This window comes from Lissotriton vulgaris, chromosome 3_2 (assembly GCF_964263255.1).
Source record: "Lissotriton vulgaris chromosome 3_2, aLisVul1.2, whole genome shotgun sequence".
Lineage (NCBI taxonomy): Eukaryota > Metazoa > Chordata > Amphibia > Caudata > Salamandridae > Lissotriton > Lissotriton vulgaris.
Genome location: NC_141690.1, coordinates 151,164,850 through 151,652,436, shown reverse-complemented (window position 1 = coordinate 151,652,436; position 487,587 = coordinate 151,164,850). Strand labels below are relative to the sequence as shown.

Here is a 487,587-nt window from a genome sequence, read left to right as displayed (position 1 = left end):
AATCCAGACGGCTAATAACCATGGCTTGTGTCAGGGTTCTCCGATGTTCTGATGGAATAAAAGGGAGGATCTTCCTAAGCAATCTTAACCTGAAATAATTCATGCATATACAGGGCTTGAAAATATAACCATTCAAGCTGTCAAGGACCACAAAAGACACGCACGTGGGATTGCCTGGAGTGATACTATTTTCAAAAAAATGCGCAGGCTGTAAAATGCAAATAGAATTCTTTTAGAATCTTTTTTTACATGTCTCTTCTGAAATAAAATACATGACCAGTTGTTAAAACATATTTATTAAACATAATTTTAAGAGTTCACGTGTCCTACTACTTCTACCAAACAGTCTTACACATTGTAAATGTAAAATTCCAACAAATAATAAATATAACAACATAAGTTCAATTGCATAAAGAGTTTTTAATCTTTCACAACAGATGAAATGGAAGCCTTGAACATTGTCACTGGAGAGTTAAATGTCTGTACAGGATGCTAATGACTTAACTAACTCGTAGGCCTTTAGATAGAACGTACAGCGCCTATGTGCTTACGTATTACTACGGTGCTTCAAACATGCAAATCAGAGTACTCTCAGTAGAAACGTAAAATATTTGGGCATTAAAAAAGGCCACAAAGCGAAAACAAAATGTCAGGAAAAAAAAGCTTGGTAGCATCTTAAATTAGCTAAAAGCGCAATTGTTATAACTGCTTCAAAATATCCAAGTTAAAGTTTCACATTTCATAAATGATAACCTAATACTGTATTTAAGAACGTTTAAGGTACTTAAACATTACTCTGCATATGACAAGTATAAAAAAACTTGCATTGTATTTAAATTATTGTTTAAGACAGCAGTCAAAACATGTTTGACAGTTTCGTAACCAGCGAACTAAAAGTGCATTGGTGTACTTTAACAACACTATGAACTATACACATTGCTCATCCACGCCAAAAATGCCTATTTCATCTCTTTTATTGGCACAGTGTATCCTAGAATGTTTACCGTCTCTCTCATAAATTTATCACATTTACAGAAGGCACAGAAGATGCTGTAATGTTTGCAGTAAATTTAGCTGATTGGAGGAATGGACTTCTCCATTTGAACACTGGGACCCTAGTCAGGAAAAGGGCCCTAGTGGGCATCAAGGAGGAGCTTGTGGCCCACACGTCAGGCATTGTTTGCCACCTTTTGAAATCAAAGGTGGTCCACCAAGGAAAAAGTCACCATTTTAGAAGAATGAGACGGCAAGGAATTTCCTAGAAGGTCTGAATGATAGTCATGTCGTCATACTGTTTGCATAAATCTGATGCCCTGAGAAAGTGCATACTTTATCTTTAAAGCAGTTTTAGATTTGATGTAACGTAATAAACCGTTTTTTGCCTGTGTGGGTTAAAGTGGATCTCTATTACCAAACCATGGTCCAATGTTCAACACTTTCTTCCTGTTTATTACATATAATAAACAGAGTTAGCCCAGTTGAGACAAACTTTAGTAATCACATTGGCTGAAATAAGATTCACATATATATTTTAGCCACAAGGCCCAATAAGCCATTGTAAACAAGATCCAATATGCTGATATAAACAGGAATCAGCACTTTGCATTGTGACATAAATGAGAGAGTGGGATCCAGTAGCACATTTTCCAAGAGGAATGCAGGATGCAGATCATGAACAGTTGCAAGGGAAGAGCTGTGGGAAAATAACCATGTCCTCTGCCTGCTCAGCATGTGAGTGAGGCTTTGTGGGAGTAAACATGGTTGCTGTTTTTCATGATAGGAGAAGATGAGAAAGCCAAGCACCTGACATCAGCTCTGGCCATTGCAGTACAAAGGACAAATAGTAAGTAACCAGAATTGGAGCATTTGTTGTCAGCATCATGGACCATGAGAAAATAAAGTGGACTGAACAGGTTGTGTCAGGACAGTCTTCAAAATATTTTCTATTAAGATTATTGTGCTATTTGAAACTGTGATCTCACCATTAAGATACTCTATGGTATAGATATTTATGTTGCACAGTCCATTGATGCGGGTACAGTGATTGTCAACATTTATTGATTTTACAAGCACATTTTCATCTTGGATCAACATATAAAGCAAGAGATTATTGGCAATTACTTAGAAGACTGATACACTTTTTAGTTGCAAAACATGTACAGTAATTGAAAAACGCATTTTAATACATAAGTGAGGAACATAACAATTTCCTGCATTTTAAAGTAATACACATCTTGTGAGACAGATTATTTCGCTGTAGCTTCAAAATAAATCTCCATTTGTTAAAAATAATACTACTAATGTGTAATGCAGTGGCAGCAGCAGCAAATGTGAGGGTCTTAAAGGCATTTTGGAAATGTTTGATTATTTCATGGTCTATGCATGATTTTTTTTACCTGCTTCGAACTTAGGCCCCCATTAGGATGGCGGGCGGACTTTGCCCGCCTGCCATCCTCGTGCAAAACGGGACTGCCCGCGATCTCAGCGGCGGTCCCGCCATGGCCATTATGATGCGCCCGCCACACTGGCGGGCGCATCATGGATTCATAACATTGCGGCGGGCGGTGTTCACACCCGCACCAGCCGCAATGTTATGAATGCATGGTATGCATTTGCATACACAATGTCTCAGGCACAGCGCGGTGCCTGCCGCATTGTGTATGCAAATGCAGGGGGGTACCACAGGTACCCCCCATGTGCACCCCCCACCTAGCCTTCACCATGGGGGCCCGCAGGGGTCCCCCAAAGTAAAGACCGCCTGCCTTTCCGTGGCGGCATTGCTGCCACGGAAAGGCATCTCCCAAAGCCCATCCTAATATGGCTGGCGGTGTCTGATAGACAAAGCCACCATATAAACCCTTTTCCGTCCCGGCCGCAGGGCGGCCGGGGCGAAAAGCGGCGGACGGTGTTTCCATCTGCCGCGGTCCCACCCGCCATAGTAATATGGCGGGGGGAAATGGGTGGCTGGCGGACAAGGATGTCGGGCGGATCGCCACCGCCCGCATACCGGTGGCGATCCGCCCGACATCCTAATGGGCCCCCTGGTGAGGGCACGATGGACAATGTACTGTAGCGGACTATGATAGCAGCTGGATAGAAAGGAGGTAGTGATGGCTTAAACTGAAGCTGAGCAAAAATAAATCTTCTATATCCAAGTGGAACTAGATGTGCTGAAACCACATTTCCTATAATAACTGTCAGGCAATGCACGGACCGTCATAATGAGATCTGACTAATAGACACTTTCATTTTTGGTTTACAATTTACCATCATTAAATCGTACCTGAGAAGTTCAATAAGCATTCTTAAAACCATGACCAAGGAATTGTGATTTAGTACTGGTGCACAGCAAACCTGAGGGATTAGGGTGCTTTTTTTAATGAGAACATATAGAAAGCTTTAAGTATGGCATTGTCAATTTGACATATTCTAAATGTAAACATTTACAAACTAGCATGAATACGTAAAATGTGTTAAAGTTTTCATCAGAAGGCAAATATTTTGAAGTATGAGCTCAAATGTACACTAAATAAAATACAGAATTTACACCGCAATGTCACAATTAGTGCATAGGTTCTAACACAAACAGAGGTAATGAGAGTAAAGATACATTAACCACAATGCTAGTGCAACCCTGAGACGGAATAATATGCAATATTTATAAAGGTTTTATTTATCACTGTATATATTCCATTGAAATTTACCATGTATTTCCTCCACAGTGTCACGGTTATTTCAAGAAGGAACTACAGCACAAGGTAAACAGTCTCTCAACATGCAACTATCATACATAAAATGAACACACAAGCCACATCTCCTTTTCAAACTAGGGTTAATGGCTAGTGGCAGGATATTTGGAACCATAACGACTCTGTACAGCAAAAGTGCATCTAGAGATAAAGTGGTGAGCAGATAATATAATTTTACGTGCAGAACATTAGCAGGCACTTGTAGAACACCCAACGTTAAATTTGAAGCGGAAAGGCAAACACAGTAAGGTTTTGCATTATTTTGGTGGCATCATAAAAATCCAGTGCATTAATAGCGTCCCTAAGGTCATAACCAACACAACAGGCATTACAGTCTAGAGACCCTCTATTAGGAAAACTCTGAAACCGTATCAAGTGTATTTGATTTGGAAACGTTTCATACAGCAGCCAGGAATGGTGAGAAGAAAAAATCAAACACAAATTTGATAGCTTTCCGAACGGTGAGTCTCCAATCGTGCTCTATTTTCACATGCCTTGAAGCAGGCGTCAGCTTAGCCATGCAATTTAGACAACTGATGGCTTTTAGTTCAAACACAGGCCATTTGCTACCTAGTCGACCCTCCAGAATTGTACTAAACTCTATGATACTCTTCTGCCTCAAATTTAGCAAAACCTTTTTAAATTCATTACTAGCTCGAAGCACAATATCTTTTGTTATATCATCTTCTTCAATAGTATGATTTCCATTAGCACCATTTAAGGGCATTCCTACGGATATTTCAAATTTATAGCGATCAAATTTTTTTATATGGCAGTTGTGCTTCGTAAGAAACTTAAGGCGACAAAGTTCATCCTCTTGCAAAGTAATATTCTGTGGATCGCAGGCGGGATATGCTTCCCCATATACACATCTTAACCAGTCTCCTATAACATATGGAAGTATATTTATTGCTGACTCTGCACTGTTCTCAATTTCTGTTACACGGACATACTTGAACCTGCCAGTCCATGTCACTCTGTGTCCTTCCAAATGGCTACATAAAATCTGAGTGCGGGCCATGTTTGTTTCTTTCCATGCGCGAGGTCCACATAGAAACCCATACTGCTGCCATGTTAAGGTGGAGTTGTAGACTTTTATTCCTTCTGATCGATACACATACATCCAACAAAACGCCACTATTGCTGTAATCCACACCAGAATGAGCTTCACTATAGAGCTCCTACTTACAGACTTCATTATTTCCATGGTGGAAAAGTTTGCCTTTGTCCACCATCGAATAAGCAGTGGAACACAGCATAAAACAAGTGTTACCACTATTTTTGTAAAGTCCAACGCAATAAACCATTTTATGAACTGGACAAGACACATTACAACAACGCCTACTGAAAGAATTGGCAGTGCAAAGAGAAAAAGGAAGTATCCAACTGACGCCCGAATTAAACCAATAATGGAGGATTTAAGCAGTATAACAACAGACAATTCACACCACATAAAACACACCAGATATGGAACCAAATAACAATAAACACCTTTAAAGTTTCTCAATTGCGCCATTCTAAAGAACATATAGTAAAGATAGACAAACAACAGACACTGGATGCTTACATTCAGCACAAATAAATTGCCAATAGGAATGGTGAAATAGGTTCTACCAAGGAATCGAAGATAAAACCAGCTTTCGGGGAGTGCTTCGAATAAACAAAGGATGCCAGCAGCTACCTCTGTAAAAATAGCTCTTCGTGTGTAGGGTTCAGCACTAGTACTTAAACTCATGTAGCTTGTTACTGTAAAGAAAATAGAGATTGTAGCCAACTCTGAACAAGGTATATACTCTTTGCTCGAAATGGGAAAAGAAAAAATTACAAAGAACACTGATATTAGAAAATAAAGGTATGGCTCCAAGTGATTCCAGCCAAAGTTTACTTCGGCCTGCTCCACGTCCAGGTTTGGCTCAAAACGAAGTAGCAAGTCTGTTAGGGTACGGAAGTTTTCCCATGCCTTACTGTCTTGAAAAACCTTAAGCGTACAAATAACCATTGAAATAAAGGATAGATAGAAAATGACAAGAGGGATAAAGAAAGCAAAGAAATTGATAGTCAAATTACTAATAATGAAGAAAAAAATTAGAGCATTGATGTGATGAGTTGGCATAATAGTTGATAGCCAGTGCATTCCAGCCTTAGAGGCAAATTCTATAAGATACTCCTTTATTTCGATAATAGCATGAAGTGGATATCGGACAATCTGAAAGAGAAACACACATTATTTAATACAACAATGATTTTCTTGTTGGAAACAGGTAACAACAATTCTCAAATTGTGCTTACTTTTATTCTATTGTATTTTTAAAACCTAAATACTAAACAAATGACAAACTGGAAGCTGAAAAATTGTTGCGCCAAACCTGATCTTTGAAAACAATTTAAAGTGTTGATATATCCAACAGAATACCTAAACGGAGATATATTTGAAAGCTACGGTTAGGGAAAAACAGAAGTAGCAATCATGCACTTCAAATGTAGTTTCTTCCCCAAAAAGTATCTAAAGGGCAGCAGTCACATTCCATTTCATTATGATATAATACTAAAATTAGAATGCAATCAAAATTGTTACTTTACCTACTACTAGCAGCTACTAGCAGCTCCCTTGAATATTTAAATCATATGCAATGGATTGATAAAACATATGGATGCCTCACTATAATGCGTTTTTTTTGTTTTTAACTGGTCTCTGAAACAGTACCCCAGACACCTCAGGACACAAATCCACATTAATTTCTAACAAGTTATATCACAGACTTTCATGATTCCCAATACACATTTCATAGTCACATGGCACAGAATTATGCTGATATCAAGTCCCCCAAGTACACTGTAGTACATATATGTGAGCCATCATTCGACACTCCCATCAACCATAATTCTGTTGAAAAAGCCTCCTTCCTGGTTCTTGAAGTACAATAAAGGTAATGAAGCAGATACTATGAAGAGATGTTTATTTCACATCTGTTACAAGTCAGGTACAAAGAAAGAATAATAGTAACCGCAACATCCATGCCTATATCTCCAGTTAACCGCTCAAACATACACAACTCACGCGGCCATCAAACATACACAACTCGCGCGTCAACCATTCAAATAAAATCATACCACAAGAATATTATTTGAAGTTGACACGCGCGCGTGTGGGCTTGTGTCAACTTTAAATATCAACACACCTCCCTCCTTTTATATATATATATTTTTTAAGTAAGCATAAAATCTTTAAGTTTGATAGGTAACTTGCGAATTCTTGAGCTTCTTGTTGAGCATGTGGACGCAGAAACACATGGTTCACTAGGATGTTTCAGAATTTGAAGTGTTCAAGGCTTCATTATTGACATCCAAAAATACATTTAAAGAATTGTCATCACAGAATTCTTTCTAGCCTTTAAACTTAGAAACTCTGTTGAAATTCCAAACACTCCCATTTTCCATTCATACTGCATGTTTAAATACTTCAACTACCTCAAAGGAATCAGACCAATTTGATGATCCTTTACGTACAAAACAACCTTTCTTCAACCGTACTAAATCTCCAACCTGAATAAAAACATTCTTCACAGTCTTATTTTTTAACAAATCATTCTTCATTTTTGTTTTATAAGCATCTACTTTCCTACAAATTTCTTTGAAATCAATCTCAGCAAACTCAGCTCGTGTTTTATCCTTGTTCATTAACCACCATGGTACTACTTTTGTACTAGGTTTACGTCCTCTCAATAATTCAAAGGGAGTCAATAGAGTAACTGCATTAGGAGCTGTTCTATAAGAAAGTAACATTGATTGTAGTGCTTTGTTCCAACACACTCCACCACAGCTAGCTGAATTGCCTCTTTAACAACCCTATTGAATCTCTCAATGTGACCATTGGCTTCTGGATGAAACACTGCAATCTTTTTGTGAATTATACCACATCTTGTTAGATAATCATCCATGTGTTTGCTATTAAATTGCAGCCAATTGTCTGTAACAATCTCCTGAGGAATGCCTTCTTTACAAAAGATTTCATCCAAGAACTGTATGATTGTGTCCGAGGTAACCTCTCTAGCCATCTTAATCTCTGGCCATTTAGAAAAATAATCCATAAGCACTATACCAAATGAATATTGATGCGGTATTATACTAAATGGGCCAATAATGTCAATACCTAGTTTACTCCATGGTGCAGAAGGTAAATCCACCGGTTGCAGAGAAGTAGTTAAAGCCTTAGCTGATTTGTCACTGTTAGAACACAATTTACAGAGTCGCACTTGGTGCTTAACATATGAGTCTTTTAAACGTCTCCTAGTAATTGAAATACCAAAATGCCCTTCTTGAGCAAAATCAACAAACATTTTCCTGAGACCAAAAGGCGGAATAAATGTATCTGCCCTTAAGATAATTCCATTCTCTATGGCCAATTCATCTTTAATCTTGTAACAACTAGCTACACTTCCTATGAGTTCCTTTTCTTCCGGCTAATCCTTTAATATAAACCTCTTTGAGTTCCTGATCTTTTTCCATTTCTCCATTCAACATTTGCTCATTCACTACGGAATTCTCACCAAACACCAACTTCACATCACAAACAACATGTGCTACTTCACACTCATCAGTGTCAACACTGTCCGAATCTTTACACTGAAGAGGAAGCCTTGATATACAATCAGCATGAACATTAGATTTCCCAGGAACATACTCTAATGAATATTGGAAATTTTATAACCTTGATGACAGTTTAGCCAATCTTGATGATAGTGTACATCCACCACCAGGTGATAAGATGAGCACTAACGGTTTGTGGTCAGACATAATAGTGAATTTTGTACCCCATAAGAATGGTCTGAAATGCTCAGCACCCCATACACAAGCTAATAGCTCTCTTTCTATTACAGAATAATGACGCTCAGATTCTCTCAATGTTCTTGAAGCATATGCTACAATCCAATCTTTACCCCATTCTTCTTGGATCAGTACTGCACCTAAGCTACAATTGCTCGCATCCACTATTACAATACAGTGTTTCCAATTACAAAAGGTTTAAGCTTTTGTAATTGTCTCCTTAACAGAGGAAAAAGTTGCTGTCATAGTATCAGTCCAAATATACTTGGCATTCTTCTTTAGAAGATTTCTAAATGGTTCAATCACAGTTGCATAATTAGGAATGAATTTAGCATAACATCCTACTAAGCCTATAAAAGCTACTAATTGTTCTTTGTTCTCAGGGATAGGAGCTTTACTAATATTCTCTAAATGTGATGCTTTAGGCTTAATTCCATTTTCACTGATGCAGTGACCCAGGTATTCAACTTCTTTTTTTTTTAATTTGCATTTGTCTGCGTGGAGTGTTAGACCTTTGTTTGATAAAGCATTCAGCACCTTCGTTAAATTGTGGTCATGTTCTTCATCATCCTTTCCAAAGACTAAGATATCATCTTGGAAAGCTTTTGCTCCAGTGAGACCATTTAAAGTTTCCTTCATCAACCTTTGAAAAACGGCTGTAGCGCTACCTAGGCCAAAAGGCATCCTGCAAAATCTATACAATCCCTCTGGTGTTATAAATGCAGTCAAGTCTCTTGATTTCTCATGGAGAAGGACTTGGTGGTATGCACTTGCAAGATCTAAGCATGAAAATACCTGGGCATCAGCCAATGTAGAAACCATCTCATGTAAATTGGGAAGAGGATGAGAATCCACGCAAATAGCATTATTTAAACTGTGCAAGTCTATGCATAAACGAAGATCTCGCGCAGATTTAATAGAAATAACAACTGGTGAAACCCAAGGAGATGACTCTATAGGATCAATTATTTTTTGCTACACATATCATTAAGCATATCTTTTAGCTTATTCCTGTAAGATAAGGGAACATTTCTGACCTTATGACGTACCGGTAAGGCATTGGCATGTACTTTTATGTGATGTTTAAAACCTTTGTACTCACCCAGTTTATCACTGAATAATGCACTGAATAATGCAGGATACTCTTTTTTTGATCTTAGAGACCAAAGAGGAATCATTACCCTTAAGTGAAATAGGAGCCTTGGGAACTGTATCAATAGAATATACAGGAGGGTCAGCATTAGGATCTAGTTTAATACCTAGTTTCTCCTGATGTGGCCAACCTAATAGCGATTCTCCTACTTTTGTAACATACATTATTCCCCGTGTGGTGCGTTCATGAAAAGTCAAGTCTGCTATGAAATACCCACTAAGTTGTAGTTTATGACCAGTGTAACAACTTGGTGATATGTCTGGTTGTATAAGTTCAATGTCCTTTCAACACAAGTTTTTTCAGAGGATTACTGTGCTGCTATGTATGGCTCTCATACAGAGTCTCTATCATTTGTTTCAGTTTCTGAATCTCATAGCCCATTGCTATGACATAGCAACAGGTGATAAAAAAAACTGGTTACCCACTGTTGTGATGTCATAAAGGCACTGCAGGCCAGACTACCAGGCCTACCTGAGAGCCTGTCAGCACAGCGCTGCTTGTCTCCTTTGACTAAAAGCAGAAAGTACAGCTGCAGGAGGGTAAAGTCGGTAGGGAAGGTGGTGAGAGTTGGTCAAGGATGGCAGGTAAGTTATTTTTTTGCCTTTGGGAGAGGGATGCATAACAGAGGCCATGTTTGCATAGCTCCACCATTTCTCCTCTATCGAGCGAAGGAGGCAGTGTCTGATTATGTGAAGATCTACCATATTGAACCTGTACCTTTGCATCTAGGACTGTACCAGGGCACCAGAGGGTATAACCAGGTATGTGGGACGATAGCTGTGCATCTAACATTTATGACTTGCCTCTCCCTTTTCCATTGTTTGCTTATTTCTGTTCAGCATCATCTCAATTGCTAACATTTCACCAGCTCTAGCAAATAACACACAAAATGTGATGGGAGGATGCTTGAAATAAGTCTAGCCACTGCCAATCGCTTGAGGTAGCTGTTAGAAATAGAGGTCTCGTGTTGGCAGATGTATGCACCCTGTCCCAGTAGGGAACCGCACTCTAGTCAGGGTAAGTGTAGCACACAAAGTTTACCTGTGCTCACACTCTGGGACATTGGCACAGAACAGTCAGGCTAAACTATAGAGCCAATGTGTAAAGTACACAAGTCATGTTATGAAGTTTTAAAGATTAACCCCTTCCGTGCGGCCGCGATTTTCCCCGTGTGCGGCCGCCGGCAGAACACGGGCGGGCCATGACGAACCCCAGCCGTCATCAGCACACGAGCACCCTAGTGCATGACGGCTGGGGTTCGTCACCAGCATGGAAGGGGTTAAATCAAAATGCAGTGCTTAAAGGTTAATAGTTCCAACTGGGGATATCTGGTCATGCTTGACTGAAAAATCCAAATGTTCAGTCTAACAGAGAAGGAGCACGGGCTGGATACAGGGAATCAAGCAGACACCCCCCTAACAGTATAATGGATGTGTTGGAATTCAAAGATGATATGTCACACAGAGGAAGTGAGGCATCGAAGATGAAGGTGATGCTGCTCCAGGACGATGTGTGGTGCAGAGGAGATGATGAGTTGGTTCTTGGTACGAGGCCTCGGTTTCTGAAGGTGACGAACGTTGATGATGCATCGATGTCAGGAGCGCGGTGCGTTCATTCTGTGGCGAAGTAAAAAATCTGGGCAGAGGCGATGAGTCGGTTGAAAGCCACGCAGGGAATCAAAGTGGTGTGTCACAGATTTCTGTGAGGTGGTGTGCAAGACTCATGCAGCAGCGGTTCTTCGGAGGCACTGCATCTGTAAAGTCGGGCTGTGTTGAAAGTCAAGGTCGTTGCCTCACGCACTCGGCGAGAAGTGTCTGCACCTTTAGAGAAGGCAGCGGCGATGTGCCGGTTTCGCAGGGATGCACCAGTTTCAAACTGACGCTTTGGAGTCAATACACTGATTTCTTGGTTGGAGCACCAACTTCACCTCCAATGGCCCAGGACTGCATTTGGCACCCCATGGAAAGGCAGGACTCACAGCGGAGGAGTCAGGTGTGGACAGCAAGATGCAGGTGAAGTCTTTTATGTCCAGAGACTTCAGCAACAGAAGGCAAGCTCAGTCACGCCTTGGAGAACCTTAGAAAGCAGCACGCAGAGAGTAAAGTCTAGTACTCTCACTCCCAGACAAGAAGCAGCAGACAATAGCTCAACACAGCAAAGCAAGCAGCAAAGTGGAAGTCCCTTCTGGAAGCACAACAGCTCTTCTTCCTGGCAGAATGTCCTCAGACCAGAAGTTTTCTGAGTATATGGAGTCAGATGTCCAGTACTTGTTTCCATTTTAGCCTTTGAAGTAGGGCGACTTCAAAGAAAGGTTGCTTTAGTGAACATAAAACCACCCTTCCTGGCCCTGGCTCCAGACACTATAGGGGGGTAAGCAGCTCGTTGTGTGGGTAAAGGCACAACCCTATTCAGGTGCAAGTGTCAGCTCCTCCCACCAATCTAGCTGAGGAAGTCTCATCAGCCTGTTGATGGGCCATCAGGATATGCAAGGCACACCTCAGCTCTCTTTGTGTGTGAATGTCCAGAGTGAATTCACAAAGCCCAATTGTCATCCAACCCAGATGTGTATTCTAGGGACAGCCAAAGGCACAGAGTGGTTAAAGCAAGAAAATGACAACTTTCTAAAAGTGGCGTTTTCAGACCGGCAATTTAAAAACTAACCTCACTAAAAGATGTGTTTTTAAATTGTGAGTCCAGAGACACCAAACTCCAATTTTCTATCTGCTCCCAATTAGAAGTTGCACTTGTAAAGTGTTACAAGGCACCTCCAATGCTAACCTATAGGAGAGATAGGCTTTGCTGTAGTGAAAAACGAATGTAGCAGTTTTTCACAACCAGGGTATGTAAAACTTTAAACCACATGTCCTACCTTTCAAATACACTGCACCATGCCAATGAGGCTACCTTAAGCCTACCGTAGAGGTGGCTTAAATGTAATAAAATGGTTTGGGTCTGGCAAATAGGTGAACTTGCCAGGTTGACATGGTAATTTAAAACTGCACCCATAGGCTTTGCAGTGGCAGGCCTGAGACACGTTTGAAGTGCTACTCATGTGGGTGGCACAATCAGGGCTGCAGGCCCACTAGTAGCATTTGATTTACAAGTGTAGTTTACTGTACAAGGGACTTATTAGTAAATCAAATATGCCAATCATGGAGAAACAAAATGCCACTACATTTTAGACAAAGCACATGCACTTTACCACTGGGCAGCAGTAGTAAAGTGCCTCAGAGTCCTAAAACCAGCAAAAACTATGTTCAGCACACAGTGAAAAACAGATTAGAAGCAAAAAGACATGTGAAACCATACCAAAAGATGCAAGGTTTAACAGTAGCATTCCAACCCATCACTCTTTTGCCCACCATGCCACCTCAGATTAGATCCAGCCATAAGCAAATCAGTCTTGACCTTGCTCCAGTCCAGAGCAGAGTGCCAAGCCGGGGACTTTCTAAACCGGGGATAAAAGCAACAGGAACAATGGGTTGGAGTGCTACCCTGAGTGATTGCCAGAGGTTAGACTTACTGGAAGTATCATCTCTTCACCTATTTGGTGCTTGACGGCTCCAGTAAAGATCACCCAAGTTGCATGTACTATTCAACACCAACTGAAGCCTGTGCAAAAGATAATCAGTACCAAAGGTCTCCTCTCAGTAACCCCTACACTGAAAAGACTAACTTCAAACTATGTGCTAGCAACAAGCATATACAATACCAATTTCCCCTCCAATTTATTTAGTAAAGATAGCTCAAAATACCATTGACTCACGTTATGACCAGGTCAAAGCACTGCTCCTTTTTCTGACAAAATATCCAATTCCCAGCTCAAGGTGGTCTACAATTCAGCTTTCAGACCGGCACTGAGAAACAAACTAAGGCACGTCATAATAATAGTCCCTATAAACATGTTCAAGACCCTGCCTTATGCACAAATACTTCCAATGAAAGGCAGACAAATATAATAGAAGAAAAGAAAACCCCACTCTGCAGGACAGTCACTTCACTCATTCAACTTACATCTGCTCTGGAACCTCAGATTACCCTTCAGTTTATAAAAAACACTTTTAGAGTTCAAAGGCCTTAGCTCTTTTTCTTTTTTTTTTAAATGAACAAGTTGCTTCTCACCAGTAATGCCTTATCTGGTAGAGACTCTATCTAGCTGCAGATTCCTTACCTTAGAATATTCTCCAGACGTCAGACTGTATTCTAAAACATTAGATAAGCAGTAGCCCTGTGCACAAGTAGGTGGCGTCATTCAGCTCCTCGTGGCATCATCCGCACCATAATTGACATGCGCGCTGCCTCTGGCATCCCCCCAACATGCGGACGTCAGTTTCTTTTTGCGACTATCCATGCCAGAAACGCGGACCCACGAGGAACACTGCCTATTGTTGTGTGAAAATAGTGCCCTTAGAATGGGTGAACCCTTGACCCTATAATCCGTTACCAGAGCAGGGGAGGGTCAGTTAAGGAATCTGCGGTTAGACAGAGTCTCTACCAGATAAAGAGTTACCGAAGGAAAGTAACATTCATCTGATAGAGACTTCTAGCTGCAGATTCCTTACCTTAGAATGGATACCTAAGCAATACCTCCCTGTAAGTGGGGCTGCAATGCAGGGTAGACTAAATGTCCTGCTGGACATAACAGGCAAAGTGACTGTCACGCTAGACCTGACAGTCCAGACAGTAGTGCTTCGTAAACATCGGCAATGCAGCCCACATTTCTGCATGACAGATATCCAGGAAATGAACTCCACAAACTAATGCAGTGGTCACAGCTTTGACCCTGACAGAGTTAGCTCGCAAGTCCTCAGGAGGTTACTTTTTGGCCAATGTGTAGCAGATTTTGATGCAGAGCACTATTCATTGTGAGATGGTTTGTTTCTGCACCGCCTTCCCTTTCTTTGCTCTGACGTACTCCACGAGGAGATGATCGTCCACCCAGAAATCTTTTGTGGTCAAGGAAGAACGCCAATACTCTTTCTGGGATCAGTTGGTGGATCCTCTCCTCTTCTTTAGAGGCGTGTGGTGGAGCATAGAAGGTAGACAGAGTGATAGACTGGCCTACGTGAAAAGGAGTTACCACCTTTGGTAGAAAGGATGCTCACTTTAGAAGGGTCAGGTTTTCTGGGTAGATGGTAAGGTATGGAGAGTGTGCAAAAAGTGTCTGTAACTCACTGACCTTCTGTGCAGATGTTATCAACTCCAGAAATGGTGGCGTGAGGTTTAGGAGTCTGAGTGAGCAGTTGTGAAGTAGCTCAAAGTGAATATCAGGAACATAAGAACTAAATTCAACTCCTACTGGGGTCAATAAAAGGTGCTGGTGGAAACACGTTGGAGACCTTTCAAGAACCTATGTACAAGAGGGGATTTAAAGAGGGATGGCTGGTCTGCCAACTGCAAAAATGCAGAGAAATCAAAAAATATACCCAGGGAAGATCTCTGCTAGGCCAATGAAAGAATAAATAGTATAACTTGGGAAAGGGATGGAGACAGAAGGTCAACACGTTAGTCTGTACACTATATCACAAACTTGCTCCAATAGCAGGCGTATACCATCTTGGTAGAGGGATGCCCAGCTACCAAGATAACATTGCAGACTTTCATCAAAAAACCAAATGTCGTCAGGTGCAGTACCCTGCCTTGTTGCTGTGACTGAAGATCCTCCCAAAGAGGCAGCCTGATTGGAGCACCAATGTTCGTGCTCAACAGCTCAGGATACCAGACTCTTCATGCCTAATACGGAGCCAAAAGAATGACTTGGGACCGGTCATTCTGATCTTCTTGAGAACTCTGGAAAAAAGCGGAATTGGTGAAAAGGTGTACATGAGGTCATAGCTCCACTCTTGATGATAGGCATCTCAGAGTGAGAGCTGCCTTGGAAACTCGAGCACGCTGAACTGGGGCACTGTGAGTTCTCTGCAGAGGCGAACACATCTCACCAGGGTTCTTCCCACTTTTGAAAGAGACATTCTGTCACCACTGGATGGGGATGCTATTCGTGTTCAGCTAGGTATAGACTGCTACGTTTGTCTGCTTTACCACTGCAGATCTTTCGTAGCTCCGTTCGAGATCTGGAGTAAGTTGGAGAGATTCCCATGGTGCTGTGCCCACTGGAACTCCAGTTCCCACTATAGAGCGGGCGTGTCACAAACAGGATGCAGGAGGCCATGAGACCCTGCAGCCTTAGAGTCATTCTCACCAAAATTCAGGATAGAGGCTGAAATATCGGCATCCTAACCTGAATATCCAGGACACACCACTCAGGAGCATTGTCCTGAAACTGCACCGTGCCCAGAATGGCTTTGATGAAGTGCAGCATCTGAGAGGGAGTCAGCTCTGACTTGGGCACATTGATAATGAACCCAGCGAATGAAAAGGTCAAAATAGTATGGAGGTGGAAGACAACTGTCTGCAGTGAGCCAGTCTTCAACAGCTAAAAGTCAAGGTAGGAAAAGACTGCAACCTCTAACCTCCGCAGAAGAGCTGCGACCACCACAATCACTTTCGTGAGCACTTGAAGAGCACTGGTAAAGCTGAAGAAGAGCAGAGCAAAATGAAAGTACTCTTGGCCCACTGAGAACCGCAGATAACGCCTGTGGGCAGGCACAACAGGGATGTGGAAATATGTGTCCAGCAAATCCAACACTCCCAGGATTGCAAGATAATTGCATTAGCATAAGCTGAAGCCAATTTTGGTGGTGGCACCCATTTTGTTAGCCATGTGATTCTGCCGTCTTCACTGTTACCTGCCTTTCTATTCTGCTTGAGTCATCAATTGTAGTTAACTCCTTCAGTATTGAGCCGGAGCACTGTGTAAGCTCAGAAAAGCATGTAGCTGCTAGAAGGCACCTGTCATAGAATGTAACTGTCAGGCTGTTCCAACTATTGTAAGCAGTTCTGTCTCCGCTAACACTCTGCTGACAAAGTGGTTTCTATCTGTCCATGTTAGTCGATAGCTATTCCTGTGTATGCCTGTACCTTCTATTTGGGTCTCCGTTCTTACTGTGCAACAAATTGGGTATATAAGACCCTTGGTTTCTGTATTCCACGTACTCCCTCATACAGTGCCCGAGGGTGTTGTATTGATGTAGTCCCACTCATGAGTGATTAATAAACTTGTTATTTGATTTTTCAGCTTCCTTGCCAATCTCTATATTGTTGGTTCAAGGACCAGTGGACAGATAAGGGTAAACCCTATGCACCGGTGGGCTCCTAAAAAGGCTCATTTCCACACTTTTTCAAGAAGAGATTGAGAATGTGCAGGTCTAGAATAGGATATAGGACTCCATCTTTCTAGGGCACCAGAAAGTAGCAGGAATAGCAACCATGACCTACTGCTGATGCCAGCCCTCCCTCTATGGCTTTATTCGTCAAGAGAGCCATAACTTCCTGATAGAGCAAGGAGGGGAGATCCTCTGTCAGCATGTCGGAAGTGGGCAGCTTGGGTGGAAGGCTGGTCACAAAGAGTAAAGAGTAGTCCCTTTGAAAAAACTGGAAAACCAAACGATCAGATGCTATTGATCCCCAGTGGTGCAGGGATGGTGTACTCTGTCCCTCACTGGATGGCCATTATAGTTAGAGGGCAAACTAAAGGGGTTTGGAGGCTGCAGCTACCGGGGGAGTGGTGGGCTGTCCTGACTTTGAGCTACCCGTCCCACTTGGTCTATGGCCATTGCGTCCTTGGCCACAAAATGATTGGAAAACTTGCTGGCTCTGGTGCTGGGAGGGCAGAGATACAGTTGAAAGCCCCTTTACGAGCCACGAAAGGGGTAGAAGACAGGCTGTGGTTGGCAAAGGGCTTTAGAAAGGCGTTGGCCCTAGCCCTACTGTTCTTAAAGCGCTCCAGAGCTGACTTTGTCTTCTCTCCAACCAAACTGGACCCATCAAAAGGCAAGTCCATGAGTGAGGCCTGGACATCCACTGAAAAGCCAGGGGTTCTCAACCAGGCATGGTGCTAAAAGCCCCTTAAGATGAAATTGCTCTGCCCAGCGTGTCTCATGTCCATCCCACATCTTATGGCATACTTGGCTGCATCTCTCCCATTAGCAACTGCTTGAGAGAGTGTGGCTCGGACCTCCTCTGACCATGGGCAGGACTTATGCAATCAAGTGTATCGGGCCAAGACACAGTTCACAGTGCCAGGCTAGTAGAAGAGAACATAAGCTTCCGAAGGTATCCAGCCTTTTGGATTCCCTATCCTGTGGGGTGATAGGGAATGCGCTAAGGTGGATTTTGGAGGTGCGGGCTCACTGCAGTGGAATGCTGGGTGAGGAAACTGGAGGGCCTTGGAGCGGGGCTATAGTGGTGTTGCGTGTTTATCTAGGGTCCTGATCGATACTGTGACCTTATGCCCCTATTCGGCTATAAATCCATTTTATTCCCTATATTGGCATAACCGTTCAAGTGCGATATTCAAAAAGTCATCTCTGACCTCACACGAACAGAGCCACGTTCAAGGATATCTCTCTCTGCCACTTCCTTTGCGACCAATTAGTGCAATGACAGAGCAGAAGTCACTATCTGATATTCCTAGATTAACACTCCGAGTTCTTCAACAAGATAAAAACTCAGCAAACTGGGAAATCCCCCTTGCTATGTTTTGATTAGTAATAGAACTCTAATGAGCAACTGATAGCTATCACTTCCTAGTGATATCTTTAATTGACGTCTTATGTCCAGCAAACTTGCGTCAAACCCGGCACCTGTCAGGTATAAATACTACCAACGTTGCCTTAAGCAATTGTGGTCGAGAGCTGTTGTGCACCCTGTTGTGCATGCCGTTGCCGAGCACTGTAGCACTCTGTCGCTGCAGCCTGCTGTCCCTGTGGTGGTGAAGCTACTGATACCATTATCACTGCTAAAGCGCGAACGATGGTGCAGTACGCTTAGGAGCCGAACAGACGTCCCTCTGCGAAGAGCCCAGCAGATCCAGCTGCCCGCGGACGCTGTCCCCGCCTCCTCCTCTCGACGCGCTGAAGAAGAGCCGCTGCCTTTCTCGTGCAGAGAAATCCAGCTCCGGCGCTTCCGGTTTACCCTCGCGGGTGACAGGGATATCGAGCTTCCCCTGAAGGAGATACCAATCCTCCATCATTCTATTCAGAGGTATGGTGCTGACTAAACCCTTAAACGAGAATTCTTGAAACAAACCTTGGCAAAACCAACTTAACTTAAAGCTACTTACTTACTCCCCTTCCACGTTTTAGGCTTAGGTCAGGCACACTTAGGCTTAGTTAGAAGCACCAGTTGAGTATTTTAGCCTATTGTATATATGACTGTATATATGTTTTATTACTTTTAACCATTGTATGGCTAAGAAACCATACCAATGATTTTACAGTATTATTTCGCAATACTTATCTCACTGTACGTACTTTTTATCATAACAAGCTTTGCAATTGTGGTAATACATTTCTCTTGTACGAGAAGAAAGACTATGCAATAAATGTTAACCCTTTATTGACAAACGCCCGTCTCTCTATTCTCTACATCTCGTGAAACTAAACTGCACTAGACTGACTGAGTGAAATACATGTCTATTGTTTCACACGACCCTAGAGATTGACTCTTGATCTGAGGAGCAAAGTTGTCATGTTGCACAGTTGTTGGAAAACTGAATCCCTTCTTGTCTGTGCCAGGGAACTGATCACTTCCTATACAGAGAAGAAAGTTTCCAGTGACCTCTGAGCTAGTTGGTAACACAACCCAATTAAGTTTAGCATAGTCAGTGGAGGCCTGGAATATAAGCAGTTCCACGTCGATACTACTGTTTATGTTATTCCAATGCGCAGGGCCTAGTGGGAAACTAGGAACTACACTACATGGCGCCCAACGTTTGGTAAGGCGATAAACTAACGCAAGACAGTAGAGTAACTCAGTCGTGCATATTTCACACAGACCCCTTTCTCCCGTAAATACTCCATTAGACGTCTGGAGTGGGTGAAAGGTTAAAATCCGCCCGACCTTAGTAGGAAGAGATTCCTATGTAAAGCTCTGGTTTATTCAACGTTGAAGGATACAGTGTTCCAAAATATTGTGCACCTAATCTTTGTCTCCTTGGAGACCTACTCTGCAAACCTTGCATTTTAACAAATGTCGGTAGAAAACAACGGAACCTCTGGGGCCGCAGTAGATGCGACTCAGCAAGGTCCCGAACAAGCAGACCCGGATGCTATAATCATCCCGGTCAACTTAAGAAGATCTATAACTTTAAAACTTATAGAAAACGGACTGACACCTCAAGGTGGTACAGTAATTTTCGTGATAGAGGCTCACGAGTATCGGCAGACAGAGGTATTCTATTCATGGATAAACTTTCCAGCGGCAAACGCTACAACACAAGAGTTTCACTATTACAAAATAGAGAAACCTCCGGAAGAGTACGCTCCTTTCGAGGAGATTGAAATTCCACTTAAATTTCAAGAGCACCTGCTCTGGTTTAATGGCGCCCTAAAACACAATGATCACATAACTAGGCTCGGTCCTCTAGGTAGACCAGGAGCAACGTGGCCGGTTCTAGCCAGCTACACACCACATCCTGACATTGCAAGAATGTCTAAGGAAGAGCTGTTAGCACAGCTCAAAACACTAATAAAAATACATAGGGAATTAGTCCAATATGTAATGCGGACTGCAACAGTCCAGCCAGCTGTTAATTCACACCAGCTGACCCCTCACCAGGGGAACACAAATAAAATAACACCACAGAACATACAGTCATGTCTTGGTAAAACACCCGTAAAACGGGAACAAATACCTTTCTGGTTAGCACAGAAAATCACTCAAATAGAGGCAGTATTTCCTGATACTACCCCTATTGAGAAACACAGAATCTTGACCAGCTGCCTTCCTATGGGAATCGCACCACACGTGGAGGACTGTGACACTTGGGGTACAGTCTTTGCTTCCATTTACACAAAAACACACGGTGTTCCGTCTATGGCAGTTATACCAGAAGTGCTAAAACATATTCAAAATGAATTCGGTCCAGAGCCCGCTTTAAATCTAGGTATGAAATTACTGAAAGACTTCAAGCAGGTCTCGGCTATATTATTAGCCAACATAAAAGGAGAAGCGGCATCTGTGGCGATTCGCCAGAAGGTGAGGGAAACAGATATAAAAGATCCTGTTGAGCTTGCAAAAATCATAGAAAAATGCTATGAAGAATTAGGTAGAGACAGCTTGAGTGGGAAACCGGTAAAGCCCCAACTGCTCGAAAGTCCTGAAAAATTATTTATTAGAAATAATTCAAACACTCCTAAAAAGAGCTGGGATGGAAATAAACAATCCACTCCCAAGGAAAAAGTTTTCCAGTCCAGAGGAAGGTCTCCTCGACGGAGGGAAAGAACTCCGACTCGAGAACGCCAGTCTCCCCAGAGGGAGCCCTCTGAGAAAAGATATAACCTTAGAAATAGGTATAATCTGAAAAAACCTGATAGATATCAAAGTATTGATACACGTCCCTCTCGATCTTCTCCACAGAATTCGGAAAGAAGAGGACGGTCAGACCCAGGAGAGCACACCAAGTCCAAAGACAAGGAACCTGCTCAAAATAAGAAATCTCAATTTCAGAATCAGAAGGTAGCCAGTATTAGAGTAATCAACCATGCCGAGAATACTGAGGACACAGTTGAAAAACGGGGAGTGGGCATTGACAATGTTGGACAGTGCAGCAGAAATCAGTATAGCGCGCAAGATCTTTATTATTATTATTATTATTATTATTGGGACATTTGTTGAGCGCTGCGATTACGCACACCGGCGTGTCCACGCGCTGAAAGTGGGAGTAGGCATATGACAGGGAACACAAAACTACGTGGTCCATTATTTACTGTAAAGATAAGTTTTTAGTTTTGCACGGAATCTAGCCTCATCTGGTTCCAAACGCAGGTCCGTTGGCAGTTTGTTCCAGTTGGTTGCCGCCAAGTATCTGAAAGACCTGCCTCCCATGCGGGCTTTCTTAATTCTTGGAGTCCTCAGTAGGCCACCCCCTGTTGATCTGAGCGCGCGTGTTGGTATGTACGCTTTGATCAAATTCGTCAGAGGGGCGGGTGCCCTGCCATTCAAAATGCGATGACAGGTGCAGAGGGCTTTATACTCCACTCTTCTCCTCACCGGGAGCCAGTGTAGCTGCTGGAGGGCCGCCTTAGAAGGCGCCCTTTTAGGCAGTCTGAGAATCAGACGCGCTGCCGCATTCTGCAGCACTTGCAGCCGGGCCATGCTTTTTTCTGGAGCCCCCAGGTACAGCAGGTTCCCATAGTCCGCCCTAGCTGTCACCAGGGCATGAACCAGGGTTTGACGTGCTTCAAGCGGGAGTAAGTCCAGGACCTTTCTCAGCTTCTTCAGAATCCCGAAACAGACTCCCACCACCCGATTAATCTGGGGGCCAAATGTGAGCCCAACGTCAAACCACACCCCCAAGTTGCGCGCCTCTAGGCACGGGGTTGGGGTAGGTCCAAGGCAGGAGGGCCACCATGCCGGCGACCAGGCAGACTGGGCTCTCCCTACCACCAGCACCTCTGTCTTGCTGCCGTTCAGCTTCAAACAATTGTTGGCCATCCATTCGGCTAGATCTTTCATGCACGAACGGAAGCCATCGGCAGCAAGACAGGGCGCCTGCGACAGGGAGATCACCAGCTGCGTGTCGTCGGCGTAGGAGACCAGTTGGAGGCCATGGCTCTCCACGGTCGATGCAACAGGCGCGACATACATATTAAAGAGGGTTGGGCTCAATGACGAGCCCTGCGGCACGCCTTGGCCCAGAGGCACCCCCCTTGAGTAGCAGTCTCCCTGCTTGACTTGAAAACTTCTCTCATTGAGGAAGTCTTGGATCCATCTCAGCGCGGTGCCAGAGATGCCACCTCTGTTCAGACACTGTAGCAAGATGTTATGTGCTACAGTGTCGAACGCCGCGCTGAGGTCCAACAAGATCAAAGCCATAGTTTGGCCTGCATCCACGCCCTCTCTCAGATGTTCCGTCGCCATGAGGAGGGCGGACTCGGTGGAATGTCGTGGCCTGAAGCCAAACTGCGTCGCATGGAGCAGTCCCCTTTCCTCCACGTGCTTCATAATTTGGGTATTAACCACCTTTTCCGCCACTTTTGACAGAAAAGGCAGGAGGGAGATGGGCCTCAGATTTTCTAATACCTCGAAGCCTAAGTGGGGTTTCTTCCGGAGCGGGAGCACCACCGCCTGTTTCCATCCGTCCGGCAGCTTCCCTGATCCGAAAGATACGTCTTGATGAGTCATCTGGAGACAGTGGACACGAATGAATACATTCAGGTTGAAACTGCCGACACCAGACTTAGCGAGCCCCATAAAATATACTAAATAACATTGCGTATGGAGGGTGATAAGACTAGGAAAATTAAGGGTCTATTTTGGGATAAGCTCTCAAAAGGCTATGATATTCTGTTAGCTAAAAAAGATTGGCCCCCGGAGTTTGTCAGGGAGTGCCCTCGTGGCGAAGAAGTGATTATGCCTGCCTTCTCGAATCACATTCCGATTCACAAAAAATATACATATGCAAGGAAATGGGCAGTAGCCCAGGCTCCGGCTTTGTATAAAAATCATGTAGGATGGGATGAGGATTCTCCTCCTCACAAAATCCAATTAAAAAGTGAACCGACTGCCCAACGGCAGTATCCCATAAAGCAAGAAGCTAAAAAACAGGTCAGGGAGATCTTAGATCAACTTGAGTACCAGGGGGTGATTGAAACATGCACCTCTCAAATGAACAATCCTTTGTTTCCTGTCTCCAAGCCAGACAATTCATATCGTCTAGTTTTGGACTACAGACATCTTAATACATGTTGTAAAACTTTTGCAGTACAAAACTCGCATAGTGCAGCCCTAATGAATAATATAGTTAGGAAAAAATATAAAACGACATTAGACATATCTAATGGTTTCTTTTGTCAAAACATTGCACCAGAAAGCAGATATTTGACCGCTTTCTCCGCATTTGGGTCGCAGAAAAAATTCTGTCGACTCCCACAGGGGTTCAAGAACAGCCCAGGACTATTCTCAGCTAGGGTAACAGAGTTACTACAAATCTATGATGATGAAGCATTATCTTACGTAGATGATATTTATCTCACAGACGACGACTTGGATACTCACTTGAAAAGAGTGAACACCATCATACTTGGGTTCGCAGCAGAGGGTTACAAATTCAACTTTAAAAAGTCTCGAATTGCCCATCTGACAGTACTGTTGTTAGGGTACGAATTATCAAGTGAAGGGAAAAGCCTAGCGGACAACTTCTTAGAGAAGTGCGCTGTACTCCAGGCTCCAAAAACGCTGAAGAATTTACAATCCATTCTAGGTTTTCTGAATTTCGGAAGAACTTACATTCTAAATTACGCAGAGAGGGTTAAACCTCTCTACGAACTAATTAAACCTGATTTTAAACAAATCAATTGGACTCAAAAACACACAGAAATTTTGAGATCACTGCAAACAGACATGTTAGCAAAAACAAAATTAGATACACGTGACAACACACGTGATCTTGTAATCCGAGTCATCCCAGGAAGATGCGGATTCACGTACCTAACCTCTAATGAGGGAGAAAAGGTACCAATAGCTTACAAATCACATTTGTACACAAAGGCTGAAATAAAATTCAGTTCAACGGAGAAAATTCTAACTGCGGTTCAGACTGCTGTAGCGAAAGAAAGGCCCCTAGCACAAGGTAAACGAATAATAATCGTAACTCCTATACCGGCTTTAGAAGCGGTGACTAAAGCAAGCATTCCTAATGCTAAAGCTTTGCAACCGAGATGGATTCAGTGGGTTAATTCTCTTGCTGCAACAGACGTAGTTTACGAATTTGATCCTAACTTAAAAACACAGGAATTTTTACAATATGAATATGAATGTCCTCTGCCAATTGAAATCCTGCCTCTCGAAGAATACGGAAGTATTATATATACTGACGGATCAGCACAACCCGCAGTTGGGGGTAAGCAAGCTTACAGTGCTGCGTGCGCGATTGTAAAAGGTCGCTGGCACAAAGGAAAATTTAGACCACTGGTCACCAAAACACAATCTCTAGGAGATTGCTCGGCTCAACGAGCTGAATTAGTAGCATTTAAGATGGCGCTAGAAAATACCGATCGTGAATTCCCCACACTAATAGTGTGCGATTCTTTTTATTGCGTACAATCTTATAATGAATACTTGCAGAATTGGGTGGAAAATGGTTTCAAAGATGCAAAAGGTGGCACAATAAAGCATAAAATGCTTTGGGAACAGGTAGTTCTTTTACAAAAAGAACTACAAAAGACTCACGTGATACATACACTGAGTCATCAACGTGATGGCGTTCACGTTGCAGGGAATTCATTGGCTGATGAAGCCGCGAAGGCAGCTGTGCAAACGGCTTCCGTAGCTGCGATAACTCGGTCACAAACAAAAATAGACAGCGATATTCTACAAGCTGTCAGTGCGTCAGTAAAAAATGATAAGAAAACACTCCCAAAAGGTTTTCCAGAAAAGTACTTATACTTGACGGATACGAATAATGTTCCTTTTGCTCGAATCCCAGGAGTGGGGGATAGAGTAATTCCAAACAGGGAACACAGATTAGGACTAATCAAAGCGGCACACGAAGGGCTTGCATCTGCACACGCTGGCGTTTCCGCAACAATATCACTATTAAAACAGAGATATTGGTGGCCTCGCTTGGGAATACAAACTAAAACGTATGTATTAGAATGCGACATATGCCAAAGGATAAAAGTTTCAACAGTGAAACGACCAGCGCAGACACCCCTTCTCATCTCGGATAAACCATTTGCATGCGTTTACCTGGACCACTGTGGTCCCCTACAAAGGGACGGCAACTATAGATATATCATGGTAGCAGTGGATTCCTGTACGAGGTTCATATGGATGTGGCCCCAGCGCTCGGCTGACGCTAGAACGGTTATAAAAGATTTGCGAGTCTTTATCGGCACATACGCAATTACCACGTTCCATTCTGACCAGGGTCCTGCTTTCAGCTCTCGAGCTTATAAGGAGGCCATGGCTAGCATGGGAATTGGGTTGCGGTATTCTTGTCCGTCGCACCCCGAAGGGAACAGTGTGGTAGAAAGAAAAAACCGGGACATAAAGCAATCTATAACAGCGAAGGTATTAGGTTCAGGCGCTGGGTGGGTCAAACATTTAATAAGTGTCCAGACTAGTCTTAACAACATGCCAAGAAATTCTCTAAAAGGTTTCAGGCCATACGAACTATTGTTCGGAATTAGAATGCGAGTTCAGGACCTCGATAGTCAGATGTCAGTGGTACAAGAAGAAACAACGCACTTTGATGTAAAGGATCGTTTGGCTGTTTTACAGGAACTGAACGAAACAAGAAAATCCTTAAGCAACACAAAGTTAAAGCAATAGCCACCTACCACTGACGAGGCACCACCAGCAACAGCCCCAGCAAGGCCTGTCTGGATTCCAAAGATTGGGGATCTAGTCAGAGAAAAGATCGCGGTTAAGAAGGAATTTGGGCCTTCTTACAGAAGGCTGTCTTAGCAGTCACCGGAACAAGATCAGTTGTGCTACCGCCCCTTGCTGGTAAAAAGGAGAACAGAGTTGTGTCTATCGATCTGGTAAAACCACAAGCATGTGGCCTATAATCAACAGTAGGCCCAGTGGACTCCCAAGAAATAACAGAATACCCAAACTTGCAACAATCCAAGAGGTTCAAACTGAAAGACTAATCACATTCGATCAGCCTGCAGTGCACAATGAAGGACTATGCAATAATGCCATGGAACTCGTGCCTCTTGAAACACAGATTGAAACAGTTCGTCAAGAAACAACACCAGTCTACAATGATGTGGCATCAGAAAGTGCTACCGAGAGACAGATTGAAAGAACAATCCCATCAATTGACAGAACTGCCTCTGGTTATTTCATCAACTTCGACAACTTCTCTGAAGATTTAAACGACCCCGAAGTGATGCCAGAAACAAAAAAGACTTTTAAAGAAAAAGCAACGGAACTCTTTCATCAACTAAAAGAAATCTACCTTGTTTCCCCTTGGCTAGAGTTCTGGTTCGGTCTAGGTGTATTTTTCCTCCTGCTTTGGCTCATCATGGTACTGTGTTTGGGAAAATTCATTGAGGGAAAATATATTACAATGGACACAGCAAGTCAGAACATCAACCTAGTCCTGAAACCACACAGATCATCCCACGTGAAGAAAAGAGAACTGTCAACAGTAAATGTCACAGCAATTCCAATACCTGGTGGGGTAGTATGGGAGAAAACAGACTATGAAATCTATGGTCCGGTCGAAATCCTGAAGTATCCTCATCAACTAAAGGTTTCCTTAAGTGACTTTGTGACACCTAGTACATTCTCTGATGATTGGGACTTTAACAGTATTAATGACATGATGTCTGATTTAGTAATGTCAGCTAGATTCACAGATCATGATTATTTACAAGGTTCATCTAGTTATGAGCAGTTATTCTGTTACACCCACTATGGGGATCATTACTTGCATAAATCTGCACAGCCTAGAAATGTTTTTATGTATAATCAATGGGAACATTGTGCAACACCACCTAAAAGCAGTTCTAAAGCATTTTTTGAGAAATTCAAATACTTCTCAGGGTTTAACACCAGTGATGCAGAAATGTTTTATTATAAACTGTTAGAGAAAACAGGAATGAAAACAATGCTGACAAATTCTAAATTGATATATTCAGAAGCATTTTATGACAAAATGATGACATTTGGTTTTGATTATTGGAAAAATAATATTGAAACGAAAACAATCTGGGGTACAAAAGATTGGCAGGTGCAAGGCATTGAAGCACTATTTAGAACCTGCATGATACCAGAACAAATGTTATTTTTAAATGACACAATACACCAAACATCTTGTCTTGGCCTAGCTAAGATCAAAGACCTTAAAACGCCGTCTATACCAAAGCCAATACCTGAAAATGCAACTGCAGATATTGAGTTAGACGTAACACAAATTTTAAATTTGAACAGAACACATCCTGATTGGAAAAAGTGGTTAATCTGGCCTACTGACACAAACAGCTGTCAAGATAGATTCCTGAATAAAACACAGGGGTTAAAAATGACCAGATTAGACTCAAGATATTCCCAGAGACAACATCCAGGGATTATAACAACATACAGTGTAGGGAAACTCTGCCTCGAATGGCTAACTTCGTCCACACTGGCTGAAATTAAGCAACACTTATCTTTACTAAAAGATGGTGCTGATTTGCGCGATTTCATTCTTGGACCACGCAAACAGCGTCAAAAGCGTTTCATAGCGACCAGTATCTATGCTGCTTACAACGAGGCTTGGAAAGTCAAACAAATTGAAACTGCTGAAAAAATACGAGAAATTGATCGTATTAATTTGGAGAAATCACTTTCTGTAGTAGACAATGGGTTAATGACTCTGTCTTCCAGAATATATTCGTTGGACAATATTGTATCCTCTGCCTTTGATGTGATAGACAGAGATTTGCTTATGTTACAACATGGCCAGTCTCAATTACGCTCTATTATAGAATTAGGCTGGACGCTGCAAAATCTTCGTTCAGGCTATGTGCCTTGGCATTTAATCAACACAACGTCATTATTTTCCAGTTTTAACCTTACTGATAAACAGATCAGTTTGGCACAGAAAGGAGCAGACTATACAATCCTGAGCATCGAAAAACTCGAGAGATTACCATTGACAATGTCAGAGAGTCCTGTCATTGAATGGGTAATACACGGAATTATCAAAATTCCGATAACAACTTTCCGATTTAAAAAGTGCCTTGAGTACATACCTGCTGGCCAGTATGATCAATTGGGTAAAGGATATGTAAAATCTGAATGGAAATTACCATACACTCATTCTTGCTATAGTGACAGCGACAAAAATGTATTTCTTAGTGGTAATAACTGTAAACATTCACTAAGCGGTATACTTTTGTGTCAAGGTATTAATTTACATGGAGCATGTGATGGAAATTCTAACAACCTTTCATGCCACCAGCTAGTCACACCTGCAACTCAGATAGAGCCCTTCTTTATGCAACTCGCAAACGGGAGTTACATTCTTAGAACGGATCACAGATGTTGTGGCCTCGTGCCAGGGAAAGTTATCTAGTAGAAGTAACATCCATGGTCAAATGCTGTATGCAAGCATTGTTTCCGAGTGGGGCTGCAGACTCAGTGACTCCCATCTGGCCTCGTCTGAATCACTATTCTATACGAATTGATACTTTAAGCAAAGTTAAATCTGTACTTTTACAGACAACAGTGCCTATAACGTCATCAAAAGAGACGTATGATCTTCTAGTTGCAAGGACAGCAACTGAAGTTCATGACCTTTTATCAACAAATTGCCCCGTGCATTTCGTACAAATGCTAAGCCAACTCCTTAACATGTCTAGTGCCACAAGCGTCCCAGGCATATTCAAGACAGTCTTTACGGGACTGCTAACGCCTTTTCAAGCAATTTTGGGAATCGTTCCTAATTTTGTGCACTCTGTTTTTGGCGGCATACCATTATTTTTGGGACTTGTAGCAGGGATTTTATTTTTGACCCTCCTACTTCGTTATGGCAAGCCTCAGCTCAGACATAGCTCCCATGGGAATGGAAGAGACAATCCTAGCAATGCGCTACCGGGACAGGATAACTAACGTCCTCGGATTGGCCAGGCTGAGAGATCTAAACATGACCTGGTTCCTTTCATTCAGACCTGTATGGCAAAATTGCATTTTACCTGTGCTACGATGTATGCTTTGCGGCGATGAATGCGTGTTGGACATCTGTCTTTCACTTCCATCAGCAGTACCAATGGACGTCGATACTTTGCTCAGTCCAATAACGGCTCACGCATTGTGTTGTCCCCAGCGGCTACCAATCCTGATGACGGCATTTGTGGAGACTCCTGTGCTACAACCAGTTGGTAACAGTGGAGCGCGTGACAAAAGCAACATCACCCAGGTACGGCCCTCTCTGAGCATTGCTGCTCCTGACTACGATGACAGCAATCATTCTCACACCTGCCAAGTTACAGCACTATCAAATTTGGTTGAACTGTCACCTGAATTTGTAGACCAATTCTTTGCGAGCCTGTCTGATATGATGTTCCCACCTATACAGAAACAATAACTTTGAGAAGCTTTCCGACACACAGCGTTCCCATGAAACTCTGAATTCGGCCTTCACTTCTAGTCAACAAAGACTGCTAGCAGCGTTGGAACTCTGTTTCAGCGTTCAAGCATTAATTCTCTTTGGATTGGATATTTTTCAAATATTGACCTTTTTTTTGGCACGAACAAATCTTTGCTTGAGGTAAAATCTATTCTTAAAGAGCAGAAGTTCATACTTCTATTTTTTACACACACCTAGAGACATAACAACTTACATTAGCCTCTAGCACACATTTTGCAAATGCATTTATATGTGATGATTTATCTCGCCCTTCTTCTGTCAGAGATACTTCATGTGTAATTTTTATGCATAATCGTTCATAATCGTTCATTGATTTCACATGCCATAATTTTTGAATCATTGATTTCACATGCCATAATTTTTGAATGATTTCTATGCTTTAAATAACGTACAGCACCTAAAATTCATGTATTATGTATTTTGGGGTGGGCAATGTACATACATCTAATTACTTTAGTTTTAGTAATTTTGATGGACATTAACCCGTGGAGTGGGTGTTGCGTGTTTATCTAGGGTCCTGATCGATACTGTGACCTTATGCCCCAATTCGGCTATAAATCCATTTTATTCCCTATATTGGCATAACCGTTCAAGTGCGATATTCAAAAAGTCATCTCTGACCTCACACGAACAGAGCCACGTTCAAGGATATCTCTCTCTGCCACTTCCTTTGCGACCAATTAGTGCAATGACAGAGCAGAAGTCACTATCTGATATTCCTAGATTAACACTCCGAGTTCTTCAACAAGATAAAAACTCAGCAAACTGGGAAATCACCCTTGCTATGTTTTGATTAGTAATAGAACTCTAATGAGCAACTGATCGCTATCACTTCCTAGTGATATCTTTAATTGACGTCTTATGTCCAGCAAACTTGCGTCAAACCCGGCACCTGTCAGGTATAAATACTACCAACGTTGCCTTAAGCAATTGTGGTCGAGAGCTGTTGTGCACCCTGTTGTGCATGCCGTTGCTGTTGCCGAGCACTGTAGCACTCTGTCGCTGCAGCCTGCTGTCCCTGTGGTGGTGAAGCTACTGATACCATTATCACTGCTAAAGCGCGAACGATGGTGCAGTACGCTTAGGAGCCGAACAGACGTCCCTCTGCGAAGAGCCCAGCAGATCCAGCTGCCCGCGGACGCTGTCCCCCGCCTCCTCCTCTCGACGCGCTGAAGAAGAGCTGCTGCCTTTCTCGTGCAGAGAAATCCAGCTCCGGCGCTTCCGGTTTACCCTCGCGGGTGACAGGGATATCGAGCTTCCCCTGAAGGAGATACCAATCCCCCATCATTCTATTCAGAGGTATGGTGCTGACTAAACCCTTAAACGAGAATTCTTGAAACAAACCTTGGCAAAACCAACTTAACTTAAAGCTACTTACTTACTCCCCTTCCACGTGTTAGGCTTAGGTCAGGCACACTGGGGTAGGCTTAGTTAGAAGCACCAGTTGAGTATTTTAGCCTATTGTATATATGACTGTATATATGTTTTATTACTTTTAACCATTGTATGGCTAAGAAACCATATCAATGATTTTACAGTATTATTTCGCAATACTTATCTCACTGTACGTACTTTTTATCATAACAAGCTTTGCAATTGTGGTAATACATTTCTCTTGTACGAGAAGAAAGACTATGCAATAAATGGTAACCCTTTATTGACAAACGCCCGTCTCTCTATTCTCTACATCTCGTGAAAGTAAACTGCACTAGACTGACTGAGTGAAATACATGTCTATTGTTTCACACGACCCTAGAGATTGACTCTTGATCTGAGGAGCAAAGTTGTCATGTTGCACGGTTGTTGGAAAACTGAATCCCTTCTTGTCTGTGCCAGGGAAGCTGATCACTTCCTATACAGAGAAGAAGGTTTCCAGTGACCTCTGAGCTAGTTGGTAACACAACCCAATTAAGTTTAGCATAGTCAGTGGAGGCCTGGAATATAAGCAGTTCCACGTCAATACTACTGTTTATGTTATTCCAATGCGCAGGGCTTAGTGGGAAACTAGGAACTACACTACAGTGGAGGGCTATTGCCCTTGGCACATGAGATCTAGTAAGGGCTTAATTATTAAATGGGTGCAATGGTTCAGTTGGGCAACTCCTGGCAGAAGCACCTCCATCAAAGTTTTTGTCTTGACTGCTGACTGCCACTGAGGGTAGTGCAAGGTCCAGGTCCCCAGCCTCCGTCCACACCACCATTGAAAATGTGGCACTCTACTACACAGCCACGGGAGGTGGAGAGACCAAGCCACGTATCTGAGGAGGTGTCTAGTGAACTGGCATCCACCAATTCCTCATACCAGGTGTCCTCAGGATCTTCTAATGGCTGGTATCTATTAGGTTCCACAGACCCTACCCAATCCCGGCCTGTCACAGGAATAAAGCAGAGGCTCCGACATGGGGAGTCTCCTCCCAGAAGCAGCAATGGACGATGCCTGTCCGCCTGTGAGTCAGAGTCAGGAATTACTATGGGGACGGCACCACCCCGGGGCATCGGCACTAGACTAGTGCCACTCCGGATTTGTCACTGGATCTTTGGGGTCCGACTGGTGCCAGTGGTGGAAAACTAGTAGGGGCTCCTTCCGGACCTGTGGGACCAGAGTGTGCTCCAGAGGGTTGGGGCCATCCAAAAATGAGGTGCATGGCCGCATAAAATTCTTTTAGTTGGGCAGGGGTCGCTGTGGTTCCTGGAAACTCAGGGAGGCACAGAGAAAGCCCAGGTGCAGGCTCCACCACAAAGCTATGCTTCGAGTGTCGACGGCCCCGCAACTCATCTTAAGACTTGAACAGTAAAGTCAAAGACCTCTTTGATGTCTTCTTTTTTTTGTGGGACTTTCCAGACTTCCCCAATGACTGGCAGTGGGACGACGATCGCCGGGTAAGACTCCGCGAATACTGTTGAGACCTTTCTCGTGACCAAGATCTGGAGTGTCGCAGGAGTTGGTCAGCGCCTTGCGGTGAGGAACTTCAAGGACTGCTTTCTCGTGTTTTAGGATGCATGGTGCGGCAATCCTTGCGCGTCTTGACATCGTGATAGCGCTCTAGACCCCAAAGGCAAACCAAATGTGGGTCTGTCACCAACATCTGACAGTGACTGGCACCAAATGGCTTAAATGTGTCGAAATGTGTCAGTCAAAAATGGACTGTGGGTAGCTGACTGGGGCAGAAAGAAAATAGCTGATGTCAGTGCGCTGAGGTCCGCTGAAGTGGAATCTCTATAGGCACTGCGCACACCATTCCTAGCATGGATGATGCCGACAATGCCATGCGGAGCCATAGGACGCTAGCTACCGGCACATGCTGCTCATCAAAAGTTTCCAGAATCAGTGGGATGCCTGGGAATATTCATAAGTAAGGAGTCTGTGGTAATAAGCTTTATATTTTGCAAATAAAAGATCCCAAGAAGGGATGACCAAACACTTTAGACGGACGATATGGAGTCAGATGTAATATAAAGCAAACAAATTACAGCTCAAGAGCCGAAAGGATAATTTTTAGGCATCATAGCAACAGCGTTTCTATATGGAAATTATATTCTCATACAATTGTGAGGAATGAACAAAACCACGGTGGACATGCTGTTCAATAGGGTGCAGAAGGGGTTTGGTTCTTGAGACCCAGTTACCCCCAGAAAATGTATGTTTTTGTGCTTTGTATGTCAGGGTCTTTCCTACAAGTACTCCATACTTCAAGCAGAAGCCAAGTAAGGGCAGTCAGTACTGGGCTGATCTGGTCAAAGCTTTTGGTAATAGAGAGTAACAGATTACAGAAATATGATCCAGCTCTGAAAGAAGCAACACATGGTGTAGGCTGTCCAGTCAAAAGGGCACTATCATTAAGTTTGCATGATGACTAAGACATGTAGTATAAGTTTTAGGTCAGCAAGGACGAAGACAGCAATGGCAGGTGGAGACCCAGAATTCATCAAGTTACGTTTTAGGGAAGGGGGACGGTAGATTTTGTCGATCATGCAAAGAATCAAACTAAGTATTACACATACTACACAACTCATACAATGCAGTGTTGCTTGAAGGCTTGCAGTTAGACAATGGAAATTATACTAAAGTTACATTATCTAATGATGTGAGCTAATAGTCGAATGTAGGTCTTTAAAAGAATAGACGATAGTGAGTAACACCACATGAAGATGTAATAGCTGTAAATCGAAAAAAAATAATATAAGAAAGAACTTTGTTATGTAGAACGGATCAATACCAGTTTAATTATATTCCAGAAAACCCCACCTCCTCCGGAAGCCTGATCAGCGTAAATTGATCAACTGTATTGTATGAGGCTGACTGGTCAAGAAAAATTAAGACAAGTTGGGCTGCTGCGATCTCAATCCGTTTTAGATTATTTACTGCCGACACTAGGGTGGCTTCTGCTCCTAATCCTGCTCTATATTCCATATGAATCTCATGCTGCAGCTTATTGTCTTCTAGGTGTCCCATGTCATGCTGCAGCTTATTGTCTTCTAGGTGTCCCATGTCATGCTGCAGCTTTTTGTCTTCTAGGTGTCCAGCCATTCAATAATTATATAATTAGCCTCATCTGAAGGGTTATGATTAGCTTTTTTGAAGATCTGCTTCAACATCAATTATTTTCATCCCTGTGGAAACAAATCACAGGTGAATTTAGTGTTAAGAATTAGGGGCGATTGCTGGAATAACAGCAGAGGCACTAACTTTGAAAATTCTCATGGAAAAGGTGCTATAAAGGAATCCATATTTTTGTGTAAATATTCTCTACATATCTGGTTCAGATACAGCAAGTCTCTAATATATGACCAGCAATAATATAATGTGAACCAGAAAACAGAGTTTCCCAATTGCAATCCAAATCTAATAATTTTTTTAAGTTAACATGGATATCCCTTATTTTATTTAGTCAAATGTGATGCCAACGTATTATACAATGATTGTGTTGGGAAAAGAGGGGTCATACATTCAGGTTTTGTGAGTGTAGAAACCCCTTGTAGAAACATTTTCGAGCAATAAGCTCCCAACAGTGCTCTCTATATGCCCAATATGCTTCAGCAAACGATCCACGCCATGTTCTTTAATTACTTTCAATCTTTCATCTTTCTTCCCTTAATTCAACAGAGAACCATGCACTACCCTTATCTGGACAAATAACTTTTATTAATAAATTGAGGTTTTTAGACAAGCGAATGTGACAGACAAATTTCGGTAAAAATGTCATGTATAGAGTATCTGGATTCTGAGATAGATTTGCTGCAGCCCATTGTTTAAATAGGTCACAGGCCTTCGTGGTGTCTAATGTATCCCACATACTAATAGGTTTTATAATTTTCTAATAATACAAAGAAGTATGCCCTGTTTGCCCCAGAACAAAAATAAATGAATAGAATAGTTATTAAGCACTGGTTAGCCAGATAAGGTAAAAGGATTTCTTCACTGTACCTAGTCCCAATGGGGGAAACATAAGAGCCACTGTGTAACCTCCAGTGTGTTGTATCGATTACTGTTTGAAAATACCCCACATTTAACTTTACTTCCAACAAATACTAATACAAATAGTAGTTTATTGCGAAGAACCTAGACAAGAATATTTAAATCATCTAGGACAATCACTTCTTCTCCTTTCACAGCTAGAGAACCCCTATATCTTTGATGCACAGGCTTATTTTGTTAATTTTGTAGGTCAGATCAAAGGTATAACAGACTACACTCAAAGCAGAATTCCTATTTGAGCTTACATGGCAATAGGAGCCTTGAACAAAATTAGTATACCACATGTGTAAATAAAAGCAGGATAAGTGCAGAGACTGTGTTTTGTGAAAGCGGGACCACAAACCTTTTACTGAATGAGCAAAATATTTAGGCAAAGAAGAGCATTTTGAAATCTTGGACAATGTTTGCCTTCAGAGTAGCTGTTCATTACTCATCCAGTAAACGTTTTTTTCAGGCAGGAAAATGACAGCCAAATTGTGTTGTACTGCTCTGCAAGCAAACCTTTAGATTATCTTTATACATTAATCCTTGCTTCACATCATAACAAAGAGGGCTCACTATTTAACAATATTGGCTGTAGTACAGTCTTTTTGCATTGTTGTCATTTGTTCAATGCACTTTGTTGAAAATGTAGACATTCCTATACTTAAACTAATGCTGGGTTGCAAGTGACCTTAATTCACCTCTTTAAAAGGAGACCTACATAACTGAAAACACTTTTGATTAAGCATGAAGATTACAACTATGCATGGTATTTTTAACCATAATTCTCACCTTTAGCTGAAGTGGTAGTTCATCAGGAGCTTTTCCAGCCATCTCATCATCATCTTCCTCACTCAGAAACAAATTGCTTGGAATAATTCCCTTGGCGTACTTCTTGGTTATTTCAACAAAGTCATCTAAAGCAATGAAGCTTTTAGCTAAAAATCACAAAAAAATATTTTAAGTTTCAACATACCAATATATTTTTGTAAAGCAATGTGTTACTTACTGGGACAAACTAGGTAGAATAATTAATCAGTTAATTTCTAACCGTACCATGGAAACCTCAATTGAAGGAGGTTATTACTGCATAGAACCTCACTTTTTACTTCAAATAGTGATTAACACCATTATCATCTCTACCTTAGAAAGGTTGAGAATGATGACACAAAGTTCTAAGAGATAATAGGTGCAAAATATTAATGCTTATTAGATCAATGTTAGCACTTTTTTTCTCGGTATAGGAATGTAACATTTCAGAGGTTCCACTACATCTTGGTTTAAACACCTTGAAAAAACGTTTTTAATAGGGAAGAAAACACGCACACACACACACAAACACACACATATCTTCTACACAACAAAGAAAAGCCTGCACTCGAACCCTTGGGCAATTACCATTTTATTAGCAGACAGCACTTGCAAACAGGAACGTGTTTCAGGGGTTCTCACAGCCTTTGTCAACCTCAAAGTACGCCATTTTTAATTCGTATTTAAACACTTACAACAGGTGATACAACTTATGTGAACATAGACTACTTACTTTCACTTAGCATTTCCTTTGATTTAAACAAAAACAATAGGTTTCTTACAATCACGTAGCGAAGAAATAATTAAAATAAAATGCCTGCAATACACAGTTCTTGCTGTATAAATATCCACAATAAAAATATCATCTGTAGTTTATTCGTTATGTCGGCGCTGCACAATTCATTGTTTGAATGGCTCTTATAATAACTTTGTACATGTAGCCTTTCTCACAGTATATAACATGGTTACATTCAAGAGCTGGCAGCTCCTCATATTGTCTTTGATGTTCCACAAGTCACGAAGGCAATTACCAACTCTGCGTCTTTTAAAGCAACCAGAATAATAAATCGCAAAGCAAAAGCAGAGACGTTCAACGACCAATAAGAAGTAGCTGCCAGCTACTTCTTATAGTCCTAAAGGGGTATTATAAAATGCCTCACAGCGCCATGAACACTTCTAACTATATCAAAAGCCACCATAGAAAAACATTATCTGCAAATTGTTTCCTAAAATGGGCACTGTAAATTTCATTATTTAAATTATTCATACGATGACACTGGACATTCATTCATTTCTCATGTAGCTGCATCCAAGTGCTGACAGTCTGTTGTAATGTCTTTTAAATTTACAAACCATCAGGATAGTTGCCAATTTTGTTATATTTTAACCCAGATTAAAATATACAAATACAAAGTGATGTCATTGACCATGTCATGAGTGATGAAATATGTGAGATCATAAGCAGTGCTTTGTGAGGGCGCAAGTTATAGTTAGCTCAGCTAACTATAACTGCTGAATATCTCTTGTTTTGTATGAGTGAAACTTGAGCCTAATTATAATGTACCTGTAACATTTCTTTTTTTTTCCAGTAAAATTCAATGGTTTTTTAAATGCTAATTTCTAACTATAACATCCCTGTTACCTTTGGTTCTTACAGTGAATTTATATGTTTTTTAAATTCTATTTCCTAACTATAATGTCCATTTAACTTTTATTTTTTTCAGTGAATTTCTAAGGTTTTTCAAATTTGTTTTCCCAACTATAAGGTCAATGCAACCTCTGACTTTTTAATTACATTTTTAAGGTTTTTAAATTGCAATTTCTATCTAAAATGGCTCAATAAGGTTTATTTTTATAAGCTTGTATTTTCTTCGGTGGGTTAAGCATAGTTTTTTAAAATCTATTTGCGATGACATCGCGATGATCGCGATCATGTAGTGAAATCGCAAAGCAAAAGCAGAGACGTTCAACGACCAACACCACATTCCAAAATTTTAACTTCAAAAATTAATTCCAACTATTACAATACACACATTACTAACTTAAAGAACATGTTTGTACACACATTTTTGTAGTAACTTTTTAAAAACTGTACCCTACTTCCTGTTTTGGCGATTACAGAGACAGTTGCGAGGACTCCAGTAATCACGACGATTGTGCGTTCTTTAAGGGGTGCAAAACACAAATGTAGGCATTTTACAGTATTTTAGACACAAGAGGTTTATTACTGCACTGTTTAAAGTCATTTTTGTAGGGAGTTTGTGTAAAAACAACAAATTAAACCTATTTTCCATTTTCGCGGTGACTTTTAGCGTTGCGATCATATCGGTAGCTGCGATCGCAGCAAATACATTTTTGTGATTGGCCTGAGCGCTGAAATTCGGAGCTCAGACAGATTCTGGAGGCCTAGGCATGTTCTCCACCCAGGCTGTAATGCAGCCTAGGTGGAGAACATGGTAAGTGCGTATGGCTGTTTGGCCGGCCCGAGACGGCCGGCCAAAGCACCATGCACACTTCAGTGTGCCACCACTTTTCCCCTGCCCTGATAGCAGAGCAGGTGAGTGGGTTTATGAGTGTCTGAGTGACTCTGTGAGTAGGTGTTCCAGTGTCTCAATGGGTCTGTGAGTGAGAGAATAAGTCTCTGAGCGGGTAAGTGAATGGGTACATGCCTGAGACTGGGAGGGTGAGTGTCTGGGTGGGTCTGTGAGTGGATGCATGTGCCTTGATTGGGTGAGTGAGCGGGTGCATGCATATCTGAGAGAGTTTGTGAGTGGGTATGTGACTGAGTGTATCAGCAAGTGATTGAGTACATAAGTCTCGGAGAGAGCCTTTGAATGAGTGTGAGAGTTAATGTATGGGTGTGTTAGTGGGTGTATGAGTGTCTCAGTGGGTCTGTGAGTACATAAATGAGTGGTCTGTAAGTGGGTGCATGAGTCTCTGAGTGGGTCTATAAATGGGTGCATGACTCTACAAGTGAGTCTGTAAGTGGGTGCATAACTACCTGAATGGGTATGTGAGTGAGTGCATAAGTATCTGTGGGTATGTAAACAGGTGTATCAGTGTCTGAGTGAGTTTATGAGTGCATACAAGAGTGTGTGACAGTGACCAGCGAGTGTGTGTATACATATCTATATTTATTTGAATTTTTGTAATGTTTTCACCAATATTCACATGTTCCCGCAATGGTACACAGTGGGCTCTGCTGGGGGTCGCGGAATCGTCATGAATATCAAGCACAACGAAAAAAATCAATGTTGCGCGCATTACATGTGTCACTAACACACCCATTTCTCAAACATGGGGTCAGGGTATCTCAACCCTGACCCCTTATTTAGGCTTTCATGCAAATTTTCAGCCTCTGGAAAATTTTCTGGACAAAAAAATGATGGCCACAACTTCTTCCTGTTCAGGTTGCATCCAGCCAGTCAGAGCATTCCTGTTGGCGCATGCATTCGTGATTGTGAAACCATTGCGAAATATACGCAGCCAGAGATATATCTATAATTTTCACCTTAAATTTACTCAGAATTGCACCACATAACAAAAAGCACAATCTGCATAACAACATCTACCTTTCTTCCAAATTTGGTGTAATTCTTACCAGCGGTTTGGGTTGTAGATTGGACAATACGTTCCTATGGGAATAAAAGTTACAAATGCACTCTCTTTTCGAGCTCCTATTTCTCAGTCCACACTGCATTGATCTGCCCAAACTTTCCATGGCAGCCAGAACCTACTTTGACACATTTTTGGGAAACTTTCAAAAAGATTGGTCAAACACCATCAAAGTTATAGGCAAGTCCAAAAAATCATCCACATAATGATGGGACCTGTCTGTTCCCAACCTTCAGGACATCTTTACAATGTTCCCCTAAAACTGCTCCGACAGGTTACTGTAAAGAATGGTGGGTGACTAATGGGCCCCAAAGATCAACACATGCTTTATAAAGATCCCCAGGTACTCCATCCGGACCAGGGGCTTTAAAGATGAAAGGGCAACGATTGCTTCTATCACTTCAACTCACATCAAACTGAAATGTTGTCCCTCTAACAAAAGATGTAATAGAAGGGCAATAACTATTCCATTCCTGAGCTGGAATAGATAGGGCCAAATCTGGAACAGCTACCTCAGTAAAGAGGAGCTGGTTCAATACTTTCCTAAATTCTGAGCCATCTCGACATAAAAGCAGCTGTTAACTGTTCCCAAGATTCCCTTTTAAGGACACTCTTCAGATTCAGGTAGGCCATATGATACTGCCTTCCAGCCTCCTTGGGTCTTGGTTGCAGGTGAAGGGCCCTCACCACTTCTTTATGGACTTCAGTACAACTATCAAACCACTTTGGGCAGGTTCAAGGTGCCTTTTGCTTATTTGGGGTAAATCTGTGTAAATCCGTTCAGGCGTTTTTGAGAAATGCAAGTTTAAAATGACAGTGATATCTCTGGACGCGGCTATTTCATGAAGCTTTTGCAAAATATGTTGCACTCATTCGTTGAGTCAGGCAGTATGCATGCACATATCCAGTCACCCAGGTACTACCCTTCCACTCATCCATTCACTCTGGCTCTATCCATGCGTTCATCCATTCACTCAGGCACTAGCCAAACACTCGTCTAATGACCCTGGCACTACACTTGCACTCATAGATTCACTCATGCACTCAAGCCTTCACCCTGGCACTGACCATGCACATATCGAATCACTCAGCCAGTACCCATGCACTAACCTATTCACTCAGGTACTACCCAGACTGTGAGAGCCTCGCTTTCTCGCTGGAGTTCTCCCCTAACCATTGCTTTTCAGGCACATTGATATACCGCCCACCTGGTCCCCCTAAACAATTTCACAATCTTTTATCAGTAATTATGGCACCACACGTTAGCACTTCTGCCAACTATACCGTGTTAGGTGACCTCAATTTTCATTTTGACTCACCGCTGGATTCTCTGGCTATCACGTTAGCCGATGACCTGGCTGCGTTGCAACTTAGCCAACGAGTAAAAGCATCGACCCATGAGAAGGGTCACCTGTTAGACCCAGTGTTCAGTAACTGCGAGGACCTTGTGGTTGGGTTTCCGCTCCCCCTCCCGTGGACTGACCACTTTTTGGTGCCCGTTACTTGGTCTACTCAGAAATCCGGGCCGGTAAAACCATCGATAAGACTCGCCAGATCCTGGGCACGGATACCTATAGAGGAATGGAAAAACCTACTTATGAAAGAACTTCCCCCTAACAACGAGGATCCATGTTTGGCTAACCAGGCCTATGAAAACTGGATCCTGCACTCTCTCGAATCCATCCTCCCCCTCAAGAAATCAACGGTAAAACGCCTTCATAAAACAGCACCGTGGTTTTCAGAGGCACTTAGGAACAAAAAGCGCCAATGCCGGCAAATCGAAAGAAAATGGCGCCTAGACTACTCCATGGAGGAAAAGACTCGATATCGAGAGGAGATAAAAGCATATAAAAGGGAACTAAAAGCCGCCCAAGCAGTGTACTTCTCTGACAAGATCTTAGCTGCAAAATCCAAACCTAGAGAAATTTTTCAAACCCTGCAAAAACTCACAAAACTCCCGTCCCCAATTGCTTTGAAGGAAAAGTCTGTTTCCCAGTGCAATGACTTGGCTGAATTTTTTTCAGCAAAAGTAAATAAAATATATGCCTCCTTTCCCTGCACTCTTACTCCCACCCCTCCGCTAATTCAGGATAAAATCAAGACCTTAGACTCCGCTCCAGCCCCTCCACCTCTGCTCAGTCACTTTCCTTGGATGGATCTCGAAGTATTGGAGTCCATGGCTCGGAAAGTAAAATCCGGATCTCCATCTGATCCGGCACCTCCTGAGGCCATGATGTTGGTCTTTCAGACTGTCCTACCGATCATTAGGAACCTGCTAAATGCCTCCATTGCCTCGGGCATTGTCCCTTCTGCTTGAAAACGGGCGATGGTCCGAGCGCTGATAAAAAAGCCCAATCTGGAACCATCGGATTTTGGGAACTATCGTCCGATTTCCCTGCTTCCCTGGGTGAGTAAGATCGTGGAGAGGTATGTCAATCTCCAGCTGGTCAGCTTCCTTGAGGATAACCAGCTGCTAGACACCACCCAGACAGGGTTCAGGCCTAAGCACAGAACAGAATCCGCCCTCCTAATGGTCATCGAGGAGTCCAGGAAAATCCTTGATCAGGGAGGATCAGTGGCAGTGGTCCTCCTTGATCTCAGTGCGGCATTCGACACGGTCAGTCATGCCACCTTACTGAACCGTCTTTCGAATGTCGGCATTGTGGACAAGGCGTGGCTCTGGTTAAAATCTTTTTTGAGCGACAGGTCATTCCAAGTGTTTGATGGACAGACAGTGTCTTCTAGCATTCCCCTGAAGTGCGGAGTCCCACAGGGCTCCTCATTAAGCCCCGCGCTTTTCAACATCTATATGAGGCCACTGGCTGAGGTAGTTCGTCCGTATGGAGTTAAGATCATATCCTATGCGGACGATACCCAGCTGGTGGTCTCATTAGCGCAGGAGGCTCTTCAACCACGATCATGGGGACTTACCAAAAGTCTGGAGGAGGTGAAGACCTGGATGACTCAGTCATCAATAAAACTTAATGGTGACAAAACGGAGCTCATGCTCCTGGGCCCTGCCGACCCCACATTTTTCAACTCATTGTGGCCCCCCTGTCTAGGTCCCCCCCCCAGCCCCGAAGGATAACATCAAAAGCCTAGGGGTATGGCTGGACAGGAGTCTCTCACTCAACACCCAGGCCACAAAGCTTTCAGCCACCTGCTTTGGAATACTCAGGACACTGAAGAAAGTTCTTCCTTTGCTCCCAATGGAGGCAAAGCAGATAGCCATACAGGGCCTGATACAATCACGGCTGGACTCCAACAACGTCCTATATCTGGGTGCACCAGAGTACACCTTAAAGAGACTACAGCTGGTACAAAACTGTGCCGCGCGTACGCTGCTGCAGATTCCTTGCAGATTGTCAGTAAAGGCGGCTCTGACCAATCTTCACTGGCTCCCAGTGCGTAAGAGAGTCTTTTTTAAAGCAATGTGTATTGCCCATCAAGCTTTCTGGGATTCGGGTCCTCCAATCACCCGTGACCTAGTAAGCCAGTATCACCCAGGTAGAAATTTGCGCTCTAGTCAGGCCTTCATGGCAGCAGTCCCCAGAGTCAAAAGGTCTAGAACTGGCGGAAGGACGTACGCCTTCAACGCCGCCAAGATCTGGAACTCCCTCCCGTTTCACCTGAGATCCAATCCTGATCTCGTTTCCTTCCGTAAACAATTAAAAACACACCTATTCAATTCTGTTTAACTTAACTCAGTTCTTTTCCCTCTTCTTCTGGTTCTCAACCTCTTTATCCTTCACTGGTTCCTTTTTTAGCGCTTGGACGCCTCAGGGCAGCAATCGCGCTGTTTATAAATTCACTTTCATGCACTCATCCATTCCCTCAGGCACTACGGTTCCACTCTTCCATTCACTCAGGCACTACATATGCACTCATCCATTCAGCCAAACACTACCCATGCACACATGCAATCACCCAATCACTGCGCTTGCACTCATCCAACCACTCAGGTACTATGTATGCACTCATAGATTTACTCCGGCACCATTGCTGCACTCATTGTAACACCATGCACCAGTTGGGTACTCATTCAATTATCCATACACCAGTCATACACTCATTCAAACATATATTACATGCTTTATGTTTTTTAACTGTAAAAGGCGGTTCCAACCGGAACCTTTTAAAAAAAATGTTTTTAAAGCATTTGTAAAGTTTTACATTTTTGTTTTGTTTTTTATAATAACAAAAATGGCAACTGAGACCACAGGAATTGAAGAAACATGCACTGAAAAATGTGCAAAACACATAAAAGAGGAAAACAATTAGCATGTATGCTGTTTTGCAGCATTGCGAATAGCTGTAAGAGACTGCTCACCAGCACTTATGACAACATTACAGTCCATGCATTCTTGAGATCTCTGGAGCCATATATGTTGCAGTACTCTGCACCTCAGAAGGGAGTTTTTTACCAGGAATTGTTGCTACTGCCATTGAAGTAGATGGTTCGCCAGCTTCCATCTGCTGGATCGCCCATTGGAGACATTTTTTTATGATAGGTTTTTAGATGATATAACATGGATGTTGTCCCACAGGAATTTTTTTTGGGGTACTCCAAGAGAGGGTCTTGTCGCAAATTGTGCATTGCACAAGTTTGCCAATTGTTTTTGATTCACTTGGTGGGACTGTAAAAAAATTGCAAGTCACACTGACTCTCTTTTGTGGAGGTTCCTGCTCTTCCACATCTCCACTGCCCACCTCCTCCCCATCCTGGGCCAGCTGTTGTTCTTGCTGACCTCGTCTCCTTGCTGTGTTGCCATTTCTGAAAAAAGTTTTCACTGCCAAATGAATCCATCTGCTCAGAATGAAGTTCTATGAAAGAAGATTCAAGGAGGAGGAGTGGGTCTGTAATTCCTATTGATTTTGCTGAAAAGTATCTAATCTAATCATATTCTTTGCTTTCCCGGTCATGTGACATTCGCAGTGACCGAAATAGTAGCGGGAATGCAAAATATAAGTTTAACGTAATTTTTTTAAAGATGGAAAGAAAAGCAGAACTGGCAATATTATAATAGTGAACAGATATGCTAAACTGGTTCACAGTACCTCTACATATAAGTTTCAGAGTTGTTCAAAAACACACGCTATCTGCGACTACTGACGTCATTGTGACTTCCACTGTCTTCGCGGAAACGGGGAAAAGTTTTGGACACTTTGTATAAAGAACGTGCTCTTCACGACTACTGACGTCATTGCGATGACTTCGGTAGTCGCAAATACATTTTTGGGTGAGAAGGTGGCTGTCTTCTACATTGATCATAGAAAGAAAAGTAAAAGGAATATCTACTACATATTTGGAGTTAAACTTTATTTAAAAATGTCTTTAAGTTAATTTTTCAGTAGTTCATATAGGTTTACAGATGAAAGAATCTCCAGTGTAAATGCAACAATGTTGTGCCAACTTACAAAATTGTTAAGAATAAAACCAGTTATTAATCTATTTTCTGATAAAGACATATGAAATAAAACAAATCAGTGGTGTATTATATAAATAGAATACACAATATCCAATTATGAAAAGAAAGTACCAAAATCTTACAGGTTCACTTAAAAAAAAATTGGACATTACAATTAAGAAAAAGAATTTTAAAAACGCATAGAAATTGAAAAAACAGAATACAAGAACATTATAGTTACAAATTAGCATTTAAAAACCTTAGAAATTCACTGAAAATAATCAGAGGTTACAGGGACGTTATAGTTAGGAAATAGAATTTAAAAAAAACCTTAGAAATTCACTGAAAAAAACATAGGTTACAAGGAAGTTATCGTTAGGCTGACAATACACTCGTACAAAACCAGAGAAATTCAGCAGTTATAGTTCGCTGAGCTGAGCTAACTATAACACGTGCCCCCGCAATGCACTGCTTACGACCACACATATTACATCACTCTTGGCATGGTCAGTGACATCACTGATGACATCACCTTCAGAATCCTTGAAGCAGCCACTCACATCCTTTGTAACCATTCATAGTCCCACCCCAATTTTCGCACTACCATTCTCGAAACCACAGACACACCCATACCAGTACTTGCATACCCACTCACTCATACATTGGGTCTACACACACATCTACTCACTCACCCATACAGCCACTTATACACCCACTCATTAATACAGCCACTGATATATCCACTCATACACCCATACAGCCACTGATACAGTCACTCATAGAGCTACTTACACACCTACTCATTCACTCATAGAGTCAATCACACTGCCACTTACTCACAATACAGTTATACACACACCAACTCACTTATTCATACAGATACTAATACATACTCACTCACCTATATAGTCACTAAAACACGCAGACACTCACTGATACAGCCACTCTCACAATCACTCACTCACACAGTCACTTATATACTCCAACACTCACCTATACTGGCTTTCACATATGCAGTTACTCACCCATATACCACCAAGACATCCATTCACACACCTACACAGCCATACACACACTCACTCACCAACCCAGCCCCACTCATGAACACATACGCCACTAATTCATCCACTCACTCATCCCATGCAGGGAGTCACAAACCCCCTCACCCACCCCCACATTCATACCCCCATGCAGGTAACCAGGCAACCAATCAATAACCCTTACAGCCACTCCTGTACCTACTCACCAACCCAAGCAGCAACTTACACACCAAATGACAAACTGATACAGCAATTTACACAAATTAATCACTCACTCATACATTCACTGAGGCATGTACAATCACTCACTTATACAGTCAGTAACGCACACACTAAATCATCCATAAAGGCACTCATACACCCACTGATTCATTAATACACCTTGGTGTGCCGGGGTGGGGAATTTAATAAAATATCTACTTGTCCGTGAGGCAGGTTGCTTCATAAATACTTGTCCAGTAACAAAATCCACTTGTCTCTTTTAGGCCATGTATTACAGCAACAAAATATGGCGGCAATCTCATTATATAAGACCTCTGAAATAGCCTCTCTGATAATGCCAGGGCCCCTTCCATAGTAGGGTTTGAATACTAGCAATTCTTTTAATATGTCACGTTTCAGCAGATCTACATACTGGGGCTGAAGGTTGAGGAAATATAAATTTTTGGTCAAGTTATGTTCCCTATCGTGTACCCCACCGTCTCCATGTACGAGTTAAAGTGCATGTAACTTCCCTCCTGTGCCAGCTATGAAGACGCAAATACATTTGCGTCCAATGTTAACATGTCCTCTTTCAGACCCACCCTGAATGGGTTGAATAGTCCGTTCCTAAGTATGCCATGCCAACGTCTTTTTGTAGTATACTTTACATGTTTTTCAGCTCTGGCAAAGTAGGCCCTGAATTTCTGCCATCGAGCCTTTTTCTGCCGTCTGACTCTGAAAGCCTCAGCCCAGGCTGCCCAGGCTGCCCCCGTACCTGTGAACTCTGCCTTACTTCCAGCGCGGCCCACCGCGTTCAGCTCAGCCTGCTGCCTGCCAAGACTGACTACAACCTTCGAGTTATCTGTTCCGCTCCTCGAAAATACATTCCTGCCTACTAGTTTCAGTAAACATTCCCCAGCTGCAGAGCCGAAGGGCCGGCCTGTCTCCGTGCAAGTAATTCATAGCCTCTGTTACCATGCTCCCATGGAAGGCCCATGCCCCCACGCTTCTCATGCAGACACTCAGGCGCTTATACACGCACTCACAGTCAGTATAGGATAGCTTCTGCCCCAGAGACCTTTCCGCCCAGATAGCTCAGTTCCTAAACATCAGATATCAGATATGATAGAAGCACAAGTTGATCTGACATGCCAGACTTCTGTCTCTTTCCGTCAGTGTAAATGTCAAGCCCCTGCACCCTCCAGTTTCACGCCAATCACACGTCATGCAGCTGCGCGCGCATCCAAGCCTCCGATTTCTGCTGACATTGCAACATTTCTGTTTAGTGCCACCCACATGTGACACCTACCTGTGACGTTTCTAGAGCACACCTCCAGTTTACGCCTAGTCCACGCCTTCTGATTACGTACTAGTAACACGTGGATGCTGTTATCTTGTCTTCTCTCAGCTGTTACGCCTACTATATTGCTTTCTATGATGTAAATTAAGTATATAAGCTATGTACTGTCAATAAAATATGGCTCTATCCCTTCCTGAACCCTGTGTGGTTGCAGGAACCCGATACCCAGTTCCGGAACGATTCCTTTTTAAGGAATAAAACCCCTAAGAACTCTAACACCAAGGACTCTGTTTTCTTTCTTTCCGATTGAGTTATTATTGATTAAGTACTTACCTGCATAGAAATTAAGATGGTAAATTAAATATTTACGACATTTTGGCGCCCGAATAGGGACCCCTCCCCCACCTCACGCGCCGGTTGGTGCGTTGCAAGCTCTGTCCCCTGCCATCAGTTAGAAGGAAACTACGCGTACCGGCAGGATTTCCTGTATCTCCCTCTGGCCCACGGAGGTGACTAAGATTGCGATCAGTACCCAGACGAGGCGGTGAGGAGTGCGGAGGATCCCGACCAGAGCCTAGCCGAAAGAAGCAAGGTCCGAGGTGCCAAGAGGCCCACCAGTTTTCAGAAGTATCCACGTGTCGAGTCGAGCCGAGTCCGGTCCAGTCCAGTCGAGTTTTCCGAGGCCTTCTGTTTTCCGTGCTTCCCGGTGAGTACCATTGCTGGGACGTATCTAGACGGGTTTGGGTACACAAGTCCGGTCTGCACTGTTTTAGACAGTGTATCTGTACTGTTTAGCAGTATATCCGATGATTCAAGTTCTTGCACTGTTCTCAGCAGTGTATCTGTGCTGTTTAGCAGTACATCCGATATAGGGGGTAGTCATATATGTCGCAAATGTCTTTTTATGTGATTAATGTCGTGGTATGAGTGTGACTGTTTTTAATGTGCATTAGTGTGTTCTTGTATAACTAGCTGTATTCAGTATTAAGTAGCAAGGATTGAGCGTTCAGTACTAAGTAAACAAGATGCCGTTTTTCAACAAGTTAAAGCAGATAGGAACTAGGAAAGGGATACTAGAGGAAGAAATTCCTATCCCCCCTAGGGACACTCCTGGAAATTTTATGTATCATAAGCATGGCATAGATGCCATAGTGTATCTAGATTTATGGGCCGATTATACTAAGCATCTAGACGAGAGACACAGATGGCCAGTTACTGGAACATGGGATGCCGAGTGCATCATGAAGGTAGAAGAAGCATTATGGAAAAAGAAAGCCAGACAATCTCAGAAAGACGCCATAGAGTTTTGGCGTAAGGAATCACATAAGCGTGCTGAAAAAGAACTACGTAGAGAGGACAGACTTAAAGAATCAGATAAAGCCCAAGAAAACGAATTAATTACTGAAGGGATCCGAGTAAAATCAGAGCAAGTAGACCGTGCACGAAATAACCTCGTAAACGGTATGTATCTCGCGGCCGAGGGTTCGCCTGAGGCCATTTCAGAAATACCGAAAAATCTGCCGTCACCATTGGTTCCAACTAAAGTAACTCACAGGACCACTAAAGACATATTCCTGAATTCCTATCTAGAGGATGTAGCACCCGCTTACACCAATCTGCCTGCCCGCGCCCTGCCTAACGACAGGGACGGGGGTGGTAACCCGCCCCAAGATCATATTCCGCCAGTACCACAACAGATTCCCCCTGTTCCACCCCCTCCACCACTTCCCACACCTAAAGTTAATGTACTGAAGCCACGTCTACCTGACCCTACTAAAAGACAAATTCAAGTACAGATACAGACTCCACAGAGAGATAATGTCCAAGCTTCCGCCTCAGGAGGTGCGACCGGGGGTCTCCAGACCCCGCCATTAACGCGCAGGTTACAGCTCGGGGACTTGCAGAGTCCTTTCACGTTCAAATCACCCCGTCTCGACATACTCAAAGGACAACTTACAGTTTGCAGATATGATCCAGTACCCGGCAAAGACGATAGAATGATGATGGCATCACTACGGTTATGATCTGCTACTGATTTCCTGCTGATGTTTTCAGGAATGAAAGAGTACCTAGATAGAATATATCAGTTTGTACAAACTGGGAAAGACCCTGACAGTATTAAGGATGCCATGGAGCATCAGAAAGTTGACGTTCAAGGACAGATACTACGTTTTTTCATAAATTGCCTAATAAGAGAACGAGACAGGCCCGAGACAGACCAGGGTGAATTAGATGCACTCAGCAGGTGGGGTCAAAATATATCTGAAGGAAAACACGACAAGGGGACTTGCATAGCCAGTATGTACAGGAAAATAAGAAAAGCAGTGATAGACTTACACAAAGAAGAGAAAGAGAAGGCTTCCTCCGAGGGGGAAGAAGAACCTGAAGAACCAGAAAAGACTACAGACACTATAGCGTATGTAGGTAAGGGAACTTACCTTAGGAAAGGCATCCGTCCAGAAAGCAAGAGAGTTTTTCTCTCTGCCTTAACAAACCCGAATTCTGCTGAACATCAGTTCCAGGAGACTGATAAAAGGCTTCGAGACCGAATGGGGTACCATGTACTCAATTCTATGGATGAACAAGAACTAGCCCGGTCAGCCATATTATGGACTGACAATCCGGATATATACAATGATGACACCGTAGCACAGACATTCCTGAACCTTTCCCCAGACGAGCAGAAATTAGCAGGTGTATACATGATTCAGCACCTCCTCACGAAATACAGAAATCAACATTCTGATCCAGGTCCCTTACACGATACATTAGAAGAACTACTCATGGATAGATGGAGAGGTTTAAGCACCAAATTAATTCAAATAATTCTAGAACAACGCCACAGATATAACACTTTCATAAGCTCCGAATATGTTCCCGCCCCGCCCCCGGAAAGAAAAATGTATCATATAGAACGTCTGCATGGCATTGAAAGTCAGAACCCCTTACGAGAAGTGCATCCAGTTATGGGTGACGATCATAACTTGAAACGTGTGTATGTACACACGCCTCTGACTAAGTTAGAACTGTTAGAAATGAAGAAACTAGTCCCGTGCCATGATAAAGACCCTGCAGGTTTTCATAGAGAGCTTAAAGACATGTTACTGATGGGGGATTATACGTACGAAGATATCACGAAAATGTTAAAGGTACTGCTGCCCACGGGCATCTACGAGAAACTAAAGGAAAAGGAATGGGAGGTGGGAGAGAAAAAGATTGTATGGGCAGAGATAGAAGACGAAGAGAACAAACGTGTCCCAGGGGTAGGCCTTGGGGAGAAAACTAAAGCATTACCAGGTTTGATAGTACAGGTTCTGCCAAGATTATTGACAACTAGAAAGGAAGACTGGGATGCAATCTCAGCATGTAAACAGAAACCCGACGAAGATACTAGTGACTTCTATTCAAGATTCGAGAAATGTTTCATTATTAATAGTGGCCTTAAACCAAGTAGCGAGTCGTACCCGCATCTTTTTGTATCAAAGTTAGTCGAGAATTCCCTGTTAGCAGTTAAAAACCGTGTATACAAGGTCGAGAGTACATGGCAAGCCAATACGCCATCACAGATGTTACAAATGTTACAATACCATCAGAACAGAATTAGAGAAGAGCAGGATCAGGAACAGAAACGTATGAAAGACACGAAAATGAAAATGCTAGTAGCCCAGTCGGTCCCAACCGACGGCCACAGAAAGGGTACGACCCAGACAGGTCACGCCGCAGCTCCCGTTAAAGGGACATGCAATTATTGCAAGCAGCCAGGTCACTACGTACACGAATGCCCAGTTCTGAAACATAACATAGCGACAGGTAAAACTAAAGAAAGACCGCATCCGCCTAGACAAGACCATAACCAGCATCAGTCTTCACAGAATATACAGCCCATGCAGAATACACAGCCTACGCATGCTTCATCACATACAGCACAGACAGTAGCGGTACCACAGCCGCAGCCCATTGCCGCAACGCAGCAAGTTTCACAACAGATGTACCAGTATGCCCAGTCCGCTTACCCCGATTATCCACGATATACATGAAACAGCCTAGAGAGGGAGGGTGGCTTGCCTCTTATTGAGATTCCTGTAGATCAAGAGGGTCCTTATGTACATAGTCAAGTATTGGGAAAAGACAGAAAGTTTTTAATTGACACAGGGGCAAGTCGCACCACAATCAGTCATGATGAAGTTCCAGGGGCACCCCTCTCAGGCTCACAGAATGTTTCCCTTGGTTTTTCAGGACAGCCCATTGTAAATGAGGTATCAGAACCAGTTCCCCTGGCTGTGGGTCCATTATCACGTGTTACAGACTTGTTACTTACGAAATCATGTCCAGAAAATCTGTTAGGAATAAAGACATTGAAGGCTCTAGGAGCCGTGATCTGCTGTTCCCCGGAGGGAGTCAGACTCTTTCTGCGGGATTTCAAGGGTCATTATATGTTACGTGAGTTTGATGTCAGATTGAAAAATGTACCAGATCACTTGTGGGCAAAAGGCCCAACTGATGTAGGTTGTATGCACATTACACCATACCGTGTTACACTCAAACCAGGTGTAGTTTTACCCAGAATCAGACAATACAAGTTACCACCCGATGCTGTAGTGGCTTTACTAGAAATCATTGAAGAGCTCATTGCCCAAGGAGTGGTTGTAGAGACCGACTCCAATATCTGTAATTCACCCATCATTCCAATTCTTAAACGTACTGACCCCAATGCACCGCCAGTATATCGGCTGGTGATTGACTTAAGAGAACTGAATAAATGCATTATTCCACAGTACCCTGTGGTTCCCGACATCTCATCCTTATTGACTGCTATTGATTCAGAAGCAGCGTTCTTTACTGTAATTGACCTCAAGAACGCCTTCTTCAGTGTACCTATTCATCCAGAGAGCCAATATCTCTTCGGATTCAGTTTAAATGGACGAAGTTTCAAATTTTCGCGCGCACCTCAAGGATTTACAGAAAGCCCCAGCATCTATAGCCAAGCACTGAAAAGACAACTTGATTGTATCACAATGCCAGTTAACACCGCTTTACTGCAATACGTCGATGATCTGCTGATCACCGCACGAAGTGAGCCCGAATGTGAACAAGCATCACTGACAGTTTTACATTTTCTGGCCGACAAGGGACACAAGGTGTCTCCTTCGAAGCTACAATTCTGTGTTCAGCAAGTTGTGTACTTGGGTCACTTGCTGTCCAAAGTGGGGAGACAGCTCACTCCCGATCGCATTCAGTTAATTGTAAATATGCCACAACCCCAGACACAAAAGGAAGTGCGGGCCTTCATAGGCCTCACCTCGTACTGCAGACAATGGATTCCCCAGTATGCATTTCTAGCCAAACCACTCATTCAGTTAACAACACAGGAGGCAGCGACTTCGACTGTCCTCCCTTGGACTCAGGAACATACACAGGCTTTTGAAGAATTAAAGAAAGCTTTATGCCAAGCACCAGTTCTAGCGACACCATGTTACAGCAAACCTTTTACACTTTTTGTTACAGAACGTGAGGGCACAGCATTGTCTGTCCTCACTCAAGACCAAGCAGGTTCATATAAGCCTTGCGCTTATTTTTCAAGTACATTGGATTCAGTAGCCCAGGCACTCCCTGCGTGCTTAAAGTCAGTAGCAGCAACAGCACTAGCAATCAGACAGAGCGACTCAATTGTTTTAGGACATCCATTAACAGTTCAAGTTCCGCATGCTGTAGAGGTTCTTTTAAACAGAACCCAGACTCAACACTTGACTATAGCACGACTGACAGGTTATGAATTGACACTATTCCAGCCACACATAGAAATCAGACGCTGTAGCATTCTGAACCCCGCAACACTGTTACCTACAATTATGACAGATCCAACACTGCATGATTGCATAGAGATCATTAATACAGTAACAAAACCTCGACGAGACCTAACAGATGTTCCACTGACAAATCCAGACCTGACACTTTATGTGGACGGTTCATGCATGAGAACAAACACAGGAGAATTAGTGGCCGCGTATGCAGTGACCACTGAAACTGAAGTTAAAGAAACACACCGTATTGACACACTGTCTGCTCAAGCGGCGGAGCTCATCGCTCTGACCCGAGCTTGTATTCTAGCCAAGAACAGAAATGTTAACATATACACTGATTCCCGCTATGCGTTCGGAGTCGTACACGACTTCGGCATGTTATGGCAAGAAAGAGGTTTCTTGACCTCTCATGGTGCCAAGATCCAACACGGTCCCCTCATTCAAGCACTATTAGAAGCAATACATTTGCCCTCGGGCATATCAGTCATGAAGTGTAAAGCACATACTAAGGTTACAGATTCTGTTTCCCAGGGTAAAGACCTGGCAGACCAGACAGCAAAACATACAGCATTGACACACACCCAGACTACTGATGTGACAAAGACAATAGTACCAACTCAGTGTATGTCAGTCAGGGATCCCACCCTAGACGTAATCGATATTCAGACACATGCCACTCCAGATGAAATAAAGAAATGGACTGAACTAGGAGGGATCCAGACAGATCAAGGATGGGTCACAAAGGGAAAAACTACATGGTTCCTCCCCGACTCAATGGTCCAAATCATGATAAATACAGCACATAGTCCTGCACATCTAGGAGAGAAAGCTATGTTAGACAGTTTACAGAATCTCTGGTACAACAAACACTTACGAGCAGCAGCAAAACAGAAAGTGCGTACTTGCATGATCTGTTGTCAGTTCAATCCAGGTAAAAGTGTTCCTGTAGAGCAAGGTAGATTTCATCCTCCCGATCACCCTTTTGAAGTCCTCCAGATGGATTATATCCAGATGGACCGTTGTCGAGGATTCAAATATGTCCTCGTAGTTGTTTGTGCACTTTCTCGTTGGACCGAAGCATACCCAGTCTCAGATTACACTGCCCCGACCACTGCCAAGCAGCTGGTTCGAGAATTCTTCCCACGATACGGCCTGCCTCGTGTCGTGTACTCAGATAACGGACAACCGTTCTCATCCGAACTCATGAAGCATGTCTCCCTTTTGCTAGGATATCAGTGGAGATTCCATTGTGTCCGTCATCCTGAAGCCGCAGGCCTTGTAGAGAGGCATAACCAGACACTTAAGATCCGCCTTGCCAAAATATGCCAGGAGAAAGGGGTCGACTGGATAGTCGCCCTGCCAGTTGCACTGTTCTATATGAGAATGGTTGCACATTCGAGATCAGGACTATCCCCGTACGAAGTGGTCTTTGGCAGACCACCGAATATGTGGGGGACGCCCATTCCTAAGAAAATTACCGATGTTGATTGTAACATGTTGACAGATTACCTTGCCTCCTTGATGTCTGCACTCCAATCATGTCGTTCACAGGTTGCCGCCGCCTTTCCTGACAACACTGATGTAAAGCCGCACGATGTCCGCCCTGGCGATCTGGTCCTAGTTAGGAACTTCGACAGGAAAAGCCCGCTGGAGCCCCGCTGGAAAGACCGTCCTTCTTACTACGAGGACCGCAGTGAAGTTGGAGGGCAGAAAGGGATGGGTCCATACGAGTCATATTAAACTATGCAACGAACTGAAACCAGACCCTGACTCGTCCACCCCCACCAAAGACTGTATTAAACCTAGTGACTTTAAAATACCCGAACGAGAGAAAACTCCCCAAGAGGAGTATCGATTGAAGCTTCGATCTAGCAAGTCAGACAGTTTAATTGTTTAAGTCCTCCCCTAGGTGAATCGGTTAAATAGTTTCTGACATGTACCCCCTAGATCGAGATAGAGAGAGAGACAATTCAAGAAACGTACATACTGCAAAGCACTGCGTAGTCACTGTATAGTGACATTATTAATTATGTTTTTTCTAAGTTTTCTGATTATTGTTGCAAGTATACTTCTTCCTATCTATTGCCCTATTTTCAAGCGCGAACAATCTGCTTACAATGTTTCTGCTGAACATTCTTTTAGTGAGTTACCTCCACATGAACTCTCTTACAGACTTGCGCTGCGCAACAACACATTCATTAGTATGCTACATCACTCCCATCAGACTAATAACGCTACAAACTGCTGGATATGTGGCCGACTCCCTCCCTACCAGAATTACAAGGGAGCTCTGCCCCTCTTTCCGTACCCGTTCACTCACAACGGCTCCTGTGGTGCATGGTTTAAAATAATTAATTCCTTAGATCCTGATATTGCTGTTTTCGACGGGAGCTGGGTTTGGGGAAACCTGAACTTAGTCCTGCTCGACGTCTGTTACCCTGATAAGGAGGGACTCCCCATTAGAATAGGAACTGATCTAGAAAATGAAGTATATGGATTAAGTAATTACACAATTAACCTTATGATTCTTACTGTTGAATCCGAAGCTGCACCAGTTCTGCCCGCTATGTCAGTATTACCAGTCACTGGTGAATTATGTGTCAAGAAGAAAGGTTCAGTACACTTAGGTCATAGTAAATGTACTACTGTGGTCGAATTCAGTGATCATGGTAAATCGTCCTTTAAAGCTACCCGTCATTCTTATTTTGTTTGTGGTCATACCGCATACATACGTTTACCTCCAGATTGGGATGGTACCTGTTATATTGCATTCCTTCTGCCACCTGTTTTTCTGGCCCCTCCTGATTATCACAGAAACACAAATCTAGTAAAGAATAGACTCCGAAGAGATCTCCCGCTTGTCGACTATACAGAAACGGCATGGGAACAATACACCGATTTTAATAAAGGATTCTTTTTCTTTTTAGGCCCCGTCCAAAACAGTAAATTAATACGTAGATTAACTAGAACACTTGAAGCAGTAGTACATGAAACTGCCTCCGCCCTAGGTAACTTAACCGAGGAGCAGTCCGCCATGCGGGTTGTTGTCCTTCAGAATCGTCTTGTTATTGACGTCATCTTGGCAGATAGAGGTGGAGCCTGTAAGGTCATCGGGTCAAGTTGCTGTGTTTTCATCCCAGAAAACGCGCCATCTGTATACAAAGCTATTACACGTCTTCACAAAATTGCAAGTTTAATACATCAGAATCCAGGCACCTGGACTTGGTCCGGTTGGTTCTGGACAACGTTGTCCGCTTGGGGATGGAAGATCCTATCCTTCCTAGGCATTGGCCTTGTCATAGTATTCAGTTGCTGCCTGTGCCTACAGTGTGGGCCGGCGATATGTGGACTGTGCGCCACATCGTGCATTGAACATTCCAGTTTTCTCTCAAACAGACAACGGAAGAGAGACGAGCAAATTATGCTACAAGAACAGACTGATAAATTCATGATGATCGAGATATCATGAAGGGTCCGTAGGGAACAAGGAGGGAATGAGGAAATATAAATTTTTGGTCAAGTTATGTTCCCTATCGTGTACCCCACCGTCTCCATGTACGAGTTAAAGTGCATGTAACTTCCCTCCTGTGCCAGCTATGAAGACGCAAATACATTTGCGTCCAATGTTAACATGTCCTCTTTCAGACCCACCCTGAATGGGTTGAATAGTCCGTTCCTAAGTATGCCATGCCAACGTCTTTTTGTAGTATACTTTACATGTTTTTCAGCTCTGGCAAAGTAGGCCCTGAATTTCTGCCATCGAGCCTTTTTCTGCCGTCTGACTCTGAAAGCCTCAGCCCAGGCTGCCCAGGCTGCCCCCGTACCTGTGAACTCTGCCTTACTTCCAGCGCGGCCCACCGCGTTCAGCTCAGCCTGCTGCCTGCCAAGACTGACTACAACCTTCGAGTTATCTGTTTCGCTCCTCGAAAATACATTCCTGCCTACTAGTTTCAGTAAACATTCCCCAGCTGCAGAGCCGAAGGGCCGGCCTGTCTCCGTGCAAGTAATTCATAGCCTCTGTTACCATGCTCCCATGGAAGGCCCATGCCCCCACGCTTCTCATGCAGACACTCAGGCGCTTATACACGCACTCACAGTCAGTATAGGATAGCTTCTGCCCCAGAGACCTTTCCGCCCAGATAGCTCAGTTCCTAAACATCAGATATCAGATATGATAGAAGCACAAGTTGATCTGACATGCCAGACTTCTGTCTCTTTCCGTCAGTGTAAATGTCAAGCCCCTGCACCCTCCAGTTTCACGCCAATCACACGTCATGCAGCTGCGCGCGCATCCAAGCCTCCGATTTCTGCTGACATTGCAACATTTCTGTTTAGTGCCACCCACATGTGACACCTACCTGTGACGTTTCTAGAGCACACCTCCAGTTTACGCCTAGTCCACGCCTTCTGATTACGTACTAGTAACACGTGGATGCTGTTATCTTGTCTTCTCTCAGCTGTTACGCCTACTATATTGCTTTCTATGATGTAAATTAAGTATATAAGCTATGTACTGTCAATAAAATATGGCTCTATCCCTTCCTGAACCCTGTGTGGTTGCAGGAACCCGATACCCAGTTCCGGAACGATTCCTTTTTAAGGAATAAAACCCCTAGGAACTCTAACACCACGGACTCTGTTTTCTTTCTTTCCGATTGAGTTATTATTGATTAAGTACTTACCTGCATAGAAATTAAGATGGTAAATTAAATATTTACGACAAGGTAATGGCACACAACAGTTCCAGGGAGAAAATTACAAAAAACAATTTGATGGACAGAATGTAGATCAATGTCTTACATTCAACCCAGTACAATGATCTGGCCTAAATCCATCGTTTTTTGCACTCCACACCACCCTGGGTCAGATAATGGCTTTATGCAAATCAGCTCTGACCCTGTGCCCCATGGGAACAGTCCAGTCCGAACTACACAGCCATATCTTTCCCAGACCGGAATCAAGCATCCGAGGACCAGACCGGTTTCGAGGTAACACCTCTCATCAGCCCGGCTAGCTTGACTCCAGTGGTGTGGAGGCTCTGGGACCCACGTCTGAGCTACCCCAGTACACTCAGGGAGAAAATTACAAAAAACAATTTGATGGACAGAATGTAGATCAATGTCTTACATTCACCCCAGTACAATGATCTGGGCCTAAATCCATCGTTTTTTGCACTCCACACCACCCTGGGTCAGATAATGGCTTTATGCAAATCAGCTCTGACCCTGTGCCCCATGGGAACAGTCCAGTCCGAACTACACAGCCATATCTTTCCCAGACCGGAATCAAGCATCCGAGGACCGGACCGGTTTCGAGGTAACACCTCTCATCAGCCCGGCTAGCTTGACTCCTGTGGTGTGGAGGCTCTGGGACCCACGTCTGAGCTACCCCAGTACACTCAGGGAGAAAATTACAAAAAACAATTTGATGGACAGAATGTAGATCAATGTCTTACATTCACCCCAGTACAATGATCTGGGCCTAAATCCATCGTTTTTTGCACTCCACACCACCCTGGGTCAGATAATGGCTTTATGCAAATCAGCTCTGACCCTGTGCCCCATGGGAACAGTCCAGTCCGAACTACACAGCCATATCTTTCCCAGACCGGAATCAAGCATCCGAGGACCGGACCGGTTTCGAGGTAACACCTCTCATCAGCCCAGCTAGCTTGACTCCAGTGGTGTGGAGGCTCTGGGACCCACGTCTGAGCTACCCCAGTACACTCAGGGAGAAAATTACAAAAAACAATTTGATGGACAGAATGTAGATCAATGTCTTACATTCACCCCAGTACAATGATCTGGGCCTAAATCCATCGTTTTTTGCACTCCACACCACCCTGGGTCAGATAATGGCTTTATGCAAATCAGCTCTGACCCTGTGCCCCATGGGAACAGTCCAGTCCGAACTACACAGCCATATCTTTCCCAGACCGGAATCAAGCATCCGAGGACCGGACCGGTTTCGAGGTAACACCTCTCATCAGCCCGGCTAGCTTGACTCCAGTGGTGTGGAGGCTCTGGGACCCACGTCTGAGCTACCCCAGTACACTCAGGGAGAAAATTACAAAAAACAATTTGATGGACAGAATGTAGATCAATGTCTTACATTCACCCCAGTACAATGATCTGGGCCTAAATCCATCGTTTTTTGCACTCCACACCACCCTGGGTCAGATAATGGCTTTATGCAAATCAGCTCTGACCCTGTGCCCCATGGGAACAGTCCAGTCCGAACTACACAGCCATATCTTTCCCAGACCGGAATCAAGCATCCGAGGACCGGACCGGTTTCGAGGTAACACCTCTCATCAGCCCGGCTAGCTTGACTCCAGTGGTGTGGAGGCTCTGGGACCCACGTCTGAGCTACCCCAGTACACTCAGGGAGAAAATTACAAAAAACAATTTGATGGACAGAATGTAGATCAATGTCTTACATTCACCCCAGTACAATGATCTGGGCCTAAATCCATCGTTTTTTGCACTCCACACCACCCTGGGTCAGATAATGGCTTTATGCAAATCAGCTCTGACCCTGTGCCCCATGGGAACAGTCCAGTCCGAACTACACAGCCATATCTTTCCCAGACCGGAATCAAGCATCCGAGGACCGGACCGGTTTCGATGTAACACCTCTCATCAGCCCGGCTAGCTTGACTCCAGTGGTGTGGAGGCTCTGGGACCCACGTCTGAGCTACCCCAGTACACTCAGGGAGAAAATTACAAAAAACAATTTGATGGACAGAATGTAGATCAATGTCTTACATTCACCCCAGTACAATGATCTGGGCCTAAATCCATCGTTTTTTGCACTCCACACCACCCTGGGTCAGATAATGGCTTTATGCAAATCAGCTCTGACCCTGTGCCCCATGGGAACAGTCCAGTCCGAACTACACAGCCATATCTTTCCCAGACCGGAATCAAGCATCCGAGGACCGGACCGGTTTCGAGGTAACACCTCTCATCAGCCCGGCTAGCTTGACTCCAGTGGTGTGGAGGCTCTGGGACCCACGTCTGAGCTACCCCAGTACACTCAGGGAGAAAATTACAAAAAACAATTTGATGGACAGAATGTAGATCAATGTCTTACATTCACCCCAGTACAATGATCTGGGCCTAAGTCCATCGTTTTTTGCACTCCACACCACCCTGGGTAGATAATGGCTTTATGCAAATCAGCTCTGACCCTGTGCCCCATGGGAAACAACAGTTCCAGGGTTGGAATGCCCTTTTTGGTGTTGTGCACACCTACTTACTTGCATGTTTTAATGGATTTAACCAACTCTTGTATAATATTTCTTTATCTCTCTCTCCCCCCCCCTGCCCCCTTCCTTCCTCCCCCACCCTGAACCATAAATACAACTTTGAACAGCATTAATACAGGGTCGCAAATATTACCTTAACTACAGGCAATGCCTTACCCTGATCTATAATGTGGTACTGTAAACTAGCATCCAAAGGGTTTGTGCTTTAGGGGGAGGTGCCTTCTTGTCCAAAGGACAAAATACACATGAAAATGTGTAGTCCTTCACCCCAAACAATATTAACCTTTTCAGAAACACTCACAGTCACTAGATGATGTCACCAGTGATGTCATTTGAGATGTCATCAGTGATGCCATAACTATAACATCCCTGTAACCTTTGTTTTTCCAGTGAATATATATATATATATATATATATATATATATATATATATATATATATATATATATATATATATATATATATATATATATATATATATATATATATATATATATATATATATATATATATATATATATATATATATATATATATATATATATATATAGATTTGTAATGCTGGAAACTGAATTCAATCTATTAATTGTTTTTTATATATATGCTATTTGGGTATTAGTATTAATTTTGGCCTATTTGAATTAATGTTTTGCACAAAAAAGTATATAGGAACTTTATAGGAAATGGTCGATGTATGAAACATGGACATTGCTGCTATTTTTACATGCATTTAAGCTGGTATTTATAATTCATATTTATTTAAATTTGAGATGTTACCATTGTTGAAAATACCTTGGTTAATTTCACGCATTTATGCCTGAATCGCTGGTGAATGAGATGTAACTTTTCCATGTCTATGAGATGACCATATGCACTTGCACTTTATAAGGCGGTGAAAAAGCCAGAGAGTTGTCATGTGATCAAGGGTGGGATCGCGCGAAACGCGTCTTGGCAGAGCTGGCTATGTAGAAATAAAAAAATATGCAAATACTTGGGTCTACGCTCGTCTTTTCTGTGGAATACAGACGCTGTGTTCGAGTTGGAACAATATCTATACTACTATTATAAAGAGAGAACACACACCTTTGAGCCAGGTAAACTCGGGAACCACAGCGCCAATCAAAACACCCAATACATCATAGGAAACGTCAGGCTAAGCAGATGGACATAGGCGATATACCATAAAAAAATATACCTTAGAAGGGAAAAGTACGTTCTTTCAGAAAGTAGTCCCTTGGAAGTAGCGCCATGTCTGAGGTGGGCGTGTGCGTTTAATGCGTGCTGACATCACAATCACAATCACAGGTCCCACTCTGCCTATTGCCCTGTAAACAAGAGTGCGGCGCCAGCGCAGCGCGGCTCATCATGAATCACAAACGGCAGTGGGGCCGGGCTGCCCTCACTCCGATAGTACTGCAATTGTGTCAATCACCGACCGTGTCACCAGGGGGCCGGGATTAAATCCGGATGTGTGGCGGTAGAGTGCCGTCATGTCCGGAGGAAAAGAAAGTAATTTAGCAGTCCGGAGGAACAGAAAGTAATTTAGCAGAAGCGGCGGGGAATTTGAGAGAGAGCAGGCTGGTCACTAGACAGCCTCTCTCATCAGCCAGTGATTATTACAATGGATCTGACTGCGGCCGCGCTGACAGGTGTGTGCATTTATTGAATGTTTCTTTGGAGTCAGCCTGATTTTGTAACTTTCAGCTGGTGCCCGTTAATGTTGGTTAAATGACTGCAGCTGAGCTGATGTCCGCACTGGCGCCGCACTCTTCTCAGCCTTCTCAGTCATTCCCACGTGGGCATAGGCCTGGCCGCCTGGTTAGACTCAGTCATGCGTAGGTGGAATGATTGGATTCCTGCAAGGCTCCTCACACCAAGGAGCTGGGCATTTGAGTACGCAGTGTGCGCCCTCCATCGCTGTTATGTCAAATAGGCGGCAACAACAATAACATTGTTTTCATTTTGTGCCTGTGCCTGGCGGTTCAGCCGAGCCCTGCCTCGGTTTGCTCTAACCTCCACTGGCTGTAACACTTAGTTTCGCAGCCGGCGCGTGGTAAATATAACGAATACAGGACCTGGCAGTGCCTGTTATATATTTAATTTAGAGCGTCACTCAATGCAGCCTGACTGAGACCCTGTTACAGCTCCACTCTCCCAGGCTGCACTGAGCAGCGCGGCTTAGTTCGGAGCATGAGCCAGATCTCATTGATCATTACATGTTATTTACTATGCCTCATGTAAATTGAACTATACGTAAGAGTCAGTCCCATCCGGTTTTTCGTTAATTGTGGTCAGGTGACGTCGAACTTTCGAGTCAACAGTAAGTTATATTTTATTACAGCGTTCCTGCTCTGCCAGAGCCTGTAGCTCACTGCTCTCAGGACGCTGCCCCAGACCTCTACACAGTTGACACAATGAGTGCAGCCAATACATTCTTATTATTTATAAGCATTAAAGGACTGAAATATTATTACAGCCTGACTAACCCTATAGCACACTGACTGAATACATTCATTATAATTAGCACAAGACATCCTTACTGGGGCCTCTCAGCCTGCTTGGTAATGTCTTACATGTGACAGACCTGGACAAACTATTTGCCAATCGTTAGTGCCTTTTCATTTTTGGTGATTTACAGCATTTTCAAGATCTTCTGAGAGTTTTTCGTTACTCAAATGGGTGTAATTTCAGATATTGATATGTTTACCTGGTATCCATTGCTTCATTTTGCTCATGAGACAGTGTCACTCATATTCGTTGAAATGTCACTCATAATTACACAGAAATTATAAAGTGTCACACATAGCAATCTGAAACCTTGGCAGCTATGCGCCATGTTAGTAAAGTAGTAAAGTGCTCGGAGAGCGGACAGGAGCGTGGCCAGAAGCGGGCAGGACAGGAGCGCTGAACCGACAGATTACGGAGTTCTACATGCCAAAAGCGGACAGGAGCGTGGGCAGAAACGGGTAGGAGCGCCAAACCAACAGCCTCCGGAGTCAGGACAGGAGCGTGGGCAGAAGCGGCCAGGAGCAACGAAACGAACATGGGCAGAAGCGGCCAGGAGCAAGGAAACGGGGGCAAGGAAACACCCTGCGCACGTGATGCTGGTGAGTACGCTCTGCTGCTCCCGCTGCTGGCCGCTCTGCTGCGTGTCTCCTGCAGCGGAGCTGCCCCCAGCACCCTTCTGCCCCGGACAACGTCGGGGCGGGCTGCTAGTATGTACATATGTGTATATATATATATATATGTATACATATATATATATATATATATATATATATATATATATATATATATATATATATATATATATACACATATATATATATATATATATACACATATATATATATATATACACACACACACACACACATACATATATATATATATACACACACACAGACACATATTCCCACACCTATATATATATATTTATATATGAATACATACACACACAGACATATATATATATATATATACACACACAGACACATATAGATATATAAACACACTAATATACACACACACACATTATATACCAACACACACATATGTATTATATACACACACACATATATATTATATACAAACACCCATTTTATATCCAGACATACATATCTATCGTTCCAGCTTGTGTTATGATGTTTATCTCCTTAAGATTAGACCTTATGTTCCCTTAACAGTATGGTCTCCTACAAATGGGAATTTTGTATTTCACAACAGACTCATTATATCCCTGGCTTTAAGAAGCAAAATCATTGACAAAGTTCTGTCCTTACAGTAGTATGTCATCCCTTTACGGATAGGAGTAAATTAATCAATTTGGTGTTTTCCATATTATTTTGGAATGGATCAGCTATAGAATTTCTGATCTTTTTCCACAATTACACAATTTAAGAATGTAAGTAAAGAGCCTGAAATCTATTTCAAATCAACTCTCCATTGGATGAAACAGATATAGTTGATTAAATGTATCCATTAGTTTTGGTAATATGCCAAAATGTACTGCTTTTCACATTTTTCTATCGTTTAGTCTATTGCCTTTTTGGCCCAAGATCTGCTCCTAATTCCTCCTGTGGGTGCAGGGAAGTAGCAATGTATCCAATGAAGGAATGACAGACACAGACAGACACAGCCAGACAGCCAGACAGACAGACAGACAGACACAGACAGACACAGACAGACACAGACAGACACACACACACACACACACACACCCCACCCCCTTCAGTAGAGTAAAGGTCTCTCACCTCCCTGGCGATTGTAGAATATTTTGACAGACTACTTTACATCTCAAAACCACAATGATTCATCACAACATCTGTCACATTCGAACCTCGAAACAGATATAGTTGATTAAATGTATCCATTAGTTTTGGTAATATGCCAAAATGTACTGCTTTTCACATTTCTCTATCGTTTAGTCTATTGCCTTTTTGGCCCAAGATCTGCTCCTAATTCCTCCTGTGGGTGCAGGGAAGTAGCAATGTATCCAATGAAGGAATGACAGACACAGACAGACACAGACAGACACAGACAGACAGACAGACAGACAGACAGACAGACACACACACACACACACACACCCCACCCCCTTCAGTAGAGTAAAGGTCTCTCACCTCCCTGGCGATTGTAGAATATTTTGACAGACTACTTTACATCTCAAAACCACAATGATTCATCACAACATCTGTCACATTCGAACCTCCAAACCTCAATGGTTCATCACAACTTCTGTCACATTCAATCCTCTATGGCACACATAGGTACAACCCAATGCCACCACACTGCTACCTCATACTACCACTACCAGCCCGATCATCACAATATTACCACCTCAACACTCCTATTCCCATGCCTCCAAAATACCACACAACCACCTGACTGCTGTACTAGCATCTTCCATCACTACAAAAGCACACCCCAGCAGCACGGTAATGCATAAACCACTCTTGTATTATACTCTGCATGCTTTAATACCATCTAAAGGAACTGGCTACCGCACACTGCCATCATACAACCACACCCTAGAAATGCTCTACATATCCAGCACCATTTTACATTCAGAACGCTTCACTACCACTTTTGTATTACTGGACTACCTTCACACACAAACACACTGACAAACACAAGATGTATGTACACCTCCACTAATTTACAAGATCCTAACTAAATCACACTTCCAAGAGCCACTCTATCAATCCAATAATAATGTAGAACTACCCGAAACACAGAACTAACATCCCTCCATAAAACCACCTCACAGCACTATGAGCTGATCCATAACCACATGTAAGCACTGTACTGTGACCTACACCATTGTACTACCACCTTACCAAACCACAGAACCATTCGTCATCACCACTGTCAACATTTGACACTATGCTACTGCTTCCCACCATGACGCTACAAATTTCAACAAAGCACAATCAACTAATTGCACCACATTATCAGCTCCTTCCAAGGACACACACTACCAATGCACTACTGTTCCTAATCACTGAAGTCTTATCAACACATTATCCCTACCACTGCTTTACCTCCTCTTAACCACATTATAAACCAGAACAACAATGGAGCAACACACAACACTGCATCCCGCCTTCACTCAACATAATAACAGACAACACAATAATAGCATTCAAGGCAACAACAGAACAAAGGCTAAACTAAACTGCAACTACAAAGGCTACACCAACACAACTAAGTAATATACAACAATGCACAAGCAGCACACAACAACTACAGCACAATACAACAAATATAACAAACACCACCACAAAACAATAACTACAAAAGATGATATCACAGTAGCAACACAACAACACAAAACCACATGAATGGAAAAATACAACCCAATAAACATAACCACAACAGCAACACAACATACAAACAAAATTTATTGGAAGAGGAAGAAATTACCTTCCTCCGATCAGAGACCAAGCATTTTTTGGAGATAAATTTAGGTTCAGCCGATATTTCGACTGTGTGGGATGCTTTAAAAGCTGTTTGGAGGGGCTGTATTACGAGCTGAGCCTCCTATAGAAGGAAAAAGTACAAAGAAAGTATTGAGAATCTGGAGGCAGAAATGAAACACATTGAGGACAACTCAGGTGCCCATATTAGTCAGGGGAGGAGCAAAACAGATTAACCACACTAAAATTTGAATTGGATAGCCTTTTACGGGCTAGGGTCGCTAGAAGGTGGGTAGCGAGCAAAAACTGTCAATATGAGTTTGGGGAGGGAGCTGGAAAGATTCTTGCCTGGAAAAATAAAGCCGACAAAGCACGTAACTATATTAGGGAGATCAGGGTAGAAGGGGAATCAGCCCCCAGTTTTTCAAAGTTGGACATAGGTTGCGCCTTTCAGGACTTTTTTCAGGCCATCTACAAAGAGGACATCTGTGATGATCAGGCGGTGACAGATGCCTGGCTCGATAATATTTCTATGCCAAGGCTTTCCTCTGAACAAAGTATGGTTCTGGTGACAGAGATTACTGCAGAGGAAATCAAGAAGGCAATGGGTCAAGTGAAGCGTGGGAAAGCGACTGCCCCCGATGGTTTACCGGGGGAATTATATCGGGAACTCAGTGAGGAGATTACCTCAGTTTTAGCTACTCTCTTTAATAGTATTCTCTTGGAAGGAGTGCCCCCCCCAAAGTCTTGGAATGATGCCACTGTAGTCTTAAAACCAAAGCCAGGAAAAGATCTAAAGGAATGTGGCTCGTATCGCCCAATATCGCTTCTTAATAGCGATTACAAAATCTTCGCTGGCATTATGGCTAGTAGGTTTGGGGGGGTTAACTCGATAATCCATGAGGACCAAAGAGGTTTCATTAAAGGCAGAAATTTAGCAGACCTCACACATGACCTAGTCGGGGCTATCGATATCGCCTCCACTTTTTCTCTCCCGTTGGCCGTTTTTACCCTGGACGCAACCAAGACCTTTGATAGGGTGAATTGGGCCTATCTGGCCGCGGTCTTGAAAAAATGTAATCTACCTGATAGTTTCTGTCGCATGATAGCTCTTTTATATAAAGCTGCAACTGCTAGGCTATCTGTTAACAACTCTTTGACAGAGCCTTTGTATCACAAGGGGAACGAGGCAGTGCTGCCCGCTCTCCCCTCTTCTCTTTAACCTTTACATTGAGCCGTTTGCTCAGACTCTTAGAGAGGAGGTTGATATTTTACCTTTTAGTTTTGGAGGATGGGAAAAGCGGGTAGCATTATATGCCGACGACATTCTTATAATGACATCAAACTTGGATTACTGCTTTTCCAAAGGTAATTAAGCGGGCAGTGGAGTTTGGCAAGTTTTCCGGTTACGAAATAAATGCAAACAAAACAGAAATCATGGCTTGGAATATCAATAATACTCATCTTGACGTTGTTTCTTCCATGCGATATCTGGGAATTAGAATTAGCCAAGACGTCAGCAATATTGCCGCCCAAAACTTAGAACGAGTACATAAGGAATGCCAAAAAAAACTAAAGGCATGGGCTCACCTCCCCCTCTCCATTTTGGGGAGGACAAATTTAATTAAGATGTCTATCCTGCCAAAATACACTTTTCTGTTTAATTCCATCCCCCTGGCTTTTGATACTTTTCAAATAGATAACTGTCAACGTGAGCTAAATTCCTTTGTTTAGAAATATGGGGCTACAAGTCTGGCCTGGAAGAAGCTGAGGAGAAGGAGGGAAAAAGGGGGTTTAACACTACCAGACCTGCAGTACTACGCATGGGTGTTCCAGCTATCTTTTTCTAGAATGCTCTTAAAAACACCTTCAGTCTCTTCTAGGGGTGAGATGTTTCGAGTCATGTTAGAGGGAGCCGATCTTCCACCGGACGGCTTCCTCTTTAAGTTTGGAGATCAGAAATTTTAAAAAAAAGTAAAATTAAAAATTTTCCAATCATTGGCCAGAAGCTGGGCTAAGTTAAGAAAGCGCATAGGGCTTAGCTACTTTTCTAATCTAGCACTTATGTGGGGCTCACCAGGCACTCCACCGTGCCTTAAAGACAGACTGGCTAGTCCGATAAAGGAGGCTAAAATGTTGCATTGGGGAGATTTGCTGGCAAGTGGCTCAATGCTATCATGGGAGGATTTGCGATAGAAAGTAGGGCCAAATCTCTCGAGATTCAAACATATACAGCTGACTAGCTGGGCTCAGGCGCTGAGTAGGAAGGGGGTCCCTTTGGGCATCTCTAGCAATTTGGAAAATCAATTAATAAAAAGATCAAGGGGTGGAAAGGAGGTCTCCTGTTGGTACTGGGCAATCCTGGAAGAGATCTAGCCGAGGAGCTATGGGGAGGAGAGGTGGGTGCCAACTGTGAACAGATGTGGCTGGATTCTTTTAGCTTACTGTATAAGACTGTCAAGCCAGCATGGATGAGGCAAAACCACCTTTTCACGTTCATCGTGCATACTTTTCACCCCAAAAGCTGGCAAAGTTTTGTCCCGGGAAAAAATGCAATAAATGTGACTTATTAGAGGCATCAGATGTGCACATGTTTAAGGATTGTCCTGCTATCAGCCAGTTCTGGGAGGAAGTGAAGGATGCCCTGAACTCTATACTTAACACCACACTGAGTATTACTCTCCCTTTAATCATCTTTGGGATTGATGAAAAAATTTCCGGGCAGGCCATATCTTTCCTCTTTTTTGCAATCCTTTTGGCAAGGAGACAGATTTGCAGGTTTTGGGTGGATACTAAACCCCCTACATACTCGGGATGGTTGACGTCCCTTTATGAAGTCTCAAAGATCGACCTGACTAGATCTGGGAGCAGGAAAAAGCTTGCATTTTGGGACCTCCTGGTACAATGGAGCTCGGATTTCCGTTTTTTTTTTCTTCCCCGGGTCCTATGATTACGCCTGTTCTCTGCTCCAAAGACCTCAATGCAGTGGCTCTCCTCGGTGAAATTGAGGCCCAACGGGTCGTTATATACCCTGTTGGATAGCAGGTCGCCCGCTCTGTGCTGGTTTCCCTCCTCTGCTAGAAAGTTATCTGTGTCTCGGTCTGGTTGCCAATCTTTCAATCTTCGGCCATGGACAAATAGACACATAGCGGTGGTCGGTGGTTTCTTGCACGGGGGCAATGGCAAATGAGGACAAAAAAACCATACAAACAAAATACACTGACACAAGAAAAAACCCACAAGTGCAGCACAACACCATTATAACATGAACAGTACATAACATAAGATATCAACAAGACAAGACAACATTGAAATAATGTTGTGTTTCTCTGTGTATGGTTGTTTTGTGTTTTTATAGTGTGCTGTGACTGTTGGGTTGTTGTAATGCGTTAATAGTAATATGCGGTTTTGTTGCTGTTGTTGTATTGTAGTGTTGTAGAGTAACAATCAGGGAGAAGATACGCACAACCTGGAGGAACTGTATCTGTGTTTGACAATTGGCGTGCTCCTAGGGTATCACTCACCAGTCCAAAAGAGTGTAAGAATGAAATCCAAATGAAAAGCAGACCCTGCTTAGGGTCTGTCCACTAGGGCACAGCGGTAAACGCTAGTGACTGCTTGTAAAGCTGTACGAAGTTAAAACATATAGTACACCATCTTTCAGAAGTTTATTTTGATAAAGTCTGTGGATTCCAAATCATCCAATCAATCTTGAAATGATAAATCAATATTGTTCAATAGTAGGCAAACAACAAATGTCCATCCCGATGCATTTCGGGCAGCTCAGTGCCCTTCTTCAGGGGATAATCTATGGTAGAAGCCAAAAAGAAAAATGCGCTGTATCCATCATATAGTATTATACAACCACATGTCATAATATAATGCTATGAGTGCCGAAGTGCTAATGGCGGCATGGTGAATAAAAGATGCAAAGGTGAGGTTTAATTGTGGGATAAGGAGTGCTGAGAATAGTGAGAAAAAAAAAATGTGCAGTCGACCGGGGAAAAAAAACATGCGAGGTGTAAAAGAGGTGTATTCAGTTGTGGTAATGCGTGTGAGTCAATCCAAACCAAAAGAGGAAACCACACGAATCCAACCACGAGGACAACGTGAAAAATTTACAGAAACCAGAGATGTGAAAACAAAACGTTCTTACTACCAGTGTTAACAAGGTGCCCGACTCTCTGTACACAGGCGTTGCCGGAAGGATCTCGACAAGCACAAGGCTGCAACACGAAGAATTAATCATTATGAAAGGTGAACGGATAATAGTGCAGTGGCGGTCGAAAACGTTACGAGTACATTGTACTTACGCAAAGACGCTGGTAAAGTGCAAAGAGGTGAAATATACGGGTCCACGAACAAGCGTTCCATGCTGGAGCCGAGTGTAACGATGCGCTGTGGCAGCCACGTTAATGGACGTGAGTTAGTTAGTTAGTAATAAACATAAACGAGGGTCACAGGTGAATCACGTGAACGCAACTAAAGTGGCGGACATCTTAGAGAAGGTAAAAGAGACGAAATGCTAATAGAAACTGATATATGTGAGTAACCAGTACGGTACAAAGATCAAAGGGAATATAAAGAAGATGGAAAAGAAAAGGTGAAGAATAAAAAAGTGTGTAAAACTCAAAAAGATGCTCAGAATAGGGGTATAAGAAAAACATGAAATAATAACAAACAAAAGATACTAAGGGATGTCAAACTGGGTAAAACAGCTTTGGGGAATAGATGAAAGCGTAGAAGGTGCAATGAAAAGATAACATATAATAAAGAGAAACGGTGAAAAAGATATCCAAAGTATGACAACTGATAGTACCTAGAAAAAAACAGTATGGCATACTAAATAGAGAAAAACAGTATGACATAATAAAAAAGTGGATATGAATGGTGACAACAGTAAATAACAGATAACAAAGAAATTCCATTCTGTCATTGAGGCCATTAGGCTGCATAGTGTTCAAATAACGGATGCAAAGGTTCTCTCTTTGTAGTAAACGGTTATTCAAATCAGTTCCTTCCTTATTTTCCACATTTTCCAGGATTAAAAATTTTAGTAGAGAAATGTTATGTTTCAAGTTGGTGAAATGGGCAGATAAAGCAGATTTGGTATTTTTCAAACAAATGTTGCTATTATGTTCCAAAATCCCTGTTTGAATTTTACGAGAGGTTTTCCCTACATAGTATAAGCCACAGGGAGCCACAGGGACATTTAATCAAGTAAATCACTTTAGTTGAATTACAAGTAGCATTGACCCTAAGTTTTATCGGTGTGCCTTTAATGGGACGGTTCAAAATCGCTCCATGTATAACATTGTTGCAGTTGCTGCAATTCAAACAAGGTTGAAGGCCTTAGTAATTTATGTTCTCGGATGCTTGGTCCGATTTGGTTAACATGTCTTTGAGGTTGGGACCTCTGTGGTATATGCGAACTTAGGTGGTTGAGAAAAAATTTTATGAAAATCCGGTTCGGCTGTAAGTATAGGCCAATGTTTGATGATAATTTTCTTGTACTGAAAACTCATTGTGGAATACTTTGAGGTGATAACCATCCTGTTTTGTGGGGTCTTTGTCTTTGGTGTTAGCAAATCGTCACGTTTGTGTTGGTTGCATCTTTCCTTGGCTTTTTGAAGTACTTCTGGCGGATAACCTCTTTGGTCAAATCTTATCCTCATGTCTTCCGTTTGATTGTCGTATTCAGTGGGATCAGAAACTATTCTCTTGACTCTAAGGAATTGTGAGTAAGGAAGGTTGCATTTAAGGTTAGATCTATGGAAACTCCGGAAATGTAAGGTGCTGTTCCTGTCCGTTTCTTTACGGAAAACTGTAGTTTGAAGGTGATCATCCTGTCGTATAATCCGTACAACTAAGAATTAAATGCTGTTTTGATGTATCACGTGGGTAAATTGTATATGGTCATCAATGGTGTTTAATTGTGTAAGAGAGCTTATTAAGTCATTTTTATTACCTGACCATACGATGAACAGGTCATCAATGTATCGTAAGAACATTTTAGTCTGTGTCTTCCAAGGTGCATTATGTATGATGTGACTCTCCTCAAAACGATGCATGAAAAAGTTAGCATATGTGGGCGCCGCACAATTTCCCATGGATGTCCCGGAGAGTTGTAAAAACCAGTCGTTATTCCAAGTGAAGTAACTTTGGTACAGGGTAAAGTTTAAGAGTTCCATCTGAAAGGTTTGTAGATCCAGATCAATGTTTGATATTAACAACACATGTTCTACAGCTTCAATGCCCAAATCATGGGGTATTGGTGTATATAAAGATCTAACATCCGCTGAGCATAGCCAAATTTCTTCCTGAGGCTGGAACTTCAATTGATTGATTTTTTTAATGAAATCTGCGGTGTCACGTACATAGGTATTCATATTCCTGACAAACTGTTGTGGATGTCTGTCCAAAAATTTGCCGATAGGTTCATGGATACTTCCGCGAGTGGATACTATCGTTCTGAAAGGAGGGTGTTCCAAATCTTCATGTACCTTGGGTAATATATAAATGATGGGTGACTTGGGATTGAGTTGAATCAGTCATTTTTCTACTTTTTTGGTGATGGTTCATTTGATGACCGCTTTAGAGACAATTTTCTTGAGTTCCTCTTCAAATTGACTAGTGGGATTAAATCCCAATGGCATGTAAATGTTGGTGTCATATACATGTAAATTGACTTGTTCCAACTAGAATTGGTTGTCCATAATAACAAGAGCTCCTCCTTTATCCGCATTCCGGCAGATGATATTTGAGTTCTGTGCCAATTTGCGAATGACAGCTTTTTCTTTGGTTGTCATGTTCGAGTGTTTAGAAGTGTGTCGAAAAGGCAGTTTTAGAAGGTCTTTTTTCACAAGATTTTCAAAAAGATCCAGACCTTTATGACTTGGTGGTAAAAAAATGCTCCTAGGTCTCAATCCTTTTAGGAGAGTATCTTCAGATGAATCAGTGATTGTAACAATATTTTCAAAATAATTTCTTAAACGCAGATTCCTCATACATTTAAAGAAACTGATTTCTAGTTCCAAACTGTTAGGAGTCGTGGGTACAAAAGACTGACCTTTTTGTAAAGTACGTATCTCAAAGTGTGTTAATTGTTGAGATGAGATGTTGATAACTAGATTGCCTTGATCCATTATTTTTTGCGTCCCTTCTTTATGGAGGGTGGTTGGGTTTTCTCCGCTGTTGGTTCTTTTTCGAGGTTTTTTGCTCCTCCGGGGTCGTTGGGATCTTCTGTTACTTCATCTGAAAAATCAACCACAATAGTAGAGGTTGTTTGAGAATCTTCACCTGTGCTTGTTTGTATGTTTGGAGGCAAGGTAGGGCGAAGACCAGTGTCTCCTGACGAAGAAGTATCAGTTTCTGAATTAGGGTTATAAGATGTATTTTGGCGTCTACGTGCGTATACTTCCGCCCATGAATAGACTTCCCCTAACTTATAGTCTATTGTATCCCTTTTATATATCCATATAAAAGGGATAGAATAGACTATATCCATCTATTCCCCAAAGCTGTTTTACCCAGTTTGACATCCCTTAGTATCTTTTGTTTGTCATTATTTCATGTTTTTTCTTATACCCCTATTCTGAGCATCTTTTTGAGTTTTACACACTTTTTAACTCTTCACCTTTTCTTTTCCATCTTCTTTATATTCCCTTTGATCTGTGTACCATACTGGTTACTCACATATATCAGTTTCTATTAGCATTTCGTCTCTTTTACCTTCTCTAAGATGTCCGCCACTTTAGTTGCGTTCACGTGATTCACCTGTGATCCTTGTTTATGTTTATTACTAACTAACTCACGTCCAATAACATGGCTGCCACAGCCCATCGTTACACTCGGCTCCAGCATGGAACGCTTGTTCGTGGACCCGTAGATTTCACCTCTTTGCACTTTACCAGCTTCTTCGCGTAAGTACAATGTACTCGTAATGTTTTCGACCGCCACTGCACTATTATCCGTTCACCTTTCATAATGATTAATTCTTCGTGTTGCAGCCTTGTGCTTGTTGAGATCCTCCGGCAACGCCTGTGTACAGAGAGTCGGGCACCTTGTTAATACTGGTAGTAAGAACGTTTCGTTTTCACATCTCTGGTTTCTGTAAATTGTTCACGTTGTCCTCGTGGTTGGATTCGTGTGGTTTCCTCTTTTGGTTTGGATTGACTCACACGCATTACCACAACTGAATACACCTCTTTTACACCTCGCATGTTTTTAACCCCGGTCGACTGCACATTTTTTTTCCCACTATTCTCAGCACTCCTTATCCCACGGTTAAACCTCACCTTTGCATCTTTTATTCACCACGTCGTCATTAGCACTTCAGCACTCATAGCATTATATTATGACATGTGGTTGTATAATACTATATGATGGATACAGCGCATTTTTCTTTTTGGTTTCTACCATAGATTATCCACTGAAGAAGGGCTTTGAGCTGCCCGACATGCATCGGGATGGACATTTGTTGTTTGCCTACTATTGAACAATATTGATTTATCATTTCAAGATTGATTGAAGGATTTGGAATCCACAGACTTTATCAAAATAAACTTCTGAAAGATTGTGTACTATATGTTTTAACTTCGTACAGCTTTACAAGCCGTCACTGGCGTTTCCCGCTGTGCCCTAGGGGACAGACCCTAAGCAGGGTCTGATTTTCATTTGTATTGTAGTGTTGACCAAGTTACTTACTTTCTGCAACACTTTACCTGCCCACATATTCCTTACTTTAGAATATCTCCGGGTGTCAGACTGGATCTGAAAGATTTCGGAGCAGTACTTCTACGCGCCGGCAGATGTCATCAGTCAGCTCCGCATCGGGATCAGTGCTGGAAGTGATGTACACTGTACCCATATAGGCGCCACCCTGACGTCAGTTACTTCGTAACTTTCCACACCAATAGCACAGAGTCACAATGAGAACAGGTGTGGACAAACTAATGTCCTGAGAAGGGTGTCCCTTTTACTACAATTGGCTCAAAGAGCGGGAGGATTGGTAAGGAATCTGTGGCTATATAAAGTGACTACCAGATAAGGAGTTACCTAATGTAAGCAACTTGCTCATCTGCCGGAGACTTCTAACCACAGATTCCTTACCTTAGAATAGATATCCAAGCAATGCCTTCCCCAGAGGTGGTTATGTGAAGCCAATTAAAAAGTCCTGTAGGACCGAATGGGCAAAATGTCCATTACGACGGACCGGACTGTCCAGGTAGTAGTGTTTGATAAACACGTGCAAGGATGCCCATGCTGCTGCCTGACAGATATCCAGGTCAGGAACTCTGTGGGCTACACAGTAGTCGCAGCCCTAGCTCTGGTGGAATGGGCAAGCAAACTCTCAAAGTGCTGCTTCTTGGCCAATGCTCAGCAGATTTTGATGCAGAGCACTATCCATTATGACAGCCTTCAACACAGCCTTCCCCTTTTTAGCTCCAACATGCCCCACGAAGAGTTTACCGTCCGCCTGGAAGTCTTTTGTACAGTGTAGGTAAAACGACAATGCTCTTTTTAGATCCAGATGGTGAAGTTTCTCCTCTTCTTCAGCGGGATGAGGAGGAGCAAGGTGATGATTTGTGCTACATGGAACAGAGTCACAACCTTCAGAAGGAAGGATGCTGCGTGTCCGGAAAACAAACTTGTCGAGGTAGAAGTAGTGTATGGAGGGTGTGCGAGAGCACCTGTAATTCGCTGATCTTCCTAGTCAATGTTATGGCCATTATAAATAAAGTTTTAATGGTCAAGAGCCTAAGAGGGCAAATGTGCACACATCAAGAAAGTAAGAACTAGGTTCAGATCCAACTGAGACATGATGAATGGCCTAGGTGGAAGCATGTGCTGCAAGCCTTTAAGACACCTAGCCACAACAGGTGACATAAAAAATGAAGGTTGGTCGGAGACCCGCAAAAAAGCTGAAATGGCTTAAAGAGGCCCTTTAACTGTGCCCAGAGCAGATCCCTGCAAGGCTAAAGATAAGAGCAAATAAAAGAATCTGAGACAGAGATGCAGATGGGGGGGGGGGGGGGGGGGGGGGGGGGTTGATGTTGTGGGAATCACACCATGTCACAAACGTATCCCAACAGAAGGTGTATACCAACTTGGTCAAGATATGCCTTGCTGCCAGAATAACACCACAGACTTCGGGTGGAAGGTCGAAAGCTGTCAACTGCCGCTACTGAGTCTGGGTCGCAGGTTTAGGTGCAGAACCCTCCCCTGCTGCTGCAACAGAAGATCCTCTCAAAGGCACAGCCTGATCGGAGGACAGATGGTCATGCTCAACAGCTCAGTATACTAGACTCTCCGTGCCTAACCTGGAGCCACCAGAATAACTTGGGCCCAGTGGTTCGTGTATTCTTGAAAACTCTAGGCAGAGCGGTACTGGCGGAGAGGTGTATAGGAGGTCTGAGCTCCATTCGAGCCAAAAAGCATCTCTAAGTGAGAGTCACCATGAAAACTACAGCGTGCAAAACTGCTGACATCGCGCATTCTAAGCGATATTGATCGGATCTTACCAAGGCTCTCCCCATTGCTGAAGGAGTCCTTGGACCACCTCCAACTTAAGACGCTATTCGTGATCCTATGCAAAAACATTTTGCTCACCATGCCTCTCCAGTTTGAATCCAGCCATATGCAAATCAGTCTTGACCCTGTGCCCCATGGGAACAGTCCAGCCCGAACTGCCAAGCCAGGTCCTCCCTGGACTGGCAACAAGCATCCTAGGATCGGTTTCGGGCTATCAGCCCTCATCAGCCAGGGTAGCTTGATTCCAGTGGCATGGAGAGCACGGGACTCACATCTGAGCATAACCGTCCCACTCAGGGTGACAAATGCAAAAACAACAGTTGATGGACAGAATGTAGAACAATGTCATACATTCACCCCTGTACAGAGATCAGGGCCTAAATCCATCGTTTTTTTGCTCACCATGCTTCTCCGGTTTGAACCCAGCCTTATGCAAATCAGTCTTGATCCTGTGCCCCATGGGGTCACATGACAGCTGATTAGCCAGAACTGGTCCCAGGATGCTTGTTTCTGGTCCAGGGAAGACATGGCTTGGCAGTTCGGGCTGGACAGTTCCCATGAGGCACAGGGTCAGACTGATTTGCATATGGCCATGTCTGAACTGCGGTGGCGGAGTGAGCTAAAGAATGATGATGGATTAAACCCAGATCAGTTGACTAGGGGTGAGTGCTTACAATGTTCAAAACTCTGTCCATCATCCCCTTTGGTTTTGTTTTGTTCGCCCTAAGTTGGCAGGGTATGCCCAGATGTGGGTCTCTTGCTCACTTTGCCTCTGGATTCAGGATAGCCCGGCTGATGACAGCTGATTAGCCAGAAACCGGTCTCAGGATGCATTTTTCCGGTCCTGGGAAGACGTAGCTTGGCAGTTCGGGCCGGACTGTTCCCATGAGGCACAGGGTCAGACTGATTTGCATATGGCCATGTCTGAACTGGGGTGGCGGAGATCAGTTGACTGGGGCTGAGTGCTTGCAATGTTCAACACTCCGTCCATCATCCCCTTTGGTTTTGCTTTATTCGTGATCATAGGCATCTTCGGCGGAGTTCCTCTGCCCTGGCATTCAGAGAGCCTGCCTGGTGTTGAATCACCAAGGAAATGCCCGGGCGTGCTAGCCATGTCCAGGGATGCAAAGCTTCATGACAAAGCGTCCACAACGTCATCTGCCCTGTTTGTTGCAGTACCACATTGCGGTGGTGTTGTCCGGGAATACCTGCATCAGCCTTTCCTTGTTCAAAAGAAGAAAGACTTTCAATGCCAAGAAAATAAACCGAAGAGCCAACTGGTTGATGTGGAACCTGGTTTCTGCTGGAGACCAGAGTCCTGTGATCTCCGCCTCCCCCAGATAGCCACTCCATCCCAGAAGTAACATCTGTCACCACAGTCCACTCCAGTTGGGAAGGAAGATGGGTCTGCCACTGACACAATTGCTGTTTGTCAGCCAGCACAACAGAGCAGTTGCAGTTCCATCCAAAATCTAGGGCATGTTGGAGATATTCTCCTGATGCTGCACCCACTGGGACTTCAGGTCCACTGCAGAGCCTTTGTTATGCCAACGGGCATAAGTCACAAGGAGGATTCAGTAGGCCACGAGGCCCAACAACCTCAGAGTGTTTCTCACTGACATTTAAGCCAGAGGCTGAAATATTGTCTCATTGCCTGAATATTCTGGACTCGCTGCTCAGGAAGATAAGCTCAGAACAGTTCCAATGAAAGGGAGCGTCTGAGGGAGAGTATGTGTGACTTCGGCACGTTGATAATGAAGCCTACTGTCAGGTGCGGGTAAGTATGACGACAAAGTCTGAAAGTTGAATTGAGGTGTTTCTTTATTATCACACACACTAATTGTCTGTCCACTTTCCTAATGACTAACTCTTTGCTTCTTTTCAAGTTTGATCCTGGTGAAATCGTCAAGTCAGTTTCAGGACGTCCTTGAGAAAAGAATTAAATACCAGGGTAAGTCACTTCACTTTACCCTATTGGTTAAGCGATAGACTAATCACCGAAAGAATAGACACCTGTGGTCCTATCACAAAAAGAAATAAGAATTTGTTTACGTCGCGAGAGAAGACAGAAATAAGGATTCCTTCCTTAATATAACTGAAGTTGACAACCTCCTTTACATACCTTGGGAAGCCGCTAATTCAGTGTGAAAAGAAAGAAAAATATCATAGAAGATTCAGAGATATTAAACCCTCCTACCCTCTTCCTCTGTCCAGAGCTGGCCCTGTACCTGGCTAAGCCAAGTTTCTCCCAAAACATGGTGGGGCGGTGCTTCAGGCTGTGGGCTCGAGTAGTCTTCCTGTCCAACTGGAATCAGGAGACGCCGGTTCAGAGAAATCCCTGGTGGTGCCTCTGTAGCTATTGTCGGAAAGGGTGTTTGGATTTTGACCTCCTGCAGTTACGGGATTGGGATCACTTAAGCCTCTGGTCCTTCCTTTCTGCCAACACCGGGAGAAGAACCAGATCGGTCGCGAGGTTCCAAGGTTCTTCAAAGTTCTCTGTTGTAGTACCTCCTTCAAGGCTTGTGACTTCTTTTTTCTTGCTTTCTGAGGCCAGTCCTTAAGTGTGGTTCACTGATTTGCTCCCTGTGTGTCCAATGATCTAGAGTCATCCGGTTCAATGGTTGATTTCATTTCTGGTTCAGGTAAAGTCGCTGACCGAGCGCTGGGCTGTGCGGGGGAAGAGAAGAGGGTGCAAGTGAGTCAGTTGCACATAAAACCGCCCAGGGGATATTATCCTCCACTTCATATTCCTGTTCCAGCAAATGCAGAAGGTTCACCATGGTATGGATGTGGAAGACTACTGCATGGGGAGAGTCCGCCTTCAACAGTCAATTGTCGAGGTAGGGAATGAATAGAATCCCCAACCTCCACGGATGAGCTGCAACCAGTTATATCACTTTCATGAACACACCAGTATGCTAGTATGGCTGAAGCAGAGCAGGGCAATCTGAAAGTACTCTTGGCCAACTGTGAACCGCAGGCAACATCTGTGGGCTTGCAGGATGGGAACGTGGAAATATGTATGTCCTGCAAATCGAATGCTACCATCCAATCTCCTCGGACCAGGGCAGACAGAACGTGCGCAAGTTTGAGCATCTTGAATTTCTCCTTTTTCAGGAAGCAATTGAGAGGGGGCAGGTCAAGGATACATCTGAGGCCTTTGTCCTTCTTGGGCACTAGAAAGTAGCGGAAATAGCAACCATGACCTACTTCTGATGCCGGCACCCTCTCGATGACTCCTTTGGCCAATAGAGCCAGATTCTGACAGAGCAAGGAGAGGTGGTCCTCTGTCAGCCGGTCGTAAGTGGGTGGCATGGGTGGAGGAGTAGTCACAAACGGGAGGGAGTAGCCCCTTTGGAATATTGACAAAATAGTCCGATCTTACTTAACACCAGTGGTGCAAGTGATGGCGGTAGTATACTGCCTCCCACTGGATGCCTATGATAGTCAGAGGGCACACTAAAGGGGTTTAGAGTCCACTGCTGCCACAAGGGTAGTGGATTGACCCGACCTCTGGCTGCCTGTCCCACATAGTTTATGAGACTACTCGTCACAAAAAGACTGGGAAGCATGTTGGTCGTGGTAGCTGGGAAGGTATGGACACCGTTGGAGACTCCTTCCTTGGCCAGGAAAGTGGCGGAAGGCTTACAGGGGTTGACAGGGGGCCATAGACAAGCCCAAGGACCTGGCCCTAGCTCTGCTCTTCTTAAAGTGCTCCAGTGCCGAGTCCATAATCTCTACAAAAAGGCGAGAGTCATCAAAGGCTTGGACATCCCCTGAAAAAAAAAACAGTAGTTCTCAGCCAGGTGATGTGCCGCAAGAACACAGACAATGAAATCACTCTACACACCAAGTTGGTAGTTTTAAATTTCCTCTGCGGTGCAGTTGTAGGGAAAGCACAAGGGTTGATCCTAGAAGTGGAGGCTTGAGCCACCAAGCTCCTTTAGAGGGGTGCTGGGTTAGGAAACTGGGGTCTGCAGGAGCGTAACAATGGCGGCTGGCAATTGTACTATGCACAGGAGCCCGTGTGCAGGTTCTGGACCAGGCCTCAAGTAGGAAGCCAATAAGGGTTTCATTGAATGGGAGAAAAAGTTCGGAGGCGTCTAAAGCACCTCTGTCAAGATGTTTGTCTTGACTGCCACGTAGGACAGGTTAAGTTCCAAGACCTCAGCCACCCTACGCACAATGGAAGCAGGAGAGACCGGACCAGTGTCAGGCAAAGTGTCTAGCCCACCGACCTCTGCCAGTTTTACTCCTCCTCCAAGGGATACAGGTGACCATAAGTGTCTTCTCATTCCTCTCCTGTGCTATGCCTATCAATAGTAAAAGGCCCTGACTCCGCCCAGGAATATGGTCCAGGCCAGCGACAAAATGGACGATAGGCGACGCCCATCCGGCTCCATGTAATGAGGATGGGGATTGCGCCGCTAGGAGCGTTGGTGATGCCGGGGGCATTGGCACTGGAGCGGGCATCGAAGAAGGTCTCAGTCTCAACAATGGCTCCACTCTGGAACCAGCAAGGGATCCATGGGGCCTGACTGGCACCAAGGGCAAACCCACCGGTAGTGATCCAATAGGGCCTCCCTAAACCCATGTGGCACAAATGCCCTCCTGAGGGGAGGGTCGCCCAAATAGGAGGTGCATGGTCTCATAAAATTCTTTGACCTGGGTAGGGGACACTTCGGCTGCCAGAAAATCAGGGAAGTGTGGATCAGACAGTGACTCAGGCCCCGCCAAACCACAAGGTCTGAGTATTGATGCTCCAGAGCCTTGTTGAATAACTTTGAACTGTGCAGTAAATTCGAACACCTCTTCAACTTGGATTTTTTGAGCTTGTGGGATTTCCCCAAAGACTTCAAGTGTGAACACAATCACCACATGTGCCTCTGCGAACTGTACTGGAACCTTATGCTCAACCAAGATCTTGAGAGTCGCAGAGTTGGCAGATGGCGGGGCATAGCAGCCCTCACAGGTCTTGAAGTCGTGGTCACACTCCCAGCACAACAAACAAACCAAGTGACGGTCTGTCAAAGACATCTGTCTGTGACAGGCTCCGCATGATTTGAAACCAGCCAGTTTCTAGGGTGACATTCCTCAAACCTGGAGAAAAAAACTCTCAAAAAGAGTTGACAAAAAGTCGCAAAAAGGCAGTAAAGAAATTACTGAGGGCAGCTAAGACCAATCAGCGCTATCTGGCGCAGAATGGAAAGAACTGACATCAACGCTCTGGGGTATCGCCTATATAGGTATAACGCACGTCACTTCTGGTGCGGACGACACCAAGACCTATTACGCCACCTACCAACGCACAGGGCTACTGCTCAAAAATCATTCAGATACAGTGACACCTGGAAATATTCTAAGGTAAGGAATGTATGGGTAGAAGTCTCTATCAGATCTACTATTGCACTGTGCTGATGTTTCAGCAGTGCTCTCTTGGGTATTTGTAAGGGGATTAATAAATCAATGCCTCTGTGTTGGTAATCAGTGCCACCAGTTTGTAACCTTTTTTTGGGTAAATAGGAAAGAGAGGTATTGTGCATGCATGCCTTTGCTATAGAAGGGTAACATTAGAGTAGTGTGCCCTCAGTCTATGTGTTGATGGGCTGTGTATCAATGTTAGAATGCATGTGTGAATGAATGTGACCACTAAGAAGAATCTCAGCTATCCCTTAGAGCCATAATGTAGGCACACATTGCATGATGGTCATCTCACATAGTGTGATACAGGTCTTAGCATAATGGCAGAAGTTCTTTGAGTGTATACTGTGAACACCCATAACACAACAATATCTTGCATTGTGGTGGCAAATACTGGGATAATGGTGGGAACATTTGAGACAATATGACAGTTTCACTATGAAAAACATACACAAAGCAAACCAAGTCAAAATGGTGGCAATTTTACACATACCGTTAACAGCCATGGCATGGTGGTGTCGTCCGGCATAATACAAACATCTTTATATATTGTGGCCATTCTTGGCACATTTATGCTCAGCCCTTGTGCATGGCTTGAACTGGCTTAATAGTGGTAATTCATATATTTCACATGTTGCTCCAAGTACAAGTGTATTCCCAACTGCTTTTTAAGGCCTTGATGTTTATTTATGTCCAGCTCTTACATCAAGGAAAAACACATATTTTTCTTTGCAAATGGATATATCTGTGTAGCTGGTTCCTCTAGACCATGCAGTAATTCACCAGTCTGGGGCATACTATGGATATTTTTCAACTGTGTGGTTCCTCTATCGAACAGGTTTCTTTATAGTACTCAGCACTAAAATGTGATGTTAGATTTTTTTTAGAGGCTCAGATATCTAAACTTGCAATGTCGACTTTCGATACAGGTTCATCTGACAAAGCTACAAGCCAGGCAGAAGAAATACCTTTGATGCTATTGTGAGAATATTGTACCATCACAGCCCTCAGGTTTAGGATAGTATTTGTTAGACCTGTCATCCTTAGGGTGGTCTTTCCCAAACAGTTTGCCTGCTTACCTCCTCTTTTTTCTACATCTTCATGATGGCTTTAGGACTCCGAGCACTTTACCACTACTGACCAGTGCTAAAGTGCATGTGCCTCTCCCCTAAACATGGTGACATCGGTGTATACCCAATTGGCATATTTAGTTCACTTATAACTCCCTTGTAAAGTGGTATACTATACACCCAGGGCCTGTCATCTAAATGCTACTAGTGTGTCTGCAGCACTAGTTGTGTCACCCACACAAGTAGTTTGTCAAAGCGGTCTCAGGCCTGCCACTGCAAGGTCTGTGTGCGCAGTTTACTGCCACTTTGGCTTGGCATTTAAAACCACTTGCCCAACCTTAAACTTTTAAACCCTTTTATTACACATAAGTCACCCTTAAGGTAGGCCCTTGGCAGCCTTAAGGGCAGGGTGCTGGGTAAATAAAAGGTGGGACACGTACTTTTAAGTTTTACATATCCTGGTAGTGACAAACAGCTAAATTAGTTTTTCCCAACTGTGAGGCTAACATTGGGAATTCCTTAAAACACATTTAAGCTGTAATTACTAATCGGAAAGTAGTAGTTGTACCATGTATTACATCTTTGCAATGGTAATGACAAATTCTCTTCATTAATAAAGTTAGATTTCACGTTACTATTTTAGAAATGCCACTTTAAGAAAGTGATTGTATACAAAAGAATCCCCTTAAGGAAGATTTTTAAAAAAGGCAGTAAAATAAATATGTGCTTAACTCATTACATACACACCATCAAACACATATAAGGCGTACTTTCATATACATTTCAATTATTCCATAGAATTTATAATATCAAAAGTATCAGGCAAATTATATCCAAACCATGGATGTATATAACAGGGTCAGAATAACTAAAATTAAATGACACTTTTCTTTGGTATTCCTTGAATATTTACAATTCATACAACAATGATATCTAAGTGACCACTCAACTAAGATAATCTCTTTTGAAAATCAAATTCTAAAGAGGAAATATATATATATATATCCCCAGTCAAATACTGAATGTCCAAAATTAGTCAACTGAGTCAGAAGAATCAAACCACAGATCTCAATGGTTGTTATGCATCTAAAACAAGCAGCAGTCGAATAAAATATGCCACAGTCGATCCATTGTGAATTGCACAGCGTGTTGTTACCCTGAGTGTTCCTTTATGAATGACTTGCATGTTTAATGAGGATGGCATATTTCAGAAAACACTGCCTTCAAACTGATACAAAGTATGCACAAACTCTAGACTGCAAGTTTTCTACTCCCCATGCACTCGTAGCATACTACATAGAAGTAGGTATTAGGGTGTTAGGTTTTAGATGACATTTTAATGTTAGAAATGTTAATTTGATTCTCATTATTCCCAACATGCTTTCTTGCTGTTTTTAAGATATCCTGTGTAGTTATTTTAGATGTGCTGAGAAACCGGTTCACCCAGTTGTAAGAAATGCTTTTAGTTAAAAGTGTATATTCTTCTTAGTACAATGTGTGTATGATATTGTGAATAACAAAATAGGTTTGTTTCTGTTACCATGGTGCACCTTGATCCCATTACATGGATTGAAAGTAACTCAAAAGCAATAACTCTACTTCAACTATGTACTGGGTAGGGTTCTAAGGAGCTGCAATAACCTGTCTTTTACATTCAGCGCTAGTGCATTGAACTGAGTTCACCTGTGGGTAGAACTAAGCCAAAGTTATAGTTTAAGCAACAGTAAAATGACACCCAACATTTACACCGCTTACGAAAATGTCTACTTACATTCACTGCTAACTAATCGTTCCAGCATCCTCCTCTGCTTCTGTACGGTCTTTGGAACAGGCCCTGGTAGTTTTTCACCTTCTGTATTATAAATAAAAAAGTAGTCATTTTGTTAGTAGGATACTTTTATTGCTCAACTTCTCAAGAATCATGCTGAACATATTTGCCAGATGGTGCTAAAAAGATATTACAAATAAATCTGCCAGATCTGAAGTGAGAAACTACTGGGGCTCCTTTCCAGAACAAGCACTGGCAATGCCGAAAGGTTTCACCAATGCGAGGTCTATTGGCTATGTCTATTTTTTTTTAAAGACATGTTGCACAGCAGCGCAGGGTGCTATGTAACATGGCTAATTGTACAGAAAAAAAAGCTATTACTCGGTCAGTGTTGACGCGTCATAGCCCTTTTCTTCTTCAAACCATGCTGCACAGCAGCTGGTGGTGTTGTGCAATGTGTCTAAAACCATGTGAGGTAAGCAACACGAGGGAGGTGCGGGGAGGAGAGAGGAAGCAGCAACACAGAGAGTGGAAGGAGGGTAGGGGAAGCAAACTGAGGGAGGTGAGGGCAAGGAGCAAGAGGGTAGCAACACAATGGAGAGGAGGAGGAGGGTGAGGGGGGGAAGCAACACAAAGGGGGTACTGGAGGAGAATGAGCAGCAACATAGCAGACAGGTTTGACCAAGAGCTCAGACAGTGGGAGGATGGAGACAGGAGGGAGGGGGGAGGGGGGAAGGAGTGCAGAACTCTGATAGATTCATGTAAAAAAAGAACCTGCATGAGGATGTAACGAGTGGAAGAACATTGCTCGAAAAAAGGGAACTGTACTTGGTCCATACTCCAAAGCAGTGAAACACTAGAAGCACCTAGGGGAAGAGCGAGCAGGAGGCACTAACCAACAAGAAGGAAGGAAACAATTGTAACGTGGAAGCCAACCAATAGTAAGTAATGGGGGGGGTTTCAAATCCGTTTTGAGCTTTTAGTTTTTACAAATGATTTCAATAACATCGTATTTGTTGTTTTCGGTGAAAACAAAAAAAAATTGATGCTCTGGAAATTCGGACTCGTCATGAATATTGGGTGATTCGCAGGACCACAAGACCGCCACAGAGCTGGCTATAAGAGGTGGCTCATATGGAATCGCCAGGTACTATCTAAATCATGTGGTGCACAAAAACGTAATCTGATACACTGTTATGACAGGAACTCATCTGTGACTGCTTATTGAATTAATGTTGTTTTAAACTCAATAAAGAAATAAAAAATGAAATAAGGGCTACAATGTCTTGTACATATATTTTTTCAACCTAAACTTCATGATTTATAGGTAATATTAACAAGACTGGGCTTTTATTTTGTCTGATAAAAGAACTAAATCTGAAAACTGAAGTGTCTAAGTAGTTTTGGAAAGCTATTTGACACTGTTCCTCGAAATACTTAAAGTAAATGAGACAGCACAAGGATAGCTATCAGTGTACAAGAAGGATGGATTTAAGAATATTTATTTTCTATTATTCCAGGAGCAAATCTGCAGATGAGCTATAAAGAACTTTGTGACGCAGTCAACACTAAAACCTACTAGTGTTCACAATGGATGAACAGCAGCAATAAGGTTGAGTAACAAAGCTTTAAACATGCTCAATCGTAAATCAGAAATATATTGCATTTGAAGCACAGAAATAGAGAAAAGCAACATCTAAAAGAAAATGAAAATCTTATTAAAACTCTGGTGACAAATCTCAAGGTAAAATAGCTAAACAATACTAATATGCAGGATAAACCGCCAGCCAGACTCTTGAGATTAATGGACAAGCTACTTACCTTCGTTAATACCTTATCTGGTAGAGACAGAATCTAGAGGCAGATTGCTTACCTTTGAATTTTCCAGGCGTCAGCGCTCTGGTAGGTGGCATCGGTTGGCTCCGCGTGATGTCATTGGCGTCGTCCGCACCAGAAGTGACGTCCACGTCACCTATATAGGCGCCACCTCGACACACTAATGTTAGTTACTTTCCACACCAGAAACGTGGAGCCATGAAGAGTACTGACATTGGTGTGTTTGAAAACTAGGGCACTGAAAGGGAACAACCTTGAATCTAGAAACTTGTCTGCAGTGCAAGGAGGATGGGTGGGTCGCTACCGAAGATAAGTAACTTTTCCATCTGATAGACACATCTATCATGAAAATTTCCTACCTTTGAATAGATATCCAGGCAGTACCATTCCTGGAGGAGGGGCTGCGGACATGTTTCAGACTAGAAAGTCCTGCAGGACAAAATGGGCAAAATTACCTTCTATACAGACCTGACTGTCCAGATAGTAATGCTTGGTAAACATATGTAGGGATGCCGATGTTGCTGCCAGACCAATTTCCATGACTGGGGACCAGCTTTTGCTCTGGTGGAACGAGCTCTAAAGTCTTTAAGAGACTACTTCTTTGCCAAAGTGTAGCAGATCTTGATGCAGAAAATGACCCATCGAGAGATGGTCCTTTTCTGCACTGCCCAACCTTTCTTTGCAACAACATACTCCACGAAGAGTTGGTCGCCCACTCAGAACTCTTCTGTCCGGCCAAGGTAGAATGACAATGCTCTTTATGGATCCAGAGGGTGGAGTCGCTCCTCTTTCTTCAAGGGGTGCGGAGGAGCAAAGTAAGTGGGCAAGGTGACAGATTGTGAGACATGGAAAGGTGTTACCACTTTTGGAAGGAGAGAGACTAGGGCGAAGCGCCAACTTGTCAGAGAATATCGTCAAGAAAGGAGGCTTGGACGATAGAGCCTGCACCTCGCTCACTCTCCTGGCATATGTGATAGTCACTAAAAAGGCTGGTTTTATTGTGAGCAGCTGGAGGGGGCAATTGTGTAGGGACTCGAAAGGAGCACTCAAGAGGAAAATGAGAACTAAATTGAGGTCCCACTGAGGCATAAGAAAGGGGGGAGGTGGAAACGTGTCCCGGCATTTTAAGAATCTATATACAATGGGTGACTTAAATAAAGAGAGTTGGTCTGGCCGCCTCAGGAAAGCAGACAAAGCAAACAATTACCCTTTCAGGGTGCCCAGAGCAGATCCCTGCTGGGCAAGGGTCAAAATAAAAAGTAAAACATCAGTAAGGGAAGCAGAAAGAGAGTCGAAAGACTTCTCTGTACAATGTATTACAAATTTCTTCCACCGGCAGGTGTAAACCGTCTTAATAGAGGAACGCCTGGCTGCCAGAATAACATTACGAGAGGAAGGTTGAAAGCTAGCAACTGCTGCTACTCAATTCCACGCAGGAAGGCATAGAGTGGACTGGTTTGGATGGAGAACCTTCCCCTGCTCCTGCGACAGAAGGTTCTCCTGAAGGGGCAGCCTGATAGGAGGACTGATGCTCATTTGTAGAAGCTCGGGACACCAGATTCTCTGTGCCCAGTCCGGAGACAAAGGGATGACTGGGGGCTGTGGTTCCCGAGAACTCTGGGCAGGAGTGGTATGGGCGAAAAGTTGTACCGAAGGCCTCAGCTTCACTCAAGAATTAAAGCGTTTGCGAGCGAGAGCCACCGTGGAAACTCCAGCGTGCAAAACTGCTGACAATGTGCATTCTCTGCAGAGGCAAACAGATCTAACCAAGGCTCTCTCCATTTGGCATTGAAGGCTGAGTTTGTCTTCCCTGGAGCTCAGAGAACCTGCCAGGTGTTGAACCACCAGGGACATGCCCTGCTTTCCAGTTATGTCCAGAGATGCAGGGCCTCTTGACAAAGAGTCCACGACCTTACTCTGCCCTATTTGTTGCAGTACCACAAAGCGGTGGTGCTGTCTGTGAAAACTTGAACTAGCCTTCCTTTAATATAGGGTAGAAAGGCTATCAATGCCAATTGGATCACTCGAAGCACCAACATGGCGATGTGGGGTCTGGATTCCACTGGAGACCAGAGTCCTCTGATCTCCACCTCTCCTAGATTGTAGCCTCATGCCAGAAGTGACACATCTGTCTGTACTGTGAGATCTGCTTGGGGAAGGGAGTGGGGTCTACCTATGACCCAATCGCGGTTCGTCAGCCACCACTGCAGGTCTCATGCAGTTCCCTCGGACATCTAGACTATGGCTTGGCAGTTCGGGCTGGACTGTTCCCATGAGGCACATGGTCAGACTGATTTGCATATGGCCATGTCTGAACTGGGGTGGCAGAGTGGGCTAAAGCTCGTGATGGATTAAACCCAGATCTGTTGACTGGGTGTGAGTGTTTGATTGGTTCAGATGCTTCGTCCATCACCACCCCCTTTTGTACCGCTTTGTTCGCCATAAGTTGGCAGGGTATGCTCAGACGTGAGTCCCTTGCTCACTTTGCCGCTGGATTCAAGCAAGCCGGGCTGAAGATGGCTGAAATGCCAGAAACCGGTCCTCGGAAGCTTGTTTCCGGTCTAAGGAAGGCATGGCTTGGCAGTTCGGGCTGGACTGTTCCCATGAGGCAGAGGGTCAGGCTGATTTGCATATGGCCATGTCTGAACTGGGGTGGCAGAGTGGCCTAAAGAACGGTGATGGATTAAACCCAGATCTCTTGACTAGGTGTGAGTGTTTGATTGGTTCAGATGCTCCGTCCATCACCACCCCCTTTTGTACCGGGTTGAAGGATGAAGGCATGGAGGGAGGGATGGTGTCAAAAGTGAGGGAGTAGCCCCTCTGGATAGTCTGGAGAACCCATTCTCTGAAGTAATGTGTGCCAGTGGTGGATGTGGTGGCGGATCCTGTCAGCAATTGGGCGCAGGAGAGACTAGGAGGTTTTGGTGGTTGAAGCTGCCAGGGGGGGGGAGGGGAGGAGCCTGGCTTGACCAGACCTCTGGCTACCTGACCCACAGGGTAGCAAAGAACTGTGCCCTCGTCAGCGCAGGGGTTGTGAAACTTGCGTGGCTGGGGTAGGGCTGGTGCAGTTGAAAGCCCCTTCCATAGCCACGGGAGGCAGTGGGGGGGGGGCAAGGACTTGGCTGTAACCCATAAGTCCTTAAAGCGCTCCAGCGCCGTGTTTGTCTTGTCTCCAAAGAGACAGGTGCCATCAAAGGGCATGTCCATGAGCCTGAACATCCCCTGAAAAGCCAGATGTTCTCAGCCAGGATTTGGCATCTAATTGCCACCGTTGTAGAAATCGCTCTGCCCAGCAAGTTGGTCATGTGTGACCCACATCAAATGGCGTTCTTTGCTGCATCTCTCTGGTCTGTTAGGGCTTGGGAGAGGATGACCCTGGCCTCCTCCGGGATCTGTGTCAGCACTTGTGCAGCAGTTTCCCACAGAGAATAGGAACAATGGTCCAATAAGCAAGCAGTGTTTACCAACCACAATGCAAGGCTTGCCCCAACTGTCCACATTCTTGAATTCCATGTCTCGGGGAGCGGCAGAGAATGCGGCATGGGAGGTAAAGGATTGGACTACCGGGCTCTCTGGGGTGGGGTGGATAGTGAGGAAATTTGGCCCACCAAGGGCTGGGAGGTGGCGGCGGGCGTTCGTCCTGTTCACAGAGCCTCTATGCTGAGTTTAGACCATGCTCCCAGAAACACATCAGTGAAAAGGGAACAAGGGTTCCGAAGAAGAAGCTCCCGGCTGTAGCACCTCTGTCAAGATATTAGTTTTGACTGCCACTGAGGGTAGCTGGAGGTCAAGGACTCGGCTGCCCTACGCACTACCATTGCTTAAGATGCTCCCTCCTCCAATATCTGGACAGGTATCCAGTCGGCTGAATTCACCCAATTTCTCATACCAGTCTATCTTCTGTTCGTAAGGCTGGTCTTAAGGGGTTCAGTGACCCCTTTTGTTCTTCTCCCAAAAGTAGCCCTCCAGAATAAAGTTCATGAAACGCCCTATAACCTGTTGGTCCTGTCGGCGCGGGTAAGACTTTGTCGTCAGATAAGAGTATATTTTTCGGTAGGTATGAACCCCTTTGAAAGTATCAAACTATGTTCTTGAGCTCATGTAATGATGGATCTAGAAAGAGCAGGGGGATCCAAAGAAGAAGTGAAAAATGTTCCAGCCTCTGTCTAATAATCTAAAAAAAAAACTACAAATGTATCCTTGTGAAGCTACATTAAAGCAAGAGGTACGGCGACATTTTACAAGACCCTCAACACAGAAAATGCAAAATACCTGTGATGATTTTGATAGCAAAAGGGCTTCTTTTATACAGCTTAACGTAACAGTAGGGGGTACATGTGACCGAAGCACAAGGGCACCTACTCATAGAAAAGGCAGTAGGTACATTTGATAACAAATTATGGCATACCATATGCAATGAAAAGAGATCCTCAGTGGAGTATAAATGAAGATAGTAAGGTACATCAGAGACAGTCTTGCTCTTTACAGCAAACAGGCAACCTCTCAAGATCTGATGGACATAGTGGTTAGTCCCTACCTACAAAATATTACATTCCGGACATGTGCCATAAAACACCAATTTTCAGAACTCTTTCAGGGGTCACAGGGCAAGCAGGGCTTATAGGGCACCAACTATGGAGGTTGGGCCTTTTTTCCTGTTCATCCAGGAGCCTGACCTATTAAGTTCCTGCAAACTGAAAACCAAATACACCCCTCCAGCACTTTACCCTTTAATAGTGATGTCCAAGGCTTTTCAGTGAGGCAGTGTGGGTGTAGAGACTAAAAAGACTTTGCTTCTTTTTGTAAGAAAGAGAAGTACTTTAATACACTCCAAAATGCAATATTACACACAGAAATAATTAAGACATAAGTTCCTACACATGCATTATGGGGATTTCTACACAGAAACTAATCAAGTTTAATGTAAGCCAAGGTGCTGGTTCACTAACAAATACACAAACATATGATAGTGAACCTGCCATCTGTTGGATATGTTTATGCTGTAAAGCGCTCTGATACCCCCTGGGTCGTGCCAGCGCTTTATAAAACGCCTAAATAAAATAAATAAATAAATAAAGTAAGTAAGTAGGCAAGTAGCTTCTCTGGTTTTGTGACCTGCAGGTCAGTCCTTACAAATGTACTATAATAATAATAATAATAAGCATTTATTAAGCGCCTGGCTGCACAAAACTGTGTGTCCCCGCGCTGACTGCAAATGCAACCCATCAAGAAAGACCATGAGTCGGGCGAACGGAGTTAATTTTTAGGAAATAGATGAGTTTTAAGTCTGGCTCTGAACCTTGTTAACACCAAATATTTAAAGTTGAAGCGTTGTCCCAATTAGCTTAAGTTGGATGAGAGTGGCCCTCATAGGATTACAAGTTACCAGCTTGGGTACTGAAGCTCAGATGCAATGAGTGTGTGTCCGGAGTACTTGTGTTAAAATGTTGTGACTGCCACAACGTTTCTGGATTCTCCCAGTGAATGAGCATGCTCGTGAGTAGCTCATGAGGTGGACTTCAATTTGCCCAGGGACAATGGTAGTATATGGGCATGTTAATTGAGAACTGTGCCAGTTGGCAGTCAGCACCTGTAACTTTGCCGCATGACATTGAGGTTCTTAACGGGATCGGAACAGTCACTCGCATCTGATGTATTTTCAGGTTACAGTTGCTCATAAAAGTGTATACCTCAAATCACATCGGTTCACATCTGCGGGTATTTCAGGTAATGGTCGCCGAAAGCTGCAGAACACAAGGATCAGATCATCCCAGCAGCATCCACATCTCTCGCAAGATGAACAAGTGACTTCAGGTTAGGTCAGGGAAACCCACTACAAACTCTGGTGGTACGGGTTAAAATTCCCAATGGCAGTCTAAAATGTCTGATGCTGCCCTTGGGTGGAGAAGCTGAGAGTCTCTTTCTTGGCAGCTGTATCCCTGTGGGGCAGGCACTCTTTCCCATCCATTTCAAGCCAGCAACTTCAAAGTGATCTGCAGATCGTGGTGTAAACCAGAAGATGGCCCGCCCTGTAATTGCGATCATTTTTCGCAACAAGACACTATGCATTTCACTATGTTTTGCGGGCACTATGCGGGGATAAGGGAAAAATATCTGCTACAATTCTGAAAGAGGCTGGTTTTATCCAAGTCAGACCTGCTCTCATCCATCTTCAGATGCTGGGTAGCACCCGCATTACTTTCCATGTCGCTAGTTTTCTAGTGGCGGCAATTAGAATTATAACGAAGAATACACCATTGAATGTATTATTCTGATTGTTTTTATTATCTATTTTTAATTCATTTGGTAGAGTATATGTTTCATAAAAGCTTTTTGCACTGAGTTTGTAAATACATAAAGTGTTTTATTTTTATGAATGTATGCAAATGTTTATGCCTTTTATGATTTTAACAAATCGAATAAAGTGTATTTGACTGACTGACTGACTGACTTGCAGACCCATAGCTCCTTGCAGCAATTTTGCCGGCTTCAGGTGATGTCCTTTCACTTCAGGGAGACTGGCTGTAGAAGACACCAGCCCAGAGTCTTAAGATTTCGTGAAGCACTCTATTAAGTAATCCCTTCCTTGGCCAATGAAGAGACTGGAACAGGGCGGGAAAGCTTGGGTTTCACTTTTATAGTCATGTTCCAGGCAGGTTACGTGGATCTCACGGTCAGAGAATTAGAAATGGCTCAGAGAGCTTCATCTTCTTTGTGTATTCCTACTCAGTGGAGCAGACATAGGCTTTGGCTCTTGAAAGACTCTTATCAACAGGTAGTGACTAGAGGTGTTTACATCTGAAGCACCTACAAGATCGGCACAATCAAATGTGAAGCTCTGCACCTGGCTTTCAGTAGCCTTTTTGGGAGCAGCACTTGGAAGACAATAGCGTAGGCCCTACATGAAAGATTTCCTTTAACTTGAAAAAATCTGCTGACATGTCTCAGAAAACAGGTAGGAAGCCTTCTGTCATCTCGAGGGCAAGCATTGTGAGCTCCTCCAGACCATAGAGCCAGGCTCTGGCTCTCATAACTTATTAGATTGCCTAGGCCAAAGGAAAAATGTCAGTATAACTGATATAATAAGGCTGTGTTACTCACAGGAAGGGTTACATGACTGTATTACCGAGCTGAGGACATTCCTGTACCAACACAGATTCAGCAATCCTGTTCTGCACTGGAGTTTTAAGTTCTGCACTGATTTTGATCAGAAAAATGGCTAAAAAGAGAACAGCACATGTGCCATAAGCTGTGTCGCAAGTAATTAACAGCAGAGTTGCATGAAAAAAAGAAGTTCTTGTCAATAACTGTATAAATAGGTTCCCCAATACTCTTTATAATTGTTCCAAATGCCTTTGGACCTACCCTGACGTACGAGTTACTTACCTTCAGTAACGATGTATCTGGTAGAGATGTTGTCTAGCCGCAGATTACGTAATTTAGAATTATCCCCAGGAATCAGACTGGGCCCGGAAACATTTTGCAGCAGCACCTCTGCGCGCCGGGGGACAGCGCCACACGACCCTCGCCCTGACGTCGATCATGGACGTGACGTCAGCGAGGTCATATAAGCTGCGTCAGTTTTCTTTGGAAAAACATTTCCACTGCACAACGCGGAGCCATCAACAAAACTGTGAAAGTATGGGAACAGTGTACGAAGGAGGAGAACAATCTGTAAAATAAAGAAGTCGGATGGTGCAAAACATCATCATAAAAGACAGTATCAGACACTGTCTACATACAAACCAAGAAGTAACGGCAGAGCATAGCTCTGAGAAACAACCCTGCAAAGCGAAACGTGAACCCTCCTCAGAGGTTGAGTAACAAGGGAAGAAAATCTCGACAGACAAAAGGCAGACTGTTATTTCAACGTAGACCTTTGCTGGTCAACAAGGGCGAAGCACAGGAAGAACAACAATCTACAGCAAGAAGGCATGAAAAGAATGGCACTTCCCCTCTAGTAATGGAAGGATGAAGCGCAGCCCAGCAGATCCCCAAAGAAAACGACCGTGGAGGAGACAAGAGCCCTGAGTCGATGGAGAAGGCGAGAGGGAGGGAAGGCAACAGGAGAAGAAGAATCTCCTGGTGAAGGTGAATCAAAAAGCACAGCTCTACAGGAAACGAAGCCACCTGGAGGGAGGCAGCTGCATATGGAACTTCTTAAAAGGGTCGCAACCAATGTGAGCACCCTGGATAAAAACCAATGCCAATTGAAAGGAGGAAAAGTGGAGGAGCCCAGCTGGCAAGGTCCTCGCAGAACGGGGAGGATGGGTGGGTGTTAATGAGCTATATGTTCAAAATCAGAGCGGGAAAGGCACCCCTCGTACCTACAGACCTTGGTCCATTCCTACGTACCTTCACGTCCCCTCCGCTCGTCCACCCAGGAGAAATTCTCTGTTCCCAGAATCAGATTGTCGCGGATGGGCAGTAGATAGTTTGCTTGCTTGGGACCTTCACTGTGGAAGTCTCTCCCCATATCGCTCCGTAGTGAAACCGATTACGTAAAATTCCGTAAATCCTTAAAAACCTGTTTTTTTACCCAATAACTTTCCCTTGTCTGGCTCTTTTCTTTGGCTCCTTTTGACTCTTTTTGGCTGGCCCCGGGACTACCTTCGGGGTAGCTGTTGCGCCCTACAAATTAAAATCAAAATTGACATAAAGGAATCTTGGCTAGACAGCTTCTCTACCAGATACACCGTTACCGAAGGTAAGTAACTCGTACATCTGATAGAGACATCTAGCCACAGATTCCTTAACTTAGAATAGATACCACAGCCATACCCCAAGGGGGAGGTGGGTCTGCGAAAGAACAACAGAAAGTGTCTGAAGCACTGAGTGACGGACTGTGGTGAAAGCTGTGGCGGTGCAGCCAGTCAGCAGACCAAGCAGCTCGGAAGAGCAAAAGACAACCAGAGACAAGGTATCACAAGACTGCCAGAATGGAGCAACACAATACCCATGTGAGTATGAGATGTAGAAACAGCAGTAGCCATATCCAGAAGAGAGAGTTGAAAACGAAGGGAGGAAGACGGACTACTCCCAGAGCTCAATGGTGCACTAAGTTGACCCCAAAGAAAGCTAGAGGACAACGTGTAGAGACGTAACCAGAGTCTACAGAGTCTACCAGGCTAGCCTACGAAAGGGAGGTCGGAGAGGCAGCATCCAGGAAGCGGAGGGTCAGAGGCAGGAACTGAGCAATGTCTCAGAAGTACAGGCGGGAACAAAACACACGCCAATTGCACACCTAAGTCACAAAAAGGCGACAGGGGAAGGCAGATAGTACCAGGCTGAAGCACGCTGAGGCGGACCACAACGAGAACATGCACAGAGCAGACAGCCACAGTGGCGTAACTAAGATGAGTAAGGGACTGCCCAACAAGGCAGTTTGAAGGTTAAGTGGAGAACTTACCCACGAGAGACAGAGACGCAGAGCGCAGCACCTGGGATGACCTGCATCAGAGGAGATGTCCCGCAGGCACAGCAGAATTAGATTAGGTTGCCATCCAAAGGAAAAAGACACATCGGAAGGGAGTGGCACCAGAGGCACCGAAGGTGTCAATAGGAACTGTGAAGAAGAACACGCATAGCTGTTGAGAAGAACCTCAGATCTCCAGACCACCACCTCTGATCCGGAGGAGTAATGTGCCCCCACAGAAGAGAGGGAATGTTTAGTAGAGGAACTCCAAAAAAAGAGCATCCAGAAGCAGAGGTCCACCCCAGGGAGCGGAACGCTAGGAACCCTCATTGCCAAAGATGCAGGAAAAGGCACTGAAGTGCACTATAAACGTGCTAAGAAAAAACACTGCCGTGCAGAACGAGGGCAAGCTTGAGTACAAGGCACTCAACTGCTCCCTGAAAAACAGAGATATAGGACCAGACCTCGCAGAAGCGAAGAGAGGTGGAGGTGTGTAAAAAGGGACACCCAAAGGGCAATCTGTGGATATATATATATATATACATATATATATCTCAAGAGGGGGCGAGCCACGACCACACAGCTGCGGGCACTGTAGGAGGAACCCGCCTAGTGCACACGTGGCAGGAGGTAGCCGCATTTTGAAGCGTGTTGAAATACACTGAAAACCTTTAGAAGAGGAGAATGAGGCACACATGCAAGGCTCAAGCAAGGTGAGACCCATGGCGTATAGGAGACAGCGCCAAAAGGCACAACACTGAACACCGTACAACGATAAGATAATGGCGTCAGTAGACGTAGGGAGCCCAAAGGGATCTCCACGCCTGCCTGGCGCATAGCGGAGCCACACAATAGCATACAGGTACCTCACTTGGAGTATATCACACCCCCAAGAAAAACAGGGGAACATCTCTTAGGTTAAAACACAGTCAGAGGACAGAACACAAACAACCTGCGGAACACCGTCACAGTAGGCTTACTGCCAGCTCAAAAACGCATAGTGCAACTGGTGGGCGCTAAAAGAAAGGGTAACCACCCCAGAACATGACAATTTGAGACCTGCAAAGTACAGACATATGGGGGGAGGGCGAAAGCTCGCAAGGAGGCGCTGAACAGCCGAATGGCCGTGGGTATCAAACAAAAGGACCCCATCAAAGGGTAGGTCAACAAGGAGTTCCGGGATATTCTCCGGAAAGACGCCATCCCGCAACCAAGCATGGCTTAGTGGTGCAACCGTACCAGTCATAGCTCAACCAAAAGAATCTGCGGTATACAGGGCTGAGCGGATAGCAAATTACCCCAGATCATGACAGTCACAGATAAGATGGAGGAGGTCAACACGAGCGCCCTCAGAGGTGAAAGATAAAAGAGACTCGGCAGAGTCCCAAAGGGCAGAAGTAGCGCAAGCCAAGACACACACTTCATTGAGTGAGTGAAGAGCTGCACTAGTGGAGGCGAAAATATTACGACCCCACGACTCCAGCCATCTGGACTCCCGAAGCAGCAGCTGAGGCAAGGAAGGGAAAGCAGCTTGCAGAACAAACCCCTGAACATCTGGGTGAACAAATAAGCAAACTCGATCGTTTGGAGCAGGGCGGTGGCGGTGCATGATAGAATGAGCCACCGGATCACCCAACACCAGCCGAGTCCAGGTGCCCAAAAGGGCATCATAAAGAGAGGCTTCGAAATGCAGAAGCGGCACTACATTCCTCGAACCGTGGTGGAGGACATCCAACAGAGGGTCAACAAGCAGGGGGACAGAAGGGAGCAGTATACTCAGAATGCGGAAACTCTTAACGCCGCACCAGCCTCGGTAGCCCTCAGAGGTGGGGACAGTAACTCATCCGTTGGTGAGGGCTCTAAAAATTGAGCCTCGGTTGTCCAATGAACGGAGGATGAGACCAATGTCCAAATGAAGAAAGACCCATTGACGAATGAGGGTGCTGATGGGGCTCCTGGGAAGGCGGGGAATCCGCCGGGGCCACAAATTCCAAAGGTGAAAGAGGCAAGGACGGATCTGGCGTCGCCAGACGTTGAGGTGATGCCGAACTCCCCCCTCCCTCCCCAGGAGTCAATATCCTGCCATCGAGGTGGCGCCAGGGCAACCTCGGTTAGCGCCGACCCTGCCTCGTTCGGCGCCGACTCAGCCTCAACCACAACAGGCTCCGAGTACGAAGTAAGGAATGGAGCCTATGCCGGGGAGGCAAGCCTATGGCACCGAACCAGCGCCGGCTCGACCTCCAAAAAGGCAGCCGCCTGTCTGGAAGGGCCAGGTAGGTCCGGAGCCAAGCTGCGAGCACCAGCAACCACCTGCGATGCCACAGGGAGCCCCACAGGACTATGCGGCATGGTAGGGGTGCTATGGGTTGAAGAGGGGGACACAGCCAGGCTGCGCCCTGCCAACGCCATATCTCCATCATTCCTAGAGGCAAGGGGCTCAGTTGGCACTGGGGGCAAACTCACTGGCGAGTCCACCGAAGACCCTGCATGTAGCGGAGGGTCCGAGGATGCCCAAGGGAGAGGAGGTGGCCCAAGGGACGCCTGCAGGGCCACAGCATTAGCCGCCATCTGGGTCTGAGTCGCACGTCCGGAGAAATCCGGAAACTAGTGCCCCCGACAGAAGAAAGGGAGGTCAAGGACCTCGGCGACATGCACAGTGACTAACCAGGAAGGGGCGAGCGACGCACACGGGAACCAGACGGCGACCGTCACTGCAAATGGAACCAACTGTCACCGGGACCTGCCACCGAAGAGGAGGCCGGGGGCCCTGACGACTCCGACCGGGACAGGCGAGCCGAAAGTAGCTTCATCCTGCGCTCCCGCCAGGACTTTGGCTTGAGGTGTTGGCTGGCGTCGCAATCCATCAAGTCATGGTGTTCGCCCAGACACCACATGCAGATAAGGTGTGGGTCCGTCGCGGACATTTGCCGCGAACAGGAGGCACACGTTTTAAAGTCCGAAGGCATTGCACACGGTTCCAGATGCAAATCGTCAAAGGGGGGCCTGAAACAGGCCAGAGGAACCGCTTACTCTGGATCCGCGTTGCATGCAGAAAAGGAAACGGACCTCAGAGCGCCGGGAGGGACTTATATGATCTCACTGATGTCATGTCCGTGGGCGACGTCAGGGTGGGATCGTGAGGTGCCGACCCCTGGCGCGTAGAGGAGATGCTGCAAAAAAAATTCTGATCCAGTCTGATGCCTGGGGATAATTCTAAGTTAAGGAATCTGCGGCTAGATGTCTCTATCAGATATGTAGTAGGGTCATATGTTGACTGTCCTTTTTCACAGAAAATACTACCAACTGACAAGATCCATGGAAGACTTGAGGATATATCAGCAGCACAGGATTCCAAATGTGGAAAGACTATTTATGTAACCATGGTTTCAGATACTGTTGAGCTTTATGATGATTTAAATGAACTCTCCAAGGAGTCTTTAAAAGAAACAGCAATAATGTGGGAAGCTATTAGACTTAGCTGGCAAAAGATATTCTTATTCTACACAAACTTCAACAATAATACATACATAATAGGAAGTTAGAATTGTTTTTAAAGTAATGAATCGGTTATCTAAAACGTAACAAAGTCCAGTGTATTCCATAGAAATGTAACTCAATAGGCAACAGACACTTGTGTGGAGGGTCATTGTTGCTTTAGAAGGGTTGGTGCAAAAGGTACGTTTCCCCTTTCCAACTACTTACATAGTATATCAGTGTTTACAATTTATTGAAGTTGGGTAAGCTCCTTGGGAGGTGCAAAATTGATCACATAACATGTTACAGAAATCTAATTTTAAAGATGACCTTGAAGTTCAATTAATATACAGGAAACAGAACTGTGAAGTGAAGCAAGCTGTGTGTGAGCTCAGTCACATTCCTGACACCTAGTAGGTACTGCAAGAAATACATGACTTACCCGTGGTAGTTTATATCAACAGAAAATGTTTCCTCTGAGAAATGGATGTGGCACATACACAACACCTAAACAATAACAGTCACTGTAATAGAACAGGAGTAACCACAAAAACAGAAACAGCTCCACTAAAATATATGATACATCAGGACCCAGGGACTCTTCAAAGCCAATCCCAAATGGAGCTTAGTGTGGAGACAGTTGGCAATGCATCTAGGACAATAAAGTTACATTCAGACTCTGAAAACGTTAGGATGTGCAAAATCTTCATCACAGCAGGGCTGGAAGATGTAGATAATGAGGGTTCAACTAGCCCCGACACATCAGCTGGGTGTCCTACCGTAGACTTTACCTTTACAGTAAAAACCTCAGAGCAGGTAGAAATGTTAAGTAGAAGCCGCTGAGGTTATGTTTTTTTCAAGTAAGCTTGGAACTAAGTCTAAATACTTGAGAGATGAACTGTGCCCAAGTGCAAATGTTTCTGAAAATGATCAGAAACTTTGCTTCTGGATGTTCCACAACTTTGAGATTCCATGAACTTTTCCTCAAACCCAAGGCTGGAATTAAAGTTGCAGGAGGGCGCACTAACTTTTTCGGATGACTATAGTTTTTTTCTGTTTCGAGGGCCTAATACCCTGCGCAGGCACAGGAGAAATGTACTAGTGGAGGTCAGCAGGCTTCAGTCATTGAAGGATAGAAATAAACCCAGCTCCATTAGTTGTCAAAGAAACCTGGACGTCCCAAAACCAACAATCCAAGACAGCCAGTGGAGACAAAGGAACGGAATCACAAAACAAAAATCAGCTTCCAGATTTAAAATCTCTAAAATTACAATTCACCAGGATATATCAGCGCACAGGCCAGGAAACCGGAGTTAGTCATATGTTTTAAAGTGAAACCCCGGCCATATCTGCCTACTCGCAACCTCAAGTCCAAAGGGCAACTCTTGCGATGCCCAGGTCTCAAATGCATGGCTTAATATGGTGGACATTCCCCACTACTGGAACAGACTGCCTTTTCACATTCAGTCCTGCCCTGACTTCTCCTGCTTCAAAAAGCTGCTCAAGACCAGGCTCTTTTATTTCCGTCTTACTAATCATGCGTTTTAACTGCAGAGAGACCAGATTTGTTTGCACTCTACAAGTCTCACTCACATAACGTAACGTTAATAGTTACCTGCGGTCAGAGAGATTTTATTCCTAGCAATTTTCGGTTGGTAACACATCCTCTTCCCTAGGTTTCTGCCGCATGGAGTCAAGGATGCTGACCCACTAAATTAGCTCTTTGGTAGTGTGTACTTGTCGGAAGCTGGCTCTGTATATACAATACCAAAGTAAGGTATAGTGTGCACAGAGTCCAGGGAGCCCCCAGAGGTATAGCCGAGACTAAATTAGCTAGACTGAATCCAGACCAATTACGTAAGTATAAAAAAGGTGTTTTATTTTTAGAACCAAGCAGGACTTGCCAAAGGTAAGTAAAATATACTCTCAAATGCAAGACTTCACAAAGTAATGCATGTGTGGATAATTTTGCAATAGTTACACGTTGATATAGGTTCAAAAAGCAGTTTACATTTCACAATATTTACTTTTAGAATACTTTTAGACTACTTTGACTACTGGGAATGGTATTCCTAGACATCACACTGGGGGACCTCACAATATAAGGAAAGCAAGACTTTTCTTGGTCCGAGTTATAACGACTTTTTCCTCCATAAAAAACAACAGTTCAACACTTAGAACATTTTAGGCCCAAAACTCATAACATGGGTTCCTAAGGGAGAAAAATGGTTATGGGTTTCACAGGTAAGTAAACTTCTCACGAGTGGGAGCTTTGGGAGTAAGGACCAAGGTTTCCCAAGATCTAGGTAGGCACTCAATTTGCCCCACCAGCTGCACTGGGGAAGCCAGGTGCAGGGACCCCATGTTAGCCAAAGGGGCCTTCGGTTAGGGACTGCTTACGAGCAGGCCACTCGGGTGTGGGAGAAAAGCTCCTGGGGTTAAGGTCAATCCCGCAGGGGCCAACAAGCATCACAGAAGCTGCACCACCAGCGGCACTGGGGCGGCCGGGTGCAGAATGCCAAGAAGGCGTTGGGCACCCTGAAATTCTCAATGGAGACCTTCGGTTCAGCAAAATTGCAGCAGGCTCGGACAGGAAAACTTCTTGGAGGAGGCCACTGGTTGGAGAGGTAAGTTAGGTTCTTGGGGGATACATGGACACCGTCGGTTGGACCACCTAAGGGAATGGGGCGTCGGGTGCAGGGGTGTCTTTTGGCATCGGGTTTCTTTACCTGCTCCAGTCGTAGTCGGAGGACCTTTTGGGATGAGGCTGCAGGTGTCGTTTGAAGCTTGAGGAAGGTCCGGGATCACCAGATCCCAGGTCAGGATCGCTGGGGAGACGTCCTCGTGGTGTTGGGCCACTCAAACTCGGGCTCTGGGCATCAGGTGTAGAGTGGTGCAGAATTGCAGAGTCTTCGGAATCCGGATTATGGTCTAGGAATCTTTGTTGAGCAAATCCAGTGCTCAAGGGTAACAGTCTGTAAGGTGAGTGAGGGACAGGTCCTCTGGGCGGCTGCTGGACACACCAGTTTCTTTGCTGTAGGCAGGGTTCGGGACAGGCTGGTAGTGTTGGGGCCAAAGCTGTAGGTGTCCTGTTCTTCCTGGGTCAGCATGGATCTTTGATCATTCTTCTTTCTCCGCGAATCTGAGGAGGTAAGGTTCAGGGTCGTCCCTAAATACTTAATTTAGGGGAGGTCCCTTCCTTGGGGTGAGTACACCCCCTTTGATGCCTTCCTCCAGTGGGAGGGGGCATAAGGCTCTCCCTAATTAGCTGAGTCCCCTCATCTCCAAGATGGAGGGCACTAAGATGTTTGTTTCACCTCGCCTCTCCCACCTGAGGGATGGGGTTGGCAAAGGTGGGCACACCTTTCTTCCTAGCTGGGTTTTCCTGCTGATTCTCCCTTCCAAAGTGGGGGGGCAGAACCGGTGGGAGCCGAGTTGCTGGGGGCAGCCAAAGGGAGCAGGTTTTTGAAGCTTCCCCTTCGTGTACTCAGCCCATCCTGGGGGAGGAGGTATGACACCTATGCCAAGGATGGGCTTTGTTTCTGGACCGAGAGAGCAGAGGCTCTCTACCCAGGGGTCCAGAAACCGGTCTGGTTGTGGGAAATGGCGGGCAGCCATTCAGGAATCACACTAGGGCTGGTCGTTTTTCAGGGGCATCTCTAAGATGCCCTTTGAGTGCATTTTACATTAAACCCCACGCTGGCATCAATGCTGGGACGTTTGCTACCAAAGGTCCCCGTTTTTAGTAAAGCCATTATGGAGCTGTGGAGTTTATAATGACCATATACTCCTAATGGCTTTACTACACTTACAATGTCTAATAATGGACTTAGAGGCTGTAGGTATATGTCTCATGCCACTCTACCGTCACTTCAGGGCTAGGGCACCCTGCTAGAGGGGTGGCTTACATAGGGTCCAGGCCGTGGGTTGCAGGCATGGTACACAGGGATATGTGCCATGTCGACTCTTCGCATTTCTCTGCACCAAAACACGCATTCTGAAATGGCAGGGTGTTAAGGTACAGGGCCTCTAAGGGTGCCACAATAGGTGCTGCAGCCCTTGTAGGCCTTCCCTGGTCACAGTGCCCTTGGTACCCAGAGATGTGCCGAATGTGGGTATAAAGGTATAGTCTTGGGAAATAACACAGGCCCTGGGAACTTGATTGGAGGGAACTTCAAGTCAGGTTGCATCAGATGTCAGGCAAAACATGGGGGGTAACCATGCACAAAGGGTCACATTCCTACAGTACTGTACTGGTATTACTACTACTGTTGGGGAATACTGCAAGCATGTCTGATGGCCTAAAGAGCCTATCATTCACTGCTGACTAGGCATCTATTAAGACCGGTCTCAATTGTTATTTGGCACCGTAGATTCTGATTTGTCAAAGCGCATGCTGAACAGATGTAAATTGACCTCCAGATAAAATTCTGAGCTATACAGCCAGGGCTGATGGTATAACAAGCGTTCAATGCCTTTCTGATGCAAGTGTTTTAGATAGTTTCCCCCTCTAGGGCTATTTCCTCTGACATTTTATGGTAACTCATTTTTCACACTGGAAGAATTGTACCTACTGAGAAAAATGTGTGCGTTGGTTAACTCTGTAGCTGCAATCCCTCCTCTTGTTTCTTGACCTGGACTGACCACCAGCGGCCTGTGGACTCAGTAACCATTTGTTTGGTGTGATAATGCCAAGTACTTTGCTTTTATGTGCTTGGGAATCTTGCAAAGCCACTTTGTACCTACAGTCTATGCAAAGTGTAAGTGACTGAGTCTTCACTTGTTTTTTTAAATTCTTTTAGCTTGGCTTTAAGACAATCTGCAATATTGGATAGGGCTGGTTGGCTCTCTGCCCTAGTAAGCATCTAATTTAGGAAATCATTATTCTTCATATTAACTCAAGTCTCACATCAGACATAAAGTAGAAACCAATGTGCAATTCGTGCCCCAAAAAGTGATCACCAAGAGCAGCCATTTTAGGTGTCAGGTTCAACTGCCATTTGGTGAAAAGTCTTCCTGCCCCGATTGTAAAATTGAATTTCATAACGCAAACGGTAGAACAATAATATTCTCTCTTACTACTATGCCATCTTTGACTTCTAACTTGTGTTACAACTTGTGAAAATCGCTCTTGCCCACTCAACTCCTGTTACTCTGGCTATTCCGTCTGAAGATAACCTTCAACCTTCAATTTTCCTAAGCAACAAATTCTCCTTCATTTCTGAATCACACTCTTCTTCTTCAACAATGGAGTCATCCATTTCCCGTAAACCTACACCTCTAAAACTAAATGACCGTTACAATTCATTTTCTTCAGCACATTTAAAAAGTGTACCATTCAAAGCCAATGTTGACTTGAAATCCGCTTGTAAATTATTTCTCCCAGAAATATGCTCAATAACATATCTGACACATTTAAATGCTAGTCTTGCTAAACTTGCAGTAAGAATGTTAACTCCACATGGTACCATAGCATTGAAAATTAGGCTTTTAGTCTGTGCCCACAAAAACATTCTAAACTGTTTCAAAGTCCATGTGCAGGACAACAGCTCTTGTTCAATACCTAAGTAATGGTGTTACACTTCTATGAGCATCCTAGAACCAGCGGCGTGAACTCACTCAATAGCACTCTACTTTTGCAACGATCTGGCACCCAACTCATAGTTACTAGCATCAGCCATCACAACCTATTTTAACAAGCATTTACAATGCAATATGTCTCGCATTATTTAAGTTTGAGATATTGGCATTGCTAAATATTGCAACACCAATTTCAACTAAAGTCTATAAATTGTAGGCCAAAAAATGTTTCATTTATTTTTGTAGCAATTGTGGCATGCCTAGCTTTAGATGAATATGTTTAAAAGTAAAGGGCGTCATACTGCGATTGCTACAATAGTTAATTGTGGATGCGTTAACAATTGATGTGTGCACTGATGGCTGTTGGTGTATGTGCCTGTAGAAATTTTGTACTGATGGCTGGTGGTGTGTGTGCTTGGTGAAGTGTGCACTGCTGGCTGGTGGTGTGTGTGCCTGGTGGAAGCGTCCACTGACGGCTGGTGGTGTGTGTGCCTAGTGAAAGTGTGCACAGACGGCTGGTGGTATGTGCCTGGTGAAAGTGTGCACTGACGGCTGGTGGTGTGTGTGTGCCTGGTGAAAGCATGCACTGACGGCTGGTGGTTTGTGTGTGCCTGGTGAAAACGTGCACTGACCGCTGGTGGTGTGTGTGTGCCTGGTGAAAGCGTGCACTGACGTCTGGTTGTGTATGCCTGATGGAAGAGTGCACTGACGGCTGGTGGTGTTTGTGCCCGGTGAAAGCATGCACTGACGGCTGGTGGTGTTTGTGCCCGGTGAAAGCGTGCACTGAGGACTGATGGTGTCTGTGCCTAGTGAAAGTGTGCACTGTGTGTGTGGTTGTGTGTGTGGTTGTGTGTGTGTGGTTGTATGTGTGTGGTTGTGTGTGTGTGGTGGTGTGTATGGTTGTGGTTATGTGTGTGTGTGTGTGTGGTTGTGTGTGTGTGTGTGTGTGGTTGTGTGTGTGTGTGGTTGGGTGTTGGGTGTGGTTGTTTGTATGGGTGGTTGTGTGTGTGGTGGTGTGTGTGTGTGGTGGTGTGTGTGTGGTTGTGGGTGTGTGTGGTTGAGTGTGCTTGTATGTGTTGTGTATGTGGTTGTGTGTGTGGTTGGATGTGAATCATGGGCAGTGTCCAGCTAAGCTCAGCATACATATTAAACACTTCTATTAACAGGCTGCACGCAAAGACAACAAGAGTTTGAGCTATTGGCATTGTAAATGGCAATGCGTTTCATTTAAGTGTTCTTTTTAAAACAGATAAATAAAAGGCACTGTAATTTATATTGCAAATAGCTTCAAATCTTGCCAATGCAAGACCTATTGCATTGCAAATGTGTGCTATACATTTTTTTAAATCCTTAGGAAAGAGTGTGTCCAACAAAGCTATGAGCGAAAATAGTGCACGCAGGTTGTAATTAAGACCTACTGAGCAACAACACACGTACAAAGGAGTGTCGCCGCAAGAGGTTCCAAAATGATACACATCTGTGCGAATATGCTGCGCACGCAGAAGCGAACATTAAGTCTTAGAGATGTATAGCACACATTCACTTAGTCAATCACAAAGACACAATGTGCACGAGGATCTAGGCATTGAACCACAGAGACACACTGTACAAGCAGACTAACTGTATTCCTAGAGGCATGCACTCGTTGAATCTCATAGGTAAAACCAGAGTACCACACCCATACACTGTGTACATGGGTACAGATTCACAGATGCACTGTGCACGGAGCTAAGCTCTGAGACGTATTCTGCACACACACAAACAATGTATACAATAAACGTACTGTACACATAGATGCATGCATTCACCCACACTTGGTACCCAGGTATGTCCTGAACCTCATAGATACAGTGTTCATTCAGACAGTAGGCACACAAACACAAGGATTCAAGCACACATATTCAATGCAATCCTATAGACTCACTGTGCATGTGATACATAATACGTAGAGGCAAACTCAATTCAAGAGATTAAAGACAAGTAATGCACAGACATACTCTGTACACAGGGACACTCCCCACACAGATACTAACATTGTTTAGCACAGGTGCACTGTGCGAAGATACCATCTTTGAACAAAGAGATGACCAATGAATACGGATATTTGTAGATGTGGAAGTGAACATTCAAAGTATGCGACCTACAAATCTACAGAACAGACAGAAATACAAATTCAGATTCACAGATGCACTCTGTAAACACAGACTCCTTAACCTGTATGGATATTCTGCACACACTTAACCTTTGGGTGCTGGGATGGTGACTTCCTGAGTGGAGCTGCAGCCAGTGAACCAGTCGCAACCTATGACTAGAGTGATACACAACTTATATTAAATACTTGAACCTATGGATGAGTAGTGGCACCTGGATGAATGCACAGGGTGCCCACTGTGCGCCATTTGATGTCAGTCATGAATAGGAACACATAGCAGCAGGTAGCAGAAAAAGTGAGGAAGGAGAATGCAAGATCCCTGATTCTCTTGATGCGCCCCAAAGATCAGGAACTCCCTACCCAGGAATGCACCACGACTCTTACTCATGCTCATGCTCACTACGGCTAAACTGAAATCTTCCACTTCAAGCAACATCTCTATCATGTGTTCCGCTCCAGAGGATGCTCCTCAGCCAGTTATGCATCTTGTCCTGCCTGCAACTCTCTCTGATCCCCTTATGCATCCTACCTTCTACTCTGACCTCCGTGTAGTGCTCTGTTGCTTTGCAGCTATGTCTGTGCTATGTTATTCTGTGTGTGTGTACGCATATGTCTACACATACATATGTCTCTCTCTATCCCTTTCTATGCCTACCTTCAGGAGCCGTGTGGATCTGACTGAGTTTTTAAGAGCGCATGGCTCAATGCTACAGAACTCTCTCTTGGCTAAGAGGCAACAAGACATTGGCTGCTTTTGCAAAACATTAAACCTGACTATTCATAGAAAGTGCCCCTTGGCTCTCCTTGTAGGGCACTTCGCTAAGTGTCTGGCATTTTTTTCACACCAGAAAAGCTCGTTCTGATGAGGACAGGGATTCGTTCTTTGACCTTTATGGTGCATACGGCGAGGTGTATACAAACCAAAAATAACCTGGCATAACATATGGATAATCTCTTGTGAGATTTGTTACAAAAGAAATGGCTTCCAGAAAAAATAATGTTTTAGGTATCTACAAAGACCCACATATGGGTAAACTAGAAGCCCAGACATCCTCTTTGTCACAGAGACGTGGCTACAGGAATAGCCTCGATAGCTGCAAACCTTGCACTCAGCTCTGCCAACTTCACAATCCTGGGTGACCTTAACATCCATTTGGATGACTCTAACGACTCCATCGCTAAAGAACTATCCTCCAGCCTAAATGCCCTCGATTTACACCAACATGTCCGTGGGCCCACCCACTTAAAAGGACATCTCTTAGACCCCATCTTCAGCAACTGTCAAAACCTTCACGTTGGAGACCCTTCCCCCCTTCCCTGGTCCGATCACTTTCTCATTCCGTTCACCTGGACCCTGCCCCACCACCTCCCTCCTAAACCCCCGATTATTCAACAGTCACACAACTGGTCAAAAATCCCTATACCTGACCTCACTCACATAACGTAACGTTACTAGTTACCTGCGGTCAGAGAGATTTTATTCTGGTCAAAAATCCCTATACCTGAGGGGCAGGATCTCCTACAACGCACCAAACCCACTAATTCATTCAATCCCATCCAAGGCAACGAGAATTACAACAAATTGATCACCAGCTCCTTAGATCTAGTACTCCCACTAAAAAGTACCCATCCTAAATGGGGCAATCCGACAGCCCCATGGTACACGACTGATATACGAGAGGCCAAACGTGCCTGTAAACGAATCGAGAGGAAATGGCGCCTCGATTACCTCCCTGCAGACAAAGCGAGCTATAGAACAGCTATTAAAAACTACAAAGCAGACATTCAACCAGCGCAGGCCAAATATTACGAACAAAAGATCGAGAAGGCAGCATCCAGACCGAAGGAGATCTACCAGATAGTTAAATCCCTCCTGCAACTTCCCGAGACCACAACAACACTCAGACCCATTATGAGGATATAGCGGAGTTCTTTCACCATAAAATAGAAGTCATCAACTCCTCTTTTCCCCACTCCGCTACCTCGCCCACAGACTCTGCCAACATAGACCCCACAACTATCCCTCCGAATGTTCTTAATAGCCTCCCCCCACTAGACCTAACCAGCCTAGAAAAATTCATGGGACAGGTCAAATCTGGATCACCCATCGATCCAGCTCCCCCCAGGGTTCTCACCCAGATAACCCGTCAGATCTCACCTACCATCTTAGACCTGCTCAACTCCTCCATCCAAACTGGTATCGTCCCGCCCCTATGGAAAAGAGCAATGATCAAAGCTTTGTTAAAAAAAACCAGCCTCGATCATTCCAACCCTTCTAACTATCGACCCATCTACCTCCTACCATGGCTCAGCAAACTCCTTGAGAAGCATGTTAACTCTGTTCTCACCGACTTCCTGGAGGCCAACAACATACTGGACCCCTCTCAGACGGGCTTTAGGCCCAGTCATGGAACAGAGACTGCACTGATTGCAGTGACGGAGGAGGCAAGAAGGATCCTGGACGGTGGCGGGTCCACGGCCATCGTCCTACTCGACCTAAGTGCCGCCTTCGACACTGTCAATCATAACACCCTACTCCAACGCCTTGATAACATAGGAGTGTCAGGAACAGCACTCACTTGGATGAGGTCCTTTCTCACGGATAGATCCTTCCAAGTATTTGAGAGGGATTTTACTTCCTCCAGTAAACCTCTCAATTGCGGAGTGCCTCAGGGCTCCTCCTTGAGCCCTACCCTTTTTAATATTTACCTCAGTCCTCTAGCTGATGTTGTCCGCCCCTTCGGTGTGAAAATTGTCACCTATGCGGACGACACACAGCTAGTGGTAGCACTGGACCCCCCCCCCCTCAACTCCCACCATAGCTTACACAAATGCTTGGAAGCTGTCGCGGCCTGGATGTCAGGCTCCTGTTTAAAACTTAACGGGGACAAAACAGAGGTAATGCTCCTTGGATATAACATCATGAAATCCATTGACTCCATCTGGCCGCTCTGTTTAGGAAGCCCCCCGCAACCCAAGGAGCAAATCAAGAGTCTTGGCATATGGCTTGACCAAATTCTCACCTTCAACCACCAAGCAACCAAACTTGCCGCCACCTGCTTCGGGTTGATGAGACTACTTCGTAAGATTCTCCCTCTCCTCCCGTTTTACTCAAGACGGATCATGGTCTAAGGACTCATTCTTTCCCGTCTCGACTGCGGCAACGCCCTATATCTTGGGGCCCCACAGTCGACACTTAAACTCCAAATCATTCAAAATTGCGCGGCAAGAATTTTTCTGGACATCCCCCGTCGAACCTCAGTCAAAGCCAGATTGAGGGACCTCCACTGGCTCCCGGTGAGAGCCAGAATCGAATTCAAGAGCATGTGCATTGCACATCGCTCTTATTGGGGAACAGGCCCCCCCATCAACCGCCCCCTGGTTAAAGCCTATCATCCTTCTCGCCCCCTCAGATCTGGCGACCTCCCACCTCACCTCAGTACCACGCATCAGAAGAGCTAGATGCGGAGGTCGCTCGCTCTCTTATAATCTAGCCAAGATTTGGAATTCTCTCCCCCTCCCAATCAGATCAGAATCCAACCTATCCACCTTCCGAAAATGTCTTAAAACCTGGCTCTTCAGCAAAACTCCGGTCTAAATCTTCCCTCAGCTCCACTTAATCCAGCCCCTCCTGCTCAACCCAATCTTTTGCAGCGCTGGGACGCCTCTGGGTAGCCATCGCGCTATATAAATCCTCCTTCCATTCCATTCCATTTCATTCCAACTATTGTGAGCTCCTATCAAAACAAGTAAATGTTATGGAATGTTCCGCGTTCTATAAAAAAGGCTGTGTGATGGGATGATGTCTAGGCGGTTCAGTATACAAGTTGTCGAATGTTGCACTGGCGATAGACATGGGTGTGGGCTGGATGATGCAAAGGAAGTGCTATATCGAGACTGTAGAATGTTCTAGTTTCTATAGACCTGGCCACATGTTTGGGTGATGCCAAGGAGGTTCTATATAGAGTCTGAGGAATGTTTCAACGGATTTCTGTGCTGGTTTATATGTGGTGCTAAGTGAAGAGCTAGCCGAGTACACACCTTTCCGAGGTGTGAGCATAAACTGAAAATTTCACACGTTTCTGCAGTAATCCTCTTTCGCGAGAGGGTGTTGGCGGCCAGAGATGCCGACTCGGCTTGGCAAATCACTTAATCTCTCAGTTGCCAATGGACAGCGCCTGGATACCCTACCGACTGATAAACCGCACTATATACATTTATAATTAAAACATTATATATATTATATTCATTATAATAATTAATAAATCAAACGTTGGGTGAGGGTGTGATGCCTCCGCACAGGAGGAGTGTGGCAGCCATGTGTAGCCTTAGTTTTTTCTAGACGATTTGGTAATTTCTGACCCGCTTTGTGCGAATAGCAAGCCATGGAGGAAGCAGGGAAACAAGAGCGCACACGTTTTCAGAGAAAAAATCACATTTCCTGCCGCGCTGTTAGTCATGTTGGTGCTCAGCAGCTGCGAACCACCCCATTGCTAACCCCAAAAACCGCAGTGCCAGGGTGTGCCAAACTCCCTGCCGCCTTCAAACACATACCCGATAAGGACCGTGGGCACACACACACCAGCAAAGACCCTCTGCTTCTGAAGAGGAGGGCCTCAAAGCTGCTCCGAATCATGCCAACCACGAGGTCCCACGGCATGATAGGTGTATAACACTTCAGGTCGGCTCACATCACTGATAATGCAGTTAAACAAGAAGGTGCTAAAATCCAGTCGAGGAAACATGTCTAACATCGTACACATAGTGTTTCCTGTGGTGTTTGTGATGAATAGGCAGCAGGTCGTAGGTTGTTGAGCACACGCCGTGTTTCTTAAGTCTCACGGGCTGCGAGCCACGGGTAAACATAAGGCGTACCCGGCGTGCCCGCTGGTATCATAAACAAGGCTATATGAGACCATGGTGGGCAGGGAGGGGCCAGAGAACAATAGGAGAGTGTGGTGGGCGGAGAATTGAGTGGGCACAGCAGAACGTGGGAGTCACAAGAGAGAACAGAGGCTAGACTCGTGCACACATGGTGTGCATCTGGTGACGTGTACTGTGGCTGCACGCGCAGCGCTACAAGCAGCTGGGACTCTTCCAGCCCGCTGAAGGCGAGCGACAGTGTTCTACGCTTTCTCAGCTCAACAAGTGGCGCACACGTCACGCCTGTGTGGGCACAATCATAGCTCCTCCCACAGCGCTTGGTGCACGTAATAGACACCAATAGGCCATGGGAGGAGCCAAGCGCGCGCTCCGGGCCAATTGCGTGCAGTCTTTAACAATAAGACGCACGCAAAGGCCAATGGAGGAGCTGAAAAGGAAACGCACATGCATGAGCGTGTGCGATTCCTAGGTGACTGCTGAAACCCCTTTTTCGATTACTAAATGCTTCGTGCTGCAGGAAGCACTTCTGCGCAGTGCAACGCTAGGCGCGAGACCTAAAAATCTTTAAACAAGGCACATTTATGATTTAACCCTTTAATAGTTTAAAAGCTTTAGACTGCTCAAATCAACACTGAAGCTTGGCATTTTTCTTCAATAATTTCTTGAAACATTTAGTATTATCAGCATTGTTTTTCACAAACTTTACATAATATTAGGTGAACCCTGGGAATAAGAACAACTGTGCCTCGTTGGAGGATTCAGAGGCCTGAATAAAGGTCTTAGCATGGTGTTTCCCAAAAACAAGAATATATTCTGGAAATGCTAATGTTCCTAAAGCTCCTCTAATATCTATTTTATGTGTGTCAGGAACCTCAACATGGTATGCATCACTAGTAGTCAGAATAGCTGAGGATTCATCACAGGGGCCAATCAAGGTAGATGGATATAGACAGCAGATATACTTTTATTTTCTCCCATTTTCATTATTATATATAATATATTATATATAATATATCGAATTAATATGAAATGCTGGTCTAAGTAAAGTTCTATACTTTAAGACTGAAGTCGAAATGGTGCGTGTTCGACATATCTTTCCCAAGCTAAGATGGGGCTCATGTAATAAAGATCTCATGTCAAATGAGAATAAATGTGAGCCACAGTGCAGTGGCCATCTTGGAACTCTAGTATATCAGGGAGCTTATTTGGAAGAAGTTTGCTTCCTATTGGCCACATTGCTGTCTGCTTTTGCAGTTGGAAGACTGATGATTCATGCTTTGACTATCTAGTGGAATCTTCTTGTTGGAGTATAGCAAACAGCTTGCATATAAACCGGTCCTCGGAAGCTTGTTTCCGGTCCAGGGAAGACATGGCTTGGCAGTTCGGGCTGGACTGTTCCCATGAGGCACAGGGTCAGACTGATTTGCATATAGCCATGCCCGAACTGGGGTGGCAGAGTGGGCTAAAGAACGGTGATGGATTAAACCCAGATCTTTTGACTGGGTGTGAGTGTTTGATTGATTCAGATGCTCCGTCCATCACCACCCCCTTTTGTACCGCTTTTGGCTGCCATAAGTGTGGCCGGGTATGCTCAGACGTGAGTCCCTTGCTCACTTTGCCACTGGATTCAAGCAAGCCGGGCTGAAGACGGCTGGAATGCCAGTAACCGGTCCTCGGAAGCTTGTTTCCGGACCAGGGAATGCATGGCTTGGCTGTTCGGGCTGGACTGTTCCCATGAGGCACAGGGTCAGACTGATTTGCATATAGCCATGTCTGAACTGGGGTGGCAGAGTGGGCTAAAGAACGGTGATGGATTAAACCCAGATCTTTTGACTGGGTGTGAGTGTTTGATTGATTCAGATGCTCCGTCCATCACCACCCCCTTTTGTACTGCATATTAACTTGGCTGTATTGTTCATGATAGACATTAATGAACTAATGTTACATTCTTGACCAATAGTGATAATATCTCATTCCTACTTAAGATTTCACAGATGTATTTGATATGATTTTGCTTTCTGAACGTATTGTGAACTGCATTCAATACTATTTACGATAGTTGAAGGATCATGTTGCATACATATATCATTAAATTCAGAGTAAGCAGACTTCAGTATAATACTTATCATTATAAAGTTCAGGTAAACCATTATATATTTACAAGCATACACTGCTAAACATCTAAAAGTTCAATCATATACAGAATGTTATGTGGTTAAGTTCAGGACAATAAGTAGTAATGTTGCTGATTTTCTCTCTTCAGGACTCAAAATCCATACCAGGCCCAAGAGAGTGCTATAAAGTTGTTTGTGTTTTTCCCCAATTCTCCTTTCCTGCTCGGTACTCAGGAGTGTCTTTAAGTCTCCTTTAAGTACAAGGTGGGCGACACACAGATTTATCGAAATCCAGACACGCCTGTAGGGCAAAAGTCAGTCTTACAATGACTTGCAGAAAAACTTAAACAGCACTTCACTTGCCAGCCAAAACAGCATTCTTCAGTATTGAAAGTACCTTACAGAGTGCTATTACTCACAAATGCTATTAGATGCCTGGATGTTTTCACCCAATTCCACCTAGTGCTATGCGCTTGCTAAATCCAGAGTAGAAGAAACTGTCTCTTACCCCTCACGTATGAGAACATCTCAGATATTTGATAGGAGATGAATATCTACCTAATAGGAACTCTTGAAGATTCTCAAATCGGTTTAAGGAAAATGTAAGGAGTGAACTAAGATGACTCAATCGTTTCTATAATACAGTCTTTGCATATGTGTAATAATACATTTTTTTACTTATCTCAATAGGATACAGGAAATTTCCTTAGGGACAGGAATCACACCTTCCTTAAAAATTATTTAATTATTGATTTTTACACATTTCCCCAACTGCTCAATTCCACACTTTCTTTTTCTTCTGAGTGCTGACTAACACACAAAGGGGTGGAGGGGGTCTGTACTGGATCCAATTAGATTGCAAATTGTTCAAGAAGTAGCCAACCTAGAATGGACTCAACCTTCTATGCGACATGAACTTTCACTCTGGTGCTTTTTCCTTGAAAAATCATTTCTGCACAAAATAACCCTGACAAAAACTATCCTACGTACTGTGTAGCCCCAAGTCTCGTATTGTTCGGCTATAGTTTCCTGTTCTTCCACACCAATCCATCAAAACCAACACTTCTTGCCATCAACGATAATGGTGTAAGGAGGCAAAGCTTTTCTATCCTTAGTCTCTCCTCCGACCGGTCAAATAACATTAGAGTTAGAACCCAATGCATCTTCATCAACCTCACTTGTAACTAAATTTACTCTACTGCCAATTAAATTCTTATAAATTCTACTAAAATGCAATTTCTGCTAGTAATTATTGTAAACTTTCTTCAGAGCTGTGCACATTTTGGAATGGATAACTTAAGGTTCATTGCCACAACTACTGCAAATAATTTACTTTCACTGCTGTTCAATAGATGCACAGGTGTTAGTTTTAATTCACTTTTCCTTCCAACTACATTTAATTCTGAAACTGGCGGACATCTAATCTCTTGAACATATGATTCTGATTGCTCAAGCCATCCAACTATGTGATTTGTAGCATTTATAAAGCGCATTAGAACAGTCAGGTGTCAAAGTGCCATGTAAGAGGGAGGACTGGAGAGAAGAACGCAACCCAGCAACCGTAGGAAAAAAGCCCACTCTCCTAAAAAAGGGATTCATCGACAAAAAGCCATGTTTTCACCTGCTCGTGAAACCACAGGTGTAAACTAAGGCACCTGATATGCGCCGGAAGGGCATTCCAGAGCCTTGCTGCTGCTACAGTAAAGACTTGTTTCCCCCACCTATCTTTCTTACACTGAGGAACCGTTACCATATACTAATCAGCTGTACACAGTGGTCTCTTCGGGACATACCAATTCCGGGCTGATTTGAGGTAACTCGATCCCTGAAAGTGGAGGACTTTATGAGTCAAGCAGAGTGCTTTAAAGTTCACCCGCTTCTTTACTGGCAGCCAATGAAGAGACCTCAGTCCTTCCCTAACTGAGGAGGTCTGGGGTATGCCCAGAACCACAGGTGCAGCAGCATTCTGGATCATTTGAAGTTTATTTAAAGCATATTGTTTGGCATTTAAACAAAGGGTATTACAGCAATCTAAACAGGAGGTGATGAGAGCAATGACCACCGACACCCTCAACTCTTTTGGAAGAAAAGGTAATATTTTCTTCACAATTCCAACACTCCGGAAGCAAGAACTGACCGTTCTATATTAATCTGGGTGTCGATCGACAAGGTGTTATGAAAAATCACACCCAGATTTTTAGCCACAACCACAGGTCTAGGGAGAGTACCACCTGTTTCTGGCCACCAACGGTTAGTCCACATGGAGCTATCAGCTCTGAACATGAAGATCTCAGTTTTTTCCCCATTCACTTTCAGCCAGTTGTCCCTCATCCAACTGCTGATCTCCTGCATACAAGCTCTAAAACTGTCCCACCTCGTCCCAGTCATCAGATATAGACACAATGATGTGGGTATCGTCCGCATAGGAAGATACCTGGAACCCAGAAGAACATACCAGTTTTGCTAAAGGAGCAACATACAAGTTAAATAAAGTGGGGCTCAAGGATGAACCTTGGGGAACCTCACAGGGAAGCTGAAAGGGGGAGCTCTAAATTCTCTGCAACTGTGATAGTTCTATTCTAAAAGGAAGATTCCAACAGTCTAAAGGCCATCACCTTCAGCCCTTCCTGTTGCAGCCTATGCACCAATAGTGATGGAGGTATGGTGTCAACGGCTGCTGACAGGTCGAGTAAAACCATGATTGCCTCCCCTCCCTGATCAACTTGTCTCCGAATAATATCGGAGGTCGCTACAAGCGTTGATTCAGTGCTATGATATTTCCTGAATACATTTTGGGAAGATTCTAGAAGTTCTTTATCCAGTAAGTAATTTGCTAATTGCTGATTGAAGTGCTTCTCCAAGATCTTAGAAGGAGCAGGTAACAGAGTGCAAAATTATACATTTTATTTTTCCATATCACCTTCAGGGAGGCGGGGAATGGGAGTTTTGTGGTGGCGCCCAAGCTTCTCAGTTCTTGTATGTGTTTTCCCAACTTCCACTGCCTGTCCTGTGTGGTGTGTGAAATATCCGACCTGATACGGAAAGACCAGTCCCTTTTATTATATCCTCCTTTTCTGAGACCCCCAGCAAGAATCTTTTCTTTAATTAAGTAAGTTTTGAAGGTTACTAAAAAAAAAAATTTTGCCAGGTCTTTTAGTAAAGGGGTCTCAATGAACTTTTTGTACATCACTTTCCAGGGGACTGTTTCTCAATCTCTGGGTGAAGCTCGTTAAGGAGATTGATAATGAAGGACCTTATGTCTCTCCCCTCATGATCTTCTCAGATATTTAGGATCCTGATATTGTTCCTTCTAGCGTTGTTCTCTAAACTTTCAAGCTTATCTGTCAGTTCTCTGTCCTTCTTGTTTAATCTCAGGACCTCCGATGGATTTTTCTCGACTTGTTTTGAAAGGTCTTCTACTGCTGCTTCCACTACCCTTCCCATTATGTCATTGATTTTGAGTTCTAATGTTTCTCATACCCCTTGGATCTTTTGCTGATTGTTCTCCGACACTGCAAATTTCTCTCTCATTTCGGATATTAGGGTAGATAACAAAGTCTCTGTGGATGGCTGCTTCGAAGGGTTGTAACCTTTATCTTGTTCTCTCAGATCCTCTCCCTGCTCAGATGGTTCACTCCGTAGAATATCCAAACTGAGATTATGGCTAGTGGTATTCTCTGGAATTAGAGCAGTGGAGACAGTGCTTGTACCTTGAAATATGTACAGAGAGAAGGGGTAATTCGAGAACTGGCCAATTTAGCTGGTTTAATTTGTTTGCTTTTTGTAGCTTTTTTCCCCTCTAAGGGTGGTGGCCTGTCTACTGACAGCTTTATCTTTTGAGAAATGGCGCCAAAGGTTTTTCCTGAATACATTTTGGGAAGGTTCTAGATGTTCTTTATCCAGTAAGGCATTAGCTAATTGCTCATTGAAATGCTTCCCCAAGATCATAGAAGGAGCAGGTAATAATGTAACAGAATGCAAGTTGTTTAAATCACAAGTCTCCCTCAGGCTTTTTTCTTTAAGGGAACAACAAACGCCTTCCTATTGATAGTATTTAAAAATAATAACCAAGTCATTTTTTAACCTTTTTGCATTTTAATTTCAATTGGATTTGGTTTATACAGACCTGGTGATAATTAATGTCCTCAGAGTCAAAGACTGCTGATAAAGATCAAAGAAGTCAAGTAGTCCTCCATAGAATCCCCCTTCTTACTGCAAAAAAACTTTGTATCTCTCAATGACAGTAATGATCTTTCTCCCATTACATTCTTCATTTGATGGACCTCATACCTACACACATCTAACTTGTATGTATTCAAGAGTCAAAATTAACCATCTGCAGGTCTTCCAAACTCACTGTAAAGTACACATGAAAACCATGAAAATTATGTTTAAAACAACTTGAAATGTCCTCATCAATAATCCAATCTATCATTTGTGACTCCAGAAGTATTTAGGGCCTGATTAAGAGCTTTCCGTATAAGGTAGTCCATCAAAAACATAATGGAGTTCCTGTCTAACACTTTAAAAAGTCCACAGGATAAATGTGCTTGCAATAAAGTGGACAGGGTATCCAGTCCACCAAACTCTAAATCAGGCTGTTAGTCATCCAAACGTCAGACTGCCTGGAGAACAAGATCTCTGAAGCCTCCACATTTCGGCTTCAACAATCGAAAGACTATATAGAAAGCTGTTGCTTTGGTATTTGTACGGCTAGCCGCCAGCTAGTCACCAGTGTAGTAATGAAAATGTAAGAAATCACTGGTAAATTATAATAAGATTCATTCAGTACAGAATCAAAGAATGAAAAAAGGAGTGCATCAAAAAATTTATTTTCCAACTCTTCACCTATTCACACCCCCAGCAGTACATATACAACACAGCAAGATTACTATCTGTTTTATCTGGCTATTCACGTTATCCTCGACCTGTATGTTTTCCAGTGTAGTTGGGCCCAACAACTGAACACTGCGGATCTTCCGCTTGCCTTCTCTTTTCCTACCTTCATCCATTTTAGTACGTGTCGATTGTGGCAAGCTAGATGCGTATGCTGCGACAGGTTTGCTGGGTAGGCAAGGGTAAATATAGTGCACATTCTGCCAGTAGAACTATTACCTAAATACCATTTATTTTAGTTGGATGCCTCCAGGATATACTTAAGGCTGCAGATTGGGCACACACTTGCAAATTTTGGTTCAGATTAATTGTTAGTGTTGCTACAAGTGTGACTGTCATTGCAAAACGTGGAACTGCATACTTTTAGCCTCTGTGGTTGAAAGTAAAACTAGATTTTTCAAGATTGGGGAACAAAGACTCAAAAGCAAACATGACCCCTCCCTTGAGAAGAACCCCTTAATATGTCTTTTGTAACTTTTCTTTCTTTATCAGAGCTTCATTCATCTAGTATGACCTTTGTGGCCTTTAATTTACTTAATATTGGAATTTTTGTGTTCTCTGCTTGAGTTGGGACTGTTCGTCTCTATTTATCTTGCAGCAAGAAAGAAGGAAGAATCAATGTAGAGGCTGCATTTGCAGAAAGGAGTTCACATATGTGATTCCTTTGACATGTTTTTGTTTATCTTTAATGTTGTTATGGCTGCTGGCACACTAAAGAAAGCCTGTACGATATTAGCTTCAGTGTCTTTAATAAAATTATACTTTTCTACTGAAACTGGGAAAACCTAGATTTTCTTTGAACAATCTTTCAAGCCTCACAAAACCTCATTCCCGGTTGCAAATTAAAAACATATTTATCACCCTCATGTTATGGGTCTTTTATGAGGAACTTGAGCTAGCCCAATGGCGTCAAGCATAATCAGTTGTATATAAAATCAGAACTACAACTAACATGAGCCTATCTCGATACGTGGATACCTATGTGGCAGCTTTGTGAGTTTTTTCTTTCAAATCTTATCTGTATGTAGTTTAGTTTATGGGTAGCTTGAACAAACTCATCAATATAAAGACAGACTAAACGATAACTATATTATATCACTTTGAATGAGCTCACAGCTAGAAACCTGCAAGAAATATTCAACAGATTAGCATGCAAATCCAATAATCAGTTTCGCAAGTATACAACAAGTAGTTTAATAATGTAATAAATTACCACTGAGGAAAGTGTTTAAATGGATCCTTTTTGAAAACCTTAGCCACAATAGAAGAAATTGATAAATTCATACTGACCTTCGGAGTTGACTTGTCCAACATTTTCAAGCAATTCAGAGACAGCCACTTTCTTTTTTTTATTTGGGTTTAATTTCCAGTACATAACTAATGCAGCTTTTCTCACTGTTCTTTCTAAGTCAGTCTCATTGCATAAAGACTTCACCTCCTGTTCATTCTCAGACGTTATGCCTAAAAAAATAACAATTTATTGAAATAGTATGTTACTTCGATAAAGTATGGTTAACAGTTGTTGTATGGCACAGGCACAATTCCTTGATCTCTGCATTGTAGGATCATTTGGGTAGAACGAAGAAGAAATAGTATGTGGTTTTACCAAACGTAAGGACTAGGTGATAATGAAAGGAGAACAGGTTTAGTCAAATGATCTTTCCCGGGCAAGAGAAAGTGTAGGTGATGTGGTTTTAAGGATAAACAATTTCCCTATGGTTGTACTGCATTGGGAAGGATTGATTTAACGACAATTCACCTAACCAACCTAAATGTGACTATGGCGTGGTTTGTCTTATGACTTTCCCCCTATCTAGAATCACTTGGCAGGCAGTCCAGGTTCTTATGTTGCCATGACTTTGTTTTCTGCCTCCTTGTACTGAACTTCATCTTTCTTATTCTCACCCTACTTTCTAGTGTTAGAAGATGGTGCTCCCTCAACGGTCTCTCCACTCTGCCACATGTACCCTTCTTTTAAAAAAAAATTCACACCCACCTGCTTCCTAGAACTGTCCGCTTTCTAGTGCAAGTCCTCTGTTTTCCTGTTATCTTTTCTCACAATTTTCCCCACGCATGTCATTTCGGCGCCACAATGTTGTTTCCATCTATTTCAACTGATTTTCATGTTAGTCTCCCCGTTTTCCACCATAATCTCTCCATTTTATGCCAGAATCACCTGCCGTTCTGGAACACCCCACAATGCCTACCCCTCTTCTGCCACTAATCCTTGGTGATGTCCAGCCATCGTCCCAACTTTGCCTCAACACTTCCATTGTCAGACCTCCGCTGCTTGGCCACTATAGTCCGTCATTCTGCACACCAGGTTTACATGCCTCCCTTTTCTTTGCCCACAACAACTACCTACTATTATTTATTTTACTTCTTTAGTTTTGTATGAACCAAGCTCACGAGCATGTTGTACCATAGTACAAAGATCAGTGAAGTCATGCAAATGAGCATAACATAACTACAGAAAATTAGCATAAAAAACATTTATTATAATTATGCAGTGTACGAGCTGATTACTTGATAGTTCTTCCATAAACAGTGAGTAATTCAGCGATTGCAGTAGACCAACAATTATGGGAACTGTTTTCTACTCAAGACTCACCAAACGAATGATTCCAGCCCAGTATCCAAGCTCTGTAGAGAAACACACTCCTCTCCTCCCTGTGCCTACTCAAGATGTGCAATTTCAATACACAGTGATTGAGTGAGCCAGTATGCATCACGCAGGTAAATGTAAATGCACCTGGTATCAATTGTGAGCAAATGGTAAGGACAGGTATACAATGGTCAATATGCAGAAGTTCAGGTACTTTGGGCACACAGGGAACCTATTAGAAAGGCGAGGTGTTCTTTGGCAATACCACTGAGGAGTGGTTAGTGTATTCAATCCTTATTAATACGAAAAGCTGAATTAGTGACTTAAAATATTGTTTGGGATGAACTCGTTTATTCCTCTCATGAATTGCAGATGGTTTTGCAAACTTGTTTTGCTTGAAGATTATTTGGAGAAATTGGGTTTCTGGCTGAGAGGGATGAAACCCTACTTAATCAGCAACCACGATCCTTGCCAGGATGACTGTGGGAAGAAGGCACTCTATATAAAATACCAAAAAGAGGTATAGTGTGCAGAGAGAAGAGTGTATTGCCAGAGGCTTTACAGAGGATAAAGTTGATAATATTAATGCTCTCTTTTGTGGCACTGTGGTCAAGCAGTTAGGCTTATTAGAGGGCGGTGCTAAGCATTTGTTGTACTCACAGTTGCAATAAATGAAGAACACACTCGATGAATAAATCCAAGACCAATTTATAAAAAATAATACTAGGTTATATTTTATTTTGTAGAACCAGAACTTCATCTCGGGTAAATAAGTTTTGCAACAGGAATACTTTTCAATATCAAAAGTAGACACTCAGTGCACTCCTGAGTAACTCAATGTTAACCTATGGGAGGAAGAAAAGATTCAGCATACCAACAGGTAACATCGACTTACACAACCAGGCTTCAGGAGTTAAGGTCAGTGCAGAACAAGGTTCAGATCAGCACAAACAGTACACCACGAGCAGCACACGGGTGACCGGGTGCAGGGTGCAAATATGCTGTTGGGCACCCACTTCAACTTACTGAAGTATGGGGCAGTCAGACAGATGCTGCTTACAGGTAAGTAGCAGCAGCTTGGGGAAACAGTCTCCGGGGGTTGAAGCAAGCACTCGGCAGGGTCCAAAGCAGCACCAACAGTACACCACCAGTGGTACAGGGGCTGCAGGGTGCCAAAACAGCATTGGGTGCCCAATGTTAGGCAATGGAGAAAGGCCAAATCAGATAAGTGCTGCAGGCTCAGGCCAGAAGGCCGGTCAGCATAAACCAACAGCTGGAGAGGTAAGCTGAGATGCTCGGGACGTAGGGATACCTTGAGTCCTCTTCACCAAGGCCCAGGGCAGACTGGTGCAGGGGTGCCTTTTGATGTTGGAAACAGCTTACCAGAGCAAGTCGCAGTTGAGGGGGTCTCTGTGCAGAAGCTGCAGGCAACGTCGAGGGAGGGTTCAACTCACAATGGATTTGAGCTCTGGAGCACTGGGGAACCTGACTGGAACTTGGGCCAGAGGCATCAGGTGCAGAAGGGGAATCGGGAGCAGGGTTTCGCGTATTTCAGGTCACAAAGGCATTGCTTGAAGCTTGTTGCTCATTCTAGTTTGAACCCAGCCATAAGCGGATCAGTCTTGACCCTGTGCCCCATGGGAACAGTCCAGCCCGAACCGTCAAGCCCGGTCCTCCCTGGACAGGAAACAAGCATCCTAGGACCGGTTTCGGGCTTTCAGCCCTCATCAGCCAGGATAGCCTGATTCCAGTGGCATGGAGAGCACGGGACTAACTTTGGAGCATACCCGTCCCACTCGGGGTAACAAATGCAAAAACAACAATTGATGGACAGAATGCAGAACAATGTCAGTACAGAGATCTGGGCCTAAATACAATGTTTTTTTCCTCACCATGCCATTCCAGTTTGAACCCAGCAATATGCAAATCAGTCTTTACCCTGTGCCCCATGGGAACAGTCCAGCCCAAACCGCCAAGCCAGGTCCTCCCTGGACCTGAAACAAGCATCCTAGGACTGGTTTCGGGCTTGCCCTCATCAGCAAGGATTACCGGATTCCAGTGGCATGGAGAGCACGGGACTCACGTCTGAGCATGCCCGTCCCACTCGAGGTGACAAATGCAAAAACAACAGTTGATAGACAGAATGTAGAACAATGTCACACATTCACCCCTGTACAGAGACCTGGGCCTAAATCCATCGTTTTTTTGCTCACCATGCCTTTCCAGTTTGAACCAAGCCTTATGCAAATCAGTCTTGACCCTGTGCCCCATGGTACCAGTACAGCCCTAACCTCCAAGCCATGTCCTCCCTGCACTGGGAAAAAGCATCATAGGACCGGTTTCGGGCTTTCAGCCCTCATCAGCCAGGATAGCCTGATTCCAGTGGCATGGAGAGCACGGGACTCACGTCTGAGCATACCACCTAAACTGGGGTGGCACGGTGAGCAAAAGAATGATGGATTTAACACAGATCTTTTGAAAGTGGGAGAATGTTTTGATTTGTTCTGCATTCCGTCCATCAATTGTGTGTCTTTTGCTCCGGTTCCACAGCAGCACCCACAATTTCAGCAGCGGCCCGCTCAGGGATTATTTCTTCTCAAAAAGTAACTGTGAGAAGTTGGCCCGATATGCAACGTTCGCTATTCTAGCGACCGCTATGTATCGTTCCAACGACCCTTATGGTGTTTGGTTGTAAGTCAACTTATAGACCAGCTATCCTAGTAGCGTGGATACGAGCAGTCTAAGGCTAAAGACTCGAGAGGGCGTGTTAAGCCAGCTGTTTACCACACATGTACCCCTTGAATACCCAGTGAAAGGACACCACACAAGTGTTATGAAAATAAACAGGATATTTATTAAGAATCACAACAGCCCTGTACTCTTTATGAGGACAGGGTACTAAGCACAAACCAAATCTCTTTAGCAAATACTTCAAGTGCACAGTTTAAAACAAGTGTCCGGGGACACGGAAAGGTTAAGGTCTCGGGCGGACCCGATAAGGCAAGTCGGAAGCGAGGGACTCGGGACCCTAGAGTAAGGAGGCTATGCAGGCACCGAAATGCCGAGTTACCTAGCCACGAGGGCTGCGGCTGCACAAGTCTTACAGGCGTCGGGGTCTTCGCTGACGAGCCAGGAGCCGGAAGAAAAGGAGTTGCTGGCCGGCGACCAGTGCTGAATAGTTCGTAGAGATCCAAGCCTGGATCGGAGATTGATGAAACCTGAAAGCAGAGGGGACCAAGTTCGTACTACTAGCCAGTAGTCAGAGAGTACCAGGAAGGCACCGGTTGGCCGTCACCTCGACTAGGTGAGTGGGCGACGCTAGGCTCTGCAGTCTCACGGACCAGGAGGCGTTGTCGGCGACCACGGTGGAGGTGCGAGCTGTCCCACGAAGGATGATGCTGTCGGCGTCGCTGGGCCCAGGATGGGGCAACAAGCCTTGGCAGATCTCAGGGCCACGGGGTGGGCCTAAGATGGCGTCTTGAGTGGACCAGGAGGGTCCGGGGTGCTTCTCGCAAAGATGGAAGCAAGGGCCAGTCTGGAGCAACCAGACCAGCAGTGATGATTCTCGGATGTCGTCACAGAAGGGCACAAGCCAGCGGCGAGTGACCAGACAACGTGCTGAGCAGCGAGCAGAAGGGCCCCACGCAGATCGTGGAGATGCTGGGAGACTGCACTTCGGTGCTAGAGCGGCTCAGGGTCGGGGCTTCTCGGACCCCAGAGCACTCACCAGAGAGTTACCTCGAAGGTCGTGCTGGTTTTTAAGAGCGTGCAGGTTCTGATGATGGCCGGTCCCTCGAGGTCTCGTCGCACCCACAGATCACAGCTGAGCTGATGACGTGGGTAGAGGTCAGAGGTGCCAGGGAAACCGGTTCTCGTCGAGCTGGGCCGTCGGATCCTTGAGGAAGGACTTGCAGCAAACCGCAGAGTTCTTAGATGGTGCCTGCTGATGCAGGGTGACTACTCCTTAGCCACAAGGGAGAAATCTTGAGAAGAGTCTTGAGTGTCCTTTCGTAGAAAGTAGTTCTTGATTCAAAGATGATCTAATTTGGAAGGGTCCCCGCTCCGGTCTTTATCCTAAAGAAAGGGGTGGGTACATGACTAGGTCCTGCCCTAAGGGTGGGACCAGGAAGGGGGGTAGTTACGCCCCTCTCCCCTGCCGGGCTTTCCCCAGGCCAGGGCTGTCGCCCCTGGAACTGGTTCTAACCGGCAGATGCGTAGTGAGCACCGGGGTGCCACTCCGCAGTCACCTTCTCGCCAAAGCCCTACCTACCCAGAATACACAAACCCTGTCTGGGACGGTGCGAACAGCGCCCTCGACAGGAAACCCTTTGTCCAAGCGCTCCTCGCTGGAAGGACTCCCAGCAGCAGGAGGTCAGACTTGTGTCTGTGGTGGCAGCATCCATTTTGTGGAGCTGAGGCTTTCGTTAACTCTAACCGGGGTTCACAGTTACATACATGTTGTGTCCCTCTAGAAGGGTGGAATGTTAACCTCGTCGCCAGGGTTGGTGAGAGGGCAGCATCCCGATTCGTATGACACCTTACTCGACATGTCTTGATAACGCGACACCGAAGTTACCGATGTGGTACGCGTTATCATGGAACAGCCATTGGGTCTTGATTCCGCAAGCTGCAACCGGGCTCGGCTCGGGCCTGAACCTAGCTCACACGAGCCCACGCACTCTGCCTTCAGGATTGTTAAGGCCTGCCATAGGAGTGACTGATAGGAACTCGGGTGTCCATTGTATGGTTAGATATAGAGCTACTATACCTAAAGCGAAGGGTGGTTACACGTCTTCGCCCCAGCTGTCGTGCAGCCAGTTCTGTCAAATTTAGGAGGCCAGCCAGGGGTGGCATAATACATGCTGCAGCCCCTGGCGGCCCTGGGTACACCTATGCCCTGCGTTACGGGGTCTGATAAGGTGGCCCAGTACCAATTGGTAAATGCACCTAGGGTACATATCGTAATTTTAGAAAGAGAACAGCCAGGCTGTGGGTCTGATTAGCAGGCCCACAGCCAGAGAAAGTCGTAAACCAGTGAAACAAAAGCAAAAAATCTGGGTGATCATAGGATTGCAGACCCTACTCTCCTACATGACCCCCCCCCAAACGTCGGAACAATACGCTAACCTTGACCAGGTGAGTCTTCTTGTTCTAAGTGGAAATATCTGGAGAGCCCATCGGCATTGCCATGATCAGTACCAGGTCTATGTTCCACTGTAAAGTCCATCCCCTGTAGGGAAATGGACCACCTAAGCAGTTTGGGGTTTTCACCCTTCATCTGATTTAGCCACAAGAGGGGCTTATGGTCGGTCTGAATCTTGAAGTGAGTGCCAAACAAGTATGGCCTCAGCTTCTTCAGGGCCCAAACCACAGCAAAGGCCTCCCTCTCAATAGCTGACCAATTCTTCTCTCTAGGGGTCAGCCTTCTGCTTATAAAAGCAATGGGCTGGTCTTGACCATCAAAATTCAGTTGAGAAAGAACAGCTCCCACACCCAACTCAGAAGCATCTGTTTGGACAATGAATGGTTTGGAGTAGTCCGGACTCTTGAGGATAGGCGCCGTGCACATGGCCTGCTTTAGGTCATCGAATGCTTTTTGACAGCTCGCTGTCCACTGAACCTTTTTTGGCATTTTCTTACTTGTCAGTTCGTTTAATGGTGTCACAATGGAACCATAGTTCCTGACAAACTTCCGGTAGTATCCAGTCAGGCCCAAGAAAGCTCGAACCTGAGTCTGGGTGGTTGGAGGAGCCCAGTCCCTGATTGACTGTATCTTGCTCTCCAGTGGCTGAACCTGGCCTCCACCTACAAGGTGGCCCAGGTATACAACCTGTGTCTGCCCTATCTGGCACTTGGTGGCCTTGATAGTGAGGCCTGCTGCTTGCAGGGCCTCTAACGCTTTCCGCAGGTGGACCAGGTGATCCTCCCAGGTGGAGCTAAAGACAGCAATATCATCAAGATACGCCGCACAGAAGTCATCCAGCCCAGTAAGGACTTGATTCACCAACCTTTGGAAGGTGGCAGGTGCATTCTTCAGACCAAAGGGCATCACCACGAACTGATAATGCCCACCAGGGGTTGAAAATGCGGTTTTAGGCTTGGCGTCCTCAGCTAACCTGATTTGCCAATACCCAGCTGTTAGGTCAAACGTACTTAAGTAGTTGGCCGAGGCCAATCTATCGATAAGCTCGTCTGCCCTCGGTATTGGGTGGGCGTCAGTCTTAGTGACTGCATTGAGACCCCTGTAGTCTACGCAGAACCTCATCTCTCTCTTACCACCCTGGGTGTGAGGTTTCGGCACTAGAACTACGGGACTAGCCCAAGGGCTATCCGAGGGTTCAATGACTCCCAGCTCCAACATTTTCTGCACTTCACTCTTGATGCAGTCTCTAACGTGATCAGGCTGCCGGTAGATTTTACTCTTAACGGGCAAGCTGTCACCAGTGTCAACCTCATGGGTGCACCAATCGGTCTGGCTGGGTGTTAGAGAAAACATATGTCTGAACGACTGAAGAACCTGTTTACAGTCGCTCTGTTGATGTTCGGAGAGGCTGCCACAAAAGACAACACCATCTACCGATCCATCGTCACGATTCTGAGTGAGCAGGTCGGGGAGAGGGTCACTCTCCTCCTCCTGTCCCTCATCTAGGGCCATGAGCAAACTCATGTCCTTCCTGTCGACATATGCTTTTAGCCTGTTGACATGAAGCACCTTGTGGGGGCTCCGGGGAGTTCCCAGGTCGACCAGGTAGGTGACCTCTCCCTTTTTCTCCAGGATGGTGTAGGGCCCGGACCATTTGTCCTTGAGTGCTGCTGGGGCCACTGGCTCCAACACCCACACCTTCTGTCCGGGCTGGTAAACAGTCAAGACAGCCTTTTGGTCATGCCAAGCTTTTTGGAGTTCTTGGCTGGCCTTAAGGTTTTCAGATGCCTTTTCCATGTATTCAGCCATCCGCGAGCGGAGGCCAAGCACATAGTCCACTATGTTGGTTGCAGGCTTTTTGAGAGGTCTCTCCCATCCTTCCTTCACCAAACACAGGGGTCCCCTTACAGGATGCCCGTACAAAAGTTCAAAAGGGCAGTAGCCAACCCCCTTCTGTGGGACTTCTCTGTAGGCGAACAAGAGGCAGGGGATCAGGACGTCCCATCTACGCCGAAGCTTTTCCGGTAGTCCATGAATCATCCCTTTTAGGGTCCTGTTGAATCTCTCAACAAGCCCATTGCATTGTGGGTGATAGGGTGTAGTGAACTTGTAGTTAACACCACATTCCTTCCACATAGCAGTTAAGTAGCTCGACATAAAGTTTGCACCTCTGTCGGAGACGACCTCCTTAGGGAAGCCCACTCTGGAGAACACTCCAACTAGGGCTCTTGCCACAACAGGTGCTGTAGTGGTCCTAAGGGGAATAGCTTCAGGATACCTGGTGGCATGATCCACTACCACCAGTATAAACTTGTGCCCTGATGCTGTAGGTGGTTCCATGGGACCGACGATGTCGATCCCCACCCGTTCAAAGGGTACCCCCACCACAGGCATTGGTATAAGGGGGGCCTTTGTCGTGCCACCTGACTTACCACTGGCTTGGCAAGTGACACAGGAGCGGCAAAACTCCTTGGTATCTTCGTTCATGTGTGGCCAGTGAAAGTGTGAGACAAGCCTGTCCCACGTTTTCGTCTGGCCCAAGTGACCTGCTAAGGGAATCTCGTGGGCCAAGGTAAGTAGGAAACCACGCTGAGACAAGGGTACAACCAGCCTCCTGGTCATGCCAGGCTTGGGGTCTCTTGACTCAGTGTACAGGAGTCCATCTTCCCAGTATACCTTGTGGGTACCTGTGGCGTTCCCAGCAGCCTCAGCAGCAGCCTGCTGTCTGAGGGGTTCAAGAGAAGGGCAGTCTAACTGGTCCTTCCCCCAGGTCTTCCCTTGAGGGTCCCTCTGAACCCAAGAATTCAACTTGATCAAGTTCGAATTCCCTAGGCTCAGTTTCCCGCAATTCCTGTAGGTCAGCCTCCTCTGAGACTTGATCCTCGACCTGGGGCAAGGGGGAAGGCGCAGCCTTAACCCTACTGCTCTTTTTCTTGGGAGGTGTCTGGTCCGTTGTTCCAGGATCCAGCACCTGTTCAGTGGGGCACTTCCTGACCTGTGACCTAGTCACAGCGAACACATGTGCTGGCAAACCTAACATTTCCATGTGAGTCCGGTGCTCCACTTCTGACCATTGTGACGACTCCAAATCATTGCCCAACAAACAATCCACTGGGAGGTCTGGACTAACTACAACCTTCTTTTGGCCAGTTACCCCTCCCCAGGAGAAAGCTACAACTGCCATACTGTGATTGGTAGTGACATTGCTTGCATTGGTCACCAGGAATTCTGTACCTGGCATGATCTGTCCAGGGTCCACAAAGTTAGGCGTCACCATGGTGACGCTGGCACAAGTGTCCCTATAGGCCTGAGCCATCTTTCCATTTATGAAAGGCGTCTGTCGGTATTTGCCCAAAGAATTGGGGCTTACGTCAGGGGACACGTCCACGTCCCCTGTACTGACAAGGACAGCCTGAGTGAGTGTGCCAACTAAGTTGTCACGCCCCTCAGAACCCAGGGTTAACCCTACTAAACCCTTGGGAGGCGCACTACCACTGCTGACTGTACTAGGGGGCACAGGTGCCTTAGGGGCTGCAGTGGCAGGAGTCTGCCCTCCTCCTTTCTTGGTGCACTCACTAAACCAGTGAGATTTACTTTTACAGTACTGGCACCACCTTTTGGATTGGCCTTCTTTCTTCTTTTGGGGAGCCTGACCCCCACCCTCTTTGGGTTGTTGGGGACCTGTCGAAGACTTCTGGTCACTTTGTTCCCCTTTAGAATCTTTATCCTTCTGGTCTGCTTTCTTCTGACCACCTTGATTCTGGCCCTGGTTCTGTTTAACTCTTGTACGAACCCATCTGTCTGCCTTCTTTCCCAATTCTTGGGGAGAGGTCAGATCCGAGTCGACAAGATGCTGATGCAACAACTGGTTCTGACAATTGTTTAAAATTTGCTCTCTCATCATCAAATTATACAATCCTTCGTAATCAGTAACCTTACTGCCCAGCAACCAGCCCTCAAAAGCCTTAGTGGCACAATCGACAAAATCAGACCAATCTTGAGACTGCGTTTTCTGGGTATCCCTGAACAGCACCCTGTACTGCTCAGTGGTTAGGCCGAACCCTTCAACGAGTGTATTCTTCAAGATTTGGTAATTGTTAGCATCCTCCACCCTTGTGGTGAGGAGCTTGTCTCTTCCTTTCCCTTCAAAGGAGAGCCACAAGATAGCTGCCCACTGACTCTGGGGAACGCCCTGCACAGTGCAGGCCCTCTCCAAAGCAGTAATCCATTTGTGGATGTCGTCCCCTTGTTTAAAGGGGGGCACTATCTTACCAAGGTGTTTCGTATCGAAACTCTTTTCCCTATTACTAGGTACATTGCTGCCACCAGTGGGGACTACCCCACTTAACTGTTGCTCTCTTGCAAAGGCAAGCCTCTCTTTGGCCAGGGCAAGTTCTTCCCTTTCGATCCTTAGATTAGCTGCCCTTTCCTTAGCTTCGTACACTCTCCTCTGGGGGGACGTCATCCCTCTCTGAGACGAGTTGTGAGAGCCATTGGTTTGAAGGGATCTGCCAGAGCCTCTTGACAGAGATCTGGCTCGTCCATTCCCAATGTTAAGCTGACCTGATAGTGGCCCCAGGGGTCCCCCAGTACCGCTATCATGTTTGCTTAAGTTGGACCTGCTTAGTCTGACGACTTCTACCTGTCCCTTATCTGCCTCATCCCCAGAGAGATCCTCATCCTCATCTTCCTCCCCATCTTCGTTTTCAGTTGCGAGGTGGATGAGGTCAGGATCGTCTCGGGTTCCCTCGAGGGGAGGCATGTCTCCTTCTGGATTAGAAGAGCTACGAAGTTTCTCAGCTCTTCTGGCATCATAAGTCTCCAAGAGACCAATCAGAAAGGACGTTGTGGGGTTAGACCCCTGCTGAATCTTCCTGGAGTGACACAGTCGTCTTAACTCCTTGAAGCTCAGCACAGTATATCCTGAAGGGATGACCTGTGGAGGGTCAACTGACACAAGGGGAGACCCAGAGTTTCCTCCTTTGTCCGACATACTGTTTCTAGTGTGGTGTAAGTGATGCACCTACCTACACTATGTGTTTACCTACTGTTCCCTTGCTAAGAGTTGTAGCCAAGGTGTGCTAAGCCTTGAGGAGCTACAACAGCTGGTTCAGTAGAACTCAGAGTATTCTAAGCTTTTAGTTATATGTACTAACAGTACTTGTGCGATCTTTCAACAAGATATTCTTAGGATACGTGTGGTAAAACAACAGCAAGCTCAAATCCCAACCGCTGCTCACCAATGTGAGAAGTTGGCCCGATATGCAACGTTCGCTATTCTAGCGACCGCTATGTATCGTTCCAACGACCCTTATGGTGTTTGGTTGTAAGTCAACTTATAGACCAGCTATCCTAGTAGCGTGGATACGAGCAGTCTAAGGCTAAAGACTCGAGAGGGCGTGTTAAGCCAGCTGTTTACCACACATGTACCCCTTGAATACCCAGTGAAAGGACACCACACAAGTGTTATGAAAATAAACAGGATATTTATTAAGAATCACAACAGCCCTGTACTCTTTATGAGGACAGGGTACTAAGCACAAACCAAATCTCTTTAGCAAATACTTCAAGTGCACAGTTTAAAACAAGTGTCCGGGGACACGGAAAGGTTAAGGTCTCGGGCGGACCCGATAAGGCAAGTCGGAAGCGAGGGACTCGGGACCCTAGAGTAAGGAGGCTATGCAGGCACCGAAATGCCGAGTTACCTAGCCACGAGGGCTGCGGCTGCACAAGTCTTACAGGCGTCGGGGTCTTCGCTGACGAGCCAGGAGCCGGAAGAAAAGGAGTTGCTGGCCGGCGACCAGTGCTGAATAGTTCGTAGAGATCCAAGCCTGGATCGGAGATTGATGAAACCTGAAAGCAGAGGGGACCAAGTTCGTACTACTAGCCAGTAGTCAGAGGGTACCAGGAAGGCACCGGTTGGCCGTCACCTCGACTAGGTGAGTGGGCGACGCTAGGCTCTGCAGTCTCACGGACCAGGAGGCGTTGTCGGCGACCACGGTGGAGGTGCGAGCTGTCCCACGAAGGATGATGCTGTCGGCGTCGCTGGGCCCAGGATGGGGCAACAAGCCTTGGCAGATCTCAGGGCCACGGGGTGGGCCTAAGATGGCGTCTTGAGTGGACCAGGAGGGTCCGGGGTGCTTCTCGCAAAGATGGAAGCAAGGGCCAGTCTGGAGCAACCAGACCAGCAGTGATGATTCTCGGATGTCGTCACAGAAGGGCACAAGCCAGCGGCGAGTGACCAGACAACGTGCTGAGCAGCGAGCAGAAGGGCCCCACGCAGATCGTGGAGATGCTGGGAGACTGCACTTCGGTGCTAGAGCGGCTCAGGGTCGGGGCTTCTCGGACCCCAGAGCACTCACCAGAGAGTTACCTCGAAGGTCGTGCTGGTTTTTAAGAGCATGCAGGTTCTGATGATGGCCGGTCCCTCGAGGTCTCGTCGCACCCACAGATCACAGCTGAGCTGATGACGTGGGTAGAGGTCAGAGGTGCCAGGGAAACCGGTTCTCGTCGAGCTGGGCCGTCGGATCCTTGAGGAAGGACTTGCAGCAAACCGCAGAGTTCTTAGATGGTGCCTGCTGATGCAGGGTGACTACTCCTTAGCCACAAGGGAGAAATCTTGAGAAGAGTCTTGAGTGTCCTTTCGTAGAAAGTAGTTCTTGATTCAAAGATGATCTAATTTGGAAGGGTCCCCGCTCCGGTCTTTATCCTAAAGAAAGGGGTGGGTACATGACTAGGTCCTGCCCTAAGGGTGGGACCAGGAAGGGGGGTAGTTACGCCCCTCTCCCCTGCCGGGCTTTCCCCAGGCCAGGGCTGTCGCCCCTGGAACTGGTTCTAACCGGCAGATGCGTAGTGAGCACCGGGGTGCCACTCCGCAGTCACCTTCTCGCCAAAGCCCTACCTACCCAGAATACACAAACCCTGCCTGGGACGGTGCGAACAGCGCCCTCCACAGGAAACCCTTTGTCCAAGCGCTCCTCGCTGGAAGGACTCCCAGCAGCAGGAGGTCAGACTTGTGTCTGTGGTGGCAGCATCCATTTTGTGGAGCTGAGGCTTTCGTTAACTCTAACCGGGGTTCACAGTTACATACATGTCGTGTCCCTCTAGAAGGGTGGAATGTTAACCTCGTCGCCAGGGTTGGTGAGAGGGCAGCATCCCGATTCGTATGACACCTTACTCGACATGTCTTGATAACGCGACACCGAAGTTACCGATGTGGTACGCGTTATCATGGAACAGCCATTGGGTCTTGATTCCGCAAGCTGCAACCGGGCTCGGCTCGGGCCTGAACCTAGCTCACACGAGCCCACGCACTCTGCCTTCAGGATTGTTAAGGCCTGCCATAGGAGTGACTGATAGGAACTCGGGTGTCCATTGTATGGTTAGATATAGAGCTACTATACCTAAAGCGAAGGGTGGTTACACGTCTTCGCCCCAGCTGTCGTGCAGCCAGTTGTGTCAAATTTAGGAGGCCAGCCAGGGGTGGCATAATACATGCTGCAGCCCCTGGCGGCCCTGGGTACACCTATGCCCTGCGTTACGGGGTCTGATAAGGTGGCCCAGTACCAATTGGTAAATGCACCTAGGGTACATATCGTAATTTTAGAAAGAGAACAGCCAGGCTGTGGGTCTGATTAGCAGGCCCACAGCCAGAGAAAGTCGTAAACCAGTGAAACAAAAGCAAAAAATCTGGGTGATCATAGGATTGCAGACCCTACTCTCCTACAGTAACAAATTCACTTCCTGTGCTAGGACGTAGGAAAAATTTTAATGTTTTTATTTTAAAGTGACATGATATAGTCCTTTTATATCGTTGAATTCGAAAACCTTTATTTTTGGACTTCCAGACTTTTCACCGGGACCAATGCACTTGGTGTAATCGACCACGGCTCCAACCCAATCAGCCTTAAATAATGACATGGTCCCGGTCTACAACTTCCTTAGACTACCAATGACCCAAGCTGCTGTTCGACTTTCCAAGGTTGGCCACCCTCCATGTCTTTCAGAATATGCATCTCCACTCCTTGCACTGATGCGCTCTAAAATGCACTGTCCGGACTGCACCAGGCCATCCTTCGAATAAGAGAACGTTTGCACTCCATTGCAGTGGAATGTTTTACACCCAGGTCCGTGCTCTGCGAAATTTGCATGTTGCTTGCTACATGTGTGCGCAAAGCTGGCCTCCTTTTATGCACTGTCTGCTTCCTCTCTTTGCATTGAGCCACTCCAAAATACTCTGTATAGACTACACCAGGCCAGTCTTCGAGCAAAAGGATTTGTTACCTATTCCCATTTAGCTGACTGTTATACATCTAGGTCTGTGCTGTGTGTAATTTGCACACAGTTTGAAACACTTTTGCGTAAAGCTGGCCTTATTTTATGCATCGTTTGTTGGTTTTATTCACTTTCACAAGACCTGTTCTCGCTTCTATTCACCCCTTCAGCGTTGGGTTTGGGTTCTGGGTTGTGCGATAGGCCTATTGCTTAAACCTATCCAGACTGATGTCTGGAGCCTCTTGCACCCGTCAGAAACAATACAACTCCTTTTCTTGCTCACACTGTTCTTATTCACAAGCTTATGGTTTCCTGATTTGGGAATGGTTAATACCAGCTCCCACATCTGCCGAGAGAGTGACCTGCAAGGTGACGTACGCGAGCTAATGCTTACAGATATCCCAATCAATAAACAAGAAAAGAGTGTCCAATGGTAGAAGTAAATCACTGTCAGGAGCAAGTTAACGGTTTCACTTAAGGCGTTAAAGAAAGCCCTCACTCACCTAGTGATGACATGCTTCATCATTGGGCCCCACAACAGAGACCGAATGTCTCTTATGTGTGCTACGACGCCAGATGTTACTGCGGAGCGGGTTGGGTAGTACTGGGGAATACGAGTGTCACACTACTCTCCCTGCCTCTCTTTTTGTTTGGACGTACAGATTTCCCAAGACAAGGACAAATGTAGATCTCATATTCAAACCTATGTAGAATTAAAAGAAAGCTAAATTACTTCGGTGTAGACATTTTGGGTAGCAGGTAAGGTCACTTGGAGATGGCTATCCATAAGAGAATCAAATGCAGCCTAACAGAAATCTAAGATTGAAATGTCAAAACTAGAGCTGATTGTCAGAGAACCAACTACACAATGCAATACAAAGTGCTCCCGCTGCCACCAACAGAGTCCAGAAACAGCCAAATCTGCCCTTAATTATTTTTTACTGAAAAAGCAGAATGGACACAAGTAAAATAAAAACAAAGACACTATGAACATGGAGAGAAACTAGGTAGACTTCACAGTTCAGTCAGAGTGAATCTTAGATGTCCATAATGGATATTCACGATAAGGAATACGGTCTTCTGTCCAAACTCCTTAACACTGCTGATGCATAGCATAGCTCAGAGTTTGAAGAATAGTTTGCAAATTTACTGCAGCTGCCCACATTATCTGGGCGAGGGAAGGACTTTGCTGAATTGTGACATTATCATGGAAGAAATTGCAGAGGCTATCTTTGGACCCAATCACCCCTCCCCATTTGCAAATTTTCAGGGGGAAGATGGCCTTTCGGGTGGATTTTATTAGACAGGGAAATTATATGAATCTTTCATTATTTACAGCATCTCAAAGAGGTGGAGAATACGGGCTCTCTGGAGCCACAATCACTCTTTGCTCTAAAAAAAGAAAAAACATGCTGAACTGTTATAGTTATGGTCTGATATTGTTCACTCATGTTGGCGTTCAAATACTAGCAAAGATACAAGTGACCTTCATGGATCCACATGCCCCAGATGAGGTTTATATCCAGACACGCAGCTAAGAACCATCGACCTCTAGCTCACCGTATGTGACAGATCAGGGACAGCCTGATGCCAGCCTACCCTTGTCTCTAGATGGCAAAAAGGCTTTTGACCGTGTAGAGTGGGTGTACATTTACCGGACCCATGAAAGGCCTGGACTTAGACAAGACTATCGCCAAGATTCACTGTCTGCCAATGCATTTCTACTGTCCTAATTTGAATATATAGCACATGAAAAAAGCACCTCACCAAAGTCATTTTCCGCACAGGTTTATTTTCTTTGTAATGTTTAGGGAGCCTAGACTCACTGCTCATAGTTACTTGTTTTAACTTGTTGTGTTAGCCAATTATAACTGACAGAATATTCTCTTTTATTGTAGCTAGTGTGGATTGTATTGGTTTCTATCTTGATTTTGTACTGCATTGTACTATAATTGCATTTATATAGAGTCTACTACCCTTGATGAGCTATTGAAGTGCACCACACTGGGCAGCACGCTGCCCAGGCACCCAAGGTAAGTTTTTAGTCCAGTGTTACTGTTTATAATTATTGGAATTAATCTTGTGGGCTCACGTGACACATGCCATGAATTTACTGAAGTTTGTTTGTGGTAGATTAAATTAATATGGGTTAGGTGTAATCATTATTAAGGGTGAGGGATATGCGAATTCCTTCATATGTTTGATGGGGTTAATAGAGGAGTTAAAAGAGATTAGGTATTGATAAGTTGCAGGGGTTTCATTCTCAAAAAAGTAGAGGTTGTGAACTATGAAAAAAGTTGAAGGAAATTGGCAGAAATATTTAAAAAGATATTAAGGCAAACACGCATGTGACTTAGCAAAGGTGTGCTTGAAGAGGGAGAGCATGCAGAGGATGTAAAGACAAGCATTGGCATAGCCAATAGGTCCCGCCTTTGGGACCTTATGTGTTTAGCCAGAACTTGTGGCTATGTTGTAGAGCATTGTGGCTGCTGTGCATTATGTTGAAAACTTATAATAAAAAGTGTTAAGCATTTTTGCTACCTTTATACAAACAAAGGCAACATTATATGCACCTGAAAAACCTGATTAAAAAAAGATTTTAACATAATAAATGTCTTCTGCTTTTTTGTGTGCTTGCTCTGCTGGCAACTACTTCCTGCCTGTTCTCATGCTTGTTTGTTATAGTTTTTTTGTTATGGGGGAGCGGGACATAAATAACGGGGAAGTGGATGTTTGAAAATAGTAATTTAATTAGAACACGAGCAGCGGACAGACACTAGGGGAGAATCAGCAGATGCCAGATTCCAAGGACAGACTGACGTGATCCTTAGGTGGTGCGCTGATGCAAAACGGTGGTGGTGAATTATGTTTGGTGCTCAGATGGTGACACTATATGGTGTGGATTGGAGGTATGTTGTGGATTGTGGAGTTTTGGAGTTGAAATATGTTGTTTGGTGTGTAATTATGCAGTGTGTATTGGAAATGTGTGGAGTGGAAATGTGTGGCCTGGAACTGTGGTGTTCTGTGAAATTATGCTTAGTGAAATTGTGTCATGGTGTGGAGTGCATTTTGCATTAAGTGCAGTGTAATTGTGTAGCATATAATTATGTGGCACTGAGAGGTATTGTGTGGAGTGTATGTTGCATTCAGTAGAGTGTAATTATGGGGCACTGAGTGGTATTTGGAGTGTATGTTGCCTTGAGTTCAGTGTATTTATGTGGCGTGTAACTATGTGTTACTGAGTGGTATTTGGAGTGTATGTTGCATTGAGTGCAGTGTAATTATGTTGCATAATATTATGTGGCACTGAGTGGTATTGTGTGGAGTGTATGTTGCATTCAGTAAAGTGTAATTATGTGGTGTGTAATTATGTGGCACTGAGTGGTATTTGGAGTGTATGTTGCATTGTGTGTAGTGTAATTATGTAGCATATAATTATGTGGCACTAAGTGGTATTGTGTGGAGTGTGTGTTGCATTCAGTAAAGTAATTATGTGGCACTGAGTGGTATTTGGAGTGTATGTTGCCTTGAGTTCAGTGTATTTATGTGACGTGTAACTATGTGTTACTGAGTGGTATTTGGAGTGTATGTTGCATTGAGTGCAGTGTAATTATGTAAATGTAACTATGTGGCACTGAGTGGTATTTGGAGTGTATGTTGCATTGAGTGCACTGTAATTATGTGGTGTGTAATTATGTGGCACTGAGTGGTATTTGGAGTGTATTTTGCATTGAGTGCAGTGTAATTATGTAGCATATAATTATGTGGCACTGAGTGGTATTTGGAGTGTGTGCTGAGTTGAGCGCAGTGTCGTTATGTAGCATATAATTATGTGGCACTGAGAGGTATTATGAGGAGTGTATGTTGTATTCAGTAGAGTGTCGTTGTGTGGCGTGTAATTATGTTGCACTGAGTGGTATTTGGAGTGTACGTTGCATTGAGTGCAGTTTAATTGTGTTGCATATAACTATATGGCGCTAAGTGGTATTTGTAGTGTATGCGGTGTTTCAGGTATATAGCATTACTTTCCTGCCCTTATTTTCCGAAAGCCCAAATCAATATCTGCTCTCCGCAAATGTGTGGCAAAATGTAGTAAGGTTATTTAACTCATTCCACTAGCTTCCACATGGCCCCTATTTCGAGGTGCATCTCACGCCAAGATACATGCTCATTCTTTCTTTTTAAGTGTTATTGCTAGTATAGAATCACAATAAAACACACACACAGACGCAGACACACAATCACCGCTGTGACCAGCATGCTCACAAACAATATCACAAATGTAATGTTTATATGCACACGAGCGATATCACTAGTTTTTGTACACACGCACAAAAAACACATACACACACACTAACACCAGCCACTGTGATCAGTAATTGCCCCAACACACTCATTATCACAACTGTATGATGTAAATAGGAAAATAGTTATAATTAAATTCATACATGTATGTTCCCGCGTGCAGGCATGAGTCACAACCCAGGAAGGACTCAAAAGATCACAAGAAAAGAACAAAAGCCTGGGAGAACAAGCTCACGTGGCAGCAGGGGGGAGGAAGGGGGCCTGCACTTTGGGGTTCGATAATTGCTGCCATTTGGTGGCGCGCGCTCCTGCAAGTAGATCGCCTCAAAAACGTGCACCCGTTCCATTGCCATCAATGGCAACGCGTGCACGTTTTTGGCCCAAAAAGCAAGTCGATTACATGAAGTCCCCTCCTAAGCAACGCATGCGCGTTGCGTAGGCGAGACCTTAAAAAGGAGTGGTGGAAATCAAAAGTTCAAAGTAAAGGTCCATTTTTCATGCGGGATTTTAGAAATATGGGGAACATTTTTCAAAAAGCAGGAAATTTGAGGATTTAAAACTGTAGAAAGAAACACCACTGTTTGCATGTAAAGATAGTGCTATATTAGGAAGGTCCAACTGGCACCAGAATCATGAGGACTGTCAGTCCACTGCTTGGCTGCCACCAACCATAACTTCAGCAAAAAGTGCTCATCAGCTCATGGGTTTGAATCGTAAAAGTAATGGCTGGCACAGACTTTCAAAGGATAATCTGCAAATGCTGGAGACGTCTTCCGATGTTTATCCTCAAGCTAAACTTAAGTATAAATTACAAAGCCAAGAGGGATCCATTTTAGAGGCTTCTTGTTTACCATGGAACACAAAGATGGAAGTGGGGACGGCTTTCCCTGAGAGTGGAAGTATATTGCTTGTATTTCTGTGGCTGGGGATCCAGACATTCACAGTGAGGAAGACGGTGACAAAGCCACCTTTAGAAAGCTAACAAGGAATTTGTTAGCACAGGGCTCCTGGTTAGACTTCATGAAGCACTCACTGCCCTTTGGTAGATGGTAAGGGTGACGGATGGAACTTCATACTCTGTTGTGCAAGGTGAAGGGGACCCTTTAGGGAAGGTCCAGCTATTTCTCTTCCACGATCACACTTTCAGAAGGCTGATGAAAGCGAAGTGCAAAAACATAGCACCTCTTGGAGCCTCTGTTTTAGGCGCTCCAGGACCAAGACACGTCAACGAGGGGTTATTACAACACAATGTCTATGTCTGCAGAGGAACCTGGAAAGGATATTTAAAAGGAGAACCACCCGAAATCACTACTGCAGCATGAGACAGCAGAATAACTTCCAACATTGTGCTGCTGGGAAATTCAATCTGCAACTGGTTGTGTGTGTCCTCCAAGACTCTACAGAAGAAATTCACATCTCTGTCCCTCACATCCACACGCCATCCCCTTCTGCCCCTTTTAGTGGTGCCAGAGAGATAAATATATTAAATATTGGCATTTTTGGGGGAAACTACAGACAAGTACACCTTGTGATTTCTGGATTTAGTAAATGGAGTGAAAATTGCCAGCGTGTTTTTTATCTTGCACTATAAGGAGTTCACAAATAAAATAAATGCAGTCAAAGAAAGTGTATCAAAGTGAAGCATGCAGTTATCTTTTCGGGAACTGCTAGTACCAACAAAAAAAAACATTAACGTGAGGTGAGGCAGTAAAAGAAATTCAAAGTTCAGATAAAAAACAATCAAAGAGCAACTGAAAGGGCTAGTCTATGTTGAGGCCCACGCCTCTTTTCCAGTAAAATCCCTGAAGAGAGAACGGCATACGGCCATATCAACTTAAAGACGGGGATGGTTTAAAATATGAAGATAATAAGACACACAAAACAGAAACGGGGCTGTTGGGAAACTGCAGGAAAATACATAGCTTTCATTGAAAGAGTCACCTCAGGATATGAATCCAAACACTCCACGGTCTGAACGAAGGCCTTGACTTGGGGTTATATAAATCTTGTACAAGAAAGATCCAGTACCTTTCTTTCTTTGGGCTATAATCTGATACATTGACTATATACAGGAGACTGTGACTGTAAACAGCAATGTTTTGAGATTGTAATTTTGCTTATGGCAAGAAACCATTACTATAGTATTTTGCTAGCTTTGGTGTCTTTAAAGGGAGCCATAAAAGTGAACTCCTTGGCGCTCCCTCTGTCACCTCCTGGGTTTAGGGTCCGTTGCCATGCGGAGGACGCAGAGAGGTCTGAGCGTGTAGTACATTTCTTTACTCATGGAGTAATCCTCGTCTAGGGTGCTGTACCTGCTGCTCTATATAATCTTTCCAACACCTGGGGGTGTAGACAAGGGGTAGAGTGGGGATGTCCAGCTCCTCAAGGCAGCCATGAGGAGCTACAGTGGAGCTACAGATCCAGCAGCTCACGGGTGTGCTCGTCTCTACCCAAAAGTCTTCAGCTCTTTTGCTTTATCTTTTGTCTTGCAGAAGCCATGCTAGCAACCTGGAGGCCACTGGCTCTAGAGCCTGGGCTCTAGCTTTTCTTTATACTCACCAGCTATGGGTGACAGTTCAGTCTCCCAGTACCGCGCTTCACGTCTGGTGACCAGAGAGACAGGCCCCATCCACCATAATCGACCTGAGCAGGCATCTTGCTTCCTAGGCTATGCGCGGCCCCTAGCAGCACGTGTGCTTAATGCTAGCCAGTCTATACCTCGCATGGGCCAAACACTAACCATTCTACTAGTTTGACTTCAAACCCTGCCCTGATAAGCAGATAATTACTTCTTTTGTTAAGGTAAGCTCCACCATGTCTACCCATGCCTAACTGCCTCTTCACTCTTTCCTCTGCCATTTCTCATCTGTACCATCAACATTGAAACCCATGTGTCCCCAATGCACTTGAACTCCACTATCTCACAGAAGATTTCCTATTTGATATCTTGTTCATAACAGAAACCCTGTTAGACAGGCATTTCGGCCCCGAAGTCATCACAGTGATTCCACAAGGCTTTCTCATTCTTTTTTCTAAATTATTGTTATTAACCAGAAAAAGAAAACATAACATCTGCTTCAGTGATCATTACAGCATACATAGTATTTAGATCAACATACATAGATGAATTGGGAGCCAAACAATTTAAACCCCCCCTACTGTCCTCCCTCCCACTAGGTGAGCGGTGCCCCGACCATAAACACCTAGCGAGGGCATCAACAACGTTTTCCTTATGGTGTGAGCGGATCAATTCTGTAGGTCATCCATGCCCTCCAAATCCTCTCCCACTTGCGTGGGCATCCCCTACTCTAATAGACTGTTTGTTCAGCTTGCTGGCACCAGTCTAAATAGTTCTCCCAGGCTCGTCCAGTTGAGGGTGTCTTGGTGCGCCACGCTCAGGCAATATTGCGTATTGCCACTGGTCCCGCAAGGGCCAACCAGGTGGAGGCCCATGTAGGCAAAACCACCACACCTGACACCCCCAGGATATGCCACCTCTCATCTACCGGGACTAGCTCACCCACCATGGCTGCCATCACCCGGGCCACTGGTCCCCAGAATGTTTCGATCTTGGAGCAATCCCGCAATGTATAAGAGATCGTTCCTATTTCCCCACAGCCTCTCACGCACTGCTCCGACATGCAATGGTTCATATGGTATTGCGCAGACCGTGAGGCATATGATTGATGGAAAATGCGCAGCTGAATCAGCCTAAATCTGGCACGTACAGAATTCTCTAAGGGGCACTGCATCGCCTCCCTCCAATCACCGTCTTCCAGGAGGCCCACATCCCATTCCCAAGCCGCCCGCAGGGTTCCCAGATAGAAGTATTATTTATATGTAAGGGATATTGCCTTGTCAGGCATGGGGTCGAGGAGGAGTCTATCTTCAACTGGAGTGTACTACGGCAGCAGAGTCCCTTCTTTTAAATGGCAGTGTAGTGCGTGTCGTAACTGCAGGTATCGAATGTGCTCAGTGGATTGCATCTGGAATTCCTCCTGTAAACTATCAAATATTATCATGTCCCCTTTTTTCCAGACGTCTCCCAGGAGATCAATACCGATGTTACTCCAGCCATGGAAGCCCTACAGGCGGCTAACCTCGCTGAAAAAATGTCCCCCCAATACGGGGGTCTGTTCAGTCAGCCGCTTCTCCATCCAGCAATTTTAGTAGCCTTCCGCCAGGCCATGACCACGGTCTGCGTGTGGGGTGGGAGAGACGAAAACTTCAGTCTATCCCCATATAGAACAGTGAGGAACCTGCCCATGCCCATAGCGTGACGATCGGTCCGGTAGGCCAGTTCATCAAGTGGTGAGAAGACCCTTCCATAGACGTTTACCAGTTGTGACACCCAGTAGTACTTCCTCATATCCGGAACCACCAGCCCGCCATCATAGATCTCCCTCTGTAATTTCTTCAGAGCAATCCTGGGGCTCCCACCTCCCCATAATATTAGCACCCATTGTTCGGATACCACTGCCCGAAAGGAAGCCTGAGATTTGAAACGGTGTGTTTTGTACGGCATCAAGGAGACGCGGCAGGGCCATCATCTTAGGCTTTCTCATTCTTAGACTTGTCGCCTCCAGTGTGTTGGCAGAGGCCCAGTTGGCATTTCTAGAGACTTCATTAATCCTTTTGTATTTAATACTGGAACCTGCAACAGTACAGAATTCCTTACTCTCAATCTCGCTGTTGGTCAACGTAAGCATGTTAAAGCTTCTGCCATAGCACTTCTTACAAACTTTTGCAACTAGAATACAGCATTAGTAGATCCTACTTTGCAAACATATCCAATGCTGATCTTTCTGCTCACTCTATACTGAGTTAGTTATTTGCCCCCTTTTGCCTCTAAAACCACTGTCCACATTGTTAACAGTTTTCACATTTCCTCAAGGCTTGCTGCATCCTATCTTTTTAACATCCCACCACCCCAACCACCTACCTCTCTTTAGCACTGAAACTCTATTTTCTGCTGGTGTTGACATTCATTGCATTTTCAGCTGAGGAAAGGCCCCTTTAATTTCCCTAGAATACTCAGTGTCATTTGGTACTGTATCCCATTCTATTCTACTAGTGCGCCATTTCTCACTCAGCATCAAACATTTGGCTCTCTCCTGACTGACTTCCTCCTTAATGAGTAGATCTCAGGAAGTCAGAATGCTCTTCTTTCCATCTGCTTTCAAATCCATTGGCTGTGGTGTCCCCCAGGGCTTCGTGATCAACCCTAATTTTTGACATCCACGTTGCTCCTTTGACAGCTCCTCTCAGTTCCTTCCAACTTTCTTTCTATGCGTATGCAGATGACACTTAATTCATTCTTCATTTTGAGGGACCTCAGCGATTTGCTCATTTCACCGTTTTTTAAAAGAGTGAGGCCATTTCAGCAAGGGCGTCAACCAAAGTCTTGTTATAGTTGGTGGTCAGGAACTTTGTATCCCAACTGCACGGTAAAAAGGTAAAAGAGATTAGGTATAGGATTGATGCTAAATTGTACTGCTAGTACAAATAAGAGTAACTTGGTTACAAGTAGAGAGTCTGTGCATAGCCAGAGGACATGATGTTAATAGCGCTGGATGTATATTATGCTATCGTTTCTGAAAATGCACATGTATGTTCTTGTTCTGGATACATTGGAAGCAGTGATAAAAAAAACAAATAAAAAAAAAAAAAAAAAAGAAGATTGATGCTTCTCAAATCCAGGTCTACAGTTTTTTGGGCTGACTAATAATCCAGGATTTCATGATGTAGAGGGAGAAATGCATATGAAAGCGATCATATTAGTCAACAGATATGGTATCCTCAACCTGGAATTTTTTCCATTAAGAGCTGGATAACTAATATCTAACAAAGTACTGACACACATCATTGTATAATCGGAGGGAGGTAAAGCAATATATTTACTATATTTATTTATAAAGCTTTATATAGTGCAAACATGACCCTGACAGGTATCAGATCGCTTTACAATTAGGATAGGTGGGGTATGGAAGTGGGAAAGGACAAACATTGCTTGAATATGCATAACACAAACAAGAACAGAGTGGATCACCATTAGGGTAGGACAGATACAGTACAAGGAGAAGAAACATTTGATACATAAATGAGCATAGCAGTTGAATGTTGGGATTCACAGGTTCACACCAATCCAGTAGTCAATCAAGGGGCAATAAATGAACAGTGGGGCCAGGGCTGTTTAAGGCAAAAACGTAGCCATTTGTATTTTTTTTACTTCATTTTTGAAGGAAGCAGTGGAAGAAATTCGCCAAACATCCGTTGGAAGAGAGCTCCAAATCTTCGGGGCAGCACGTGAGAAGGCTCTGTGACTCGTTCTCATTTTGTAGAAGAACTGTGGTTTCCGGAGCGATGCACTTGCACTTCATGACTGTCTGCAACCTCCAGATAGTTCTAATTTTTTGAGTCTTGAGATGTAGGGCTTTGTGAGACATGCAGGCTATCCTTAACTTTGCTTCATATGGCAGCCAGTTTAGGAATTTGAGGGCTGGGGAGATGTGATTGTTTCTTTTTGTGCCCGTAATCAGTCTGGCTGAGGCATTAATGGAGGCTCTTAGTGGGGCCAAGTAATATTTGGGAAGTCAACAGAGCGTGGAGCTACCATAGTCTAGCCTAGGCAGAACAAGAGCTTGTACCGCCCTCTTGAAGTCTTAATGTGGAAGTTCAGAGCATTTTCCAACGGTTCCAGGAATAAATTGAAGAGTATCAGTGATAAGGCAGACCCCTGTGGAACTCCCATAGAAATTGAGGAGGGCTGGTATAGGGATTGATTCACCTAGACTCTTTGTGATCTGTTGTGGAGGAAGGAAGTGAACCATTGCCATACCGGACGTGAAAAGCCCATCCTGTGTTCTAGGATAGATAAGAGGTTGTCATGGTTAACAGTGTCAGAAGCTGAAGAAAGGTCAAGGATAATCAGGAGGCATGATTCATTTTGGCATAGCATTTTTGAAATGTTATCCATAATGTGAGTGAGAGCAAATTCTGTGCTGTGTCCTCTCCGAAAACCAGATAGATATTGGTCCAGAAGTTGGAAATACTCCATGTGTGCACAGAGTTGCGTCTACATGCATTTTTCAAGCAGTTTAGCCAGTGTGGGGATGTTGGAGATAGGATGGACGTTATTCAGATCAGACCTGTCTGCATTCCGTTTTTTTTAGAATGGGGGAGCTTTGTGCTGCTTTTAGGCAGTAGATGATTGTGTCTTGCAACAGAGAGGCGTTGACAATCCTTGTCCATAGGGGGAGGACGGTATTCTTGATATTTATTTATCTTTGAAGATGGGCGGTGGAAGCGGGTCGCTGCAGTGATTAGAAGGGTTGATCGCAAGCAGAATGATGTATATATCTCTTTCGCTGAGGGGAGAAAAGGAGCTCCAAGAGGCGTTTTTCTTGGTACTAGCTCTGGAGGGAATGAGCCGCTCATGGTGAGCTGGAGGAGCAGCCCTCCCAGACGTTGAGAAAAGAGCCCTCTTTGAGTACAGGTTGATACCAATACTTTTTTTTTGTCAATGAAGAAGGTAGCCAATTCACCACATGAAGGAAGGCCATCACAAGTGTCAGAGCGGTTGAGTGTCTTGAAAGATTGTTGTTTAACAATTTCAAACAGTTTCTTGTGGGGGGGATGGGTTTGGCTTGATTGAGTTGGATTCTGAAGAAGTCAGCCTTAGAAGTCTTGATTTATTTGTTGTAAGAGTTCCTGACAGATCTAAGGTGAATTAGATGTTCAGTGGAGGGTAAGGATCTCCAGGATCTTTCAGCTACCTTTAGGTCACGACGTTCCAAATTTAGGTTGTCGTTGAACCAGGGTTTGGAGATTTTGGAGGAGGCTTTGTTTTGTTTTTGCTGCCCCAGTAAAGACTGAAATCACCCCAAAAAGTATTGTTAATGTCAAATGGGTGGAAATATATTTAATGCACTGCTCGACAAATGATCTTTAAGATGGTATATGGCATTAACTCTATTGGTTTGAGAGGGGTTCAATTTGAGTTCAACCAGGAGGCACTGGAAAGTAGAATATCATTTTGTCAGAACACGCTGTGAATCATGCAGACTTCACCTCTTTTCTATTTTTTTACTTCACGACTAAGGAGGAATATAAAGTAGTCTATTGGAGAATAAGGCCCATTATTGTTTGTGAAGTTGCATCTAGCCAGGCTTCTCTCAAGATCAAAATGTAAAGAAACTTGTAGCTACTTGTAGGTGTGCAGTTGCGCAAGAGGCAATAGAGAAATATATTTTCCAAAATAACTTAACAAAATGTTGAACCAAACCTCGTCTTTCTGCTAAACATCTTCGAAGTAGTTTGACAGCATCTCTCTTCCCTTGCTTTGCAGCCTGAATCAACCATCCAACAGCAATGCAGCTATTGACTTCCTCATCCTGTTCTTCTGCCAGCTTTAAATAGTATTTGGCAACCTATAAGAGAAGAGTTTAACATATGTTTCTTAAATATCACTCAAAGAAAAGACGAACTAACAGGAGGCATAACATGTACACACTAAACCAGCAGCAATAACAACCTGTTCTACTTAGTTAGCCATTTCATACTAACTGCTGCATTAATAGTAGATAGTTTAGTGATTATGCAGAATTTCAGATGTGGGAGCTGTGATGTAATCTGTGTGTAAACTGTAAGAAGTTTTTAGATTGGATGTGGGGTGTATGACCCTTCCTATTCCCTGAATGGTGTATCTGATGCAATTAAATTTGTAAATGGGAAAGTACTGGCCTATCTCAGGTTTGCTGGATTCCTCCATTTGAAAGAGCGAAAGTGTCATCCCTCGTTAAGAAAGTCAAACATGGAACCTTGTATTTTCTATGGAACCCTTTATTTTCTATGGAACCCTCTATTTTCTATGGAACCTTGTATTTTCTATGGAACCCTCTATTTTCTATGGAACCCTCTATTTTCTATGGAACCCTCTATTTTCTATGGAACCTTGTATTTTCGCATGCTTAGGACTCCTGAGGAGTGGTTCATGCTTGACATTTTTTACTTTGTTGCTTTCCACAGCAGTGAACGGATTGAGGGGCTGGCTTTCTTCTCTAGTTTTGTTGCGTTGTCTCAGTGGGTGAGCCACTGAAAGCTTGAGCCAGGTGGAGCCTAAAGCCTAGTCTGGCTCAGTTTGAGGTCCCATTAGAACCTCTAGCGCATAACGAGCCGAGTTTTCATACAGCTTCTGCTTGTCACTCTCCCTCCACCCATTATGTGGCATTACGCCCATGAGTTGACGACTTTGGAATTGGGAAACCAGGTTTGAGTCTTGGCGTGGAGTTGACGACTTAGGAACTGGGTTGGAGTTGGCTCAACATCTTGTGATTCTGAACAAATCACTTAATCTCCCCATTCCTATAAATAATGAATGTGACCATGTGTAATGTAGCCGGTGCGCTGAATAAAAACTGCAGAAAAATGCAGAGGTAAAAACAAAGCCTTAGCATAAGTAAAAGACAAATTAGATACACAGTCAGTCTGATTGCACAAAGTAAATCTAAATAACCTGGGTAAATCACAGATTCCCTGCCTAGATAGTGTGATCTTAGGGAAATGTTTTATTTTACAAAAACGGTTTTCTTCATTATCGGGTAAAAAAGCACTTTCAAATATGTCAGTTCAAAATACCACTTGCACAGAAACCTACTATGTTTAATTTAATAGACAATGCTATTGCTCTATAATAATCTGGGTGACGAACAGGGTTCACATTACAACTGTCCCGCCTCCTAGATAACTAATGGTTCATGTTTAAAAACTATTAATAAGTACTTCTCAGTGCAGTACCATACCGTGACGTATAAACGTGAAAGCTTTTTTCACGTGGCAAACAAATGCACCTTTTCGGATTTTGAAGAGGCTTTATTATATTTTATGTGATGCTCGTTGTATGATTTACATAGCAAACATTTCCAGGGCTCGGCTCGTGGTCTAAGATCCGAGCCAGACACTTGCTCGACTCTCCCTGTTAATTTGTGGGCTTTCCCATCTATAATAAGGCCAATGCTAATTTTATACGTTTTCATACCTTCGACAAACTGTATCGAAGAGCAAATCAGGTCGGAGTTAGCAGTGTTAACTTAAGGATTTTGGAGGCCTTGAGTAAGACATTTTGTGGGACTGTTCAGAACTACTCTGAGTTTTATTACACATTCCTCCCTAATTCAGGCCAGCAGGTTGTCAAAAGTACTGGTTTACATGTTCAACTTTCAGAAACTGATTCCGACAAAAGCGCTGCAATATGTCTTGCCCAGGATCTCAAAAATCCTTAAGATGACACTGGATAGAGAGCTATCGCCTCCGAGGTAAAGGTAGGTGGTAGAGAGAAAGATCCAGATAGAGAAGAGGAACAGATAGGGTCAAAGAGACAGAGAGTTCCTCTTCTCAGTGAGCCTCTTGGAAGATAAGGGACTGGGCAATTGCCCCCTTTTTCCACATGTGTCACAGGGATTTGGACACACGGCTCATCTCCCCAAGGACTGCAACTTTTCCTTCCACCCTCACCAAGCACTGGTCAATTCAGTCCCGTTTAATCATGAGTCAGAGGATTCGGATTAGTTTTCCCATATAAAGCGAGAGGTATAAACCCATGGATGCAGCAATAGTAGTGCTTGCTAAAGTTGTGGTTGCAGGTTATGTAGTCAATTATGGGAGCCTACTTGTGCATGTGTCTTATTTTGTGTATGTATTACCAGTTCCCTCCAAGCACACCGCTTAGTGGAAGCAATTATGAGCTAGTTTGTTGGTGATGATCCACCACTACCCTGGTTAGCCCATCCTGAGCGCTGGGGGCTTGGGAGGTGCCTTATCATAACCGGCGGACCCTCTCCACTGCCTTGGTTAGAAATGCTCCCCCATAAGTAATTAAGAGTAGGGCGAGGAGCCTTGCCAAGGATCTGTACAGCAAAAAGACACTGGGGGCAAACTGAGTTGAAGAAATCTTATAATACATTCACCTTGGGACCCTACGGGTAAGTAGTGCGCTATATAAATGCCTATACATATATACATACATACATACATACATTCAATGCTTTCGGGTGGAGTGTACAGTATGTGCTATTTGCGGTGTTCGCATGCTTTAAATATACACTGTCTGGTCACTTTCGATGCAGGGGATCAAGACTCACTCCCAACGAGAAGAGTCCGATTAGAACCCGATCTGCCTTTTTTTAATTATTTTTTTTTATTTCAATATATTTTTATTTTAGAACCCGATCTGCTTTTTTTTAATATTATTATTTTTTTTCAATATATTTTTATTTTTCCAAACAACATTACACACAAAACAATCTTTTCACCATGGAGATCCCCTGCTCCCTAAAACATGGCATGGATACCCGAGGGACGTCTTGTCCGGCTAAGCACTGCTCAGGCCTCCAGAGGCCACTTCTTTATGAGGGGCGTCTGCTGATCAGGTATCACAGCTTAATATAACCCGGCACCGCCTCCCTGTGTTGGAATAGAGAGCTTCCTTTTTCATAAATGTGAAAAATATACTAAAAACAGAAAGATGATTCAGGGATCACGTGCCTTCTTCTCCTCTCCCCTCCCGAAGAAAACAAAAAGTCCCACTTGAACCAAACAATTCAGCTTTAGTAACTTTGAATGCTATGTCTTAATTGCGATGAAGGGGGTGTGGCAGTTTCTAGCTCTGTGCAGCCGTCAGCATCCTATAAAACTGGAGATGGCGCTGCTCAGATGCCGCGCCATATCATGATTTCATCTAGAAATGCGCGCGCGGAATCCGAGAGCGGAGATTGAGGAAGGGGAGGCCAGCATCGCTGTCCGAGTCCTGGGAGAAGGCACACTCGATGCCTGCGCTCCACGAGGACGCCTGGCACTGTGGACTGAGTCAGGAAACGGTCATACTGGCTTTACAAGTCACGCTTCAGAAAGCAACGCCGGCCTTCAGGGAAACTATAGCCAGTCTTCAAATACATACCTGGTGCAATCCGATACCGCAGAGGCGGCAGGCCGTAAGGCAATAAACGAGCGTTTAGCTCCGACTGCTCCAGCAGCCAATGCAACCGAGGTCTCACCACCAAACACCAACATGTAAACTCCAAGCCCCCGGTCTAGTGCAAGCCTTGGAGAAATATTCAATTCAAACGACTAGCGGCGGCAGGACTGTCTTAACAGAGGTCGTTGTGGCCAATTACGAATGCAGTTGTTTGCTAACAGGTTCAAGATTGATTTGTATTTGGCTGGGCCGAAACTGGAATGGCGTGAAAAAAACGATGGATTTAACCCAGATCTGTGAATGTTTGATTGATTCAGCATTCCATCCATCATCTGTTCTTTAAGCATTTGTCGTCTTAAGTGGTAAGGGTATGCCCTGATGTGGGTCCCGTGCTCACTACGCCACCAGATTCAAGTTATCCTGGCTGATAATGGGTGAAACCCTGAAACCGGTCCTAGGATGATTGTTCGGGTGCAGGTCCAGGGAGGACCTGGCCTTGCAGGTCGGGCTGGACTGTTCCCATGGGGAACAGGGTCAAAACTGATTTGCGTAGGGGCGTGGCTGGCAGCCAAGAGAAATGGCCGCTGCTTAGAGGAGCTCCGGGGGTAGGATCGCTTCCCCACTCATCCTGTAATAAATCCGAAGTCCAAATTGCACCCAGAGTTGCTGCACACAGACCGGAGAAGGAGTGCCATCCACGATCCAACTCCAAAGCCCGAGAGTGCCCGGAACCGTGCGGGACGAGCTCCGTGTGGAAAGGCCTGCGTCGATAACTGGAGCCGCGTCCTCAGTGCGGGCCGCCTGAAGTCAGCGGTGGGCCCGGCAAGCTGCGAGAAGGTGGGAGGCGAGGAGACAGGTCCGGAGGGACTAAGAGGTACACCGGCTGTCTGCCGCCGCCCATAGGAATGCGCAGAGGCCAGTGAGGGGACGCCGTGAAGGATCGACGGCAACGGGGACAGGACAACGAGCGGCCGGTCCGGCCTGCAGCCGCCATTTTGGAGTCACGGACGGCTGGGACTCCCGCGAGCTGGAGAGGCGGTAAGGGGTCCACAACCCAATACAGCTGCAATTCACTGCCGCATAGGAAGAAGAGTGGGGGCCCCGACTGAGGCTTAAAGTGTGACGCCCGAGGGGAATCCCAGAAGTAGGGAACTACATATGCTGCCTGGCTGAACAGCGCTGACCAGGCATTGAGTCCGACAGAGGGCAAGCACTACTCCAGCAAGACTCATCACGGATTATCCTGAGATTCCCTATACCCCCAGTAGTGCAGGACCTGTTACATATAGCTGATACAGGCGAAACGCTGCAGAGCCCTCACTGTATTGAACATTTGCGCTTCACCAACAGTTAGTGAATTGCGCCTGCAGACATCAACATTGGCGTTCCAGCCACCAGCAACATGAGTGGTAGGGGACAACGTACAAACCAACAGACCAAGTTGGACCAATATGCATACACAAAAGACTTCCCACCGCTCTCTGGCAAGGCGGACCAACCGAAGAAAGATGCAGTGGCGTCGATGGGATCCAAGGTTACACTGGAAGACATCATGGCGGCCCTAAATAGCGTTCAGACGACGGTGGGCGCCATTTCATCGGGCATCAGTCTCCTACGCGCTGACTTCCACAAAATGTCGGATAGAGTAACAAACGTCGAACATGTGACAACATCCCTGTCAAAAGAATCCGCACTCCTAATTAAAAAAGTTACACGCTTGGAGGAAGAAAACAGGAAAATGGCGGCAAAAGCTCAACGACCAGGAAGGACGTTCCCGCCGCAACAACGTTCGAATTACGGGGATTCCAGAATCGGAAGGCGGCCCTGCAATAGACTTGTATGTTGAAGAACTCATCAAATCGCACTTGCAACCGAAAGGCCTCTCAGTCTTCTTCTCAGTAGAGCAGGCGCACAGGGTGCCGGGTGGACGTCCAAAACCTGGTGCACCTCCACGACCGGTGTTGGTACGTATCTTTAATTTTAGAGATAGAGATGTAATATTACAAACGGCCCAGGTGGCACCGCCGGTTAAGGTCCAAAACTCGGTCATCTCCTTCTTTCCAGAATATACTGCAGCGGTTGCGGCAAGGCGTAGGAGCTTCCTGGAGGTAAAGAAGGCACCAAGGTCCCGTAAACTACCGTATTCCATGTTATTCCCAGATAAATTACGTGTTGTAGCGGACGGCAAGACATGGTTCTTCGAATCACAGGAGAAGGCCCACGATTGGTTAGAGGGATGGACAGAAGGGTAAAACACCTAAAAGCAGACGACCTCGTGGAAGACAAGTAAGTCCGGAGAAGGATGAGCATCCTCAAGATGACAGCAACCACACACAGGAGAGGCTGGACGACGTGGAGAGCTGAAAAAAGGACACGGACACTCTTTGGCGCTATACTGGCAATGGAACTATAACTGAAGCAGACTCTGGAGGAGTGGTAGCTGTTATCCTCCCTGAACTTCCCGCTCCCAAACGTGCAAGTACTGTTCATGGTGTTGGGTAGTAAGCACTCTGCTCAGTTGGGGTGGCGGGCAGTTTTGAGTCCGCAGGGCAGGGAGGGGTTCGGGGAGGGTGGGATTGTTCTATGCTTATTTTAACAGTGGTTTTTTTTAGGTATTCACACACGGACAGCAATGTTGAAGCACGGGTCATGGAGATTATTCTTATTTTATCCTAACTGATGGCGTCAGTAGGGGTGGGAGTGGCGGGAATGTCATCCGAAAGTACAAGGAGGACTGAACCTTTGAGGGCCACTGATACAATGCGGCCTACTCTCTCACTGCTAACATGGAATGTGAGGGGTCTAGGGGACAAAATAAAGAGAGGGATAGTTTTGCAGAATATCAAGAGAACGGGTGCAGCAGTGGTATTACTGCAAGGAACACACCTCACAGGTACAGCCAATAAAGCGATGGATAGATGGGGATACAAAATGATGGTCCGCTCAGAATTTACGTCAGGCTCACATGGGGTAGGCATACTAATGAAAAAGCAGTTCCCATTGATAGTGCTTAGTACTTAAACGGATGCACAGGGAGATTTGCAGCAATCAATACGCAGTGGGAGGGACGTCCCCTTAACATTGTCTCAGTCTATGTTCCCCCGGCACTGCATACTGTGGCTTTGCCGGACCTCAGTGACTTCCTACTTAACCTTCCAGAGGGAGAACTTCTTATCGGTGGGGATTTTAACGCAACATTGCATGATGCCATGGACAGATTCCCGGAGAGGGTGGGGACATCTGGAGGGTCGCGCCTGCAGAGTTTTCTGGAAGCAGTGGGCCTAATAGATCTTTGGAGACGGAACCATCCCACAGAACGCCAATATACGTATCATTCCGGGGTGCACAACAGCCTCGCTAGGATTGATTACTTCTTTGGCTCCTTGGGAAGTCTACAGTATATAGAGACTATAGAAGTCAGACCCTGGGGCATCTCCGACCATTCCCCACTCTTACTTCAGTTCACATATCACCAACATACACGCCACAGGGTGTACCCAATTCGTCCTGGATATTTACGAGTACCGCACATTAGGAGGAAGCTTAAAAAAGGGATTGATCAATATTTCAACGAGAACGTGGGCTCAGTGACGTCCCCTACCACCCTCTGGGAGGCCTTTAAACAGTGATAAGGGGTAGAGCCATCACTTCTATAGCGGCACATAAAAAGGAGTGGCAGGCAGATTGCACAGCTTGGAATCCGAGCTATGTGTAGCAGAGGACTCTCATGCTAGAAATCCCACCCCTGATACAGCTGCTGAACTCAGGCGCCGGCAGCTCCAATATAAGGAACATCACACCACACTATCTAAGCAACAGATACAAACTACGTGCCATAAGATATATGAGGTCGGGGATAAAGCAGGGAAGTTATTAGCCTGGTTAGACATAAGAGAAAAAAGTGACAGATAGATAACACAGCTCCATACTGGAGAGGGCGACATTATAAATATATATATCCACACACGATAGTAGCCATGTTGGCACTTCACTTCCAAACAATTTATTCTTCTGACTCGGCCATGACTGAGGAAGAGGCACTAACTTACATCCAAGACCTACATATGCCCAAACTGACCCCGGAAGCGGCAACCGAATTGGAGAGCGATCTGACGATAGATGAATTGACGGCGGCAATGGGGGCACTGCAGTCGGGCAAGGCTTTGGGACCGAACGGGATCCCGGTTGAAGTATATAAAATTGCAGCTGAACACTTGGTGCCTCACATGCTAAATATGTTCCTAGATAGTTTGGTAAGGGGTGAATTACCCCCTGACCAGCGCACGGCCACAATCGTAGCAATTTTAAAACCCGGTAAGCCAGCGGAGAACTGTACCTCATACCGACCCATTTCCCTTATGAATGCTGAAGGAAAAATCCTGGCGAAACTGTTGGCTAAACGAATCACGCCACACCTCACAGCTCTCATACACCCAGACCAATCCTCCCAACCTCCCCAGTTACGTCACTGTATTTTCTGTACATTCAAAGGCAGAGTTCAAATGTTAGAGGCTGTTTTTGGGGAGTGCCTGTTTACACTCACCCAGCCGCCCCGGAAAGAGAATCATGACCACAACTGTTTGTAATGATTTCCAGTTACTCGCTGCATATGTGCAGAGAAAATTGCTACTGTTATGATTTTTAATGACTATTGCCCCAATATAATATGGCGGCCGCAAGCGCAATGACGACATTAACGGCATGACAAAGCCCTCTTCTTTTTTGTAGCGCACACTTTGAATACAGTCACCTTTTAAAAAGCCTTTGTCATTTAGTTTCAGGCTGGACCACGCAAGGCAGTGACTTCTAATGGGTTTTCTGAGAGTGCCTTGTGTAAAAATGTTGGCACTGTACATATTTAAGGGTGGGCGTAGTTGGCAGAGTACCACTACACGGAATTCTGCAGAGTTGAACAAAAACTCAGTGAACACAACTCCATTCCGTCTCATGCCAATTAATAAAACATAAACCTCGCATACCTTTGATAATATAGTCCTCTCACAAAAGTGAAAACGAAAATACAGCAAGCAGTGAGAGAGGATGATTTTGGGGTCTTCCTCCCTAACATAGGGACAGAACCAAGCAGATACCTTGAACACAAAGAGCACATCATGCTGAACGATTCGGTGGTGGTCCCATCCTCCTAGGACCACCCCAAGCACAGTCAGTTATTGGCAAATATACAATCCCCAACCAAAGGTCCTGCAAAGCATTATGGGATTAGATTGATTTTAGAGTGCAGTGAATATTATAATATCCAATATAAAAACATTCCTCAAGGGGCGGTTTCTCCCGGCTCAGCTGAGAGCTAATATTATAATATTCACCACACTCTAGAATCTCACCCCATAATGGTTTGCTGGGCCTTTAGCTGGCATTGTATTTTTTGCCCATAACTTTGCTCTGGGTGGTCCTAGGAGGATGGGACCACCACAATCGTTGAGCACGAAATGCTCTTTGTGTTCAAGGCATCTGCTTGGTCCTCCCCCTAGGTTAGGGGGGACCCCAAAATCATCACCTCTGTCATTGCCTGATATTTTTCAAAGTTCACTTTTGTGAATAGGTTGTATGCTTTTTAGCATGTAGAGGTAAAATTGCTTTATCATAGGGTTGTGGGTGCAATAACATATTCCAAAGTTTTTGCATTAATTCAGTGTTCGTGAAATCCCCGTTATCTCATCCCAATTAATAAAACAGAAATCTCACATACCTTTAGTAAAACAACAAATTGCTATCTTTACACGCTAAAATGCACAGTCATCTCACAAAAGTAAAAATGAAAATATACCTTTAGTTAAGCTGTCCTACGCGATGATGGGCATGTGCGGAGGACGGCCGTGGGCCGTCCTAACCCCGCCCAATGATTAAATTGCCCGCACCGCGGCAAAATTCGCGCTGCGGTCAACAGGTTAAACAACAAATAACTATCTTTACATGCTAGAATGCATATAACAATTACAAAAGGCACAGCAGCAGACAAAGGTCAAGCACATTAACTCTGTCTGTTTCAAATATATGCTGGTGCAACTTCTCCCAAACACCAGCTGCCAGAGGTTGTATAAGAAACCGAAATGTTCATAGAAAAAGGAAGGTGCACTCCAATAAAGTCAGTTGGGCAAAAGATTTTTTTGAAAGTTCTTTTCTTTATTCATAATTGTTCTTTTCATAAAAACGGCACAGCCAACGCGTTTCGTTCCCATAGTGCCACGGGAACTTCGTCAGGGCTTACGCAGAGAGCACCTTGTATATGGTGATCTCAATCAGTTAGGTAAGAGTCCTCACTACACTGTGTCACCAGGGTGAAGTCGTCCCGGGTGTTCGCAGTCTCGAACTGGTCATACAGTCCACATCGAAGGATGCTTCCAAAAATAGTATCAGCATTCAGTGTTAGATAGTTATCTTCTTCCTGCAACGGGAGTCCTCCTGTGTTTAAAATAATCAAGGAAAATCCCAAAGTTCTCCCGTATCTCAAGGTGTTTGCCCATAGGTGCTAAATGATTACAAAGATGCGCTGCTTCCAAAGATTCATACGAGTAGAGCTACCGTCACGCAATTGCCCAGATGGCCATTCCATCCCAGTAGGTACGCATCTGTCACTACTGTGAGATTTGGGTGGGGAAGGGAGAGGCTCTGCACTTGATCCAATCGCGGTCTGTTAGCCACCACTGCAGGTCTTTTGCAGTGACCTCTGAAATCTGAACCAGGTCGGTGAGATTTCCTCAATGCTTTGCCCATTGAAACATCAGATCCCACTGCAGAGCCCACATGGGCCACCGTGCATGGTTCACTAGAAAGATCCAGGAGGCCATGATGCCCAACAGCCTCAGAGTCATTCTCACCGAAATCCAGGATAGAGGCTGAAACATTGGGATCATAGCCTGAATATCCTGGACTCACCGTTCGGGAGGATAAGCCCGAAACTGCACCGTGTCCAGAACTGTTCCCATGAAAGGTAGAGTCTAAGAAGGGGTCAGGTGTGACTTTGGCACATTGATAATGAACCCTAGCGATTGCATGTGGTTTGCCGAAGTCTAGAGGTGGGAGACAACTGTTTGGGGCGAGCCAGCCTTCAACAACCAGTCGTCGAGATAGGGGAAGTTTGGAACCCCCGATCTCCACAGAGAGGCTGCGACCATCACCATCACCTTTGTGAACACTAGAGGGGCACCAGTGAATCCAAAGGAGAGAACTGCTAATTGAAAGTGCTTGTATCCCACTATGAACTACAGGTAGTGACAATGGGCAGAGTGGACGGGGATATGAAAATAGGAATCCTGCAAATCCAACGCTACCATCCAGTGTCCCGGGTCCAGGGCAGACAGGACCTGAGCTAGGGTGAGTATCTTTTTGAGGATGTAGTTGAGGACTCTGAAGTCTAGGATAGGACGAGGCCTCCGTCTTTCTTTAGGACCAGAGAATAACGGGAATAACAACCACAGCCTACTTCTGGCCCAGGAACTTTCTCTACAGCTCCCTTGGCCAAGAGAGTCTTGACTTCCTCACAGAGCAGGGCAAGGTGACTCTCCGTCAGCCGATTGTACACTTGAGGCATAGATGGAAGGGTAGTCTCGAAGGGGATGGAGTAGCCCCTTCAGACTATTTGCAACACCCACCTGTCCGATGTGATGTTGCGTCAGTGGTGGAAATGATGGCATACTCTGCCACAAACTGGCTGTGAATGGTCTTGGGGTCCCGGCTAGGAAGGTTTTGCAGTGGAGGAGGGATCGTGGCTTGGCTCGACTCCTGGTCTCCTGACCCACTAGGTCTGGGTGAACCACGTCTACGGCACCGCAGAGGTTGCTGAAATTACAGAGCCCACTGGCCGGAATAGGGTTGGCACAGTTGTTTCCCCTTCCGTAGCCACGAAAGGAGCGAAAAGCAAATGCGGGCCAGGAATTTGTGGTGAGGTCCAAGGACTTGGCTGTTGCCTACGAGTCCTTGAAACTCTCAAGGGCAGCATCTGCTTTGTCTCCGAAGACATGGGAGCCATTGAAGGGCATGTCCATGAGGTTAGCTAGGACATCCTCCGAAAAACCTGTTGTTCCCAGCCATATGTGGCGACATATGGCCACAGTCGTGGCTTTCGCTCTGCCCAGAAAGCCTGTCGTCTCCAAGCCACGTCTGATAATGAACTTTGACGCATCTTTCACATCTGAAATAGCTTTGGAAAGTAGAGCCTAGTCCTCGTCCAAGACTCTGGGCAGCACCTGCGCAATCCTGTCCCATATCGAATGGGAATAATAGCCCAAAAGGCATGCCGTGTTCACGACCGCAATGCCATACTGGCGGAAGAAAACATTTTCTTTCCAAAACTCTCCAGTCTATTGGATTTCCTGTCCAGAGGTGCGGAAGGGAACACGCCACGGGAAATGGAAGCCTGGACCACCAAGCTTTGTGGGTTGGGGTGGCGGGTGAGGAAAACGGGGTCGCCCGATGCAGGGCGTTGGCGGCGTGCAATTGTCCTATTCACAGGAGCCCCTGTGCTGGGTTTGGACCAGGTGACCAGAAGGACGTCCATTAAGGCCTCATTAAAAGGCAGTAAGGGTTCAGAGCTAGAGGCCCCAGGTTGCAGGACCTCTGTCAAAACGTTAGTCTTGAGGGGAGGAGCTACGCGGGCATCCAAGAGAGCTTCAGAGACCCGCGCCGCCCTTCTTTATCTATCCTGCAAATATCCTGATCACTTCGACGGGCTTTTGAAGTGCTACTCTCACTGATGCTGGCGATCCTTTTTTGGTCAAAATCGGACCTCGGGGACCATTTTTCTGTCGTCTTCAACTTTCTGGCCTGCCCACGGACGCAACCGGGGTCTCGGCTGCCAACTATGGCCGAGCTGTAATGCAACAACAACGGCTGCCTGGCGTCTGGCCCACCGGTGGTGTACCACTTTCACTTTCGGTTTCCGGCCTCATTGTCTCTGTATCCTCCTACTCTGTCTTCGCCTGCTGCTCTCACAGTGCTCACTTTCCATCCTTTGGCTGGCAAGGAGGCCTGCGGTATTCCCTCTTCGGCTGCACTTCGGAGCTCCCACTGCCCCTTTTGGTTTCTCGGCCGCCACTGATTGCAACATGGCGACAAAACCAGAGGTCGAGAAACGCAGGAAGACTGTAACCCGGGGAGGGTCGATCCAGTCCAATATGATCGAACGCTACACACAGCCGAGAGGCTCCCCCGGTGTCACCAGCGTGGGCGCAGAGGGACCTCAAACGGACATGTCGTCTTCCTCTGAAGTATCGCTCCAAGACCTATTGGCTGCCATCTCTGGACTTAAGGCCGATATGAGTCAGCAATACGAAGCCATCGTGTCCAAGATAGACACGGTGGCCGTGGATGTTACTCTTATTCGAGCCGATCTAGCCAAAACGAATGAGAGAGTGAAGGCACTAGACCTGAAGGCGTCGAGCCTGGTGACGGACATGGCGGAGGCGCAGTCTGAGATTGGGAATCTGCGTTCCTCGCATGATCTGCTGCTCAAACGTATGGAGGACTACGACAACAGGGCCAGGCGGAACAATATACGCCTAGTTGGAGTGCCGGAAAGTGATGGTGCGGCCTCGATCGACTTATTGGTCGAGGAACTTATCGTTGCTAAACTTGCTCCGGTTGGACTCAGTAAGTTCTTTGCCGTAGAGCGCGCCTATCGTTTCCCAGGCGGACAAGTGAAACCAGGAGGCCCGCCGAGGCCTATCATTGCAAGGCTATTTCACTATCGAGACAGAGACGCTATCCTGCAGGCCGCCCGTAAACACGGCCCGTTGAAATATGACAATAACTCTATCTCCATCTATCCGGATTTCACTCCCCAAGTGCAACGACAACGATCTGGGTTTCTCGGAGTGAAGCGTCGCCTGAGGGACCGGGGACTGAAGTATGCCATGTTGTTTCCAGCCCGACTGCGGATTGAGTTCAGAGAACGTGCCTACTTTTTTGATCAGCCGGAGCGTGCTGCCGACTGGTTGGACTCGTTGCCGACAGATGACTCTGAGAGCGGTGGCCCTGGCGGTGCGGAAGGTGGTGCAACGGCCCAGGAGTAATATGGGCCCCCGGAGGTCCGAATTGAGACTACGTACTGTACAGAGTAACTTAACTGTGTGTTCTATGTTTATGCCCGTGGCGGTGCGGGTACGGGTGATTTCTCCCTTCCTCCTCGGGGGGTTCTTTGTGTAGATCAGATGGGGCGACAGGCACACTGCAGTTGGGGGTGGCTTTTTAGTCAGCAGGGGTGCAGGGAGGGGGGTGTTGTAACGGGTTTCTGTTTGGGGGCTGGTTCCTGGGGACTTGGTTGTGTTTCGTTCTGTTTGTTGTGTTTCATTTTTCATGGTATTTCACTGATTGCGATTATTCCGAACTTGGGGTTGTGGAGGGGGGTTGGGGTGGATTGCCTTTGCTGCTATGGGGGGGGGGGGGGGGGGGGGGGGGGGGGTGAAATGCGGGTTCTTTCTTGGAACGTCAACGGGTTGGGTGACAGGATAAAGCGGGGCATTGTGTTACAATTTTTGAAGCAATCAACAACAAGATCCCTATACCTGGGGCGCTAATAACTTAGCACAGACATGAGTACATATCACTCGAGTTGCATTCATTTTTTACAAAACGAGCTAAACCCCTGCTAGCTATCGCAGTGTGGTAATGCTCCTCTAATGTCTAGTTGTCCCCACTCATTCTATGGTTCCAAAGAAAATTAAATACTGTGGTCTCAATTCAAAAAGTGTCCAGCGTGACGTCCCATAGATGTCTGCCATATAAACTAACTCTGCCTCTGTATCTACTATTGGTGTTCTGTGGGGCAGGTGCTTGTTGATAGTATTCTTCCTTCACGTAAGGGAAAGCCCACTCGTGGGCACATGTCGGTATCAGGTACTGGTAGGCGATATTAAGCTACCAACCTCATTTTTAATTCTTCAGCTCACACTGATACGAAGAATAAAAGTAATTGAGTGGGTGTGGCTGTTGATTTTATGTCACTCTGTCTGTTATGAGTTAACGTTGTCGGACTCTTTATGTTGCACCTTTACACGCATTTCAGTTTGTGTGTTGTAACTGTTTCTGTTTTTCGTTCGGATTGGAAGGCAACCGATGATGAGAAAGGGGCATTGAGTTGGTAACATCTGCCAATATCCCCGAGGGTGTTCGCCCGTGAGGTGCCTTCCTCTCCACCACACATTTTTTCGTCTTAAGGAGTGTACACATGTGGTGAAGTGTGGATAGATGTACTGTTAGTTTATATGGCAGACATCTATGGGACGTCACGCTGGACACTTTTTGAATTGAGACCACAGTATTTAATTTTCTTTGGAACCATAGAATGAGTGGGGACAACTAGACATTAGAGGAGCATTACCACACTGCGATAGCTAGCAGGGGTTTAGCTCGTTTTGTAAAAAATGAATGCAACTCGAGTGATATGTACTCATGTCTGTGCTAAGTTATTAGCGCCCCAGGTATAGGGATCTTGTTGTTGATTTACTGATTAGAGTGGAGGGCGATCCCCTATACCTTTCCTTATCCCTCTTGACTCCTTTTGTTATTGTCTGACAATTTTTGAGGCGCCATGCCCCTGATGTTGTGTTCCTTCAGGAAACCCACTTAATCGGTAATGCTTGTAAGGCCCTCGACCGCCGGGGTTACCGCCTGGTCGCCCATGCTGGTTTCACTTCTGGGTCCCGGGGAGTGGGTATCATGGTGAAGTCCTCCCTAGCTCTTGCTATTGACGAAGTTATACTCGACGACCGCGGGCGGTATGCTGCTGTCTCTGGGAGGTGGGAGGGCAAACAAATGGTGCTGGTTGTTGTGTATATCCCCCCGGGACTCCAGGCTACCACCTATGCCGATCTTGGCAGGACTCTTCTTGGTCTTCCTGATGGGTTGTTAATCATGGGCGGGGACTTCAACTCTGTTATGTCTGGTGAATGTGATCGGCTTCCCCCTAGAGTCCTGCTGCCATCCCAGACGTGTCTCAATGAGATGGCGGATACCTTTGGCCTGGTGGATGTTTGGCGCTCATTACACCCTTCACTCCTGCAGTATACTTTTCATTCTGGTGCGCATGGCAGCCTCTCTCGTATAGATTATTTTTTTATGTTAGCTTCCACTGTGTCCACTGTCCGGGAGGTACGACATCTTCCCCGGGGTATCTCTGACCATTCCCCCTTGATGATTAAGGTTTCGGTGGGTGGTCTACTTGGCAACAGGATCCCCCCGGTCCCTTCCTGGCATTTCCGAAGCCCCCGGCTCCGCTCAGACTTGGTGAAGGCAATTGATTGTTATTTTGATGAGAATGTGGGCTCAGTCACCTCCCCCTCTGTTCTTTGGGAGGCCTTCAAGACGGTTATCAGGGGTTCCGCTCTATCACTTATTGCTGCTGAGCGTAGGGTAAAGAGGGAGGCTGTTCTGGCCCTTGAAACTGAGATTACTGCGCTTGAAAGTGAGCTGGGTGGGGATGACATGCCTGCATTGTTGCACACTTTGGAACTAAAACAAGCTGACTACAAAGCTTGTGTCACTGATGCTGCTAAGTTGATGCGAGCGAATCAACTAGGCCGACTGTATGATGTGGGTGACAAAGCTAGCAAGCTCCTGGCATGGCTGGATAAGACTGAACGAGCGAGTCGTGTTGTGCCTGTCATTGTTCGCGAATCCGGAGAGAGTGTCTCTGACCCTGGTGAAATTGTTGATTGCTTTGTGGATCACTTCCGGAAGGTTTATACGCCGGTTAGTGATCGGGATGAGGCTGATTCCAGGCTGTTACTGCGAGATATAGCCCTGCCTACTGTTTCGGAGGAAGATGGTCTTGTCCTGGAGGCCCCTTTTACCGTCGATGAGATTGCCCTTGCTATCCGATCTTTACGCTCGGGAAAGGCGATGGGCCCAAATGGGTTGCCCATCGAACTGTACAAACTTTGCCCGGACAAAATGGCCGCCCATCTGCGCAACATGTTTCTCGAGGCGGTTGAGGCTGGAAGCCTCCCCCTCGAGCAGCGCCTAGCTACCATAGTGGTCATTTATAAAGATTGCAAGCCTCGTGACCGCTGCACCTCCTACCGCCCCATCTCTCTGCTGAACGCGGAACCCAAAATCCTGGCCAAGGTCCTGGCCAATCGGTTGTTGAAGGTGATTTGCGACTTGATCCATCCGGATCAATCCGGTTTTATCCCGCATAGGAACACGGCCCTTAACCTGCGTAGGCTCCACAGTGTCCTCGCAAGGGCTCCAACTCTCGCCGAGCCGGCAGTGGTCGCCTCCTTGGACGCCACTATGGCTTTCAACACTATCGAATGGCCTTATCTCTGGGCGACTCTCGCTAAGTTTGGCTTTGGTCCTAACTTCATCGCATGGGTCAGGCTCCTCTACGAACAACCATTGGCTCAGGTCGTGGTAAATGGTAGATGCTCTGACCCCTTCCCATTGGGCCGGGGTACTCGTCAGGGCTGTCCGCTCTCCCCGCTGCTATTCGCATTGGCGCTTGAGCCCCTTGCTGCGTGGCTTCGGTGGGAGCCCTCTATTAAGGGGATCCGATGGTCTCCAGATCTTGAGGATCGTGTCTCCTTGTACGCTGATGACATCCTTCTCTATCTAACTTCCCCTCAAAAGTCGCTTAATGTCCTCTTCGATGTTCTTACGTCCTTTGGTAAGAACTCGGGATTAGTCATCAACTGGACCAAGTCCTGTGTTTATGTTATAGCCGGAGCGTTGCCACCTCTGCCTCGCAGGTTCCCCATATTGGTAGCGGCTGACGGCTTCAAATATTTGGGGATCTATATCTCCACGGTCTCCTCGGTCCGCTATGAGCGGAACTTGTATGCTCCGCTCCGCAGACTCAAGCAGGACGTGCGGCGGTGGCGTGAATTGCCCCTATCCCCATTGGGCCGAGCGGCACTCTTCAAAATGATGTCGCTCCCCCGATTTCTTTACGCCCTGCAGAATTTTTTCGATCCTGTCCCTGCTCGCTACTTTCGTGAGGTTGAGAGTTTACAGCGACAACTGATTTGGGATGGTCGTGCCCGTATTGCCTTGTCCAAGCTCACCCTCTCATGCTACGATGGTGGTATTGCGTTGCCGGATATCAGACGCTATTACTGGGCTTCGCACTTGAGCGCTATTAACCATGCGACGTATTCTTCGGAACCTGCCCCCGCCTTTGCTTTGGACAAACTATTATTACCCGGTGGCAACTTCAATAGGGCTCTGTACTCAAAGTCACCCTTTCGACTCCTTACAGGCCCGACGAAGTGTGCAGTGCGTGCATGGAGGGATGGTACTGTGGCCAGGGGCTGGGGTGGCAAGCTGACGCGTATGACGCCACTGTATGACTCTGATAGGTTGGGTAATCTGTGGAAGACGAAAGGATTCGAGAAGTGGGACATGATTGGGATCAGTAGGGTGGAGGATCTGTGGGCACGGGGCGCTGTGAAATCTTTCGAGGTATTGAAACTGGAATACCGGCTCGATGATAGGGAGCACTTCCGGTACATGCAGGTTCGACATGCCTTGTCTTCCGTCTTTCCCTCTGGTACCGATATCCCGCAGTCCTCCCCTTTGGAGGATCGTGTTTTAGACGGCCATGTCCCCGATAGCACTATTTCCTTAATATATAAAAAGCTTGTCAATAACAGGGCTGACCAACTTGAGAAACTTCGTGCTTCCTGGACGGCTGACGGGCTCGAACTCGACGACGAGGACTGGCAGTCAGCCGTATCCTCCCCTAAGGAGGTGGCTATCCCGGCTCGGCTTCGTTTCGTCCAGCTGAAGATCCTCCACCGTGTGTATCTGACCGGAATGCGTCTGGTACGAATGGGCTTGGTTTCGGATGGGCGGTGCAGGCGTGGATGTGGTATGGATGGTACCTTCCTTCATGTTCTGTGGGAATGTCCGATGATTGCGGCCTTTTGGTCTAGAGTGCATGATGTTATGGGTCGTGTCACCGGGATCCCCCTCCTTCCCGAGGCACGACGCTGCCTGCTCAATGTGTGGGAACCTTCGGATTGCAATGCTGCCCAGACACTTTGGGTTACTTTGGGCAACATGGTCGCAAAGAGAGATATAGCGCAGCTCTGGGGCTCCCCTAGATTACCATTGCTCAGTGCCTGGAAGGAGAACATGGACTGGTGCATGTTCCGAGAAAAAACTGTATATGAGGCACGGGGGCGTCCCAAGAAATGGTCCAGGGTCTGGGCTCAGTGGAATTCGTACCGTGGAGACATTTGCTCCCCTCCACTTGACTATGAGGTTCCTCTCCCCTCTTCTCCATGATTGACGTTCCGTTTCCAATTTCCAGTATAGCCTTTGCTTTCTACCTCGCGCTCGCCCCCCCCTCGCCATATGCGTTCCTTTATTTATTAGCGTTCTTTCCCCCCCCCCCCTCCCCCCCTCCTGCGACCCTTGCCAGTATGATACCATGTGTTTGTGTGTTGTTGTTCTTTTCGACAAAATCATAAAATTAAACCTTTTTTATCCTATTTGATATGGTGCTATGTTCCAATTAACAATGTGGACTCGAGAGATTGCTTTAACAACGTACTGTCTGCACATTTCCTTTTCAGCCATCCTGTTTATGTCATAGCGGCCGGCCCTGCGGGGTTGTAGGAAGACGCTGTGTATTGTGCATTTATAAATAAAGGTTATCAAAAAAAAAAAAAAAACGTTAGTCTTGACTGCCACAGTAGGAAGTTGCAGGTCCTGGAGCTCCGCAGCCCTACACACCACCATAGCAAATTATACCTTCCCCTCTGTAGCCATTGTAGGTGGAGACAGCATGACCCAGTTTCTCGTACCAGTCTGTATTTTGTGGGTGCAGAATTTCTGCTCCCCCTTCCAATCCTCTTCATCCATCCCTAACCCTTCAGAAAAGGGCAGGTAGAACAGCTTTGAGCTGTACGGTTCCGTTGGCACCGGTCTCGGCTTTGAAGGACGTCCAACCAGCTCTGTGTCATCGAGAATAAGGATCAGGGAGACCGCCGCTAGTGAGGGCCGGGATGCTGAGGACCTCTGTGCTGCACACGGCACCCGGAAGGTCACTGCAGAGGTGCGACTAGTGCCAGTAAACAGGTCACCAGAGCCGCAGACGCAGAACCCATGGGGACTCTGCCTTCATCTGAGACTGCGGGCCCGAAGGCGCACACCAGGAGGGTCAGGAAACATGGCGTCATAGAACTCCTTAAGCTGAGCGGTGGTTGCTCCCGGACCCGGAAAGGCAGGGAAATGAGGAGCCGAGCCAGGCACCAGCTCTGCGGAGCGGGGGCCTCGAACGCCAAGGTTCCTCCGCAGCATCGTGAGAAGGGCACGCTTCGATTTCTTGTGTTTTTTGTGGCGTCTCATACCTGACTTCAACGACTTTGACCAGGACTTCAATTAACTGGAGCGATGTTCGGACCTTCCTCTCGACAGAGACATGGACCAGGGATGAGGCCAACAAAGTGACCTTTGTGGGGCCAGGTGCTAGGCCGCGAACATCTTTACAGACAGCTCTCTCAAAGCCTTCGGATCCATTGCCCGGCAGTCAGAGCACAACATTGAGTCATAGTTGTGTTCCAGGCACCCTAAGTGGGGTCCCTGACCAACTTGGCGTGGTGACAGGCACCACACGGCTTGAACCCTAAGGTCTTCTTACTTGACATCCAACACATCAAAAGAAGTCGACAAAAAGTCCACAAAAATCTGTCAGAAATTGACAGGGGTAGCTCTCTTGAACGGATCGGCACTGGCTGGTGGAGAAAGAAAAGACCTCACATCAGCGTACCGGAGCGGCGGTTATATTGACGACCCGGACATGACGACCACGAACACGACGCAAACGACGTTACGTGGCATCGACTGACGCCACCTACCAGCACAGAGGGGTACTGCTAAGAAAAATCTTCCAGATACACCCTGACGCCTGGAAGTTCAAAGGTAAGGAATCTGCGGCTAGATGTTTCTACTAGATTAGTATACACAGTGCAATATTTTAAATTGTAACTGTCAAAACCCAGCCTTAATAGCCACCTCTCGCTTTAATGGTGACAGGCCTCTCCCCATTCCTCTCCCTCCAGTGTTCCCAAGTTGCATTCACATTTAGTGCGTAATTTGTCGAGTGGCGGCTGGCTGTGATTTTGCAGTGTTGAGTAGATCATTGAAACTGCATTGTGGAGGGGGGTCTCTTCTGCCACGTCTCACAGCCCTTCCCTGTAGTGAGTCAGTGCATGCTGCAACTGTGCATATTGGTAGTAACAACTGTCTGCCTATTCATTTTCCATCTGCTGCACTTCAAAGGAGTGAAGGCCCTGTGCACCCCCGAATTATCCCAGTTTAGTTGTTCCTACTATGTCCCACTGCCTTCTGCCTTCTAGGTTTTTCAGTTCTGTTAGGGTGTTGGATTCCCACAAGGAGGTCTTGAGTGTTATCCATTCGTCTCACCCCAGTTGCTTCTGTGCTGTTTTCCAGAGGCATATCACCATCGTGGTCAGTGTTGGGGGACTGTACGTCGCAAAGTAAGCTATACAGCTTGAATAGATACCCTTAAGGCTCCATCACTCTTCTCTAGGCCCTCAGCTAGGCCTCCTGCACTGGGGAGAAGACCCAATTGTTCACCACAAGAGAGGTACTTGTTATGCCCAGCAGCTGACAGTTCACACTCCGGAGGCAGGGTCAAAGCTGGGAAATGAGTTTGTCATTGTACTGAGAGGTGAGGTGCCACGCAGGCAGCCGATCGTGAATGAGGCAGAGCAGCCTTGACCCGTCCCGAAATCACTGAGTGTTTTAGATGATTGCTCTATAAATTCCAAAGCCATGGATGGCTAAGTGAAAAATGTGTTCTACCATTATATTACACATTTTGCAATGAAGAGCATGGACATTTGGCAGCTTTTGCTCTAAGTATTTTCTTGACTTCTAGGACTGATTTTCTTGTCTTGAGCACCATAGGGATAAAATCTGAATAAAAGTAGGTGGAGGATCCATGGTACTGTAGATCAGCAGTAGCTCTATTTGAAAGCAGGATTTGGTCCCTGTTCCGATTGTTTAAGAGTCTCTAAATGATCGGTCTGGGATTTTGCCCTGGCTGACGCATGGGAGCCAGGAAACGATGAGCCCATTCCACTACAAATACCTCAGAGAATGCACTGCAACCAAACTGAGTCCAGTAAGCTCTCAACAAAAAGCTCCATGTTGGTAATCTTAGCACATCAGGAACACCCATAGTTCTGACATTACTGCAATAGGATCGTCCTTTGACATCTCAATTTTATGTCTTTAACGCCTTGAGTTTGCATGCAAATGTAGTGAGGGTGGCCAACGTGTATTGCTGCGAGTCCTCAATGTCTGATATTAGCGCTTCTGCCTATATAAATTTGCCATTGTGCTTATAATTATGCCCCTGGAAGCGATCCATTCTAAAGGTGAAGGTATCTATTTTGCCATTAATGCAAAGTAGGCTCTCCTTCTCCTCACTTGGATAGTTGTAATGTCTGCACCAAAAGTTTCAGGGTTTAGTGGCTGGTGGCCCTCTGCCTGTGCAACAGTCTGCTTTTTATCTAATTATATTTTGTCCTGCTAATAGTCAGCTTTAACCAGGATGCCCACTGCCCAGGCACCACAGGCAGCAGATGATACAACCCAACACAAACCAGCAGAACCACAAAACATGACTGAGCAGCAGAGCTAGCAAGCAGGGGACAGCAACAGCCACCACAACCTGGGTAGTCCACAGGGCCAAGGAGGAGGCAGAAAAGGTCACAGGAATGAGGTCTCCCCATGCCATGGCCTGACAGTCCCACCAAATGCTGGCTCAAATTAGAGGATGTGGTATATGCTGTGAACAGTGTCACTCATACCGTAAGCCACCACAACAATGACACATACACATCCCATCCGTTTATATGCCGCTGGCCACCTCGCATAACACAAGGCTGGATGAAAGGAAAACAGGGCCGGACCATCACATCTAGGCAGAACAAGAAGAGGCCGTCCATTCAACAGCGCCCTGCGTCTTCAGGCAGGCTGTAAAACCTACAGCAGAAAAGCAGACAGGGCCCGCACCAGAGAGGGCACTGGGGAGCATCAGTAGGGGATTAAGGTGCCAGAGTACTTTTCAATGTGCTGCAATGCAGAGGCCCAGGATGATGACGTAGTTCCAGGAAGGGGTCTGTGCCGAGTTCAGAGACGCGAGCAAGGCAGCGCTTCTCCCCACGCCTCTGCAATGGCGGTGCCATAGAGACTCAAAAGACATGACCAGGCAAGCTTGGATACTCCCCTGTGGTGTAAGCGCACACGCCTATCCAGCCGGTGGAAATTACTGGCCTTGACCAGCCCCGGCCAGAGTGCCTCTCAGGTTGCTCATTCAGCTGTCAGTCCAGGGTGGGTCACCCTCAGTTCAAGCTCCCTCTGCAGCGTTTACTCCGGCCTGGCTGCTCCACCTGCGGTACTCTTCACTCAGCCACTCAACCATGGGCAATGCCACTAATGGGCATTTAGCCATGCACTGGCCACACTACGTCTGGGACTAGGCTGCTACTGTACGCCAACATCAAGGTGAGGCCACTATTCCACACCGACCCACTCTCTCATTTCAGGCTCTAAAAACGATGTAAAACTGAAGCTGCAAGACACTAAGTACCCATTCCATGCCTTGAGCCCACTTACCGTTTGAAGGTGGCAGAGATAAAACTTTATAAGCTGTGGGCCCCCGGAGCTCAAAACTCAGGCAGCCATCTTCTCTGCCGGAACATTGTGGGTCATCTTTCTTCACATAGTAGTAACTTTCACCGAGATCTCCTTTGTCAGTGTAGTAGCAGCACAATTGGGAAGGCCCCAATGACACCTGAAGACTTTCAGATTTTGCCACATGGAGAACGGTGTCCGTTCCAATATGCTCTTAGCTACTAGAGAAGTTAGGGGGTAGTTATAAAGCTGAAAACGTCAGTTAGCTCTGTACCAAATTCAGACATTCCATGAAAGTATGTCGCTCTCAATCTCATCCAAAGAGAATCAATGTGAGGCTTCCAAGGCAACACTGATGAGTGAATGTTAATCACCTGCTTTAAAACAGGAAAATAGGAGGCAGTAGACAAATCGAAATGATAAAATTACTAACCTGTAATCCTAGTTTCACATTCATTAACATTTGACTGTATCCACCTATGTGAAAATCACAGAAGGCATTTAAGTTAAGAAACCTGTAGTTTTCCAATTAATTTAGAGGAAAAAACCAAGACTTTCTAAAGACATTTCTTTCTTTACAATGAAATATCGAATTAGAGACCCTTGTACCCTTTTAGTTTAAAACAAATATAACATTTCACTTACACTAAAATCGGCTTAGAGCGGTCATTATTTGCTTGGATTACTGGGGTGTGGTGTGTTTCTCAGCTCACCCATGTCACCCCTAAGTCAATCAAATGAAATTTGTAAAGCGCAAGGCTACTCTACAGTATCCCGGCGTTAAAGGTTCATCGACCACTAATCCAAAAATGTAAATTAGATGGCACGATTGAACAACCAGGTTTTTAGGCTCCGTTTAAGGAAGCCTTTATCTCCAGTGGCAAGCAGGTAGAGACATTCCAGCCAGAGGCAACAGAGCAGAGAAAGAGGTACCACCCCACTTCTTCCTCTTGATTTGTGGCACAACATTTTATATACATTGTTTCCGGTCTAAGCAACTCAAAACCACTCCACTTTTATAATCCCAAATAGAAGCTGGAATTTGACCTCATTTCCATTTGCCACACCTCCATACAAATGGAGTCCACCAGCAGAGACAGAAACTCTGATGCATACGCGGTCAGTTGGATGTAAAGGCTGGCAGATCAAGACACACATATGTGTTGTCCACTGAGCAACACTAACGTTCACTGGAGGTATCATCCCAGGACTACTGGAAGTACAGAGCACCCAAACCATCCTGTGTGACCAACAATTATTATTCATTATGGTCATCCCAATTTAAAAACTTACTAACTGCATTCACATACGTCCAGTACTAATATTAAAATGACAAAAAGCTAACCTGACATACAAGTTAAATTATTGCCAACTACCTGGCTCTGTGCTTTTGGGTCTCCTTGTCGGGCCTTTGCCAACAATTCCTCAGACATTTCTTCAGGTTCTTCCTTTGAAACATCTGTAATACAAAGAAGACCAAGATACCTCTTTTAAATATGAATGCATGTACTTTAGAAGCATGCAAGCTGGCACCAAACCAAGATCCTAAATACATCGGTTGCAAGAGCACCATATCAGTTCAATGGAGTCCTAAGCACACTTTAGATAACTGACTATTGCTAAGCACCACAAGTCATTGTTGAAATAATGGTTCGATAAAGCACACACTAGAGTACATCGGTGTTTGAAAATCCCTTTGAAAATCTACTTCTGCACCAAACATGTATTTAACCTTAAGAATAACATTTAAAATGTTGTGCACTAGGAGCAATCCTTCAAATGAAACGATCCCTAAATAGGTTCCTAGCATTCTAGAGCCTGGAAGTGAATAATAAAGTAACCATAGACGTGAGAGGACTGGAAAAAACCTTCTTTCAGGGCGATTCCAATTCTACATTAGACTTTATATTTGCACCCACTAATTGTCAGGGATACATTTTTTCATGCCGATACCATATTTTCAGATGTTAGCGACCATGAAGCATATTCCTTGAAGGTTGTACGATGGAACAACAACCACTTGAACAACTACAGTTTAAACAACACCTCCTTAACCACTATTTAGTCTAAACCATTAGAGTTTTAACAACTATTTTTTACAATGACTACGCCTTTACCACGATTGCCTTTACCCCATTAATGTATCTATTCTATAGGTAAGTATAAACCCATATTTATTTTTAATATATATCTATATATCTGTATGTCTAATGGGTTTGTATATACCTGTAAAAAAACGTACATTTTGTATGTACCTGTAAAAAAACTTGCATTTCGTGGTAAACCCATGCATGCTAAAGACATATGCGTTGTAAAATTTATATTAGTAAGTATTAACACTATACACATACATATAACAAAAACCCACAACCATCCTAAAAATACCCTTGCAATCCAAAAAACCCATACCTACCCATAAATTACCCTTGCCACCCAAAAACCTATACCCACCCTAAAATTACCCTTGCCACCCAAAAACCCATACCCACCCTAAAATTACACTTGCCATCCAAAAACCCATACCCACCCAAATTCCTAAAACTACCCTTGCCACCCATAAAACAACACCCACCCGTGCCACCCAAAATCCCATTCTCACCCTAAATCCTTAATATTGGTAAGTATTAACATAATACACATACATATAACAAAAACCCACACTCACCCTAAAAATACCCTTGCAATCCCAAACACCCGTACCTACCCTAAAATTACCCTTGCCGGCTGAAAACGCACACCCACCCTAAAATTACCCTTGCCACCCAAAAACCCATACCCACACTTAAACCTAAAATTGCACGTGCCACTCAAACACCCATACCCACCCTAAAACTACACTTGCCATCCAAAAACCCATACCCACCCAAAACCCTAAAATTACCCTTGCCACCCAAAAACCCAATACCCACCCTGAATCCTAAACATACCCTTGCAATCCCAAAAACCCCTACCCACCCCAAATCACCCTTGCCACCCAAAAACCAATACCCACCCAAAACTTATAAAATACCCTTGCCACCCAAAAACCCATACCCACCCACAACCCTAAAATTACCCTTGCCACCCAAAAACCCACACCCACCCTAAACACTAAAAAATACCCTTGTCACCCAAAAACCTATACTCACCCTAAACCCTTAAAAATACACTTGCCACCCAAAAACACATACTCACTCTAAACCTTTATAGGAACAGGAGCAGTTTGTGGGGTAATAAGAGGCCATGGCTGGGATAAGTGATGCCACACAACCCACTTGGGAACTATTGTTGTTGAATGATGGTGAAGACGGCACGCAACCCACTGTGGTGGAATGAGGACACTACAAGTACCAGAAGGCCGCTTTTCGTGGCCATGCCCACTGGGGTGGGGACTGTGATTATCCAGGTTTTTCATAAACTGCTGTGCCGTCCCGCCATTGAAAGCCTGAAGCCCATGATTAAGTGCAGTCCATGCACGAAACGAGTCGGGGAGAAGGATTAACTTTGGGTGTTCTCATCATGTTCAGCCCGCTGTCGGCAGCCTCCATTAAAGGAATTTAAGCATACCTACCTGTTTGCGGCTCTTCCATATCAGGCAACTTGTTGTATGTGTGTATATATATATATATATATATATATATCATATTCGTTTGAATCATATATATATATATATATGATTCAAACGAACAGAAAAACTGCACTTGCGGGGGTCAAATCCAAGACGGATTTTATTGCACACAAATCACAGGTTCAGGCGCGTTTCGGCGGTACGCCTTCGTCAGTTACAGGCGGCCGCCATTACGCTGCAAACATATACACATAATGCCTCACTGGATCTCGCGGGAATTGTCTCGCCAGGACGCCATTTTTACATCAGGCAATTTCGCTGGCTTTAAATCGTAAACAAAAATCAAATTCTGTATACCATATTAACAGTAAGTGGGGTAAATTATATCTTACAGACAAAATTAAATGTATTTTTTGCAAAAGCAATTCATTGTGTGACATGGATAAATCAAATGTGTCTTGCGGGAAAAACAAACAATGCATTGTAATTAAACGTGATAATACATTTATTTAGTGTGTTTTGGTATCGCGCACAGATACCCCAACGGGGTGTCCCGGCGCTCCTGTGGGATCACATGCTGCCTCAGGTGTTAAGAAATGGGAAAAAAAAGATCAAGAAAACAGATGGGTTTTTAGAGCTCTACGGAAAGGCTGTTCATCCTGAATCAACCGAATGGCATTATGTAGCTTGTTCCAGAGAACCGCGGTCAATACTTGGAAAGTTTTCCCGCCTGAGCGAGTTTTCCTGAATCTGGAAACCGTGAGAAGGTTTTTTGAGGAGGAACAGAGGGTTCTGATGTTGTTATAGGGAGTCAAACAGGTGGAAAGATAAGCCGAGCCCTTGTCTCTCAAGGCACGGTGGGCCAGAACCAAAGCCTTGAATTCTGCCCTTTTCTGTATCGGCAGCCAATGGAGATTGCGACGATGGGGCGAAATGTGCTCGCGTAAGGGGATACCACTAACCAGTCTGACTGCAGCATTCTGGACTGTCTGGAGGCGATGACAGAGCCCCACAGACAGGCCAGTATACAGGCCGTTAGCGTAATCCAGGTGTGAAGTAATCAACGCCTGGACTACTGTCTTCCTAGCGTTGGTAGGTAGGAAGTGGATAAACTTTTTTACCATTCTGATCTTGGTGAAGCAGGCATCGGAGACTGTGTGGACTTGATGGTGGAATGTGAGGTTAGAATCCCATCTAACCCCTACATTTTTCACTGAGTCTTTGGGCAGGGGGGGATCACTCAAATCAAGGGACCACCAGATGTTGGGGTCAAGGGGAGAGGACTGGTGGAAGAAGAGTACTTCAGTTTTTCCTGCGTTTAGCCTTAAAAAAATTGTTGTCCATCCACTGGGCAATTGTACGGAGGCAGTTTTTTAAGGAATCAAAGGTTGTGGGGGTGATACTGTTAAATGAAAACAAAAGTTGGATATCATTGGCATAAGAGGTGGCCTTTATTCCTGATGGGCGATGATATCAAAAAGGGGTGAAAAATAAACATTAAATAGAAGTGGACTCAGTGAGGAGCCTTGAGGGACTCCCCACCGAAGCGGACGACTGTCTAAAGTGAATGGAGGAGTGAACACAGCCTGCGTACGGTTGGACAGAAAAGAGGTGATCCATTTTAAGGCTGTGCCTGGATACCTTTAGATTGGAGGCGGTCTAGGAGGAGGGGGTGGGAGACGGTGTCGAATGCTGCTGACAGATCCAGCAGCACCAACACCGCTCGTGAACCCTCATCCATCCGCCATCGTACTGCATCAGCCATCTCGATTAGTGCAGACTCAGTGCTGTATCCTGGCCTAAAGCTGTGCTCAGAATCATGGTAGGCACCTGATGTTTCAAAGAAACCCGCTAATTGTTGTTGAGCGAGTCTTTCGAGCACTTTTGCGGGGGCTGGTAAAAGAGAGATTGGTCTGTAATTGGAGGGTTCGCTAGGGTCGGCGTTAGCTTTCTTGATTATGGGGACTAATCGCGCGTGCTTCCAGGAATCAGGGAATACTCCCGTCTGAAGCGAGTCATTCCAAATTCCATTCAAGGTGTGATTGAGAATGGGAGCTAGAGACTTGTATTGCTTAGCAGGCCAGGGGTCAAGGGGAGAGCCAGATTTACGTTTTAGAAGTTCCATCAGTGATTGATCCAGAGTAATCTCTGAGAAATCGGAGAATGTACACCTGGGACCTGGGGTGGGAGGGGCGGTGGGACTAATGTTTACGTGGGTGTTATTGGGAAAGGAATCATAAATGGTAGCTATTTTATTTTCAAAGAAATCAGAAAGGCTATCGCAGAGAGTCTGCGACACCATTGGGGGGCGTTTTAAAGCCAAGGGATCCGTAAAAGACCTGACTATGTCAAATATTTCCCTGGATGAGCCCTGTGAACGATTAATTTTATCTTCAAGAAAAATTCTTTTGTGTTCAATGATCTGTTTCCTATAATTTTTTAAGGCAGACTTGTAAATGGATTTACGATTGGGTGAATAAGTTATTCTCCAACGTCTCTCAAGTCGTTTACATTCTGACTTGAGAATACGGAGGTCATTGGAATACCATGGGGCCGATGGAGTGGAGCGATAGGTTTTAATAGGCCTGATAGGGGCCAGCAGGTCGATTGCAGTAGAGATCCGATCGTTGAAGTTGGTCAATCGAATATCTAGATCAGAGCTCGTTTCGGACAGGTCAGTAGATTGGAGGAGAGGGGAAAGGCTGTCAGGGGAAATCTTACTCCAGTTTCTGCCCTGTGGTTTGACCGGACAGATGGAGCGGTCTTTATAATGGCAGGAGAATAAAAAAGGGACAAGAAGGTGATCCGACCATGTTACTGGCACAGGATCACTGATGGTCAGACCGTCCAGGTTGGTGCAGATCAGATCGAGGGTGTGGCCAGCTTTATGTGTGGGGCCACTAATAAGTTGATTTAGTCCTCCATCTGCTAGAGTGGACACAAAATTAAGGGCGGTGGAGTCCTCGGTTTTATCGATATGGAGATTAAGTCGCCAAGGAGGGTGAAATTGGCGTATCGCAGTGTGGCTTGTAGAACATAGTCTAGGAAAGCAGGGAGATGAGATGTTTTAGAGTTGGTGGGACGGTAAACCAAAAGGCCAGAAAGGTGAAATTCGGCGTGGCTTTAATACAGAAAGGAAGTGCTTCAATGCATTCCAATTGATGATAAGGGAAAGAGGAGACAGTCCAGTGGGATCTATGTATAATAGCAACACCACCCCCAGGGTGTGGGCTTTGTCTATTAGCGCACACTATGCTGTAGCCGGAGGGAACAGCTAAGTGTAATGCTGCATTAGTATCCTCTCCTAACCAAGTCTCGGTAAGAAACAAGAAATCCCATTTGTCCTCTTCCAGAATGTGGAAGATATCAAGGGAGTGTTTTACTAGGGAGCGGCAGTTTAACCAACCGGCTTTTAATCGTGCCAGGTTCGGTGTTGTCTGGAGAAAAAGGCAATTGTGCTTTGAATCGTCAGGTGGCTCAGCGGGACATTTTATAAGAGGAAAACTAACATCCATGGGTGTAATCGGGGGTAAGATGCAGTGTCGGGGCTTCAGGGACTTCAGCGTGTCACTATCATAGGAGATAGCAGAAGGATTACTATGCGTGACGGTACCTGCTATGTTATGTTATGTTATGTTAAATTAATTTATTGAGCGCGCTAACACCATTAGGTTTCTTGGCGCTGTACAGAGGGAGCAGGGAGGAGAGACAGAAAATAACATAACAGAGGATGACAGCTAGTAGTAAGCTACAGTAAAAAGGTGCGTTTTGAGGAAAGATCTGAACGTGGAGTAGGGGGAGGACTGTGGTCGCCGTATGGTCGCGGACCGGTCGCCGTATGGTCGCGGACCGCCGCAGACGGGCAGGACTCTGGCACGACTCCGGCACAGGTACGGCGCGTCCGCAGTTCGCGTCCGCTGCGCGGAGGCATAACCTTCCGTTTTTATAGTGGCCAATCGGGTGCCTTCGAAGGCTGCCCCAATCAAAGATGGCCGCTGCAGTAATTCCGACCAGCCCAGACAGCGCTACCTCAGCGTTTATATCGGCTGATATAGTTGACAGTCTTGGGGATGGGGGAAACAGTTTTTAGACTAGCGGGCAGCAAGGGGGCTAGGGGAGGATATAACCACCGCTTTTCGATCGAGCGGGGCAATCACTTCAATGCCGATTAAATGCAGTGGCCGAGCTTCGTTATCAAGCTGAACCAAGTGAGATTAAAAAGCTGAAAGAACAGCTAGTAAAAGCGTGCAAAGTAAAACTAAAACGAAACACAAAATACAGCAACCTCCCGGCTCACGCCTCAGGAGGGGATGTCAAACACAGCAGGATTAGAGAACCTATCCGGCAGTATCCTTTTATAGTGGCCAATCGGGTAATCAGGTATAAATCAAATGCTTATAGTTGATTTGTTCCCTTGTGTCTGCAAAAAGACAAATAAAGCCCTGAATGGGCAAATTCATAAATATATCCAAAGCAAAAGCTATAGTACACAATTCAGTCTCCCTTAGTTCTAACTAGTACTGCCTTACCCCAGCTACGAAGATGATATATACAAACATGTATGTACAATATATACAAAACTCAATTTCAATTAGATATAGAACCTCTCTCAATTCATCTCATGAGCTCAAAATTCCCAAAATGAGGCTTATATGAAAAAAATATATCAGTAAATATATACAATTCTTTACAGTATTCATAGGTGTACCTTCAACTCCTCTCCCGTATTCAGACCCAAAGGAGTCTTGGTTGCTAGATCAATTATGTAGCGGGACTCTAGTCTCCTGAGGCGTTTTTCTCGATCTCCTCCCCTGGAGTCTACAGCTACATGGTCTAGACAGAAATAGCTCAGAAGTTTGCGATTGCTATTATGGTGTATATGAAAATGACGAGCTACTGGGTAACTGCTATCATTGTTTTGGATCGCTCTTTGGTGTTCTAAAATGCGGATCTTAGCTTGATGTTTCGTGCTGCCTATCTTTCTGAGGCCACATGGGCAGCTCAGACAGTACACAACATAGGGTGTCAGACAGTTCATGAATTTTTTGATCATGACTGGGTCACTTTTGCCCGGTACCTGATAGTTAGTGACTTTCTTGCTATCAGCACATGCCTTGCATTTGTTGCAGGGGTAGAAGCCTTTTAGACCCTGAATCCCTCTACTGGTTGGTGCTAGATGACTTTGTACTAGCAGATCTTTGATTGATCTTGTCTTACGAAAGGTTACGGATGGTTGCGCAGGTATGTCTCGGCCGATGATCGGGTCGGATTTAAGAATTTTCCAATTGGAAAAGATTATTTTCGTTAGGCTCTTTGCAGCGTTTGAAAAGTTAGTGATGAGCCTGAGATTGGTATTCGAGACAGTTCTATTCTTAGGTGTATCCTTAATGAGATCTGTTCTGTCTCTGCTCTGCGCCTTTTTCCAAGCCTCTCTTAAGACTCTCGTTTTATAGCCTCGCTGTTTAAATCTATTGAGGCTCTCTGCACTCGCTTGTTTGAAGTCATCTGGTCTGGAACTATTGCGCTTAATGCGCAAGAGTTCCCCATAGGGGATACTGTTTTTGAGGCTTGTGGGATGACTACTGCGATGACTACTGCGTGCATGAAGCACTGAGTTTCCCGCAGTGGGCTTTCTAAAAAGTGATGTGTGCAATTTGTTATCACTGACAAACACTTTTACGTCAAGATAGGGTACTTCAGTGTCGCTGATTTCCCCAGAGAATCTTAGATTTAAATCATTATTGTTGAGATGCCTGATATATTCCTCAACTGACTTTTTACCACCTTTCCAGACCAAAAAGAGGTCGTCAATATAACGCCTCCAAATTATGGTCTTATCAACCCAATGGTCACAGGAGTCAGACCCTGCCGCCACCTTCTCCCACCAGCCAACGAATAAATTTGCGTAGCTGGGGGCGAAGCAGGCTACCATGGGAGTCCCCCGTCGTTGGCGGTATAGCTGTTCCTGAAAGGTAAAAATGTTGTTAAACAGGCAAAAGTGTAGAAATTCAATAAGCATATCACTGTGTTCTCTGAGTTCATGCGGTCTTTGTAGCAAAGTCTGAGTAATACCATCTATACATTGTTCATGTGTATATATATATATATATATATATATATATATATATATATATATATATATATATATATATATATATATATATATATATATATATATATGGCGGTCGCCAGTAGGTAGTGATAGTTAGGATTATTTTCAATAGAGAAATCGCAACATTCTATTGGGAATAACTTTGGCGCCGGTTGAGGAATCTGCCTGAAATTTTCCTCAAATTTGCCTCGCGGCGCTCCGGTCCTTCCCTGAAAGTTTGGGGGGGAATCGTCAAGCGGGGGCCGAGAAAAAAGGGGGTTCCCAAAACGTGTTTTCCCCATGTTAATTTCCATAGGGCGGTCAACTTCACTTTTAGCCCGAACGGCTGAATGGATTTCCACCAAACTTGGTAAAAATGTAGGGACTGGTAGCCCGATGTAAGGAATGGTGAGTGTGTACTCCATAGAAAATCTCGAGAGTTTTTCCAAGATTAATATCCGTTCTTTTAAATTGTGGTACAAAGGACAGAGCTATTTTTCATTGCAGAAAGGTGTCTTTATTATTTTGCATAGAACATGGACAGCCGACACGTGTTTCGCCCCCTCTTGGCGATTTGCGCCGGGGCTTTCTCAAGGCTAATTTTACTTTTCAGGCGTAAATTATTTTGGATTCCAAATAATTTCAATGTCCAAAATATCGTAAATATAGTTTTTCAGGAACAAGGATTCTTTTGTTAGGCTGGGATTCAACCCGAGAACCGCTTTGACGTTGGAGGACTAGGAGCAGGGACGAAGAGGGCATTAGCCTAACAAAAGAATCCTTGTTCCTGAAAAACTATATTTAAGATATTTTGGACATTGAAATTATTTGGAATCCAAAATAATTTACGCCTGAAAAGTAAAATTAGCCTTGAGAAAGTCCCGGCGCAAATCGCCAAGAGGGGGCGAAACACATGTCGGCTGTCCATGTTCTATGCAAAATAATAAAGACACCTTTCTGCAATGAAAAATAGCTCTGTCCTTTGTACCACAATTTAAAAGAACGGATATTAATCTTGGAAAAACTCTCGAGATTTTCTATGGAGTGCACACTCACCATTCCTTAAACCTGCTTTTCTACATGAAGCCCAAGAGGTCCAGAGCTTCGAGTGTGTCTCCATTCACCTACAAACACAGCTTATTTAAGCGTTGTTAAAGCCTTGGAATTCTTGGACCTTTGCTACCTTATCCACAAACTGGTAGCCCGATGTGCCTTTGCTATGTCTCAAGATATGTGCTCCAGTGGATTGCGCCCCGGTACGCGCACCGGGGCACTAACCAGCCGCTACGCGAGTTCGCGAGCGGAAAGCTGATTGGCTCTCGGGTGTCTGTAAGCATTCCAAACAGTCCGGTGCGGCCGCCATCTTGTGTCTCGGTAGGATCGAGACACAAGAGGTGGCAAAAACAAATGGGGAAAGGACCAAAAGGGGGCAGGGTAGACCCCTCCTGACCCCCTAGGTTTGATGTGGGGGCCATAAAAGGGCCCCGCAGGGCAAAAAAAAAAAAAAGATTTTTTTTTCGATTTGCGCGGGGGGAGCGCCCGGTATGCGCACCGCGGAGCGTACCCTGGAGAAAAAAGAATGAAAGAGTTTTTTAAAAATGTAGGTTTTTTTTAATAAATTGGAGATAGTTCTAAAAAGAACTGTTTTTTTAATTCTTTTTGTTGTTTTATATTTTGTTATTGTTTTTTTGAACATTTACTTTTTTTGGCTTTTCTGAACAGTTTTATATTTTTTTTGTATTTTTTATGGGGAGAAACAAAAAACAGGGAATTATAAACGGCTCAACTGGAGCAAAAAAAAAAACTGGAAAAAAATTAGGGTTTCTTCGGGCACTTGTGGTTATCACCAGCAATGTTGATGAGGGTAATATTCTTCTCACCATAAGTAATTGTTTTGCCACAATATATGCAAACGAATTTGAAATCACCAAACTTAGTTTGAATGTTTGGAACCATCTGACTTGCCTCTGGACCCGATGGAGTGGGTTCTTTGGTTGTTGAGGTGCTGGCAGACGATTGTGGAAGGTTTCTGCACAGTTCTCTTACCTCTGCCGCAGAATAGTTATTGGGGTGTAATCGTTGCATGTGCCGAATCACTGTGTGATTCCCAAATGAATATTTTTTTGCAGGGTTCCCTCTGGATAGTACAGCGCCACAGATGAGACAAGTCACCTTTGCAGCATTTACCTTCTTTGCACCCCTTGGGATTTTAAAAAACTCCCATATAAAGTCCTCCTTAGGTTTATATGGGGCATTGTCTTCAGGCAGGAAATGCCTCCTCTGCCTTCTCTCCTCCTCCTCCTCCTTTTCCTCCTCTTCTTCTTGACCACCTTATGTGATGTTGTGTTGGTCCTTGTGGTGGTGGTGGTGGTGGTGGTGCGGATGCTCCAGCTGCTGCTGCTACTGTAGCCATTTCTCTAACAATAGAAGCAGGTCTTCCTTACTCAAACAACAAAGTGAGAATGAGGAAAAAAGGTGGGGGCTTTCATCATTTGGAAAACAAAACTGTTCTGAACCAATGAAAAGTGTTATTTTCAGGTTACATGACCCGGGCTTTCATCATTTGGAAACCAAAAGTGTTCTGAACCAATGAAAAGTGTTATTTTCTATAAGACGGGAATGGGGCACTTAGCCCGCAAAGACAGCATAGCCATCGTAACTGGCATCTAAAGTTACTCGCCAGTAATAACATCTAATTTGGCTTCACGCTTGTAGTGGGAATCCGGTAACGGCTTTAACCAAGCCGAGAAAAATTACCCCTCCCACATAGCCTCCTAATTGTCTGCGTGGAGATAAGGGTATAAATAACAAACTAAAGACGGACTTGTAACTACCGTGATACGGAACAGTTTTGTTCGAAACGCGTAGGTGAAGGAAGTTTTTTTGAGCTGGAATAAATCGTTTTGAAATCCACCCGAGAAGAGTGTGGCGTATTTATTTTTGCTTCTAAATATATATATATTTCTGTGGGAGTTGGGTGTTTTGGTGTATATATATATATATATATATATATATATATATATATATATATATATATATATATATATATATATATATATATCAATAACAAAGTGCCCAGAAGCTTGGGAAAGTACTCAACAGCGCCTCCACCATCCGGTGCCCGTCGTCAGCCTGCCTGCATAAAACCATTAGCATTGTTCGCCTGATGCGTTTCAGGGTGAAAAACCCCTTTCTCAAAGGCTTTTGTGCTTCAAATCATGGCGCTGAAACCTCCGTTTTTTTCGCTGATGTTTATTAATTGGATGTTGGCCCCACGTGACATCAGGAGCCCTGCTAAGTGCAGTATGCGTGTCCCGTGCATTTTGGGACATGCTGTTCATATCAGTCAATCAGCGCCATAGTCTTTACTCATTTTGAAGGTTTAAGTCTTTAGTAGATTGCAGAAAAATGCAGGTAAGTTGACTTTTCTTGATTTGCTGTGCTTTTAGGTGTCGGAGAAGTTCCCCACCGGCAGCCTCTCTTTTTCTTTTCCTTAGAGATGGTGCTCTCCCCACGGCAGGACGGCCGTGTTCGTAATTTCAATAACAAAGTGCCCAGAAGCTTGGGAAAGCACTCAACAGCGCCTCCACCATCCGGTGCCCGTCGTCAGCCTGCCTGCATAAAACCATTAGCATTGTTCGCCTGAAGCGTTTCAGGGTGAAAAACCCCTTTCTCAAAGGCTTTTGTGCTTCAAATCATGGCGCTGAAACCTCCGTTTTTTTCGCCGATGTTTATTAATTGGATGTTGGCCCCACGTGACATCAGGAGCCCTGCTAAGTGCAGTATGCGGAAACAGTTTTTAGACTAGCGGGCAGCAAGGGGGCTAGGGGAGGATATAACCACCTCTTTTCGATCGAGCGGGGCAATCACTTCAATGCCGATTAAATGCAGTGGCCGAGCTTCGTTATCAAGCTGAACCAAGTGAGATTAAAAAGCTGAAAGAACAGCTAGTAAAAGCGTGCAAAGTAAAACTAAATGAAACACAAAATACAGCAACCTCCCGGCTCACGCCTCAGGAGGGGATGTCAAACACAGCAGGATTAGAGAACCTATCCGGCAGTATCCTTTTATAGTGGCCAATCGGGTAATCAGGTATAAATCAAATGCTTATAGTTGATTTGTTCCCTTGTGTCTGCAAAAAGACAAATAAAGCCCTGAATGGGCAAATTCATAAATATATCCAAAGCAAAAGCTATAGTACACAATTCAGTCTCCCTTAGTTCTAACTAGTACTGCCTTACCCCAGCTACGAAGATGATATATACAAACATGTATGTACAATATATACAAAACTCAATTTCAATTAGATATAGAACCTCTCTCAATTCATCTCATGAGCTCAAAATTCCCAAAATGAGGCTTATATGAAAAAAATATATCAGTAAATATATACAATTCTTTACAGTATTCATAGGTGTACCTTCAACTCCTCTCCCGTATTCAGACCCAAAGGAGTCTTGGTTGCTAGATCAATTATGTAGCGGGACTCTAGTCTCCTGAGGCGTTTTTCTCGATCTCCTCCCCTGGAGTCTACAGCTACATGGTCTAGACAGAAATAGCTCAGAAGTTTGCGATTGCTATTATGGTGTATATGAAAATGACGAGCTACTGGGTAACTGCTATCATTGTTTTGGATCGCTCTTTGGTGTTCTAAAATGCGGATCTTAGCTTGATGTTTCGTGCTGCCTATCTTTCTGAGGCCACATGGGCAGCTCAGACAGTACACAACATAGGGTGTCAGACAGTTCATGAATTTTTTGATCATGACTGGGTCACTTTTGCCCGGTACCTGATAGTTAGTGACTTTCTTGCTATCAGCACATGCCTTGCATTTGTTACAGGGGTAGAAGCCTTTTAGACCCTGAATCCCTCTACTGGTTGGTGCTAGATGACTTTGTACTAGCAGATCTTTGATTGATCTTGTCTTACGAAAGGTTACGGATGGTTGCGCAGGTATGTCTCGGCCGATGATCGGGTCGGATTTAAGAATTTTCCAATTGGAAAAGATTATTTTCGTTAGGCTCTTTGCAGCGTTTGAAAAGTTAGTGATGAGCCTGAGATTGGTATTCGAGACAGTTCTATTCTTAGGTGTATCCTTAATGAGATCTGTTCTGTCTCTGCTCTGCGCCTTTTTCCAAGCCTCTCTTAAGACTCTCGTTTTATAGCCTCGCTGTTTAAATCTATTGAGGCTCTCTGCACTCGCTTGTTTGAAGTCATCTGGTCTGGAACTATTGCGCTTAATGCGCAAGAGTTCCCCATAGGGGATACTGTTTTTGAGGCTTGTGGGATGACTACTGCGATGACTACTGCGTGCATGAAGCACTGAGTTTCCCGCAGTGGGCTTTCTAAAAAGTGATGTGTGCAATTTGTTATCACTGACAAACACTTTTACGTCAAGATAGGGTACTTCAGTGTCGCTGATTTCCCCAGAGAATCTTAGATTTAAATCATTATTGTTGAGATGCCTGATATATTCCTCAACTGACTTTTTACCACCTTTCCAGACCAAAAAGAGGTCGTCAATATAACGCCTCCAAATTATGGTCTTATCAACCCAATGGTCACAGGAGTCAGACCCTGCCGCCACCTTCTCCCACCAGCCAACGAATAAATTTGCGTAGCTGGGGGCGAAGCAGGCTACCATGGGAGTCCCCCGTCGTTGGCGGTATAGCTGTTCCTGAAAGGTAAAAATGTTGTTAAACAGGCAAAAGTGTAGAAATTCAATAAGCATATCACTGTGTTCTCTGAGTTCATGCGGTCTTTGTAGCAAAGTCTGAATAATACCATCTATACATTGTTCATGTATATATATATATATATATATATATATATATATATGGCGGTCGCCAGTAGGTAGTGATAGTTAGGATTATTTTCAATAGAGAAATCGCAACATTCTATTGGGAATAACTTTGGCGCCGGTTGAGGAATCTGCCTGAAATTTTCCTCAAATTTGCCTCGCGGCGCTCCGGTCCTTCCCTGAAAGTTTGGGGGGGAATCGTCAAGCGGGGGCCGAGAAAAAAGGGGGTTCCCAAAACGTGTTTTCCCCATGTTAATTTCCATAGGGCGGTCAACTTCACTTTTAGCCCGAACGGCTGAATGGATTTCCACCAAACTTGGTAAAAATGTAGGGACTGGTAGCCCGATGTAAGGAATGGTGAGTGTGTACTCCATAGAAAATCTCGAGAGTTTTTCCAAGATTAATATCCGTTCTTTTAAATTGTGGTACAAAGGACAGAGCTATTTTTCATTGCAGAAAGGTGTCTTTATTATTTTGCATAGAACATGGACAGCCGACACGTGTTTCGCCCCCTCTTGGCGATTTGCCCCGGGGCTTTCTCAAGGCTAATTTTACTTTTCAGGCGTAAATAATTTTGGATTGCAAATAATTTCAATGTCCAAAATATCGTAAATATAGTTTTTCAGGAACAAGGATTCTTTTGTTAGGCTGGGATTCAACCCGAGAACCGCTTTGACGTTGGAGGACTAGGAGCAGGGACCGAAGAGGGCATTAGCCTAACAAAAGAATCCTTGTTCCTGAAAAACTATATTTAAGATATTTTGTTTTTTAATAAATTGGAGATAGTTCTAAAAAGAACTGTTTTTTTAATTCTTTTTGTTGTTTTATATTTTGTTATTGTTTTTTTGAACATTTACTTTTTTTGGCTTTTCTGAACAGTTTTATATTTTTTTTGTATTTTTTATGGGGAGAAACAAAAAACAGGGAATTATAAACGGCTCAACTGGAGCAAAAAAAAAAACTGGAAAAAAATTAGGGTTTCTTCGGGCACTTGTGGTTATCACCAGCAATGTTGATGAGGGTAATATTCTTCTCACCATAAGTAATTGTTTTGCCACAATATATGCAAACGAATTTGAAATCACCAAACTTAGTTTGAATGTTTGGAACCATCTGACTTGCCTCTGGACCCGATGGAGTGGGTTCTTTGGTTGTTGAGGTGCTGGCAGACGATTGTGGAAGGTTTCTGCACAGTTCTCTTACCTCTGCCGCAGAATAGTTATTGGGGTGTAATCGTTGCATGTGCCGAATCACTGTGTGATTCCCAAATGAATATTTTTTTGCAGGGTTCCCCCTGGATAGTACAGCGCCACAGATGAGACAAGTCACCTTTGCAGCATTTACCTTCTTTGCACCCCTTGGGATTTAAAAAAACTCCCATATAAAGTCCTCCTTAGGTTTATATGGGGCATTGTCTTCAGGCAGGAAATGCCTCCTCTGCCTTCTCTCCTCCTCCTCCTCCTTTTCCTCCTCTTCTTCTTGACCACCTTATGTGATGTTGTGGTGGTCCTTGTGGCGGTGGTGGTGGTGGTGGTGGTGCGGATGCTCCAGCTGCTGCTGCTACTGTAGCCATTTCTCTAACAATAGAAGCAGGTCTTCCTTACTCAAACAACAAAGTGAGAATGAGGAAAAAAGGTGGGGGCTTTCATCATTTGGAAAACAAAACTGTTCTGAACCAATGAAAAGTGTTATTTTCAGGTTACATGACCCGGGCTTTCATCATTTGGAAACCAAAAGTGTTCTGAACCAATGAAAAGTGTTATTTTCTATAAGACGGGAATGGGGCACTTAGCCCGCAAAGACAGCATAGCCATCGTAACTGGCATCTAAAGTTACTCGCCAGTAATAACATCTAATTTGGCTTCACGCTTGTAGTGGGAATCCGGTAACGGCTTTAACCAAGCCGAGAAAAATTACCCCTCCCACATAGCCTCCTAATTGTCTGCGTGGAGATAAGGGTATAAATAACAAACTAAAGACGGACTTGTAACTACCGTGATACGGAACAGTTTTGTTCGAAACGCGTAGGTGAAGGAAGTTTTTTTGAGCTGGAATAAATCGTTTTGAAATCCACCCGAGAAGAGTGTGGCGTATTTATTTTTGCTTCTAAATATATATATATTTCTGTGGGAGTTGGGTGTTTTGGTGTGTGTGTGTGTATATATATATATATATATATATATATATATATATATATATATATATATATATATATATATATATATATATATATATATATATATATATATATATATATATATATATCAATAACAAAGTGCCCAGAAGCTTGGGAAAGTACTCAACAGCGCCTCCACCATCCGGTGCCCGTCGTCAGCCTGCCTGCATAAAACCATTAGCATTGTTCGCCTGATGCGTTTCAGGGTGAAAAACCCCTTTCTCAAAGGCTTTTGTGCTTCAAATCATGGCGCTGAAACCTCCGTTTTTTTCGCTGATGTTTATTAATTGGATGTTGGCCCCACGTGACATCAGGAGCCCTGCTAAGTGCAGTATGCGTGTCCCGTGCATTTTGGGGCATGCTGTTCATATCAGTCAATCAGCGCCATAGTCTTTACTCATTTTGAAGGTTTAAGTCTTTAGTAGATTGCAGAAAAATGCAGGTAAGTTGACTTTTCTTGATTTGCTGTGCTTTTAGGTGTCGGAGAAGTTCCCCACCGGCAGCCTCTCTTTTTCTTTTCCTTAGAGATGGTGCTCTCCCCACGGCAGGACGGCCGTGTTCGTAATTTCAATAACAAAGTGCCCAGACGCTTGGGAAAGCACTCAACAGCGCCTCCACCATCCGGTGCCCGTCGTCAGCCTGCCTGCATAAAACCATTAGCATTGTTCGCCTGAAGCGTTTCAGGGTGAAAAACCCCTTTCTCAAAGGCTTTTGTGCTTCAAATCATGGTGCTGAAACCTCCGTTTTTTTCGCTGATGTTTATTAATTGGATGTTGGCCCCACGTGACATCAGGAGCCCTGCTAAGTGCAGTATGCGTGTCCCGTGCATTCTGGGACATGCTGCACAAAAGCCTTTGAGATAGGGGTTTTTCACCCTGAAACGCGTCAGGCGAACAATGCTAATGGTTTTATGCAGGCAGGCTGACGACGGGCACCGGATGGTGGAGGCGCTGTTGAGTGCTTTCCCAAGCTTCTGGGCACTTTGATATTGAAATTACGAACACGGCCGTCCTGCCGTGGGGAGAGCACCATCTCTAAGGAAAAGAAAAAGAGAGGCTGCCGGTGGGGAACTTCTCCGACACCTAAAAGCACAGCAAATCAAGAAAAGTCAACTTACCTGCATTTTTCTGCCATCTACTAAAGACTTAAACCTTCAAAATGAGTAAAGACTATGGCGCTGATTGACTGATATGAACAGCATGACCCAGAATGCACGGGACACGCATACTGCACTTAGCAGGGCTCCTGATGTCACGTGGGGCCAACATCCAATTAATAAACCTCAGCGAAAAAAACGGAGGTTTCAGCGCCATGGTTTGAAGCACAAAAGCCTTTGAGAAAGGGGTTTTTCACCCTGAAACGCGTCAGGCGAACAATGCTAATGGTTTTATGCAGGCAGGCTGACGACGGGCACCGGATGGTGGAGGCGCTGTTGAGTGCTTTCCCAAGCTTCTGGGCACTTTGTTATTGAAATTACGAACACGGCCGTCCTGCCGTGGGGAGAGCACCATCTCTAAGGAAAAGAAAAAGAGAGGCTGCCGGTGGGGAACTTCTCCGACACCTAAAAGCACAGCAAATCAAGAAAAGTTAACTTACCTGCATTTTTCTGCAATCTACTAAAGACTTAAACCTTCAAAATGAGTAAAGACTATGGCGCTGATTGACTGATATGAACAGCATGACCCAGAATGCACGGGACACGCATACTGCACTTAGCAGGGCTCCTGATGTCACGTGGGGCCAACATCCAATTAATAAACATCAGCGAAAAAAACGGAGGTTTCAGCGCCATGATTTGAAGCACAAAAGCCTTTGAGAAAGGGGTTTTTCACCCTGAAACGCGTCAGGCGAACAATGCTAATGGTTTTATGCAGGCAGGCTGACGACGGGCACCGGATGGTGGAGGCGCTGTTGAGTGCTTTCCCAAGCTTCTGGGCACTTTGTTATTGAAATTACGAACACGGCCGTCCTGCCGTGGGGAGAGCACCATCTCTAAGGAAAAGAAAAAGAGAGGCTGCCGGTGGGGAACTTCTCCGACACCTAAAAGCACAGCAAATCAAGAAAAGTTAACTTACCTGCATTTTTCTGCAATCTGCTAAAGACTTAAACCTTTAAAATGAGTAAAGACTATGGCGCTGATTGACTGATATGAACAGCATGTCCCAGAATGCACGGGACACGCATACTGCACTTAGCAGGGCTCCTGATGTCACGTGGGGCCAACATCCAATTAATAAACATCAGCGAAAAAACTGAGGTTTCAGCGCCATGATTTGAAGCACAAAAGCCTTTGAGAAAGGGGTTTTTCACCCTGAAACGCGCCAGGCAAACAATGCTAATGGTTTCATGCAGGCAGGCTGATGACGGGCACCGGATGGTGGAGGCGCTGTTGAGTGCTTTCCCAAGCTTCTGGGCACTTTGTTATTGAAATTACGAACACGGCCGTCCTGCCGTGGGGAGAGCACCATCTCTAAGGAAAAGAAAAAGAGAGGCTGCCGCTGGGGAACTTCTCTCACACCTAAAAGCACAGCAAATCAAGAAAAGTTAACTTACCTGCATTTTTCTGCAATCTGCTAAAGACTTAAACCTTTAAAATGAGTAAAGACTATGGCGCTGATTGACTGATATGAACAGCATGTCCCAGAATGCACGGGACACGCATACTGCACTTAGCAGGGCTCCTGATGTCACGTGGGGCCAACATCCAATTAATAAACATCGGCGAAAAAAACGGAGGTTTCAGCGCCATGATTTGAAGCACAAAAGCCTTTGAGAAAGGGGTTTTTCACCCTGAAACGCGCCAGGCAAACAATGCTAATGGTTTCATGCAGGCAGGCTGATGACGGGCACCGGATGGTGGAGGCGCTGTTGAGTGCTTTCCCAAGCTTCTGGGCACTTTGTTATTGAAATTACGAACACGGCCGTCCTGCCGTGGGGAGAGCACCATCTCTAAGGAAAAGAAAAAGAGAGGCTGCCGCTGGGGAACTTCTCTCACACCTAAAAGCACAGCAAATCAAGAAAAGTCAACTTACCTGCATTTTTCTGCAATCTACTAAAGATTTAAACCTTCAAAATGAGTAAAGACTATGGCACTGATTGACTGATATGAACAGCATGTCCCAGAATGCACGGGACACGCATACTGCACTTAGCAGGGCTCCTGATGTCACATGGGGCCAACATCCAATTAATAAACATCAGCGAAAAAAACGGAGGTTTCGGCGCCATGATTTGAAGCACAAAAGCCTTTGAGAAAGGGGTTTTTCACCCTCAAACGCGTCAGGCGAACAATGCTAATGGTTTTATGCAGGCAGGCTGACGACAGGCACCGGATGGTGGAGGCGCTGTTGAGTGCTTTCCCAAGCTTCTGGATGTATATATATATATATATGTATATATATATATATATATATATGTATATATATGTATATATATATATATATATATATATATATATATATATATATATATGTATATATATATATATATATATATATACATATATATATATATATATATATATGCTCCTTCATTCAATGAACGCACCACACTCACGGGGATGACAAAGTAAGTGCTTTATTTAGGCAGTATGCCGAATGGCTTCAGGGCTGGGGAGAAAAGTCTCTGATATTTTCAGGAAGTTCGTCTGAAATCCGACGCGTTTCGAAGGCAAAATCCTTCTTTTTCAGGGAAAGACGAATGCTGCGGAGATATGCTCCCAAGTCCATTTATGCATGACATGCCCCATTTGAGAGCTAGGCATATGCAGTGGTGTCTTTGGGTACTTGATGTTCAGCAGTGAATCTGCATTCTGATTTCTCCCTTTGGTGCCCCAAGCTGCGGACTCCAAGCGCTCACAGGGTCCCCCTTTCGCCAGCCATGTTGCGTCCTGACAGTCGGAGTGAGCGGCGGAAAATTCTCGCTGTCCCAACAGCCTGGATGGCTGCCGTGTTGCGGCTCCGTTGCAGGACTCCTCAATGGCGGTGCTAGGCGTGTGCAGTACAACTGCCAGGCTCCCAGGTCCAGCAAAACGCCCATGCACTCTTCCAGGCGGGTGCGGTGTAAACGGCGGTGGGTCCGTTGAAATCTGTAAGCTCCCTTGTTCAATGAACGCACCACATTCACAGGGATGACAAAGTAAGTGCTTTATATACATATATATATACATACCAAAACACCCAACTCCCAGAGAAATTCCATGGAAAAGCAGGCACGGACACGAAGTGGCATTGGATTTGGCATTTATTTCTTAGTGCAGGACGCCCTCAATCACGAGCACAAGGAGAGACGCGTTTCAGCCTTCAAGAGGCCTTTGTCAATCAAGTTTGGAAACGCAGAGCTCATGATTTAAATAGCCCATACCACTGACCAATCCATCCCCGCAACGCTGAGGCCGCCCAGATAAAAAGTCAGGTTCCTGCACTGAGGACCTTTGTGGTGTGAATATATATATATATATATTCCTTTCGTTCCTTCAATTCATATGATGCCGCAGGAAACAGAGGAGCCCAGACCACAGGTAGGTGCAAGAGCAGTTGTACTTCAGCCTTAGTACACAATCAGCATGACGCGTTTAGATCCCGTAGGATCTTGTTCACATGACAAAAAAAATATACGTAATAACTTTAATACTTACCAAAGAACTTCCATTTAAATGTAATTATTTTTTTACTACGAGTATGCCTTTACCTTTAATGCATTTACAACGAAATTCGTGGTAAAGGCATACTCATTGTAAAACATTTTTTTATAAAAACATCTGTGGTAAAGACCTTGTTGTTCTGCTTTCGTTGTAAAGGCATCTCGTTGTTCAGCCTTCTTTGTAACGGCTCTTCCCCTTCCTTAAGCGATTTGGAGTTGGAATCCTCTCCCGTCAAACAGAGAAAGCACTAAAACCTATCCTAGCCAGGTTAAATGGATATCAGCTCAAATGGGACAAAATAGATAATTATAAAATTATTCACCAAGTTGTAACCAACAAGCTGAATTTGGTCAAAAGCTGCCTAGAGCCAGACATTGCACCAGATATTTTTATTCAAAACTTTACAGAAATACTTCAGGAGATTAAACTGGCTTTGACTAAGCATAAAACTAAGAGAGAGAGAGACCGGAAACACATTGGTTCAATGAGACCTGCACTCAGGCCCTAAAGGACTTTCGTGGGGTCCTGAAAGTATTCCCTAGAAATCAACCTCAGATCACTGATCTGCGAGTAGTGTATAAGAGCTCGAAAAAATTGGGAGGACGAGTTAAAAGAAGAGGCGTGGGAAAAATTGGCTGAGGCTGTATCCTCAAACATTAGCGGGGATTTCTGGAAGACAGTAAACGCTCCTTTCTTTAAAAAGGAGCAGGAAAAATTATTAGATAATCAGGTGGACGAAGAAACATGAGTGGCACATTTTTAAATGATTTTTGGGAGCGAGACTCCACCGAGGGTCGAACCACCCAACCCCCTAGGGTCCCCATTCAAGCCTAAAACCTTCAATCTACAGGAAATAAGCCTTGCCCTGGCCAAATGCAGTCGCTCCAAAGCACCAGGACCGGATTTCTTTTTAGAATAGCAAGATCTTTGGGCCCCTTCGTTAACTAATGTATTCAATGAAATCTTCAGAAGAGGCCGGTCTCCCCATGGAGAACAAGTTTCAAAATCCCAATTTATAAACAAGCATTTGCAATGCAACTGTCTCGCCTTTGCAAAAGTTAGAGCTATTGGCATTGTAAATGACAACATTTTTATGTATGTGTTGGTTTTGAAAACAGATAAATAAATGGCATAGTTATTTACAATGGCAATAGCTTAATCCTTTGCAAACGTGCGACATATTGCATTGAACACCCTGAACCCTCACCGACATAACGGCCTAGGAAGTGTTCAAATCGTGAGGACCTGCTTAAATACTTCACAAGTCTGCATCCATGACAGACTAGCACCTTCCTTTGCTCGCTGCATTGCAGTTTATGCAGCAGCTGTGTGCAGGGCGGTAGTGCCTTCATATGCATGTCTCATTTGTTATGTGTGCATGTATGGATGCGGGTAATTTAAAGGAAGTTACCAAAGAGACATACTTCAATTAAAGAATTCTTTATTTCGACCGTCCAGGTCATAAAATAGTACAGATTAAAACATTAAAGGGAGATATTTACAAAGCAGTTACATAGAGACCATAGATTACATTATAGACATATTGACCGTATTTACAATAAGAAAACTACTTTTCAAGAAATTTTTAAAACTTTAACATTAGATTTGAGTTAATTTACGCCTTTTAGTCCACATGGCTAGCAAGTACTTGGAAAGTGCAAATACGATAAAACTTGATGTGTTAGTCTTTAGAATTCTAAAAGCATATAAACAATTTTTGAAACCTAGATTTCTACAAAGTGGTGCCAGCCAGTACTTCCTGGATTTACTGTAAGCAGGGCAAAAAAAGAGCACATGAAGTTCGTCCTCAGCAACACAGCTACATCCTGGACAGGACTTGCCAACTAAGGCTGACCATTTGCTTGTAAAATCTTTAAGTGGTAAAGTACTATATCTCCATTGAATAAAAAGCTTCCTTGCTAGAACCGGAAAGACAATATCCATAAAATCCTCAAACATATAAGAATTTTTGGAGGCTAAAAAAGATTCAGTCAGGGTGCCATCATTTAAAACACAGACAGCAGAGTTCAATTTTGTATCCTTAAAAATCCTGGTAGGGGACCTGCACGATAACTCGAGACAGCCCCTTTCCGGGTTGTCCCACGTGTCAGACAAACCCAAGCGCAAAAAATCACGCTTGACAAATGCCAACCAGGGAATTTTGTCAGTACTGTTAAGGCTCAATACCTGTTTCAGCTCTTGCCTGTAGTATAGCAAATCTGTGGTTGTCCATAGCCTATGCCAGAACCTGAGCGGTTTTAATGCTAGTTCATCTTCTATAGGTTTAAGTCCCAAATCTAGCCTTAGAGGGAGAAGCGGGGTGCTTTGGGGGAGTGTCAGCAGCAGTCTAATAAAATTTGTTTCCAGCTTGGCGATTTCAAAGCCACCAGAGTGACCCCACAACTCTCCGCCGTAGAGTGCTGCAGCTCTGGCTTGGGTCTTGTAAATCTCCAAGGCTGGACTCACTGGCTTAAATGTTGATGTATTTGAAACCTTAAAGCTACCACCCACCAACTGTGACAATTTTAATCGAGATTTTACTTGTTGGGGTCCCCAGGAGAGGTTTTCATGCAGTGTTACCCCAAGATATTGAAATGTCGTGACCCTTTCCAACCTTACACGACCCAGAGTCGGATTTGGTCATGTAGATGCCGAAGGATTAAATATCATACATTTTGTTTTGTCAGCATTTATCTCGAAGCCACGAGATCGGCAAAAGTCCCCAAACCCATTCCGTATCCATTGTATCCCCATAGGGGGTTTTGAGAGCAGGAGGGTATCATCGGCAAACATAATCGCCGGGACCGTCAGACCGTCAACCTTGGGGCATCGTTATTGGGGACACTGTCCAGATGTGAGATTACACCATTAACATAGAGGCAAAACAAGGTCGGTGCTAAGACACAGCCCTGTCTCACCTCTGTCAACTGGGAACCTAGATGACAGTGCCCCATTCCTTCCACATCTGACCTGGGCGAAGTTCCCATCATGGAGCCTCGTCAGTACATTCAATATTTGGGACGGAACACCCAGCTCCAGGAGAACCCCCCACAGTTTCTCCCGTGGCACTAAGTCAAACGCGGACCGGAGGTCCACAAACACCATGTAGAGGCTGCCACCCTCAATCTTTCCCGTTTTCCAATACAGGAGAATAAGACGCAAGATCTGATCCATGGTGGATGTGTTCCTCCTGAAGCCCGCCTGAAAGGGACTTAAAACCTCATATTCCTCCATCCATCCCAAGAGATGGTCCAGAACAAGCCATGCAAAGATTTTTTGAGGAAAATCAATGAGGCTAATTGGCCTGTAGTTGACTGGGAGCAGAGGGGAACCCTTCTTAAAGATTGGGACTATCTCTGCTCCCAGCCAAGTACAGGGAACCTCCATACCTCTTAGGATTGCATTAAAAAGAATGAGCAGATAGGGGGCCCAGATCCCGGGTTCATGCCTGAACAGGTCCCCAGGGAGTTTATCAAGTCCTGGAGCCTTACCCACTGCGAGTCTCCCTATCGCGTGGGACACCTCACCCAAGGTGAACTCGAAAAGATCGTGCTGTGGATTTAAAACTAGAGGACCGGCCGTATTATGCACAGCAGGTTCATCAGAATAGAAGGCTTCAAAATGGGATTCCCAGACTAAGGCATCGATATTGGGTTCTATTGCGGATTTGGGTTCCCTTGAACCTGTATTAACTAATGACCAACATCTAAGTGCATCTTTTCCTTCCAGGACAGTGGTTAGATTATGCCACCTGTCCCGTCCCATTCACTTTTTGCATAGGCCATTACTTCTTTAAATTACAGCCTTAGTTCACGGATTTTGTGTTTATTGGTCCCAGACTTGACCGCCAAAATCAGCTCAGTCACGGCCTTTCTGCAGGCAGCGTTATACCAGGCTGAGGCTGGTGTTCTCTTCTTCCTTGTGGGGACCAAGGGATTAAAAACTTCTCCTAAATCGGAGACTAGATCCACATGAATATGGCGTAGCTTCTCATTGAAGTCTACAGACATAGGTTGGGTAATCAAAGTATCTACCTCCAGAAATTGGGGGAGGACCAAATCATACATTCTTGCCAGTTAGGAATCTACTATTTTGCCCCATTTTACCCTTCGTCTGTTATTTGAAAGTATCATCCCTTCGCCCAAGTCATCCGTTTCTAGAATAGGAGTTTCCTTGGGTCCTGGGAAGACCATTTCCAGGTAAAGTGCATTGTGGTCACAGTCAACCCTAGGGATCACTCTAAAGTCAATGACCTTTGACCACATCCTCGCCTCTACCATAATGCAGTCAAGACGTGATTTGTGACCCTTTTTATGAAAAGTGCACATTGATGGAATATCAAACGGTGTGCGCCCATTACAGGCCCTCAAGGAATTAGGCAACTGAATAGTTTCATTGAGTCTTCTCAGGTCCTGCACCCGGCTCAATCGGGGTTCTGGGCTGCTTTCAGCACTGAAACGGCTCTGGTGGAAGTTTCAGAGGCCATTAGGGAGTGTCTCGACTGAGGCGGCAGAGCGGTCCTGGTTTTGCTGGACCTATCTGCCGCCTTTGATACGGTACCCCATGCCCAGTTGTTGACTAGGCTGGCAGAGGTGGGGCTGTCGGGTGCGGTTCTGGCCTGGCTGTCTTCGTTTCTGTCTGAGCGGTCGCAGCAAGTATGGATGCCCCCATTTGCCTCATCACCTAAGAAGCTCACCACCGGGGTACCACAGCGCTCGACGCTAAGCCCACTGCTGTTCAACGTTTATATGACCCCGTTGATCTATCTGGCTGAGCAGTGGGGAGCCAAAATAATGTCATACGCCGATGACACGCAGCTGTTGTTTACCTGGCCTAAGGACTGCTTAGACGCTCGGGCTGTCTGTTCTTGTTTGACCCATGTTTTCCGATGGCTTGTCTCAGCCCAGCTCAAATGCAACGAGGACAAGTCAGAGCTACTATTTTATGGCAATTTTCCGGCCAATTTTAGGGAGCTTATTTGGCCGACTGATTTTGCATGTCCTAGCTATCACGGAGGCCCGGCCAAAAACCTGGGGGTCTGGTTTGGACAGGATCTTAAGTTTGAAGCTCATCTAAAAAAACTTACTGCGACCTGTTTTGCGACCCTCAAGTCACTCAAGAGATTCCTTCCACTTCTCCACAGGGAGGCGAAGGAGACTGTTTTGCGTGCTTTGATCTTGTCAAGGCTCGATTATGCCAACGCTCTCTACAGCGGTCTCCCTAAATACCTTATAAAGCGAATGCAGATCATTCAGAATGCGGCCGTGCGACTTCTGTTCCATCTTCCACGAAGAACTAGTGCACGTGCCCATCTTCGAGAGCTCCACTGGCTCCCAGTGGCATATCGCATTATGTTCAAATCATTGGTTCTGGCCTTTCGGGCCTTGCATCAACAAGGCCCACAATACTTGCACAAGAGGTTTACCTTTTACACTCCTCATCGTGCTCTTCGATCGGTCAATCTCCGTCTGATGTCTATGCCCAAAGTCAGATATACGAGACTGGGCGGTCAGTCAATTTCTGTCTAAACAGCACGGTCCTGGAATGCCCTGCCGCTTTTTCTGAGATCATCAGCTACATTAGCGGGATTTAAGAAAGGGCTAAAAACCCATATTTTTTATCTCAGTATTTAGTTCTTGGTTTCTTTCTTTTTGGATTGGGTCAGCTTAGTGCTTACATATCGCGCCAGGATACTCTGTAGTAGCAGAGCGCGTAATAAAATGTTTTATAACATAACATAACAAAATGAGGGACGTAATCTGAATCGCCAGGGGAGACCACGATTTAGGACGTGGCAATTGGCACAGTGGAATACCCCAATAGTCATCCTCACCCATAAGGGTGTCCCTCTCTCATTCTTAGGAGACATACTTCAATCCTAACACTGCACATATCCCGCCCGCCATGTGGCACGTGAATTGGTGAACAAATCCCCGCCCGAGACCAGGGCGATTATTTCTCTCGCCAGACATTTCGGGAAGGGGGCGGAGGTACAGTAGGCCATGGCAGTTTTGGAAAGGCCGGGTCCGCTGATGGCACCTCTGTCTCTCAGGGAAAGGAAGGGAAGGGAAGGGACGGGGCTGCTGTGTCCCGTTCAGGCCCTGCAAACACCTCCAACAGTCACACAACGAAAACGAGCTATTGGCATTGTAAATGATCGGATGTATGTCGTTACTACGCATGCTTTTACAACGCATGCCTTTACCACGCAACTTTTACAATGCAAGTCGTTACAACGACTTGCGTTTGGGGGCGCTGGATAGTGAATAGTTTAATTTACTATTCCAACTCCAGTCCCCATGGATAGTAGGGAAGGTTTTGGATTGTAAATTAAACCATTCCCTATCCTACAGCGCCCCCCAGTGCAAGTCGTTGTAACGACTTGCGTTGTAAAAGTTGCGTGGTAAAGGTAGTGCGTTGTAAAAGTTGCGTTGTAAACGCTGTTCCCCAAATGATGATGTTTTTAACTTATGTTTTTTTTGTTTGCAGTGCAGAAACGTGACAGGTAAAACAGCTGACTTTGCAATTGAATTGAAATACTAACTGAGAGCATGCCTTGGCTTTGCAGTTTAGATCTTTTTAAAGCAGTGTTTTTGAGCTTATAAACATTGAGTTTCCTCTGGCAAAGCTTAAGTATTTGCATGGCAGTGAGATAAGCAGCCTCTGGGGTTTAAAAGCTGTGTAAAACGAGACTGGTTTGATAATGACTGAGCCCCGGGGACGACAGCTATGGTGTATAAACACAAAGTAATAATAGTTTGTAAATTTAATGAAAACGTATAGGAAACATGGTTTAAAACCAGGCAGCATAGACAGATTGATGCCATGATTGTATGTGCTCTATGTAAAGCGTCACAGCTGGGGTTCCAGCTGAAATACAACGAGAGTTAGAGCTGTTGGCGCTGGCCTGAATGGCAATATTTCATAGTGTTGGATGTGCTAGGCTGAGTACTGCGTTAATACTGGGGACACCACACAGGGGTTGACGGGGTGAGCGGTGTGAGGCAGCACACAGCACTGCCGGGATCAGCACTTTATGACACGGTAGCCTAGAGCTGCAGGATGCATGGAAGTTAATATGTCCTGCACTTACTTATAGGCACTTACTGATAGCTGTGGAAGGCAGTAGCAGACTAGCTTCAGTGCCTATGTACTGGGCACAGAGCAGAAGCAGGTAGAGCCCCAGGCTGCAGCTTCTTTGCACAGGATGCTGGTGGTGGGGATATTACCATCTGAATCTTAATGTATTAACAGCAACAATTAAAGAGTGGATCGAAGTCTGCAACCACAGCCCCTCTGAATTGAGAGCTGCAGGGGAAGCAACCAACAACAGGGGTGGAGTTGCATGGCGCTGCAGAGGAATAGAGCTGAGAGTTTTGAAGCGCAGCTCTCAGATCTAGCCCTTAAATGTAAAATAAAAGCAGTGTTGTTGATAAATAAATAAAGGTGCACGTTCATGCTGAGTCGGGAGGTGGAAGAGGTGTTCTTTTGACGAAATCCCACAAGCAACACACCAAGCAGATGAGAACAAAGTAAAAGCGGTGCTGTTATTGAATAAATAAAGGTGTATGGGCATGCTGTGTCGGAGGTGTGAGAGGTATGCTTTTGAGTAAAGGTAAGAAATAATTATGAAGCACGTGGGCGCAGCTAAAAATAAATAAAGGCGCGCGCCCATGCAGTGTGGGAGGCGGGAGGGGTCTGAATGCGGAGCGGTTATTAAATAAATAAAGGGGTGCAGCCATGCTGTGTCGGGGGGTGGGAGGGGTCTGCTTTGGAGGAAATCCCACAAATAACACTCTAAGCAGATGAGCCCAAAGTGAAAGCAGCACGGTTATTAAATAAATAAAGGTGGCCGGCCATGCTTTGTCAGAGATCCAATTGATCTATTTTGGAGGCAAGCTAAGAACATTTTTCGAAGCACACTGGCACTGTTATTAAATCAATAAAGGCGCACGGCTATGCTGTGTTGGGAGATGGAAGGGGTCGGAATGCGGCGCTGTCAATAAATAAATAAAGGTTTGGAGGTGGGAGAGGTCTGCTTTGTAGGAAATCCCACAAAAACACTCTAAGCAGATGCGCTTTAAGTGAAACCGGTGATGTTATTAAATAAATAAAGGCACACAGCCATGGTGAGGTGGGAGGGGTCTGCTCCGGAGGAAAGGCAACAAAGAGGGGTTGGAACAATGAGCAATAAAATGAGAGGGCTCGGGCACAAGAGTTGAAGTTACACTAACAAAAACATTTCGGAAGCGGCACGAGACAGTTTAACACCCGCCGTGCCCTTACACTAACAAAAACATTTTGGAAGCGGCGCAGGACAGATTAACACCCGCAGTGCCTTCCCTGTGACACAACGCCAGCGCCAAGCGGAAAAGAAAGTGAATTACCTGCTACAACATCCTGCTCCATATCTCCTCCATAAATTTAGCAGATGCTCTTCTCCCCGCCCGAAGCATCTGCCCAAAGCAGGTACCAATTCGAGATGAGGGGGTGTGCGCAGGGAGCGCACGAGAGCCGGCGGGATGGAAGGGTGGAGGACCGCTGTCCCACGAGCTCCCAGTATCTGCTTGCTTCTCTGCCTGCCGCCTGCCGGGCTCCAAGCCGAGGTCTCAGCCGGTGAGAGCGGAGCGTACGTGAGAGCAGGCAGCAAGTAGCACGTTGAGTGGGGCTGATTTTTACAGCACTTGGGGGCATTAACATGTGTTTAGAGAGCGTAGGTGACTCCAAGGATCAGGGCAAGACGCCGTGAGCGTGCACATGGGCTGGCCAGGCGCCCTCGCTCGCGAAAGTGAAAGCGTGGGGGAGCGCAAGAAGAGACGCGTGCGTTCACAGCACGTGTCTCCTAAAGCGCAAGGGCACATCCATTGTCTCCTATGTGTTTGGCAAGCTCGTGCACCTCTCCTATCCCACTTCGCTAAGCACCCGGCGACTATAAATCTCGCTTTCGCGACCAGCGCATGCGCTGCATCAGTAGGCGAGACCTAAAAAGGGGATAAATCCAGTCCTCAGAATTATCGACCTATTTCTCATTTGGACTCCACTGCTAAACTCCGGGGGGGGGGGGTTCTATTGAACGGGTTAGAAAACTGGGCTAGAGAAAACAACATCCTGATGCCATCTCAATATGGATTCCAGAAAGGTAGAGGTACGATTGATCAGTGTCTAAACCTACACCTGATCATCTCCAAATACACCAGAGCAAAGAAAGGGAATATATACATGGCCTTCAAGGACCTCTCGGCGGCTATTGACTGCGTAGCCCATCCGAAAATGTGGACAACCATGGCTGAGATAGGCATAGATTCCAGGTTGATTGTCCTTATACCCCAAATGTACTCATAGGCGACGGCGTTTGTCCGCTATGGAAGGGATTGGGAATGCCCCAGACCTCTTAAGATCATGAGAGGAGTCAGGCAAGGCTGCGTTTTTGCACCATTTTTATTTTTACTTTATACAAATGGGGTGGAAGCCGCCCTGAAAAGGTGTATGCCTGATGTCCCATCCTTTCTTTCAGGTGCATTGCCAATCCTGGCCAATGCGTACAATGCCGTCCTGATAGCAAGGACAGGCTTAGCACTCCAACGCCCAATTGACCCATATGTGAGTTTCATGTCATCCATGGATCTTAAAGTAAATGAGTAAAAACATCTTAGTATCAGGACTACCTCCCCCTAAAAATATTCCATTGTTCCATATTGGGACTCATAAACTAACTGTAGTGGAGTCCTTTTCATACGTGGGAGTTGTTTCTGATACTAAACAAACCTGGTCACACATGGTGAGTAGTAGGGCACAAACAATGGAGCGTACTCTGGCAGCAGTCTCTAGCTTTACTAAGCCCCTAGCAACAATAAAAAAAGATCTATAATGACAAAACGATCTAGGCAACGACATATGGATCTGGGGCATAGTACCAACTGATTCCCTTCAGAAGATAGAAAATGGGTTCCTCAAGAGTACTGCCTCGTTCCCTCCCTCATTCTCAAACTATGTCACTCACAGAGTGACATAGTTTGAGCTGGATTTGCACTATGTGTCTGACATAGCAAGAGTAGCCCCGATCATGTTCTGGCACTCTATATGGAATGGGAACACAGTGGACCTTAATTAGGCCATCATACAAAACTGCCTTTCATTGGTTAAGGCATATAAAATCCCCTGGCTTGAGTATATTAAACTGACCCTATACTCACCAGGAGTCCCTGAATTGCATGTAAACCCCGGCTCATGCTCCAGGTTCCCAAAAAAAAGAGGCTAAAGGGATTGTTTTTAGCTAACTTAGCCTATGAAAGGAAGGAATCTCAGAAGGAAAAAAAACGACTGTAAAACATTTTTACTTGATTCCACCTCTAACAGAGGGTAAATGCTCGTATTTGGATGCAGTATGGAACCTGCACCACAGGTTCATCCTTTTAAGATTCTGCCTCAACCCAATTCCCTTGATGTTGGTCTTTCTACTGAAAAAGTATGCTTTCAGCGACCTGACTACTTGCCCATCTGATAACCTTTCCGTCAAGTCTGACCTTCACCTCCTTTTCTTCTGTAATTTTTATAAGAACCAGAGAGCTAAATATATCATACCTATTCTAAGGAGGTACAATTTTAAGCAATGTTGCATCGCCCTGTTCTTAATAAAGAAGCTCTACGAACCTTTTGTATGTTTCTGCGTAGCTTCATTCGTTTGGGCTTGTAAGCGAAGGAGACATTCACTTGAACTGGAAAGTAATGCTAACTTTTCGCTCCATGTTCATTTGACTTCCCGACATATTATGAAAATAACTCAAAACAGGCTCGATGCGACACAGGATTTGTATTATACACGTAATAATTTTAAATGGCTTTTATAACTTCCAATGGGTGTCTTTTTAACCCAAATTAATTGTTTTAATTATTTATTAATAAATGTATCTGGTAACTGGGAACCTGCAGCACTTTATTTGGCCTTTAACAGCATTAATTGCACAAACTATAGACAGCGAATTTCGTACTTTTGCACAGTCTAACTCTATACCCCCATTGTCACGGGGTTGTAACCTGAATCGTGCAATTTTAATTGATAGTTTTTACAATTTTTTTTATTGTAATAAGAAGAATGATATTGTATTGTTTTAACATGTATACTTTGATGATCTATGTTTCTAAATTTGATCGAATAAAGTTTATTGGATTGGAAACAACAAAACACTTTACCACTGTCTCACTATTGATTTATTGGCCACCTATTGTAAGTCAGGCAAACAGACCTAAGCAAGCCAAAATGTCTTGAAGACTTGCGACACATTTAACTCACTGTTTTGCAATCCTAAATTAAGCCACAAATCCTTATTCAAACAATCAGTTCGTGTGCAATCCTGAGTCATGGTTACTGCGGCAGAAAGCCTTTCGGTGGGGTTGATTTTTCCTTGTAGTAGGGTTAGAGGTGGATGGGTATTTCCAGGGTAAAGCCAAGTGGGTTGTTCATTAGGTGGCGAGTACATCAAAGGCTGTTACGTAGTGAATATTTACAAACATTCCGAACAAAATTCACACCAAATTAATGCCAAAATAGCAGGAGTATGTGGGCAAAATGTGTGAGCAAAACGATCTCACACGCCCATAATTTTATGATTCGCGTTGGATGAGACTTGTGTTTCTCTAGGGGAGGTACCAAGAAAAACAAGTTGAGTGAGTAATTCCTTACAAACTCCTGCAGACTACCTGACAGGTGGCAATACACACGAATAAGTAGTTGGCAGCTGCACTCCCCCAGAGACTCTATAACATGGATCATGACCACACTTGGAGATTGTTGTGGCTCCCCAAAACAGCAGAAATCTACCGAGTAGTGTGGTCTGCGTGCAAAATGGGTGGCGTAACCAACGAGAGTTCCGGTTCTGTAAGTCTTCTGTGTTCCTTTCAGTCATCCCTTTTGTGCACACTAAACTTGCTGTTCTGCCTTGCTGCGGAGCTTGCATACCCTGAAGCAAGTCACTGGCTGCAGGCAACCACAACTCAACTTGTGGGCTCCTGGAAGAAAGAGTTGAAGATACCGGAGGAAGAGGAGGGCATGATGCAATATTTTTTGCATTATAGGCTGTTCGGAAGAGGAGTTCTCCCTAGGTTTCATAGTGGAACAAAGCTAAAGCAATTGCTGCAGAAGCCTCCTTTAAGAGCACCTCCCAGGCAATTTGTAGAGCAACGCTTTATCTACATGGACCAAAATATTGTACTATGTCAGAAAAGACTTAAGAAGGAAAGGTATTACAAATCCTCCAGAGGCATGCTCTTTCCGGCCCATAACAGTGGGAAAGCTATCCTGTTTCAGACACCAGAGGGAGGCCTGGGATTGAGATGCTGAGTAGAAAGACCTTTCAAAGTTGCCTACCAAGAGTGACACAGTGTAGTCCCAATCAGAGGAAGGCCATGAAACAAAACCTAAAGAAAAACTGATCAACAAGCACTACCGCACCTCAATGAAATCACAGATGGAACCTAGCAATGATGTACAGGTAGCAGCGGAGAAGGAGGATAAACAGACACCTCAGATCAGGAACAGTTGCCTTTTGAAGGCTTGAGAAGAACACATGAGATATAGGCATTGTCCCTTTACGATTAATCCCCATTTGAAGATCAGGGACCTTGGGTAGTTACTGAGTTGTGCCCTGATCAACAGTAGATAGCTAAGGAAGCATAGAGCTGAGATACGACTATCTGGTGGACATTCAGGTAGAAGTACTCTTCCTCACAGAGACATGGCTTGACTAGGAGTCGGCCCCGGAAATTTTAGAGGCACTCCCCCGTGGCTATGGAATCTGTAGAATAGACAGACCCACGGGGTGGGGGGAATCACCATAATTCAAAAACACAATATACAGTGCACTTTAGAGCCGGCTGATATAGTAGACAGTGAAGCAGTTTTTTCTCTGTCACTGTCTCCAATAACTATGTTATAAAGGGATTTTTGGCTTATAGACCCCCTGGAGTCTCAACGCAAGTTGCGGCAAGTCTTATTGAAAGTTTAATGCAGCCTGCCCTCAGATATGAGAATATACTTCTGCTGGGGGACATGAATCTGAATTTGGACGATGTCTCCAATGTAGGGGGGGGCAGGAGATCCGAATAGAGCTAGCAGCTCTGCAGATGCTATTAAAATCTGAGCTCCCTACTCATCAGCTGGGCCATTTACTTGACCCAATTTTTGCTAACTGGGAGACTCTAGAAATTGAACTCCCGGTACCTGTCATATGGTCCGACCACTTCCTGATCCCCTTTAGGGTAATGGGAACAGCAGATAAAATACCATTGAAGGTGGGAGTTAAGGGGAGCAGAAGAGATGGGCAGGCTTCTCTTCTGAGAATTTTCATATGGCCCTGGTGCGCAGGGGACCTCCGGGTGGGTTGGAGATAGAATCAGCCTGTGAGGCCCTAGATAGGCGCATTCTGGAGGCACTTGATAACACGGCACCATAGTCCAGTAAAGGGCCAGAGAGATGGATTAAATCTGCCCCATGGTTTGGTTTGGGGTTGAGGGAGGCAAAGACAGCCTGTAAGCGCTTTGTGAGACGCTGGAGAAGAGGCTATCTGTTAACACACAAGACTGAATATAAAGCCAGCCTCCAGGGATATCACACCCTAATTAGCAAAACACGGTCATCCTACTACTCAGAGAGGATAGAGAAGGCGGACAGCTCAGTTAAGGAGCTGTTCTTGGTCTACAAAGGAATATCTTCTTTATCTAGCATAGAGGCACCTGCGACAGGATCAGTGGAATCCTGCAACCAGGTGGCAGAGTTCTTTGCTAATAAGGTGGAGAGGATCTATTCCACCTTCCCTGTGGAAGCCAGGGTTGGGCATGGGGTAGATGGGACATCCAGTAGCCTCACTAAGACAGTCCCTGCTTGGGATACGCTGAGCAAGATAGAGACTAGTATTAAATCTGGCTCGCCTAAAGACCCTGCGCCAGGTAAAGTTTTAAGAGGTAGTTCTGAGACTTTAGAGCCATATATCAGACACTTGCTAGAACTCTCTTTCAGCTCAGGCAGGGTGCCGAAAACATGGAAGGAGGCAGTGGTGCTCCCTTTGAAAAAAAAGCCAAATATCAGTATGGAGCAGTTAAACAACCTGCGCCCTATCTCGCTTTCACCCTACTTCGCCAAGATTGTGGAGAAGGTTGTTAATCAACAACTGACAGCCCATATTGACACTCATAAGCTGCTCCATCCCACGCAATCTGGCTTCCGCGCACTCCACTCGACGTAGTCAGCTCTGCTTTTCTCCACGGAGACTCTACGCAGACACGTGGATCAGGGTCAAACGGGGGCACTATTCTACTTGACTTAAGTGCCGCATTTGACACTGTAGCGCATCACACTCTGCTGCAGTGTCTAAAAAGGGGAGGAGTGGCTGGTAAGGCGTGGGAATGGCTGGAATCCTTTCTTCTTGACGTAGTTTCCAAGTAGCACAGGGACCTTATAGGTCAAAAGCTATAAGTCTGAAACAAGGGGTCCCTCAAGGGTCAAGCCTCAGCCCAACCCTTTATGTGGCGCCAGTGGCAGAGATTACCGATAAATATGGGGTGGAAGTTGTGTCATATGCAGACGACACTGAGCTGGTCGTGGCTTTGGCACAACCAGCTGAGAGTGCAGCCAGTAATTTCACCTCCTGTTTACAAAAACTGGCTGTCTGGATGGCCAGAAACTGTCTCAGATTGAACAGTGATAAAACCGAGGTGCTGATTGTTGGGAAGGTGTCATCAGTCTGGACTTCAGCGTGGTGGCCTAAGACACTTGTCCCTCTACCCTCACCCAGTGAACAGGTTAGGAATCTGGGGGTATGGCTTGACTCTAAAATCTCGCTCGAGTACCACACTAGACGAGTTGCAGGCACCTGTTTTGGCATCTTGCGGGCCTCAGGAAGACTCTGGATTTATTACCTACTAGCAGCCCGTCCCGACGTTGTCCGGGTATGAATTGCTGCCGGCCAGTAGTATATTGTTTTTTAGGATTTCGTTTTGATAGCATTTCTTATCTGTGACAAGCCTGTGAAATGCTCCGATTCACAGTGCACTGCTGATGCACTTAAGAGTGCGCGTTCAGTAGTGTGTGAACTCGAGTTTCCCTACATTATTTTTCCTTGCAATATTATATAGCGGGAACTCGACAACATGGCATGAGCACAATTTACATTACAGAAAAACACATTTGTGGTAGGCACGGAGAGACAAAGCGATTTGCCTGGAATCACAGGATGTTGAGCTGATGCCGAGATTCGAACGTAGCTCCCCAGCTCTAAAGTTTGCAATTCTAGAACTTGTGGTGGGAGGTGTGTCTTAAAGTGTATGTCGGTGCTGGCCATCAATGAGAGAGACCTGTGAATTTTTCAAATGGGTGGTGAAAAAATATAAGTATGTTGCTGGAGATGTGGGCCACCGTGCCACCAATGTACTTACCGGGGGAGGGTAAACACCCATTATTTGGCAACTTTCTTTCCGCATACCATCACTCCGCATACTTTCATTACGAAAGTACCATGACTCCGCAATGCCATTATAACGCATGGCATTACATTTTATATGCTTTTACCACGTATACATTTACAAAGAAATTAGTTGTAAATGCATGAATGGTAAAAGCATGTTTTTTTTTAATGTTTGGATATGGTAAGTATGGGTGTATGGGTATATGTTTTGGGGTACTGAGGTATATGTTTGGGGTCTTTGGGTATTTTAAGGGTTCAGATATAGTTTTGGGGTATGGGGTACAGGGGTGGGTTTAGGGATAGGTATGGGTTTTGGGGTACCAGGGTATTTTTAGGGTTCAGGGCTAGGTTTGGGTTTTGGGGTACAGGGGTATTTTAAGGGTTCAGGGCTAGGTTTGGGTTTTGGGGTACAGTGGTATTTTTAGGGTTCAGGGAGAGGTTTGGATTTTGGGGTACAGGGGTATTTTTAGGGTTCAGGGGTAGGTTTGGGTTTTGAGGTACATGGGTATTTATAGGGTTCAGTGCTAGGTTTGGGTTTTGGGGTACAGGGTATATTTAAAGGGTTAAGATGGGTTAGTGTTAAAGGGTGTTGGGGTATTTTAAGGAGTAAGGGTGGGTTATGATTATGGGGTGCAGGGGTATTTAAAGGGAGAAGGTGGGATTAGCAAACGATATGAGACCTGGCATGAAGGGCGGAACGTACCACACGCCCCCAGCGTTTGTCACGCCCCCAGCACACGCCCACAGCACAACACAGACATGCCCACAAGGGACTACTTTGCTGGCACGGTTCTTTTACATTTTTAATGTATATGGTGGGCGTCTGCAAAGCCTATGTCCTTCTGCTGCAACTGCCCTTTCCAATGCTGTATTGGGTGTTGTGATTGGTGCTGTGGTTCCTGAGATTACCCGCCTCAAATGTTTGGGCTCTCTCTTTATTATATTAGATTAGAATGGACAACAGCTAGGAAATCCTTAGTCCATGCCTTGGTTACCTCTAGGCTGGACTATGGTAAGGCCCTCTATTTGGGAGCAAATGTGAGATGCATCCAGATGCTTCAGGGCATACAGAATGCGGCAGCTCGTCTGGTGCTGATGCCGCCAAGGAGAGCTCCCTCTAAGAAAGCCCTGGAGACGCTACACTGGCTGCCAGTTAGAGAACAAGTGCAGTTCAATGCCCTGTGTGCTAGTCATCGGATCACACAGGGGAAAGGGCCCCGTTATCTGCAGAACCTGCTAACCTTATACAATCCGACACAGCAATTGAGATCCAGCGGGGCAGGACAGGTTAAGGTCCCTACAATCAGAAGAGCGAGAATGGGAGGGTGCTCGTTTCGCTTTCTGGCAGCACAACTATGGAACAGATTACCTCTTACGCTCCAGTTGAAAACCTCAGAGTTGGTTTTTCGTAAAGAGCTGAAAACCTACTTACTCCCTAGGGGGTAGGCTGGAGAGGTTTTTGTTCTGGGGAATGGGATATATGATGGCAAGGGAGGCTGTTTTAGGCGTGTGCTATAGGGCGGGAACACACTGGTCAGTGTAACCATGCGCTTTATAAGCTCAGTTTACTTACTTACTTACTATCACTATCCTGAGGTCTTTTCCGACCCAGTACGAGAATTACCAATGCTGCACTCAGCAGGGAGGAGCTTGACTGACCTCAGACACTTCAGGAAGTCACTAAAGCCATAGCCAACAGACAGCCTGGAAAGACACCGGTCTTCATTAGTCTTACCTTTGAAATGTCCAAGGTCTTGGCTCCATGAACAACTCTCCATTTGAGGAATATGTTCAATAAAGCAGTGCAACAAGGTGCGCTTTCCCAGGACCTTCAAATTGGCAAGTTTATGTTCATACCAAAACCAAGACCATCATGATCAGGACCCCTCCTTATCATGCAGAAAAGCTCACCACCTCTAGTGGTTGTCGGCACACCAGCAGCCAGGACACAATATGACTGCAGACTAAAAATGATAAATAAAGTAAAAAAAATAAGAGATCAGCCCTTTTCTATCTGTACACCCAAGATCTCAAACAACATCCCTGTAATAAACAGGAACATCCCAAACATAGGAAAGTGTTGAAGACTCATCGCTTTAAAGAACACTTTATCACAATTCATTTACCATCAACAACCTGGCTTCATTTCCTATAACTCACTGACTTTGTTAGTTTTTGACCATGCACCCCACCACCTTTTGGCTAGGTTTTCACAACAGAAATACCACATGCACACACATATTTAGAAGACGGCCCCATTAACTGTGCATCATTTCACCCAACTTCTCCCATAATGTAGATGCAAAAGTCCTTACAAAAGCCGCCTAATAAAAGATTGATTAAAATGATAATTTCCTTGGGGCACTTGCACGAAATTGCTTTATGCCGAGCCAAGCCACAAAACGTACACTTGGCATTAGCATGTATTTGTGAATTAGTGAACTGAACACTGAATGGTGGATTTTGAAAAACATCTTTGATTCCCTGAGCTGGGAGCTCCTGTAACAAGTACCAGTCTAGATGGATTTCAGCATATGCTATAATGCCTAAGTGAAAATCTTAAATTACAGCCCCAAGGCCAGAGTTTGGGTTAATGGAGCTTCCCTGCCACATTGTGATAATATTTTCCTTTGTAATAGATCTGCAAGTGGTTTCAATTCCAAAGGATACACTTGTGCACGGTTGTGGGATGGTTCAGTGGATAACCAAGTGTCTCTATACTCAGACGATATACTGCTATTTGTGCAGAATCAACGATGGCTGATTGAGATACTGGATTTTTCTGGTGAGGCAACCAGCCTGTCAGTCAATTGGATAAGTATGTAGTATTCCCAGAGCATGAAGGCAAAGTGGACACAAACTAACAAACACAGCTGTATATCAAGAGAGATCGCTTCAAATATTTGGCTGTCAACTAATAACACCATTAGATTGGAAACTCCGAAAGATGTCATTGCTAGCGACACTAAACAGGGGCCTATAATTCTTAAGCTGCCCTCCGCTGTCTATACTGGGTAGGGCAGTTGTTGGAACTGGCATGTGGTGGCTGGCTGAGGCGAAGCCTAGCCAGGCAGAGCCTACCACTCCCATCAGGGGTGAGTGGTTACACTCACTGTATAACCTATGCTCACCCAGGGGTAGCTTGGCACTGAGCAGTCAGGCTTATTACAGAGGCAATGTGTAAAGCATTGGAACAGAACTCTCAAACAGTAAATGCAATGAGCGTCGCAAAAGAGACTTCATACATGGTGTAAGTAAATAAAGTTTGTATTCAACACACACATCAATTAATACAACATGAACATCTTATATTTCTGGGAATAAATCACATTCGGAAATATCACTAGCAGTACTAGGTCCAAATGTGTTAAAGTGACATCAGTAATTATTTTGCAGTGCGAAACGTTGTCAGACGAGGCCCACCCTGGAAATTATTATAATTCAATCCGACACAGTTATAGGGTGCACCCCAGATCACAACGATATCAGAAATGTGTACACACAGATAATTACAACACTTTCAAACAGCACTGTGGGCCAAGGCCACACGGGTAAAACATATGTCAAACATATTATTCTTTTGGCAGGGAATCAACGTGTGAAGCAACACAGTCGTGCTCTGTAATTAATAACAGGCAGTCACTCCTGCACACTCACCTAGCACCGATACGTGGTGCCAGAGATATCAGGCAGGTCCGTACACAGCGCACTCACACGCACTCAGCGCTATAATGTGGTGCAACTTATATCCAGGAGGTCAGTTGATAATGCACAGGCAGACCCCATGGCCCAAGCCCTCCCCCACCATTCACCTAACCCCAACTACCCTTCACCCACGGGCTGAAGATTAGGAAAACCTTCCCCCAGATACTAGGCTGATCGCGGCTAGAGTCACACTTAGTCAGGGTCCCAAGGAAGAAGGTGGGTGGTAGGTAGCAAGGTTAATTAGATGGCAGTCAACAAATCGGATTTTGGCCACTACTCTGGAAGTTCACCCACAGTTTGCAGAGCAGTGGAGGGTTGAGGTCGATAGTGATACAATCAAAGGATTCCACACTGTGCCTTCTGGAATCAGCCCAGTTCTGCGAAGCACAGCGTGGGTCATGGTCTCTTGACCCACTTCCGATCGCTCTCGGAAGTGCTCCTTAGCCCGTCAATTACTCTCACCATCCAGGCCCGATCCAGGTAAAACTACCTGGTAAAACAAAGTTGCTGGGCTGGGTGAGGAGAGAGCAGTTGGTCCACTGCACTGAGGGCACAAAAGGAACAGTCGATGAATGGGGTATGAAGCAAGGGAGCCTCTCAAAAGAAGGAGGCACCCCATCAGACACATGTCAATCAAAGTAGCACCAAGGCAATCCAGGCACCACAGAACACAAATCCGCTCCTCTGCGCCTCCCTGGAAATGAGGCACAACGTCTGGTGAGTGTCGATAGGAGTCGCACCAGACAGTTCGCAGAACACACAATGAAGAGTTGCAAACTCAGTACCGCCATGGAAATGAGGCACAACTTTTAGTGCGCAATGATCTGAATTATCTGAATTGCACCAGACCGTTCCGGTCACACACAACGAAGAGTTGCAAATGCCATGCCTCCCTGGAAATGAGGCACAACGTCTGGTGAGCATTTTTATGGGTCACAACAGACAATTCCAGTCACACACAGGCGCAAGTTCAGCAGTGCCACACGAGGTACAATGAGGCACTACTACGGGCACGCCCTCACCGCCAAGGGTCGCAACCTGTGAATCGGACACCGCCTGTTATGAGCATGCAGTCGGTGTGTTGCACAAGAGAGATGCGGCACGGTCAACAAAGCGAGCCATGCTGGGTTCCATAACGGGTGAATCTGCTCACCATCAACAAGACGCTAATGCGAATTGCGGCCCCATGATGCAGGGGCCACACTTCTTAGATGAGGGCAGTTCTTTTGGGGCTCTGCACAAGGCAATCTGGTCTCCAGGCACAATACTTATTTCTATGCTTACGCCATGCCATCAGTTGGGATCCAGCAGACTATGTGGGCACTTTAGAGGGCACTGCTCTCCAGGTGCCACAATTAGACGGCGTGGGTACCTCGCAGGAGATCTTTGATGTCCCTGAGCCCTCCACAAGAGAATAGGGGGCAATTCAACAAGCCCCTGGAGAGCACACTTCAAGGTGCCACACAGCAGCAGGTAGTCAGCCCAGGCCAGCCCCTATTCAGGAATGGTGCACATTCCATTCCAATGGCAGTAATCCTCCTTGTGCACAATAGATTCCTCTGGCAGTGTGCACCATGCAGTTCTAGGATCTCCGTTACCACGTCTCCACAAGTGTATCTCTACCCTGCTGAAGTATGGCACCAGTAGTTATACTGTAGTGTGTTTTTGAAGTTGGAGGTCGTTCAGAGGGTTTAACTTTGAACCACAGAGGTCTACCCTAAATTTCAAGCCATGGGGCCCCAGAATGCAGATCTTAATCTTTAGTGAGCCCACGATCTGGCTTCCCAGGGGCCAAGTATCAAAATCTCTCCCTTCAATCTATCCAGCCAGGCCCTCAAATGGCAGAGTTCTGTTGTTCCAGTTGCATGCCCAATGTTTACAGCTGTCTATGGGGAATGCACAGATGTGCTCCCCTAGCCTCCAGTGTGGACTGGAGTCAAACTAAAAGCCAAACAAAGATTTTTAGAGCAGAGAAATTCCCACATTCTAGAATTCATATTTCTAAGCTATTAATGACAAATCCCTCTTTACCACAGGAGAGGGTTTGTCATTGTGAATAGAATGATAGGAAACATTATGAGGCTGCTCCACTGTAAGCCACTATTGCAGCTTGAAGTAGTTTTAACCATCCCCCATGGTAACCTATGGGAAGAGCAAACCTCATAACTAGTAAAAACATACATGGTATTCTTCACCACCTGGGCAGGGAACACATTTGCACATGTCCCGCCTTTCACCTACCACTTGCTTCACCCCTTAAGGCTTACCCCAGGGGTGCCCTACTGGAAGGGACAGGTCCACCGTAGCAAGTGGTTTAGAAAAAGCAACCTGAGCATAAGTGCAATCTGGCACACACAGTCCGGCTCTGGCATGTTTAAAAACCTCATTACTTCAAGTGTGTACCTACATGTCTGCAATGGCAGGTTTTTAAACACACCAGGGAAGCCCCACTTCCTAAAATGTGTAGAAAGGGCTCACACACTTTCATACTGCATTTACACTGGGAAAGTGCCCAGAGCCCTAAGGCTATAAAAGGAGAATCAGCAAAAGCCCAGTGTTGTCCCATGGGAAGAGCTGATCTCCTTGGTAGACAAAATCCACATGGGGGTTCTTCACTACCTGGGCAGGGAACCCCCATGTGTACCTGCCCTGCCCTTTGCCTACCACTTGCTCCACCCCTCAGGGCTTACCCAGGTGTGCTCTAATGGCATTGGAAGGCCCACTCAGGGTTGGCTATGGAGTTGGAAATGCTAACCGCAGTCGTTGTGCCTATACTCAAAAAGCCTGGTACTGATCCATCTGTTTTGAGCAATTATCGGCCTATCTCCATCCTCCCCTATCTGGGGAAAGTTTTGGAGACTTATGTCACCCGATGCCTCAGCGCATTCATTGAAAAATCCTCCTTTCTCGGTGACCAGCAGACCGGGTTTAGACCGGCCCACTCAACGGAAGCTGTAATCGTGGCTGTGATGGATGCGCTGACCCAGGCCCTTGTCTTATTAGATCTGTCGGCAGCTTTTGACACGGTCGATCACGTTATCTTGATCGACCGGGACAGAAGTGCGGGCATTCAGGGCTTGGCCTTAACCTGGATCGGCTCCTTCTTGCACCAGCGCTCTCAATCGGTTCATTTATCCACTTTCTCTGCCCCCTACTCCTCACTCTCCTGTGGTGTCCCCCAGGGTTCCACTCTTTCGCCCCTTCTATTCAATCTCTATATGCAACCTCTTTTAGCTTCCCTCCGCCACACCCCAGTTACCATCTTTTACTATGCGGATGACTTACAGTTAATTTTCCCCATTGACTCCTCTTCTTCCTCTCGTACCAACTTTCAGTCCACTATGCTTGCCATCTCTGAGTGGATGCACCTCAGCCAGCTGAAGCTCTATCCCAGCAAGACGGAGTTGGTATTGACAGGAGGGTCCTCCAACCCTTGGGATTCCAGCTTCTGGCCCCAATCTTTTGGCGCCCCACCCTGTCCCGTCGATACCGTGAGGAGCCTCGGCGTGATTATCTCTAGTGACTTGTCTATGAGACCTCAAATTAGCGCCGTCACTTCTGCATGCTTTTACCATCTGCGCAGAATTGGTAAAATCCAAAGGTTCCTCACCATAGAGGCTCTTATACTTGTCATCATAGCCCTTGTCACCTCTCGTATCAACTACGCCAACTCCCTGTATGTAGGGATCCCTGCTTACCATCTTCATAGGCTCCAGCTGGTGCAAAATCAGGTGGCCAGACTGGTCTTTCAACAGCCTAAACACCAACATGTCTCGCCCCTGCTGAGGAGACTGCATTGGCTCCCGGTAGCCTCACGATGCATTTTCAAACTGGGATGTACTGTTTTTAAGTCACTCCTTGGTCTTGCCCAGCTTTCACTTCCCTCAGCCTTAAGTGCCACATTCCCTCGAGGAATCTTCGATCCTCTGCTCACAACCTCTTAATCATCCCCAGGTTTAAACGGAAAAAACATGGCAGCTCCTGTTTTTCTTTCCTTGCCCCCTCTACCTGGAACTCCCTTCCCTCCACTATTCGACTGTGTCCAGATTATAAATGTTTTCGCAAACTCCTTAAAACCCATCTTTTCCAGCTAGCCCACGAATAAACCTCTCTGCCTTTCCTACCTGCTTTGTCTTTGAGCGCCATGAAACCAATTGGTGACCGTGCACGGTAAAAAACCTTTTAACATAACATAACATAACCTGAGCATAGGCACAAATCCGCACCCACGGGCCTGCAATGGCAGGCTAGACACGTTTGAAAGACTATTCTGGTGGGTGGCACAATCAGTGCTGCAACTCACCATTAGCCAGTGTAGCACCTGCCCTGGGTATGTGGTGTACAACACCTAAACCAATCAAATGATCACCACTTCCTAGCATGGGTTGGAAGGGCACAAGCGTTTTCACTTTGCATTACAGCGGTAAAGTGCCCACAGTCCTAAGGCCATGAATAGAGAATCAGCAAAAACCAGGAAGAGAAAAAGCTAAAGGTTTTAGGCAAATAGCCTAAGAAGGGGCGAGTCCAACAGCAGCCCCAAAAGATGGTGGCACTTTGTAGGATCTTACATATCCTCTAAACCACTTGTATGAAGTCACTGCACGGTTCTTTCATAAGCAACACAAGTTGTTTGCTGTTCTTCCAATGAGATGGTACAACACCCAGAGTTGAATATGATAAATGTATTCTTGCTGCTCACGAAGAGAGCAGTGGCACAGCTGACATGCAATAATACTACTGGGCAGCCCAACTCACCAGAGTTAATAACTATATTTTTGAGCATCAGGCTGATTTAGTAGGATGCCTTGATGTAGAATATTTTGCTTCAGTGAACTGAAATGGGCCTGTCCTATGGGGACGAATCCCCATGACACTACCAACATGTTACTACGGTAGTGTTTGAGTGTTCGTAATGGCCTTTACATTGGATGGAATCAGATGGTAGACTGATGCACCACACTGCCCTATTGTATGGGACCCATTTGACCTAGTTCGGACTGTTCATAGCTTTTAAAACTTTGCATCTCTTGAGAATCTAAATATCTAGGGTGTATGGGAAGGAGGCTACATAAAATCCTTTGGTAACTTGAGTGAAATTAAATTGCCCAAATAAGTTTTACAGGTAACTCCAACTGTTTCATGTCTGAGACTTACTGAGGGGGAGTTAGTAAAGAACCATGAATTCAGATGACTAGAAGCAAAGTTAGTCATTGATAGTCTGGGTGGTAAGGAAGTCTTCCAAGATTACAGGACACTGGCATGTAACAGCCGTGATTTGTTTGTAAACTTGCGATGGCCACAAGAAGACGATATAGGGCAAATGTAGTAGTAGCAGGAATCTAGGATGAACCCTCTAGAACTTGCTATCTTGTCTAAGATAAAAACTAATCCAGTTTAAATGCCTACACAAAGTGTATTACACACAAGAGTAGCTGTATTAAATGGATAAAGGAATGTTGCTTGAGTGTTAATTAGTTAATGTGAATATAGGACATTTCTACAATCTGGAGTTGTCAAATCCAAGAATTCTGGTCAAATGTCATGCATATTATCCGACGTCCTTGGGCGGTCGTGGCGCTCTGCCCTAAAATAGCTTCTCTGGGCATCATGAAAGACTCCGGATATACCCCAGGTTCTCATTTCTTGAAGGTGAAGAATTTCGGCTACCTAAATAAGACATAGCTAAACATTAGAGTGCTGAAAGATTGACTCTACTAGAAGAATGGCTACAAGGGATAGACAGTTGCTCATTGCCAGAAGATCTAATCTACTGTGCTTGGTCTGCCCTCAAAGCAAGGTACAATTTGGGGTGTGCTGTGCAATTGCATTCATATTTCTCCATTATGATATGCCTTATGTCACTTAGTCTGCTCGAGATAGCCTATTATATTATTAGTACACTCTGTACGGGCAAAAGATCTACGGGGTCTTTGGTTTTGATGAGTATTACATATGATATTTGTAATCTTTAGGTCTGCATTATGTAAAAAACAAAAAAATGAAGCTGTTTTGAACAAATATAAAACACAAATCTTTACAACATGTAGGAGGCAACCAGCAATAGATGCGCACTTCAAAATAAATACTTTTGGAATACAAAACGTTAAAATTGTGTGTTTGCGGAATTTCTGCTTGTTCACAGAGATTTTTTACCGTTTCGTGGAGATTTGCGTAACGCGATTACGCAAATTCCGCCCACCCCTAGTTAAAACATGAGTAGCCGTTTTAGTCAAAATCTCATTCTCAAAACCTGCTCTTCTCATTCGATTCTACTACCAGAGGGCGAAGGAGTCATCCGCAATATCCAACAGGCAATATTAAGTGGTCAGTTGTTTAGGCTCTTGGACAAATGAGAAATAAGAATACAGCTGTTGACAATGAATATGGAAATAAATTATGGAAACGGGGGGGTGAAAGTCACAACCTACGGTCGCAGAAGGTCTCAAGGGGTCATGTGAAAGAACAGGTATGACAAAACTCCTCTGTGGAAGAAACATCACTTATTTTAGTGTGTGACATAAGGCAAAATGTCATAGTGTGCATTTGAAATAACACTTGACACCATAGGCACACTACAAAACAGACGGTCTAATACTCATACTGTACACTACATTGGGTGCAGTTTCGCCGAACTTTTCTGAGGGAAGTAATTAAAGCACAGAAAACAAGGGAAATCCACTGACAACAAATGCTACAAATTTTGGGTGGTGCACACACACAGAGGCAAAATTACAAACACACATTTGTGGACAGCAATGCACCTCAAATGCCCCAGACAGTAATGAGCATCAAAAGTCCAGAGTGGTAAGGCGGTTCCTTGCAAAATATAAAAGCAGTATCACTGGGAGGGGGACCTTGTTCAGCAAATATTTTCAATAATCATAATGCATACTGTTGTCCTTCTAGAGACCCCAAAATGTCACAGGTATGAATTGCTTTGGGAATTATATAAAACAATATGCAACTAACAATAAGCACATTCAGCATTACAGCAACTAAATACAAGCAATGGCAAAATCTATGGGTCCAGCTTTTAAAGTGAAATGTTGTTTTTCAATATTGACCATGTATGTAGCACAAAGTCATTTTTGGTTCTTAGGAACGTATACCAATATCATTCAGCTCAATTTCACTTATTGCATGGAACGAATTGTAAACAGTACTGGTATTACTTGGGGCTTTGTGTGGTGTCATTGTCAGTAGTTTGGTAAATATAAGTTCTATCCCTATGTTTTGTGGTGGGGTGCTGTGCTAGGTGGCAGGTGTTTTACTGTATGTGCAGAGCCACTTTGCTGCTGGGGACCTTACGAGTGTAAGGATATAAGCTTGAGCACTCCTGTAGGCATAGTCAATTGCTGCGTGGATTTACACAGTTTAAAATGGAGTGCAGCGGTTCTATTCCTTTGCAGAACCACTTTGCCCCACATTCATCCTAACAGGGCAACCCTGGGTCAATGGGTATGATTCTACCAGGTGCTCCATAACACAAATAAATAAAGCACCTGGGTGACCATCAATGGGAAAAGGGTAGAGGCTCTCCGAGATACTGAAGCCAGTGTGACCTCAGTCCGGCGTCACCTGGTCTCTGAGGAGCAAGTAGTCCCCGGGCCATTCCACCAAGTAGTTGCCGTGGACAACTCAGAGTGCCAGTGTATGGTGGTGCAGGTCCCCTTTGAAAGGGGGCATCTCTGGTCCCTTGAGGGTGGTTGTGAGCCCTACCATGCCTGTAGATTGTTTGCTAGGTAATGACCTGGAGCAGTCCTTGTGGAAGGATGTTGAGCTCAGGTCTCACTTGGAGATGCTTGAGTTGCCAGAGTGGGCATGCTTGACCACTCGGTCATTGGCAGCCAGAAAGGGTGATCAGAAGGACCTGGAGCCTGAAACAGTGGCCCAGGTTCTTGCCGAGAGAAAGGGCAGGCGGTGCGGGAAACCGGCAACAGAGGTTCCCTCGGTCCGGGAGGAGACTGACCGTGAGGGGGACGCCCCGGTACCTTCAGGGGTGCAGGTAGCTGAACTGGGGGACTTATCTGAGCTGACCCATTAGCAGCAAGAAGGTGGTCCCACCAGGGAGGAATTCTGCAGGGAGCAGAAAGAGTGTCCTTCTCTGGAGGGTTTACGGCTCCAGGCTGCAAACCAGGCAGCTGGTGATCAGTCTGGATCACAATGGATATACTGGGAGAATGGTCTCCTGTATAGCAAGCCAAAAGTCCCTGAGACTGGATCAGCCCATGTGCCGGTGGTACTCCAGCACTTCAGGACCTTCCTACTGGGTCTGACTCATGACGTGTCTTTGGAAGGACATTTGGGGCAGGACAAGACCTTTGACAGGCTTGTCGCCCGCTTCTTTTGGCCTCAAATGCGAAGGCAGTCAGATGGAGCGAGACAAAATGGTGGCCTCCATGCTTCGAGGAGACGCTGCCTCGTAAATGCCTCCCTGGTGCATTCGGAGCGACATCGAGGGGCTGACACCTTCACGACGGCCCAGGAGGGACCATCTGAAGAGGCGCTGCCTCTCGCAATCCAGAAAGAGTCTATCAGTGAAACCCAGCAGTACGCATGGAGGAAGACGCATGAACCACGTCGGTGCTGCAGCTCTTCCTGCAAGTAAGGAGGGGAAGCCTGGCAGCGTTCTGACGCGACCACAGAGCAGCGGGAGTGCAGAGGATACCAACCGACCAGACTACAAGCCAAAAGCAGTGGCACACTGGGTCACGGCAAGTTCATGCCTGACCTTAAAATGGCATCCGGCTCCCCACCAAAAACTTGACTGATTGAGGGACCCTGCACAACATATACCCCAGGCACATATAGCTTTCAGCTCTCCATCAACGCAGAAATAGAGCAACAAAACTAAAGGGATCTCCAGCTTGCCCTGCTCTTCCATAAGCGAGGTTACAGATCTCCAGCAGGACCCCGGCGACATGAGCCAACCTCCCATTGATTGCTATCGCCTCGCACAGGGCCCAGTGTGTTGAGGGGGGGAAGAACTGGCATAGCGAAAATTTTCTCGGACCATTGCTCCCCCCCACCACCTGCACTATTCTGACATTCCTCTGAGTACTGTTGACCCCTACCCTACTGTTCATCCCCTGACCGTCACCTGCCCAGCCAGAAACTGGACATAGTTTCTCCCCTTCTCCCTGTCTCGCCCTCCCCCCTCTGTGTATTTCGGCCGTTCTGCCTTTTCCTTGTCTCCTTTCTTTCCAACTTTCTGACCTATGCCCATTGGAGCTTCCTAGAGAGCTACAGAGGAGACTGGCCTTGGATTATCTCCCTGGCCGTCACCTACCAACTCGGTCTTTGGGCTGACTTTCCCTTTCTCTTTTCCGTCTTCCCCCTCGTCCTCCCCCTTCTCACTCCACCTCTCCCCTTTCCCTCTCTATTTGTCTCTCCGGACATTGGACACATTTGTCTCCCTGCTATGGCTCCTTCCTCCCCTCCTTTCCTATAAATTCTCTCAACCGCGTTGTTTGTTTACTGTACCTTACTACGCTATTGTAACTGATGTAATTTGTAACGCAATGTTACTCTGTTATAGCGCTCTGCTACCTACAGGTCTAGCCAGCGCTTTATAATCCTTTTGATGTACCTGCTAATGCCCGTTCCCCTGGTTATGCGCTCCGATACCTCCGGGTCTAGATAGCGCTATATAACCTTCGCTAATCTAATAATCTAAAAACTGTTTTTTACCGAACGCTGATACCTGAGCAACATGGCTGATGATAGGTGGAACTGCTTGACAGCTAATGAGAAGATTAGTCCTGGTTTTACCCCTTGACCGTCACCTACCCAGCCGGACATTGGGCATTGTTCCTCCTTGTCTCTCCGCTACTATTCCTTCCTCACCTCCCTCCTACGAATTATTGAAGCATTTGTACTGTACCTTACTATGCTCTTGTATCTGAAGTAACTTGTAACGCGACAATCATAAATGTAAAGGGCTCTGAAACCCTCTTGGGTCTAGTCTTGCTATATGAAACTTTATAAATAAAAATAAATAAATAAAATACTAGTCAAATAAGTCATATACATATAGCCTTTTAACCAAAATCGCCCCAGACATACGTCTAAAATCCTGGATCAAGGCCATTTGACAGGCATCAATAACGAGCTGTGAGCAGCTCCTATATTTATTTTCATTGCTTCAATTACAAAGTACAATAAAATCAGGTGTCCATATAAAAAAATAAATGAATTAAGAGAAACCTAAAGTGGCATGAGTCACTGTCCTTCTGGAAGGAGACAGAGACATGCTCTGGAACTCACCAGTTTCTGGTGGTCCTTGATTGGGCTATTTTTCGAACAGCTAAAAAAAATGGTTTTATTTGAAGAAATGGGGGCTATGTATAAGGCAAGGATAGCAGAACAAAAAATAGTCCTCTAATAATTTACTTTACCCAGCCACAAGAGCCAGACAAAATAAAAACTGTCAGTGTGAATCTCCTGGTTATCTCAGAGGTTACATGTTCCTCCCTGTAAGAAATTGGGATATTGGTTGAGTGGCCTACAGAACTAATAAATAAACCGCAATCCTCCTTACTGAAAACCAAGTACCCTGTCGTAGCGCTCAACTCTCTCAGGGTAGAGAGGCAAAGCAGTCTAAGACCTACTCAGGGGAGGTGGTGTGGGCTAGCAACCGCTGTTCACGGGCACGCATTAATGACACTCAATAAATGACTGTCCAGTCAGCACTATTTCTTTATAAAAAAGGAGTACATTTATTACAAACACATTACAAATTATTTTTATTAAGCAAATGAAAAATATCACGGATGATATTGCCTAATCACCCCCCCCCCCCTCCTTAAAGGGGACATGCAAACGTATAAGATACATCTATAGGCTTGGTCAAAGGCTCAAGATTAACATAAAATATGTTAAGGGCATCATTTTGTAAGTCAATGCAATTCTATGTCGGGACCGGAGGCGAGGTTTATGCTTTCTTCCTTCGCTTTATTTCAATCAGCATTTATTTTTTTCAGCAAGTACAATAAAACCAGCATTCCCAAAAGCACTTGGGAATACAGCAAAACTTCATAACCAATCATGAACCAACAGACCAAAGTCCCTTATCAATGATGAAGCTCCATCTTTCTTCGCTGCTGGCAACCACAGATAAGTCCTGTTTTTCTTCTGCTGCTCCCTTAAAAGATAACATGTGTATTTGTAAAGTGCACGTTCACCCAAGGGTATCTGGGAACTGGATAATAGATGTTTATTGTTACCCAATTCAAAGGTACTCATTTTACTGGTACTCATTTTATCGACCTCAGACGGATAAAAGGCTTAGTACACCTGCACGGACTTGAACCTGTGACCATGAGGTCGAACATTGGCCCCTACAGTGCACGCATTAGTCCACTAAGCCACAAGGCCTGGCTTAAGCATATGAATGGTGTAAATAATCCCAATATTCTGAGCGGGTTTTTGGGTCGAGCTAGTCAGCGCATGAGCTGTCTCTTCGAGACCTGCTGTAATCTATCTATGCGCTTCAAGTCCACACCCCTTTTTCCTATTGGCTGCCTGCATTGTCAATTGTTTTTCTTTCTTTCCATTGGTTTAAGGCATGCATTTGTCATGCCTCTTTTACTGTTGACCCTCCCCAAGAGCACCGTACAAGTACAGGCTTACTCAAGTTAGTTTTATTGCTTTGCTTTTTTTAACTTCTTTTTTGGGTTATTTAGCCTTCAAAAGGTATTCATAATGTCCCGGTCGCGTTGTTGTGCTGCGTGCACGTCAAGTCCCCCAAACAGCATCATGTTCCCAGCATGTTCTACGGAGAACACGGAGGTTTCTCCTCATATCGAACCACAGGAAATAGATGTCGCAGCCGGCAGGAGAGAAGGTATTTTTTTCTATTTATTTTTCCCCTGTCGTTGCATCTTGCCCCGATTTTCGCCAAGTCCCCCAAGCCGCATCCTGTTCCTCGCACGCTCTACGGAGGTTTCTCCTCTTATCGGCACCATAGGAAACAGCATTCGTAGCCGGTCGGAGAGAAGGTATTTTTTTCCCCCAGTCATTGCATCTTTCCCCGATGGTTGCATCTCTCCTGCCCCGTCCAGTGTCGTCTTCCTCATCATTGTTTAGGCAGGCAGGATGGAACGTGCATGAGGCAATTATTCAATAAACAATGTGGCAGGCAGTCATCTCTGGTTACCCGTCCTTGCATCATGCCCTATCGTTGCATCTCTCCTGCTCCTTCCTGTGTCGTCTTACTCACCATTTTTTATGTAATGGGGTGCAGGCAGGACGGAATGTGCCTGAGGCAATTATTTACTAAACAAAATGGCGGGCAATCATCCCTGTTTACACTTTTGGCAGAGCGGGATGTAATCTACGTCGCTGTTTTCAGCGATTTACCACTTTCCCGTTCCCTCTGACACCTCGCAATCCATGTGTATTATGTAACTATATTTATTTAGTATGCTGCAGGCAGGACGGAACATTTATTAGTGAAACAACATGGCAGCCAATCATCTCTGGTAATACTTTTGGCCGTGTGGGTAATACGAAAAGGTACTAAAATAAGAGCAAAGGGCTACGCTCCTTTAGACAAGGATTACTACCCTGTCCTTCGGCGGCACCTAACATGGCTTTCACTCGAAAAGTAACACTACAGTTCCCAACATGGTGCAGCCAGGACTTGGACCAGGTTGGACGGTTTCTCAATACTATGATTCCCTGCTTGTGGAGGGGGGGGAGGGGGTGGGGGGGGGGTCAGCAATATGCTGGTTTGTCTTGTTTTCTCCCATTTGAAGGGGCGGCTTTGTCCGCCCCTGGTGCGTTTGACATTTTTAAACTAGAGGGAACAGTAAGAGGGTTAATTATTTGGAATCATAGAGAGTAAGGCTACCTGTATATCTTCAGCCTGTTTCTCAAAAAGGACATTTGGCAAAAAGTCGCAAAGCACCCACATCATTAATAATAGGGCAGCAATTGGCCAGTAGTCTGTTGCAGAGGTGTGTTTTTTGCAGTTGTATACAACACCAACGTGGCCTAACAACAGTAAAGTGACATGAGCACCTAATTATAGCACAGAAGATCAGATTTCTATTAGGCACAAAGAGGTTTGTCCAGAATCATAGACTGGCCACAATCACAGGATGGTAAACCGATCTTATTACTCGAACTTCGTTCCCCTGTTCCACGCTCCAAGCTCCCCTGGGGAGGACCAGGAGACCTCCAGCCCATCATTTAAAATTGCCGAGTGCATGCATTGTGACACATGCTTCTTAAGTGACAGGGTTCATAATTCCACAACAAGTGGCAAACTGTGATTCTGATATAGTCTTTGGGAGCTCTATCTGCACCTTTCAGTGTCTGAGGCCTTTACGAGGAGTGTGTTATGTTATGTTAAAAATTTGTTATAGCGCAAAACAGCTGCCCCAGCAACGAGGCGTCCCGGCGCTGAACCATAACAGATACCTGAGGGGAGAGAGTGAAACAACAGGAAGATTAGATCAGGGAAAACAGATAGGTTTTTATTGCCTTACGAAAGGCCATCAGGTTTGTCATGGAGCGAATGTGAAGTGGCAGGGAGTTCCAAAGTTTCGCCCCCAAAACCTTGAAAGAGCGGCCACCCATTCTGCTGAGCCTGGTTCGAGGGACAACCACAAGGTGCTGTCCTAAGGAGCGTAGAGCGCGCTGGGGGATGTAGGGTACCAGGAGTGGGCGTAGGAGTCCAGGACATTCTGATCTGAGAATTTTAAAGGCAGTGGTGAGAGTCTTGAATTGAACTCGAGACTCAATACGCAGCCAGTGTAGCTTCCGGATGGTTGCTCTAGCAGAGCACCTGCAGGGAAGGCCCACCACAGCCCTTGCTGCTGAGTTTTGTACCCGTTGCAGCCGTGCCATCTCTGCTTTATTGACGCCTAACAATAGAACATTGGCATAATCCAATCGAGCCAAGATGATTGATTGAACTATCAGTTGGTGCGTTTTGGGGTCGAAGAAGCCAAGTATCGGATTTAGGCTCCTCAGCAGACCCACACAAGTAGCTGCCACTTTCTTTGTGTGGGTCTGAAAATTAAGGGAGGAGTCCAGCCAGACACCCAGATTCTTCACCACAGTTTTGGGTGAAGGAAAGGGGCCAAGCAAGGACGGCCACCAGTGTTCGCTCCAGTAGCAGGGGCTTTTTCCAAGGAGCAGCACCTCTGTTTTCCCAGCGTTCAGTTGTAGGCAGTTACGCGTCATCCATTGCGCAACTGCCGCTAGGCCATCCCTAAATTTCGCAGCTGAAATTGAGGGGCCCTCAGTCAGAGTGATGACCAGCTGCGTATCGTCAGCGTACGACACCAGCGTAAGGTCCCACTCTTTAGCCACTACTGCGAGAGGCTGGACATAAAGATTAAAAAGGGATGGGCTAAGCGCCGATCCCTGAGGAACTCCTTGTTCGATGGAATGGGGCTGAGAAATAAATGGGGGGGCTGAAACCCGGAAGGATCTATCCTTCAGGAAGGACCGAAACCACTCAAGGGCAAGATCACAAATCCCTATAGCCTCGAGACGTTTTAGCAGGATATTATGGGAGACCGTATCAAAGGCCGCGCTGAGGTCAATTAGAATCAGCGCAGCACTCTGACCGGCGTCCAGTATGTTCCGTAGGTGTTCAATGGTAGTCAGCAGGGCGGATTCAGTGCTGAATCCTGGCCTGAAGCCATTCTGGGATGGGTCCAGGATATTATTTTGGACCATGTAGTGGGACAGTACTTTGTTCACGTGGGCTTCTGCCAGTTTCGATGCCCATGGAAGCAGCGAAATAGATCTAAAATTTTCTGGCTTTGTGGGGTCTAACGTAGGCTTTTTAATAATCGGGGAGACCCATGCTTGCTTCCAGCAAGTAGGAACCACCGCCGAGGAGAAGGAGAGATTGAGCAGGGTGGCCAAGGGAGGGAGGAAAAAATCTAGGGATTCTAGAAATTTGGCTGGTCTCATAGGATCTGTGGGAGAACCGGACTTAACTTGTTTGCATAGTTTGGCTAGGTCGTCATGGGTTATACTAGGTATAAGTGACAGCCTAGGAATGTCGGCCGGAGGGTTAAGAGGGTTAATGAGTTCAGGGAAATCCTGTGGAAAAGTGTTGTAGATTTTCCTCACTTTTTCTATAAAGAAAGTAGCGAGGTCATCACATTGTTGTGAGGAAGTAATACATGATACTGGGTTAGAGCTGTTTTGGAGATTTTGAACTAGTTTAAAAATAGTTTTGGTGGGGTTGGAACTTAAGTTGATTTCCATAGTATAAAAGGATGCACGAGTGGTACGTATCGCCTTATGGTACGTCCTTAATTTTGACAGGTAGAGGGCTTTATCAATGTCCTTATACTCCTTCCTCCAGCAGCGTTCAGCTCTTTTACATTCTTTCCGCATGGCTTTTAGAGTCTCATTGTACCATAGGTTAGAAGGGGTACTACGGGTTTTAGTCCATTTGGCTGGGATTAGGGTATCAAGCCCTGTGGTGATCCACTCATGGAAAGCAGCATAAGCTGCGTTTATGTCCCTGTTCTCGGCATTGGAGTGGAAATCTCCTAGATTTGTGATAAGATCACCAGATGAGAGTTTGTGCCAAGGCCTCTTAAAGCAGGAACTAGAAGAGTTTTTAGTGAGCGGTTCTCTGACCATCATGGAAAATCTACTGAGGAAATGGTCAGTCCAGCCCATGGGTTTGGGAAGATCAGCCGTGGCCTCTAAGATGTTGGTAAAGACAGGGTCTAATGAGTGCCCGGCAGAATGAGTGGGGGTATGAATAAGAGAGTTTAGCTGTACGGCTGTAAGATCCGCCAATAAGTTCTTGATGGTGGGGTCAGACACGGAGTCAAAATGGAGGTTAAGATCTCCCAATATGGTGAAGTTGGGAGAAGACACTACCAGAGTATGAGCTACATCTAAGAGATCTTCAATGAACCTAGAGGTCGGACCGGGTGGACGGTAGATATAGAGCCCAGAGAGGGCAAACTGCGGACTAGTGGTGATCTTAAATCGTGCGCTTTCGCACCCCCAGATGTCTTCCTTCATGAAGGAGCAGTTATATATTGTTCGGTATACGACGGCTATCCCACCACCCCTTGAGTCTCTGTTTATGGTTTTCATAGAGAAGGCCTCGGGCAGCGCGAGGTTCTGGATACTGGTCTGGTCATCATGGAGCCAGGTTTCGCATAGGAACAGAATGTCTGGGCTTTCATCCGTCAGAAGGGTGTATACTTCAGCGTGGTGTTTCACACGGGATCTGACATTCAATGTGTGTGAGCTGGTAAGTTTGGACAGCTTGAACAGAAGGATGAAAATCTGAGCTGGCCTTGCCAGAAAGTCAACTCGCTCAGCCAGCTTCAAGCACATGTAGCCTCGATGGCAAAGGAAGCTTATGCTGCTATTACATGAACTGTAACTGTGTTAGTGTGTGTGTGTGTGTGTGTGTGAGGGGGCCTAGCAATGCTGCTACCTGTGCTGCAATTGTTCTGTGCAAGTGAGGAGCGTTTGCACTACAGATAATATTTCTATGAAACTGCGCTGTACATGTAATTTGTGTTAGAAAGCTTGCATTTCTGCGCTGTACATGTAATTTGTGTTAGAAAGCTTGCACTGCTGCTGTTCATGCTGTACCTCGTGTCTGTGTGTTTTAGTGAAGCTTGCCAAGATCTTTTTCAATAGACACAGAAGAAAAAATAGGTGGTTTCGGCACTGCTTGTTTCCCTCTAGCCTGGTGTACTAAGGGGACAAGGAGCCTTGAGAGATTCTTCTCTCACCAAAGGCTCCATGTGCGATGAATGCCTAAGAAAAATGAGCGCAATACTTGCATGTGACCTTTTACTTAGTGCTGTGTTTTTTAACCAGAAAATGGAACAAAAGCCACTTGCAGTTGGATTCCAACTAAAATCTCCGGATTTCATTGGCCTCAATGTAAACACCAGACCACAATGATTGTATCTGATTTAATGCAACGTCATTATGATCTTTCTGTGTTGTATTTTGTAGGACTTTTGATCCTTGTCACTTGTATCTTTTCCAAGCATTTCTTATATGCTTTGGATACTGGTGCTTGCAATCGTACCTTTCCCAATTTAAATGCAGCGAAAGAAGTGCTGAATGCAGCTGTCGCCGAAATGCACCCTAAAAAAGTGATGCACATTGATTTCAAAGAATACACTTAATTTTCCTAGTCTGTGACGGTACTCAAGATAAAAGATTTTCTTTCTCCAAAAACTTTTTTAATTTGTCCTCTGCTCTATATAATAGACCGGACTAATGTACAACGTGGCTGCTTGCAAACCTGCCTTCCAGCATCTGTCTACCTCCCAAATAACCCTTGTAATTAGTAACACATGCAGTCTTGACTTTTTGGCCAACAGCACTTTGGGTGCTCTGGTTCTTGATCACTTGCCTATAGCTGTGAAACTACCAGACCCACAGTCCGCTGGTTATAAGGTATACTTCCCTGGAGATGTCACAGATGACATAACACTACTTGACAACATCCTAAACAAGCATTGGCAAAGCCAATAAGTTTGACTTTTGTATGGCTTGTAGGTGGAGGATGCGAACCCTGTGCACATGTCACACCTATAGGCTTTGCCCATGTTTGTTTTCCCTGGCAGCAGTGGGGAGGAAGCTCAAGCAAAATCTTTTGAAAAATTAATGCTACAAGGTAAAACCATTTTTTCCCTTTTTCGTGTTTGTAGCATCCACTTTTCACATACATTTAGCACTGTAGCCCCAGTGCCAGCATGCACCGACTAATATTTAAAGTAAAATAGTCCCTCATGCATTCTATTGGCCGCGGGACACACAGAATAAAAGGAGCCTCTAAACAGATCACCGTCTTTCTATTTAATGGACAATTTCTGCAGCGTTATCTCAAACATACTGCATTGGTAAGGTATATGCTAAATAGCAGAGGAAAAAGAGAAGTGGGAAGAGGAAGGCTAAAACCGTTTTCAGTACTGGCTCCCTGCCATCTCTCCACTCAGCTTTTTACACCTGACCTTTATACCGCTTTAGCTGCCTCCCCAAACTCAAAATACAACACATACACACAGAGTCTCTTAGCCAGCCCACTTCATGCTCGGGTCTTTCAAAGGGTTATTCACATTTTGCTTCTATAAATCTCAGCATACACCATTGGGAAATCGGTCAGCCCATTACATCCACTGCCTCTTGCAGACTGAGTGAAAGCACTTACTCTAATTACATGGGAACAGCAGCCGTAAAAAGGAGTGCACTTCAATGCCTGGTGTGTCTGGGTTGCTGGGCCATACTTTTATTATTATATATTTTCAGATTTTTCCATTTTTTTCTTTGCATACTGCACCTTTGCACAAATAGAAGAAAACAAAAACACAATGAGATTGCCTAGGCCAGACCTATTATCTTTGTTGCTTGCTATAGGAGTGTCCTCACTCTGCTAGATCTACTCTCCATTCTCCCTAAACAAAGCATTCAACAGTGGCACTAGAATGGTAGCAAGGGTATCGCAATTCATTCGGCTCTGCCTCACAGCCTGCCCTCTCCACTTTATATTTGTGACTGCTCGCTATACTGGTCCTGCTCTCTGGCACCACCAAACAAAGGTGAAGATATTGAACTAGGGTGGCATTAAGGGATCAAGAATCTGCTCACTTCCAGTTCCCGTCGTTATATCTCAGCCTGCTCTTTTTGCTGGTCCTGCTCGCTACCTTCACTAACAAGCATTTGTAATACAATAGTTCTGGCATTTGTTAAAGATAGAGCTGTTGGCATTGAAAATGACAATGTTTTTTACTTTTGCTATTTTATACCAATGACAGTAGCACTATGCAAAAATAATTACACCATTGCAAATAAAAAAACACAAGTAAAAAACATTGTCATTTTCAACGCCAACATCTCTATAACAAATGCGAGATCTATTGCATTGCAAATCCATGTTACTTTAATGTGGGGGCTGCAAAATCGCTTTTGCGCTTTTTACGTGGCCTTGTGCTTGTTTTGCTCAGGTGCATGCCGTGGGGTCCTCCGCCCACCAATGTGCATGGCGCTCCGCAATGCACATTCTTCAAATTCCGGTCTGAAATTGACAAGAGCATGCCACAGTCTGCCATCGGAGCCTTGTCCCCGGGTTGGAGACCAATGGTCTGTATTAAGCTTAGAGCTTTTCTGCCCGACGTAATAAGGGGTCTATATTTAGTATTACCATAAGGCCTTCCAGGTTCCGTATTTTCTGTCAATGGCCACTCAGGCCTCTTTGGGTACATGGTCCCAGGCCATACCCCTGCGACCATAAGGGGTGAGTGTCCTGGGGCTTGGAACCTGTTGGACTTGGTCCTTTCTGCAGGGTCACCCCCAAACCTTTGCCTTGCTCCTACCCTTTTTGCTGAATTCGGTTTTGTTGGCTTTAAGACTTTGAGAACTTTAGCACGGCTACCCAGTGCTAAAGTGCACGTCCTCTCTACTTAAAACAGGGTAACATTGGCTTATCCACAATTGGCATATTTAATTTACTTATAGGTCTATAGTAAATAGGACTACAAGTGTCCAGGGCCTGTAAATTAAATGCTGCTAGTGGGCCTGCACCACCGACTGTGCCACCCACTTTAGTAGCCCTCTAAACCTGTCTCATGCCTGCAATTGCAGAGCCCCTGTGTGCAGTTTTTAACTGCCATTTCGACCTGACAGGTTAATCTACTTGTTAGGCCCAAACCTTCTCTTATTGCATATAAGTCACTCCTACGGTAGGCCCTAGGCAGCCCTATGGGCAGGGTGCAGTGTGTTTAAAAGGCAGGACATGGGGGGAGGAGCTACGCGCCTGGTAAAGATGGCCGAGTAGACTCTCGGCTCTGCCGAGTCTGTCCACCGGCCCCAACATCCTGAGGTCCATTCTGCCCCCTGAGCCCTGAAGACGGCACCGGAGGAGCGTCTGGGGCTTAGTCCGAGAGTCGGAGACTACCGAGGACCGAAGTTGTGCCCGTTCCAAATCTGGGCCTACTGGGTGCCGAAGCCGGGGGCTTGAGTGAGCGCGCCAACCGCTCCCAAACTCAATAACATCGGGAACCCAAAACCAGAAGTTGCCGGTCTGGTCCTTCGGAGGAGCAGCTCTGAAGGCGGCTGCTCCTCCGAAGCTGGTGAAACTGTGAGGCCCCCTCGACCCACACTCACCCTCCGCCGAGATCAGGATGTATCCCATCCCCCTCCTCTGCGGAGTGACTCTGTTAACTGGGGGGCTCAGAACTCGGCAAGCTTCCTCGAACGGTAGAGGCTGGTGGGATCCATCCTGATCTCGGCGGAGGGTGTGTGTGGGTCGAGGTGCCGACCTATCCTCTAGTGCTTCGGTGCCATTACCAGAGATATCTCCGGTATCATTAAGGGATCGCTCCGGCGACTGCTGGTTCACAGTCCCCCCGTGCCCGTTGGTGGGGGCGGATTCTTCATTTGCTGGGAGTCCTAGTGCCAACGCTTCCCACCCGGAGAGAGACGAACGGAGCAGTGGCTCTCTCGGAATCAGAATGTAAGGTGGCTCTGAAAGGGAGCGTTGGAGGTGTGGGGGTGCTTTGAGGCAAGTCTTGGGTTGTCTTGGGCTGACCGGTGGCTGGAATGGCAGCCTTGCCCCTAGTGAGTGGCCTGCCCTGAGACTTTGCTGGGGAAGCAACCATACCTTGACTCTGGAGAGAATTGAATACCGGGAGTGGTGTAATCCGATTGTTGACTGGACTGGGCATTAAACACCACGCAAAATGGCGTCCAAGCAAGACGGAGAGAAGCACTCTTCCAGGGGACAGTGGCCTGAAGCCGGTGCAGACTAACAAATTGGACCTATATACTTTGCCTAAAGGCTCGCCATCCGGATCGGGGTCTCCAGTTGTCGTTTCGGGGGTACCCCTGGACCGGGGAGGGGATGTCACGTTACATGACATCATGGGAGCTATAGATCCTCCCTGGGGCAGCAAATGGTTACGCTGGAGGCCAAATTAGACAGTGTATCTATTGAAGTAAACCTCATACGAGCGGACCTCACTAAAGTCAACGAGAAGGTCAAGTCGTTGGACATTAAGACATTAAGACATCCAGCAGGATGTGCGGGTGCTTAAATCCTCTAATGAACTGGCAGGACGCAAGCTGGATGAGTATGAAAGCAGGGCCCGGCGAAACAACATCCGCATTTTGGAGGTACCTGAGAGGTACCCCGATCTATTTGTGGAGGATCTCATCCTCAAACATCTCCAGCCTAAAGGACTCAGTAATTTTTTTACCATTGAACGTGCACACAGAGTGCCCGGGGGGAGGCCGAGGCCTGCGGTTCCGCCCGCCCTCTTATCGCCAGAATATTACATTTTAGAGACAGAGACCTCATCCTGCAAACAGCGAGGGTTGGAGGCCCCGTCCAATTTGAGAACGCCCCCCCTTTCCTTTTTCCCGGATTTCACTCAGGCAGTACAGAAACAAAGTCATAACTTCCTGGCAGTCAAAAAAAACCGAAGAGACAGAGGTTTGAAATATGCTATGATGTTTCCCGCATGGCTGAGAGTGGAGGTACGCGAGAAGGTTTGGTTCTTTGACAATCCGGATGCTGTATCTGATTGGCTTGACACACTCCCTCAGGATGAAGCGGAATTACCGTTCCAACGGAGGAGGAGGCGGTGTTGGAACAGGAATGAGACTGCCTCTAATTCCTTCAGGGTAACATTAACTTTATGGTGTGACTGGGATTGAGTGAGCCCGAACTGCCGCGTGGCCTTCCGGAACTTTGGTTGTTGACATGATAATGGGCTTGGGGGCGGAGCTTGTTGCATTTGTGGGTTCGGGCGTGGGTGGTGCAGCGGGATCCTCTTCCAGTTTTTCTTTATTTGAAGTGTTAGGGGCGACAGGCACTCTGCAGTTTTCAGCGGGCAGTTTCGAGCCCAATGAGCAGGGCAGCGGAGTGGAGGGGATTTGGGGGGAAATGTCAATTGTTAGTGTTCATAGGCTTCATCAGCAGTATATATTGGTCTAATAGGCAGCATATGGGGGATGCAGGCAGTGCTGGGTAGACGATGGGGAGAAGTGAAATAAAAATATTGAGATGGAACGTTAACGGGTTGGGGGACAAAATTAAGCGGACTGTTGTTCTTCAGTTTCTTAAGAGGCAGACGCCGGATGTGGTTCTGCTTCAGGAAACTCACTTAGTTGGTAGCTCATGTAACGCACTACACAGAATGGGATATAAATTGATTGCACATTCGGGGTTCACATCAGGTTCTAGAGGGGATGGGGTATTGATCCGCAAGGCATTTCCACTGTCGGTTACCTCCACTTGGGAAGATGGGAGGGGTAGATATCGGCGTCACAGGCATGTGGGAGGGTCACCATGTAACCTTCCTTTCCATTTATGTCCCCCCAGGGCTTCAGGGTACAACATTAGCAGACTTGGGGTCGGTCCTCCTGTCGCTCCCAGAAGGTTTTTTAATTTTGGGAGGAGACTTTAATGCGGTCGTCTCATGAATGATGGACAGGCATCCCCCTCGAGAAGTGGGGCGGGCGAGGTGATGGCTACCTGACTTTATGGACGCAATGGGTTTGATTGACTGTTGGAGACTGCTCCACCCTGATCAGAAGCAATATACTTTCCATTCTGGGGCACATAATAGTCTCTCGCGATTGGACTACTGTCTGGGTCCGGCCCCACAAGCTTCATATATAACGAAGATCTATCATTTGACCAGAGGGATCTCGGACCATTCTCCACTGTGGATCCATGTTGTTGTAAATCGTGGCCCGGCAGGGCGAGTGGCCCCTATAAACCCATGGTATTTACGTAATCCCAAGATTCGAAAAGACCTCCCTGCTAAATTAGAAGAATATTTTGTCACTAATGTGGGGTCTGTCTCCTCTTCGGTGTCCTTATGGAAGGCTTTTAAAACTGTTGTCAGGGTTCAGGCGTTGTCACTGACAGTGGGCACTAAGAAGGAGAAGCAGAGGGAGGTGGTGGAGTTGGAGACTGAAATAGAGGGGTTGGAAAGGGATTTGGAACTAGAAGTGACGCAGTGTAGGCTTCATCAGCTAAGCCTTAAACAACACGACTACAAGGCTCTGGTCATGGACAGGGCAAAAGCTCTTGGCAGAGAGCAACAGGGCAGCCTTTATGATTTGGGAGACAAGGCAAGAAAACTCATTGGATAAGAAGGACTGGGCCAGCCGACTGGTCCCGGAGCTTCTGACGGAGGAAGGGGAAGACTCACAGACCAGACCCACAGCTTATAGTAGATGAATTTGCCAAACGCTTCCATACTGTTTATACTTCAGTCTCGTCTTACCCAGAGGCTGACTCCCATCTTTTACTCCAAGACATACAACTTCCACATCTCTCCATGGAAGATAAAAAAATTATGGATAGTGAACTGACAGCAGACGAGATTGCTTTGGCTATCCGTTCTTTAAACTCTGGTAAAGCATTTGGCCCCAATGGTCTCCCTATAGAACTTTATAAGCTTAGGCCGGATCGCCTTGCGCCCTACCTGAAAGAAATGTTTTTGGAGTCCAGAGAAAGAGGGACTCTCCCGAGGGATCAGAGGGTTGCATCAATAGTAGTGATACACAAGTAGTGATACACAAGGAGGGTAAGGTCAAAACCAGCTGTGCCTCATATAGACCTATTTCTCTGCTCAATGCCGAGCCCAAGATTTTGGCCAAATTATTGGCAAATAGACTGATCAAGGTTATTACTGATCTGGTTCACTCCGACCAATCGGGCTTTATGCCGCACAGAAATACGGCTTTGAATTTGCGTAGATTACACAGAGTTTTGGCCAGGTCTCAGACACTGCAAGAACCGGCTATAATTAGTTCACTAGATGCAACAATGGCATTTGACACGATTGAATGGCCATATTTATGGGCGGTATTGACTAAGTTTGGGTTTGGCCCTGGATTCATTGGCTGGATACGACTGCTGTATTTGGAGCCACTTGCACAAGTAGTAGTAAATAACAAAGTCTCAGCTTCCTTCTTATAGGGACGAGGTACCTGACAGGGTTGCCTGCTGTCTCCACTTCTTTTCGCACTGGCTATAGAGCCTCTGGCCGCTTGGATACGCTGGGAGCCTTCGATCAGGGGTCTGCGGTGGTCCCCGGACTGGGAGGACCACATATCCATATATGTGGATGATATTTTGCTTTATTTGGCCTCCCCCGTAAATCTCTTATCGTGATTTTTGATGTCCTTGCCTCCTTAGGGAGAAATTCAGGCCTTTCAATTAACTGGAAAAAATCTGTTTTATATGTATTAAAGGGTGATCCTCCTGTACCTCCTAGAAAGTGTCCTATACTGTTTAGTGTAGAAGGGTTTAAATATTTGGGGATTTTTGTGTCCCTAGATTCGTCAATTAGGTACTCTCGAAATTTTCTTCACCCTCTTCATCGACTTAGGAGTGATATATCCAACTGGAAGAAGCTTCGTCTCTTATCACTGGGCAGAGCAGCCCTGTTTAAAATGATGGCCCTCCCACGCTTTATTTAGGCTTTACAAAATTCCTCGGATGTGGTGCCCTCCAGTTATTTCCGTGAAATTGAGAGTTTACAGCGTAGTCTGTTGTGGGAGGGGAGGCCTCGCATTGCATTACACAAATTGACTCTTTCTTGGTACGAAAGAGGCATTGCCCTCCCCGATGTCAAAAGGTACTACTGGACGGCCCACTTAGCGGCAATTAATCATTGTACGTATGGCCGGGTCGATGACCCTGGCTACGCCATGGATAAATGACTTCTTGCCAGTAACGACTATAACAGAGCCCTATACTCTCGACCTAACAGGGTTACTTTAACAGGTCCTACTAAGCATGCCTTTCAAGTCTGGCATGTGGCCACGGACTCATTGGTTTGGAGAAACAGGTTGACTACGGCTACCCCGCTTTGGGACTCCGAGCGGCTTGGCAAGCTGTGGAAGACGAAAGGCTTTGATAAGTGGGAGCTCATAGGTATGAGTTTGAGGGCCAAATATTCCTACAGACGGGTGGGACATCCATGGGCAGTTCTTTTGCTCCAAGCATAGCGGGTTTGTATGTATTTGATTTTGAAGAGAAATACATTCTCAGCGATACAAACCCCTATAGCTCCAATCTCCTGATATGGCGTAGGTACATCGACGATGTGCTAACCATTTGGAAAGGCTCAGAGGAATCACTAACCTCTTTCTTCAACTGGATAAACACTCGAGACAATCATCTAAAGTTCACATATGAAAAAAGCAGTGACACCCTGGTCTTCCTAGACGTAAAAATCACAAAAAAAGATGGGAAATTGACTACTATTACCCATTACAAACCTACTGCCAAAAATAACCTCCTTCGTTTTGAAAGTTTTCACCCCAGACCCCTACGCGAAAATTTACCATACGGGCAATACCTTAGAATCCGTAGGAACTGTAGTGAACTGGATGACTACAAGAGCCAAGCCAAAGATCTTTCTCAGAAACTTCAAAACCGAGGTTACCCTAACCGAATCCTCCAGAAAAGCCAGAAGCGAGCTCGTAATCAGCCTCGCGCAGCGCTCTTGGAACCAAAAGAAAGGGTCCCGGAAGAGATCCCCTTGACGTGTGTTACAACATATAACACTATATCCAATGACGTGTCAAGAATAATAAAAAAGCACTGGAACATTCTGAATACAGGCAACCTAAGATGGAACAAACCGTTATTCTCTTTCAAAAGAGCACGAAGCATAAAAGATGCGGTAGTCAATACCAGACCCCTAGCGATACACCCTAAGAAAGAAACACAAACTAATCTATGGGGTCTACCTAAGGTAACTGGTCACTACAAATGCGGAAGTTGCAGTGTCTGCCCCTTTACCACAAATACAAAAACACTACTGTTGGAACCTAACAAAGTGTGGACAATTAGAGGACAGACCAACTGCAATAGCGAGAATGTCATCTACAGATTGACATGCCCATGCGACTTGCATTATGTAGGAATGACCAGCAGAAAAATAAAACTTCGCATAGGAGAGCACAGAAGCACCATCAGGTGCAGGAAAACGAATACAAAGCTTACTGAACACTTTTTGTCGGTAGGTCACACTGCTGATGACATAAAGTGGACAATAATTGAACAAATACAACCTGGTACAAACCTAGAAAAACGCCTATACGAGAAGGAACAGAGGTGGGTCTACAGACTTTCCACGCACAAAACCGGCTTAAACGATAACATTCCGTGGAACAATGTACTGACATAAGAGAGCACCCCACCCGACGGATTTATCTTATGCCTGTCCGGTTTTGTCAAAGTCTCTAAAAAACAATCATTTTCCTATGTCCTGAAAGTAATCTCTGTATACTAAACACCTTGTAAATATTGCCCATCCACTCCCATGTATGTGCTTAGAAACACGATAAAAATACCCAAGAAATATAGCTAAGCAACGCGAGCGCTGTCCGCCCGAGATCACTGCACCTGTCTCCATGGCAATGTATACATTGCTTGACTCGGGCAAGTCCTACAACAGTGTTCACCGAAGATTGTGATTGGCCATCTCCGGATCACGTGCTCACCACACGTGACCCGGCCACGCCCAACGAGGAAGTGTTCACATTACCGGCAAACAGGCACCGGAGACACTCCACGGGGCACGCCGAGCAAGAACCAAGTAGGTTAATCGGTCTGATGAACAGAAGCGACAAGTAAGTACACTTGAAGGACCGCTAAGCGGGAACGACCGCCTGTATTATTTACTATTTCTTCTTGGGGCAATACTCGATTGTCAATGCGCTTTGATCACAGCGCTGACACTGGAAACTTGTTTTTTCACCTACAGGAGAACGGAATCCTGTCCACTTGGTAACGCTGGTGCCTATGAAGCGAGAGTTTCGCTTTCAAGCGTAAGCACTGAATAACCAGCCGCCTCAATACTATTGAGACGGTTTTTTCTCACGACTGCTCACAATTATTTTGCAGCCGTTCACAGCGCAGCACGCTAACAGGTCACTCTCCCATTTATCGACCCCTGATTTTCACGTATCCCAGACGCCAAACCATATCGACACCTCTCATTTGGCGGCTGCCCTTTGATTGAAAGGCACCTCCCGGCATTTTATCACTATATTTCTGTGGCCACCCACGCAGTAGATATGTTCTAATCACGATAGTGATATGCTGGTATGATTCCACACGTGGATATTATGATTGTTCCTAAATAATCATGAATATATATGTTATATGTGGTACAATCCATTTTGTCTACCCCCGTGTGTGACCCCTTCCTGTTTTTTGTTTCCCTGTCTTTTCATAGGTTTTTTCAAAAGTGAAAAACGCACCTTTTTGCACGAGATCCCTATTTACGATCTCTAAATTGAACTAGGGCAGGACGCTCCTTAGCGTGGGCGGACCACCCAGTTCAAATCACCTACGGTCCTGACGAAAACCCTTGAATCCATGTTTGGGTTGAAACATATAGACCTTTTTAAACAATAGTTTTGTACATTCACATTCACATAGCACACTTTCGCTATTTTTATATATTTTAACACGACTTTTTGACACCAAAGCCTTCCTAATTTGGCAAAGGTGCCACACTTTATTTTTACTAAGGGTTCAAGCGCTCAAGAATAAATACTTGAAGTGAGTAGTGTTGGCCCTTTTTTAATACACAATTTTGATAGTCTTGTACACATAAAACGAAACCAGCTCCACTGTAATCAGGTGTCGCAGCACACCCTGTAGGCACTCGGCCTATGGGGTGGGACCCCGATGATGAAGCATGTCACCAACTAGGTTGGTGAGTGAGGGGTCTTCTATAAGGATATGCTTTATCCAGTAACAGGTTGGGGCAAAATGTGCTAACCAGAGCACTAGTGCTCATTGTAAGAGAGTTACCTTTCTCTCTACCCACGAGGGGTTACTCCTTTATTGTTTTTTCAGCTCATAGGTATGTCCACGGTTAAAGATGTTTGGGGGAAGGGGAAGATTAAATCATTTGTAGAAATGCAGACGGAGTATAAACTCGCGCACTCTGAATACTTTCGATATGGACAGGTCCGGCATTCCCTCCTATCATTATTGCCCGGCGGGGTGGAACCCTCAGAAGCTTCCCCTTTGGAAGATAGAATACTAGATGGCCACTTGCCTGATAGAACGATCTCTCTTATATACAAAAAGCTGATTAACCACAGGACTGACTCTCTTGAGGTGCTTAGAGATAAGTGGTCACAAGACGGAATAAAACTAGATGAGGAAGACTGGCAGACAGCTGTGTCCTCTCCTAAAGAGGTTACGATCCAGCTCGCCTCCGACTGGTTCAACTCAAGATTTTACATAGGATTTAACTAACGGGTCCCAGACTGGTACATATGGGACTTTCAGACTTGGGGCTTTGTAAAAAGGAAATTTGGGCTAGTTGGTACCTTTATGCATATTTTTTGGGAGTGTGAGTATGTCGCCACATACTGGCGCAGCACACATACCACTATTCATAGAGTGCTCAAAGTTTCCCTCTCCCCTGAGGCAAGAAGATGCTTACTCAACTCAACAAATATGATCGCCAAACGTAACATCGCACAGTTATGGGGAGCGGAGCAGGCCCCCTCCCTGGAAGGGTGAGAAAACAACTTAGATTGGTGTATGTTCAGGGAGAAAACTACGTATCTTGCTAGGGGACGCCCTCGGAAATGGTAATTGATTTGGGGGCCTTGGAATAGTTACAGAGGAGAAATTTGTACACCGCCTGTTGGTGCTGCCCCTGATGATTCCCCCTCTCCTTTAAGTTCCGATATTTATTTTGAATTTTGTATATCCTGCTACCCCATGATGTATGTTCGGCTACCATAATTGACACTCTGTAATATAATTTTTGCTGATGTTTGTTTCAATAAAAAGATATATAAAAAATAAATAAAAGGCAGGACATGTACTTTTGAGTTTAACATGTCCTTGTAGTGAAAAACTGCTACATTAATTTTTCACTACTGCAAGGCCTATCTCTCCTGAGGTCAACATTTGGATTGCTTTAAAACATCTTTAAAGTGTAATTTCCAATTGGGAAAAGATAGAGATTTGGAGTTTGGTGTCACTCGACTCGCAATTTCAAATCCTAACTTATGGTAAACATGGATTTTAAATTCTAAGTCTGAAAAGGGCACTTTTAGAAAGTTGGCATTTTCTTACTTTAAGCATTCTGTGTCTCTGCCTGTCTCTGAATACAAGTCTGGGTTAACTGACAGCTAGGCTTGGGGGCGTGGCCGAGCTAGCCAAGATGGCGGACGTCTCTCCGTGAGGCTCCGGCTGCCGGCCGGCGCCCGTGGCTATTAGTGCCATTATCTGTGCCCACCCGAGTCGTAAAGTCCAGCGATCGACTCAGGAGAGGGCGAGGAATGCCCCTATGAGCCTAGATCCCTGCTAGGTGGAGCGAGGGAGCTGGGAGTACTCTGACGGTAACACCCGAGATCGGCCTTCCCAAGATGGCGGATCCGCGAAGAGGTGTTGCGCGCATCTAGCGGCAGCCCTGGAGCAGTGGAGCCCGCGCTGAAGCTGGAGAGCCTGGAGTAGGGAGAGGCTACCTGAACCGGATGACCGGGTTCGGCGGGAGCGACGCAGCGGTCCGGGGGGCCCCCCTCCCTCCCCTTCCTGGCCGGCTGAGGTGCGAGAAGGCCCTTTGCGGTGTGAGGAGGTGGCGGAAACGCGGTCCCGGTGTGCCCTCGAGCTACGCATCACATCTGAGGTGCGGGACGGGCCTGGAGGCTCAGCAGGTGACCTAACTGGCCCCTGGTGCCAAGGAGGATACGAGGCTACCGAACCCCAGGTGAGGCGGCGGCGCCCCAGCCCAGCGGCCCAGGGAGAGAGCACACTTGGAGGGCCGCGGGGTGGGGAGCGCGCTGCGCTGGTATTAAAAAGGGACTGTCGCATAGGACCCCTGTGAGACCAAACAAAGAACAGGGCTAGTCGGACCGAGCGGGCAGTACATACACGGAGCTGCTGGCAACTACGAGGGCGCTTGAACCCGACTCGCCTCGAGACCGGCAGAGGCCGGGAGAGTGGCTTAGACCCGGCAGAGAGACACAGCGGGCTGAGAGCGGTGACTGCTGGCAACTAAGAGGGCACTTGAACCTGACTCGCCTCGAGACCGGCAGAGGTCGGGAAAGTGGCTTAGACCCGAAAGAGACACAGCGGGCTGCGGAGCGGTGAGGGTCACCCATCAAAGCCAGGGCAGAGCGAGGCGGTGCGGGTGGAGGGCGAGGTCCTGCTGCGATGCCCTGGGGCCCCGAGGACTGAGGTAGTAGTAGTGACCCCGAGACCTACGGCCCACGAGAGGACGCGGAAGCGTTGCACCTACTGAGCGCGCCTCAGGGCAGACTGGAGGGCACATACAGGAGTCCGGGAGGTGGCTGGGGAGGCCCCCCACTTTTTTGCTGGGAGACTGTGGGGTATGGGTGGACAACGGTGCAGGGCTTGTGAACTAGAGCAGGCGCACGTGGATGCTGCGAGTCGCCCTTCGGGACATTCCTCGGAGTAACAAGTAACATCCCACCTTAACACATACCACAAGCTCTCTGAGAGGCGGTGAACGATACCCACCGCAAGGTCTCCGCGGCCACCACCGAGGAAGGCCCCACGTCTCTGTAGTTGGAAGCCCTGCCGCCCCACAGTGAATACAGGCCGAGTGGCCGGGTCACTAGGCGGACGTGCCACTACAAAGGATCTCTCTGACGACAAAGCTGGGGCAGACTGTCATTAATCGCTGGCAATCACAAGACGTGCCGAACAATCAATCCCGCCAGTATGGGTCGACCACAGAAAATGCGGTCGCAGACACCCGCCGTGACGAGGTCCCGGAACGAACCCACCCGAGACGACGACACTATGTCCAGGAAACTGGACCAGGTCCTAGAGGCCATAGAGCACTCCCGAGTGACGATGGAGAACAAGTTCGACACCCTGGCCACGGACTTCAACATCTTGCGAGATGACCATAGGAAGCTCACAGACAAAGTGAACCAGGGTGCAGCGACACTGCAAACTATGGAACCTCGGGTCCAGCAACACCATCAAGCCCTTAAGGACCAACAAGCCCGGCTCAAGACACTAGAGCACAAAACTTATGACTTGAAAGGGCGCTCCTCTAGGAGCAACATTCGCGTCATGAACCTGCCGGAAGGGGTGGAGGGAGCTGACCCGATCAAGTACATCACGGACTGGATCGCAACATTCACGCCTTCCAAAGATCTAACCCCCCACTTTTCCATTGAATGGGCACACCGGGTCCCCGTGCAGAGGCCCAAGCCAAGCCTCCCACCTCGACCGTTCCTACTGAAGCTACTTCACTTCCAGGATCGAGACACTGTCCTTCGCGCCGCCAGAGCGCACGGTCGCCTGTAGGTGGAAGACAAGCAATTGATGCTGTTTCCGGACCATTCCCAAGCAGTGCAGCGGCAAAGAGCTACCTTCTAGGCTGTTAAACGTACCCTGCGCAAGCAGAATGTGCAGTCTGCTCTTCTGTTCCCGGCCCGTCCACAACGGGAACACGCATTTCTTCTCGGACCCGAAGGAAGCGGACTCCTGGATAGAACACCACCTGCAGCGGCACGACAATGCCTCGTCCGTACAACACAGCCGGGCGGCGCGCAGGACCGGACGACAACCTCGGAAAATCACCCTGACACAACTGGAAATACGACCCAGCCCATCCGGAACGGGCTCCCTGGATCTAACGCAAATTATTGCTGAGCGCCAGAAGGCCCTTCGGGCGGTGGCCGCCTTGGACTCCGCGAACAGAGGATCTGACATGGAGGAAGGCCCCATCTGTTCAGCTCAGAAGAAGAGGGCAGTGACGCACCCGTGTTCCGAGAAGGCTCGGTGACACCCCCCATGGTAACCCCCCCGGACAGATGACACTTTGATATGATGAACTACTGAAAGATTGGGTCAACTGGCGAGAACAACAGAGGTAGAGGGCCAGACTGTGCATCGCCGTGGAACTGTCCAGTTCACCGGAACCCGCAGCTTTGTGATCATTGGCCTGGACTACTGGGTTCACAGCCATCGCAGACGTCTCAGCGCAGTCATACCTATGAAGGACAGAGACGGCACAAGTGGACCTATCTCAGAAGTAATCACTGGCCGCGGGACTGCGCCGGCGGTGGCCGGAGATATACCCATCCACAACCCTGTGATAACGGACTAAAGTTTATTCTTCTATGCAATCCAGTTTGGACGCACTGCCTCCGGCAGTAGGTCCCCGATGTTGGGAACACATCCCAGATTTACGGTTTTCTATCCCCTTTTTCTTCCTACTTTTTTTATTTCACCCTGGGCGGGCGGGGAGGGAACAGAGTGCACAGCGTGGACTTCTTGGTTGGCAGTGGGTGGGGTGGGATGGGCGAGAGGAGGACGGGTACAGGAGAGAGGCATACAGTAGGGGAGACACACAGACAACACGGATGTCAAACACAGATTACAAGTTCCTCACATTGAACGTCAGGGGTATGCACACAGCCAGGAAACGGTATTCGGTGTATGCCTACATCAAGCGACAACAGGCCCAGGTGGCCCTCCTACAGGAGACACACATGACGGCACAGGAAGTAGCTCGATTGTACAGGAAATGGCAGTGCGTGATATGCGCCACAGGGTACTCAGCCTTTGCCAGGGGTACGCTTATGTGGGTTAGGCCGGGGGTCCCCTTTAAGGAACATACCAGACTCATTGATAGGGAAGGACGATACGTCATCCTGACAGGCCTGCTGGAGGATCAGCCGATACTAGTGGGATTTGTGTACACCCCCAATATAGACCAAGACCAATACTGGACTACCCTCACAGGTGTACTGGCCCGACACGTAGGGATACCATGGCTCTTAGGGGGGGGCTACAATACTGTTTTGGATTTGCACTTAGACAGATCACATCCCCCACCAGTACACTCACCGGCACATAAACAAACAGATCGTCTTCGCCGATGGCTGGATCACTGGTCTCTGGTAAACGCATGGAGGACACTACACCCAACAGATAGACTATATTCCTTCCATTCCATCCCACACGAACTGCGAGTCAGGCTAGATAGGTTCCTATGCTCCACAGACCTGCTACCCAAGCTGCAGTACACAGATTACCTGGGGCGAGTCATATCAGATCATGACGCCCGCGTAGTGGTCCTCCGTTGGAGGCCGCCCCGCCCCCCAGTCCCAACGTGGAAACTACCCCAGGAGTGCCTCACAGATCAAGCTTTCCGTCAAACTCACGGGGACTACATCAGGGAACACTTCCGGCGCAATGCTGGCACAGCCTCCTCCAGGGCAAAAGAGTGGGACGCATACAAAGTTAGTGCCAGGGGTCATTGCATCCAACAAGTGGTGGGGGTGCGACGCACATTAGAACAGGCGCTGGGCGGAGCAGAGAAAGCACTGGCAGAACTCTCTCGCGGCACGAGCCAGGGAACAGCCACGCTTGCATAACTTTTAGCAGCGAAGCTAGCGCATGCAGAGGCCATGAGAGACCTGCGCAAGGTAACTTTCGCACCTACGCTGCTAGGGTGCACAAGGAGGACAACAGAACAGGTGCACTTCTAGCCTGGCTGATCAAACAAGACACAATGGCCCACCCCGTAACAGAACTCATGGATGCACATGGACAGCTTAAGCATTCCCAACTCGACATCCTGCACATATTCCGTGACCATTACGCTGGGGTGTATCGTGCCCCGGCACCGGCGGCACTCCACGACTTAACTCAATTTCTAAGCCCGTCGCACATGGCCGCAATATCTCAGGCGGACAGCAAAAACCTGGATGGTAAAATTACAGCCTCTGGCATCAAACATGCCATAGGCGCGCTAGCAAGGAAAAAAGCCCCAGGTATGGACGGGTTCCCCCTGGAGTACTACAGGACCTTCCTGACCGAAACGTCGCCCCATCTGGCGCTCATATTTGAAGAGGCCCTGGCCGGGCATGTTGCCAGAATCGTTCCGTGAGTCGCTAGTCGTAACATTCCCGAAACCATACAGGGACCCCACACTCTTACAGTCCGATCCCAATGCTAATTGCGGATTGTAAAATTCTAGGGAAGATACTAGCCGACCGCTATAGTCAAATCCTCCCGACCTTGTTGCATCCCGACCAGTGCAGTTTTGTGCCCAGGCGCAACACCGCCCACAATCTGGGTAGGCTGTTTCATATACAAGACACTGTCACGAACCGGTTCCCTCGGGCGGCCTGCCTGATTTGACTTAGAGAAGGCGTTCAATACCCTGACCTGGCCTCACCTCTTCGCAGTCCTGCAGGCAATACAGATAGGCCCCACACTGACGGCGTACACCCAGCTCCTTTGCAGAGCACTCCCCTCCAGGGAGCGGATCGGGAAACTTGTTTCAGCCCCGTTTCCGGTGGAGAGGGGAACCAGAGAGGGGTGTCCCCTCTTCCCCCCTCCTGTTCGCACTAGCAGTAGAACTCCTGGCCATCCGGTTGCGGAGGGAAGACGAGGAATGGGGCATTCCGATAGCAGACGGGCTCCACTGCGGCTCCCTATACGCGGACGGCTTGCTTGTATATGTCCGGGATGCGACGGGAGATCTCACTTCACTCTGGCCCCCATTGCAGGACTTCGGAGCCATGTCAGGCCTCAAGGTTAGTTGGGGAAAACCGGCAATCTACCCACTCGGCCCTGATCTGGCACCCCATGACATGCAGTTAGGCACACTGACCTTGAAATTTAGTGAGGCGGCCCCAGATACCTGGGATGACTCCTATACCGTTTGCCTGAGGATCTGTACGAGGGAAATCATCGTAGAGTGTTGGCGGGCCTCCGCTCTGCGATTGGATTTTGGAAGACACTCCCACTGTGTCTAGGGCGGGTAGCCGTAGCCAAAATGATAATGGTGCCCAGACTACTGTATCACTTCACAAATCTACCGGTGATCCCACCCCGGTCTTTTTTTCGCGAATTGGACACACTTCTCACAACACTGATCTGGGGAGACGGGCGACATAGAATAGGGGGGGCTGCCACTGCCCGCCATTAGACGACTACTAATGCCAGGCTCCAAACCGGTTTGCTCGCATCCGATACAGGTCACTGTAGCCCGCAAGTGCATGCTGCGGATCCACCGACTGTCGAAGGGGCAATCGTTGTATTACCCTCTGTTCCCCTTGGTGGGCTTTCCTCGAAAAGAGGGATATTATATCGAGGGAGACCTGCGGGCATGGACTGACAGCGGTGTGACGGACATGGAAGCCCTGTTCCACGAATGGCAACTGAAAACGTATGACCAGCTGATTGAGTGGTACGACCTCCCGCGGGGACAATTCCGGACACATAGGCAACTGATACAGTGGCCGAGCATATTGGGACCTGGGAAGTAGTGAACCCCCTACACGCCCAGTACTACACACGATACTGCGGATGGGGACGGGCAGGCACCTAGTGACAGGGCACTATAGGGCCATACGGGAGCTGACTTAAGTTCCGTTGGACAGACTGTGCCAAACTTGGGAGGATGACATAGTCTTCCATGATAAGGAGTGGGCACAAGCGCTAGAATACCCCCAAAAAATCTCCCGTAACTCCCGCTTTAAGAATATACAGTATAATGTCCTAGACCGCGCTTATCTTACACCCGAAAAACTGCAGAAATTCTACCCAGACACGGAATTCAAATGCCCTCGGTGTCAGCCGCCAAACGCGAACTTCAATCACGTGTTCTGGGACTGTCTATCCCTGCCACCGTATTGGATTAAAGTGCATCACAATTTACAGACTTTGGTCCACCTCCAACACGCTGACACATGGGAGGTATGTGCCCTGGGGATTTACAAGAATAAGAAGTCTGAGAAACTACAGTGGCGTTTTGCATCCCTAATCCTCCTCCTAGCAAAAAGAAACATCGCCATGCATTGGAGGTCCCATACGGGACCGCCGGAGGCGGCCTGGATAGGAGCGGTAAATAAGTGGGGGGCAGCAGAAGAGGAGACCCTGGGGGAGGAAGAGGTAAAAGGTACACGCAAACACCCAATCTCTATGGAATGGGCGCATCTTCTCATACAATTTAAGCTAGAGACAGCCTTTAGAGAACGCCCCAGAGCTGACACAGCCCCCACCCTGTGGCCCCGCTCGGAGCCCCGGCCCGCGGCCCCCCGCCGCCGAATGAGTAGAGGAGCTGGCACGCAGTGAGTGGTGATCTCTGCTCAAGTGATCGCCTGCCGATGTTGTGGGTCTGATCTCCCCCCCCAACTCCCCCTCTCCCTCTCTGGGGCGTACACGCCAGCCCCGCTGCCTAATGACCAGTCCGCATGCTGACCGCATGGGCCACTTGCCCTCATCCATCGCACTTCTCCTTCCCCCCACTGCCCCCCCCTCATTCTTTTCCCTGGTTATTTTTCGGGAGGTACCCCCCATCCATCGTTACTAGCCTAGTTCAAGTCGGCAGTTCGAAGTCCGACTCAGTTACACAAACGTAATCACTTGCACACCTCCACAAGGGTACCGCACTAACAGAAGGGGCAATAGTTCCCTCCGACCCAGCTAACACACCATGCGAGAGGTCAGGCATACTAGGGACCGACATACAACGATGGGGACACGTTATAGATCCCTTTCTTTCTCACACCTGCTAGATTCCAAAAACTGGAGTCCATTTGCTGTTGTCGAACCACGATTGCTATGGTGAACCCTGTTTACGTATATACTGACAGACCTGTCATGTGTTGTATGTCCCGCAAGGGATTTTGCTTGAAAATGTAAAACCCTAATAAAAAGATTTAAACAAAAAAAACTGACAGCTGGGCTTTGTGCAGTACTTCTAGACAGTCACACAGTCTTCAGCCCGGCTTGCTTGAATCCAGTGGCAAAGTGAGCAAGGGACTCACGTCTGACCCATAAAGCAAATTTTGATCCCACAGGTTTTTGAAGGGGCCGGGAGTGGCAGGGGCCGCTCAGTTGGTCGTTTCTTCTCCAAATACCCCGCCAGGGGAAAAGGCTTCAAGCGTGGCCATTGGCAGGACCAGTCTCACTTCGCAACACTCTACCCCACTTGAGGCCAGCAAATCTGAGGCAGAAGCGGCTTCAAGGGACAAGCCTCTCATGCCTCCAATAACAAGGAGTGTTCACCTTTCTTCCCCAAAAAAGTAGGAAGCGGATTACATTTTTTCCAGGCTTGGTAGTCCATAACAATGGACGTGTGGGTCTTACATACTGTCCATGTGCTTCAAATTGAGTTCCATGGTTTCCCCGACAATCTCACCTACGTCCCATACAGTTCTCTTGGAAAGCCCGAGACAAAAGCAATGGCGGTCATGGACGGTCATCAACATTCAGGAGTTCAACGAGTCGCTGGTTCACCACCACTTCAAAATGGAGGGTATGGGGGGGCGTGGCCAAGATGGCGGCGGAGTAGGACGCTCTTCCGAGCCGCTCCGGCGTCGATCCAATAAAGCATCTTATAGCACGGTCCTGAGGGAGTGATTTCGCTTTAAAAAGTGTTGCGGAAGTCCCCCTGGCATAGCGGAGTGGTTTGGTGCCGTCGGTGGAGCGGAGAGGCTTCAGGGACGACCACAAGATCGACTGAGCTCTGAGGCCTGCACGACCTCGGTCTCTCTTGGATCCTGGCGGCCGATATTGAAAGAGGGCGGGCCCCCTGAGATCCCGCCTGGAAGCTCCGGCGCTGATTGAAAGTGGAGAACTGCACCGTGTCGGCGAGACGGCCGATCTAGCTTCCGGTGCGGCTCGGAGTGTTCGGCGTTTCTGGCCTGTGGCGTGGAGCGAGCCCACGAGGCGTTGAGGCGGAGGTTTCACGGCGCTTGGCAGTGTTCATCGTGAGGAGGCCCGAGTCATCCGAGCGCCGACGGCTGTGAGGACTCGGCAACAGGTGTGCCCTGAGCGTGACTAGTGGTGGAGAGTGGTGCCAGTTCAGCGGTGGTGCTTGGTGAGCCCCGGTGAGGGCGGATTAGCGTGTGAAGAGGACACGGCCTACGGGATAGCGGCGGCACTCCTGCGTGGCCGCCATGGGGTTTCGGGCCATCCGTACTCTTGTGCATTACCCTGAACGCCTGTGAACCTACGAGCGCGTGTGGAACGGAGGCCTGGGCCGCTGTGTGGGCCGGGTGTGTGCTTCGGAAGTACTGCGGCCTATAGTTCGAGGCTTGGACATTGGGATCGAGGGCCTCGGCTCTGGACTGGAACGAGCGGCAGGGCCTGGCATCTTGTTTAGCCGCGTGCCGCCTGGGAGGAGTGCTGATCGCCGCCATGTCTTACACGCTGCGTAAGGGGCGACCGGGGAAGGATGGCGCTTCGAAATCCTCCCAGTAGCCGGCGTCTCCGGGGGCTAGTGGCTCGTCGAAGCAGTCGGACGATGAGGCGCCGGTCCGAACTCTTTGCCTCCATTAAGGAAGACATTTCCGAGCTCCGCGCACAATTGGCCTCCGATCTACGGGATGTGCGGAGGGACGTGGATGGGATAGGCGAGAGGGTAGCGACTCTGGAGGACCATGATTTAAGTATGGCCAACGATGTGCACCTGTTGCAGCAGGATATCATCCGCCTCACCGAACAGAACCTGGACTTGCAGACGCACACGGAGGACCTAGAAAATCGTTCCCGCAGGAACAACATCCGCATCCGAGCTGTGCCATGGGATGGTGAGGCAGGCGATCTGCGTGGTTATGTTCAAGAGTTGTTCCTCCAGATATTGGATGAGGAGGATGTGCGGGAAATTCAGATGGACAGAGTGCATAGAGTGGGGTTGCCTAGACGAGGGGGGGGCCCCCTCCTGACATTCTCGTCTGTGTCCATGATTTTCAGTTGAAAGAGCGCATCCTCCGCAAAGCCAGAGCCATCACGTTGTTGCAGTTCAGGGACCACCGCCCTCAGCTATATCAAGATTTAGCGGCCTCCACGCTACGGAAACGGAGGGAGTTCCGTCCAGTGACTGCTTTCTTGAGGGAACGTGGCATCGCTTATTCCTGGGGACATCCTTTCAGAATCATCTTCCGGTGGCAGAACCGGCTCGCACAGATTCGCTCACTTCAGGTGGCGAAGGACCTCTTGGGCCTGGAGGGTGTGCCACCCTCGCAGGGAGCAGCTGCTTCCCCATCTCGGAGGCGCCACCGCTCGTCTTCCTGGCACAGGGTGGGCGCTTCCCCTGATCGGCGGCGACCGGATCTCACTACCAGCCTGCAGGAGCGGGGCAACGCGGTGGCATCGGTGGCCTCGGCTACCTTAGCTGATACGCAGCAAAGCTCCGGAGCAGCGTGACCCCTGTCTTGATGATGGATCGACGCCGGAGGGGTTCTGGCCTCTGGGGGTATAGATGTACTTTTGGAGGAGACACCCTTGACCGTGGCCATGGGGGATACCGTGTTGGTCCCCCTGACCCACTTCCTGAATGGAAGACCCCTCGCAAACTTTGGACTTCTGGACACGATGAGTACCTTATTTGAATTCACAGTTTTGACTCCGTTCTTGCTATTGGTTTTTTTTTCCAAGTGGGGGGGGGGGGGGGGCTGGAAGTTGAGGGGTTTGGGTTGTTGGGTGGGGTCCCATGACCGTGGGGAGGGGGGATTGCTGGATGAATGGTTGTTGGTGCGCGCGGTGGCTTCAGCTCGGGATGGGCAAGCTGGTGCTGTGGATAGGATTGCTGTGGATGTAGGGCGAGCTTTAGGCTATGATGGGGGGAGAGTGGCGGACCCTTTGGAAGTTCCTTGGACCAGGGGTCGTCTATCTACGGGGGTGGGGACTCTTAGGGTGACAGGAGAGAATTTTGGGATCCATTTCTATTATGCCGATTAGCATAGGGACTTGGAACGTTAAGGGTATGAATTCGCCACAGAAGAGGCAAAAGGTGTGGAAATATGTGGTGGATCATCAACTTGACGTGGTGGGGCTGCAAGAAACCCATCTAGCACGGAAAGATGAGATGCGGCTACAGCATAGGGCTTATTCCATTATCTATAGGTCTTCCGCTGCCACGAAACATAGGGGGGTGGCTCTCCTTTTCCGAGCTGCGCTTCACTTTCAACCTGTGGAGGTGCGTAACGATAAGGACGGCCGTTGGTTGATGGTCAAAGGGCTTATTCAGGGCAGGCTGTGCACCTTTGTGGTGATGTATTTACCCAACGCAGGTCAGAATAAGTTTTTACAGGATTTGTTGTTGAAGGTTGGAGACTTTGCGGAGGGCCATTTGTTTTTGCTGGGGGATTTTAATCTAGTGTGGGACAAGGATATGGACAGCTCAGGGGGGCATAGGGCGGGTACGGGGGTGTTTTCTGCATCGACACAGCGGGAGGTGGGGGAGCTGGGGCTGATTGATGGCTGGCGTTTTTTCCACCCTACCACAAAGGATTACACATTCTTCTCCCACGTACATCACTCCTATTCCCGTTTGGACTCCATCTTTCTTAGCCAATCACTGCGCGGGGACGTGGTGGATGCCGCCATTCTTCCGATACCCGTTTCGGACCATAGTCTGTTGGTGCTTAGCCTTCGCTGGTCGCCGCCCGGTGCGTCGCATCGGAAGTGGTACTTCCCGGCGTCGGTGGTCAGGGACGATACGTCCAATAAAGCCTTGCGACTTGCCATTAGAGAATTCTTTGACCTTAATCCCCCGTCGGACACCTCACTATCGAATACATGGGACGCCTTTAAAGCTACGATCAGGGGCATGTGTCTGGGACTCAACTCGCAGCTTAACGCCTTGCGGAGGAAGGAACGTGAGGCCCTGGAAACTGAGGTGGTCGAGCTCGAATGTGCTCAAAAACTCAACCCCTCGAGGGTGACCCTCCATCCGCTGACAGCGGTGAGGGGCAAATTAAAGGCGCACTACGCCAATAGGGCCGAGCTTACGCTCTTGAGACTGGGGCGACAATCCTATTCATGCAGTAACAAGGTGGGCAGGCATTTGGCGCGGCAATTGCGGGATAGGAGAGAGCGGGAATATATAGGAGGGATCAGAGACACTGCAGGTGTGCTGCATCATCGGGACGGCACGAAGGCGGACATTTTTGGACGCTTTTACGCCGAGTTGTATACGGGTGATAACTTGGACGCGGAAACACAAAGAGGGTTCTTGCGACGTTTGCCTATACCTCGAGTATCTAGAGAATGGAACGAGTTATTGGAGGCGCCAGTTTCTAGGGAGGAGGTTCTCTCCGCTATCAAAAACTTGAAGTTACACAAGGCCCCGGGTCCGGATGGTTACACCGCGGTCTTTTATAAGACATATGCTACCGAGTTGTGTGACTTTCTAGTGGCTCTCTTTAACGATATGGCGTCCTCGGGCACGTCCACTGGGACCCTGGCCGAGGCGGTGATCACGGTCCTGCCGAAACCAGGGAAGGACCCGGCGCAATGTGCTTCCTTTCGCCCCATAGCCTTACTTAACATTGACGCAAAATTATACTCGGCGATCCTGGCGAGCCGCTTACAGGATTTGATGCCGGCGAGCATCCACTCAGACCAGTCTGGCTTTATTAAAGGCCGCCAGACCCACGATAATACCCGTAGAGTGATTCACCTCATCGAAAAGGTGGACAGGTTCCGCATTCCGTCTGTGCTGGTGGGCCTGGACGCGGAGAAGGCCTTTGACCGAGTAGATTGGGGCTTTCTGTTTAATACTCTGACGGCTTTCGGCTTCTCTGACAGATTCATCACTATGGTGAAGGCAAACTTTTGCAATCCACGCTCGAGAGTGGCAGTGAATGGCCACCTGTCGGCCTTCTTCCCACATTCGCGGGGCACCAGACAGGTATGTCCCCTCTCTCCCCTGCTGTTCGCGCTCAGTATTGAGCCTCTGGCGGTGGCGGTGAGGGAACATGAAGGCGTGAAGGGCATACCGTTCACGGGAGAGCAACACAAAATCTTGCTCTTCGCGGACGACATCCTGTTCTCGGTGGCGGACCCGGCGGGTTCCTTGCCTTGCATTAGGGAGAGTTTACTTGAATTTGAGGAAGTGGCGGGATTTAAAGTGAACTATGGCAAATCTTATATTTTGAATTTGACTCTCTCACACTGACGCGGCTCAAGTGCGGGCGTTGACACCATTGGCGTGGGCAACCGGTTCGATTGTTTATCTGGGAGTACACCTGACTCAGACGGTAGGTAAACTGTTCGCGGCCAACTTCCCACCCCTCCTGACGAAGACCCGAGCCGAATTGGAGAGGTGGAAACCTAAATTCCTGTCCTGGCTAGGGAGGATACATGCGATCAAAATGGTCCTTCTCCCCAAATATTTGTACCTATTCCAGGCCCTGCCTATTCCGCTGGATAGGGCCTACTTCCGGCAGCTTAAAACGCAGATACTGCGATTTGTCTGGCAAGGGGGCCGAGCCCGTCTGTCCTTCACAGTCTTGCGCCGGCCTCGGTCGGAGGGTGGGGTCAGTCTGCCGGACCTGCATCTCTATTATAAGGCTGCCCAATTGAGGGATATGGTGGAGTGGTCGCAGCAGTTCTCAGAAAAACATTGGCTGCATATGGACCGGAGTGTGGCTGGTCGGTCTATTTGGGATTTGGCCTGGAAACCGAAGAGAGACCGCCCCTTGAACGCCTACATCAGTACCCCCACGGGTACTACGCTGAAGGTCTGGGATACCTTGGCTACTGATGAGCGGTGGACAACTTTCCCATCTCCGTTCACACCCTTGCATTTCAATCCGGCCTTTCCACCGGCGCTTTGACGCATGGAGGGAGGGTGGGTGTAGGGCACTAACTCACCTGTTTCATGGCTCTGACCCTTTGACCTTTGCTAACTGTATGCGGGTCTATCAGGTGCCACAGACTGATAGGTATCGGCATGTCCAATTGCTACATTGGGCCACGTCGCCAGGGGTGCTGGAGGCAGCTACGAGGCCTCCCTCGAAGTTTGAGGCTTTTTTGCTGTGGACGTCTACCATGAAGGGAGTCATCTCCTTCCTATATCAATTACTGCTTCAATCCGAACAGTCACCTAGGCCACGCTATATGGAGCAGTGGGAGGAGATGGTGGGGAGGGATGTAACCGACGCCGAATGGTCAGCGCTTTGGAGGGATATGACCCAATTTAACCACTCGATCCACCTAAGGGAGGCTCACTTAAAGACCCTCACGCAATGGTATATGTGCCCGACTAGGCTCCACCGTATCTATCCGGCTACCTCGGATAAGTGCTGGAGGGGATGTGGACTTCTGGGGGACTTCCGCCACATTTGGTGGGACTGCCCGGTGATTAGACCTTATTGGGACGAAATTCTCTCCCATATCAAAGATGTACTTCAATATCCTATAGAGGACTCTATGGCCTTTGTGCTGCTGGGTCTGCGAGACCCCGGTCTTGAACACCAGACACGATCTGATAAAAAGATCAAGTGGTTGTGCTTGGGGGCGGCCAAGCTCACGTTGGCGGCAGCATGGAAACAGAAGGAGGCACCAGCGATATCCCTTTGGCACGCAAGACTCTGGAGGCTTTTGAGCCTAGAAAGAATGGCGGACATCTTCCTCGGTAATTACAAGAATTTCACACACGTGTGGGGTCCCTTGGTAACCTTCCTGTCTAAAGGCTTACCTTCGGCTGTCTGCCCAGCATCATTGAGGTCTCTACACCTCTTCCAAATTTAGTGTGGCTGCTGGATGAATGTGGTAAGTGTGTGTCACCATCATGGGGGGGAGAGGGGGGGGGGGCCGGGGAGTTGCACTTTTTCTTTCTTTCTCTTCTTTGCATCCGAGGTGCTTAATCTCGCCGGTTGGTACATTTGAATGGTTTGTTATAGCCTGAAGACCTACCTGTTGTGGGACATCCTGATTTCACAAGGCTCGGCACCGATGATGCCTTCTCTTATTGCTTTCTTCTTGCAGGTGCCTGGACTGATTGGCTTGATCTCTTTTCTTTGCGATGTAGCATCACCATCGTTTTCATTTGAATTTGATTTCTTCCCCCTGCGTGGGGTCATGTACGGCGCCTCGGTGCTACTTCCCTATGTCCTTCTCTTTCTTGTGGTTGTATGCAAAATAAAATTTTTACAAAAAAAAAAAAAAATGGAGGGTATGCACCCCCTCAGCAAAATCCTGCGGCCTTTGGATTAGATGGTGCATCTGGACCTAAAGGATTCTTACCGGACAATTTCCATCATCCCCACCCCCACACAGACAGTTCCTCTTATTTGTGTGGAGACACCAGATGTTTCAGTTCTCCTATCTCCCTTTCCGGCTATCGTCGGCTCTGTGGTGCTTCATGAAGATACTCAGGCCGGTGGTGGAATACCTTTGGGGACAGGGAACACGCCTTATCGTATACCTTGACAACAATCTGTTGTTTGGCCAATGCCCCAGGAAACTATCCCTCCAACTGCAGGCAGCAGTGAATCTTCTGAGGGTCTGGGATTCGTCATCAATGAGAGAGTCGCTCCTGACTCCCTTCTAGCGAACAACCTTCTTGGGCTTTGTGATGGACTCTACCTCGGAGTTGTTAAGCCTTGTGTTGTGTTAGGTGATGAAGATACGGCTCAAGCTGAGGAGAACACTCACCAAACAGCGTCCCTCACTCCGTCAGATGGTTCAGTTGGTGGGCCTACTTTCGTCCTCCATTCAAGCCATCTTTCCGGGCCCCTTCACTATCGGACCCTACAAAAGCCTCAAGGTGCATCATCTACGGAAGGGTCTCACATATTCTCAATCCATGTCCCTGTCGGATGAAGCAAAGGCGGAGAAGGGTTGGTGGCCTTCCATATGCAGGCATGGAATGAGAGCAAATTTCTGTTCCACTCCAAACCTGGTCTTAGAGTCAGATGCCTGCAGGTTAGACAGGGGTGTGAGGTGTGGGAATTTCTCCACATGGGATACAGGTCACAACAAAAAGAGGTTACATATCAATTGCTTGGAGCTCCTCACTGGCTCCTTAGCAGTTCATTGTGGAACCAAGGACAGGATCCATTCCGGCTTCCTCCTTAAATGAGCAATGTATCAAGCGCTGTCCAATCTGGCGAAGAACTTGTGGCACTAACGTCAGGTCCACCACACATCGGTCACAACGGTGTACCTTCCCGGCCAGGCGAACCAAGTGGCAAATTGGCATTCCTGCTAATTCCACGAACTCCGCCTGTGGAAACTGCACCCAGAGGTTTTGTCCATGATTTCAGTCAGGTGAAACCCATTTTCAGTGGATCTGTTAGCATCTGGGCCAATTCTTCAGATAGAGACCGGATCCGCAAGCAGTGGCAATCAATGCACACCTCCAAGATTAGAATCAGGAAAGGGGGTACATGTTTCCCCCATTCTCAACGAATACCAATGTCTTGGTCCATGTCAGTAGGCAACAAGCAGAGGTGGTTGTTATCACTCTTATTTGGAGATCTCAAGTTTGGTTTCCAGTTCTGAGGGAACTTCGTTGGGATTCTCTAATCCCTCTCCCCCTGTTCCAGACTCTTCTCCTGAACCCAGGCCAGACTCCCCACCGGATGGTGATGGAGGGGGTCCTTCTCCTTGATGTCATGTTGGATTACAGGGGACGCTGTACAATACCAGCTCTTTCAAGACAAGCTGAAAACCTTCTGTCCAAGGCTTGAGCAGACAGTACAGTCAAATACTATATGTCGGCCTGGACAAAATGGACACGCTGGTGTATGCAATGTGGTGTGGACCCTGTGGTTGTCGATGGAGTGCAGGTGTTCAATTTCTTATCCAGCCAGGCATCGGAAGGTTTGGCCTATCGTTCAGTTAATACCTTTCGGTCCGCTATCTCGATGGGTCACACACCAATCGAGGATCATCTTTTTGTATGCAGGCTCTGTCAGGGGATTCGCCTCTCTCTTCTGCCAGAACTACGATACTCTGGGCTGTGGGGTGTTAATCAGGCACTTAACTTGTTCCTCTCCATGCAACCTAACAGGTTTGGTCTTGCAAAGAGCTTTCAGCAAAGTTGGCCATGCTTCTATGTCTTGTGTCTTGAAGATGGGTCTCGGAAGGCTTTCTCTTTACAGTCAGTAGGCAGACTAAGTCCAACACCAGAGTTATCACATATCCAGTTTTTCTTGATACTCCCAAGTTACTTGTGGTACAGTGCCTCAAGACCTACGAGGAGTGGTCTCGCCCTTCGGGTTAGCGACAACTCCTCATCGCTCTGCGAAAACTGCATATAGCAGTTTCTTCTCCCACTATAGCCCACTGAATTAGGTGGATCATTCGGGAGGCTGGTATTGACTCCAAATTTTTCAGGGCGAACTAGGCACAAGGAGCGATGATTTCAAATGTGCTCAGCCTAAAAGCCAGCTTGGAGGAAATAATGAATTCAGCAGATTGGTCCTCAGAGTCTAACTTTATAAGTTTCTACTTTAAACCAGTGCTGGATGTGGCTCATTTGGTGGAGAGTAAGCTTTGAAGTAGCATAATGCTCACCGCCAATAAGGACATAGAAAGAAAAATGTCCTAGCTGACATGACAGAAAGCTTTAATTCTATAAAGGACTCGGAGGCGAGGATTATCCCACCTGGCTAGGAATCTCTGCCTCAGGCCCCTTCTTGTGACTAGTCCTAGTCAGTAAGCATTTTTAAATATATATCTCCTGCTGTATGCTTCTTTGAGAACACAGAGTTGGGTGAACTGTGGCTAAAATGTTCAACGCTGACTATTATTTATACTTTATGGAATGTATACAGGCGAGGTTGCCGATTGTTCGCTTTCTTTTCTAGGGATTGAAGGAGCTAAACAAGATGCCTGAAGATCGTGCAGTGGCGTAACTCGCTCGAAGAAGGAGGGAGCTTCAACACTGATAAGGGACTTTGTTTGGACTATTGGTTCATGATTGGTTGTGAAGTTGTGCTGTATTCCCAAATGCTTATGGGAATCTTATTTTTATTGTACTTGTTGTAATAAATGGCTGCTGATTGGAATAAAGTGAAGGAAGAGAGCATAATCCTCGCATCCAAGTCCTTAATAGAAATGAAACTTTCCGTTACATCAGCTAAAAAAAAATGTCATTAGCAATAATAATTATCAGGTGTAAATACACTTATGAACGTCAATAAAACATATGCACTGTGATCAATAATCATTGTCAACATTAGCTCAATAAAGCATTTAAAATTAGCAAAACATATCTATGTATTTTTTATAAACTTTTTAACCATGAAAATGCAATCAGAAAAGCAGCCCCTAGAGCACATCACATTTGGATCATATTACATGCAACCATAGATTTGACCCCTAGAGGTTGCTGCACCACAAGGACCATCTTTAACATATTCAGGCTACCATAAATGCAGCCACAGAACAAGCCCCTAGAGTGGGCTGCACTCCCTACTGTAGAGCAGAAACTCCAGCCTTGGGAGGGCTTTGAAACAATAGTAAAACGTTCAGAGGGGTCCTAGTTTAAAGGACACAGAAATATGCTGTCTGTCTCTAATAAAAACCCTTTAGGGGGGCCTCTGCTGTGCTCCTTCAGCCACCCTTTTCTCCCCACGTTTCCTTGATTTTGTTGGTAGTGCCCTCCTCGGGCCATCACGAGTAAAGAAAAATTAGGCAAATACAAAAGCCCCACAGGGCATTACAGGGTGCTCCAGTCAGGAACACTGAATATTTTTTTTAATAACATTGTTTATTGAGTTTATATAAACAAAAGACAGGGCGTTCAGATATTTCCCCACCCCCATCCCCCACCCCCCAAACGAACACACAATGCGCATCAAGGCAAGTCCACAGTTAACAAAGTTCGGTCACACTCGTAACACAGCCTTAGGGCAAACAACCCAGATCCGGTCAGGCGGCGTGGGACATCATAACAATAGACAGACCATACAGCAACGAAGAACCATACCGCCCATGGCACTCCCCTCCTTCCTCCCACGTGTAGCTAACCCTCCCAGCTCCCCCAACCCCTCAGACCTATTGGGGTGGACGTGGCTAGCCCTCAGGATCCCTAGAGTAGAAATAGACATAAAGATCACACATTGTACCCCCAAGACTGATCATCTAGTGGAGAAGTGTAGAAGAGGCGGCCTCGGCGTCATGCGCTGTTGGAGACGCCTCACTTAGTAGAACAAAGCTATCTGAAGGAACAGGAGATCTCGCTGAGTCCCCACTGATCTCCCCAGGGGCGCGAGTGGCAGCAGCACCACCAATGTATCTCTGGTATAGACCCAAGAAATTCTTTGGGCGGCTTGATGGGGGAGGGGAGGGGGGTGGGGCTCGCTGTAGTTCTCAGACTGTGTACAGCAATGTAACATGTCATGCGCCCAGCGATGGTGGTGGGTACCGGGCCTCTCATCCAGCAAAGCGCTACCACTCGTCTAGCCATTAGCATCCCCCATATCTAACAATCTTCGGACAGCAGCCGGCAGTTTTCTAGAATATCCTAACAGCGCCAGCGCTGGGTCGAGGGCCAGGTCAACCTCCACAATCCTGCTTATCCCAGCGAAGCTGGAAACCCAGTATGCCTGCACTCTCGGACACTGCCATGCTATGTGAAAGAAATCCGCCTGCAATGTATGGCACCTGTCACACTCCGCTGAGTCGCAAAGTCCGTACCTGTGGAGCCGTTCCGGGGTGTAGTAGAATCTATTGAGATATTTGAAGTGGATCAGACTATGTTTCCCATTTAACCCCTAAAAGTAACAACAGAGGGTCCCTGGAAACGGATAATATGAGAGGGAGGCAGGGAAATAAGAGCAAAAACAGAAACCTCTCACTGAAGTATAATTTAAATTAGGTAATATATCCTACATTCACAAGAAAAATAGCATTGTCCCACAAGCAGAAATTATTGAAAAGATATTGTCTTATTTTTATTTACAGAGTTATCTGATGCATAAGAACATAATAACAAAACAGAATCATACTCGTGACCACAATATAGTACAAATGTTCTATATATACATATTTATAATAAACACAGACCCCCAACAAAGTGATAACAATCAAACATACACCAGTCAGTCAAAACCACTCATACAGTTCATCCGAACACACAGTCTCACCAATATCACAGGCTCACCACGACAGTTCAAAAGATAAACAACATAAAGGCAGAGCAAAACAAATCATATCTATATACAAAACAGAAACAAGGGAGAAAGAAGAAGAAGCGCCGACGCGCGTTTCGGAAAGGAACTCTTGGTCCTAAATTCCTTCGTCAGGGCGCAAATACATCATTGTTTCCATAAATATATTTATTTTTCTTGATTTTGGGATGCAATATTTTCCATACAATATTAGGGTCATACGGGGTACAATCAAAATTCAGAATAATAATCTGAACCCAAATCTGTAGGGGACAATGAGGCCAAAGTTATACATCAAAGTACACAAATAGAACATAATTTTAGGCGTAGCTGTTAAGGGCAAAGATATCAACATAGGAAGGGAACCGTGCACCAGAATATCACACGTGTCCAAAAAGTGATCAGAAAGACAAAGAAATGCCATATGTGCACAAAACAACAAGATGTGTGACATGGCCAACCTCTCACTCGGCCACGTCACACAGAAGAAGGAACAAGAGAATTAATACCAAGTACCACACCCAGAAGCGAATCAGTTATCAACAAAAGGACTACAAACAGATGAATAAATAAAGCTAAGAATAAAAGAAAAACTCACTCTAAGTAAACGATTCTCTACATACCCTATATTAAGAAGGATGGCACGAGTCTAGCAGCCAAGTGTAATTCATTCAATCCATCGGCATATGGAATCGTGGGTAACGCACTAATGCAGGGGACGGACTACCTTGTAGGGAAATGGAAGGACAATTAAAAAATAGAGCTGGTAAACAGTCACCCCCTAATAACCAAGTCTATCTGATACTATAGCGGATCAGATTCACAATAGGTCAGTCAGCTGCTCGTCAATCAAGACAAACCAGGACCGAAGCAGGGAGGCTCAATAAGGTTTAACCCAATAATGGGATGCTAGTGTAAACACACGTTAAACCTACTAGCGGGACACTTCCCCAGCTATATAATGTACGAACTAAACGTCTGTTCCAATTCATGTAGATAAATATATAGGGGGCAGCGTCTTCAGAGGATGCCTCGGCGGGGGAGAGTAAGTTCAACAAGATAAGACCCCTCTGCTGATAGTGACGACCTGTTTCTGGACTTTGGCGCTTTGTGGGAAGCCTGCGTATCTCTGCATGTGAGGATTTGCTTAGCGCCTCTCCGGACCCGCTTCGCGGGTCCCGCAGCGCTTTACTGACTCTTGAAGCTGCTGGCTGTTGTGTACACCCTTGTGGGGAGCGCGGGGCAGGCGAGTGTGTCGGCGGGGCTGCGAGCATAGAGGCAGGGACTCCAGCGTCCAGGAGTCCCTGCACGCCCAATCGGTCACACCTGGGCTGCTCTCCCCGCTGGCCACGCCCCCGCCAACGGAGTAAAAGCGGATCCAGCACACGACCCACTGGGACCCCTCTGCTGATAGTGACGACCTGTTTCTGGACTTTGGCACTTTGTGGGAAGCCTGCGTATCTCTTCACGTGAGGATTTGCTTAGCGCCTCGCCGGAACCGCTTCGCGGGTCCCGCAGCGCTTTACTGACTCTGGAAGCTGCTGGCTGTTGTGTACACCCTTGTGGGGAGCGCGGGGCAGGCGAGTATGTCGGCGGGGCTGCGAGCATAGAGGCAGGGACTCCAGCGTCCAGGAGTCCCTGCGCGCCCAATCGGTCACACCTGGGCTGCTCTCCCCGCTGGCCAAGCCCCCCCCCAACGGAGTAAAAGCGGATCCAGCACATGACCCACTGGGACCCCTCTGCTGATAGTGACGACCTGTTTCTGGACTTTGGCGCTTTGTGGGAAGCCTGCGTATCTCTGCACGTGAGGATTTGCTTAGCACCTCGCCGGACCCGCTTCGCGGCTCCCGCAGCGCTTTACTGACTCTGGAAGCTGCTCGCTGTTGTGTACACCCTTGTGGGGAGCGCGGGGCAGGCGAGTGTGTCGGCGGGGCTGCGAGCATAGAGGCAGGGACTCCAGCGTCCAGGAGTCCCTGCGCGCCCAATCGGTCACACATGGGCTGCTCTCCCCGCTGGCCACGCCCACCCGCCTATCTGTCCACGAGGTGTTTGTAGCAGTGTATAAAGGTGATCTGAGCTTCCGCTTCGCGGGAGCGCGCCGGGAGAAGCCCGGGACAAGGGCGGGACCGTCTTAGGCCGGAGTAGGCTGGGCTGGGCCTACCCTCTTGCTTTGGTTATCTGAGTCCTCGTCCAATTCGCTGATATAGCCCCCCATAGACTACCATCAAACTTCAGCTGACATGCCGTCCCCGGCAAGGGAGGGTACCCCCATGAAGCAGGGAGGAGTTAAAAACAGGACCTTAGAGAAATACTCTCCCCGGGCCGTGGGGGATGGGGACAAGGAGAGCACTTTAATCCGGCTCAGGGCAGAGCGGAGACGCTATATAGATAACCTGAAAAACAGACCCCTTGGAGAATATCCCACCACGCCTAGTGAGGAGTCGACCTCAATAGACGATGTCCCACTCCTGTTGAGGGATTGTACGAACACTCCCCATGTCCCATCTACGAGTCTAACCTCAGCGACCAGTCCAAGCCCAAGCAGGGTGACTATTGACCTAATTTCTCAACCCCCCCCAGCTCCGAAAGCTAGGAAAGCCAAACCTAAGCCAGCCGCTGTACAAGGAGTACTTGGGCCCCCCCCCCAAACAAACGCAGGAGGAAGTCGAGGGGTGCCCAGGGTAAAAACAAATCCAAAATCCCCCACTCTGAGTTTGGGAGGTCATCAAAACCCTCCACACCGACTGTGACATTAGTGGATGAATTACACTCTAAACCTACTGCACAGGATGGCTTGGCCCCCGTTCTGACAAAAGACACAGGAAATAATATTGCTAATGTCCCCCTTTCTGTTGCCCCGCTAGGTAACCTGGAATTCCTGCTCAGGTCACTACTACTACCAATCAGCGAGAGCATCAAAAAGGTCGAGATTAGACTTACCATCCTGGAGGCTACATTAAGTAGCATGAAAATCCCGGCTGGCCTCCAAGGAAGGCCTCCTGAGCTCATTCCCACTCCAACGGCCCCCCATCAGCCTCCAAATAGCGCCATGAGCTCAGCCCCCCCACAGGCTGCGAATGCTGTGGCCCCTCCACAACCCCTGAGGACTAATCCTGTACCAACCAAGTCACTTAATCCCAATAGGTCCACTCCCCCGTAGACTCTGTCCCTCTGGCACAGCCTATAGACAGCGCTGCACCGACACCTCTAATGAAGCTTCCCCCTAGGCCATGTAGGCCTAATTTACCTCCAGAGGCAAATGATTTCACTGTAGTTATGGCGGGTGTCCCCCCACTTGAAGCGGGTGAAGCTGAGGATTTTTGTTCCTTAAAAAGCAGGGTAATTAAGTGGCTAAACACGAACAGACCCCTCCCGGTACATCTAAACAACGAAATTATAATGGTTAGAAGGGTGCCATGGGTGGGGAGAACACACAAATCCATAATAGGGGACTGCATATTGGTGAGCTTCAGGGATGCTGGAACTGTCTCTCACATATGCCAAGGAAAGAATAGATCTCGGGAATCAACCATTCAAACCCTTCAGGTGTCCTCCTTCTTTCCCCCTATCCCTGCCCCTGTACATACGTTCCAAATCTATGATAACTGGGAGAGGGTTGGTCGGAGGGGAAGACATCACGAATTTAACCCCAGGCCACTATTTAGCCGCCCAGAGCCATCCTTTCACACTTTCAACCGGTTCAACTGTTTGAATGGTCTCGAGGGGGTGGATTGACAAACTGATATTGTCCCTCTGGGAGATGGGGAAAAAGGGGCTTTGGCAGAGGAGATGGAGGAGCAAAGTCTCCTGGCACAGCAAACTCCATCGAGTTGTGTCGGGAAGTCTGTGCTAGATGGACCTAGGGTTACAGATATTGAATGCATAGGAGGGGGATACGGGCTGGACACACAAGAGTCAGAGTGTGAGACACAAACAGGGCCCCATGGGGGATTAGAGCAGAGTGGTGAGGAACTGAGAATGATTTCTTGGAACATAGCAGGTTTGGCAGGTAAATTCAACAATAAAGAGTGGCTTGATTACATCCATGTAATCAGCCTGCAGGAGACATGGGCCACGGAGAACAACTTTCACTTGCAGGGTGTAAGTGTTTCTTTGTACCCGCGCAAAAATCAAGATCAGGGAGAGCCATGGGAGGACTATCCATTTACATAGATTTAGACCTTCCGGGCAGTTGGTCTTCACCAGATTGGAACTCCCATGGGATTAAGGCAGTTCGGTTCTCCGGGAAGGGGCTAAGATTCATAGTTTTTAACATCTATAACAACGAGATAGCGGGAAACCATACCTCACTTGTAGCTGAATTGGATTACAGGTTGGGTCAGGAAACAACAGTCCAAAAAAAGGGGCAGTCATATGCGCTGCTGGTCATGGGAGACTTTAATTGCCACCTTTGCCCGGCATTGGTCCAAACAAATACAGACTGGTCCCAATGTCCCATGGAGAAGGGGCCGCATTTTTCCCATACGCCGACAGGGTCAGCTTTCAGTATGCTCCGGCTCAAGTATGATCTTGAGCATACTATTAACATGATAGGCACACAGAAGGATGGTACACTTCCACCCACATTTAAGGGCAGAGGATGCTCATCCCTCATAGACTACATCCTGGTCTCAAGATCCCTGCTAAATAAGATAACTAGTGTAGGGATTGAATGTAGCAGTTTCAGCGACCACAACCCACTTGTTTTGGAGCTGATGTATAGGGTGGGTTCAAGAAGTAGAGACCATCGCACAATCACGGAGAGGGTAACAGATCAAGGCAGGAGATTAAAGTGGTCCAAAATAGATGGGGAAAAGTTCTATAAGGCCCTGGTGGACGCTGGCAAATCTGCCATTAATGACTGTCTAGACACAGAAGTCCACGGACCAAGGCTACTGGAAGCATTCGATCAGATTGCTAACCTGATTGATGGCTTACTAAAAACTAGTGCGCCCACAAGGAACCACGGTAACCCTCGATGGTTCGATAAAGATTGCTCCAAAGCACTGAGGGAGCTGAAAAGCTGCCTAAAATTTAAACCAAGGGACCCCCAAAAAATCAAGGCGTGTAGGGAAAAATATAAAAAAGAGACCAAGAGGAGGAAACTCGCTCTGCAGGCAGAAGCGTGGGCAGACCTAAGAGAAGCAGGGGAAAGAAAGGATTTAGCGGGTTTCTGGAGAATCATCAATAAACCAACTTTCCAGGAAAACGACACCCCGGAGATAGGGTCTAATATCCTCCCAGAACAGTGGGTCACACATTATAGGGGTCTGTATAACCATGAGCCCGGTACTCTTGTAGAGCTACCTGTAACTCCAACTCAGGCTTCAACGGTTGTATTTACTATCAAGGAGATCACTGCTGGGATAGATAGTCTGACTAAAAACAAAGCCCCGGGCCCTGACGGAATTCCCCCCGACCTGTTTCTGAGCAGCATAGAACTCTGGGCCCCTTTAATGACCAGGGTCATAAATACTGCCATCACCTGTGGTCTGCCACCGTCCTGGTCCAAAGCGATAATTGTGCCGATTTTTAAGAAGGGCAATAGGGGCGATCCCAAGTGCTATCGCCCTATCTCCCTGATTGACATATCGGCTAAACTCCTGGGTAGGGCGATCCTCAACAGACTGTCCGAGTGGACCGAAGAAAATAACCTCTTCTCGGACACTCAATATGGATTTAGGACAGGGAGGTCCACTAGCGATCAATGCCTGAACCTTTACATGCTGACTGCCAAATATACCATGGCCAGCGATGAATCGATCTATATGGGATTCATGGATTTGGCAGCGGCATTTGATCACGTCAACAGGGAGAAACTGTGGGACATGATGTCCAGTATGGGGATAGAGAGTGGCCTAATTAATATACTGAGGGAACTGCATAGCGACACCACGGCTAAGGTTCGATTTAACAGGGAGGGGGGACTGACCGACTCTTTTCCCTGTATGAGTGGAGTCCGGCAAGGCTGCATTCTCGCCCCTTTTTTGTTCTCCCTTTATATTAATATTTTGGAGCAGTTTCTGTTAGGTTTAAAGGCAGATTGCCCAAGGGTGGGGTCGCGTCATATTCCTGTTCTGCTTTACGCAGATGACGCGGTCCTGATTGCACGCACACCCATGAGCTTACAAATCTTGATCGACGGATTTGTTAAGTTCATGGGTGCCCTAGATCTCTCTGTTAACCTGGGTAAATCCTATGTGCTCCTGGCTGGTAAAAAAACTTCCTCTAAATTCACTTACACAATAGGAAGCCACATAGTAGAAGAGGTCAAAACGTTTCCTTATCTTGGTGTAACTTTTGATGGCGCCTTACAGTTTAATTCCCTGGTGGAGGAGCGCTGGGCAATAGCTTGCTACGGCAGGAGGCTAGGCAGATGGAGCCCGGAACAGGTGATGAACTTGTACAGCTCTGTATCATGCTCTAAAGTAATCTATGGGGCAGAAGTATGAGGCTTTGCTAATACCACAAGAATCCAACGGGAAGAAAACAAATATCTGAAATCCATCCTGAGGGCACCCCAAAGTACTGCTGGATTTGTAGCACATAGGGAATTAGGGAGGCCATACCTAGATGATTTGGTAAAACTCAGGCCAATTGTGGCCTGGTTAAAAATCTGGGTTAATCCTGATGCGTCTCTTAGCAGAGAAATCTTATCGGACTGTTTAGAGAGGGTCAAATGTATGCGCATTCCCTGGCTCTATTACGTAAAGAATACCCTAGAGGAACTAGGCTTTGGGAACCTCTTCACTAACCCCGCAACAATTGTAGCCCAGCACAAGATGCAAGTAGGGAAAGCTTTCCTAGAGCGGAAAAGCCTATGCAGAGCTGAGGCTGAAGGGCGTAAAAAGACAGTGAGGGCCCACAACCTGGCGAAGAGAGTGGAGGGTATGGAGCCATATTTGTACCTTATGCATAACGCACAGGATAGATTCTTGATGTGTTGTTGTAGACTGAACTTACTCCCATTTATGTTGGCATCACCAGCAGGATTTGTAACATCAATTGAACAGAAGGGACCCTGCGGCTGCGACAATAGGTCTCCGCAGGATTCCCTTCACTTTGTTTTACTCTGTCCTTTTTTTACAATGCCTAGGCGCAGATTTCTTGTAAATCTCTTAAAAAAAGCCAAACTGGAACACGCTAGGGAGGCATTAGTCTTTTTACAAAAAGCATCGGACCCCTTAACACTGTGTTGTATAATGAATTTCATTAAGGTAGCGGTCCGTTTAAGGCTAACTAGGGGAGATGAATGAAATGTTTCTGATTTTATCTTTTTAAAGTGTTATATATTTTTTACTGCCTGTGTTCTATGTTAACACTAACACTTTGTATAAGGATCTTGAAAATGTTTAATGACTTTTTATTCATGTAAATATGTGTGTGCTTTTATGGTGTTTTTTAATCACCGAATAAAGATTCTTTGAATTGAATTGAATTGACTCCCGTCGGTAGTTATTACGCTGAAACGATAAGATAATAGAAAAACCCATCATTACAAAAAGAATGGTGCCTCTAGTGTAGAGGTCGTAACAGCCGATACAGGCCAAATACCCATCCTCAGAGTGTTACCGAAGCAGCTCAACCGACCAGCGTTCCCCTAGAACAGATATCAACAAGTCACAGTGAAACAAATACCTGGATACATTGTAGCAATCCGTCCGCACGTAGGTCGAAATGCCGGGATGGCAGAAGGCAAACCCGAGCACATCCGGGCGTCTTATAGCCCGCCAAATGCGACCGCTATGAGGATCACCTGGAGGTGCGCGAAACCCAGTCGCGGTAGAAGAGGGAGTAAACGTCACAGAATCAGGCGCCATATTGGAGTGGTGAAAGCCTATGAGTATAGAATTGAGCCGGAGGACATTACGGTTATCGGGGACTAATAATAAAACTGCAGGAAAATAGCAGGATACCCACGTGTGAGCAATTTGGTTTTTAATTGCTCAGCATGAATTTCAAAATCTCTCATATTAGTGCAATTGCGACGCAATCTTAAAAACTGGCTAAAAGGAATACCATCCTTTTGACTGCTGGGATGAAAACTATGATACTGCAGGAGTGTGTTACGCGCTGTGGGTTTGGTCTATAATGCGACCTCAATATGGCCTTCAATCGCTTGAATCCAGATGTCAAGGAATTCTATTCTGTGTTTGCTCATATTCGTACTAAACCTCAGATGCGAATCACACAAGTTAATCCAAAGGATAAACTCATTGAGTTGTTCTTCTGGTCCCCTCCAAAAAAAAAAGAATTTCATCAATAAATCGATGCCATTTATAGATATTCTCAAAGAAGGGGGCAACTTAATTAAAAATAAATAGATCTTCAAATTCGCCCATAAAAATGTTCGCCACACTAGGTGCGCAGGCCGCGCCCATACTCACTCCGAGTATCTGTTTGTAAATCGATTTATTAAATTCAAAGTAGTTCTCCTGGAGAACGGTACTCAGACACTCAAGGATAAATAGATTGTCATCAAAATTATTATGATGCTCAAGGGCTTTTTTGACTACTTCCAAGGCTCCCCGCTGCGGTATATTGTTGTATAAGGCCTCTATATCCATAGAGACTAGGATATCTGTATGCTCGTTGAAGGCAAGACCTTCAATCGAATTGATTAGATGACCTGTATCCTTAATATATGCTGGGAGAGCCTCCACCAAAGGTCTGAGGAATTTGTCCACATATTTCGACAGTGGTTCTGTAACAGAACCAATGGTGGAAACTATCGGTCTACATGGAGGCTGGACCACACTCTTATGGGTTTTGGGTAGTCCATAAAGTATCGGAATGTTCGTATAAATCGGATTAAGGTATTCAAATTCCTGCTGGCATATCGTGCCTCGTCCGAGTAAACTTTGAGTAAAGCCTTAGATATCATCTTCAATCCTTTTAACCAAATAGATGTTAACCCTTTGATAGTGTTCAGGGATGTTAAGCATCTTCTCTATCTGTTGTACATAATCCGTACTGTCAAGCAAACAACTCCCCCTCCTTTGTCACACGGTTTGAGTGTAATCTCTTTATTACTAGATAGAGCTTTCAAAGCCATATATTCATCATAGCTCAGATTGAACGTCGATTTAGGTACGTATTTGGTAAGGTTCTGGATTTTAGAACACACAATTTTCTAAAAGATACCAACCTCTGGGCCAACCTCATCAAGTGTAGACGTAAAGTTAGAGGGTGGGCGTAATCCTGTACGGTTATTATTCTGGGTCGAATCATGCTGTTCAAAAAACTTTTTCAATCTGATCTTTCTAAAGAAAATCTGTAGATCTCTGTTAAGTTCAAATCTCTTAAGACCAATGCTCGGAACAAAAGACAACCCTCTCGCCAAGAGACTCTGAATACTAGTATCCAGAGTAATTTCAGAGAGATTAAAAATAGGGATAAGGTCTGTATGGCCAGAGCTACTCATTGTCTCCAATACTGCCGTCTTCTCGTTTGGGGGTAGTGTTGGTAATTCTCTGGGTATTGATATGGATCCTCTGTCTGTTAAAACTGACCTCTTCCCTGCGATCTGAATCTCACTCTCGGGGTGAATTGTCGATTGCCTAAAAAACGATTCCCTCTATAATTTTGTTGAAAGTTGGATCTACTATAGTTTTGATGAAAATTGGGTCTACTATAAGTGCCACCTCTCGCCGAGCTTGGTCCTGCCTCGCCCTCGGAATCGGAAGACTCAGAAAAAGTAAGAATCTTATTATTTGACCAATGTTGGTACTCACCTTGCTGCCCTTGGTCGTTCAGGGTATTATAGTATTGTGCCCCAAGGTAGGGATATATTCTTTCCTCAGAGAAATATCTGATATATTTTTTTAATTTCTCTGTTTTTTTCTTGATCAGATAATCATTAAACGAACCCCTTGCATGCTGGTGACGGCTCCCGTCCGTCATGGCACACAGTGCTTGTGTGCTGATGACGGCCGGGAGCCGTCACGACCACCCCGTGATCGGAATGTGCCGCACAGGAGTGGGATTCCGACCGCAGGCAAGGGATTAAAGAAATGCACTTAGTGTTTACGCAACAGTAACGCCACAGGTCGTCGTCTATGGAGACCTGTAGATCTTTTTGCCAATGAAGACGAGCAGGGGTGAACTGCTGCTCCCTCTGCGACATCGCAATTTTGTATAGGTTGGTCAGCAGCTTGAAGGGTGACTCTGTTTTAACAATATACGAAAGTTCATGGTCTTCAGGCGGTTCCGCCAAGTAGTCCCCCAATAATCCCAAAAGGGCGCTGCAAACTCGATGGAACTGAAATCTCAGAAGCAGGGAGGTGTTTGCGCAATCCTTTGCGACCTGATCCCAGGCTTTGACCTTCTCGTCCTGGAATAGGTCCCCTGCTTGGTTAATGCTAAGCTTCTGTAGGGCCTGCACTACGCCTTTCTCTGCTTTGGGGAAAGCCACTGCGCCCATTCCACCTGCATAATAGGTGAGTAAAGCAGCGCCCCACCCGGAGCCACAGAAGACTATGCCACGCGTGATTTGTGGCTGTGATGGAGTCCAAGATCCCAGTCCTGCGGTCCATTGGGCAGAAGACTGTCGCCGGAAGCGAACGGGGGCGGCAAATACCCTTTCCATGGAAACGTGGGGGATGTGTCTATCACCGTGAACCCAAGTGTGCAGATGCGCCACTTGGGGTGCCGTATAATAAAGCTCCATGCCAGGGGCGCCAAGGCCACCCACAGCTTATGGTAATGTAAGGGCAGTCCACTTCGCTCGTAGTGGTTTGCCCGCCCATGCCAGTTTGATCATACGTTGCGTCAGTCTCTGAAAGAAGACTTTAGACAGAACCATTGGGATTGTGGTAAACAGGAACAAGAATCTAGGTAGCACCACCATTTTCATGATTGAGATGCGGCAGAGGAGAGAAAGAGGGAGTTGGCACCAAGCATCCATGTCGTCCTCTAGTTTACTAAAGGCAACGCCATCGTTTTCTCAGAACCAGGTCTCAGAGTCAGTGTGGAGTCGAACTCCCAGGTACCGAATTGGGTCAGTGGTCCACTGCAGTGGGTACTCCATGTCAAATTCCCTGGTGTCTGGGGTGAGGAGGAAGGCCAAGGACTTTGTCCAGTTTACTTTTAAGCCAGAGAGGGCGCCAAAGCGCACTACCTCTCGTAGCATTGATGATAGGTTGTTTTCCGGATCGCGTACGTGTAGCAAAGTATCATCGGCGTACATTGAGACTACGATTCTATATGTAGGGAAGCCTATTCCCTCATTGCTGTGGTACTCTCTCAGTGGGCAGGCTAGTTGTTCTGCCACCAGTGCATACAGCAGTGAAGAGAGTGGGCACCCCTGACGTGTCCCCCCGAAAATGGGGAAGGAGTCCGTGACTAGGTTACCGAGGCGTATTCTGGCCCGAGGTCGATAGTATAGTGCACCTATCATCTGGAGGAATGGTTGGCCCAGCCCCATGCGGCGCAGCACCAGGCGCATAAAAGGCCACTCCACAGAGTCGAAGGCCTTTTCCATGTCCAGGAATACAGCGATTGCCTTTCGATCTTGCGGCACATGTTGCATGGTTCCCAGAACCGTGCGTATATTGTACGTAAGGTTCCTGCTTGGATTAAAGCCAGCTTGCTCCGGAGCAACCAGCAATGGCGCCAGGAGTGCTAGTCGATTGGCCAGTATTTTGGCAAACAGCTTGGTATTGACATTTAGCAGAGAAAGAGGCCTGTCGGAGCTGCAGTCATCATGCACCTTCCCGGGCTTCGGAATGGTTACTAAGAGAGCCTCCCTCATGGAGTGGGGCATTTTGCCCTCCACGCAATTGTCGTCGAACAGCGTCGAGAGGTGCGGGAGCAGCTGGTCCCGGAATGTTTTATAGAAACCCACCGGGAGGCCGTCCGCCCCGGGGGCGCTGCCCAAGCGCATACCAGCTAGTGCCTCAATAATTTCATCCTTCTCGATAGGAAGCATAAGGAACTCCCTGTGCGTATTGGTGAGCATGGGAAGATCTATGTGTTCCAAATAATCAAGGATTTCATCAACTAAATTGTCGCTCTTGGAAGAGTACAAGTCTGAGTAGAAGGCTCTAAATAGGTGGGCAATTTCGAGCTCATCCATGAGGGCTATACCCTCCTTAGTTCTCATCTCCGTCACCTGATGTCTCCCCCTCTTTCCCTTCATCACTCTACCTAGAACCGAGCCCGGTCTCCCCTCCTCGCCATACACCCTCGCTGTCGCGTACTTTCCCATATGTTTAACTTCCCTATCAGCCTCCTCATGGTATTCTGACAGTAGGGCCTTTATCTTGTCTGCAACTTCTGTGTCGAACTGGCTAAGCTGTTGTTTCTCCAGCTGCCCTAGCCGCCGTTCCAAATCTGTTAACCGCTGTCTAATGGTTCGGAGAACCCCATAGTTTTTAGTCATCACTATGCCCCGTATGTAGACCTTGAAGGCCTCCCACACCACTTGGAAGTCATCTACCGAGCCAATGTTAGCTTCGAAGAAGACATCGATAGCTTCTGCGATCACGCCACGGAACAGGGGGTCCAGTAGGGAATACAGTGGGAATCGCCATGTAAACGGCAGGATGGTTCTCATAGGGGCTTCAAGCACAAAAAGAACCGGCGAGTGGTCCGACAAAGTGCGCGGCAGAATCTTACAATCCCGTATCTGACCTATCATGGAGGAGGACACCAGCCAGTAATCTATTCTGGTATGAATGGAATAATGTGTGTATCCCCCCCTTCTCGACATGTCTCGATCTCCACACGTCCTCCAAGTCATGACTGGTGATCACACTGTGTAGAGTAAGGGCAGCCGCAGACGGCTTACGTGGGGGACCGGAAGATCTGTCCATGGTCGGGTCCAACACTGAGTTAAAGTCCCCACCCCACAAGTAATGAGCAGCATAGTGATCTTTAACAATCTCCGCAAGTGACTGGTAGAAGTCGGGGGGAGTCATAGTTTGGTCCGTAAACATCGAGTACTACGAGGTCTAGCCCCAGGCCTACACACCTCGAGACAATATAAAGGCCAGCCGGGTCCGCTGCGTAAGATTGGATTTGGGGTTGGCCCAGTTTAACACTCCCCTGGCGTGAGAGGTGAATCATGATACAGCACTATTGCCCTCAAGACCCCTATTGAGCAGTATTCTGCTTGTTGCGGGGAGGTGAGTCCCTGAAGGAGTGCAATATCAATGTGCTGACGCTGTAAATAACTCAAAACCTTCCTAACCTTACGGTGGTCATTGAGGCCCCGAACATTCCACGTAAGGGCCCTAATCATGGCAGAGGATCAGGTAGTTCCTGGATCAGCGGTGCCTGACATGGTACCCAATCTTAAGATCCCTGTAGTGTAGAACCTTGTGTGTTTACCTTGACCTGTGTGCGCCAAAAACCTAACTCAGCCCTCCCTCCCCTCTTCCAGTCCCAGCCTAGAACTTTCCCCGCCCTCCTCCCACAGCGGACCGCCCCCAACCTGGCCAGGCCGAACCCACTGCCACCTACCCCCCACCCGACCCCGATCACAAACATTAAGACCTCCTGGAAGTCAACAAGGTGATTTGCACGCGAGGGCCAAGGTTACCATACAGCCCGTGTGGGGTGCAGAAGCACCAAAAACAAGACTCTCAAATTCAGCCCCTCTTTTTAGTACATCTTAAACATCAAGTGCAGTCTCTCACTAGCGGCAGGCATGTATACTTAACACCATCTAAAGCGGCCCCTCATCTATCGCCCCTCCGAGCACGTATCCTGGAGCTGCCACATGCAGTCCTACCGTTTATGCTCTCAGAACCGTAATATCATAACAACAATACTTATGGCTGTAACGGAAACATAACAGTCTCAATCAACGTGGGGGGTACTGTGGGCCTCATAGGCCCCTGCATGCGCCCCTTGGATCAACTTGTAGAGTGGCAGACCAGTTCGAAGAACGCCCCCCAGACAGGCGTCGTCGATTACAGAAATTCATGACGTTAGTGTCCAACAGGAGCAGATACAAAGGCAGACTTCACTCCTGCTCATCAAGCTGGCTGCTTTCATTCTCTCCGTGCGTAGGGCTGGCTCCGTCGCTCTGACATTCCCTCATCCATCCCTTGCGTGCCTGCTGCAGGGCTCTCGGGTCAGTAAATAGGTGCGAGTGTCCCTGTCGATTTGACCCGCAGCTTTGCTGGATATAACATTGCATAGTCAAGCCCCAAATCTCTGAGCTGACGTTTGAACGGGGCGAAGTGTTTGCGGGCTTCCTGCACCCTAGCAGTGAAATCAGGGTAGAGTGAGATATCGGAGCCCTCGAATCGTAGCGTTTGCTTTTCTCTGGCCACTTTGAGCGCAGCGTCTCTGTTTCTATAGTTGAGAAACTTGGCTATAATAGGGCGCGGTGGTGCTCCTGGTCGCGGACGAGGGCCCAGCGAGCGATGAGCTTGCTCCAGAGTATCTTGCTACTGTGTGTGTCCCCACAACCCCAACCCCATGTATGTCTTTTATTTGTTTTCCTTATTACAGGTACAGTGAGACCTTTTTTCGAAAAGAAACAGGTTGATAATTTCCCTATTTCTCACACAGACGACAAACTGTAAGTTGTCACCTGGTTCACTTATTCACTAGTGGTCCTGAAGAAAGCCCATAAGTCCTAACCAGGCATGATGGGCTGAAACATGTCGGCCATTTTTATCTACTAACTTTAAGTCCGCTAGTACTCATTATCAGTCCATAAACGCACTTTACAAAGTTTTTTCCAGTCACCCGAATCCAGACCTAATAAATTGTACTATCTGGCTGTCCGGGGACTTTTATTCTTACCACCACCCACGTCACTAGATCACTACTGTTTTAACCATGGGTAAAAACCTCCTGGTGGAGGCTGCATAACCATACTGACCCGATGATTATGCACTCACGTGAATGAAGAGCGGAGAACTAACATATACCGCTGTTACCAACATTCCCATCACGTGCATGAGGGTCTTTTACACGGGACACCCCACGTTCCTCCTGCACACCCTGGTTATGCAGGACAAGTGATCCTTCTCCCATTGATCAGCGTATAACATTGCATAGTCAAGCCCCAAATCTCTGAGCTGAGGTTTGAACGTGGCGAAGTGTTTGCGGGCTTCCTGCACTCTAGCAGTGAAATCAGGGTAGAGTGACATATCGGAGCCCTCGAATCGTAGCATTTGCTTTTCTCTGGCCATTTTGAGCGCAGAGTCTCTGTCTCTATAGTTGAGAAGCTTGGCTATAATAAGGCACGGTGGCGCTCCCGGTCGCGGACGAGGGCCCAGTGAGCGATGAACTTGCTCCACAACAAACATTGGGGAGAAGACCTCCTCACCGAGGAGCGTGACCAACAGTTTCTTCACAAATTTCTCCATGTTGCCAGTCAGCGTCGTCTCTGGCAGGCCTGTGATACGTAGGTTGCATCGACGTGAACAGGCCTCTAAGTCCTCTGTTTTCTCCTGTAGTGCTAGCATCATTTTCTCAACTTTTTTGTTATCAACGTCAAGCTCTGTTTGGGTCTCCTCCACCTCCGTGAGCCTTCTCTCCGACATATCCAGTCTCTCTGCATGTTTGTCGATTCGCTCTGCCATCCTATCCATCCTGTAGGTAAGGGCGTTGATTTTTTCCCCCAGGGACGTCATGCTATTTTGGAGGCCTTTCTCCATGGCTAGTAACATGGTCTTAATGTCTAGACCTGCAGCCGAGTCCTCCGCCGCGTGTATGCTCTCTCTGTCCTCACCTGGGGACTCCTGCGACTTAGAGCGTCTTTGAGCGAAGGATAACTTGTTCTGGGTTTTGTCCCCTCTGCCCCTCTTGATCATCAAGGCAGAGCACCTCCGAACTCGCGACACACTGCTGCTGGGGCACTCCTTCGCGTTGGGGCTCCGTCGGGTGTGGAAGGTCCACTCCGTTGCACCCTGGGGTAGCCGCCTGCCCGCTTGGAGACCAAGGCCTAGATCTGTTCACTGAAGCATCTCAGGTTGTGCGCCCTGGCTCGTTGTAGCAAGACCCCAGGGTGCACCGACCGCAGGTTCGCCCTCGTTATGTCTTTAGTCCAGAGTGAGGGCGTCGCCTCAGTTCCCAAGTGCGCCTAATGCGTCCCTCCACTGTCCTTGAGGGCTGCTAGGAGAGGTGCCCCTGGGCAAGCTAGGTGGGCAGCCCACGATGTATGAAGGGAGGTGGGGGAGGGGATCAGAAGGTATGTCGGGAGGTCGCAAGGCCCAGTGGTACCACAGGATTTATAGCGTAGCCTTGCCAGAGAGGGGCCCACGAAACCGCTTCGCGGGTCGCCCGCTGGCGGGGCTTGTGGGCGTTTTGACTTCAAGTTGTGGGGAGGATCTCCGGTGTAGGCCCGACACAGGCTGGTCGCCGTTCCCCACGCAGTGCCGCAGCCAGCAGACGAAGAGCTGTTGTGGCCCACCCAGGTGCTCCCCCGCCACAAGAACTTGAGGATTCAGGCTCCCCCGCGCCTATGGGTGAAGAGCTAGGGTCCAGAACTCGGTATGGATGTAAAGGCTGCCTGCGGCTGAGCTGGGCAGTAAAGTTCTTCCTTCCTCGCAGGCCAGCAGGGAGGGGGATGGGGGGAAATCACTAACCGCCTGCGCCCGGGCCGAGCGCACAATGTCCTGTAGCTCTCGGCCACCGCCCCCAAACCCGCACTCAGGGCGTCCGCCGAGTCCCTGCGACCTCCAGCCGCACGCACAGCGACGCAAGGCGGCCTGATGCAGTACTGTGGGTCGCGGCTCCGCGGCCCAGCAAACCCCAGGGCCGTCGCGGCTGCAAAGCACTGCCTCTCAGCTCCGGAATCCCTCTGTTCGGTCTCCGATGATTGCCGCAGCTGTCCCCAATCACATGGGGAAGGTCGAATCGCGTCGAGGTACCGCTTTGATGCAGGATAATTTAGGATTTATGGTACTACTGCACGGAACTCTAGGCTTAGGCGGCCATTACGGTCGGTACTACTGCACGGAGCTCTAGGCTTAGGCGGCCATTACGGTCGCTGGCAAGCTCCGCCCCCCCAGGAGCAATGAATATTTTGACAGTGGCTCTCCCAGGACAACAGCCAGCCTCATTGGCCCTTGAGGTATACCCATTGTTCCTAGTGTCTACTGGACTGGGCAGAGTCCTTAGTCCTTTCTAGGCAACAGGGGGTTACTCTTTTCAGTTCCCATGGCGGTCCCAGGATCCAGCAATGAAGCACAGAGAAACCACCAGGCAAGAGAGAGTCTCCCCATTCTGCAAGAGTTTTTAAAGGGGAGAAGAATGTTCCAGAAGCCAGACACCCTATGTCAAATCTAGGGTGCCATTTCACCTCTCTAACCCAGTGCCAACCCTCCTGACCAGTTTGCCTGGACAGTTCCAAATGGCGTCATCCAGGAATCACTAGTCATATCTCCTCTGAGGGCCTCATCTCTGCCCCTTGCTGACATCACTGCCAGTGCCTTCCTCACTAGATTTTCAAAGCAGAGCACACTCATGTGCTGGCTCCAGAGGTCTGAGTGGTCCTTTGTTTAGTGGGCTAGGGCAAACCCATCCCTCGTACAGTGTGACAGCTGACTGTTGCAGATCCTTCAGCCCCCATTTCCTCCTGAGGAGCGGAGTGAAGCACTGTTAATTGCATTTTGGGGAGGCCTTTGTTCCTGTTGCTGGAGATAAATTCAATTACAGCCAAAACAGTAAATCACAACAGGGCGGGCTTTAGGGTGGTGTGTCCGCACAGGGCTCTGACCTGTGGAGGGAGTGCTGTGACCTCAAGGGGGGCGATGTGTTTAGCTATATGTTATGATTGGAGAGATATGGGGCACTTTTGCAGGTGGTAGTGACAGAATTCGAGGAGGTGGTCCTGGGATGTTGGGGCCCCAAAAGTGAATGACGCACCGGGCGCCATCAGCGCTAATGCCATCCCTGTTCACAGACTTTCTTTTTTAGTGTACACTAACATTATACGGGCTATTCCAGGTCAATAGCTAATCCTGCAAAGTCTTCACTGCGTCAGGCTATCTTTGATTAGTTACCAGACTGCACACAACCATACTCTCCCACACGCAACCCACTCGCTTGTGTACACATGTTCAAGTGTAACCGGCCAAATGCCCCTCACCCTTGCTGCACCGAAACGTCCTTTTCATAAAAGGCAGACACTGGCAGTAAACATGCGCAGTTCCATTTGCCATGTGATTACCATTGGTGAGATACATGTTTTGAGACTCACCCAAAGTAAAAACTCTAAAAAAAAAAGGTGATCCAAAAAGCAAAACATCCTCCTTGCGAATGCCCTAGCCACGAGGCTCAAACCTTATATTACAGACCTGGTTCATCCAGATTAGGCGGGATTCATGCCGTGGAGGGCGACTCGGCACAATATTAGGCGGGCACAGGTCGCGATATCTGCCTGGAGGTGCCTTGGGGAGCCGGCGGCACTGTTCTTGGTGGACATGGACAGGGCCTTTGACTACCCGAGTTGGACTTATCTATTTGCCTTGCTGCGGCGCCCTAATCTTGGTCCGAGATTCCTGAAATATGTTCAACTGATATACACCGGCCTTACGGCATCGGTACGCGTGGGAGGGGCGGTCTCCCGATTGTTCCTGGTTCAGCGGGGGACACGGCAGGGCTGTCCCCTTTCCCCGTATCTATTCGCGCTCGCGATGGAGCCTCTCGCGGCATGGGTGCGCATCGACGCCCAGCTTGAAGGGTTTCGGTGGTCTACGGATCAAACTGATAGAATTGCGCTATACGCAGATAATGTGTTGTTCTTTCTTACTGACTTGGCCCGTTCTGGGCCGCGACTTTTGCGCATTCTACAAATTTTTGGGGAAACCTCTGACCTCTACAGGAACCCGGGCAAGTCCACGCTATGGATGTTGGGTGGTGAGCAAGATGTGGGTGATTGGGCGTCGGGCCTCCAGCTGGCGACAGATGGGGTGAAATACCTGGGAGTATACCTATCTGAAGATGCGGCGGTGTCCCGTGATCGCAACCTTACCCCGGTTTGGGATTGCACATGTGAAGACTTGAAGGTATGGACTAAGATGCCGCAGTCTATAATGGGCAGATCAGCCATTTTTAAGATGGTGGCGCTGCCACACCTGGTGTACCAACTGCAAAACCACCCGCACGTGATCCCGCCCCGCCGGTTCCGGCAGTTGGATTCTGCGCTCAGTGGGTTTCTGTGGGAAGAGGTTGTTGCGCGCGTGGCTCTGAAGACATGTTTCCTTTCTACATACACCGGTGGATTGGCCACGTCGGATGTTCTTTCATACTACCAGGCGGCACACCTTTTGGTGCTTAATGACTGGTGGTATGGGGACAGGGGTGACCCGGCTTATGCTGTGGAGAGAACGTTGATGGGCTCTGCATCATTGCATACTCTGTTGTACTCGGCGCAGCTTCGAAAATCTCTTCCTGCGACCACGCAAGTGGTTTTTCACGTGTGGCGGCAGGCCCTGCGTAGGATGGGGTGGTGGAATGTGCTTACCCGGGAAACCCCCCTCTGGTGAAATGGTCGGCTGCCCCAGTTGAACACGTTGATGGGCTTTCAGGGATGGGATGCAATCGGTATCTCTACCCTCGGAGATGTCATGTCAGGGAACGATCTTAAATCATTTGCGAACCTGCAGGAGGAATTTGGGATGCCCCGCACCCAGTTCTTCCGCTATCTTCAGTTTCGTCACGCTTTGGCGCCTCATCTGGTAGGCCTGGAGCAGCTTCCTGAATTTAGCCCTCTGGAAACCAAAATCTTTATGGGGTAGTTGCCGGACAAAGAGATGTCACGCATATACCAGACTCTGGTGCGCCACTGCTCATCCGACCTGCTTGGCCTTAGGACTGCTTGGGAACGGGACGTAGGTGAGTTGGATGAGGAAGACTGGGTCGAGGCCCTAGAAAGTCCCAGGGGGGAAGCAATATCCACGCGCCTGCGCCTGATTCAGTGCGCTATCTACACCGCACGTACTATACCCGGCAGCGTCTGTGGAGGGCGGGCATGATTGCGTCCCCGAGTGTCTTCGCTGTGGCTTAGAGGCGGGTACCCTGCTGAACACGGTCTGGGAATGCACAGCGCTGCAAAGGTTCTGGGATGGGGTACATCGTTGTCTAGCAGAGGTTTTGGCCTGGGAGGTTCAGAGGGACCCCAGGTTAGCTCTATTGCATGTTATGGCTGGGGTTGGGGGCAACAGCTACAAGCGCCACTTATTGCTACTGGGTCTCACGCTGGCGAAGCGCGATATCGCTAGAGAGTGGAAGGCGCCTCGGGCCCCGTCACTTGCCGCCTGGAGGAATGGAATGGATTATTGTATCAGTCTGGAACAGCCTGTGTTTGTGGCCAGGGGATGTCCTAGAAAGCACTACAAAATCTGGAAGAGGTGGGCAGAATAATGGGGGCTTGACCTGGACCCACCGCATGAAGTGGCCACCCTCCCAACCCTTTGATACGTTGGACTATGAGATAACACTGTTGGTGTATGGTACATATGGCTAGCGATCTACTATGATGATATGGGGAAGTAGGGCGAGCAGCTACGCAAAAGGGGGGTGGGGGGGGTGGGACCCTAGGAGGGAGGGGGGTGGCGATTAATCCTGTTGTTTCTGATAGCCCGAATGGGGGAGTTCTTATGTTCTTATTACACATTGTTGGAGATGATGCAGAGTAAATGATGATGGCAGTAGACTCTGGATGACAGAGCTTTGCATACTATGTGTGTTTCAACAATAAAATCTGTTTAAAAAAAAAAAAAAACAGCAAAACAACCGGGTGTATTGAATGGGCGGGACCCAATTGCCAACACTCATCTATTGTATCCTATTGTGGCCATGTTACTGGGTCCACAAGCTGTGCTGTGCAAGGGGCTTCACAGCTTGGGCCCCTGAGCCAAAACCTTAGGTTTCGGCTCTTCACTGGCACTGCTATGGAGTGTAGTAATTCTCCATATATGATGCAAGCACTACTCTTGAACCCCAAAGTCACCTTTCCAGTTGTCCACTTTATGAGGGAAGCTCAAAACAAGGATTGGATCCTTAATGCAGACCACTTGAAAAGACAGTCCACCAGAAGAGTAATTTCCACACAGGGTGTTCCTTCTCTACATACATCACATAAATGTTTGCTTCTAAAATGGGCCATGATCCATAGGAAATCTTCCAGAGTTTGTTAAAAATGTGTTTGCCCCTAAAAGCCAGCAGTTGCAAAAGAAGCACTCAGGAGCTTTTGAGTCCATATTTCGATTTACTTTACTAAATCTAGAGGCTCACGAAGGAGCATGGGTTAAGTTTATTTACAACTTTGCATCTTCTCGCGTTCTATAAAAGTTTAATTTGAAAAAGTAGTAACAAAAACGGGAACAAATATGTTTCTGTAAATCCCGACTACATTGCAAGTAAGCAAAAAAAAAAATTGCCATGCTTTGAGCAGTATTTAATCCTTTATGTATAGATTTTTTACAAACGTTTACTAAAAAAGAAAGATTAATATTTGCCACACTTAACCGAGATTTTCAAACGGAGTTACTCAGAAAGACACATAAAACCTTCAAACAAACCCAAGGTTGCTTGTTTTAATTGCAGCTAAAAGAAGAAAAGCAGAATAGACCAAAAAAGAAATCATGGGATTTGAATTAAGGCAACTACCATGCCCGGTTTCTTCAACCACTAATGTCTTGCCCATATATAAAGCAGGAAACAAAACAAGATGGAGAATGCCAGTAAGAGGCAGGCACCGGCTGTAAGTTGTGCATGGCTTGTCGCGTGCAGGGTATATATAGTACTTGGAGGAGATGTACAGTGTCGCCTAAGCAGCTGTCATACAGTTGACAACAATAGGCAGATACTTCGGAAAAGATGCCAAATATGCATAGGCATGAAAAGAGAATGCGCATATTTAGAGGGAGCAAATATGTAAAAGGGGCCCATTGGTACAGAGATGAACGAGGCGGATCACAGCACTATCAATCAAATGCCTGACAAGCGTGTCTGCCAAGTGACAATAACACTGAATAAACGTTATCGGGTCGTTTACTCTTCCCTGGTGAAAATGCCAGAATTCTTCTGATGTCAAGACTATGGAGTCTGGTCTGACCTAGAGGAATGCAGGAACCGGTCTCATACAGATAATGCACAGTACAACATTTGCATTTCGTTTATCCCTAATTCATAAAACAATACGATATACGCCATGCATTTAAAAATCCCTTAGTAGCGATCACAGAGCGGGGAGCTCTCTAGCGCTAATGTATTTAAACGACCTTTTCTAATGTTTTCAATTCTTTTGGTCAGCAAAGTGATCCCCTTTGGGTGAACTTAAATGTAAATTACAATTTTACACTAAACATGCACAATCATCAAACAATATAAACATAATACAGAGCAGTAAAGAACTAACATGAATCAATCATACAGAAAGTCTTGTACATTTTATTTGAGTAGATTAACAACAAATTAAAACAGCGGAGGTTTTTACTACGCAGTACCCCACGTTGCGGCCTACGACCATTTTACCAGCAGACTGCGGGCGGTCTGACTAGGAAGGAAGCCAATTTTGAAGCACTAGACGTGACGTTCTGCCGTCTTTTACCTACCGACTGATGCAGTATATTTCTATACGCATTTTGCAAATCTCTAAGATACACCTAGGAGGTGGCGGAGAAATAGAAGTGGTCGCATTTGTAGCAACATCTGTCTGAAAACCATAAAGACATTGTGGTTATATGGGATATTACTATTTTAAATCCTGAGGAAGGTTTTTTTTGGCTTTGGAAATTTATGTTGCCATAAACCGAAACGCGTCGATGCTCTATTTGGGTGGAGAAGCACCAAGTTACAAGAGATAAGAAACTCCTACAAAACTGTGGAATTTACAAAATTGGAGTAGCTTAATCAAATCATTGCAACACTGGTGGTCCTCTTCTCCCCTTTTTTAATTGGAACCATTTTCCCTATGCACTGTCCCATATTTTTTATGAACGTTTTATCTTGATTTTTTACAATGTACTGTGTTTTAATTTGTTGTTAATCTACTCAAATAAAATGTACAAGACTTTCTGTATGATTGATTCATGTTAGTTCTTTACTGCTCCGTATTATGTTTATATTGTTTGATGATTGTGCATGTTTAGTGTAAAATTGTAATTTGCATTTAAGTTCACCCAAAGGGGATCACTTTGCTGACAGATTGTCTTTTGGTACCCTACTCCTTTGGCTTTGCTGGGTCCCTCTCTTTTGTTAGAGGGTTCAATTCTTTTGGATCAAGGGAATTAAAATTTAATGAATAACGTTTTTGTCATTTTTCTACATACCTAACCATCAGTTCCAAGGGAAAATAGTTCGGAACGTTTTATTAAATCCATTAACAATAAAATCTTGAGTGTCTTTGTTAAAAAGTGTCCGCTATCCTTAGCAATAGAAATGGTGAAATACTTCGGGTGTAACCGATCACTTCACACGCTCTGCAGATTTCTTCAACAGTCCCTCTAGTTTCCTTCTTCTGGGTTGCATTTTTCGAAGGTAAGTCTCAAGAACTCCTGGTCAATGCTGTGGGAAAGCCACGCACCAGGGGATATGTACAAAACATTTCAGAGGCCTTGAACATCAACTGTGAAGACGAAGTTTAATAAGTAGAAGGTGTAGCACACTAACGTGACCCTACCGTTCCTTCAAATGTAATGGTCAAGCCAGAAGGAAACGAATCCACCAATTAACAAGAGGCCAGAGGCAACTCTGAACAAGCTACTTGATTTTATGACTAAAACAGACCCACGAGTGAATGTGATAACTAGATCTCTAGCACACCACAAATCAGGCCTACAAAATGAACTGGCAAGGAGAAAGCCATTACATTACTCACGAAAGCCCACATGGAATCCCACTTGAAATACACAAACATACCCCGTGCCTAAGATTTTACAGTTTTAGAGCAAAACGCCTCGTGGTCTGATGAAACTGTAACAGACATTTTTGGCTAAATGCAAAGCTTTACATTCTGCTAAAGGATGGTAACGGTAGCATTGTAATATGGGGAGTATTTCCATCAACTGGGAATAGGTGCTTGTTAGAATAGAAGGGACTATGAATGGAGCCAAGTACAGAAAATTCCTCGAAGACAAGCTGCTAGCCCCTAGAAAGAAGACTGAAGTATACACCGTTCAGCATGACACTGCCCAGAAGCACACAGCCTAAGCTAGACTTGAGTGGACAAGCAACTAAAAGATACATGTCCATTATTAAGCCACTCACAAACCCAAACCGAAATGCAAGAAATCATTTGGGCATGACTCGAAAAACGCTACCCATCAATGCTCTCCAGGGACCACGACAGAATGGTAAAACTGCATATCTAGGCGTGCACAGTTGAAAGAGACCTATCCCAGCAGACTTACAGCTGTAATTCCACAAAAATATTAACTCAGGAGGCTGAAGGCCAATTATTTTGAAGTTCTGAATTTGTAATATCTGGTTGTTGCTTGTTTTGCAGAGTGTATGTCTTTATCTGTGAAAGTGCAGAGTATGGTGTGTAGATGAGTGAAAACATTTGTTTAAATGAATGAATCTCTCAGGTATTAACGTAACCAAAATCTGAAAATGTGTGGAAGAATTTCTACAGCCATTCTAGGCGATACAGAAGTTACAAGTACCATATAGATAAATAATAGAACCAAAGCAGAATGTCACTACAATCCCACTGTTGGGCCTGTCAAGGAATCAAAGATTATACATGCAAGAGGTTCATCACCACTAGGCACAGCCAATATAACAGTGAATCAGGAGAGCTTCCACCTGCAGGACATGCTTTCTGTGGTTTCTCTCATGTGTGTCATAAACAGGTGCAGACAAGCTAAAGAACACTTGTTGCTGAATAACGGCATTGAGGGGCTGTGGAAAAAGGAAATCTACCCTAAAGCGAAAAAAAGTCATGAAAGAAGGGGAAGCCATCCGGTGCATTGAGAAGCAACACATAGGTGAGGCAATGGCAGTGCGTTCACATAGATTTCTATAGCGCTAAACACAGATTCCTACAGACCCATTCCTTTAGAGGAAATGGAGGAGGAAGGTACCTGAACAAAGAAGAATATTGCTCTTCAAATGAGACAATAAAGAACGTCTTGAGGCACTTTGTCCACCATGTGTCACAAAACAGTCTTAGTTGCGATACATGCTAATTAGCCACAACAATTATACATGTTAAATTCCCATAGACTAAGTTAGAAAGATACACTGCATAACCTTGTTCATTCTCATGCAGGTTCCTTTCTCCACTCGATTTCCTACCCGCTCAGCACTCCCCAGCATCTACCAATTATGTTATCCATTGCCCATTCCGGTCTACTGTCCCCTAAATGTGAAAATCCTTGCCCATCCTTTCTCATTATCGCATCCATGTCTTAACCAAATAAACTTCTGTCCAGGCTCTAGTCAATATAATTCGCTGGGGATACAAACTGCTTCATTCTCTCTTTAAGATCTCTTCTAAAGGACAAAGTAATGCAAGACTCCTTCATTTATTCTGCCTTTCGGAGAAATTTCAACAGTGCAGTGTAGTATTTTGAATATAACATGGGATTTCTCAGCAATTGGTCGCCAGGTCATCTTGGTCTTTTTCTTAGATCCCAGTCTTTGCAACTAGCCATTCACTGGACATTAGATGTTACTCTTAGAAATCTTATAATTCATTGTGTACTGACTTATGTCACCTACGGTTCTGTAGAGCCATATCTTTCCTTCACAATCCTGCATAATGTTAGATGGTTTATTATGTCCCTTCATTTAGAGAATCTTCCTCTAAATAATGTAACAGTGAGATGGAGTGATAATTCCCCCAAAAAACTCCCTCTGTGACCTTTGTCAGAAAGGTAGTCAAACCTTCACATGGTGCTCTTGTGCCTGGTAACGAATGAGGCTAGAGTTACATTTGCATAACCCATAATACGCAGATATATTGTGGATAAGTACAAAGCTTTGATGGATCTCCTTAGAAATCGACCCAATGAACAAAATCTTGCCTTAGAGTTTACACATTTTTTTAATGTTTCTTATCCATATTTTAAAGAGAAGGAGATTATGTGTAAAATTGTGTTATTTTAACAACATATTGTATTTTTATTTTCTCCATTTGGGCAAGGATGGTTTATATTGTTGTTATGATGACGATTGTAGACTTCTGGTGGGATCAAAAAGCAATTGTTAAATAAATGAACCAACCAAACAAACTAGTCTTCTTGTTTCGGGAGGGAAGCATTTTTACCTCTGGCTAAACGCCATCTTACCACCACATATCGCTCAAAAATTAACTTCTCAAACACATGGACAAACCTGCACATATATGTTAACCTTACTGTCTGAATACCTACCCTCAGCCCTTTCATTTTATGTTATAAAACACCATTGCTATGTATTTACATCTACATTTTAAAATTTCCAGGGTTTCATTGCACTACCATTGTAAACTTAACTTCCTCTCCCTCTGGCTGTCTATATATACTCTTCAAACACCCCTTCATATTTCTGCAGGCGATTCAGGTCATCTGCTTAGAGCACATCTTGTGCATCACATAAATAATGATCCACCCTCTGCATTCCCACAAATCAACGGTTTGTCGGACTAACAGTTAAACTATTTTCCCAAGCATTCAAATCTCTTCCAAGTATCAGTCTTATCAACTGAAGGTGACCAGAGTCCGAGCTTTCTCTATCTTAGAATTTTAAAAATAACAAGCTAAAATCATGAAATGCCTCGTCTATTAAAGGTCACTTGGCAATCACTCAACAGAGTCCCCAATATCCTTAAAGCCATCAAATACAACTATCATCACCTGAAAACATTGCAGTGCCAAACAAAAGCATAATCTGACCTTCCCACCTTAAAGAAGCTCTGACAACACTTAAGGTAGCTGTGAATGTAGGCAACAAAAATAATTTCTAGAGACACCAATGCAGTGAATGAACCCTATGAACTCTTTGCTACTGTGATAACTTTCCTCCATCCACAGGTAACATTCAAATTTAAATTGTTGCTAACTGGGCTACCAAATTTCGAATTCCAGATACCCTACCTACTCCCACAAACACTACTACATTACTACTTTTAAACTGTCAGGAAGATGTCACGCCTGCACCAGAAATGTTCAGACCTGAACAGGAAGATGTCACGCCTGCATCAGAAATGTTCAGACCTGAAATGTTCTGGTTGGTGGCTCGGAAATTGTAGAATCAGTTTCTGAATCACATTACAAGTACCCCTTCCCTCCTGGTTTTCAGAAATATTGTGCTTTTTTCGCCAAGCCTCCATCTTTGGCTGCCCGAGAGACAAACCTTTTACTAAAACATGCAATACAAGATAAATTAAAGGAGTACATAATGGTGCAATCGTTTTTTGTATGTATCATTACCATTCTTTTTAGGTATGTCTTCAGAATAGTTACTGCCAAATGAGGGCAAGAATGCTGCATCTCCGGAGGACGTTCCAGATTTCTGATCAAAGACTGGAGCAGCATTTAACTCTGACCTGACCTGCGGCGGCGTGGCTTGGTGAAGAGGGGTATCTGCATCCATTTTTACCTGAAACAGAAAGTATGTTCATTTAACAAGAACCATACAGAGATTTGTATCCATGGAGAGATACTCAAGGTTATAGACTGGACTATAAAATAGCAATACAAGTCAGAACTAACCAGGTATCACATCAGGTTCATGAACATACACACACAAAAATTGAAGATTTATGGTTCACTACTTGTCTAACAAGCTAACCAGTTTTGATCTAGTGGGTGTAAATGATTGTTGGAAAAAGTTATAAAGAGAATGACGACATCTAGATGGTATGGGATACACCAGCAGGCTACGAAGGAGATCATGGGTAAGCTAGTACAACTTTATGTTACCAAAGTAAGTATTAGAACAACTTCTATTCCATCAAAAATCACAGTAATAAAATAAACACACAAGAGAGGAAGCCTAGGAAATACTCCGAAAAAACGAAGTAAGCCCTCCTTTCATTGTACGCCTATCCTGGGGTGTCATGATGATCATAGACCTCTTCCAATTGATTGGTCTTGCGAGCAATCCAAAATGGAATTTTGTCTCACTTCGTGGGAGCTTTGCCAATAATAGCATTAAGAATCAGTTGACTTATTGCCTGCACTGTAGGAACCACACGTGCAAGTCCAGGAGCAACTGTTCCCATAATAGTCTATTGTAAGACCTACTGTTGTAGTCACCAACAAATAGCCACTATCTGATTTATTAACTCTCTTACTTCTGCCATTGTTATATTCATTGCCTCAGTATGGTGTATATCCAGGCAATAAATGCCAGATAGCCCCATCAATTCTTAAGGACTCATTTTGATGTTTGCACTAGATGGGGTAACGGACCACCAAGCCATGCTTGGTGTTGGAGTACTTCTAAGGCACAGAAGGGTTCATAACTAGCTGGAAGTGCAGCAGCTGTGTATATATGAACGTTCCCAGTATTGTGATCTACATGATCAAATTCCACCCAAGAGTAAAATATTTCAAACAGTTACGCAGCATTTGCACTTACAACAAAAGTTAACCAGGGACACCCTTAGCAAGAAGATGTTGGGTGACTGGTGCCCTAAGGTCTCAATAATAGTACCTTACGCTATTTTCAACAAACAGATTCAAAAAGTGAGATTACAATATCAAATGAAAAAGGGGAATAACTGTTTATAATTCAAGCATCTGACCAACATACAGCAAATAGGAAGTGCCTGTCTAAGCTAAAGGTGATAATCAATCTTACAATGGACATTTACGCTTACAGTAATACTTGGCTTCTTGAGTGTGTCAACCAACATTACTCAAAGATCTAGCAAAAACGTGTGCCATGCTTCAAGGCGCCAAGATGATACATTTTCTAGATTCCATAGCACACAACCCAGAATTCAACTTTCTGGAGCCCCGGCTACTAACTACTTTGTCCATGTGCCAACGTGAGACAACTGCCAGTTAGACTGAAGCCACATCACAACCCACAAAACAATATTCGAAGGAGATTTGTTTCAGGAAACAATTAAACCCATGAGACATCATAGGAATAGTTAGTGGTTCCCAACCCCCTTTTATTAAGTAAAGGAACGCTCATAAACATTAGGAAGCAATAGGTATATCTTAAAGATTTATTTTATGATCAAAATCATAGCCTAGTGCATAGGATATAACCTGTAGCTACAATAAAAAGAATGGTCACTCCAACGTTAACCAAAAGAGTGAACCACAAAAAAAATACTTCAACATGTTAGCTGTATAATTTTATAGGACTCTCACTGACTGACTAGCTCACTCTCTTTCTCAATGACTGACTGACTCTCTCACTGACTGACTCTCTCTCTCACAGACTGACTCTCTCTCTCACAGACTGACTCTCTCTCTCACAGACTGATTCTCTCTCTCTCACAGACTGACTTACTCTGACTGACTCTCTCTCTCTCTCTCTCTCACTGACTGACTGAGTCTCACTAACTCTGACTCACACTCTCTCTCTCACTGACTCTCTCTGACGGAATGACTCTCACTCTCTCTCACTGACTCTCTCACTGACTCTCACTGACACTCTCACTGACACTCTCTCACTGACGCTCTCTCACTGACACTCACTGACTCACTGACACTCTCATTGACTGACTCTCTCTCTTTCTCTTTTTCAATGACTGACTCTCACTCTCACAGACTGACTCTCTCTCACTAACTAACTCTCTCTCTCAGACTGACTCTCTCACAGACTGACTCTCTCTCTCTCACAGACTGACTCTCTCTCTCACAGACTGATTCTCTCTCTCTCTCACAGACGGACTCACTCTGACTGACTCTCTCTCTCTCTCACTGACTGTCTGACTCTCTCTCACTGGCTGACTGACTCGCTGACCGACTGACTCTCTCTCACTGACTAACTCTCTCTCTGACAGACTGACTCTCTCTCTCTGACAGACTGACTCCCTCTCTCACAGACTGACTCTCTCTCTCTCACAGACTGACTCTCTCTCTCTCACAGACTGACTCTCTCTCTCTCACAGACTGACTCTCTCTCTCTCACAGACTGACTCTCTCTCACACAGACTGACTCTCTCTCTCCTCTCACAGACTGACTCTCTCACAGATTGACTCTCTCTCACAGACTCTCTCTCTCTTACAGACTCTCTCTCTCTTACAGACTCTCTCTCTCTTACAGACTGACTCTCTCTCTCACAGACTGACTCTTTCTCTCACAGACTGAATCTCTCTCTCACAGACTGAATCTCTCTTTCTCACAGACTGACTCACTCTGACTGACACTCTCTCTCTCCCCCTGACTGACTGACTCACTGACTCTCACTCACTAACTCTCTGACTCTCACTCTCTCTCACTGACTCTCTCACTGACTGACTCTCAGTCTCTCTCTCTCACTGACTCTCACACACTCTATGTCTAACTGACTGACTCTCTCACTCGCTCTCTCACTGACTGGCCAACTGACTGACTCTCTCACTGACTGTTATACAGGTACTATTTCCCAACGTTCACCCTTTTGTTATTTATTCCCCCCCCGCCACTCCCCATAACAATAAAAAACTATAACAAGAAACCATTGGGACAGGCAGACAGAAGTTGCGAGCAATGAAAGGACAACAAATAACTCAAGACATTATTTATTGTTAATACTAATACTCACTGACTGACTGACTCTCTCTCACTGACCGACTCTCTGACTCTCCCAGTGACTGACTCTCACAGACTCTCTCTCACTGACTGACTAAATGACTGACTGACTCTCACTCTCTCTTGCTGACTGACTCAATTTCTCTCTTACTGACTGACTCTCACTGACTGACTGAGTCTCACTAACTCTGACTCACACTCTCGCTCTCACTGACTCTCTCTGACTGAATGACTCTCACTCTCTCTCACTGACACACTCTCACTGACTCACTCACTGACACTCTCACTGACTGACTCTCTCTTTCTCTTTTTCAATGACTGACTCTCTCACTCTCTCCGACTGACTGACTCTCTCAATGACTGACTGACTCACTGACTGACTCACTCTCTCTCTCTCTCTCTCTCTCACCGACTGACTCTCTCTGACTGAATCGCACTCACTAACTCTCTGAATGACTCTCAATCTCTCTCTCACTGACTGACTCTCGCACTGACTGACTCTCTCACTCTCTCACTGACTCTCACACTCTCTCTCACTGACTGCCTCTCACTCTCTCTCTGACTCTCATTGACTCTCTCACTGACTCTTACACTCTCTCACTGACTCGCTCACTCTCTCTCTCACTGACTGACACTCTTTCACTGACTGACTCACTCTCAATTTCTCTCGCACTGGCTGATGATCTCACTGAATGACTCTCTCACTGACTGACTCTCACTCTCTCACTGATTGACTAATTGACTGACTGACTCTCACTGACTGACACTCACTAACTCACTCTCACTGACTCACTGACTGACTGACTCTCTCTCACTGACTGACTCACTCTCAATCTCTCTCACTGACTGACTCTCATTCTCTCTCTCTCACTGACTGACTGACTAAATTACTGACTGACTCTCACTCTCTCAATTTCTCTCTTAGTGACTGACTGACTAACTGGATCATCTCGTTCCTCGCTGGAAGAACGCAAAGAGTGCGCCTCCCCCCTTTTAAATCAGAGGCCACTGAAGTCATCTGCGGCGTACCACAAGGATCATCACTCAGTCCCACCCTCTTCATCGTATACATGAGTCCCCTCGCATCCATCACTCGCCAACACAACCTCAACATCATCTCCTACGCCGACGACACCCAGCTGATCCTCTCCCTCACCAAAGACCCATACACCGCCAAGACCAACCTACACGAAGGAATGAAAGAAGTAGCCGAGTGGATGAAGAACAGCCGTTTAAAACTTAACTCGGACAAAACAGAAGTCCTCATCTTAGGATCATCCCCCTCTGTCTGGGACTACTCTTGGTGGCCACCGGCCCTGGGAACCGCACCCAGACCTACGGATCACACACGTAACCTGGGCTTCATCCTGGACTCCTCCCTCTCGATGACCAAACAAGCCAACGCCGTCTCATCATCTTGCTTCAACATCCTCCGCATGCTCAAAAAAATCTTCAGTTGGATCCCCACCGAAACAAGAACGACGGTCACCCACGCGCTGGTCACCAGCCGACTGGACTACGGAAACACCCTTTATGCCGGAACAACAGCCAAACTACAGAAGAAGCTCCAACGCATCCAAAACGCCTCAGCCAGACTCATATTGGACATCCCTCAGCATGCTCACATTTCCGGCCACCTGAAAGACCTTCATTGGCTCCCCGTCAACAAGAGAATAACGTTCCGCCTCCTCACCCACGCACACAAAGCCCTCAACGACCAAGGACCCGAATGCCTCAACACGTGACTGTCCTTCTACACCCCCTCCCGCCAACTACGTCCGTCCAATCAAGCCCTCGCCGCCATTCCGCGCATCCATAAATCCACCATGGGCGGTACATCCTTTTCCTACCTAGCGGCCAAGACCTGGAATTCTCTCCCCACCCACCTCCGCCTTACACAAAACCACCTCGCCTTCAGAAAGCAACTAAAAACTTGGATATTTGATAAATAATGCACACCTCTCCCTCAAGCGCCTTGAGACCCTCTGGGTGAGTAGTGCGCTATACAAATCTCTGAACTTGAACTTGACTGACTCTCTCTCTCTCTGACTGATTTTCACTGACTCTCTGACTCTCTCTCACTGACTGACTCACTCTCTCTCTCTCTCTCACTGACTGACTGACTGACTAACTCTCTGACTGACTGACTCACTAACTCTCTGACTGACTCTCACTCACTCTCTCTCTCTCTCTCACGGACTCTCGCACTGACTCTCTCACTGACTGACTCACTCTCTCACGGACTGACTCACTCTCTCACGGACAGGCTCAATCTCTCTCTCTCTCACTGACTCTCTCTCTCACAGACTGACACTCTCACACACTGACAGACTCTCACTCACTAACTCTCTGACTGACTCTCACTGACTGACTCTCTCACTGACTGACTCTCTCTCTCACCGACTCTCACTAACTGACTGACTCACTGACTGACTCACTCTCACTGACTGACTGACTCACTCAATATCTCTCTCTCACTGACTGACTCTCTCACTGACTGACTGACTTTCACTCTCTCTCTCACTGACTGACTAAATGACTGACTGACTCACTCTCTCTTACTGACTGACTCAATTTCTCTCTTACTGACTGACTCTCACTGACTGACTGACTCTCAATAACTCTGACTCACACTCTCTCTCTCTCTCACTGACTCTCTCCGACTGAATGACTCTCACTCTCTCTCACTGACTCACTCTGTCACTGACTCTCTCACTGACTCTCACTGACACTCTCTCACTGACTGACTCTCTCTCTTTCTCTTTTTCAATGACTGACTCTCTCACTCTCACAGACTGACTCTCTCTCACTAACTAACTCTCTCTCTCACAGACTGACTCTCTCTCTCACAGACTGACTCTCTCTCTCACAGACTGATTCTCTCTCTCACAGACTGATTCTCTCTCTCTCACAGACTGATTCTCTCTCTCTCACAGACTGATTCTCTCTCTCTCTCACAGACTGACTCCCTCTCTCTCTCTCTCTCTCTCTCTCTCTCACTGACTGTCTGACTCTCTCTCCCTGGCTGACTGACTCGCTGACCGACTGACTCTCTCTCACTGACTAACTCTCTCTCTGACAGACTGACTCTCTCTGACTGACTAACTCTCTCTCTGACAGACTGACTCTCTCTCTGACAGACTGACTCTCTCTCACTGACTAACTCTCTCTCTGACAGACTGACTCTCTCTCTGACAGACTGACTCTCTCTCACTGACTAACTCTCTCTCTGACAGACTGACTCCCTCTCTCACAGACTCTGACTCACACTCTCTCAATGACTCACTCTGTCACTGACTCTCTCACTGACACTCACTCACTGACACTCTCTCACTGACTCACTCACTGACTCACTCACTGACTCACTCACTGACTCACTCACTGACTCACTCACTGACTCACTCACTGACTCACTCACTGACTCACTCACTGACTCACTCACTGACTCACTCACTGACTCACTCACTGACTCACTCACTGACTCACTCACTGACTCACTCACTGACTCACTCACTGACTCACTCACTGACTCACTCTCACTGACTGACTGACTCTCAAATGACTGACTCTCACTCTCTCACTGCCTCTCAATTTCTCTCTTACTGCCTGACTCTCTCTCTCTCTCTGTCAGAGAATCAGTCAGTGAGAGAGAGAGTGAGAGTCAGAGAATCAGTCAGCGAGAGACTCTCACTCTCTCTCTCACTGACTCTAACTCTCTCACCGACTCTCAATCTCTCTCTCACTGACTGACTCTCAATCTCTGACTGACTGATTCTCTGACTGACTGACTGACAGACTCTCTCAATCTCTCTCTCACTGACTGACTCTCTCTCTCTGACTGACTCTCACTCTCTGACTGACTGACTCTCACTGGCTACCTCACTCTCCCACTGACTGACTAAATGACCGACTCACTCTCTCTCACTGACTCTCACTCACTCTCACTGACAGACTGACTCTCTCTCTCAGACTGACTATCTCTCACTGACTGACTGATTGACTGACTCCCTCTCTGACCGACTCACTCTCTCTCACTGACTCTCACTCACTCTCACTGACAGACTGACTCTCTCTCTCAGACTGACTATCTCTCACTGACTGACTGATTGACTGACTCCCTCTCTGACCGACTCTCACTCTCTCTCTCACTGACTGACTAAATGACTAACTGACTCTCACTCTCTCTCACTGGCTGACTGACTCTTTCTCTCTCTCTCTCTCTCTCCCTCCCTCTGACTGACTGGCGCTCTCGCCCTCACTGACTGACTGGCTCACTGTCTCTCACTGACTGACTGACTGACTCTCTCAATCTCTCTCTCACTGACTGACTGACTGACTCTCAATCTCTCTCTCACTGACAGACTGACTCTCTCCCTGACTGACTCTCGCTCTCACTCACTGACTGACTCTCACTCTATTTCACTGACTGGCTCTCACTCTCTCTCTCACTGACTGACTGACTGCCTGTCACTGACTGACTGACTGACTCTCCCTCTCTCTCTCACTGACTGATGGACTATCTCACTGACTCTCACTGACTGATTTTCTCACGGACTCTAACTGACTGACTCACTGACTGACTCACTGACTGGCTCTCCCACTGACTGGCTCTCCTACTGTCTGACTCTCTCATTGACTGATTCACTGACTCTCTCAGTCTCTCTCTCACAGACTACCTAACTCTCTTACTGACTGTTATACAGGTACTATTTCCCAACCTTTACCCTCCTGTTATTTATGCCCCCCATAACAAAAAAACCATAACAAGCAACCATTGGGTCAGGCAGATAGTAGTTGCCAGAATTGAAAGGACCAAAAACTTTCAAGACTTTAGTTATTGTTAATACTTTTTTAATATGGTTGTTCAGTTGTACATAATGCTTTCTTGGTCGTTTATAAGGTAACAAAAATGCTTCTGACATTTGTTTATTATAACTTTTCGGCATGCTGCAGACTTCTGTACAGCACAGCTTAACCCGTTGACTGCGGCGTGAATTCCGCTGCGGTGTGGGCATTTTATTCAGTCGGCGGGGTTTGGATGGCCCAAGGCCATCCTCCGCACATGCCCACCATCACGTGGGACGGCCCCCACCGTCCTCAGCCTGCAATGGGTTAAAGACACAGGCAAAGTCAATATCTCTGGCTAAACACTTATAAGGTCCCAAAGGCGAGAGCTATTGGCTATGCCAATGCTTGTTATATTTCAGACTACTACAACCCCACATAATCGGGCACCTCTAGTGCAGTAGAGCCTAACATCTCTATGTTAAACTGTAAGACACATTCTATATGATGCAGCCATCTCCGGTAAGTAAATATAATCAATCCAGAGTTGAAAAGGAAAAATCAGGGAAACACAATCTTTCTGTAGACTTCATTGTGTCTATTATAGATATCTGAGCTCCTTTGCAGCCAAAGCCTTAATTTGATTCTTGTGATGGATTTTGTATTTAAGTCTTGACATTGTGTGGAAATTTCCCCTGTTTTCAGTTAAGCAAAACTCCTCGTACTATTGACCAATTTCTCTTTAACACTGCAGAGGAAAACATTTCGGTATTATTTCTGGCAGTCAAACATGGTCTAGGAAGGAAATAAGCACACTGGTGTATGGGTTCTTTCTTTGCTCTATTATAATGAAATACAAAACTCTTAAAAGCAGCACACTGCACTTTTAAGATCTGCTGTTGACATTTGATAATACGCACAGAGATATGTCCTATGAGGTAAATTGCGGCTGACACAAAAGAAACAAAGTATCCTAGTACAGCCAAGATCAGGATCCCTGCTAAAGTACGTAACAAACTATTGGGGAAATGCACAGAATCAATCCAGTTCTTGAAAGGTTTCCACTAAGGATATATCCTGCTTCTATTCTAGACTGCGGTCTCTTGGACATCTGCCGAAATAGTCAATATGGTACTGACAACACCTAATACACTTACAAGATGCGGGATTCAGGTGACCCTCCCCCAGCGTACCAGCCTGTCCACACCCCATGGCAATGGGAACAAAGAGACAGAATACTATTAGTCCCCAAAAAAATGCACATTCCCTTCTACGAAGCGCCCTTAGTAAGTCTCCAAGGAACATATCTGTGCAAGATCCATCATCCCATCAGGTTGACAAAAGGCCACTAGTAAAAGACTATGACTGTATTTGGGTCTCTGGGGCATCGAACAAACCCAAACCACAAACATGCATTGTAACCGCAGTCAAAACCAAATGCAGTCAAAACCACTCTTGACCAAACAGGGAACCTCAGGATCTGCTCATGGAACATGAACAGTTTGGTAGGTAAACTTGACGACTGTGGGATACTAACATATCTTACATCATTTCAGGTTATCTTGCTGTAAGAAACCTGGACAGAGACCATGCCAAAAATATCAGGGTACATTAACTTTGTTATGCCAGCAACAAAAGAATTGCCTTATGACGCCAGAGTGGGGGACTGTCACTAAACAAAGTTTACAAACTGAAACTAACTGCATGGAGAAGTGTGGCTCACCGGTTAGAGGCGGCAGACCCAGAAGCAGAGGTCGGCCCGGGACCAGGGTTCAATTCCCGACGCGGCAGGGTACCGAACCAATGTCAGCGGGCTCGATTAATCTCGCCTCGGTGCCTCTCTAACCATGGGTCCCACGCTGCAACTCTGGGCAATAGCTTGCTTAATCTCCACAACGGCCCCCTCGCTTCCGGGGATGCCTGGCTACACCTTGGGGATGCCCAATAGGGACCATCTCACAGGGAAAGCCAGGACGGGTTCCCCAGTGGCACACAGCGCCAAGAAACCCCGGGGTGAACGTGCGCTCTACAAATTCATACTAACATAACATGGGCGGCCTGCAAATTCTTCAAACCACCTTTAGCCGGGGCTTAAGAACGCTTTCACTGGCTTGTCTGAACATCTTTATACCACCAAACAAAAAGCTATTGACCATTTCAAATATTAGATCAGTGACCTTCAGGATGGGCCTCTGCAAATGGAACATCGGGGACTTCATTATGAATCTGCTTGGATCACATAGTTTGCCCAGAACGATCATTGGACAATCCTAGCACAATCTCAAAGTTTTTCCTACAAGCATAATAAAAGGGGTAGAGCGCTCATCAATGAGACAGAGAATTTCAACCTTAGGGCGATCAATGGCTGCTTTCCGGCAGATAATGCACCTGCTGCGACTTTCCACAATCACTTAAGCAGCTCTTTAATAGGTTTCACTGTACTTTCAGTCCCCTTGGTTCACTTTGTTAACAGCTTTTGCATAAAACCAAGGTGGGAAAGCGACCACCTTGTGCGGGAATTGTGTCTAGCCATCAGCCCTGATAACTAGCCATTAGGTAAAGCAACACACAGCTCCGCCTAAACAATCAACAACAAAAGGTTAAAATGCTCAACTAGTTCAGTTCATAACGTTTCTGAATTAGCAAAATAAAAAACCTTTTGGTGCACACACCTGAGGGTGAAGCCTGCCATAGCACTTTGGACCAATTTACTAGACAACTAGCCACCCAATACACTACCTCTGAAGGAGCCCTAAGAAGCAAAGCGGTTGTACAAGGACAACTGCTCATCAAAAACTAAAGACCTACAGTACTCCGTACATTGGACCCTCAGGGCCCTTCAAAAGGCACCAAATAATTATCTTTTGATAGTTGCAGCTACAGAAGCTAGGACTGCCTACAGAAAATACTAGTGGGACCTAAAAAGACAGGCTAACAACAACCTCAGTGCCAGACGTTTACATGATTTAAGACAAATAAACAAGAAAGATTCTGGAAAACAGTGAATAACCGAAATGACAGGGGGGGGCGGAGCTAGCCCTGCCTCCAATATGGCTGCTTCGTAGACGAGCTCCTTGCGGTCGCCTAACAATCCTGTAATTATCCTACATCCCCAGCCTGTTCTATGCACTAGAATCCACAGATTCACGCACCGGAGCACTGTGCTATACGGCGGCGCCGAAGTTTGAGACTGCTATCGCCTGGGATGCCACAGATAACAGCAACAACATTGCCGACAGCGCAGGGCCTGTGAGAAGAGCATGGGCGGCCTCGGAGTGGCGGTGTTGAGGAGGCCGCGGAGTGACAGCTGTGCGTTCCTTCCCCTGCTCGGCGGACGCCGCTGGAGAGATTGTGCGGCTACACGTTGAAGCACTGCTGGGTCTGGAGGACGTTGGGCCCTGATAGCACTCGGGACTCGAGGTGAGAGTGGCCTGAGGCGGAGGGGCGTGCGCCTGGTCGGGGCCCTGCTGCGGTGAGAGGGCAGCGAGCCGCAGCGATACCATGCGACGCTGCGGACCCTTCCCTGGAAGTGAGCGCCTTTGCTCTGCGCGGTCGTGGCCCTCCCCTGGTCCCCCCTAGCGTGTGGACGGCGCGGTGACCTGGGGCCCAGCCTACACGGCACAGTGCCCGATGATGCCCCACACAGCGCCCCTGCAGAGCACGTAGATCGGTGCGAGTCCCACACAAGCTGCGAGTTATACAGCTGTAGCATAAGCCTGCCGTCCAGTGTTGATTTTACGGCCCATGTCCTGGAATAAACAGCTGAGGCCTTGAGGTCTCACAGGAGGTGAGAACACATAGCCGCTGCTGGCCGATGACCTACGGCTGGAGGCCTTGTCAAGGGGCCTATAAGACCACGGGGCCCAAGCGCACTGAACTTATGCTGCCAATCCGACACGTATTATTGCCCTGAGAACGCCCACTGAACACAGCCACTGAAGCAAACCGCAGTATCAGCGTGGATGTGAACACTGTGCAGGGGGACTGTGCAGCCTCGGAGCCCAGGTGCAATGAGCTCCTGATGCGGTTCGAAAGCGCGCCATTGCCCGAGAACACCCACTGAATTCAGCCTCTTCAACAGACCATGCACGCACACTGCAGCGGCCAATCATCAGGATCTGGTTCCCCTGCCAGAGTGTAGCTTGACATCAGCGACTGCAGAACAGCGACAATGGGCAAGCCGGACCGTAATCAACCCAGGCTGAATTTTGAGCAGACGAAAAAGATGGCGGATAATCCTGGGGCAGAACAAGCATCAGCGCCTGCGGCGGACACACAACCCGCTACCGCCGTGGACTTACAGTCTATGTTCACGACGATCCAAGCGACGCCAACCAATATTGATGGGAAGATTGATACATTGACCTGTAGAGTGGACCGCATGTCCAAAAGGCTGGATCGACACACGGAACAGATCGATATGGCAGAGAGGTGGATTTCTGATGCAGAGGACGCACAGCGACAAACAGAAACGAAACAGGAAAAGGCAGATAAAGTGCTGGCGACACTCATGGCGAAATCAGAATACTTGGAAGCGAGATCTCGCTGCAACAATCTACGCTTCATGGGAATAGGGGAATCAACCAACACGTGTCCTCTGGAACGTTATGTAGAGATCCTGCTGATCACACTGTTGGGTAAAGAGACTTTCTCACCCGTCTCCTATGTTGAAAGGGCACATAGGACATTGGCGCCGCTCCCTCCAGCTGGAGCGAGACCGCGCCCCATTATAGCAAGACTTCTAAACTACAGAGATAAGGATGCGGCGCTTCGAAAAGCAATGGAACTGGGTACCCTGTCACACGAAGGTATGACTATCTCCATCTCCCCAGATTTCACACAACAAGTTCAAGAGGCACGGAAAAAGTTCTTAGACATCAAGAAAGCGCTACGTGATCAAAATATTCCATACGCAATGATCTACCCCACTCGTCTCCGTGTTACGCAGTGGGGCCAAAGCAGACTTTACAACAACCCCAAAGAGTTGCAAAAATTCTTGAAACAGAGAGGCACACAAGCACTGCGCAGACGATCGCCCAGGGGCAAGCAAGAGTCTCAGGAATATACATCGGATATGGAATAACGGTTGTGTATCTTGTGTCGAGCTCTGCAAAGAGTCCTGAATTCCTGGGCTGCCTTGGCAGCAGGCCATACAAATGCAGATAAGTGCTCACCTTGAACTCACGATATGTACTTTCAGTAATGCCTGACTTGGTGGGTGGAGGAACTTCGCAAAGGGTGTGGCATTGCATCAGGCACTATCCTCTGAGAGAATTCCTAGCTGACATGGAAGCACAGGGTGATGTCATTGTCCACTTAAGGCGACCCCCATGTGACGGTTGTCGCTGGGACTCTTGCCTGGCTGCTCCTGTCCGCGAGTGTACACCATATAAAATGCTTGATTTCTATGGGGTTTGTTTAAGGGAGGTGGGAGCGGGGCGGGCGGATATTATTAAGAGATGGCTTAGGCGTATTGGGTCTGCTGAAGTGGGTGGGGGATTGGGAGGCGCTGGTTAAAGTCAAGATTATTTGCTGTGATCACACCGACTGTACAGACGAGACGACTATGGACTACACCTGTTGTGGATGGCAATACTACAATGAAAACTACTGAACCAACTGCTACCATTATGTCTAAAACAGGAAAACTACATGGTCGTCGGCGACTTCAATGTCCATTACGAAAAAACAGACGCCCCCGGATCCGCCCAGTTGAAATACGATATGGAAATCCTACAACTCAAACAGTGGGTCGAGGGCCCCACGCACTTAGCAGGGCACACCCTGGATCTTCTTTTTACCAATATTGAATCAACTACCATAAAAGAAATCCGCCCTCTGTCCTGGTCCGACCACTCCATACTATTCTTTTCATTTAAACTTCCTGGTAAACCCCTGAAGCTTAGATATACCCCTCTTGTCACCAATAGAGCCTGGAGACTAATTAATGACTCTAACTTTCAAACCCACTTCCTTGAGACAGATGTCACATTACTGGAAGACCCCTCTATCAGTAACAACGTCACTCTTTTAGATTCTGGAATTCGCCAAGCGCTAGACAAACTAGCCCCTATGCGGGAATCAAGGAAAAAAACGACTACCACAGAGAAATGGTATACCCCTCTCCTAAAGAGCCTCAAAAAGGAATGCCAAAAAGACGAACACCGATGGAGACAAACAAAAGACTCGGAAACTAGAGCAGCCTATGTCACCAAACGAAAACAATACTTTTTGGCCATTAGAGACACAAAAAAAGCATACTTCACTCAACGAATTCATGAGAACCACAATTCCGCTAAAGAATTGTTCAAAATAGTGAAGGAGTTCAGCAACCCGTCCAGCACCTCACAAACCCTCACCCCATCAACAGAGGCCTGCGAACGCATCAACACCTTCTTTGTCGATAAAATTAACAAAATTTACACTACCTTCACCCCTCTAAACACTCCCACCCTGCCTGACAATCCTGAAGAGCTCACCCCAATAACAGACAAATGCAACAACCAACCAGACTCAGGCAGCACACCTTGCCTAACCTGCTTCCAACCATTCTCTGAAGAGGAGGTATCAGCAGTTCTGAAAACAATTAAATCCGGCTCTCCCGCAGACCCCTGTCCCCATTTCGTGTTCTCCAAAATTTTACCGACACACTGCCCTCTTATCACCAAACTCTTCAATAAATCACTCACCACCGCGTCTTTTCCAGAAGCCTGGAAACACGCATCCGTGACTCCCCTTCTGAAAAAAGCCGGATCTGACATCTCCAACCCAGAGAACTACAGGCCAATTTCTCAGCTCCCGTATCTCTCCAAAGCTTTGGAGAAATTGGTCAATATACAACTATCCCGATATCTGGAAAACAATTCACTCCTGGATCCCTCACAGACCGGCTTCAGAGCCAATAAAAGCACAGAGGCAACGCTGCTGGCAGTATCGGACAGTATCAGATGCACCACAGATCAAGGTGGATCGGTGGCTCTGATACTGCTTGACCTGTCAGCGGCGTTTGACACCGTATCACACGACTGTCTACTAAACACTCTATTGAGTAAAGGAGTGCAATCCGCAGCACTAAACTGGATTAGTTCGTTTCTTAGCAATCGTACCCAGGCAGTGCACATGGGCCAGTTTCACTCGAAACCCTGTCCCATCGGCCGTGGGGTCCCACAAGGGGCCTCGCTGAGCCCCACTCTCTTCAATGTCTATGTTTCATCTCTGGCTGACATTGGTAGAAAGTGGGGCATCGGCATATGTTCCTATGCCGACGACACACAGCTGATGGTGACAATGGATGAAAGGTCGGAGACGACAACAAAGAAAAAGCTACACAGCTGTCTCACCGAAATGGCATCATGGATGCATAACCATTGCTTAAAATTAAATGCCGGCAAATCGGAGATACTACTGTTTGGAGGAGCAAAACTGACATGGAACGCCACATGGTGGCCACCCACACTGGGATCAGCCCCTACTCCAAAACAGCACGCCAGAAATCTAGGTATCATCATGGGCGACGCATTGTCCATGAAGGACCACATACGATCACTCTGGGGCAAGGGCTTTGCAATACTCAAACTTCTGGCAAAAATCTTTCCCTGGATACCCCTGGATTGTCGACGTACAGTCACCCAAGCCCTCTTGGTCAGCCGCCTTGATTACGGCAACGCACTTTTCGAAGGAATGAACGAACAACTTTTCTCCCGCCTACAGGTTTTACAAAATCAGGCGGCTAAGCTGGTCTGCAATAAAGGCAAGCGAGACTCAGCATCCGCTTGTCTCCGGAAACTTCACTGGCTACCGATGCGCCAGAGGGCCACTTTCAAAATACTCTGTCATGCACACAGAGCTCTTTATAAAACTGGCCCCACCATCCTCCAAGGGAAAATTGATTTCTACGTCCCCAACAGGAACCTAAGATCAAATCACTTAGCCCTGGCCAAACCTAAACGCATCCATAAGACAAGAACGGGTGGACGCGCCTTCTCATACCTGGCAGCCAAAAGGTGGAATGAGTTACCTGTAGATCTCAGACATACCATTAACTACCTTCAATTCCGCCAAAAATTAAAAACTCACCTCTTCCCAAAAAACTAAATCCCCCAGCATAGCCATCAGTAGTCTCCCTCGTTTTATAGCGCCGTGATATCCCATGGGATGAGTGTTGCGCTTTATAAATACTGGAAATAATAATAATAATAATGACTTTGACAACTCAGTTACATAAGTACGAACGCGGGTGAAAAATGCAACTGTATAACATGGAATGTCCGCGGTCTCAACACCCCCCAGAAAATCCGGCAAGTATTGCTTATTTAGATTGCCATGATATTCAGATCGCTCTTCTACAGGAGACACATCTAACAGTGGCTTCCAAGGCTAATATTGCACTTAGATGGGCGGGATACCAATTGGCCTCATCGTATTCCTCATACGCTAGAGGAGTGATTATCCTGATGAAGCGTGGTATCCACTTTACACCTATCAATACATACACGTTGCTCCATGGTACACCGTAAATTAGGGACTTCCCTCATCACCCTAATCAACATTTATGACCCCATAGCGGACAACCCAGAGACCTTCACACAACTTTATAGCACTATGCGTGTGTGTGACCCAAGGCATCCATGGTGTGGGGAGGTGACCCTAATACATATTTAGCTCCTCAGCTAGATAAAGCGAGGCCACAAGGCCTACGCACACCTAAAATTGCACAGAGCATTAATGACGCTATGCTGGAATTTGATCTTTTGGATGTGTGGAGACTACGGAATGGCTCAGCCAAAGTGGACACACATGCCACGCCCATACATAATAGCTGGTCTCTCCTTGACTACTGGCTTCTAAATGGTGAGTCGAATAATTGGGTTACAGATGTGGTGATACTCCCTCTCACCCCGTCAGATCACAACCCAGTGCTGCTTACGATTCGAATATACTAACAAGCGCCAACCCTATACGTGGCACTTTCGGGCGCAGGCACTATTAGACACTCTTTATAATGCTGCAATACGGACGGGCATAACGCAATATTTTGAAATTAACGTAGGCACAATGGACAGTGTGGCCAAGCTATGGGAGGCATTTAAAGTAACCATCAGAGGGGTTTGCACCAGCACCACAGTCAGTATTTTAAAAGATATACGTGAGCAGCTCGCTCAGGTTGAGCGCAAGCTGGCGTTGTCCGAACGACAATATACACTCACTCCCAGGCCTGACATATTGGCAAGCATTCATGACCTGTTACAAAATTATGATTCTTTGGCAGAATCTGAGATTTGCTACATAACATACCGGCGAGTTGCACAAACTTATGGGGAAGGGGGGTCGCCCTGGCCGTACTCTGGCCACAAAAATTAAAGTTCGGGAGGACTTTCACCATATTACTAAAATTACAGATTCCCAAGGGGTGGCTCACCACGCCCCGGAGGCGATAGTGGAGCAATTTCGTGGCTTCTACTCTGATCTCTATACCTCGCAAAGAAGCACAGTGGAGCCAGAGTAGGATGCCTACTTGGCAGACATAGCCTGTGCATGGCTAGCGGACCATCACTGTCAATATTTAGACCAACCAATGGACGAGGCAGATATCAAAGTGGCTATATGGTCGATGCCCAACCTGAAAGCGCCAGGGCCGGACGGGCTCACGGTCGAATTCTACAAAGCTTACATCGATTTAGTTAGCCCCCACTTGAGATGTATGCGGAGGCATATGAATCTGGCTTGTTGCCGCAGACTCTCCGCCAAGCCCTGATCATCACGCTATTGAAAAAGGACAAAGCCCCAGACACTTGCAAATCTTACAGGCCGCTGTCGTTAATAAACCTAGATGCCAAGATCTTGGCAAAAATTTTGGCAACTAGACCACAGCCCTTAATGTCTAGTTTGGTCCTTCCAGATCAATCGGGCTTCATGCCAGAAAGATTAACGTCATATAACTTACGAACAATCTTTGCTATGTTTCATGTTTTAGATCCGGAGCTGCCCGCTGCCGCGTCCTGTTGGTTGCGGCAAAGGCGTTTGATTCCATTGAATGGGATTATATGCTCGGTATATTGAGAAGAATGGGGTTTTGCCACTATTTCTCAGCTGGGTGCAGCTTCTATATCATGGGCCCTCAGCACTAGTGCGAGTTGGAGGACTGACGTCCCAACCATTTAGAATTCACAGGGGCACTCGTCAGGGATGCCCCCTATCACCGTTATTATTCGCGCTGGCTCGCGAGCCTGGGCATGTGTAATTCGTCAGGGACACAGGGATTCGGCACTAAACTTTTTCATCGACCGGTCGGCATATCGTTTTACGCTGACTACCTGGTACTATTTTTCAGAGAGCCGGATCGATATCTGGCAGAGATGTTGCTGGAATATATACAACTTGGTCTTTTTTCAGACTGCAGATTAACTGGGATAAATCGATTATTATACCACTCACGACCAAAACGATATCCCCCCAGCATGGAATACACATTGGTGTGGACCACAGAACCGGTGAAGTATTTGAGGGCCTGGGTACACCGTGACCCTGATCTAGTAGTTAGAGAAAATTATGGCAGGGCATGCACAAAATTGGAGCAGCAGGTGGACAGATGGAACAGGTTACCACTTTCACTAGCTGATCGAGTAGAGATCGTCAAAATGGTTGTATTGCCGCGCTTCCTCTATTTGTTCACCAACATTCCGATTAAATTGACACGTCAATTCTTCAAGGAAGTGCAATTCTTGCTTCTACGCTTGAGATGGGGAGGTAAGCAGGCCAGAGTGAGCTGGGCTACACTGATGCTAGATTATGCTAGGGGGGATTCAATGCACCAGACCTATATCTTTATTACTTATGTGGGCGAGCGCAATACGCACATCACTGGTTCAGGCCACACGCTTTCACTCCGCATGTTGCGGTAGAAGATGGGGATTCACATCCGGTTCCGCTGGCAGGGGTTCTCACACACAACTGCGAGACACGCCCCGTGCTGAAATTAACTCAGTAGACGCAACTATAGGAGCGTGGAAAGAAATAGGAAAACTTAATAACAGACTGCCTATATATGCACCGGCACTGCACCATAGCACACCATGCAGCCCTTTCTGTCACGCGCGAAAAAGGCCCCATTAAAGCCATGAGGGTAGTTGGTCTCGTGTGCAGACGGGATATATATCCGGAGGGGAGCTTTCTTACAGAGGAACACTTATCCTATATAACAAATCCATCACTATTGTTTAAGTTTACCATTTTCAGATTGAGGCGCGCGGTCAGGGACCACTACCACACATACCCAGACGAACCACCAACACTTCGAGCCCCACAGATGCTGTTGATAAAGCCATCTCAACGTAAGTTGGTTACAAAATTGTACAGGGAAGTAAGGGAAGAGAGTGTCCCTGCGCCGGACAGAAGTCTAGCTCATTGGAACCAAAGTGTAACTTCTCAACTATCAGAGAAAGACTGGGAGCATATTTGTAGTCTGACCGGGGCCCTTACGCCTAACGGAAACTTGTGCATAATCCATTTCAAATACATCCACCAGTCCTACCACACCCCGGCCACGCTGCATGGATACGGCCTTAGGGGCACAAGTAATTGTAAACGATGTGGTCATCCTGGCGCTGACTTTCTTCAACTTGCATGGGGGTTTAGACGTGTCTTATTGTACTGGGAGGGTGTTTTGCAACGATTACAAGAGATGGCATGGACTACCTTACAGTGTACACCTACAGTCTGCCTATTATCTTTTCTGCCACAGTTGAGGGGAGCACTGGGAAAGTTTCTACGTATTGCACTACTGCTGGCTAAGCGCCATGTGGTTATGCACTGGGAAAGTGTTCTAGCCCTGACCATCAAATTGTGGATCAGGAACATGGTGTACTGCATCACTCTGTACACAAGGGGTCACAGCTTGGTTGTGAGGTTTGTTATTGTTATAATGCTTTTTGGAGCAGTACTATGCATATTATTTGAAAAATCAATAAAAAGAATTTTTTTTAAAACCTACAATAACAGTAAATATTAAGAAGGAACGCTGGTACGAGTACCTTTAAACTCACTTCGCATTACTCAGGGACACATAAAACATATGCCAGACTGGATTATTTCCTCAGCTCTACCCCACTGCAGGCATTCGCGCATGACAATGAGATCCTCACTGCATTCCTACCCAACCATTTCCCGGTTATGGCATCCTTTCAGTTTCCGCATGTACAGCAACCGCTCCAACAGTGGTGCCTGCGTGACACACTGTTACACCGGCAGTTCAGAATCGCTCAAATCAAAACAGCCATCACAAATTATCTCGCCCTCAACGCTAACTCGGACACGTCCCTAGTGACACAATGGTCTGCTCTTAAAGCAGTACTGCGAGCGGAATTTATTGCCATTTCAATGGCCGAAAATAAGGAACGTAGCCAGAAACGAGCTGAACTAACCAAGCGGGTCGCAGAGCTGGAGCAAATGCACCAGCGTACTGGAGCTGCTAGAGTCTGGCGTCAGTTTTGTGTAGAAAGAAAGCAACTAGCCATGTTGGCTCAGGATAAGGCGGAACACTCGGCTCTCCACCTTCGTCACTCATATTACACCGGGGGCGACCGGTGCGGCTGACTTTTAGCCCATAAACTACGGGAAGCGCGATTACGCCAGGGAGTTCAGGCCATAAGATGCCCAGGAGGCGAACTTACCTCAGAGGACGCAACCATAGCGGAAGCCTTCCGAGACTTCTACGCAGACTTATACTCTAAAAACTCTCTAGACGCCCTCCATAGTTCCGGCTTCCTGGAGGCTGCACAGATACCTGCGCTTACCCAGGCGCAAGCAGACCATCTCAACAGGGACATAGGTTCGGAAGAAGTTATTGAGGCAATCTCCCGCCTCCGGCTCGGTAAGTCACCGGGACCTGACGGCTATTCGTCAGCTTTTTATAAGACCTTTTGCGCTCAAGTCGCTCCCCTGCTACAGGGCCTGTTTAACACTTTTGCGCAAATGGGTACCATCCCCGGAGAAATGCTGGAAGCGTCTGTCATGGTCATCCTGAAGCCTGGGAAGGATAAAACCTTCTGTAGCGCATACCGACCAATCTCCCTCTTAAAAGTAGACATCAAGCTCTACACAAGTATACTAGCGACCCGCCTAGCGCCCTATATGCCACAACTAGTGGAACCAGACCAAGCGGGTTTGATACCACAAAGGCAAACCAGCGATAACACCAAAAGAGTCTTACACCTCATCGAAAAAGCCTCCCGCACACAGCGGGAATACATGCTGCTGGCCAACGATGCGGAGAAGGCCTTCGATAGGGTGCATTGGCCTTACTTAGAACAGGTCCTGATGCGATCTGGTTTCGGGGAAAAACTACGCATGCGAATACTGAACTGTTCTCGCTCCCCCAAAGCAACCGTTCGAGTAAATGGTCAGACGTCCTCCCGGTTCCCCATAAATAGGGGCACGAGGCAGGGGTGCCTGCTTTCCCCTCTCCTCTTTGCGCTGTATATGGAATGTATATGGAACCGCTCGCGCTGCAGATTAGGCAACACCCTCTCATATCTGGGATTACATTTAGCGGAGATGCTCATACCATCAGCCTATATGCAGACAACATCCTACTTTCCCTCTCTAACCCAATTCAGGTGCTGAGGGCACTCTTTATTGAACTACATGGCTTCACTCAGGCTTCGGGTTCAAGATTAACCAGTAGCTGCTTACAGAGAGCATTGAACACTGCTTGCTTTCAGTCTGCCAGGAATGTGGTGGATGTGATGGAGGCATTGATGATGTGGGTGAGAGCGGTGCTGACTGCACATGCTTCAAGGTTGCAGATATAGTAGCCTTATTAATATCAATACATCACAGTGGGTGCAAACTTTCACAGAAGATCGAATCCTGCCTTCAGTTACTAAGTTAGTGTGATGTAATCACCAAGATATTATTAATCAGAACGGTGCGTTTACAGAAGTGTTTCAGTTACAGAGAATGCTGCATTAGCTTGTGACTTTATATGTTGAATTGAATTAGGTTTGTCCTTTTAAGTAACACCTTTCAAGTAATACCTTAATTAAATATGGATTTGTATTTTATCATCTTTCATTGCCTTAAACGCATACATTAATGCGTATAAAATTTTGCTATAAATAAGTAAACTTATTTACACGTTTCAATGTGTGACCATATTTCGGTTGTTGAATAATAAATGTGAGATTTTTGTACCTGCCTACTGCAGGTAACATTGTTTGATAGTGTTGGCTTGTGAAAGGGAAAACAATAGTGATCCTGTAAATTCAAGGATCTAGAGAAGTAATTTCTAATGCTAAAGTCAAATAATCTTGTCTGGTGCAACATCCGTTTAGTGAGTCCTGCATGGACTGGATAACATGGACACTAAAAGAAATGTGGACTACTGATTATTATAACTTTCTCTGTGATAACAGCCCTGTTGATTTCACAAAATTTAGGAATAATTTACAAGACTGACTTCTAGAGGTAATGGCAATGCAACGCTACAATTGCAGCTGAACATACAAAAAAATGAAATCTGCATGAGAATTAAAAAAAACTGGTCAAGTGGTAGGTAGGTCACGGCTAACTAACGGCTAACTAACCAAAGTCTAATCAATGTCAGTCAAAACTTGGTTAATCTGACAGTATTACAAATTATCAACATGACAACTCTACTTTCCCTGCTCATTAGCTGAAAGCTTTGTTGGAGATATATATATCCGAGGTTAAAAAACAATCCTCTAGGGGGGGGCGTGGCTTGGACGGCAATGTGGATGGTCGTCTGAGTCCGTGAGCTCCGTTCCCCTGAGGCCAACTACGGCGAAAACAACCAGCCAAACTGATCCGATCCCGCATCGGAAACAAGAAACATGCGTGGGAAGATCTAAGCTATAAGAAGAGCCGTACAGCGAGTGGAATAAGAAGCGCACTCACAGAGTTTTGCTGAACTTCACACACGTCGGTGGCAGAAGTAAGTTTGGACACAAGATGGCGCCCAACAGGAGGTAAGGGGACCCCAACCCCCCGAGCCCACAACCCGAGCAAACCCGGCAAAGGCGGTGAGGAAAAGCAGACACAACTAGAGGCCACCCCCCCCCCCGGCCCCCCCAGCCCCCCCAGACCCCCAGGAAAACGCTCACCCAGGCACAGTCTCACCTGCGCCCCCCTCAGTGGGGAAAACACAAACGCAGCGCGAGCAGACGAGAAGGGCGGCGGAGCACAAAGGAGGGGGAGACACAGCAAATACCTACCCGATGAAGAAGCGAGTGTAGGGGGGGGGCAGAAACTGCGAATAACGACCTCCACCGGTAGAGACAACAAAAGCGAAACCAACTGCAAGGGCGCCGCTATTACCGGAAGCCACTGAACGGAAACAAAGAGCAGGAAGCGGAAACAAACCCAACGGAGTTGCAGTGCGCAAAGGGTAGCTGTAAAACCCCTGCCATACCCAGAGCAAACCCAGCAAGGCGAGCACACCCGATAGCAAAGAAGGAGGGCTAAAAGCGACAGAGTAACAAACAACGAGGGATGTGTGGCGCGAACCAAGCAGCGGCAGCGGGGGGCCGAACAGCATGATCCCGCAAGGCAAGCGGACCCACCCAACTAGTAGTGCCAATGTGCTCGAGCCATAGCAGCCCTTAACCAGCGGAGGCGACCGCACGGCAAAAAAAAAAAGGAATCCAAAGCCGCGAACTGCATGCAGGCAACAAGTAGCCGGGCTTGGCTGCGAACGAGACGAAGCAAGCGCTGGCAGGGGAAAAAGCCAAGACAAGGACCAGATACATCAGAGAGCCGAGCAGGTATAGTACAAACGTATGCGCTCTGGCCTCAAAAACGCTGACATCCACGCAGAAAGAAGGTCGACTGGGCAGTGTCCTAACAAGACGAGGCATCGGCAAAATGGCAGGCAACGATGGCGCGGGGAGGGAGGGGGGCGCGGGGAGCACATACATGGGGTACCTCCATTTCTTTTCTTCTATCTCTCTATCTATCACTCTTCCACACCTTTTCCTAGGAGCTGTCAGCGCAGGAATAAGTACAGCCACTCACATGTAAGCGAAGAACATGGGGGAGGCCAGCACAGTGAGGCACAGAGAGATCGCCAGATGCACAACACAGCAAATGACACACAACGACCAAACCAACCTCGCAACTGATATCAAGATAGTATCCCTGAATGTTAAAGGTCTTAATAACCCAATGAAGAGAAGGAAAGTCCTAGAATACCTGAAGAAGCTCAAAAGCGACATTTATGTACTGCAAGAAACCAGGCTAGAAGCTGAAGACATAGGGCGTCTCAAGGCTAGCTGGATAGGCGAGGTAATGGGATCACCAGCACAGAACAAAAAGAACGGGGTGGCAACACTAACTAGCAAGAAATCCGAGCTAACACTGGGGAATATGCAGGCGGACACCGAAGGTAGAATGCTAGTGACCAGCCTAAAGAGAGGCGAAGAAGCAATAAATGTGGCCAACATCTATGGCCCTAACACTGACGACAGGGCCTTCTGGGACAAGGTAGGAGTACAACTACACACATTACCACTAGACGAGCTTCTAGTAGTTGCAGGAGACATGAACCAGGTCCTGGACCCAGCCATTGATAGACACCCGCACAGACCTAGCCAAACATCACAAAAGGGCAATATCCTGAAGAACCTGTGCTCCAAACTAAATCTTAAAGACCCGTGGCGACTCCAAAACCCGGACGCCAGAGAATACAAATTTTACTCAAACCCACACAACTCCTACAGCAGAATAGACCACATCCTCATATCAGACACACACACCCACCTGATAGACCACACTGAGATTGGCCCATGTAGCATTTCAGACCACTCACACATCAGCCTAGTCCTATCAGGGAAACACAATGAGAAGCCAACTCGTAGATGGCGCTTCGACGATAACCTGCTTACCAACACGACAGCGAAGGCAGAGATTGAGACAGCAATAAGAGAATACCTGGCAATTAATGACACCCCCGAGACAGACAGGAACTCGCTCTGGGACGCCCTAAAAGCCACTATCAGGGGGACAATACTTGCCATCAAGGGAAGGCTGAATAAAGAAAGAAACAAAAAGATTGCAGAACTAGAAAAATAAATCAAAAACTTAGAGACAGGACACATAGCAAACCTAGAAGATAGGAACACCCTCACTACCCTAACTAAACTAAAATATGAACTGAACAAAATCCTGAGTGAAAGGGCGGGAACTTGGATAAACAAGTACAAAGCCATCAACCTGTGTACCGCAAACAAAGTAGGGAAAAATCTGGCATCTTACCTTAAGGGAAAACAGAAACAACACTCGATTGAGGCCATCAAAGACAGAAATAACAAATCCCAGACTGCAAACAAAGAGATACTTGAGGTCTTCAAAGACTTCTACGAACAACTCTATACGAGGGACGCCACCTTACGAGATGACGGATGCAAGGAACTCCTAGAACGCATACCCACACCAACACTAACAGACAAAGAGCGGGACATGCTTGACCTAAACATCACAGAGGACGAGATAGGGAGAGCCACAGCCAGTCTCAAAGATAACAGAGCACCGGGGCAAGATGGTTTCACTGCCGGGTTCTACAAACAGTACCTCCACATACTCAAGCCCACAATGACGGAAGTCTTCACGAACTGCGTCCAGAATGGACGGATGACACCGTCAATGGCGGAGGCCAACATAATAGTAATCCCAAAAGAGGGCAAGGACACACAGCAGGCAAAAAACTACAGACCAATCTCACTTATAAACGTAGATTGTAAAATCTATGCCAAAGTCCTCGCATCCCGGCTCAACGCACACCTACCCAAGCTCATACATTGTTCACAAGTAGGCTATCTTAAAAACCGCATGTCCCACGACAACACAAGGCTGCTCTGCCACATAATAAACCACTCCTCCAAGAGTAGCAATGCAGCTGTAATGATAGCCTTAGATGCTGAGAAGGCTTTCGACAGAGTGTCCTGGCCATTCCTAGACCAGTGCATGCAGAAATTCGGGCTCGGTCCCAACTACAGGAAGATGGTTTTAGCCCTTTACAAGGATCCCAAAGCACGAGTGGTAGTCAATGGGGGGGACATCAGACCTACTCCACCTTGAGCGCGGGACCCGGCAAGGGTGCCGCTCTCCCCAGCCCTGTTCCTTCTAGCGATAGAACCACTACTAAACATGATTAAAACCAACACCGACATAACGGGGATACCAGTGGAAGGGGAAACCTTCAAACTAGCGGCCTATGCAGACGACGTCCTAATAATCACCAAAACTCCAGAGAAATCAATCAAGGCCCTGATGGAAACGATAGAACAATACGCCCAGGTCTCGGGATACAAATTAAACAGGGAAAAATCAGAGTGCAAACCCTTAAACGTCCACACCACAAAGACAGTACTAGGTTCATCCGGCCTGACATGGCAAAAGAAACCAATCAGGTACCTGGGCCTCCTTTTTGAGAGGGACCTTAGATCCACACTAGAACAGAACGAACAAGCCATACTACGCAAAATAAAGGAAAGAGTAGAGGGATGGTCTCCCAAATTCACCACGTGGTGCGGGAGAGTGGAGGCGATCAAAATGATGCTCACGCCAATGGTGAATTACATGCTTAATATGCTTCCACTGGTAAACACAGAGGACTTCCACAAAAAATTGGACAAAATGCTTAACACCTTTCTGTGGAGAGGGAAGAAGCCTAGAATCAGCCTACAGAAACTTAGACTGACGAAAGACCTAGGAGGCCTAAACATAAACTTCAAAACATTTCAAAAAGCATGCCTAGCAAGACAGGGACTGTATTGGCTCACACCTAAACAAGACTATACCCCGGCCTGGCTCACACCAGAAAGAGGACTACTGAGAGGGATGGAACCCATAGCTCTGCTTACCGTCACCCGACACCCAGCAATCAAACACAACCCCATCCTAAGGAACACCAAGACAGCACTCTTAAGTGTAGATAAGCTACTGGGGACTAGCATAAAGAAAACACAGTTTGAGTCCATATGGCACAACCCCAGAATCAAATACAGAGACAAGACATTGAACATGCACTCATGGTACAAGCACGGCATTTCCACAGCAAGCCATCTACAAAAGCAGAGCGCACATGTTACTTTCGACACACTCAAAGAAGAACACAAACTAGACAGCATAGAATTGTACAACTTCCTGAAGATTAAGGTAGCAATAAGAAAAGCTAACCTGAACGGATTAACACTCTCAATCCTGCAATACGCCACTAACCTTAATAAACTAGGGCACCAAGTGGCGCACCTCTACAAAGCCCTGTGCCCCAAATCCACCAAACTCAACAACAAAGTCATGACCTTTTGGGGAACACTAGGGGGAAGAGTGCTAAGCAAGGAAGAGAAGGCTGATCTATGGAGATCCACATAAAGGAAAAAGGTTACGGCGACTTTAAACCAGACCAAATTCTGGCTGATGCACAAGGCATACTGGACCTCCGCCTGCCTAGCCTCCGTGGGAATCCGCGACAGCGATTCCTGCTGGAATTGCAACAAACAAAGGGGGGGATCTCACACACCTGCTCTTTCACTGCACCAAGGTTAGGAAGTTCTGGAACATAATCGAGAAACTGATAAACGACATCACAGGGGCCGCCATACAACTAGATTTTTACAGCCTAGCATTGGGGTTCACGTCTCCTTCAATCACAACCAAAGAAGACAGAGACCTCATTGACCTGCTGCTGACAGCAGCGGTAAAAACAGTTTTGAACAACTGGAAGGACACAGGGAAAGCCACGTCTAGAACATGGCTCAACTGGGTCACATTCCTGAGAGGGGAGGACACCATAACAGCAAAACACTCACCAAAGACACATGGACAGTCAAACATGTGGGAGTCCCTAGACAACTACCTATCCTCGCACAAACCCCGTAGGCAACACAGCCAGGTACCCAACCCGACAGGTGCCAACAGTGCCCAGCCCACTTGATAGTGCAAACCCCAAAAAGCCTGCGCTGCTCCTTCTCTCTCTCTTTCCTATCCACGGTCGGGGCGAGGGATCAAGAGTGACAATCGATGCAAGACAAGGGGACGGAGGACCCAAACGACAAGGTCGAGCTCGAACGACTGGCGGTCGGACTAACGCCAATAAGACTGAAAAGCTGAAATTGAAGCAGATCCGCCCCCACCACAATCCCCCGATCCCCCCCCACCGCCCCCCCCCCCCCCCCCCACGGGCGTTTCTTTTTCTCCTTTCTTTCCCCTTCTTTTTCTCTTCTTCCTCCCATGTATATGTTATGCTCCATGTAAATATATCTTTTTTCAATAAAAAATTACGGAAATTAAAAAAAAAAAATCATCTAGATAAATAATGGAATGAGAATACGTGCATTTTTTCGATAGTTTGATTAACGTTTACAGCTTTGGAGCGCATCGCATTGCTTTTATCTGTCGAAGTAAAAACAGAATAGCAGCGGTTTGCTCAACATTATACGGTAAACTATGAGGGGAGTTCCGAGGGCGTGGTGTGACCTCAAATAGCACAGAGAGTAGGCTGAAAGAAGTCATTCATTGCCAACGCACTTCGTGGGTATGCGTTTTGTTTATTCATTTTGTTTGAACTCTTAGAAAAGACAAAAACAATGTTTTAGCTGCCGAGAAATATTACAACATTAAGAAGCTTTACCGGTGTATATGTTCTATGATGTGAGAGGATGATGTATTTGCTAGTTGGTAAATCAGTGGTAACTCTAGATTTTACACATTTGAGGTGTATTTCGCTTTCATTTCAGCATGGCTATTCATTGAAATAGTATTGCAAGTACAACTATGAAATAGCTTCAGTTAACCATTCCCACTACTTCAACAATCACGGAACTAAACCAGATGGCAATACAGGAGACACTTATTACACCAATTTCTCGTTTGCTCAATCTTCCTTTTTCAAGATGGGGTGAGTTCACCAAGAAAGACGTGATTAATAACTTTCAATTTCAACAGCTCCTGGGTACAGCCTCTTTTTCGTTGGTGATCCTTACCGAGTTACACACTGTTCCAACCATCTCTTACTTTGAGGAACTTCACATTTATCATTTGCTACTGTCCATTTAGTCCTAAACATTGTCTCTGGTACTTTGTTATCTTCTAATGTGCTCGACGTCATAATACAGGTATTTTCCTGCGATATATTTTGGGTAATTATTTCCTACTCTTTGTGCTCCTGATTCCTGGCTGTCTAGCAACTTCTCTTGCTCCTCTGTTGGGACTGTCACTGCTTCTCGATGTGTCAATCTCCTCACCCCTTCTTTGGTTTCACTGTCAAAACGAACTGCGGGCCTGCTGAATCAGTGGATTTCCTTGGCTTTTTGATTGATACCATCTTATGCGAATTGTTGCAGAGAAACATCAGATTAGCATGCTAGAACTTTGAGAAGGCCTCAGCCCACGTCTGGATAATACAGTCTCTTTTTTAGGTCTGACGTAAACCAAGATTTTTATTTATTTAAGAAAAAAGATAATAATGTACACACATAGTGGCATTTTGCTCGGCCCTCTTCAGCCAAAAGGCTCCAACTCTGAATACTTCAATAATTTCGTTGAGACATTGTCAATCACATCTTGGATCAGCCTACAGAATTATTTTAGTCTCACCCTCCTTCCACTGGCTGTTTTGGTTGCTCCTTTCCCCAAATGGGATGCACCGGGGAGTAGTTAACATCAGAAAAGTATTGTCAAACATTGAATACATTTGTTATTGAAAAGAAAAGTACTCATCACACTTTTATTCATTTATCGCCTACTTCAAGGCTGCTCCTTCTTTTCTGTTCCTTAAAGCTCGATCAGAGGAACCTCTGCCCTGATGCTGGGATGCTACCCGCAACAGCCCAAAATCTCTCCATCTCTGCATGGGGCATCTACTGTTGTTAAACATACCCACTGGATTCCTCCAGCTGGATACAAATATCGGCAGAACCAGTCTTACTGAATCACAACGTGAGCCAGATATCTTGGCTCTGCCAATATTTGTTAAACGTGTCAAATCTGATGAAGGAGATTAATTTCCAAAATACAACGGTAAACACCTTTGATTACCAATGAACGGAGGTACGACCATTGAATATACACTCAAACTAGACATCCAATGCTGTAACCATGTAAAGAAAGTAAATAAAGTACTAAAACTTATGCTGTAGACTTGATGAAGATAATCTTCTCAGTCCTGATAATGGAATTTAATTTAAGGAAGACATTGATTAAAAAAAAAAATACCCAAATGAAGAAAGAAAAAAATATAGTGAAAATGACGAGTTACATAAACTGAAAGTGGATCAAAACTTTTTTTCTAAACACATAGGGGTCGATTACAAGAAAGTCGGATGCGCTACCGACCGGCATCATAGCGGAAGCGGGACACCAAAACAAGAAGTCGGAGTGAAATAAAGGATCAATTCTGGATATGTAGATAAGTATCCTTTAATAAGTCGAAGAGCTCAATAACATGTCATCCAGAAAGTTCAGCATCTCAGGAACAACTGTCCTTTACAAAAGATGCACAGTACCATGACATGTATAACATTCCATATTCTAGCATTAACTTAACTGGCACATGCACAAGGAAGGAACAACAGTACATTCAAGAAATGCAAACACAACACATCCCCCTTTCCTAATAATAAAAAAATAAATAAAAAAATAAATAGAAGGGAGAATATAAAAACACAAAATAGATTATAAAACATTGTATGATATAATTGGTACAACAAATAAGAGATGGTTTCTATTTCCTACCTATTATTCATAATGTAATCTTTAAGCCAAAAAGGCACCACCCTCTTCCTTGAGGAATGACGACATGAAGTTGAGTCTTCACTCTCAGAAACAGAACCCTCTTCTTGTGGAACCATAATTGACCCCTCAGAAACCTCACTAGAAGAATCCACACCACCACTAGAAGATGGAACGGTATTTTCCACCTCACTTATACTAGGACAATCAACCTCCTTTGGATTACCCAGTAACTCATCATTCTTAGAAGAACTTTCTACATCCAAATCCTCTGGTTTCCAAATAGTGTGAGAACTGCAAGGTTTACATTTCGCAATCCTATTAAAATTCCAAACCTTTAAAATTGTTAAGCTTAACAGACTTTCTTAAAACCTCCGCCACCTGAAAAGGCTCAGAGAATTGTGAATCACCTTTTTGAACCTTAAAGGGCTTCTTGACTCTGATCCAATCTCCAACCTCAATCTGAACCACTTTAGAACCATGCTTCAAATCATGATATTTTTTACTTTTATCATGCACTAGTTCCATACGTGCCTTAACCAATTCTCTAGACCAGGGGTACTCATAGTACGGCCCGCGGGCTGGTGGCGGCCCGGCAAGCCTGCCCTGGCGGCCCGCGGGCCTCGCAGACATCGTACCCGTGTTTTAAGAACACATTTTTAAAGAATGTCTGCAAACACTGACGGGTGCAGCAGCGACACTCAGAGAGACTCTGCTGCTCTGTGGGGGGGCGGGTGATTCAATCCAGCGATAGGCAGAGCAGCAGAGTCTCTCACACACACACAGCAGCACCCGAGCACTTCACATGTCTTTAGAAAGACCATTTGCATGTTAGTAAAGCTTTGTGAATTTCACCTCTTCTTAGGCCCCTGCAGCTCCGCTCTGTGGGCGCCGGGTGATTAATTCCAGTGATAGGCAGAGCGGAGCTGCAGGGGCCTAAGAAGAGGTGAAATTCACAAAGCTTTACTAACATGCAAATGGTCTTTCTAAAGATGTGTGAAGTGCTCGGGTGCGGCTGGAAGCGGGAAGCTGTCTCAGCCCTGGAAGACACAGTCTTAGCAGTCTACAAAAGGTGACATTTTACCACAGAGCTGCACTGCTCTAAATGTAATGCAGCTAATTCCTTCAGTATCGAGCGAAGGGCAGTTTCCGATATGGTGGTGGGGGTCATGCGCTTCTTCATCCTGCTTGGGAGTGCCCAAGAAGAGCATTTGTCTATGCTGCTTTTTGAGAGACATGCATTGATTTTAGCATTAGAATATAATGCATCATAGTGTGGCAAGGGTCTCGGAACACCTCAGGGTTCACAAGGTTGGTGGCACTCTGTATGGAGTGAGGGCACATAAGAGATGCTACTTCCAGAAAGTGAAATGAATCAAGATTAGCCACTGCTGAGAATTAGTCCTATTGAATAGGAGTTCATGGGGCAAGAGCATTCTGAAGTTAGTGAAACTCTTTACGTCAAGGGAGGTAGAGGGAGGGAGGGAGACAGAGGGAGAGGGAGAGGGAAGGAGACAGAGAAATGGAGACAGAGAAAGGGAGACAGACAGCGGGCGGAGGTCGACAGAGGGAGGGAGGCGGGGAGGGAAGCAGAAGTGAGGGAGTGGGGGGGAAGGGGAGTGAGTGAGGGAGTAAGGAAAGGTGAGTGAGGGAGGGAGTGAGGGAGGCAGAGGGAGGGAGGCGGAAGTGAGGGAAGGGGAGCGAGGGAGGTAGGGTAGAGGAGAGAGGGAGAGTGGGAAGGGGAGTGACGGAGGGAGTGAGGGAAGGGGAGTGAGGGAGGGTGAGAGGGAAGGGGAGAGAGGGAGAGTGGGAAGGAGAGTGAGGGAGAGGAGGAAGGGTAGTTAGGGAGAGGGGAGGAGAGAGGGAAGGAGAGAGAGGGAGACAGAGAGGGAGAGAGACCGTCAGAGTGAGGGAGAGAGAGTCAGAGTGGGTGAAAGAGAGGGAGACAGGGAGCGAGAGGGATGGAGGGAGGGAGACAGAGAGAGAGAGAGAGAGAGAGAGAGATATATAGAGGGAGTGTGACAGAGATAGAGGGAGGGATGGAAGGAGGAAGACACAGAGAGAGAGAGAAACAGATAGAGAGAGAAAGAGAGATGTGTGTATGCCGGGTCTGGTGGCTCAGTGGACGAAGGCGTCCGCTGCAGGGACCTGTGTTCAACCTCATGGACACAGTTTTTTGTTGTTGCTCTAGCCCCACCCCCTCCCCCTCAGACCCCGCCCCCACCGGTGCGGCCCTCGGACCCAAACCACAATGTAAATTTGGCCCCCGAGAGAAAGTTTGTGAGTACCCATGCTCTAGACCAAGGCTCCACATCACTAGAAAATAACCAAGCAGGAATAGTCTTAGAACGAGGATTTCTACCTTTCATTAACACAAATGGGGAAATACCAGTAGAATCATTATTAGTGATATGGTAATTCCAAACCACCTTCCCAATTTGTGTAGGCCAATCTAAATTATTACTTATTGACAACTGAATGGTATTCTTTAAAACTCTATTAAAACGCTCAACAACACCATTTCCACCTGGATTATAAAGTGATGTTGTCCTATGCTTAATACCTAACTTTTTAAAATACGCTTTCGCCCTTAAGGATAAAAACTGAACTCCATTATCTGTGAGGATGCAAGAAGGAATTCCCTCCGTAACAAAAGTCTCATCAAGAAAAGAAAGAACTGAATCTGTGACTGCCCTCTCGACAACCTTAACAACAGGCCATTTCGAAAAGAGATCCATAAGAACAATTAAAAAATTATGAGAACCATCATGCTCCTGAATAGGACCCATAATATCAACTGCTACACACTCACAAGGATGTTCAGGAAAAGCACACTCTAACATCGGAGGACGAAAGGTACGTAAAGTCTTATCTGCAGAAGCACAAATAACGCAACTCCTAACAACCTTTTCCGTCTGGGAATCACAACCTGGCCACCAAAACAAGTGTTTGACCAATGACTTAGATCTCACAATTCCTGGATGACCCTCGTGGCAGAGTTCAATAATCCCTTCACGTAATCCTAGAGGAGGGATTATCCTCTCACCTCTTAAAAGTGTTTCATGCGCCACAGAAAGTTCAGACCTAACCTTCCAAAAAGGTCTGATGGCATCATCCAACAAATCCTTTTTACTTCGCCAACCATTAACAGTAAATGAAATCACCTTTTGCAAATTATTATCTGTGGAATACTCCCTATTCCATTCCTCCTTACTGAAAGCTGAAAGACCCTCATGAACAAAAGCAACTTGTAACTCATTCCACTCATTATTGTCACACTCTTCCAACATGACTGGCATTCTGGATAAAAAGTCAGCAAGAACATTACTTTTGACTGGAACATAAACAATCTTGTAAATGAAATTTTGCAACCTCATTGAAATTCTAGCTAGCCTCGCTGAAGCATTGATTACACATTCTGTTGTTAAAATTTTCACCAAAGGTTTGTGATCACTACGCAATATACACATTTCCCCCCCCCAAACAAAAGATGTAAAATGTTCCAATGCCCAAGCACATGCTAAGGCTTCCCTTTCTTATATTGGGTACTTTTCTTCACAAGGGGACAAAGATCTTGAAGCGTAAGCGATCACTTTCTCCATGCCATTCTTATCCACTTAAACTAAAACAGCTCCAAGGCCTTTGTTACTAGCATCCGTCGCAATTATGCTCTCTAAAGATGGATCAAAACTATGGAGGGCAGTGGCCTTGGCAATAGCTAGCTTTATGTTTTTGAAATCTTCATCACAAGAATTAGACCACTCAAATTTTACATTTTTCTTTAGAAGTTGCCGAATATTATAGGTGACATTTGCAAAATTGGGAACATACTTTGAGCAAAATTCTGCCATCCCTAAAAATGACTTGATGTCATCCTTACACGTAGGAACAGGAGCCTCTGAAATAGCAGAAACTAAAGAGGGTTTAGGTCTCACGCCTTCTTCATCTATGATATGAGCAAGATATGTCACGCTCCCTTGTGCAAATTTGCACTTTGAATGCTCTACAGTAAGGCCTTTGCTTTCAAGAATGCTCAAAACTCTTTCTAACCTTGACAAATGCTCATTCTCATCATCCCCAAAAACAAGTATATCGTCTTGGAAAAATCTGACTCCCTTTTCCTCCTTAAAAAGCTGATACATTAATCGCTGGAAAACAGCGGCCGCCGAAGCTAGACCAAAAGGCATCCGCTTATAACGGAAGCAACCAAAAGGTGTTGCAAAGGATGTGAATTTCATTGATTCAGGACACAAGGAAATCTGATGATACGCCGACGATAGATCTATGGTCGAGAACCATCGTGCGTTGCCTAGACTAGACACCATTTCATTAATCTTAGGAAGTGGGAACTTGTCAACCACAATGTTATTATTTAGGTACCTTAAGTCTACACATAACCTAATTTTTCCGTTGCTCCGCCTCGCAACGACAATCGGAGAAACTCATTCGCTAGCTTCAATAGGCTCAATAATATTGGTAGATCTAACTTATCTAATTCTTTACTCACTTCATCTCTCACTAAGATGGGAACATTTCTACATTTATGTACCATAGGGCAAGCGTCTTCCTTAATTCTCACCCTCTGAGGCGGAAGCCGGAGGTTCTACTCCTCTTTTCTTTACTTGCTCTGGTACAGACTCAATTGCAGAGGGCAACGCTTATTTTAAATCGCGTCCCGAGAGACGCTTGCATTTTATTAGCGCTCGTTTTTAAAAAGCGGATTTCATCTAGGATCTTTGTTCCCTACCTTCCTCTACCTCCTGGGCCGCTCTCAGCTGAGTGTTGACGCTGAGAGCTGGTCCCGGGGAGGCGAGGGCTGTTTAGCGGCCATCTTGGGTGGGTAGGCGCGCCCTCGCGCTCTAGTCGCTATAAAAGAGACCCCTGTTTTTCCGCGTAGCGGACGCGGTAGCGGATGTGCCGGATGCCCGCCGGAGTCACGCCAGAGTCCAGCCCGTCTGCGCCCGTCCGCGCTGAGGACGCGCTGGACGGCTGGTCCCTGGACTCCGGTAAAATGTCATCCCCCCCTTGCAGCTACTCTCTTCGCGATCTGTTGGCTCTTAAACCTTGTAAAAAACGCTGCTCTCATTCTTACGAACCGGATGATTTCTTGCTCCCACTTCGTTGTGGCTGCTACCTGTCGTCAAGACCTCCCAACCCCGCCCCCATCTACCCTACCCCTGAACACCCCGTCACATCCAGTTCTAATTTAGTAGAAGTAGAGGGCATCTTGGTTAATGCCCGCTCCCTCATCAAGAACAAGGTTATGTTTAAGGAGATGGTACTGGACAGAACGCCCACTCTAGTGTTTGTGACCGAAACCTGGGCTAAGGACTCTTCCGACCCTGATCTAATAGAGGCTGTCCCGGAAGGTTACTGCCTGGCCAGACTTGATAGGCAGGGACGAGTGGGAGGGGGGATAGCGATCCTTTACAAAGATCACCTTCAATGCCACATAGTACCCATGACTGATTTTCCTGACAGTTTTCAAGCTCTTTATTTTACAATAAAGGAAGAGCAACGCTCCTTCTTTAACGGTATCTTAATTTACCGTCCCCCCGGCTCGAGAACCCACTTCACGCACCACCTTCTCCAATCTCTTGAACCCTATTTTGGCCAAGACAATTTCTCCATCCTGGGTGACTTTAACTACCACCTAGAACGGCACGACCTCTCTGACACCTCCTGTCTCACTGAGGCCTTAGAATCTTGCGGGCTTACGCAACGTGTCACGGGAGCCACTCATCGTGCAGGACACACTCTGGATGGCATCTTTTCCAATGACCCCCGTCTGACTACCAAGGATCCGATCCATCTTTCCTGGTCTGACCATCTGGCGGTCCCTTTCCTTCTGAAACACCACAGGGTGAACTCCCGTAAACTAGGGAACCATACAATAGAGACTACTAGAAACTTCAGGAATATTAATAGTAACTCCTTCGTGCCTTGGGCTGCAAGCCTTGCTATCACTGGCCTAGATAGCGTACAGACTGCAGTCGCTCACTTTGAACAGGTCACTACTGAGGCCCTAAATCAACTAGCCCCAGAACAATCCCGGCGCCGCGCTAGAAAGAGACCTTCTGCCCCCTGGTTCTCCGACTCCCTTAGGCTTCTTAGGCAAGAAGTGAGGAGAAAGGAGAGGCTATGGCATGCTAGTTGGGACTTCAAGAACAAGGAAGCTCATCGACTTCTTGTTAAAAAATACAAAGCTGAAATTGTGCAGGCTAAACAAGAATACTTTGTGACCGCGACCTCCACGCTCTCCTCCCCGAAGGAACTCTTTAAAACTGTTGACTCCCTGGTCAGATTGCAAGCCCCTGACCCTGTCATCCCTTCACAGGATCTCTGTGATAAGATCGCCTCCTTCTTCCACTCTAAAATTCAGGATATCCACCTAGCCCTCGAGGAACAAAGAGCTGTTCTCAGTGCATCTACACCCAAGGTAGAGACGAGTTCGATCATCACTGAAATCTCCCCACCATGCACTCTGGACGCTTTTCCCCCGCTGGCCTTGCAAGATCTTGAGCTACTGTTAGCCAAGACGAAGTCTGGTTCACCTTTGGATACCTGCCCACTGAAAGTCATCAAGCAGTGTAGGGAGACCCTCTTACCACCGCTGCTAGAGATAATGAATCTAGCCATTAGAGATGGCATTTTCCCTGCAGAGTGGAAGAAGGCGGTAGTAAAACCCCTGCTGAAAAAGGCCTCTCTCGATCCGGGGGTCCTAAAAAACTTCCGGCCGATTTTCCTGCTCCCTGCTCCTACGAAGATGCTTGAGACACATCTTAACAAGCATCTTGCCGCCTTTGTGGAAAGCTCAGGATGCTTAGACTCCTCCCAGCATGGATTCAGGAAAGAATTCAGCACCGAGTCAGCCCTCACCATCGTGCTTGACAAGATCCGCACGACAGTAGATGAGGGCCAGACCTCTCTCCTGGTCCTGCTAGATCTAACTGCGGCTTTCGACACCCTCTCCCCCCCAGTACTTACATCGTGGCTGAGGGAGGTGGGGGTGAAGAACGCAGCTCTGGATCTCTTGACCTCCTTCCTCACGGGGAGGGAACAAAGAGTCAAGCTAGGGGAGTTTCTATCTCCATCCCGTCCTGTGCTATGTGGGGTTCCTCAAGGGTCAGCACTCAGCCCGACCCTTTTTAATATCTATGTTACCCCACTAGCCAAATTAATAAGATCATTCGGGATGGAGGTAGTCTCGTACGCAGACGACACTCAAATCCTCGTCTCTCTTCCCCATTCAGATGAACTAATCGCCTCCAAGTTTAGATCTTGCATGGAGGCGGTTGGTAAATGGATGATCCAGAACTCTCTGAAACTGAATGGGGAGAAGACGGAGGTGATGGTGTTTGGGGGGAAAGAAAACATCTGGTCAGCCAATTGGTGGCCTGACTCTCTTGGAACATGCCCTTCCCCCACATCTTCTGCTAAAAATCTCGGGGTGCTAATAGACCCTGCCCTTGACTTAGGCAGCCAGGTGAGCAGAACCGTTTCCACCTGTTGGGGCCTGATTCACACCCTACGAAGGGTCAGGAAATATCTTTCCCTCCAGGCAAGAAAACAAATAGCTGTTGCTCTTATCGGCTCGCGTCTGGACTATTGTAACGCGCTGTATGCTGGACTTAATAAAGGACAGCTGCAGCGCTTACAGGTAGTCCAAAACGCCATAGCCAGATTTGTCCTGGATATTCCCAGACGCTCTTCGGCCACTGCAGCCAGGAAAACGCTGCATTGGCTGCCGGTAGAATATCGTATCCGGTTTAAGGTCCTATGTATGACCTACAGAGCCATCGCCAAAAAGAGCGACACTGGAATAGGATCCATCATCTCCCACTATGTCCCCCGAAGGAACTTGCGCTCCTCTGGGAAACTGCTTCTGGCAGCCCCCCGTGTACGAAGAGCCAAATGGGGCGGCAGAGCCTTCTCCACCCTTGCCCCTAAGTGGTGGAACGAACTTCCTCTGGATCTGAGATCTCTCCCGTCCCTACAGAACTTCCGCACCGCCTTAAAAACCCTTCTCTTCCAGCAAGCATATGTTTAGGGTCTTATGTCCTTTCCTGATCATTCTCTGATCTTCTGCTAGGCGCCTTGATACCTGCGGGTTATTGTTTTGCGCATTATAAATTTTCTTTCAATTCAATTCAATTCAATTATGATCTTGTGCTCAAACCCAATTAAATTTCCCAAATTTTTACTAAAAACCTTCTGCTCTTCGAATCCCGTCGCCAGTGAAATAAAGGATCAATTCTGGATATGTAGATAAGTATCCTTTAATAAGTCGAAGAGCTCAATAACATGTCATCCAGCAAGTTCAGCATCTCAGGAACAACTGTCCTTTACAAAAGATGCACAGTACCATGACATGTATAACATTCCATATTCTAGCATTAACTTAACTGGCACATGCACAACAAGGAAGGAACAACAGTACATTCAAGAAATGCAAACACAACACGGAGGTCCTGCTTCCTAGATTACGATCTGATTGCTGGGTTGGCGGCCGTATCCTGTATTTTTTCCACTGCGGCTGGTGCTGCCGTGGCAGCACATGCTGCAATGGAAAAATGCAGAGTTTACACATCCCTGCAACGTGTGGCAGGCACCATGTGATGCCTGCCACACAGTACAGGGATGTTTAGGGGGACACCACAAGTGCCCACCAGGCCCCATAGGGGACGGCCAGGGGGAAACAGGGGCCTGCTACGGGCCCCCAAAATCACTTTACGACTGCCTTTTCATGGCAGGTGTACCGCCATGAAAGGGCAGGTGGAAAGGGAAATTGTAATTCCGACAGCAGAGCAGAGGCTGTCTCCGCTGGCATGTGTGGATAATATTTCCAATGGCCGCCCTGATGGGCTCCGTGAACCCGTCGGAGTAGCGGCATTCCCCCGCCCGCAGGTTTCCCTCCGATCGCCAGTCTCGTAATACGGCGGTTGGGGCGGAAAGCCTACGACGAGCTGTCAGATGGCTTTCCACACAACCTCATAATGAGCCCCATAGTTTTAAGTTCCTTATGTAAGGACTAGTAAACATTTGCGGCACATACTTTTGTGGCGTGAATGACCCACTCAATAATTTACATGACTAACCCTAACAATGCTATACAATTATAAGCTCTACGTGGGAAGGAGGGTAAGACCCGGAGAAGATTATGAACAGCACTGCTAATCAATAAATGAATACTGACTTTGGAAAAAAGTTCAACAGCCAGATTTTTGTCACAGCCAAACGGGAATCACAATGGCATTCTTGTGTGTTACAGGAACTGAAACAAAACAATTTATGCTTGCAACACATCCAAGCGAAATGCAGCACTCTACAACTGTTCTCTTTTGGGCAGGGGATGCAAGGAAGAGGTTTTTTTTTTTTAAGTCTCTTTATGTAACCTATTTACAAACAGTGCTCTGAAAAATCTTCGTTTTAGGAGGAAAAAAGGGTTTGCAATTTCTGAGCTTCTTCGATAATCAATCTAGTGCCTTACTCGCGTGCTCATCTGTCTTTCACGCCTCTGGAAAAGTATAGGCTTTTAAGGTCACGCCCCTTTTAGAACACTTCCAATACACACACTTTTATAATTCCATTTAAAGCCCAGTTTCTTTATACAAACAGAAAGTGAAACTGATGTCAGTAATACACAACTTGCTGCAAAAGGCAAAAATTGCACAAGTGGCAGCGAAGGGATTCTACGGCAATATGTAGGCCTAGTGCTTACAGTGTTTGGGCTGCGAAGGGCACACTGCAGCAGCAACATAATCGTAAATATATTTAGAACTGTAAACGGCTGCGGTACAGAGACTTACAGCAACTGTAAAAAGAGGGGCAAGTGTGGATCGTACACTCACATAGATGACAGGAGTACAATCAACGTATTTGCAAGCAGCAGGTAGGATAAGAGCAGATGTTCGGTCCTTGCAACTACATTTCGCACTGTGACTACTCCGGCTGTCACAGCCAGTGGCAAGTACACACCTAAACCCAGAGAGAGCTAGGTCTCTGCAGAGTACAAGTAGAATCTAGCAGAAAAGCTGCCGTTCGCAGGGAGAAAGAGTAGCAACTGATACTGCCTGGTAGAGTATGTTTCGTACCTTACAGAGACCGGAGTGTCAGGCAATGCAGAGAGGCTGACGTCGCAGCTCTGTGCGCATCTGTGGAACGCTCTGTCAGCTGCTAAGCCTATCTCGCACAGAACACGCCCGCACTAGCCATCCGACAGAAGTAAACATGAAGAAAGGACTGCGGAAGACGTTCACTCTGAGCGAGGCAACTAAAGCTACGGTCATCAAATGTTATTCCTAGTTTTCTTGTCTTGAGCAGCGTTCTGAGTTAGGGCAGCACTTACTGTTGCCTATTATCTCTTTCGTATTCACAATCAATTAAGTTCCAAACCATTACTTTTTATTTTACATAGATGCATGTTTGTTGTTTCCAAAGTTAAACAGTCATATTTAAAGCATTATTCTGATGGAAGAATTATAATCAATATCACGGATAAAGATATTTAAAGTCAGTCGTCACTCACCTGCTGTTTTCTCAGACTGTAAAATAAAGTGCCCATTCGAAGATGGCCGACTAACTTTCTCGTGTTATGCGCCTCACTTATCTTTGAACTTCACTGTGTGTAGTGGCGCATGCTTGCAGCTTGAGAAAGGCGTGTCCTGAGAAGAGGGTGTCATTTTTATGTTTATATTGCGATGTATTTTGTGTGACGTTTTAGCGCATACTTGTAACGCACCGAGCCAGAGAATGAGATTAAGATCACCAGGATAGCACACATCCAGAATAACCGCCGCGGGAATCCAGGAACTGTCATACTACCCCAACATTCCATAGTAGATAGAGGTGGGTGAGTCAGCAAAATAACAGACAGCAGAGCTAGAGGTCTGGCATGGATCTTAGAGCCCGTTCAAGAGCTGAGCATTTAAAATATTTGCTAGGTAAATCATACAACTTGCATCACGTGGAATATGTCAAAGTCTCTCCAAATTTTAAAAAGGGTTTCTTTACCAAATGGCACTGAGAAGTCCTTATTAAAAGTGATAGTTTTGTATAACTGGAGTCTGAACTTCATACATGATAATGAAGAATGGGGTCCCGGGGGTGACACTCGTAGAGTTTCGCCCCCGGGCTATTTCGTGCGGTGGTACGCCCTGGATCGTCGCGTGGGTGGGGGGCGACAGAAAGAAAAGAAAAAAATGTCTGTATTAATCATTTTTACACTTTATAGCATTTACATTGCATATTATAGGTGTAGAACGTTCAACTCCCCAAACTCCTAGTGCTTCTCATTATGGAGTAAATTCTTTATTGTTCGGTTAATTAAAACCATTACAATTTGTGGCATTCTACAACATTAAAAACAAACTTTTAAAACTTTGGCAAGGAAACAAATAAGAAAAGGAGATGGAAAGGAGATAAAAGAAAAAGTTTGTGTTACAAAGAGTCCAACCAGTCATAGCAAGATTTACTGCGATACAGATTTATCTATCAACAATGATCTTAAGCCTCAATGGGGATTCGGCAAGTGGCAGCGTGCCTTGTTTTTTCCACGAAACTATCCAGGCGACAGTGATTGGTTGGTGGTGGTAGCGCGGGCATCCCTAGCGTTCTATTGCACACTTCACAGGAAAAGAAAGGTGGGATTGGCTAAATTTGTGGCGTTGCTCTGACAATGGAGCAGTCTGCTTCGGTCAAAGAAGCTCCGTATGCTTGCTGAGATGGGGCGAGAGGACTCATGTCCCAAGCATGGGTCGGGTTGGAGAGGGGGGGCGCCGTGCGGCGGGAGGTGTGTCAGCGGCCGTGGTTGCTTGTTTTTCAAGCGAGGGCTCGCCAGCACACTCCCCGAGAGGCGACCCCTCACAATTTTCCAATTTAGGTGAAAGTCACTCACCGCTTGTTTCTATGCCAGCTCCAGGGTCTCCGCCTGCGGGGAAAATGTCCTTTGCTTCACGAGGGAGGAGGGACAAGGTGTGCACATGCACAGTCAACAAGTTCTCATGTATTTTGTTTGCTCACAATTGTCACTTTTGCCTCATGTAACTGAACGTTTTCTTTTGTAAATTGCTCACTTGTAATTTTCTCCTCATGTATCATTACTGTTCCTATTGTGAAGTGCTCAGACGCCTTTGGGTAAAGTCCGCGTTATATAAAAACGCATAAATAAACAGTACCCTCTTTTTCTATCAACAAGAAAGCTTGTTTTAACCCCTTCGCTGCGGCCGCAATTTTATCGCTGTGCGGTAAACAAAAGAACAGGACGGGGCCGTGACCAACCCCAGCCGTCATCAGCACACGCCCACTGCGGGGCGTGACGGCTGGGGTTCGTCACCAGCATGGAAGGGGTTAAAAAAACGAACACAACTGAAACAGGTTTTTTCCAAAAAGCCTTTAATGTTACCAGTGCTCCACCTGGTGGTCAGAAAGAAAATAGGCCCAGCATACCTGCCAAAGTTTGTACTCCTAGCACGAACATTCCCATTTTTGGCATGAGTAAGGTGGGAAAGAATGACTTTTCTCAGGACTTGTTGACTGCCATGGGCTTGGCTCCTATTTTAACCAACGAAAAAGGAAATTATTTTATGTATAAAAATGTTTATTCCCCAAACTGTGATGTTACACAAGCCTTACCTATGAGCAGTTGTATTGTGTCCAATGAGGTTGCTGCAGATTCAAGAAAATTAAAAAGTGTTACTCCTTTGTTGGATAGTTCTAATGAAATGGTATCCGATCAGCTTAGAACTCCCCGAGGCCCTGAAGAACCTAGTCAATGGGTTTGGATACCGCGAGAAATCACCGATAAGGGCAGACTATTTAAAGTTAAAGGAGACTGACATGGTTTCGGCTGCGAAATCTGGCGTTTCGCAGTCCAACGTGGGTTGAATGCTGCCAGGCACAAAAAAGGGCAGTAAGAGTGTTTTAGCCAGGCATCAAGCGTCCTGCAACGGCGGAAGTAAGAAGGACAGGGAATGTTCAGCGACTTTTCCCATTCCACTGGATGACAAGACATCTGCGCCATTCAAAAAAGTCCAAAATTGGACGGAGTTTGAGGTGGGTATCAGAGATGGCGAATTACCTAGTGGCAGGGGTGTAGGGCAGACACGACAGGGGTGTTCCTCTGGAAAATGAACATGACTCTTTGGAGGAAGGGGAGTTGTCAGATTGCGAGGACTTGGCAAGCGTTTTTGCCCAAATTTGCGGGGAGGCCGGGGGAGTATGCTAGAGATCTGTCCAGATTATATTTTTCGCAGAGCAAGGGACATGAAGCAGTCACCTACGGAGCCACCGGGGAAGAGATCGAGCAAGGGAGCGAAGCGCAGTTTATCTGTTGATGACCAGGCACAAAATACAACGGGTGAGGCTCCAATGCAACATTTTGAAATGTGTAAGAGCGGATAAAGGGGTGGGTACTGATGGTACACAGAATGTTTTAGCTCCTTTGCACAGTTACGGTCATGAGAATAAAGAGAGATTCACAGTGTCAAACTACGTTACAGCATTAGAATTGGTAAAGATGGCAAAAAAGACAGTTTCTGACAAAGCCGCAAATGGCGTGTTCAAGCGTTTACCTTATATGGGTGTTTCCATGCCTTTAGGTGCTCAATTAAGCCAGGTCACAAAGGATAAAATATGGAAAGGGGATTTCTTTTTTTTTTTTATTAATATTTTTATTGACAATTTTTTCCATTATATACACAAACTCCACCCTCCCACCCCCCAACCCCCAAGACCAATAATATACAAAAAGACTTATTACATTCATAAATCTGTGGTTAATAGATTAAAGTTCATTAGAACATATGCGGAGACAGCAGTTAAATCATGATAAATAGATAGTAATAGGAGATAGTATATATATATGACAGCCTATGTATGTCTCTGAATCCACTGTAGCAGCGGTGCCCAAATCTGCATACCCTTTCTTCTTTTATTAGATCCTTTATTTTTATAGATTGCGACCTCAAGGCTGCAGGTCGCAAGTAGCCTAGCCCTCCATTGTTGGAAGGTAGGTGGATTGGGATCGAGCCAAGACAAAGCAATACAGAGTCAGAGGATTGCCATGCCCACAAAGATCAACCCCTGCATGTTTTTCTGCCGCTCGCAGTTTGCTACCCCCAGCATAATTTCCTCGATTGAGACGTCCACTCTTATTTGGCACAATTCAGACAAGAATTCGGATATATCTTTGATCAGAATATTAAGCGTGTTACATGTTGCAAACATATGTATCATATCAGCCCTAGAGAATGCACAACGTGGACACGTAGTACCCTTCCCTGTCGCTCATTTTGCAATTTTCTCAGGTGTATAATATAGGCAAAAGAATGTTTTATAGCATTGGGCTTGTAGTTTTATTGACATTAGCGATGTTTGGGATAATTCATATGCGCGACGGGGAATAGTAGACTGTACTCCCAACTTGATCTGCCAAAAAGAATACTGTTTATTCATATCCTCTGGAACCACTGAATTCAGGGACTCATATATTTCCCCAATCTTAGGTGTGTTGTTTTTACAGAGATTATCAATCAGTTGATTATTCTTGAAATTGCACCGCCCGCCAGTTTTTTTTGCTAAAAAATCTCTAACCTGCAGGTACTTAATAAAATCCCTGTGGCTAATATTATATTCTACATGTAGATCTTCAAACATCTTGAAGCCCTCTGGTGCGTAAAAACAGCCCAACTGTACCACTCCACCCGCGACCCATCTGTTAATACAGCTATCCAGAAAAATTTCCGGTAAATCATTATTAAGACTCATTGGAGTGTAGTATGAGTATCGCCCAAACCACAAGAGCCTACGTACATTGCTCCACACTTTGTACACCCCCGCAATAGTTTTGAACTTAACTTTCTTAAAATAGCTATCATTTACATGCCGCCAGAAGCAGCCAGTACATTCTTCTCCTAGTATAATTTCTTGCGGGGTCGGGATCGGCAGCCTGGTTTGATCGTGAGTGATCATTTTGACACAGTATTTTAGGACGGTGGCCCAATAATAAAGTTTTTAAAATTAGGCAGAGATAATCCTCCTCTCTCCTTTGGTAGCATTAGCCATTTAAGTGCCCGTCTGGGTTTCTTATATCTCCAGATAAAGCTAGAAAACATAGAGTCTATAGTTTTAAAAATATGGGGAGAAAACTCAAGACAAATAGTTCGAAAGAAATATAGAAATCGGGGCAGAAAAATCATCTTGATCACATTACAGCGACCACCAATAGTGAGATGTAAATTATTCAGTCGGATCAGCTCTTTCTTAGTACGTGATATTAGAGGGGTTATGTTGTTCACAACAATATTTTCAATTTTCGCATTTATTTTAACACCTAAATATACGGCCTCCTTGGTCACTCCTGGGTCTCTCATCGTAATTTTGTTATTAAGAACAATCTCGGTTTTATTGGAGTTCAATTTATAGCCCGAGATTAACCCAAACCGATACGCCTCTTTTTCTATCACACGTAGCTAGATTGGGATCCCTAGTAACAAGTGCAATATCATCAGCGTATGCTAAGATTTTAGTATTATGATTGCGTATTTGAATCGGGGGTATTCATGCAAGGCTCTCCAGCCATCGGATGAATGGATCAATATATATTGCGAAAAGAAGAGGGGAGCAAGGGCACCCCTGCCTTGTCCCTCTCGAAATCAAAAAATTCTCTGATAGAAGCCCATTTACCAATACCCTGGCGCTTGGTTTATTGTAGAGCCTTTGGGTAGCCTTGATGAATCTATTGGTGATTCCACAATGAGACATTGCAGCCCATAAGAATCTCCAGGAGACCCTATCAAACGCCTTCTCTGCGTCCAGCAGGATAAGCGCCATAGGGTCCCCTGTTGACTCCGTAAAATCAAATAGAGAGATTACCCGTTGTATATGGTCAGTTGTTGACCTTCCTGGTATAAACCCATGCTGGTAATAAGATACTACTTTATTTATTTTTGGTGCAAGCCTAGTTGCTAAAAGTTTCGAGTAAATTTTGGAATCACCATTGATCAATGTATTACGACGGTAAGATCCTAAGGTGACGGCAAGACATAGAGAAAGTTTTAGTGATGTTGACCTTCAGTCCCTTTTCCCTCATAAAAAGAGTGAACTTAGATACTGCCCTTTGAAGGCCCAGGCTGGTCCGAGATAAGATTGCGGCATCATCGGCATATAAAAGGATGGGAACAGGGCGGCCTTGCACTACGGGGTAGTCATAGCAGAAGTTGTTTAGGTGGTCACCAATTTTGTTTATATAGAGGGAAAAAAGTAGGGGGGCCAAAATGCACCCCTGCCTTACTCCCTTCCTAATCGGAAATCTTGATGAACACTCTCCCTGCTGTCCTAAGCGAACCCTCGCTCCAGCATCTTTATATAGTTCTCTAATAAAATTTAAAATGGGGTGTTGGACAGGCCACATGAAGGGCCGCTCTCCCCCAGCCCAACCAGGCCCGAGAGCCGCCACGACAGTACCACGCATCATCATTGTACATCTGCTGCCCTCTCAGGGCCCCTGCCTGCGAGGCAAGCTAACCTCGTGGGCCCGATCCCCTGCCGGCCCACGCGGCCAACCTGAACCGCCATCTTGGACACTTCACCACGAGGTCGCCTGGCCCCCGATCGACCCCGACCCTGGGCCTGGCCCGGCCTCAGACATCTCGGCACCACCATCCACCCAGGAGGTGAGCGGGCTACTTGGCAAGTCAATGGGAGAAAGAGGTGTCGATGGCTCCCCCCGCCAAGTGCCGCTCGCCCATCGCCTCCCCGGGCGCTGGCTCCACCCCCCTGCTGGGTGTCTGGAATCCCGCATCCCGGACCCCCGACCTCCAAGTGCGAGGGTCCGGACATCAAAGCACGCCAGCCCTATAACTGGGGCAGCTCCAGAGCAGGAAGGCAGTTGTATCTTGGAGTCGAGAGACGTAAAGAGGAACTCATCCTGAACAGACTACTGGCGCTGCCGTAGCTCTGTCCTGTGCACCATCATCCTGCCTGTTGGCGCTGCCACAGCCGTCGTAACCTTCATCCTTCATCGTCGTCCGGATCTGCTGGCGTGGCCGCGGACCGTTGTAACCGTCATCTTCATCGGGACCTGCAGGCTCCGCCGCGGACCGTCATCTTTCATCCGACCATCTCGGGACCTGCTTGGCTCCTCCACGGCCCGATCATCAAGAACGCCGAGCTCAAGGATTGAGAGCTATTTTTGGACTCACCGGTAACTAAAGACTGTCCCGCTACCCTTTTCCTCAACCAAAGACTAAGCTAGAGGGGACCCCTGAGTCCAGACCTCCTTGTACCATATCATCGTAACCTAAGAATTGCATATAAAGTCTCGTTAACCTTCAGTCTTGTGTGGTGTCCGTCTGTGGGGGGGAAGTTATTCATCTGTACAGTCGTTGGAGACGGCTCTCCCTGGAGACCTCTCCCCGTACCTCGGCCGACCCTCCCGGTCCGTCTAACATTGGTGGCCAGCGGCGCGATTCGAATCACCGCATAACGTACAGAAAATAGCTCACCCCACAACGAACCATAATGACAACTAAAGAAAGCGGATCAACCGAGAAGTTCCAAATGGAAAAACTAGAGGAGTACAGCCACCGTGAACTAAAGCAGTTCTGCATCGAACTAGGTATCGCTACCACCGGACTAAGCACCAAGGACGATTTTAAACATGCCCTACAATCTTGGGCAGAGACCGGGGATACCGAAGCCCCTGAGCAAACCACCACAGCCCCTGAAGGGCAAAGAACCGGTCTCCCGCAAGACGAGATCCAAGAAAGAGAAAAAATCCGACTACACGAGCTAGAAATGGCCCGACTCAAGATGGAAATAGAACTCAAGTTGGCCGAACAAAAAATCAACTTAGAGCACCTACGTCTCCGAGAAGAAAGAGAAGAGAAACAGAGACAAAGGGAGCTCGAGGAAAAGAAACTGGCGTACGAGCACGAACGGAACATAGCCGAGATCAACCTGCGCAAACAGAATAAAGAGTTAGGGGTGCCCGAGAGACCACACACCCCGGGGACCGCGGAGAAAAAAGTACACATCCCCAAGGATGTGGTCCGAGAATATTTCCGAGAGGACGACATCCAACAATGGTTTAAGGCCTATGAAATCGCTATGACTGCGCACCGGATCGATAGAACCGACTGGGGTGCCGGCCTATGGGGCAGATTCCTCAATGAGGGCCGCGATACCCTGTTACAGCTCCCAGACCACCAGATGACCTCCTACGACCATATGAAAGCGGCCCTCCTCACCCGCTATGGTCTCACGCCCGAGATGTACCGCCAGAGGTTCCGAGACTGCACACGCATCCCGGGTACAACTTGGGTGGACTATGTAACGTACTTTAGCAGAGCTTTCGAAGGCTGGATCAAAGGAAACAACGTCACGACATACGAGCAGCTGTTCAATCTGATGGTATGGGAGCATCTGTCCAACAATTGCTTCATCGAACTACGCCAACACCTCCTCGACAGCAAGTTGACCGATCCCCGGCAGCTCGCAGCCGAAGCTGACCGGTGGGAGATAACCAGAGTGGGCCGGAATGGGTCCTACGAGCAAAACAGGAACAACAATGGACACCACCGACCGAGAGGAGGGGGAGGGGGCCAAGGACGAGGGAGAGACAACACTCCGGCCGCCCCCGCTGCCAGCACCACCCCCCCGGCCAACCGGGGCAGCACCCCGGCGCGACCGGGGTACAGAGCCAATGTCACATGTCACCGATGCCAGCGAGTCGGCCACTATGCAAATGACCCAAGCTGCCCGCAGTATCAGAGTCCAAAACCCCGCCAAATGGCCGCCGCGGCACTAGGGGAAGAACAGATCCCCGAGGAACAAGAAACAGACCAGCAAGAGTATCAAGAGTGGGAGCCAGCCGCCATGACTCTCGCGTGCTTAGGGGGAAGAGACATGGTCCCGCGGGTCCCCCTACCCGCTAACACCCAGAAGTACAGCCAATGGGTAAGCATCAATGGACAACGGGCCGAAGCCCTTCGAGACACCGGGGCCAGTGTGACAGCCGTCCGCTGTCACCTGGTGACCCCAGAACAATATCTACCGAACATCCTCTGCCCTGTGCGATCAGCCGACAACTCGGAAAGTCTGTGTCGGATGGCCTGCGTCCCCTTTGAGTGGGGGGGGGGTCTCCGGCATGCTGAAGGTGACGGTCCGAGACGACTCCCCCGTGGACTGCCTACTCGGAAATGACCTGGAGAGCTCCCCGTGGGCAGCCGTGGAGCGAAAAGAACACTTGGGGATGTTAGGCGTCCCGGACTGGGCGTGCGTCACCACCCGGTCCATGGCCGCCCGGGCCAACCCTCACCCAGAAGAACCAGAATGGCCGGCGCCGCCGCCTCCGGTCGCCCCAGCCGAGACCACCGACCATGACACCCCCCTCGAACCTGCTCAACCTTCCGACATCGCTAACCTTGACCAGTGGGCCCAAGAGGGGGGACCCACACAAGAACAATTTCGCCGGGAGCAGAAGACCTGTCCCTCCCTAGAGGGACTCCGCCAACAAGCGCTCGCCCAAGGCGCAGGGGATACTTCCGGAACTCATTGGGTCTACTGGGACAATGATCTACTGTACAGCGAGCAAAGAATCGCCGAGCTGGGGGCCAACAGAGTACTAGCGGTACCCCTCCGTTTCAGAGACTTCCTGTTAAACTTGGCCCACGATGTCCCCCTGGCAGGGCACCTCGGACAAGATAAAACTTACAGCCGCCTAGTGACCCACTTCTTCTGGCCCAAGATGAGAAACGATGTGCACCAGCATTGCCGATCTTGCCCCACGTGCCAAGCCAGTGGGAAGAGCGGCCGCAAACTAAAGGCCCCCTTGCAACCCTTTCCAGTAGTCACGACCCCATTTGAGAGGGTCGGAATAGACATTGTGGGACCCCTAGACCCGCGTACAAAACAAGGCCATCGCTTTATTCTGGTGCTGGTGGACCACGCCCCCCGCTACCCTGAGGCTATACCTCTCCGGACCGTGACCGCCCCAGTGGTCGGCCGGGCCCTGATGGGGATCTTCTCCCGTGTGGGGTTCCCCCGAGAAGTCGTCAGCGACAGAGGCACGAACTTTATTTCTAAATACATGAAATCACTCTGGCAACAGTGTGGGGTCACCTACCGATTCACGACCCCCTATCACCCCCAAGGGAACGGACTGGTTGAGCGGTTCAACCGCACACTAAAAGGGATGATCGGGGGATTGGAAGAGCCCCTCCGTCGCCAGTGGGATGTACTGCTGCCGTGCCTCCTCTTCGCCTACCGGGAGGTCCCACAAAAATCACTAGGCTTCAGCCCATTTGAACTGCTATACGGGCACCCAGTGCGGGGGCCGCTCAGCCTGATCAAAGAAGGCTGGGAGATGCCTCCGGCCAAGAACCCTCCAGACGTCTTCCGGTACCTCCTCACCCTCCGCAACCAGTCACAGCGGTTCAGAGACCTAGCAAAAGCCAACCTAGAGGCCAGTCAAGAGGATATGAAAAAATGGTATGACCAGAACGCCTCATCCATTGAATTCGAGCCGGGGCAACAAGTATGGGTAATGTCCCCCACAGAACCTTGCGCTCTCCAAGACAAATGGACGGGGCCCTTCAAGGTGATCGAGCGCAAGGGCCCTGCCACCTATCTGATCGATATGGGGTCCTCCCGGAACCCACTCCGGGTCCTCCACACCAACAGGCTGAAACCTCACTTTGCACGAACCGAACTCAGCCTACTGATGGCCACAGACAACGGGGCTGAAGACGACTCCGAGCCTCTCCCTGACCTCCTGCGGACCCAGGAGCAAGACGGCTCCGTAGATGGGGTCCGCCTCTCGGAGACCCTCACCAGAGAACAACGCCAAGAGTGCCAAGCCCTCCTGTCACAGTTCGCCAGCCTGTTCTCCCTCACCCCAGGTGTCACGTCCTGGTGTGTGCACGATGTGGACACCGGAGATAGCCCTCCTATCCGCCACCGGGCCTACCGCGTACCTGATCGGGTACGGGCCTGCATCCAGGCGGAAGTGGCCAAGATGCTCACGCTCGGGGTCATCGAGCCCTCAGACAGTCCATGGGCCAGCCCGGTCGTGCTGGTCCCCAAAGCAGCCGCCCCCGGAACCACCCCAGAACTCCGGTTCTGTGTCGACTACCGGGGCCTGAATGAGGTCACCCGGACGGACGCACATCCCATCCCCCGGGCAGATGAACTGGTCGACCGAATGGGAGCTGCCCGCTACCTCAGCATCTTCGACCTGACAGCAGGTTATTGGCAGATCGGCCTCACACCCCGAGCACAGGAACGTTCTGCCTTCTCCACCCCCGATGGCCACTATCATTTTACGGTCATGCCTTTCGGCATGAAAAATGCACCAGCGACTTTCCAACGGCTCGTCAATAAGGTCCTGGCGGGGCTCGAAGGGTTCAGCGCCGCCTACCTAGACGACATCGCTGTGTACAGCCACCACTGGACCGAACACCTCCACCACCTCCGAGCAGTGCTGCAAGCCCTTCAACGAGCTGGCCTCACGATCAAGGCCAGCAAATGTCAAATTGGACAAGGGTCTGTGACCTACCTCGGGCACCAGGTGGGAAGCGGCCTAGTGGCCCCTCTACAGCTAAAAATTGCTGCCATCCAGGACTGGCAGCCCCCTATCACCCAAACCGAGGTACGAGCATTCCTGGGCCTCACAGGCTATTACCGAAGGTTTGTAAAAGACTATGGAACCATAGTGGGGCCTCTCACGGAACTCACGTCAAAGAATCAACCAAAGAAAGTGAACTGGACCCCAGAGTGTCAAACGGCATTCGAACAATTGAAGGCCGCCATGTGTTCCGCTCCTGTGCTCCAGGCCCCCGACTACAGCCGGGAGTTCGTCGTCCAGACGGACGCCTCCGACCAGGGCATTGGGGCGGTCCTGTCCCAAGTGAACACCGAAGGCCTTGATCAACCCGTGGCCTTCATCAGCCGGAGGCTCCTACCCCGGGAGCAACGCTGGAGCACCATAGAGAGAGAAGCATTCGCAGTGGTATGGGCCCTCAAAAAGCTCCGGCCCTACCTTTTTGGCACCCACTTCCGGGTGCAGACCGACCACCGACCCCTGCAGTGGCTGATGCATATGCGGGGGGAAAACCCAAAATTGCTGCGCTGGTCCATCTCCCTGCAAGGTATGGACTTCACAGTCGAACACCGGCCAGGACCAGACCACGCCAACGCAGACGGCCTGTCCCGGTTTTTCCGCCTCGACGACGAGAGTCCCCAGGAAGATGGGTAACTCTCCCCGCCTTCAGCTGGGGGGGACGCATGTTGGACAGGCCACATGAAGGGCCGCTCTCCCCCAGCCCAACCAGGCCCGAGAGCCGCCACGACAGTACCACGCATCATCATTGTACATCTGCTGCCCTCTCAGGGCCCCTGCCTGCGAGGCAAGCTAACCTCGTGGGCCCGATCCCCTGCCGGCCCACGCGGCCAACCTGAACCGCCATCTTGGACACTTCACCACGAGGTCGCCTGGCCCCCGATCGACCCCGACCCTGGGCCTGGCCCGGCCTCAGACATCTCGGCACCACCATCCACCCAGGAGGTGAGCGGGCTACTTGGCAAGTCAATGGGAGAAAGAGGTGTCGATGGCTCCCCCCGCCAAGTGCCGCTCGCCCATCGCCTCCCCGGGCGCTGGCTCCACCCCCCTGCTGGGTGTCTGGAATCCCGCATCCCGGACCCCCGACCTCCAAGTGCGAGGGTCCGGACATCAAAGCACGCCAGCCCTATAACTGGGGCAGCTCCAGAGCAGGAAGGCAGTTGTATCTTGGAGTCGAGAGACGTAAAGAGGAACTCATCCTGAACAGACTACTGGCGCTGCCGTAGCTCTGTCCTGTGCACCATCATCCTGCCTGTTGGCGCTGCCACAGCCGTCGTAACCTTCATCCTTCATCGTCGTCCGGATCTGCTGGCGTGGCCGCGGACCGTTGTAACCGTCATCTTCATCGGGACCTGCAGGCTCCGCCGCGGACCGTCATCTTTCATCCGACCATCTCGGGACCTGCTTGGCTCCTCCACGGCCCGATCATCAAGAACGCCGAGCTCAAGGATTGAGAGCTATTTTTGGACTCACCGGTAACTAAAGACTGTCCCGCTACCCTTTTCCTCAACCAAAGACTAAGCTAGAGGGGACCCCTGAGTCCAGACCTCCTTGTACCATATCATCGTAACCTAAGAATTGCATATAAAGTCTCGTTAACCTTCAGTCTTGTGTGGTGTCCGTCTGTGGGGGGGAAGTTATTCATCTGTACAGTCGTTGGAGACGGCTCTCCCTGGAGACCTCTCCCCGTACCTCGGCCGACCCTCCCGGTCCGTCTAACATGGGGGGTCCAGACCAAGACCTTCTAGGGCAGCCCACAGTTGTTTGTGTTCAACACAATCAAAAGCTGAACTTAAATCTATAAAAGTAATAAAAAGGTGTAAATTAAGACCCTGCTCAACCGTCCCAATACCCTGCCGAAAACCATACTTGAAGATCGAGAGGATATTAGCTTCCTCAATCCAATTTTGCATCCGTTTTAGTATAATACGCCCGCTACCTTCATTAAGGCGTCTATAAGAGAGATTGGACGGTAGCAGGACGGATCATGCCTGTCCCCTTTTTTAAAAATGGGGACCACTATAGCTTCTGACCATGTTTGTATTAAACCATGGTTATTAGCACAATTCATCACTAAGGCTAGCAGTGGTGCCCAGAAATCTAATTTAGCTTTAAAAACATCTATTGGTATTAAGTCCGGGCCCTGTGCCTTACCGGACGGGCTTTCTCTGATGGCCAGACTCACCTCTTCACATGAAAAAACAATATCCAACGGGAGATTTTTAGTGGAGAATCCAGAATTTACAAATGGTAAGATACTACCCTCGGAAAGAGTACAGTCTGGGTCTGGACAGTCATACAGATTTTTAAAATGAGCAACCCAGGTATCCCCATTGATAGCAGTATTTAACATTTAAGGTTGATTGCCTCGTAAAAAAGGGGCATTTACTGCCTTCCAAAAGGCCGTAGCATCTTTATTTTTTGAAGCGGAAATTAAGGCTTCCCAGGCCTTTTGTTTCAAGACTTACTCTCTATTCTTAATTGCCCCTCAATATTGGTGTCTTGTCTGTCTAATAGCCTCTAAGGATCACGGAGTTGTGTGTAAAGCCTTTTTTAGGGTTTTAAGAGCAGAGGTACAATGTTTATCAAACCAACCTCTGTTTTTGTTGAGACCAACTTTGGGTTGACGAGAGAATAAGGATTTTAGTGTCTCCTGAATTTTATTAAAAGAGCCTAGTATTATTTAAGGGTCTTCTGATGGGGATAGACAGATGTTAATCTCCGATCGTCTTTTAGATAAAAAGTTTTTAAAAAATGTTTCAGGGATCACTTTGTCCCATTTGATGGTGTAACCATTTGTCCTTCCCATGGAGATATGTGGTTGATAGTTAATAATGTTTGGCCTAGTTTGTGGGCTCTCTATCTGCTTTCTTAACTCAAACATTAAAGTGTAATGGTCTCCATAAACACCGTCCAAGGTATTCCATGAGGAAAGCAGGAAGGCATGTGACTTAGAAAAAAGGGTAAAGTCAATCACAGTGTTTGAGCCTCTTCCATGGAAGGTAGTTTGAAAGGGTATGGGCGGTGAGCATAGTTCATTTACATAATCCAAGTTAAAATAAAAAAGAAAACTATTTAAACTGTCCCCTATTTTTGAATGGATAAAATGATTCAAGCTATCCTCCATTGAGAAATCTAAACCACAAAGTTCCTTTGGCCCATATTGGCAGGTGTTACAATTAAAGTCACCCAACCAGGCGAGCATACACTCCTTAGAAGTGGATTCTTTTAATGTGACAACAGCATGGGATAAATCATTTAATGTTTGTTTCAGAACTTCTGGGGCTAGATTATTATACAAATTTACTAAGATAAGATTGAGGAAGTTTCCCCAACCAATAACAACTATCTGGTAACAATCTTTGGGAATGTGGGTCAGCACAGTTAGTCCGCTGTTAATACTAATATATATTGCTAAACCACCCTTGTTTCTGCCGTGGTTAGTCACCAAGGCCGGAGCGTGGAGGGTCTGGTATCCTAGTAGGTGCACTGGGTTTGAAGCTCAGGTTTCTTGAAAACATAGGATTGAATGGCTATTCACCAGGTCTAACCACGATTGCAAAGCAGTTTTTGACGCGAGACCGGCTACGTTCTAACTGAGTATGGGATGTAGAGTGTAGGTAGTTGTGGGTATAGAGGTGGTAGGCAAAACCCCTATTTTTTCCTGACCCATAGGAGCAGATTTTTCACACAAGGATACAATGTCAACAGGTTCTACATTTTCACCAATACCCTCTATATCAATTTCCGGGTGGTTTATGGGGGAACTTGAGCACTTTCCAATATCCGGATTAGTACGGATAGACAACACTGAAGTAACATCGTGCAACAGACCCCCTGCCCCGGCCCACTCATCATTTGCTTCAGTAGGGGGAAAAAAGGTCTCTGTGTCATGCAAGTTCAATGGACAAACAGTGTCATTGCGAATCCCATTCCGCTCAACTAAAGGTACACAGCATTCCTCCCCCAGATCAGTTTCAAGCTCAGTAAAACTACTTGTTAATGTAGGGGTAACAAAAGAAGGAGCAGTTTCATTTACTTCATCTAATGTTACAAAGACACTCCTGCAATCTTGGGTGACCTCTATATCGGAAAGTGGCAGGTCGAGTCATTCATTTGAGTCAAGCCCAGAGAGAGGTTTGTATAAGTTATGTAGCGGGATGTTCCAATACTCGTTGGGATTAATAGGGTGGCAAACATTATTAGTTGGAGGAAAATATCTAAGGGGACGTTGATGTGACGGAAAAGGGGAAAAGTTATTTGTATAATTAGCAGAAAATGAAGAGTGTGAAGCACGGTGAGCTAAGTTTAAAGGGTTAACATTTCGAAAGGTTGGTGGATGGTTAGGGGGTATTAACAAAGCTTCAGGGTAAAAATAACTCAAGTTGCGAGTTGAAACTCCCCCCTCACTTCTTCCTGGAAACCAATCGCTAATGTGCGTTACCACTCTGTGGTCCCTGAAATTTACTATCACGACATCCCCCTCAATATCTTTGGGTCTAGGGCCCACCCATTTACATCGTCTGACGGAGATTATATCTCCGTTTAGATGTGGAGGAAGGGGTCTGTTATTTCGCAACCAGAAAATGACTTTATTTTTAAGATTAGCGTTGTATTCAATTTTTCCATTAGGAATAAATGGGACTCCAGTTAGAATGATCACATAGTTGGCTGACTCTGGGGGTAGTTCCACTATGTTCCTACGATTTGAATTTGCTCTCTGAGTTTTTATTGTCCCCGGCTTCGTAGTTGGGAAGTTGGTAGGTGTGAGCGTTTTTTTAGGAGCTGGCATAACCTTTCCTTTATGTATCTCATGTACAGCCGTCTTAATAGAGTTTGGGGGAGCAGTTTTACTTTTAAGTATTGGGTTTTCTTTCTGTGGTCCACTTGTTTTCGATGATATAGGGTTGGCTGATTATTTATTAGGGAAGGTTCCTTAGCTTTGACAGGGTTGGAATTTGCACTAAGGCAGGAAGCTGCCAGGATGCAATCCATTTTTTCCCCTAGCCTTTTTACTCTCTCTATGAGTTGTAGCAAAAGGGATTTTAAGAGACGTTCAAACATCTCCATTGTCTCTTTAGACGACAGGGTTTGTTCTCCTAAAATTGGTGTTATTTGGGTCCCTATTGATGCATCCTTCTCTGGTTGACCAGGTGGTTTATCCATGAGATTAGCCAGTGAAGGGATGACGCGTGGACTATTTCCCCCTTTTTTAACCCCACCTTTTCTCCTTCTTTTCTTTGGCGGAGAGCGATGTGCCCTCGGGTGTTTCTTGGAGTTGTCTTTAGTCACACTAACAGTGACTGGTGGGAGTGTCTCTGTAGGAGCATCAGTGTCAGTTGGTTGGTTAGAAGACTGAAGTTGGGAGACAAGATCCAAGACAACGGGAGAGTTTAAGTCTATTAGACAGTTGGAATTAACCGGAGGGCCGTTTGGAGTACCGTCATTAGTAATGTCGATGGGGATAGGAGATGTAATATGATCTTGAAATATAAGTGGAATGTTGTCAGTACTAAATAACTCTGCATCTGCTCCCGAGATAGTTGTGTTATCAGGTTGTAAAGGTGTAGGTACCTTCTGGGGGGAAATCAACAGTTTCTTTTTAAGTAAATCAATGGAGAAGCGGCGGTCCACGCGTTTCTCCGCTAGCATAAGTTCTTTGTCTATTTCTTTGGTTGCCCTTGCAAACTATTTGTCTATGGGACCAAGTATAGAAACCCCAACAGTAGAAGGTAGGGAGTTAGATATGTCTGTAGGCATCCTGAGCACTCGGGGAAAGCAATGGGTGACTCCGTAATCAGTAGTCTAATATCTAAATGACGTGTCCAGAGTCAATAAGAAAGTGCTACAGCCATACAGCTACAATGCATACATAATAACACCAATATCACACCACCCCGACTTACTACAAGCTATAAACAGCTGGGGAAATACCACTCAATATTAAACGTTAGGGCCACAGACGGGTGATAGGGCGCTCGTTTTATGCGCCTCCGTGCGCCGACTGCAGGTGTGCGGCGTCGGCCGCAAAGGCTCTTGGGGCTTGTAGTCCCCCCTCTCTGCGGCCGTGACGCTAGTTGCAATGGCGTCGCTGGCGGCGGAGGGGGACCGGGGCCGATGCCAGGAGCCCGCTAAAGTCAACCAAGAAGCTGTCGATGTCACCAACAAAAGGAAATCCGCCACGTAAGTTCAGTCACAGGTTTGCAAGTGTTCTCAACTCTGCCCGCCGAGCTCTCCTCACTCCTCAGGCAAACCACTCCTCACCTCTCGTGCTTGCAGGCGAGCCGTACTTGCAGGCGAGCCCGTACTTGGCAAGGACCCCCTGGAGCTAGTCCCAAGCTTTTGCTGTGTGCTCGACTCGGCTTCACAGCTTCTCAGCCTCGTGGTTTGTAAAGAGGCTGTGGGATGATTGGCAGGCGGACAAGGCTCCCCCTGGGTCTGGGACCCGCTCACGATTCTCAGCACGCCGCTGCCGCCGATGCATCTGCTCTACTGCTCAGCGGCTGCTTCTGCAGCGCACACGATCGCCACCTAGCGTCTCTGTCTCTTCCTCGTTCTCTCCTCAGCTTTGACAACTCGAGCGGCGGAACCCTTGGGTCCCTGTGCCAAGTTAGATTTGTCTGTGCAGTGTATCTGTTATGTCACCCAGCATTCAGATTAACCGTGGAACGCCAGCCACAAATTGACTCTTGCAGGCCCCACCCACACAAGCTCTTTGTTGGCAGTTCTTTTCAATGTTGACAACAAGACAGTAAATGGGCAAAAGGCAAAAGACAAACAGATGTTGAAGTTGCTACAGTTATTTATGATGGGTTGTTTAAAATTAACATTGTCTTCAAGGTTAAACACATTGCAGGCATAGCAAATAATATCGCGGATGACCTGTCTCGTTTTCAGTGGGAGAGATTCCGTGGTTTGGCGCCCGGAGAGGATTTACAGCGGACTCCCATTCCCAGCGAGATATGGAATTTGGGGATATGAATGCTTATCAGCTTGTCGAGAACTCTCTAGCAAAAAGCACCAAATTGGCTTACAGAAGAGCTTGGCTGGAATTTTTAGATTCAGGTGCTAGGTTTAGATTTTGCACTGGATTAGGTATTCAACAGCGTAGAGAGGACTTAGTACGATTTATTATGCTTAATATCAAGAAGAACGTTACCTCTGCTACTATAGCTGGTAAATTAGCAGGTATATCCTTTTACGGGAAATCCTTTTGGGGGTATGAGCCCTCCGCAGGTGAGATGGGTAAGAGAATGCTACAGAGTTGGGCTAAATCAAGGAGGGGTTCTCACCAGAGGGATCCTATATCGCTAAAACTGTTATGTAAGATTATCACAGTCCTGCCCGAGATTTGTTTTTCTGATTTCGAGTTTCATTTGAATAAATTGTGTATGTATGACTCTTTTTTGGGGCTTTTAGGGTTTTAGAGCTGCTTGGTACTGTAATAAATGATGACATAAAGACGATACGTGTTTCAAGTTTTCATGCACACATTGACATTTTTCTAGAACACTCAAAAACTGACCAGACAGGTAGAGGTTCCATGGTAATATTGCAGGCTGTGGGAGGTTTGCTATGCCCTGTGCAAGCTTGATCTGAATTTTTAAGTATAAGGGGTGCATCTTCCACATTTATCTTTCGACATCAAGATGGCTCCCAACTTAAAGTTTCACAACTGTTAGCCGTACTGATAAAATCTCTGAGTATTGGCGAGAACCCTAAAAGATTTGGTACACACTCTTTTCGCATTGGGGCGGCCTCAGAAACGGCCAGGTGGGGTTTTTCTGTTGGTGACATTAAAACATTAGGGCGCTGGTCATCCAAGTGCTTTTTGCGCTACATCAGACAATTGGAACATAACATGTAAGTTAAGGATACTAATTGTTATTTCTTTTTAGGTGTTGAGCTTGTGCGCAAGCAAGTGTGACTAATTGGCCATTCGTTCATCAAGTGGGCAGCTACACAGGTGGACAAAAGACATTTTGGCAGGAATTTGGGTTTTTTATCGGATGCTGTTACATTATCATGGTGGGGGAAGACTGGGATGAAATGGGGCCATTTTTTACCGCTGGTCAGCGAGTTTTCATCTAGAATGCCATATTTCCTTTTGATACATTTGGGGGAGAATGACCTGGTCCAGTTGTCAGGTTTGGGGCTGTTGATAGAAATGAAGACTGATCTCGAACTATTCTTAAAGTCATGGCCCAGATGTCGTCTCATCTTGACAGCTCTTCTGCCTCGGAGAGTATGGAAAGGGGCGGACAGTTTCACGCAGGAAAGTAAATCGTGATCTACAACGTTTTTGCTTTATCAATCGTATTTATTGGTTGGTGCATGAAGAAGTTAATAGGGCAGATTTTCAGTTCTTCCGACATGACGGAGTTCATCTGTCTTTCATTGGCAACGAAGTTTATCTGCTGAATATACGGGAAATGATTGCTGGGATTCTAAATGTCAATCAATGGTGTTAGGGTGCGCTGTTTGAGCAACTGCATATTTACGCATGCTAGTTTTTTCTGTAAATGGGCTCATTTAGTCTAACTGCATCTTGTTGTATCTCCATTTCTCCACCCTCCCGCCCCCACTCCCTCCTTTTACCTGTTTTCCTCACACCTTACCCTTCCTTTTTTCTTTCCCTTCTTTCCTCTCTCATTTCTTTTCCCAAAAGTTTACACTTACTGTTCTATTAGTTTTATGTTTTGTTAACTTTCAGATTGCGTGGGGGTGGTAGTTTCTTTGCTAAGTATATCTTAATTTGGAAGGTGTTATTTACTGTTATGGGGACAGCATATGGCTTTTATATTGTTTGGCACATTGTTCACATTGGACTAAAGTTTTATCCTGTTTGGCGATAGTGGTTTTTTACAAAAGATTTGTTCTCTTTGCACTGCTGGCAGACGGGGGGGACAGGAAAAACACCCGTGATGGGGTTTTTCCTTGTGACAGATTTGTAGGAAATCAAGACAGGCAGGAAGGGGTGGGGGCATTAGGAATAGGTTCGGACAGAGGGAAGCAGGGGAGAGAAGTAAATGTAGGCAGGGATGGAGATAGTCGTTTGGGGAGGAGGTTTAGGCCGAACAAGGTTGGGAAATAGTTCACCGGGGGATATGGGTTAGGGGAATGGGATGTTAGTTTGGGAAACGTTCATATTATGATCTGTTATGTAATTTATATTGTATATTGCTACCTGTACAATAAAGCGGCCTTTTACCCCACTTTGGTCTGGGGCGTGGTAATTGCCCGATGGGGTCCCTGGGGTTACACTCGTAGAGTGCTCGCCCCCGGGCTATTTCGGACGGTGGTACGCCCTGGATCGTCACGTGTGTGGGGGGCCGCAGGGATTGGTTGGTGGCGGTAGCGCGAGCGCGGGCATCCCCAGCGTTCTATTGCGCACATCGCAGGAAAAGAAAGGTGGGATTGGCGAAATTTGGCCCTCCCTCTTTTTAGGTCTCGTAGAGAGACCTAATGCCATCCATCCACAAAGCTGACTTTTTACGATCCGGATTTTCAACAGTTCACGAGAAGCGAATCACGTGACAAGCTCCTCGTGCACGAGCTTCCCCCTGCCAGCAGCATTTGCCACATCAAAGGCTTCCGCTGCCCCGCCCCCCGCCGTCACTTATTCACGGCCGCAGGCCATGACTCGCATGTACTTCCCCGGCTCTGCTCCCCGCCCGCCTCCTCTCTATCCCTCGCTCTCCACCAGATGCTAGGCTTCCTTTTCAGCTGCTTGTTTTTTTATCTGATTACCCTACAGGTATTCCATCAAGCATAGAGAGAGAGAGAGTTGTAACTGAACATCATTTCAGCAGAAGCACTTTCTTCCAATCCTATGAGTTTTAGTCAGTAGAACTTTGAGTTCTGGGATTTGTAGTGTCTCTGTAGCCATTCCATAATCTTGCGTACAAGTTCAGGCAAGTGGAAACAGTAGCATGCAAAAAAGGTGACTCTTTTTACAGCATGGTTCTAGCTAATGTAAATTGTCTACATGCATGAGCACCAACAATTAACGATAGAAATAGCATGTTGTTTGGAAAACTGGACACTGACTTTGCTGCCCCTAATCTCAGCGGTTAGGAAGACAGGAGCAGAAATAGAAAGCAAACTGAGCTGGCTAAGTCTCATTCAGCAGTTTCTCTTGCTCTTCCCACATCCTCTTAAAAAAAGCTGTTTTGGTGTTATTAGGGGATGCAACAGGTCAACATAAAAAAAACAGTTTTTATGTTATTAGGGGTACAACTTGTCCACATCATGATGTATAGAGAGCTGAAAGGGTGCAGACGTCACTGCTAGTACCCCAAGTAGTTTGGTGAATGGATATCGATGCCTCCGACTTGGCATGGTGCACAACGCAATCGGAAAAAAAATTAACCATTAGTGGCCGAGGCAACGCTATAAATCTCGTTGTTCCCCCTCAGCTACAAGCCCACATATTATCAGGGTTTCTAGAAAAGGCAAGCAAGTGGCCCATTCACGCCCCTTCCCTCCGGACCTATCCGCTATGCCCTCTACTGTCCCCGGTGGTCACCCTGCGTCTGTTCAAGCAGACCCTGGCCATTTTCTTATCTCGCCCGATCCAATCCGGAAGTGGTGAATTATTCAGATTGAGGCACCGAGGAGTGATGCTGCCTGCGCTCTCCCACTTTGCCGCCTTCCTCTGCCCCCCTCCTCTCCGTCGGCGGGCTTCCTCTGACTCATCAGTAAATGTAGGGGAAATAATTTATCCATTGTGAGAACAGAGAGGAAACACCTTCCTAATAGGTGGGGATCTGTAGAAAGGGTTGTGTGTACATATGTTTTGGTATTTCTAAAGCACTGGTTTTAACATTTTGACTTCTGTGGGTAGTAAATCAATAATGGAAGCCGCCCCCATGACTTCAAAGGCTCCCCCAGCGTGCGCTCTGCCGGCCTCACACCCCATCACCATATGCTTGTTTCCTGCGTCGCCTTCTGATGAGCAGCTGTGGTGGCGTTTGTTGGGGTGCAGGAGGGAGGGGGATTAAGACAAAGACGGTGCACGGGCGATGTGCAACCCCCCCCCCCTCCCCTTCAACGCCACTGCTGCAAAGGGAACATACGAGGTAACCAATTACCTTGGTACCATTTGCACATGCAATATGTTTTGCTGTAAAATTTTAGTATGCGATGTGGCAATGCCCAAAACATTTCAATGCATGATCTTTGCCCATCATGCTACTGCTCGCCATGTGATAACCCTAAAGACATAGACCAACATTGGCACCGCAATCATCAGAAATCTACGCATGGACACGCTGGCGCCAAAGCCTTCAAAATAACCAAAGTTACCTTAGTTGGGTTAATGAACCTGCTGCGGAGATCTGCTACTGCCTGCCGGTCCCCATTTAGAGTCGCGCCACGGACCGATCAATGTTTGGATTTAAATAAATCCAAAATGAAATCATATTACTAACAATATTAATAACACGAATAGTGTTATGAATGCATAGGCACGCCCGCACCGTTTTAATATCAAGGCGGATTGTTGGGTGTTCAAACAAACGGGCCGTGCTCAATGAACAGCTGCATTTTTTAATGAATGAAAGGGGTCAGGCTGATGCCGTGCTCCTGTTTGGACACTGTACAAAATCTTGTCCCAGCACTTCCTAGACAGGACAGCTGTGCGTGCTAGGACAGTGCATGCATTTAGTGGCAGTCTTCTGTTTCTGATGGGACAGTAAGCATGCCTCAGCAGGGGAGCTGTGCGTGTGCCAGGACAGTGCAAGCATTTAGTACAGTTGTCCTGTCAGAGGGACAGTGGCAGGCAGCACCTCACAGCAGGGAAGCTGTACACGTGAGGACCGTATGCATTTTTATTACTGCTCTTCATCGTCTAATGGGGCAGTGCGCATGTCTGAGCAGGACAGTTTAACATGTGATAAATGGTGTATACATTAATTAGAGGAGCTCTGATTGGACCTCCCCATATCAGCAGGACAGCCATAAAACTGCTAGGACAGTGCAAGCAATTATTATCACCATTCTGCTTCTAATGGGCAGTGCCCGCACCTCTCAGCAGGGCAGCTGTACATGCGACAGGGCAAGGCAAGAATTTATTATAACTCCTATGCTTCTAATGGGACAGTGCAGCTGTACATTTGCAAGGACTGTGGAAGTATCAGCTGCACTGTTTCCTATAGTACAGTCGAAGCATTTGTGAGCATCGCTAGGTGTACTAGATTTCTAATAGGAAAGCTCCTGTACTTTTCATCCAAGCTGCTGCAAACTTAACTGCAACTGTACCAGCTGAGCAGGCCTTGCACTGAAGAGTTCAGTTTCAATCAAACAGTGGCAGGCGCGTTGGAAATGACAGTAAAGGCACTTAATAGATGGGTATATTTGAAGGGAAAAGTGCAAGCATTTCTCCATTTCCAGAAACGAGAACGACCAAATTAATTCATGTCTGCAAAGCGTCTCTATTATTAGAGCAGTGCCTTTAATTAGAACAGGGCGTTCCAGCACAACCACGTACTGGGACTGCAGGATTTCAATTGAAACGTTCCAGCACTTCTCAGCAAAGCTGCCAGAGAGTTAATAGGATAGTATTGCTCTTTCTTTTCTGTACTCAGCAGTATTCCACCGGGGGCTGCCGCATCCCCCACATCTCTGTTGAGAATGCCAAGCAGACAAAGCTCGCCGTGTCTCTAAATATTAAACCACAAAATGTTTACCACACATTTTGGACCAGAAACAGAATGCCTCTTTCTAAATATCTCCAGGTTTTTTTTTCAGCCCGGGCTCACACCTGTGTAATGCCAGTCACGGATTGGCTCTGGGTTTCCCCGACCCTACATGCCTTCGGCACTGCCCTCTTTTCAGCCTTGTTTCCTTTTCTACCTCCCACCACTCTAACCACTCTCCCCCTCACTCATTCCATTGACATTGTTCCTACCTTCAGCCCCCCTTTTCACCACCTTGCTACTACCCCCATCACTCGTGTCTCTGCAGTGTGTGTGTGTGTGTGTGTGTGTGTGTGCGCGCGTGCGTGTGTGTCTGAAACAGTTTATCTTAGTGTACACTGGCATGCGAGGACGTGTTTGTATGTGATGACGTGGTTGTATGCGAGTATATCTGAATAGTGTTGAAAACCCATCCCTGCATGTGTGCATTGGAAGTGTGTGTGTGTGTTTGTGTGTGTCTGATGTGTATGCATTCAAAGATCATTGCGTGTGTATATTCTATGTAATGTGTAACTGTGTGTTAACCGATGTTGGTGCATGCATTCAAGAATCCATCTGTATGTGTTTTTGTGTATGATGATGATCTTTTTGTGGTGGTGTTACCTGCATTCAAAGACGGATTTGGGTGTTTTTCATTAATGTATCTTTTGTTTTGTGTGGGTATCATGCCTGTGTGTAGCATAGACAACGATTTATCTGTTCAATAATGTTATCTCACCTATATTTATATAGTAGCATGCATCTGAATTTGTGGTCTGTCTTGACTGTCCATTTCTCCAATGCTTTTGCATATTGTGTTGACTGGAGTTGATTTTGTGCCATTTGCTGTGTCTAATGCAGTGTGTATTTTATCAGGTACTTTTATCTGGGGCTATGGGAGAAACTGAAAGCCATTAGTCGTCCGTTGTGTGAGGTGCCACCCCAGCATCACTCCGCACCACCACAGCATCACTCCGCACCACCACAGCATCACTCCGCACCACCACAGCATCACTCAGCACCACCACAGCATCACTCAGCACCACCACAGCATCACTCAGCATCACCACAGCATCACTCAGCGCCACCCCACCACCACTCAGCACCACCACAGCACCACTCAGCACCACCTCAGCGCCAACCCAACATCACTCAGCGCCACCTCAACATCACTCAGCGCCAATCCAGCATCACTCAGCGCCAATCCAGCATCACTCAGCGCCACCCCAGCATCACTCAGCACCACCACATTATCACTCAGCACCACCACAACACCACTCAGCACCACCACATTATCACTCAGCACCCCCACAGCACCACTCAGCACCACCACAGCTTCACTCTGCACTACCACAGCACCACTCAGCACCACCACAGCATCACTCAGCACCACCACAGCATCACTCAGCACCACCACAGCCTCACTCAGTGCAACCCCAGGTTATAGGTGTCACATTTGCAAAAGTTATAACTATTGGCATTCCAAATGACGAAGCTATTAATTTAGGTATTTTCAAAACCAACACATAAATAAAAAAATTGTCATTTACAATACCAATAGCTCAAACTTTCCTAATGCGAGACCTATTGCATTGCAAATGCTTGTTCTGTATAATTTCTGTATAAATTTCTGTATGACTTTGCCAAGGATTGGTTTTCATATGTATTTTAATTCGTTACGGTTTGTTGTAGCTTGGACAGGTGGCAGATTTGGAGGAAACCAAGACAGGCAGGAAGGGGTGGGGGCATTAGGAATAGGTTCGGACAGAGGGAAGCAGGGGAGAGAAGTTGGAGTCAAGAGGTAGGCAGGGATGGAGATAGTCGTTTGGGGAGGAGGTTTAGGCCTAACAAGGTGGGGAAATAGTTCACAGGGGAATATGGCTTAGGGGAATGGGGTGTTAGTTTGGGAAATGTTCATATTATGATCTGTTAAGTATTGTATATTGCTACCTGTCCAATAAAGAGGCCTTTTACCCCACTTTGGTCTGGGGTGTGGTTATTGCCCGAAAAAGAGTTTTAGGTGCAATTAAATATTTGCCTAAGATCTCACAATTAAAGAAGGGAAACTGCGATTTAGCCAGGTTTTCTGGCTTCACTTTGTACAAATCAGCTAGTATGTATCTATTTGTTTTGCATTATATTGCACAGCCGTGGCGATGCAGGTAAGAACGGTGGGGCCCAGTTGGGGGGGGATTTCAATGGACGATGATGAGGGAAAATGAATTATGTATTTAATTTTTCCCTCATTATCGTTTGTTGAAATACGCCCGCCGCTCTTACGTGTACGGCCCGTGGCTGATAGTACAGCCGTGTATTTACCTCAGTCTGTTTTTAAATATAGCGCAAACTCGACCAGAAGGGTGAGCCCTTTAAATGAGCACCAGTTACATTACACATAGTCATATGCATTGTTTATAGGCATGAAGAGATTAAGTGATTTGACCGGAATCACAGGATGTTGAGCCAATGCCTAGACTCAACTTCGGTTCTTATTTTCTACAGTCAGCAGCTCTGGCTTTTAGGACACATCCTGGCTAGAGAGAAATAGGCAAGCTGAAGCTACATGAAAGCCTGGCTTGTTATTGGCTCAAGGTTTCGAAAAAAACTCAAGCTGAGCAAAAGCCAGGCCTCAGGCTCGAGCTTGGCTTGAGCTTTCAATGGCTCGCCCACCTCTATTCCATACCATAGTACACCAACGTGAATGGGAAGTGGTGAACAAGGGAAAGAACAAAAGAGAAAATATTTTGTGACATGAAAATATACATAAGATATATCCTGTCCTTTTTCTCACAACTAAGTACAAGGAAGTTTTCCTTGTATTACTGTTGTGAAGAAGTTCTCACTTAGATGGACACCTTAACTCTACTTGCAATGTTTTCCTCTCTAGGATCATCATGCAAGGAGGTAGATTATTTTACAAGACTGGATACTTGATTATGACTGATTCTTCTTTACTGTATTTCTTTAGCGGCAAAATAAACACAAATTAAATGAATGAGAAAAAACTGACCTACTAAACAGTTGAACAGGTCAGCAGTCTCCAGTGCCTATGATGGCATGAAGAGATCAACAATCATAGTCCAGTCCAATGTATAACAATTCCTGCAGAGCAGCATCAACACTCTTTGTTGCTCTAGCAGAGATAAGTATTTAATGCTTGTTTTCATTTATTATCTGTCTCCTTTGAGTATTATTTTAACAGAATGTTCTTAGTATGGTAATACCGATGTATTAAATTATGTGCAGAGTTTGTTTATAGCTCACAGGCAGTTATATTTTCCTGACCTTTCCTGTCTCTTCTTACTTGCCTTTGATGTGCGCGTAAGGAGCCTGCTATCATTCTTAGGACGGGGTGGGCTCCTGTACACTCATGCTCCCTCTTCTTCTTTCTCCTATTTTTTTCCTCATCTGAGAGGTGGTACTCGAAGCATTTATTCTCAGACAGCTGAGATAAGGCAATTCTTTTGTGCGGTATCGCTGGCTTTTAACTGACATCTTTATTTACTGCACCCATCTTTATTTTTCACTGGCATGAGTGAGTCTAATTCACTTTCAGTGTCGCACTGGGAAGCTGGGGAGCTTGTTGGCAGTTCAGTCAAGCTGAGGATCTTTCTGTATTTCTAACATACAGATTTGCTTGTATGGCGACATAAACTAGTAGATATCATGGTGCCTTGGACCCAAATTATGGCGTTAACAGAAGATGCTACTATTACAAGGACCCCTTTGAATTTATCATCCTTTGAGCGTGGAATCAGTGTGTTATGTTTACTGAGCAATGCCCAACTCTGCTATTTCTGTAGAAAAAAGGAAGACTTTACTTATGAGAATGCACCCTAAACTAGCAGAGTAGGAAGAGAAAGAATTAGTAGCAGAAGGGCATCTGTTTGGTGATCATTTCTGAAGGATATTTCAAGTTATGTTTAGACTCTTACATCTCCAGATAAGGAACAAGAAACTCTAAAATAAGGTTTTTGTGCCACATGTTTTTGCAAGAGCCGGTCAAGTTTGCACTCCTGGCATCTCTCAACAGAGAGCCATCCGTGTATAAACCTAGATCTAATCAACACTCCTTGCTTCAGTGAAATTTCAACGTGGCAGAGGATGCTTCCGTGCCAATAACGATTCAGAAAAGGGGGTGGTGATGAACAGAGTGTCTGAATTAAGCAGACCACTCTTACCCAGTCCAAAGATCAGGGCTTGATCCATCACCGTTTTTTAGCTCACTGCACCATCCCAGCTCAGAACTTGGCTATATGCAAATTAGTCTGACCCTGGCCCAGTGCATCATGGGAACAGGGCAGACCAAACTACCAAGCCAATTCTTATACTGGGAAGGAAACAAGCTTCCGGGGACCGGTTTCTGGCATTTCAGCCGTCTTCGGCCCGGCTTGCTTGAATCCTGAGGGTGCAATGAGCTAGGGACTCACATCTGAGTATACCCTTCCACGCTTATGGTGGACACAAATGATTCAGAAAAGGGGGTGGTGATGAACAGAGTGTCTGAATTAAGCAGACCACTCTTACCCAGTCCAAAGATCAGGGCTTGATCCTGGGACAGGAACAGACTAATTTGCATACAGCCAGGTTCTGAAACTGGGATGGTGCAGTGAGCTAAAAAACGGTGTTGGATCTAGCCCTGATCTCTTGACTGGGTGAGAGTTTTCTGCTTTATTCAGAGACTCTGTCCCTCACCACCCCTTGTTGTAAATATTTTTGTCCACCCTAAGCGTGGAAGGGTATACTCAGACATGAGTCCCTTGCTCATTGCACCATCAGTATTCAAGCAAACCGGGCCGAAGACGGCTGTAATGCCAGAAACCGGTCCCCGGGAGCTTGTTTCCTTCCCAGTGTAAGAATTGGCTTTTGTAGTTTGGTTTGCCCTGTTCCCATCATGCACTGGGACAGGAACAGACTAATTTGCATACAGCCAGGTTCTGAAACTGGGATGGTGCAGTGAGCTAAAAAACGGTGTTGGATCTAGCCCTGATCTCTTGACTGGGTGAGAGTTTTCTGCTTTATTCAGAGACTCTGTCCCTCACCACCCTTTGTTGTAAATATTTTTGTCCACCCTAAGCGTGGAAGGGTATACTCAGACATGAGTCCCTTGCTCATTGCACCATCAGGATTCAAGCAAACCGGGCCGAAGACGGCTGTAATGCCAGAAACCGGTCCCCGGGAGCTTGTTTCCTTCCCAGTGTAAGAATTGGCTTTTGTAGTTTGATTTGCCCTGTTCCCATCATGCACTGGGGCAGGAACAGACTAATTTGCATACATCCAGGTTCTGAAACTGGGATGGTGCAGTGAGCCAGGGATGTGGAATTCCTATAGCCCGACTCCCAGGACATATTGTTTGGGGTCAAGGGCAACAAGTTTTAATGTGAATTTTGCGCTTGGGACAACCCCCTGCTGCACAAACCCTTTGGCTGCCAGTTTGCAATACCACATTAAGGCTCAGGGAAGGGCACTGCCTGCAGTTAAGTTTATATTTGTGTGCATATGTTATTGCTGTTCAAACTTGTATTTATGGTTCATTAATTGAGAGCCTTTATTATTAGGCTGAGCGCTCTCAGTAAATGTAAGTTCTGACTGCACTACTGACAGTGGTTCCAGTATAAAAATGTGGACACACGGTTTCAAAGTTTAGCAATATAAGGCTATGCATAATGCTCCCAGAATGCTCTCTGATTAGATGCAAATTTTTGCAGTAGCTTGAAAGCAAGATTAACCCCTTCCCTGCTGCCGTCGGATGTCGCGCGCGCTACTTACTTGGTGCTGCGCACGTTCAAAGGCTGACGAAATCCTGCAGCTGCAAGACCTGGACTGGTATGAGGAATTGGGTGAGGCCGACGCGGCCCCGCCCACCCTTTAGAACACCTGCACCGTGGCGGAAAAACCGCCGCGGTTAAGGCGTTAATGATTCTTTGCTTTCAATATAAAATGTTTCTAAAAAATGAAAGTAGGAAAAAAATGTTTTTGCTAAACTACTGTAAAATTTCAGTTACCATTTCTTTACAGCATCATTTTGTAAAATGTGTTGATGCATGCGAGTATTTCCCCAAAATATTCACATTAGAAAATCAGTGTAACCAGTTTCAATAAGATTTTGGGAAACAAAAATAAAAAAGCATTGGCAAAGCCAGTAGGTCTGAAATGGTAGTCAGCTTTTTAGTTTTGGCAATGCGTGACTTGTTTTGGCATGTTTTTTGTAAAACCGTATTGATGTGAGAGCTGCTGGACCCTCACCAATATAACAAACATTGGCAAAAGCAAAAATTGTTTTTGGTCTCAAAAAAAGCACACACTGCCACATTAGTTACTGGCACTGAACAAAACTACTTTGTGTGCCGATATGCTCCTAGTGAAAGAGCAGAATGCTGTCGCTCACCGTAAAGCCAGCCGATACAGAGAGAGAATTTTAATAAACAACAAGTTCATGGGTAACGCCAGACCAAATTGGGGGCCCAAATATTAAAGAAAGTCTCAAAAGTGCACCCTTGGTATATGTCCTTGCATTAAGGGAATTTACAGCAGTAGGGCAAGAAATAGTACTCCTAGAAAAACTTTGTGAACTGCATTTTAGCATAAGCAAATATGCATGTGTAGATTTGCTCATGCGAACACCTGAGTGTTTGCAAGTTTAATTTCCCTCCAACCACTTTTTTTCCCAACTCTGGAAGAAGGTTTACATCTGCCATTGTCAGGAGTAAATTTCCAACATTTCTGAGTATTGGAAAAGATTAGAGAAGAGTTGTTGAAAACCCATTACACATGCAAGTTAGTAGGTTTGCACAGACTCAAAAGGACTTTCCAACCCTTACCTTCAGTCCCAGTATGTAGATCTGCGGAAACGTAGCAACATAAAGGGATTGCTAGTATTCAAACACTAGTATGGTATGAGCCCCGGCATAATTAGAGAGGCTATATAAGAGCTCTTATATAATGAGATTGCGGCCATAATTTGTCGCCGCATAACATGGCACCAAAGGGACAAGTGGATTTTGTTACAGGGCAAGTAGATTTATGAAGCAACCTGCTCATTGGGCAAGTAGATATTTTAATAAATTCCACACCCCTGAGTGAGCTAAAAAACGGTGTTGGATCTAGCCCTGATCTCTTGACTGGGTGAGAGTTTTCTGCTTTATTCAGAGACTCTGTCCCTCACCACCTCTTGTTGTAAATATTTTTGTCCACCCTAAGCGTGGAAGGGTATACTCAGACATGAGTCCCTTGCTCATTGCACCATCAGGATTCAAGCAAACTGGGCCGAAGACGGCTGTAATGCCAGAAACCGGTCCCCGGTAGCTTGTTTCCTTCCCAGTGTAAGAATTGGCTTTTGTAGTTTGGTTTGCCCTGTTCCCATCATGCACTGGGACAGGAACAGACTAATTTGCATACAGCCAGGTTCTGAAACTGGGATGGTGCAGTGAGCTAAAAAACGGTGTTGGATCTAGCCCTGATCTCTTGACTGGGTGAGAGTTTTCTGCTTTATTCAGAGACTCTGTCCCTCACCACCCCTTGTTGTAAATATTTTTGTCCACCCTAAGCGTGGAAGGGTATACTCAGACATGAGTCCCTTGCTCATTGCACCATCAGGATTCAAGCAAACCGGGCCGAAGACGGCTGTAATGCCAGAAACCGGTCCCCGGGAGCTTGTTTCCTTCCCAGTGTAAGAATTGGCTTTTGTAGTTTGGTTTGCCCTGTTCCCATCATGCACTGGGACAGGAACAGACTAATTTGCATACAGCCAGGTTCTGAAACTGGGATGGTGCAGTGAGCTAAAAAACGGTGTTGGATCTAGCCCTGATCTCTTGACTGGGTGAGAGTTTTCTGCTTTATTCAGAGACTCTGTCCCTCACCACCCCTTGTTGTAAATATTTTTGTCCACCCTAAGCGTGGAAGGGTATACTCAGACATGAGTCCCTTGCTCATTGCACCATCAGGATTCAAGCAAACCGGGCTGAAGACGGCTGTAATGCCAGAAACCGGTCCCCGGGAGCTTGTTTCCTTCCCAGTGTAAGAATTGGCTTTTGTAGTTTGGTTTGCCCTGTTCCCATCATGCACTGGGACAGGAACAGACTAATTTGCATACAGCCAGGTTCTGAAACTGGGATGGTGCAGTGAGCTAAAAAACGGTGTTGGATCTAGCCCTGATCTCTTGACTGGGTGAGAGTTTTCTGCTTTATTCAGAGACTCTGTCCCTCACCACCCCTTGTTGTAAATATTTCCGTGCCAATAACGGCAGCTCAAATCATTTTTCCCTGAGAGAGTTAGATGGCAGACTTTCCCTCTTTCTTCACAATTGGAAATTTATCACATCAGATCAGTAGATTCTGCAAGCTATTCATGGTTACAAGAGAATTTTGTTCTTGAACCCTTAAATTAGCTCCTCCCTGACTCATGGTACTCCCTGGCCCAGACAGACAAATGATAACACAGGAAGTTCAATACTTGATGCTCCAGGGAGCCATAGAGATTTGTCAGCAATCTCTTTGTAGTCAATAAAGCAGATGACAGCTTTTGGCCAGTTATGCATTTCAAACTACTGAACAGTTTCATCCTGTGCAGACATTATCAAGATATAAGGAGTGCATTGTCTAAGCGATTCTTTCTAAGCTGGGGACTGATTATCCAAAATGGATCTTGAAGATGCTTTTGTTTCGGTCCCAATTTATCATTTACACCGACGCTTTTCTCAGTTTCTGTGACTCCCAATAGTTTGGGCAAGTACAGACAAGCTCCTTTAGTTCATGAAAAAGAGGCTCAGGCCTAAAGGGGCTACTGTCATCATGGGGATACCTGACTTGGTGGACCCTGGACAGATCATACTAGGTGAAAGTTACCTAGTGACCAATGCTAGCAATGTCACTACTGCACACAGTATGGTGGTTGTGAATTTCTCCTGGGGAGTGGTAACTGGCCTTAAGAAGGATGTTGTTAGTTCAGACCTCCCTGTAGAATGTTTGCTTGGCAATGACCTAGAGACTTCAGCTTGGTCTGAAGTGGAGTTTAGGACACATGCAGAAATGTTGGGCATATCGGCACATGTTCTTGCTGTGACCAGGTCACAGGTCAAAAATTGCAACACTGAACAGGCACTGGATTCTGGAATAAGGGACCAGTTGCCTTCCAGTAAAAGGAGCAATAGGGTTAAGGCTGTGCCTTCCCCCCTGCCTCAGGATGAGGATCAGCCTTCTGAGGAAGCTGATTGAGAGCCCCAAGAAGGAACTGTCCTAGAAGAGCTTGAGCCTAATCGGGTTGAGTTTCTTGGGACAGGGGGACCTTCTAGGGAAGATCTGAGGCAGGCGCAGTTGGACTGCCCTTCTCTTGAACCCCTCAGACAGCAAGCTGCTGCTGAGGCTGCAGGGAATGCTAGTGGAACCCATAAGGTTTACTGGGATGAAGGGCCCCTGTATTCAGAAGGTAGAGACCCCAAGCCTGGTGCTTCCAGGAGGTTGGTCATACCTTTGACATTCAGGGGCACTATCCATGATAGTCCCCTTGCAGGACATCTTGCACAACAACCAAGAGTCCAGGACTGGGAAGGGACACCAGTTGGGGTTTCGGGCCTCACTCAGGCTGGGTCCATGTGCGGGTCCAGGATAGTGGGAGCCTTTTATGTCTGTGTGGCTCTGAACAAGAAGCCAGAAAACTAGCCTTTGGAGTCCCTTGTGTAGTCTTAGATGCAGGTGAAGATGCAGAGCTCAAACAGCAGGGCTGGCTCCAGGCAACAAAACAGTTCTTCCAGGTGGAGCAAAGCAGTCTTGTGGAGCACATAGAAGTAGACAGTCCTCTGAGAGTACTTCCACAAGTCCAGAAAGTGAACTGAAGAGCGGGTCTGAGGTCTTTATTTCTTCGCCTATAGCCTTCTTAGAAGTTTCCAGAGTTTTCTCTGTGACATGCATGGAATTTCCTGACTCTTCTGGCTCTAAACTTGCTGCAGAGACAATGTGGACAAGCCCTTTGTCTGAAGGCAGAGAACAGCCTATTCAATTTCACGTAGGGCTGTGCCCAGCTCTGCCCCTCCATCCTGCCAGCAAATGGCCCATTCAGGCACACCTAATCCCTCTATTGTGTGACTGTCTGAAAGAAATTCACAAAGTCTGTAAGTTAGACCCAGTCATGTAATACAGGGGAGGCTGCAGGTACCAAAAGGCTGAGGGACGGAAAAGGCCAACTTTCTAAAAGTTGAAATATATCCGTTAAGCCACATTTAGATAATCAACAAGACACATTATTAGACTATACAGCACTGCACAAAACTCTGACATTACTTATACCATAATGACAAATATTGATACATAGTCATTCAGCCAGTCTGACAATGAACAAAATGCAGAGGTTATAGTTGCTATGATTATTGACTGCCAAGACCTGGAGCAGCCTCCCTCTCCACCTCTGGGCCAGAAGAGCACATCTAGAATAATGGCAGCTGGCCACAAGTAGCTTTCATAATACCCCCAGCATTCCATAGACTCTACCAGCATCAATGGGGAGCAGGAAGGAAAGGGAGGGTGAACAAGGAAAGAATAAAGGAGAGAAAACATTTTGTGATGTGAAAGTATACAATGACCATATAAGCAGAGGAGCTACCTGTTTCTTCAAGACTGAAAGATATATGGGACCCCATGATTTACTACCTACAGACATTGGAACAGGCCCCGTCAGGAGACGGGGACAGAGATGAGCCAAATGATCAATGAAGTAGGGTAAACTGGAAAACGACTATCAGCCAGTATATGGATATGTGTTGTAAACTTTAACAATGCCACATACTGTATAGTAATGTACTATATTCCAAATAAATATGTCCTTGAGCGCTACCGATTTTCTGGTAGTGTGATCATCTTTAGTAGAGGACAGGTAGGGCATAGTGGAGGTGGGTTCATATTGTCTCTGTTATATCAATTACGAAGCCATAAGGTAAGGATTGGTTGTCACGTGTGACAGAAGCCAAAGCACAAGCCACACGCTTCGCTCAGATGATATGGATCCACAAAATGGACGCTTCAGAATATCGTCACCGTGTTAGTATACTTTACAGTGAGTACCATTGAGGTGGTTAACAATGAATATCTGTTATTGAGCGCCAAGAGACCTCTGGGTGAACGTGCGCTTTACATATACACGTTATGTTATGTAAGGTTATCAAGTGGAATTCTTAGAATATGTCCTCAGTCCAGAGGGAGTAAATATAGTAAGAGACAGTATTACATTGGGCCCAACCCACCAATGTAAAACAAGTTCAGCAATGTTTTGGGTTCACCAACTTCTACTAGCGTTTCATCAGTGGATCTTTAAGATAATCGCTCCCATCACCAGATTTCTTCGTAAAGGAATACCTTTTCTTTGCAATATAGAGGCCGAAGAAGCTTTCTAGGATCTCCTAGTGACAGGACCACTGGCCAAATGCACCCTACTGTGTACTATTCACACAAACTGCTACCTGCAGAAGAAAATTATCCCATAGCGAACTGTGAATTGTAAGCAATCAAATCAGTCTTTGAAGAATCACAGCAGTACCCGCTAGGGGGGCAAGACATCTGATTACCATCTATACGAACCATCGGAATTTGCAGTTTTTAAATCGGTTCATGCCTTAACTGCACAATAGCTTAGGTGGACCTTGTTTTTCAATGACTACAGAATGTTTTCTGTATGATTTTAAGGACTCTGCACGAAAATCTATTAAATATATTTCCATTGTCAGCTATATTTCGGAAGGCCTTAATGAAGAACCCGATTCAGAAAAGGGGGTGGTGATGAACAGAGTGTCTGAATTAAGCAGACCACTCTTACCCAGTCCAAAGATCAGGGCTTGATCCATCACCGTTTTTTAGCTCACTGCACCATCCCAGCTCAGAACCTGGCTATATGCAAATTAGTCTGTCCCTGGCCCAGTGCATCATGGGAACAGGGCAGACCAAACTACCAAGCCAATTCTTATGCTGGGAAGGAAACAAGCTTCCGGGGACCGATTTTCGTCATTTCAGCCGTCTTCGGCCCGGCTTGCCTGAATCCTGATGGTGCAATGAGCAAGGGACTCATATCTGAGTATACCCTTCCACGCTTATGGTGGACGAAAACGATTCAGAAAAGGGGGTGGTGATGAACAGAATGTCTGAATTAAGCAGACCACTCTTACCCAGTGCAAAGATCAGGGCTTGATCCATCATCGTTTTTTAGCTCACTGCACCATCCCAGCTCAGAACCTGGCTATATGCAAATTAGTCTGTCCCTGGCCCAGTGCACAGAAGCCCTTAAAACTTTACATTGGCTACCTATCATCAAAAGAATTCTATTTAAAATACTGCTCATCACCTTCAGAGCATTTCACAAACGTGGACCACTGTACCTGCGGAAAAAATTCACCAGATATCATCCAACTCGAACTCTCCGCTCGACCAACGCCAATCTTCTGGCAGTTCAACCATTTAGGCTTAAGACTCGTGGAGGCAAGTCCATCGCGGTATTAGGTGCAAAAGCATGGAACATCCTCCCACCCCACATAAGAGCGCTGGACAGAGAAACTGAATTCAGGAAACAACTAAAAACCTGGATCTTTACCCTCCCGGACATTACTGCCAGATCCCTAGTGTAAGATTTCTATCTGATCAGCTACACAAGTGGGCGCCAAGATGCTCCTTGGAGCGATAGTTGCGCTGTATAAATAAATCCTTACATTACATTACATCATGGGAACAGGGCAGACCAAACTACCAAGCCAATTCTTATGCTGGGAAGGAAACAAGCTTCCGGGGACCGGTTTCTGGCATTTCAGCCGTCTTCGGCCCGGCTTGCTTGAATCCTGATGGTGCAATGAGCAAGGGACTCACATCTGAGTATACCCTTCCACACTTATGGTGGACAAAAACGATTCAGAAAAGGGGGTGGTGATGATGATGAACAGAGTATCTGAATTAAGCAGACCACTCTTACCCAGTCTAAAGATCAGGGCTTGATCCATCACCGTTTTTTAGCTCACTGCACCATCCCAGCTCGGAACCTGGCTATATGCAAATTAGTCTGTCCCTGGCCCAGTGCATCATGGGAACAGGGCAGACCAAACTACCAAGCCAATTCTTATGCTGGGAAGGAAACAAGCTTCCGGGGACCGGTTTCTGGCATTTCAGCCGTCTTCGGCCCGGCTTGCTTGAATCCTGATGGTGCAATGAGCAAGGGACTCACATCTGAGTATACCCTTCCACGCTTATGGTGGACAAAAACGATTCAGAAAAGGGGGTGGTGATGAACAGAGTGTCTGAATTAAGCAGACCACTCTTATCCAGTCCAAAGATCAGGGCTTGATCCATCACTGTTATTTAGCTCACTGCACCATCCCAGCTCAGAACCTGGCTATATGCAAATTAGTCTGTCCCTGGCCCAGTGCATCATGGGAACAGGGCAGACCAAACTACCAAGCCAATTCTTATGCTGGGAAGGAAACAAGCTTCCGGGGACCGGTTTCTGGCATTTCAGCCGTCTTCGGCCCGTCTTGCTTGAATCCTGATGGTGCAATGAGCAAGGGACTCACATCTGAGTATACCCTTCCACGCTTATGGTGGACAAAAACGATTCAGAAAAGGGGGTGGTGATGAACAGAGTGTCTGAATTAAGCAGACCACTCTTACCCAGTCCAAAGATCAGGGCTTGATCCATCACCGTTTTTTAGCTCACTGCACCATCCCAGCTCAGAACCTGGCTACATGCAAATTAGTCTGTTCCTGTCCCAGTGCATGATAGGAACAGGGCAAACCAAACTACCAAGCCAATTCTTATACTGGGAAGGAAACAAGCTTCCAGGGACCGGTTTCTGGCATTTCAGCCGTCGTCGGCCCGGCTTGCTTGAATCCTGATGGTGCAGTGAGCAAGGGACTCATGTCTGAGTATACCCTGCAACACCTATAGTGGCCAAAAACGATTCAGAAAAGGGGGTGGTGATGAACAGAGTGTCTGAATTAAGCAGACCACTCTTACCCAGTCCAAAGATCAGGGCTTGATCCATCACCGTTTTTTAGCTCACTGCACCATCCCAGCTCGGAACCTGGCTATATGCAAATTAGTCTGTCCCTGGCCCAGTGCATCATGGGAACAGGGCAGACCAAACTACCAAGCCAATTCTTATGCTGGGAAGGAAACAAGCTTCCGGGGACCGGTTTCTGGCATTTCAGCCGTCTTCGGCCCGGCTTGCTTGAATCCTGATGGTGCAATGAGCAAGGGACTCACATCTGAGTATACCCTTCCACGCTTATGGTGGACAAAAACAATTCAGAAAAGGGGGTGGTGATGAACAGAGTGTCTGAATTAAGCAGACCACTCTTATCCAGTCCAAAGATGAGGGCTTGATCCATCACTGTTATTTAGCTCACTGCACCATCCCAGCTCAGAACCTGGCTATATGCAAATTAGTCTGTCCCTGGCCCAGTGCATCATGGGAACAGGGCAGACCAAACTACCAAGCCAATTCTTATGCTGGGAAGGAAACAAGCTTCCGGGGACCGGTTTCTGGCATTTCAGCCGTCTTCGGCCCGTCTTGCTTGAATCCTGATGGTGCAATAAGCAAGGGACTCACATCTGAGTATACCCTTCCACGCTTATGGTGGACAAAAACGATTCAGAAAAGGGGGTGGTGATGAACAGAGTGTCTGAATTAAGCAGACCACTCTTACCCAGTCCAAAGATCAGGGCTTGATCCATCACTGTTTTTTAGCTCACTGCACCATCCCAGCTCAGAACCTGGCTATATGCAAATTAGTCTGTCGCTGGCCCAGTGCATCATGGGAACAGGGCAGACCAAACTACCAAGCCAATTCTTATGCTGGGAAGGAAACAAGCTTCTGGGGACTGGTTTCTGGCATTTCAGCCGTCTTCGGCCCAGCTTGCTTGAATCCTGATGGTGCAATGAGCAAGGGACTCACATCTGAGTATACCCTTCCACGCTTATGGTGGACAAAAACGATTCAGAAAAGGGGGTGGTGATGAACAGAGTGTCTGAATTAAGCAGACCACTCTTACCCAGTCCAAAGATCAGGACTTGATCCATCACCGTTTTTTAGCTCACTGCACCATCCCAGCTCAGAACCTGGCTATATGCAAATTAGTCTGTCCCTGGCCCAGTGCATCATGGGAACAGGGCACACCAAACTACCAAGCCAATTCTTATGCTGGGAAGGAAACAAGCTTCCGGGGACCGGTTTCTGGCATTTCAGCCGTCTTTGGCCCGGCTTGCTTGAGTCCTGATGGTGCAATGAGCAAGGGCCTCATATCTGAGTATACCCTTCCACGTAGTTTGGTTTGCCCTGTTCCCATCATGCACTGGGACAGGAACAGACTAATTTGCATGTAGCCAGGTTCTGAGCTGGGATGGTGCAGTGAGCTAAAAAACGGTGATGGATCAAGCCCTGATCTTTGGACTGGGTAAGAGTGATCTGCTTAATTCAGACACTCTGTTCATCATCACCCCCTTTTCTGAATCGTTTTTGGCCACTATAGGTGTGGCAGGGTATACTCAGACATGAGTCCCTTGCTCACTGCACCATCAGGATTCAAGCAAGCCGGGCCGACGACGGCTGAAATGCCAGAAACCGGTCCCTGGAAGCTTGTTTCCTTCCCAGTATAAGAATTGGCTTGGTAGTTTGGTTTGCCCTGTTCCCATCATGCACTGGGACAGGAACAGACTAATTTGCATGTAGCCAGGTTCTGAGCTGGGATGGTGCAGTGAGCTAAAAAACGGTGATGGATCAAGCCCTGATCTTTGGACTGGGTAAGAGTGGTCTGCTTAATTCAGACACTCTGTTCATCACCACCCCCTTTTCTGAATCGTTTTTGGCCACTATAGGTGTGGCAGGGTATACTCAGACATGAGTCCCCTTGCTCACTGCACCATCAGGATTCAAGCAAGCGGGGCCGACGACGGCTGAAATGCCAGAAACCGGTCCCTGGAAGCTTGTTTCCTTCCCAGTATAAGAATTGGCTTGGTAGTTTGGTTTGCCCTGTTCCTATCATGCACTGGGACAGGAACAGACTAATTTGCATGTAGCCAGGTTCTGAGCTGGGATGGTGCAGTGAGCTAAAAAACGGTGATGGATCAAGCCCTGATCTTTGGACTGGGTAAGAGTGGTCTGCTTAATTCAGACACTCTGTTCATCACCACCCCCTTTTCTGAATTGTTTTTGGCCACTATAGGTGTGGCAGGGTATACTCAGACATGGGTCCCTTGCTCACTGCACCTTCAGGATTCAAGCAAGCCGGGCCGACGACGGCTGAAATGCCAGAAACCGGTCCCTGGAAGCTTGTTTCCTTCCCAGTATAAGAATTGGCTTGGTAGTTTGGTTTGCCCTGTTCCCATCATCCACTGGGACAGGAACAGACTAATTTGCATGTAGCCAGGTTCTGAGCTGGGATGGTGCAGTGAGCTAAAAAACGGTGATGGATCAAGCCCTGATCTTTGGACTGGGTAAGAGTGGTCTGCTTAATTCAGACACTCTGTTCATCACCACCCCCTTTTCTGAATCGTTTTTGGCCACTATAGGTGTGGCAGGGTATACTCAGACATGAGTCCCTTGCTCACTGCACCATCAGGATTCAAGCAAGCCGGGCTGACGACGGCTGAAATGCCAGAAACCGCTCCCTGGAAGCTTGTTTCCTTCCCAGTATAAGAATTGGCTTGGTAGTTTGGTTTGCCCTGTTCCTATCATGCACTGGGACAGGAACAGACTAATTTGCATGTAGCCAGGTTCTGAGCTGGGATGGTGCAGTGAGCTAAAAAACGGTGATGGATCAAGCCCTGATCTTTGGACTGGGTAAGAGTGGTCTGCTTAATTCAGACACTCTGTTCATCACCACCCCCTTTTCTGAATTGTTTTTGGCCACTATAGGTGTGGCAGGGTATACTCAGACATGGGTTCCTTGCTCACTGCACCTTCAGGATTCAAGCAAGCCGGGCCGACGACGGCTGAAATGCCAGAAACCGGTCCCTGGAAGCTTGTTTCCTTCCCAGTATAAGAATTGGCATGGTAGTTTGGTTTGCCCTGTTCCCATCATCCACTGGGACAGGAACAGACTAATTTGCATGTAGCCAGGTTCTGAGCTGGGATGGTGCAGTGAGCTAAAAAACGGTGATGGATCAAGCCCTGATCTTTGGACTGGGTAAGAGTGGTCTGCTTAATTCAGACACTCTGTTCATCACCACCCCCTTTTCTGAATCGTTTTTGGCCACTATAGGTGTGGCAGGGTATACTCAGACATGAGTCCCTTGCTCACTGCACCATCAGGATTCAAGCAAGCCGGGCCGACGACGGCTGAAATGCCAGAAACCGGTCCCTGGAAGCTTGTTTCCTTCCCAGTATAAGAATTGGCTTGGTAGTTTGGTTTGCCCTGTTGCCATCATGCACTGGGGCAGTAACAGACTAATTTGCATGTAGCCAGGTTCTGAGCTGGGATGGTGCAGTGAGCTAAAAAACGGTGATGGATCAAGCCCTGATCTTTGGACTGGGTAAGAGTGGTCTGCTTAATTCAGACACTCTGTTCATCACCACCCCCTTTTCTGAATCGTTTTTGGCCACTATAGGTGTGGCAGGGTATACTCAGACATGAGTCCCTTGCTCACTGCACCATCAGGATTCAAGCAAGCCGGGCCGACGACGGCTGAAATGCCAGAAACCGGTCCCTGGAAGCTTGTTTCCTTCCCAGTATAAGAATTGGCTTGGTAGTTTGGTTTGCCCTGTTCCCATCATGCACTGGGACAGGAACAGACTAATTTGCATGTAGCCAGGTTCTGAGCTGGGATGGTGCGGTGAGCTAAAAACGGTGATGGATCAAGCCCTGATCTTTGGACTGGGTAAGAGTGGTCTGCTTAATTCAGACACTCTGTTCATCACCACCCCCTTTTCTGAATCGTTTTTGGCCACTATAGGTGTGGCAGGGTATACTCAGACATGAGTCCCTTGCTCACTGCACCATCAGGATTCAAGCAAGCCGGGCCGACGATGGCTGAAATGCCAGAAACCGGTCCCTGGAAGCTTGTTTCCTTCCCAGTATAAGAATTGGCTTGGTAGTTTGGTTTGCCCTGTTCCCATCATGCACTGGGACAGGAACAGACTAATTTGCATGTAGCCAGGTTCTGAACTGGGATGGTGCAGTGAGCTACAAAAACGGTGATGGATCAAGCCCTGATCTTTGGACTGGGTAAGAATGGTCCGCTTAATTCAGACACTCTGTTCATCACCACCCCCTTTTCTGAATCGTTAATGAAGAACCCAGCATCAGTCACTGCAATTTTTCCCTGACTGGACAAAAAATCGAAAGGTCCAGCTACTTTGCCGGCCTGTTTGATAGGTCATCCTCATCCAGATTCAGCAGTAATGCAGGCAGCCCAATGACGCTCTAGAAATCCTTCTGCCTCCTGTTCAGCACCACCAGATAAGGAGGGCAGGAGGCTAAAAACATGGGCAAGGATTTTGCAGCAGCGGCGGCTACATCCAACAGAATGTGCTGCCATTCTGTGTTGCTAAGACCTTCAAATGTGGTCCGATCTATCAGCCTTCTTTGAGTTCCTAATGGATGACAAGAAAAATGAGGAGAAAAGATCTTGCAGGAACGTGCTAGGACATCTGCTGAAACTATAGACACTGCCATGAACATCTCCTCCACCACTTTTAAGCAGCTGGCAGGGGTGGCAGTATTGCACCGACAGGGATGGTTAAAAGCGACCTATTTCTGCCCTCGGGGTCAAGCAAAAACTCTGGATTTACCCTTTGGCGAGGAGAATAAGTTTGGGAAACTCACTGGCGATGCTCTGCAGGCCATCAAAACTGGGAATGTTCAGCAAAGGCACTTTCAGTCCTTTTTGTTGAGAAAGAGGACAATTAAAAGGCCTTCCTATCAGTCCTACAAATATCAGTTATATCCACAGCTGGGGTACCAACCCCAATACAATTGGCAACAATCATACAGGGCCACCGTCACTGCAACATACTCAAGACAGCCAATACGAAGACTAACCCCAGCTGGGGGAAAAGGCCAAGATGCTACTAGAAGACAGCAGCAATTTTCAGGCACTAGTCACCCAGCAACCCCAAGACCAACCATTGAGCCACTATCTTTCCGCCTTTTATGACCAATGGGAGAGCATCTCTTTAGATAAATGGGTGTTAGACATCGTAAATCATGGTCACACCCTGGAATTTGTTCAAAAGGCTCCCAGTCATCTCCCTCCCAAGAAAATGCATCCACATCTCACTCTTAAAGCAAGAGATATGTCTGCTTCTCTCAAAGGGAGCTCTTCCTCATCAAGAAAAAGTACAGGAAATGGAGACAGGCCATGGACCTCAGGCAGCTGAACAAGTACATAAAGAAACAAACTTTCAGAAAGTTGTCTCTGCACGACATTTTATTGCTGGTCAACATAGGGGATTTCATGATGTCTCTAGATCTCTTAGATGTATATTTCCACATTCCATTTCATGCGAGACATCAATAATTCCTGACGTTCAAGGTGGCTGGGTGCCACTGCCAATTCAAGGTTCTTCCTTTTGGCTTTTGATTGGCTCAAAGAAGAACCAGGACTCGACTATTTCCTTACCTGGACAACTGGTTGGTCAAGGTCCCATATTCCTCTCTGCAAAAAAATCATTCTTGGCCTGTTGGCAGCTGTTCAAGTCTCTGGGGCTGAAATTGAACACAGAAAAATCACCCCAGATACCAACACAATTGTTGGTCGATTAGGGCTCATTCTGGACACCATGGTCGCCAAAGCTTACCCGACCGCAAAGAGAGTTCAGAAAATAATGGAGGCAGCTACTTCACTTGCAAAATGAAAGTCCACTTCAGTGAGAATGTTCAAGTCAATGCTTGGGATGCTATCTTTTAATTCCAAATTGTCGTCTGACAGAAGACTGTTGCAGGAACAGTTGGATGCACAATGGATACAAATTCACTGTTTGTTTGACAACATGATCACCATCACCCCTAGGATGAAGCAAACTTTGTCATTGTGGGGAAAGAAAAGGAATATCTCTTCTGGTCTCTCTTTCAAGGCATCATAACCATGCTTCATAATGACAACAGATGTTTCCTTGAAAGGTTGAAGAACTCAACTGCAGGAGCTGGGAATCCACAGAAAATGTTCTGTCCATCAATCATCTAGAACTAAAGGCTGTATTCTTTGTCCTGCAATCATTTCTACCCAGAATTCACAATTGCTCTGTCCTGGTGAGAACAGACTACACCACCAAGCAACAACTAATAGACGGTCTCTCTAAGCAGAAAAACTAGTCAGTTCCACAAATGGGAAATAAATCAGAAACGGTTGTATCAGATATTCAAGTAATGGGGTACCCCAAATTTGGATCTCTTTGCAACTCTTCAACCAAAAATGTGAAATGTTCAGAAGCCGGTTCCCTCAGAGAGGATCTTGGGGGAATGCATTTCAGATACAATGGACAGGAAATTCGCTCATGTGCTTTCTCCCTGTAGTCTCATTCCCAGGGTGAGTGACAAAATATAGAAGGAACCATGCCTTACTCATAGCTACTGTATGACCGAAGCAATATTGGTACACATAGCGTCTCCTCCTATCTGTGTTTCCACTCATACAGTTTCAGCCAAAGGAGAATATCATTTCCATGAACTGTGGTCAGGTATTGCATCCATCAGCCAATGTAGAATCTCTTTTCCATGAACAGTGATCAGGCATTGCATCCTCAAATAAAATCTCTTAATGTGTCGGCGTGGCACCTCACGACAATGAGCTTGGATCACCTAGTATCCTAGTGCAATGTAAATCTATCCTGGAACAGTCACATGCTTTTTCCACATGTGAGTCTTAAGTAGCACAATGAAAAAGGTTCTGCTACTGGTTTATCAAAAATGACCAGCACCCTTTTAGCTCTTATCCAGAACAACTGTTTCCATATCTCCTTCAGCTAGCAAAGTCAGGCTTGACGCACTCCAACAAAAGTGCATTGACCAGCAATTTTGATATTCTAGAGGAAAATAGGTGAAATCTCTCTGTAGTCTACTAGATTTATTAAAGAATTCATAACAGTTTTATTCAGGAGTTTCCAACAGTACAACCACACGCAGTATCCTGGCAGCGGAATACAATTCTTTTCCAACTCATTAAAGCTCCATTTGAGCCAATCCATAAAGCAGATATGAAATATATGACTCATGGAAAACAGCCTTTCTTACAACTCAGAGAGGACAAAGTGTTGTTAAGAATCAACCCAAAGTTCATCCCAAAGGTTCCAACTTTTTATCACTTGAATGAACCTATCACTCTTTCAACCTATTTTTAAAACCCTTCCTCTACTGCAGAAAGGGTTCGCTATTCTCTGGATGTCAAACTTTGCTTGGAATTCTATATTTACAGAACCCAGGTTTTCACGAAATCGTATCAGCTTCTTATCTCTTTTGCTCCACCCAGGAAGGGTTATGCACTTTCAAGAAGCAGCATAGCCTGTTGAGTATCACAGCAAACGCATTTTGCCACGATAAAGCAGGAAGGCTGCTGTTGACAAAAGTATTGGAACATTCCACCAAAAAGATGGCTTCTTCCGCTGCCTTGTTTGCTGGATTATCACTTCCAGATATTTGCTGAGTGGCAACATAGTTGAATGTACATACATTCACTAAGCACTATTGTTTGGATTCAACACATTAAGTGGATTTTGCTGTTGGACAGATAGTTTTACATCAGGATGCTTTTTTCCTGTCCAGGGAGGACCTGGACAGTTCGGGCTGGACTGTTCCCATTGGGCACAGCGTCAAGACTGATTTGCATATGGTTGGGTTCAAACTGGAACGGCATGTTGAGGAAAAAAATGATGGATTTAGGCCCAGATCTGTGTACTGGGGTGAATGTATGACATTGTTTTGCATTCTGTCCATCAACTGTTGTTTTTGCATTTGTTAGTGTTCTGACCGACTTTTTCGGCCCTCCTTTGAGGGAGAATGATTGAAGGTGACTCCAGCCTATTACTCTTCTAGTGCAGGGATTAGAACTATAAACAGGGCCTATTCATAAGGCATAGTAATGCACTTTCGTACCCTTTTCCTTAGATCAGGGCTTATAAACTTAAGCTAGGGGATAGATTCATTAGTATTAGTGATAATCCGTCCTTTTGCAAGAGGGTTAGTATACCTTCTATGGAGTTATGCTTATTTCGGGCCTTGTAGGCCTCAAACGGGAGAGACTCCATCTTGCTTTCTGCCCCGGCAGCTCGAGATGCTTCTAGGCCAAGTGTAATGTTTTAGTTTCGAAGTGTTGTTCGCTTGGAGAGAACCGGCTCAGGCTGGCCCTTATCGAAAGACTGTATTTTTCTCCATTCCGAAGACACAACATCAGGCTGGCCAGCTGGGAACGTGTCCTTGGTACGGGGAGGTACAAGAATTTGGTGGGCGGCAAGTTACTGGCCGTAACTTTCCATGAAAGGACAAGCTTCCATATTAGCGAAAGTGTTAGGCAGTGAGTCAGTCAGTCTGTAGGCGGCAGCTAGCCGTTAGCATCAATGCCATTAATTATTTCCAGGCAGACAGTCGCCATCTTGAAGTCCGAGAAAGATCATGAAGCTGATACTCTCTGAGAAAGATTGAAGGAGAAGGAGAAGTAGCGCAGAGCGAGTGGAGACAGAGAGAGACAGCAGCTAATAAAGAGGAAGGTTCCAGTGACTTGGAGGAAAGTAGAGACGACAGAGCATAGCGGTGCAGAAGTGTTCTCGTGACTGCTGAGGTGTGATTCCGAGACGAGCCAAGTCACAGACGAGAAGGGAACCTAGATGACTGTTGAACCTAGACTTCACATTACCAAGGTGACGTCGACGTTTTTCCCCATAGTGTGCACATTCTAACCTTTCACTTTTCTTTGCAGGATATATGTTATAGTATAGTGCTGTGTTTATAATCATTGTAATAAAATACCCCAGTTCTTAGTGAACCAACATGTGCCTTGTATTCTTGTTCAATCAGGGTAACCTGGTCTTCTAGTCAGACATCGTTTTCATGAACGGATGTAAATCCCGGTCAGGTAAGAGGTGACTGAATAATGAGGGAGAGAGGGGCCATTTGATGCTGAGAGCAGAAGGTACATAATTCAATTTGGCAAGTTGTGCTAATTCATGTTATTGTAGTATCATCCCGAGTAGCCAATGAGAGATTCCTTCCAAAGGTATTCATAGGAGAGTGATCGTCGTTGGTAAGCGGCGTTAATGAGAACACCAGGTGGGAGACTGGTGTGTACATCCGCCGGATTGCGGATCGTGTTGTAAGTAAGCGAGCACTGGGAGGGAAACCAGTGTGTAGGTCCGCCGGATTGTGGACCAGATAGAGAGAGAGAGCACTGGGGCTGCAGCTCAGTGTGTATGGCACGCCGGATTGCGTGTCGAGTGAGCACTGATGGTGATCAGTGTGTAATGGTACATAATTAGAACTGCCCCAGGGTAGATTAGTCTGGGTCTAAGTTGCCGTGAGACTAGCTGGTATGAATGGGATATTGTAGAAAACCTATGCATGTGTATTGCTATTTTCCCCATCCTTAGGTACGAGATGTACATACATATACATATACCTATTGTAAATACGTTCTAAGGAGGGAGGTGATTACGTTCCGACTGGGTTGGAGGGGCTCTCAGGAGCTGATCCCATCTGGTTCGAGAATCCGGTCGTTACATCTGGCGTCACGAACTGTTTACGAAGCCTGTGTGCGCTGTATTGTTTTGATCTTGTTGGTTTGCGCTCGGCTCGTACGTCTTTTCTTTGTTGATAATTGTGTATATATTTTTTGTGTGTCAAAATGTTTTCGCGAAAGTGGAAATCTACTTTCAAATTGCCTGTTGAAATTCCCGGCTGGGAGTCAACGCCTTAGGAGGCCTTGGCCCGTGAGTGGGCCGATTCTACTGGTTTGAGTGAGAATTGGACTTCTTGTTTGGAGCTGGCGAAGCCTGCTGATGTGGTTTCTTGCTTGCAAAAGGCTCCAGTAGTGAAGGGTGATGAGCTTCCTATTTTAGGACGCAGAGGTTGGATTGTGCTGACTGCATACAGAATGCTTCATGAGAAATTTGTGAAATTACAGAAGCGATTTGTGGATATGGAAGAAAAGTTTGTTGAGGTGCAGAATGCGCATACTCTTTTACGATGTCAAAATAAATTGCTTGCCGACAAACTTGAGACGTATCAGACTATAGCCGAAAGGGCTGCTGTTCGAATTACAAAATACAAATATAGAAACCGTCGTGGTCGTGTTTGTAAACGGAAAGTGCGTCTGGTCGTGGCGAAAGCCGGACTGGATTGGAACCCCGACGAGTGGGATGGTAATATCTGGGATTCAAATGATTCTGGCTCCTCGGCTGAGGAGACTGACAAGCGCGAGTCTTCTCGCTCTGGACGTGATTGTAAATCTGCTTCTTGTGACAAAGACGATGGTTCTAGCGACCGTGGTCGCTCTTCCCGTTCTGGTGACGTACCTAATCTTGATTCTTCCTCTAAATCTATGGACCGGGCTTCTTCGAATGCTCGTCCGGAGGTTTCTGCACATCCAGTTTTTCGACGTAAATTACAACAGGCTCCTGGTAATCCGAATGGTGTTCATTTGGATAGTATTGAAGATTTTACTCAACAGGAAGTTAGTGACATTTTGCAACGTTTTCGACAACGGCCTGGTGAGGCTTTGCTTACGTGGATGGTGCGCCTTTATGAATTAGGTGCTGCAGGTATCATGCTAGATGCAGGTGATTGTTTACGTTTTTGCTCTTTGAGTTCCGATTCTACTGTACAAGACCATTTTCGAAATTATAATGGTGCTGGCCAAATTAGTCTACTCCAGCTAGCGACTGATGGCTGTAATCACAAATACCCTACTGAGTCTGATTGGCAATGACAAGCCGTGGTATACTTTGCGCGATGCGTCGCAGCATTTGAAGGAGGAGGTGATGAAGACTGCGATTTTTCTCAGTACTGCTGACAGGTTGTTGGATGGCTTATTGACATCTTCTTTGCGGAATCGCACTATCCGTTCTTTCCCTGTTGCTTATAAGCAGGTTATGATGACTTTGTTAATTAATCAAACTGGCAATCCTTTGTCTATGGTGCTTGAATCTGTCCGTCAGCTTAGTGAGTTGGGTGACTGGTTTAAACCTGAGAGACAGTCCAGACCGGAGGGTCGTACTGCTGGAGATTATAAATTCTCTAGACGTGATATGTTTCTTGCACTGTTGGCTGATGGTGTGAAAAGAGAAGACATTGATGGTGAACCTAATAATCGCTTATGGGACTTGTTTCGTAAGCGTGGTTTGGATCGAAAGCAGGGTGCCCGTCGTGTACGAAAGAATGATTGTGATCGTGGTTGTTCTGATGATAGTGGTGACGACAGGCGTCGTGTGGATTCTGATCGCCGTGAAGGACGGCGCTATGAGCGTGATGATTCCCCTCGTCGTGAAAAAGAAAGGGGGAGAGAGTGGGAAAAAGAAAGGGGGAGAGATGATCGTGTCTACAGCAGATATAGAGATGAAAGGGATCAGTCTCCTGAGTTGAGGAGAAGGGAGGATCGTCACAGGCTTTCTGATCGTAATTCACAGTACTATGAAAATGACAAAAATCCATTTCGTAATGGAGATGGATATGAACAGGATATTTTGATACCCAAGAAACATGAGAGCATTTACCCTGATTTGTCTTGGTTGGCAGAACGCAGTAAAAATGACTAGGAAATAGGTCAAGCTCCAGTACGCAGGTGGGCTCACAAAGACAATAGACCCTATGTAGATATTGAAATTTTTTGGAAACATCGTAATATCCAAAGGGCCCGAGCATTGGTAGATACAGGAGCGGAGGCCACTCTAATTCATGGTAAATCAAAGAAATTCAAAGGCCAATTTTTTACAATTACTGGTTTAGGTGGAAAGGAGACTACCGCAGTGCAAACTACACTTGAAATGAGAATAGGTAGAATTCTCCGAAGAGAATATTCTGTGTTAGTTGTACCACTCTTGGAGTATATAATTGGAATTGATATTTTAAAAGGAATGACTTTGCATTTGGATGACGGTTGTTATCAATTTGGAACTAAACACTATATATCGTCCAGACCCGTACGGGTTGGTCGTTTACGAATGCCCCCCATAAAAATTCCCCAAGCTACAAAAGTGGTTTCTCAGAAACAATATCGTATTCCAGGCGGCCATGAAGAGATCAGTGCCACAATTCAGGATTTGGTTGACGCAGGAGTTATAACTCCGGTTACTTCTGATTGGAATAATCCCGTTTGGCCCGTGCGCAAGAGCGATAATTCTTGGCGCATGACCGTTGATTATCGAGAACTGAATAAACACACACCCCCTTTGACTGTTGCAGTACCAGACATTGTTACTTTAATTGAAAGAATCCAAAAGCATTCAGGTACATGGTATGCGTCCATTGATATTGCTAATGCTTTCTTTTCAATTCCGATTGCCCCCGAGTGTCAGGAACAATTTAGTTTTACATGGAATGGACGTCAAATGACGTTTAGAAGTCTTCCTCAAGGTTATGTACATAGTCCTACGATCTGTCACCGGCTGGTGGCGGAGCATTTGTCCGAAGTAACTGTACATCCGCAAATTCAAGTGTGTCATTATATTGACGACATTTTAATCCAAGGTGAAACACAAGATCAAGTTCAGACTCAAGTAGATCAAACCCTTGACTATTTACGTGAAAAAGGTTGGTAAATTAATCCTGATAAGTTACAAGGTCCATCCCAAAATGTTAAGTTTCTAGGCATCAATTGGCATGAAGGTCACAGAGAGGTGATCCCACAGGTTAAACGAAAATTTTTAGATTTTGCAGTTCCGAGGAATAGAAAAGAAGCTCAAAGCTTCATTGGCTTGTTTGGTTTTTGGCGTCAACATATTCCCCATTTGAGTCAGATATTGGCTCCTTTATATCGAGTCACTCGCAAAAAGCATTCGTTTGAATGGGGTGAACCACAACAGAATGCATTTAATTTGGCAAAAGAAGCGATTCAGTATGCTTTGGATCTGTGGCCTGTGGGCGAGGGTGATGTGGATTTGAATGTGTCCGTACAAGGTCTGTATGCAAATTGGAGTCTGTGGCAAAAGCAAGGCAGACAAAAAGTGCCGTTAGGTTTTTGGACTAAAAAGTTACCTGAGGCTGGTGAGCGTTATACACCTTTTGAGAAACAGTTGCTTGCGTGTTATTGGGCTCTGGTGGATACCGAGCAATTGACTTTAGGTCATGATGTGATTTTGAGACCTGAAATTCCTATCATGCAGTGGGTTTTGAGTGTGCCTTGTATTCTTGTTCAATCAGGGTAACCTGGTCTTCTAGTCAGACATCGTTTTCATGAACGGATGTAAATCCCGGTCAGGTAAGAGGTGACTGAATAATGAGGGAGAGAGGGGCCATTTGATGCTGAGAGCAGAAGGTAAATAATTCAATTTGGCAAGTTGTGCTAATTCATGTTATTGTAGTATCATTCCGAGTAGCCAATGAGAGATTCCTTCCAAAGGTATTCATAGGAGAGTGATCGTCGTTGGTAAGCGGCGTTAATGAGAACACCAGGTGGGAGACTGGTGTGTACATCTGCCGGATTGCGGATCGTGTTGTAAGTAAGCGAGCACTGGGAGGGAAACCAGTGTGTAGGTCCGCCGGATTGTGGACCAGATAGAGAGAGAGAGCACTGGGGCTGCAGCTCAGTGTGTATGGCACGCCGGATTGCGTGTCGAGTGAGCACTGATGGTGATCAGTGTGTAATGGTACATAATTAGAACTGCCCCAGGGTAGATTAGTCTGGGTCTAAGTTGCCGTGAGACTAGCTGGTATGAATGGGATATTGTAGAAAACCTATGCATGTGTATTGCTATTTTCCCCATCCTTAGGTACGAGATGTACATACATATACATATACCTATTGTAAATACGTTCTAAGGAGGGAGGTGATTACGTTCCGACTGGGTTGGAGGGGCTCTCAGGAGCTGATCCCATCTGGTTCGAGAATCCGGTCGTTACATCTGGCGTCACGAACTGTTTACGAAGCCTGTGTGCGCTGTATTGTTTTGATCTTGTTGGTTTGCGCTCGGCTCGTACGTCTTTTCTTTGTTGATAATTGTGTATATATTTTTTGTGTGTCAAAATGTTTTCGCGAAAGTGGAAATCTACTTTCAAATTGCCTGTTGAAATTCCCGGCTGGGAGTCAACGCCTTAGGAGGCCTTGGCCCGTGAGTGGGCCGATTCTACTGGTTTGAGTGAGAATTGGACTTCTTGTTTGGAGCTGGCGAAGCCTGCTGATGTGGTTTCTTGCTTGCAAAAGGCTCCAGTAGTGAAGGGTGATGAGCTTCCTATTTTAGGACGCAGAGGTTGGATTGTGCTGACTGCATACAGAATGCTTCATGAGAAATTTGTAAAATTACAGAAGCGATTTGTGGATATGGAAGAAAAGTTTGTTGAGGTGCAGAATGCGCATACTCTTTTACGATGTCAAAATAAATTGCTTGCCGACAAACTTGAGACGTATCAGACTATAGCCGAAAGGGCTGCTGTTCGAATTGCAAAATACAAATATAGAAACCGTCGTGGTCGTGTTTGTAAACGGAAAGTGCGTCTGGTCGTGGCGAAAGCCGGACTGGATTGGAACCCCGACGAGTGGGATGGTAATATCTGGGATTCAAATGATTCTGGCTCCTCGGCTGAGGAGACTGACAAGCGCGAGTCTTCTCGCTCTGGACGTGATTGTAAATCTGCTTCTTGTGACAAAGACGATGGTTCTAGCGACCGTGGTCGCTCTTCCCGTTCTGGTGACGTACCTAATCTTGATTCTTCCTCTAAATCTATGGACCGGGCTTCTTCGAATGCTCGTCCGGAGGTTTCTGCACATCCAGTTTTTCGACGTAAATTACAACAGGCTCCTGGTAATCCGAATGGTGTTCATTTGGATAGTATTGAAGATTTTACTCAACAGGAAGTTAGTGACATTTTGCAACGTTTTCGACAACGGCCTGGTGAGGCTTTGCTTACGTGGATGGTGCACCTTTATGAATTAGGTGCTGCAGGTATCATGCTAGATGCAGGTGATTGTTTACGTTTTTGCTCTTTGAGTTCCGATTCTACTGTACAAGACCATTTTCGAAATTATAATGGTGCTGGCCAAATTAGTCTACTCCAGCTAGCGACTGATGGCTGTAATCACAAATACCCTACTGAGTCTGATTGGCAATGACAAGCCGTGGTATACTTTGCGCGATGCGTCGCAGCGTTTGAAGGAGGAGGTGATGAAGACTGCGATTTTTCTCAGTACTGCTGACAGGTTGTTGGATGGCTTATTGACATCTTCTTTGCGGAATCGCACTATCCGTTCTTTCCCTGTTGCTTATAAGCAGGTTATGATGACTTTGTTAATTAATCAAACTGGCAATCCTTTGTCTATGGTGCTTGAATCTGTCCGTCAGCTTAGTGAGTTGGGTGACTGGTTTAAACCTGAGAGACAGTCCAGACCGGAGGGTCGTACTGCTGGAGATTATAAATTCTCTAGACGTGATATGTTTCTTGCACTGTTGGCTGATGGTGTGAAAAGAGAAGACATTGATCGTGAACCTAATAATCGCTTATGGGACTTGTTTCGTAAGCGTGGTTTGGATCGAAAGGAGGATGCCCGTCGTGTACGAAAGAATGATTGTGATCGTGGTTGTTCTGATGATAGTGGTGACGACAGGCGTCGTGTGGATTCTGATCGCCGTGAAGGACGGCGCTATGAGCGTGATGATTCCCCTCGTCGTGAAAAAGAAAGGGGGAGAGAGGGGGAAAAAGAAAGGGGGAGAGATGATCGTGTCTACCGCAGATATAGAGATGAAAGGGATCAGTCTCCTGAGTTGAGGAGAAGGGAGGATCGTCACAGGCTTTCTGATCGTAATTCACAGTACTATGAAAATGACAAAAATCCATTTCGTAATGGAGATGGATATGAACAGGATATTTTGATACCCAAGAAACATGAGAGCATTTACCCTGATTTGTCTTGGTTGGCAGAACGCAGTAAAAATGACTAGGAAATAGGTCAAGCTCCAGTACGCAGGTGGGCTCACAAAGACAATAGACCCTATGTAGACATTGAAATTTTTTGGAAACATCGTAATATCCAAAGGGCCCGAGCATTGGTAGATACAGGAGCGGAGGCCACTCTAATTCATGGTAAATCAAAGAAATTCAAAGGCCAATTTTTTACAATTACTGGTTTAGGTGGAAAGGAGACTCCCGCAGTGCAAACTACACTTGAAATGAGAATAGGTAGAATTCCCCGAAGAGAATATTCTATGTTAGTTGTACCACTCTTGGAGTATATAATTGGAATTGATATTTTAAAAGGAATGACTTTGCATTTGGATGACGGTTGTTATCAATTTGGAACTAAACACTATATATCGTCCAGACCCGTACGGGTTGGTCGTTTACGAATGCCCCCCATAAAAATTCCCCAAGCTACAAAAGTGGTTTCTCAGAAACAATATCGTATTCCAGGCCGCCATGAAGAGATCAGTGCCACAATTCAGGATTTGGTTGACGCAGGAGTTATAACTCCGGTTACTTCTGATTGGAATAATCCCGTTTGGCCCGTGCGCAAGAGCGATAATTCTTGGCGCATGACCGTTGATTATCGAGAACTGAATAAACACACACCCCCTTTGACTGTTGCAGTACCAGACATTGTTACTTTAATTGAAAGAATCCAAAAGCATTCAGGTACATGGTATGCGTCCATTGATATTGCTAATGCTTTCTTTTCAATTCCGATTGCCCCCGAGTGTCAGGAACAATTTAGTTTTACCTGGAATGGACGTCAAATGACGTTTAGAAGTCTTCCTCAAGGTTATGTACATAGTCCTACGATCTGTCACCGGCTGGTGGCGGAGCATTTGTCCGAAGTAACTGTACATCCGCAAATTCAAGTGTGTCATTATATTGACGACATTTTAATCCAAGGTGAAACACAAGATCAAGTTCAGACTCAAGTAGATCAAACCCTTGACTGTTTACGTGAAAAAGGTTGGTAAATTAATCCTGATAAGTTACAAGGTCCATCCCAAAATGTTAAGTTTCTAGGCATCAATTGGCATGAAGGTCACAGAGAGGTGATCCCACAGGTTAAACGAAATTTTTTAGATTTTGCAGTTCTGAAGAATAGAAAAGAAGCTCAAAGCTTCATTGGCTTGTTTGGTTTTTGGCGTCAACATATTCCCCATTTGAGTCAGATATTGGCTCCTTTATATCGAGTCACTCGCAAAAAGCATTCGTTTGAATGGGGTGAACCACAACAGAATGCATTTAATTTGGCAAAAGAAGCGATTCAGTATGCTTTGGATCTATGGCCTGTGGGCGAGGGTGATGTGGATTTGAATGTGTCCGTACAAGGTCTGTATGCAAATTGGAGTCTGTGGCAAAAGCAAGGCAGACAAAAAGTGCCGTTAGGTTTTTGGACTAAAAAGTTACCTGAGGCTGGTGAGCGTTATACACCTTTTGAGAAACAGTTGCTTGCGTGTTATTGGGCTCTGGTGGATACCGAGCAATTGACTTTAGGTCATGATGTGATTTTGAGACCTGAAATTCCTATCATGCAGTGGGTTTTGAGTTCGCCGAAAACTCATCGAATTGGACATGCTCTAGAGGGGAGTGTGATTAAATGGAAATGGTACATTCAGGACAGGGCACGTGTGGGTCCGAAAGGTGTGGCAGCATTACATGAGCAAATGGCGCAGGCGCCATCGAATGGAACTGGGAGTGACTGTTCCGTACCTGTAGTACAGGAATCTCCTGTCAAGTGGGGTAAGCCATTTGATGATTTGTCCGCGGAGGACAGAAAACATGTGTGGTTTACGGATGGTTCAGCGAGATTCATTGGAGATAAACGGCATTGGAAGGCAGTGTCCTATAATCTTATCACACAGAAATTGCTGAGTACAACTGGTGAAGGAAAGAGTAGTCAATATGCTGAATTATATGCAGTTTACCAAGTTTTGAAGCAGGAACTAAATGTAAATGTAAATGTACATGTATTTATATAGCGCAAATCGCCCACATCGCAGGCATCTATGCGCTTGCTTAGGGAACCCGTCCTGGTATTCCCCTGTGAGATACCCCAGCAGGGTATCCACAAGGTGAAAGCCAGGCATCCCGCCACGAGGGGCTGTTGTGGAGATTAAGCAAGCTATTGCCCAGAGTCGCAGAGTGTGAACCCGTGAGTCGAGTACGCACCGGAGCGAGAATTATCGAGTCCGTGGAATTATTGAGCCCAACCCCCGTCGGGGCGGGGAATTTAACCCTGGTCCAGGGCCGATCTCAGCTTCCGGGTCTGCCGCCTCTAACCCCTGAGCCACACTTCTCCACCTGGCACATGTCATATTTTCACTGATTCCTGGTCCATAGCTAATGGAATGGCGGTATGGTTACCAACTTGGCATTCTCATAATTGGGAATTGCATTCAAAAGAATTGTGGGGAAAAGAATTATGGCAAGAAATTTGGGAAATGCTCCCACAGAGTACTGTGACAATCTTTCATGTGGATGCTCATACCCCGATAGACTCCCTTGACAAATTCTTTCATAACATTGCAGATGAGAAATCTAAAATTGCTGAGGCAGTGGTGGACATGCAAGATTCTGATTTGGCGGGATTGGCGAAATGGGCCCACCAGAAAGCAGGACATTTTGGAGAGAGAGCCACTAGCAGGTGGGCCGCCGATCGAGGAATTTATATTCCTTTAAATTACATTAAAGATGCTATTCTGCATTGTCCCATCTGTCAACATTCCAGACAACGAAAAGTACCACAAATTGTTAAAGGTCATTTACACCGAGGAAAATTGCCCGCTCAAATTTGGCAAATTGATTATATTGGCCCGCTCCCTATGAGCAAAAATTGTCAATATGTTTGTACAATTGTCGACACTTACAGTGGCCTTTTGGTGGCCTTTCCCTGCAAACAAGCTACCCAAGTAAATACCATTAAAACATTGGAATTAATCATATTATATTATGGTATTCCATTTCAAATTGAATCTGACAACGCATCCCACTTTCGTGGTAGATTGGTACAAGAATTTTGTGCGGAAAACAATATAGAATGGGTGTTTCATATTCCTTATTATCCACATGCATCAGGCCTTATTGAGCGAATGAATGGTTTGCTTAAAGAACTGTTGCGAAAGTTAACTGACGACAGATATAAAAATTGGCGGGATTATTTATTTCAAGCATTGTTAATTCTGAATAATCGTCCCTTGTTACATGCTGAATCTCCTTTGATGCATTTGTTTCCCCCAAATGTTGATGCAGAACCCAACACTATTGGCAATACTGTAATGTACTGGGAAATTTCCCCCGGAGCTTTGGCTCCATCCAGAGCAACCCCAGGTTCCGCAGGCCTGGACCTGCATTCCATGAATGACACTGTACTTAAGAGTAAAGACCGAATTATTGTCGAGACCGGCGTTGGTGTTTGTATACCAGCTGGAAGTTTTGGTCTGATCGCCCCTAGATCGGGCCTTGCCTTAAAAGGTGTTCAAGTACTCGGAGGAGTGATTGACAGTGATTATCAGGGAGAGATTAAGATTCTCCTGCTGAATAGCAGTGTGGTTGATTTATCGATTCAAAAGACTGACCGAGTTGCTCAATTGCTAATCATGCCTGTTTTCAGTGGTGAGATTCAGAAAGGCACTGCCCCAACTTTACTAACTGTGCGAGGCCAAAAAGGATTTGGTTCCTCTGACAATCCTGGAGCGAGAATATGGGTGCAATCGCCTAAACATCCCCCTGAACAAGCTGAAATTATTGCAACCGGTCATGACAACACCATTTTGGTGATGAGACCAGGGAAAGATAGCTGGGAAGCTGTCCCGGCTGACAAATGTTACCTACGAGAATGAATAATGCCTGTATTTGATTTTCTTTCAGATCATTCTCTGGAATGCTGCTGCAGGATGTGCCGGCGTTGGACTCCTTTTGGTCTGCTACGTCGGGAGAGGAGGGAACCCACAGACTTTGGTTGATTCGAGAACCCGAGTACCGCGTTCCTTCGCTGCGTGGGATTCATCATCAAACTTTTGGACGACCCTGGCCAAACGAGTTACTAATTCTCCGCATTTTTGCCTGACACCCATGCGCTCAGTAACTGACATTTTAGCGACCTGTTTGGTTGCTGTCCCTGCCTCACTGGAGACTCTTAAACATATTTTCAATATATCAAATGCCCGACCCAATGTTATTCTGGGCGATTTCGCGGCCCATGAATTTTGTCCCTTATGTACCATTCTTTCAGACTCTATTCCCCCGATTCATTCTCAGATTACTACGTATAATATCACGCAGGGTGATTTGTGCTTTTTCTTGACTTGTGATCCTAATGCAATTACTGAATGTGTAAAATTAAAATTAAGAGCCGCCACTTCTTTTTCGGCTCATGAACGATTGCTGTGCTCACGAAGACCCCCAAAATCATGTGTTTCTGTTAAAAATAATATGACCTGTAAAAGTATAGTAGTTGCTCCTAGCCATTACCGTACAATGCTGTTACCTTCTGGTTGGCTCTTCTCCTGCGGCAACTCCTCTTGGCCCTATATTCCTGCAAATATTTCCGGAGGCCCGTGTGCCATCACTAGACTGAGTTTATTAATGTTTTCCTCACATCCCAATACCTATTCCTGTGTAGTCCGTGATTCTATGATGTTACATGAGGACTGTGATTCTTCCTTACATCTCTATTCCAAATAGAGATGTAAGGAAGCTATCTCAATTATTGGTCTCCCAGCGTTGGCTGTTTACAACGCGAAGTCCATTGGAAAAATGGCCTGTTGGATGGTAAAATCGATTAACCAAACCTCTACCATTTTATCTGATATGCTATTAGATGCCCAGGGTGAACGTAAAGCAATTCTGTAGAACCGCGCAGCTATCGACTACCTCCTGTTAAAGCATGGACATGACTGTTCTGACTTTGAGGGTCTTTGCTGCTTTAATTTGTCCGACCATACCAAATCCATTCAAGCCCATATTGACAAACTCCATGACTTGACTGCAGAGGTTAGAAAACATATTGACCAGGGCTGGTTTGACTGGCTCTTCAATTGGTTACCTGATTTACATTCCCTACGACAGATATTAGGGGGTATTGTGATTTTTATTTGTATTTTAATAGCTATTTGCTGCTTTATTCAGTGCATTCCTTCTCTACTCCAATACTGTAGATTTGGCAAGAGGAATAGATCAGTTAGTTTTGTTTCCTATTATTCTTCCACAGATGTTAGTTCCATATAGAAAATGATTAATAGACTGGAGTCAAGGGTGAAGTGTACTGACCGACTTTTTCGGCCCTCCTTTGAGGGAGAATGATTGAAGGTGACTCCAGCCTATTACTCTTCTAGTGCAGGGATTAGAACTATAAACAGGGCCTATTCATAAGGCATAGTAATGCACTTTCGTACCCTTTTCCTTAGATCAGGGCTTATAAACTTAAGCTAGGGGATAGATTCATTAGTATTAGTGATAATCCGTCCTTTTGCAAGAGTGTTAGTATACCTTCTATGGAGTTATGCTTATTTCGGGCCTTGTAGGCCTCAAACGGGAGAGACTCCATCTTGCTTTCTGCCCCGGCAGCTCGAGATGCTTCTAGGCCAAGTGTAATGTTTTAGTTTCGAAGTGTTGTTCGCTTGGAGAGAACCGGCTCAGGTGGCCGTAATCGAAAGACTGTATTTTTCTCCATTCCGAAGACACAACATCAGGCTGGCCAGCTGGGAACCTGTCCTTGGTACGGGGAGGTACAAGAATTTGGTGGGCGGCAGGTTACTGGCCGTAACTTTCCATGAAAGGACAAGCTTCCATATTAGCGAAAGTGTTAGGCAGTGAGTCAGTCAGTCTGTAGGCGGCAGCTAGCCGTTAGCATCAATGCCATAATGATTTCCAGGCAAACAGTCGCCATCTTGAAGTCCGAGAAAGATCATGAAGCTGATACTCTCTGAGAAAGATTGAAGGAGAAGGAGAAGTAGCGCAGAGCGAGTGGAGACAGAGAGAGACAGCAGCTAATAAAGAGGAAGGTTCCAGTGACTTGGAGGAAAGTAGAGACGACAGAGCACAGCGGTGCAGACGTGTACTCGTGACTGCTGAGGTGTGATTCCGAGACGAGCCAAGGCACAGATGAGAAGGGAACCTAGATGACTGTTGAACCCAGACTTCACATTACCAAGGTGACGTCGACCTTTTTCCCCATAGTGTGCACATTCTAACCTTTCACTTTTCTTTGCAGGATATATGTTATAGTATAGTGCTGTGTTTATAATCATTGTAGTAAAATTCACCAGTTCTTAGTGAACCAACATGTGCCTTGTATTCTTGTTCAATCAGGGTAACCTGGTCTTCTAATCAGACATCGTTTTCATGAACGGATGTAAATCCCGGTCAGGTAAGAGGTGACTGAATAATGAGGGAGAGAGGGACCATTTGATGCTGAGAGCAGAAGGTACATAATTCAATTTGGCAAGTTGTGCTAATTCATGTTATTGTAGTATCATCCCGAGTAGCCAATGAGAGATTCCTTCCAAAGGTATTCATAGGAGAGTGATAGTCGTTGGTAAGCGGCGTTAATGAGAACACCAGGTGGGAGACTGGTGTGTAGATCCGCCGGATTGCGGATCGTGTTGTAAGTAAGCGAGCACTGGGAGGGAAACCAGTGTGTAGGTCCGCCGGATTGTGGACCAGATAGAGAGAGAGAGCACTGGGGCTGCAGCTCAGTGTGTATGGAACGCCGGATTGCGTGTCGAGTGAGCACTGATGGTGATCAGTGTGTAATGGTACATAATTAGAACTGCCCCAGGGTAGATTAGTCTGGGTCTAAGTGGCCGTGAGACTAGCTGGTATGAATGGGATATTGTAGAAAACCTATGCATGTGTATTGCTATTTTCCCCATCCTTAGGTACGAGATGTACATACATATACATATACCTATTGTAAATACGTTCTAAGGAGGGAGGTGATTACGTTCCGACTGGGTTGGAGGGGCTCTCAGGAGCTGATCCCATCTGGTTCGAGAATCCGGTCGTTACAGTCACCCAGAGTGGGACGGGTATGCCCAGACATGGGTCCCATGTTTGCATTTGTCACCCAGAGTGGGACGGGTATGCCCAGACATGGGTCCCATGCTCTCCATGCTAAGCTATCCTGGCTGAAGAGGGGTGAAACCCCTAAACCAGTCCTAGGATGCTTGTTTCTAGTCCAGGGTGGACCTGGCCTGGCACTACGGGCTGGACTGTTCCCATTGGGCACAGGGTCAAGACTGATCTGCACATGGTTGGGTTCAAACTGGAATGACATGGTGAGCAAAAAACGATGGACTTAGGCCCAGATCTCTGTACTGGTTTGAATGTATGACATTATTCTGCATTCTGTCCTTCAATTGTAGTTTTTACGTTTTTCAATAAGGTACAGATGGTTTATTAGTTCTTTCATTGCAACATATTGGGTGATGATGTATTGCTATTGCTTGTATCACAATTGTTTGTTCTAATATTTCTATTTTTTCCAATGGTTCATGTTTTACTTCCTGTAGGAGGCTGTCTCACTTATTTAAGTGAAGCACCTTGCACTAATCCAGACAACTCTTATGGTGATTTTTAGGGATCTTAGACAACCATAGAAAGCTCTCTAAGTGTTAGCTGTGGAGAGCAGTCTTCGGGCTCAGTCCAGAAGGAGTGTTAAGCAGCATTTTTTTTTACCGAAACTAATCATATAGTGTAGGTAAAAAAAAGAACCACACAGTGTAGTTATAAAAATAAGTATATTTATCATACACACTCACTGGGGAAATACAAGGAACCACCTGAAGTAAGTACCCAGGAACCCCTTGGAGTCAGTGTGCAGAGTAGAAACACAGCCACAAACTCAATGCAAGTCAAGTCGCGGTTGCAGTTTTAAAGAAGAAGGACCCTTCCCTGTGGACTTTGAAGAAACCCCTTGGAAGATGGAAGGTTGGAGAATCACCCCATCCGTGGATACCCCAGAAACCATGATACCTACACCAGGAGAGCCGGTGTCTAGGTGCGAAATGACATCAGAAACAGTCTTAGACCACAATGAAGGACTTCAGAAAAGATGCCACTTTATTTAGCATTTGTTGAGCTTTCATTTCTGCATCATTTCTTTTATCAGGTGTAGAAGCAGTGATGCTAATAGAGCAAAGCATGGGACCACATTGTATACATATACAGCATGTAAATAGTATCACCAATAGTATACATAGCCTAGTCAGTAGCTTCTAGCCCCAAGTAATAGAGTGTCCACAACCAGTTCGAAAAAGTCCATGTACCAGTCTCTGGGTGAATCTCTGCAGCAATCTTATGCAGTTTGGAGATTGCATCAAACACTGAAGGTGAGTGATCCGGAATGTAAACAGCTGCTACCAATAATGCGACATGCACCACCTCGATCAGCCAAAATCACATCAAGTACCATACGATTTTGGATTTTGGAGTGCTACAATCCTCGCCACTTGCAGCTATCCTGTAATGTTCCCAAGTGCCATAGCTGTCTGATTTCTAACCGCTTCCACAACTCTAGTCAATCGTCTTATCTTTCTGCTGTTTAATGCAGAACCACCCAACAGGTAGTTGATAATATCCCGTATTTCCACACACAAAGTAAGTATTATGTGAAGACGTAAAAACTGCTGTTATTAGCACCTTAAATAGTTAGAACTACAGTACATTCACTTCTCCCCACTGGAATTCTCCCAACACTACTTATACACAAGTCTGCTTTTGGTCCATTGTTCTTTATTGTCCTCGTATTCGTGAAAACATGTGGTACAGAAATATTGTCAGGTTGGTACTCTTCCCATTCCCATTTAGTCCCTTTAGCTTGAGGGTAACCATTTTCATCGGGATAACACACTTTATTGAGGTGATAATTAATTCGTCCTACTGTCATCCTTGTGAAATTAGCTCTTTCAGAGGCAAACAAAAGCGCAAACCAGGCTTGGCAAGAACCATTGTGAGAAAAGGGAAGAGGAATAAAAGGTGTACCTCCTTTCTTTTGGTGCGAAGGTGTCATCCCACACACCCAACAGTTGGTAGTATTCGTGGCATTATGAGTATGATGCAACATCTGGGTGAATGTGTTGTTTAAGTAGGATTGTCGATGCATCTGCTCATGGTAGGGAAGCGTAAAGTATTGGTGCTCAACTGGTACTGGAATAGTGGCGATCAAAAGCTCTCGAACAGGAGCCACTTTCTCGACATACCATGTAATTGCTGCAATTACCACAATAGCACCAACAAACCCTACAGCACATATGATTTTCTTATTGCAGATCTTAGCAACTTTTGATCTTTCAGCAGACATGATTACTTCATCGCCAAAAAACAATCGTTGGAGCTCTTTTCCTTGGGCAGCCGTTGATTTCTTCACCGAGGGTCAAGACGGGTGTCACTTCGCAGGACTGATCCCCCCCCTTGCCACATCGGCACTCCGTTTCACCAACCCAGGGCGGTAGCTCAACCAGTCCTTTTCGACAATGCAGGCTCTTTCCTTGGTCTCAGTTGGTATTGCGATGCTCCAGAAATCGTGTGGTCCGGGAAGACTTCCTCAGATTCGTCAGGTGGGATGGCTTGGTTTTTCTCCGTATCCAGAATCTCTCGATGGTCGGTCAGCACAGCAGGTTCCACCAAGGTAGGTGACACACGCTTGCAGTGTGTGCCATGGATCCAGTTCTTTCTGTTCGTCACTTGAACTGCTGTCCTCGTAGCCAAAAGCTCTTGCTCTGGCCCTCGCCACCTCGGCTCTAAGCTGTTCGACCTCTCGAAAATTCTGACCATAACCTGGTCACCAGGTCGGAGATCGTGGGCCTCACCTGTAGATCTGTCAGGAAGAGCTTCTCTAACCTGTTTATGAATAGAGATAAACTGTCGGTAAACTGTGCCAAATAATCATTCATCAGAACGCAAGGTACATCATGTATGGGGCGTGGCTTAGGAACTCCCCAAATGTTCATCGGTCTCCCAAATACAACTTCATATGGTGTAAGCCCATATTGTGAATGTGGCTCCGATCTTACGGCCAACAATGCCAAAGGTAGTGCATCAGTTCATTTCAAAGATGTGGAAGCCAGTATTTTCGCTAATTTCTGTTTCAGTGTAGCGTTATACCTTTCCACTAATCCTGCTGATTGCGGGTGGAAAACTGCATGGAATCTCTGTTTGATTCCTAATCCTTTCAAGACATGCTCAACAACTTGCCCAATAAAATGAGGTCTGTTGTCACTCTACAAAAGTTTACAAACACCATATCTAGGGAAAAACTCCTTTAGAAGCACTTTCGCTGTAGTGAGAGATTTAATATCCTTTATAGAATATGCCTCTATCCATTTACTGAAGGCACATACCACCACTAAGACATACTTTAAGTAATTGCAGCGTTCAAGTTGGAAGTAATCCATCTGCAATACTTCAAAAGGTGCAGTCGGTGTAGCAAACCCTCCTGTAGGAGTTTGTGTCCCTTTACCAGGAATATACTGCCAACAGATCAAACAGGACTGTACTACTCTCTTAGCTGTGCTGGCAATTTCAGGATGCTCCCAAACTCGCGTAAGCAATTTCGTTATTGCTAGAGCTCCAACATGTGCCAGCCCATGTGCCATTTGAACCATAGGTTGTAAATAGGCTGCAGGCAGTTTCCACTTATCCATGTCTTTGTTGCGCCAACAACCCTCTTCGTCCAATATTCCTTCTTTGGCCCATTGCTCAAGTTCTGCTACCGAAGCAGATCTCTGTACATCTAGCACTTCCTGTCTAGCATCATGCCATCGCTCAGCTTGTGACTTCACTACGTACATGGAAGTAGTGCTTCGTTGCATTGCAGTCTCACGAGCTACGCGATCTGCAAAGGCATTGCCTTGTCCTGTCTTATCAGTTACTTTCTTGTGTGCACTACACTTCACAATAGCTATCTTCTTTGGATATGTTAGTGCAGTCAAGAGATTATGCACTAGTTCTCCGTGCATTATCTGCATCCCGTGGGACGTAAGGAGACCTCTTTCATTCCAAAGTAGGCCAAAATTATGGCCCACTCCAAAAGCATAGCGGCTGTCTGTATAGATGTTCACACGCAAGTCAGTGCTAAGTTCACATGCTCGTGTTAAAGCTATTAGCTGCCGCCACCTGGTTCCTGCCGTCTCCCGATCCTTTCCCGCCGCTGCGTCCCTGCGGCCTGCCCCCTGCTCCCCATTGGCCACCCCGCTCCCGCCTCCATGCTGCTCCTCCCTCCCTCTCCCCCTCTAAGTGGGCCGTGCAGTGGCGTAGGACCGACCTTTGACCCTGCTTGCAGGCAGGTCGCTCCCCACAACACCACACAGCCGCCAGCTGCCTCGTGTCCTGCTTCCTGCCGCTGCCTAGTTCCCGCCGTCTCCCGTTCCTTTCCCACCGCTGCGTCCCTGCGCCCGCCCCCTGCTCCCCATTGGCCAGCCCGCTCCCGCCTCCCAGCTGCTCCTCCCTCCCTCTCCCCCTCTTATGGAGGCCGCGCAGCGGGCGCGTCGAAGGCAAGCCCGTCTGCGCCCGTCCGTGCCTGGACCGCGCCCAGCGCCAGAAACCCTGGACCCTGCAAACGCCACAACACCAGACTCCGCTACGATGCCAGCACCCTCTACGCACTAACCGCCGGCCGTAACCACACCTGCTTCAAAGCCACCCCAAAACGGACTCACGGACCTTTCTCCTGCCACACCTGCAGCTTCACCTGCGACAGAACCACCAAATCTCCAAGGACTGGACACAACCACCTCTGCTGCATACTCCTCAACACCCGCTCCGCACGCAAACACGCCGTCGAGCTCTGGGATCTGCTCGACACCTCCGCCCCAGTCGTGGCCTTCCTGACCGAGACCTGGTGGAACAACTCCTCGGCGCCCGACCTCGCAATAGCCATCCCGGACGGCTTCAAGATAACCCGCAGGGATCGCGCCAACGGAATCGGAGGAGGAATATCCATCGTCCACAATTCCACCCTCAAGGTCGCCACCCACGCAGAAGACACCCTCAACACCGCCGAACACCTGCACTTCTGTATCCACACCGACCTCCAACACCACCCTCAGAGTAACACTCATCTACAGACCACCTGGACCCCGAGCTCAATTCAGCGACTCCATCGCCGACCTCGCCAGCACCCACGCACTCGCCTCCACGGTCTACATCCTCCTCGGGGTCCTGAATTTCCACCTCGAGAACAATAACAACGCCAACTTCGCACCCTGATCGATAACCTCGCCAACCTCGGCCTCAGGCAACTCGTCACTGCACCCACCCATGCCGCTGGCCACACGCTACACCCCATCTTCTCCACAGGCACCCACGTTGCTTTCGACCACACCACTGAACTCCACAGGACCGACCACCACTGCATCCATTTCACCCTCAACAAACCAACCACGCACCACCGCACCCAACAGCTGCCTCACCGCTGCTGGAGCAAAGTCACCGAAGACCAGCTGATCACCACCCTCACCCAAAACCCGCCCACCAACCCAGACACCGCAGCCCGCAACCTCAGACAGTGGATTGACGACTGCGCCCACACCCTCGCCCCACTCAAGAAACCCTCCAACAACCACGCCAGCAAGAGAGCCACCTGGTTCACTGACGAGCTGCAGACCTCCAAACGTGCCTGCCGGAAACTGGAGAAGATAAGGCTCCACAAACGCACTCCGGACAACCACGCAGCCCACAAGGATGCCACCCGCAGACATCACCACCTCATCAGATTAGCCAAGAGATCCTCCTTCAAAGACAGCCTGGATAACAACGCACACAACAGCAAAGAGCTCTTCAGCATTGTAAAGGAACTCTCCAATCCCAGCGCCAACAACATACCGCCCTCACAAGAACTGCGCAACTCACTAGCCATCTTCTTCCACCGCAAGATTGCTGACATCCATGACAGCTTCAACACCATGACCGCCCCGACCATGCCAGACCCCACCTCCCCTGTGAAAACCACCAGCGCCAACCGCCTGACCTCCTGGTCCAACGTCAACGTAACGAGACACGGAAGGTCATGAACTCCATCCACTCAGGATCTCCATCAGACCCGTGCCCACACCACGTATGCAACAAAGCAGACGCTGCCATCGCACCCCAACTACGGAAGGTCATCAAAATCTCCTTCGAAACAGCGACATTCCCGGAAAGCTGGAAACACGCCGAAATCAACGCCCTCCTCAAGAAGCCCAAGGCGGACCCCAAGGAACTCAAGAACTTCCGGCCCATCTCCCTGCTCCCATTCCCGGCGATGGTCATCGAGAAAATCGTCAACATGCAACTGGCCGGCCACCTGAAAGACAACAACATCTTGGACCCGTCCCATTCCGGGTTCAGACGAAACCACAGCACTGAGACAGCCCTCATCGTCGCCACAGACGACATCAGGCGCCAACTAGACAATGGTGAAACATCAGCCCTCATCCGCCTGGACCTGTCAGCAGCCTTCGACACGGTCTGCCATCGCACTCTAAAGACATGCCTCCTAGAAGCCGGAATCCAAGAGAAGACCCTTAAATGGACCACGTCCTTTCTCTCCGGCAGAACCCTGAGCGTCCGCCTCCCGCCCTTCCAATCCGAGGCCACCGACATCATCTGCGGCGTCCCACAGGGCTCATCCCTCAGCCAGACGCTGTTCAACATCGACATGGCCCCCCTCGCTCAAGTGGCCTGCCAACACGACCTCAACATCATCTCCTACGACAAAGACACCCAGCTCATCCTTTCCCTCACCAAGGACCCACACACCGCCAAAACCAACCTCCACGAGGGAATGAAGGCCGTCGCCGACTGGATGAGGAACAGCCATCTGAAGCTGAACTTGTACAAGATGGAGGTTCTCATCCTCGGACCCACTCCCTCAGCCTGGGACGACTCCTGGTGGCCGACCATGCTGGGAACAGCTCTGACACCCACCGACCATGCATGCAACCTAGGATTCATCCTCGACTCCTCCCTCTCCATGTCTAAACAGGTCAATGCCGTCTCCTCCTCCTGCTACAACACACTCCGCATGCTCCGCAGGATCTACAAGTGGATCCCGACCGAAACAAGAAGAACGGTGACACAGGCCCTCGCCAGCAGCAGACTGGACTACGGCAACGCACTCTATGCAGGAATCCCAGCCAAACACCTACGACGACTACAACGCATCCAAAACGCCTCCGCCCGACTGATCGTCAATGTCCCCCGCCGCAGCCACATCACCCCCCACCTGAGAGACCTACACTGGCTCCCTGTCGACAAGAGGATCGCCTTCAAGCTCCTCACCCACGCACACAAAGCACTCCACAACGCCGGACCAGCCTACATGAACAGCAGACTCAGCTTCTACACCCTGACCCGCCAGCTCCGCTCCGCCAGCATCGCCCTCGCCGCTGTCCCCTGCATCCAACGAACAACCTTTGGCAGCAGATCCTTCTCCTACCTCGCGGCCAAGACCTGGAACACCCTCCCTACCTACCTACGGCAGACACAAGACCTACTCGCCTTCAGAAGACTCCTCAAGACCTGGTTCTTCGAGCAGTAGCGGCACCCCCTCCCCTCGGTGCCTTGAGACCCTCACGGGTAAGTAGCGTGCTTTACAAGTACTCCGATTGATTGATTAGCTCAGCTGCTTGAGCCGACTTCTGTGGTATGCGAGCTGTCTCCACTACTGTCTTAAGTGTCGTAATTGCATATGCAGCTGAGGTCGTACCATCTGGTAACTTCAAGCAGGACCCATCAACCCACAGTTCCCCATCTACATCTGAAAGGGGCGTATCTTGCAAGTCGACGCAACCCTTTGTCTGTTCCTCAGTAAGGAATATACAATCATGAGACTATTGTGACTGAGGCTGAGTCGCCGGATATGGTAATAAAGTAGCTGGTTTTAGTGTTGCACATCTCTTTAGTTTAATGTGAGGGGCTAACAGTGTCAGTTCGTATACTGTCAAACGAGCACTAGTCAAGTGTTGCATCTTGGTCTGATTCAAAAGCGCATCTACTGCATGGGGTACTAGCACCAACAGTTTATGTGACAAAACTATCCCTTCACTCTGACGTATGGACACAGCTGTTGCTGCAACTGAACGAAAGCACCCAGGCAATGCACGAGCAACAGGATCAAGAACTGCTGAAAAGTATACACAGGGACATTGCTTGTCACTGTGTGTCTGTACTAAAACCGACAATGCACACCCATCTTTCTCGTGTACATAGAGTGTAAAAGGCTTCGTGTAATCTGGAGGACCTAACACTGGTGCAGAACAAAGTGCTTGAATTAACGGATGAAAAGCATTCTTACATTCATCTGTACATGGAAGGGGCATTGGAGTATCTTTAGTCAAAAGCGCTAGCAGGGGTTTAACAATGTGTGAAAACCCTAATATTCATTGCCTATAAAATGAAGTCAACCCAATGAATGCACAAACATCTTTCTGAGTGGAAAACACTGGTGTATCTAAAATTGCTTGAATGCGATCTGGTGTAACTGCACGGCCCTCCTTAGACAGAAGGTGACCTAAGTAGGTTACCTTCGGTCTACAACATTGCAGTTTCTTCCGTGACACTTTATGATGGTGTGTAGCAAGAAAAGAAAGCAAAGACAAAGTACATTCTTCACACTGTTCGGGCGTATCGGCTGCCAACAAGATGTCATCGTCGTATTGTATGAGAGCCACTCCTTTACGCAAAACGAAAGAATCAAGTTGTCTTTTCAATGCTTGACTGTAAATGCTAGGACTCTCAGTGTACCCCTGAGGAATTCTACAAAATCTATACGATCGATTATTCAAAGTGAAGCCGAACAAATATCGGTTATCAGGATGAATGGGAATCGAAAAGAAAGCGTTTTTCTGGTCAATCACAGAAAATGTAGTCGCTGTCGGGGGAACCAGAGTAAGAAGTGTCGTAATGTCAGAAACAACAGGGTATTGGGGCACTACAATATTGTTAACTTCTCGCAAATCAATGATGAATCTCTAAATCCTAGTATCAGTGTCTTTTTTCAAAATTGGAAGAATCGGACTGTTGCAAACATTATAGGGAACTTCTTCCACAACCCCCACTTTAATCAAATTATGAACAATGCGTATAAGTGCTTGTTCCCCTTCTTGAGAAATTTTATACTGCGGCAATAGTGGCAATGAAGCGCCCTCCTTGACACTAATATGCACTAGTGGGATAACCATCTGCCCTACATCGGTGTCAGAAGTAGCCCACAAAGTACTAGGGAGTGAAGCTAATGCAATGTCCTCTTTAACAATACAGGATCTTTCAATCACGGGGTAGTTGTCATTCAAAATAACCTGTACTCCTTCTGGAGAACATCGTATCGTAGCTCTGAAATATTTGAGTATATCTAGATCCACAATATTATCTGGTGTATTTGGAGAAAGCAAAAATGGACATGGAGCAGTAAACTTATCAACATGAAATGCAAGTGGGCTAAGGGAAGGTGTTCCATCAAAACCTATTGTTGTAATAGTTAAGCCAGACAGGGGAGCCCTTGGAACCAAGAGTTTAGATAAGGCGCTACGAGTAGCTCCTATGTCAAACTAAAACTGATCAGTAGAACCCAAAACATGTGCTGTAACATAGGGACCCTTCTGATCTACTGGAACTTCAACTGATTCCTTACCCCATCCCAGGTAGTCATATGCATAAGCAGAATCTTTGAAATCAGATGGCACATAATCGGACATTTAATATTGATTTCGTCTGTCAAAAGCATTAAATCAATCCTGTCCACGCATGTTAGAAACAAACCTAGCAAGATCATTTGTGCTTCCTCTAGACCCTGAATAACCTGAACGATTTTGCATTTATCCCCGACCACGTGGATACTGCTGAGCACGTAGTGCCAGACAATCAGAAGCCCAGTGTCCAAATTTCTTGCAGTACGCACACTGATCAACAGACAAATTTGAACGAGTATAAGAGGAAAAGGACGAACCATAAGATCCACGTCTACCTCTATCATTGCCTCTAGAAGGCAGACCATAAGCCTGAGCCAACATAACCTTCATTTTTAATTCCTTAGTCTTTTTATCCTCATTGCCTTTCGCTTCTAATTCCTGTCGTTCGTAATACTGAGCCATAGTTAAAAGAGAAACCGGAGAAGAGGTAGTCCATGAACTGTCGCTGGCCTTTAGGCGACTAGCTATTCCTGGCAACAGGTTTGCGACATATTTATCAACGAACAGATGCCTGCCTGTGTCATCGGTCAATGACTGGCCACTAAAATCGTTGCATGCTTCTTCAAAGCGCGTGAAGAAGTCAGAAACCGATTCATCTGTCTTTTGCTTACAAGACGCTAATACAGTTCAATCTATCTTTTTAGGGGGAATAATTGTCTTTAACTTCACTATAATAGCTGCGGGAAGACCTAAAATTAACTGGCATGGTTTCTGTGCAGGTTGTCTATCTTCATCTAATTGTTCTAAATCTTTCCATAATGCCCCAAAAGTCGCACAATCATCAACTTTACGTACAGTTCTACACATATCAGGGGGTAATATCAATCTGAAAAACAAATCAATATCGGGCAGAGTCATAATACAAGAGCTAATAGCACCCTCAACTTCCTCATAAAAAGCTGCTGGATTCTTTTGTGGATCAGATAATGCTGTTTTAAGGGCCATGACATCCACTCTATTCCAAGGAGTGTAAACCCAGTTATAAACAAAGTAACCCTTCGCATCAGTAGAATTTTTATCGTCGCTAGTTCCTGTACCTCTAGGAGGAACATACAAAGGTGCGGCTTCCCGCATAGGTCTCACATGAACTACAACATTCTTATCTGTGTTGGGAGTAGAAGCTCGTTCCATGTTAATCCGGGGTGTTTGTGCTGCTGCTTCTGCTGCCTTTTTCTCCTCTCGCAAACGGACTGCATCAGCACGTGGTTAAACCAAACGTCTGATTGTATCAGCCACCTGAGAGAAAACAAAAAGACCATCACGCATTTGCTTACAGTCATTTGCTACATCATCGGGCTCCAATTCCTCAGAATTTCCTAAACTGCTCAAGAACTTCTGCAGCAAAAACGTCCGTAAAATATATTTGTTCCCTTTCAAACCAATCCTTTATGCTATCTAATAGGTCAGAAGCAGGAGCAACGCTACAAACGGTTTTACAGGCAGCAGCTCTAATCTCAGACGCACGCTCAGCAGACAACATAGAACGAGTTTCTCGTGTTTTGTCCTGGTCTGTAGGAGAGTCCTCATCTGAATCATGTGGGAAGAGTATACGGAGGTGGAGAATGATCTAACAAGAGAGAATCATCTTGGGGTTTATTAAGAATAGGATAAAGAGGTCTATGAACAGCATATTGGCAATTTACCTGTAATTGACGCTCCCTATCTTCTCTCTCTTTAATTTCTATATTTTTCATTTCTAATGCCTTCACATGAATGCTCTTACGTTATTCTTTTTCAATCAAGGCTTGCTCACGCTACATTCGCTCGCGCACTTCTTTCTCCCACATTCGTACAGAGTCAAACTTATCTTGCCTAGCCTTTCGCTTAAACATACGTTGCTCCACATACTGAATCTTTCGCAAATCAAATGACCCATGCATAGACCAACATAATTCCGGATCCTTGCAAGTGTATTTATTCCATAACGGGCTGTACATTATAGAAGAAGTACCATGCTTAATATACATATCACTATTAGGCGTCCCTTCCGGGGGAGCCGGTTGTGCTTCATCAAGTGTAAGAGGGAAGAGTAGTCCAGGGTCTTGTCTTTGATTGGCTGAAGTTTTCTGTGTCTGTTAATGTACTTGCATAATACTGTTTGTTTCAAATACCTTGGGACCCCCACCATGAGGATGGGGAATCTTCACAGTCATCTCAAGCATATGAATCTATGAAAGACATCAATATTGGGGATCGCCAGTGTACAGGTAAGTAACTTGTTTTTTTAAGGAATAAATGTTTGTCCCCTGTAAAAACTTGCCTCAGATAGTTCTGCAGTTACGTCATGATACGCTTATTATAGGTCATCCAGGCATGCAAAAAACATTGACACTAGTGAGGAGGCACTTCTGGTGGCTGTCCATGTCTAAGGATGTAAAATAGTATGTGAATACTTGTGCAACTTGCAATCAAGGGAGATCTCAACAGGAATCTCTCACAGGGCTCTTGAGTCCTATTCTGCCCAAACCATGGCACATTTTCTCATTAGATTTTGTGGTGGAATTACCAAAAAAAACAGTTCATGGCATAGCACTGTACCCATGGTATGGGACCATTTATCCTAAATGGTCCACTTAAGAAACTCCCCACTGCAGTGGAATTTGCCTCTATTTTCATGAACAACATTGTGAGAGTACATGGATTGCCCTCAGTCATTATCATTGATCATTGACAGTTTATTGCCCATTTTTGCACCACACTATGTTAATCGTTAGACATGGACATGCACCTTTTGTCAAGTTACCATCCCCAAACTGACGGTCTAGCAGTGAGGACCAATCAGACCATGGTGCAGTATTTATGCGTTTTCTCAACTTTGAGGGAGCTTGGCCACCTCTCTGATGGGCTATAGAGTTCCCATATAATAACAAGGTCATGCTTTCCTTGGTATGTCCCCTTTTTACTGTGTCCAAGGATACCACCCCCATACAACCCAATAGGAAGCTGTAACCCAAGTTAAGGTACAAGAAGTACAGGACTATCATTGTCATCTATGAAACCTTGTTCAACAAGCTTGTTCCATCTGTCCCAGGTGAAAGATTAGTATAAGGCCTCCGCTGACAGTACTCAAACTCAGGATCTCTCCTAGTCAGTAGGAGACGAGGTTTGGCTATCAACTAAAAACATATCCCTAAAAGGCTAAAAGAAATTGTTACCTCATTTCTTAGGTTCCTTTGAAATTACTAAGGTCTTGAACCCAGTTGCCATGAAGCTGTTTGCCACCATCACCAATATGCATCCCATATTTCATATTTCACTGCTTAAGGCATGGAATCCCAATACTGCGTCTTCCTCTACCCCACTCCCGGTTAAAGTCAATGGACAATAAGCATATAAAGTCCATGTCATCTCGCATTACTGGTGCTTCCGGGGAAAGCTCCATTACCTAGTTGATCGGAAAGGGTATGGCGCAGAGAATCGTTCCTGGGTGCCACTTTCCCATGACTGCAAAGCTCATTGTGCACTTTGTACTTTCCTCAACAGTTTTCCAAAGAAGCCGCACCCTGTTCATCTCGTTTTGGGGGTGCTGTTACGAGGGATTTACTGTCAGAAATCTTGTGCGTAGAGTCACTTGCTGGCTCATTCGCCCTCTCATTGGCCTTCCCACCATTGGTATTGCGCTGATGAGAGTTCTGTAGTGTTTTTGTTTTGCACTGTTCATGTTTGTAATACTTGTGGCATGTGAAGACCACAGGATTAACCAGAATCTCGTGAGAGTTTGGTAAATCTCTGTGGCCATCTTGGGCATTGCTATAGTATTTAAGACACGCCAAAGTTTGACTCCGCGCTTTAGCTCGAATCATCTGATCACTCTCCCACTCTGCACCCTAAAATCTTCAGACCCCAAAACAACAACCTACCTGTGGTCCCCGTATCTTCGCCATGAGAGTCATCTGCTTCTACATTCCACCACAGTCCACATCATCGTCGGCTGCATCTAAAAAGAAAATGTAAGAGGACTAAAAATAAGTAAGCGCTTACTTTATGACCTGCATAAAAGGTACAAATAATAATAATAATAATAAAGCCATTTCTAAAGCGCCTGGCTACACTCAGAACAGTGTGTCCCCGCGCTAGATTGCTACTAGTTCCCAAAAGGCAGATGTTAGAGAAAAAAGAAAGCCAGGCCAAAGAGGAGAGGGTGAATTAGATGACTGGAAACAGGTGGGTTTTCAATTTTGCGCGGAATCTGGTTTCTGAAGGTTTCATTCGGAGGTCAAGCGGCAGTTCATTCCAGTGTTTAGGAGCCAGATACCTGAAAGAACGACCACCCATCCTGGCTCTGCGGGTACGGGGCAGTTTAAACAACATAGCTCCGGCCGACCTAAGATTCTGAGTGGGGCGGTGAACTGTGAGGAGCTTTTGCAGATAGCCTGGGCCTTTGCCCTGTGCGATGCGGTGTGTAAAACATAAGGCTTTGAATTTAATGCGTTCCTTGACCGGGAGCCAGTGAAGTTTCGCTAGAGCCGTCTTCCCAGATGCTCTATGAGGCAGGTTAAGTACCAGGCGGGCAGCAGCGTTTTGCATGCACTGCAGTTGGTGCAGGCCTTTTTTACTTACACCTAGGAGCAGGGCATTGCCATAGTCAAGGTGGGGTGTGACTAAGGCGTGGACAAGTGTCTTCCTGGCGTTGATGGGGAGAAGGTCAAGGACTTTACGGAGGGTTTTCAATATGCTGAAACACCTTCCCGTAGCTTTACTAACTTGAGATTTAAAAGAGAGGTCAGAGTCAAGCATCACTCCAAGATTTCTGACAGAGTCCGTGGGAGAGGGAATATTGCCCAATTCAGTAGGCCACCACATGTGCGACCAGGCAGAGGGGGATTTACCAACAACCAAAAGTTCTGTTTTTTCGCTGTTTAGGCGCAGACAGTTGTTATTCATCCACGTTGCCACTGATGACAAGCATTTGGAAAAGTTAGTAGCATCTTCCGTGTGGTCGAGCGTAAACTTGATCATCAGTTGGGTATCGTCAGCGTAAGTGACAATATCCACCCGAAAGCTTCCACTATGTGAGCAAGGGGTTCCATATAGAGATTGAACAAAGTAGGGCTCAGGCTAGAGCCCTGTGGAACCCCATGTTTCAGCTTCCAGGGGGAAGATTTGAAAGGGGGACAGTGCATCTGAAAACTCCTATTTTCCAGGAAAGAGTTTAACCAGGCATGGGCAGATCCCTCCACTCCCATATCTGAGAGGCGGGACAGCAGCGTTGTGTGCTGCATGGTGTCAAAAGCTGCACTGAGGTCTAATAGAACCAACGCTGCTGTCTGTCCTTCATCCACCATCTGTCTAAGCCACTCAGTTGAATAGAGGACGGCTGACTCCGTAGAGTAGCCAGCTCTAAACCCCGATTGTGTGGGGTGGAGGAGGGATTCTTCCTCCAGATATTTCATGAGTTGCCCATTTGCCACTTTTTCCACTATTTTCATACAGAAGCGAAGAAGGAAGATGGGACGCAGATTTTGAAATTGGGAGATGTGGACATTGGTTTTTTTTACAGAGGGATAACCTGGGCTGTTTTCCATGCATCAAGCACATGGCATTCTTGGAAAGATAGAGTGACAATATGTGTAATCTGATCGATCATACTCTCCAAGACTCCCTTACAGCGATTGGGATGACTCACGTCACAGGGGGAGCCAGACTGTATGCTGTTAGCAATGTTCAGCAATTCCTGCCTATCTGGTACTTTAAAACATGTCAGACGAGATTTAATGGTAGAGTTGTCTCTTACTTTCACCTGTTTACTCGAAGGATCAATGTTAGCAAAGATAGGGTCCAAAAGATGCCCTAATTGGTGCGAGGGGGACCTAGATTGTAGGTTGAGCTCTAGGGATTTCAATGCTTCTGCCACAGCCTGTGCCTCCCCCCATTCAGTATTTTCAAAGTGAAGGTTTAGGTCACCCAAAATAAGAAATTTTTTGTATCGAAGTGCCAGCTGGGTTATCAGTTCTGTTAGTTGGTCACAGAACTATGCTGCCCCTCTGGGCGGGTGGTATATAAGCAATCCGTTAATAATGTTTTTGGGTCCTGCTTTTATTGTGAAAAAACCACTCTCGCTATTAGGTAGGGTAGCCTTCTGTAAGGTACATTCTAAGTCTGTCTTATAAATAAGAGCTAACCCCTAAGCCTCTCTGTCTCTGTCTGTCTAATCTGAGCAGGCAATAGCCTGAGGGAATGGCTTTGAGAGCTTCAGGCGACGAAGCTTCATCTAGCCACGTCTCAGTTAGAAACAGCACATCAAGGCCACTCTCCATCAGTAAATCATGTATCTCTATTTTATGTTTCTTCATAGATCTACAGTTTAGTAGCGACATTTTTAACTTAGCTGTCTCCCGCCTTTCCCTCTTCGAGAATTGGGAAGTGTAATTGCAGGTCTCACAGAAGAGAGGTAAAGAATCAGCCCGTAAAGTATGGCAGCAGCTATCTTTAAGTTTCGGGCATAGAGATAGTAGTTCCTGTTTAGTATAGTGTGAGCTGTACCTGTTAGTTCCTATCATATCGAAGGGTACAAATGGACCAGGGGGTCCAGCCCCGAGCCCCGTCCCGTCATGGACGGGCGCTGACGGGCTGGACTCTGGCTGGACTCCGGCATGAGTACGGCGCGCCCGCTGAACGCATCCGCTGCACGCGTCCGCTGCGCGGAGTCATGGCCGTATGCTCATATAGTGGCGACTAGAGCGCCAGGAGTGGGGAGCCCTACCCAAAATGGCCACCGCTGATTCACTCAGCCCGGGACCCGTGGAATATTGGCCTTTGAATCGGCCAGTCACCGCAGGAAAGAGGAATTTAAAACTGCCAACACAGGGCAGAGTGCAGTGAGTGAAGTTAAAAGTTAAGTAAGTCCATTCACCATAAAATCGGTAATGAGGGCAAAAGCGCAGCGCTAGAATCTGAGCGCTAATGCAGAGGGGGGGAGCGGATACAAAGGAGAATGCACAACAATTTTATCTCAGGAGTTAAAATAATGCAACCACCCGGCTCAAGCCTCAGGGGTCAAATAAGCAGCAATCGCACGACTGAAGTGTATGCTCTGCTTATATAGTGACGACTAGAGCGCCAGGAGTGGGGAGCCCTACCCAAAATGGCCGCCGCTGATTCACTCAGCCCGGGACCCGTGGAATATTGGCCTTAGAATCGGCCAGTCACCGCAGGAAATAGGAATTTAAAACTGCCAACACAGGGCAGAGTGCAGTGAGTGAAGTTAAAAATTAAGTAAGTCCATTCACCATAAAATCGGTAATGAGGGCAAAAGCGCAGCGCTAGAATCCGTGCGCTAATGCAGAGGGGGGGAGCGGACACAAAGGAGAATGCACAACAATTTTATCTCAGGAGTTAAAATAATGCAACCACCCGGCTCAAGCCTCAGGGGTCAAATAAGCAGCAATCTCACGACTGAAGTGTATGCTCTGCTTATATAGTGGTGACTAGAGCGCCAGGAGTGGGGAGCCCTACCCAAAATGGCCGCCGCTGATTCACTCAGCCCGGGACCCGTGGAATATTGGTCTTAGAATCGGCCAGTCACCGCAGGAAAGAGGAATTTAAAACTGCCAACACTGGGCAGAGTGCAGTGAGTGAAGTTAAAAATTAAGTAAGTCCATTCACCATAAAATCAGTAATGAGGGCAAAAGCGCAGCGCTAGAATCCGAGCGCTAATGCAGAGGGGGGGAGCGGACACAAAGGAGAATGCACAACAATTGTATCTCAGGAGTTAAAATAATGCAACCACCCGGCTCAAGCCTCAGGGGTCAAATAAGCAGCAATCTCACGACTGAAGTGTATGCTCTGCTTATATAGTGGCGACTCGAGCGCCAGGAGTGGGGAGCCCTACCCAAATTGGCCGCCGCTGATTCACTCAGCCTGGGACCCGTGGAATATTGGCCTTAGAATCGGCCAGTCACCGCAGGAAAGAGGAATTTAAAACTGCAAACACAGGGCAGAGCGCAGTGAGTGAAGTTAAAAATTAAGTAAGTCCATTCACTATAAAATCGGTAATGAGGGCAAAAGCGCAGCGCTAGAATCCGAGCGCTAATGCAGAGGGGGGGAGCGGACACAAAGGAGAATGCACAACAATTTTGCAAAAATAATGCAACCACTCGGCTCAAGCCTCAGGGGTCAAATAAGCAGCACGAAAGGAATCTTATTGTACATAGAACTTATGTAAAGTGTTATGGACATTTCACCTGGAACTTGTGCTCAAAGAAGAAGCCAGTAGAGTGAAGAAACACTGCAGTTATTACAAGAGAGAATTTGGACACCAGAGTGTGCACAGGGGGCATCTTTGCCATTGTTGAACAGTTGTACACTGCATGGATTTTGACATGGTTAAATTTATGTATAGTAAGTTATTTTATGCAAAAGGGGATTTGCAACAATAATTTAGTTTTCCGTTTCTTAATGGTCTGAAGGGTCTCAGTCCCATATTGTGAGACTGCTGAAGTACAAGTCATAGCTGTCATCTGATTTTACAATAATACATTTTTGGTCCTGTTGCCCCGCAAGAACAGGGCCTTTTATTATTCTCGAACTAACACAAAGGGGGAGTTCAGGGGTAACTAAGGTACCTCGGACTATACCTTTCACTAATATCCTTCCTCTCTGCATAAGGTTCAACAACAGAACATCAAGTAGGGCGACTCCAGGCAGACCAGACCCTCAGCCAACGAGATCCTCCTCCCTGAGCTCGACCGATTTTCTGGTAGCGTGGTCATCTCTAGTAGAGAAGGTAGGGCTTAGCGGAGGTGAGTTCATATAGTCTCTGTGACGCTAATCAATAACCCATAAGGTAAGGCTTGTATCTCTCATCTTGACAGTTGAGTCCAACTGGCAGTTTGACATCGGTGAATGCGACTCAGTGGCAGTTCGGTGGTAGCGTCTGCTTTTTTTAGGAAAAAGTTCAGCAACATTTTCCAAGTGTCCAGTCTTGGAATTCTGGAGGAAAAATAGTACACTCTAACACCAACCAAGGGCCCAGGATATTTTGGGGACCGTTTGTAGTTAGGCCTCAATCTAGCAGAAGCCACCAGCAGTGTCCAAGGCAAATCCAGTTGAAACTGGTCAGCTGGCCTCAGCAGAGATTTGGCGCTCTTGCAGCTTTCTGGACCTGAACAGGATGCCAGCAAACTAGCCCTTGGAGTCCACTCTTCTGCCCTGGGTACAAGGGGGAGCAGGTGCAGACCCTGGGAGTTCTCCCCCTGGGTTCAACAGTAGGTTCAACAGTAGGTGCAGCACTCTCCTGTCTTTCACAGGTCAAGAGGCGTTCTGAAGAAGGTACTCGGGTCCCACTTTTATACCCATTGCCGGCCTGCGGGTGGGAGAAATTCATGGACACCCCCTAACCCATGGGGTTGAAGTTCCCAGGGGGCCCTACTCCTCTTTGCAGGACTTTCTGTATCTTTTACTGTAAACTATCCCGCAATGTCCTCTCTACCTAAAACCAATATAGCAGAACCTTTCTTTCCTTGTGCAGAGGTCTAGGCATACCTCTGTGGTGTATCTAGGAAAATGAAAAAAATCTGGTCCTGCAAACCATTTATGAAACAGGTTTCCACCCTACTGGGATTGGTGTCACTCTGGCTCCTTGGTAGGGGCAAGCCTAGGTATGTGCTACATCTGCCTGCGATAGGGGATGGCCCTTTGATCTATTAGATTGAATTTTAAATTACTATTAATTTGAGTCCTTAAATTATGGGAAACAGCCTTTACTACGCAACCGTTACAACGCATGCCATTACATTGCATGCCGTTGCAATGAAAAAGGTGTTCAGCAGTGGGTAGAAGGTGTTGGATTTAACTCTAACACCTTCCCTACTATTGCACACACTGGAGTTGGAATAGAAAATTAATCTATTCCAACTTCCAGCTTTCCCCCCACAGAAAGTCGGGGTAAAGGTTGGCGTTGCAACGGCATGTGATGTAATGGCATGCGTTGTAACGTCGAATATTCTTAAATCATGGTTCTAGACATTTCCAAACTGAAATTATGCATTATAAGGTGTGATAATGTAACCCTTTGCTGTTCTACGGAAGAGCCAGCATTGCCACAGTAAAAAATGTCTTTGGAGATTTTTCTTCCTGCCAATGCATGTAACCACAATTGCACATGCCCTACTATTTAATTACCATGCAGGCTGCCCTGTGGACATGTCAGGCTTGCCTTAGGGGTGACTTATACATATTAAAACGAAGGTTTAGGCCAGGCACAAGATTTATTTTGTCAGGTCAAAATTGTAGTTTTAAAACTGCACATTAAGGCTGCAAGGGCAGGCCTGAAGACATGCTTTGTATTGTCACTGTAGTGGTGGCACAATAGATGTGCAGCCCATCAGTAATTAGGTCTCGCCTGAGCCAGCTGATGCAATGCTCTGGCGAGACATTTAGTAGCTACTTTAAAAGTGCTACTTTGCCGGCCACCAGCTTGCTATTACACGCACAAGCGCGCGCGACGTGCACAGCATTTTTTCCCGTCGCGCGGGAAATTTCATTTTTGCGCGCACACAACTCCCGGTCGCAGCTAAAGCTTGTTTTACATAGCTCTTCATATCACGTGTCTGCTATTTCAAACTCCTCTAACTAATAAGTGTTACTATTACTGACTCTAGTGGTAACACTTTACCGACCTTAGGAGGATGGAAGTCAAGTCGCCCATGCCGGTTTAAGCTGTAATCACGCATTTCACTGAGCAGTTTGGGGCTTGTAATTTTAGCACTGGTTTAATGTGAAAGGTGATTTAGGATTGGGGAATCGGTGGCACCGTAGCTAATCCAAGTGCGCTGCAAAGAATTCCGAATAGCTGATTGGGTATGGAGTCTGCACGGGTCTTTGTCCTAGTCGTTGGGATTGTTGTCGTCCTGGAGCTAACGGGAGAACTAGTGGTGCTCTCATTTTGGTGTGCGGGTAATGTTTCGATGGGGTTTCCCTGGGCCCTGTAATGAGTTATTTTAATTTCATGTGGTGACGATCTATCTCGTCCCAACGGCCAGTGGTTCAATATAGGCGTGAGGGACAGTTATAGTAAGTCATTTGGAGGGCGAGGAGCCGCAACACTGTGCGAGGCTGACCCTGGTTCGGAATGACGCGGATACTTAGGCCCAGTCGCGACCCCCTGTAGAGGCCAGGCGCCCACGACTTACAGCCAGCTAGCTGCCCACGTTCCTGGGGTGCAAGCTGCGCTGGTGACTGCAGTCTGCATTCAGATGACTTATGATTTCTTTAGCATTTGCTGACACTGTCTGCTGCTACGATAACACTCGTTGTTGCATATTATATATGGAAACATCACTCTGCGGAAGATCAACCACTTGTAATGGAAGGAAGTCCAGTATATAGAGTCGGTTGTAGGAGAAGGTTTATTAAGACCTAGTTTAAGGCTAGTAGGTAAATGCAGATAGGTAAGGCCCACCAGAAGGAGCCTCCTAGCCACACTGACACACTCCAACTGACACTCTCAACCTAACCTAGGGTGACCAGAATTTTAAATCCAAAAACCGGGATATGTCCCAAAAATAGAAAAAGGACTACAATGTTACTGCAACCCCGCACAAAGAGTGACAGTGCTCCTTAGCAGAGAATTACAAAAGAAGCAGTAAGCACATACATAAAATAAAATGTTTAATGCCAGTAGCATGTCTGCTAAAGAAATTGCTTTCTTAGATCATCTGCTAACTATCCCTGCTTTGCAAAACATAAAAATGCACCTCCCACTATTTTCAGCCGACTCTCTCTAACAAGCACTGGCAAAGCCAATAGATCTCGCTTTTGGGACCTTATAAGTATTTAGTTATGCAGCACAATATCCTTGGTGCAACAACATCAACTGTTGCATGGCTAAACACTTATAAGGTACAAGGTTTAGCCATGCAACTGCTGATGTTGTTGCACCAAGGATATTGTGCTGCAAAACTAAATACTTATAAGGTCCCAAAAGCGAGACCTATTGGCTATGCCAATGCTTGTTTTCATTTTGCAGGTACTGGGAACACTGGGTACCACATGCTAGATACTTATATGCAAGTAAAATGTGCCAATTGAATTGTTAACCAATTCAGCAAACATTTAGGGGTCGGAGCACATGCACTTGGGCTTGGTTAGCCTGGTCCCAGTGTACAGAGTCTAAAACCAACAGCATCAGTGAAAATAAAATAATGACAATGGGGGTGATCATGCCAGAAGAGGCATTTTCTTACATAATTATATTGATTGTCATTAATTCATACTCCCGATTCCTATGGTTTTAGTCTCAAAGAAATGCTGGGGCTCGAGCGGTTATAAAATACTTGCAGTGCTTAGAAGCCATGGGTCCAGTTCATATCTTTCATTCAGACATTGTCCTGCATTTGCCACAAAGGCAATCACTGATGTGTCCCTTTAGTGCAGAGGAATGGGCTTATAGAGTGTGCCCATGATAAGATTAAACAAGTCTTGACTACTGTCAGAACTGAGTTGGCTACATAATCTGTATGGAGTCCAGAGAGAGTATTAATTAATTTGCCTAGAGAAGTATTACGGGGTTGCACTTCATACAAGATGCTCTTCGGAGTACCTATGTATATACCTGACCTAGATTGTCCTAGGAAAGTGGCAGACAAACAAACTTTTGACTTGGACCACTGTTCAAATGGTTTGCAGAGTGTCAAACAGATGAGAGACAAGGTATCTACTTTGAAGTTTTCCGATTCTGCCAACAGTGAAGAAAAGGTCAATACACAAATGTAGGAGATCTAGTTCAAGAAAACATCCCCAATAAACAAGGTTGGGGCCATCCTAGATACCACCTGTTATGTTATGTTAAAAGCACTTCTAAAGCGCACATACACCAAACGGTTTCATGGAGCTGAAGGAGTAGAGGAGGGTAACAGGAAACTAGGTTAAGTCATCTTACGTTTGAGTAAACAGTTGAGTCTTAAGCAGTTTTCTGAACTGTGCATAGGAGGTAACCAATCTCATCTCCACGGGGAGAGAGTTCCAAAATTGTGGAGCCAAGACGGCAAATCTTGAGCCTTCATGCTTCTTGCGTTTGAAATAAGGAGTCGCCAACAGTTTCAAGTGGGAGGACCGCAGGTCTTGAGAGGGGATGTAGCGTTGGATCCTGGATGAAATGAAGGTTGGGCTATTGCCATGAAGGGCTTTGAAGATGATGTATCCCAGCTTACAATCACACCTTTTGGCCACCGGTAGCCAATGTAGTTTTTTCAGAAGAGGTCTAATGTGCTGCCTCTTAGGTAAGATAAGTCTGGCGGCTTGATTTTGGCACAATTGAAGACGTCTTTGTTGGTAGGCTCGTATGCCAACAAACAATAAATTGGCATAGTCCAATCAGGAGATAACCAGGGCTAAAATAACCATGGTCAGAGCTTCCCTGGACAAGAATCTGCGGATCTTCCTTATTTTTCCCAGTTGAAAAAAACTGAGACGTTCTGAGCATTCAATGAAAAGTCATTGGCAATCTCATTGGCTAAACTTTTGGCAGAACTGACTGGCTTCGGGGACTTGCCCAAAGAGGAAGTCCAAAAGTTGGAGTGCCACGGGTTGGCAGAACCACCCGTAAGAATCAGTACAGTTTTATCAGGATTCAACTTAAGTTGGTTGTTATTCATCCAATCACTTATAAAGATCATGGTGGCTTGAAAGTTGAATGCTGAGGATGTTGAAGAGTTGATGTCGAACACCAATTGAAGATCATCAGCATAGTTGAACGTTCTTATCTTTGTTTCTCTCAGGGAACGGATTAGGGGGAGAAGTTACAAATTAAAAAGAAGCGGCGAAAGAGAAGAGCCCTGGGGAACCCCACAAGTCAATTTCCTTTTGTTGGAGGAAAAGTTGGCAAGCTGCACCACTTGCTGCCGATTACTAAGAAAAGAGGAGAGCTACTTCAACACCAGACCCTGGATCCCTGCGTTTCTGACACAGTCGATCAGAATGTCATGATCGACCATGTCCAATGAAGCTGACAGATCCAGAAGGATCAGGGCCAGGGAAGCACCAATGTGGGCTCCCTCTCAAAGTTAATCCAAGACAGTCAAAATGACAGATTCCGTAACATGAGCAGGTCTAAACCATGCCTGATGGGAATCTAACACTTGGGAATGTTCAAAAAATGAATTGAGACAGTTTGCTACATGAGCTTGAAGAACTTTACCCAGATAGGGCAGCAGAGAGATGGGGAGATAGTTACTGAGAACGGAGGGATCCTCACCTGGTTTCTTCATGATAGGAAGGATTTCCGCACTCTTAAATATATCAGGAAGAATACTGAGGGTAAGCGAATTATTGAGGAATGAAAGGGGGGGATCAGGACAGATGGTGAAAGCTTCTTGAAGTACGTAAGGAGGACAACAGTCAATAAGAGAACCAGAGCCAACTGTTTTCAGTAGATCGAGGAAGGTCTCCTTTAAGATTGGGGTAATTAAATCCATCCAGGCTAAATTCTGACAGGTGTTTGAGTCGGGTGTGGGAAGGGTAGAGGAGGGGATGCTGGCTTTGATGGCAGCGATTTGCTTGGTGAAATATGAGTTAAGAGAGTCACATAGCGACTGTTAAGGGGCTAGCTTCAGCATGACCCTATCTGGTGTAGAGAGCTCATTTACTATAGAGAAGATCTCTCTGGATTTATTGGTCGAGTTAAGGATTTTATTAGAGAAGTATTCTTCCTTGGTATGGAGGATCTCTTTTGTATAATCTTTCAAGAGGGTGGAGTATGCGGCCTTCCTGTCGGTAAGATAGTGATGTCTCTAGCTGTCTTAAAGCAAGTTTCTTGTTTTTTAAAGTCGTCAGAAAACCATTGTTGCGCATCATGGGGTCCCAAGATCTTAATTTTCTTGAGAAGAGCGACACAGTCACTTGCCCGCTCATGCCACCACTTGATGCTCTCTGCCTGGATCTGAAATGCCTCCTGTACGGGCGGGGCCAATTCAGTTAGAAGTGAGCTAAAAAGGTCCATATTTGCACGTCTCCAGTTTCTTGACATTAGATTTGCTTTAGGTTGGGATTTAGAGGCGGGAGCACCAGAGAGAGAAAAAGTTATAGTATGATGAGCCAACCAAATACAGGGGGAAATCACAGGAATGGAGGTCGCCAGGTTAGCTGGCCATATGAGGTCTAAGATATGACCTTTTATATGTGTAGCAGTCCTCAGAAGCTGGGTACAATTCATCCCTAGTAAGAGGTCTGTCAATTCCACTGAGCTGGAGCTCTCCCTCGCATCGTTGGGCCAATAATTAAAATCACCAATTGGAGGAAACATAGGCATGTGATGAGGGGTTATATAAAAAAGTGTGCAAATAAAAGATGACAGAGGGGTTTAAATTTCAGGACTAGGCTTTCAACAGAAGGTAGGCCGGTGACCCTCAAAGAGGTGAAGTGATGATCCTGACGGATAATGGCTGCAACCCCACCACCAGCCTTCCCTGAGGGGCGATTGGCTTGCAGGATGTAATAATTATCCGGTAATGCTGCTAGTATATCAGGAGCAGATTCCTCTGTGAGCCATGTTTCAGTGAGGAGTAGAATGTCTGGCTTTTCGGAATCTAAAAGCTGAAATATTTTTAGTCGGTGTCTCACCATAGAGCGGGTGTTTAAATAGCAGACTTTAGGACCAACTAACTCCTGAGTCTTAGAGTTAACAGAGACCCGGGAGGATGTGAAACAGGTCGGAAGGGCTTTTATATCAATTTCAGGGAAGGTATCTCTTTGAGCCAAAATGCCTGTTTTCTGTAAAATGTTGTGGGTAATATCAATAATTCGAGGTTTACCCTGATATGATTTTAGCTCTATGGCCGAATAACGGAAAAAATTGGCATAATGTACGGCCCCCAGCCCCATTTAGGCACAAACGGGCGCAGAAGAGCTTGCCGTAGAAGGCACGAAAACTATAATTTGGCCTCCAAAGAAAATCAGAAAGGTGTCTATCAATCATGTTAAAAAGCATTATGTTGGCGATTCTGTTCAGCAGGCCACCTCTGACACCAAGAAACCTTTGGACTAGAGCCTCATAACTTCTCCCTACACTGAAGGAGCTACTCTTAGAAGAGTACCGTGATGAAGATATCTTGACTCCCAATCCAGGGATTCTGAAGCCTGCTGTGTCTCCAGTTTTACACCAAGTGCTAGGTTCCATGGAGGTAGAAATTCCAATAGTCTTCAACTACTGTTGTGGTTTACTGGGAACACTGACTATTGTTACTGAATTGACATTCAATTCCTAATTAAACTGTGGCATTAACTGTGGTTTGAGGACTGCAGCCACAATCGTCATCTCACAAAGTGCAATAGAGTCATCATGCTGTGAATGTCACTGCATATCCTGTGCTTGATGGCATGGTTTAGGAAAAGGCCCCTTATCAAATAACGGCACCCACTGTGTTACTTAGAATTCCCCATGTTTTAAAGATTTCTATGGATGGTATAATAATATCTGATTCCTTGTCAGATCAGTGGGACATTAAAATTACTAAACCTATGAAATTAGATTTACAGGCTTCCACAACCCTTGACAATGAGGATCTTTATTTGAATGCTTTTTTTATTTCTTTTTTTTGTTTTTAAGTTTTCAAAAAACCTTTATTGTTGCTTCAGATGTCAATACATAGCCCAATGCCTACAACCCTGGGGCCGGCTGGCTAGGATGGAAAGAAGAATAAAAAAGAAGAAATAACAGTCACATGTCTACCACGGTGACACAGCCATTCAGCCGACATCCCTGAGGTCCGGCGGCATCAAAGATGCATAAATTATCAATTTGAATTGCAGGTACATGTTCTTGCTGGTAAAATACCATTTCTATCTAATGGGGCTGACGCCTCTATGTATTGGCTACCGGGGTTGCGTAACCCGCTAGTTGTGTAAATACAATAATCTATTGAAAACAATAACTATTGCACCGCAAATCTAAAACACCCCCCCACCCATTCTCAGCATCGCACACATCAACCTATCCCTATCATTGCTAATGGGCCTAGACCCACACATTGATCAATACCTAATAACCCCGCAGCTACCCGGCGACGAATCCTCCTCCACTCTTTTTGCGTCAGTGATTGCCGGACGTCATGGTGTCGCCCCACGCAACCATTTAGGCCTCGGACTCTCTGTGTAGCCGTTCTCGGGTTGCTCTCCTGTCCTCCCATATAGTCACTACGCCGCTAGGCCTCCATCCTCCTTAAGTACCAAAGGTCTCTCCTGCCAGTTCCTCCTCGCTGTAGAGAGTGCATCTACTTCTGCCTCTTTGTGACTCTCCCCTCAACTGTCTCCACCTCGGACACGTTATCTCGCAAGTGTGTTTGGTATAAACCCCAAAAGTTCTTCGGGCGGAGCAGCTCACTGTAGTGTTCTGTTTGCGTGCAGCAATACAACATATCGTTAGCCCACCTCTTCTTAGTCGGCAGCGGGCCCTTCATCCAGCATAGCGCCACTACACATCTGGCTACAATCAGTCCCATGTCCGTGAGTTGCCTTATCGCCTTAGGTAGGCCTCTAGAGTAGCCAAGAAGAGCCAGTGCGGGGTCCGGAGTCAGCTCGTGCTCCAGGACCCTACTCAGCTCCGTGAAAATACTGTCCCAGTATTTAGAGCTCCCGGGCACGTCCACGCAACATGCATAAAACCGGCAACCGGCTCGTGGCATCTTTCGCATTCCGCTGTCTGTCTAAGACCATATCTGTGTAACCTCTTTGGGGTGTAATACACTCCCTGAAGAAATTTAAAGTGAATCAGCCTGTGCACGCTGACGGAAGAATCATTGCTGCCCACGGCATCATCCCGGTATCTGCGGATCGCTGATTTACCCGACCCCATCCCGGCGACGGCCATCGAGCCGCTCCTTAATTCCAAAATGTGTAACTCACCCCGAAAGCATCTTTAAGGTTTACATAACCTTATAAACAAAAGGATTCCAAGTTTGCCGATCACTGGCCCCACCGACTGCTGTCAGAAACCACGGAGGGCACCAGCCCAATCCGAACCCACGTGAAGTGCCTTGCTTGTTCGAAATCACTGAGCCCAAGCTACGGTCAATGAGCCCCAGCCTGCATTGACAAGGGAAGCCCCCAGGACGCTGGCATCCCCACGCCCTTGCAGAGAAAATCAACCTCCCCACCTCCAACTAGAGGCTTATTTAACCTTTAATCCAGGCAAAACAATTAATTAAGTCCCTCTATAATTTGAGCACGGGATCGAAACGTCGACTCTTTTAAGTGGACATACATTGAATTAATGTATATCTGTATCTGTATGTACTACTCCAGGAGATACTGTTAACTTCTGACTCAAAACAGTACCCTGTCTGCTCTTTTCCTTTGCCTGAAACACCCCTTTCTCTCTCCTATCCTCTCTTTCATTTCTCCCGGTACGGCACAGGAGTGTCCTTTACTGCAATGAATTGTTGTTGTATAAATGTATTTAAAATAAGAATCTATTTATCTGAGTAATAAATTCCCTGTCCGGCTGGGCAAGGAATATAAATATATAGCAGCCTATTGTGGTCTATATAACATTTGTGTATTATTTTGTATACGCTTAGGACCTTTGTCTCCCTAAACTTGCCATTTAGAGATAGTTTTTTAGTGTTAACACAGCAATAGCGCCACATCTCATCATCTATAGTGGTTTGTAAGTCACTCTGCCAAGCTACTCTGGCTTTCATAAGCTGTTGTCCCTCATGGGATATGGCTTTCTTGTACAGGTTCGACAGCAATGCATGTGGGTTTGCCGTACAGATGGTATATGTAAGTTCTGGGACTTCGGGCGGTTCCGCCAAATCCGGTCCCAGTAGGCCCAGTAGGGCGCTATGCACTCTGTGGAATTGAAGCCGGCCTAGCAGTGTTATATCTTCGCGTTCCTTCGCTACTAGGTCTGATAGATATATCCGTGAAACTGTTAGCACATCCAGTGTGGGTAAGCTATGCCACAATGGCAAACATATTCCAGCCTAATGACTGAAGAATTAGACAAGCTGATAGAGAAATTTAAAAAATGCTCTTTAAGGTTATAGATGATGCTGTGGAAACAGTTTCCAAAACAGCATAGTCCATCAAAAATATATTATCTTCACCCCTTGATCTCCTACAAGAGTACTTAAGTCTTGTCAAACATGGACAGAGTCACTTGCAAGCAATTACACACTAAGGTCTGGAAAAGTACCTTTGTAGTGCTGAAACAAAAGTGCCTTGCTTGAACCTTGTAATTTGAGTACTACTCAAAGAACCATGGCTATAAAAGAAGCCATATACACCCTCTTGAATGTAGATCAAGTGGAAGAAACCCAATTTTCTGTAACAGGAACCCTACTTATGGTGTTATCTCCCTTCCCAATATAACTTTCTACTTTCACTGGTGTCAGAAATAGGCCCTCGAACTAGTATGAAAAAATGCATAACTATTTCCTTTGACTGAATTCACAGTAAAGTACGTCCGGTACGGTGAAAAGCTGATGGCCGAAAGCTAGAATCTTACTAGCTTGGAAGTAGTTTTATCCCATGCAACATATCACAATCCCTGAATGCACTCTGTTCCTCACTTACTCTATATCCATTGCTCATCTCAAAACACCTCTGCTCCTCCCATTTTGGGAGTCGGAGCCCACACCACGGACCTTGCAGTCCGGGTGTGAGAAGGGGACCAAATGATGAGGCATGTCACCCGCGGTGAGTGAGGGTTCTCGCCTTAAAAAAGACTCCTTTCAAATACACTACTTTATCTCCTCACACATCAACCTAAGAGCTCTGAAGGGATATACCTGGAAGTAATATGCTATCTTTCAGCCCTCAGCTATCCACCGTACCGGATGTACTTTAGTGTGAATTCAGTCTAAATTGGGATCAGTACGTAACCAGCTAACCTGATCCCGTGCTCCCCAGTGTATATATTGATTCTTTCCTTCACCACTTATGGAGTTGTCGCTTGAATCTTCTGCCAAACTCAAGACAATCCTGCATTCATGAGCACATCTGGATGCTCAACCCCTGTAGGTAATTCACTCCTATGCGATTACATCACTTTAAATTGAGTTTGTAATCCTTTGAAGACAGGTCTGAGCTGTACATAATCAGTTTCACCTGTTTTTTTCTGTCACAGGATACACACCTGAACAATTATTCCGATTTCATATTAACGACCAAAAGTTGCCGTGAAATAGCCCCAGGCCAGCCATACACGTTAACAGTATTGGAGATAATAAAATGTTGTGGAATAACCTTGTATCCCCCTCTTTGAAGGGTACTTGAAAACATCCCTTGGCTTTGAATCAACACTCATAATATGTGTTTTGATAAACTGAGTAAATTTGTTGCAAAAAGTAACCCTCAAAAGCAGAAACTTTTGACCTACAGGCAGCCAACTCTGTGAGAGAGATTCAAAAGACCCTGCAGACCCAGCATCTTACCCGTTTTGCAGACTTTGCATACTCTATTTTTAACTTATAAAAGACTGTTGGCGTTGTACACTTTTTCAAAAAACATTCAATCTGGCCTATTGACTGGTTTTAATACTGTTTTCAGACTGATTTCTTTCATTCCTTGTTCTCGAGTCTATTTAGTGAATTCCCTACAATCCTAATGATCATTGGCTGCGACATTCTGAATTTCTTTCCAGTGAAATGAAAAAACAGCCCAACCAACAGCATGGAATTTGGTTCTCCATCTGAAAACAAATGCTGAGAGACCCTGGCATTCTATTTTGGCTTTGAATGTCTGTCAGTCAGTCAAAATCACTTTATTCAATACTTGAAATAAGATGATAAAACTACAAAATGCACATTATAAAAACAGTTTGCGATCAGATTAGAAACAAAAAAAACACAGTTCATTATATAAAATTACACAATTGTCTAGTCTTTCATGAAAGGAGTAAAAATGTGACCACAGAATAACACACTAATTGGTTAGGCTGTGTAGTAAATTCAGGAGGCAGGAAACATGATGATAAATCAAATTGGTTTAATTCAAACAGCGCTACACAGCTAATCATCTACCAGACACATCTGTGCTTCAGTCAGTTGGCTCACAGTGTTGAAACATAACATTCCACATTGAGCCAGATACGATGACATCATAAATGCAGTGGCACCAGAATACAAGAATACAAGAGTCTAGTTATAGATACTACATATGACTTGGCATATAACTGTAAAGATGACCAGTAACGCAGGTAAGTAGTAAGGTCTTTATTGAAGTAAGTCCTGACACCAAAGGCACGTCTAGATGCAATCACCACTCAATAGCAACTGTCATATCTTAACTGTCAACCTGCCGGTGGTCAGGTGGAACACCCTGACGTCACAATGCACCGGCAGGTCGCGCGTGCAGAGAACATAGCGCACGTGCAATACATTAGAAGAAAGCACTAGGTTAATAAACATAACATATCTCCTTTCCTAAAACAACAAGAGGGACCGTAGGTGCCCGGCTGAAGCTTACTGAAAGGAGAGGAAACCACAGCTAATCACATATGTAATCTTGTAACTTAACTGTAGGTTTGACTACTCTTCCATATCTGCTCAAAGTAGGTTCATCCTCACAACTGACGTCCTGTGACGTAACATCTTCATAAACAGAATCATCTGAATCAGTATCCGTTTCGCTGTTGGTCTGATACCTGTAATCTTCCGATGTCTCCTTGCTCTGCCTACTACTACTGTTTTCCACCCGTGAGGCATCTGAAGTGTTCTCACTCTCAGAAGATACTTCGTTTGTACCTAAAGATACAATGTTAGTACCATCTGGCCGAGACCCCACAATTTCCTCACGGTCCAGAATCCATTCGTAGTCTTGAGAACAGGAAACCTCTATATTTTCCGGAGTGGATAGAAAATCACTCATTCCTTTTCCCTCCTTGCATAATGATAAAGCAGAGAAATGCCAAGTTTTTGCGTCACTCAAAAGAGCAGAATTCCAAAACACTTTTTTTACTTCCATTGGTTGAGAGTAGTGCTTTTTTCCCTTGCTGGTAATTCTGGTATTTTTCACTCTAACATATTCACCTGCTGTGATTTCTACCTTTTTACAAGCATGCTTACTGTCATAGTATTTCTTACCAATGGTTTGTGACCTTCGTACATTCCCTTGTATCTCCTCTGGAGACCACATCTCTTTTTTAGGGGTAGCCCAACCTACATTATCCTTTGTAATGGGAGTTCTCCCTCTCAAGATTACAAAGGGACTGGTACCTGTAGATACACAAGGCGTAACCCGAAATGACCAAAGATTTTTGATTAGTTGTTTTCTTCATGACATGTCATTCTGATTTGCCAGTTGAATTATACCTTTAATTACCCGGTTGAACCTTTCAACTGCAGGATGATAATCTGATGTGGTTTTGTGTTCTATACCATGTTTCATCAGAAATTCTTTGAATATTTTTGACGTGAACTGTGGGCCATTGTCCGACACAATGCAATTTGGAAGGCCCTCTCTTAGGAATAGCTTGCGCAAAGAACTTACAACACTTTTTGCATCAGCATCTGGTACCACTTCAACCTCTGGCAATTTTGAGAAATGGTCAACCAGTACAATAAGATATGACAGTTCTCCTTGTTCACGAATGGGCTCGCAAATGTCAATCCCCAATTTGACCCAAGGCATGTTAGGACAAGACAGGGGTTGAAGAGGTGGTCTAAATGTTTGTTTTGTCTTGTCAGAGTTTTCACATGCTGTACAATTCCTGACACTTCTTTCAATTTCTAGGTCATACCCAGGCCACCAATATGAATTCCTGACTCTACTCTTTGTTTTACCGATTCCAAGGTGCCCCTCGTGGCAAATATTAAGGAGTTTAGTACGTAAACCTTTAGGTGGAACAACCTTCCCATTTCTCAAAATCAAATCACCTTCGATAGACAACTCGTCTCTTAGTTCCCAAAATGGACGCAATAGGACAGGTATTTTTTTCTTATCAGGCCAGCCTGCTCTTATGTATTTCTTTACCTCAATTACATTATCTTCTTCCATAAATTCTGACCACTCTGCACCAGAGATACATGGCACTTCTTCTACGATATTAGCTATGCAGAAGGTGTCAATGTCTGAAACCTGATCTTCAATGTTTGGTAGAGGTAAACGGCCTAGACAGTCCGCCACCTTGTTTTTCACACCAGGAAGATATTCTACTTCATAGTTATATTCTAACAATTTCATTGAAATTCGTGACAAGCGGGGGGAAGCAACTTGAAGACCCTTTGTGGAAAGCACTTTTACTACCGGTTTGTGATCACTTCTAAGGGTGATTTTGTATCCCCAAATGTATTGTCTAAAATGGTTCATTGCCCATGCACATGCTAGTGCCTCCCTCTCAATCACAGAATATCTTCCTTCTGTTGGTGTGATTGAACGCGAGGCAAAAGCAACAGTGACTTCTTTACCTTCTTCATTAATCTGTGAGAGTACAGCTCCCAACCCCTTGTTGCTTGCATCAGTGGTCACTATGCTTTTTAAATTGGGGTTAAACCCTTGAAGAGGTGGGGCCTCACAGATGTCCTCTTTTATCCTGTTAAATGCTTCTTCACAAGTAGCATTCCACTCAAATTTATTCTTCTGCTTTATGAGTTCTCTTAAATGCAAGGTTTTTGAAGAGAATTTCTTTACAAATTGAGCATAAAATTCTGAGAGCCCTAGGAATATTCTGACCTCTTCCTTATTATTGGGTGAGGGGGCTTCCCTAATTGCTGAAAGCAGCTCTTTTTTAGGTTTTATGCCATTTCCATCAATCTCATGCCCCAAATAGGTGACTTTATTTGCAGCAAATTTGCATTTGCGCAGATCAGCTGTAAGCCCATGATGTTCTAGCAACCCTAGGACTCTGTTAAGTTTGGCATCATGTTCAACTCTGCTTTTGCCTGTTACCATGATGTCATCTTGGAAAATTAAGAGATTTTTTTCCCCTTTGAAAAGTTCACTCATCAATCTCTGAAACATGGCCGCAGCAGGGGCCAGTCCAAAGGGTACTCTCTTAAACCTGAAACACCCTAGCGGGGTTACAAATGTGGTAAGGCTTCTGCTTTTAGGATGTAAAGCCACTTGGTGGTAGGCAGAGCTTAGATCTATGGTTGGAAACCATTTAGCACCATTAGTAAGGGACAGCATCTCACTAATTTTTGGCAAAGGGAATTGATCCACCAGGATGTTTTTATTAAGATCAAGTAGATCAATGCATAGACGGAGCTTGGACACGATCTGTCATTGGCCAAATGGTATCTACTGCCACATCTATAACATTTCCTGTCATCTGAAAGTTTAGCTTTATGGCTTGAATCTCTTTTCTGTGCATAACCGGTATTAGGCTTACTATTAGCTTTCCTAGAACTAATGACTTTTGCCACCATAGATTTGTCCTCTGTAGAGGCTTTTTCTTCTTGTAAAACAGCCTTTCCACACCTTCCTGTTAATTCTGTACATTTAACAATTTCTACCACCTCTTCCAACGGTAATTCTCCCTTAGCCCACAGCTTCTCCTGGACATGTTTATTTGAGGATCTCATAACGGCCTGGTCACGAACCAGCTCGTCATGTAATTCCCCAAATCTACAAGTTAGTGCCAAATTTTTCAACGCAGCAACATAATCTTCTACAGACTCTTCGGGTGCTTGCTTGCGTTGAAAAAACTTGAATCTGTTGACAGAAATAGAAATGGTAGGTTTGAAATACATTGTCAAATCTTTTAATGCAATAGTATATACATCACCTGGCCTAGCTTTTTTGTTGATGTGATTGTAAATTTTCATAGCCTTTGCACCTAAACAATGAAGAAGAATTTTCTTTTTCTTCTCTGGGGTCAAATCCTCCTCCCCCTCAAAAGTGGATAAATAGTTTTCAAAGTACTCCCTCCACTCTTCCCATTTAAGGGCATCATCTCCTGTAGAGGGTATGAAAGGTAAGGGAGGAGATACATTCCAAACATTACCTGAAGCCATAGCCAATACTTTTTCTATTTTCAATATATGACAGCTTTTGAAAAAAAATTGATATTTCCTTTCTTGTAAATACTGTTTCAGACCTTTAAGTACAATACTGTTTTTGAACTTTCCTTTTAGATTATATCCATGAAACTGTAGCTATCCAACTATCGTTTTTATAGTTCCAATCTTTGTGGACTCCGTAAGTTTTCAATAACTAATACATTTAATTTTCCAAAAACATACTTTAAAGGTGTGCGTGTCACCGCTTAGCGCAACACGCGAATGCCAATACCCTAGTCTACTAGTGTTTATTAATGTCCTTTAAACACTAGTCGCGCTAGAAATAGACGATTTGCAGTGTTGTTTGGTGTGCGTATCACCGTGAAAATGACAAGCACGAAATGCAGTTTTCCGACTTTTTTTTTAAGATGGCCGCCCGACGTCGTTGTACGCTGCGTTCCACTGACGTCACACACAACCTGACAGGAAACCTTCTCCTCAGGATGCGTGGTGTAACTTCGCAGGTAAGCGGCGCATGCCCCGAAACCCAAAAGCGAGGTCGTTAAACCACGAAGCCAGCAACTTCAATGCGTCCGCTCCACACCGATCTCTTCAGGCATACGTTGGCCTCATCACCCGGGAGGAAGAATCTTCTCACAACTAGCTTGCCTCATCACATCCGCAGAATATTAAACCTGCCAGACGATGAGGGGGGGGGGGGCAAACAGGAAACACTTCAAACAACTCTGCATGCGGTAGCTCGAGAGTCAAGAAACCTCCCAGTGGTGATCTCCTCAAGCACCAGAGCTCAGGCAAACATCCTCCTCAATTTCCTCACAAGTCCCGGAGGGGTGAGACTTTTGTAAACCCAGTCAGCGCGCAGGGCTACACAAACAGCTGGACATCCAACTCACCCGTAAATAACGGTGAACAGAGCGACCTACCAAAATGCTGCCTCCAGGAATGTTCTTATGGTGAACACATACACAGTAACGTCGCCTGAACGATCTGCGACCTCAATACCACACGCGATTACAGCGTGGAGAACCAGCTGTACTACTGGAGATTCCGCAATCGCCACTACTTATTAGCGGAACGAAGATGAGATGGTAATCGTCGCAGTCCGAAACGCACCCAGCAACAGATTAGATGGCTTCTGGTGGGTTCCTCGTGGTGTCAGGATCCCCGTCTCATCGCCAACTTGTAAAGATGACCAGTAACGCAGGTAAGTAGTAAGGTCTTTATTGAAGTAAGTCCTGACACCAAAGGCATGTCTAGATGCAATCACCACTCAATAGCAACTGTCATATCTTAACTGTCAACCTGCCGGTGGTCAGGTAGAACACCCTGACGTCACAATGCACCGGCAGGTCGCGTGTGCAGAGAACATAGCGTGCGTGCAATACATTAGAAGAAAGCACTAGGTTAATAAACATAACAATAACATACCTCCCTTTCATCAAAAGCACAATAAAAAAAAATATATATGTGCAAGTAAAATAACTATAACATTGCACCAATAATAACCAAACAATAACATGGCATACAATGTAACCACTTAAAAAGACTATACATGAGAAAACAACATAACAATAATAATTACTCACGATATCTACGCGGCAAGATAGATACCCTAGTGCTCTTCCTACTTTGTGGAAGAAAAACATGATGATAAATCAAATTGGTTTAATTCAAACAGCGCTACACAGCTAATCATCTGCCAGACACATCTGTGCTCCAGTCAGTTGGCTCACAGTGTTGAAACATAACATTCCGCATTGAGCCAGATACCATGACATCATAAATGCAGTGGCAGCAGAATACAAGAGTCTAGTTATAAATACTACATGTGACTTGGCATATAACAGGCAGTGATTGTAAAAAATACAGCTCATGACAACATTGGCTAAAACAGTACTTACGCATAAGCGGCCAAATCTGATGCGGTGGACTTTATAACATTTGCAGAAGAAAAGAATATGTAGGTTTGACTGAAATGAGATTCCATCACATGGACAGGGGGGGAGTTCAGAGAATATACTCCAGCTGGAAATAAAACATGCAGAAGGTTAAATTCACTCTGAACCTCACTAATATGAATCTGTGGCATTAAATGGTCACAAATGAAATAAGAAGCTATGCCTTCCTGGTCTAATGGGCCTTCCAGGAATAGTTTTATAGACACCTTTGTACTGCTCCTCTTAAGACGCTCAGCTGCTTTTTGGTTAGAGTATAATATCTTGATTTCTTTGTTTGAGACTAAAGTGTGTATTACAAACAAATGTCCTAAACCAAGAGAGAAGAGACATGTGTTAGCCACGAAATGCTGTGGACATGGTCGCGGGAGAGGCAATCTTCTCTCAGTCTCTGGGTAATATTCACAGATTATATCTTCCAGATTGAGTGCCATAAGAGTGTTGGTGCTAACCTACGGAATTGGTAATGTAAGGGATATCTAGTACTGCATGGTAAACAAAGCTGGAACAGCTGGGAGGGAGACCAACAACTCTTTTCCAAAAAGAGTCCTCGATGGTCTGGAGGTTATGGGAGTTTGCGATTCCCCAAATCTCAGCCCCATAGGTTGCTACTGATTTCGATTTGGGAAGTCGAGTGGAGAAGTGTGGCTCAATGGTTAGAGGAGGCATACCCGGAAGCTGAGGTCAGACCCGGGACCAGGGTTTAATTCCCGACGCAGCAGGGTCTGAGCCCAAGTGTCCACGGACTCGATAACTCTCACTTCGGTGCCTACTCGAATCACGGGTTCACACTCTGCAACTCTGGGCAATAGCTTGCTTAATCTCCACTACGGCCCCCTGCGGCGGGATACCTGGCTTTCACCTTTGGGATGCCCAGTACGGGTTATCTCACAGGGAAAAGCCAGGACGGGTTCCCAATGCAAGCGCCGGGACACCCCTTTTGGGTAGCTGTGCTCTATATAAGATACACTAAAAAAAAAAAATAAAAAAAAAAAGTTGACGTTTTTGACCATGTCGAGGGGCTTAGTGCCCAATATCTCAACAAAAGAATTTACTGCGTTGATGCTCTTATCCAGTGCTAGCCCCTGTTGGTGATCATATGAGACCATCTAAATTTTCTACTGAATGTTATTCCAAGATAGGAGAAGGTGTCTGTGTGTGCTATTCTGTGCCCCGCTATGTAAATGTTTGAGGCCCTCTTTTGTTTACTCCCAGATATTAGGATGAAGGTTTTCGCCTCATTGGTCTTAAGATCTAGGCTGCTCATATATTTAACATAGGTTGTCAGTAACCGCTGCAGGGCTTGACCAGTAAGGACGATTAGCACTACGTCATCTACATAAAGCAGAATTGGGGTGCACATTTTGTTAATCGTCAGGACATCCTGTGTGGAGTTCAGCAGGGGTGATTCAACCCCATTGGAATAGATTGAAAAAAGGAATGGGGGGAGTACACATCCCTGACGTACTACCCTATTATTTGGGAATGACCTAGAGCACTCACCCTGTTTCCCTTAACGGATACTTGTCAAGGCTGAAGCATAAATCTGTCTAATAAAATTAGTTATTGCCTCCTCACTGCCCATTTCTGCCATTATATTCCACAGGAGGTGATGAGTGGCGCAGGCGAATGCTGCTGAGAAATCCATAAATGCTAAATATAGTCTGCGCTGCTTTACTTGGGTACACTTGGCCATTTGTAAGCTGAGATTAAGACATAGATCCTGAGTTCCCATCCCTTTTTAAACCTGTATTGCACTGGGATCAATTTTCTTTTACTGGTGGCCCAATCCTCTAGCCTGGTTACTAAACAAGGCCCATTAGCTTAGCAGTACTGTCCAATAAGGATATGGGCCTATAGTTTTTGGGCTCAGATTTATTTCCTTTCTTGTGGATTGAGGTAATATTCGACCTCTTCCGCGAGTCCAGGGGGCCCAAGTTTGTGATTGTATTGAAACTGTTGGTCAAAACCAGGCCCCAAAGATCTGGATCTCCTTAAAATAAATCGATTGGTGTGCCATCCGGGCTGGGAGCTCTGTTAGTCGAACACTGGGAGAGTGCCTCCTTAATTTCATGTAAATAAAAAAATAGGGGGGACTTGGTTGTAAGAACACTAGATGCCTGCTTGCCAACTAATCCCTCCATAGGTGGATTAAAAATAGAAAAAAAGTGTGCAATCCAATCTTCCTCATCTACGTTGCAATCTATGCTCAGCTCCTCTAGGGGTTTAGGGAAAGGGGCATTAATAACTCTCCGAAAATCCTTGTCGTTATTCGATAGGACTGCTTAGTGGAGCTGCTCCCACGCCTCTTCCTTGAGGGTTTTAATTCTCAGCTTCCTTGCCTCTAATTAGCGGTAACACAATGTCTTTACCAGTTCTGCTATGGCTATCAGTAGTGAGTACTGGACTTTATGTTATGTTATTAAGGATTTACAAATCACATGGCTGTCCTGGCAAAAGGACGTCCCAGCGCTAAATGCAGGAGGAGAGGATGAATGAAGAAGGAATGCCAGATCAGCGGTAGAGAGCAGGTCTTCACAGCCCTCCTAACGACAGAAGATTGGTGATGTTTCTGATAGGGAGAGGCAGAGAATTCCAAAGGGCGGGAGCAATCACCGTAAATGAGCGCCTTCCTGCTCTCGCCCTACAGAATCCCTTTGCAAAATGAGTTTTTCACAAATAAGACCTGTCTTCTGGTACATCAGATGTTTGCATGACAAAGTACTTGAATTACCGCTGGTGGTGCCCATGCATCAACGTAAAGCAACTTCTTAGACCAGTGGTTCCCATACTTTTGACTCTTGAGGACCCCCCACTGAATCACTTCTGGAAGCCGGGGACCCCCAAGTAATTTACGCCTTTTGAAGCAGAGGTAATTTCAAGAGGGAGACAGCCTGAATTGGGTCTATTGGCATGGACATGTATGCATACAGCAGTGTATTCTTTAGTGGTACACGTCTCCTACTCTCAGACATAGCAGCACCTCTGCATTCTCATTCCAGAGCCTTGGAGTGGTGACCCTTCCTTACTTCAACAGGTTGAATGATTGTGAATTATTAGCATTTTTATCTATTCACAGTTTAAGAAGGTCTAAAATATTATACAATTATGGAGAATTTTATAATAAAGACATGCCCCAAGGAGCAACGAATATTGTGAAAATTCTAACAAGATGGTGCACAAGCGATGAGTCCAGTGTACAGAGCAAATTCAAGTTCTATATTAGGAGTTCATCATGGAAGTGCAAGAGATGTCAGGAAGGTATCTGCACAAGAGAAATATTGTTTCAGCGAGATCATGGAACAATGCTATGCCACCGCAACAGGACAACAGGTCTATGGAGCACCCAGACCGACAATTTCGGTCTTTTCTCCCTGCCAGGTGACCCAAGGAAGCTTTAACAGCAAACAGCAAGTTAAGGCAAATAACTAGGCTTTCTAGAAAAAGAAAGAAAGACAGCCTATAAGAGAAGTCTCATTAGCATTTACTTCAGCCTCCTACAACCCAATGGGACCAGTTCAAGAGAGAGCCGGTGACCCCAGAAGCACCGAAAAGGGAGATAACAACTCATACAATGAGCAATATCCTATAAGTATACCACTGTGTGTTGACAAATAGATAGAAGATCAAATTAGTAAATTCCATTTTCAGTCTGCCTCTAACCATTCACAAAGTGGTGTCACAGATGGGATGGAAACTTGCCATTTTGCAGGCAGTTAGCAGAAGGGTAGAGGCATCTTCAACTACCATTAGACTAGCATGTACAGAAGGTTCCACAGGAAAAAGATGTCTTACAGCAGGGATCCCCAACCTTTTCTGTAGAGACAGCTACTGCTGATCATTGAAAATCATTGTGAGCAACAGAAGACTAAGAAACTTGTGCATTATTACCAGATGCCCCAACACCCAGCTTAATTGGCTTTAATTTAGCAATAGTCCTGTGCACACATTAAACAATAAATAATCTGATAGATAAATGTTTAGAGAAAAATAGGATAATCCAATGGTGGAGTTTTTGTTCATAAACTTGTCTTTTAATCGTGCACCCGGTACAATTTACAAACAGCCAGCCGACACGTGTTTCATTGTAGGAAGAGAGTGCTCTACAACTCTTCAGGGCTCAATGGCTGAATCCAAAATTGGAGTACCCACATCCGGTGATAATTCCAATCCGGCAGGGTAGTCAGGATCTTGGATAGAAGTGAATGAAGGCAAAAATAGCCGCCAATAATATGCCAATTAGTGAGGAGACGACAAACACAGTCAAGTCAATAATATGTGGCGAAGGAAATTCAACGTGAAATCACAAAGGAAGTAAATCAAGGACCGGTTCAGTCCCGGTGAGGCACGAGTGTGTTTCCTCTCAATATCTCGCTCTAGGTGGGGAACACTGATACGGCGTCTATCCGCAAACGATTGCAGATAGACGCCGTATCAGTGTTCCCCACATAGAGCGAGATATTGAGAGGACACACACTCGTGCCTCACTGGGACTGAACCGGTCCTTGATCTACTTCCTTTGTGATTTCACGTTGAATTTCCTTCGCCACATATTATTAACTTGACAGTGTTCGGCATCTCCACACCAATCGGCATATTATTGGCGGCTATTTTTGCCTTCATTTACTTCTATCCAAGATCCTGACTACCCTGCTGGGTTGGAATTATCACCGGATGTGGGTATTCCAATTTTGGATTCAGCCAATGAGCCCTGAGGAGTTGTAGAGCACTCTCTTTCTACAATGAAACACGTGTCTGCTGGCTGTTTGTAAATTGTACCGTATGCATGATTAAAAGACAAGTTTATGAACAAAGATTCCACCGTTGGATTATCCTATTTTTCTCTAAACATGTATCTATCCGATTATTTATTGTTTAATGTGTGCACAGGACTATTGCTAAATTGTTGCTGTGTGGTTCTCTACACAGATTGAGAGGTTTTGAGGGTCTCCCCTTCCTGTTGGCACCATTCTGATTTTGACACCCAATCATACACATTACGTCAATTCTGCTTAAGCACCACTACTTCCTGGTTACTAAAACCCGTCTCAACTCACAAATTAATTGGCTTTAAGCCTAATTTACATAGATGCTATTGTTTGACTAGGGGCACTATGAAAAGCTTACCACGTGTGTCAGTGAGAGGGTGATCTTTGGGGATGTAGGAACATGTGTGAATGAATGGGATATATGGGTACTGATGACTTAGAGACTGTGTCGTATGTACTTGTGGCACAGGACATACCTTTCGCTGTATGTGGCACTGTTACATATATAACACAAATGGGAGAAATTTAAATGTCAGAAAAAGGTACTACACAATTGTTCATTTGTTCATGTATGGAACAATTTTCTGCACTTTAAATCTCTCCAACTTAAAATAATGGGCGTATTTTTAACTTTTAGATATGACACTTTATCGAGGAAATTAAACTGAAGAGTTAACTTTGTTGATTTAGATTCCATAAAACTAATAATTTACATTTTCTCCGATTTCCAAGTGTCACATTAACAAATACCATGCATTTTTCTCTCAGTGGTCTGTAGACCCGGTGCCATATTTATAACAGAAAAATAAATGTGTTTAAATGGGAGGAATTTTAAGTAAATAACGTCCTTCATAAAACATTAAGAGATATTTGGCTTAATTGAAAGAGGAGAACTACATTAATACGTAATGTTTCATAGAAACATTTTTCTTCACTTTAAATGTATCACATTTGAAATAATAACTATTTTCAGTTATAAATGAGGGTCAGTATCTATTGGCCACTGGGAGCAAAAGGCCTGCTGCTTGTAAATACAACACATTGTGATGGGAGAAAATTAAAATGAAGAGTTAATCATTAAAGTAACTGTAACATTTCATTTAAATTTTCTCCCAATCAAAAGCATTCAGAAACATCATTTTGTTTGGACTTTTATTTGAGAGTTAAATATTTCAGCACTTCAGTTCTTCACCTCTGTGACCCATCCTGGCCCATAAATCTGACTGAGAACTGTCTATTATGATAATGTAAAATAAACACATCCTTCCCTTATCATTAAAAGAAAAATGTGACCCTGTGCTCATTTAATAGTGAACTCAAGGTTGCAAACTACTTTGAAGGTGTCTACTGGTAATCCGCAATTGGTTGGTTGGAGACAAGCCCCTTGCGCCACCGGTACGTTACTTTTTTTGATGCACCGGCAGTGCATGTGCTGGCCCATATTTACAAGGGCATGCAAAGCCACCTTGCGTGGCTTTTCATGGCCATGTAAATATGGCCTGTCAAAAAAGTACGGAAGGATTAGGAGCTGGAAGGAGGTCGATTGTCCGTGCTCTTGGGGTTTTAGAGAAATGCTGAAACTGGGGTCATTGTTCCTAGTTGGGAAAAAGGAGAGGTATAGCCAAATTGAACAGTTTGAACAAAGATTGGGCACATGTAGAGTGACAGACAACAAGATTGTATCAAGTTGCCCTTACACATCCCGAGGGGTGTCATGCTTCATCATAGGGCTGTTGCTCCTTGCTAAGCTGGCGCTGCAGTGCCCTAAGTGTCCCCTTAACCCCTTGCCTGCTGATGACGAGCCCAGCTCGTCATGAGGCACAGTGGAGCTGTGCTCATGATGAGCTGGGCTCGTCATAAGGGCCGCGCCACTCTCCCGCGTGGCGAATTCCACACCTGAGCGGACGTTCTACAGGAGTGGGTGGAGTCATGACGAGCCAAGCTCAGCATGAGCACAGCTGCACTGTGCCTCATGACGAGCTGGACTCGTCATGAGAACCACGGCGCCGTTTGCGGCCCACCTACCCTCGCACAGGAGGGAAATTACCCCCGCGGTTAAGGGGTTAAGGGTCCCTTTGTCGGAGATCTTTTGTTCCGATTACTATATGGTGAGTGCAAGGAAGAGACTACGTGGGGTCGTGTTAAGGGTGTTGGGATGTGATATAAACTGATTAGGGCTGTTGCCAAAAACTTTATTTACTTGACTCACCTGTCAGATTACAAAACCTTTATAGGTTATATGCTACTAATGGGGTCCTAAAGTACCCTAGAAGCTTGACGTTACTATCCTACTTAGGGTCAGAATCTCTTTGCGCCCCTAGTGGTCAGAAGGATCTGTAGCGCTTCTTCAGGACAGAAATAATGGAATCTTCCCACCCAACAATTGTGTTGATAAAGGTTCCCTATAAGTGGTACCTACTTCTCGGTGTTGTCTGTCCAGCCTGCTAAGGAAAGAAAAGAATAAAGCAACAAAAACGTCACGTTTCTGGCATAAGAACATCTTATTGACCAGAATGTCCCTTCTCGTGGACCAAAATGTGCATCTGGAGCTAGAGTAGATTCCAGACATATGTAAATAGATGCAAGTCACACACGTAAGGAAATAAAAGCAAGTGGACATCATGCAGTTTAAAATCAAGCATGACTCATATTGGTGTTGCAGCAATAAGCGGAATCAGCCAGGCTTTCATAAAATCTGATGCCCTTGTGCGGTTTATTTCTAGTCATTTAGAACAGCAATACAATACAAATACACCTTTTCATACATTACTCGGCGTGAAAGGTGTGTACCATAGGTGTTTCTGTGGGTGTTCCCATGCAACACCTATGGATTCTGCTGCATTCCCAGATTTACAAGGTTTCCTAAACCTGGGAATGCGTCATAATCCTATGCCTCCCCAGGGGAGGCATAAGAGTGGCACAACAAGGAGAAATACCTTTATTTCTCCTTGTTTGTTCCTCTTTCTATGTGTACTGCATTTTGTGGCACACACAGAAGGAGGAAAACAACATCAATGATTGTTTTTGTGCAGGCAGGTATACCTTACTGCACAAAACCGATCATCCCTGCAACGCAGGCACCCTTGCACAATAGTGCAAGGGTTACTACGTTGGCACATGGCAGCCCATTGTATGCCAGCGCAGGGAAAGCACAGGGATGCGTCGTATTGCTGTAAATGTTAATGCATCCCTAAGCTTTTAAAATGACGCAGCTCCGTGCAGCAAGATGGCTTGCGGTGCTGCGCTGCCTCATTTCCTCGTAAACGAACCCTCTGATTTAGCAAATATAAATATTGGAGCAGGGTACTATGGGAAAAAAACATGCAATTTTAGAACAATGTTATTGATCTGGGACATTTATACAAATGATAAATTTGGTAAAGAGCGCCCTACTTATCAAAAGGCAAATTCAGGAAAGTATCCAAGCGCCTCCTTACAACCTTCACCTGTCATTGGAATCCCATTCGAAAGAATAGCCATTGATCTTAAAAAGTCATTGGTAGCTTGAAGGCAAGAATACATGTATATTTTAGTCACGATTGATTTTAATGAACAGTTTTCCATCTTTACTGATATTTACAGATAAATATACAGACAGATATCAATGTATTTCCGGTCTGTATTTGTTTTTAATTGCAGGAAAATACAGAAGATGTTGCTTCTTCTAAGCGGCTCTTCACGCTATCCTTTATAAATTCCAGGCCAAACAGCTGAGCACATTGACAGCATAGGGAGGTGAAAAATGGGATGAGATGTACTTAAATACAGGCATAGCTTAACATATATTTTTATATAATGATAATATTTACCTGTAGGTGTAGTGTTTTGTTATTTTTGGCCCTCTAATTTGCTAAAGCGCGATATGCATCAAAGTATGAATGCAAATTTATAATTTAAATAAATATGTAAATGTACCATTTTATTACTCAATTTACTCTCAAAACGCAAAATAAATATGGATAAATACCAATAAGATGGGTAAAAATTAAATATGGTTAAATACAGATGGAAATGGTAAAAAAAAACATAAAACTGGGAGCCTAATTTTGATTATGTCACCTACTATCAGGAGGCTATACCTTTGAGGAGCTTCACTACGTAAAAAGTAGACACTAATTGCAGTTTTCTCATGAGTCGTATTTGACATCTGGGTGCATTAGACCTAAAATAAAATGGATGTCATCCAAAAATATGTAAAACCGCACATGCACAGGGCCATGTTGGAATATTTTTTTTTTTGTGTTACAGAAGACTTAAAAAATGACAAAGAAAATGTTTTAAATGGTCACCTTGTATGCACACACATATGCAGTGACCATCTTGTTTTGTTCTTTTATAACAAAACAAAAATCATTCCAAGATGACCACCATGTATGTATACACGTTTGGTGGTGGCTATCTGTTTACGTTTTGCTTTTAGAATAATTGTTTACTGATGACTTCTGTTAATGCAGGTGCAAGTACAGTGACCATCCTGATTATCCATTATTTATTTAGCTTTACAGATGAGCTATATGAGCTATTCAAGAGGAGCCACCAGACGTGTGCACACATTAAAAGCCATTTTTTTTTTATAAATGTACTTAAAAGAAAAAACATTCTACGATGACTGCAGCACATACACCCAGATTGGTGGGGGAAACATCATTTACAACGCAGGGATTACATTGCGATGCTATTACATTGCGGTTTTCACAACGCAAGTCGTTACAACGACTTGCGCTGGATGGTTTTAGAGGACAAGGAATAGTATAATTTTCTATCCATCACCTTCCCTTCTGTATGTAGACTGGAGTTGGAATAGTAAATTATACTACTACTAAGTCCAGCGCCCTCCAACGCAAGTCGTTGTAACGACTTGCGTTGTAAAAACCGTGATGTAATGTACCACGATGTAAATGTATGCGTTGTAACATCATACATCCCATTGGTGGCCATCTTAAAATGTTTTAACGTACATTTAAATTGACTGCGCACTGATGAAGCTGCAATGAGAGCTTGAGAGGACTGGAGGTACGAGCAGGTCCTGGTGGTAGGGGTGAATAAACTATAAAGAGAATGCAGAACCCATAGATGGCTGGAGCAGGAAGAGGCACACAGATACTCAAAAAGGCAGAGGGAATAGTCCATCTTACACTGCAATGCACTGTTATGACATTAGTAGTGCAAGCATACAACTCATCCAATCAAATACTCCTTGTGCTTGGCAAACTCAAGAATAGGAAGACAAGCCATCAAATCAGGAGCAAGGAAAAGAGATAAATAAGTAAGGCTTATATCGTGCCCAACGAATGGACACAAGGTCTCCCTTAGATGCAATATGTGCCAAACAGGCACTTGAAGCTATCTGTAGGAAAGGTCTAAAATGAATAAATAATGGTGGCAAAATTCTGCTTCGTCTGCTTCGAACAGCTCACATGAGAGACTTCAACACAGTAAATAAATTATTGACGTCATGTATGAAAAACAAAAAAATACCCTGTATTTGTCCAGTACATTATTACATATTTTTAAACTGAAATCACACGTGGGGGGAAAAGGATGCGAATTTGGCTAGGCTATGTGTGGAAAAAAATTGTTGTGAAGCTAAGCACGAAATGTCACAAATCTCAAAAAAGAGCTGAGCACCACAATGGAAAATCCTTGCTAGATAAGTGGCTAAGGCGACTTAGACAAGATGTCAACCGAAATCAAAGCCTCTTGAGGCTTTCACTGTATGCATAAGGGTCACTTTAAGTTCGTGTACCTCGCACCGCAGCACATGCGTTTGCCAGCATGTTTTATCTGTGCTTTTCCAAACATATCGGCTACGTTTTACAGTCACACGGTTTGATGCTACCTCGTGCAGTCAGCTTTAAGCGAGAACAGTTCGAGAATATAAAAGTGGGTATTTTCATTTTAGTTCTTTAAAAAGGGCCCCACGGTATCAGAGTGCGGAGTTGAATCGATGAATGATTGATTTCCTGGGAAGCAAGGAAGCCCCATGCATGGCTTCCCTAATCACAGCTCGGCATGTCGAGATGATTACCTCTAATTCAGAGAGACTAGAGATTATAGGTTAAAAATAGCAGTGAACCCAGCAGCTTGGAAGGCGAAGACCCGTAAGGTGGTGTTCCATGTTTAAATTGCATCAACACGACTTCTATAATATTTTCGCCCCATTCTGCTATTTCTGCTGAGCCTGGCTAGCTCGCTGTTTTTTATAAGAACATTCTCTTAGTTTTCTGCAATACAGTTTCTGATAATCCGTTGAAGAAGGTGCTTGCAAAGTCTGGAAATTTCATTTACAATTGGAAATATGTGAATCAAATTCTTTATAATTTAGCATTTTGAGTAAAAAGACGTCGAAATATAAACAGGGCGAGCATTGAATTTTACCACAGGTTTAGCTTATTTATAATTTTGTTAAATAGTTTATAATATCAGCATTGTAAAACAATTGTTCTGTTCGTTTCAATGCAGATTACAGTAAATGTGGTATAACACTGCCTATAGTCTTTATTGCTAATCACAGGATCTAACATATACAGCAAAACCAGTAGGTTTGAACTTTGTCTACTCCTGCATAAGAGAAATAACCGGTACAAAAGGGGGTGGTGATGGACGGAGTATCTGAATCAATCAAACACTTACACCCAGTCAACTGATCTGGGTTTAATCCATCACCATTCTTTAGCCCACTCTGCCACCCCAGTTCAGACATGGCTATATGCAAATCAGTCTGACCCTGTGCCTCACGGTCCTTGCATGCTTGATTCCGGTCTAGGAAAGACATGGCTTGGTAGTTCGGGCTGGACTGTTCCCATGAGGCACAGGGTCAAGGCTAATTTGCATATAGCCAGTGTCTGAACTGGGGTGGTGTGGAGTGCAAAAAAACGATGGATTTAGGCCCAGATTTCTGTACTGGTGTGAATGTAAGACATTGTTCTGCATTCTGTCCATCAACTGTGTTTTTTGCAATTTTCACCGCGAGTGGGCTGGGTATGCTCAGACGTGAGTCCCATGCTCTCCACAGCACTGGAGTCAAGCTATCCAGGCTGAAGAAGGCTGATAGCCAGAAACCGGTCCTTGGATGCTTGATTCCGGTCTAGGAAAGACATGGCTTGGTAGTTCGGGCTGGACTGTTCCCACGAGGCACAGGGTCAAGGCTGATATGCATATAGCCAGTGTCTGACCTAGGGTGGTGTGAAGTGCAAAAAAACGATGGATTTAGGCCCAGATCTTTGTACTGGGGTGAATGTAAGACATTGTTCTGCATTCTATCCATCAACTGTGTTTTTTGTTGTTAAGAGAAATAACCAGCACATACAGACATACATGTACATGCACAGCCACAGCTAACACATTAAAACATGCAGACACAGAAACACAACTCCATCCGTCCAGATAGGCACAAACAGATATCAATGCGCACATCAGAGACGTTTAAGGCATGGGAAAAGTGGGAAACTTTCCAGGGCCCCTAGTAAAATGATTTAATTTTTGTCTATTTTTGTATCAGAACTTTTCTCTGCATACCTCTAGCTCTGCCTGTCTTTCTTTACCCAGTGCGATTTTAAGGATTTTGTGGCCCAATTATATGTGCAATATAGCATTGTTTGCCACTGTGCAGGCTTGTGTAAGTAGAAAATATGCAGTAAAGGTGAAAGTTGTTCCAATCAAGAGGCTCGAAAACATGTCTGGCCCAGTGCCCCGGAAATACTTAAGATGACAGTGGCGCACAGACCAGTATGTAGAGGCACCTATACATATATTGACTACAAATAAAGAGGCATCGATGCACCAGAGACAAAACACATAAAGGCCTCTATGTAGGTTCAGACAACATATTCAAAGATCACTCAGGATGATGGATAGATGCATGTGGTGTGGATGGATCTGTGAATGCATGAGTGTGTGGGTGCATGTGTGTGGTACTTACATGGATGTAGAGATGGGTCAACATAGGTGTGAAATAAGCGGCTGCATTTTTGTGGAGTGCAATTTCTAGAGAAGAGTTCAAGTACCTATGCAACTGCTATACAAATTGCAGTGTTGGATTGTAATGGACTGCCCCTACCTGTAACATCCATTATCCCTGACCTGCTCCCTTTGATGCTTAAAGAACTGCAACCAAAGAATTTTCTTTGTTTATGCAAAACCAATTAAGTTGATTATCAAAAAAAAGTTCAAGTACCTGTGTGTAGGTGGACAGATGGATTAATGGTGCATTCATGGAGCTTTGGATGGATGTATAGATGGATGGATTGGTTGGTGCTTTAATGTCCTGTGCACTGTGTAGTGTAAGCCAGTGTCACAGAAGCAAGGCCACATCGGCGGATTGGTGTGAGCAACGTGAACTATTCTTTCATAATAAAATCCTAGATATACAAAATAGCCTTCTCGCAGCTTTAAACTTGGATAAAGACGTTGGTAATTCATCTCAAGATGTTACTCTTACTTCATGTGGCCTTTCTGAGTTCAGTATCACTTCTCTGGAAGTCTCTAGGACTGCAGTTTTGAATCTTAAATCTAGTTCTCCGAATGATCCATGTCCCCCTTCCACTTGGCATTAGGTGTTGATGATGACAACCCCATTCTGAATGCGGTGCTGAAAAAGTCTTTAGTCACTGCTATGTTATGCTGGAAGAGAGCCAAAATGGTCCTTTTGCGTATTGAGTAATTATAGACCAATTTCTCTCCTTCCTGCTCCTTCTAAGTTAGTTAAAAAATTCGTGAATCATCAGCTCTCTAAATATGTAGAGGTAAATAGGCTTCTTCATCTTTGCCAATCAGGATTTAGTCCTAGGCATAGTACTGAGACAGCTTTGCCTTAAGGTCTCGGATCTTAATAGGAGTACCATTGATGCAGACGGCAGGGTAGTCCCGGTATTGCTAGACCTGTCTGCGGCTTTCAACATGGTCTCACATGCCAGGGTGCTTGCACGCTTCCTGTAGATTGGCATCAGAGATAAGACCTGGCAATGGCTGAAGTCCTTCCAGAAGTATAGGAGTCAAGAAGTCTGACTGCCTCCTTATTCCTCTGCTAGCCGAAGGGTTTCGGTTGGAGTCCCTCAGAGCTCAGTACTTAGACCCACCATGTTTAATATCTATATGCCCTCCCCCAGCCAAGGTGGTGGAATCATTTGGAGCTAAGATTATTTCTTAAGTGGATGACACCCAGATTCTGTTTGCTTTTAGCAATGGGGCTGCCCATTAATCTGGATGCCATTCAACACTGTTTTTCGGCTGTCTTCCAATGTATGACTAACAATCATTTCAAGTGCAACACCGAGAAGACGGAGGTGCTCAGTTTTGGGATTAACTTTACTCTTAACTTGGATATCCACTGGCCTATTGGGGTACCCCCACTTGCCTATAGGCTCACTTATGTAGATTTCCGATGCTGTGTGCTTAACTCACAATTGGCCTACATTAAGTTAGTATGTAGTGCTGTGCACCAAGTGAATTGTATGCATGTGCTGGGTGTATGTGTGTCTCTGAATTGCACAATAAATGGAAGATTCTGGGTTTCATTTTGGGAGACCCAGGACTGACTGGAGGAGCAAGAAGAGGTCGGGGAATTCCCCCTCCCTCACAGATTTGTGGATTGCTGCATCACAGTGAGCTGTGTGGGACACACACTGGAGGAAGAGGAGCCAGGCTTTTCAGAACACTTTATTTGTTACTCTTTGATTCAGGGAGAGGTCACTAGAAAGAGGCCTGCTCACATCTCAGGTAGGAGATGGGCTGATAAGAGAATCATAAAGATTAAGGCTGGGGCCCTCGGGTAACCTTTTGATCAGTGTGGCCGTCTTCCAGGTGCAAACTTCTAGTCACTCCCAAGGCCTGTGTTGTAGGATTATCAGATGTGGAGTTTCTGCTTCTGTGACAACTGCTTTCTAGATGAAGGGCAGTGCAGAGGAGTGGGCACTTTAAAAGGAAGTACAGCCCCAGTACAAACTTCAAAGACTCAGACCCTAAATCATGTTAGGTGTCTGCAAATAGACTATAAGGAGTGGAACTCAAGGCCCGCTAAATTTTCCACTGTCAAGCAGTCAGTCTGGCTTTGCAAGGAAGAGAAACTCTGCAAGACATCGGCCTGTGACAAAGACTGAAGGCTAAAGCCTGCCAGACTCCCAGCTGTGTGAGGGGACATCACCCAGGGACATCCAAGACCACCTGCCCCTCATGTCTGCAGCACCAGTGCCTGCCTGCTTGCCAAGACCACTGTGTCCTGGTAAGAAGAGGAGACCGCTGGAGGACCAGTGAGGGATCCTGGTGAGTGGATCCCTGTAGAAAGGTGTGACAAGTTCTTGTCCGTGTGCAGGTTCAAGTAGGCAACTCCATATGCCAGAGGGGGCCACCATGAAGTTAGCCATAGTGAGCATCACTGCCGTGCCAATCGGACCATAGCCCGTGTGCGGAGTGAAGTCAGTGACCCCGTATGCCAGGAGGAGCTACATAAATTATGACTGCTGTGCCGATAGGGCTGTAGCCCATGTGTAAAGGAACATTGGTGACCCTGTATGCCGGGTGGGAGGGGGGGCTGCGGTAAAGTTGGAGTCTTCATGAGGCGAGGCTGTCGTTGTGACCTGTTGGGTCTGAGTCCTGACTGAAAATCAGGACCAAAGTAACCTAGCCCTACCTGTGGGAAGGATCAGAGGAACTTACCATCTCACCAGAGGGAGCACTGTGGACAATCAGTCATCGCTGCTGCAAAGCTGCGAGTGCTACTCACCAACAGTAGCCACTGCTGATACCCACTGAGACTCTGGCTGCGCCATCTTTGCAGGAGCAGACAAGACTTAACGCAGGGCCAGAAGGTCAGGAGGAACTTTCTTCTACATAGAGCTTGGGTGGTGGAACACTTTTCATTTTAATCAGAGTCGGAGTTGGGCTTCGTACTACTAGTAGGACCTAACCTGAATGTCCCCTATAGTTAATGGGGAATAACCACTACCATTAGTGAGAGGGAACTAGGACTCAGACACCATTCAAGCAAACTTTAGAGCTGTGACCTCAGCTGCCTATGTGATTTGTTTATGTCTGGTATTTTGACGTATTTCACTTTCTGTTCGTATATAAACACTCTTAGTGTCGTAAAAGAAAGTATTTGACTGTGCGATCATTTATTACTGTTCCTGAACGTAGTCTGAGTTGTGAGTCTGTGTTTGCCCACTGTATATATCCCCCACCACCCACCAAAAGCCTTGGACTGCTCGACCTGCGCTACCACTGAGAGTCCAGTACTAAAGGACTTTTTGGCCCAGTTGCCCAGGACCTATACTGGATTGTGCCTTGTGACATCATAAGTAAAAGACTGCAACCCCCAAGGTTGGGTCAACTTGCTCATGCATGTCCCATTGCATAGGATCTGACAGCAGGCATATATTTTCACTCCCTTTCACTATGCAAGTCATTATACCAAAAGGATCCCTCAATATCAAAGATTAGATGAAACTTCTAACAGCCTTCAATTGCCTTCCACAAGTTATTGATTCTACACGATCACTGGCAAAAACACTCAACAAGAAGCTCAATATGCATGAACCGATCAGCACAGCCACTAAAGGAGCCAACCTTCAAATCAACATACTAAGAAAAATAAAACTCTTCCTCCCCCTCGACGACCTCAAAACAGCAGTACAAGCACTAGCAATCCCAAGGTTAGAATATGGAAGTACTACCTTATGTGGCCTGCCTAGATCCAAATTGGCTCCATTAAAGGAGTCCCTTAACTCTGCTGCATCACTGGATCCAAGAAAAACAGCCATATCACTCCTGACCTGAAAACACTAAACTGGCTCCCCAATGAGGTAAAGATACAGCTGAAAAGTGCCTGCTTGACACATAACGCACTACACTTTAACACACTTAAGTAACTAGCTGACATACTGGAACTGTCCGATGGCTTCAGATTCTCTAGGAGTGCCAGCACCTTACTGTTAAAATCAAAGAAATTATGGAAAAAGAAAACCTACAACCGAGCCTTCTCCAGAATGGCCCCTAGAATCTGGAACTCCCTGATATCAGACTGAATCTGTCAATCATCTCATTAAAAAAATAAGTCGTACTGTTTCTGATGAACAAATATCTACACTAGAACTCTCTGACTTAGCATATGTAATGTAACTGTCACAATATCCCAACCTGGGCTCACACTCGTCGTTTGTCATCTGCCTGGTTAACCCTATGACCTCCCCCCGATTTGCAACAGGTATTGAACGCATTTGTTGTTGCTTGGTTGTCCTATTTTCGTCTTGCTTAACCAATTGTAAAGCACTCTAATACCCTACTAGGCTCAAGTCCACGCTACATAAAACTTTATAAATAAATGTACCTACAGGCACAGGTAGACCTCTCTGTTTCTTCTCATTAATTTTTGAATACGTTTCTAGAGCCAAGAACTAGGTGGGAACCAGTACCTTAATTCTCTTAGGCGTTTGGAGGAAATATAAACCCTCATCAAGTTCATAAAATATGTTTACCTGGCACTCTAGACCCAAACAGTAGAGCTTATGCAGTGAGAACTCTAGCTCTATTCTAAGCCTGTTGGCATGATTTGGTTTGAATGTCTCTGGGATCGAGAAAGATTCCTCAGGGTAGGATGGAAGCTAGGGGCATGGCAATGACTTGATCTATCTCTGGCTTGGCATAAGGAAGCCTTGCATCTGGGTGGTAGCAGTAATACTGACACTGTGCCGCCAGATAATACAAGTGTAGGTGAGGCACACAAACCCGCCGCTTTCATACGGTAGTATTAATGTGGCCCAACCGATGCTCTGGCATTTGCCAGCCCAAATAAGTCTTAACAGCAGGCTGCGTAATGTGGCGAAGAAAGAGTTAGTGAGTCATATAGGAATATTTAGAAAGAGATAAAGAAACCTGAAGAGAACTACCATTTTTATAAATGCGATTCTTCCAGCAGTCAAATCCAGCGGTCTATTTGTGTGGATAGTTTGGCAATAATGGGGCCATAATTTAACCGTACTCGATGCAGAAAAATGCCTATGTATTTAACGGGACCATCGCACCAAGTCAGTGGGAGTGTGCATTTTATGGCTGTAGTGGCAGTAGGTAGGGGAAAGATGTCTGTTTTAGACCAGAGAAAGTTATCTTCTAGGTGCTGTACAAACAAAAGTACAAAATCAGTTTATAGTGAGATAAGGAGGGGGCCTGGCTTAAATTGTAGTCCACGGTGCATGTGGCTTTTTTGGAGATGCTGGACCAAATGGTCCTTGGCTATTATAAAAAGCAACTGAGATAGGGGGCGCCCTGTCTTGTGCCATGTGTTACAGAAAAAGGAGGGGTCAATTCGCCATTAGCCCTGATGTGTGCTGTAGGATTGGAGTATAAAAGACTTGTCACTAAGGAAAACCCGTGGGTATGCCTAGCTTGTAGAGTGTGGCATGGCGAAACGACCATACTATGGAATCAAATGCCTTCTCTGCATCTAGAAAGGCCATCACTGCAGAAACAGCAGGGGAAAAGGGGAAATCCTGTTAAGGACGGAGATAACAGTTCAAAGATTTAAAGAAGTGGGGGATGAATCTCGATTGAGCAGGGGATATGATGTGTTCCATCTGGAGGACAAGGCGATTGGAAAGCACTTTGGCCAAAATCTTTTTGACAAAGTTTGGGAGCGATAAGGGTCTACAAGTTTCACATTAATGTGGGTCTTTGCCAGGCTTGAGGAGTAAAGTGATTACAGCTTCCCACAGGGATGGAAGGAGAACGCTGGATTCTAGATACTCTTCAAACATGGCTAGCAGTCGAGGTGCAAGGTGGTGTTTACATTGTTTGTAATATTCCCCAGTGAACCCATCTAGGCCTCGGTGCCATCCAGGGAATATATGACTGATACAATTTCTTCGCTGGAAATGAGTTCGCTAAGGAACTGACATTAGGGGTCAGATAGCCACACCATGGATATCTCTTCCAGGTAAGCCGTTTGTGCCGTTACATCTCCGGAGAGCCTAGTGGCATAGAGGTGTGTATCATATTGGAGTAGTGTCACCAAAACCCCTCATTGGCAGCAACCTGCAATCCACTTTCTCTGCTATGTATGAAGAACCCCCTGGAGTGGAGAAATTGGGCCAGTTTTTTTCCCCCCGTATCAACGGGCTCCGGTGTATTTACCTTTTTACCTAAAAAAAAAGGACCTCACACTCAGCCTGGGCACGGTATTCAATCAGCAACTTGGCTCAAGTAAGGGATCGGGATCATTATGTCATTGTGCGTCAACCGATTCCAGCTCGGTCAGCTCTTTCTTGATGCATGCTAGTCCCCCACATAAGTCTTGCAATTCTCTGGAGTGTTTAGAGATGCAAATGCTCCTAATGTACGCCTTAAACCCTTCCCACAGGGTAGATTGTGTACCCACGAAGCCCTCATTAACTTGAAAGCATCCCACCACCACTGTGTGGAGATCAAAACAAAATATTGCATCTTGTAGTGCCAGTGTGGGGAACGCCATAGCCTCTCCAGGTCCCCACCAAATGGAAACATAGGGTGACATAAATTGGGGCATGGCCTTAGAGTGTACGAGCTAAAAGATAGACTGTGGTGAGCTTAGGGCATAGAGTTACGGAAATGGGCCAGTAATCAATGCTGGACTGTTTGTTGTGAGGGATGGAATGATGGGTATATGCCAGTGTTGCGTCTCCCTTCAAACGCCAGACATCTCTTGACACCATGTGTTGCAAGTGACACGCAAAATCTGGAGTGATCTTGGCTTACCATCCGGGTAGGTAACCGTGATGTCAAGCGAGGTTCCATTTCACCACCAAGGATTAGATGGTCAAAATCCATGCGCCCAATCTGAGTGTGAAATGTTTGAAAATAACTCGGGGGAGTCCACGTTTGGGGTGCAGATGTTAGCTAATAATATTGGGTGCCAAGCTAGTGTCTCCGTAACCAGGGCATATCTGCCATGTTTGTCCAGGTTAAAAGCTGTGGTGTAAAATGGCGAGCTTTTATGGACCAAAGTGAAGGCTCCCCTGGAGTATATGCTGTAACAGGAGTAGTAATGATGCTGGCCCTATTTAGCTGGAAACTTGTCGACCTCCCAAGTGGATGGTGCATTTCTTGTAAAAAGGTGATCTGTGCGATGTGGCAGTAAGATACTGCAAAACCTGCTTACCTTTCTGCGGGCTGTTGAGGCCTCGGATGTTCTAAGACATGAATGTTAACGTCACAGACCATGATTCAGATCCATGGATGTGTCATGGGAGGGTGTGAAGAAATCAGTGCATTGGTTCAGATATGCGACTAGCCTGAAAAAATGCACTGGCAGAGAAACAACAGACATGAACTCAAACAAATGATCAAATTTTTCCCTCTCCCCCCACCCACACCAGGCCAGTAATAGGCCAGTGAATCCCAATACTATCATGCCCCTTAATGAGAAAAGGAAAAACAGTCATCATAACATTGTATACCACAGAAAGGTGGCAACACCATGACAGAGGCCCAGTTAAGGTCAGGTCATTGTGGATTGTGGATGGAATGGGTTCCAATCAAAGGACTAGGTGTCAGAAATTGTTGCAGGGATTCTGCTCAGGAACAGAACTGTGCTTGGGACCATAGAACATCGGCATGGAGGGACCACCTCAGTACCTATGAGCCTGAGTCTGACTAGCTACAGTGCCTCACTTGCCATCTGCACCTTACCAGAGTAGCAAGGAAATTGGCACCCCAGAACACAACACTCTCGACCCTCTCAGGAATCGCAGTAACAGGAAACACACTTTCACTCTCTCCCTCATGCTCATCCACCATAAGATAAACAAGAGACATGAAGGAAGTTTAGAATATTTATTTAAACTATCAAGCTCTAAAATACAGTATTTGCGCTAAAATTACAAAACAAATGCATACCAAAAATATTGTTAGCATGGTTAATAAACCATGTACCATGAAAAGCTCTGTCATGTTATAAAACAGATTAGCTTAAACCCCCCTCCCTTTCTACTGAAGCTATATGATTATATATCAAATATCTCTAGGATTAGTAGAGGACCCTGTACCTTAGCATTCAGGGATTTACATTCTACATCTCAGCTGACGCAGCAATTTTGCCCCAGCACCTTCGTACAAAGTGTGTATTTGCTTAAACTCTTGTACTCAATTATATGACAAGATGTGTGTTCACAAACAGTAGCTGTGTTCACAAACAGTAGCTGCATTCTAGTATTGTGTCTAGGTGCTAGTGCCTGACATAACAAGGGGCATGTATATGTATAGGCATTTATATAGCGCACTACTTACCCGTAGGGTCCCAAGGCGCTTCGACCGCTGCGAAACCCTTCCTGGCTTCCCTGAGAGATGGTCCCTTAATGGGTATCTCCAGGGTGAGACCAGGCATCCCCGGCGGTCTGGTGGGGCCGTTAGTGAAGATGAGGCAAGCTAATGCCCAGAGTTGCCGAGTGTGATCGCTGATCAGAGTGGGCACCGAGGCGAGAGAATTATCAAGTCCGCTGACCCTGGTCCAGAAACCTGCCGCGCAGGGAATCGAACCCTGGTCCCGGGCCGTCCTCTGCTCTCGGGTCTGCCGCCTCTAACCAGTGAGCCACACTACTTCACATTATTGTTTGACTTTGTCTGTGGTGTTCAGACTAAATCCCAGAAAAAGAACAGAACACAAAATCTTATGCAGGTTCTGTGTGAAAGTACAGTGTGGCACAAATGCAAGCTGGTTTATATAATAACGTGTGCAAATGAAAATGCGGCCTACAACATGCTCAATTAGGCTAACATAGAGAAAACTATAATGGGCCATGCAGGAAACATATGATACCCTCCCTTTGATCAGGATAATAGCACTAAAGAGGATACTAAACGTAATACATTTAATATGAAGGTAAACATACTCAAAGCAAAGTTTAGACTTGGGATTAACTGAAAATAAATGGAAGAAAATATACATTTGGAAAAGTAATCAAATTATGGTGCTTCAGAGCCATCTATTGTGTCACTCATCGTATCAAAGTCTAAAAACTCCATAAAGGAGCCTGATTCTGCATATGATGATTGGTCCGCTGTCCAACTAAAGAGCTCCAAAGAACAGACTTGATCTCCGGTAACAGCTGATGCTGAGACAGTTACCGGGCAACCTGCATCCGTGTTAGTAAAGCCTGTCCATGTGCTGATGCACGTTTCCTCTTAAGCTAGTGACTCAAACCTCGCATTGTGAAGAAGTTGGAAACCCAAAGGACAGTCCTGAAAATGGGTAGTTAAGGGACTCATTAGCAGTCTAATGTCCAAGGTGGTGGATGTCTGTGAAGCCAGGCAAATGTCCAGTGCCCATTCGAAGGGGTACCAGATATAGTGGAACACAGGCTGCATGAAGGTAAACCAGGCTGGTTGAAATGTTATTGTTCAGTAAATATCCAGTTCCTGCAGTAGAAACATTCCAAAGATCTGAAGCATACAATCACAGTAAAGTTGGAGCGGAATCAGTTCCAGAGTGCCCGCAAAAGCAGCATCCATTTTGGAGAATCAGCGGGAACAGGAGGAGAAGGCCGCAAAAATGATGTCCATAATGTTGATAACAGAACAACTCAGCTTAGTTAGCAGAATTTAAATATAAATCCTCAGATTTAAAAACAGTGTAATATTGCAGTTCAGAAAACATTGAATTCACAGTATCAACATCCCAATCATCTGATTGCAACCCAGGTACTATGACATCACCCATGGAAACTCAGAACACATATGGGATCTGCAGGGTCTCCGTAGGGCAAAATACATAAAATGGTACTTTGTCCCATACAATTCCATCAGTGACTGGAAACACTGAAATGTTTACAAAGGACTTGTCTCTTTTCATTTTATGCAAGGAAGAATGTGGGGCCAGCACACCATCGACCTGTTCTGCAGGGGAGCATTCTGGGAGGTAATGCCCATTGATCAAAAGAAAATAAACAGTCACAAACCAAATCCACATGAACAAACATATAATGGAAAACACGATCCAGATATATATCCAAGGTAGAACCAGACAGGTGCGTTTAAACCAGGAGATGAAAAAACAAATTCTTGCTGGTGTGGGAGGCTAAACAGAAGACAAAGAATAACTGTCTGAAGAAAAGTAATCTTGATCAATATAATAACCAGAAGAACTCAGCTGAAATAGAGGAGGCTGTGAATTTTGATGGATATTTGGTTCTTGTACCGCAGAAGGGGCCTCAACTGGAGGATCACAATAAACAAGTTCCATTATGGAATGTGAAGAAGGTGTAGAAGGTGCTGGGTCAACTGGAGACTCGCTATCCTTCTCCTTCAGCCGGGGACAGTGCTCACAGGCTGTAAAGTAATATTCTGTGTAGGGACACCTCTAGGCATACTATTTAGGATTGGCCATATGATGTAACCTGACATGTTCAGTGGAAATGAAACGATTTTCTTTGTATCTAAGAAGTGGAGGTAAAATCCCAGTTTGGGTACCCTGAAGTCCAAGCACTGAAACAGGAGCACGGTAGGAGGGACCGAATTCTTTCTTGACCACTTCTTTTCACTAACCAGATCACCAACTTTAGGAAGCAAGCCAGTAACAGGAATCTGAACAGCTGCATCCAATGGGACCGTAAAAGGCAAAAGACTTCTAGCCAAAGGAGCATGACATTTCTGTAGATGCTGCAAGACAGCACAGTTGGTATCTACGTCAAATGTTGCAGCAGTCACTACAACATCTTGTCCACCAAGGTCCGAAACATATATCTTGATGCCAATGAGCATTTCATATGGGATATGCCCACCAGGAGATCTTTTAGGGAGTTTATTAAGAGCTTGTTGAATGCCATAAAGGTGAGTTAACCAGCCACGGCCCGTACCTAATACCCTCACTGTTAAAGACTGCTTTAAGTCATGGTTCATCCGCTCCACAACAGAGTTGTCCTCAGGCCTATATGGAGACGAGAAATGCACATGCACCCCCATGGACATCATCAAATCACGGTACGCCTTAGAGGCGAAAGTGGTACCTGGTCTCAATGGAAAGCGCCACAGGCATATGTTGCGACAAAGACCTGTAGATGCTTAATAACAGTTAGAGTTTCAGCCAAGCGTTGTGGCCAGAGGAACCTAGAGCAAGAATCCACTGTGACCCAAATGTATTTGAATGCGTTATCTGAAACTAGGGGACCACAATGATCAAGATAAATACAGGTGAATGGCTGATTTGAAGTATATAGGTGTGTCTGAGGTGGACAGGACACCAGCGAACACTTAATTTGCTGACAAATATCACAACATAGGACATACCAGCAAGTTTGCTGGTATAAAACTTGCCACCAATGTTGTTGCTGTAAGAGGGTAAACAGTGGTAACCACCCCTGCATGTGCAAAAGCATGCCTTCATAAGTGGCTATCATTAAAGAGTGTCTAAGGTCTAACACCAACCCCAGGAATCGTCACAAAGGGTACTTTATCGGTAGTTAACAAAGCAGTACCTTCCCAACATGTGGCTTTGGCAGCTAAAACATCATCATCAATTTTAGTGATACAACGTGACTGCGGCTACTTTACTTGTGGCTACTACAGATTTGGCTGCTTCATCAGCCATGGAATTACCAATGACTTGCACTCCAGTGAGGTAATATAAATTTTATGATCGATTGTGTCCCCTATCTTAGACCCCACCGACTCCATGTACTAGCTTGAAGTGCATGTAACTTCCCTCCTGTGCCAGCTATGAAGACGCAAATACATTTGCGTCCAACGTAAACATGTTCTCTTTCAGATCCGCCATGAACGGATTGAAAATTCAGTCTCTAAATATGCTATGCCAACGTCTTTTTGTGGTATACCTTACACGTTTTTCAGCTCTGGCAAAGTAGGCCTGAATTCTGCCATCGAGCCTCTTTTTCCTGCCTTCTGACTCTGAAAGCCTCAGCCCAGGCTGCCTCTGTACAAGTGACCCCTGCCTTACTTCTTGCGCGGCTAACGGTGCTCGGCTCAGCCCGTTGCCTGCCAAGACTGTATTCAACCTTCGAATTATCTGCTCCACTCCCCGAAAATACATTCCTGTCTAGTAGATTCATGTCAACATCCTTCCAGCTGCGGAGCAAAGGGTTTGGCCTCACTGTCTCTATGCAAGTAATTCACGACTCTGTTTCCATGGTAGGCCCATGCCCTCCCTCGCACCCCTCGCATCTCATGCAGACACGTAGACGCTTATACACGCACTCACAGCCAGTATAGAATAGCCTCTTGTCCGAGAGACCTTTTCCTTCCAGATAATACAGTTCCTTAAACATGAGATATCAGATACGATTTGGGATTAGGTTGATCTGACATCCTAGACTTATGTCTCCACTTGTAGGGCTAAGTGTCAAGTCCCCTTCACCCACCAGTTGCACGTCAATCACACGTCATACTGCTGCGCGCGCATCTCTGCCATGTATTTCTGCTGACACTGCCGGATTCACTCATGGATCCGCCTATCTGTGACATCATGTTAAATGACGTTCTTGTTCACGCCTTCATGCACGCCTATTGTAACGCCTTTTGTATTACGTACATGCACTCTTATCTCTCTTCTCAGCTGTTACGCCTCCTGCATATGCCTTTACTGTAATGCATTGACTATATATATGAATGCCTGTCAATAATGTATTGTCGCATACTTGCATATTCGCATATTACCATTGACTCTGTCTGTCAGTCCCTTCCCGAACCTATGTGGTGACGGAATGGTATGCCACCTTGGCTCGAGCCAATATGCTAATCACCCAATTCCTTTTATAGGAATAAAACCTTTTTTGAGAAACCTCAAATATCACGGATTTTGCCTCTTATTTATTATGAGTTATTCTTATTGATTTTACCGCATAGAAATTAAGCACCGGTAATTAGAATTTACCACATTTTGGCGCCCGAATAGGAACCCCTCCCCCATCTCACGTGCCGGTGGTGCGTTGCAGGCCTGGCCCCCTGCCACAGCCGGACGGACAACTATGCGTACCCGCAGGATTTCCTGTATCTCCCTCAGGCCAACGGAGGTGACTGAGGCTGCGATCGACACCCAGACGAGGCGGTGAGAAGTGCGGAGGATCCCGACCAGAGCCTAGCTGAGAGAGCAAGATCCGAGGTATACGGAGGCCCACCAGGTTCCGAAGTTCCGAAGTATCTGCGTCACGAGTCGAGTCCGAATCCAGTCCAGGGTTTCCGAGGCCTTCTGTTTCCGTGCTTCCCGGTGAGTACCGTTGCTGGGGACGCATCTAGACGTGCGCATTAGTTTGTGCCGGTCAAGACAGGTGTGGGTACACAGACCTGGTCTGCACTGTTTTAGACAGTGTATCTGTACTGTTTAGCAGTATATCCAGTCTGCACTGTTGAGCAGTGTATCTAGTAATATGCAGTTAGCAAGTTACCTTCTAATTGTTATCATTCATGTCAAAATGTTTTAATGTGTCTCAAAATGTCGTGGTATGAGTGATTGTTCGATCGTCATTATTGTGATTATTGTGTTCAGTGTGTTCATATCTGAGTAAGAACCAAGTAGCCAGATTTCAGGATGCCGTTGTTCTCCAAATTAAGACAAATAAAAACTAGAAAAGGGGTACTAGAAGAAGCTGTTCCCATTCCACCTAGGGACACTCCAGGGTACTTTATGTACCACAAGCATGGCCTAGATGCCGTTTTATTCCTCGACTTATGGGTGGACTATACTAAAGAACTATCCGAGAATCAGAGATGGCCCGCTGCTGGGACATGGGATGCAGATTGCATCATGAGAGTAGAAGAAGCATTATGGAAAAAGAAAGCCAGACAGTCACAGAAAGATGCCATTGAATTATGGCGTAAAGAATCACATAGGCGTACAGAAAAAGCACTTAGAAAAGAAGAGAAAAGAAGGGAGGATCCAGAGAAGGCCCAGGAAAACGTATTAGTTGAGGAAGGTACCCGAGTAAAATTAGAACAGGTAGACAGACAGCGAAACACACTCATGAACGGCATGTATCCCCTCTTGACTGAGGGTTTGCCTAAAGCCACCCCGGAAGTACCGAAAAACTTACCACCCCCACTGCTCCCGACTAAAATATACCAGAAAACAGCAAAGGACATTTTCCTTTCTTCCTATCTAGACGATGTAGCCCCAGAATATGTAAATCCTGCACCGCCACGCACACCTCCTCCTGGCGGCCAAGATGGTCAGCCCCTTCCTCCCCGACAAGCTACTCCTCCTCCCGTTCCTCCTGGTCTTCCAGCTGTCCTGCCACCTATTCCTGGGCCTGCTCCCCCCGTTTTGCACCCAACGAACCTCTTCGGAGGCAGTGCCTCAGGAGGCGCGTCCAGAGGAGCGACAGGTTTCCAGACTCCGCCATCCGCCCATCGGCTGACCTATAGAGACCTAGCACAGCAACGTACGCCTAGAGCAGGCGATATTACACTATATGGAGATCGTCTTGCAGACTGTAGATATGATCCAGTACCTGGTAAAAAGAATGACGAAAGAATGTTGCTCGCATCAGTACGTTTGCGACGAGCCACGAACTTCTTATTAACACTACCTGGGATGGTAGATCACCTAGATCGAATATATAAGTTTGTACAGACAGGAGTAGGGCCTGAAAGTATTAAGGAGGCCATGGCCTATCAGAAAGTGGATACGAAAGCCAAGATATTACGGTTTCTTATAAACTGTTTTATAAGGGAAGTGGATAGGCCGGGTATGAACCCGGAAGACGTAAAAGCACTCCACCGGTGGGGCCAGAATATAGCAGATGGGAATCACGATAAAGAGGCCTGTGTAGATAATATGTATCGAAGAATCAGAAATGCAATAAAGAAGATGCATGAGAAAAGACAGCCACCACCGGAAATAGATTCAGACAAACTTGAATCCTCAGAGGAGGAGAACGAACAAGAACAGACACCAGAGCACCCACAATTACCAGTTAGAGAAATGATAGCATATGTAGGTAAAGGAAGACCCTTTAATAATTCAATGCGCCCAGTGCGTCCAGAAAGTAAAAGAATGTTCCAGGAAGCTATGTGTAATACAAGAACTCCTGAACACTTATTCCAGGCCACTGACAAAATACTTCAAGAACGAATGGGGTACCATGTACTCGATTCTATGGACGAACAAGAATTAGCCAGGTCAGCCGTGCAATGGGCTGACAATTCTGAGAAATATGGTGATGATGCGTTAGCGCATACGTTTTTGAACCTGACACCGAGCGAACAGCGTTTAGCTGGTACATACATGATACAACACCTGCTCTTATTGTATAGAAGCCAACATTCGGATCCAGGCCCCTTGCCTGATATATTAATAGAACTGCTCATGAACAAATGGAGAGGTCTAGGTACCGATCTAATTAAAGTAATTCTAGAACACCGACACAGATATAGCGCCTTCCTATGTCCACAGACCGACTCAGCACATGTCATGGAAAGAAAAATTTATTACATGGACGGACAGAATCCGTTGCGAGAAGAGCACCCAGTACAGAACGCAGACCATACGCTTAGACGCGTGTTTGTGTACACCCCCATAACTAAAATAGAATTATTGGAAATGAAAAAATTAGTACCCAGTCATGACAAAGATCCCGCAGGTTTCCACCGCGAAATAAAAGATATGTTATTAATGGGCGATTACACTTATCCAGATCTTATGAAAATATTGAAAGTATTACTGCCTCCCGGTATATACGAGAAACTCAAAGAAAAAGAGTGGGAGGTGGGAGACACAAAGATTGATTGGGCTGCCTTAGAAACTGAAGAAAATGCTCGAGTTCCAGGCCTAGGGCTTGGAGACAAAGTCAAGGCGTTACCAGGATTGTTAGTGCAAGTATTGCCGCGTTTATTGAGTACGAAAAAGGAAGATTGGGGGGCAATATCAGCCTGCAAACAGAAACCAGATGAAGACACTAGTGATTTCTATACCCGATTTGAAAAATGTTTTGGTATTAATAGTGGTCTGAAAGCAAGTAGCGAGTCATATCCACATCTTTTTGTAACGAAATTAGTTGAGAATTCCCTGCCCCAGGTTAAGAACAGAGTATTGAAAGTAGAAAGCACTTGGCAAGCTAATACTCCTTCACAAATGTTACAAATGTTACAGTACCATCAGAATAGACTTAGAGAAGAACAAGAACACGAACAAAGACGTATGAAAGATACAAAAATGAAAATGTTGGTTGCCCAGTCAGTTCCCGCCGAAGGCCATAAGAAGGGTGCGACCCAGCCCAGTAACTCGACAGCTCCTGTTAAGGGAGTATGTAACTATTGTAAACAGCCAGGTCATTATATAAACGATTGTGCAGTTCTGAAACACAATATCTCCACGGGTAAGACCAAGGAGAGACCGCGTCCACCTAGACAAGATCAGGTTCAACAACAAGTACCACAGAATGTACAACATATTCCGCCTATGCCAGCTTCATCACAAACTGTAGCAGTGCCACAGCAACAGCCTATTACTGCAACACAGAACACAACACAACAGATGTACCAGTACGCACAAAATGATTACCCCGATTATCAACGATACACATGAAACAGCCTGGAGAGGGAGTTTGGCTTACCCCTTATTGAAGTTCCAGTAGATCAAGAGGGTCCTTATGTACACAGTCAAGTGTTAGGAAAAAACAGAAAGTTTTTAATTGACACAGGGGCAAGCAGGACCACAATCAGTCACAATGAGGTTCCAGGGGCACCCCTCTCAGGCTCACAGAATGTTTCCCTGGGATTTTCAGGAAAACCTATTATTAATGAAGTATCACAGCCACTTCCCCTTGCAGTCGGTCCTCTGACATGGACTACAGATTTATTGCTCACAAAATCATGCCCGGAAAACTTATTAGGAATAAAGACACTGAAAGCTCTAGGAGCTATTATATGCTGTTCTCCGGAAGGAGTACGCTTATTTTTGCGAGATTTTAAAGGCCATTATGTATTAAGAGACATGGATCCCCGGTTACAGAGTGTACCTGCACACTTGTGGGCACAAGGCCCCACTGATGTAGGTTGTATGCACATTACACCATATCGAGTCACACTCAAAGCAGGAGTGGTATTACCACGGATTCGACAATACAAGTTACCTCCAGATGCTGTAGTGGCTTTACTGAGAATAATTGACGAGCTCATTGCACAAGGAGTGGTTGTGGAAACCGACTCCAATGTATGTAATTCTCCTATCATCCCAGTTCTTAAACGTACTGACCCAAATGCACCTCCTGTTTATCGATTAGTTATTGATCTGCGCGAATTGAATAAATGCATTGTACCACAGTATCCCGTGGTCCCAGATATCTCTTCATTACTGACAGCTATTGATTCAGAAGCGACGTTCTTTACTGTAATTGACCTCAAGAACGCCTTCTTCAGTGTCCCAATTGATCCAGAAAGCCAATACTTGTTCGGATTCAGTTTAAATGGACGATCTTTCAAATTTGCACGCGCACCTCAAGGATTCACAGAAAGCCCCAGCATCTATAGCCAAGCACTGAAAAGACAACTCGACAGTATTCACATGCCAGTTAACACTGCCCTACTCCAGTATGTCGATGATCTGCTGATCACCGCACGGAGCGAACCCGAATGTGAAAAAGCATCACTGACAGTTCTGAATTTCCTGGCCGACAAGGGGCACAAGGTGTCCCCTTCGAAGCTGCAATTCTGTGTTCAGCAAGTTGTGTACCTGGGTCACTTGCTGTCCAAAGTGGGGAGACAGCTCACTCCAGATCGCATTCAGTTAATTGTAAACATGTCACCACCAAAAACACAAAAGGAGGTGCGGGCTTTCATAGGCCTCACCTCGTACTGTAGACAATGGATTCCCCAATATGCATTTCTAGCAAAGCCACTCATCCAGTTGACAACTCAGGAGGCAGCGACATCGACTGTCCTCCCTTGGACTCAGGAACATACACAAGCTTTTGAAAACTTAAAGAAAGCCTTATGCCAAGCACCAGTTTTAGCAACACCATGTTACAGTAAACCTTTTACACTTTTTGTCACAGAACGTGAAGGTACTGCCTTGTCAGTCCTCACTCAGGAACAAGCAGGTTCACACAAACCGTGTGCTTACTTTTCTAGCACATTAGATCCAGTAGCCCAGGCTTTACCTGCGTGTTTGAAATCAGTTGCAGCGACAGCTTTAGCAATCAGACAGAGCGATTCCATAGTATTAGGGCATCAATTGACAGTACACGTTCCACATTCCGTGGAAGTTCTTTTAAACCGTACCCAGACCCAACACCTGACCATAGCAAGACTGACAGGTTATGAATTGACATTGTTTCAACCACACATAGAAATCAGATGCTGCAGCACATTGAATCCTGCCACACTATTGCCATTAAATGGAGTAGATCCATTGGCACATGATTGTATTGAAGTCATTACAATTACAACAAAACCCAGACAAGACTTGACAGACGTCCCATTACCAGATCCAGACCTGACACTTTATGTGGATGGTTCATGTATGAGAACAGGTACAGGAGAATTAGTGGCAGCCTACGCAGTCACTACAGACACCGAAGTCATAGAAACAAATTGTATTGACACCCTGTCAGCTCAAGCAGCAGAACTCATCGCTCCGACACAAGCCTGTATTCAAGCCAAAAACAAGAGAGTTAACATATACACTGATTCACGTTATGCATTCGGAGTTGTTCACGACTTTGGAGTCCTCTGGCGAGAGAGAGGTTACTTAACTTCTCACGGTGCCAACATCCAACACGGTCCCCTTATTCAAGGTTTATTAGATGCAATACATCTACCTACTGCAATCTCTATCATGAAATGTAAGGCACATACAAAGGTTACCGACACGATCTCCCAGGGTAACGACCTGGCAGACCGAACAGCTAAGCAAACTGCTCAGAATCGAATGCATGCAACTGACTTGACAAAGACAATAGTTCCGACACCATCACACTGCATGACAGTCCGGGATCCCGCCCATGATGTAATTGACATACAGACACATGCCACCCCAGATGAAATAAAGAAGTGGACTGAACTAGGAGGGATCCAAACAGATCAGGGATGGATGACGAAGGGAAAATCCACATGGTTTCTCCCCGACTCTATGGTTCAGGTCATCATTAACACAGTACATAGTCCAGCACACCTAGGAGAAAAGGCAATGCTAGATAGCATTCAACACATATGGTACAATAAGAACTTACGAGCAGCAGCGAAACAGAAAGTGCGTACTTGCATGATTTGTTGTCAGTTTAATCCAGGTAAAAGCATCCCTGTAGAGCAAGGTGGATTTCAGCCTCCTGAACACCCTTTTGAAGTCCTCCAGATGGATTATATCCAGATGGACCGCTGCCGAGGATTCAAGTATGTCCTCGTAGTCGTATGTGCTCTCTCCCGATGGACAGAAGCATACCCAGTCCCAGATTATACTGCTCGGACAACAGCCAAGCAACTGGTTCGCGAGTTCTTCCCGCGGTACGGTTTGCCCCGTATCGTGTACTCAGATAACGGTCAGCCATTCTCATCCGAGCTTGTGAAACACATTACACTCCTGTTAGGCTATCAGTGGAAGTTCCACTGTGTCCGGCATCCCGAGGCAGCAGGTCTCGTGGAACGCCATAATCAGACCCTAAAAATCCGACTTTCCAAAATCTGTAGAGAGAAGGGCGTTGACTGGATAGTTGCTTTACCGGTAGCCCTCTTCTATATGAGGATGGTTGCACATTCTCGAACCGGGCTATCCCCGTATGAGGTGGTCTTTGGCAGGCCTCCGAATATGTGGGGGACGCCTATTCCGCGAAAAATTACAGATGTTGACTGTATTATGCTGACAGATTACCTTGCCTCCTTGATGTCTGCACTACAATCTTGTCGTTCACAGGTAGCTGCAGCTTTTCCCGACAACACCGATGTGAAGCCCCACGAGGTGGTCCCGGGGGATTATGTCTTCGTGCGCAACTTCGATCGGAGAAGCCCGTTGGAGCCCCGCTGGCAAACGCCGAAATTGGTTCTTCTAACAACGAGGACAGCCGTAAAGGTTGAGGGCAGGAAAGGGTGGCTGCATTCCAGTCACGTCAAGAAGTTCCACGGACTCCCTTCGGACTTGGACTCTAAGCCCTGCCCTCCTACACAAACCGACTCAAAACTCCCTTTGGCTGAGAAAACCGCTTCTGAAGAATATAGACAAAAATTACGATCTAGCAAGTCAGACAGTTTAATTGTTTAAGTCCTCCCCTAGGTGAATCGGTTAAATTAGTTTCTGACATGTATCCCCTAGATCGAGACAGAGAGAGAGATAGACAGAGAATACTCAAGAAACGTGCATATTGTAAATCACTCCGTAGTCACTGTATAGTGACATTATTAATTATGTTTTTTTTGAGTCTTCTGATTATTGCTGCTAGTATCTTGTTACACATCTACTACCCTATTTTCAAGCATGTACAATCTGCTTATAACGTCACTGCCGAACATTCTTTCAGCGAGTTACCCCCACATGAACTTTCTTACAGACTTGCGCTGCGCAACAACACATTCATTAGTATGTTACATCACTCCCATCAGACTAACAATGCTACAAACTGTTGGATATGTGGCCGACTCCCTCCCTACCAGAAATACAAGGGAGTTCTGCCCCTTTTTCCGTACCCGTTCACTCACAATGGCTCCTGTGGGGCATGGTTTAGATTGATTAACTCCTTAGATTCTGACATTGCCGTTTACGATGGGAATTGGGTTTGGGGAAACCTGAACTCAGTTCTACTTAAAGTCTGTTACCCTGACAAGAAAGGACTTCCCACTAGAACAGGAACAGATCTAGAAAATGAAGTATATGGATTGGGAAATTACACAATTAACCTCATGATTCTTACTGTTGAATCCGAAACTGCACCAGTATTGCCTGCTATGTCAGTGTTACCAGTCAAAGGTGAATTATGTATCAGAAAAAATGGTTCCATACACTTAGGTCATAGTAAATGTACTACTGTGATCGAATTCAGTGATCAAGGCAAATCCACGTTTAGAGCTACACGTCATTCCTACTTTGTTTGTGGCCATATCGCATACATACGTTTGCCTCCAGATTGGGATGGTACCTGTTACATTGCATTCCTTCTGCCACCTGTTTTCCTAGCTCCTCCTGATTATCACAGAAATACCAATCTAGTAAACAATAGACTCCGAAGAGACCTCCCGATTGTCGACTACACTGAAACGGCATGGGAGCAATACACAGACTTCAATAAAGGTTTCTTCCCCTACTTAGGTGCTGTTTTCAATAGTAAACTGATACGCAAATTAACTAGAACCCTTGAAGCTGTAGTGAACGAAACTACCTCCGCTTTAGGTAACTTGACAGAGGAGCAATCCGCCATGCGGGTTGTTGTCCTTCAAAATCGTCTCGTCATTGACGTCATCCTAGCTGATAGGGGTGGAGCTTGTAAGGTCATCGGGTCAAGTTGCTGTGTTTTCATTCCAGAAAACGCGCCAACGGTATATAAAGCTATAACACGTCTCCATAAAATTGCAAGTCTGATACATCAGAATCCAGGTACCTGGACTTGGTCCGGTTGGTTCTGGACAACGTTGACCGCTTGGGGATGGAAGATCCTATCCTTCCTAGGCATTGGCCTTCTCATAGTATTCAGTTGCTGCCTGTGTCTACAATGTGGGCCGGCGATTTGCGGCTTGTGCGCCACATCATGTATTCCGCATCCAAATTCTAAACGTCGAAAGAAGAAAGAAGAGCAAATGATGTTACATGAACAGATTGATCGATTCATGCAGATCGATATATCATGAAGGGTCCGTAGGGGACAAGGAGGGAATGAGGTAATATAAATTTTATGATCGATTGTGTCCCCTATCTTAGACCCCACCGACTCCATGTACTAGCTTGAAGTGCATGTAACGTCCCTCCTGTGCCAGCTATGAAGACGCAAATACATTTGCGTCCAACGTAAACATGTTCTCTTTCAGATCCGCCATGAACGGATTGAATATTCAGTCTCTAAATATGCTATGCCAACGTCTTTTTGTGGTATACCTTACACGTTTTTCAGCTCTGGCAAAGTAGGCCTGAATTCTGCCATCGAGCCTCTTTTTCCTGCCTTCTGACTCTGAAAGCCTCAGCCCAGGCTGCCTCTGTACAAGTGACCCCTGCCTTACTTCTTGCGCGGCTAACGGTGCTCGGCTCAGCCCGTTGCCTGCCAAGACTGTATTCAACCTTCGAATTATCTGCTCCACTCCCCGAAAATACATTCCTGTCTAGTAGATTCATGTCAACATCCTTCCAGCTGCGGAGCAAAGGGTTTGGCCTCACTGTCTCTATGCAAGTAATTCACGACTCTGTTTCCATGGTAGGCCCATGCCCTCCCTCGCACCCCTCGCATCTCATGCAGACACGTAGACGCTTATACACGCACTCACAGCCAGTATAGAATAGCCTCTTGTCCGAGAGACCTTTTCCTTCCAGATAATACAGTTCCTTAAACATGAGATATCAGATACGATTTGAGATTAGGTTGATCTGACATCCTAGACTTATGTCTCCACTTGTAGGGCTAAGTGTCAAGTCCCCTTCACCCACCAGTTGCACGTCAATCACACGTCATACTGCTGCGCGCGCATCTCTGCCATGTATTTCTGCTGACACTGCCGGATTCACTCATGGATCCGCCTATCTGTGACATCATGTTAAATGACGTTCTTGTTCACGCCTTCATGCACGCCTATTGTAACGCCTTTTGTATTACGTACATGCACTCTTATCTCTCTTCTCAGCTGTTACGCCTCCTGCATATGCCTTTACTGTAATGCATTGACTATATATATGAATGCCTGTCAATAATGTATTGTCGCATACTTGCATATTCGCATATTACCATTGACTCTGTCTGTCAGTCCCTTCCCGAACCTATGTGGTGACGGAATGGTATGCCACCTTGGCTCGAGCCAATATGCTAATCACCCAATTCCTTTTATAGGAATAAAACCTTTTTTGAGAAACCTCAAATATCACGGATTTTGCCTCTTATTTATTATGAGTTATTCTTATTGATTTTACCGCATAGAAATTAAGCACCGGTAATTAGAATTTACCACACCAGCACGCTGATGGCTAAATGTATGTACAAAAAGTGTAAGTGGTAGGTGATCTTTAAGATTAGGCACCTTAACCAAAAGCATCTTATGCTTTATTGTGCTACCTTTAGAATCCCAGAAGTCATTTTGTTTCCAAAAATGCTATTTGTCATTAAAAGACTGTACACAGTAAAAGAATCACATACTATCAGCGTAAGTGACTCAGGATCAGAATCTTCGAAAGCCAAAAGCAAGACTCTCAACTCGGCCAACTGCGCCGTACAGTCACCAAGGAACTGCATATCAATCAGGGTAGAGTGAAAAAACGCCATCTGTCATAGTGCCTACTACAATAGCGCAAGCAGCAGAATAAGACTGCTTAGAACCAATGACTGGTTGTGCCAAACCATCAGTGTAAGTGATATAGTGATACTGATCAAGAGGAAGAAGCAAAGAAGGCAGAGGATGAATATGTTCGTATTGAAGAAATTCTTGTGTTTGTAAGGAAAGGTCAAAAACAAAGGAGACATCAGCAGACATCAAAGAAGTAGCCCACTGAATCCAATGTGGGTATAGGGCTTTCAAATTAGGAATGCTAACTTTTGTGACTGCTTCTAAGGCAGGCGCTGGTGAGACAACAAAAATGTGTTTACTTTGAGCGAGAGGTCAATCCTTAAGAATGGCCATCTGCACTGCATTTAAAATCTTTTCAATAGAAGAAAAATGAATCTCCGAAGGAGTGTACAGATGAGATTTACAAGCACAGTGTCACCTTCATTGAACGTGACATAAGTGAAACCAAATGCACCCGGTACAATCTGGATGACCAAATTTGTGGTATTAAGAACTGCGTAGCAAGTAGATCAGACTGTAAATCACGTACGACAGTAGTATGTACTGGAAGCCAAGAGGGGGCTGAAAAAGACAGATAAATCAAAGCATAAAGAGCTTTAACCCACTGAGCATAATCAGGAATGTAAGTTCTGCTGAAATTTAAAAAAACAAGCAGAGACTGCAATTTCTTGAAAGTAGAAGGGGTTGCAATTGTGCCCATTTCTCCAAGAAATGGGGAGCCAAACCCCTACCCTCATTGGACAACTCATAGTCAAGAAAAAGCACAGCAAGAAACACAACATGTGATTTTACAATATTAAACTTGCAACCAAGTTCAGCGAATTGCGTAATAATGTGATCCACTCTCGCCAAATGAGGACTCAGTTCATCTTCGGTAAGATATATGTCATCAGCATAGGACAAAGCTTTGGGATCAATGTCATGTAAAAGGGACACAATATGTGCTGGAAACCCCCCGGGACTATTACTATTCATAGATCCCATGGGTAAACAAGTGCAGCGCCGCTGAGTATGGAGGGCGGTGAATACAGACCAATCACGGATCTCAGGAGCCAGATTTTGACTGAAAAAAATGTTAGTAATGTCAAGAGTAGCTTTTACGGACAATATTATTAATCAATGCCATACTGTGAGTGTTTTGCATCTCAAAAGTGCGTGATTGACTATTCAAATGTCGGTAATCCAAGACCATGTGATAAGAACCAGCAGGTTTCAAGACCGGAAAAAGGGGATTATTCATAGAAGAGATACAGGGTTCAACTACACCCTGATACTCCAGTTGAGTAAGAAGGTCCCTGACGGAAGCTTTAGCTTCACGTTTAATTGAATATCTAGGCTGCAACTGATGGGCAGAACGTATTGGAATAACATGTTGCATAGAATCCTTACCACAACCGGCTTGGTTGCGATATTGGGCAGGGGCCAAATAAGGGCCCATTAAGAAGCATATGCAGGCTGCATTTTATCTAGGACAAGATGTGAAAAAGAAGGGAGTAGCACATCCTTGCCATGAGGACATGCAAGTACAAAGTCAGGAAGCCAATCGGCCTCCGCCAACAAAATGTCATAAGAAGAAGTTCAATTCTCCCCAAAAATAGCATCAATGGTGCATCACCTTAACGTTGATAATGTCAATCAGGGGGTGCTACGCGGTATCAGCTGTTTCAACTGTTACAAAGGTGGCAGTTGCTCTTGCCTCCGAAAACCGGCGGAGTGTCTGGTGCACCACAGTCTCTTCTGCCGTGCTGTCGAGGAGAGTCATCGTCTGGGGCTTCTTTCACTGTTAAAGCAGCAACTTTCTTCTTTTGGAAGGGGACTCTATACAGAGGCGGTTCTTCTCTTTTGACCTTCACGTTAAAAGAGCGCTGCCTGTCCCTTTTGGGCTGCACAGCTATGCCATGTTTGTTATCCTGTCACCCTCCTCTGTTGAATTGTTGATCAGATGATTCCTGAAAGGAACGAGGAGAACGAGGACAAGGAACCTGAAAGCGCTTCCGAGTCTTGCTTTTAGTGCGATCAAGTAAATCATATTGTCTCTTAAAAGCGTCTGGTGGAGGTGCCACTCCACCAGACCTGGGCTTCAATTGTTGTTACCTAGTTTTATCCCAAGGCTTCTTAGGAAAAAACGGCCAACCATCCTTTTCAGTAGGAGGCTTTCCCTGGAATTGCATAAATGGTTTGTTTCCCAAATTATTACGACCCAAAGAATTTTAGACATCGGATATTTTAACCAGCAATTCACTCTCGCGGTGTACTGCAACCACGGACGCTGCTTCACCTTTAACATTAGAAGGAATCATTTTGGAGACTATAGGAAAATTACCCACTAGCTTCATCCCCAAATGTAGGGCAGGGCCTGCCTCATGTTCGTTCTGTACATGTTTGAGAACATTCATCGAGGGGGTGACATAACAAAGTGTATACACTGTAACAAACACCGTCTCCCAGGTTTTGCAGTCGGCCAAGGGGGGAACCAGACCACTAGGCAAACACATAGTAAGGATTCTATGCTTTTCCAGGGGAACCATAAAGGGAAAACCAGCATCAAGCTGATCAATTTTTTTAGCAATCCAAAATGGAAAGTTTTCACGGTTAAGGGGATATTTGTCCACAACTGAATTTATCATAAGCGGGCTAATAACAAGCCCTCTACCATGCAGAGCATGCACAGGAGGCGCAACCCCTGGTGAGGCTGCCAGAAAGGCAGGATCAACAAATTGAATCAAGTGTCTACAGAGATGGACAACTTGAGAACACAACAAACGTGTATCCACCACCCTAGTGGTGGGATAATGTGGATACAGAGTGAAACCGGCCAAGACAGGCCACGTGGGCGAGTCAATTCTTAAAGGGGGCATGTGAACAGAAGCAAGAGGATGTTGAAGGGTGCCATTAAACTAAATTTGGTGCATCCAGGGCTTAAGAGGAAGCTTAATGATTGCATAAGGGTGACAAACCGCTGGAACATTGGCAGCTGTATAAGAATGAAAAGTATTATCATTTGCATCATCAACGGGGAACATAACCCAGGAGTTAAGAAACTTCAGAGCGGTCCACTGGGTCCGCTTTGACCACAAAAATAACAGGAGACTCCGCATTGGGGACTCAATGCTGGAACAAGTGTTGTGCAACTGCAGCACGGCAAGAAGCCGGAATTACAATAGATTGAGCCATGCCGAGATATAAGGGATACAAATAGTAGCACAAAAAGTGGATGTAACTTTTCAAAATTCAAGATTGAAAAACGTACAGCAAGCGGAAGTCATGACAAACTGAGAAGGTGAAGACCCCACACCATGGAAGTCTCTGGGGTATTGTGCGAGGGTATTGTGGACAAGCACAAGCACTACTCAGGGGTCCTGCAAATAAGTACCAGACCAAATGTTTGGCTGCGCCATGTTGCAGTGATTCTGTGGAATCACAGATCTATGATTCGGCCCATAGAAACTTGGCAGTCAGGGACTGAGCCATCACACCACCTTAGTACTCATGAGCCTAGGACTGACGAGCTATAGTGTCTCACGTTTCCTCCTATTCACTCCCAGAGGAACAAGTGATTAGATATCCCAGAACACAACACTCCTGACCCTCCTAGAAATCGCAGTGACAGGACATAGCTATTCGCTCTCACACCCGTACTTGTCTACAATAAGATCTGACATAGACACTAGAAAAGTTCAAAATATTTATTTTAACTATTGTGCTTTAGAATGCAGTATATGTGCCACAGCAAGTAGGACAATGCCAGCACAAATAGCCTGTTGTCATTATATTAGACAGGGTATACTAGCCCACCCGCCCTTCTACAGAAGCAAGGTGATCATATATCAAAAGATGTCTGGGTGTGTGCAACAGACCCCATACCTTACCATGCACAGAGGAAAGTTCTACATTTCAGGTGTAGTCGTGATCTCTTCTGTGTGTCTTGTATGTCTGTGCATGCCTATATGACAAAGAGCACGTGTTGCCAAACAACAGCTGCATTTATGTGTTTGTCTAGGTGAGAGCCTGACCAAAACATTACAACAAGGGGCATTGTTGTTTGACCTTGTCTACGGGGTTCAGACGAAATCCTAGGAAAGAAAAGAACGTAAAAACAACAGCAGGTTCTGTGTGAAAGTACAGAGTGGCACAAAGCAAAATACGTTGGTATAGTAACGTGTGCAAAGAGCAGCCTGCAACCTGCTCATGCTAACATAGGGAAAATGACAATGATGCCTGCACAGGACATATGACTGCCAGATTACGAATATTTTCATGGTCTGGCGGACGAGCGGTGTGGCGGTACCATGGCGGTGCAGTTTAAAGACTCATATGTGAGCCTTAAACTGCACTGTCGCTGGACCACCAGTGCATGTTCCTGCACAGCTTAGACTGCTAAGTCCAAGCTGCTAAGTCCATGCTGTGCAGGAATGGGGTGCATGGGCATGCGGGCACAGGGCCAAGAGAGGGCGCTGTAGGGCCCCCTTTCTTTCCTAACCGCCAGCAGTTTCATGGAGTAAGAATCTCCACTGGGACCTCTGAAGGTGAGGAAAGTTGTAATATGCTTGGGGCTGCCACAGGGCACTACCAAGCATATTGCAGTCTCAAGACAGGTTCCCACCACCAGGGATCTCTGATTACTGGTAGTTGTGGTGGTCCCAGAGTGGTCTGACTGCCCAAGTTGTGATCTGGTTGTAGGATGACTGGTGGAGCAGTGCCCGGACTGCCACCGCTGCGTCAATGAAAGTTTGGCGGTCCATGGACCGTCAAACTCAAAATCAGGCCTTAACTGGGAAACTGACAAAATATATGTGACTCTAGCCCACATTCAGAACAGTCTTGATAAATAAGCTTTAGATAACTCCCATTAGAGAGTACTGTAGTGAAAGGGAGAATTGCAGGAAATGGAACTGCTTTCAAATGACAAGCTAAAATAGGGGCTGATGTATTACAAGCTCCAGCGCCGTGAATCTTAACCTGTTTACAAACAAATGAATGTCCCACAGCAGAGTCAGATTCTTCTCCAGTAATACAAACTTCCTGATTAGTACGTTCATAACAATAAGTAAAGGGAAGTGACCATAATTAATTAATGAAGCTACTTTCAAAGGGTTCATATCTACCTTAAGGGAAATATTTCATGCAAACTATGAATTTAATTGTCGAGATAGACAGTGAAAAAACACTGTGTATTAACCACATCCCTGAAGGTGTTTCAGCTATGGTGAATGGGAGTTGTTTTCATTTTCCTAAATGCAGCATTGTGTAGGTTGCATCTTTCATGGCTGTCAGTTGTTGTTTGTGTATTAAATTAAAAGGCAGAAACAAACTGATGCAATTCAAGTAATTCCATGGAAAACGCCCATTTTTGAGTGTTTGAAGCGTCCAGCTAAACTGCATCTTTTAGAACGTGGGTTTTTGGTACCTAACAGAAAATCTGATAAACTGATGTCTTCGGACAGGAGAGAAAAATGTTGTTTCACTGCAGACAGTGTGGAATGTTCCAACTATTGTTGACATAACTTTCCCACTAAATAGGCGGTAATAATACCAGAATGTGTTGATTGTATTGGGGATCAGATCTGCTGGATTTAAACACAGGTGTGGAATTAATAAAACAAGCATGTCAAACATTTGTGTCTATTGGCCACAACAACCACCCGCTAGGTCTAAAAAATAAGGAATTGAGGGCCTCATGCATCCAGCAAAATACCGGTCTCAAACTTTGAGGCTGGTATTTTGCCATTTGGGATGCATCAACCCAAAAGCAATTTGCAAAATAGGTAATTGCAAATTTTGTGATTATCTATTTTGTGAATGCAGTTTGGGAATCACAAATTGCGATTCCCTAAATGCAATGCGTTATGCAATCGCAAATTGCTTTTTTGCAATTTGGAATCTCAAATTACCATCAACTTCAAGTTGCAATTCCTTTGAAAAATGCAAAAAAAAGCATTTTTCAAAGTGCATTGTGGTGCATACAAATGCCCTTAGGGCATGTCCTTTCACCCTTGAAATTGCATGCGCAATTTGTGAGTACCTATTTGGTACTCGCAAATTGTGACTGCAATCCCATTCATTTCTAGTGGCCCATAGGAATGTATGGGAAGTCATTCCATAATAGCAAATCGCAATTGCGATTCACTTTTAAGGAATATGTAGGAATCGCAATTTATTTTGCGAAACCTACATGCATAGGTAACTGTGACTCCTTAATAGAGATTCTTTAATAATCGCTATTAAGGACTGGCAATTCCTACCTTTGATGCATGTGCCCCTAAATGGTCCATTCTGCACCATGCTATTTAATTGGTCTTCCGTGTAGATTGGCAAACTCTGCCAATTCTCAAAGAGGGCAACAGACGAAATGCTCGGGTGCTCATTTCTTTAATCTTTGCCAGTTCCCAGAAAATATATGTTATTGTCGGGGTCAGAACTAATTTGAAATAATATAAAGTGGGGTCTGAAGCGTCAAATACCATAAAATATGTGACTTTTCTTTGTGCTTTTTGTAACTCCCTTGTGGGGTAGTTGGACAATGTTCCCATTGTTTATAATTAAATGGGGATGCTGATCACTGGTTCTGTGCAGAAAATGATGTGCGGAAAATGAAGTCCGTAATGATGATAACAGAACATATCTGCATAATTAGCAAAATTAAGATATAGATCCTCTAATTCAAAAACAGTTTAAACTTCTAGTTCAGAAAGCATAGAATTTCCAGCGTCAAAATCCCAATCATCAGCATCAAAAAACAAGATCTCCGTAGGGCCGAATATGTCGAAAGGAACTTTATCCCAAACAATTCCATCAGTCACAGGAACAGCTGAAATGTTGACCACGGACAACTTTCTTTTTAGTTTTTGTGATGAAGAATGGGGGGCCAACACCCCATCAACCAGTTCTGTAGCAAAACATTCTGGAAGGTAATGGTCATTGATTAACAAGAATAAAACAGTCACAAATCCAATCGACATGAATAGAAATACCAAGAAGAGTATGTAGAACAGTCTCAAGGCCAATCCACATGAATAGAAAAACCAAAGAAGAGTATGATCCAGACATAGATCCAAGGTGAGACTAGATAAGTGCATTTTAACCATGAAATAAAAAGACAAATCCGTGGTGGAGGTGGGTGCAAAACAGCGGAACTATCTGAAGACAAGTATTTGCAATGCAATAGCTCTCGCTTTTGTGAAAGTGAGAGGTAATCGCTTTGTAAATGACGATTTGTTTTACTTATTTTTTTTTGTTTGCAGTGAAATGATTATTTATGAAGTGTGAGTTAGAGCTATTGGTGTTGTAATTTGATTTTTTAAATTATTTATGTAAAATTTCAAGCACTAAAGACTTGACGCCAAAGATAGATAAAAATACCCGACTGAGACTGGCTGTTTAGATGCACTGCCTAGTTCTCACAGGGAAGAAAATGAAGGAAAATAAATGCCAGTTTGCCAATAAAGAAAGGCATCAGCAAAAAAAAGCCATAGTGTGATGACAAATATGTGCTCATGTGTCACCACACATGCACAGGTTTGTGACAAGACACATCTCCCATTTTGTAAAAATATGTCATTGATGTGGGCCGATGTGTGAAGGCAGCTATGGATAAGGCAGGGGTGGGGTTGAGAGCAACACAGAGAGCATGAGTGATTTGATGGGGTATACACAAGGGACAGAGGAAGAAATCACCTGACCTCCCATGGAGTGCTGACAGAGAAAGTATCCAGTTTCCATTGCAGCCAGTGTTGCGGTCTGCAGCACAAGCTGCCATAGAAAATGTGCCCTTTAAAAACATCCCTGCACCACATGGCAGACACCATGTGGTGCCTGCCATACAGTGCAGGGATGTTTAGTGCCCCCAGGCCCCATAGCAGAGGGCTAGGAAAGAAGGGGGCCCGATAGGGGCCCCCAAAGTCACTTGCCACCTGCATTTTCATTGCGGGTGAACCGCCGTGAAAGGGCAGGAGGAAAGGGACACTGTAATCCCTACGACAGTGTCAGAGCAGGTACTGCCCCTATTGTAGGGATTATTGACAGTCCAACGGGCTCCTTGAGCCCATCGGGAAGTGCCGAACTGTCTCTCCGCCTGCTGCCTCTAACCGCACGTATTGCAATGCATTGGATGGACCGCAGCAGCAGATGACGGTCAGACTGCATCCGACGTGCCACCGGATGCAGTCCGACCACCATCAGACCCCATTAGGCTTGGCAAACTCGCCCGTTCATTCTAATGACATCAGAATGCTAGTTGATATGGGTACTGCTTTTTACATCTGGAATGTTCTATTATATGGCTTCAGATAAATATGCTGTGAATGCATAACACTCCTATTTACAATGAGAAAATGTCGAGTCATACTCTTCACGATGAAAGGGCAACAATGTGTCTTCGAATATTTTTTAAGTGCATAACAAAAAGTATCCCCGAATGTTTCCCCAAACCCAGCATTATTGCCCGAGATGTTTATTGGAGGGAGTGCACCTACTCCACATATTGTGGACCTGCCCAAAGGTGCGGGGATACTGGGACACTGTAAGGCAAAGAACAGGGGAAGCGGCAAACCGGGAGCTGCAGAACACAGTGGAAGAATGCATTCTAGGACTTCACAAACAAGTGTCCAAACATAAAGTGCAATTTCCCGTTATAAACCTAGCACTCATCTTATCTATACGTAATATCACTATGCAATGGAAGTCGTGGAAGCCCCCAGATGTACTAACCTGGTACACGGAATTACTGAGGTGGGGCACTGCTGAGAGTGCAGCATTGCACAGAGAAGAAATAAGGGGCCTGCGAAAAACCCCAATTGCAATAGAATGGGATGGAATGCTAGAAGCCCTGAAATCGACAGATGTAGATTGAGACCCCAAGCAGGCTAAACAACTGACCGTACAGAAGGGTAACTAAGTCTAATCGACTATGCAGAAGACGGAGATGTATTGTATGCGCATGTAGATATTGCATGAATATAGACTGGAAGATGCAACAGATGACCGATTCAACCGTATGAGTGAGATTGGGGAGGGATGGAGGGAGGAGTTGGGGATTGTTCTTTTTTGTATTAACGTGATAGAAAGAAACAACATTGACTGGGAGGGATGTCCCAAAAGAATTATATCTTGCTATAATTGTTGTGTAGACCAATTGTGTCTGCAATCCCATTCATTCCTAGTGGCCCATAGTAATGTATGGGAAGTCATTCCTTAATAGCAAATCGCAATTGCGATTCACTTTTAAGGAATATGTAGGAATTGAAATTTATTTTGCGAAACCTACATGCATAGGTAATTGCGACTCCTTAATAGAGATTCCTTAATAATCGCTATTAAGGACTGGCAATTCCTACCTTTGATGCATGTGCCCCTAAATGATCCATTCTGCACCATGCTATTTAATTGGTCGTCCGTGTAGTTTGGCAAACTCTGCCAATTATCAAAGAGGGCAACAGACGAAATGCTCGGGGTGCTCATTTCTTTAATCTTTGCCAGTCCCAGAAAATATATGTTATTGTCGGGGTCAGAACTAATTTGAAATAATATAAAGTGGGGTCTGAAGCGTCAAATACCGTAAAATATGTGACTTTTCTTTGTGCTTTTGGTAACTCCCTTGAGGGGTAGTTGGACAATGTTCCCATTGTGTATAATTAAATGGGGATGCTGATCACTGGCTCTGTGCAGAAAATGATGTGCAGAAAATGAAGTCCGTAATGATGATAACAGAACATATCTGCATAATTAGAAAAATTAAGATATAGATCCTCTAATTCAAAAACAGTTTAATCTTCTAGTTCAGAAAGCATAGAATTTGCAGCGTCAAAATCCCAATCATCAGCATCAAAAAACAAGATCTCAGTAGGGCCGAATATGTCGAAAGGAACTTTATCCCAAACAATTCCATCAGTCACAGGAACAGCTGAAATGTTGACCATGGACAACTTTCTTTTTAGTTTTTGTGATGAAGAATGGGGGGCCAACACCCCATCAACCAGTTCTGTAGCAAAACATTCTGGAAGGTAATGGTCATTGATTAACAAGAATAAAACAGTCACAAATCCAATCGACATGAATAGAAATACCAAGAAGAGTATGAACCAGACCTAGATCCAAGGTGGGACTAGATAAGTGCATTGTAACCATGAAATAAAAAGACAAATCCGTGCTGAAGGTGGGTGCAAAACAGCAGAACTATCTGAAGACAAGCATTTGCAATGCAATAGCTCTCGCTTTTGTGAAAGTGAGAGGTAATCGCTTTGTAAATGACGATTTGTTTTACTTATGTTTTTTTTGTTTGCAGTGGAATGATTATTTATGAAGTGTGAGTTAGAGCTATTGGTGTTGTAATTTGATTTTTTAAATTATTTATGTAAAATTTCAAGCACTAAAGACTTGACGGCAAAGATAGATAAAAATACCCGACTGAGACTGGCTGTTTAGATGCACTGCCTAGTTCTCACAGGGAAGAAAATGAAGGAAAATAAATGCCAGTTTGCCAATAAAGAAAGGTATCAGCAAAAAAAGCCACAGTGTGATGACGAATATGTGCTCATGTGTCACCACACATGCACAGGTTTGTGACAAGACACATCTCCCATTTTTAAAAAATATGTCATTGATGTGTGAAGGCAGCTATGGATAAGGCAGGGGTGGGGTTGAGAGCAACACAGAGAGCATGAGTGATTTAGTGGGGTATACACAAGGGCCAGAGGAAGAAATCACCTGACCTCCCATGGAGTGCTGACAGAGAAAGTATCCAGTTTCCATTGCAGTCAGTGTTACGGTCTGCAGTACAAGATGTCATAGAAAATGTGCACTTTAAAAACATCCCTGCACCACATGGCAGACACCATGTGGTGCCTGCCATACAGTGCAGGGATGTTTAGTGCCCCCCAGGCCCCATAGCAGAGGGATAGGAAAGAAGGGGGCCCGATAGGGGCCCCCAAAGTCACTTGCCACCTGCATTTTCATTGCGGGTGAACCGCCGTGAAAGGGCAGGAGGAAAGGGACACTGTAATCCCTACGACAGTGTCTGAGCAGGTACTGCCCCAATTGTAGGGATTACTGACAGTCCGATGGGCTCCTTGAGCCCATCGGGAAGTGCTGAACTGTCTCTCCGCCTGCTGCCTCTAACCGCACGTATTGCAATGCATTGGATGGACCCCAGCAGCAGATGGCGGTCAGACCGCATCCGACGTGTCACCGGATGCAGTCCGACCACCATCAGACCCCATTAGGCTTGGCAAACTCGCCCGTTCATTCTAATGACATCAGAATGCTAGTTGATATGGGTACTGCTTTTTACATCTGGAATGTTCTATTATATGGCTTCAGATAAATATGCTGTGAATGCATAACACTCCTATTTACAATGAGAAAATGACGAGTCATACTCTTCACGATGAAAGGGCAACAATGTGTCTTCGAATATTTTTTAAGGGCATAACAAAAAGTATCCCCGAATGTTTCCCCAAACCCAGCATTATTGCCCGAGATGTTTATTGGAGGGAGTGCACCTACTCCACATATTGTGGACCTGCCCAAAGGTGCGGGGATACTGGGACACTGTAAGGCAAAGAACAGAGGAAGCGGCAAACCAGGAGTTGCAGAACACAGTGGAAGAATGCATTCTAGGACTTCACAAACAAGTGCCCAAACATAAAGTGCAATTTCCCTTTATAAACTAGCACTCATCTTATCTATACGTAATGTCACTATGCAATGGAAGTCGCAGAAGCCCCCAGATGTACTAACCTGGTACACTGAATTACTGAGGTGGGGCACTGCTGAGAGTGCAGCATTGGGCAGAGAAGAAATAAGGGGCCTGCGAAAAACCCCAATTGCAATAGAATGGGATGGAATGCTAGAAGCCCTGAAATTGACAGATGTAGATTGAGACCCCAAGCAGGCTAAACAGCTGACCGTACAGAAGGCTAACTAAATCTAATCGACTATGCAGAAGACGAAGATGTATTGTATGCGCATGTAGATATGGCATGGATATAGACCGGAAGATGCAACAGATGACCGATTAACCGTATGAGTGAGATTGGGGAGGGATAGAGGGAGGAGTTGGGGATTGTTCTTTTTTGTATTATCGTGATAAAGAAACACCATTGACTGGGAAGGATGTCCCAAAAGAATTGTATCTTGCTATAATTGTTGTGTAGACCAATTGTGTCTGCAATCCCATTCATTCCTAGTGGCCCATAGTAATGTATGGGAAGTCATTCCTTAATAGCAAATCGCAATTGCGATTCACTTTTAAGGAATATGTAGGAATTGAAATTTATTTTGCGAAACCTACATGCATAGGTAATTGCGACTCCTTAATAGAGATTCCTTAATAATCGCTATTAAGGACTGGCAATTCCTACCTTTGATGCATGTGCCCCTAAATGATCCATTCTGCACCATGCTATTTAATTGGTCGTCCGTGTAGTTTGGCAAACTCTGCCAATTATCAAAGAGGGCAACAGACGAAATGCTCGGGGTGCTCATTTCTTTAATCTTTGCCAGTCCCAGAAAATATATGTTATTGTCGGGGTCAGAACTAATTTGAAATAATATAAAGTGGGGTCTGAAGCGTCAAATACCGTAAAATATGTGACTTTTCTTTGTGCTTTTGGTAACTCCCTTGAGGGGTAGTTGGACAATGTTCCCATTGTGTATAATTAAATGGGGATGCTGATCACTGGCTCTGTGCAGAAAATGATGTGCAGAAAATGAAGTCCGTAATGATGATAACAGAACATATCTGCATAATTAGAAAAATTAAGATATAGATCCTCTAATTCAAAAACAGTTTAATCTTCTAGTTCAGAAAGCATAGAATTTGCAGCGTCAAAATCCCAATCATCAGCATCAAAAAACAAGATCTCAGTAGGGCCGAATATGTCGAAAGGAACTTTATCCCAAACAATTCCATCAGTCACAGGAACAGCTGAAATGTTGACCATGGACAACTTTCTTTTTAGTTTTTGTGATGAAGAATGGGGGGCCAACACCCCATCAACCAGTTCTGTAGCAAAACATTCTGGAAGGTAATGGTCATTGATTAACAAGAATAAAACAGTCACAAATCCAATCGACATGAATAGAAATACCAAGAAGAGTATGAACCAGACCTAGATCCAAGGTGGGACTAGATAAGTGCATTGTAACCATGAAATAAAAAGACAAATCCGTGCTGAAGGTGGGTGCAAAACAGCAGAACTATCTGAAGACAAGCATTTGCAATGCAATAGCTCTCGCTTTTGTGAAAGTGAGAGGTAATCGCTTTGTAAATGACGATTTGTTTTACTTATGTTTTTTTTGTTTGCAGTGGAATGATTATTTATGAAGTGTGAGTTAGAGCTATTGGTGTTGTAATTTGATTTTTTAAATTATTTATGTAAAATTTCAAGCACTAAAGACTTGACGGCAAAGATAGATAAAAATACCCGACTGAGACTGGCTGTTTAGATGCACTGCCTAGTTCTCACAGGGAAGAAAATGAAGGAAAATAAATGCCAGTTTGCCAATAAAGAAAGGTATCAGCAAAAAAAGCCACAGTGTGATGACGAATATGTGCTCATGTGTCACCACACATGCACAGGTTTGTGACAAGACACATCTCCCATTTTTTAAAAATATGTCATTGATGTGTGAAGGCAGCTATGGATAAGGCAGGGGTGGGGTTGAGAGCAACACAGAGAGCATGAGTGATTTAGTGGGGTATACACAAGGGCCAGAGGAAGAAATCCCCTGACCTCCCATGGAGTGCTGACAGAGAAAGTATCCAGTTTCCATTGCAGTCAGTGTTACGGTCTGCAGTACAAGATGTCATAGAAAATGTGCACTTTAAAAACATCCCTGCACCACATGGCAGACACCATGTGGTGCCTGCCATACAGTGCAGGGATGTTTAGTGCCCCCCAGGCCCCATAGCAGAGGGATAGGAAAGAAGGGGGCCCGATAGGGGCCCCCAAAGTCACTTGCCACCTGCATTTTCATTGCGGGTGAACCGCCGTGAAAGGGCAGGAGGAAAGGGACACTGTAATCCCTACGACAGTGTCTGAGCAGGTACTGCCCCAATTGTAGGGATTACTGACAGTCCGATGGGCTCCTTGAGCCCATCGGGAAGTGCTGAACTGTCTCTCCGCCTGCTGCCTCTAACCGCACGTATTGCAATGCATTGGATGGACCCCAGCAGCAGATGGCGGTCAGACCGCATCCGACGTGTCACCGGATGCAGTCCGACCACCATCAGACCCCATTAGGCTTGGCAAACTCGCCCGTTCATTCTAATGACATCAGAATGCTAGTTGATATGGGTACTGCTTTTTACATCTGGAATGTTCTATTATATGGCTTCAGATAAATATGCTGTGAATGCATAACACTCCTATTTACAATGAGAAAATGACGAGTCATACTCTTCACGATGAAAGGGCAACAATGTGTCTTCGAATATTTTTTAAGGGCATAACAAAAAGTATCCCCGAATGTTTCCCCAAACCCAGCATTATTGCCCGAGATGTTTATTGGAGGGAGTGCACCTACTCCACATATTGTGGACCTGCCCAAAGGTGCGGGGATACTGGGACACTGTAAGGCAAAGAACAGAGGAAGCGGCAAACCAGGAGTTGCAGAACACAGTGGAAGAATGCATTCTAGGACTTCACAAACAAGTGCCCAAACATAAAGTGCAATTTCCCTTTATAAACTAGCACTCATCTTATCTATACGTAATGTCACTATGCAATGGAAGTCGCAGAAGCCCCCAGATGTACTAACCTGGTACACTGAATTACTGAGGTGGGGCACTGCTGAGAGTGCAGCATTGGGCAGAGAAGAAATAAGGGGCCTGCGAAAAACCCCAATTGCAATAGAATGGGATGGAATGCTAGAAGCCCTGAAATTGACAGATGTAGATTGAGACCCCAAGCAGGCTAAACAGCTGACCGTACAGAAGGCTAACTAAATCTAATCGACTATGCAGAAGACGAAGATGTATTGTATGCGCATGTAGATATGGCATGGATATAGACCGGAAGATGCAACAGATGACCGATTAACCGTATGAGTGAGATTGGGGAGGGATAGAGGGAGGAGTTGGGGATTGTTCTTTTTTGTATTATCGTGATAAAGAAACACCATTGACTGGGAAGGATGTCCCAAAAGAATTGTATCTTGCTATAATTGTTGTGTAGACCAATTGTGTAGTTACCAATACTGATCGGTAACCGCCGAAATTACCGAATTGGGCATTTGGAATGTAGGTGGCATGATTGTAGGATTCGGTATTTTACCGTATCGGTAATTTAAGGAATCTGTAAATTACCGAATTCTTAACATACCGATTCAGTAAATTACTGAATCCTCAATGTAGGAAGCACTCAGGTGAATGCTTTTCACATTTAAGGATTCGTTATTTACCACCAACTACAAGTTGGTGTAAATAACGAAAACCGTTAAAAAAGCAATTTTGTGCATTTTTAACAGTGCCATGTGGCAGACATACATGCCCTTAGGGCATGTATGTGTGCCACATGTGCACCCATGCACTATTCAGGGGTGCAACAGGTCACCCTTGTAAGTCTACCCCCTATTACCGATTCGGCATTTACCAAATTTTAACGATTCAGTACAATTTACAGAATCATTAGCTACATACCATTTACCGATTCTAAAATACCAAATCGGTAAAATTCGGTATTTTAGAATCAGTAAATGATATTTACCTACATCTGGCCCATTGTCTTTTTGTTCAGAAGAGGAGTAGAAGGACGATGCAAGTGTACCTTAGTTTTAATCCTTGGGGTGGCTGGGCCCTCCTGCAATATTTTTACTGTGTGCCCATGTGACAAACGCCGATTCTGTGTGATGCGCTACGTCAAGGGAGTCACCACTATATACAGTATGGGTAGTACACTGCAGCATTTTGTTAACTGTAAAGTTTAGTATCTAAAAATCTAAAAAAACAAGTAAGAAATCCAATTAGTATTATCTGTGTGGAAATGGCTAGGCCCTTAAAGATGGTGTGTCCCGGATGGCACAATAACCCTCATGGAGCACCTCCACTTCCAGATCCAGACCAACCCTAAAATGACTCCTTGCGGAACCCTCATCTAAAGACCGCATCGCACCCCACGCCCTCACCTCCGCAGACTACATCCTACTTGGAGACCTAAACTTACACCTAGTCAACCATGATGACTCAAATACCGCCTACCTCCTAGAAAATTTTGCCAACATAGGACTGAAGCAACTAGTCACCGCCCCCACTTAGACACCGGGAAACACACCCATCCCAGTCTTCACCAAAGGAAACAGCATCTCCTACAACCACACCACGGAACTCCTCTGGGCAGATCACCACTTCATCAACTTCTCCTTCAAAAAACCCACCGTACACAAGCACGCCCACCGCCTCCCCACAGAAGCTGAAACAAAGTCTCCGAAGACCAGCTCACCTCCACTCTCATCAGGACCCCACCACTGACTACACCAGACGTAAACATTGCAGCATGCAACCTCCACCGCTGGATCACAAACTGCTTTGACGCACTCGCCCACCTCAAGAAAGCCACAGAAAGACAAATCAAGAAAGCAAGCTGGTTCACCCATGCACTCCAAGAATTCAAACGCTCCTGCAGATGACTCAAAAAGACATGGAGGAACAACAAAACCCCGAAAACATGCGCCGCCTACAAAGCAGCCACCACCTCACACCACAATCTCATCAAATTCACAAGGAAGAAATCCCTCCAAGACAGAATCCTCACCAACGCTCTCAACACCAAAGAACTCTTCTCCACCATCAAGAAATTCACCAAACCCTGCAGCAAAACAACAGACGTCCCACCCTCCCAAGACCTTTGCAACAGACTCAGCACCTTCTTCCACCACAAGATTAAGATGATGTTATGTTATGTTAGTTGCATTAATAGAGCGCACGGTTACCCTGGGGCAGGGGTCTCCAACCTTTTGTGTAGTCAGAGCTACTTCTGGCCAGTGAAAATCGCCGTGAGCTACTGAACCCAAAGCAACTAGCGCATTTTTCCGAGAGACCCCCGCACCCAGTTTCATTGACTTTAAGCCTAATTTCATCAGAGCCCATACTGCGGTTTGAACAAAATACGTTTTATTGCTTTTATTGTATTGCCTGTATTATCATTGTTGTGTCTGTGACTGCTGTTGTCTGTCTTCCCCCTCTGCCTGTACGTGGTCCGTGCCCCTTTTTCTTCCCTCTGTTCCCCTCGCTGTCCCCCTGCATTCTCTGCCCGGTCTTTTCTTCTGTACCCTCGCTGCCCCTTGTCTCTGCCAGGTTTTCCCTTCTGTTCCCCTCGCTGCCCCTGTGCCTCTCTGCCCGTTCTGCCTTCTGTTCTTAGCTGCCCCTATTTTTCTGTATTCTGTATTTTGCCTCAGTGCCATTAGTTTTTTGTGCCCATCAGCCCTCTGTGCCATTCGTTTTTCTCTTGTTGTTGTGCCCCTTTTGCCTTCTGCTCCTCTCGTTTTTCCCTCGTTTTTTGTGCCTTTCTGCCCTCTGTTCCACTCGTTTTTTGTGCCTTACTGCCCTCTGTTCCCTTCTTTTTTCCCTCGTTTTTTGTGCCTTCTGCCCTCTGTGCCACTCGTTTTCACCTTGTTTTTTGTGCCTTTCTGCCCTCTATTCCACTCGTTTTTTTGCCTTTCTACCCTCTGTTCCACACGTTTTTTGTGGCTTTCTGCCCTCTGTTCCACTCGTTTTTCCTTCGTTTTTGTGCCCTTCTGCCCTCTGTTCCACTAATTTTTTGAGCCTTTCTGCCCTCGGTTCCACTCGTTTTTTGTGCCTTTCTGCCCAATGTTCCACTCGTTTTTCCTTCCTTTTTTGTGCCCTTATGCCCTCTGTTCCACTCGTTTTTCCTTCGTTTTTTGTGCCCTTATGCCCTCTGTTACACTCGTTTTCCCCTTCTTTTTTTGTGCCCTTCTGCCCTCTGTTCCACTCATTTTTTGTGCCTTTCTGCCCTCTGTTCCACTCATTTTTTGTGCCTTTCTGCCCTCTGTTCCACTTGTTTTTCCTTTTGTTTTTTGTGCCCTTCTGCCCTCTGTTCCACTCGTTTTCCCCTTGTTTTTTGTTCCCTTCTTCCCTCTGTTCCACTCATTTTTTGTGCCTTTCTGCCCTCTGTTCCACTCGTTTTTTGTGCCTTTCTGCCCTCTGTTCCACTCGTTTTCTCCTTGTTTTTTGTGCCTTTCTGCCCTCTGTTCCACTCTTTTTTTGTGCCTTTCTGCCCTCTGTTCCACTCGTTTTTCCTTCGTTTTTTGTGCCCTTCTGCCCTCTGTTCCACTAGTTTTCCCTTCATTTTTTGTGCCCTTCTGCCCTCTGTCCCACTCGTTTTTTGTGCCTTTCTGCCCTCTGTTCCACTCGTTTTTGCTTCGTTTTTTGTGCCCTTTTGCCCTCTGTTCCACTTGTTTTTTGTGCCCTGCTGCCCTCTGTTCCACTCATTTTTTTGGGCCTTTCTGCCCTCTGTTCCACTCGTTTTTCCTTCCAAACCGGCGCTCTCTGACGCCTGGTCAGCCATCCCTCCCACGGGATCCCTAATTCCACCATTGAGCTTACCTGCGGTGGAAGGCACGTCTCCTGGCGTTGGAAGGCATGTCTCCTGGCTGCTTCTGGCATTAGAAGTCACGTCTCCTATGTGACTTCCACCGCCAGAAGCAGCCAGGAGGCGTGCCTTCCAACGCCAGGAGACGTCACAAGAGTCAGACTCTCACGAGAGAAGTATGCAGTTCCAGGAGAGAAGCGTCATCCCCTTCGCCCGCCTCCACCCCAGCTTAGCTCCAATCCGAGCGGCTGGTTTTGGTGAGGGCGGGCAAATGGAGCCGGAAAGGCTAATAGCCCAAAATACCACCAAATACTACTGAAGGGCTACACAAGCTACTCCCGGGGTCTCCGCGAACTACCGGTAGCTCGCGATCGACCGGTTGGAGACCCCGGCCCTGGGGTGCCCTGGCGCTAGCCTGGGGTGCTCTGTCGCTACCCTGGGGTGTCCTGGTGTTGATCTACGACAATTTTGACAACCAAGAACTCCTCACTGCTCCAGCTCCCCCGCCATGCTACGCCTCCCAACAGACCCTGCTCAAATGGACCCCTTTAACAACAGAAGCCACCTTAAAGACCATGAAATGCATCCCCTCTGGAGCACTATCGAACCCCTGCCCACATCCAATCTTCCACAGAGCCGCCTCTGCCATCGCACCCGAACTACGCTGGATGATCAACTGCTCCCTCGCGACCGCCACCTTTTCCAATGACTGGAAACACACCAAAATCAACCTCCTCCTGAAGAAACCCTCCACAGACCTGACATACCTCAAGAACATCAGGCCCATCTCCCTACTTCCATTCGCAGCCAAGGTCATTCAAAAGGCCGTCAACACCCAGCTTGCACACTTCATCGAAGCTAACAACACCCTGGACATCTCCCAATCCGGATTCCGCAGCAACCACAATACCGAGACTGCCCTACTCGCTGCCACCAACGACAACAACTCCCTCCTCGAACAGGGCGAAATGGCAGCCCTCATCCTCCTGGACCACTAGGCTGCATTCAACACCATCTCCCACTGTACCCTAGCCACCAGATTCCAAAACGCCGGCATCCGCTGCAAGGCCCTCGACTGGATATGCTTTTTCCTCAGCGGCAGAACTCAGCAGGTCAGACTCCCCCCCTACCTCTCAGAAACGAAAGAGGCCAACTGTGGAGTGCCCCAGGTCTCTTCCCTCAGCCCCACCCTCTTCATCTTCTACATGGCCCCCCTCACAACCAGCATCAGGAACCACAGGCTCAACATTGTCTCCTACACCGACAACACCCAGCTTATCCTCTGCCTCACCAATGAACCCAACATCACAAACAACTACCAAGAAAGGATGATAGCCGTCGCCACCTGGATGAAGAACAGCTGCCTGGAACCCCCCTCATATAAAACAGAAGTCTTCATCCTTGGTTCCACCCCCTCTGCATGGGAAAACTCCTGTTGTCCCCCCACCCTCACAAATCCCCCCACCCAACGGACCACGCACGAAACCTCAGTACCACACTAGACTCATCACTCACAATGAATTGCCAGATCAACACTGTATCCTCGACCTGCTTCAACAACTTCTTCATGCTTCGAAAGACGTTGAGATGGATCTCATCAGAATCCAGAAAAACTATCACACACACTCTCATCAGCAGCCGATTGGACTACGGCAACCAGGGCCGGGTTTAGTACTGGTGGCACCCTAAGTGACAATGTTTGTCGGCGCCCCCAGTGACCACATCTACCACAGATTCCCTCACTACCACCATTTAACAGTGCTACTCAAGTTTCTATAAACATTCTCTCTCAGACTGATTTAGTTTTATAGCGCCACCTATACCATTGTAAGGTATCACAGCACTTTATATCACACACACATTGGCACCAAGACAATCATATGTGTGTAAATCACTGTACAGAAATGTTACATAAGACACAGGCCTACAAGGTATAGGAGTCACATGTCATCTATACTGGTAGGCAAACTGCAAGATGTGTATTGCAGATATATGTCTTTTTGCCCCATCTTTCATTATCCTAAACTTGCAAAAAAGGTTAATTTTAGCAGAAATCAATTCTTATTATTAAAGAGAACACCTAACAGTGATGTTTTCAATTCTGAATTTGTGCTTTTCTAGACCAAGGACTCTTAAACTATACTACTATAGATTACTTAAATTGCGATTTTTAGGATGATGCATCCCAAATGCATAAATACCAGTCTCAAATGGGAGGAATCTGAGAATCTGCCCATTTGTGACCGGTTTTTCTTTTGATGCATGTGCCTGTATATGTATGCCCCTTTTAATTGTTTTACTGTGGTCTGAAATTCCACTTTTGACCAGGCGTAATAGTCTCAGCATATGTAACAAGATATTGTTCACATAGAAATAACAAGGTTAGTTAAGGAGAGTTTGAGGTGTGGAGAGGGTTTGTAGGCGGGGCTGCTAGGTTTACAGTGAGGTGGTCTGTGGTGCGCACAGTGAATCCGGCAGCCAGGCAGTCAGAAATTGAATAGGGGGGTGTACAGACTTCCGTGGGGGGCGGGGGGGCTGAGCTGTAGGTAACAGCAGAGAGCAGAGTGGAGCCTTGACAGAGGAGACACAACTCGATGGGTGGGGCTCGCCTTGGCTCATAGTCTCCTCAGAAGGACCCACACAGCCTTGGGTAGCTCCTTTTACTGTGTGTTCTGAAGAGAGCTCCAGTACTGCCAGGTCCAGACGGTGCCAAATACACAACGCAAAAGCTCCTAGATAAGTGAAAGAAGCAGGCACGCTTGGTGATTGAGACGTGTTAATGAATAATGCCTCCTGTGAGCAACAGGCGCCAGGGCGTGAGGGCCTAAGGAGACACTGAGAAGATCATATTTCCACCCAGTCAGATGATAATGTTCACAAAGTTCAACAAGCCCAATCCCCTTTAAAAGAAAGGCCAGAACAAGATGAAAATTCTGCCAAAAAGAAGTCCAACTGGACATTAAAAGTGCAAAAAGGCTAAATAGATACAATCAAGGGAGTGGGAGGCACGGCGCAGGAGGGAGCGCTAACACAACTGTGACATTAAGAGGAGGTGGAAGGGGGAATGCTATATTTACATGTAAGCAGCTATGGTGCTGAAGCTGAACACAGGCAAACAGTAACGGACCAGGAAGCTAAGAAAAAAATAGTCCCCCCAAAGAACATATAAGGAACCATAGGGGAATGAGACAGTATTTAGTCACTGTTGCATTGGAGGAACAGAAGAGAAAAAGGAAGGACAAAGAGGCATGACCCGCCACTAGCAAGCATGGATTTTTAAAGGACACTGAAACAAACAAATCAAAAGCAGGCGATGGCTTTAAGCCAACAAGAGAAGTTACAACAGGTCTCAAATGCTCGACCTAAAAAATCATCTTGATCCATATAGTACCCTGAGGTACTCAGCTGGAAAACAGGAGGTTGTGACTCAACAGTAGGAGTAGAAAAATCCAATTGAGAAGGATTCGCCAATGTTGGGATTGTATAAATAACATCCATTGTAGAAGATGTGATGATTGAAACAGGTGCTGTGTCAGTTAATTTGTCAATGGAGGACTCGACTTCCACCCCACCCTCTGGGGAGTATTGGCATCAGGTGTTTCAGTGTCTCAGAGGCTGCAAAAGATTGTCTTGTGGAAAGGTACGGACATTCCGTGACATAATATTGAGAATCAGCCGCATGGTGTAGTTTATTACCTGGAAGTAGTGGCAAAATTACAGTTTATCTTCCTTGGACACCAAGGACTGGAACAGGAGTATGTTACATTGGGCAAAATACCTTTGTTTAAAAAAAATCTTTTTATTGAATTTGAACAATAACAAATCATGTGTATAATCAAGAGATAATTGGCATATTTCATCATACATCACAGTACTCTTATGTGATACATTTGGCGCGATCAGGGTATAATTTGTCATCTTCGTTTTGTCCGTTGCAATTCCAGTTCTACTCTCGGGGGGACACACAAATCACTCTGATAGCCATTACATTTGCCCCACTTTTTGTCCCATTTTTTGGGGCACCCTCTTATTTTAAACACTTCTTTTTCTGCAAACATACACTTATCTAGTTCCCTGGTCTACAGCTGGAGTGAGGGACTATCTGTCACCCCCCACTTTGCTATCTCCCTATTAACCAACGTGTAACTCAGCGTCACTGTGGCACTGATTGGCAGTGGCACAGTGCTCTGAGCAGCTAACACCAGCAAAACATATGAGGCACAACAGCAAAAAGTGGAAGGGAGACTCATGCCAAGTATGTATGTATGTATGTATGTAACGCATACTTGTAGAGCACAAACTGTCACCCAGAGGGTATCCTGGGTATCCTTGCGCTTTGACCCTGTATATACCTGCGCGAGGCGCCATTACACTGCCCTAGGGAAAAGATGGCATTTAAATCCTTTTTTAAAGGAGGACAAATCCTTCCAGCTCCTCAAAGAGAGTGGCAGAGAGTTCCAAAGCTTGGCGGCGGTGAAGCTAAAAGAGCGGCCACCCATCCTCACCCTTTGAATTCTGGGAACTGTTACCAGAAAGGCTGAAGAGGACCTCAAAGTTCTAGCTATTGAATACCAAGAGAAGAGGTCCTGCAATGGCACAGGCACCAATCCATGAAGGGCCCTGAAAACTATGCAGGAAGCTTTAAAACAGATCAGCTGATGAACCAGCAGCCAATGGAGGTCTTTTAGTGCCATAGAGGAGGAGGCTGAGCGTGTTCGAGAAAGAGCCAGCTTAGCTGCCATATTCTGGATGCACTGCAGCTTTTTAATCAGGATGTTA

General features: G+C 45.8%; 1 protein-coding gene across 1 annotated transcript; it reads right to left on the bottom strand.

The window, feature by feature from the left end:
- Positions 1–400: 400 nt before the first annotated feature.
- WFS1 (wolframin ER transmembrane glycoprotein) lies at positions 401–330,463 on the bottom strand. Its single transcript, XM_086964111.1, has 8 exons — positions 330,335–330,463; positions 289,445–289,613; positions 173,200–173,282; positions 148,508–148,652; positions 121,187–121,357; positions 85,549–85,629; positions 36,183–36,328; positions 401–5,955 (listed from the first exon to the last, which is right to left on the bottom strand). Exons 2-8 carry the CDS (start codon positions 289,605–289,607, stop codon positions 4,147–4,149), a joined length of 2,598 nt encoding a protein of 865 aa, XP_086820237.1. The 5' UTR covers positions 289,608–289,613; positions 330,335–330,463; the 3' UTR covers positions 401–4,146.
- Positions 330,464–487,587: the final 157,124 nt, after the last annotated feature.

Coding starts and splice junctions, on each gene's coding strand:
- WFS1 (XM_086964111.1), bottom strand. CDS start 289,607: ATGGATGCAGATACCCCTCTTCACCAAGCCACGCCGCCGCAGGTCAGG. Junction 173,283..289,444: donor AGACATACCTAAAAAGAATG/GTAATGATACAT, acceptor TTTGTATTACAG/ATGTTTCAAAGGAAGAACCT. Junction 121,358..148,507: donor ATGTTTAGCAGAAAGACGAG/GTTTGGTTCAAC, acceptor TTATTTTTTTAG/GCATAACGTCTGAGAATGAA.